General features: G+C 41.5%; 28 protein-coding genes across 58 annotated transcripts in view; 6 read left to right on the top strand and 22 right to left on the bottom strand.

Annotated features, from left to right (window-relative positions):
- Positions 1-47034, bottom strand: part of cacna2d2a (calcium channel, voltage-dependent, alpha 2/delta subunit 2a) — a 147741-nt gene extending 100707 nt beyond the window's left edge. For all 3 annotated transcript variants that reach the window (XM_035151978.2, XM_035151979.2, XM_035151980.2), the window contains exons 1-3: positions 46481-47034; positions 41611-41692; positions 7867-7983 (exon numbers count right to left, since the gene is read on the bottom strand). In XM_035151978.2, coding sequence (XP_035007869.1) covers positions 7867-7983; positions 41611-41692; positions 46481-46596 — 315 coding nt within the window. In that variant the 5' untranslated portion in view covers positions 46597-47034. The remainder of the gene's footprint in view (positions 1-7866; positions 7984-41610; positions 41693-46480) is intronic.
- A 46647-nt stretch (positions 47035-93681) lies between these two features.
- Positions 93682-97454, bottom strand: hyal1 (hyaluronidase 1). 3 transcript variants are annotated; one of them, XM_035153148.1, is made up of 4 exons: positions 97337-97454; positions 96140-97047; positions 95950-96039; positions 93682-94793 (listed from the first exon to the last, which is right to left on the bottom strand). In XM_035153148.1, exons 2-4 carry the CDS (start codon positions 97043-97045, stop codon positions 94467-94469), a joined length of 1323 nt encoding a protein of 440 aa, XP_035009039.1. In that variant the 5' UTR covers positions 97046-97047; positions 97337-97454; the 3' UTR covers positions 93682-94466. The 3 variants fall into 3 exon arrangements, with proteins under 3 accessions (XP_035009039.1, XP_035009040.1, XP_035009037.1); XM_035153149.1 differs by having other exon boundaries at positions 96140-96955; XM_035153146.1 differs by having other exon boundaries at positions 96140-97050; positions 97337-97451.
- Positions 97455-98638: 1184 nt separating this feature from the next.
- Positions 98639-104054, bottom strand: hyal2a (hyaluronidase 2a). 2 transcript variants are annotated; one of them, XM_035150814.1, is made up of 4 exons: positions 103708-104054; positions 101299-102271; positions 100657-100746; positions 98639-99757 (listed from the first exon to the last, which is right to left on the bottom strand). In XM_035150814.1, the coding sequence occupies exons 2-4, from the start codon at positions 102226-102228 to the stop codon at positions 99365-99367; spliced, it is 1413 nt and encodes a 470-aa protein (XP_035006705.1). In that variant the 5' UTR covers positions 102229-102271; positions 103708-104054; the 3' UTR covers positions 98639-99364. The 2 variants fall into 2 exon arrangements, with proteins under 2 accessions (XP_035006705.1, XP_035006698.1); XM_035150807.2 differs by having other exon boundaries at positions 103804-104054.
- Positions 104055-108751: 4697 nt separating this feature from the next.
- tusc2a (tumor suppressor 2, mitochondrial calcium regulator a) lies at positions 108752-112545 on the bottom strand. The gene is made up of 4 exons (XM_035150845.1): positions 112391-112545; positions 111469-111710; positions 110524-110644; positions 108752-109456 (listed from the first exon to the last, which is right to left on the bottom strand). The coding sequence occupies exons 2-4, from the start codon at positions 111615-111617 to the stop codon at positions 109391-109393; spliced, it is 336 nt and encodes a 111-aa protein (XP_035006736.1). The 5' UTR covers positions 111618-111710; positions 112391-112545; the 3' UTR covers positions 108752-109390.
- Positions 112546-112713: 168 nt separating this feature from the next.
- Positions 112714-125848, bottom strand: LOC118103666 (ras association domain-containing protein 1). Of its 2 annotated transcripts, XM_035150827.1 has the most exons (7): positions 125547-125848; positions 123989-124346; positions 122717-122841; positions 114900-115004; positions 114501-114786; positions 114276-114391; positions 112714-114174 (listed from the first exon to the last, which is right to left on the bottom strand). In XM_035150827.1, the coding sequence occupies exons 2-7, from the start codon at positions 124305-124307 to the stop codon at positions 114028-114030; spliced, it is 1098 nt and encodes a 365-aa protein (XP_035006718.1). In that variant the 5' UTR covers positions 124308-124346; positions 125547-125848; the 3' UTR covers positions 112714-114027. The 2 variants fall into 2 exon arrangements, with proteins under 2 accessions (XP_035006718.1, XP_035006726.1); XM_035150835.1 differs by lacking the exons at positions 122717-122841; positions 123989-124346; positions 125547-125848 and adding an exon at positions 117463-118033.
- A 660-nt stretch (positions 125849-126508) lies between these two features.
- Positions 126509-132295, bottom strand: zmynd10 (zinc finger, MYND-type containing 10). Its single transcript, XM_035152378.1, has 12 exons — positions 132035-132295; positions 131577-131685; positions 130519-130635; positions 130375-130428; positions 130102-130248; positions 129917-130005; positions 129091-129185; positions 128824-128996; positions 128371-128496; positions 128170-128291; positions 127960-128085; positions 126509-127047 (listed from the first exon to the last, which is right to left on the bottom strand). Exons 1-12 carry the CDS (start codon positions 132118-132120, stop codon positions 126948-126950), a joined length of 1344 nt encoding a protein of 447 aa, XP_035008269.1. The 5' UTR covers positions 132121-132295; the 3' UTR covers positions 126509-126947.
- A 1038-nt stretch (positions 132296-133333) lies between these two features.
- On the bottom strand, positions 133334-138345 carry nprl2 (NPR2 like, GATOR1 complex subunit). The gene is made up of 11 exons (XM_035153068.1): positions 137643-138345; positions 137029-137120; positions 136728-136896; positions 136522-136630; positions 135424-135560; positions 135156-135253; positions 134772-134808; positions 134173-134266; positions 133975-134092; positions 133733-133875; positions 133334-133639 (listed from the first exon to the last, which is right to left on the bottom strand). The coding sequence occupies exons 1-11, from the start codon at positions 137712-137714 to the stop codon at positions 133572-133574; spliced, it is 1137 nt and encodes a 378-aa protein (XP_035008959.1). The 5' UTR covers positions 137715-138345; the 3' UTR covers positions 133334-133571.
- Positions 138346-139663: 1318 nt separating this feature from the next.
- Positions 139664-145280, top strand: hemk1 (HemK methyltransferase family member 1). 2 transcript variants are annotated; one of them, XM_035152714.2, is made up of 11 exons: positions 139664-139984; positions 140313-140486; positions 140567-140658; positions 141442-141535; positions 141681-141818; positions 142223-142287; positions 142394-142443; positions 142528-142633; positions 143720-143815; positions 144119-144229; positions 144463-145280. In XM_035152714.2, exons 1-11 carry the CDS (start codon positions 139922-139924, stop codon positions 144533-144535), a joined length of 1062 nt encoding a protein of 353 aa, XP_035008605.1. In that variant the 5' UTR covers positions 139664-139921; the 3' UTR covers positions 144536-145280. The 2 variants fall into 2 exon arrangements, with proteins under 2 accessions (XP_035008605.1, XP_035008606.1); XM_035152715.2 differs by lacking the exon at positions 144119-144229.
- Positions 145176-147513, bottom strand: LOC118105211 (cytokine-inducible SH2-containing protein). The gene is made up of 3 exons (XM_035152716.2): positions 147027-147513; positions 146297-146460; positions 145176-146143 (listed from the first exon to the last, which is right to left on the bottom strand). Exons 1-3 carry the CDS (start codon positions 147044-147046, stop codon positions 145647-145649), a joined length of 681 nt encoding a protein of 226 aa, XP_035008607.1. The 5' UTR covers positions 147047-147513; the 3' UTR covers positions 145176-145646.
- A 5306-nt stretch (positions 147514-152819) lies between these two features.
- On the bottom strand, positions 152820-163402 carry LOC118105433 (twinfilin-2). Its single transcript, XM_035153192.2, has 9 exons — positions 163068-163402; positions 159223-159401; positions 157800-157895; positions 155993-156097; positions 155866-155880; positions 155526-155651; positions 155241-155391; positions 154771-154892; positions 152820-153899 (listed from the first exon to the last, which is right to left on the bottom strand). Exons 1-9 carry the CDS (start codon positions 163162-163164, stop codon positions 153732-153734), a joined length of 1059 nt encoding a protein of 352 aa, XP_035009083.1. The 5' UTR covers positions 163165-163402; the 3' UTR covers positions 152820-153731.
- Positions 163403-163468: 66 nt separating this feature from the next.
- Positions 163469-175684, top strand: glyctk (glycerate kinase). 4 transcript variants are annotated; one of them, XM_035153189.2, is made up of 5 exons: positions 163469-163600; positions 173108-173494; positions 173583-173734; positions 173811-173986; positions 174079-175684. In XM_035153189.2, exons 2-5 carry the CDS (start codon positions 173139-173141, stop codon positions 174967-174969), a joined length of 1575 nt encoding a protein of 524 aa, XP_035009080.2. In that variant the 5' UTR covers positions 163469-163600; positions 173108-173138; the 3' UTR covers positions 174970-175684. The 4 variants fall into 4 exon arrangements, with proteins under 4 accessions (XP_035009080.2, XP_035009079.2, XP_035009082.2 ...); XM_035153188.2 differs by lacking the exon at positions 163469-163600 and adding an exon at positions 165329-165463; XM_035153191.2 differs by lacking the exon at positions 163469-163600 and adding an exon at positions 169806-171225.
- Positions 164774-169645, bottom strand: wdr82 (WD repeat domain 82). Its single transcript, XM_035153193.2, has 9 exons — positions 169281-169645; positions 167621-167718; positions 166910-166976; positions 166707-166806; positions 166488-166604; positions 166238-166393; positions 165863-165932; positions 165239-165381; positions 164774-165003 (listed from the first exon to the last, which is right to left on the bottom strand). The coding sequence occupies exons 1-9, from the start codon at positions 169439-169441 to the stop codon at positions 164974-164976; spliced, it is 942 nt and encodes a 313-aa protein (XP_035009084.1). The 5' UTR covers positions 169442-169645; the 3' UTR covers positions 164774-164973.
- Positions 175685-176679: 995 nt separating the features above from the next.
- tcta (T cell leukemia translocation altered) lies at positions 176680-178351 on the bottom strand. Of its 3 annotated transcripts, none has more exons than XR_004695116.1 (3): positions 177957-178351; positions 177741-177875; positions 176680-176995 (listed from the first exon to the last, which is right to left on the bottom strand). XR_004695116.1 is itself a non-coding variant. In XM_035153038.1 (3 exons), exons 1-3 carry the CDS (start codon positions 178165-178167, stop codon positions 176953-176955), a joined length of 306 nt encoding a protein of 101 aa, XP_035008929.1. In that variant the 5' UTR covers positions 178168-178345; the 3' UTR covers positions 176680-176952. The 3 variants fall into 3 exon arrangements, 1 of the variants encoding a protein (XP_035008929.1); XR_004695115.1 differs by having other exon boundaries at positions 177764-177875; positions 177957-178350; XM_035153038.1 differs by having other exon boundaries at positions 177824-177875; positions 177957-178345.
- Positions 178352-179435: 1084 nt separating this feature from the next.
- Positions 179436-186013, top strand: mon1bb (MON1 secretory trafficking family member Bb). 2 transcript variants are annotated; one of them, XM_035151369.2, is made up of 6 exons: positions 179436-179587; positions 180297-180391; positions 180482-181081; positions 181365-182157; positions 183146-183293; positions 184761-186013. In XM_035151369.2, exons 2-6 carry the CDS (start codon positions 180313-180315, stop codon positions 184986-184988), a joined length of 1848 nt encoding a protein of 615 aa, XP_035007260.2. In that variant the 5' UTR covers positions 179436-179587; positions 180297-180312; the 3' UTR covers positions 184989-186013. The 2 variants fall into 2 exon arrangements, with proteins under 2 accessions (XP_035007260.2, XP_035007261.2); XM_035151370.2 differs by lacking the exon at positions 179436-179587 and adding an exon at positions 179840-179992.
- An 874-nt stretch (positions 186014-186887) lies between these two features.
- Positions 186888-198500, bottom strand: brpf3a (bromodomain and PHD finger containing, 3a). 4 transcript variants are annotated; one of them, XM_035151365.2, is made up of 13 exons: positions 198178-198500; positions 195372-196895; positions 195093-195249; positions 193415-193546; positions 192340-192468; positions 191915-192227; positions 191501-191833; positions 190553-191107; positions 190413-190470; positions 189820-189908; positions 189502-189599; positions 189209-189363; positions 186888-189110 (listed from the first exon to the last, which is right to left on the bottom strand). In XM_035151365.2, the coding sequence occupies exons 2-13, from the start codon at positions 196874-196876 to the stop codon at positions 188927-188929; spliced, it is 3708 nt and encodes a 1235-aa protein (XP_035007256.1). In that variant the 5' UTR covers positions 196877-196895; positions 198178-198500; the 3' UTR covers positions 186888-188926. The 4 variants fall into 4 exon arrangements, 3 of the variants coding, with proteins under 3 accessions (XP_035007256.1, XP_035007258.1, XP_035007257.1); XM_035151367.2 differs by having other exon boundaries at positions 189502-189575; XM_035151366.2 differs by having other exon boundaries at positions 191930-192227.
- A 2058-nt stretch (positions 198501-200558) lies between these two features.
- si:dkey-183j2.10 (glutamate receptor U1) lies at positions 200559-205773 on the top strand. The gene is made up of 10 exons (XM_035153391.1): positions 200559-200688; positions 200843-200928; positions 202385-202416; positions 202521-202700; positions 202949-203172; positions 203488-203585; positions 203680-203897; positions 204005-204224; positions 204311-204555; positions 205146-205773. Exons 2-10 carry the CDS (start codon positions 200865-200867, stop codon positions 205248-205250), a joined length of 1386 nt encoding a protein of 461 aa, XP_035009282.1. The 5' UTR covers positions 200559-200688; positions 200843-200864; the 3' UTR covers positions 205251-205773.
- Positions 205589-215238, bottom strand: plch2b (phospholipase C, eta 2b). The gene is made up of 21 exons (XM_035153389.1): positions 214571-215238; positions 213500-213646; positions 212394-212637; positions 212051-212180; positions 210965-211135; positions 210795-210888; positions 210506-210709; positions 210284-210404; positions 210040-210211; positions 209828-209935; positions 209341-209424; positions 209116-209213; positions 208929-209017; positions 208622-208807; positions 208407-208514; positions 208201-208325; positions 208025-208109; positions 207793-207939; positions 207506-207585; positions 206332-207412; positions 205589-206216 (listed from the first exon to the last, which is right to left on the bottom strand). The coding sequence occupies exons 1-21, from the start codon at positions 214920-214922 to the stop codon at positions 206200-206202; spliced, it is 3843 nt and encodes a 1280-aa protein (XP_035009280.1). The 5' UTR covers positions 214923-215238; the 3' UTR covers positions 205589-206199.
- Positions 215239-216570: 1332 nt separating this feature from the next.
- skib (v-ski avian sarcoma viral oncogene homolog b) lies at positions 216571-248159 on the bottom strand. The gene is made up of 7 exons (XM_035150034.2): positions 246761-248159; positions 220506-220619; positions 220259-220362; positions 219924-220159; positions 219105-219379; positions 218770-219000; positions 216571-218671 (listed from the first exon to the last, which is right to left on the bottom strand). The coding sequence occupies exons 1-7, from the start codon at positions 247652-247654 to the stop codon at positions 218450-218452; spliced, it is 2076 nt and encodes a 691-aa protein (XP_035005925.2). The 5' UTR covers positions 247655-248159; the 3' UTR covers positions 216571-218449.
- A 1554-nt stretch (positions 248160-249713) lies between these two features.
- On the bottom strand, positions 249714-258921 carry tmem51b (transmembrane protein 51b). Of its 2 annotated transcripts, XM_035150040.2 has the most exons (5): positions 258593-258921; positions 258432-258514; positions 257913-258014; positions 251803-252214; positions 249714-251248 (listed from the first exon to the last, which is right to left on the bottom strand). In XM_035150040.2, the coding sequence occupies exons 4-5, from the start codon at positions 252210-252212 to the stop codon at positions 250792-250794; spliced, it is 867 nt and encodes a 288-aa protein (XP_035005931.1). In that variant the 5' UTR covers positions 252213-252214; positions 257913-258014; positions 258432-258514; positions 258593-258921; the 3' UTR covers positions 249714-250791. The 2 variants fall into 2 exon arrangements, with proteins under 2 accessions (XP_035005931.1, XP_035005943.1); XM_035150052.2 differs by lacking the exon at positions 258432-258514.
- Positions 258922-261173: 2252 nt separating this feature from the next.
- kaznb (kazrin, periplakin interacting protein b) lies at positions 261174-370125 on the bottom strand. Of its 7 annotated transcripts, XM_035149983.2 has the most exons (18): positions 369553-370125; positions 369323-369418; positions 349719-349876; positions 324998-325205; positions 292474-292581; positions 275881-276072; positions 273860-273996; positions 272496-272666; positions 270413-270593; positions 270120-270253; positions 268838-268961; positions 266155-266345; positions 265945-266063; positions 265309-265540; positions 264944-265045; positions 264313-264479; positions 263660-263756; positions 261174-262823 (listed from the first exon to the last, which is right to left on the bottom strand). In XM_035149983.2, exons 2-18 carry the CDS (start codon positions 369396-369398, stop codon positions 262662-262664), a joined length of 2559 nt encoding a protein of 852 aa, XP_035005874.1. In that variant the 5' UTR covers positions 369399-369418; positions 369553-370125; the 3' UTR covers positions 261174-262661. The 7 variants fall into 7 exon arrangements, 6 of the variants coding, with proteins under 6 accessions (XP_035005874.1, XP_035005882.1, XP_035005890.1 ...); XM_035149991.2 differs by lacking the exons at positions 349719-349876; positions 369323-369418; positions 369553-370125 and having other exon boundaries at positions 324998-325714; XM_035149999.1 differs by lacking the exons at positions 324998-325205; positions 349719-349876; positions 369323-369418; positions 369553-370125 and adding an exon at positions 308567-308703.
- A 4413-nt stretch (positions 370126-374538) lies between these two features.
- prdm2b (PR domain containing 2, with ZNF domain b) lies at positions 374539-390891 on the bottom strand. Its single transcript, XM_035152183.2, has 8 exons — positions 390704-390891; positions 388671-388788; positions 387223-387326; positions 385945-386097; positions 384106-384232; positions 381546-381650; positions 376920-381445; positions 374539-376189 (listed from the first exon to the last, which is right to left on the bottom strand). Exons 2-8 carry the CDS (start codon positions 388783-388785, stop codon positions 376172-376174), a joined length of 5148 nt encoding a protein of 1715 aa, XP_035008074.1. The 5' UTR covers positions 388786-388788; positions 390704-390891; the 3' UTR covers positions 374539-376171.
- Positions 390892-396835: 5944 nt separating this feature from the next.
- On the bottom strand, positions 396836-478468 carry foxj3 (forkhead box J3). Of its 3 annotated transcripts, XM_035150915.2 has the most exons (12): positions 478163-478467; positions 442573-443081; positions 418346-418420; positions 415215-415298; positions 413154-413255; positions 409410-409538; positions 406907-407075; positions 403185-403679; positions 402497-402598; positions 401732-401923; positions 401511-401609; positions 396836-401348 (listed from the first exon to the last, which is right to left on the bottom strand). In XM_035150915.2, the coding sequence occupies exons 2-12, from the start codon at positions 442891-442893 to the stop codon at positions 401236-401238; spliced, it is 1881 nt and encodes a 626-aa protein (XP_035006806.1). In that variant the 5' UTR covers positions 442894-443081; positions 478163-478467; the 3' UTR covers positions 396836-401235. The 3 variants fall into 3 exon arrangements, with proteins under 3 accessions (XP_035006806.1, XP_035006817.1, XP_035006824.1); XM_035150926.2 differs by lacking the exon at positions 402497-402598 and having other exon boundaries at positions 478163-478468; XM_035150933.2 differs by lacking the exon at positions 413154-413255 and having other exon boundaries at positions 478163-478468.
- Positions 478469-481152: 2684 nt separating this feature from the next.
- On the top strand, positions 481153-484317 carry ppcs (phosphopantothenoylcysteine synthetase). The gene is made up of 4 exons (XM_035152694.2): positions 481153-481256; positions 482343-482880; positions 482967-483070; positions 483765-484317. The coding sequence occupies exons 2-4, from the start codon at positions 482346-482348 to the stop codon at positions 484089-484091; spliced, it is 966 nt and encodes a 321-aa protein (XP_035008585.1). The 5' UTR covers positions 481153-481256; positions 482343-482345; the 3' UTR covers positions 484092-484317.
- Positions 484318-489778, bottom strand: utp3 (UTP3 small subunit processome component). The gene is made up of 16 exons (XM_035152693.1): positions 489579-489778; positions 489187-489274; positions 488064-488120; positions 487919-487975; positions 487713-487821; positions 487540-487608; positions 487313-487434; positions 487075-487230; positions 486922-486993; positions 486410-486450; positions 486228-486324; positions 485883-486005; positions 485650-485786; positions 485502-485568; positions 484755-484862; positions 484318-484590 (listed from the first exon to the last, which is right to left on the bottom strand). Exons 1-16 carry the CDS (start codon positions 489593-489595, stop codon positions 484501-484503), a joined length of 1410 nt encoding a protein of 469 aa, XP_035008584.1. The 5' UTR covers positions 489596-489778; the 3' UTR covers positions 484318-484500.
- Positions 489779-490963: 1185 nt separating this feature from the next.
- fam83e (family with sequence similarity 83 member E) lies at positions 490964-496972 on the bottom strand. Of its 2 annotated transcripts, XM_035148513.2 has the most exons (10): positions 496856-496972; positions 495985-496762; positions 495402-495548; positions 493562-493686; positions 493073-493492; positions 492842-492901; positions 492696-492743; positions 492380-492611; positions 492070-492288; positions 490964-491402 (listed from the first exon to the last, which is right to left on the bottom strand). In XM_035148513.2, exons 2-10 carry the CDS (start codon positions 496444-496446, stop codon positions 491214-491216), a joined length of 1902 nt encoding a protein of 633 aa, XP_035004404.1. In that variant the 5' UTR covers positions 496447-496762; positions 496856-496972; the 3' UTR covers positions 490964-491213. The 2 variants fall into 2 exon arrangements, with proteins under 2 accessions (XP_035004404.1, XP_047195376.1); XM_047339420.1 differs by having other exon boundaries at positions 495985-496891.
- A 482-nt stretch (positions 496973-497454) lies between these two features.
- On the bottom strand, positions 497455-506658 carry LOC118105205 (epithelial membrane protein 3). Of its 3 annotated transcripts, none has more exons than XM_035152706.2 (6): positions 506640-506658; positions 501545-501652; positions 499588-499696; positions 499062-499164; positions 498813-498953; positions 497455-498209 (listed from the first exon to the last, which is right to left on the bottom strand). In XM_035152706.2, exons 3-6 carry the CDS (start codon positions 499663-499665, stop codon positions 498034-498036), a joined length of 498 nt encoding a protein of 165 aa, XP_035008597.1. In that variant the 5' UTR covers positions 499666-499696; positions 501545-501652; positions 506640-506658; the 3' UTR covers positions 497455-498033. The 3 variants fall into 3 exon arrangements, with proteins under 3 accessions (XP_035008597.1, XP_035008596.1, XP_035008595.1); XM_035152705.2 differs by lacking the exon at positions 506640-506658 and adding an exon at positions 503111-503257; XM_035152704.2 differs by lacking the exon at positions 506640-506658 and having other exon boundaries at positions 501545-501747.
- On the top strand, positions 503371-512535 carry si:dkey-264d12.5 (interaptin). Of its 2 annotated transcripts, none has more exons than XM_035152700.1 (16): positions 503371-503508; positions 504514-504690; positions 504782-504902; positions 505628-505845; positions 506234-506332; positions 506700-506865; positions 508011-508061; positions 508498-508610; positions 509317-509427; positions 509668-509763; positions 509875-510015; positions 510215-510321; positions 510958-511099; positions 511576-511712; positions 511807-511924; positions 512246-512535. In XM_035152700.1, the coding sequence occupies exons 1-16, from the start codon at positions 503494-503496 to the stop codon at positions 512258-512260; spliced, it is 1827 nt and encodes a 608-aa protein (XP_035008591.1). In that variant the 5' UTR covers positions 503371-503493; the 3' UTR covers positions 512261-512535. The 2 variants fall into 2 exon arrangements, with proteins under 2 accessions (XP_035008591.1, XP_035008590.1); XM_035152699.1 differs by having other exon boundaries at positions 505628-505854.
- A 2367-nt stretch (positions 512536-514902) lies between these two features.
- On the bottom strand, positions 514903-521160 carry LOC118105204 (N-acetyllactosaminide alpha-1,3-galactosyltransferase). Of its 2 annotated transcripts, XM_035152702.2 has the most exons (6): positions 520930-521158; positions 519075-519149; positions 518867-518956; positions 517882-517977; positions 516323-516460; positions 514903-515836 (listed from the first exon to the last, which is right to left on the bottom strand). In XM_035152702.2, the coding sequence occupies exons 2-6, from the start codon at positions 519077-519079 to the stop codon at positions 515152-515154; spliced, it is 1014 nt and encodes a 337-aa protein (XP_035008593.1). In that variant the 5' UTR covers positions 519080-519149; positions 520930-521158; the 3' UTR covers positions 514903-515151. The 2 variants fall into 2 exon arrangements, with proteins under 2 accessions (XP_035008593.1, XP_035008594.1); XM_035152703.2 differs by lacking the exon at positions 518867-518956 and having other exon boundaries at positions 520930-521160.
- Positions 521161-530321: the final 9161 nt, after the last annotated feature.

The raw sequence follows: 530321 nt of genomic DNA, 5'->3' as shown, positions 1-530321 counted from the left end.
CGAGGACCGATCCAGATGTGAGTGACAGCTCTCGCCCCTCAGCTTCACTGTGGTGGGATCGGAGGAGCCTCGCTTTGAGGGCTGGTGGCCCTTTAAAAGACTGAAGGCTAAATTTAGCTGTTATAAATTGGTTATTTGTGCCGGATGCCTGTTCAATTAAAGCCAGGCACTGAGGCGGCTGAGAACTCACTGGCTTGGTGACTCAAGTCATCAACCTCAACCCACAAGGAGGTGGTTACAGTCGCAGAGTTGCAACACTAACAATAATTAAACTGTTGATTTCCCGTTGTTGCTTTTTATCCACCATGAACATATAAGTGTATAAAGCGAGTTATCATTAAAATGGATAAATACACAGTTACACGTTTCATTTCTCAAACCATTAAATGGTTTAAAGTTACACACTTAACAGTTTTGTTTAAAGATTCATCTTTATTTTAATAAAACTGGAGCAAAGAGAAAAAGAGCAGCCTCACCTCAAGTTTAGTTATGATAGATTTTTGCCCGCCAGCACCTCGTCAACCCTGCATAGACTTTATAAAGATGGACGACCTGACAGCTCCATGAGAGTGAAGCCAAATCATCTTGATTGCCCCCTTGTGGCTGGCTGCAGAATAGGTCATAAGCCCCACCTCCTCAACTCAAAGTCCACATTAAGGATATTTTCCCAAGGATGGTTTCTGTCATTTTAGGTAGTTCTTATCACACTGATGTTTGCTGAAGTGCTCATTTGTTTGGTCAATTTGGTTTTAATTAGTAATTTCATGCTTTAAAAATGGGATGAAATGTCACGATTCACAGCTGAGACTGACTCACGATTGGTCGAGCACATTTATCAGCAGGACCTCGATACCAAAGCTCCATTATCAGATCGCTACAGCAGAGTCTGGCTCCATGTGACGGCAAAAAATGCAAGATGGGGAGTATCCAGGATATTTTAGTTTCATTTTGGTACAACTGGAGGACGTAGTGACACAGAGGGTTTTTTGACCACTCTCAGAAATGCAAACATATCAGTTTAGTGAAGGTGAGCTCAGTGTGAACAGGTCTTAAAGTTCACCAGTGAGCTCCAAATGTTCACACTTGTGCTCACGTTTGGCTCAGACTCCTTTCAGAGTGCGTGTCGGCTGTGCGTGTAGCGCGCAAGCCGGTGTCTCAGTGAATTATTAACAAACGTAACATGATGACCGATGACTTGGAGCGGCCCTTCCCTCCCAGTCCCTGACCCGGCTGTGTCGTCTTAGTTTCCACGGTCAGGGGGAGATGGAGGCCCACGCTGTATGATTGATTAATTCTGTCAAGTACACTTTTGCTGTCCCTGCACAGTGTCCTGTCCGAGCTCCCCTGCGATCCCGATCAGCGTGACGGCAAAGTCACAGAAAATCTCCGTCATTTCTGGAAGAGTCGAGCCCGCCCACTGTCCGCCATCGTCTTCGGTTCACTGTAAAGTCCCTCCGATCACACAGGCCCACGAGTCATGTGCAATTTGTAGTTTTTGATCGCTATGATAAAAAAACTATATCTCCTAAGGTTCATTCACTGTATCTGCAGAAAAATTCACTTTGTGACTCAATAAAATAATTTGACCCTTACTGTTTGATGAATAATGCCAACTGTTCTCTTTACAATATTTTCAAAATCTAAAAATGTAACCGATCTTTACTCATTGTCTGCTACCGCAAGGCTTCCTCAGTACACCAAGTTTTTTGGTAAGTCTGTGGTACTCTCTCTCTCATCAAGAGTCAGATTATTAGATCAATACAAGTCTCATATCTGTGCACTCAATCTGAAGCTACAACTAGCAGCTACAAACTGGTTGGCTTATCTTAGCATAACATTGGAAACTAGGGCTGTCACCTTTTGTGGAAAAGTTCATACTTGAACTGTAACGACAGGTTTGAATTCAAAATAACAGTCTGGAAGCACATCAGAGCATCTTAAGTAGTTTGCCTTAAGATCCAGCAGAGGGTGCACACTATCAGCTTGACCTATTGCATACCCTCTTGACCTGTTTACTGAGCAGAGAAGCTTCAGGTGTTCAACCTTGTCTGACTGAGTGCAGTGTATTTTAATATGTTTGAACAAAATGCATGTTATGTCCGAGAAGTTCAAATTGGACTTTTGGAAAAGGTGACAGCTCTATTGTAAACTCTGGGGTTGTATTCATTAGTTTTATATAAATGCGTGTTCCAAGGTCAAAGATACATTTTCTTACATAATTCGATTTTTTGTTTTGGTGTCATTCACCATGTCCCCCAAAATGGTGACTGGTTTTAAATGTCGGGACATAAATCATCAATCTGCTTGCTGTTGATCATAAAGCAACAGACAACAGAGGGTCAGTCAGATGAGGGGAATAGAATAAAAGGGTAATTTGAAGCTATAGAGAAAAATATATAAAAGGCATATTGCAAGTGATGAACTGGAGACAGACAGTATCAAGAATGGATGGTTATGGACACTTTTTTATTTCAACATCAGACAAGCTGCCTCAGGTGTGAACAGCCCATTTGAGACTACGCCGCACTTCAGCTTCACTTGTGCTCTAAAGTATTTGCTGCACATCCGCTTATGTGTTGCACATAAACCTTTAGAGTGAATCAGATCTATGGGTCAATCTAGTGAAGTGAGCCACAGATCTAAGCCACTGAAAGGCCTCAGCGCTGACGGGGCTTTGCCTTATATTGTGCCTGTTTGTCTGCTGCTGCAACCTCCAGACAAACTCCTGTGGCTTGTTAGGACACTTCCTTCCTCCCTGACCCTGCAACCATCTCAGTAACATCCCAGTGGAGTGCTGGGTGTGTATCCATCAAGCAGGGAGCAGCCCAGAGGCATCCATCCCTCAGCTTGTAAGTGGTATTGGAATAGTATTGAGATCTGTGTAATTGGATTAGACCCACCTTAGTCCCCCCTCTATTCCACCAGCCTCCTCTGTGAAATCGGAACTTAAGAGCATTGACAATGGTCGTTTTTGTTGTGCGGCGGCTGATGGGAATGTAACATGATCTCCGTCTGTAGCTCCTGGCCTCATCTTCCCTCCCCGAGGCTGGAAAAATCCCAGCAGCAGCCTGACTGACAGCTCCACTCTGCCTGCCTTTGACTGACAGCAGCACAGGATGCTTGTGGGGTCTCCGTTGGTTCGGAGGGGGGAGCCAAACTGATCTCAGGCCACTGTGGTGATCATATGGAGCCTTGTGAAGAGACGCACGGGAAAGGGATGAGGGCTCAGATCAGTCCGGGAGGTCCAACACACCTGTCTGGCTTTCTACACATGACAGGTTAGGTGGAGGGCTGTGTTCTCTGGCTGATCTCAGTTAAAAGGCCTGTCAGACACACACACACACACACACACACACACACACACACACACACACACACACACACACACACACACACACACACACACACACACACACACACACACACACACACACACACACACACACACACACACACACACACACACACACACACTCTCTCGTAGCTGCACTCAGGTGAGTTGCTCACCCGCCACTACAAAGAAACTCATACCGACAGCGCTGGTTCATGCAATGTGCAGTGCACAAACACAGACTGTGCTCAGCTGCACATTAATGCACTGAGAGTAGTGACACTAAAGTGAAAGAGATATTATCTTTGTTTGACAATTTAGAGAAAAAAAAAGTCAAGATGCTCAATTTAATTTGAATGTGCCGTCACAGGCTTCTGTGATCCACACTCATTCAACAGCAGCAGTGCAGATATTAGAGCTCGACTGATATTGTATTAATATTCTTAGGTTGTTTGTCATTGGTTTGTACTGGAGATTATAGGTTTTGCTCTGTGTGTTTTGTTTCTGTTCACCTGTCCCAGGCCAGGAGAGGACAAATCGAAATTAGCTGAGATAAGATTTTGCTTTATCATCAAAATGCTATTCCAAAATTTGTCTTGTGTCCCAACACCAGTACCGTTTCACATGAATAACGACAAAAAAAAATACATATAATCAAACAGCAAAGCAAATATGTATACAAACTTATTTCATCACACATTATCAGTGCCTGCCGTGAAATTGATATTACCACTCTTGTTAACATTTAGTGCTCAGTCCACACAGGGACACTGAGACCTACAGTTGGACAGATGAACAAATGATTAATCTGTTACTTTCCCCATTTCTAAATGAACCAAATCTTTCTCTACCTTATGTTCTAAAAAAAACAAGTTTTCATACCAGACATGCCAATAGAGCATCTGTGATGGGCCAGCTGATAAAATCATCGAATCATTATTATCAGTCAGGAAGTCTTATGTGACCGGCAGCTGCGTCAGCTAATCTGATGTCCACGTAATAAAGAAACACAACGACTCCATGCGTTTGCTTCAGTTCACAGAGCCACCGAAATGAGCAAAAGATTCAACCATGAAAGGACTTCTTTTTTTTTTCTCCGTGTCACATTTTTCGACCTGCTTCAGAAAACAAAGGGATTTATAGAAACTGTCCAGCGGCAACATGGAAGCCTGTCAGCCGACCGGGGGTTTGTGTTACATTTTAATTTTTGGCGACTGCGACTGTGGAATCAGATCATTGTTTGAGAAGATCGCTGCAGCCAGAGGGAAGCGAGGGAGAGCAGACAGGGACGTGGAGTGGAAGAGATTGAGACGAGTGAAGGGAAAGAATAAACAAAAAAATAAAGTCTGCTCATGTTGCTTCTATTTTTAGAGTGATAGGAACATCGAGTACATTGCACTTTAAATAATGTTTTTGTAGATATTAGATAACAATTTCATTACGCTGGATTATTTTGTGCAAAATGTGGAGATTTCATCTGAAAGGCAGGATATAAAAAGACCATTTTGTGCTCATTAAACTACCGTTTCCAACTGTTGCATTTCACAAACTGTATCTTGTCCGTGGCAGAAATAATTCCAGCTTCATTGCCACAGCAGGTTTAACAACTAAATGCTCACCTCCTGGATTTGGGCTTTTCTTTCCGTCCCGTTCCCTGACTGCACAAACACAGTATTTAAATGACTAAAATGTGTTAGTAATTAAGGAATTAAGGTTTAAGCAACTAAATCCAAAGCAATGAAAATGAATTACAACGAATCACCCGCAGCAGTATTTAAATAGGTTGCAGAAGAATAATTTCTTCCTGCACGCGCACACACTCCTGTGCATGTACACACACACACACACACAAACGTTCACCTCCTGTTTTTTAAACGTGTGGCAGGCAATATATGGGACTAAATAACCATTACAGGGGGTAGAAACAGCCTGGAATATAAAACGCTGTCAATACAGCGCCGAGCAGAGACCTTCTTATCTACAGACTGCATTAAGACATGGCTTTCACTTTTCTCCTCGTATGAATAATAAGTCCACATGAATATATTCGCATACTGTCTTGAATTTTTTGTTCCAGGGAAAACTGAAAATCCTAACCTGCTAAAAAGAAACGCATGAACTTGTAGCATACGTCTTGTTGAGGTTTGTACTCTATGATGACTAATGACTCCCTATTTGCTTGCGCTCTTCGTTTCCTTTTTGCAATTTCTTTTTTATTTGGCTCTCTTCCCCCTGCTTCCTATTTTTTTTTTCTCCTCAAACTCTTTCTCTACCTCCATCTACCCCCCCCACCGCCATCCTCTGCTCCCTCTCTACTTCCCTCCCGCTCTGTGCTCATTTTTAAATCTATGAATTTCTGAACATCATTTTCTTGATTTTTCCACGCCCCAGGGAGACATTCTCATTCCAGCCTCTCTCTTTTTTCACCTCATTTCCTCCCTCCTGAGTGAATCTCCCAGACAGGATGTGAGGTGACAGTGTGGCCTGTGGAGGTTAGGGTGGGGTGGTTTGGGTTTGTGTGTCTGTGTCTGTGTGTGTGTGTGTTGAAAGAGGTGGAAGTGGTACTGAAAAGAAAAACTGGGTTGGAGGATCAATGCTCTGCTCTTCCAAATCCAATCCTACACATGACCACGGGAGACGTACAGTAACACCTTCTCTTCCCTTTCAGGATCCAAGCCGGGGAATTAACCGTGCCTTTGAGAGACTTCTGCTTCCCCCTGGCATGAATGTGCCTCGTCCCACAAGGCCTCATGCTCTCGAAAGATATACACTCCTGCCCCTTTGTGAGGATTCAGCTGTGTTAAAACACCCTCCATGCTCTTGCCTTGAGTGACCAAATCTTAGCAGAGACAGAGAAAAGTGAAAGTGGACAGCGCCTCAAACAGGGCCGTTCTTAAACGAGGTGCCACATGGAGGAAATTCAAATTATACCCTACACGCACTCACAGACACAGACGAGAAACTCACACACATATGATCTGAAACCTCAGGTGTTCGTTAGAGCAAGAAAGAGGGTTGTGAATATATGTAGATTCTATCATCTCAGTGTATTGAGTGTGTAGCTCCTGCAGCATGATGAAGCTGATCAGACTGATTTAAAGGAATCAGTGTGTGTGTGTGTGTGTGTGTGTGTGTGTGTGTGTGTGTGTGTGTGTGTGTGTGTGTGTGTGTGTGTGTGTGTGTGTGTGTGTGTGTGTGCAGCGTGTGTATGTGTGGGTGGAGATGATGAGGATCACAGACTGATTAAAAGGACTTTCTCACAGCCATTGAGGAGGGGGAAAAAAAGGGAAGGACAAATTAAGGTTTAAATAGCAAAAGAATACAAATTATAATTAGGTAATTTGGGAATTGCAAACCCTCAACGTCCTGTAATTTTAAGTGTGAAGGTGACTTGAAAAGATATTTACGCTATAAGACGACTGCACAGCAGACAGCAACACTTGTATTGTATTCTAGTTTTTTTTCAGAATTAGCACAAACTAGTGCAGTGCACGTTCTATTCTAGCCTGTTTGTTGGTTTGTGGTGATGCTGGTTGCAGCTTTTCACTCTGACACTGTAAAAGACCGACTGCAGGACTCAGTCCACAGAACCACGAAGCTGCGTCACCGCTGCTGCACAAAGAGCTGTTCACCTGTTCACCTGCAGAACCGTGGAGAACCGTGGAGAACCAGTTATCGTGAATGTGCTTTGATGATTCCCAGCCACAGTGCTCTGTCTACACGTTCCCTTATTTCCCTCCCTGTCACTACTCTCATCTCTGAGTCCCCTCCCCTCTTCCTCTTCCTCTCTCGGAGGTTCCTCACTGTGAGAGCAAAACTATTTTTTGGAATAATCACAGAACTGTCTGAACATAACAGCGGGAATAATTATATTGAAGAATGCAGGACGCTGCAGTGATAACCTCTGAAATAACTGACTACATTGCAGACTACACAATGTATGCAGGCAACACTGAACAGGAAAACAAGAAACTCAAAAGTGCTCAGCAGAAAAAAAGTACTGCAACAATACAGAGGAAATACACTGTTTTCAAGAAATTGAAGGAATAAAGTCAATATCCTTCAATCACTCAACTGTTAGTCAACATGACGGAAGTTCAATCATCCTTTGCCACTGCACTTTACTCAGGTGTTTCTCTACCAATATTATTCTGTCCGTAGTGAAAGGTGTATATAATGTACTTATTCTCTGTATTTTAATTTAAGTATTGGGATCTATCACTTTCTATTGCCTTTTTTATTCTAATACTTTCACATTTTCTCTTGTCTTTCAGATATATGCTAACAAACACAGAAGAGGATGATTACAAAGTGAAAAATTATATTTGATTTCTAATTCAGCGTGTACACACAATGAGGCATGTTCGATTTATATATATATAAATAAAGGTCACTGAATGTATTTGTATCAACAGAAACTTGGCTTTCCAAGAAATTCAAAGGATGCAGTATGTTTGTTACCTGTGCACGACTAGAGTACAGAGTGTGTGTGTACACATGCAGGTGTTACAACGTGTGGAGAATCAGCCTCTTACCTCCAGGGCTTTCCTCTTACTGTTGAGCAGCTTGGAGATGTCCCGGGCCACTCGCTCCACCAAGTCCTTGGGGTTATTTCTCTTGATTTCGAACTGGCTCTTCTTCTCATTGTAAATCTGCAGATGGAGAACAAAAGGGAATCAAAGGTCAGGCGGCCGGAGCCATTGTTTCAATTGACAGGCTCACACAGGAGTGGGTTTGCTTATTCCAGAGGTAGCACAAGCAATGAGATGGTAAACATTTACTGCAAAGCGGGCGGTACACAGCCTGGTGTTATACCCATAAGCGTCAGCCCTGTAGCAGAATTAAACACAGAACAGAGGCTTAATGGCAAAGCACTTAGCGAGCTAGATGCAGTCTGGCAGTCAGGATCAAATTAAATGAACACAAACGCACTCCAGCAGATCCTCACTGCTGGGTGAACACCTTCCATCTCCACAATGTTAACTCTTTTAAAGCTACGGCAAGCAGCCTTATTTACAGCCTGGTGACAACATGTTGGTGAATTGATCCACTGGTTTAATGGAGAATATCCTAAACACGACAAGCCCAAGAATTTTTAGCAGCCTATAGAGAAATTGCCCCATATTGAAGTGAAAGTAGGAATTATTTACAATCAGAAACTGCAACTAACCAAGAACTATTACAGCTTCACACAGATTAGAACCAGTTAAGACCAGACTGTTTATAAAGATGAACAACATGACGCATCTTGATCGCCCCCTGGTGGCTGTAGTATTGGTCATAAACCCTGCCTCCCCCATTTAGTGGACGGGTCTTTACTTTTCCAAGTGATCCAGCAGAGGGCGCTCACTGTCGCAAACAAAAAGGTCAAAAAACACGTTGAATACATTTTTCTCAAAGATGATTTCTGTCATTTTAGGTAGTTCTTATCACAATTATGTTTGTGCAAGTGTTCATTTTGGTTTTAATTAGTTTTTGGATGCTATAAAAATGGGGATAAACATCACGATTGGAGCGAATGTATAGACGCGACCTCGGTGCTGTGGCTGCATCCCCCCCGATCCGACACTGGCTCCAAATCTTATTTTCAGCACAAGATGGCAGTGTGGATACAACCAGGATATTTTGGCTTCATTTATGGACAGTGGGAGGAAGTGGAGACAAGTCATCCATCTTTATATCCTGTCACCGGTTAAGACCCATAAAGCGCACACTCAAAATTTGCAAACCTTTTAAAAGAAGTCATAGAAATGGGTTTTGGGTGCCAGGAGGAACTGAGATGTCTGGGGAGGAGGGGCCTCCAGAGGTAGAATGACAGATGCTTGGACCACTGACAGAGGAAGGTACTTGGGAGATTAGTCTGCTACCCCTGGAAGAGTTGTGGCTGACTCAGCGGCCGCGGCTCTCTGTAGGATCTGTAGTCTACAACGGAGCAACGCCTGAGGGATTAACACTTATCCTGCTGCCCTAAGACACAGAAAGACCCACTTTCACACCGTAAAACCCATTTTGTATAGTTCTCTCTGAGGAAAACCAGGAAAAGCCTGTTGTCGTTGAATATTTCAAAGCAATTAGTGTCGTATTCAGTCTGAAATGCTGCATTCACTTATGTTGTGTGGTTGGTTTAATCGGCCTTATACATTGATTAACTAAAATTTGACCTCTTCAATCAAACAACCATCATTTACTCAAGTGATTAGACATTTGATACTGAACGCTTGATATGAGGATAAACTGCAGTGGTTTTTACAGATAGAAACTGCATTTAAAAATAAGTAGAAATCAAGAATATCAGACTTTAGTTCAAATCTACAGCTCGAAGGTTCATCTCCACAGCAGCCTGAAGAGAAGGTGTCATACATGTTTCAGATGTATGTATTCATTAAATATGATTGATCTTCAGACTGGTGGGAGGACGTTTTGGAGACATGTCGTAATATATATATATATATATATATATATATATACTTTTTTTAAAAGTCATTTTGAAAATTAATTAGAAAACCTTGATGTCTCTTCTAAAACACTTTGGCAGAACACAGACTTTAATTCAGTTTTGAAGTGTTTCTGAGGTCAAAGTAAGACTTTTAAAGAAGTTGATTTCAGCCTTAACAGCAGTCTGTTCCAACGCAGAGGAAATAATTGACCAGACAAGAGACAACTGACATCACAATTCAAGACCATGGCTACAATTCATGTTTTTTCTTTTTCTGCCAAGTATTATACAACCTGAAGCTTTTCATTAGTTTACAATAGTAGACTGGAGCTTCAGGAATATACTGCTCTTAAAACAAATGACAAAATCTGTAAAACAATACTCTCTTAACATATGTGTCATTAAACGGCTATTAAACCTGTGGACACGCTACACTTTTTACTCCTTTGATGTTATCCATCTCTTTCATTCACTGAGCGAGACTGTGCACTTTGACAACAACGTATCTGCAAATCAAACATGGAAGCTTTCAGTAAAACTGGAAAAATAAACAATATGAGGGACAAAAAAATAACTGAAGTATAAATAAATAAATGTGGAATTAGAAAATGAAAAACTACTGGATCCGATGATCACAATGCTACAAATAATCTGGCTTTACTGAGTTAATCTTTCATACATTAAGAAATGAACACAGAAATACAGAAATAAATAAATAAATGTAGGGATACAAAAATAGCCCTTTTCAGCTAGATTGTTTTCATTTATTTGTTTGGTTGTTTATTCGTTTTTTTCATATTCATGTCAATTTTGTCCTTCATCGGTTGAGGCCTATAAATATGGCACAAAGAACTGGAAGGTGAGTCTTTACAACACTGCAGTTTGCCAGTCTCTTGCAGAACCCTGCATTCTCAGTTGGTTCTGTTCAGAGTGAGAGAAACACTGTCTGCATGTATCATGTGATCTGGTTATGCATTAATTAAACAAAGCAATTGTGGCCTTAGGTTTCAGAGTCTGTCTATGGTATTTGATATTCAATTGTTGATCCACCCCCACACACACACACACACACACGCGCGCGCACACACACACAAACACGCGACAGCTCACGTATCAGTTCGATCAAACATGACTGAAATCAGCACAGTCCGAGGTCTCCTGACTGAATAATTCCTTTAAAATTGTCAAAGTAATGATCTCCTTCTCTGTTATGAAATATCACGTCTGTGGGATTGATGTGTTGATGTGCAGCAATTAGGAAAGGAAAACACTGGGGTCCATACGATCCATCTCTGTCAAGCCGAAAGCTGGGCAGGCAGCCAGAGGCAGTTTCCTTCCACTGGCCCAGCGAGCAGGCAAACCTGGCCCCAGACGCTCCCCCCGCGCCAGCCGAGCACTCTGGTGAGATTGCCTGGTGTCTTATTTTGGCCGCCCTCTGAGGGAATCAAGGATCCTGCTTAGTTTCAAACAACACTTCTACTTCTCAAAGTGAAACCTGAAGGTGAAATCTGCAGACTCCATAATAATGCGTCAGAAAAAAAAATTGTATCTGTAAATGTTTTTAGACGAGTGAAACAGGTGGTTCAAATCTTTTAGTTTCATTTTTTTTTGCTTGGGCTCCTCATCCCTAAAAAGTCATTAGTCTGCGATTTAACAGTCTCTGCACACACACACACACACACAAACATACACACACACACACACACACAGACAGACAGACAGACAGACAGACAGACAGACAGACAGACAGACAGACAGACAGACAGACAGACACACACACAGTATATCCGTCATTATCCTTCAGTTCTAAGTGAGGCGGTCCTCAGAAAAATAATCACGTGAACGTTTGCACAAATGAGCGTTGCTGCACATGTTCACATACACATCACCGCAGTGACACACACACACACACACGCACACCATTCCAGAGGGCTTTTTGTCAAGGTGGAAGAAGCCATTAATGGAATCTTATTAAACCATAAAACAAGAGCAAAGTTTTCTCCGCTCCATTGACAGACTATAAACCCCTGACTCTTATAAGCGATGCATTTTCAAGTCGATTTAAAAACCATGTCAAATTTGTTTTTAAATCAATATTCATTTCCTTAATGTGTGGTAGTGCTCTCTGCCTCTGCCTCCCTCTCTGGAAGATTCATGACCGTCTCAGGGACATTACAGACAGAGCCTCGTCTGCTCCGAGCTTAGAAACAAAAGATAGAAGTGAGAGAGCAATATGTAGGGATTCCTAAAAATGTTTTGTTTTAATACACAGTATACAGTACACAGTCCTTTTTGTGAATCCCATTTTTTAAAAATATCTTCTGGATGAAGAAACTTGACTTGTCCTTAGTATTTAGGGATTGAAACGTCAGCAGTGTACTGGGTATTTGTGCAGCATCTAATACCACAATCATCAAACAGCCTCAATGGAAAATGTACTGCCTAATTACCTCCTCAAAACATAACGCCAGCAAACCATTAACAAACTAAGTCAACCAGTGTCTCTGTGGTCCACAACTTGCAGCACACACACAATTAATAAATGGCCAACAGCCCCCATTTCAAAAACACAGACCGAAGGATTATCAAACTGGGTTTGAACAACATCAATAGTGGGTCCAGGTAAAAAATACAGGTTACAGTTGGGGCTGTTACTTTATCCAAAAGTCAAGTTCCAACGAATTTGAAACAACACTGCCTGTGTTTTGAATATATTAGAATATGCTTTGCTATAGCTGGAGTCGTCCAACATATAATTACTGACTTAATTTACTGATATTCTGAAATCACATTTAAATTCACTAGATTGAGATTTATATTTGGATCTGCACTCAATTACACACACTCGTAGATATCGGTTCCCTAAACCAAAAACAAAATAGACAGGGGTGAAAACGTCAGGAGGTAATCAAACAGATCTCTATGGTTTGAATAGGAATTTTCACCCCAACGTCATCTGTCTCACTGGGGCCCATAGAATAATCCAGTGGCAGCACAGTGGGGCAGTGGTTAGGTTCTAGGTTCGAACCAGCACCTTTCTGTGTGCAGTTTGCTATTTGCCCAGTGTTTGTGCCCACCTCTAACCCAATGTCATCTGGGATTGACTCCAGCCCCCATGTGACCCTCAAAGCATACGTGATATAGATAATGGATGGATGAGTAAAGAAATCCAGATATCCACATACACAGTTTGTTCCCTTCTCCAGTGATCTGTGCCTGTCTATTATGTATCATGGGCTGTGACATAATAAAAAGCACTAGCATCAGTTTTTGTGTGCGATCAACTATGGGTGTTTTCCTCAGGAAATCCATTTCCCGTTCTATCACTCCTTGTGGACTAATAAAAACACAAAAGGGAGACAAATAAAGATAGATAGGGGTGTATGGCGCTCATCTTTCTGACAGGTCAGCCATTACATCCTCCTGTAACGGGGCAGATGAGGTCCCTGTCCTATCTGAGAGAAGATTGAGGGGCGCTGTCAACCGGACGGAGCTCGGGCCCAGAAAGAAGCAGCCGGCCAACGAGCATTAGGCTGCAGGAGCAATTGACGCAGACGGACGGCACATGGTAATGTTTGCCACGACAGGCTGGAGGGGCTTTAAAATCCCTTTTAGCTACAGGCTGGAGAGGAGTGACCATCATCACTGAAGGCCCTCATGCACATTAGCCCACCCAGAAATTATATTTGAGGGTTTTTGAGCTTGACTCACTCACAGGTAATGGCAAAGCAGAAGGAGAAGCAGCAGACTGATAACCATATGCAATGTTTGAGCTGAGGCGAGCTTCTTGAAGGTACAAATACCAGAAACATAGAGAAACATGCTAATAGTTTTCATCAACAGCAATATAACGAAAGTTCAATATATCGATAAATGTTTTATGCATTGTACAACCACAGTGAGGAGGTAGAACACTTAATTGGTTTTGATGTTCCACTCCAGGTCGAGAAAGTGAAGCCAATGCAAAAGTAGTTGAAACATGCATTCTCTCAAATGACCAGCAGAGGACGACTGTTGCAAAAAGAAGTCACTTTCTAAGTCTATAAAATAAGTCTTTAAATTTAGAAGAAATATTAATGTGACATGATAATATTAAAACTAAAATTTAAATCCTTTTATTTGTATAAGAGCACATTCAGTACTATTGCATTTGTACTGTATCTACTCAGTTGTGTTTTTACAGTACAGCAGACCTGTTATCCGACCGTCTTTAAATATCAGTGGAGATAAAAATGTAGTTTTGATTTAACTTTGTTTTATCGATTCGCTTAAATTGATTTGCTTCAATGTACACAAAAATCCCATAAGAGTAATACATAGTCGATGGTGCAAGAGGTACTCAGACCGTTTGCCCCAGTAAGCTAAATGATCTATAAAGTCTCAGTGCATTGATTGGCGTTCTTTTCCCACTAAGAGACTATGGGTGTGTTTTAGTGCCATTAACTGTACAGAAATGTCAGCTCTGAGCAGCATTTTAGAAAAAAAACTGTGCATTCAAAATAGAAAGAACAAATAAAATGGATGTGTCTGTTCCGTGACGCCCATCATTTCTGTAAAGAGGAATGATAATTCATGGGAAATGCTGTGGAGCAAATAACAGTGTTAATCAGTCATGCTGTTGGCTGGAAGTCGTGACGCCTGGCCAGCGCTGTGTGTCGGGCTGTCATTCTCACAGGAAAAGAGGAGAGGTGGCTCCGCAGAGCGCCACCGACAGCCAATCCAACCTTCTGCTGCTCGCGCTCACACAGGATCCGGCAGAAGTAACTTTGCCAATTGCCACCAATATGCTTTCTCTGGCAGGCGGCACACTCAAGTACACACTGAGAATCACACACACACACACACACACACACACACACACACACAGACACAGACACACAGAGTGAGACATGCAAATGTACATGTGCGCTAAACTCACATTCACACCCTCTGTGCAGCTCACACACACGTCACATTCCCATCATTAGCCATGATGACTGCTTGCAATGTGCCAAGCTCTGAGTGTCTCTGTAAACACGCAGATGGAAAGACAGAGGGTGGCAAGACTCCAGAAAATGACTGTTAAAAAGTGGTATGCTGATTCAGCCGACGCTCATCAGAGAGGTCTCTGTTCCGCATGTCGACCCCGATGCTCCTCAGCTTCACTTCCATTGTAAAGAAAACGCAGCAGAACATTTCAATACCGACTGGTGTTTTGCGCCACCTTGGACTTTTCACGATGTTCCTCCTGTCATCAACACAGCCAAAACCATAAATGATAACAAAGGAAAAAGATTTCTTTCTGCCCCCAACACTTATTTGTCGACCTTTTTTTCACTGTGTTCGCTGGTAAGCGCTGATGTTCTTCGGTGGTGTTGATGTTATTGTCCCTCCGTCTGTGTCTAAAAGAGAGGACTGCTTATCTCTCTGTGAAGTCAGCCGCAATAGGCCGCGTCTGGCTGCAGCGGCGGCGAGTTTGACAGAGACAGATGCCACATCATTAAGGAATATTAGTGGGCTCCGCCGAGCAGACCCAGCTTCCACGGGCCCCGGGAAGAGTTCAATAAGAGAGAACACATAGGGAGCTGCAGCCCCTCGGAGGAGCTCGATAAGACACAACACACCAGAAGCCTCTCATAGTTCAATAGGACTGGAAGCCTCCAGAGGAGTCCAGAAAAAAAAGCAGAAACACTGATTGCTGTGAAGTTGGTGTCTCGGGGAGGTTTATTCTCAATGAGACGAAAGAGGAAAAGAGACAGATCAGTGCGTAAGCAATGGACAACATGTTTACAGCTCATCTACCACCTGCTTTGACGGCTGCCAGGACTCGGTCCCGCATCACACCAGCTGAACAAAAGTGAGTAACTTCACAAACAGCCCTATATGAGACGAAAACAGCCCGTCTCCAATCAACCATATTTCCAGTAGTTAGTAATCTAAAGTAAATTACTCTCACGACCAAGGACCCCGTCATTACCAAATCTGACTATGTTACTTTAAAAGCCAAAAATCTTGACCTCTGTGTAAAACAACACTGTTCCTGTATGATATCAGAGTTTAAGGTGATAGCAGCAGCTCTGTCCTTTCTTCATAATGCATTTGACACTCCAGCAGAGACCGCCCAGGACAGTGCTGTGTTTGCCACACAACACAATGGTTGGCCCTCAACCTAAAACCTTTTCTCATCTATTGTTAAAAGTTCAAATATAATGTCGGAAAATTCCCTCATACACCAGGCGAGCTGGTGGGGGCCCCACATACGGAGACTTGATTCTTTCTGCAGCGGCCACAGGTTCGGGTCATATCCGGCCCTTTGCTTTGTGTCTTCCCCACACCTGCATCAATAAAAACAAAATGCCCCCAAGATATATATATATTTAAAACAGGATGTAAGCTAAAAAAGTCTGTGTGTGGTCTGCTCTTACATTTATCCGTTACAATACAAAGACTAATTACATCTACACTGAAATGCAAGAACAATGACATTTATTTTTCCATCCATTATCGACACTGCTTATTGTTTTTTAAAGGGTCGCTGGGGGCCTGGAACCAATCCCAGCTGACATTGAGCGAGACCACCATGGACAGCTCACCGGCCAATCACAGGGCCAACACAGAGAGGCAAACCACCATTCACACCTTCAGTCAATTTAGAGTCTCCAATCACTGCATGTCTTTGGACTGTGGAAGGAAACCGGAGTACCCAAAGAAAACAATGTTACATGTGGAGAACATGCAAATTGCACACAGAAAGCCCCCTGGCCAGACCGGGATTTGAACCAAAAGCCTTATTGCTGTGACAGGTGTAACCACTGCACCACCGTGTCTTTCTTTTTATTGTCTTCTTAATGGATCAACAAGTGAGGATGTTGATTTTCTGCACTGCAGAAGAAGCTTTTGCCTCATTATTTCAGCACAATGTCAGATACGTGCATATTTGAGACCCAGTTTGACAAGATTATTGTTTCAAAAACAAGTCAGCTGCAAATATTAGTCTGTCAGATTTGGCAACCACACCACTAATTGGGCCAAAATTCACCAGCATCTGTTGTCATTTCATCCTTTAAAATCAATGTTTGCCAGAAATGAAAAGCCTGCTTTGGTTTACTACTGTCTGGAGTCAAGGACTCGTTGTCTAATTGTTTCCAACATTATGACACTTTCTTACAGATAAATCTGCCTCCACTGTCAGGGTTAATTGAGCAGATTATGAGAAGGAACAGAATAGAGAGTTTGATAAGAGACAATGGCTGTTTCCCAAAAGTGAAGTCAAAGCATCTCCATTGCCACAAATTAGGAACATCCTGTTAAATGTGAAATTAAAGCCCAGATGTCCAAGGTCCATCAGGTTATTGGTGATAAAAGATGTGGACATTCTTATTTCTAAAATCACAAACCTCTGTACTGTTACAGCGCAAACAGACACGATTCCAGCACAGTGTCAGAGCAACGCAGAGTAATTCAGAGCAGGCTGCATCCATGCACTTAGCCAAAGAAACAAAGGCTGGGCTCCATATTTACATGCACCCCTCAGGGAGAGTTTGAGATTAGAGAGAGAAATAAGCAGAAAGATGTCATGGAGGAGAGGAGGGGTGGATTAACTCCTGTAACATTATCAGAGGGACTGTCAACTGGTGATACGAACAGGTCTAAACAAAGGAAACCATTATTTACACAACCACAGCCACACACATGAACAAACAACGCACACTTTGCATATTACATCCAGCTTTGTTTAATCTCCACGCGGGAAATTGCATATTCACCTGCAGCTACTGTGTAAATGTGTGAATGTCTTCGATCAGTGTTTTTAAACTTGTCTTCACTGCATCATTGCATCTCATCAACATCCTGAGTGATCCAATCATCGTCTTCATTTACAGAACTTCCCTTTTTGTGTTTCAAGTAATTGAGGCCGCTCTAGAGCAGGGGTGGATCCACAGGGAGGGCAAAGAGGGCACTGGCCCCCGCTGAAATCTGATTGGCCTCTGAATGGCCCCCAGGTCCTGTCATTAATCTAAAATAAACAAGTAGTCCATTTCTAACAATACTTTTGTTAAGAATTTTTATTTTCTTTGCTTTTTTGAAGTTTACAATGTGCATAGACAAGGAACAATTTTCTAAATATATTTAATGAGTGGTTTTGCAACAACTTAGCGTTAACAGTAAACAGGGAATGACTTGAATAAGCACATGGATGTTGGACATATATTAGGCCCCTCTGTGTAAATTGTGGCAGCTTTATGGCTCCTGGAATCAGCTTTATGGCTCTATGGATCTGGAAAAATCCTGGATCCGCCACTGCTCTGAAGTGGTTTTAAATATTTAAGATTCATTGATTCAGTAGCACAACTGCTTCCTCATTGTAGTCCACCTTAACTAATCCACAGACTATTAACACCATTATTAAAACTGACCTTTAACACAGTGTTTTACATTGATCAAGCAAATAAAAAAATAAAAAGCACCTATTCTCCAAACAGATACAGCGTGTCAGTATGACACTGTGCGAGAGGGATATTCATGTTGCCAAGCCACAGACGGCGCATACCGAGAGGCAAAAAAAGCCCAGCTGGACAGATGGAGTCCACAGCGATATTTTTAATTGCCCGGTTTTGTATCTATTCATTAATTAGCCCTGTCAGCAGAACCAAAGGGTCAGGCAGAAGTGGTGCGTGATGGCCGCGTTCAGCTGGACTTGCTCGGTTCAAACCAGCCGAAACTACCAGATGAAAGGATTCATACTAAGTGACTTGTTGGAGTGGAGGAGTGGAGAAGGACGGAGGAGAAATGTGGGGCAGCCCCCCCCCGCCTCTCCTCCTTTCCATCCGCAGTCAGGGTATTTGTCTTTTAGACAGAGATAAACTGCAGCCCTTTTATTAACTTGCTGATGGTAGGGAATTGTTTTTTTCCCTCCATCCGCAAAGGTTTTCTCAAATAGACAACCGCAGAAAACATCCTCCCTATATTTCTTCCCTTCTCTATTTCTCTTATTTTGTTGACTTCGTCCAGCCCCTCCTCATCCCCAGCTCCTATTCAATGCTTCGTATAGCTCTGAAACTACCTGCATATTGTTAGAGTTACGTCTAAGAGCTTCATTTTTTCCCAGATCCTTCCAGAGCAGGATCCAGAACCTCCCTGGGACATATTTTGTTGGACCCCTCCATTGTCTACATTAAAATCTGTAAACAAATTTTGAATAATATTTAAAATGGCCACTTACAGATTCATTATTTTAATTGGGGGGGGGGGGGGTCTATGATATTGAATACACACATTATTTGTCTCACACTGTACATAGAGCACCTCTTCTCACCCTCTCTCTTGGCTCGCCTCCCAAAAAGCTCCTCTAATCAACCACTCTTCTTTGATCGGTCAACCACTTAGTGTCGGAAATGTCACGCCCCTTACCCGGAGGCTCTCTGATCAGCTGTAAAGACCATTGTAGTCACAGTAAAAATGGCAACGTACCAATTCAATTCAAACTGGAAGGAGCCTGGTAAGTGACATGGTACTCCGTGATGTGGACACTTAAATGAAAAAAAAAAAAATCAGGAATGCAAACAAGATGTTTGAGGTACTGCAGGAACAATGTTTCCTCTGGGATAGAAGGACTCGCTTTTACCCCAAACTTTTAAAACGCACAAAAAAACTAAACGGCAGACTAGAAGATTTTTACCAAAGGAAAATACCTGACAAGGAAAATCTGTTCTGTCACACTTTTATTTTCCACTGAAGTTACTTGTAAATTGTTTGATTTACGGGTAATCACTCAGGTCCAAATAGCAAAAACAACTAAATTATTGGCCGAGATATATGTGACTATTTCTTAGCTGTTGTTTCAGAACAGACAGAAAGAACAATACATTTAGTTCAGTTCCTAAGTCGCTTTTTATGGTTTTATGTAAAATGTATATTTTGGCCCTTATTCCATTTCCAACATAGCAGTAATCCACATGCAAAACGCCATAAACAGCAGTTTCTACGACGTCCCCCTGCTAGTTTTCAGTGATTATAAATAAATACTGTTATTTGTGATGGCAGGTTTCCTTTGTATTGTGTCCTCCAGCCACTGTGGTAGTTTTGTATTTTTCTGTCCATACAGCAGTTTCTGTATCAAACATACAATCATCTAAAATTTCATCTCCCATCACATGAACTCAGAACACAGAGAAGACTGTGCTTTACTCCAGTGTAAAGTGACTCCAGTGTGTGATGTCATCATGCTGTGTTGTGTCAGTGCCGCCATGCCAGCTCTGGCCTTTACACAGACATTGATCCAGTTCGGTGACTATACCTCCGCAGGATGGGGGAAACAATATTGAACCGCAGTTCCATGCTAGTACCTGTTATACGGAATTAAGGTGCAGGCTGTGTGAAAAAGGGCTGCGTGTGTATGTGTGTGGGCACATACATCGTTTTATAGGGGGCCCATTTATTTCTGTATCTAAAAGACTTCTAAAGTGCACTCTGTATAAATCTATCATCCATTCGGCAGGTTAATTAGATGATTGATAGGCTCCCGTCCAACTTAATTCTCATTGGTCTCACACTCTCTGGTGTTAAATTGAAAAGGACAAAAGCGCAACATTAACACCCTTCCAGGATTGATCCTTCAACAGGGGGCTGACTTACAGGATGTTGCATCAAATATGTGACAAAGACTTCAAATGTGAACATACAAAAATTGGTATTTCAATATGTTTGGTCTGATGTTATTTAATATGCTGCCAATACAAGGTTGTTGTGTTTATCTACAATTCATTTAAGCTAATGAGGGCAGGTAGAGTGAACTCAGAGTTTAGTGTATCCAGAGATAACGTGCAGATTTCCCCCCCAGGACCACATGCAGCGACTCAGTAGTTGTGATTTCAGGCGACCAAGATTTTCTTTGACTACATTGCTACACATTATGTTTTGATGCGTGTGGGAATTTGTGTTTGCATGGTTGTGTTGTTCAGTGTGTGTGTTTGAGTGGGCCGTAGAGGTCCTCCTGCTGAGGAGACAGCGCCCCGGGGGGTTTCTCTCTCTGTGGCGTCTTCTCCACTTCCTCCTCATTTGACTAATTACTGCGCCACTTCCACGCCACTGATGACGCCTGGCACCTGTCCATCAGTCTAACTGTGAGCTTGGCTTGTTTCTACCGATTGATACAAATGACTTGCTAAACACCGTCTCATCCAGAGCTCTCGACACATTCAAATTCAATACAATTTTAAAGACTGCGGCGCCTCATTCGCTCCACTGAGAAGGTGATCAGCTGCAACCTGCCCTCTCTCCAGGACCTGTGCGTCTCCAGGACTCTGAGGTGTGCAAGTAAGATTGTGGCCGACACCTTCCACCCTGGACATGGACTAGTTTAAGCCACATCAATAAGGCCTGGCACCCTTTAACTGAACTGTACTGATGACACTTGACACTTTACAAATAACAATAACTTTACATTTTGAACAATCCCGCCCGCTTATAGTATTTTTTTATTTTGCCTATAGTATTTTTTATAATTCTTAATTTTTATTTTTTACATTACATTTTTGTTTCCTATTTTATATTTTCTATATTTATAATTGCACAAACACACCACTGCAAATTCATTGTGTGTGTAAACCTGCTTGGCAATAAAAACCTGATTCTGATATTATATCAAACCTACACTGTCTGTTTTTGTACTGTACAAATCATCTAATATTAAGGCTAATGTTTTCCATTCATTATATTTTGAGAATAATCAATGTCTAATTGCATTATTTTTGGTTTGCAGTTCCCTGCTCATGCTCATGTTGGTCCTGGGTCATCCAAGCTAGAAATTATGAGCACTGCTGCTCTTTCACGCCATCTGTCTGTCCTCTGCAGTTCTCTCAGCATTTTTTACACAGATGCTAAATCTGCCCCACGCTGAATAAACTGCAGCTCCACACATTTCTGACCACCCCTGCCAAACTTCAGCAGCTAGATTTCCCCAATAAAACCGTTACCGCCCTTCCATTTCCACTGTGTTAAATCTTCCTGGCAGCCTTTCTGTGTTCCTGTAAGTTCTTTAAATAAGACAAGTCATCTTAAATCTGCCCTGCTGAGCTCTCCCTTGTAAAGCATTGGTAAATATGAACTGCATGATGAGCTGGGGGAAGGCAACTTGCAGAGTCAGCATCAGTTGTGTGTGGATCAGCTATAATTTGGAGAAAAGGCTTTATAGCGGCATTGGAGCAGCAGAGGTCAATGAGGGGATGTTATGTAATTTAAATGGGTGAAAATAGCGTGTTCATGCACAGCAGCAGAACACAGAGCTCATTATCCAGACGTACAGACTTTGTTTAACACAGCTAAAAGAAAATTATTTTGGTCATTACAGAGTCCTGCAAATGTTATTTGCTTAAACACGGAAAATATTCTAATGTGAGCTGAACATTTCCACAACCATCGGCAATGAAAATCGACAAAGTTACTACGAGAGCTTCAGCAGCAGAACGCACAGCAAACGGCAATGAATTGTCTTGATCCATTATGAGTGACCAATACAAACAGAAGAAGAAAAAAGCAGCTGACTAGCTAACTGGCTACCAGTGACTTTTTCCTTCCTCATACGAAAAGCTACAGGTAAAGCGGATATGATGCAATTAAAAAGGCAACCAAAATAAAATGTCCCTTCACCTTGAATATAAATCATTTATTTCTCTGGGTTTTAAGAATATTGTTTTAAAAGGGTCATGCTTGTTTTCAGAAAAGAAAACTTTGCCTAGGAAACTTGAAAATGTCTCATTGGAAGCAATTACATATTGAAGAAAAAGTGAAGGATGGCTAAGTCAGAGATCAATTCGAGAGAGTGAGACAGTCTCAAGATCTCAGCTTTGAAATATAATCCATTTCAGAGATAATGTTTTTCCACATGCAACACACAAATGCTCGGCTATTTGAGTTTTTATGTCCGACTCTGCAGGCCCAGCACATGCATACCTGAGTGACAGTCGCCATGACAGCCATTTTGCTGTGGCCCAGTTATCTCCGTCTTACCACAGGCGGAACAGGGCAGAGAGGGAGGCATCCAAAGACAATTTAAACTCACAGTGCAGATTACATTTCAAACCTCCCAGACTGAATATTTAACCCTCTTGCCTTTCAATAAGTGATACGGGGGATTTTCACTGACTCAGGAACTCAATTTAACCTCTACCCTCCTATAGCCTTGCCCTCGGTGATGGCCGGGCCCCTTCCTCCCTCCTCCCCCCTGACTAACACTAACAGTGGCTGTCTGCTGGGCCTGATAGAGAGCGGCTCCATGCTAAGTCATTACACACAGAGCACAGCCTAATTACACACAGACAGCCCCCCCATGTAACCTGCCAAAAGGGTCAGTGCTCTTAGAAGTGACAGCTTTACGAGAGCAGCTACACAAACCCCGGTTGAGAGATAAGGCCTGGCGGGGACGTCTTCAGCGTGGCATGTTTGTGCCTTTATGTGGGTGGGGGTGGGGGTGCAACCTCAACGACCTTCCATATCTGCCCCCGCTGAGAGACATCGGAGTCGGCTCCATCTTTGTTTGGTTTTTTCCCCCCCCGACCAATCTCCGGGCTCTGCAGCACAACACACAGCCCTAGCAGGTCTGCGGCGACACACTCAACTGGATATTTCTCCATATTGAGCATCACAGGGCCGCTTTTACAGCATGCCAATTCCTGCCAAACTGGCTGTTTCCATAGAAACGCAACACTTAATGACCGACAACAGAAAACGACCTGGGTAAAAAACAGGAGAGGGAGAAAGACACTGACAAAGAGAGATGGGGAGAGACAGAGGGAGATCTTGTGGAACAAAAGAAGCAATTTAGTATCGGAGGACAGCGTGAAACCTGATTATGTCGTCAGTGTAAATGATCACTAATTTCCCTCTGTCCAGCTGGCCCAGATTAATGCCTACCCATTCTGCAGTGTAGACAGAGAGCCAGGGCTTAACCATTCCACTTGGCACCCCTCCACACCCATGGCCTTAATCAAATAGAAAAACAGCATGCAGCAGCAAGATATATATATTTTTCCTTCAAATTATTAAGTCAAATAATATCAATGGGAATTAATATGGTAAGATAACGCAAGCATCGAGTTTTGTCAGAAGCTCAGTCCTCTACCCCTCCAGGCTTCATCGACAACCTGTGGTCAGATATTTTCCAGACACAACTGATCACTGAGATATACAACCTGCAAAATACACAAAGGATGACATCTACTCCCATATATATATATATATATATATATAGTTATAGTCAACATTGGACCCATAGAAGAACATTAATAATCAACAAGATTATAATTCCTATGATTATTAGGAAATAATTTAATTCTATTATAGTTGTCTCTTAAGTGGGAGCTGTAATTTCTTATTACTATAATATATAATCGTTATGTGATGATAAAATGAATGTCAACAATGTGTACAGATGTCAAACATTTTAACAGGTGCCTTACATTTCTGTGTTTTACTAAATGGTTTGACATTAAAGCAGATTCAGGCCTGTTAAATTCAGAGCACTCATATTTTTGGCTTGATAAATTATTTGAGGTTGGCTTGTCCGCGGCTCTGGTCCTGAAAGTCCCAGATAATGATCCCTCTGAGTGTGACTTTAATATTTAAATATTTGATATAATCGGAGAGTTGAGTGCGACATCTCGCTCCGCAGACTCCAGGTCAGAGGTAAAACATCCTGTGTGATCACAAATCAGATGAGTGCAAGCGTTCAACAGCGGTGTGCTTTGATGTTTCTCTGCAGAGCTCGCCCACTGGTTTCCACACAACTGGGTCTGATCCCTCTCATCAGAACCACCACGCTGTTTGGCTGCTGAAAGCCCCGCAATTTTACTCCTCTATGCATGCTGTTCTGATTATTCATAAAGCAAGCAATTACACATCCATTAAACCTGCAAATACAAAACTGGGGATCAGCAAGGGTTGTCACATGGATCAGGTTCATTACGGAAAACATCCACAACCTCTGTGAGTCAAAACAGATTCTGAAATCATGGTTGACTGACGAGCGATTAAAAGCCAACGACAGTGTGAGTCCACGATACCCGAGGACAAAACAGGGTCCACAAATGAAAGGTAACATCCAGGGGTCTGCAGAAGTTGCAGCATTGAATTAAGTACAATTACTTTTCTAAATGCAGCACATTGCATTAGAATTTTTGATTTCCTATTCAATTTTGGATACACTGTAGCAAACTGTTTAATAATGCGCAAGCACAATTTCCAAGATTGTGTTCTCTATAGTTTAGCCAGATACTTGAAATCCAACATATTGTCTCTGATCAGTGTAAGGCCCATTTACATAGTCAATGTATTAATATATGATGAAATGGAGCTTTATTATACTTTTTGCTTTATGCACATTTTCATTTTGTGCCCAATTTTCTAAAACTAGCAGAATCATTTCCACCAAAGAAACACTGATTGCTATATTTGGGATACAAACCACCGCAGTGAGCAAATGTTAATATAGCAGTTTTGCTTACATACACAAATAGTCTTTCAGCATCAGAAATGACACGGAATGAAAGCTTGATGTTTCCACTACGTTTCACAGCATTTTGCTCTTTTAGTATCTATCATCTCCGGCATGTTTTTCTTCTCTGACATTTCTTAGTCATCTAAGATGTGCACATTACCAACAGAGTCAGTCTGAAGCAGCAGGAAAAATGAAACCATAGTATGTCATAGTAGTTTCCGATAAGATGTGTTCAACTGATTGTGACTGATTACAGTTTGTGTGTTCTGGAGTTGGGTGTGTACCTGTTTTATGAAGTGTGTAATTGAGCTCTCTGTGTCCTAATGATGGTCTCCTCCTTCCAGCCTCTACAACACAGTCTCCCACTGACAATGTGCTTTTCTATTTTGTATATTTAAGTTTACTTAAGTTGACCTTGTCACATACTGTAAAGGTCCACTGCGTTTCACACTCACATGTATAAGAATGTACGTATAAGAAAAACAGGTGTAGTGTTGGTGAAAAATGAAAAAGTATTAAATACAAACTCGAAATATTTATTGCAGGTTCTCTAAAAAATAAAAAAAAAACACTATTAAGAAAATAGTACTGATCATTTATACATTTAAAACGTTCTCACCTAATGTATTAAATTTGGGGTTTGAGTTGATCCAAGTAACATTTTTATTTATGATGATATAGTCTGCATTAGAAAAACTAATTATTTTCACATTATCACAACTCAGAATCTTTACTTCTTATTCCAAGCTGGACAAACATAAATATGTTGTGTCCACTTAACTTTCAGTTTCTCAAAGATCATGGATTTTGGTTTGTTTATTTGTATCTATTATTGAGTCTCATCCCTCACGAAGCGTTTGCTATTTTGTTTAATGGCTTAAATTAATTAGAAAACAATCCATTGAACATTCACTCAATTGAGCTCATGACTATAATTGTGAAAGAGATAATCAGGCAATTTGTATGTCGAACTGATCATATCTAATGACACTTGATTAATGATAAAACAAAAGCCTATTTATATCATTAACAATGTGACTTTACAGAGCAAAGGATGAAGTAAACACAGTCTGAAAAAAACACAAGTTAGCAAAACTTAACTGTTTTGCATTTACTGACAATTAAAGATTCTAAGTTACCTGGACTGAGTGACTTCTTTATTTGTTGGCACCATTTTAAGTCTGATTATCTATTTTTTTTATGTCCTCATAACTTAATTGTTGCGTATGCCACACTATATAATTCAAACCAATTCTGCTTATTACCCAGTCAACCTAAGGAAACATGATGAAACTCAAGTGTTTACCAATCAGGGACCAGCAGGACAGATTGAAGTCTTTTTAGGAGCATAGGAGGTAACATCTCAAGCTTTTGTGAGCCTGACAATTCTGACGCTCAACAAAAAACATCTCATTTTAACGGCCAACATTCCTCACCGTTCTCCTTTCAACACAAACGCAATTTTGATGAGAAACAATTTAGAACAACAAATTCAGAGGCAGAGAAAGACGACTTCAATCCCCCGAAAGTTGCGCGGCATAAACGGAGACAACATTCCAGGAAGAGCTGTCAATCAGCATTTGTACAACGTGTGCGTCGTTACTGTGCAACAATCAATGCCTCAGACACACGGGCTGCTCTTTGAAAAGCTCTACAAACACACGACTAAAATAGAGATGAATGTAAGGCCTCGCTTACTATGTTATCATACAACACACACACACACACACACACACACACACACACACACACACACACACACACACACACACACACACACACACACACACACACACACACACACACACACACACACACACACACACACACACACACACACACACACACACACACACACACACATCATTCTAAACTTTAACTAAACTGACGCAGACTTGGCAGCTCTGCAGTTCTGCAGCGAAAGTTGAACTGAAGTGTGTTGAATACACAGAGAGAGACCTGCAAAGTTGACCTCAGCCTCGGCTCTCAACTCATCCAGAGACTGAGGAGTTGAGTCACACTGAGAGCTGCGACTCAAAAGCTGCTAGTTTCAGGGCAGCAGTCCACTGGATACAGACACACAGGCCTGTACAAGAGTTGTCCGATTCTTAATCACACACGGGCCATAAAAAAATAACTAATGCCTAACAGCCAATTTAAAACAAAGACATGTGGATGTGTTTAAAGGGAGCTGCTGAAGTGAGTCTGGCCCAGAGAGTCCTGCAGTCGGCAGGTCTGTGTGTCATTAGCTCATGTAGACTGGTGTAGAGCTGAGGTGCTGAGAGGAGTCCCAGCAGAAGGCTCCACACATGTAGCAGTGAATTTAACATTACATAGTACCCTGGAGGCCATGCAGGGTTTACATCTCTGTTCCCAAGCCCCAACACAACCACACACACATGAACACACAGACACGCACACACACAAACTCGCACACACAAACCCCTGAGCCACCTTCAATGCCAAAATCTCTTCACAAATACACCACAGTGCTGAGCTAAAAAGGGATTTCACTGTCAGTGCCTTCTTCCTTATGATATGACTGAGTCTTTCTCTCATGTGCACAAACGTCAGCCAAGCTCTACTCTCTCTACTCTCTTCCTCACACACACACTCGTGTACACACATAACTCGCTACGCTCCTGTATCTTTGCATCCGTATTACATTATGAGGCATGATCAGTCCTGGATGGACTATTTATCCTCTTCATTTGCCGCTAAATCCCATCCAATACAAACAGCTTTATCCCTTTTCCCGCTCCGCAGACCAGCGTCGTCTTTATTTGGAGCAGTAACACACACATACATACACACAATGTACAAATGCATGTGGATCAGTTCGGCTGAGTACAACTGAATAATTCACTAGAGGTTTATTTACAATGAGCTTTCATTATGGGTACAGACACGTGTTCAGTTCACTATCATGCGAGAGCCACAGGACAGGCCTTAGTTAAAATTACCATTTTATTGATATGCAGAAATAAATAGCACAAGAACTCAGCCTGAAATTAAACACACAATATGTAACTTTAGCTGCTCGGCCTCTCTCAATCAAAACAATAACAAAAGACCTGGTTCGATGACGTCCTGAAGCAGCGTGGGATCATGGGAGTCGATGTCTTCACCACAATTGCCGATGGAAATCTACCTGACGTGACTCAGACGCACATCATGTTCACGAATGAGGTCATGAATTAAAGTTTCATGCAAGTTACGCAGCAAATGGCAATAAATGGCCGTGATTCATTACAAGTGACCTATATAAACAGTGGAGGAAAAAACAGCTGACTGGCCAACTGGCTCGCAGTATCTTTCCTTCGTCATACGTCGTTTGCCTCAGTAGTTATGGCAGAATCTGGCAGAGCCACGGGTAAAGTAGATGTGAAACAGTTAATCTGCGACCAAAATGAACACCCGGTGCCTTTTTCTGGGTTCGAACATAGTTGGAAACATTTTGGATAATGTGAGTACACAAGTCAACTTGATGCTAGAAGCACAGTGACATATTTTTGCATAAGGTTTCTTGCTCTTTTTTTTTTTTTTTACTAAGAAGATGAACCATTCTCCTTAGTCGGTTGAATTTGCTCACTTGTCATCAAACTGTTCTTGTTTTCACCAAAGACATTTTGACATGTTGCAGTCAGAAAAAAAAAAAAACAGGTTTAAATAATGAAATGAACGAGGGGCTGGATTCCATTTAGCTGCTTCAGTTTCAGAGTCTTTTTATAGTCGTGCTGACTCACTGGCGTCACAGGGTCACAGCTAACTGGGGCACCTGAACAGAATAGAACCATTGTTAATGTTATTATAGAGGTAGTAATAGCTTTTCCTAATGTGGCGAGTGAAAAAGTCTTGAGGACTTTCTGGACTTCTCCTCTGCACTGGCTCAAAAGTTAAGCCTAAAAAAATAATGGAGCTGATGAAGGTTGAATCCTCGGAAACAGACAATTGAGTCGACCAATTGTTTTGTCCGCTGTTGGTGGCTGTGACAGAGACAAACATTTGCTCCGTCCATGTAATTATGTAATGATGTTTCACGTATTGTGTCTTATCGGCGGTGTGGGTGAGCATGTGAAAAAAACTATACCCACACATAATCCTAACAGAAACGCAAAATGTCTCTGAATACTTACGTTATTAAAAATTTGATTTTGTTTAAGCATCAAATGGTTTATTTTCTTCTTGTTTTAAGTAATTTAATCACTGGTATCGTGGTACGAGTATGTGAGAGAGCTTACATACTGTAAATGTAGGTACCGCACATACAGTAAGGGGGTGTATTTGTATTAGCAAAGGCCCTATACACTGTTAAATTTAGCCCTCATAGACACAGTAAGTATGTTCCGAATAACCATGAGAAAAGACTTCCCACTATAGCACTTACAGCCGAGTGCATATGTGTGCGTGGGTGCAGGTAACACAGCGGGATGAGGTAAGGTCTCAGTGGATTAGTGAACAACCTCTAGAGGAGACAATAAGAGGCCATGGGGGGCGGGGGGGGAGGAGGGAGGAGAGGCCCGATTAATGAAATATGAATGTGCTTACTGAATAGCTGTCGTGGCAGCCTGTTGATGGCTGCGGCATATTAAAACCACACCGTGCAGCTTGATGACTTTACCTCCACTCCGCTGACCCCAGCCGTCTTCAGGCGTCGCTCTAATCAGCATACACCTCACCGCAATCACAATCACCCGCACAAATTATCCTCATCACCACCATCACGCTCTCCGCCGCCATTTCCACCCACGCCGGCGCCTCCCGCTCCGTCTGCATCGTCGCTTTCGCCGTGCAGCCGAATCACGCTGCCCCCAGGAAATTGAAGTTGGCCAGATCAATAAATACAATATCAAATTAAATTAGCTGCCAAAATGAGGTGAAAATGTGAAAATGAGTGTGTGAAGGCGACGGCAGGAGAAACGCGATCCAGTCATAACAATCAGAAAGCTCGTTTTTTGACACGCAGGCAAAACAATGTGGTGAGGTCACCGCTTCCTGGTATTGATTCAGAAATGAGTTAAAAGAGGTGAGACACTTACGCTTTGGGGTGTGTGTGTGTGTGTGTGTGTGTGTGTGTGTGTGTGTGTGTGTGTGTGTGTGTGTGTGTGTGTGTGTGTGTGTGTGTGTGTGTGTGTGTGTGTGTGTGTGTGTGTGTGACCATGACATCATTCCTGCAGTGTCTAATCAAGGGGAAAGGGATCTGGCTTTTGCAGGAGGGCTGTAATGGAAACACAATTGACCTGCTTTACTAAGAAAAACATGATACCTGCACTTTGCCCACACTTTCACAGGGACACCGAACGCCTCCAGTTCACGTGCGGCGACACGCGGCCTCACCACCTGCCAGCAGATCCGCGTGTGTATCTCCGCTCTTTTGAAGTTTTATCTTTTCTCAGCGAAGGACAGCGATTCGACGCGTGGCAAAACTCCATCTGTTCATTTCAATATGAATGGGCATGTAAGTTCGGTGCTGCTGGAGCGGCGGAGATGTGAAATTGCGGATGGCGTGCCGAGTGGCCCCGACACGCAGGGTTAATTCAAACCTCCTTTGATGTCTGTCTGTGTGTGAAATGAGTTGGTGGTCCAGAGTTAACACAAACACACACCAGCACATGCATGCACGGTCGCTCGCATATACACGTGTCGTAATCATCACACCCCAAAAAAAAAAAAACTCAAGTGACCACTCGTGTAGCCGCACGGATCCAAGATCACAGGCGGCACCTGAGCTCGTGTCACATCCTGCATCAGAACTAAATCCATCGCACTCTTCAGGACTTAACTCTTGAGCATCCCCAAACATTCGCTCACACGCCATCCACATCTGCACCACAATGGGGGCTAAGCTGCCTGTAAGCAAAAAAAACACACTGCCGGCTTACACACACACAATACCTATGTAAAGCAGATGCTGCAGTTATACAGCGATGAGAGTCGGATTGAATTTCTAACTCTCGTGTACAAAACATACTCTATCTGATTAAGTTCTGTTTAGTCAGTGGCCTTAAAATATCTGTTCTCAGTTAAGTGATTGGTTTCTGTATCCCTGCAACATTTCACTCCACCTTTACTCATTCGAATTTGAGTATATAAGTTAAATCACATGAAGAAAAGCATTTAGCTTGAATTTAATTAGACCAACTATGTTATTTCTAAAGACAAGCTGAGTGATTGTGATTACACTGTTAAAATGGCAACAGAAGAAAGTGAACAAAATATCGTCAAGGCAGATTCAGTGATAAACTCTGCACTTGGTTTTCAGTTTACTGTCCAAGCTGTTATTTCAGACATCTGGACAAATATACTTCTCCATGAATATAAATAATGTTCCTATGTAAATAGATTTGGGTTTATTTTAACGGACACTTATTCCAAAGGGAAAGTATTACATGGTACAAATCACAGCAGCATTAACGGCACGCTGGGACAAAGTTACTCAACAATTTCACGAGTGTAAAAGTGATGATAAATGTTTTGAACGTTAACTGTAATATTGGTTTGGGAATGAAAATATTTCTCATTATCTTTCAATTTTACTGTGAAATAACACAAACAAAGAGGTAATGATGTTCTATTAGTCTCTAATTCGTCTAAAGTGTGAAGCCAAGTCTCAGGCTTTTTATCACATCCTGCTTCGAGCTGCATCGATACTTTATAGAGTTTAAGGGAGTCTCTGAGTCCCACAGGTGTTGATGGTCGGACAGAAGGTTGATGTGACTGGTTTGTAATAAAAAAGGGAAATTCAGTTTATATACTTTGAACTTGTTTCTCCAGGACTGTGACACCTCAGAGTCGGGTTCACATCCTGAGATTTGCATGTGGTTCGGGTTAGACAACAGAGGCCCTGTGGTAAGATTTGGTTTTGGTTAAAGCCAGACTATTATGGATTTTTGTCAATATCGATATTAGGGAGTAAAACATTTCTGACACCAATTAATCTGCCCAATGTATTTGAAAATTTGAAAATTATTCCCAAGATGTTCTTATCAAATGTAATTGAGACTTGATATTTACGTTTAACCATAAACTTTATTATAAATAAAAAGAACACAAATAAAATCAAATATATAGAACTAGAATTATAATTTTCAAGTTAAATATCAACATAAACAGACATATTTTGCATGATCTAAATATCTTTCTAGAAATTCTATTGATCATCGTAAACACCTATGAAATAAAATAAAAATAGCAATGACAAAACTCAAATTTATTTTAAATGTTTTGCCCTGTTTGTAAAATAGAAGTTTTCAAATCAGCAACAATAAATGTCCAAACCAATTAAATACGTTGCCACTTAACGTTTACAAATACGGTATATTCTGCATATTGAAAATCTACCACTGATTAAAAGCACTCCCTCAAAAAGCAGCCAACAAATGTTATTTCTAAGATACAGGGTCTGTATATAGGGAATTTGTTTGTGTTTGCAAAGGTAGTGTATTTATGTATACATGCATTAGTGTATTTGTAATGCTGCAATTGTGGTGGTGGAGCATAAATCCCATCAAACAACTGAGCCCTGGGAAAAGGGCCAGAGGCAGAGATGAGAGTAAGTCCAGCTCAAAGCAAGAGAAGAGGGTAGATGGATTGTGGAGTGAGGGGGAGCGTCTTCTCCACATTTAAAGAAGAGAGAGAGAGAGAGAGAACAAGGCAGGAGACACAGCGCGAGCTACGATCTGCAGAATTAAAAAGATGTAGGTAGCACTTCTGAAGACTCCGTTTAGAAGACAGTGGAGAGTCCTCGCTGCCTACATGATCAAACATTTAAAACACTTTCCCAGGACTTCCGCGGCGGTTCAGCCGTCGAGAACCACCCACCGCCGCGGCAAGCCAATTAAAGTCATTCAGAAGTGTGACCGATCAATCACAGACGAGTGCAGGTGGAGGAGAAAGAGAAGAAGAGGAGGACAAAACCTCGGAGACTCCAGCGCACCCAAACTCTCTCGCATGCAAACACGCATTTCAAAAAAAAGACCAATGCATTTTGTGCACGACAGATGCAAATGCCACACCTACCACTTCACACGTAGAGAAGCACTCCCTCTGTAGTGGAATGAATAAAGCACTTCACACCTGGAATTTTCTAGGGCATCACGCCACTCTACATTACCACTGCAACCCACTCAGGGAGCTCTGCCCAGCTTTTTGTCCCTGTCGAGCATAGATAGCACCAAAGACACATCACGCGCTCTATGAAACATCAAACAGAAGACCACTGAAAATTACACAAGCACGCTCGCCTGCATGCACACGCTGCAAATAAGACGGAGACAAGGAGAAAAGATGTGCAGCGTAGGCAAAATAAAGCATCTCCCTCTGACAGGGCTGGAGCTTTAGCAGACCTCTAATCCTTTTCTGACACATAATGCTATATTGTCTTCCTTTTCAGCGAGTGCGAGGCCTTCGCTCCTCCACCAACAAGCCACTGGTGGCCCGGATGTGTTGGCTTTTTTTTTGTTTCGCCTGAAAACACCCAGCAACAATTAGTTACACAAATACACAAAAGTCCCCAAATGTACCACAGTGAAAGTCAGTAGCATTCAGACCCTCAGATCATCTGTTTTGTTCGGTGCTCCCCCCCACAGTTGGTCTTTACAGCTCCATCCACTAATGGAATCCGCGCACACACACACACACACACACACACACACACACACACACACACACACACACACACACACACACACACACACACACACACACACACACACACACACACACACACACACACACACACACACAGCAATAAATCCTCACACACAGCACGCCCTGTGTAGCACTGTGTCTTTAAAGCCTGCATAATTGATTTCAGTCACCTGGATTTACTCCAAGACTGAACACTGAAAACCTGAGGAGGGTTTAAAATAGTGGCTAATAAATAAAAACACATTTATACAAGCCAAAAAAGAAAATGTTTTTTTTTGATTGCAATAAATATATTATTTAAGATTAGCAGGTTTCAGTTTAAATTCTAAATAAATCAGTTTTACGAAGGTTCAACAGAACAAAAACGTATTTGTGAATATGCAGAGTCTGTGGGCAAGGGACAAGACTTCGGGGCCTGAAGCCTTCTGGCTCCTGTTTCTCGTTTGATCAGTCGAGTATAAGCAGGCTTTGGTTGCCTGCAGGTAAACAGTCCATGTGGAGAGCAACAGAGGTGGAACACACCGGCTTTTTGATTCATCTGCATTCACCTGGAGATAGCTGTAAATAGAGATCAGCCAGATGTCATCTGGACCTAAAACACCTACAGAAAGTATCAGTGTTTGTGTTTTGTGAGGAGAAACGTTCAACTCGGACTGTAACCAGTGCACGGTGAACAGAAGACAGAGTCTTGGCCAGAATATCCGCTGTCTACATTGGAACCCCATAATATTGGAAGTTCCTCCCAGAGGCAATTCATCATCAGATGTTGGTCGTTGGGCTCCGAGACAGAATTGACCTTTGCCTTCGACCTCCAAATTCGAATCAGTTCATCCTAGAATCCATGTGAACATTTGAATATACAAGCTACGTCTGTCGTGGAGGATTAAAAACAAACATAATATGAAAATGGAGATTGGGCACAATCTGGTTCGACTTTTTCTAAACTGTCCCATTTCTATTGCAAAGCTATTTCAAGTAATTCCCTCTAAACACTAACACATGGATATCTGCGTGCAGGGCTGCGCTCTGCAGATATATGTATTTTCATTTATATAAACACCGTCAACCAGTGCCAGGCCATCAAGCCGGGGAGCTGAGGAATCCTTGTAACCTTCCCCAGTGTCAGAAAACCAATAACAGGGCAGAAAAATAAATAGTGTGTGTGTGTTTGTGTGCCTGTCTGTTCTCCAGTCAGTGCAGGGGAGTCCGAGGCTGGGAGTAATGGTGCTGACCAGCTCTCACACAGCTTGCCACTGGTTTTATGTGCCTCTAATGTCCTGTGTTATTTTGTTTTGTGTTTTATTTTGTTTTTTGTTTTGGGTAAATACACGTAAATGCTAGAGTTGGCACATAACAAGGGGAAATTGCGCTGCACAAAGGTTTCAAATAGGGAGAAAAAAAAAGCAGTTCACTAATAGAGCGTGTCTAAGCTTTCATGACCCTGATGTGTGACCCTGATGGCCGCACGCTCTTGGGATGTGCTAATGGGATGTCTGAATGGGACTGAAGCCAGGTTTAAAAAGTGAACATTTATTCCACTTGGGCACACAAATGGATGGTTAACTGCTGTAGGTAAAAAGGTTGCATAATTTAGTTCCAATTATTATGTATCACCTCAGTTATTTTGGTTCCTCCCATGTGTCCAGACCAGCGTTAGGAGTGGTTCATATAAACAAGTGTTAGATTGATGCACAGGAAAACATTTCGAGACATTGAATATCTCCAGTAGATTGTTAACTTTCTTTGTTTCTCTTTTAAACTTTTTGACATCTGTACTGAAATTCAAGTATCATATCTAAACCTGAATAAAAAAATGTGAAACAACACTTAGCCCTGATCAATATTTTATATTATCAAGTGTAAACAAAACTAAAATCTGTTATAAATTAACTTAACTTTCACTTCGCCTCTAGTGCACATTATCAATTATGATTGGTATGGGTGGTGCCATCAGTCTGCCTGATGGAGTAAAGTAACAGCTTAGTTCAGCTTCTCCTTGGTCTGAACATGAAAATGTTTGAGCTCATAAAAAGCATCATGATCTTTTATGGTGAAACATTAACTTTTACATGGACTGACTAGACTGTACGATTTTTGTACTGTAATAACAGTAATGGATGACTCAATTTCAACATACATAAAGTACACACCGTGGTATCTACTGATGTGTTGCACAGAAACTATTTTCAGACATGAACTTTTCAGACCAGTTCATTTTCAGACATGAACTGGACAGTTGGTGTCTGGACATATAAACTCCGCTGCGAGGACTGACCAGTGTCGGCACTTATCACCAAAAGCTCTGGAATCTCGTTGTCTGCCCGAGCCGACATCTTCTCCTGTGTCTTCTACATATATGGCATCACTTCTTCAGTGTGAGATATTTATATTCTTTTATATGTTTTGTTTTTTACTTTTGTGTCCGTCGGATGTTAAATACATCACCAACACGCCCCCTCTCTCAGGTACATTTGTACATGTTCCTGTTACTATCACATGAGCTCACCCTGATATTTCTCGGACATTTTACTAGGCGGCTGACGGTAAAAGTTCTGGAAAATATCCGGAGCAACTGACTAAAAGTTACAGGAAAAGGCATGGACTTGAGTGCATGTCTGAAAGCAGCTAAAGACTCCAGAGGAGCACATCAGGAGAGAGACCCGGAGCCAGAGAGTCAACTATCTGCAGAAAACGCCTGTGATGTTTCAAACAAATCCAGATAACAGGCTGCTGTTGTATAAGGTCCAGAAGGTCGAGGGGGAGGGAGAGTTGAGGGGGAGGTCTGGGCTGTCTCCCTCTCTCTTTCTTATTCTCTCTCCTTTAAAGGTAACTGCTCATGGTGGGAGGCAGGACCCTCAGTTCTTCCTGTAAACCGTCCACAGACCCAAGAAGCTTTTAGATCAAGAAACAAATGGCAGTGCCCCTCACATCGTCCCCTGATGGATCAGCGGTGCAGACACAGAGAGAGCGGGAGGTGACGCTTTGGGGGAGCAGGGGTGATGTCTAGTGTAGCCCTGGGCATCTGAGACAGATTATTGGAAATTTCTGTAGTCAGCGAGAGTCAGTAAATCCACCGATGCACTTTATAGCGAGATCTGCGTTTGTCGAGACCGACTTCTCTGTGAGCAACCTTCTGTTTCCAGGAAGTGGAAGAAAGGTTTGGAGAAACACAGGAGACGTTCGCGGTTATGTTCAGCCTGCGTACGACACCTCCCTCGAGTCATGGAAACATACCTGTGCTGATCAAACTGAACCAGAGGCTCCAGCAACGCTAACAACATGAAGGAAGACTTACCATGCGCCCACACACACACACACACACACACACACACACACACACACACACACACACACACACACACACACACACACACACACACACACACACACACACACACACACACACACACACACACACACACACACACACACACACAAGTGCACGGGAAGCACTAGAGGCAAGAAGGTCTGTGCTGAACTGAGATAAACCTGCAGCCAGCATGTAGTCAGCCGGCTGACTGATACACTGTCGATCACACAGCACAGACACACAGTGAAGGGCAGAAGTGAGGGAAAAAGAGCAAAAATATATATTATTCAAATAAAAAAATGTAGGTAAAAAGTGGGTGTATCCCACAGCCATTAACCAGCACTCCGTACTTCCATCCTCCTCCTTCCACGTGTGGGTTTATTGATCTGGTCGTGCATTTCCAGGCTTCAGGTTTCCGGTAATCAAGAGCAGCAAATGGCGAGAAGATAGGGCGTGGCGGCAGACGGATCCTCCGAGAGCAGAGTTGGGAAGAGCCAGGATAAACTTAAGGGCTTCAGGAGAAGTCACGTGCACCAAATTATTGATGCTGATTAGACTCTTCTCACTGAAATGAATTTGAGAGAGTTCAGCATATGCTGCACAGCAGCAGCGTTTAAAAGGTTTGCTTAAACTGAAGCTGAGGAAATTTCTATGTGCATGTGGGAATAAGACATTGATGCAATGTAACCAAGTGCATATCGCCCTATTAAAGGAAGTGGAAGATACAATTTCTGGCTCAGCCCATTTATCCAGTTCTTCCTTGCCTCAAACCCGACCCCTCCACAAAATGTCATGGAAATCGGTTCAGTAGTTTTGAGTAACAAAAACGTTACCTCATTGGTGGAGATAACAAAGCTGTATAGTTGGAACTCCTTGTCATGTTTGAGATGTCCATGACTTATTAACAGTTCCACGAAGAGTTATTTTAAGAATTAATAAAAAGTCAAAAATCTGAAATAAAATTTGTCCAGCAAAACTACATTTGTCTCCTTTCCTACGACCCATTACATCTATATCAAACCAAACTGGAGGAGCGGCCATTAGCTGTGAGCCATTGACTAAAGTACATAACTGTATACGATTAGGTCATTAAAACTAGATCCACTTCAATCAGCTACAACAGTTATATTCTACTTAATGCCGCACAAAATGTAATACTGCTAACTAACAACCAAATGCAGAAAAAAAAACACCAACCTCCTTGGCAGTGGTGATAATATCTCAGTGACAGGGGCCATTCTCTGGCAGAATGAGTCCTTCTACTTTTATACATTATCCACGATGATACTTAACTTAGATGTGCTACTTTTACATACTGTGAGGATCCGAGTACTTCTGCCATCCGAGCACCTCCCTGCCTGTGCATATCCAGCTAACACATTCAGAGTGTGTGGCCACCTGGTAATATCTGTGACAAACCATCAAATCACTATAATGACAGCATGTGGGTGTACTGCTCACGTGGGCCTATTAAAAGTGCTCCGATCGAGCCCGAGGATAAGGGAACAATACCAGTGTCCACTGCCGCCTCTCATCGCCACGTACTGTAACACATCAAACGCAGCAGCACGCGGGATAATGAGGAGGATAAGGACTATAAACAGCATCCGTCTGCTCAAATTTAAATTTACTAATTCTCGTCCTTCCCCTCTATCATTTCATCCATCTTAAGTAGTTTAACTCTAAATATACACACAGAACTGCCTGAACATCCATCTCAGTTGTCAAGCCATTCTTCATCCTTTCCCTCTCTAAAAAACCCTCCTCCTCCTCCTCCTCCGCTCTAAAAGCCGCCCACTCTTCTTGTCTATCCGAAACTTCAAACTCCTCCGACACGTCACTCACCCTCCGTCTTTCTTTCACTTACCCCGGGGCAGAATAACATCTTGACCGAAACCTGGGCGGGCAGATCATATAAAATGTGATTTTTAACCATTGAAATAAGTTTTGTTTAAGATGTGACAGACTTGGAGCTGGAGCACAGTGTGTACAAAACTCAAAACACAACTAAATATTGTATTTCTCTGCGTTGTTTAAGGCGACTGACTCAAAATGTATTCAGCTATTTTCTGTGCTGCCCTGTCTCAGCCTCTCTCTCTCTCTCTCTCTCTCTCTCTTTCACCCGCTACCTCGCTTGTCAGAAAAAATAAAACCTCAGCCACGGGGAACTGAGCAGACCACATTATATTCAACTTACTTCCTTGTCTCTTTCCATGTAAGACAAACTCAGAAATAATTTGCACACACTTTACATTTTTTTTTGTCTATGACAATAAAGTGCGCATGAAGAGGAAGGGGGCGCAGAGGGAGGCAATCTTGTTACCAGCCGGCATAGCCCTGGGAAGATTTCTATCAGACACACGTATAGTGAGAGGCATCCATTTAGAAAATGGCTTTTCTAGGCATGCTGGGCCATTTAGCGCACCCTGTGACGACTCCTGTTTGGGGCCATGATAAATGTTCTTTCACACCCGCTCGGCACACAGTCAGGCCAGCACACACACACACGCACATGCACATGCAGCCATATGGGCACCTTGCACAAGACATCACTGGGACGGACGTGATATTTTTAGAGAGAGACAGGCCTGTTTGGGTTTCGCTTACAGAAGAAAACCTCAGACACTTGTGGCGTAAATTAGATTAAATTCACAGAATGTAAAGCCCACTGAGCATTTAACATCACGTCAAAAGTCAGCTATTTCCACAGATCCCAGGTTTTAACAACCATAAGATATTCAAAACAAACACAGTTCATTCTCCAGCCTGACCGATGTGTATATTAAGAGTAATACATGTCTGATATGTCAGAAGATTAATTTATATATATATATAAAACAAAAATTGGCAATGATTCCTAAGATGTGATTATCAAACACACATATAATCAGGTATAGAACTTGAACGAAGAAAACAAACTGAATTTGTGACTTGGAATATAAACATAAATGAGCATCTTTTCTGTATTGTTCATTCTTTAAAATAAAGGTTGACTGTTGATTCATAACAAATTGATGTTTGTGGTATAATTATTCATTTTTAGAAGCTTACAATTATCAATACATTGTTTACAAAGATTTGAATTTTATGTAAAAGTGTTTATTTTCTTAATTAAACTTGGTTGTGTTTGTGTTTTCCTTTAGTTATGGATAATAAAGTCATGATAACAAAGAATAAAGTTGAATAAAAATATCAAGCCTCAATTACATTTCCTTGTCATAAGGGTTTGATAACAACATCTTTGGAATAAATTGTTTACGATTTATCGTATCAGGAAATATTTTTATCCCTGAAGATTGGTATTGCCATCATCCATTTAAAGTCCATTTCAAGTCCATATCAGTCGGGCTCTCCTGAAAAATGCATCAGGATTAAATAAATGCTATTTTATGAAAGCACAATATTCTGAATTTTTATCAGACAGAAACAATATACTTTCACCTTGAAACCATGTGTAACAGGTATAAAGCTGCTTAGAAATTCACATTGCTCAGTGGAAATGCAGAAAAAAATATGTTGATGCTAAACATTCCCAGTCATGTTTTGTTTACACTGGGCTGACTGCTCAAACTCAACCTATACCTCTATCATGCAATCTGAGCATCTGCCTGATATCCACTAATCGTTAACCTTTACATTAGCACTTCCCCACGTCATCTCACTTCCTCCTCTCTAGGATCCATCAATGTCGACACCACACTATGAGCCGTCCCACTAACCACTGGAGCTGCCTGTGTTAGAGCTGCCACAGGCACCGCACCGGCTGGATGAATCACACTCACCCAAACAGCAATAATGAAGCATTTATCTCAGGGTGCATTACAAACCCTGGAAGCACGGTGAACATGCGCACATGGTGGGAAAATGATGAAACGGTGTCAATCACACTCGGCTCAACCATCTGCTCGACCACAAGACAGACACGTGTTACCCACAGCCGCATTCAGGGACCCAGACACAAACAAGCCACTTCATTTGTGGCTAAGGATGTTTATTTAAACAAATTAATTTTTTGCATATAAAAAACATATAGTACACGAAATGAGATTTTGTTAAAAATAAGTCAATTCTAAATTGAATATTCATAAGGATTTCTGGGTCAAGAAAATTGACAGAAGCTGATTTGCAATGGAAAAAGTAAAAACTATCTCAAAAATAAAGTTACATCCTGGAACTAAATGTTTTTTGCAGTGCTCTTACAAACACTATGTGTGTGCGTGTGTGTGTGTATGTGTGTGTATGTGTGTGTGTGTGTGTGTGTGTGTGTGTGTGTTGGTGTGTGTGTTGGTGTGTGTGTGTGTGTACACAAGGACTTGGGAGTCTATGTTGTACAACCTCAGCCAGTACACTCTTACTGATTAATAATGGAGGAAAATAGCAGCGCGTCACATGCAAGCGTGACGTCAACTCACCGATCTCATCTGCTGAGTCCCGGTGACGTGCTGCAGAACCTTTTCCAGCTCCTTCTCGATGCGTCCGGCCCAGTGAATCATTCTGGAAAATGAAATTAGACATCGTCAATCTGCAGCCCTCGACATTATCTCATCAGCATGTCATCACACGGGCACTGGGTTCTCCGTCGAGTCATGAGAGGGAGTCTGTTTGTAAAGTGCGTCTCCTGCCATCTTTGTGTATCTCCCAAACTATGCTTCCTTCCAGATCCCTATTTGGAACTCGTACCGTCCATCTCTGCTAATGTCTGGGTTAGTCATCGCCAACCTCTCTTCATATCACACCTTGCATATATCCAGTCGTCTCTGGCAGGACTGGCGGCGAACGTGCCCGCCTTGGCTCGGTTGGGATCAGAGGCTCTGCAATAAAACTGCTCTGGTCTGACAGAAGTGCACCCTAAGCAGGAGCTGATCTCCGGTAGACGGAGCCAACTTTGGAATTAAGAGATCAAACGGCTGGAGCTCATCACTGTATATCTCCCAGCAAGCAACAAATGACTTAATGGATCAAGATTCTCACTAGATCATTTTAAAGCTGCGGCGAGAGGCCAACCTGTCAACCTGGACACACGCTGAACAATCCGTGTGCGTGACCGACGACAGAAACTCTCACTCAATCTCAGTCAGATGAATAAATTCTGTTGTGTGTTTGCGAGCCAACCACTGACTGCGTGCCAACCTTTTCCTTTCAGCAGCCCGCAGATAGCTAATCACTAGCATCAACAGCACAACAGAGTCGTTTGTCTTTTAATGTGACGCTGGAGAAAAATGTCATCTTTAAATGTCAGATTTGCTCAAAAGACAAGCAGGGAGACAGATTTATTAAATTGCACCAATCTGCCGAGCAGTGACAGCGCTCGACGTAATCACAAAGCCGGAGCGCGCCTCATCAGGAGAGTAACAGAAGAGCAAACACGCCAGCGAGCGCAGCGCCCTGGCTGTGTTTACAGGGACAAGATTATGAGGACGCGAGAGGGCCTCCGAAAAGGACTGTGCAGAGCGGGACCGCTGGGGAGAGGCCGCTGACTATGAAAAGGTCACCTCGATATGAAATAAAAACAAGCTTACAGTGAGAGCAGAGCCGAGCACGGCGCAGTGATACTAACAGTGAGGGACATTACCTCTGTCCCCGAGCCAGGCAGACTTCTTACGCAACTTCATTAGTCTACATGCTACACACACACACACACACACACACACACACACACACACACACACACACACACACACACACACACACACACACACACACACACACACACACACACACACACACACACACACACACAGCTTTGACAGAATGACATGCAAGAAGAGGGCCCTATGTTGTGTCTCATCTTGTAAGTATATGTGAAGATGCACATTGCAAACACTTTGGCCAGAATAGTCAAGACATCAACCAATCTTAGGAATATTATTGATAATGATCATTTGGGTATCACTATCAGTGTGTGATCTAAACTAGTTGTAGATAAGAGAGATAAGAGATATTATAATTACAGTTTTTATCTAATTGTAAAGCAGGTAAATGTATTCTCTATTCTGTGTTCAGCTCTAAGCTCTAAGGACCAAGGCGGGACAATAAATTTATATTATTGGATATTTTCTCTCTCTATAATCTCTCAAATATATAATGTGAGCAAACATTAGTGCAAATTTCCGACGAGAGATTATCAAATATTTGATTAAATATCAAGTCAAATTATCGAGATAATGAAACTTGATTTTGTTCCCAGTCAGTTATGATTGAGAAAATTAAATGATTTTGGATGAAATGAGTTTGCATGACCCGTGTGTCAGCTACAGTCGGCCTCCATATTTATTCTGCTGCAATGGAACAAAACTGTCATTTCAAGTACAACAGTGAAATATCCAAATTAGGCACTATCAAGTTAAATCAATAACAGATAACATACCTCAGTATATAGTCTCATATCGTGATAAAAAAAACAGATATTATCCTTTTCACTCCTCCTTCTGGGTGTTGTCATTTTTCAATCGGTTGCATAACATCAAACACGTCAATAATACACAAAACGACAGATGACCAACAGTCGACCATGCAACCATTAAACTGACGTGCATCAGGGAAGGTCAAGTGATGCTGATCGTGACTATTTACTTGCTCTTGTAAAATGACTTGAGATTTGTGATGGACTAATTGTAAATCAAAAACATACACAGACCCCTCCATTCAGCTACAGAGAGGGGGGGGCGATGCTGCTTTGGGGAATGTTCATGTTCAATAAATGCGTTGAGCCCTTATGTGTGGTGAAAGCTCTTATCTCCCTTAAAAACACAGACGGGACATTGTCATTGGACGGCGCATGTAGGTCGACTCTCTGTAGTTTGACGTTGGATTAAAACCCTGCCATTCATCTCTTGGTATTGTTTTTCTCATGTATAATGATTTCAGTCAGACAAACATGATGGAGAAGTAGATTAAACGTGTCTGGGTGGACGACCTTTGTATCAGCCACGCACGTCAATATGTGAACTCTGCTGCCATGGACCACGACCCAAGTGCAATACCGCGATATCTTTAATGGCAGAAGGTGGAATGATTTCACATGTGTGGAAATAAGAATTTACCCCCGACAATGTAGCTGCTCTGAGTTTTGATTGCAGCTTTCGAGAGGAGATTGGACATCCGTACATTTACATCTAAGCTACTGGAGCACGTTTTCACCATATAGTTAATATGGAAATAATTTCCTCCAAACACACACACACACACACACGAAAACAACACAAATACACTAACTACATTTAAATCTGACCAGGCTGCCAGGCGGCAAGGTCCAGAGAAAGAACGCTCTCTTGGCACTGCTGTCAAAATGGACTACAGGACATTCTGCCCTTCCTCGGCTACTGGCAATTAGACCATCAGCGCGCGCACACATTCTCAGACCTGTGTGTGTGTGTGTGTCAGGCCTACACACCCACATGGACACAGCCATAGCAACTCCCCATACACTTCAATTAGCCAACAGTCAAATTTTAGCAAATAGCACAAAGATGTGGGTGACACAAGACCCAGTTTTTCAAACCCAGGGGAGGACCGGATTTAAAACGACAACAAAACCAGACCTGGACGTCACTTATTTTTATCTGCTCTAACAAGAACACTGGCCAACACTGATTGTAATAACATATAATGAGATTAGCCTTGTTTTAATACAATGCTACCTCTAATCCAGCAGTTACAATAATTTCAGTAGTTTGTAATATTTGGAGGGAAAAGCAGAGCATGAGGATGTTGCTATAAGATTAAACGTGCAGCCTAGCATTTGACCATTGAATGAAAGTAGTTTAAAACTATATATGAATACAAATACAGCAAATATAAATGAAACATTCATGCTAGTTTGTTTAAAAAGGGAGAAATGATCAGCATTCTTTTTCATTACGGTGCTCAATCAAATCTATGACGGAGCTAAAAGTCAATGAGGAGTAATATGAGGGAAAACAGATTTTTCTTTGAATGTCACCTTGGCCAACAAAGCCCTGAAGATTTCATGGAGATTATCCAGTGGCTGCATCAGGGAGGAATTGAGATTTCTGTCGCTTGTGATGAGCTTGACTGACCAATCGTCACAACAGGACACACTCCATCAGATCATCACCACACGAGCATCATTAAGAGGACCTGAAGCCACATATCAGACTAGACAGTTGCACTATCGTGTCATGAGGGGTTTTGTATCTTCATTATAAATATGAACTGAATTTAAATGAAGCAAAATCCATTAAAAAAAGAAACTATTTCTGGTTTCTATTCATCATCGCCTTTTATTGGATCTTTCTATGACGCACAGGTGGAAAATTGTTGCAGCAGACCTTGTGTTTCTGGCTCTGTGTCATTCAAGGTTAAACTCTTAGTCTGTTTCACATAGGAGAAGAGAATCGTGCTGTACTCTAAATTATTACAGCAGAAAAAAATTCCCCAACAGGTGCAACAATGAAAAAGTCCAACAATAGTTTTGCTCGTCTGAAAAAACCGCTGGAAGCTCTGTCACCTTTCTGTGCCTGCAGGCGCACGGGTAAAGCAACAGTGAGATTTTACATGTCTACCAATTAAACTTCTAGTATTTGCTTAAATAAATAAACAAAATTTAAAAGGGCTCCTAACTGGAAGCCTTGCTGCTGCAAATCTTAAAAAGTAGTTTAGTAGTTCGGGTGAGAAATAAAATGAGATGGAAACGGGGAGCTTTAAAGACCTGGCGGCTCCTGCGCCATTACTTAATTGGTTTATTCTCTGAGTCAACATTATCCGGCTAAAAAACACCAGTGTATCCTGCTGTGGGATGGACCTGATTATTTCCACGGTGCGTGTGCACTATACGCTGGAGGACTCTTCAGACTAGCCTCGTTATGGCTCAGCCCATCCATCGTGCGTAAATTCTCCCCACAGTGACACCAAAACAACACATGGACCATGATTATTATTATTATTACTAATAATACAAGTGTAATTATTTGATTTTTCAATCCTGTGGATGTCAAATCGTTGCTTTTGGGGTCATTCGCCTGTGGCACCTGTGCAGGATCCCTGGCAGCCTGGTTCCTTGTCTGGCTCTGACAAATAGAATAAGGCTTTGGGTATTAAAGACCCGCTGCCCACAACAACAACAACAACAACAACATGGTCCCTGCGAGAGACACAATCATATGAGGTGGCATCAGAAGAGACAAGCCGCGTCTGTGGTGGAACATGAGGGGGACAGCGGCTCCAAGGTAAACGCCACGGCCGCATGTGCAGGCTGGTCCGGGGGCCACCTGTCCTAGTTCATCCCCCCCACAAAACCCCAACACGGTGCGGGGTACTTACGTGTAGTGCTGCGGGAAGAGGTGGGTCCCGGCTGTCGGCGTGGACACACATATGAGAAGTACAGTTTGGACCGCGAGCAGGCAGAAGAAGCCGCACGACTGCGCGCAGATCGCCATTTTCCATTAAATATGCAAGAAAACTGGGATAAATAAAGAGCAGCGCCGGAAGGACAGTCTCTCGCGGCGCCGGAGCTAAGAATAACCGAGCTCCGGAGAAAGTGTGCGTGCGTGCGCGGGGAGGGAGGTGATGGTTGGCGGAGGCTCTTGGACACTTCAGCCGGCAGTGGAATCTCAATCAGAGACACACACACGCACAGAGAGAGAGAGAGAGAGAGAGAGAGAGAGAGAGAGAGAGAGAGAGAGAGGGTTGGCAGCTGGAGATCAGGAGGAGCTGCTGCTGCTGCTGCTGCCTCTGCTGCTGCTGCTGCTGCTGTGGATGATGATGATGATGGTGGTGATGATGATGTGTCTCGCTGCCTATTTGCGTACTAGCTGTCCTCCCTCCCTCTCCGCCGCCGCCGCGCACATTTGCTCCTTTTTTCCTCTCGCACTCTCTCCAACGTAACGGCCGTGCACGCGTGAAGTTCCCGAAGACAATAAGAGGGTGTTCACACGTCTACTTTTCACAATAAAACCACTTTCTTCTCAAGGCCTGGACACTTTGAACAGAAGAGGTGTGCAGAAATAAAACATTTGTCTCAACATCATCAGTCAAATGCATTCACGAAAGGACGGTGTTACACCATGGCAGCAGCCCCGAGTGACCATAGCTAGCACACTTATTTGTACACACATCTAACACCATGGAAACCTGAAGAATAGCAGCTGTCAGGAAATATATTCGGTATCATGGCATGGCACTCAATCAAGCATAACATAAGTATTTTTGTACAATTCTTTACGTTTCTTCAGGTTTGCCGTTGTTGTCTGCATCCTTGACTGTATATTTATTTCAACGTAAGTACACTGAGAAAACAAGGTCAAATTATTGTTATTCCTTTCCTTTGATTTTAAATGTAATTCTGCTTCTTGCCTTGGATGTTTCGTATTGTATTTATTTGTCCTGTTTGTGAAGCACCCTGTGACAGCTGTTGTGAAAGATGCTGTGTAAATACATGTATTATAATTTCCTTTCTATGTATACACACACTTGTCCACTACAGCCAATTCTGTACTGTGGATAACATTATTTTGAAGGTCCACTTCCCTAACTTCCCGTGTGCAATCAGCGCATCTGTAGCGCTTGACTCAGCTGTTGACACGAGTGGTCCTAGCCCATTCCTGTGCGACAGGCGGGGGCGCGCATCAGGCCACCTCCTCTTCCTCCTCATGTCCACTCTCCTCCACGCGCCGCATCCTCCCCAAACTCGGAGTTAACGCGCAGAAATCCAGGCTTTATTTTGGTAATTAGAGGCATGACTCTGGAGGGGCGGATAGTATTAACTGGAGTGTAAACATTCAGCAATCACCTTGGGGGCTACTCTCCAACTACATTTGTTCTACTTATTTGCGCATCTGGTCCAGTGGATGAACATTTATTTAAATGAATGCAGGGAGAATTAATAAGTTCATTTTTGGAGATACCTTGTTATTGTTTCATTCTGTCACCTGCTATTTAGACGAGGGGACTTATTTGAGATGTAACTTTACAAAAGGGGCACAGCCGTGTCGGATCAAGGGTTTTTCTAACAAGGGGCCATACAGGGGCCACAGATTACACAGAGGGGCCAATTATATGTCCAACATCCATACACGATTCTTGTTTACTGTTAGCTCGTCACTTCGAGTAAAGACACATATCATTGACTATATTTAGAAAATTGTTGCAGCACATTGTGTACTTCAAAAATGCTGAGAAGATTCTTTAAATTCTTAACAAATTGTCACATTTATTGTTAGTCCGGACTAGTTTTGTTTGTTTGTTATATTTTTTTAAAGACTACTGAAAGAACAGGTGCTCTTCAGGGGGCCAATTCGATTTAAGCTGGGGCTACTGCCCCCCCTGGCCCCACCCCAGGATCCACCCCTGGGTCATGGTAAGTCTCCTTGTCTTCCGTAACTGAAATCCTCTCAATAGTGATTAGTTTTATAATAAGGTATAGGCTGTATTGTATTTTAGAGGATGAAGTTTTCCTCTGGACATTGTCAGATACTGTTCATTTTTAACGGTAAATGAGGAGGAAAGATGCACTGAATCCTCAGAGTAAATCTAATTTAGCATGAAGTTACCCCCCGGAGAGCATATCTCTCTCTCTCCGTCAGCTCTGTGTGTGTGTGTGTGTGTGTGTGTGTGTGTGTGTGTGTGTGTGTGTGTGTGTGTGTGTGTGTGTGTGTGTGTGTATGTTTGTGTTTGTGTTTCTGTGTGTGTGTGTGTGTGTGGCTTTTTGCACACGTGTGTGTCATTGTGTGTGCACCTGTTTCTGTCTTGTTACCTTTTCTTGCACTGCTTGTTTTCTTGTTTGTTCTCTGATCTTCCTTATTGGAGGACACAGTGGGTGGTGCACACGTTCACCTAAACAAAACACATTTTCAGCTTTGTTCAATAGAGTATAACGATTAATACATTTTTACATAATTGGTTCCCAGTGTGTCTCAGTCCTCAATATTACAGACAGGTACGACAGTTCTTTGCAAACGGAGACTAGGATAAAACGTGTCTGAAGCTTTATGACGACAAGTCCCTGGATCAGGCCACTTTTGGCGTCTCCTGGATGACTCCTACATCCCTCAGACCGTTTGCTACAAGCATAGACAGCCGGTCTTGTGGCCGTGCTGTCCTTGGCTTAGTCAAGTCAGCAGGGGCCACGCAGGTGCTCTGCTACAGAAAGCCACACAGCAGTCGCCAGGGTTGCTGCACAGCATTTCTGTCTCATTGCTGACAGTGAAGACGAGGCTGTTTTGGTATAAAGGACACACTGCAGGGCACAGACCTCAGCAGGGGAGGAAAAACCCTCCCGATGGCAGGGATGCAGCGCGATGCAGCGGCGGTACCTCTCCTCATGTTAATGGACGTCACGGATCATTCATTCAAAACAAATACCTGGGGCTTGTTCCTCAGGAAATGGCAAACAAAAAAAATCTGATTATTCTGCAGAGATACAATTTTTTTGAGACATATTGAGCAAACGATCTGAGGTAGAGAATCATGACACAGCATTGTTTTGATTTATTATTATTATTATTGCCTACACGGTGAGAAAGCCTTAATTGATGGCTACTCTCGCACATTTATTTTGAGAACCACACTTCCCATCATGAAGTTAATGATAACAAACAGATACTGGTGGACAGATGTGGGCAGGCTGACTCACACGAAACATTTCTGCTGACTCACAGCCGCCCCTTCCTTTTCTCTCCATTCAAACATACATTAGGCAAACAAGTCTCTATCTACCTGGTGCACGGGGGCCTAGAAAAAGAAAAATGAATGCAAATGTAATTTTAAATGAATGCACTAATAAGTAGTTTTCTCCAACAGAAAGAGTTGTGTTTCGTTATCTGTGTAAATAAAACATCAGTGGGTCAGGATGTCTCTCTGGATGGATACGATGCCTCTGGGTGTTTTGCAGCGGCAGGGACCAAGAGATGAGTGGCAACCAATTTCAGCAATCATTTCTGATGTATGGCCTTGTCATATTACTACCTTAAATGCAAATTAAATTTCATCTGCCTGTATGTTTGTGTGGTGGTGGTTGTCGGGCGGAGGAGTGGCAGATAAAAGAGGTGATTGCCACCCCAGGGCCTCGGATCTCATCGAACATGCTGCGCTGCTCGTACAGAATCCACTCTTTATTAGAGCGGATCGATCGGGCCCTGCTAAGGGATCTGCTCAGTGAAAACACACAGATCAATGACCTCAAGCTCTGCTGAGCGTCCAAACTGTGACAACAGCGGACAAGAGGCGGGCCTCTGCTGCTCAGGGATCTCTCCCATTGGCCGCGCAGTCTTCTCCTGAAGAGATTGACCTGCCAATCTGTTATTGATCGAGGGAGGAGAGCGGAAGGAGACGGTTCCCGCCGCTCTGTGTCGCGCTCCAGCCTCCTTTTACCAGGGAGTGCCCCCCCAGACAGAGGCCGAGGAGGTTGGAGTAAAATTAATCACTCCTCGTTTCTCCTGTCTGCAGGCCCCAGGAAAGTCACCAGTGAAGGTGCACCCCACACATCCAGACACACACAAACACACGCACACACACCGGTTGCTTATCTTCCTTTTCCTCCACCTTATCCATCTCTCCCTCCGTCCCTATAACCTCCTCCTCTGTCTCTCTGTGGCCTGTATGCTGATGTTCTGCTGTAAAACCTCGTCCAGTCAGCACGCTGAATGCTAAGATTTTATGTTTCTGATTAGAGAGGGACCGTGCGTTGCGATGATAGAGCCAGCTGCCCTTGAGAGAGACTCCCGACGCTCTCAGCAACTTCAGTGATCCTTCTCAAGTACTCCCTCTAAAAACAGGAGCATGATATACTGTCACTCATTTACCACGCTTTTCTTTGAGGGCATTTCTTTCTTTTTTTTTCTTCACAGCGGCAGAGAAAAGTCGGCGTGCCCTTGTCCTCGACAAGGATATACTGAAGAGATCGGCAGAGTGATTCCAGCAATCGAGGTTATCTCCCCTCTGTGTCCCTTTCAGCTCACTCCCCGCTCACCTCACAGTTTATCATCCCTTTTGAGCTTCATCCACTCAACACAACAGAGAGATCCCATCTAAATAACACAGACCTCCTTGTTTACATACATATTTGTTTACCTCACGTCCTACATTATTTGCTTGGCTCTGTAATGTGGTTATTACCTATATGACCTTAACGCTTTGTGACTGTCAACAGTAAAAAAAAAAATCTCATCCCGACCACAGTGCTCCATTCACCTCCTCTACTGTAAAATACAAACATACCCAGTGATGTCGGGCCGCAAGGCTCTCTGGGACGTTCACGCTCAAATGTCAGAGCGTTTCATCCTGATGCTGATGACTCACTCCCCTCACCCTTAGTCTGCATGAAAGAACAAGAGCGCCAATTAATGGCTCAACCTCCTCACGTGCAACAGTAGGAAAACAACCGCTATTTCAAATGTTACAGTAGGGCGCACGAACACAGAGCCGCTCCCTTTACAAAAAACACAGAGGTAGAATTTATGAGAGGAAATATATACATTTAAGGCCACACTTGTATCACCTCCAGGGAATCCCCCCCCTCAACATCACCCCCACGTAGACAAGTGGCTGCATGTGAAAACAGAGCAAGACTCAGCACTCATTGACATGCTCTACTAGAGGCCTAATGGGCCCTGGGTAATGGCCTCTTTGGTCTTCAGGAAATCCTCCTTCATGCATACATCAGAGCTGGGATTGAGAAGGATAGAGAGTGGGAAATGGAGGGGAGGAAAGAGACATCAGTGCCACACAGGGAGAGGAAGTAACGCACTAAAGGAGGAGGCTCTTCTTTAAGACCATTTCTTGTTTACGATTGTCATGACACGGTCAATCCAACATGTTTAAGACGAAAGGTTCACGTCAGCATTGTAAACCAATGATATACTGATGTACTTCAAATGGAGCTGGGTATGAAACTAGTTACTTATACTTTGGTCAGATATTTGCTAAATTACATTTTTTATGTTGTAGATGACTACATTAAGGACACGTGCTTTTACGGATGTATCAAAACCCAGAAGTCTTATTGACATGATTCATCCAGTTTATCCCTGTATGGTTTGACGATTAGTCATCAACCGATTGATTGAATTTTGAGAATCATTAGAGTAATTTTAGAGATGTTCCAATACCATTTTCCCTTATTGATTCAGATACTGGATTTTGTGAATCGGCCCACTCAGATAATTTTGAATAAATCTAAGAATACATAACGATAACTTCCTTTAAATAGCTAAAAAATGAAGTCTTCCATATGCTACATGTCACTTTTTTACTCATGGGGAACATTATGATGTACTTGTCGATGCCCGACCTGCCATTTTCTCCAGTATCAGAGGCATTTCAGAAAAATCAGTATGGGAACATCTGTAGTAATTCTGATACTGAGTCACATGATACTAAACTGAATATCCTTGTGTTTTCAACTGTTAGTGCTCCACATCCTCACTCCTCTCCACTGTTTCTCTATCTCTTTCCTTTTATCGCTCGGTGTTGCTGACGCGCAGCAGATCAGCCAGCTGCTATAACACAAGACCTGTAGTCCACCGGCCCACGACGCGCTCCCGCCTCTCCTCACTGTCCATGAGCCATCTGCTAAGTCTGCATATTGCAGACCTGTCAATGTCATCTCATTATGATTCAAACAAAAGTGTCCATTGTGACCCCAACCTGACTGTGTTTGCAAAACTTTTGTCTTGCTCCATATGGTAGGAGCAGCAAAGGCACCTGTCTGTGTGTAGCTAGTATAGCCTGTATGTAAAGATGGACGACATTACAGCTTCTATAAAGTGAAGCCAAAGCTCCTTGATCGCCCCCTAGTGGATGGCTGCAGTACGGTCTCCTCTATGTTAGCAGATCCGAGATGGGCCAAACTAAAAGTCAAAGGGCACTTAAATAAATGTTTCTCAAAGATTGTTTCTGTCATTTAAATTAGTTCTTATCACACTGATATATGTTCGAGTGTTAGTTTGGTTTTAATAAGTTATTTGATGTTATAAAAATAGGGAGAAATGTACTGATTGACAGCTGAGACTGAAATAGTTGAATGTGTGTATCTGTGGAATCTCAGCACCATGGTTCCATCCCCTGTTCCCTACTGTGCAGACTCTGGCTCGAAATGCACAAGAGGGCAGTGTTCTTATCCAGAATATTCTCACTTGTACTTCTGGATAGCATCCATCTATCCATCCATCTATCCATCTATCTATCTATCTATCCACTCATCCATGCATCTATCAAAGTGTCTGAGTGTATGGGCACCCTGACTTGGTGTTTGAACTGACGAGGAAGCCTCACCCTGATTCCAAGTGTTTGACTCTGCATTAAACGATGATACAGCTTCACTATAAATATTGCAATTAATCAGATCTGGGTAGTTTGTTGCAATAATCCACAAGTCATACTTTCAGTCAATCACTCATTTGGGACACGACACTATCTACCTTTCATCTCTCTCCAGTGTGTAAATATAGCAGAACATTGCTCCCCCACCTTCAGAAAAAGCAGTGACCTCTAATTGTCCTCCGCTGTGTGGAGCATGTGAGTCCTGCTCAGCCCCTCACAGTGATTCTCAACTCACCCCCCAGTTCCAGCTGGACTCACCAAGCCTCTTTCTGAAATGATTTTGTAGCTGTTGTTTCCAAACTCCGATGAAATAAAGGGATTTGAAGTGGATTGAATCTGAGCGAAAAATGCTCCTTCAAGCTCTGCTGTGTGTTCTGTCACCAAATCGTCCTCAGATACATTTGCCGCGAGTGAATAACTCAGCATCGGCGTATCGGGTACATTAAACTGTGTCTGTGTTAAAGAGGCAAAACTAACAGGCCCGTGGCGCCTTCAGTGGTTCGATAAGGCGAGCGGGTGGTCCTGTCTGAACGTGGTCTACCCCTCTCCTCTCGTCACTGTGGAGGGAGAAGTGCATAGTCGCTTGCCCGCCCTGCTGTCACATTAAAGCGCATCTTAATTTGCATTAAAACCTCCGATAAGGGCTTAATGAAGGAATTAATAGATAACGCACATTCTGCAGCTTATTCTCCGCAGTCACACTCTGACAGACACATAAACACGCAGCTGTACTCAAACTGGCAGCTTTTACAACCACAGAGAGTGAGTGAGGGTTCATGGGGAAATAGATGGCCTGCAGTGAGAGGCAGGACCAAGACTGAGAGCCTCTAATACATCACTTCACCTTGCATGACAACGTTCTAACCTTCTCTGTGCAGCTGGAGCTTTAGGCTTAAACAGGATGGTTCACTCTGAGCTGTTCAAAGGCTTTTCTATTTGATTACCTTTTAGATATAGACTATATACTACATCAGTCACACCTCTGTTGGTTAATTGATTTGATAATCTATGTAAGGCCACTTACATGAAACGAATAAACTCTACATCACCATATTTACTGACTAAGCTGCATACATGTTCTTTTTATATATCTTAAACACATACAAAACCAATGAAAAAAAATACTTATACAACTTGAATAGCACTCAGTAGAGTACATACCTCTCCCAAAGTCCAATGGTATATCTATGAAACTACATTTAAATTCACAAGATCCAGGGTCTGCACCATATTGCATTTTTCATCAAGATCCACAAATTATTCGGAGAAATTAAGGATTTAAAAAAAAGCCAAATCTCAGAATGTTAAACAAACGATCCACGGCGTAATTGAATGGGTTCTTCCCTGATCCATAACACATCCTTCTAACAAGTTTTGTTGAAACCTCTTCACTTGTTTCAGTGTAATCTTGTTTACAAACAAATAAACCAACCAACAAACAAACAAACGCAGACGTAAACATAGGGCTAGGCCGTATTACTACTATCAAACTTTAACCTCAATTAGCTGAATGGTTGGTTTTGGTCACTTTAACCCTGATGACCTGGCTGCGCGTGTCACGTTGCGTCTCGTGTTGTGTGTTGCTGGTGAACTGCACTTAGAGCTAATGATACAATAAATCAAAGACTTAAAGGGGACATAGCATGCAAATTCCACTTTGTTAGTGCTTCTACAGGTTAATGTGGGTATCTGGCATGTCTACCAACCCAAAAACTCTGGGGAAAAAACACTCGCGCGTTTTGTTATAGTTCCTCTAAGTCAGAAACGTCATGCTTGAGCGACTCGATTGCGCTTCCTGGGTATTGTGTCGTAACAATACACTGGAAGTCTCCTACATGGTCTTGGCCTCCAGGACAACAAGGGAATACAAAGTATGGGATGCATATTTGATAATTTATATCGTTTAAAATCATGGGGGGAGAGGGGGGAGGGGGGAGCTGGCTCATTAGCATTTAAAGGAACAGGCAGTCAAAACAGGTCGCTCTGTGGAGGGCTGTTTTATACAGGGTAAAAAGGGTGCTGTTTTAAATGATCCTTGTGGTATTTTGACCAAAGTATGTTACAGACATTTCATTAAGACCCCAAGGAACCATATCAACTTGTGGTAAAATGGGCATGCTATGTCCCCTTTAAATAATGATTATTCGATTATTTGACCCGCAATAAATTAATCAGCAATTATTTGACAAGCAACCATAATCATGTAAGATCATTCTCAAGATTACTCTGGTTCTCAGACTGTGTGGATTTGCTGCTTCTCTGACGATAAAGTGATTATATTTGATTTGGTTTGGTTTTCTGACAACTTAAGCATTAATCAACTGATTAACCACAAATCACTATTTGCAACCCTGCAATAAAAACAACAAAAACGTTTTAACTTTACTTTCTCTGTTCATACTTGTCGGTGCAGTTTGTTTATCATGAGTGTTTTTTAAAATACGTTTCATTTGGTATTTTATCCTTGAGCTAGATCTAGATTTAGATTGTTGACAATGTGAGGAGCAGATCATCTGCAGAACAAGCTAATAGACATATAAGCATGTTGAGCACGTGCAGGACTCTCATTACCTTTTGTCTCCATTAACTCTGCTGTATTATCTGTTATTTCACTACACATGACTCTTATCAGTTCATGCAGTTATCCTGATCAATACTGATCCTAACATATTGATTAATTCTCTTTTTACCTGGTGTTTCTGAGCTGCATTAGCTTCCTCATTACTTAGAAAACTGCTGCTTCACGGATGACCAATCACATTCCTGGTATTGATTACCTAATGATTCAGGGATAACCAATCAGGCTCCTGGTGGGCGGGACGTTGAACACCACTTCCGTCACACTGGTGTTAAGCTAAATTCTGTTTCCTGTCAGATCCTGTGTAAAATTCAAAGACCAGTCTGAGCTAACTACAAACACACTGCATTGTAGTTGCTCTTCACCAAATCAGGTGTTTACATTATGAAAAGATAATGTTTATGCATTTTAAAGCAGAATATTGTTTTCTGTCACTACTTTTACATATTAAATAACTATGTTTTAACACAGCACTTTGTATTTTGGGTATTCAGACTGGTTGGATATGTTAGGTGCAGACAGTGTCATTATTATTACCTGTACCCGGCTGAACCCTGCCTCTTACCCCTGGGAGTCAAGGGAATATGTTAAACTCTACAGAGTCTCGCTCTTGTTTGTTGTTCATCTTTCTTGCCGATTTTCTTTAATTTAATACAAATAAATTTGATAAAAGTATCTTAGCTTTTTGCAGGATGGTGTTAATGGTCAATTAAAGCTGCGTCTGTATTTCAATTACTACGATAATGGAACCACAAAACCTATAAAGGAAACAAAAAGTGAATAATGCAGCAAAGTTGCACTGTATTTGGACACATAACAGTATTTGTAATAGTGTATTATCACGCCATGTACTATGGGAAGAACCTATAACTTTCAAAATACCGTGAACATTTATGTACGGTTTTGATTTTATCTGTAACTTATATGTTGATTATTTTCTGTTCTGATTAATCTGTTGACATTTTGTAAATTCCCCTGTTAATCATGTAGTCAATAAAATTCCTACTAATATACGAATACACTAATATTGATTATCTATTCTATTACATACCTGAAAATCGTTTAAAAAAAAGAAAATATCTATCACAATTTCACCAATTCGACTAAAGGGACATCTTCACATTGCTTGATTTGATCCATAGCCAGTCCAAGACCTTAAGATATTCAATTTATAAATAAATAAAACACAAAAAGGAACAATCACTCACATTCACAAGCTGTAACCATGTGAATGTTTGTGAGCTTGGCTTGATTAATAATGACAATTAATCAATTCACTTTCTGTCAATCAATGAACTGACCAATATCGACACATCACAGTTCTGTTGGAGCACGATCAGTATTGTAATAACTCTTCTATTAATCACCTGGAAGTGAAGAGTATCAGCCCGGGGTTGGCTCATGCTCATGTGATTCTTACCATACTGCCTGCTACATGTGTGCACACTGTATTTCTCTTATGCAGGGCTCTCCGTGGTCCAGAGGGCACACGCTCCCCACAGCAAACTGAAAAAAATGAAAGACTACACACAGAAAAACTAACCAACCAGGTGAAATAAGCAGCTGGGCTCCCAGTGAGGATTTTCCTTCTGAGCACCTAATGAAGCCGGCCATGTAAGTCTTCTCCTATTACACATAATGGTTTGTTTATGTGTTGCTTTTACAGCAGGATTACTAAAGTGATGCATACATTATTATTATTACTATTATTATTATTATTATTATTATTATTATTACTGAATGAAATCTTCTCCAGCATGTAAAGATAGGCAGAACTATGTATTTTTTTATTTAATAATAAAAATTAGGCAATAAACAGGGGGGTAGGTTTTTAAACCTAGCAGCAACATAAACCTGGATACACATTCACCAATGGGAATACGTGTCACTGCCATGGGTACAGACTGATTTAAAGGGTTAAGCTGTAGGTGTCGGATTAGGGTTAGGCTTTCAGTTGTGATGGTTAAGAACAGAGTCAGGGACATGGCAGAGCCTTATGTCCATGAGCGTCCTCCATGGGATAGTGAAAAAAACCTATGTGTGTTGGTGCATATGTGTGTTTGTGTGTTTATGTGTGTCATCTCCCTCCTCCTGAGCCACAGGTCTGGGCTGTTTTCCCAGAAATGTGTTACACAGACAGGGGGAGGCAGATGCTTTCCTGTCGTCCCAGAGGAGACAGCAACACATGTGGAGTGTGGCTCGGGCTGGTCATATTAAGCACACCATGTGCACCCTGCATGTGACTGTGTGTGCACCAGTGTGTGAGACTGTGTGTGCACTAGTGTGTGCATGCGTGTGTGTGTTTGTGTGTGGTCTAAAAACAAGCACGGAGTGAGACATCTAGTGGCAAAGGCACGGTACTTCAATAATAATGACAGAAATGTTTCTTGCAACCTGTGACTCTGAACAATGAATAAAAGACACAATAGAAGAGCTTTATTTATTTTGTGATCAGACAATAATATTTTTATTGAAAAAAGTTTGTGTGTTTGCGTGTGTGTGTGTGTGCGTGTGTGTGTGCGCTTATCTCTTTGTTTGTCAGATTGTGGATATTACTGCAGTATGATACCATCTTTCCTGCTGTCATAACAATAGATCTTGCAGTTGATGGTGATGCATCATCTGTCAAACTACCAGTGCCAGGACATGGACCGCTGGTCTCATGAGGCTGCAGACACCATTCCCCACAGTCTTTATGGCGGGGGGTCTTCTTTCCCCTCCGGTGTTGCCTCTGGACTGCCGGCCTGTCGGGCCATTTCACAGAATGTTTTATTAACCTTGCATAGCTAAGTGCTGATTATATGTGCAGGAGATAGTCAGGATGTGTGAGCATCATGGCGAAGCTTATCTCAATTAATCTAATGGCTCGGTAATCAAGACATCTGCACATGAGTAAACAGGCCTCAGCCATGCCGGTATGGTTATTGGCGGCACATCATCGGGCTTTTACATTTTGGATCCACATCAAATTCTGGCTCACTGCAAAGCCGGCAGTGACTGAACTCCAGCCACGTGTTCTGAATAACATAGCTTTAAAAAATCGGTAGATAACTGGTTGTTTAGAGTCTGAGGTTGACACAAACACTACTCATGAAAAGAAACAGTGAGTTTAAGACAATATTCACTGTCTATGTCTTAATGAATAAAGCTGCAAATAAAAAAGATAATTTCACAAATTTCCACCAAAAACCTACGTGTTTTTAATACCTGCCTCTGTTCACAGTTGCTTGGGCACCAAGGTAACAGAGATAAACAGGTTTTAAGATGCATGCTGCCTGTGTGAGCCTCTTCACAAATCTCCAACCTCTTTGTTATGACTAAACTGGGAGGCAGGACCTGCCAGTGCAGTAGCAGACAGGAGATTATGACCTGAATCAAAAAGCAGATTACTGGATTCTGTGTGTGTGTGTGTGTGTGTGTGTGTGTGTGTGTGTGTGTGTGTGTGTGTGTGTGTGTGTGTGTGTGTTACACCCCACTACGTATCTTATAATTTAGCAAATATGTTATAGCATATGCACTTTGTAAATTTTGTCAGCAGCCTCTATCAGTAATTAAATTCACACAAAAGCAACCACTTCAAATACCACACACTCTCCCTGAAGTGTCTCTTTAAAGCTTTGTAAGCAGATGCAGAATAATCCCCAGGTCCCGACAGGATGTGATCCAGCAGATACGTGTCACCCATAAGCCTGCACTGCACCTTGTGGGTGCCTCAGCCCTCCCCTTCCCCTCGCACTGTGAATTTGTGTGCTGCTGCCGTTGTATCGCAGACTCGTCTCTACAATCATCCCCAAGTGATCAGCAGAGATAATATCGAGGAAAGCTTCGCGGGGAGCCGCTTACAACAAGTTCTTCCACAATAACCGTGTGAGAGTGCAAGAACGCAGACGCACCTCAAATTCAAATACCTCCTCAGATAATGTGAGAATTCAAATCCACTGACCAAGAATAATGATTGTGGTATGAGAGCTTACTAAAAACTGCTGGACCACATGAAGCATAACCTGGACCACGATGAATGCGAACCTCAGGAATCCCCTGACCTGAAAATGACTGTGCATGTATATGTATATGGAGGAACACCACCTGTCCTTAAAACTTGTCTGAAGAACAGTTTTTATTGCTCCTCTGCTGTTATTCTGACACTTCTGATCATTATTTCTGTCAATTATAACATCACACATCACAAATATTCCCTTTTCACAGCAGACATTTTCACTTGTCACAGCAGGAAACACTCAGAGGTGTCAATAACACTAATGACAAGTGTGTCCCATTTAGATTATCAAAGGGTCCTGCTATTGTAAATCCCAGTTTGCTGGACTGATTTACTGGGACGTTTACTGGAACTGAGCATGATGAATGAAATTGGAATGACTGTTTCAACTCTAGTGATATTGAGGTTTCATAAAGTTAGAGGATTTACAAGAGACAGGCTTAAAAGGAATGGATGAGCTCTAAAACCACTGGATCTTCAATTTCCCGTAATGCAACTCAAGAGCATCAGTTATAAAACATAATCAGAGCCACAGAGGACATTTATTCATCTGTATTTGTAGGAGTTAACAGATACATGTAAAATGGGGGGTGTGCCCCTTCAAACAGAATAGAATGCATAACACCATACAATTCACTAACACAGAACAAAAAGTAGGAGGTCAAATGTTGAAATTGGGAATAAAATAAAAGCTTGAACATGTTCATGACTTTTCAACTGTGGCAAATTACCATAAAGAGGCTTAAGCTGTTTAGCAGGTGCAACCAGGAAGTAATTCATCTTTTAATTGAAATAAACTATGGACCAGGACTCATTAAGAGACCAGTGTAACCACTGCTGTCAGACCTGGTGCTGCTCTCAAGTGTTCGGCTTTCCATCCGCGCCCCTGAGCTCGTGCTATAGGAACGGCTGATTTTATTCATTGACTGTATCACTGTGGATCACTATGAATAACGGAAGTATCTGTGCTGCTGTCAGAGCTGGCAGACAGATGAACAGGATGTGGAGACTGACTGCTGCTGACTCAGCCGAAGATAAACAGAAGAAAACAGCAGGATTTATAACACTATGTGGGTTTAGAAATTAACCAGCCTGTTTGTAAATGGCGTGTCATTTTCAGAGGAGCGTTTATGTCAAGTTGTAAAAAAGAAAAGGAAATGGGATGGGAATTGATCAACATAAAAATCTCGGCCTCACGTGGGAAGCAGATCGATAGTTTAAACCTGCAAATATTATCTTAACTATAAATTGAAAAAGAAATTTCTACATCTGCAAAAAGCGCATGTGTTTACAAACATATTCCTGCCAAGTAAAATGAGGTGAAATGAAGAGACGCTCATATGTTTTCCATCTGCTTTGTCCTTGGCTTGTCCTGGGAGGAGAGAAGAGATTTTCCCCCATTTGTTACTTGCGAGACAGCGACTGGCTGTGACTACAGCAGAATTTAAAACAGTAAATAAGGAGGTAATGGGCTTGAGCCTACTGTCATCTCCAGTCTAGCTCTGGCTATCACCCAGGATATTAGCAGATAAATCTGAATGGCTTCCATCTGAAGCAGTGCACACTTGTTATTGATCAGACGTCCCTGTGCGGAGCGGGGGGAGAGGAGCAGAGTTTATTAATTAGGGATTGACAGCCAATTCCCTCGTCTTATTCACAGACGGACAGCTTGGGAATCCTGATGAGCTGTGCCCTCTGTGTATTTGTCAAGCCGAGCTCCGCGCTGCCTGCAAACACAATACCACTGCCGCTACAAGAATACACAGGGGGATTTGAACCGATGACCCTGTTCAGTGTTCATGTGGTGTAAACCTGAACACAATGAGAGATCAGTTGGTTATTCATGTGTAAAATGTACAACCAACCCCCAGCTCGGAATCTTCATTTTCTTAGCCTTCAGTCAGAATAACCCCCTGAATGAGTTTCCACTTGCAGTGTCTGATTTACTTTCCAGATATTGAGATTCTAAATTTACTTGTAGGTTTGTTGATACATTTTTCTAAAACATGCCTGCCTCAAACAAAGACCTGTTACTTTACTTATGCTGATGAAAATATGCTGATTAAGAAATTGGACTTCAGCTCAACCAAGCAACATCCTGGATCTGGTCTATGTTTTTACAGCAGGGAGAATCCATTGTTCACGATACTCCCACCAACAAATGCCAGATAGACACCATGAGCAACTATCTGGTGAATTTAGTGAAGCTTTTAGCAATTAAAGAGCCTGATATTTTACTTGGCAGGTGGTGGAGACAAAAACACTGCTCAGTGTGGTGTGAATGTCGGACAGACAGATACACAACTCCACACTAGTGGCTGCTCAGTAATGATTTGCTGTGTAAATATGCGACAGTGAGCAAACAAGATCAAATTAATGGTGGAGTACACAATTCTAATTCTATTTAAATTAAGTAGCTATTTTCAAGTCTTCTTCAATACAGCATTTTGAAGATTACAGTATATGATAAAGCATGACATGTATCGGGGCGTGGATAAAAAAACAAGATGGCGCTGGACGAAATGCCAAACTTGGGGCTTCATAACGGCAGTTTACAAACCAATGGGTGACGTCCCTGTGGGTTGCAACTTGTACTGCTCCCAACCAGCTAGCAAACATGTACGCTGCTGTGCCATATAGTGACCAGTAACGTTAATTACTTGCCCATGGACTTATAGTTTGCCAGTATTTGTTGTTGGTGTGATGATAGTTATAGTAGTAGGCATGATTAAGTCACCCAGAAATGAAAAAAACATGTATTTTAGTACATGCACCTTCTCCTTTGACTTTGAAAAATAATCCAGTGCACACACACTCACACACACACACACCAAATCCTTCAGTTACATCATCAGTGGATGGTGATGTCGCTCTGAGTCCACAGGGCGTCTTATCAATCACTGAGTGTGGTTGGACGGGAGGAGATGTGATAATTGTCCCTTCCTGTATCTAGTACACTATCATAACCTAATTCTGAGAGATACCGCCCCCCCGGGAGGATTCGTTCTGTCGTCACACTGCTCCACATTCCCTTTCATCTGAACTGGAAGCTATATTTATCCCATTTTCCCCCATTTAACATTTGGAGGATTTGTAATCATTATTCAACCTGAGATTTCCTGAGCAGCTTCCAATTAACCCGACTCCCCTCTGTCTTTGACCTCATCAGTACGCTATTGAACTCATGTGGTCACCAGGGCCCGCTGCCGTATCATAAACTGTACAGACAGAACAAGATTAAGGTAATGAAGGTAAATTTGTGTCGAAACGTGTTGATGTATGATCAACATGTTGCATTTGTTCCTCAGTGTTCACAGTGTCTCTCTCTGTGTGTGTGTGTGTGTGTGTGTGTGTGTGTGTGTGTGTGTGTGTGTGTGTGTGTGTGTGTGTGTGTGTGTGTGTGAGTGTGAGCATGCATGTGAGCCTGCGTGTGAGCGTGCGTGTAATCAAGCTGAGCGAGGTCTCGAGGTAATTCAGCCTTGTCTTGACTTTATTCGTCAGTGTATCTAAATTCAGCCCAGCCTCTGTCCACTTCTCTCTAGCGACCCCCGTCTCTGATGTGTTGAATCTCATTACTCTGTGTGTGTGTGTGTGTGTGTGTGTGTGTGTGTGTGTGTGTGTGCGTGCTGCATGCTCCTCCCACAGGAGTGCCAGTCTAAACTAAGCAGCGTGATGATGATGCTCTCTGTGAGCTGACACAACCCATTTGGTGAGGAGGAGCTGATCTAAACCAGTGCTGCTCATTTACAGTATGTGAGGGGGGGGGGGGGTGAGCAGCAGTGGCAGAAAGAGAAAGAGGACACGACTTGAGCATCATCTGTTGAACGTTAAGTGCAGCTTAAATGCAACATTGGTTATAATTGTTCTTGAATGTGGAGTCTGTAGAAATTCAACTGAAGACTATTAGATCTTTTAATAGTAACACATATGTGTGTGTGTGTGTGTGTGGGGGGGATATCAGGCCCCTCACATCCTTAAAAAGCCTAGATAATTTAACGTCCACCCTCCACAGAGCAGAACATGTGTTTTTTTCAAATAATTCATATATTTATATTAAATGTACAATTCCATGAAGCAAAAACTAAATTAGGACTTCCAAAAAAGGGAAATATAACTTCTCTAAACTGAAAAAAGTTACGATGGAAATTTTAATATATATCTACAAATACCTGTACCTTATGAAAAACATTCCCTGTGTTTGTATGAAAAAAGAAAATAAGTTGTGTTCATACTATACACTATTTTAATATGTGATCTTTTTTTGCTTGATTTATCGTACAGCATTTTAATGTGAGGTATTTAGTTTGTTTGATGGGTGAAAGTGTTGAAATGTGACCATGTTGTTGGTTTATTTTTATTTTTATTAATGTCTTGACAGAGATGTTTTGTATATGGATCCATTTTTGTTGTGATATCTATGTCAATAAAATAGAAAACTATCCACCCAATTGGTTTTAATACAAATGACTCACAAGTCTTGGTGAAACAGACGTATGAGAGACTTATGATTCCACATTTTTATAAGTTTCCAATCAAAACACAAAGTGGAATTATTGCAGATAATGATTGACGTCTACAGCAGCCAGTAAAGATATCTGTTTGCCCCTGTGCCACATTTGGCAGAAGTTAGCAGCCCAACATGTAAAGCTATGAGGATGGTGTCTGTTCACCAACTTCACCTTCACCAAAGAATCTGTCAGGGATGAAACAGAGGAAGACGATGACCTTGATCAGATCATTCTTGGAATGAGGCCATATATGTTCAAGCCAAAATCTCCAGCCGACAGTCTTTGCCATCTATGCTTGGCAGCTCGTTGCTCCGATCTATTACTGGTAAAATTTATAGTCACAGGGATGGAGATAAAAATCCTAAAAATCATTAGCGTTGGATGCAAATTGACTAAATGCCAGGATGACTCATCAAGCATTTGTTCAGGAAAAGAAAAACATTTTCATGTAAAAATATGATATTGTTGTTGTTTTTTTTACTTGTCTATATTTGGCAAATAACAAGAGGTAAATGAACAATTAACACTGAATTAAAACAGAAACAGTTACACTTAATTTCATGGGATCTCTCCGATTTCTTCCACATTGTTCCGATGTATCACCGAAGCTATTGTTCTTCTGATAAGTGGCAATAATTGTTATCACTGGCACTGTAAACTGACTGTGTTTATTTTTTGTAATGAGTCATATTAAACACCCAGCTGAGCAAACAACAATTCTAATGAGGCAATATCACTTCAAGGATCAAGATCAGTGGCATAAGAGTGTTACATCTACTTTAATTGTTGCAATTTACTAATCTATACTTGCTGCAAATCTGGTTTAACCTACATCATTTAAGTTAGGCCAACTGAACTGACTTAAATGGGCAGTTTGTCCGCACATAATTTGACGTATGTGAGGAATCAGTTTTCAATAACAAATTAATGATAATTACATTTGTACATGCATTTTAACTGAGTCATGGTTTAAAAAATCTTCTTAAGTCTTAGAACTGTCCCTCAAATACAGTATATATTCTTAATCCAAATAAGTGATGTTTTACAACAATAAGCTACCTAAATGTTAAATGACACCTGTATATATATGTGTGTGTGTGTGTGTGTGTGTGTGTGTTCATATTTGTTAATTTCTTTGTCTCTTTTTGTGATCTGTGTGAATGCTGTGATTGCTTCTTAATTTGCACTAATTATAGGAATTCACTTCAATTCTATTCCAATTTAAATTGTATTTCAATCAATCCTAGAGGTGCCCTGTGGAACACATTTTCCAACATGTTCAAAACTGTTTAAGCATTTATTTATTTGTAATTTCTTTATTTTATTTTTTTTGAAAGCCTGCATTGTTTACATCCTGGCGATTCCCCCTAAATTTTCCTGATGTGTTATTGACACCTGTAGATCTGTTAGAGTGTGAAACCAGTTGCAGGATGTATCAGGTCTCCTGTGTGCACGTGTGTGTCTTTGTACACATCAATGACAAGATGCAGGTGCACTCACATAGTAGTAACAATGGTTAAAAACTCCACGGGGTCCCATTAAGTAATTATAATACAGCTAATATTGATAATGATCTCCTGGCGATCTCTTACAGAAGCTCTAAGTGAGACTTCAGTCTTTCAAATCCCTCAGAAATTAAACGTAGCACAATTAAAGAGCACAGAGTTGAATTAAAATAAGATAACTTGTCTTGTTTATGTATTATTTACTATTCTTAACAACACAATAAATAATTTTTCCATCTTGTAGCTCTGCATATATTTAACTGTTATACCTTCACATCCCAGATTAAAAGAGCCCTCTTAATTCCTACTGTCGCCACGTTCACTGTGCCAATGAATGGCTCCGGCATCTTTAAAGGCGCAGCTGAACAGCCCCCACTTGAGTACAAATGACCAAATCACCACACAACTGCTGCTTCATTGTGTTCATAATTGTAATCCCCTGGACCAATGAAAGGGGCGAACTACGCCGGTTAATTAAAACCGCAATCAAATTTACCCCTTAAACTGGCTGCAAAAAGGGACCTCGTTCAATTAAATCATGCATCGCTCTCCTTTCAATAACACACAAACACGTGAGGGGGATGGAGTCGTGCAAATCCACGCCGCTTGTTGATTGCCTTCTACAGCTGGGATTTTTTTTTTTTAATTCGGTAAACAGTGGGTGAGGTGGCACTCGAGGTGCCGTGGAGTCAGGGGAACAGAGTGGATTAAAGATCCTTCCACTGGCCTTTCACTGGCACTTGTCATGCACTTAATTTGATGCTGTAATTAACTGCTGGAATCTCAAGGCGTCTACTGCATGTGTGTACACAGGATTCTTTGCAGATAAATGCAGAGCCGAGGCTGATAGCATGAAGGAGCTGAGTGCTGCAGAAAGCCTTTTCCTGTTTATCTCTCCGCCGCTACAAGAAAGAGCATGATCCCAAAGCCCTCTGAAGGCCTAATGCTGTACAACCAAGCTAGGTAGGTGTGTGTGTGTGTGTGTGTGTGTGTGTGTGTGTGTGTGTGTGTGTGTGTGTGTGTGTGTGTGTGTGTGTGTGTGTGTGTGTGTGTGTGTGAGCCCTCATTTGCATCTGTGTGAAAGTAATTATATTGATTATAGGAATAACTTGTGTATGTTTCCAGCCGTACTTTGCACAGCGGATGTTGTTAACCCACATTTGAATGTCTGTCTCCTTTACTGAGTGAATATAACTCAAGGACCAAATTATAGGTTAATGTATTTTTGTACTCATATACAGTACACACACCATAGACTGTATATAGTAGATGGACAACGTGACAGCTCCATAAATGTGAAGCCATATCACCTTGATAACACCCTGGCGGCTGGCTGCAGTGGAGGCCATAAACTGTGCCTCCTCCATGTTAGTGATGGGAGACAGACCGAACTAAAAGGTCCAAGTACCCTTCAAAAAACTTCTTGAATATGGTCTCGTTATTTGAGGTATTTCATATCACACTGATACTGTATGTTTTAGTTTTCAAAGATGTTTGATGCTATAACTATATAAATATTGTAAAAAAACATTATCACCTACTGTACAGACTCCAAAAGACATCAAAAGCACAAGGTGGCGGAACCTGTCCATCCATCCATCCATTATCTATACCGTTAAACTTTTGAGGATCAAGGGGGGAGCTGGTGGGAGCAATCCCAGCTGACATTGGGCGAGAGGCCAGGTACGACCTGAACATGTCACCAGCGGATCACAGGGCCAACACACACAGATAAACAACCATTCACATCGACGGTCAATTTAGCATCTCCAATTTATCTTGCCCAAATCTGCATTGTCTTTGGACTGTGGGAGAACGCCACAACTACCACAGTAGGTTTATTACACAGTAATAATAATGTTTGTGTGTGTGTGTGTGTGTGTGTGTGTGTGTGTGTGTGTGTGTGTGTGTGTGTGTGTGTGTGTGTGTGTGTGTGTGTGTGTATGTATGTGTGTGTGTTTAAAATGACTGTTATGTCTCCTGCTGCTGCTCCTTGGCCCAGTCATTAACGTGGGATTAGCCTCACAGAGATGGGAGTCAAGGGTCAGGGAGTAAGCGAGTCACCCGCTGCACAGTCTGATTTCCAAGCCCTGAATTTAAACTTGATGCTTTTGTCTTACACATGTGAATAAATAAAAAAGTTTCTCCTCACCTCCCCTCAAGGGTATTTGTGAATGTGTGTCTGTGAGGATGTGCGCTGTCTGAACTGCTCTCTTGAATCTGTTGAATGTGTTTTTAATCTTTCTTACAGTTGTTTTTGTGATTCCTGTAGGAGCGCGAGTTTAAAATATGCCGGAGAGTTCCAGCACGAGCTCAAACTTTAAAAAGAGAGCTTGGCTGCTGTGGAGATATGGGAGTTGGGGGGGTTAGGCGTTTGGCTGAAGCTTCTGAAGGGGGCAGAATTTGTTTTATGAGGGTAATTGATGCTTTGCTGCAGGAGAAGAGGGCAAAGCAGGCATGAAATTGTGCAGGGGATCAGATCCGTATCAGAGCATACGGGTGAGCTGAGGGAGAACAACGGAGCCTGGCAGCCTGGGGTGGGCTGGATTAGGGTGCCGCTCAGCACTGAGGTACAGTTAAGAGCCAATTTTATTCTCTAGCAACCCAATCAGTGGAAAAGCCCTGTATCCTATTAGAGTCAAGCAGGGGTGGAGCAGTCATTTCAAAAGTGTGGGGGGGGGGGTTCTAAGGGTGGGACATGAGCACCTAACCCCCACACACCTTTGGCCCCCCGTGACTCCACAACCTGCCAGATCAAATGAATCTGCAAATTCTTCAACATCAAATGATGTTGAGTTTAAAATAGTGCAGCACCACACCCTTCTCTCCAGGATACTGTATTCATCAGCCTCCACAACAATAGTATCAGACTTCTTTCTTCGTCTGTTAAAAACATGCCTTTAATACATTTTGCAAAATATATAGTAAATTTTGACGCAGCTAATAAGTTGAGAGATGCTAAAAAGATCTGCAGAGTCCACAGGGGGAAATGATCTATGGGTCCATCACTATGACTGAACCCTTTCACATTAGACCGACTTGTAGTTCGAACCTGTGTTTTACGTTAAAGAACTAAACCCTTGCAGCTTTAGGATTTTAAACATTTCCCCACTGGCCATTTTGTTTTCACTTTAGCAACCTTTTAACTGAATTTGTGTGTTTGACCACAGTTGAGTTCACATCCATTAAGACAAAAAAATTCAATTTTCCACAAAGTCATTTGCAGTAAAGGGTCAAACGGCGTAATCTGGTTTTACTTTGCTTGTGCACTTTATTTCATGGGCTGTAGTTTATCCATTTTCGAACCCTGTTATAAAGATCATTTCCAAAATTATGTTTTTTCTTAAAACGCAAATCAACCCTTAATCCAACTTAATTTTGATAAGATATTTATTTCTGCTCACTGAGATTTTGACGTCAGCTGCAGGCCTCTGGGATTCTCTCCATTAGAGATGGATGTTCTCAGGTACTGTTCGATAAAGTCAGAGATCAAAGGAGCACATATACATTTCAATGAATAATATGAAAATATGATTTCTTCTCCTTAGATCAGCTGATACCTCCGAGTGCTGATGTTGCTGCATTTTCACAGATTCAGCCATATGATTTTTTATTCTCTGGCTTGGAGTCTCCTGCATCTGAGAAGCATCAGAAAACATTGTCTGCACTGCTGGTGGAGACCTTATCTGTGAGAGGTGTTTGTGTAATGGCGTTTTTTTTCCAGTGTGGTCCTGCAGCTCAACAGCGTCTGCAGCAAATAGAGGAAAAACAACTGTGAGCGAGACGGGGAGAGAGAGAGGACAGGGGGACAAAGAAAACAGAATTATGAATAGTAGGTTCTTGGCCTTATCGTGCCTTACACACGCCGGCTCCTCTGCACAATGCCTTTCAGCAGGATTGTGTTACTGAGGCGTAGTCTGAAGGCAGGAATACAGAAAAATATATATATTTTTAAATTCAGCCACATCACACTCTTTGATTCGTGTTGTTGTTTCCTTGTCATGTTAGAAACTGCGCATCAATTCAGATTCAATTTTTCTTTTCTTTCTCACTGCACCTCTCAACCAGCACATGTGCGCACACACGCACGCACGCACACAACACACATAAAGTGTCACATTTTTCGAAATACTTCCCACATCTCTCCACCCACATTTTCTTCCGCACAAAGATAACAGCACATGTATAATTGCAGTGTGCAACAGTGCGCACCTTAGAGGAAATAATTACCACCATAAAAAGAGCAATTACTAACCTGGCAGAGAGTTGCAGTGGATTTTAATGCTTCTGTCAGTAATGTCTGCTCACATACCGCTCTTTGTTTTGCTTGACTAATGGTTTCTTTTGAAGGATAAACAAGCCACATTTACCAATGCTAAAATGTTGTGTGTTTTGCACACAAATTTAGTCGTAAAACAGCGCTCGCAGGTTCGGTGACAATCAGAGAGAGCAGTGAATGCTGGGAGGAGAAACAGGGCTGAAGGTTAAAATGGGTTTCAATCATGTAATCAAACATTAAAGAGCGTTATAAGAATTGACTACCGGGAGCGGCCTGCATCAGTTCAATACTTAATATCCAGTTTTGTTTTGCCTCTGTCATTTTGATCCATTTTGTCTGTTGTGAATAAACGCTCACAAAACTGAATGTCGGCGTCCGACAGTTATTCGTTTTCTTCTTCAATGTCAGTGAGTGAGTGAGTGAAGCCCCTTTGCCACTGGTCAAAAAACCCACTTCCATTTGTCTTTTGTCTGCAATGGGAATTTTTTGACGTCTGCACCTCCGATCAGCATTGATGGAAACTATACACTCATTTCTTATTATTCTTATTATTTAGGCAGTCTAGATGCTGACACTGCACCTTTACTGGCACGACGTAATGACACACATTGACCGGGCATTACCGCGTAATAAGGAATTAACGTTTATGTACTTTTTGTTTTTACATCTAGAGGTGGGGTACACCCTGGACAGAGACAAACCACCATTCATATACTTACATTCACACCTATGGACAATTTAGAGTCAGCAACTAACCTAATGCCATCTGCATGTCTGTGGACTGGGGGAGGAAGCTGGAGAAAACCCACACGGACGAAGGCATAACGTGCAAACTCCACACAAAGGCCTCAGCTTCGTAGAAAATAAAAAGATCCATTAAGGTGCACGGCCACGCACACACACCATTAATGAAATGGGGGAAATAACCGCGGAAACTTCATTTTTAAATACTTCCGGCAAATCACTCTGATAGACAATTAATCACAAAGTGTTCCCTTCCTGCTCCAGACAATACGATCATCTATCAAAGCCTTCGCTCATCCTGACTAGACCACAGTATTCACCAGTAATCTCACAACTATTGTCTGTGGGCTTCAGCTGTCTGATTGATTCTCAAAGACTGCTATTGAGGATCAGCATTTAGCGTCACATCCTGCGTATAATTACACAGTTCTGATGAATGTAAGAGTTGAACATCACTGTGCGCAGGCCTATGCTTTAAAGGTTCAGTGTGTAAGATTTAGGTCAAAGGGATCTATTGGCAGAAATGGAATATAAAATAATCCTTGTAATGTTTTCACTAGTGTGTTTCATCTAAATTGTACGAATTGTTGTTTTCTTTACCCTGGAATGGTCCCTTTATATTTAAATACTTTATATTTACATCGGGAGCGGGTCCTCTCTACGGAGGCCGCCATGTTTTTTACAGTCGCCCAAACCGGACAGACTAAACACCTTTTGAGTTTTTATTACAACTGAAGGCTTCCACAGGTTCTCTTTCATGTTTGGAAGGGGAGAGTGAGGGTTATTCAGCTGCAACATACAACCTCACCACTAGATGTCACTAAATTCTACTCACTGAACCTTTAAAGCACATCTACGTTTTTTGAAGGAGGCCGGGCTTTAAATACTACAAGTGCACGCCCATGATCACGCTCCCACGATTCAGCGCGCTAACAGACTGCAGGCTGGGTTAGGGAGTGATCAGCCTCACTCCTGCTAACGGTTTAAGTAACACAATCTGGTGTCTAATTTCAAACAGCTGTCCGCTCTGCCACAGGACAGGAGCGGGGGCGGAGGGGGCCAGAAACATCTCGGTGATTCATGGCCTGCGAAATGAAGATGAATATTTTATATGAACCAGCATTAAGAGGTTTCAACACAGTCATCCAGATCAAACACAACAGCCTGGCAACCTAGTTCTCCGCTGTCTGTCTGCAAGGCTGCCGGCTGTGACACGGTCAATTATGCGGTGGGCTGGCACAGAGCGGAGGTTTAATATGCATGAGGACTATTTGTTCTTACTGGAAATTAATGGCACAAACTAACTGATACCTGTATTCTAATTAGTAATGACTGGATTCGTTTGCATCGGCTCTTTTTTTATTATAAAACCCATTCAACGTAATGAAATATCGCATGTCATCGCCTGGAATAGTGTATCATGTCATTTCAATGCATAAATGAGAACTCGAAATACATTTTTGCCTTGATTTAATGTCCCACATCCTATTAACTAATATGCAGAGCGTGTGCTGATGAATGCACGCATGTCAGTGTACATACACGCCACCCCACAGCATGTGTATGCATCCATGTCTGTTGCTTCACTAACTAGGTTTGCAGGGGTAAATTGAGTGTGTGACTGCGTATAATTCACTCTCAGAACAGCCTCATTTCCCTCTACCCGCCTGCTTGGTCACACTGATTCAATGCACCAGTAGCAGCACAAAATCCATACCAATAAATTTCACCTCCAAGGGGTTGCATGTCCCATCAGCCGGGGATGCCCCCTGCTAGAAACCAAACCATAGCTGGTTAGCCACAAGACGCAGGCTGCAATCCCCCCTTGGCGCTGATCTCAGGGTGCTTTCACCCTTTCTTTCCATTATGGTTTTATTGTTGTGACTTCTTAAGCCAGGATAGCACCTCCAGAACACATCCACCTTTACTGCCACAGATGCGTTTGTTATATGTTGTTAAATCAAGGCAAACCCGCAAGGCTGACTGCATTGGTCATCTCATTTGGTCTGTAATGGCCGAGCGCTGTCTCCATGATTGATTCTGCTTATTTGACGCGCATCTCGATGAGGGTCACAGGCCGGGTTTGGATCAGCCGCAGCAGTCAGACTTCAACACCCTGATGTGATGCATGAACCATTTATACAAGTAACAATCTGGATTTTATACATAACAGTCCCTTCACACACCATTAACCTGCCCAGGGTCTTCATGTCATTATCGATTCTCAAAGGCTACATGGGCTGTAAACGTTCCTGATGCCCTTCAGAGATATCACTCCTAATCATCCTGGGACACTCAAACGTGCAAGAAGAAAAGGCTCCACCATGCAGAGAGGAACGCGCTCTAATCTAACGCATGCCATCTTATTGTGCTCATTCATGTGTGTGTTTGTGTGTGTGTGTGTGTGTGTGTGTGTGTGTGTGTGTGTGTGTGTGTGTGTGTGTGTGTGTGTGTTTCATGCAAAATGGCAGCTTGTTGACAAAAATAGTGCTTTTACTGACATAGCCATGTAGCGCTTTCAGGCTGAAGACTCACTGAGGAAAACAAAAGACAGCTAAAGTGAAAGCTGAGTGGTTTAACAATCTGTCTCGACCGCTCTGCCACTTTTCAGACAGGAACCACGAGCACTCCCCCGTCACTCCGCTGACATCCCTCAGAGCCCTTATTAGTAATCACTGATGACATTGTAGTTTAGCAAAAAATATCATCACTGCTGATTAACCAGGGTTTGCAGCAGGGGCCAAGATTCTCCCTGGAATTTCAATTCATGTTTTCATTTCGCAAGCATGTTGAACTCTGGACACAACGTCCCACCAAGCCACTAATTCATGGTAATGAGTCCAATTTCGCAGAGTGTGATAACAGCAGTGCCCCTGTTTATCCTCCACTCTACGCCAGTTCGGACTTGTGTGTCATTTCCTATCATAGGTGGAGCTATGGAGGAACTAGATGTGGTTTAAGCTCCACCAAGAAATAATCAGACATTTGACGAGCAAAATCTCCACTCTCTGGTTGATCAAGTCCATAGAGTGTAAATAAAGATGGACGATGTGTATCCACTTCCTACCATTGTACGAAAATGAAGATAAAATATATACTGGATACACATGACGCTACCCTGTGCAGTAGTGATTGTGGTATGGAGCCATGTTTTCAAGGTCCCACCCATTGTAATTGTAACATGAAAGAAAGATCTCCCCCCGCGCCACCAACGACATTTGTGTTAAAAAAAATGTCTGAAGATTTGTGTTTGCCCTGTGAACTTGCCTGCATCATGACCTTAAACCGCGAATGGCTGTTGTTTTAGGCACGTCGTTACCTGCTGAGAAATCAGGAAATATGGCAGAGTGCCGTCCAGCCCAGGGAGAGATATACTTGATAGATTTTTATGTACAGACTATGATAGATATCCAGACATTTCATGCTGCCGCTTGGTCACTAATGGACCAATAAACAGGATGATGGGCGGAGATGGAAGATGGTCGAGTGAAAGTCTCTTTTCTCTCCGTCCGGTGAACATGCTCGGCTGTTATCGCTTTAAATCCACGTTCCTGTTATGGATGATATGCGTTATATCTCCTATTAAGAGCTGCTGAGCAATGACCCACCTAATAGTTAATGCGTATCTTAAGCTGCAGTTAATATCTCCACATAACATGAGCGGCACCCTTATTGGATAAAACCATTAATTTTTGAAGTGGATGAGAACGGATGATAGCCTTAGCAGTAATGCTGAAGTCCACTTGTCATGCATTGATTCATGTTGAAAAAAAGGCAGAGGGGAAACTGTCGGTTCTAATCAATGAGGTTTGACCACGCTGAGGTGTGTGCCTTTATGCTTGTGTATTGTTGTGCGAGTGTGTGAGTAACGCAGCAAATTGTCCATTTGTGGTATATCCGATGGGCTCAGGGATGTCATTAGTCACAGCGTGTTCGTTCTCATTAAATGGCCCAGTCGCCATGGCAGCCCCACAAAGGCCGGCCCCTCCCCCCAGCGCACAGAGAGTGACAGGCCAATTAGAGCAGGGCGCTGTGACATGCAGTCTGCTGTGATTACACCTCCGAGGAGAGAGGAGCCAGCCACTGGACACCATAAACCCGGGAAGGTCCCAACAAGATCCATCTCCGAACAAACACGATGAGCCGGGGGCCCCTGGAGGTCATGTCGGCTCAGAGAGAGTGTGACGTCTTCATCGCTCCGATACATGTGGCACCTGCCATCAAGGGCAGTTAGCTGTGATACTGGTGGGGAGAGCGACGCAAACTACACCACCCAGAGGGCTTTGGGCACACATCAGACAGCGACAGGTTGATTGTCCTGCAATATTCTGTGTTGGAGATCTTCATCGCCTGTCTCTCACACACACACACACACACACACACACACACACACACACACACACACACACACACACACACACACACACACACACACACACACACACACACACACACACACACACACACACACACACACAGCTTAGCTAGAATCCTCTCAAGTCTGCATCTTCTGGGAAACAATCGCAGAGTGAAGTGTGGCATTGGATCTCTCAGCTCTTCTCTTTAATGCATTCAAGCTACAACTGACATCTGAGGTAGAGACACTCAAGATAGGATATACAGAAACAGAGAGACCTAAGTTATACATGGAAGGAAGAAGTATTCAGATCCTTTACTTAAGTAAAAGTACTAATTCCGCACAAAGTAAAACTCCTTCATTCAAATCCTCACTTAAGTTAAAGTATGTACGTATTATCAGAAAAAATTACTTAAAGTAAAAGTTCTTCTAGTGCAGTAAAAGGGTTTGGTATTCCATCTGGTGTTTTTGAATTAATATTTGCATTAATGTGTGTGTTGGATTTTACGGATGTATACGTTTTTGTAGATGTTTATATAGTGTCGGGTAGTTTAATTTACAGCAATGCATTATATTCTATAAGATCAGCAATTTTTTTGTGAGAGCCATGTCTCTCTTAAATGTCAAGTCGGAGATAAAAGACGGTTTTTAGCTTTGTGATGATGCTTTTCCCAGCAAAACAAGAGGCTTTTTAAAACGTTCATTTAGACATTTCTCAACACATAATCTTCACTTCATCACAAACATTCAACATCACATGGAGATACATGGTTTATACCATCATCTGAAAAGTAACTAAAGCTTTCAGACAGATGTAGTTAGTTGTAGTTAGAAAGTTGTATAAATGCCAATAATGGAGCGACGCCTGCGAGCTAGTTCAGGCAGCCAACTCGAGCTGCGCTGCTCCAATCATGTGACATACATCATGTGACATACCTCACTCTCCACAACCATCTATAATACACACCCACCTTATCGGGTGGTCTATTTAAGCAGAGAGAAATTTCCCATCATCCCCTTTGCTCGCACTGCTGCTGCAGTATTGCTACCAGTTGCTTCAGCCCCTCCACCACCCCAGCATCCACCTGTCCGACGGGGGGGTTACAAGTATTTGCTCATCACTCCCATCAGTCCTGTGTAATCATATGGGGGAGTGATTAAGTTGGAGCCTAGACGTCAAACACTAAACCTGTTCTACTGTTGCAATAAACGTTTGAACGTGAGTTGTCTGACTGAACTAATGTAAAGTAAACGTACCTATAGGATAATTGAGTAAATGCACTTAGTTACTGTTCACCACTGAAGTGAAGTTACCTCTCTCTATTCAAGGAGTCAGTGGAGGGCGTGAGAAAGATTTGGAGGAGTTCATTTACTAACAAACAAATCTTTAAAACCGAATCCACAAAATGAACTGACTACACTGAATCATCTGTGTTTGGGAACCCCCACCCCCACTGTCTATATGCCTATCCATCACCCCCGACCTTCACACCTGTGCTTGCTGCATTAAGTAATTTGTCCTCAGCAGCAGCATCAGTCATTTAAATATATACAGTGTGGTATGTTTACATCCAAGAGGCACCCCCCTCAAGGGGAATTTATGTGTTGTCAGTCAGGAGCAAAGGAGGAAATAATATGAAGCTACAGAGCTAAACAGTCCGCGCAGAGATGACGGACATTTGACTTCGCCACAGGAGATCACTTTTCACTCCTCGTTTCTTATGGTAAATGGATGATTGTGTTTAACTCGACATGTCACATTCACACGTACACACACACACACACACAAACACACACTCTTATTATACCACAATATATAGCACTCCATAACTCTAACATCACACACTGACCATCAGTGCCATCAGGGGCAGTGTGGAGTTCAGTGTCTTGCCCAAGGACACGGACCCAGGTGTCTGAGCCAGAGACTGCAAGAGCAAGGGATTGAACCACAGTCCTTTTAATTAGTGGACAACCCGCTCTACCCCCTGAGCCCCCACATGCCAAGAGTCGACATTTGTTTCTGTCAGTAAATACCTTTTTTTACCGATCAATAATAAAGTCACTACTACATAAACTCTGGCTCCAAATGATGTCTCCAGTGCAGGATGATATTTTGGCTTCTTTTCTGTATAATGGGAGGAAGTAGAAATGTGTCATCCATCTTTATTTAGATCAAGAAACATATACAGGCACATGTTTTCTAATGTCAAGAGTAAATCTTATAGAACAGAATCGCTCTCTCAGAACACTCTCCGTCAAACAGAAAAAAAATATCTGGGATCCAGGTATGCTCACATCCACATGGGTAGAAAATGAGTTTAGCTGCTGCGGGCCATGTCTGCTGCAAGTAGAAGAGTTAAATGCCACTTAAAGCTTTTTCTGTGAGCCACAGCGGAGAAAATAGAAAAAAAGAGGAGAAGAAAAGAACACTCCATCTGTGCAGATCGAGCCATTGGCCTCTCTCGCTGCACAGCCTTTGTGTGTCTGAGAGAATGGTTTTCTGCCTTTGACAATAAAAACCATGAGGAAAAAAAAGAAACATAATTTTCTTCAGGCAATACTTTCTTCCATTGCTTGCTGATACATGCTCAGTCTTTGAAAAAGCTGGAAACTCACATTTTGGTCGCAGTTTTATGTGAATTGCATTTCTCCTTTTACACAAACACGCCGATGGTCTTTCTTCCGAAGGTGGGCGGAGAGACGCGGGAGAACAGAAAAGGTTGCGACGGAGTAATGACTTAATTGCCGGCACGGAGGAAAAGAAAGCAAAGGCGGTGATTTTGTTATGTGGTATTTACCCACACAAGGCTGTAACTACCACTTCTCACAAATACGTAGAATTCATAGATGAGGGGAATTATTATTTTACGCTTGTATTTACTTTTGTTTTGGATTTGCACATTACAATTAATTCTTTGTATATTCACCATGTCAGGGAGAGAAAAAAACAACATTAAAAGGCAACATGAACATGAAACCTGCCCTTCGCCTTTATTTTCCCACTTGATCTCAGCACATTGTACATCCTGGATAAACGTTTTGGTGCTACACAATAAAATAAAAAAATGCAGCTGTACCGACCAAACCTTACTGCTAATGTCTTCTAACATGACCGTGGAACCTGTCAGCTGTGGTTTACTCTCGTTCAGCATCAGTCTGAGGACAGAGCTCTGTGCAGGTCTTCATCACCAAAAGTTAGAAGTACACTGATTTCTAAAATATGGTTGTAAGGCTGCATCTGTTCTTTTTTGGGATTGAAATAAACTAAAAGTCTAAACCATTAAAAACAGACTGAGAAAAAAGAAGCATGTGAACAGTGGAGATATTGTTACATCAGGGCCAATGTGATGAAGCCATCCTCAATCTTTGGACAAGGTAAAACAAAACACACCCCTGTGAAAGGGATGTCACTCTTTGTAGTTGTTTTTCATCTCGTTGTTGTTTTGTGTTTGATGATCGTTATCGTCGTTGTGATTGTTTTCCATTTCATTTTGCGTTTCTTTTTTAATTTGTTTTTTGATTGCTTGGTGTCTATTTAGGGTTTTTCTACTTCTCTTTCTTGTCAGTTTGCATCTCTTGTCATTCTCTGTCTCCTTTTGGTCACTTTGCACTTTTGCGTTTTCTGTGTTTGTGGTTGTCTTCTATCTCTTTTTGCTCAATTCATGTATTTCTTTACTCATCTTGCATCTCCATTTGATCTTTTGTTTTTATCTCTCTTTGGCCTTCTCATCGTTTCTGTCTGTTTGTTTTACGTTCTGCTCATTTTGCCTCCCTCTGTCTGTGATAAGCTGGCAACCTGTACAGAGAGAATCCCGCCTCTTACTCGATGTCAGCTGTGATTGGTCCACAGCCCCTCATTGACACTTTGGATGAGCAGGATGGATAATTGATTAATTGACAGTTAAGCTCTATGAAATTCATATAACAAATATTAATAGTAACTTAATAGAGATCCTACAGGCCCATTTGGTTATTCATCCATGGGCGTATGGTTAAAGTTAGGGCAGGAGAGATGCCAGTTTCCAAAATCTTAACTTTTAAGCACAGGTGAATGAAGTTACACCCAAACACTGATATTATGCAGGACATGAACCGTAATGTTTGGCATCTTATCCACCATCTCTACAGAGGACATCTCTCGCTTTTATCTCTGTTTGTTTATGTCTTTTGTTCTTTCCCTCCGAGGACAGAAAAGTGACTGAAATGTAAGATGACAGGACAAGGTGAGTGAGAGGAGAAGAGGCTCAAAGTGACTTAAGAGTAAGAACTCAGAAAAAAAAAAAAATATGAAAAAAAACTGAAAACTACAGCTACACAAGCCGGGAGTGAAAGTTGTGAGAAACGTCTTTGAGAGGCAATAGAGTGAGGGAGTGTTCGGCTTTGAAAATGAAAAGGAAAAGTGCAAAGAGACGGAGAGAGCAGACAGTGGTTGAAGGGTTAAGGGCATAGTTGGAGTCTATGTGACAGTATCAAAGCCACAGGAGCAGCAGAGAAAAGCTGTTAACGGGGAGCTCACCGTGCCTTAATCGATTGTGAACAGTGCCGCAGAGCACAGCCAATCATGAGGGCTCCTGGAGACTTCTCTGGGTTAGAGCACTTACACGCTGTCTGCCGCCTGATCATGGAGACGACGCAGGGAGAAGAGAGTGAAAAAGACAGAGGGAGAGAGAGAGAGAGAGAGAGAGAGAGAGAGAGAGAGAGAGAGAGAGAGGGGCGAAGAAAAACAAGGAGATGAGGGGAGGAAGGGTGGTGTTAGAGCGGGACCAGCCGATTTTTGCTTCTTCATCTTCGTGACCTTGAGAGCTCTTGTTAGGGGGACGCATGTTGGAGAGAATATGCATCAAGTCTGTTTGTCCATCTGTGTGTCTGTCTCTCTGCCTGATTAGCTCTCAGCTGTCTCTCCTCGGCTTCACATGACAATATGTTATCCGCATGACCTCTGCAGGCATGTCACATGGCATCAAAGGGAGATTTGAACACTGTAACGTCACATGGCGTTTTGTGAGGAGCTCCTTGAACGGACAAATCCCTCTGACATCAAACTTCTTGCTCCTGTATCCATGTCACTGTCTGCACTCGTCAAAAAGGAAAATACCTCCCTTAAAAAATGAAAGCAATGAAAATGAGATGAAGCTCAAATGATCTTTCTGCATATATTCATTGATTTGTCTGATCTTGCTATTCTGGTTGTTGACGCTGTAACTACCTCTTCAGTTGGAACGACTCAACAATTCACCGACTGATGTGACTGGAGACAGAATTAACTGACTAAACATTTAACGTCTCTTTGTGATGACTCTGGGAATAATTTTCATGCAGCTCAGAGTCTTCAGTCTGATTAACTTCTGCCGGCTGTAATTGGAAATGTATAAATGAGTGTCACAGCATCTAAAAATGACGCAGTAAATTGGCACTTTCTGTTTATTTTCAGTGGGCTACAGTGAGATCTGATGCTCTGACTGGGAACTGAAACAGCGAACGTAGGAAAACGCTGTTCACGTCGATGAATTCGTTCGCTCAAATACTTATGTCTAAAATCTTTTCAAATACAATTTATTGAGAATAAACATACTCTTAAATGTGTTTCCCGGTAAAGCACGACAGAACAATCTACAGGGTCAACGGATTGAATTTGAATATGACTGAATCGTCTGATCAAAAGTTTGAAATACTGCAGATTTTTGAAGCCCTAGAAAAAACTTTACCTAAAGACATTTCACAGGAATTTAAAAGTTCAAAAAAATGCATTGAATCAAATCTACTGTATCTATCCAATCTATCTAATAATAACACTTTTACATCCAACTGAGGAATAAATGAAAGGTAAAAGAAAAAGCTCCTTCTCTTTGTTCCCATTAAAAGCCCACTTGCTGCATTTGATTTGCCTGATGAAAAAGAATAAAATAATACAATAATTCCAAGTTAACTTGTTAAATTGGATCCAGGCTGAACCAGTGGATTTGCATTTCACAGTCCAACCGCTCGGACAATATCTGGCTGCTTATCACTCTCATGCACCGGTTATTTGGTTGTGTTGTATGTACATCGCTGACAGTTTTACCTATTGTACGCGGAGTTGAGCGTGCGTCACATTCTGCTGCTCGTACCTGGGAGGAGTGACATCCTGGATTCTTCCCGTCTGATCCAGTTTGTGATAACCTGCTCCGACTGTCGAGTCAATGACAGAAAGTGTCTGTTGCTCCGTAGCCATGTGCCAAATGTGATGAGAGATATTTGTAATGAGTATGAGAGATATGCTCAAACTCTAATTGACAAGGGGATGTATCTAGTGAGCATACGTAGCTTTTCACTCAGTGCATGCTGGCTTCATACAATACTATCAGTACCACATTATTCTCTGTATATAGGCTTCTATGTCAATGTCGTTTTTTCTTGCTGCTACTGTTTATATGCTGCTACTAGAATTTTACTGTTTTTCTCAATTTTATATATCTGCATTTTACTGGACAGAGAAGCCTCTTCTTCTAATTTCATTGAACCAGAGTATAATGACAATAAAGATCTTTTCAAGTTTCCAGGTTTCAATTTTTTTATTTCCATTGATACCCAGCTATTTACAAATGTTATGTTTTTAATCTCACATTAATCTGGGTGGTTTGATTTGGTGCACAGACGTTTGTTTATTCAGTGATTTATTTATTATTTCAGATTAAGTACTGCTGTAATGTAATACCGTTCTGAGAAGAAACTTCATCTCCTCATCTTCATTTCTGTGTCCTGACTAATACATGATACCGTTTACTACCAAAACCTAGATGAACTAAGCTTTATATAAACATCCCAGGAACACCAGCTAAGAAAATTGGACAACATGATCATCATAGAGTTTTTTCTTGCTCTGGAATCAACTTGACAGCAAGCTACAGTTGTGTATCATCAGCATAGAGGAGCATGTTTTTTGAGAAAAAGATGTAAAATTCACATCTGTACAAAGTAAATTACTTTATGGGACAGTTTCAGGTGTAAATGGAGGTTATTGGGTTTAAAGACAACATTTAGTCAGACCTGATTATCTTGTTCTTTTTAGTAACATATATTTTTCTGACTGCTGTGATCGTCATTCTCCGTTGTGATAGAATTCAAATAAAAATCCAGATCTAGTGAATTTAAATGTGGTTTCATAAATGGGCTGAGTACCATTCTAGTTAGAAATGAGACAGGGAACAAAATGGCCTGATCCTGTAAACATTAAGTGTCGTAGTAGTTCAATCACTAAGAGAAATCTGACACTGATCAAACATAAACCCAGCTCAAAAATCCTGACATATTTTCCGATGCTTGGTTAAATTTTGACCTTTCATTAGAACAATAAGTGGATCAAGATCATCAGTTTTTTACAGCATGAGAGCATCTTCTACCCGTTATCTAACGCTATCATTTCCACGCCACTCATACACTAAAATATCAGGTTTCATACGCAAAACCTGTGCTGCTATTCTGGGGTGAGAAATCCCATTATTTTTTTTGCTCGACTGGTTTCACCTGGTAGTGAATAATTCCAGTATAATCATCAGTAGGAAAGATAATGTGGGTTGTCAGATTGAGACATCAGACTCTGTATTGATAACAAAAAAAAGAGCATACAGGGATAACACCACCAAAGAAAGAAAATATCACATGAAAGCTGCACAACATTATTCTTAGGTGGTTTAGTTTGATGGTGAGGTGGTTACACAGCAGGGTGCCAGTGTCTGCATAAACCTGTTATTCAGTTACTCAACTGAGTGTCTTGCGGCTACACCTACACACGCTCTGTGCTGCCAACGGGTATGAGTTGGCTCATTTCAGCCACACTCCCCTTTTTGGCATAGCGAGTGACTCATATCAAACCACCATGGAAATCTCTCCTTGAATTAAAAATGCATGAAACAAAAATCCTGGGTCTCGGTTTTTTTATGTTGAAACCAACATGAGAAGTTCTACTAAAGTTTGAGCGACAGCATCAGCAGCCATGAAGGGACAGTGAGTTTGAAAGCTTGAGCGTAACGGTTACAGTTTGAAACAACAGTTTTTCAAGCTGGTCAAGAGTAAACAGTCAATATCCAGAGCCGCCCTCTTTACATGGCAGTTGTCTTGGAAACAGGTGCAGACATTGAGGGTTTGGATCGTGGCTGAGAAAACCAGGAGTCGCTGTTCAGCACATCAGCAGCAACACGTCGAGTGAATTTTAAAGTGGAGGCACGATGCTGCGCTGAGGCAACGAAAGCTGCAATTCAGGAAAGCATGGGGGTGGAAGACCATTAAAAAAACAGACTAACTAGTATAATTAATATAAAATATCTGTGGAAAGCATAACACAGAAGACAGAGAGGTTAACTGTTCGAATAGAACACGTTTGAAAACTGATAATTCACACGTTTCTGCGGTTAATGATTTTTATAAACACGTCTCTTGGAATTGAAGAGGAAATGAACAGACTGGAATCATATAGAACAGAACTGATAAATTTGATGTTGAATAAATTAATTCCATTGGTTCTTGAATGTAAAATTCTGTCACTCAACAGCCAAACATCTATATTTTATCTATTCATTTATGTATTTACTTAATACACTGTTGTTTCTTTTATAGTATATAAGAAATAACAGTTTTATCCCCATAGAAGAGGCAAAGCATTCAATAGAGTAAAAGCAGACTTATGACCTCGCCCTGAAGAACAGAAAGAAATCAGGCACCTCTCAGGAGAAACACTGTTCACTACTGCCCCCTGCTGTGAACATGAACACTAACCCTCATGTGAGCTCTTTAACCTGAGGTGGAGGAAGAACTAGAAAATCCTCCAATATCCTCAATAGTAAAGATGATGTTATTTAGTGTAAAGTGAGATAATCAACCAGTAACTTTAAACATTATAGAAACATAATGTGGCGATACGGCTTGTTCAAATTGAAGGGGACTGCTGGGCCTTGGTGGAGCTATACGCTGGACTGAGTGCATCCTAGTTCTGATTCCAAATGTTTTCATTGTCACTGCTCTTTAAGTTGTATGTACATTTTATGCTCAGGTCTGTGTGTGTTCTGTGTTTCACCTGCTGCAAGAGAAGTTTCTCCTCGGGGACATTCAAGTGAAAGTTGGAAGTAGGTCAGCGATAACATATCAGAACATTCATATATAGTAAATTCATTATTTTTTGCAATGCTGAGGAAACCACGTCCTCACCGTTTCTTATCAATGTGCCCAAGAAAATGGTTGTGATGGAAGAAAACCTCCCTGCAGCAGACGTTGTTTTGAAATGCAGCACGGTTTATGTAACGCAGTTCTCCATTTATCTATCCAAGCTGACATCAAGGACACAGTCTGATCCCTGAGGTTTAAGCGAGGAGCTGCCGTTGTCAGTTCTATAACTCATGACCCGTAGTGACAGTTACACATGTCAGCACTTGTGCAAACAGATCTGCCTCTAATACACCACCGACCAAATCTGTCTTTCCTCCACAGCCTCCCTCTTACATTACAATCCTACCACCCACACACAAAAAAAGAGCAGATGAGACTTGTCAAATGGATTTTTTTTTTTTTTTGTATTACGATCCCATTAAGTGTCATGTTTCTTCACATCTCACATCCACTCCTCTCAAACACACAATGACCCGGCTCCTACTCTTCAGCCAGGGCTGATTAATTGAGGGCAGGGAGATGCAGATCCGACGGGACAGATCAGGCCCTTGATACTTTGCGGCGTGCCGTAGTGCTGGTGTTGCTGAACTATGGAGGCAAGATAGCCGGTGGGCATGACTTGGATGGGGACCTTTCAAATCCAATCGCATCGCGTTGGGTCCCCGTCCCGGCCCGGCCACGCTATCAGAGCAGATAACGTGCTCCAGTAAAGGTTACGACTCACCATGACATTTCTGCTGAGACTCAGTAATCTCTGATTCCTGTGGACTAATCTTGTATTCATACAAGTGCGTGTTTGTGTGCGTCTCCCTGCTGGGCGAGGGTGTGCATGGGTGCTGTGCTTTGTTTATAATAAAAGGTAATGGAATAAAGAGAAACAGTAAATCAAAATATGAGGAACAGGCAGTAAGATAGTGAAACAGGAGTCATGAATTCCATTAAATCACATTCTCTCTCTGTGGATATTAGGTTCAAGAGACCAGAGAACTTTCCAGAGGCAGGAAATCACTTTGTTGACTTTGTTCAGATGCACGTAAACAAGTGAAATCATCCGTGAAAGAAACATCTCTTCATCTTTTTGTTAAAACATTTCTGTGAGACAGTTTCCCCTGGAAATGTAGGAACTTGTTGAGCTCTCAAAACACAAATAGAAAAAAAAGGTGATAAGACGGCAATCATTTCAGCACATTATTATAAATCTGAAAATTATTTGATTATGATGTTTTAAATGGTAAACTTATTATTGTTCATTTTTATCTGAACTCTATTTTAGTTTCACTCATAAGAAACAATCAAAACATTTGTTTCCTCCTGAACCTGATTGAATTTCGTGACAATGGGACATATTTCACTTTATTAGAGACTCAAATAAAACTCCAGAAGGTTTTATTTGCCAACTGCCTGTCCCCACAAAAGGGAAGAGAATTGAAGTCTGAGTTCCAGTTCATGTCAAAGGTGTTAGAGGTCAGAGCTCTGTGCAGGAAGTCAACTTCTACTGCACCGGTCTAAAACAAGACATTTGTTTATTGACCTGGCTTTGTGTCATGGAGGAGAACAGTGAACCTGCCACACAGTTTGAAAGATCACTATTATTTACAGTCAGTACAGTTTTCAGGATACTTCCACCTCAGGACAGACAGGGTGTCATTGTGCAGTTACCAGGGGGTGTGTGGACAGATTGTGAAGCAGCTCAGAAAATGTGAAAAAAAGAAGGAAGACAATATGATATGGCAAAACTATATAAATTGTGTTTCAGAGGAAAAACACACAAATAGGAATCAGATCTTGAGTATTTCACATTTTGTTTTGACAAAATCACTAATAAACTCCATTCGGTGCAGCATTCAAGAATCAACAAAACAACAGTTAGCAAGTGAAGTCAGAACAGAAAGTTCAAAGTGATGAATAAATGGTTTAAACATCTACCTTCTGTCACTTGAATTAGTTGCATAAATTCTAAACATTTGTTTTAAAAATATCCACCTCTATTATATATAATCGATATGATCTAACCTTGTTGTGCCTAATTCTGCGCAGATATAATGGAAGCTGTCTGGAGAGATAGAGCCATCAACTGTTTATCTTGATGTGCCCAAACCCTAGTAGTTGTAAACATGCATTAATATGCATCGTCTTGTCCTGATTGTTTGGAAATTCGGTTAAATTGTCCGTTACTTAGCAACTGCTTAATTAAACCGCATGTTAGAGAGCAACAGGGAAGATTTAAAAAGAGGTTTTCAGTGACGTTGAATTAAACTAAGGCGGCAAACAATGAAAGAAAAAAGCTCCAGACAAAAGGCAGGTCAAAATATGTGTTGTATTCTGACTTAGTCTAGAAGAGCACCACCTCTTTTGCGTCAGACAAGAAAGTTCAGGCAGATCTTATTCTTATTGATGGTTCAGTTCCCTTATAGAGAGAATCTATGGGACTGTAGTAAAGCAAAAATAAATGTGGGCGTCGTCTGCATAATCCTAACAGTTGATGTTGCTTCAGATGCATGTGACAGTCATCATGTAAGTGACAGAGGAAAATGAACCTCATCACTTCACTAAATAGATCAAGTCAACCTCAAGACAAACCGTGTTGTATCTGTGTCTGTTAGTGGTGACAAGGCTTCTACTCAACACGCTAAAACCAACGTGGGGGCTGGGAGCTCCCCTGCTTTGTAGGAGACGCCTCTAAAGAATTCAGGCAGAAATGAATAAGTAACAATAAAAGTCGTTATTGGTATTCTGCTTTAGATTAAATCTGGTATCCAATCAGCAATTCCCCTGCTGAGGTGACCACTTTGACACCCCTTTGTTCCACAGCTCTCACAACAAAAGCATTTTTCCTCAGAGATCCACTTCATTACCCAGTCTAATATGGAGGAAAATGTTTATTCAAATGAGCCCAAGATCAAATCCTATCAAATGAATGAGAAAAATGCTGAAACGGATTATATGCTTACTGGAAAAAATCATATTTGAATTAATTACTAACTGAGAGGCCGTCGAGGTTGAAAAATGCTTATTCTCTTTCCATTTCCTTAGTTAGTTTCTCATTAGCTTGCATTTATTTGTTCTCATCATCCGTCACTGCCCAACGTCGTCAATGTGTGTCCATGAAAACAGAGAATAATTACATTTTATCAGCATCAACATGAAAACGACAAACACTGCGAGCAGCCGATTGGCCGTTGGTTGGCGGAGAAGGCACATCGTGAGCTTTTGATTGGCTGCTAGCGGAGGAAAGACTTTCTATTAGTGATTGATTAGGCAGTGCAATTTTCCACCTGGATGGCTCCTGGGTGCACACACTCAATGTGGGACTTTGGCAGGAGCAACCTTTGTATAGGAAGTGTATGAATGTGTGTTTCCTTTTGCTCTTAAATGGTATTTTGGTGGTGGTAGTGGGTGGTGGTAGGGCGGCTGTTGGGGTTGAGCCCAGTGCTGCGCTGTGCAGGAAGTCACATGTGACAGTGTGTCAGGTCACCTCTCATCAGGGGACATACAGCTCAGGAATACACACATGCACGCACATGCACGCAGGCACAAATGACATGATCTTTTTTCTTTTGCTGTACACGCCTACGAGCTTTTCCTCTGCACTGATTTATGTCTGAATACACTGATCCCCTTCAGTTTGCCTGCATCCAGACACGCAATGAGTTTTTATGTGATGGAGACAGTGCTCATTAATTAACAGAAAACACTGTAATCTTATATAATCACAAATATCTATGGATAATTCAGGTAAAACGCCAACCGCTAAACAGGCAAATAAACCATGATTAATATACATCATAAAATCCAACAATATGAAGCACTCAAGATACGATACAAAGCCACAAATACACATGTGAACTTAAATATAATATATAAGAGAATGATATGATCTGGTTGTGACTCATTCATTCAACAACTACCCTCAAAGTGGTGAGATGTCAGTTCTATCTCCATTTTATTTCATGTGTCCCATTAAAGGCCCATGTACTTTCTATTGGTTTTGTTTGAACTAGTTGAATTTGTTTTAATCTCTTTTACAAAAAAGTTCCTGTTCACCTTTAACAATCTGCACATAATTCATTATATAGAACTGATTGTGCAGATGAGGAGGTGAATGTTGAATTAACATTTTCTCCTTCAGGGCATCGTTGCACATTTTAGGAAAAAAGAGCGTAAATTAGGGAACGGTTAACATGGCTTCCACTAATCCACCAACTAGCCTTTTTAAAGCTTACTAATTAATTAAGTTTCTTTAATCTGGACAAAAACTGTAGTTGACATCTGAAAGCCATTGCTCCTGGCCAAGAACTAGGATACAACATACAGTATGTGCACCTAAGGGGAAAATATGTAAAGTTTATTTATATAATGTATATTAGGATTTGGTGCTATACAAATAAAATTGAAGAATAAATTGAAGAAACAATTTTTCATATGGACAATGGCTGCTCAGTTCCTGTTTCCTGACATCTAACTCTGATCATTCTATAACTTTTAACAAAATGTTTATTTTCACAGGTTGGCAGGCGAGATAAAACCAAAATCCAACATGGAAGAAATACCTAAATGCTGGCACAAGGAAACAGAGCAGGAACTGAAGAGATGAACTGGTAACTGAGACTGGGGAGGACAGAGACTCAAATTCAAAATGGAGGTAAAGGGACGGGCACAGGTGAGACAATCACTAAAGCAGGAAACCAAACAGGTGACACACACACACACACACAGGAGGTAAATATAATGCCAAGTAAAACAGGAAGTAATCTTGACTTCTGCAATCAGGTGAGGACCCAAATGCAGATGAGGCCAACAGTGTTTACTTTGACTTACGTAGAGTGAACAGTCAGGAAGCAGCGGTATCCAAAACACAAAGGTCAAAAAACATAACTGGGTCAATAACTCAGGGAGAAACACTGACAGAGAAACTGACATGATGAACTGTCCGAGAACGAGGTGAAACAAAGTTAGACACACAAACAGGAAGTGAAGTGCTCTAAACCAAGAAACACAGGTGAGTACAAAATAAAACAGGAAGTAATAAATTCAAAGTGCCAACAAAGGGCCAACGACACAAATCCAAAAAACAGACACAAGGAAAACAAGGTTAAATTCCATAAACGCAGCAAAAAGATCAACAAAGAATAAATCAAAACACAGGCTCCAGACATGGGCGTGATCATGACAATGATTGAAATACAAAATACAACAACAAGTCCAAACAGACGGACTAAAACCTCTGGAAAGTCCTTAATATTACCCTATTATGTATTTTGACATTTAATTCAGAGGACTTGTGCTAATTAGTGTGATTAGTGCTTGTAGGCAGATTCATTATTTTTGGACACAAACTGATTTCTTCTATTTCCAGTCTTTAAAGCAGGTCAAATCAAATATAATCAAGCAGCAGCTGCAGAACAGTTCATTGTTTATCAAACAACAAAAAACAGTACATAAGGACATATCATGGAAAACCCAGAATAATAATGCGGTTGAATATTGCACCTGCCCTAAAATCACTTAAAGAGATAAAACACTAAAATGGTATAACGCATAAAAGTAAAAAAACTAAAACTGGCATCAAAACCTAAAAACCAGAGTGTAAAATGTGCCAGATAACGAGGTACATGGCTGAATCAACATCCTTATTGAGCAGTGTGACGGACGTTGGGTTAATTGAGAGCTTGAGGCAGTTGGTTTTACACTTATAGTCTCTGTAACGTCTGAGAGAACAGAATGTGTGACGGGTCATCAAGGATCCTGTGTGCTAGTGTGACCACAGAACCTCCGTCGATGGTCTGAAGGGAAGGATGGTCCTTTGTGCCCATCACCCCCATAGCTGTTTTTACCATGTTCTCGATTTTTTATTTTAACTGGAGTGTGAGAGTGCTGTTCCATGCTGCCTTTCCATATCTGATTTTGCTTTGTAGCGTGTAAAATATCGACATGACGTCGGTGTTACAACAGTCTATGTAGGAACCCTAACCCACACAGAAAGTCTACATGTGCACTCCATTTCAGATTGTAGTCCAGCTGTATGCCCAGATATTTAAAAGTGTCTTAAAGGTGGTAAATTTGTCTCAAAGTGTGTAGAATTTGTTGACATCTAGTGGTGAAGTTGCATGTTGCAGCTGAACACCCCTCATCTCACCCTTCCCTTCCAAACATGAAAGAGAACCTGTTGTAGTATAAAAACTCAAAAGGTGTTTAGTTTGTCCCGTTTGGGCTACTGTAAAAAAAACATAGAGGACCCGCTCCCAATGTAAATATAAAATATTAAAATATAAAGGGCCCATTCTAGGGTAAAGAAAACAATAATTCGTACAATTTAGATGAAACGCGTGAAAACATCACTAGGATTATTTTATATAAAATTTCTGCCAATAGATCCCTTTCACCTAAATCTTACACACTGAACCTTTAAATAGTGTAACCAGCATCTTGGTATCAATCATGTTATTCAGCCCTATAAAGAGAGCAAGTGTATTTCTCTAAATGTGTAACTATTCCTATAAGTCACCTTTGTAAGGGGAGTATCCTGCATTTAAAGTTCCCGATCAATGCAAACCACCTGTTGGTGCCGAATCCGCACATGGATCCTGTAACGTGCATCAGATCTTTAAGAAACCTGATCAGAGAGTCAACTCCTCTGAAGGACACAGGCCCGGAGCGTGACGAAGCAAGTTATTAAACTGAGAGCGAGCGAGACGATCTGCAGGCCGAGCAGCAGGGAGAGGCGAGACGTGACCATGGAGGGGTGACAGAGTGAGACGCCAAAATGAAGAAATGCAGAGATGAGAGGATAGAGAAACAGAGGGCCTGCCAGACCTGACGGAGGGCGGAGGAGAGGATGAGAGGAGACCACTTGGAGTGAGTTAACAGATCAGAATGACTTTCTGCTCATGAAAGACAATTTTCCAATTTGGGGGATCGTTTTAAAAAGCCTCCTCTTAATGTGTGAAATTCTCCAAATAAAAAACGCATCAGAGGTTTCAAACTGTTGTAAAATGTAGTTTTCAAGGTTCATGGACTTAATTTACAAACACAGAAATACCAACTAGAACACTGCATTCTGAATATATTGACTTTTACCTTCTGCCAAGGAGTTTTCACCCCTATCCATTTGTTTATTGGTTTGTTTGTGAACAAGATTATGCAAACATTTATGGACAGGTTACAAAGAAACTTGGAGGCAAGAGGCAGTATGAGTCAGGGAAGAACCCAATCAATTTTGGTGGGGATTTGGTTTAGGGGACTATTGGCTTTGGCGCGGGTGTCATTTTAGTTTGTTAGTTGGTTTGTATTGTTGTTTACTTGTGTGATTGTAGATTACGCAATGAACTACTCGATGGATTACAACTAAACTTGGAAGGATGCAGTATTGGTCTGGAAAGAACCCATCAAGTTTTGGTGTGGATCTGGATCCAGGATTTTCTTTAGTAGACATTCTCTCTGATTTCCCAGGGAATAATTAAGGGAACCTAATGAAAAATACTCAGGCTGATAGGGACTGATATCTATGAGTGTGTGAAATTTGGTGCAGCCTGATTGAATTTAAGTGGACTGCTGGGCCTTGGCGGAGGTTTGCTCTCTGCTGAGTGTTATTCTAGTTTTAAAAATTGTCCACACATTAACTTTAATAATCCCCAGTTTATTTAAAACAACGCTCCATTAATATTATCCCTCTTTTCCATTCGGACAGTGGGAGTGGATTTTTACGCAGCCGCGGTGAAAAACAACTATTATAATGACAAACAGTGTTGAATGTCAGTCACTATAAGACGCCTGTCATGTTTATTTTTCCTGCCATTATCAGTAACTGCAGGTATATTTTGTGTTTTAGGGAATGGCATATGTTGTGCTTGGTCTCTGAATACCAATTAGTCAATTAGGTTGGTCTTGTTTAGAAAAGCTGCACAATCAACCTAAAAAACTAAATTATTCTTTTTTAAAAGCGCAGGCTGCAGATATCTCTCCACAGCTTTGACAAAAAGCATCTGTCTCCTCTTCGTTTCCTCACAATCCAGCCAACGATGATAAAGCCGGATATAGGAAACAGCGAGGTCTTGTGGAAGTCCGTTTTTCCATCCCGCCAAAGTCTCACGGGGACAAAGGGTGGAAATTACAATCGACAACAGCAGGCTATCAGATAAGACAGTATTGTACACGCCACTTGAAAAATGTATCAAACATCCCCCTGTGCTCTGTCAGGTTCTGAGTCATTGAGGGTTATTTCACCCTGGGAAATGTAGCTGCAGCAGAGGTGAAGTGTAAAGTTATCTCAGTCAAATAAGGTTTTATCATCTGCACAAGTTTGAACACAAACACTCAAACTCGGATGTTACTTTCTTCAGGTTAGCTGTCTCACAGCACCACCTGCTGGACATAAACTTCATAGCCAACATTTTAAAGTAAAGCCTCAGCAAGAAGAATTCAGATGCTTTACTTTAGTAAAAGCAGCAAAAAAGAACATAACATTTTTCGATTACAAGTAAAAATTTTACTTATGTACAAAAGTATTATCAGCTAAATATACTTAGAATGGCCTCTTAGAACAGAGTTTGTTTTATAAGATTAGTTTATTGTCTTATAATCCCCTGATCTATATATTTGTAAGCAGGTTTTTACATGTATTTTGTCAATACATTTCTTTCCAGCTGGTTAAATATCTAGAAAAATGTTATTGGCTGATAATGTTTTGATTCCAAAGTAATTATAAAGGTCAATTTGTTTTTGATTCCAGACAAAATCTCACAAACTTCTTAACAGCAGTACCTCAGGACTTACTTTTTACCACCGAATAATGGAAATATTTTAACCAAATTAATTGGTGTTTAAAAATGAGAAGAAAATCTATGACTTTAGAATGAAATGTATAAATAATCAAATGAGAGGCTACAAAAACAATACGAGGAAATTTCTAAATAAACAGTTGATGTAAATGACAAAGATTCAATATGAAAGAGCCATTATTACACCTACCAAAACTGAGGGAGTTCATTAGATCAATTAAGCCCCGGAAACATTAAATTATGTAAATTAATTAACAGGCGAGAATATTTCCCCTCTAAAAGATTCACATATGATCTCCAAGCCAAATAAAGAGAATCAGGGTTACTGACATGTAGTTTTATTCGGTCTGGTCATACATGGAATATTGATCATTACCAACTCTAACAGCATATATATGTTTCTGTTCAGTCAGATCAACATGAAAACATCGACACTCCAGGTAACAGACAACACTCCAGGTAACAGACAACAAAAGAAGTGTTGCAGGCAATCCATGATGATTTACCTTCTTGTAACAAACATCAGTTTATTGATGTTCATTTTAAAACTAAAACCCAACCACAATATTATTAAAAATTAAAGATGTCATCCAGCCACATTTGAAGACATTTAAAAATACTTTAAATAATCATTCGTGTCTGAAATATTTTTCCACTCACACAGACGAGGTAATTAGCGTCAAAATCTTTGAATTACATCCACTAGATTCAAGCTTGGAAAACTTTCCCTTTTCAGCAGGTAAATTAGAAAAAAATGTTTCCCTGTGTAAAACTCTGCACATACGATTCTGTAGTGTGAAGATCAAACATACAAATAAATTAACAATAAGCAAAATATTAGAGTGGAGGAGACTTAAAGTGGCTATAGTAAAAAAAAAAAAATACATGAAATAAAATTATCCTCCACTTAAACTAAGGAAAATCATTAAGTAAGAAAACACATAGGTCAAAGATTGGGGACATTTGCATTGACAAGAGATGATATGCACTCGAGCAGAAAACGACCTGTGGGTCAAACCAGCCCCAGTGGATCATTTTCACACTTTACTACATTTATTAGACCAATGTTGTCTTTGTATTACCTAGATTCCCTCACAGGAAAGTCTCTCATCCCTGAGTGGGCTTGGAGCAGCTCTCACCTCCCCACCCCGGGAAACAGCTGCACTGAAACTCAGACGTCTTGAATGTGACCATGTCGGCCCTCATCCGTCCTAAAACTTTGTATTTTCTCCTCCCGTCCGGCCCCTCCTTAGACACCACCTTCCACAGAGCGGGGTCCAGGTGCAGGTAGGCCCTGGAGGCCGGGTTCCTCCTCTGACACCGGCCCTGGGACGAACACATCGTCTGGCTGCACAGAGTGGCGGCTGACGTCACATTCACCAGGTAAGGACCCAGCGTCTGATCGATGTAGAATTTGACAGATTCACAAGTGGCCTGACAACACAGAGGAAACAGAAAATATTTTACACCTTTGTTATCATTTTACAGTGTGTTTTAATTAGGGGCTTAACGTTGTGCAGCCAAGTTTAGCTCATTCGTCTGTGCCAGATCTCCACTGTTCACAAACACATCAGTGAGACAAACTGTTTCCTCGGCTGACGTGTGCCTTCTACTATCAACATGTACTACAGTTTACTCATTTCCACATAGTAAGGCCTTTAAAATGCAAACAGGTTGCACAATTATTTTCCAGTCAGTCAGTAGTGTGTGACACACACACACACACGCACACACGCGCACGCACGCACGCACGCACGCACGCACACACACGCACGCACGCACCCGTAAAAGAAGAAGTGGTTTTAACTTTGCTGTAGATCAGGGGATTTTTGACTCAAGCGAAGTCATGGAACATATGAATGTAAATTATTCACCACTCAGCCAAAACATTAAAATCAGTTACCATTTTTACTGTTCACCACAGACGATAAGGAAATCATCGCCATTTTCATTTTTTAAATGTTTTTTCTTTAAGAGATAAATGACCCTGAACACATAAAGCTCAACATAACTTTTAATAGTTAAAAATCTCCCTTTTTACAATAAAACACCAAAATCTCTTGTCTTTATCTTAACCCTTGTCTAAGTTCATATTCATGATCTCACAGAGAAGCTAATCAAACCTTTAACTAAAGTTCCTGTTCTCACATATCACACTCTGGTGACAGTCACATGAAAGCTAAAGTTTTCAGTGAATTACACAATAACTCCTCCACTTCCATCGTCATTGCTGCTGCCCTCATCTCCATCAGACATTTTCTTATGTGTAAACACTTTAAACGTTAACACACCTTTCCATTATTCTAAAAACTGTTTCTTCTAATTAATGCAGTAAATATTGTGAATTTGTTGATGTGTTCAGCTGCACGCGGCATCAATTTGACTGCTTGAATAAAGCCTGATGAAGTGGAGATAGGTTGACACATGCTTTAACAAACATTTAAAAAAAATCTAGCTTTGTCATGATCGTTTCTGACGCCGTCACACTAATATGAATTGCATATGGTTTGAGATGAGAGATGAGAGAACACAGACAGTAAACCAGTGACTGCGGCATTTATAAAAAGTGAAACATAGCTCTTTATTGTACCTTAGACATGGAGAAGTAATTGTTGCCCCACAGGACCATCCCTGCAGACCCTAAAGCAGCGCTCTCCCCGACGGTGTAGACCAGGTGCTCCTGCAGGAGGAATAACAAAAATGAAGTAAGAGAGGATAGAAAACAATGGGGAAAAAAAAGAATCCCTAAAGAGCATTGAGTTCAAACAACAGCTACTTGCCTGCGAGAGGAAATCTAATGTGTATGTGTAGACGATGCGGGTGTAGGGGTACACAGGCGGTGCTGAGGGGGTCACCTGAGCCCCCACTCTCATGGCCTCCAGGACGCGGTGGCGTGTGTAGAGGAGCACTTCTTCACCAAGGCCTCGCAGGTTGAGGCTGAGGTAGATGTCAGGGTACAGAGCATTGGAGCTGTTCCACAGCCACAGCAGCTGGTCGTTCCTCTTCATCGCTACAGCCGGACACTCCCCTGAGTAGTTTACTTTGTTGTGCAAATAGTTGTAGCAGTCTGGGAAACCGTAGAAACCCCACAACCCGTTTGGTCTTTCCTTTTGTCCCAGTTTCAGCGTTTCCTCCATGAACGCTCTCCCTGCTTGCTCAAACTTCACCCGGGCTGCAGCCTTCACCTGCGGGGGGGTCCAGTCCGGGTGCCTGGCCCTCACCAGCGCTCTCGACGCATCCAGGTACACCTGCTTACTGTCCCAGTTTCTCTCCCACACAGGCTTCCAGCTCTCCCAGTCCACCACAGCCATACCCTGAAATGCCCTGTCTGGGATGTAGGTGTTGATGTCTTCAGAGGCCAACCTGAGGTGTTTATCAAGACTGGCGTTCTGTGGGACCCCGCCGTTCACAGCCTCCCCTTGGCTGGAGTACCTGGGATACAGACCCAGCTTTTCCGTATAGAAGATGGTGATGTTGTCACCCAGGAAGGTTTGGTTCAGGTTCTGGGCGATGTCAAAGGTCCCCAGGTTGAGGTCCACGCCATACTTTGAGAGGCAGTTCTGAGTGGGGGCGTTCCACATGCTCAGGAAAGGCACCTGGGAAAAAGAGGATGTTTTCAGCCGCAGGCCTGAAATGAGGCCGAGCAGACTGCAGAGCAGCAGCAGTGGAGGAAGACAGGAACTCATCCCTGCTAAGTAAAGAAGAAGAGAAGTGTTCAAACAATGACGTGAGAGGTTATTGCCACATTAATCAAAGCTGCCTTTGAGAGGATGCGAGGCAACTTTGGTCTCGACAGTCCTAAGCAAATAATTCAGAAAGTGTACACAGGAACCAAGAATTTCAGCTTGAGACTAAACGTGGTCTGTTCTTTGTTTATCAATCCATGATTTTCCATAAGATCCCACGTTCAGAGTTGGAATAAAGTGATCAAACAAATGCTAAATGTAATAAAGACAAAATGACAAACACTCACTTACCTGTTCAAACACCGGGCAAAGATTTCAGCTTGTGTGTGTGTGCGTGTCCTCAATCTGCAGTCACATGATCAGAATCACGTGCAGGAAAAAGGGACGGGATAAAACCAGAAGCGGTCACAGGTCCCCCCACCCCCGACAACCAATCAGAGGAGACATGCAAATCCTTTCCATGGAGCGTCCGTATTTAAAGCCACAGGGACGTTAAAGCCTGAATTATCCCTCACGCAGTTATCCCGTGGGTTCAATAAAACATGAGAATATAAGTGAAAATAAACAGTTCACCAGGGTCACATGGGAGATTTAACTCTGAATGGCTGTCAGGGGGGAAAAAGCCATAATGAACTCTTCCACCTCCAGATTTAAATGAATGCCTGCTCAACTCTTAGAAGCAGTAGAAAATAACTTTTGGCTTAACAGCACCCTACAATTACAGAGGGGTGAGGCGGAAGCCGACAAGATGTGTCCCTCCCTGAGGACGAGCGGGCTCTGGCTCCCCTCAGAACCCAAATGACATATTTTCACCATCAAGCTTAATTCTAACCTCCGACAAGGAAGTTATATTTGTGTTTCTGTCTTTGCTTGTGTGTTTGATTTTCAGCAGGATTTTACGCAAAAAACTTTACAGGAAAACTTTACAGATTTCCACAAAACTCGGATGTGGCATGTGGACCCATACAAAGTGTCAGATCTTGGACATGTTGTACCACTTCTTTCTGAGAGAAATAGGAATATTTTTTGATATATTTTTAGAGGATTCAAATGTGGTTTCATAACAGGACTGTTGGACCAGAGTGCCGTTCTTTATTGCAACTAACAAGGTCATACTTGTATTATCTGAAAACCACTTGCAAATCTTTGTTTCTTTTAATAATGAAAATATGATCCACAAACTATCCCAAAATCTGCTCTGGTTTCATCCTCCAGGTTATTGCCATGTTTTTTCCTGCCTTTGCCAAAAAGTTCTAAACCCATTAGCAAGAAGCTTGGTGGAAGGATGCAGAATGGGTCAGGGAAGAACCAATTCAATGTTGGTGCTGATCCAGATCAGAGGACGGATCCAGGACTTGTTTTCACTTTCTTTAACATGGCAAGATCAGTAGTTTGACATTTTCAGCAATTTCCCAGGGAATAAGTCATGGATCTTGTCTTTGGCGCAGATCCAAAATAAAAATCCAGATCTTCCAGGTGACTGTTCTAGTTATTACAGCAAGCAATACAACCATTGCTGTATTATCTGAGAACCATCTGTTAAACCTCTAATATATGCAATCGTAAAGGTTGTTTTCAAGAGAAATTACTCAATAAGTTTAACAAAGAAGTTTATTTACTTTGAAAAAAAGTCAAATTTGAGAAAACAGCATGAAGACAGAGGTGATAATGTCAGTAAAACTGTGGAACATAACAAAGTGTCAGAAAAATGTCTCTTAATGTTTGTGCTTCTGAAATCAAATAGCTGCTTTTGAGCATCAATGGAGTCATGTAGTATTTTAAGAGAAAACTACTAGTAGTCATGTTTTGGACATAAAAATCAGAAAATATCATATAAAACACCTAAAAAATACATTCAAATAAATAGTAACACTTTAATTGCCGCCATTAGAAAAAGGTCATGAGAGAGGTCGTGTTGAAAAAGATCAGGCACTTCAAATCATATTGTGCGATCACCAGATTTAAGTGCATCAATTCCACTTTCACCACACAGCGGCCGACATACGCCGACTCATTCACCACATTTCCTCCGCAGACGTGCTCCCTATGAGAAACATGGAATTTGACACCTTGGAAAACAGTGACCGAGAGGAAACCGAGAGCAAAATGTAAACAAGGTCATTTCCAGCGAGCCCTCTATTGTTTTTAAAAGATTAAAAGTTATAAACAAATGTAACTTTGAAATTTCCACAGTGTTTCTTATGAAGTTTCACTTTGTGTCATCCATATTTTTTACAGCAATTCCAAGAAAAGAAAATGACACCCCTCCGCTCTGATATTTTGACACACACGATGCGGCTGTCTACTGTTTATGGTGCTTTAACAGAGGAGCAGAGAAATAATCAGTAAGATCACACATTGCAGCGCTGAAGCCATGGTTGGAGCCGCCCCCCCTCTCTGGTGCAGGGGGTCCGTCTGATCGCAGCCCTCCCCCTGGTAGCCGCTGAAGCACTGGCACTGAAACTCAGTTTGGAACCTCGTCACCTCGGCTTCGCCAAGCTCACCCGTCACTGTCGGTTTGTCGTTCGGCCTGCTGATGCTGTGGGTGAGGGGGTTCAGGTGCAAGTAAACATCGCTGTTTGGGTTTTTGCGCAAACAGCGGCCGTGTGAACCACACAAGGTCTGGCTGCATAGCTCTGCTGCTGTGGAGACGTTGAGGAGGTATTGACTCAGCGGCCCTCGGAGATACGCCTCAAGGTTGGAACAGCTGGTCTGGAGAGGAAGAGAAAAGGAGAAGTCACTCCGTCATTCAGCTAGGTCAACATTCACACTTTAACTTATTCTCTTTCATACGCATACAGTTGAGATGACTTCAGGAAGTTTAAAAGAAACCTCAAAACCTTTTTGTGTAGTATTAAAGAAATGTGATCATGATTAACTTCAATATTAAGTTTAACTTTTTCATTCACCCTTAATATTTCTAATGAAGTCACACATGCAACATGAGCCTGTTGATTCAAAACAAACTGTAGGAAAAAATAAAGGCTTTACTACATTTAAAGATTTAATTATAGAATAGAATAGAGTAGAATAGAATACAAAGTCTTTATTGTCATTGTATTGTGAAATGACTGCTAATGAGTGCAACTCCTGGTTGGTGCATTAAAGTTAAAATAAAAGATTAAAAGAACGCATTGCACAAAATATATGCATTTATATTATGCAAAATATGAATAATGCTCAATCTGAAATAATGTCTATACTATATTTATTACTCCTACACTGTAAAACAAATGGATAAAATATTTACATTTTCACTGGAAATGACTAGTGTTGTTTGAAATGAAACATAAGGGTTTTATCTCCAATTAATATCTGTCCATCTTGTGCATTTTTGTTCACTAAAAGATTATATTTGTATTCATAGTTGGCTGATTTGAAGATTTCAAATAAAAAAAATCAGCCCATATACGACATTCATGTGACTACTGCAGTCTCTTTGAAGCTGAGCCCTGAGGAGTGAATTAGTTATCAAATGACTGAACACATGACCAACAAGAGCATCGGGTCAAAACCTTTCCAGATGATGATGTTTGTGTTCACATTTGTGAATTGAGTCTGAGTGAGGTTAATTAGTTTGTTTGTTTTATGACTGGTGTGGTGGTGCTTACTTTGCTGCTTGCATAACCTGCATCTCCCCACAGGATGATTCCAGCTGCTCCCAGAGCCACGCTCTCCCCGATGGTGGAGACCAGGTCAGTCTGTAAAAGATCACACGGCATTTTAACCCCATCACATTTTAACCCCATCACAAGCAAAGGTCAAACCCAGATAAATGAGTATCATCGTAACAGGGTCAGATTGTTAGAGAGTCGTATGCTACTGTGTGTGAAGTGCAGCATGTCCATTAACTCCTAAGGAAACAGTGTATAGGGTGTAAGCAAGATTTTTCGACCAACACCCATCCTGCCCACGTCCTGCACACACGAACGAGAGGTGCTGGGGTGTCTCTCCGCTCCTGAACAGGAAATGACTGTAGCTGTCGATAAAGAAAAGCTGAGCCATAGTTCCATGCAGCATGCACTGATCAGAGAGGGGCGTGAGCCAGGGTGCTGAAGGTTAGAGCCACACTGTGATTGAGAGTTAACCTTTGAACAATAAAAGTCCATATCAGAATTGTTTAGTATCATACATGACCATCACACTAGTCATTTTTAAAGTTCACGAGAATGATGGACAAGAAAGAAAAAACAGCTGATAAGGAAGAAAAAACAAATTCAGGACCGGCAGAATTTCTAAAGTTAGAGCGTCACCTCTGTCAGCTGCTCCAGAGAGTTGGTGTAGGTGGGCTGCGTGTACACAAAGACAGGACGCGCCAACCCATCGCCTGATGATGCCAAACGCATCCCCTCCCTCACTCTGTTCCGGACGAACTGACGTCCGGAGGAAGAGGAGCGCAGCACAGTGCCCATGTAGATGGATGGGAAGAGGGCGGTGCTCTCGGTCCACAGCCATTTCAGCTGCTCGTTGCGGGCCACCTCCACATCAGGGCAGCGGCCGGTGTAGTTCTCCACAGTGTGTCTGTAGTCGTGGTTGTAGCAGTCGGGGAACAGGTAGAACCCCCACAGCTGGTTGGGTCTCAGGTTCTTAGCTTGCTTCAGCGTCTCCAGCATGAACTTCCTGGCAGAGATTTCAAACTCCTGCTGGGCTACTTTTGACACCTGCTCCGGAGGCCATGTTGGGTTCTTCTGGCGCACCATCTCACGAGAATGTCTGCGGTAAATGTCTTTGGTTTCCCAGTTGCGTATCCAGAGTGGGCGCCACTCCTCCCAGTCAATAACGGCCAGACCTTTGGCCTCTGGCTCACGTATATACTTCTGCACACTATCTGGCATCTTCTCCAGGTGCTGCGTGAGACTGGCCATCTGTGGCAGCCCCCCGTTCACCGCCGTTTTATCCGGCTCGTAGTAGGGGTACAAGCCCAAGCGGTTCTTATAGAAGATGGTGAGGTTCTGTTTGACAAAAGCCTCATTGGGTGAGGCCACGATCTGGAACTGGCCCAACTGGAAATGAATGTCATGCCGTGGGGCACAGTCCTCAGTCGGGGCATTCCAGGCGAGGAGCAAAGGCTTTTGGGAATACAGCGGCCATTGCGTGGGTTTCAGTCCCAGAGCACAGAGGCAGTCCCACAGCAGGACAATAAGCAGCCATACTTTCCAGTCACACAAAGTCCAGTACAACATGTCTTCAGATGTGGATCGACAGAAAGGACCGTCACTCTCTGCTCTATAAGTCACAGAGGAGAATGAAATGTTTTAGATTATTGTAATAATAAGTGGAATTCCCCAGCACATTCATTCATAAAGTCAGCATTTCAAAAGGAAACTTTTGTGTATTCAGTAGAGTTTAGTTGTATGCACTAAATGGAAAAACCCTCCAATCAACAGCCTGTATGGCTGCAGAGAGCAATTATATAATAATAATAATAATAATAATAATAATAATAAATAGAATTTCATTTTTTATTTATTGAAAGCCTCTTTCTATTTATGAATGTATGTTATAGGTCTTAAGATGTTTATTGACAAAAGACTGTGAGTCTGCCCAACAATTCACAGAGGACCCTTAAATTTAGTTATTTTGTTTATCTTTATAAATAGTGACAATATCTACCTTCAGCAGTGGTGGAAGAATTGACTTCATAAGTACAATAACATTAACAGAGAGTAAAAATACTCTATTACGAATAAAAATCCTCCATTCAAAACTTGAGTACAAATATATTAGCATCAATATAGTATATGAAAGGGCAATATTTCCATTTGAAATTTAAGTCATTGTATAAAGTAACATAAAGTGGAAATACACAGGTACAAGTACCTCAAAATTGTACTTGAGTACAATACTTGAGTAAATGTACTTAACCTAAGTAATTGTAATAGCCTTACCTTGACCAAATGCAATACTTCTACAATGAATGCATCAACACTTGCAGTGTATTCAATCAATGTGATGATTTTGTTATTTTTGTGCTGAAGGAAAGTTTTGAATGCAGTACTTGTGATGGAGTATTTCTACTCTGTGGTAACTCAGCATCTTTTAAATGTTCAAATTCCTAATCAAAATCATGCAATTCAAAGGCTAATTACACGGTTTACATCGTCTTTACACTTTATATATTAATTCTACTCTATTTACACTTTTTAGAGTTCCTTGTGTTTGTATTGCATGTTTACTTTTTTTATTACTTTATTTTTTACTGTCGTCTTTGCTGCTGCAACCCAACACATTCCTCCATTTTGGAACTTATAAAGGATCATCTTATCTTAACTTATCTTATCTTCTTGTCACTTTTACTCATGTAGACTAATCTTACACCACTGTCACTTATTAGAAATTAATAACCATATTAAAATCCCCACTGGGAATTGTACTCAAACACAATTCTGAGGTACTTGTGTAAATGTACTTCTGTTTTTTTTCCACCAAATATCTTCTAATCAATAAAAGAAAAGGTAGAAACTAACTTCAAACATACGCTGTACAATCTAATCAATGCTAAAAAACACGTCCTGTGTAAATAATGACCGAAAACAATCGGAATCTTGATTTACACCCTCAGAAGTATTTCCCCCAGAGCGAGCGCAGACCTCTCGTGCTCTCTGCGAAACTTCAACACGTGACATTTTCTGCTACAGACAAACTGTTAGAGTTTAACTAACCGGCCTCAGAGGAACTGTCGTCGAAAGCGATGAATGAGTACAAAGACGAGTGAAGTCCAGTAAAAGAGAAATGACAGCAGCCTCCCCCTCTCTTACCTTCACCCCCAGGCTGAGGAACCATTCCCAAAGAACGAACACACACAGGAGTCTGCTTCTCCGAGACGCGTCTTCGGAGCTGCCTCACAACCACCAGGAGGAAACCAGTGGGAGCATTGTTTTGAGGAGAAAGGGACGGAGACAAACGAGGAAGCTGTTTCACAAACACATGTGTGGCGGCTTCGCGTCTCCTAGTCCCCGCACCGTCCTGCTGCCAGTGAGGAAAGTGAACTTACCCCCTGCGAGGTTGTCAGAGCCGGAGCCAAACCACTTTCAGGATGTTCCATTCTCGCAGGGGGGAAACAGGGGGGGGGAGCGGCGAAGCGGAGCGGACGTGCCAAAACTCCCTCCAGCCTGTGTGATGTCCTGCTGCGACGTGTTGCTTCACCTCAAACCCTCCTCATGACCCCAGGCAGAGGTGGGCTCCATTTTATGTGTGTTTTTAATGTGGAAAAAAACTAGATTCAAAAGATGTCCCCCCCCTGGTCCTGGTTACAGCCGCGGACTGGACGAGTCCGAGAAGTCAGAGGCATCCAGTGTCCAGATCCGAGTCAGATTCATGAGAGGTCACAGCAGCCACATGGCTTCAGAATAACATCAGACCACTAATGATCAGCCTTCTACATTACACTCAGATGTGGGCTTATAAATAACTATTTACACATCTACAAATGTGCACTGCAGGAAAAGTAGTGCTGCACATTGTATATCCAAAAGAATGGACAATTGCAAAATTACACAACCTCGATCCCCATCTTTGTATTGCACATTTTGAAAACAACATATAGAGTATTATTTCTACTTTTTATTGTTTAGTGTATATTTATTTTTATTCATATTTCTACTTCTTTTTTTACTCATTTTCCACATGCACTGCTGCCTCATTGTGCTGCTGTGTCAATTGCATGTATTATTCATGCATTTCAATGGGAAATCCAACTGTTAAAGGTTCAGTGTGTAAGATTTAGGTGAAAGGGAAATGGAATAGCCCCTGATATTTAAATAGTTTATATTTAAGTCAGGAGTGGGTCCTCTCTACGGAGGCAGCCATGGTTTTCACAGTTGTCCAGACTGTAAAAACTAAACACCTTTTTAGTTTTTATGACAACTGAAGGCTACCACAGGCTTTCTTTCACACCATAGGGTTGAAGTACTCTATTAAACTTTAAATGTGTATAATATTCTAACATCAAAATACTGGGTGGATATTCATTACCTCAGTAGTATTGATGCATTTAGTAGAGATCCATTTAGTTCCAGTGACCTTTCTACATTACAGTCAGATGTTATAAATATATCTATCTTTACAAATATCTACAAATCCTGCGTAGACTAATTTACTGTGAAAACATGCAATGATTCATCATGGTCCTTTAAGCACCTGCCAACCTTTTTCAAATGTGTTTTTGTCAAATATTTAACATTGCACGACAGACTATTTTACTGAAAGGTAAAATAAGAAATAATCTGTCATGGGATCCAGATTGTTATATAATAATCAGATTATAATTATGATAATCATATCATGATTATAATACAAAATTCTGAATCCTAAAACAGACTTTTATACTATGATTAGTTGGTGTAAACAGAGGACGTGGTTCTTTCAAGTTTATTGCTTCAAAGTAGCAGGAAGATCGAAGTCAAAACCACAAATACTGCATCTCTCATCTGAGAAGGAAGTATTGTTCTAAATTTGTCAGATGTTGTGTTGAGGTCACTTCCCATAATAAGAAGATGCTAAAAAAAATAAAAAAATAACTTTAGCCTGTTGCCAAAAACTCCTGGTGGACAATTCAAATCCAAAAACAATGTTTAGTTTAATGAAAGGGAAGCAGGGAAAGTTCTCCTGAACTTTGGATAACATTGTACTTTTACCTCACTGTGTTTACAGCATCTTCCATCTCTACTTCGTAGTCAATGTTTCCTTCATTTTGCATGGAAAACACAAAACTCATAAATTATGGGGCAGTGTTTTGATCATTCACAAATTGTTTAATGAGAACCAACATGGTTAACTATAAGTAGTCGTGGAAGTATATCAGATCTTTAACTTAAGGTGGTAATAGTACCAATACCACACAAATACTCGATCACAAGTGTAAGTCACAATTCTACTAAAGAAAAATTGAAGTATTGTCCAAAAAAAACACTCTGAAATAGTATCATAAACTAAAAAAGATCAAAAGATCACTCAAATGTACATAAATACACATCTATAGTTATAACCCTATAGTTAAATAACTTTCCAGGTCAAATGATGAATGCAGGTCTATTGGTTTTAATGACTTGTAGTGCTGCCACTTAAGTAACTGATTTTAATGTGTTTTTCCACTAATGCTCTGAGCACACTTCAGACGGTGGGTACGAGGCATCTGGTACACAGATGTCACTGCTGCCCGAGGTGTGTGATGACAGCCACTGGCAACGGCTCGGTGAAGTAACTAAGTACCACATGCTGTCACGTATCCAAGTACTGCAAATAGGACAGTGCACAGCCAGGGCGAGGGATGAGGAATATCAGCGATGAGAGGGGAGGGGAGAGGCCACACACTCACTCACACATCATCAACCAATTTAAAAAACCTGTGATCAGACTGAGCAGTTTGGTAGAAAACCAGCAGTCCTTTGTTGGGTTTTTCCAAGAACGGCCTTTCTCTGAAATTTAGACTTTCCCTTTTGCAGATACTGGTGAGCTGGGGGATGTCCGAGCACATGATCGTTGGGGTGACGAGGTGGAAGTGAGGCGTCTTCCTGTGTCAGAGTTCATTCTGCCGTTTGTTCTCTGAGCTTTTGCTGACTCACATCACCATGTCATCGGTCTCTCTCTCGCTTTCTCTCCCTGTTTGTTTGAGGAAATTGTGGAGCGTGAAACGACCCGCATGTGAATGAAGCCTCCGCTCGGCTTTCCTTTAACCTCTGGCTCCTGAGCATTACATCAGCACCAGTCAGGGACCTTCAGGAAGCAAAAACAATGGCAGGGGAACTGCAAACACAGCCTTCCACTTTTAATATGCCGAGCAAACACTTAAGAGGATGGCGACACATTTGGTAATTGTGTAAACTGGAAAACTGGAATGATAATGTTTGAAGTTAATGTTTGAAATGTGAGAAGGGCTTCAATGTAACTTGATGCCCCTTAAACTGGTTTATACAATTCACTGCTTCTTTTTTAACCGAATCAGACGTTCATGTGCATTTATGTATTAATGAACATGGGACATTACCATCAAATTTCCTAGAAAACACATTTTTTCATTCAGTTCTCTGTGGGGTGAAAGTGACATAATTCGACTAAACTCGGATAAAATTGGCTAAAATAAGCACTTACTGTAAAACCGCTACAGTTCGTTAAATGACTCTCTTTGACTGTTTGTAATTCAAAGCATGTCTTAGTTCTTTTTCGAGGCTGCTGATCATTTATAATGACTATCTCTCCCAACCACAGCCACATGGACAGCTCAACTATGTATACACACATTGTACCGATTAGGGATGAAAACAGTTAAGCAGTGGCATATTCATGAAGTTCATAAGTTTGTACAAGAGAGAGAACATCCTTCTTATGCAGGCCGGACTCAGCAGCGAAACATCAGAGAGCAGTGGGGAGGAAATACATCAAAGTGACTGACCTCTGGCCCAAAACACACCCAGCCACATTCCACACAATTACAGACACCAGAGAATGCCTGCAGAGGAAGCCCTACCCATTTATTGTGCGGATCAGTAAACACTGAAATATGTTTACGCTGTAATTAAAGTTTGATACAGTGCCAGCTGGAAACACCAATATATCTGGTTACCATTGAATCTGTAGAGTTTTACATCAAACATCATGTTGAATCATCAGGTTTAATTGTGTCTTTTGTACAGTAACTGTTCAGGATTATCTTTAAAAGGTAAATCAGAAAGCTGTTAAACACCATAATCAACTCACAAAATCACTCAACTCATTAGTTAGTTCAGGTATGGATTTCTGCTGCCCTCTAGAGGTTAAATACATTATACGTGGTTTCTTTAAAAGTTAAAATAAGTTGTATTCCAAAACTGCGTAACTCCGCAACAGCCCAATAGTCCCTTTATGAAACCACATTTAAAAATCACTGGATCCTGATTGTTCATTGGTTGTTGATTCTTTTCATCAGGATCGATCAGTTATTCCCTGATAAATCTATGAAATTTTGAAAAACGCTGTTTTACAAAGTAAAAAATAATTCCTGGATCCACCCTCTGATCCAGATCTGCACCAAAGTTTGATGACTTCTTCTCACCCCTCCACAAAATTTCATGGAAATGAGTTAAGTGCTTTTTGCGTAACCCTGCTTACAGACAAACAAACACATAAAAACATAACCTCCTTGGCGGAGGTAATAAAAGTTTGCAGATTAGCCTAATGTTTCCCTGATCGTGAATCCTGAGACAAATCTGGTTTCACTTTAACACAGCAGACCTAACGGCGAGCGTTGAAGAGCGAAACTCAAGAAGGCAATTCAGAAAAGCTAAAAATAAAACACGTCAGCTGTCATGCAAGTACAGTAAAGGCTGGCTGCATGTTTAAAAGTCAACACTCCATTGATTGAGCTATAGTTATTGCACCATGTGTACAAGGACTTTTAATTTTAAAACTAAGATTAGCTGATAAATAAATAGTTTGACATTTTGTGAACAACTATTATTTTTAGATAAGAGAAGATCTTGTTTGTTTAATCTGTCTAAAAACCAGACAGGAGGGAGAATGCTATCTTTTATCTAAATCTTGACAAGAAAACAAACGTCTAGATTTCCAATGATGTACTATTCCTTTGATGTGAAGCGTCTCATCAAATAAAGACGTATGGGACCAGAAAGTCAGATGACGTGTAGTGAGTAGATACTGCTTCAGCCATAACCCACTGCTGATAAGACACCATGAGCTCCTTTGAGAAAAAAGATATCTTGACTCCAGTTATTCAGCTCAGTAAACCATTTATTCAAGTATTTCCAACTAAGAAATCTGATATTATTTACAGTACAATATGTTCACTAGTGCAGGTCTGAGCTCCAGTCACTGAAACAGACTCAGACATGACAATGTAGAACATGTCCATATGTACAAGAAATTTCACAATCCTTCATTTTCCTACCCTGTAATCTCTCTCATCAGCCTCTGACACACATTCACACAAACAAACCTAAGTGCACACATGTACACATACGAAGACACAAACAGAGTCTAACACTCTACGTATCACAGAAGGCATAAACTGTTAAAGCCTTTTCACATCGAGGATATTTTTCCCTGCAAAAAAACTCAAGAGAAAAACAAGAGAATCACAACTCTGTTTGATGTATTCTCTAAGACTGCTTACATATCAGCTGGGTAGTGGAAACACAACCTGTACCGTCACTACTGTTGGGAATATCAAAAATTGGATTTTTAGTGAACAGGGCACTCTGACCATCGCTGAATTCAAATGTATAACATTTCATTCATGATATCAATTTAACGTGACACTGGTTCCAGTCTCGACCGTCACTGGAACAACACTTTGCTCCGAGATGAGTACCTGCGGCTGCGCCTCATGGCAGATCGGTCCTGTGCAATGCTTCACACCTCACAGAGGATGATGGGGAAATCTACATGAATACACGGGTGGTCGAGCTTCACAATTCCCTGAAAAGAGAAGAAAAACAATATCGAGATTTAGCATAAACGATGATTATAACTAAACACCATGTCATCCTTAATGGAATTAGGGCCAGGTATAAAATAATGAGGAGGAAGATTCCTCATTGAGGAAGAAATGTCATGAATAAAGTCAAACTAAATCAGAGGAATATTTTTTTTGTAATTCATAAATTAGGTAAAAATGCCAAGAATAAATTTGAAATGTGGAGATAAAGTCAAAATAAATCATAGGACGCTATGCGAGCTGCCAGTTGTGTTATCTGTCCAAGACAGTTTCTCCAGCTTTTTGCACAATATCTTCAAAGACTGTCTGTTTATGTGCTGAAAGAGAAACATCCTTGATACTATTTCAGCAACTCAACAACAGAAGGCATTCAGTAGAGGCAGTCATATGAGCTATTAGTGCATTCACATGCTCCTCCGAAGGTCCAGTTTCCTGAGCTGTGAAGTCATTGTTCAAATGTGTTCATGTGCTTTGAAGTCAGTGTGTAAACATGGATGCTGTAAAGACCATGTGTCGTATTTATGTGTTTACAGCGTTTAAACAACACGTTGACACCTCTTTCCAATATCTATATGATAATGAGGAGAAATAAAAAGGGATCAGGTTTGACAGGCATATAAATAACTATAAATGTATGCACGTTAATCATAAAAACGTCTGTTTTGGCTAAAAAAAATTGTGTTAGGTACTTATAATAGAAAGGCATGAAGTTTGCAAGTAAGAGTACTATTTAAAGCTGATTGTAAAAACAAAATAATTGGTTAGTAAGAGATGACGCCAGCAATTTGGCAACACCGACTTTCCAAGTTGTCATTCTGACTCGAGGTGGGGTTCATGGGAATTTTCCCAGTTGGAAACTAATTTCTCTGATTATTCCGACGCCACATGAACACACAATAATATTAGTAGTTTGATACAGTCTTAAAAGTTTGACTTAAATCTTGAAATTTCAAATTATTCTCAATATACAAAATAGAAAAAATCCTCCTCATTCTTTTCCTCATGCTTGGCCCTGATACTGTTCTGTATCGTTTTGACCCTAACAAACCTGTGGAATCAGATTTTTCTGGATCCTCTTCAACTTGGACTTCTTTCTGCCGTTTTTTGTCACCACTGTCTCTTCGTAGAATTCGTGGGCGAGGTCACCGTCCTCGTCGTAGTATAAAGAACTGCAAGAAGAAAAAGGGCTAATTCAATCTTTCAAAGCTTCAAACAAAACAAACTTTGCTTCGAGTGATCTCGAGGCAGAGAGTTAGTTTTAAGTGCAGAGGTTCTGAGATGTCCACCACAAAGTCATGCACCTCACGTCAGCGATGCTCAAATTCAACATTTTGGTTTTGATAGTGTGTGTGTCTGTCTTATTAAGGTTTTGGCATGTGTGATCATCAACGTTTTAATTTGTCCCACATGGATAAATAAAGATAATGACTTGAGCTGTCCAAAACAAATGATGACTTGCACTCTTCACTGTGTTTACCTCACTTTGTCTGACTGGTTATGTTGACTTTCCAAAGACAACTGCTGATAGCAAAGAAGTGTCTGGATTTTCCTGAGGAACTGGGACATTATCTCTAGAAACAGACAAGAGCTGCTGAGCAACATATATGATATTGTCTTTGGGAAACCACGGTGGCCTCTAGAGTGCTGACAACGTGGGTCCATGCTTTGTGTCAGCTTGCGGACCTTCGTTGCGTCTAATTATCTCACTCCCCTCATTTAATTTGACAGCACATCAACATGGCCCCTCCAGAAGAAGGTATACAAACGGTGAACCAACGGCCTTCTGGACTAAGCCTGGACTTTCATACAATGCCCCTATTATAAAGACGTTCACCTCCGTTGTATCTGTGAGTGCGGAATCTCTGAGAGGAACAACTGAAAACCACAACAGATAGAACTAAGGCTACGTGCATTGGCCACACACCAGAACAAATACACACGTAACAATTACTGTGATTCAGGGTGACTCATTCCCCAGTGGTGTGTGATTTACCTCCTTCTGGTAAAAACAAAGGGTGTTGCACTTCTGGAACCTTTGAGCCTGGCCAGAGTCTGCTCGTTCCCCTCGACGGCTGCCTCGCCTCCAGCTCCACTGCCTGAGAAAGGCCAGACACCTTTGGCTTTGGATCCACTGCCTCCCATTTTCAGAGATAAGGCATTGCTAGTCTCCACTTAGAAGTTTGTTTCAATCTGGATGATGGCCAGACGCCCTCAGTCCCTCACTGAAGCCAGGATCTGGAAAAGTACAGAGAGAGAAAGAAAGAGCACGTCCTCAAAAAACCAGACCTGATGTAAACAGGATGATGGTGTTTGGTTGCATCCGTGACTACTGTCCACCGTAAAGCACCATCTTATTGACTGTCTACTGCTTGGATCGAGTGCATTTTTTTGATGAATAGCAACAAAAGCGCTGTGTTTAATGCACAGGTAACTCCACTGTCGATGGGAGTGATGATAAATATCATTTTAACCCCGCGAAACAAAGTCTAGCCTGCTGACAACATGGCTCTTCGCTCGTTCCTCGGGCTCGCTCCGTTATGCTAACTGCACAGGAGGCTAGCTCGCTAACCGTAGCACCATTCCACCGACTTCAAACGCAAGGCACCAGATTCATAACGTTAATTACATTTATACATATCAACCTACGGATATATATTTTGTTTTAAGCCTCCCTCACACTGTCTTTGTATTAAATAAAACGAGCGTCTCATGTTAGCTTACTGTGGCTAATAATAACTCCATCATGGTACCTGCACCTTTAGGTGAGTTAGCCCGTTAGCTGCTGCCAGCGACGCACTAGCCCGAGCTGCCTCCGAAACAAACACGGGATGATGATTATTATTATTATATTTAATGTCCGACACGACCACACAACACAGTGTGTTTGAATAACAGACTCGTGGTTAATGTCCTACCGTCTCACACCGTCATCTCCTGTCATGACTGTACCGCCACCAGCTACGAGAAGCTAGCGTTAGCTTGTTTTGGTCGCTGCGACGAGGCGATCAGCTGATCTGACACCGGCTGAAGCCGCACAGTTAAAACCCTGTGTTCATCTGCGTGTGTGAGAGAGTCAATGAAGACCTTATAAATATGAGCTCAACTCTACATCGAAACATTTAAATGCAATAGAGATATATTGGATATTAGGTTAAATAAGTAAATACTTAATTTTGGCCCATTAAGATATTTGGATTATCATTGTATGTGTGATGGCTGAGAAAGAAAATGCACAAACTTGTCAGAACTAGGGAAATTCTTTACTCAACGCAGTGCACATTCGTCACATATGTTCAGGCTGTCAGGCTACAACATGTAGATTTGTGCAAAGATGAATATAAAGAACGTGAAGCTGAATAAAGACAAACATTTGATAGAAGGACAGAATAAAACATTGATATAAGGAATGAAGAAAACAGCTTTTCAGTGAAACATGTTCATTCACGATTCCAGTCAAACTGAGTGACATCGGTCTCCCAGACGTTCATAACGGCATACATTTGTTCATACATATGTCATACACACGCAACTAGTACTTCGACTAGAAAAATAAAAAAGGTGTTGCACCCACTAAGGGTGTGGAGAGGACATGGCATTCTTCTGAGACTGGGACTAATAAAAATCCAAATACCTTTCAGCAGCAAATATGTCAAACTTTTTTTAAAGAATAGCTGATGGGAAATTGTCAGTATGAGGTTAAGAAGTGTTTTTCATGGTGGGTTGTTCAAAACCAGATTGTATGTGTTTAAAAAGGGCAGAAATAGCTTGTTACCTTCGCCAATGAGGTTATGTTTGTTGGTTGGTTAATTTGATTGTCAGCAGGACCCTTTATATTTTTGGTGTGGATCTGGACAAAGGGGCAAATCTGGGAATTTGTCTTTACTGTGGCATTTTCACCAATTCCCCAAGAAGTAATTCACAGATCTTGATTACAACAATCTGACACATTTAGGGAACTGACATCTATGAGTGTGCGCAATTGGGTGCAGCTTCATTGAATTTAAGGTTGGGCCTTGGTGAAGGTTTGCGCCCTGCTGAGTGTCATTCTAGTTTGACATCTTATAATTTTGTCTTCCGGAAAAATAACAGGAATGTAATTTCAGGATGTATTGCTCAACTATAAAACACAGTTGCTGCACTTACTTCTAATATAAAGGTGACAAAGAGATTGTCTTTAATATCCTATGATAATAAAACCATCGCTAACATTTCTTTAAAGCTAAAGTGACACAGCTAAGGTACAGGATAATTAGTTGGTGCCCAAACACGGTCACAACCGCTGTCTCATCTGCCAGTCTTCATTTCTCTCCACTCATTCTCTCAGGCACATCAGACTCTCCAGGTGTAAGGCACTTCTCATCTCTCGCATCATCTCACACGCACATTCGCGCCAGCTCTCTCTCATTGTCTTGCGCCCTGTCTCACTCTCTCGTTCACCTAAGAGGCGTTTTGAGTTGTATTCTCTGGGATCTTTGGATGCAGCGATGACTGGTCATCATCAGACGATTGTCCAGCCAAGAAGTGCACGTTTAATCCCCGGCACAGGGACGCCTCAACCGGGGGTGGAGCCGGCCAGAGTCTCCTGCATCTTAGTGCGGGCCAGGGCGTATCGCTGCACTATCTGCTTGACGTGCTCCTCTTCTTCACGCTGCAGAATGCGCAGGAAGTTCTTCAATTCAGGGAAGGAGAAGGCATGCCACTGCAAATGAGGAGGGGAGAGAAACTGCATTAGAGCCTGTAAAGTACATAAAATACATACATGGTTTGGATTCTTTATCATCATGATCTTGTTGCACTCACATTGACTTCCCCAGTTTCATTTTCTTTGAGCACAAAACTCAGGACTTTCTCATTAGGTCCAGTAGACAGTCGCAGGCGGAGGGGGCGCTCGTTATCAGACAGCTTGCGAACATAAACTTAGCAAAAGGGGAAGAAAAAAAAGATAATCTAATTTACAGCAAACAAATTCAAATTCAAATGATATAACATGAGGGATTGAATTTAAAAATTAAAAATATGTAATACCTTGTTCATGACGCTCGCTGCGCTCAAACAGAGCAAACTTGGCAGGATTGTCCACCACAGTGAACTTTTTCAGTAAGGCCTCGATGACCTCACGAGCAGAAGTGCGAGAGCTTATGTGCAGGTGCTTGGACGCGTCCTTTGGCAGGTAGAAAGAGGTGCGACGCTTCACTCCGCTGGCCTTCCTGCCTCCAGCATCGTGACCTCCCTTCTTAGGAGGCGGAACTGACACAGGTCGGGCCAGCTTGAACTGTACTTTAATAAAGCCAGTGTAGGAACCGTCCTTGTTCTATTGAGAAAAAAGAAATATATATATATATATATATATATATATATTACACTGAATAGAAATTCGCAATTACAACAAACTACATGGATGCAGTGTTATTCATCAGTACTCACCACGTTCATGAACAGGTTGCTGTTGATCTGAGAGTTGTACTCCTTCACCTTCTGCTGAATAACTGCAGTTGTCAACTCCTGCTTTCCACATTCAGTTTGTTCATCCTGCAGCGGACAGAGAGGAAGTTACAGTGTTAAACCACTAGGTGTCAGCGCTCACCTCCAAACCGCAACAAGAACTATTTTAGGGGATTGCAGAATATCCCACACAATATGGACACTTCATACAGGATCATAGGTTCTAACATTGGCTTCCTAAAAAAAATTCACGTTCTGTAAAAATGACAGACGTTTAAGACACCTAGCATGAAAACATGACGAAGATGTTTGTGACTCCTCAGTGGGAGTGTAGTTCAAAGGGCAAGGCTTTCACATGGGGAAACAAACCTTATATCAACATGCTGCTGTTGTTGTTTGGAAAACCTTTTATGTATCGATATGGTCATCAGGAAGTGAGTGTGTGTAGTTTTATAGTGTGGACCTGGGGTCACATGGGAAAAGAAAAACAAAATGTCCAGTTTTCAACTTCAAATTTCGAGCAAGATCACAATGTAATCTCACTGCATAAAAAAAAAAAAAAAGATTACAAACGCCTGCGCTTAAGCAAATATGTTGTTTATGGACTTCCTGTCGATTGAAGTTAAATCATTTCCAACACTCAGCACCAGTTGCATCAGACTCAACTTCCTGACAACGAAGCAGAGGCGAAAAACGATGATGTCAGCTCTGGCCAATCCTGTTCTTCTGCTCTGATCCCCGGTGTAGGAGGGGTGAGGCAAGGGAGAATGGGTGGGTGTGTGTGTGTGTGTGTGAGTGTGAGTGTGTGTGTGTGGTGGGAGAGATACTGGACTTGCAGCTGTTTGAAATGACTGGGACCAACAGTTCTGCATTACATTCCTCTACTTGGTATTCATATATAAATAGCCTCGCCGCTCTGGCTCTCACAAGTGGGAGAGACAAAGCCCTCCCTTGTTTTACAGGCACATCCTGTCCAGTCATCTGCCTCATCAACCGCACACTCCCAGTCATGTTTCAGTCATGTTTCAGTCATGCACATTTGGCCTCGAGCATCTGAATGACCATTAACTCAATTAGGGCTTTTCCTGTGTCTACCCAACATTAACTATTAATGCAGAGACTGCACAAATATATTTTCCACACTGCACTCCAGGAGCAGGAGGTTTCTGGGAGAGTAAAACCCAAACATCAAGGTCTTAACAGTCTGAAAGCTGCTTTCATTGGCACTGACACTCACTGACACTCCTTTCTCATGTTTTTTGAATGAATATATGGGAAAAACATGCCACACCTCAATTTCCCCTGGCTTATTTGACAATGAGAGTGCTGTACCACAGAATGTCAAATAAATAAGTTGTATGCATTCAAAAGGCTGAGTAAATTACAAATTGATGTCAAGTGGACCAAGATCAATAGCAGCAACCGCAGCAAATTGAACGACTGTAGAGTTAATGCGCTACTGTTAACAAGTCAATAAATCAATATGAGGGCCAGGTCAGGATTTCCATTATGGTAACAGCAGGAGAGCATGCACAACAACTGTGTCTCTACATGCCAAGTGAAGGAGTGTCTCGTTATATAAAGTGTCAACAATTGTGTAAGAGAAGTTACCAAGAAAAAAAAGAAAATGGCTCCTGCACATGAACTGATTGCTATGAATGTTTGAGTGTTTTAAAGTTAACAGCGCTCGTTTCTCGGTATAGAAAGATGATAGCCGAGTGGGTGCGGGTGACGAAGAAGAATACAAAAAAATGACAAATACAAAACATTCCATGACTCATCTGTGATTGAGAAATTTTGTGAGAAAAACCTGAGGGACGAGGGAGTGAAATAATGTTGGGTGTCAAGCTGGAAACTTGAGAAGAGAGTGTGCGTCACAAAAACATGACATTTGGGTTGTTCTGATAATGAGGTCAGATGTGGGTCTGTGCTTATTACAATAAGAAAAGAAACGATAGACTGATGCAACAAACAACAACAGTGCTTGCTTTGTTTTCTAGGGACTTGTATGCGTTTTATAAAAGGTCACTCTAGGGTTAACATGGTGAGGAGGAATTGTACATAATTGGCTTTGATGTTCTACCTCAAATTTGCTGTTTAGCAAGTGTGTGTCGTCCTCTGCATCAGGTGCAGGGAAATTAACCTGACAACTATCGATATCGACTGATAAACTTTTGTATTTTGCTGACACTTTGGGACCAAATCGCACAGTTCTGGATGACACACGTCAAAACCAGAGGAACCAGAACTCCACCCCTCACTTGGCTGGCATCTGTGCTGATGTGCCCTTGAGCAAAACACACCCTATACAACATGAGCAGCAGCAGGTTTACAAGTAGGGGTGCTGCTGCAGGACCCTCCACTTTGACCCACGACCCCAGAACAGTCTGGATAAGTTGATATAAAGTGACAGACAGAAAGCAGAACTACCCAGGGTGTTGCTCCATGAGCCGCCCATCACCCACCTCTCACTTCCCCTTTACACGAAGCTGGCACTTTTATCGAAGCCAATTTCTTTTGAACATTATCATTACTTTCTCCTCACCTTCTTAACAATTAGGTCGGGCTTCTTGGTTTTGGGGAAGAAAGATGTCCGGGCGGTGAAGTACTGCTCGAACTCGGGGTCGGTCTCCTCCTCGCTGCAGTAGCCGCTGCTGGCGGAGCTGCCCCAGGTCATGTCGAAGGAGGGGGTCTTGTCCGAGCTGCTGGCCGCGTTTGACATGCTGACTACCGGCTTCACACGAGAGTGGGCGACGGGAGCTGCGGGGAACGCGACTGAAAGCGAGCAAATCAAACTACTTTTAACGAAGTGTGGGTTGGAAAACACCGAGTGGACGGAAGCCTGGAGGGACGGCGATGGCAAAGTTAGCTAACTTCAAAGAGCTGATCTCAAAAAGCGATGAAATAAAAGTGATCACAAGAATCTAAGTTGTTCAGGTTTTTTTTTTCTTCTTCCTCTCAGTCAAACTACCGGCCACGTTTCCACTGTGTGAACTAGTCTGTGAGAACCAGGATGTACTCGGGCCCCCGCCCTTCACAGCCGCGGGTCCGCTTCCTTCCCTCCCTCCCCCCGCCGAGGAGGAGCAGGAGGAGCCTCCCGAGGCCGTTGGTTAAGTCGAGTTTGGAAAATACACAAACCCGCCGACAGCAGCCGCGATTGGACGCCGACAGGAAATGCCACAGTCTCCCCGGATGATGCTGCCCCTTCCCCCCGCGGAGCAGACCATGTGATGGCGGGGCCACCGTGGTCATGTGAACCGTAGACAGTTGGAACGGAAGAGCCCACAATCATCCATTCATGATCCAGTTTGAAAAGCTTGATAGTGGAAAAACTACTAGAGAATACAGGCCTCATAATAAAGGCCTTCATCAAGGGTGGAGATGCTACCACGCCTTTTTGGGATACTTGATACTAATACATGAGAAAACACTCTGTTACAAGTAGTTAAAGTACTGCAAAATGTTAGTGAAGCAAAAGTATGAAAGTACAATCAGGATAGGGTTTTAACATTTTAAAGGCAAAAGCCCCAAATGGAGGAAACGCCCAATCTCACGGTTGAACTATTATATATCATCAGATTATTCCTGATACATTATTGCAGCATTTTACTGTTACAGATTATGAGGTGGAGCTGATTTTTAAATATTTCATATAAGGCTGCAAGTACTGATTATGTATTACTGATCTGTAGATCTTTTTGAAAATAGTTAGAAATGCAATTAATGTTTATTAAGTATGTCCAAGTTCTTCAACCACTAGCTTTTAAATTGTAATCATTAAAACAATGCAGCATATTCTCACATTTGAGGAGCTGAATCAACTTTTTTGCTTGTAAAATTTATATATAGCTAATAATAAATCAACTATTTAAGCTCTACATATTGTTACAGCCCTTCAAATCAAAACAAATTACTTTGTTTTTCAAGCTCTTCATATCTTTCGTGTGGAAACTCTTAATTTGTAAAGTCATTATTAGAACATACAATATTTCCCTCTGAAATGAAATGAAGTAAAAGAATAAAGTAGCATGAAAAGTACCTCAAACTGGTACAGCACTTGAGTAAAGGTTGCCATATATCTCACTGGAGCATTAAGTCAATGAATCAATTAGTCATGCAACAGAAAATTAGAAGAACTGCTGACTTCAGTAGAACTACGACTCACAACATAAAATACAAAACATGTATTTTGTGTTTCACAGAGAGATGTAGTGAAACTGGAAAATCCAGAATCTGTCTCGGCAGAAAATCTCATTGAAATTCCCACATGTAACTATAGCTGTTGAACACAGATTTTCTCAACAGTACAGACCAATGTTGTGTGGCTCACTACACATGTCTAGACAAGGAAGAAATAAAAAGGATCTAACACCACCTTCTATTCAAAATTTCTGTTTTGTAGCTGCATTTTACAAACATCATTTCCCATGAGCCCACAGCCGTGGGTTAACTGTCACAGTTCAACAAAAGAGGAGAGTTCATGAACCAGCAGTGGGAGTCGCAGTTTGCTTCCACGTGTCTGAGGACAGCAAGACACAAAAGGACTGACACGAACACGCTGTTAGACAAAAATCCCCAAATGTAGGAGGCTTCAGATGTGAGCACCAGGGACTTTACGAGATATGAATGAAACCTCTTTATGACAACAGCAGTGCCCATGTTGCTTATAGCAGTAGGGATTTTTGTATGCCAAAAATATATCTTGGTAAAAAAAAAAAAAACTTTGATTTGTCAAATTAAAACTTCATAAACTTCCTTATTTGAGTGAAAGAAATGTAGGAAGAGTTCTTGCATCAGTGAAACTTTCAGAACACATTTACAGAAAGTGAACTTTCCAGTGAAGTTGGAGAGATCTTGTGTCCAACAGTTAAACTTTTGAAATGAACAATGTTTGCTCATTTGCTATTTTCGGTTTGATTCTGTTTTTTTTTCATTGAATGAGATGGAGTGGATGTGCCTTCCAGAATTGGTCTGCAGAAGAACTTTTACATTTTTAAGTCCACTTAAGCTGAGATAACTGAAATGACATTATCAGGGTTATTCCTCCATGGGAAAGCCCCTTCACAGCCACATAAGACATAGTGTGACAAGTAAACAGAATCTTTTGTATAAAACTGGTGGAGTGCCTTTAAATTGGTCAATGTTTTTATAATCGGTTAATCTTTTGAGTCAATTTGTTTGCAAAATTGTCAAACATTTCATGTTATCTACTTATATATTTACATTTTCTTATTTGCTCTTTTTTTATTTTTTATAAATATGAATAAAATATTTTTGCATTTTTGACAAAACAAGCTTCGTGTCAGTCTGGGTTGGAGGTAATTGTGAAAAGTATTTTTCTGCTTGTAAATTAACAACATTTAAAGCTGAAATGCACGTGTAGTATCAGAAATTCACGATACAAATAAGTTATTTTACTACAAATTAAGGGCACAAGACCAACTGCTCAAGTCATCTGGCAATTATCCTCACATGCTGAGCAGTCCAGGTCACATCTTTGGCCATTACTGCTTTGGCCACATAACAAATCAGTGCAGTGAGGTGAAGTATTAGCAGAAAGGCCAATGTGTGTACTGGCAGGAAATACTTTGGAGCCTCCTAGTGTAAACTCATGTGTTCACACCGCTGTTCATACATGAGTGTGTTTCTGACACTTTAAAAGTATACAAGGCTGGTAAAATTCAAATGTACAAATCTGCTTTTACATGGATACAAAACTCGGATGGCACTCAGTTGAAATAGTGATAAAATTATGAAAAATATCCTAATATTAAAGAACGTTTAAAAGAAATCTGATTCAGATCCACATCCAAATGTAGTTACTTCCTGACCCAAACTACATCCATCCACCAGGGTTTGTGGAAATCTGTTGAGTTGTTTTTGTGTAATTAATTGCAAGTCTGAGCAGGAGAATACAGATGTTATTAATAACACTAATTGTGGCTGCACTGTGTTCATGGCAGCGAGCTCGAGGGCTGTGAATCACCACTATAAGTCTCATTAGTTCCACCTGTACTTTTCCTGCTGTATCAAGTCAAAATATAAAAAGTTCTTCTCACACAAAAGCTCCAACACCCACAACATCCTCACACTCTGCTCTAGAGTTCACTGATGTTTTTAAATTCCAGACGTCCTTTGATAAGCAACAGGTGTTTGACAGAGAGTCAATAAAACCCGTTACCCAAGAAACCAAAGCACATCTGCCTCCCACAGCTACTGACTCAGAGCCTTGAAATGAAATGATACTGTTGTGGGGCAGAGAAGCATAGTGAGGACCTCTCTACGAGTTTAGAGGGAGAGAGTTCAGGGACTTCTCTGAAAAACAATTCATTATAAATATAAAGGATCCCAGAAGGGACGCTCTTCAGTCGAGTTTTTATCAGTTAAGGAACATCCCAAAGATCAGGCCCTTTCTTTCCAGGACTGAACTGGAGAAGGTCATCCGTGCTTTTATTTCCCCGCAGCCTGATTACTGCAATGCACTGAGGGTTGAGCCATAAATGTGTCTCACAGCTTCATCTAGTTCAAAACAGCTGCTTGGCTTATAACCAGTAAAATGAGACAAGATCACACAACCCCTGTCTTGGACTCTCTTTACTGGTTCCCTGTCAGTTTTGGAATTGATTTTAAGATATTACTGATCATCTATGAGGCACAACACCATTTAGCCCTCAGCTACATTGCTGAATTACTGCTCCACTATGAGCCAGAGCGGAGCCTCAGATTCTCTGTCCCTAAGTCCCTGCTCAAGACGAAAGGTGGACGGGCTTCTGCAGTCAAGGCTCCTCAGCTCTGGAGCTCCCTGTCTGCAGAATCAGTGACATCTTTTAAATCAAAAAAAGCCTTTTATTAAGTCTAGTACACCATTTCATTTCTAATATGCTTTGACTGTTTCATAATTTTATTGTTATTGTTTTAATGCTGCATTTTAATGTTTGATTTCTGTATTATCTTACTTTTGAACAGTGTTGATAAAGGTTAGTAGTATTCATCTCAAATGAATGGTGTATCCTGTTTATCTGTATTGGACATATTGACATGTTTTTACCACTTGTAATGTCCTGTAAATAAACATGATGTAACCCTTGTCTTAATGTTATTCTTTTAACCCACTCAGACGAACACAATTTATGATTCATCACACAAAAAAATTGTGAAGTGATTATTGATTCTGTTTTTGATGTTGATATTGTTTTCTTATTTATTTCTTACTTGAACACATATGGGTGTAACAACAGGCTGAAGGAGTCTGTAGACATAATCCGCTGTAGTTGATTACCTGAACAAGATATTGCACAGAGTGTGAGCTAACTGTAACGTTTTGTGTGTCTCAATGACAAACTTCCCCTTTTCAAAAATTCCTTCACTTCCTAAAACGTGATTATTGATTGTAACCCACCAACCCCAACCTGCATGGTGCCACCCTGCACGACTGCTAGCAGCAGTTATACAGGTAATTATCACATGGTCTTAATTGAACCAGTGCAGTTAGTGGTATTGGGTGAACAGTGTTAATTTATTGCCGTGCAAAATGGTTCCTGTTTTTGCCATAAAAACAAGGGATTGGTTCCGTAATGCATTTCCGGCTAAAATACTTTATAATCTTATCAGGTGACACACAATGTGCCTGACTGAAGCCACCAGTGTCCTCACCCTTTACCTTACCTTTAATGGCAGAATATGATGATCATTTCTTGATATTGAAAACGCTAAAAAATGCACGTAGATGGTAACTATTGTGGTAAAGCCACATAAGGACTGTTGATGAATACTCTGCTGTCAGATACAAAAGTCCTCACCACGTTTGTGTCTGTCTCTATGGCGTGTTCCACGACACATGTTTGGTCGGACAGCGAGCCTCCGTCCCAGCTACAGTCCAACTGGATCAGGGCTCGACAGCGGTAGTGGCACGTGAATCTGCAATCTGTGAGTGAAGAAAGTAGCTACGTTTAGACAGAGACCACAAAACACTTAAATGCATATGACAAAATTGATATTGGGGTGCAGCTGTAAATGGGTGATGACCTCGCACTGGTCGTTTTCCTTGTGATTATGCTGTAAACACTCATCTCTACATATACAAATATTCATCATCTCTGTGTGCAGTATAAATATATGATTCATTTAATGGTTTATGGTCATGATCATGTTTGTTGTTATCAGTGTAAGACCTGTGTTTATGCACATAAATCATTATGATTCCCTAACAGTTTCATAAGCAGATTACTGTAAAGACGGATAGTTTCTTCTGCACTTGACACAAACCGCAGCAACATTTCAGTTGGTTTCAGTCGATCAAAAGGAAGTCAAAGACTTCTGCAATTCTGTGCATGCGTCGTGAGCAGGAAAAGAAAGCAGGTCGCTCCACTGACTGAGACAATACATTGACCAGCCGACCAAAACCACATACACGGCTGAATGCATGTTAGACACTGTCTTCTTAAAAACACCTGATAACATGCTTCATGGATATTTCAGTCCTAAAATAAAACCACTCTGCCCATTTGTTTCTGCTGAAAGACAACATGGAGAGAATAGCTGGTGAATCAAGCCGTACCATTACGAGTGAGTGATGAAATACAGGATTGTTTGGATCTAATTAGTGGCTTCTCCTTTCTCTGTTTAACCACATTTCCCAAAGTGTTGCTCTCATGTCAGATGATTCATGCATATTCACAGAAGCATTCACACATACACACACAGATAGGACTCTGGGATGTGGCAAAAAATGATATCAAAATAAAAATGATGTTGATAAATATCAGGATAAATGTCATATTATTATTTATTTTTAAGTCTTAAGACAGATTTTTGCTCCTGAGGGAAGGTTGTGCTTTTAAAATCTTCTTTATGAGCAGATAATGAAAAACACTTGATAAACAGCAAAACATTTTACAAATCTGAGGTAGATCATTTATGTGTTATACCTCCTCACTGTGCACAATGCATAAGAAATATATCTCTATATATTGAACTTTTGTTATATTGACATTCTTTGAGAATTATCTTGTGACAATTATTGATATTGTTTGAACCCCACAGACACACACAGGCCAGATAAGCCAACTCACTGACACAGCGCAGGCTCTGCTTGTACAGGCCCCAGATGAAGTCTCCACACAGGTCGCACCACGTGGGCTGAGCGTGGCTGCAGGGCTGGAAGGTGTGTCCCTCTCCCTTCTCCTCTGGGAGCTGGGGGTCCTGGGTGCTGCTCAGGACCCTGATGATGCCCACCCGGCTCAGCAGGTCCGGGACCTTCCCCGGGCTGATCCTCAGGGCGTTGGTTCTTTCCAGGCGAGGAGGTGAGCAGGGAACATGTGTGGCGGTCAGCTCGATCTGCTCTCTGTTGGTGCGCAGCTCTCGCAGCTCGATGAACTCACCCCAGGACATTGTGTCACTCTCTGAAGAGCCTGACGTCTTCTGTGATCACTGACAAACATGACAACAGAAGATTAAATGGTGCAACAGGTAAAGAGTTTTTAACAGAAACCATACGGTTTTATTTTGGTTCACTTGGTCACAGAAATGTCACTATTGACTATTGTTCACCCTGTATTCACATTATTTCATAAAAGATTATTTAAAAACCCAAAAGACCCCTAGATTTATGACTGACTTCCCATGAATCTATCTATCTATCTATCTATCTATCTATCTATCTATCTATCTATCTATCTATCTATCTATCTATCTATCTATCTATCTATCTATCTATCTATCTATCTATCTATCTATCTATCTATCTATCTATCTATCTATCTATCTATCTTTCTTTCTTTCTTTCTTTCTTTCTTTCTTTCTTTCTTTCTATCTATCTATCTATCATTCTTTCTATCTATCTATCTATTCTATTCATCTATCTATCTATCTATCTATCTATCTATCTATCTATCTATCTATCTATCTATCTATCCATCCATCCATCCATCCATCCATCCATCTATCTATCTATCTATCAGGTGTACAGACATTACATATAAAAAGTAATTGAGTAAAAGACCAGTACTCCAAATTTTACTTAATAAAAGTAAAAAAGTATTTTCAGCTAAATGTTTCTGCAGAGTAACTGTACAATAACTGCTACAAAATATAACATTTACATTTGTGTATATTTTCTATGCACATAAAGCAGCATTTAAAGGAAACACATACTGCAACTGTACTTAGTTGTATTCTACCAGTGATTCTATTTCAGCTTTTGCCTTATACTATTGTCATGCACAGTAAACATCACACGTTTGATTTCCACATTGTAGGTTACTGTGTTTTCTGTGTTGTGTAACGTACAGTGATTATATAATATTACATAGACTGCTGACCTGACATAAGAGAAGCAGGGTCTGATAACCTCATGTTAGACATACTACTGTAACATGTGAATGTATATAAAGCACTGTACAGCCTCATGTTAGACATATAACTGTAACATGTTAATGTTTATAAAGCACTGTAGGCGGTTTTCAGAGTAGTTATAAATCCTCTATAAGTAGAACAGTAGAAGATGCGTTCAGGGGGACTCGGGGGATGAGTTATCAAATGTTTAGTCTGAAACAACATTTAAAGTAAATGTAACTGCTCAGGTTTTAAAGTTTTAAAGGAAAACACTGACGTATTTTCAGGTAAACTCACCAAGACGGAGGAGAAAGCAGCTCCGCTTTGTCTCAGCACCTCCTCCTCCTCCATCCGAGGAGAAAAACTTTCCGCGGACATTTCTGACAGTTTCCAAGTAACGGAGGAGGTGAGCAGAGGACGCATCTGTGGAAATAAGCGATCAGCCCCGCGGGCTGCGACCTGAAGCTAACCTGAGACTAACACGTCTACACCCATCTATTCTTTGTCATTTGCTCTGGATCTCAGGAGGAAGCGGCCCATCAAGACAGAGAGAGAGAGAGATGTGAGAGAGCTGATGTACATCCGGAATGGTTTCACATAGGGGGTGCTTCTGAGTCCGGAGTCAGTCCCCACACCCACTGCAACCAAACACACGTGTCTGCAAGTGTGACAATGTCTTTTTCTATCATACTTTTAAATTATGATGTATTGTTTTATCTGCTTTCTTTTAAAAATGCATTTTTATAAAAAAGTCTTAAAACTTTTCTTTGATTTAAAGGGATAGTTCACCAGAAAAATGAAAATGCACTCATCATCTAGTCACCACTATGCGGATGGAGGGGTGGGTGAAGTGTTTGAGTACCACAAGACACTTTTTGAGTTTCAAGGGTAAACAGCGTTGCAGCCACATTCAATACAATTGAATTTAACGGTGACCACATCTTTAAAAGTATAAAAACAGAAAAAAACGAAACAGAAAAAGCCTCCTGCTCCTGTGGTGTCATCCAAGTGTCCGTAAGCTCCGACATTCAAATTCGAAACTTTCTCATTTACTGAATGCCCGCTGCTATCCTCCTCTGGAAACACGTTCGCCCTCAGATCGGGTGGTAATATTCCTATTTTATTTTCTTTCTTTAACATTGTGAGAAATAATGCAGAGATATTTATGTGATATTCAAGCACGTGTAGAGTATCTATGAACAGGTGAAATGTGGTGTGGATCTGAATGATGATCTGGATTTTGTGAATCAAAACAAATATTTTCGGGGGGGGGTGGTCTTTATTCAGTTCCTGCACATTAACAAATATTCTTTCAACTTTATCACATAATTTTGCCTGTGTTTAATGTTAGCAGTTTGCAGAAAACTTCTGTGTACATGGTATATGTATCTGATCTCAATACATCATTATGCAGATTAACCAGTCAGGCTCGGCAGAGGGATTCGCTCTCTGAGTTCCCTTCTAGTTTATGATATAGGAACAAACATTACAGTGTTCAAAACAAAAAGGAAAAGCTAAAGTCTGTAACAGGGGATGAACTTTCCAAACAGTAAAAGAAAGAAGTTTCCTTATTTATAATGTATTAGAATCCAAAACTCAATGTCCACATGCAGATCTGTTTTCCACACATCTTTGGTTTAAAGAGTAACATCTTGCACTTTCCATCTGTCTATACATTAGCAAGCAACAGTTTCTCTTTCAGCCGTCGATGTTCAGATCCATCTGGATCTTCTCTGTGGCCTCGACCATGAGCTGACACGCTTTCTTGTGTTTCGGCCAGTGCTTCACCTGACATTCTCTGCAAAGCACAAACAAAACAAAGAGATAAACAAGATTTCACATTTTAGTTAAACCTGAAGGAAAATATCATACATTTAGAATATGATTTTTTTTTTTAAAGCTAAAATATTTATTTAAGAAATGGAGAAGTACAGATAATATGTCTGATAAGCATGGATCAGATAATGTTTTTATCAGCATTTGTATGTCTGTTATTCAGCAGCATTACAGAAAAACTACTCAATGGATTATCACAGAACTTGGAGAAAGGATGAGGTACAAGTCAGAGAATAAACCATAACATTTTGCTGTGGATCCAGATCAGGGGGCGGATCCAGGATTCATTTTTTCACTTTCTTTAATGTTGCAAGATTTTGACATTTTCACCAATTTACCAGGGAATACTACATTGATCTAGATACAAATAAAATCAGGCATATTTAGGGAACTGATATCTATAATTTTGTTCAATTTCACGAGTCCTGATGGAATTTAAGAGTTGGGCCTTGGCTCAGGTACAAGCTCCTCTGAGAGTTACAGTGTGATGTCTGATGCAAACACAAATCACCTACATACATTAATGGGCAGTAAACCAAGCATTGTCCTCCATCGCTCCTGAGACATTTTCAAACATGATGGGACATGAAATGTTAATGTCCCAACCCTAGGAATGCAGGGGGGCATCTAGAAGAGTCTATAAGATTTCCCAAACCGACTCAATGGACTGCTTCCAACTATTATTGTGAAATCCATGTCACAGAATAGAACCTGACTGTCTGTGTCTCAAAGTGTTAGCATCGGAGACTAATTTCAGCAGCTTGTACTGTACATATGACTCCTTAAGTCATGAGCACCAAACTGTGTGTTTAACGCTTAACTACAATGGTCTGGTCCAGTCTAACTGCTGGACTCCCATCGATACAGGACGTACCTGTTACAGTACCATTCCCCCTGACAGCGAGAGCATCTCTTTGCTGCCTCTTTCCCACAGCATCCACACTTTGGCTTCTCAGGGAGTAAACTCTCCATCACATCCAAGTTGTACGTCTGGGCCAACCTGGTTTAAAAAAAAACTATTATCTCTATCCCAATGCAATATGAACGGAGTCTGGTGAGTTAGATCTCGTGTTTTCAGTATTACCTCTCTGCATGTAGTCTCAGGTCATTTTCAGATGGGTTGAATGTTTCTTTCACTTGATACTTTGCTATTGCCTTCCACTTCCCAGAGTTCTCACTCACAATGTGGTTCCAAATTTCTGGGATCTACGCAAAAAGGAACATTGAAAGTAAATTGACAGGGACCCAGTTTGACATAAGGATATGTGTGTGTCTGAGAGTGTACCTGCTCCAAAACAAGCTCTTTTTTTGGAGGGCCTGGATCTGTGACTGCGAGATGAGCCAGGAAACGCTGCAGCTCCACCAAGTTCGGCAGCTGATCAACCAGCACCTCTGTCAAGAAACCTCGGAGCTGTGGCACAAGAATGATAAACAAAACAATACAGTGACAAGCGCAACAATAAAAACCTCATGAGAATGATCTACTATGAGTGAGGACGACTCCATCGTAAGAAGAAATGTGATCACAGGAGGAGGCACGAGGCCCTCTGGTTGTATAAGTAATGTGACAGGAAGAGGATGAGAAACATATAATAGGAGGAAACATCTTGGTCAAAACAACCTTTGGAAACTGAATCTGTGAGGAGATCAGATATGATGTTGCAGGAAAGTGATCTGGCACAAACACACTTCCTCAGGTTCTGTGTACAGCTAATATCCAGTAGGAAAGAAACGTTACCTTCAGCATCTGATTCTTGTTGAATCTGTTGAAGTCGTATTTTCTTTGGCAATCTTCCTTTAGCAGCAGATTGTGAAGGGAAATCCAGACCTGGCCGTCAAGTTTTGTCATCTTTAAATGGTCGTCCACAGGAATCTTCTGCCACTTGCTGTTTATGTACCTCTCCACCTCATCTAGAGCGGCAGGCAGAGGCAAAAACACCCACACATTTTTAGTAGATGTAAAAAAACATAAAGACATATTTGACATGTAAGAGGTGCGGCGTACCTTCTCTGCAGCGACTCCAAGGGCAGCAGTCGATCAGCTGAACCAGAACACAAGGCAGGTTATGGGTGCACAGCATGCGATTGATGACACTGATACTGTACAAGAAAAGAAAAAGGATTGGTCAGTTAATAAAGTAGCACACTGACAGATTCGTGGTAACTGATTACTCATTTTCGTTTCAAGCAAAAGTGCTGAATATTCTCTGGTGCCAGATTCTCAGATATGAAAATATGCTTTATTTTTCATTAATTGTTATTTAAATACCTTTGGGTTTTACACTGTTTGTCAAACAAAATAAGAAATGTAAGATGTAAACTTGTGTGTTTGAAAATTGGGACAGGGTCCACATTTTTATGGAGACATTTTCCTCCCATTTTTAATAGTGGATGTCGGATAAATCAATAATTAAAACTAGAAAAGCTCCGCCAAGGCCCAACAGTCCCTATAAATTCAACCAAGTTGCACACTCATAGATATTAGTCCTCAAAATATGAGAGATTTTTTTTCTCATTAAGATCCATGAATGAATCTCTTGAAAATTCGTGAAAATGTGAAATCTTGCAATTCTTAAGAAAGTGGGATCTGCAAATTTCAAGGGTTCTTTCTTGGCCCGTGTCTGATCCTTCTACTGTTCAGAAGTCTTTGAGTAAACCTGCTGACAAACAAACAAACCAACTGACAGGGGAGGAAACATAACCTCCTTGGTGGAGGTAATGACTGGTAGATCTCAGAATCTATAAAATAAGTCGAGTTAAGGGATCACTACACATCTGATCCATAAACTTGTTATCCCTTAACCTTATTGACGACTCAGACATGATCATACCTGTTGGTGTGATCTGTGACGTAGCGCAGCACAGAAACAGCCTTCAGCGAGATCTCAAACTCCAGTGCAACGCTTTGAATCTGCAACTCCTTCAACGGGGAAAAAAAGAAAGCTCATTCTCATCAATGTAAGCGAAAGAAAGACTCGTCTAATGTGTGTTGAACATAAAGAGAACCATCCTTTACCTCTAGAGAGGATACATCTGTTTTATCTGTCAGGTTGTATTGAGCTGTAGTTTTCTCCCTGATTGCCTTGCTGGCCAGCAGGGTGAGTTTGCGGTGGCAATAATCCACCAAATCAAGAACAGCGTCATCCGCTGCCTCACATGAATCCTACACAGAACACACAAGCCTTTTAAGTCACAAGTAACATGAGTCGTCACTCCCTTGCTGGGATGATTTTGAGAATTTGCAACAGATTCATATCACTCACGAGTTTGCGTAGGTCTACATACTGACCTTGTGGAACATGATCGTTTCCAGAAGGTTAATGATTGTAGCTTCATGGTGGATCTAACACGGTGACATGAAAGAACAGATTAAATCAGTTGTGAGAGCTGCGAGCTGATCGTAATTTTACAGCTTGAATAATTTTACACTCACCACCATGTAAAGATGAAATGTGCTCTTAGGATTGAAGTCCTGCAGCTGACATAAGATAGGGAACACCTTCTGCTTCCACACTTCCACGAGGATCATCTCATGGACCAGGAGAGGTATCTACAAAGGGGGGAGGAAAAGAAAACGAAAAATGTGTTAATGCGTACACTTACAGCTCTGTAAGACTTAGAACCTCTATCACTGTAAGAAATGTTTTATTACAGTGTGTTAGAGCTTTTCTTAAAGGGATAGTTCACCGCCATTAGAGGGGTGTGTGAAGTGATTGAGTCAACAAAACACTTTCGGAGTTTCAGGGGTAAACAGCATTGCAGCCAAATCCAATCCAATTGTAAAGTAAATGGGACCCCTTCTTCAGACTTAAAAAAACAACAGAGTGTCTGCACGCCCCGGCGTTCATATTCGACTTGAAACGGCATCATTTACGCCATGTTTTAAGCCTAAATGTCCTCTGATGTCCTCCTTGGAACCGCGTTCACGTACACACGCACACAAGCTCTCGCTCAAAGGCACTTGCAGGGGACGTGTTAGCATCGCTACTTCCGGTAGTGGACACCACAGGAGCAGTGTGGAGGCACGTTATGTTTTTTTCTGTTATTTAGAAGAAGGGGTCACCTTGGCTGCAACACTGTTTACCCCTGACACTCCAAAAGTGTTTTGTGGACTCAAACACCCACCACTCCATTGGCACAGTTTTGAGTAGATAATGAGTGAATTTTCATTTTTTGGTGAACTATCTCTTTAATGCCAACAACATTAAAAAATCATGTGAATACAGTAGTTAGCATTGTCACCACACAGCGTCTTGTTTTGAATCCCAGTATGACGGGGGGCTTTCTGTGTGGAGTTTGCATGTTCCCCTTGTGTCTGTGTGGGTTTTCTCCAGGTACCCTAGCTTCCTCCCACAGTCTCAAGACCACAGCCTCCCTCAAGACATGTCGATTGGGGTTAGGTTAACTGGAGACTCTACACGTTAGTTAAGATTGGATCGAGTGCCCCTGCAACCCTAAAAACAATAAGCAGTACACAGAGGTGGCAGATACCTTCCCATACGACACCAGCAGCTCCTTGATGAACTCATCCTGCATGGCGGAGGCGTTCAGGATCGCTTGTATGTTAAGTTTCTCGATGTACTCGTGCTGTCTGAACCACCTGTCAACACACAGAGTAAAACACAATTCAATAATTTGAGATCCTTAAAATAAGTTAAAATGCTCAACAAAATACTCAGCAGCTTCTGTAGTAAGAGGGTTTAATGTCTTTTCTATGTTTTAAATCACTGTAAACTGAAGAACTGGGTATTGAACTGCTGGTTGGACCAAACATGACATGCAAAGAAATGTAATGGACCCTTTCACTGTTTCCTGACACGCTTTTCATTTAGCTAAATATCTGTTAGCTCTCCTTACCTTACTACACACAGCTAGTTAACAGTGGGTAACTGACCTAGTAAAGTAACGTTAACTAGCTTGCTAGCAGCAGGGTTAGCATGTTGTGTTACCTTGCAGAGCCCACGTCCTTGATGGAGAAAGTTTCCAGACTCTGAACGAACCCCTCCGCTTCGGCAGGAACAATCACAGACTCCATGTCGTTAAGAGAAACTACTGGAAACTGAAATTAAAAGTTAACAAACAAGTTGTTGATATGTTAAGGCGGCTGCCTTTGATATCACACTGTTGAAAGGAAGCTGCCTTTGTTGCTACACTGTTAAACTGGTGTTAGCGTCTCCTGTGGTTGTCATGGTGACGGTGAACCGAGCACACACTGAGCGGACGTTCCCTTTTCCGCCAGAGGGGGGCGGTGCAGCTTCAAGTAAAACAGCTCAGCCTGAGAATCAAGTGTCGAGGAATTACTCATATCTACCTCATGTCGACTAACAAGTGAGTTTGTAAGATCAGCGTGGGATCAGCCAAGTTAGTTTTTCTTATTCTATAATTGTTATATAAAAATGAATACTACACTATGCGGTATTTAGCATAACACTTAAATACAATGCATTTACTATATTTATTAGACTTCCTCAGTCAGTTTATTCTACTGACATTGTCTGATCTTTGCACCCTTGTTACCTTGACTTTTGTTTGCTTATATTTTATTGAAGAACTTTATTTTGCACTTCTTTTGATTATATTTTATCATATAGTTGCTTATCTTATATATGTATGTATAACAGGTACAATTTGATTTGAGGATTAACCCTTCAATAATTTCTTTGTGAATGTACAATGACAAAAAAGTTCTAGAATTTTGAATAATATACAAGGTATATGTTATTTATTAATTAGATCATCTAATGTATTGTAGTTCAAAGAAGCATAGTATAAATAATTCTAGTGCCTCAAAATTGTACTTAAATGCAGTACTTTAGTAAATTGACTTACCCCCACCACTGCTTTGACTTGAGTAAAAGTGGTAATAGAATAATGTTAAATATAATCTACTGTATTGCGAGTAAACGTTCTGTTTTTCACAGTATCTTGTTCCATGTATGTTGTCCTTAGATGGATTTTGCCTCAGTGTCTTCTTCCTACTAGTGATCACAGACTACCTCCACAGTGTTGAGATCACGGCTCTGATCAGATCATCTGTTACAGGACTCTATGTTCCTCTTGAAGATGGCTCCTTTTTTTGAACTTTGGCCGAACGTCCGGGATCACGTCGTGCTGTAAATTTTGGACCAATCAGAGACACCACCCTGATGCTACAGTGTGATAGATGAGAATCTAAACATGTAAAACATTTGGACAGGGCCATAAATAACCAGATAAACTGGGCTAATAACTCAGTGATATAAAACAACCCCAATGTAAAATTTTCTTTTATTAGTCACATATTATTTTTTCTACAATATTAATAAATACCACCTTTATCTTTGACCTAGATGTTGAAGTTACAAAATAACACTTCACTTTTCTCAGTTATTCCAGGAAAACTCTTCATCTCACTGAAGGCATCTTTGGTGGAGGCACCTCTGTATCTTTAAGTCAGACGGCTGAATGCAGCACCGAGCTGTTTTTTTGTTTTCAGTTCATTTCACTTCACTTCCAGCACACCACGATGTTGGGGTCATTTTCCAAACGCTCGTCCAGCTCCTGGTAACTGATCCCTGTAAAACCATGACACCAGTCGAGTTATTAGACTGTGAGCAAACTTTAGAAAAGGGTTTTTCTTATCAATCAGAGGGTGATTTAAAACCTGCCTGTTTTGCAACAGATCTCATCATAACTATGAACACCGGTGAAGAGTCGAGGCGGCCGGCTCCTCTCGTCCCGGATCACCTTCACCGGATATTTCTGCAGCCGACGAATCAGAGACTTCATCAGTCCGAACTGAATCAGCCTCCTGAAAGTCAACATGACATGACACACCAATGTCACTCTGACCTAATCTTTCATGAGCCATAAAGTATTTTCCGGAACTGTTAAGCTGAGCGACACTGACCTCTCATCCACCCTTTGAAGCTGCTGCGAGTAGCGAGAACAAAGGTCTCGAACTGTGGTGCCTGGACTCAGACCACAATACAGCTGGAACACGTCTCTCAGACTGGCTCGCTTTTGACCTGAATGATGTAAAAAAATGCGATGAACATTACCGAATAAAAGAAAAACACACTTAAGTTCAGCAATCAGACTTATTTACCCTGCTTGGTCACGTAGTTGAGGCACTCCTCCTGAATGAACTTGTCGTCTATGAGGCTCTGGACTTTGGGGGTGGTGCAGTACACATTGGAGTACTGGTGGGAATAAAGAGGCACAAGTTACAGTCACCAAACAAAACAGATGTCAGTTACAGGAAAGAGCCACATTAAAAAATATGACATTTTGAGAACACAAATGAAATGTGTTACTTTTCCTGATCCCAAGCCAAATGTAGGCATCCGGTGGTGAATATAACAGTTACATAGAAAAGCAGCAGACAGGAACACATGAAGGGAACTTGAGGTTAGAACGGTAATAGTTAAAAAAAAAAAAAAAAAGGAGAAGTAGCCTAAAGAGAAGCAAGAAAACACTAAAAACAGGAATAAAGAAAATAAGGTAGAAAATGTGGAGGGATAAGTCCTAATATCTGGAGAAAGAATTCTTAGTAGTTCAAGATATTAACATGCATTCTTTTTAAATATGTGAGAACAGACTGTTAGCTGTTACTAGTCCACAGATTTAACAATTAAGACTTTTGTTTTGTTGGTTGCAGTGGAATAAATCCAGTGTGTGTGTCACTGTGTGAGTTTGGTTTTGTACCTGGTATATCGACACCAGAGTCACGACACCGTAATACCTGTGAAGGAAAAGGAGACTTTGAGTATCTTTCTTTGCAAAAGTAAGTATCATCACACTGAGGTACAACACACACCAGCTGTACCGTGTCCTAATGAATCATCTGAAGCCAGACAATGTGATTTGAGTGATCATCTCGGAAATGATGACCCACATCAGCACTGGAGAACAACACAGTGGCTCATTCTGATGTGTTGACGGGGATCAACCCACAATGACGTTCACAGTGACCCCACTGATTTCCTGGATTAAGGTACTTTATATTGAACATAATGAACGAGGGTGTTCTGACACACATCAGACACCTCTGGTGTGTGTGTTGCCCTTTGTGCACAGAAATATACTCACATGAGATTCTGCACCGCAATACGAACAAGATTCAGCTCCACATCCGCTTCAGCTGAAATCTTCTGGATGTGTCTGAATCCATCAATATAAGGCAGAATCTGCAGGTGGCATCACACAGTCCAGCGTTACTGGTTTCTACCGAACCTCATGACCGGACCTATATTCATTACTATAAACCTCTTCATTATTACAGCAATAAATACAATATTGTACCTATTATTGTACCCATTGTATCTATTCAAAAATGGCTAGATATCAGGCACACTACCTGTTGAGTTGTGAGATCCCACTGAGATTTGATAAAATGCTCTTTACAGTTGGTAAAAACTGGGACATCGTACTCCTGGACAATCGGGGGGTCCTTCCGCAGCTGGATTAGTTTAAGGTGGATGGTATTTGACTTGTCTGAAACAAAGAGACTAGATTTTTGGAAATTGTCACAACTTTTGTTGCCACCATTTTCCAATCATAAACCATAAAGATTAGCTCTCGCGTTGAATTCAAAGTAAACAATAAATAAAAAGCACTGGTGACATGACACTGGTATTAACATCCATCAAAGGTGATCTGATCACAAGTGGACGGCTCTACAAGTTTATCAGTTCACACCTGGCATTAGAAAGTGTCTCCACATCGGATCGCACTTCCCCGTTTTATATGCAAATGCACACGTAAGAAGCTTTTTGTCAATGTGTGAGCATGAAAGAGAGAGAGAGTGGGGCGAGGAGAAGCTGAATGAATCAATGCCATAGTCTTCAATGTTCAACTTCTGGTGGTGGCCACAAAAAAAATAAATGTACGAGGAAAAATTGTAAAAGAAAATTCTGTTAATTATGAAACTGTAGCAGGTCAGATGACGTCAGAGTATATGGTCCTTCAATGTTCTTATAGTACAGTATACTCTGGGAAGATAAATAAATAACATAGTGTGAATACTGTGTTTATACATCTTATAAAACAAATGGTAGGATTAAATTGAAATGATAAACTATAAACTGCGTGTTTTTGTCCACCGTGTGTTTTGCCTTCACACAGCTGTTTACATTATGGTGCTGCTGTATCTTGGTGCTTTCTTAATTTGTCTCTTTAGCAAATATTGTCACTAAATGTCCCATCAGCTTTCCATGGAAACGTTCAGTGCTGCTGCCACAATGTCTTGAAAATGTGTTGCAAGAAAATTAACAACTGAATGAAATGTTTTCTACAAACACTGACTGAAGTGGCTTTTACACTTAAATCACAATATCAGGGCTGTTTTATGTCCAAAGCAAATGTAACATGCATTTAATCACTCTAAGCATTCACGTGGGTTCAGACGGTTGTTGCCACCAATAAAACGTGTGCACTGTAAAGACTGTGATAATACCGATGGGTAAGGTACAGGCTCCTGTGGCATTGAGTTCCTCCATCAAGGTCGACATGATGGGTAAAAGTTTCTGCTTGCTCTCCTCGTTGGAAATGAAGCTGCTCTCCAGCTGCAGCACGAGAAGGCAGAAAGATGAACATTAACTTCTGAGAATAACACAGATATTAAAGCAGACAAATGTGAAAGGTGTGAAACTGCATCGCTACCTCCAGAGTCGTGAGGTATCCAGACAGCTTCTTCACTATCGGCTCCAGGGCACACGTGTTGGTTTGGGCATCACAGACGAGGCCGAGGTTAAACAGGAGGGCGTTTCTGCTGTACTTCTTGTGTTCGATGCACACAGGACATCCGATTAACTTCTTTCCCATGGCGGTGCTAAAATACATGTAAAGAGAGCGGAGGATAGATTGATACTGAAAAAACAAGCAACATACCTTTCACGTATATATGAAAACACAACCAATGAATTGTGACAAGGAGACAGAGGAGGAGCGTTACATCACTTACACTGTTATTAATTTGTTTTGCAGTTCTGGCTTGGTGATGATGTAAACCTGAACTGTGTCAAAGAGCTCCCGTGAAATGTATTCCTCTGGAACCTGTCAGGTGAGAACACAGGAGACGCTACATCACAATATGCATCCAGTAGGACAGACTGGGAAGATCATCTACTGTACCGAGGTCGATACAACAACACGTACACGGATTAAATACATGTTTACCATAGCATTAACGATTCCATTCTGATTTAATATAAAGGCTGCAACAAATAATTATTTTACAATTGATTAATCTGTTTGCAATTAATTGATTTGTTGTTTGGTCAATAAAATGTGACACAAGTGTTCCCACAGCCCAAGGGGACTTAAATCTACTTGACAAATAACTCAAATCGATGAATCAGTTATCAAACTACTGGCTGACTACTGTTCCACTAACTAATCAAGTTATCGTTACAGCTCTACTTCCTGAAACATCAAAGGACTAAGATGCCGCTCGGAAATCAGTCTTCACACTAAAAGGAATCAATAAAGTCACATTTGTCGTGATGAATATTGTCAACAATTTTCTCGACTGTATCGTCCAGACCTGTCTTGACTTTAAAATATTGACACACTTACCTGATATGTGATCTTCGGTCCCAGGGTGGGATGAAACTCACTGAAGAATATACACTCTATTCTCGAGCTCATGCCTGTCACAGACCTGTCAGCCCCTCACGAGAAGATGATGCTGTCCACTGTGTGTCTCCTCTGTTTATCTCCTCTGCTGTCTGTCCCCTGTATGTCTCCTCTGCTGTCTGTCCCCTGTATGTCTCCTCTGCTGTTTGTCCCCTGTATGTCTCCTCTGCTGTCTGTCCCCTGTAAGTGTCTCCCCTGTTTATCTCCTCTGCTGTCTGTCCCCTGTCTGTCTCCCCTGTTTATCTCCTCTGTCTGTTTCCTCTGTCTGTCTCCTCTGTCTGTCTCCCCTGTTTATCTCCTCTGCTGTTTGTCTCCTCAGTTGTTTGTCTCCCCTGTATGTCTCCTCTGTCTTTCTTCCCTGTTTTCTCCTCTGTTCCCCTTCTGTTGTTATTTAGCAGTCATAGCTAGCTGCTAGCTGTTAGCTTCCGGAGCTGCTGATCTCCAGTGAAACACGTGCTTCTAGAGTCTGAACACTGCGCGGACACGTGTGTTGTCAGTCGGTCACTTACTAGAAGACCTGAAGACCTGAAGACCTGATCTCAGACCGTTTGAGAGACTTTTTAAATTCAGTCTTTGAACGCGACAAAAACAGCAGCACTTGATGCGTTCAGGGAGCCCCGGAAATCACCCTGCGCAAAAAACGGAAGCCGTGAAAGACAGAAGTCAACGAGCGCAGCAGATCTTTTTCAAATCACTTTCCATTGAATTGGCTCAAACCATTTTTACGTTCTACCTCAGCACTGTAGAAAATAATTGTTAGAAACAACCCCTTTCTATTTTCAGTCTATGGTTTTACAATTGGCCGTTCGCAGGATTTGCGTGAACTAAACGGTCTTAACATGAGAAATCAAACATTTCAATACTGATGGAAATTACAAAAACACTCTGTCACTTAAAGTAGCCTTAAAAATAAAATGTTCCCTAAATGTTCCCTTTGTGACTATTATGTTATCATTAGATTATATAACCCTGTATAAGATTACTACTCATGCACATCACACACCCAGAGCCCAAAGTGACACCTGCACTCGGCCAACGAACACTGCAAACCTCAAACTGATTAAATCCTCATCTGGACCCATGAAAAAATTATAATTGTTTACATTAAAGATGATCTGAACGATTAACGTTGCCTTTTGTCAATGGATTTATTTCTCTGCTTATACTGTTGGGGTAATCTAAGAAGTCTGTATATAATCTAAACGACACACATATTCAATAAGCTCTTCATGTGGTTTTTAAATCAATAGCCTTTATTTGTAAAGCGCAGACACCAGTCAAGCAACAGTTAAGCTGCAATTATTAATTTACTAAACAAATATTTTGATAATACACATTTTACTAATGTGTTAAGTAAATAAAAAACTTCCCAGATCATAATAGTACACTAATACTTTTGGGCTTTTATTCCTGTTGATCAGAAAAAACAAGACATTCAAAGGCTAGATAGATAGATAGATAGATAGATAGATAGATAGATAGATAGATAGACAGATAGATAGATAGATAGATAGATAGATAGATAGATAGATAGATAGATAGATAGATAGATAGATAGATAGATAGACAGACAGATAGATAGATAGATAGATAGATAGATAGATAGATAGATAGATAGATAGATAGATAGATAGATAGATAGAGAGAGAGAGAGAGAGAGAGAGAGAGAGAGAGAGAGAGAGAGAGAGAGAGAGAGAGAGAGAGAGAGATACTTTATTGATCCTGAGGGAAAGTTTGGACTTTTGTGGTTTTCAATATTTCTAACATTATAAGTGAAAAGCTACTTTTAGAATATCAGAGGAAATAATTGTTGTTGAAGAACAAAAACAAAACCTCACATTTGTACTTGTTGTATCTCACATGTGTACATATTGTACTTATGTGGCCTCCTTATCATCTCACCACTTATTGCTACTGTCCTTAAAGGCAACACCAGAGTCAGTGCTGCGCATGTGGAGGAGTCGTTTCTGGTCACGTGACGTTTGCTGCAGCGCGTGTACGAAACACCAACAACAGTGTCACTCAGTGTGTTGCTCGACTACACGAGGTGTTGTGTAGTAGATGACCCACAGGGCGACATTAGTGACACAGGCAGTGCAGACCAAGGACAAACTGCTCAAACACAGTGTATGAGGACAACAGAGGTCACACAAACTGCCCTTTACTGTTCAAACTATGGCAGCACCGGTGTGGGGAGTGGGGGTCTGCTGAGATGAGCCATGTGGAGGAGGTCACTGGGTGCAGGCTGCAGGCTGTTTGGCTGCAGGAGCGTTGGAGCAAAGGTAACACACTGGTCGAATTCACCTACTTTTCGTTGTATCCCAGGGAGGGCTGTTGGCAGATGGGTTGATGCGTTCTGCACAGTGGAGTAGCACAGTGGAGGCTGTAGTTGGGCCCTGACACACTTAATCAGAGAATCGTATGAAATTAAGAACAAATAAACTCCAGTATCTCGGTTGCCACGGTGTAACAAGCGAATAATAACTGTCAGCACTCAGCTCTGTGCCAGTGCATCCTCCGCTGCAGCCAGACAGATGATCCACTGTGCGGCTGCACACAGGGGCTTTGATTTGTGGTTATTTGGACACTCTTGTATCTAATGCTCTTCAGGGAATCTGGGGCTACCATGCTGTGCGAGCATGCAGCGCTCCTGCCCTACCTGCTCACAGGATCACAGCCCTCCAGGCCATGGATTCGTGGAGGAAGCACTTTGAGGAGAGAGGAGTGACGGAGCCAGAAGAGTCCAGCCACTACATCATCGCACATTTGTTCGGGGCCAAAACTGTGAGTTGAACATTTGCTGGGGAACATTGCCTCATGCATTGACTGAATATATTCTGATGTTCTCACATTTCTTTGTGCAGATACAAAGTGTGGAGCAGAGGAAGCTAACAGAGTTCCTCAGCCGAGAGGAAACAGAGCAGATATGGAAGCTCTGCACCAGACGTCTCTCCAGGTATAAAGTTTACACAAATACACTATAAATAGAATAAAAGTTAGAGCTCGACCGATAAACCAATTGGCTGAAAATGAACAAAATGTTCTTTCGTTTTTTTGCCGATATGAAAACTTTTATTTTACAGACTAAACAATGCAGGAAAGATGCGCATTTGTTAACAGTTCCCAAAAATGGGTTTATTTTCTTAATCAACTTCTTTATATTTGGTTGTTTTTGTGTTTCTTATTATTTTTAGTTATTGATAATAAAAGTTATGGTTAAACTATAAAATATCAAACCTTGATTACATTTTGTTTTCAGATGACGACATCTTTGGAATCATTGCAAAAACATCATGTTGTAAAAATAAATGTTAGATATATTTTTACTCCATTATATTGATTAGCATCAGCCCCCCAAAAATCCATAAAATTCCGGCTCAATTTCAAATATCCACATATTCAAACCACCATTCAACTGGCAGTTGTTTCCCTGTTTTATCAGGTATATGGGAGGAAAAGATAGTAACACTGAAAACCTGTAGATCATCAAATGTATATAATGGAGAAGTTGACATATTCCCTCAAAATGCACCAAGACAAATGTGCCAGTGGTCGAGGTGAATTGACTTTATCCGCCCCCTTAGATTTTACATGAGAGAAATGTGCTTAACTTGAATTCTGCTATTCCTCCCAGTTGTGTTGTTTTTTTTCTGGTTCAGAGTCAAGGTTGGTACCAGTAATTGACGCCCAGGATATATGCAACTGGTTTTATTGTGATCTGAAATGTGTGTGTTTGTAGAATGCCTGTGCAGTATGTGATTGAGGAGTGGGACTTCAGAGATTTGACCCTGAAGATGAGGCCTCCTGTGTTCATACCCAGACCAGAAACAGAGGTAGGAGAGGGATAAAAGACACACACACACACACACCCACACACACACTCATACAAACACACACATACAGTATGTAAAATGAAATCCTGATGCATCCTGGGATCCTACGTAACCAGAGCATGATTTTCTCTGTGTGTCGGTGCAGGAGTTGGTGGAACTTGTGCTCATTGATCTGGAGACGACGTGTGGGACTGAAGACGCTGCTGACGCTCTGCATACATGTGTGGAAGTGGGATGTGGCTCCGGAGCCATTTCTCTCAGCCTCCTGAGGAGTCTGCCTCAGGTGAGCGTTGTGTTTATCACATGAAGCAGAGTTTTCTGTCCGTTTCTTTATCCTTATAAACTCAATACATTGACATTTAAATTATGCTTTTAAATCAGATTTATGACGAAATGTTTAGATGTTAGTTGAGTAATTTGGTAATTGGTCATTTTAAAGAAGTTTTAGATTTAATTTTGTTTTTTAAATATTATCTTATATAACATATTATCAGCTCAAACATGCTTTCTACTCTCCTGTCATAATATTAACTACATCTGCTTATTTTTCTCTCTCTACTGTCAACAGATCATATATTATAAAAACTTGAATTTAGAAATATAAATACAAGTAATCGATTTGTATTTTCTCCTTTAAGAAGTTAAAACCCATCGGCAGCTTTTAATTGCTCTGTCTTTTTTCACTAGCTTAAAGCCATCGCGGTGGATCAGAGCCAGCAGGCAGTGGATTTAACAAGGGAGAACGCTTTAAGGTTGTTCTACTGCAGCACATCTACTTGTAAATATCCTCACTGATTCACTTTTATTGTGGATAAAGGCTTTTAAAATACAGTAATGCATCAAGTCTTCACTTCGCAGGCTGGGGCTTCAGGACAGATTACAGATCCATCATATAGATGTGATGAAAGGTGAGTGAAAGCAGCGCATTCAAATTAATAGATAACATATATGAATACAGTGCTAATAAACATTTCTAATTTGTGTCTTGTCAGATCCAGAAGCTGCGTTGAGTCTCTGCAGTCGTGCTTCAGCTCTGGTCAGTAATCCTCCGTACCTGTTCTCTGAGGATATGTCCATGTTGGAACCGGAAATTCTCAGGTGATTGAAACCCATGCAGCCTCACTCGATTTACACAAACCTCCCCACAGTTAGTAATCGGCAAATAAATGGTTCTAACACTTGTAATAAACTATAATACAGTTTAAAAGTTTGTTAACTTCCTGTTAGCGCTGTAAATAACAGTTATCACTGCCAGAAAGGAGATTATGTTTCCACTCTGTTTTTTGGTTTGTTTGTTTATTACCTCCACCAACCAGATAATGTTTTTTTAGTTGGCAGCATTGAACAAAAACAACTGGATGGATTAACCCTAAATTACTAGAATGATGGGTGCGGAATTTATTCATTTATCATTTAGTCTATAAAATGTTTGCAGTAAAAAAAATGCCCAGTATATTTTCACACAATCCAGGGTGGTGTCCTCAGGCGCATTATTTGTGCGACCTACAGTCCAAACCCCAAAGATAATCAGTTTACTATCATATGTCTCATGGGCAGAAAAAAGCAGTAAATCCTCACATTTTGATAAGCTGTAAATTCTTAACATTTGTTCTCGCCTAAAATGATTTGATTATCTGAATAGCTGGAGCTCTACATCCAAGTACGTATCGACTTAGAGTCCCATTATGAAACCACATTTAAATTCACTAGATTAAGATTTTTATGTCGATCTGCAGCAAATTGCACACATTCATAAATATCAGTTCCCTAAACGTGCCACATTTTTGTCATCAGGTTCTATGATTTATTCTGTGAGAAATAAATGAAAACGTTGTAAAACACCCTATCGCACAATGTAAAAGAAAGTGACAAAAAGAATTGCCATTTTATTTACTTATTATACATACTGCTTTTAGACGATGGAGTATTAGGGCCATATTGAAGGGAGAAAAAAGGTGATTTTAATAATCAATTTGTGATATTATGAGAATAAAGTCGTAATTGAGAATAAAAGGAAAAAACGTTTATTTTTGGAAATTAACATAAAATAAATGTTAATTTAAAATAAATAAATTATGACTATCTGTTATAAATGTATATTATTATGTATGTATATATATATATATATATATATATATATTCTTCGAAATGTCGTGATGTGTGGAAACTTTCTGCTGTTCCCAGGTTTGAGGACCCGTCTGCTTTGGATGGAGGTGAGGATGGCCTAAATGTGATCAGACAGATTTTGACTATGGCTCCAAAGATTCTGTCAGATCATGGGTAAGGAACCTCTCCGCCTAAAGCAAGTACACACACACACACACAAACGCACATACGCACACCACCCCACCTGGATTTAATTCCTAACGGCAGCAGGGGCTTGTCACAAGAACAGCGTGTTCTGAAAAACATGTATCGTGTTGCCTCTTTAATGAGTTAAGCTTTTCAAAAGACTTCCCGTGAACAGAGTTCCAGATATGTGCCACCGCTCTCATCTCAAGGTCATTGCTGATGATTCTGTCCTGTTGATGACTACATTTTAATCCATTTTGTGGTGGGGCTTTTTTCCCTGGTGAATAACAGACGTGCTTACTTAGAGGTGGACCCCAGACATCCCCCGCTCATTCAGCAGTGGGTGGAGGCGAATGTGAAAGAGCTGCGTTATGTTGAGACACGGCACGACATCACCGGCAGGTCTGTGTAGAAAAGCTCTCGGCCTGTATGTGTCACCAGGGCTTCATCTTATTTTGTCAGCATTTAACCTCCTGTGATTTCATGTTTACATGATGATCCATTACTGTCTATGAAAGTAAAAGGCTGCAGTGATAAAACCTTACAGATGTAAGCTTAGCACCACCTTTCTTTGTCATTCGTTCTCATTGAAAGTCCGAATTCAGCATCCATGACTCTTTTTTTGTTTTTTTTAGGCCTCGGTTCTGTATCCTCCAGAAAAGAGAACTCATACAAGGACCACGAGCTGGGTCTGGATTGAGAAACTGAGATCCTATTACACTGGCTTTATCCCAGGTCGCCACAGCCTCAGCTCCTCTACCCCCACTGAGCCGCCAAGCACGCACTTGCGCTGCTTTAATGACTCAAAAATGCACAATTTGCAACGGCCGAATTCACTTTCATGTCACTGTTTGCTTTTTTAAAAATCTGGTAACATTTGCGATCACATCCTGTGCCACAATAGAAATGTGTGCGAGCTGGCACAAAAGCAGGCTCAAAGCTGAAGGTAATTACCGAGGCTTTTCTTAGAACCCTCCCTCCCAGAATCTCACCCTCCTCCCAGGAAGCATTCAGCAGTTCTGTGAATCTGCTGATGAGTGGTCCTCCCCTTCGCTTGTCCATTCGCTGACTCAGATGCAGGCTGTACGCATTGTTGAGCAAAAACACACAATGTGGCCTTTACGTCCTCACACTGGTCTGCCTGTCTCACACACTGTAGAGCTCAAAGGCCATAAAGTCTTTGTATTTCAAAGGTGATTGAAAATGAAAATATTTCATAACAAGTGTCACAAGAGCGGTCGTCGTGTGGTGGTTAATAACGGTGATGTTGACAGTGCCTCCCTTTGCCATGTGAGCAACACTGTCATTTAAAGCAGCACAAGATGGAAAGGATGTCAAGGACTGCAAGTTAGAATCAAATTAGTTATTTTAATAGAAAAATGTACACATGTAAAAAGTAGAAAAAATGTTTTACTGAGAAAATAAAATGGATTAAAATGGTGTTTCAATGGAATCAGTGTACTTCTTGGAAACAATATGTACATTCAAAACTGATGAGGGTAAAATAGACGTGGACAATTTCCACATCCATCATAAAATAAGTGTAGATTACAGTACTGAGTTCTCTCACAAGCTGTCTCTTACTGGGATTCTTCACCACGCGGCCCCTCGACAAATTAAGTCCGAATCCAGACGCGTCAGTTATAACTGATATTGTACATACTTTGTCAGTAAAAACACGACCCTGTGTCCAGTTTCTTCGGGACTGGCCTTCAACTGCTGGAGCAGCGTTGTCACTTACAGGTACGAAGGACCTGTTTGACGGTTGTTTGTCTTTTAAGTCAGAAAAACGGCCATTGTGATGACCTTGAGGAACGCCTCATACCTTGAAGGGATAGTTCTGGATGTAACGCAGCAGAGGCCTCGGGAGTGGTAGCTGGTCGGGGCAGTCAGAGTGTCTGTTAATGACGAGGCGTGTTAGGTGCTGTAAAGAGGGGAGGCCCTTAGGCTTGTACACGGCCCGCTTCAGTTTCAGTACCACAGAAGCCTCCTGAATTGTCTGCTGAGAGGGTTTCGAAGGGGCCTCCGCCTCCACCTTCCCCTTGTCTGCTTTCCTCTCTGGTCCCATGTAGTGCTGCACCAGGCTGGGTACGCTGGAGAAGGACGACAGGCTGGGTCGGGCCGGAGAGCTGGAGTCCAGCAAAAACTTGGCGCCGCTGTACTGGATCCGTATACTGGTGGGGCCACGCGCAGTCCTGACCGAGAGGGTCAGCATGTACATGGGGTGGCTGCTGTCCCGTACCAGAAAGGCTCCTTCAGACGCCTCTTGTAGTGCAGCGTGGGCCTGAGCGGCAGTTATTGCTCCCCAGTACCAACCTACACACACACACACACGAACACATTCCTTAATATTAGTCACTGGACATTCCACATGTTACTTCATGTTTATTCTACAGTAAACAATCCTCAATAAATTCATTTATCTGAACGAGCGTCTTTCAAGAATCTGGCTGTAAAATGTCAAACTACCTGAATTTTCTAGATAGCAGAAGTTGCTGGCGATCGCCCGCAGGTCCTTTGCAGGGTCCCATAGCGATGGGGTGCTTTGAAGGCAGGGGTTGGGAGCTACGGTTCCAGCCCGCATGCCCTGTGGGGCGTCAGTGGACAGAGCACTGGGCAGAAGAGCTCTAGGACTGGAAATGAGATGGAAGATAAAGGTTTAAATGACATGAAAAAAAAAAAAAAACCTTAAAAATAGTCATGGTCGGCTTTACTCCTCCGTCCTGCATTAATATAAGATCATTATCGTCAAGATAGTCCGGCATGAACACAGATCATGTATTCCTTGACTTGAAGTGTTTATAGGAAGAAGATGTTCAACCTGATGAATCCACAGTGTGACTTGGAAAACCACAAAATGTGATTACTTAGTGTTATTTATGATTTGATTAATTACATTGTCTGTCATTTGTGACAAATTTAGTTAAAAAAAGATAAATGTATCTCAATCAGGCATTTCTATTTAATAAAAAAAGGAAAGAAACTACTTAGTATTTAAATTTGTGTAACAGGACTTTTACATTTTTACACCAGTCGCACTTGAGCTCTGGACATTTCAAATACACCTTGAATCCATACTCTATTATTATAGCTTGACAATAGAATTGAGAGAACACACGTTTTACTAATAGATGTGTTTTCTGATGTGGTTTTAACACAAATAGCAGAGGAGGAAGCAAACAAAGAAAAGTCCACTCACCCTGGTACACAAAGAATCATACTATTAGTGGAATCCTCTGGTCTCTTCAACTTCCCCAGAAAACAAGTCCAAAACAAATAGACCGTCACGTTTATCTACAGAAAAGCCAGGTCTGGAAAAATAAGATTTAACATGTGTTTAGGAAAAAAAAAAAAAAAGAAAAAAGAAAGGGACATGAAGAGCTCGGCGTGTCCCAGTGTCCTCCGCTCGTCTGCGCTTTTTTTTTCAAAATATATATATAAACGCGACAGGAAAACACCGACCCGGAATCGAGCGAGGGTTTAAAAGGAGATAAAAACAAGCGGCGGGTCCGTGCGGCGGCGGCGGCTCGGAGCGTGTTGTCACCGGAGCGGGATCCAAATGTGTGAAGGACAGAGTGTAAAGGCTTGGCTTTTCAAATTTACCGTTTCCTGGAAGACTATTCTGAGAACTGTTCGCAGCACCGCCGGCGCTGACGTCACGCCGGCCGCAGCGGTTCCCTCCCCCCCTCTCTCTCCCCCGCCGGGTTGTTGTGCTGGGTGACAGTTAGCGGCTAAGCTAACACCTCCGCTCCTCGCATCCCCGGCGGCGAGACACAAACACGCGTCTTGCTCACGGACACATCACCGGAGGATTCCCCCCCCCCTGGTTCCCCGGTCCGTGTACCACCGGGTGTCGCTCCGGTTCTTTCCCCCCCCACCCCCCTCCTCCCTCTCCCGGTCCCACCCGGCGGCTCCTGCCTTCGCTGAATCGGACTCTCATTCCCAGGAATTGCGAGGCGGCTTCTCCCTATCCGCTTTCCAGGAATCACGGCAGCGCGCTGACTCCGCCCCGCCGGGCCGCCCCGACACAGGCTCCATTCCGCGAACCCGCCGCCTCCACATTAAAGATAATAGGAATGCGCACAGGCTATTTCCAGTAATATAGATTCTCCCTCTATCTGTCTGTCTATCCTGGGGATGGTGGGGGGGGGGAGAAGAAAAGGAAAACACGGCGGAGCTTTTCCTGGAGGTTTGTCTGAGTAATTACACTCGAGAAAACAAGTTGTTATCGAGACAATGAACTCAAACAGAAAACGCGTTAAGTCTGTGTCGCTGCTTAGAGCAAAGAAATGTCGCTCGCTGTTCGTTCCACTTTGTAAACCCGACTGTTCAATTAGGTTAGAGCTGGTTTGTTTGACTGTGTTTCTGTACGACTGATACAACAATAGGCCACATTGTTCTATACATATAAGGCACTTACATGTAGCACTTTGTAGTTCGGCTTTCTTTTAATAAAATTGTACTTTCTTGATTCTTGTTGTTCTGAGTTTGTGCCCTCATGGTTGAATGCACTTATTGTAAGTCGCTTTGGATAAAAGTGTCAGCTCAACGGAATGTAATGTAATGTAATGTAATGTAATATATCAGGTTTCAACTCATGTAACAGTTTCATTTACTAACAATAATCCTTTCTACCCGGGCAACTATCTATTCTATTCTATTCTATAATATCTAATAGGTACAGACAGTACAAATAAAAAAGTAATTGAGTATAAAACCAGTACTTCAAATTTTACTTAATAAAAGCACAGAAGTATTTTCAGCTTAATGTGCTTAAAGCATCAATACTGAGCACACTCACTAGAATGGCACCTGTACACGTTATATTATATTATATTGTTGTAGTATTGTCATAGATTATCTATCCATATCCGTGTGTGTGTGTTGCAACACTGATTTACATTGATATTTTGTTTACATTCTGCATAATAATGTATAGTTCCTTGCATATAATATTTTTAACCTATACTTTGACTGAGTGTGCATTTCACCATCTTATCTTATCTTGTCTAACTTGCTTTTAAATTGTTTCTTGTGGTTTGCTTTTCATTTTTTACTTGTAAAGCACCTTGTAACTGTGTTTTGAAAGGTGCTGTACAAATAAAGTTTCTTATCTTATCTTCATTTGGGCTGGAAACTCAGGCCCACCTGATATTCCCACTCATGACATCAATGTCCTGTTCAGCTGTCACATCACATCTCGCACCCCTGCATAGGTATTCACATCATATTCATAAAGCTTTGTCCCCTTTTTATGTGGACCTAATACAATATTATATTTTTGAGTTATTACTGCTGAGAAGATAATTGCTTTCATGAAACAAAAGTGCAAGAAAGCCAAAGACATCAATCATGGTTTAATCTCTGGAGATTTTAATGGGCCGAGGCTGCAACTGGGCTGCAATCATTTTCATTACTGCATACTTCTCTTTATTGATCAATTATTTGCTCTACAGGAAGTCTGAGAACAGGAAAAACGTATTTCAGCTAATTGACCAATTGACAATAACCTTTCTGGGGGGGGGGATTGCAAGCCCCCCTGACACTGCATTTCCACTCAGTTTTCTCATCACCCCGTCCTCCTGCATGTTGGTATTCATATGTTATAATGAGTCGGGAGAGATAAGCTGTCGCTGAGTGTAACAGGCCACTGATGCATATTTGTTATTGTAAAACTGAGGAACATCCTGATCAAGTTTTAAGCTTACAAAATATTTCCTCCATCAGTCTCTTGAGCCATCTCACACACACTCTCTCACACATGTGTAGTCTACTGAAGACAAGGCAACACATGGAACTATGCTGTATCTTAATCATAACCATATCCACCCTAGCCTTCTGATCCCAAATGCTTCAATGCTGAAGTCCTGAAATGACCCATTTTTTCTGAGAACTGGATTTTATCTTCCCCCCTGACTGCTGTCGAGCAAAATGTTCTTCAAGAACTAGGACAACCACAGTTATTTTTGTGACTATTTATTGTTCTATTTCATGACTTATGCTCCATCCTCATCCAGGAATTCTGAGAAACACAACAATCATATGTTAACCCAGGACCTGCAGTGATGTGGATAAAATCACATCTCTCATATTTGAATTCCTGATACAACACTGTTTTCGTATAATTGTGTTCGTGTGCGTAAAATTGGAGTGCAGTTTTTGTGAAGATCAGCAGAGACTCTGGGGATATTAAAGATTATCCATCTGGATGAAGCAGTTTGGTAACTGGAGAGCGCTTTACGAGGAAGGCAGAGGGTTTACCAAGAATTTGAGGATGAAAAAGTACACAGTGTATGAACCTACGCAGCTCCACGTTCACTCGAGCTCTTTTCAGTTTTTTCCCTCCGTCCTTTATCTGGGCTTTATTTAATATTTTTGAGTGATTACTTCCCAGAAGATCAAGGCTCTCTTGTAACAATGCTAAAGTACAAGAAATTGACTGAGGCTGCAACTAATGATTATTTTCACAACATAACAAACAATAATATTAAATGATGAAAATAATAGATCATTTGATTTATTGATCAATTATTTGCTCTATAGGAAGCCGGAAAAAAGCAAAACTGCAAGATTTTTAGAAACTTATTTGAACATTTACTCAATCACCAAAAAAGTTCCTTTTGGACTTGAGGAACTACAACTGTTAAATGAATTGATCTATTGAATGGAGAAGCTATTTAAAAGCTTTGAAATTCTCTTTTGAGAAACATTTGCCCCGATGAAAGCTTTAATGATGTTAAACTTTGTTTTTCATATTAAAGGTGGGGTAAGCGATATTAAATTAATTCACGTTTTGTCCATTTCCGCTAATATCTCCTCACGGCCCGCTAGCTATATGAAGCTCTGTGTGCACTGAAACAATAATGCTTTAATGCGCAGCCCTGGCTTTGTATTTGGGAAACAAAATGCGTTTTCACACATGTCATGTGGAGGAACTCTGCAGAACTAGGTCCGGACTTTCTATACAGTTTGCCTTTCACACGTGCACCAGGCAGTGGGAGGTTCTCTGCACAGACACGTTCACAACAGCAACAAATCCTCCACAGGATTCAGGTGAGGGCAGCAGGACAGAGGTGGGATGCAACATATTTATTCAGCTCCAGAGAGTTTTGTTTACAACACATCCACACCCGTATCGTCTCTTATCACCACAAAACTCCACAGTTCTATACACAGGAGATATTTGTTTTCTTTATGTTTTCTCAGTTTTGCAGTTAGAAGCAACATCATGACTCGCTCGCTGTGAATCCAGCGAAGGATCTCCTGCTGCGTTCTTACATCCTCTGGACTTTCTGCCGACTTAAGGACTACTTACGTGAACATGAGCCGTTTCTACAGTGCAGAGTCCACTGGCCGTTGCTTCCTGACCGTGCTGGAGGCTGAAGCGACCATGTATGTAACGTCTTTCAAGTGGGAAGCAACCAGTAACTAACACCGGTGGTACAGCGGTACTGGTACATCAGGGTCTGACTGTCTGCTTCCTCATGAGCAGACACGCACTCACTGTCGCAGCTGATTCTGGTCGTTGAACATGTGGTTTGTGTAAATATAGAAGAGTGAACTATTGCTCATGACTAGAAGACACTCACCTAAAACAACACTTTAAACTGGATTTTTTTCCTATCCATCCCAGTGTTTGTTTTTAGATGTTTTGACCTCACCTATAAATTCTTGTTATTTCGTTTTTTGTTCATCATCTCAGGAAAAAGTGAGTGGACCAGTGTTTGTTTGAACAAAGCCTCACATCAGCTGCAGCTGAGTCATCACACATGATGAACTTTTTAAAATTGTCACAAATAAAAACAAGAATCAGGACAAAAACAAACTTCTGAAACAAGCTATTATTGTAACTTCATTGTAGAACATTCTGTACATTGACCGTTTTTTAATGTATGAAGATATTTGAGCCATTGTTTGTCGCATTTTCCAAGATAGTCCCCAACGTTTTTTCACTCTCTTTGTGCAAATATGTAATAACTATTGTGTGTGACTAACTCCTTCATTTGCATCCTGCACTGGGGGGCAGCAGCGCAACGTCGGTCGGCTGCAGAAATCAACACCACATATCTGCACGCTGACAGCCTGACTATAATTAACTCGGCCTGTGTGAACACACTGCATACCCAGAACTTACCAAGAATCAGTAAGTGAAATGAAGTTTGGGATCCAGTGAGTAACTGCTGTTTTCTTCGAAGGTTGGGGAGAAGAAAAAAAACGGAATTTCCTGAAGCTTCTGAGAAAAACTTGCACTGCCTGGAATCAGAAGCATAAGTTGATCCATTGTATGTTGGAGAGAGACATTTATTCAAAGGCAGAGCTTTGTTATCAGGCCTGGTAATATCTGCTGAGTAAGGCTGTCCCTAAATGCAGAATTTGATTTAACTGGCAAAATCTGAAAAATAGTCTCAAATGTGTTGTTTTCCCTTTAAAGGTCTGTGCATTCATGCAATTCTGGGTTGGTGATATTTAAACCTAAAGTATGATCATGGACATAATGTTGCAGATGTAATAATGATTTTAGAAATGCTAGCAGCATGACTTTGTAGCATAACAATTTTGGCCTCCACCACTTTGCACCAATCTGAAAGATCTTGACAATAATCCATTCGAATCGCTTCTAAATTCGTTACAGACGTTCATGGAATCCTCAAAGTGTTTATGGAAATCAAGCTTGTAAACCGAGAAATCTCATTTTGTTTACACTTGATGACGCAGCCGTGGTCGCAGATTTGTCCTGTGGAGCACACAGAGTATAGGCTCATAGGGTTAAATCCACACACTGCAGCCTTTCAGACGCTGCAGCCCTCCCTGTGTGTCATCGCCGTGAGGGCAAATGCAATATTGGGGATCTGAACGTTTTTATCTCAACACAACAGGCCTGCCACAGCACCAGCCTAACCATGAGGAGTATTTACCGTCATATCACAGGAAGCATCCCCATGTTTCACACACCACATGCCAGATAAAAAAAGATGAATCGGTACTGAGAAAGTCTAATACTACAGTAGAAACAAGGTTTTATTTCGAGTTTCCTTTCATATTGTATTTTTCTTACAAACATTGTTGATACAAAACAGGGACTGCAACATCTGAAGAATGTACACGTCAGCAGTAACAGTGTAAACGACATATGTATGTTTAATAACAATATGGAAGACAGAGGAGTATCTCCATCACTGCATAATCGGACTCTTTTACAAATAGGAGGTCATCAACACATGCTTTCTTTGATGTTTTATTCATATTGTTACCTCCAACAAGGACTTTTTGTTTTCTCCCCTCTCTGTTTGTTTGTTGGTTTGTAAGCAGGATTACGCAAAAACTGGGGAACAGATTTCCACGAAACTTGGAGGACAAATGGATCCAAGAAAGAAACCACTCAAATTTGGTACAGATCCGGACAAAAAGGCCGATTCCAGAGATAAGACGTTTTGTGACATTTGCCCCCGATTTTCCCGAGAATAATGCATGGATCTTGATCTTTATTAAATCGATCTTGAGGAAGAAAGTCAGGGTTATTTAGAGCACTGATATACGCTTGTGTAAAGTTTGTTGCAAATCCACAAAACTGGTTGACAGGACTTCTTTCAGCCTCTGTAACAACTTTTGGCCTGGAGAGGGGCCTTGGTGGAGGTATCTGCTCTACTGAGTGTGAGGCAAGTATATCATCATTTTGTTGTTTTATTTTACGGAGGAATATCATCATAAACAGAAAAGAGAAACAGAAACACAGAGAGAGACATTTCCATTAAAAACATATTTGTTGTGTATATTGCAATTCAGGACACAAAGAGGAAATCTATCAGCGTGCTCACCCCATGGGCGTAATGGGAGTGTTAGTGGGTTTGGGGACATAGTGATCGGAGCTACAGGCACAACATGGGAGGAGAGGCTTCGTCCACATCTAGCTGCTCTGCATGGACTGCACTGTCCCCTTAATGAGACGTTTGTGTCCCCTTTTCCCTGCCGGACCGCGGGGCTTAGCAAAGGCCTGTTTGTGGGCATGTTGCTTAGGATGGACCTCGTCGTACAGGAAGTCCTCCGTCAGTTCATCTCCATTATCAATCTCTAACTGCAAGAAGAAAAAAAGAAGCAGGAGTTGAAAAATGTAGTAAGATCAGTGTTTGTTAAAGAACGTAAACAACTGTCACATTTAGTCATCGTGATGAGATTGTGTATGTTTGGGTCTGTATACAACCAGGTAACCAACATTTTTTTAAGAGAGGCCATGAATTCAAGTCCACCCTAAATGCACCCTTGTTTTTTCTCCCCAATTTTGAAATGTTTCACACTTTTATTAAGTTCATAGTTCAATTTTATTTCCTTTAAACTCTATCTTGAAACACTAGAATTGCACTCAGTCAATTTTGGTCGAGCTGCACCAAATTACAAAATAACTCGTAAATATCCGTTCCCTAAACATACCAGATTGGTTTCATCAAGACATCATATTTTATTCCCTTGTAAAATGTTGAAAGATTCCTTATCTGGCTACGTTAAAGAAAATGAAAAAATAAATCCTGGATCCACCCCCTGATCCAGATCCACAACAGAATGTAATGGGTTCTTTCCTGACCTATAACACATTCTTCCACTGAATTTCGTGGTAATCTATCAAGTTGTTTTTGTGTAATGCTGCTTACTTATTCAAACAGATGAAAACATCCTTGGCGGTGATACTAAACAACTGAATCCTGTGTCAGAGGATCTACACACTGCTGACAACACAATGCTGGTGTAGAAACACTAATTATCCTTTATGTGTTTATTCTGGGAAGTATTTCAAATATGCATTATTTTATGTGAAATACTGGAAACTGCCACAAAAATAGTTTCTAAGAAATAAAATCCGGAGAACACAAAACCTCAGTGTCCTCAGTGGCAGCTGTGATCCCGTAAGAGCCTGTGTTATCCAATTTTCTCTCCATCTATCCATCAGGTACCTTTTTAGCAATTTCCAACTGGTAATCTTTCTCCACATCCTCCAGTAGTCGACTCTTGCAGCTGGAATACAGCATTCGCTCCTTGATGCTGCAGCTGTACCCTGGCATGGAGTATATGAACACTGCAGACCAAGAAAGAGAATAGATTTCCAAGATCAGATTTCCAAGAATTAGGAGTAAATATTTACAGTTGATTTAGATCAGCTGTTAGAAACCTGGAGGCAACATCCTCATCGAGGCACCAGGATGAATTATGGAGTAAAAAAAGCGATTCTTTTCTCCGACTTGTGTCTGGATTTAGATTTTTTCTTGTGAAAGTCCGGATACCTGGAAACTGGGCCGTCTTTAAGCATTTTAAGCTTATTCATGATTTTTTTACATGTCAAATCTTAAAGGGGTCTCTGGTCAAAACAGTTAAGAATCAACAGTGTCTCTCAGGGTCGACAGTTGAGGCGTTCGGACGCACATACCGACAGATTCCAGGTAGTCTCCTTCGTGGGAGTGTTTGTAGAGGAAGAAGTGATATCTGGGAGTGTCTTTGGGAACTCTGCTGGGCAGATCTCGAGTTTCTGTCGGGTTGGAATGGACCAGCTCGATGATCTCCTTCTCTACGTCCAACCTCTGCAACACAATGAATAAACAGTAGACAAGTAGTAAATCAACACCAAACTGATCTCAGCAGAACAGGGCCTCTGTTTTTCTATATATCTATATATATCTATATATATAGATATATCTCATGTCCTCAGGCTGACCAGTTGTATGTAGTTGATGTTTTTTTGGGCCAGTTGCTGCAGGGCTCTTCTGGCTGTCTCCTGCAGAGGGAAAGCGAGGCCCTGAAGTGTCTGGTGCTTTGTCTCCACGCTGATATCTGTCTTCACCTGCAGGGGGCAGCATGCAAACACACTATGAGCCTCTAAAGCAGGACCCAGAGAGCTCATAATGGGATAACACAGGTGGACCTCACTGTACTGTGGTGCAAATGTATTTTCATTTTTATTACAACTAACAGATTCGGGTTCTCTCTCTTAATGTCCTCATTAACATAAAATCTGAGTTAAATATACACATACTGTATGTATCGTGTCAACATACCTGTTTAACTCGGCCCTGAGAAAAAAAAGGCAAACACAACTAAATGTTACAATTAGAGGAAACAAATTTAAGACAGCAGAAAAAAAAGAGCTCACATAGAAAGCTATGTGCCATGTTGACCTCTCACCTCTGTGATTTTGATCCTCTGGAGCTCCTGCTCGGCTAACGTGAGCGGGGCAGGACCTGAGCAGGATGACACATGACGCTGGTAGCCCAGCAAACAGATGTCCTCCTAGTGTCAAACAAGAGTGTCTTTTTAAAACATGTGGTTAAAAGCAGCACAGACGGTCTGTTGCAGTAAATTACAGAGAAAGAATAGAACATGATCCCTCTGGTATAATCTGGAATTCGGTTTTAAATGCTCGTAAAATAAGATCTGATCTTCAAATAAGTCACAAGTGAAGGCAGCCACAATGTGCTGTAGCTAATAAAACAGTTATGACCTTGTGTGTCTTTATTAAACACATCCATTGGACATTCACAGTGCCGATAGATGTAGTGACTTCCTTTGGCAGCGATAACCTTAAACCATCACTTCCAGTATGTGTGGATCAGACGTGCACAATGTTCAGGAGGAATCATGGAGCTGTCTCCCCACAGAATTGCTTCATGTGTCTGGTGTAAACGAGTCTCTGAGGTCAATCAACAACATCTTTATTGGGTTAAGCTGTGGGCTCTGACTGAGCTTTTCCAACTGGTGATTTTATTTGTTCCAAGTCTTTCTGTGTGAGAACTAAATCAGTACTTACAATCATTTTCCTGCTGATGTATCACCCGACTTCTCATCCTTAGCCTCAGCCGACCTGATATTTTCCTCTAAAACACCTTGATAAATGTGGGAGCTCATTTTCTCGCAGAAGTTGTCCACAGCAGAAGAGAAGAGGAATCTCCCTCTGCCGTGGTTAACCTGATGTTTTCATGTTGCATTGCAGTGCACTGCTATTTTTACACCACACACGTAGCTGCATGTTCCTTCATAAACAATTCAACCTTAGTTTCACCAGTCCACTTTTCACTTTCACTGTTGTGCTGTAGTGTCCTGGAGCTGATTATCAGACTTGAGAGCAGCAGCTTCCTCTGTAATATCTTCCCATCATGCTCCATGATTTACATACGGCCGACTCGTGAACAGAGATATTTACCAGCTGTATTATCCCCGATTATTTTAAGCCTGTAGCTTTGCTCTGACGGCTAATGAGAGTCACAGAAATAAACTGGAGTGTCACTCAGTAAAGTTCACACCTCCACCGAAGCCCAAGTGAATGCGATTCATTTATTTTGCACATAGAAAAATAACAAATGAACATCGAGTAATTTTGCTTCTGTAGAATTTACATCATGAGTTTTCCTCAAAAGATCAAAATAGTTTGGTTCTAATTATGTCATAATTAGAGACGCTTAACAGATTTCCAACTAATTGCTGCTGTAACCTAGATACCCCCGCCCGCCCCGCCCCGCCCCCTCCCCCCTCAAGTAGTGCTTGATTACAGGAAATGTAATAGGAAATTAAAAAGTAAAACTATAACTGTACCCAGAGGATATACCTCCGCCAAGGCCCAACAGTCTCCTTATGAAACCACATTTAAATCCCCTTGATTCAGAATTTTATTCGGGTCCGCACCAAATTGCAAACACTCATAAAGTTTCCTAAACAAGACAGATTTTTGTTCATCAAGATCCATCAATTATTCTCTGAGAAATCAACGGAAATGTAGAAAAATGTCCCGTTTCTCAATGTTAAAGAAAGTGAAAGAAAAACCAGGACCTGTGAATGTTTAATGATGTATTCAATATATAGACAAATGCCAGAAAATTATCTTTTTGTTGTGAAAATCTGAAGACAAGAGACGTTTAGACAGATTGATGCAGATCGTTTCACAGGGTTCACGTACTGCTTCTCTCCTCACTTTATACTGAAATGTAATAGCTCTGACCTCTGCTGTGCCAAACATCTCGTACTTGACGTGGCCGCCGCCAAGCTCCTTCTTCACTGTGGCGCGGGTGGCAGCGTACAACATCTTTTGTTTCACCTGCAAACATCAGAGGGACAAACGTGTGTGTTTGTGTGTGTGTGTTTGCTGTGGGAGGAAAAGAAATGCTATGAAACTCAGGTTTATTATAAACTGTGCAGATGTTTTTAATGAGCACCATCCAAACAGATGTAGTTTTAAGGGACACTCATACTACGTCATCTGTCACCTGTGTTACCAAGCAGCTGAGTTGAGTTTGAAGGATCTTTCAGCACCAGGCAGAGAGGGTGTAATGACTGACCGCCATCAAGTTGCATTATGGGAAATGTGAGCGTGACCCAAGCTGAGACAGAATAAACCTATGTGATTATGGGCGTCGCCCTTTTACCATTTAACCTCTGATCTCTAAACAATATGACTGATTGCTTTTTGACTGCAGTGATTACTGTGCCCTACTGATGGACCTGGTTTATTAAAAAACATTTACCAAGTATGTTAATTTTACTATGATCATCAACCTAAAAACAGTTTTAGATTAATGTTAAATCATTACTTTATTATACTATTTTTAGTATACTATACTTTAGTTTACTATTATACTATTTTGATTGCTTTAGTAGGGCTAATACATTGCTGTAGGATACATATTCATCATTTATTATAATTGTTTATGTGTCTATTTGTAATTTTCTGCTGTATTTTGCATGGTTTTGCATATATTTGATTCACCCATGTATTTGGATTTATTCTTTTGAATCTACATAGTGTACATTTTGAGTATCAACAAATATATTATTATATTTATACTCACAACTGAGAGAGCTCACTGACCCCAATTGAATGGATCCTGAGAGGTGCTGCTGGCTATGTTTACATATACACGCGGTATCTATTGCACTTCTGTCCGTCCTGGGAGTGGGATCCCTCACAGGTGGCTCTCTCTGAGGCTTCTACCTCCCCCCTGTTAATTAGTTCTCTTGGGTAGTTTTTTTTTACTCTTGTTGAGGTTTAAGAACAGAGGATGTCTCACCTTGTTAATCCCTATGAGACCAATTGTAATTTGTGATTATGGATTATACAAATAAAATTTAATTTTACGTGACGAACATCTGGAGAGTTAAGTTAGTAAAGTTAAATAAGGGACTAATAATGGATGGGATTTTATAGTTATCCCACAAAAATCATGTGACTATAGGGACTGAAAATCAGGATATTGTGTCGTCCGCTGTTTTAATCTTGACTGACTCCTAAATTTAAATTATTAAATTAAATAGAAATGTGGTTCTTTAAAATCTGCATGCTAAATTGGAAATCCCCCCCACCCCCCATCACCAGTAACATGTTGTTATGTGCAGCCACAGTGCAGAATATACTTGTTGTGTCTTACTGGAGACTGGTCAGGAGACCACGAAATGAAGATCCACTCGTAGCCCTGTGCATTCTGGGAGTCGAGGCGGTACAGGATGTAGCAGGGCTCCTGGTCGTCCAGGAGAGGAAGCAGGAAGTGGTCGTAGTCCAGGTCCCAGCTTTGGTCCGGCTCCCTGCAGGCACCCAGCACCAGCTGCTCTGAAATCAGACCACTACTCATCACATACCTCAGCCCATGTATTACTTGTAGCTTGGCCTTTGCACAACCTTTTGACCCATAAAAGAAGCATCAGTGGATTTTAGAGCCTTCAGTCACAGATCCTAATGATGTACATGAAGCAGGACTGTAATTACTGCAATGTGACCATATGAAAAGGTGAAGAACTTGATATATAAAATTGAGTGTGAGTTACTCGTTTTACTGCTCAAACAGAATGCAAACAATTTGAGATAACATATACAAATCATACACACAAATACTTCTGCATTATTTTTAGATATTTCTATTATATATGTTTTTATACAGGTTATGTTTTCATCTGCATTTGTCTGTTATTTAGCAGGATTACGCAAAAACTACTGCACGGATTAGCACAAAAGGATGTGGTATGGGCCACTAAAGAACCCATATAGGTGAGAATTGGGATCAGGGGTCGTATCCAGGATTTAAAACAATTAGTATAATATTTTCATTGATTTTTCAGAGAATAATTCATGGGTCTTGATGAAAGAAATCAGGCATGTTAAGCGGACTGATATCTATAAGTGTGTATAATTTAGTGCAGATCTAAATAAAACTCTGGGTCTAGTGAATTTAAATAAAGGGACTGTTTGGCCTTAGCGGAGGTAGGCGCTCTATGAGTCCCATTTTAATAATAATAATACATTTTTGACACTTTACAATATATCAGACATAAACATGAATAAGACCAAGCGTTCAAATTGCCAACACATATGTAACACATGGTCAGAAAGCCAAGGTTAATTCAGGTTAGGAGGCAAAGACACCTGACAGAATGCATGTGAACACAAGACTGACGAAAAGTAAAAAGGCTAAAATCGGACAATATGTTATGTAATGTAGACCGATCGAAACAGATGTTTTGAGCTGTGAATTGTAATTATATGTAATTGTATCATAAAATAGAGAAATTTGTCATTTTTCAGAGGGTCAGCAGATTAATTTTCTGTCCATTTTCGAATGTATTATTACATCAGGTTTATATTCAACCACCATGAGTCCCACTGCTCATTTCTCCCTGTGTCCCCGAGCTGTGTCTGGCTGTTTGCTTCATGTGCTGCGCTGAGAGAAGGCACAGATCCAATCCCCCCCTCCTCAGTTAAAAATATTACAGGATTCATTTCTGACTGACTGGACGGGACTCGGTCATCTCTCTCAAAGGAGCTGACGAGGAAAATCCAAACCTTAATAGCTTTGGTTAATTAAGTTCTCAAAACATACATACAAACCCTAAGTCGGATGGCCTTGTGGGGTGCAGGGGGGGGTTCCTGACAGTCTCTTGGGGCATGCTGCTATTCTGAGCTGCAACACATTCCATCCCTGCACGCACGCATACTTTCCACCAGCCATTCTCTCTCAGGCCTCGTCTTTATGTTGATATTAAACGTGTGTAAATGGCTCAGTTTAGGTGTTCGAGCCAAAGACAGTTGTAAAATCGTTGGACGTCAGGTATCAGGGGACAGTTCAGATGGGGTAGAACAGGATAGGTGACCGGAAGTGACCCACTGAGCCGGTGGTGATGAAACAGACTCGTGGGATTTTATTTCTCCTCTGACATTGGAACGAACATGAGTGTCACCGGGCTGCTGGACGCAAACTGTGTCCAGTCACATGTCGCTCTAAATAACCGAGTGACGCCACGGAGAGAGTTCAAGGTCAAACACAGCTGACTGCTGTGAGACTGTCTGTCTCTCTTATCAGCACGCTGGCCTCTGTGGACATCAACACCCCAAAATATGACAGCAAATATTTTATATAAACAGACACAAGGCGCAGAGAGAGTCCGGGCTGCATCTGTCATGAATCATATTACAGCCCTGCATTGGTCAATTACCAAAATAAGATGTAAACACCTCATGAACATACCAGTCCACATCCATAATCAGCCACCCAGAAACCTATTGCCTCACTGAACACTTCTTACATGAACCACACTGCTGAACAACAACTGCCGCAATGGTTTACTGACCTGTTTTTACATACTCAGTTATGTCTGGGCTACATGCAACCCACCACAACAGGCTGTGCATCTCTGAGCGGTGTGAGGTTCAGCTGAAGACAGGGACAGTTTGAGCCTCTCGTGTATTATACACATTGTGGTCACTGAGCTGAAGCATGTGTGATTTTCTGAAAAAATAAATAAATACCCAGCAATCTTTGAAAAACCCCAGGAAATAGTTTAACATTTCCAAGAGTTTTCCCAAAAGATTTTAAAGACCCTTCCCACGATCTGGATTTCAAATGAATCCGCAGCTCGATTACAAAAATATTTACTCTCCACCAAGGAGCTTGTGTGTTCACCCCTGCCTGTTTGTTTATTGGTTTGTTTGGTTGCGATTACACAAACACTGCAGGACAGGTTTCCACGAAATGTAGTGGAAGGATACAGAATGGGTCGGGGAAGAACCCATTCAATTGCGGTGCAGATCCAGGACATTATTATGACTTTATTTTAACATTGCGAAATTTAAAAAAATGTTCCCCCCAAAGGAATAATTCATAGATCTTGAAAAAAAATTTAAAAATCTGGCACGTTGAGGGAACTGATATCTAGAACTGTATGAAAGTTGGTGCAGCTTGATGAATTTAAGGGAACTGTTGGGTCTGCGTGGAGGTTTGTGCTCTACGGAGTGTCATTAGTGTTTGACCTGTTTTTCTTGAGTCACACAAAGGTGGCTGCCCCTGCTCAACCTTTATGGCCTGTGACAAAAATAACAATCCTTTGAGTTTGTCTAGACTTGTTGCATTTTAATATATATATACAAAATAATCATTTTTTTCCCCTTTTCTGTGTGGCATAGAAAACAAGCGCAGAGATTTGTATTTTTTTGCAAACTGGATTAGAAAATACCGTTTTAAACTGATTATAAAGATATTTGATTTCTTTTTAATCCAATAGTGAGAAGAGTCTAACAATGTTGATGTGTGTTGTTAAACTGGGGTTGTCAAATATCATTTATTATATTATGATTATGATCTGCCATGATAGAATGTGACTTGATTGTAAATGCTTTGAGCTACATGACAACATTAACGGCCATTTTAGGTCTAATTATTTGTTACGGTTTCCATCCTGCAGGGATGAGTCAGTGAACTAAGATGATCACAAACTCTGATGTCCAGCACGTTGTATTTGACCTGTTTTACTGACATTATATTGTTTCACTGTCAGGGATTGGAAACTAAAATGCTGGAAACCATTGATTAAGACTTGTTGAGAAAGATTTATTGAGTTTATTATCTCCACCAAGGAGGTTTTCATTTGTTTTTTGTATTTCTCACTTTCTTTAACATTTTGAAAAAGGGTGTTTGTTTTTCATGATTTCATAGGGAATAATATATGGATCCTGATGAAAGAAATATGTCATATTTAGGGACTGATATCTGAGTGGGTGAACTTTGGCGGTAGCTTTAGTGAGCACCATAGTTTGTAATGTAATGACTCAGGAGCTCAAATTCAAAGCAATCCACATACTATACTTAAATATTAACTCAACTTAAACTTTGAGCACTTTAAAGCTGACTGTCTGACAGCAAACAGAATGAATGATTTAGGTTTTACATCCAGTCCCACCCAGGGCCTGCTCCATCATATACACTGGCCGTTGCCCCGGGTCACTCACCGTCTCGGATGCGCACCTTGATGAGGCGCACTGCTCCTCCTCTCGCTCTGGCCAGGAACTCCCTGAGCTCTGGCGTCACCACTAGTGCGAGGAACATGGCGGGTCAGCAGTGTCTTCCTCCCGCCAGGCACAGCAGCAGGGGTGTTGAGAGACAGAAGAAGTAGAAGCAACAGACAGGAAAGGAGCTCCACAGCACAAGGCCCCAAAAAATCTGTCCAGTCAAGAGACAGTGAAGTCCAACCAAAAGAGCCTGTTGCAAAAGCTCGGCCTTTACTCTGGCTGTTGAAGAGGATTGTCGAGTGCGACTCGACTCGATGAGAGAGTGTGACAGTGTGAGAAGGGACATTGCTCAAGTAACTAGGACAGTATCATGTCCATACAGTGAGAGGTAACCTGATCACCTCGCTCCCAAATTTAGCTCCCAATGACTGACTGTCTGTCCCGTCCTGTGAGCTGGTCTGTGAAACCCCCACCGCACTACAGCACCTGCAGCGGAGAGTCAGGCCCAGCAATGAACAACTTCAACTTCTGAGGCAAGTACAAATAAAATCAGATATATTGTCCCAAAACAAGTCACATTGATCGGTCAGTACTTAGATCTGAACTCACTGAACGATTGTTTCACCATTTAACAGTTAAATGGACTGTACCCTTCCTCTCATTGCGATTTTACAATGTGTTATTGAGGTAAAACACGAATAGTCTGGTGATAATCAGTTACAAATCAATGATTTAGGCTGATGAGGGAAAAACAAAGGCAGCAAAAAGCTTTTGTTGAATTCAAAAGCCAAATTCGATAAAAATAAAATACAAAGGCACTCAGAGTGCAGAGCTCCAACAGTCCCCTTATTAAACAACCTTTAAATCAACTAGATCTGGATTTTTATTTGGATCCAAATTGGACAAACTCATGTTTGATGTTTTTCATTAAAACCATTAAAGAAAGTGAAAAACATTTCTTGGATCCACACTGAAGTATAACGGTTTCTTCTCTGACCGACACATCTTTCCACTGAGTTGTGTGTTAATCTGTCCAGTGGTTTGTGTAATCACGCTACGACACAAACAAATGCAGATGAAAACAACCTCTTGTTGCTATGGAGACATTGCAAATCCCAGTACTAGTCAACTTGACAACAGTGATGATCGACACCTGATCTTGTTGACATCATTTTCTAAATATAAGACACACATTTCGAAACCGGCAGCGGTTGTTTATAATGTCTTCTATATGTAGTGAGAATTTAATCTGATAAATATTACCATGGCAACGTAAATCATCTTCAAAATCCTAACATGGGTGACCCAGCTCCGATTTGGTCAAATCCTCCTTAGTAGTAACTTATAATAACTTGTTCTAAATAAAATATTTCCCTTTGAATAGTAATATAGATATATGCCTATAACTAACTACATATAAACACAAGTATAGATTCAAATGAAATTCATTAATATCATTGTTGTGTATAGACTAATCTGAAAGGACTCAACTGATTTCAACACGAGTTTGTATCTAAATATATCAAACTTCAATCGGTCTGAATAATATATTAATTTAAAAATCAATGTATTTTCTCTGAATCTTCAAAATATTCTATGTAATAGTTTGTCTCTTTAACCACTTTTATTTTGTCACAATTATTTTGTAAAAATCCAAATCATGGACTAAGCATTGACACATGACACAATAATCAAGTTGACAAAACTTACAAAAGAAACAATTTAATGTTAAATAGAAATATAAAAAAGGACAATAGAGAAGAAATCTATTTCTGAAAACAACTTATTTACAATTTGAGTTTGATTTGCCACAAATCCCTGCGATATTCACATAGAGCTGGTTTTGCTGACCCCTGCTGGTCACGTCCATCTTCAGCCTTCAGCAGAAGCCGAGCCTTCACTTCACTCAGTCGTCTATTGTCGGCAGCCAGAACGCCTGAAAGGTCATTTGAAGATCCATTAAAAAAAACACGTCGCTCACACACAAGACTCCTAATGTCATGTTGTAACCTTTAAAGTCACTCAGACAGTTGTGACATATTTAATATAACTGTGTCAAAATGCCACTGAAGAGAAGAAACTAAAGTCCCATGCATGGCTAACATGTCTTTCTGCCTGACACACTTTGGAAAGCAATCATTGGAAACCTAACTCCCTTAGTGCACACTCACCATGTTGGAACAGGCACTTGCAACTGTCATGAACTTGGGGTTGAACTGTAAGCACGTAACTGGTCCTGTGTGCTTCCCATCTAATAGAGCCACCTTCATACCGCTCTCTGCGTTCCACACGTGGATCTTTCCGTCCTCCGACCCTGGAAAACATGGACGATTCAAATATTTGAGGAAAGTAGGACCAGCGATGACGATGATGTAACAAATCAGGTTTCCTAAGAGGTAAATGTAAGACTTTCTAAGTCCTCCATAACACAATAATGTAGGCATTTTAAACCCATTTAATTTCAAGTTAAAAATTTACTTATATTCAACAGGAACATGACTATACAGAACCATGTATACAAGTTTTGTCTTTTTCAACAGGGTAAAGGTAACAAGTGTGCTGTTCTAAAGCCAGATCTTATTAAATCCAATTTTAGGTATTACTTCTAGAATTTGTCATTTTTATGATGAAAGGAGACACACCGTTAAACCACTTCATACGTTTTTAAAACCTGTCAAAAGACATTTTAAGACCCAAGATTCAGATTATCGGATATGAGACCATTCAAGACTTGGTATAAAACTAATTCCAACACAGAGACAGCAAACGGGAGAGAAATGACAAACTTAACTTACCGATCATAACGAACTGAGAGTCAGGAGTGAACGATGCCTCTAGCGTTACACATTTACTGTTGTTGTAGCCCTGTGGGTAAACACACAGCAGCATCCATGAGCAATTATTCAGAGATCAGTGAAACAGCAACAAAGAACACCCCGGTACACAGAGCTTGTATGTTAACCTTACTGATCCTCACTCTTTAAAAAAATGAATCTAATTCTAAAATAAAATAAAAAGATGTAATTGAACTCGTTATTTGACTGTGTGAGGGATTTCCATTCATCAGTACTTTTCAGTCGGTGTCCTGGTTGTGATTTAGATGTGCATCTGCCTGTGTTTTAGTTTCAGTCATTTATATTTCCACACATTAAGCATGAGTTGTCTCTTACCCCAAACGAGTGCACCACAGCGCCCTTAAAAGCATCTAAGACCCGAAGAGCGGCGCCGTTAGTCGAAAGAAGAATTAGTTTTCCATCGTTGCTAAATTTGAGTCCTGTCCACTCGCACGTCCGATCGTACTGAAGCTTGAAGGTTGCAAAGGGACCCTGTTGACAAGCGTGATAATGACTGGTTAGCTCCTAATTTTAGAGAAACGTCATCATGAATGATCTCACACACACACATACAACCACATCTTGCCTTGTCAAATGAGCGCAGGTCATAAAGTTTAACCATCTCCGAGTTTATTCCTGCAGCAAAAATTAGACCCTCCGGGTCAAAGGAGCAAACTGGTTTCCCCTGCAGGTGCATCAGACCCTACAGTGGACAGAAAACAGGAGAATGTCAGTAACAGCTCAACTCTCCATAAAAGATGAAGCAGAAATACCAGTAGACGTTCAACAAATTAAACATTCTCACCTGGCAGTTGGGCGACCGCAGATCCCAAAGTCGAATAGTTTTATCTAATGAACCAGAAATAAACGTATCGTCCACGGGAGACATGGAGAGAGACGTCACTCTGAGCACAACAGAAAAAATAATGAAATATTAGAACACAGAAACTTAATACAATCAAACCAAGGTAGAGAACAAAGTAAGACAGGTAAACATCCCATCCTCACCTTTTGTTATGCCCCGGAAAGTAGCGGATGTATTTGTTGTCATGAAGGGACAGGTATCGGATAGTATCTTAAGGAAAAGAAACAACACAATTAAAATGAGGAAGAAAAGAAAAAGGCAAGAACGAGGCTGTCATTAAAAACATGAAGTCAATGGTGGGCAGGTGCGATGAATAGACTCGACCGTGGGCAAGGCAGTCACTTGTACAGTTAGCTCCTGTATGGGGCAGAATCACAGACCCTCAAACTGTACAAACAACTACCTCAGACCAAAGTGAGTAGTGTGGCCTCCGAGATCCAGATGCTTTCCACCGGGGTCCTTTACACATCTGTCTCCACAGTACAACCAGGGAAACACATCATGACACTGACAGGATGGAATCAGGAGAACGTATGAAATTTTGAATAATCCAATTCTGCGATGCAACTTTAATGTCTTGTAGATTAGAAAGAAGCATTTCAACAAGTCTGCAATGACACAAATTGAACACCTCTACTTATTTGGCTATATTTTGCAAAACATGTTTTTCTTATTATTCATGAAAACATCCCACTATCATTACAGGTAGAAAATTCAAAACCATTGTGATTGTAGATTTTTGATGAATTCTTAAATTTATGGAATAAAAACCATGTCACACAAACTGAACTTCATTCATATTATCCACGTTATCCAAACAATAAAAACCAGCAAGTATTTGAGTGTCAACATACCATCGATTTTGTTGGAACTGTAGACCACAGTGTTGGCAGCGTGCGTGTACCTGATCAGATCCACTCCATACTTCTTACTGTAGAGAGTCCTCTTGGGTCTGCCATAAAGTAGAGAAAGAGCAAACAGGCATTTAAAAATCACCTGAAATGTTTTTGACAAATAATCCCATTGTCTTTTTGTAATGTTTACTTTCCATTCTGCAAAACTACACGACTGTTGATGAGGTAACTTAAGTCACAGTTATTATGGTTTGATTTTAACTATAGTTGAGACTATAAATGATTTAAGCGCTGGCACGTCAACATCAGCTGGTGTTGTCCCTAGTTTTCCCCTCAATAATGGTCACATTTGAGGTAAAGCTATTCTGTTTTTTGTGCTTGTGTGGAGTTTGTGTTGGAGACTTGCGTTGTGTACTTGGGGACCAGTAATGTGTAGATGTAAATGGGCTCAATTTTAAAGTAGCCGCGAGCTGGTGTTGCACACGGTTTGCGGTGCGCAGAGGAGAAGACGACAGATGTTGAGACAAGGCACCGAGGGGCAGATGAAACTTACATCATTTGAATTTGAAGGAAAATCTATCCTAGGACGTAAATAGCTTCACAGTCTTACATATAGAACCTTTAATGCCATTAAGACTGAGGTATGATTTATCAGAAACGTTTAAATGCTTCTTTGGGCAGTTACAATTTTGGAAGAGCATTTGTAATTCGAGCTAGTAAATCATAAAGATGCCAATAGATTACTGCAGGGTTACAACGAGCATTTGTTGTACTACTGTACTTTAAAACGTGCGTCACAGTCCTGAAGTGTCCTCTTCAAACTGCTTGTTGTGTTCCTCCTACACTTTTAAAAGCCAAACGCGATATATTTTAAAGTTTAATGAGAGAACGGCAGCAAATGTTGGCATCAGAGAAGATGGATTCAGCCAATAACTAAGATGATTTATCTAAATACTAAAATTGTAGCTGATTCATTTTCCGTGGATCAACTTCTTCCAGAAGTAAAATTGCAAATAATGATTTTATTGCTCATTAATCTTATTATTTACTTCATTTTGCACTTTGTTTATGAAATTGTTGGAAAAATACCACAATTTGGATATTTGCCAAAGCACAGGATGAATCAGTGTAAAATTATAATTCCCATATATCAAAGAAAGGCAGCAAATGATCACATTTAAAAAGCTGCAACTAACAAGCGACTAAATGAATTAATCATCAAAGATGGAGGGATTTTAATTCATTTACAGCAGCAGCTTTTTATCTGCGACACTTGATTCTATTTGTCGCAATAATAAAATCAGTGAGATTGATCAGCTGCCTATTCGCCCCCGAGCAGCGCTGTTCCACTGATGCACCTTGTTTTTAAATCAACTCACTTACTATCACGAGCTAATTTCACTGTAAAAAAGACGTTTTAAGGATTCTTAACGGATTATGATCCACGTTTAATACACATCTATATACGCGCATGTGCACGAAACCCCCGGAACAGACAGGATTCATGTCGCGGGAGCTCAAACTACATGTAACTAACGTGTAATTCACATTTCATACAATCGCTGCAGACTGTGATCGCAGCGCAGCAGGCCTCGCTAGTTAGCATAGCGGCTAGCTGGCGTCAGACCCGGCGGTAAAATGGAGGCAGAGCCGCGCTTACTTTCCCTCCTGACAGTCGTACAGGACCAGGGAGTCGTCGTCGCTGCTGGAAATGATCGTTTCTCCGTTCGAGCTGAAGTCGAAGCAGTTGATTTTCTCGGAGTTTTCCCGGAACACCTTAGCGACCCTGAAGCTCCGCAGCACATTGTCCGTCAGCTTCATGGTGGCCTGTGGGAGAGAGGGGCGGCAGACCCTCCGCTGGCGGTGTGGAACCTGCCTACAGGGAGCACTGGTGCAGCCGGAGGAGAAACGACCTGCGGAGGAGCGCGCAGCGGGCTTTTGGATGAAGTGTGGCCCGGACACAGAGACTGAAACCCGCCTGAAACGCTCCGGATCCTCGGGAGGGAAAAGCACCGCCTTCCCTCCACACGGCGGTGACGCGCATATTCACCACCTGACGCGCGCATCAGCAAGAAACCACGCGATGTTGCCGGTTATCGCGATAGCTGTGTGTTTGTTTGAATGACCGCGGCCTGCACGTTGTTGTGAAAACATAATCCAACATAAAACAATAGGTAAACTTTTCATCAAAGAAAATGCAGTACTATGTTGTACACATGTAGAACAGTAGTACACAGTGTATTTTCAGTTTTTACAGTATTACTGTATAACCCAGAACAGAGTTCCCTTTCCTGCCACCGAGCCCACAATGTGGATGACAAGGGTAAAAATAGGAGTTATAATAATTGTAATAATAATAATAATAACCCTTATTAATATTGCACAGAGTTTAAACAGAGTTTACAAAGTGCTTTGACAGCAAAGCAAGAAAAGTAAATATAAGAGAAATAACAATCAGCAGGATGCAATGTGACAAGGAGACCAGACAACCAGGTTTAGGTGGTTTGAAAGACGGTCGTGTTCAAACTAAATGAAAAAATATAGAGATATGTCACATGAAAACTTGAACACATCAAAGCGGTGATGTGACAATAAAGACAATGGCAATAATTATTATGAAAAAGGGGAAAAAAGACAAGTTGACTAAAGATATCTAAAACCTGCAATAAGTTGCTCAACTTGAATCAAGATAAAATTATATCTGTTCTATACCAGTTCCCTTTTAAGTTGAAATGTTGAAAATGTTAAACAACACCATATCCATCAAAACATGATGAATTATACAGTTTTATCTACCGCTGGGTGGAGATACATGTTTTGGCCTGAAGGTGGAGATCTGCCCCCTGATCTGCACCAAAATTAAATGGGTTCTTCCTTGGGTCATTTCCCTCCTCTCCATAAAAATCTTTTGAAATTGGTCAAGTACTTTTTGTGTAATCCTGCTAACAATCAAACAAACAAACACTGATGAAAACATAACCTCCTTTGTGCAGGTAACAAACAAACTAATAGTTCCTGACTTGGAATAATCAAAAACATAAAGTGAACCTCCAAACTCTTTATCAATTGTCGTTGATGAATGAATTACATCAAATACACTTGATTCCCTGCTATCACACGTGAGAGTCAGACTCTCAGCCCTCATAAACTTAAGAAACGCCTCACTGAGCACCATGTGTAGTTCTGAGAAAAACACCTGCATCCACTGTGCACGAGTTCAGCGTGAACCAGCTGTATGTTGTGACCTCTTTGAACTGTGCCTCAGAATGAATGGATCCAAAGTCTGTCAGACTCAGTGCACGTGAATTTTACCACTGTGTTCACACACCAGCACTGAACTCGCTTCTGGTATCACTGTCCTTTTTTTGTCCTCACTTAGTAATTGGCCCAAAAAAAGTAAAACTAAAAAGGCTGAACACAGCAGAGTGACCACAGTGCTTCATGTATTCTGTGGTCCATTCAAGTCAATTATTACACACAGGGTACACAACCCCAGTCAGAGTCTGCTCACATTTTTCGCTTTGCTGCCTGACTGCAGAATTGGAGCAAACATATCAGACGTCCAGTGAAATCCACAGGCTTTAATCCCATTTACAACCTAACAGGTAGGCTGCACGAGTCTTCAGGAAGCACAGTTTGATGGGAAATGTGTTAAGTCATTTGTGACAAGCTAACTGAGGGTTTGGTTGATATAACCAGAATCACCAGGCAAAGGTCTCTGCATTTCCTTTCAGCCTATCACCATTGATTGAATTATGCTAGTACTATTTAAGTATAGTTTTCTTGTGGCCAATACAGATCTCTTGGGGCTGCAATCCTCTGATACATGTTTTACTCAAGTTGATGATTAATGTGCTTTATAATCGTATCTCACCTCATCAGTGGAGATGTTCCAGTGCAAGCTTTTAGAAATGTCCCTGATAACGATACTGTTGAAACTGTTTGTTTGTATGCAAATCTTTATATGTACCAATCTCATTTTACATCTTTATCATCTAAATGTTGCTTTTGAGAGTACTTCAAATATTATAACTTATATCTACGATCCTTATCGTTATTAATATCATGTCTTATAGATGTATATACTTTTTTTATTAAATTAAATTAATCTTATTTACAACAAAACCATGTCTTCTACTGGCATCAATCTGTTGAAGCTTTGAAAAAGTCGCAGAGACATTTTAGATAAGTATATTTTAAAAATAAATATTCCATCTCTGTTTTTACCTAATATGTAATTTAAATCTGTATGATAATTCATAGCAGATGTAAAAAGTAAGTACTGCCTTGAAGTAATCTTCTTTGATTTTATTTTAATGAGGAATTTATCCGATTCAGAGATTAATATCATGTGTCTGGAAAAGGTCTTATATTAATATAATATATAATATATATTATAAAGTATTTAAGTTTCCGTCAGATAAAACAGCAAATCCCTTCTTCTTCTTCACCGCTTGAAAAAACGCAAAAGCACTTGTCCGAGCGGCGAAGAAGAAGAAGAAGAAGAAGGGATTTCCGCTAGTTTAGCATTAGCTAGTGTTGCTACAAACAACTCGGTAAACTCGTCAAAGACAGCGACAAAGAAAGAGAGAAACAAAAAGAGAAAACCAACCAACATGTCGGGGTTCATTGTTCTGGACGATCAGCCTCTGTCGGTGGTTTAAAATGAGGGATTTCTGTGGAGCACATAGAGCCACGGTACTGGAGCTGGACCTGTTGTTGTTTTGCAATGTTACTGAGACAGATACAAAGCTGTTGTGGCTGCATGTGAACACTAGGAAATGTATTCCTAGATTTATTTAGTTTTGAAGTTTTATACTGTTTTAAACTTATAAAGTTCTTATTTGTCTAAACTGTGGCTGCACTTCAACAGCTATTGTAAAGAAGTAATTGTGGTGTATTTTTTGTATTTATTTATTTACTTGTCTTCTTTTTCAGTCATGACTGACTAGTATGACTGACTGTATATGTTAAACCTGAGTCAGGTCATACAACAATCACTTCCATACAGGAGCATACCGCTGAAATATAGAATACTTTATATAAGTTATTGTTTTATTGCACAGGGATTCGATCTGAACTCGGTATCAGCTGATACACAAAGTCCAGGTATCAGAAATGTGGTGTTGGAACAACTCTATTTTTCAGTGCACCTTGCAAGCAGCTGATGTACATTCACTTTCAGTACTGACCACACATGCTGGGCAGCGCAGTGACCACTAACATAAAGTAAAATATAATTGCCATTGCATAATAAACTGAGTCCATGCTATTAGTTTCTGCTGTGTAAAGTTTAGATTTATGGAGGATGTGTAAAATAAAGAATTTGATGTATTGTTAAAAGTTTCTTCTACTTCTACTCAAGAGTTTAAAGTGACCTTCAACCAACCAAAAATGATCAGTCACTGTAGAATATGATGTATACTAATATGATATATAAGTGTGGTTAATTGTTTTTAATCTGTTTGCCGTTTCTTCACCCCTCAGGCAGTTCGGGCTCGAGGCCAGTGAACTGTTCATGGCACGTCTTCTCTCCCTGTTGCGGCCTCAGCCGCTGCTGGCCCTCGTGGGTAGGAGGAAACCGACGCTGTGCAAAATGTCAATGGACTCAAGGGCACGCCAAGTGTTTGCAGCTGCAGTGGAGGCGGTCCAGCCAGACGCTGTGGTCCGGCAGAGTATAGAGCGCAAAGAGGACTCCGTCATCATCAATGGTAAAAAATTCACACTCAAACACAACCTGCACTTGGTGGGATTTGGAAAAGCCGTGCTGGGTATGGCTGCGGAGGCAGAGAGGATTGTGGGGGATCATTTGGTGAAAGGAGTCATAAGTGTCCCTCATGGGATTCAGCAGACGTTACAGCAGCATGGGAAAAAGTAAGCATAACCTTCAAAAGGTAAACAACATAAAATATCCAACAGAAAACCAGATAAAGCATAATACAACTTTTCATTTCCATCACAGCCATCTGTTGTTAAAAGAAAACAGTTGCATCAAAGTAATGGAGGGAGCCAAGCACAACCTGCCAGACACTGATGCCCAGAAAGCAGCAGAAAGAATCAAGCAATTAGCCAGTGAACTGACAGAGGAAGACCTGCTACTTGTACTGATTTCAGGTAAATACATCACTTACCTTGTTGCTTATTCTTTGCACAATACGTTGATTAACAAGAGGTGGTTCAATTCCTTCAGGCGGAGGCTCTGCGCTATTACCTGCACCCATCCCACCAATCGTGTTGCAAGAGAAACTGGATGTTACCCGCAGACTTGCAGCATCTGGTGCCACAATTCAAGAGCTGAACACTGTGCGTCGAGCCCTTTCCTTCTTAAAGGGTGGAGGACTCGCACATTATGCTCACCCTGCACAGGTAACGTGCTTTTAGTTTTGAAACTGCTGTTCATTGTTCAGAAGCGATTCCAGCATTGCACTTTGAATATCACATTTCTGATCACGTCACAGGTGATCGCGCTGATACTGTCAGATGTGATCGGAGATCCTGTGGACTTGATAGCCAGCGGTCCCACAGTCTGCAGTGAGGTGTGGCCTGAGGAGGTTTTGTCAGTCCTTGAACAGTACAAGCTGTTGAACTCTATACCAGCATCAGTAAAGGAGGTCCTTGGGAGACCGAATCCCAGGCGGAAGGATGATAAGGATAAAACGGACAAGGCAGAAAATGTTCTCAACGTTGTGATTGGCTCCAACGGCATCGCCCTCAAGAACGCAGGACTCCGTGCCCGAGAGCTAGGTTTCCGCCCTGTTGTCCTGTCGCTGGGAGTGTGCGGTGATGTGAAGTCAGTCTCCAGACTCTACGGCCTCCTGGCCCGCTTTGCGATTTCTGCAGAGGAACCTCCTCCCGAGATTGTCGCTGAGCTGCTGAAGCTGGGTCCCGAAGTAGGTGTGGAGAGCTGGGACCTGTGCCGTACCATGCAGGTCTTGGGTGAAGGGCGCACGGAGGGATGGGGTGCCACATGTCTCCTAGCTGGAGGTGAGCCCACTGTAGAGTTGACAGGAAAGGGTCGAGGTGGTCGAAACCAGGAGTTGGCTATGCGAGTTGGCCTGGAGATGAGAGGCCTGCAGCTGCCGCCTAATGGTCCCGTCTTCCTGAGTGGTGGAACCGATGGCCAAGATGGACCCACTGAGGCAGCAGGGGCCCTTACTGATGGGGGGTTGTATGAAGAAGCACAAGCACAGGGGCTGGACATCAACAACTTCCTTACCAACAACGATTCTTATACGTTTTTTTCACGTCTTTCTGTCGGGCAACGTTTACTTGTACCTGGCCTAACTTGCACCAATGTGATGGATGTGCACATGCTGTTTATTCCACCAATTCCCATTAACAAAGACTAACTCCGAGGGTGGATCTGAGTAAAACAATAATTTATGTCCCTGTTCATGTTTTAGTTTCATTACCTCCACCAAGGAGGTTATGTTTATTAACCCGTCTGTCTGTTTATTTGTTGGTTTGTCAGCAGGATTACACAAAAACTACTATTGTGGAATTTGCACAAACCTTGGTGTAAGGATAAAATATGAGCCAAGATCCAGCAACTTTTAGAAAACACGGGGAAGCAGAAATGTTCAAATCCTGCAAGACTGGACTGAGTTCTGGACATCATGGACTGTGCCATTTAAGAACATTGTTTTGCTAAGGCAATCATAGTTGTTTTAGCTTTGGCTATAGGTCTGACTGACATAAAAATCCATCCGTCCATCCATTATCTGTATCTAGATTTCCCTTTTGAAGGTCGCAGGGGGAGCAGAACGGAGTACGCCCCCTGGACAGGTCGCCAGTTCTGACTTAAAAATAAATCTCCGAAGTCAGTTTTCTTGCAGACTATAGCAGTTTATCCATCCTTTCTATGTTTACTTTCTAACCACACAACCCACAAGTCTGCTGTGGAGATGCATCCCTGCAACACACCACCATTTTGAGCCAGTGTGGAAATAAGAAAAAGTGTGAAGCATCTGGACAAAGCTGCTGTAGGTACTGTCTCCCTTCTCGATATCCACAGTGACAGAAACAGTGTGAACCACTGCAAAAATAAACCAGTGACCTTGGAAATCTTCTTGTATCTTTTCTCTAATTTGTATGTTAGAATTCTTACGAAGGTTCTTTTGTCCTTTTTCCAAGAAACTGATTAACAGGCTTTTTGTCCTTTCAAATACAGTCGTCATTCATCACATAAAGAATACACACAGACGATGGTTATTAAAATCTTAGATATCATAGACGAGATTAATGTATAATTATACTCCACTTGTTTTAATCATAGATTTTCTTTTACTCTGACAAAGGTGTTGGCTCAGTCAATGTTAATTAAATGGAAAAATCAACACTTGATATAAACTTTTTTCTTATTAAGTGCACTCGTCATGGTAAACAGCAGTTGTTAAAGGTTCAGTGTGTAAGATTTAGGTGAAAGGGATCTATTGGCAGAAATTGAATATAAAATAATCCTTGTGATGTTTTCATTAGTGTGTTAAATCTAAATTGTAAGAATTGTTTTCTATACCCTAGAATGGGCCCTTTATATTTAAATACTTTTACATCAGGAGCGGGTTTTCTCTATGGAGGCTACCTTTTTATTTTATTTTTTTTACAGTCGTCCAAACTGGACAAACTAAACACATTTTGAGTTATTATGACAACTGAAGGCTTTCACAGGTTCTCTCTCATGTTTGGAAGGGGAGGGTGAGGTGAAGGGTATTCAGCGGCAACATGCATCTTCACTACTAGATGTCACTAAATTCTACACACTGAACCTTTAAGTCACGAAAAATCATGTAAGATAAAAGATGAGCTGATTTTCATGGATCCGTCTTCATATAGACCAAATGCATTATTTATGAAATAACTGATTAAAATGACCACTGCAAAAAACCTTTCTAATCAGTAACTACACACATGCAAATCACTCACTGTCACCAGTCACTTGCCTCTGCAGTTATTCAGCCTTACTATAATTTAAAAAAAATCTGTCAACATGATCTTGTGTTTTGTGACTTAAAATAAAACTGTACGTTTTCATTTCCATACACAATTCAAATCTTGCCTTCTTGAAAGAAAAAAAAGCTTTTATGCAGAATAAAATCTGTTCATTGACCAGAGATAACAGACTGAAATAAATATTGTACAGTCAGTTTAGTGCATATCAGTGTCAGACTGTTGGTATGCATGGTCACATGTTTCTTCAGGCAGACGCCAGATGGTGCATCCATCTTGAGTGCACTGAAGATTATGTTTTTCAGAGGTGTGGGTGTAATGGATGTCTCTGAAGGACTTAAACTGTCCAGGTCTCACTTGCATAAAGTCCAAAGTCAATTGTCCTGTTAATCTCGATGCGTCTTCAGAGTATCCCTGGCTTTGCTTTCCCTGCAAGAATAAAAGAATGGTATTACTAACAAAATAATAACTAGCCTAAGAGTAATGCAATATAAGTAGGACACAACATCTACAACACAAGTAAACCACCCTCATCACAATTGTTACAATGGCAGACTTGCTGACTTTAAAGGCCCTTTCTGGACTTTCAACCAGTTACATTTCAGTTCTTTTGACACCACATGAGCCTGGATGTAACCGGAGGTTCTCAGTGAAGGCCCTGCTCACCTTTCCACAGTCCCAGCTGAGGACCAATGGTGACCGGGACTTTTCTGTCTTTGGAACAATCTCCCTGAGGAGATTCTCTTATCGTCCTCTTTTAAATCTCTCTTTAGGACACATTTTTTAGGAGTGTTTTCTCCTAGTTCTGGTCTTACAGACTATTTTCAGCTTTTAATTGTTTCCTATTGTTTGCTTTCCATTTAAAAAAAATGTTTAAACATGTAAAGCACCTTGTAGCCTTGTTTTAAAAAGGTGCTATATGAATAAAGTTAATCATTGTTGTTATATTAAATGATGCAGCTTCAGTTTAGTCTCGACTCAATGCTGTAACCCAGTATCCCTCTACCATTAAAGACCTTACTGGAGTAAGATAAGATGGACAGGTCTGGTTTACTTAAAGAACATGAGCATGTATATATAAATGGGCGAAATTCACAATAAGAGACTAATGTGGAATAATATGATATAATATAATGAATGGAGGTTAAAGAGCTCAGACTGCACTAATGCAAACCAAAGTGAAGCAGGTGAGACTACATGACAGTGGGAGTCTGGTGGAGTCTCCAGCCCGGAGCCACAGGGCGCTGGGTCACCTACCATCCCCTCAGGTGTGGGGCTGTGTCAGGGGGACCTCCGTTCTGCCCGGTCCCTTCAACACAAACACACACACAGGTGAAGCTAACGTGGCTAACACTCGTCCAGCGACACGGATACAGACAGAACCACTCACCTTGTCGGTAATACATGTCGTTCACCGTGTTCCCGTAGACTTTCCACGCGAAGTGAATGGCGATGAGACTGAAAATCAACCAGCTGAGCAAGATCTTGAATATGGAAACTCTCATGTCGTTGGCGAGCCAGTCGTCCACGAACTCGGTGAGGAACGACAGGCAGCTGTCAGCGATGCGGGACAAGAACTCAAAGTCCCATGGTTCCTCCATCGTGTCAGGTTGTCCGGCTAACGAGGGTTAAAACCAACCGACTGGGCTTTATGTCCGTAGTTAATTAAAACAACTAGAAACGTCGCTGTGGCTATCTTGCATACGATAACCTGGTAGCCATCTTTAGTTCTTCTTCTTCTTGTTGTTTTGGGTTTTATCGGCGGTGGTCAAGCAACCATTTGGTGCATTACCGCCACCAGCTGGTATGGAGTGGGGATCAGGCTGTATTATGTCATCTATTCTGTGGAGTTAAAATAAAATAAAATTTCGAAAAACAACAAAAACCGTATATTCTCTAAATGATATTTGTTTTTATAAATATTTTTTAATATATATATTTAAATATAACATATATATAATGTGTTTCCAAATCTGAGTCTTGATATTATTTTTTTTTCTCTCTTGTTTCTTCCTGCCCATCTCATTTCTCTCACTTTCCTTTGAATTTGGTAAAAAAACATTGTCCTTTCCTGTCTTCCTCCCATTGCTTCTGCCACCTCTCTTTAAACCTCTGTTTAATGATGCTGTTATTCTCTGCTTTACTAAAGCGGACTGCCACATCAGTGCAAGTTAATTCGCCATTTCACTTCCCTTAAAACCGATATGTGCCTGTATCAATAAAAAAAAACTTAGTAGCCATCTTCCCCGTTACGCAGGGAGTTTAGGAATGGCGAAGTTGAAGTAGCCTGGCGTAAACATTCTTCTTTCGTTTAGTCTTTTAGTTTCAATTGCAAACACCATTATTATATTTTGTAAATGAAAAGTTAATTTTGCAACCAACCTAGCTCGTAGCCTCAATTTTAAATACAGCACCTCTTATTCCAACAGCGTTTCCTGCGCAAACTGTAAGAATCCAATGTAATTATTTTATTGTTTGTAGCAGCAGGTTTTTTAAAAACTTTATTAACAAATGTGTAAAAACATTAAAGATGCATGTTCCCAACACAGGAAATATCCTTATACAGTGATGGAACAGTTAAATAAACAGTAATGTGGATAAATACTTATGCCCACTAGATAAAAAGCTATCATATTTTGGGACTTCAGGGATCCCTGTCCCGTGATGGACAGAAGTGAAGTAGACACCATGTGTAGCAGAAGACCTCAACAACAACAAAACATACCCATAGAACAAACCATTCCAAACTGTCATCAGTAAAAACCCCAGCGAGTATTTCTAATATTCAGATTACAGGGCTGGAACTGTACCCAGAAGGGGCGGGACGAGCGGCCGTCCCCGGGCACCCTGATTGGTCGGCCGCGCTTGTCATGAGAGATTCCGGATGTTCTGCGGCGCTAAGAGGAGCGTTTGTTTTCTGCTTCTCGTTGCTGACAGCTCGTCTGACACCGGGATGCCGACGGACGTGAACGCAGCGAAGTAGACCTTGAACGCGACGCTTTGACCGGGACAAGAAAACGCGTAAGTTTGACGACGTGACTTCGTCTGTCTCGCGTTAGTTTAACCTCTGTTCGCTCCAGCGTCGCTCAGTGTTAAGCCGAGGCCATGAAATCGATCTGTGTGTGTGTGTGTGTGTGTGTGTGTGTGTGTGTGTGTGTGTGTGTGTGTGTGTGTGTGTGTGTGTGTGTGTGTGTGTGTGTGTGTGTGTGTGTGTGTGTGTGTGTGTGTGTGTGTGTGTGTGTGTGTGTGTGTGTGTGTGTGTGTGTGTGTGTGTGTGTGTGTGTGTTGTCTCGCTAGCAGCCAGTGCTAACCATGTAAATACAGCTAGCATTCACTGAGTCACTGTCAAAACATCCGTGATGCTGCGAAAAGTGAGATTTCCACGTTGTTTGCTAACTCGCGCACCGCCGTCAGTTAGCGTCATAAGTAAGTTAAGCTATGAAGGTTAGCCCAGCAGCGCCGGGACACAGAGTTTCCTCCGACCCGGCGGTCGTGGATCTGCAGTGAGGCATGAACCAGGCTGCTGGTTAAATTCCTCAGTCTGCTCTGCATCTCGCATTTCCCCCTGTAACCGGTTGTTCTCTGTCATCATGTGACCGCTCCATCATGAGTGCTCCTATTCATACGAGACTTAAGATGCATGCTGTCCCAAGGTTCAGCGGCACTCACTGGAATGTACGAGTTTGTTTTCAACTGTCTGGTTAAAGTGTGTTTGTTTTACTGTCTCCAGCCTCTGGGATGGTATCATGGAGAGGGACAATCATCAAGAAGGAGAGACACAGGGAGTGAAGATCTGCGATCCGCCCTCCGAGAGCAATCCTCCTGGTGAATAACTGATATCATCTTTGATTAAAAGATACTCTCATTTTTAGCACTGTTCTATTCATCACTAAATTTTTTTGTTTTTCTTTCTAGCCGACACATTGGCGACTTCTCTCTCCCTCTTGGGGAATCACATGTTTCCTGAACCGGTGGAGAGCAATGACAGTGCCACCGTTGACAAAGAGGAGCCGGCGGATTTGCACCTGCCGGATGTTGCAGCACAGGAGCAGAGTGATGATGTGGAGCCCATTTCTAACCCGGACGAAAGACAAGAGACTGAGGAGACAGAAAACTCTGAACGATGTCTGGACAATGAATCCAACGAGACAGCCGAGCACGTTACTCAGGAAGCCGCCACAGACACTAGCCAGAGCGATTCTGGGGAGTTTGTCGTTACAGTGCTGGCCAAGGCCAAGCTGGAGGAGCAAGGTATCGGTGTAAAGGGAAGGTCGTCCCCCTTGTTGGAGGCAGGCACCCAGGAAGCTCCTGCATTTATGACTAACCGTGAGGAGGATGTGACCTCTGACAGCTGGCGGCAGCACAGGAAGCATGTGTTTGTGCTAAGTGAAGCAGGCAAACCCATCTATTCCCGATACGGTAGTGAAGAGGCTCTTTCATCCACAATGGGAGTCATGATGGCGCTGGTGTCCTTTGTCCAAAGTGGAGATAATATCATCCGCTCAGTCTATTCAGGTGAGAGCATTAATGTGATTTCCTCTCCATCGCTTTTGTAATATGAGAACTTATTACATGAGCGTATACGAGAGTATGTATGGACATATTGCAGAGGACTGTGGGGAGGGGAGTCAGTGAATGTGGTTGCTGTAGCTCTGGCTTGCAATAAAGGGCAAGTTAATTATAACCAATTAACAAAACAAAGTGTCTTAACCGCAATGAGGAAATTAGGGGCTGTTGTTTGTTGACATTCACTTGTTTTTTCAGAATGATTCTTATTTCACTTTCTTCGTCCCAGCAGAGCTGCACACGGTGGTGTTCTTACAGAAAGGACCCCTCGTGCTGGTGTGCGTCTCCAGCAGTCGTCAGTCTGAGGAGCAACTGCGTGCAGAGCTCCTCTACGTGTACTATCAGATCATCAGCATGCTCACCCAGGCCAGCATATCCCGCATCTTCGAACACAAGAAGAACTACGACCTGAGGAGGCTCCTGGCAGGCTCTGAGAAAATCCTGGACGGCCTCCTCAACCTGGTAGATTCAGACCCCAGCTTCCTGCTAACAGCAATACATTGCTTACCCCTGGCCTCCTCTCTCAGGGACTCTCTCAGCCTGATCCTGCAGAAAGCGATCACGCCCAATCTGGTTTTCTCCATCCTCGTTGCCAAGAACCAGCTGCTCACCATCGTCCAAGAGAAGACGGTCATCGAGGACGCCAGGCTGGAGCCCGCCGACGTCCACCTCCTGCTCAACCTCATCGGAGCCTCCTCTGCCTTTCAGGCTGGGGAGATCTGGACTCCCATCTGCCTCCCGCTCTTTAACCCGGACTGTTACTTTTATGCATACATTTCTTACCTGGACCCTCCAGAATGCACTGTTTGTTTGCTGCTGCTCTCGACCGACAAGGAGGCTTTTTACGCCGTAGCTGATTGCAAGAGGAAGATAGAGGAGGCCATGGTGGCTCAGAACTCGCTGAGCCTCATTGCCAAAGCCCATTCGTACAGCGTGAGCCAGGTGGGCGTCTCAGACCTCAGGCACTTCATGTACAAGCCCTTTGACGTGCCAGACACCTACCGCCAGCTCACTCAGTTCACCAGGTGTGTGTGTGTGTGTGTGCGTGTCTGTCATACGTTTACATGGACACCAATATACCGATATGAATAAGACACTACCATACAGACATCATTTTCGGCATCACCTTAACCTGAATATGGTCTTACTCAGAATAAGCAAGAATCAAATGAAGACATGTGGAGTATTCTGTATGACATGTCCTAATCACATTATAACATCCTTTAGGAATTTTCACAGCATGTTACAACATTGACATACAGCTGCTTGACGACACACGACCAGGGTGTAAAGAAGAGTGAAAATTTAAAAGCAATTAAGCTTTTGCAAAATTATAAAGAAAAAAAAAAAAAACTAGTCTACGCCAGCATCGTGCATTAAACTATTTCAGGCTGCGATCTTAAAACTGGCAGAATAATGTGGGAAGTAATGGCGTAGTTAACGTAATGATAAATGAAATATTTTATAAGCAAACACTTTAATCACAGTCTTATTCTGAATGACGTCAATAGTCTGGTGGTGTCCATATTATTATAGTAACTGTCTGAGTGACTACAGGCATTTTTGTTTTTAAAGATGTGTTTGTGGTTAAAGATTATTCAGTGTCCTGTATATCATATGTGTTTATTAAGTAGCTCAGAGGGTTTCTGACATCGGGCTTCCAGTTACAAGGGCACAGAGAAAAACTGTGAGAAATGTAAATTGTATTCCACTAATCCCACCATGCCATGTTGCTTATCTCCTAATGAGCTGAGCTGTTACACAGGCAGCAGCCAATTGAAACCTTGAAAACGAAGGTGAAATTATATAATTATACTTCAAATGGTAATGATAGTTTTATTTATTTAGTTCAGAATAATGTTGTAAAGAGAAAATGTCTCCTGTCAGATAATTTTGGAACCTGTGAAGTGGCATTTTTTAAAATAATTAGAAACATAACCTTTATGTCTCTGTGAACTTCATATGACTTTTCTGTCTCTAACCGTTTATCCTTCTATTTGTTGTCGTGTGCAGCCCAGAGATGGAGGCACCGTACAGCAGTGAAGAGGAGAAAATGAGGCTTCTGGACCTTTATCGTTATATGCACAGCCGCATCCACAGCAGCACACGGCCGCTCAAGCTCATCTACCATGTCGCTGAGAGAGAAACTCTGTTAGCCTGGGTACGTGCGAACACATACTCCCTGTTATTATAGACTGACTGTTATGACATGCTGCTCCTGGACCCTGTTTTTGTGTGCATTGGATTATCCTTTACATGGGTGTGTTTGAAAACAGTTCAAGGGTTATCAGTTGCTCAGAAAGTAGACCTTAGACCCGCACCACAGTTATTTGTACTCAAGAAACTGCTTAGATATGTGTACATACACTGCAAAATTGATGCAGCAGGTCCGTAGTTTGATTCCCTCATTTTGGAAGCATGTCATACTTTAACTGTGGTAGCAATATCTAATTGCTCAAATTTGTTTTTACTGTGTGAGTTAGAGGACCAACGAGACGTGAGTGCTAGAATCTAACTCATTCTAACAAAAAAATCTGCTGATTATTTTGTCTTATCATATATATTATCATATATGACAAGAAAAAGCATCAAATCCTGACATTTTAAAAGCTGGAACCACTTATTTGTTCTGCATTTCCCTTTTTAAAAAAACAACAAAAAAAAAAGCAATTGATTTGAAATAGTCACTGATTAAGTTTCCGACAGCTGACTAATCGATTGCTTGACTAATTATCAGCTCTACACAGTGATTCAGTGATGGAGTTACAATGGAAGCCACTTGTAGTGATCAGGGTGACAGCAATTAACCACTTATATGGGTCAAAAAGGTTTGGACATTCTGTTCCACTACCGTTTTAATAATTGGCTCATTAATTAAGCTTACACTGTTGTCATAACTGTCATATACTAAGGCTTCCCTGTAACGTATTTGTACAAGGTTCTTCAGAGCAATACCTGCACTCCCAATAGAACGTCACTGTGTGTGAGCATGCGTTTGCCTGCTGAGATCTTCTTCTACTCAAGCCTCTGTGGCTCAGTGAATTATTCTGCCCTCTCGTTTCCCTGCTCTCTGACAGCAGCAGGTATCTGATGCGAGTAGAGTTTGGTGCTTTCACTCTGAGCAATCAGACCTGGAACAGGAGAGTAATATGTAAACAGGAATGACCTCCTCTGATTGGTTGATTCTGTGGAACAAAGGCAAAGCTGTACCAGGTGGTTTCCAGTGTATTCAGACTTCTGGAGTCTACTTTGTGTTGGCTTCAGACAGGTTAATGCAAACTTTGGACTGGGTTATCTCGAACACAAGGATGTGTAATGACCTCTTTTCCTTGTCCCGTCTGAATTCTTCCTCTTCCACACATTTAGTTGTAAAAAGCCAATTAGCCAACGCTAATTAGCCAACACTATAAAGTTTGTACACGGCCAAAAAGTCAGCATTCTCCACCAAAATCTAGTTTAACAACTCTGGTTTCTTGATAACTCAAAGGGAGTTTCTTATTTGCATGACGGGTAAGAAAACAGCTTCCTGGTTGGCAGACTGTAACCCAGTTACTAACATTCATGTAAACACAGTGAGTCACGAACTGTTGCAGCTTATTTTACTAACTTGTTTTCCTCTTCACCGTAGGTCACAAGCAAATTCGAGCTGTACACGTGCTTCAGTCCTCTGGTGACGAAGGCCTGTGCTATCACAGCCATCACTAAGCTTCTGAGGTGGATTAAAAAGGAGGAGGACCGTCTCTTCATCAGATACCCCCCAAAGTATTCAACCACCCCGAACCCCAGCAAGAGCTCTCGAGGTGGCAAATCCGACCAGCAGGACTCCACAGAAAACGGCTTCTTAACTCTTCTATAGGAGTCGCTCTACAAATAGTTTCTACACTGGTTCCAAGATATTTTTGAACCCTGTTTTGACAGACTTGACAGACATTGACTACTGGAATCGAACACTACATTTTACACTATTTAAGAAAGTATGATCTCTTTTGAAACTAGTATTATTTCTGTACCTTAACAAGAAAGCATGTAACTGCATCAACTGCTTTCGATTTGAAACAGTCGGGGCAAAACCGCATTAGTTTGTTTTAAATTGAACTGTGGTCGAATACAACTGCAATGATATTTAAATGTTTTTATATTGTTTTATTACTGCGACATGAGAGAAATCCTCCTCACGGACAGTGAATGTATCACGCAGACGACGGATCGTTCATATGCTATTAACGAGTCATTGTCTGTTTCTGGTGTAAGTTAAGATGAGGAGAAAAATGTACCTAAGCTACCTTTCTCAGACTAATTATCGCATGAAGTATTTTTTCATGACACAAAAACATCCTGACGTTACAAAAAAAAAAAAAAAAGGATTTGCAGGAATTGAAGGTTTGCTGTGTTTGTGGGTTCGGAATAAACCGGAATAACGACTGGAACTGCCAGAACAGGGATGGGCCACCGTGTGTCATAATGGGGCATGAACACACAAACGCCCTCCATGAATCGGTCGCACGTCCCTGTGATGGCGCTTAGACACGTGTTGTTTTATATCCCACTCAAATGAAAACAATCAGGTGTCATTCATGTTACATTTTGTGTAGAAAAACAAGTAGGAAACCCCAGCCTGTTGCACCGTCATTTCACTGTCAGTGTTTCCAGTGATAGAAGTCGAAACCTCGTCAGTCTGGAGATCACCTGTTAAGCTCGCACATTGTTTTTCTGCAGATACTTCTAGTCGGTTGACACCTGGTACTTCTCTTTTTGGATAATAGTTTTGTAAAGATGGTCTATAAACAGTAGCCTCATCCTTTGTGTCCACTGAGGAGTTTTGTCAGTTCAAGTCTTAAAGAGTATGTCTAGTATAATAAAATAAATCCCAGGTTGCCCAAATGTACATGTGTCCTTATTGAGTAGAGATGTAATGAATAAGTTTCATTAATTGTCTTTGAAAAAATAACATGAAGTAATACTTACTGTATAGATCTCCCTTATAGATCTCCCCCAACAAGTAGTACTAATCCAGGCAACACCATAGGATATTAAACCATGAAACTAGAATAGGGTGTATACCTCTGCCAAACAGTCCTATTATCAAACCACATTTAACATCAGTAGATATGGATTTTTGTCAAATTCATCAAATTCTCCACACTCATATCAGACCCCTAAACATGTATGATTATTTTAAAATCAAGATTCATGAATTATTCCCTAGGAAATCAGTGAAAAATGCCGTCTCAGAAAAAATCCTTGATCTGCCCCCTAAACTGGATCTTCTCAGAAGGTTAAAGTTCTTCTCTGAACCACACCGCAACTTTCCACTAAGTTTCTTGGAAATCTGCTCAGTACTCTTTGCCAACTAACTAATGTTTCCTGTAATGTTGAATGATGAATGAATTCTTCATTGGTACAATTAATGTGAGTCGGTACAAGTTAACAGCAGCTGATGACCTTCAAAAACTACTTATTTCCTTCCTGACAAGTACGATTGAATCACCAACATAAACAACACGTTCACAACTCAGCAGCAGAGGATAACATGGGAAGCTGAAAATCTGAATTCTGGAATAAGAGGCTCTGACACATTTGGAGCTTTTTGAAATGGGTCAAACAGCCAAACAGTCCTGAACCAGTTCAGAAATGTGGATCATTTTTCCTTCTTCTTGTCTAATCTTCTTACACTTCAATTTATTTTCACATGATACCTCGACCTGAGGGACACCCGAGATGCTGCGGTGTAACAAACGACTCAAACTGATGCAAATTTGTTTCAAACAGCATTTATTCTTGTGTGAGAAAATATTGTCTCAGGCAGATTTATAGATCTTGCAGAACAACTCAAATGACAAGATCAAAAATCTCCTTTGCCACCGAAGGAAAACAAAAAGACACCCTTTGTCGGCTGAGTGCAGCGTGACTGCAGCCCACAGAGCTCGGCTGTCACTTTGAGAGAATGTTGGTGATGACCGTCACTATTACAAAGAGCTACGTAGCATCATACATAAATCTTTTTTTTCAATATTACTTTTTAAATAACACTCTCGACTGCCACAAATTTATAAATTAAAATCTAAATTTTTTTTCTGCATTCCTTAAATTACTTCATGTAAGCCGATATAAACAGACATTTACATATTTACAAAACTATACACATGCACCTTTACCACACTGAGACTGTATACATATATGTATATAGTGTACAAACACGCACACGGTTTATGCCACAACATATGGCTCCAGGAGTTCACCAATTTCTTTTTTAAACAGTCTGATTGTGCTTTTCAAGTCATTTCAGCCAGATTTGCAAAAATAAAAAACAATTGCAAGTTCTTCATTGGGTGATTGCAATAGACTTTGTTAGGATAACCACAGATAATCAGCTTCACCTCCGTAGTGGCGTCACATCCTAAAGAACCAAGTAGCTGCACCGGGTTTTCCAACATTCTAGTATCAATATACAGTTTCACAATATGGAAAAATAAGTAAAAACCTCTCAAGTCCCACCCACAACACGTCATAGCTGGACTGCAAGTTCAACAATGTTTGCACTGGGAGATATTTCCCCAAAATGTATCTTTACGTCTACGAACCTGAATACATCTAATGTATCTGCAGTTCTCAGAATTGTTGAGAAAAATGTGCACACAACAAAAACTTATTGTAAGAGTTGAACCAGCCAAGCTTCACTTCAGATTTTAATTCAGGGTCAATACCAATTCTTCAATCTTAGCATACTTTGAAAATATTCTGCTCAAATTGAAACATTTCCTTTTCTCTTGTGCACCTTTTCATTTCTTTATTCTATTGGTCCTTGTATGTGCTGAACTTTATGTTTTAGTTTGATACTCAGAGAGATTAAGAGTTCACTCTAAATCCTGTAAGAGTGTTTTCATTGTTTATACGAACCGTGACAAAACCAATAAAAGGAGAAAATTCTGAAATAAAAATAAATAAAAAAACAACCTTAAGTAAAACACTAACTACAGTAAGACTCAATACAGCGAAAATTCGAAGTATTGATTTCTTTTTTTTAAGTTAAGGGGATAAAAATAATCATTGAAGAGAGCAGAAACACTTCAAAGGGGGATGCATGTAGCGTCAACTTTAAATGATTTCACCTCTAATCCATTTTCTGAAAAGCTCAAACATTGCAGTGTAATTATCATTTTTAGGGCAACATGCCTTCCAAACAAGTTACTATTATACAGTATAATTGTTTTTTGAGTGTGTAAACTAAACAATAGTTTGTTAAGTTTCTGGCCTTTTGCATCAATTTGGAAAATACTAGTTATATTAAATAGTTTTTTTTAATAATTTCCAGTACCACTTAGACAACTCAATTTTAACATTTCATCCGTAGAGTCCAGATATGACGTGAACATAAAGTGGGACTTTCACTCTTCAATAAACAAAGTGACATTTCTATGGCAAGTACAATCTAAATACATATTGAATCTAGACAATCCCTTTGATGAGTAAATATTTACACTTCTCTTGACTCACTTTGGCCTAAAATAAAAACTTTATATGAACACATAGCAACAGTGGTTGTGTAAAACCTTTACAAAAAAAACAAACGGATGTGAATAAACGAACAATTTCATCTACAAAATGTGTTCAAGCACTTTTTCTCTCCATTTTAAAAACCAGAGCATCAGTTTTATACAGAAAACCTTCAAATACCAAAAAACGTGGTTGAAACTGTTGATAATTTACTTTCTCACCCTTTAAGAGCACTGATGAAGCTTCTAAATGTTTAACCAGGCAGCCTGTTTCAGATGATAAAAATGTTTCAGATAAAATTTATATAAAATTGGAGGGAGTGAAGTTAAGATTTCCTCTCACGTGGTTTAAATGTACTATGGCCCGGTCATACGCAGTGTGTACAGACTTGCGGACACTGGGTTTCTTGCCTTCCATTAAGCGCAACTTGTCGACAGTGTCGTCCATCCCCAGCGACAGTAGCTTGTCACGAGGGAGCCATTGCCTGAAAATTGAAAAGGGACAATTTTCAAAGTCAGCAGGACAGGACTTGGATTGTTGTGAAATTCAGCAGGAGCTTTATCGTGCCCGTCGGGAACTTACCACGTTCTTTTGGTGTCGAAGAAGAGCACCAAGAAAAGCTTCTCGCCTTCGTCCGTTTGTCTCCACTCGCCCAGTTTAAGCACCTCCACAGGAGGCACTGGAATGGGGATGCCGTTGTGAAGAAGCCCTTCCTGCGGCATGTCGGGGTCGACAATCTGTAAATCCAACAGTGAATTCTGTCAGTTACAGCACTTTGAAAAATATGCCCTTATGTAGCCAGCAACGAACTCTGAGACAAGTCAAAAAAAGCTTTGTATGGAAACCTTAAAGAAAAAGAGTGAATCCATTCTCACCATTGCTGGATATGACGGATATCCTCTGCATTTGGCCCAAACTAGGTCCAGTGGTGCGAGCTCTGTCTCACTATCTAAAGACAGAAGTGTAGACTTTCCTGTGAACAGGATATTCCAATAGATCCAATTAATTTGTATTCATGACAGCTCTTGAGCCCAAACTGAAAACTGAACTACACTGAACTGGTCACCAAAATTGTAAATTTGTATTTGTAACTTTTTTTGTTGTGTGTGTATGTTTTTAGCATTATGCCTCCAATAAACACACAGAAACAGAGGCTTTTCACTGTAATTTGATTATCCTGTCTTGATACACACCAGACCCAGAGATGTCTCCATTCTCACTGCTCGGGACTTTAGCCAGTGCAGGTTTACCCCGACTACGTTTGGGTGGGGAGACACTACAGCTGTAAACAGTACGAGAGAGACAGAGAGAGAGAAGGTCAGAGAGGTGGAGGACTTTAACCTGTGATAAAAAAAAATTCAGGAACTAAGCGACATCAGTGAAAAATCAGAAAGCAACAGTTATACTTTTCAGTTTTTGTTGCATCTCCAGCAGATACAGAGCAACAGAATATTAATTTGCTTGTGTCCACCTGATGATTTCAAGTCTACTTTTCAATCAGGTTTGGTCTTCTCCAACTTATTAGTGAAATGCGAGGCTCTCTTGCTCCTGAATGGTTCACTAGGTTCACCAGCTAGTTGCCATCTTTGTCCGTCTATCGTTTGGTGCTGAGCTGATATTGTACAGTGGGTTTTCTTTGAGTGTCACATAACAGTCGAGTAGCAGTCAGGTGTTAATTAGCGTTTCCAAGGAGGTTATGTTTTCACCCCTGTCCATTTATTTGTTAGGTGAAGCTATAATTCAACACCAACACCAACAACAATTATGCACAATTATGCATACTCACTTTAATTTTTGGTCGTCATCATCATGGTCTGCAGAGGTGTGTTTTCCATTTGTGAGACCTGGCACAAACACAAATTACATCATGACTGACATGGACTCAACAATCTCTTTCAGGATTTAAATGGTATATTTTGTCACTACCTGATTCTTTGGGTGGTGGAGGGAGTTTGTCTGCTTCAGTCTCTGGGCTGAAGCCTCTGGACCTCAGGTGGTGTGCAGAGGGAGAGGGAGGTGCAGGGGAGGGGTTTGGAGTGGGAGGTAAAGCTGTGATGTTTGTCACACTGGGTGATTTTGGACGAGCAGATGTGCTCTCCAGCCCATTAGTTTTACTGTCAGCTGTTTTCCCATTCTGCTGCAGCGGGGACTTGTTTTTAGCCATCCGTGACCCATTTTTAGCTTTCTTGAACAAAACAGATGTACGACGACCAACTCCGGCCAAAGGCAGAGTCGGGGGCGATCCCAGCGGCGTAACCTCGTGAACGGCCTCTTGTTGTGAAGATGGCGTTTCACCGACCTCAGCCTCGTCTTCACCTTGGCTTTTGCTCCCACTGCGGGATGACCTCTGACGCTTGAAGGAGCGCCCGGGTGACCTTCGCCCTCCAGTCACAATACCCAGAACAGGAGGCTCGAGAGGAGCATCTCCCGGCAGTGGTGATGACACCGGGCAAGTAAGTTCCAGCACAGGTGGAGAGTCATCTGGGTGGAAGAGAAATTCATTCAGGATCATAAATACACGTTAATATGTTAAATATGATTAGTGGACTTATCTTCCAAAATTTACTGACTGGCTGTGTTTCTCTCTTTTTATCACTGTAATGGAATTTCTTTGGGTTTTTGTATCAGATATAGACTTTTTAAGACATCACATTGGACTCAGGGAAACTAAAATGGGCATTCTTCACCATTTTACATGTAATTGACTCAATGATTGATCCATTAATCATGAATCTTAAGCAGATTAATCAATAATAAAAAATATTTTAAGCTGCAGCACAAATCATAAATTATTTACAGTGGAGTTAAATTAGTTAAATCAAAAATTGAATTAGAGTAAAGCAACTGAATAATACATAGTAAAAGTAATCTTACCAGTCACAGAGTTTGACACTGCAGTCAAATGTCCATTATCCACAACATCAGTCTTCTCTGATTTCTTTTCTTTCTCCTCCTCCTCCTCCTCTTCCTCCCCCTCATCATCTGGTCCTTCATCATCCTTGTCATTACCATTCACACACTGAGTACTTTGCTGCTGGTTCATTTTCTGTCTGATAGTGTTAATCTCTCGGCGCAGCAGCCGGATTCGTTTGGTTCGGCCACCGCTGGTACGCATGGATGAAACCATGTCGAGTTTGTCCAGCAAGGCCTTCAGCTGCTCGTCTGTCGTTAAGTGCAGTCGGTTCTCTGGGTCCAGGAGAGGGTCCACTGAGGGGAAAAAAACATAAAATACACTAGGCATGTTGGTTAAATTCATTAAGAAAATTCTAGTTGTCATTCTTAACTCACCATCATCCCACGTACAGTGACAGAAGCCATGTTTGTTCGGCGCCTCTGGGAGATGCATGCCAGTGTTGGGGTCGAGACCAATGCTCTGAGACTGCCTGTGGGCGTGGCGGAGGACGGCTCCGCCCACCTCCCGCAGCTGTAAAGCCATCTTGTGAAACATGGTGTCCTTGGAGTTGTACTTGAGGCAGTTGGAAATCATCAGTTCAAAGTCCCTCTCCAGGTCCGTGATGGAGCAGTAGCCGTGTCCCTCCAGTTTGGTGCGCATGGTGGAGAAGTCCATGGGTTGGGAAACAAACTCCAAGTAATCTGGGACCTCAGTGAATCATTGTAATCAGGATATTAGCGGAGTCATAATAAAGCTAAAGTACATATGCTGCTGAGTGAAAAGTGTATATTTATGAAGACTGTTTTCAAACTGCACCAACCTCTGAAAGATTGACGGGCTCACAGAAGATTTTGGCCGTGTCCTTCTCTTGCAGTTGGTCCAAGGTGGATCGGAGAAGCATCAGCGCTGGGGTCAACTTCAGCTCAAGGGCAGCCTGCTGAATTTTCATCTGGAGAAGGATGATGTGATTACACAGGGGAGAGCAGAGGAAAGACAAGGTCCCTCTTAACAGGTTTAAATGAATGACGAATACTGAAGAGAGCTGAGAATACAGTTGCCTCTCACATTTATTTTCATTATGAATTCATCTGCCTGGTATTTACTCAATTAAATGAGTCATCATCTTGTTCACCAAACAATCTCAAAGCCCAAGGGAAAATCTTGAGTACTTAACAATTATGTGTTGCACGATAGTCGATCACGAGGATTATCATAGATGACCAAATAGTCACATTTGACAAGTGACAATGAATTGACCAGACCCGTTTTCAGACATGAACTCCTGAAAATGTCTGGCCCCAATTTTCCAAATATTTGTCTGACACAGACTATCAGGCTGTCACAATAACAGGGAAATGTCAAGGACGTTCAGACGAAGGCTACCGGCTGGATCGTGCATGGCGTACAACTTCTGCTGCATTTTTGTTTCCAGCACATGGACACCGCAGTCGTCCCTTATCACCAAATGCTCTTGAACCCAATTGTTTTTCCAAATTGACAACTTAGTTGGCGTCTTCTACGTGAATGGCAACTCTTTTCAATCTTGAGATATTTGTACTCTTCCAGTTTTGTGTCGAATCACGTCTTTTGCAACGTCATCTACATGCTCACTCGCTCGCTGGATATATTCCAGACATTTTCCTGCTTCATGGGCTCACTTACTCTGAAATGTTTTACTAGGGGGACTGTTTTGTAAAAAAGTCCAGAGGAACGGACTTGGGCATTTGTGTTTTCAGATACAGCCCATTTCAGGAAAATGTCTGGAGTTCAGTGCATGTCTTGATTGTTGCAGCTTTCCCAGATGTTTGTGAGTGCCAATGCTGACAGGAGTGTTATAAAAGTGCCCTAAATAATTATAGCATGTCTCGAGCCCCACACTTCCTCTGTTCTCGCACCTGTTCTCTCTTTAGCCTCTCTCTCTTGCGGATCAGCTCCACCAGAAGTCTGGCTCTTTCCAGGTCCTGCCTCAACTTTTGCCAGTATCGAAGCTCCTCTCTTGCAGCACACAGCTTTTCGTCAGGCTCCCTCTGGACATAAAGGAATGAGGACAAAAATATCAGGCTTCAGATTCAGAATGGATTCACTGAAAGCTATTACAATGACCATTTTATCTAAAACACTGTGGATAAATCTTGGTTTTACCTGTATTTGTTGGTTTAAACAGCATCACTGGGCATAGTAAATGAGTGGAAAATAGATTAAAGGACAAGTGTGTAGGATTTAATGGCATCTAGCAGTGAGGTTAATGAAGGGTCCAGCAGTCACAACCCCACATGGGTGCTATGCACACATAGTACGCTGGCTGTCAGCGATATTATCAATAGGTAGTCAAAATATATCTAACTTAATTTTTAATGTTATGGTTAGATGGTTAAATCTACCCTTCTCCTCTTTCTTTTTGTCTTCTCACCTTGTCTCTCCCTCTGGTCTGCAGCTGCATAGACTTGGTCACCTTGACCGTGACTTAACTTCCTGTCTCTGTTATTTCAAATTAAGAGCACTCTGCAGAGGCACGTAATAGTGAATTCATGACAGTGCAATGGATAGACAGAAATACCTTTTTTTCTGTCAATAGAACCCCACAAATTCCACTTATTGGCCCTTTAACACCAACACCAACAGCTACACTGTCGCCCTCTGTGACAGTGAGAGGTCTACATCAAAGAGAGAACAGTGAAGGCTTGTGTGGAAGCTTGCCATCTATTTGAATCAGCTATGGCGAAGTGTGATGTCTGGGCTTATGCTTGAATTCAGTGTGTGAGATTACAAACATGGTGTGAGCGCCATGAGTAACATTGTGTTCTGAACAGATTTTATTCGTTCTCAGAAATCCTGACGTTCTATTGTGTATAAATGCACACCAAAATGTGCAAGACTCGGGTGACGGAGGGGTGAGCCCAGAGGGCCAGTATTATGCAAAGGTTTGCCTGCCTGCCGAAGATAATAAAAAAAATTATATATTTATTGCCACAGCTTTTGTAGGATTTTCCCAGTGCTAGTTTGTGTGTGAGGGCGGCCGCGTGGCATGGAGGAGCCACGCAAATCGATGAGTTGTGCAAAAATCGGAGAAATGTGACAAAGGCCCTATTCAGAACAGGTATTGATAACCATTTTGAGTGATCCAATCACAAGCGGACAGCTCATAATACGTAGGTTCACACCTGAACAATAGAATGCTTCTCCATGCGTCTCCCGTGACCCCTTGTGATAGCATCTCACTTCTCCGCTTCATATACAAATACACATGTACACCATTTCAGATTTTTTTCCCCAACAAGTTTAACTGAAATCAATGAATGTGAAATACTGAGAACTGTAAAAATATGATTGTTTCATGGTGAAACTGTAGCAGGTCTGAGGATGTCAGCTGAGTGGGCGGTCTGTCAATGTGGCCCATGACATTTTCACGTTCACACAGCTCAGAGAATGTGGCCATATGTGTCCCACACCACCTCCGAATGTAGTCTGAGTGATCGGATGTCGAGTGTGTGTGTGTTACATACAGAATATAACTGTGCTACAACTGCAGTCACTGCAGTGATTTTACTTTTAAGCAATAATCTCTCTCCTCACCTGTTCTGTTGGCTTCTGGGTCTGCAGATGGGAGTGAAGTCGGCGTATTAAAGGCATCCCATTCCGCGACTGTCGTTTTAGTAACCAGTAGTTATGAAGCCTCTGCATGAACTGAGTCTTTCTCTGGACTTCAACTCCTGTGCAGATCTTGTTCAGTCTGTGGAGATGTAACAGTTGCACATTAAAACCTATGTGGCAACACTGGTGGTCATGACGCTAACTTGAGATAACGTGAATCAAACTATTAATATGAATTCTCCCAATATGTAAATGTCTCACCTGTGAGAAGGGATCTGAGGCACGAGCAGCACAGGCACATTTGAGCGACGTGTCGACCCACCGGACCTTTTTGTATTCTTCTTCTTCTGGCCTTTGGTAGCCTTCTTGTTCGTCGGTGAAGGTGGGCTCTGAGTATATGACCTTTGACCCCGGTTCCCTCTGCCCCCCACCAGTCTTCCTTCAACCGACTCGTCTCCTGACCCATCCCGCCGAAACCCAACGGGCGAGTGATGCTCACAGAAAGCAGTCTTCTTCACAGAGAAGGTGGTACCGTTGATGCCCGTTTCGCGGACTGGGTCTATCTTCATAAAGAGGCCGGCCTTCTGGGCGCAGGTGACGTGAAAAGCCCTGTAACAGTTGGCTTTGTGGCACTGAATAGACGCTCCTCTGCCTTTCTGCTTGCACAGGTAGCAGGTGAGCTTCCAGCGAGCAGTAGGGATGTTTTTGACGCCCTCAACAGGCTCCAAAAACACTGTGTTGGCAAAGCACACCTCTGGGATCCATATGGCACAGACAACGTGGGCCCAACGCCCATCACTCGTCTGTTTGAAGGCACCTCCTCGGTTGGGACAGAGCACACAGTCTACAGGACGGGAAGGGGACTGCAGGCAGCAGCGGCACAGCCACTGGCCCTCAGGTACGTAGGGCACACCGTAACACTCCTGGTGGACAGCCAAGTTGCAGATGTCACAGAACAGGATGACGTTACTGTTGAGACACTCGTCATCCAGGCAGACGCAGCAGAATGCATCCTCATCGACCGCACTCTGGGACAGAGCTTGGCTGCGGGACTCCAGGATTGACTCCCTCTCCAGACGGTCGATCAGCAGCTCAAACGTGTCTGGAGGTACTGAGGCGTGACCGTCACACACCCTCTTTTGGTTCACCATCTCCAGCCAGGCCAGGTCTTCCTCGTCCATATCATACTCAGCCACACTGTCCTGTTCCTCTAAAGACTTCTCTATGAAACGGTAATACGCTGCGGGAAGAGGAGGTGCCTCTGAGGGGTGAACTGAACTCAGCACACGGAAGGTGGGCTCAGGTAGGGGGCTTTGGTTGGATGGGTGCTGGAGGGAATTAGTAGCTCCTGTGTGCTGGGAGCCAGACCGCTGGTTCTGGTGAGTTGTATTTTTACCGCTCTTCTTGCTCTTACTGTTTGTGGGTTTCTTCCATGACCTGGTTTTACTCTGCATTTGCTCACTGTTCTCCTTATTACTGTTGCACTCAGTTATGTCCTGGGCTGTCATCTCATCCTCGGTTATAACTGGCAGAGGATCTGTGATGTGAATCCGATGGAGCCTCCCTTCTAGGTCCACCTCCACTATTTTCTGAGCCTGAGCGTATGTCAAAGTCTCCCTGGACGGAGAGAGCTGCAGTCTGTAGGGCGATGGGGGCCGTAGCTGGCCAGACGACCCCCTGCCCCTTCCTCTTCCTCTACCTCGACCCCTACCCATGTTGAGTCCGCGAACAACTGTCTCACATTCCCACCTGCTCACCTTCCGCATGGGAGTTTACACCAGCTCCCTGACAAATAAGGAAAAAAATGTATGCAGTGACTTTGTGGAAAACAGTTACTGTAATGTAAAAATGACATTATAAAAACATGGATAGAAACCAGAGGGACTGTAATCTTTGTAGTGTTAAGACTTAATTTGGTATTACAGATATAGCTAATAAAGGTTTTTTTATTTTTTAAAGTATATGTTTGTATGTTCCCTAACATATACATTTTGCTGAATTTACTTTGGGGGGAGCAGGATATTATTGTTCTTTTTTCTCTATCATTATTTTTTCAATTACTTATGTAATTCCTTCTGCATTTTAACCATTTGTTTTCTGTTGTCTTGCATTATATATATTTTTGCCATTTGTTTTCTTGTTGTGCAGCACTTTGGTGCTTTTGTTTTGAAAAGTCTACAAAAATATTTAGTTATTATTATTGTTAATATAATAAATGCTACTGCGATTAAGGAGAGAAGCTGTCACAGTGATTAAAATGTTGCAATTAAAACATTCTTACGTTATCAAATCACTTCTCGTAAACTACAAATTATATTATATCATGTTTAAAGTTGTTGTATATTCTTCTATGGGCCTATAATGAAGTTATTGTTTTAACCTGATTTATCATATCCCTGCACTGCTGCTGAAAAGTGACGTGTGATTTAGCAATTTTGACGAGATGTATTAATTTGTGTTGTTCCTGGACACGAGGGGGTCAGCTGCGGTGCCTCTGTAATAAACACAGTCTGTTACCTCAAGTCCTCTTTCTGCACAAACACAGCTTCACTCATTTGCACTGCTTGCGTTCGTGCGGCTCAGCTCTCCCCCTATTGGTCCACCCGGGACTCCGTGACGCTGCCACATTTCTCCGGAGCCAATCAAACGGCGGCATCCTCTATTTGTCCCCTCCCCTGTTGCTGTGCGTAGTTCGGTTGCAGAGCGCTAAATACCAAGCCGAGTATCTAACATCTGTCAGCCATTTTAGACTCACAACAGCACAGACAACGTTTGTACTGCAAGTTGATTAGCAGCCCAATTACAAATGCTAAACGCAGCCAGAGAGCCGCTCCACACGGTGCACCACACGCAGATATTAACCGCACATACACGTCAGCTCCCCGCACTGACGATGTGCTGCGTGTCGGGCTGCGCTTTGTGCTCAGAGTCCTGCGAAAAGACGACGGTCTCCGGCCGATGTGATAACGTTACTCGGTCGGACAGGACGAACTGAAGTCGTGAAAAGCAAACGGCAGAATTTCCAGGCAAAGCTGAAATGACAATAAAACAGCAGAGTGGTTTTTACCTTGTGACGCGGTCCTCGGCGCTGCGAGTGGCAAAGTGAACTACTGCACTTAGCTTGCTGTCAGCTAGAGAGACGCGACAGCCGAGGCGGACATGCTAGCCCTTAGCTTAGCTAGCCGGTCATTTCGGGAGCGACAGCGTCATCTTCAGCGCCCCGCTCCTCCGCCGTGACTCCGGCCACACACCCGGAGTCGAGCCGGTGTCATGGCTGTGCTTTCCACCTTTCAAATGATGCCGGTGGTCAACTTGTGGGCAGCGAAATCCCGAAGATATCGAATTAATGGACCTTGGATGAGGCTAAATATTCAGTCAAGATGGCTTGAAAAATACGCCCCTTTGGAGAAAAAAACACCTCGGCCAATGAGAGGCCGCCGCCTCTCAGCGCAGGCAACGCGCACCGAGCTCTGATTGGTCAAAGTGATAAACCGAAGTCATCGCACTCGGTTTGGAGTTCATCAGAGAAAGAAGCGAGGAGAAAAGCAACGGTGCATATATTCCGCGCCCTGTGGCTCCACCATCATTTCCCCCAGACCCCAGATTGTACCTGTTACACACCTGCGAGGGAAACACGTGACACTATCTCAAACTTAGAGCTCATAAGATCCACGGGTCATAACTACATGATATTAATAAAATAATCATCAGATGCTCGTGCTTGATTTTTAAAAATATTTTTAACACACATAAAACAACTTTCTTCATGTAACATTTGATTTATCTCTTACATTCTTCCATATTTATTACTCTATATTGAGATGTAAAGCATGTTGCAGGGGGCTGCAGCTAAATTATTTACATTACTGTTTAATGTATTAATTATTTATTTTCTAAACTAATTGATTGTTTTTTTTTGCATTTTTCAGAAAATATTTTAAAAATACCCTTTTTTTTGGGAGACTTTTGGCTCTAACTTCCCAGAGCCCAAATGAAAATGAAAAAGAAAATAAAGTAATTATTAGAATATTTACAGATTAATTTTATATTGGTTAACTAACCAATTAGTAGACTAACTGTTTCACCTCTTGTCCACTTGCTAGTTTATCTGAGGCCTGTAATTGTATGTCTTCCCCTGTGTATGGAGTTTTCTCAGTTATAATAGAAGAGAATCTGTTGGATCTATATCAACCCAGTAGCTTCATGGATCTGACGACAACCACTTGCCTCTCTATACAGATCCATCTCCCTCCGCTGATGAATCTGTAAGCGATAAGTTTGTTTCTACGGACGCACAGAGAGCCTGTGTGAACCAAAGTTACATTTATGAACTTACCTGACATATCCAATTGATTTAGCATTACTCTTCTTTTACTATGTTACATCATGACAATGAGATCATGTCCCATCAGTAGGATTTCTGGATTTTAACGGCCTTACAGGATGAGTTCAATGTTGATGTCTCTTTAAAGGTGGATTTAATGAAAATATTAAAATAATAAAACAATCAATTAAATGTGAATGTGTAGGTGATTTAATGTATGTGTGCAGAATCCGTTGAAGAAGAGTTGAGGTCATAAACATCTACAAAAAAGCATAACTGATCAGTTAAACCAATAATAAAATATAATGAGGATTCAGAATTTCTCAAACCCTGTCTCTGGCCCTGCATTACATTCACCATGCACATTAATTACTTATACTTACGTTAAATGGGTTGATAAAAAAATCTTCCATTAACTGCCGTATATTTTGTGACCTCATGGTTCAGTATCTCTAGATATGACCGCAGGATGTTGTGGGTGTGAGGCCTATCAAAGCCAACAAGGATTTTTGCTAAATTAACTTCAGCCACTGGCAGGAGAAGATGCACTTATTCAAATTACAAGATGATCGTGTGCCATTTCTGAGATAAAATCATTTTGCCATGCCAGCAGCTTTATTTGAATTCATTGGTGGTCGTAAGGTTCGAGAAGTGAGCATGTGACTGGAAGTAACAGCAGGATTGAATCTGTGGTACAAGTGAAAACCAGTGGCTCCTGCATCAACACCTCTGTGGAGCCCTTGAACAAAACAGTTAACCCTGATTGTCTCAGTGGAGCAGCTCAGTGGTCAACAGGTCAAACTGTGGAACGTCCATCAATTTATTGCCTCACAGTAAAACTACCCTGAATAATAAAAGTGATGTCAGTATGCATTGTGTGATATATATTAAAATATTTCACTTTTCTTAACCTCATGTCAAACATAAATCTCATAAAACATGTGATATTCTAACAATATGATGTGAATCAGATGTTTTCTTATTCATTTATATTATCAAGATATTTAACATGGTCATTTCTAGTGTGAACAAACACATTCTAATCCACAGTGGAGGCTGAATCGTACTTCATGCTGCTTCTCCCCAACCCTTCAACATGTTGACACTTTCTCCTCCCACAAACACTTTGTTGGTCGTCTTAACACATTTGAATGTGAACAACTTCACATCACGCTGCATCGCAGTCGAGCTGCACCGGGGTCAGTCTGAAGCCTGACGTGCCAATCCAGCAGTCACATCTTGGACTCTTATCAGGTAATAAGTCCATCGATCATATGTGTGATTGTTCGTTTTAATCAATTTAATGTGATGACTTGATCCACATCTTGCTTCCTAGAAAACTCTTTTATTTTACTATTATTTGTGTTTATCCATGTGTACCATCACTGGTTGTCTTTATAACTCGTAGGCTGCAAATCAGCACAGACAAGATGCTGTTTGGGTTCTTTGTGTTGTCTTTTGGATGTTTCATGGACATGGGATTGTGTACTGCAGGTAAGAACATTTTATTCACCTCATGTTTTTACTGAGAAATAGCACTAACACATTAGAACAATGTAGATGTATATTGAGTTTTTCTTTTTATAACTCAAATGAAAGTGAGTGAATGTGCAGTGCAGATCAGACTGATTTTAATAAAAAAAATATTATTAAAAAATAAGCTTTTATTTACAGATACTGACATTTATTATTAAGTTTGATCGCACACTGTATTTGTATTTCATTGTGGTGGCAGATTTTTCCTCAACCAAATTTTCAAACGTTATTACTGCTGGATTTGATCAAAGTTTTTCAGGCTTGACAAGACTTAAATACATAAACTGTCAGATGGGATGAATATCAAAGTGTAGCGCCACATCCTGTCCAACTCTTGTAGAAAAACAACATGAGGAAGCAAGCCAGTTGAAACCCTCACAAAAAAATGGTAATAAATCCAGTGTATGGAGCGAACAAAGACCCTGTGTTCGGAGTGGCCAAACAGTGACAGGGGTTTGAAGAGCTTGTCTACGTGTCATCTTTTGAAAAGGAGGATCTGACGGTTGTCAGGATCACCCTGTGGCGACGGATCCCTGAGGGCTTGGCCTGAATTGAAGCTTTTGATACTCTTTGACTGCCCTCCCATCTCACAGTGCCATGGCATTGAGACTCTTTGAATTGACACACTGCTCCAAATAGATTGAAGTCTACAAACTTTTTTTTAAGAAGAGGAGAGTGGCCAGATCGCTAGGATACCGGAAACTTGTCGTGACAAGAAGATCAAAAACAGGCATCCACAAGCTCCACCTCAGACACATCATGATGTCAGATTAGAGAGTGAAAATGGTCCCTGCACCGACGTCTTTGATTCTGATCAATTTAGGATGAACATCAGGTCTGAGAAATGTTTGTGGGTGAATAATAAAACCTGGAGTTACACTTTCACTGTAATGTAACTAAATATTTAGCTGTTGCCTCCTGATACCATTCCAACTTTTCAGTTTCAGTCCAGAAATGATGGATGGTGCTTTCCATTATTTATTTTACATTTTTAACAATATTTTATCTCATTAAAAAAGAGAATAACATACAATTGACTCCTTCTAAGATCAGATAAGATAATAAGTGAAAGATCTAAACCTTTCACTACAGACAGATATTCTAAGTAGAGAAAGTATGTGACCTATTTGAAAATTGAGGCCAGGGGATCACCCAAGTCAGTAGGATTCAATCTCTGGGGGCCGTAAACAATTCCATGTTTATCCTCCTAACAAGGTGGTGGTGCGACCAGCCGACCAACTGCCCAGCATTGTCATCCTTAGAGCCAAATCACTATCGCCACTAAAACCCTGTTAGATACACAGTCGTGCTGCAGTTGACAGCTCATAAAACAACACCTTTAAAAAAAGGTTTAGAAGTTGGTGAACGACTGGTCTGAACTTGTTCCTTGTCTTCCTCCCTCACTCACCATCAGTGCCAACAGAGCTGAGAATCACAACAATAAAGGTAGTTCATCTATTCCTTTCTGCCTTGTGTAAACTTCACATCCCTGTGAATACAAGACTGAAGATTACATTTCACTGATTGACTTTTGACATGTTCCCTTATAGCAAGAGCCATATACGGTTTCCAAGGGCTCACAACTGGAAGGCTTTTGTATGGACCTGCTGTCGGAAGTAGCCAAGAAATTGGGCTTCAAGTACAGAGTGCAGCTGGTGAAGGATGGTTCGTATGGCCGGCAGGATGACAACGGCAACTGGAATGGGATGATTGGAGAGGTGGTGAGAGGGGTGAGTACATGAAAACTGGCATTTGAAGAGGTCATGGGCCAGGAAAGCACTCTGCACAAGCTTGAATTACCCAGCTGGCATCTGTGATTAGCAATTGATGCATTCGGAATAAGCAAAAATATGTGGCGTGAACAATGTTGTTGCGGAAATTAAAAACTCTTTAAGCCCACATGGACTTTCTATAAATAAACTGCAAAGCCTTTAATAGTGTTTAACTAATGTCAAATGTATTTATGACTTCCCTACAGGAAGCAGACCTTGCAATCGCTCCACTGACTCTCACTGCAGCGCGAGAGAAAGCTGTGGGCATGACCAAACCATTCATGCAGACAGGAATCAGCCTCCTGCTGAGGAAGGACATCTCAGAGGAATCAGGCCTCTTCGATTTCCTCTCCCCCTTTACAGCCGAGACCTGGGTTGGCATCCTCGTTGCCTATCTGGGGACGGCTGCAAGCATCTTTATAGTCACCAGGTTGGTGATACTAGTTGAATTTGTGATTTATGTAACTTCTGTAAACTCAATTTAATTGATCACGTTTATTCACCGCCATTTGCTGCATGCGTAACATGAATAAAACTAAAATACGTCAGCAAGATTCTCATCAGCAATGATGGTGATCACAACTATTATTTCAATCAAAAGACCCCTAGCAACTAAAGTAACATATTGTCATATGTAGTTATTTTCATATCTACTTATTTTATCTACTCATTTTTCTGCTAATATTTCCTCTCTTTGCCAGCAGTGCTGTTACATAAATAACGTATCTTTTTTTTATGAATGCAGACTCAGCCCATGTGAGTGGAGTCAGCCTCAGACTGAAGAGAACAGATTCAGCCTCCTCCACAGTCTGTGGTACACAGCTGGAGCTCTGACTCTTCAAGGTAAAACCAGACACTACAACAAACTGAGATCACAATCTCTGGACTTCACAAAGAGGCTCATTTGTCTCTGTGTTATTTTTGTGTGTGTTTTCAGGTGTTGGTCCTCACCCCAGAGCTCTGTCGGGGCGTGTTGTCTGCTGCAGCTGGTGGTTATTCACCGTCGTCCTCCTGTCCTGTTATTTCTCCAACCTCAGCTCCCCTAAGAGCCAGGAGTCCAATCAGCTGATGGTGAAAGGGTTTGAGGACTTGGCCAATCAGGACACAATAGAATATGGCTGCCTGGCTGGATCGTCCACCCTTGCCTTCTTTAAGGTGAGAATGAAGATGTTGATCTCTCAGATTTTAAGACTTGAATTACCTCTGGTGCACTGGATCAATAATCTCAGTTTTTTTTCGCTCTGACCATTTTCTTCACCCAGAATTCAAACAACCCGGTGTATCGGAGAATCTATGAGCACATGGAGAGAACTAAGAGTTTTGTGTCTTCGATGGACGAAGGGGTCCGGCGAGCAAAAGAGGGCAACTTTGCTTTTATTGGAGAGTCTGTCTCCCTGGACTTGGCAGTAGCACGGCATTGTGAACTGGTCAGAGCTCATGAAGTCATCGGCATGAGAGGATACAGCATTGCTACCTCTCTTGGTGAGGCTGCTCACTTTGTAATCTCAAGAAATATTGCAATTTTTTTAAATGGTGTAGCTAAAATTAAACATGTCATTGTCTCCAAGGTTCCCCCTTGATAAAGAACCTCAGTGTAGCCATCCTTCAACTGAGTGAGGCCGGAGAGCTGGCTTACCTGCAAGGCAAGTGGTGGGCCAGCAGTTGCATCGCAGACAAGGCCAAGTCTTCAGCCGCTCACCCGCACAGCCTCAAGGGGATGTTCCTGGTTCTTTCTCTGGGCTTGGGGTTGGGAGCACTGCTGGCCATCCAGGAGCTCACCTCCAAGAGTCGCAGAAGTGCAGGGGAGCAAAGGGTACGTTCATGTGCACTCGTAAACCACACTACTGCTTCAAATGCATCCAAACGCTCAAATGCAGAAGACACAACCTTACAGTTGTATTTCCACACACAGGCCAAACATTTGTCTGGATGCTTTGAGGCACATGTTTGTTGCAAATTCTTGTTCGATAAAACTTTTAGCAAAGCGAAAACAAATTGATCATTATCAATGAACATCTTGTAATGAATCTAGTAAAGGACCACTTTTAACTTTTGTGTCTACGTACAGACCGTTTTCTAAATCTCTTTCATATGTGTTTCATTAACACTGGCATATCTTGGCATCGGACCCCAATATTTACCAAAGCCTTTGAGTCCCCTCCAAGATTTTGCCACAAGATTCTGGCACAAGAGATAAGACAAATTGGAAATGCCAAAATCTCTATGGTGTCTATCTGGGTACTTTCTCACTGTTTGACTTGAATTAATAATTTTGTTAAGTGAGTTTTGTGTTGCAAGCTGCTTCTTGGTATTAGTGTTGTTTGAAACATTTACATAAAATTCATCCATGTATTAATAAACTGATTTGTTTCTTTTGTTTCTATTAATATGTCCTTCCCTCAGAAGTCCTGCTGCACTGTGCTGACTGAAGAACTGAGTCTGCGCTTGAGGACAATCAATGCAAACAAACCCCAGGAAAATGTAGACATGGATAAAGAAAAAGCATAGACATTATGTTGATGTCAGAAATTTGTTTAGTTTTAATGACAGCAACAAAACTCTGATTCTGTCTTCTAACTTGTGTGATTAATTTTTCACAATTAATTCCAATATTTAACAGAAACCTGAATTATTCACATTAATCATAGCATTAATTAAACATTGGGTTTTGAACTTCATAACTTTTACAACAAAAAATTTAAGAACTCACACTTTATTAAAATAATCAGTTTATTGATATTAGTACAAATGCTACAATTTCGATGAAAAAGCAAACATAGTTTAAATACTATGAATGATACTTGTTGAAATGTTTACACTTGAAAAAATGACTAACAGTGATCATGTATTTTCTAAGTAACCTTTTTATGACTCAGTTGGCAATGGCATCAAATGAAATCAACAAACTATTTTAAAAAATTATTTTATGCATACAAACTTTTGTCTGTAAACATCCCAGCATAATGAATACAACAGTGTGGATTGTAAACATCACAGCAGGCCTAAAATAATAAAAACTCTAACTGTGTAACTCTGCTTCATGTCTTCATGTATCTAGAAAGTAAATCACAACTGCTTTATGACTTTCCTCTTATTAGTTTTTAAATCCAAACTCCCTGGAATTTTTAGTACTAGGAAATAATTTTATTGTTCACATGTATTTCCATCATGGCCAAAAGATGGAGATTAGGCAAATCTATGACAATCTGTTCCACTCCAGTCCACCAAGTGGCAGTAATGCAGGAGATCATGACCAGGGCTTTTTTTGGAGGGAAAAAATGTTTTCTTAGAGAACTTTGTTGGAAATGCATGGAGTTCCTGCAAATTTTTACTGTTACTGGGGAAAGTTGCTGCAGCAGAAGTGAAGCTTTTTTTTTGTCCTCTTGCACTCCTTTGTGTTTTCGTCGTTGCTCATCTTCCTCATCTGAATGAAAATATTGTCTTTGAAGTCTCAAATCTAATCTGTCGTATGATCTAAAACACACACAGAAGTTAAAAACAAAAACCAGGATTTAATACAACCACTTGACTTTTGTATCTGTTTTTATTTTAATTTCCAAATATGAATCACAATTGATTCATGACTCACCATCGGGAAAAAGTGGCGATTTACAGTGGATTTCTCGAATCTTTTGGTCAAACAGGGTCCTCATCTCCCTCTGCAGAGTCCCTTCACGTTGCCCTGCGTCAGCTGGCACACAGGAGGGCACAAACTCCAGGCTGTCTGTGCTGCCGCCGCTGCTGCCTGATGTGCTGTCCGACAGGCAGAGACCGTTGGGTACCTGTTTCAGCCGGTTACTGTAGCTGCCATATATTGGTGCTCGATGCGTCTGCCATTGGAAAGCAGGTTTCTGGTTCACCATGTGAGGGGAGGTAGTTGGTTTTCGAGGGCAACTACGTGAGCGGGCCTTTGTCCGTATCAGGGTAAATGGCCGGGGGGTGGCTGGAGCCTCCAGGGTCCGTCTTACCCTGGCAGGGGAAGGTGGAGGGATAAGCGGACTAGATTTGGCTTCAGGCTGGGAAAGAGGCTGTGGCACAGGCTGATGCTGAGGGAGTGAATCAGTCAAACTCTGAGTTTCTCGTGGTTTTTCGGGGTCTGTACCAGTTTCTGGTTCTACTGGTAATTTGTCTGATGGTTTAGGCTCCTCTTGTTCTATTGTGTGAACGGTCTCCTGCTCTGCACAGCTTGACTCTGGTGGTTCATGAAGTTCATTCTCTGCTTCTTCTTGAATTGGATTTTGGCTGTCGGGAGCAGGACCGTCTGGACACGAAGCCTGGGAAGAGGTCTCAAGGTCAAAGCTCTCGGCTATCACACAGGGAGCAGCCCCCATGTGGTGGGAGTCAGTGGAGGACATCCGGCTGAAGATTCGTCTCCTTGTCTCGGCTGATTCATGAATTTTAACTCTGTGAGCTCGCCTCACTGGCTCGCTCATGGCCCCTTTGTGGATGGCACCCTTGGCTGCTGGCCCTTGTGCCAGAAAAGACAGTTCCCCGTTCCTGCTGTCCTGAGAGATGTTATCCAGATCCTTGCGGAAATAGAGAGCACGTCCATCTTCCGAGGACTGGACGGAGAAGTCCAGAGACGTCTGCCGTGGAGGACCCTTCATGTGCTTCTTAGCTGCTTTCTGGATGTGTTTTCTGGCAGCTTGCACTGCATTAGAGGGTTTGATCTGTTTTGCAGAGGACACAGAAAGGTTTTAAGATATACTTTTTAAAATTAAACTGAAATTTGATATGTATGTTTTAGATTTTGAAACGCTCACCTTTCCTGTTATATCATAGATAGCAACATGAACAAAAATGGATGACTCTGCCATCCCCTCCAGGTACACATGCCGATAACCTGAAAATTTAGCACAACACATTTATTCATAATAAAAGAATAGTTTAAGATTTTGGGAAATATGATGTTTTGTAAAACTGACAAGTCCTAGTTTTATGAAGGGTTTTGTGTGAGACTTTTTCTTTGCTAGGTGCAGCAACTTCTTGCGGAGTCTTGTATAATTAATTGAACTTTTACTGAAAGCAAAGATCTTTCTATGTCATGTACCTGGCATCATACTGGTGAAAGCCACAGTCCTCTGTCCAATGAAATTTTGCCCAATTGGATCATGATCCCACACCTGGAAACGCACCAGGGCAATCTGTGGCATCTGAATATTGAAGACGAGGGTCTCCTCCCACATCGGGTTGAAACCTGAGTGATGATAGAAGGGCAGTTACACAGGCTGAAAAGCATAAACTTGGTACGGCCTGACCTGAATTTTAGTGTGCACAGATACCGTTATCATCCACGACCCTGGTCTGCTGCTTGGAACAATCATTACTTAGACCGATGATCTCAACCTCTACAAAGGGATCAATAATCTGAAAGTTTAAAAAAATGGGGACGATTTTAGAGATAAAAGTTTTTCAGGGTTCATAATAATGTTTCCATGTCTGATATTTTTGACCTCACCTCTCCTCTGTCCCCAAACATGGAGTCTTTAGGTTTGGGAAGCTGCTGTCCACTGATGATCTTGAGCACTAACTGTGTCTTTCTGCGTCCCGGCAGAGGATCCTCCAACATGGGGTTGAAGGCAGCTGATCAAAACAAAAAGGTTTACACCTCTTGACATAATGACAGCTGCCATTCACTCCTCACAAACTGCATCATACACATACCTTTATACATGCACTTAGGCTTCAGAATATAACCACAGTTTCCATTGGTTGAGAACTTGGCTTGGTTCAGTTCGAGCATGCGTCCCTCTGTTTGATAGTTCATCGCAACTAAAATCAAACAAACACAAACAAATGAAAAGCTGCAACAATAAAAAACTGAAATCGTATTGTTTTTTTTTTTACTGAGGCACTGCTATAGTCTCTTATGTTCTGACCCATATGGCATCCTGTATTCCAGTATGGTTGAGGGTTGAAGTTGCTGGAGTCCACTCTGTAGTTGGATGGGTAGACTCTGAGGAGCTGGCGCTGGTTGAAACGCACCAGCTCACCTGGCTTCAGCTGTAAGATCTGGTTCATAACAGTCTCATTGAGGGACGAGACCTGCCAACTGTTCAAAAACGCTTCCAGAGACAAAATAGCATCAAGCATCCATTCTCAAAACTTACAATGAATAGTCTCATTTATTGATGATAAATATATGCAAACAAGTTGGATGTTCGCTTTAATTTCTTTTGAATTTACCTTGTGATTCTATGTCGTGGACACGAACAGATTTCGTGTATTTGACCAGGTCAGACAGAGCTCGAGACAGCCTCATTGTTTTCCTCTTCCTGATGGAACATTTACAGACACACAGTACAAGTGTGACAAACTATACAAGGAACATTAGATTACTAAAGCATCTAAATTCAATGATTAGTAGTCTTACTTTGGGTGGTAAACAATTTGGGTCCTTTCCCTGCTGCTGCTGTAGTCTGATTCTCCTTCAGACATTGACTTGTTTTTCACTCGAATTGTCTTTTTCCTCTGAAAAATACACATTTTATACTGTAGACTAAATAGTGAGCTGTCAAATTTATTATTTGCATTTTTATTTGTGTAAGAATTAAGTGGGAACAAGATCCTTCAAAAGCATTTGAAAATATTTGTCAACCTTTCGTTTGAAGCTCCTCATGATCGATCTGCCAAATCGTCTCTTCTTCTTAGGTTGATTTTTAGAAGTAACACTATTGTCATCCTGGAACAGTCAAAGATAATATATTAGCAAGCCAACTAACCAACTAATAAATCAACCAACCAACCAACCAACCAACCCACCCATCTACCCATCTACCCACCTACCTAGTTACCAACCATCCATCCAACCAACTAACCAATCAATCAATCAATCAATCAATCAATCAATCAATCAATCAATCAACCAACCAACCAACCCACCCATCTACCCATCTACCCACCTACCTAGTTACCAACCATCCATCCAACCAACTAACCAACCAATCAATCAATCAACCAACCAACCCACCCACCCACCCATCTACCTACCTTCCGACCAACCAGCCCAAACCCAACCAACCAACTATCAACCCTAACCCAACCAACCTACCAACCATCCATCAATCAATCAATGTTTCACTTGCCTGTGGGTCATCGTCATCTTCCTCCTCTTCCTCATCATCACCAGTGTCTTCATCAGAGACATCACCTTCCTCAGCATCGGGGTCGAGGTTTGCCGGCAGCTTTTTCCCCTGAAAAAAATAAACAATAACATTTTCAAGTAATAGGCACTTAGTTCTTTTGTCTCTTTTATCACTTAATGGAGAATATCATGTGTTGCTGACAACAACTTTACCTTGACTAGAACTTTTCCTTTCAGTATCTCAGGGGAGGGCAGCTTCTTGAAGTCATGCACGTTGACTGTGGACAGGTCCAGTTTGTCCTGCAGCACTTCTCTCAGGTACTCAGCCATCTTTTTCTGCTGAGGCACAGTGCAGTGGTTCTCTATGGACAAGATCACTGGGTACCTGGGATAGAGGGTTGAGGGTGTGTTACTTGAATTACTGATGCTATTCACTGTTACAGGTTGTGAAACTCACTGTGATTTCGTGAAGGCATATTTGTCGATCGTTTCAATAACGTCTTTGAAGAGGATTTTTGATGTCAAGGTGTAACCATGGTGGATAATGGGCTCTCCATCGGGTCCATCCCAGCAGTCCACTGAAAGAGCAGAGAGAAATTGCATTACCTGGACTGTGAGGCCTCTGTTGAGATGAAGTTACCGTAATGATAGCTGAGCCTCTGCTTTTTCAGGCTCTTACCCTCCACACAGCGACAGCCTGCCTGGAGAACATAGGCATACATTTCCACCCTGGACTGAGACAGTAGCTGGTCACCTGTCAGGTAGGTGTTGTGTGATGTGGAAATGAAGTAGTTACACAGAGGCTGTGTCATGTCCTGGTTCACCTGATTGTGCTCGGGGTTGAAGATGTCACCTGCGGGACTCCGCATGTAATTGGTGAAACCTGAAGTGAAAAAAGTTTCAGACCAGTGGTTTTATTTGAACCTTGATGTCATGTGATGTGATGCAAATATGTGCATTCGACATACCATCGATACCCAGTACCATACGCTGCAGGTTCTCAGGACATGGCTCAAACTTTGCCACTATGTCAACTAGATACTCTTTGGCCAGGCCTCGCATCTGTGGAATAAACACCATCAGAAATCATCTTTACTGATGCAAATAATTGTGATGTTTTTTGCTCAGTTTTTTATACCTTCTGTTCATTTTCCAGGAAACGTGTAAGGTCGTGGAGATCCATGACTTCTTTCTGGTTGCTATAGGAGATCATTATCAGATAGAGGTCTCTGCGTGTGGAAATCATCTTGTAGAACAAACAAAATTCTTCAAAGCCCAGAGAGCCTTGGTTGTCGTCTGTGTCTGCCTCCTACAGATAGAGACAAAAGTGTTGAATCAGCCAGAGTCAACTCTCTCCGTATGTGTGATCTGATGTAACCACCCTGCCAAAGAAAATACAGCACCCATCTGAAGGATATATGTCTGTCAACATCCAACATGATGATGCCATCATCATCAGGAAGCGAGGATAGTGAGCTACTGAACTAAGAACATATTGCAGTGCAGCTGAAGCCATCTGTTCAGCAGTGGTCATATGGTCTTCCTGTGATACTCAGTCCTGCCAAAATACTGTCTATACATATTTTTATGTTGGCTCCATCTCAATTCCTTTGTCTTAGCCATGCTAGCAGCATAGTGTGGCTCTGTTAATGGGATTGTTGGTCTGTTTGTCGGCCCACCTTTGGTGCAGACTGGAATGTATTAAAAACTATAAATAAGATTGCCATGACATTAAAATATAAATATGGTTATGGTCCTGGTATGCAGCCCTGGTTATCCAATATTTCTCTCTAACTTCACTATGGTTTTGACATTTGTGGCTTTGAGTTAAATGTCAGGCATTTTGTCATTTTGCTATAAACAGGACATGCACAACAAAATTATCCTCAAGCTGCACTTTGGTTGATTAGCAAAATTAGCATGCTAACATGATTAACAAAGATGGCGACCATGGTAAACACCAGTTAACTAGCATTTATAGGTGTTGCTCAGTGTAGCTTCGTAGCGTCACAGAGCTGTTTGCATCTGAGTCTGTTAGCTTAGTGCTAAGCTGCTGTACAAAACACAACCAAGTCAGCAGCTAAATCTTGTAGCTTAATTGTGTTTTGCAGGCACTCAGCCCCAGTGGTTAGGACATTATTGACACTAGATTACTAAAAAAGCAAACACTCAGAGGTAGCATCGATGGTGGGTCATGGATGTGGACGGTGGATGTAAGTCTTACTTGAAACATGTCTTTGACTTTCTGTTTGGGTAAATTCACATTGAGTTTGTGGAGCAGTTGGTGAACTTCTCCGATGCTCAAGGTGCCGTCTCCGTTTTTGTCGGCCTCAGAGAAAGTCTGCTGTAGCCACGTGAGGCTGCAGTTAAGGAACAAGGATCATGATCTGGTGAGTTCACATGTGTTGACTATTCTTAGCTTCCTGTATGATTTGTCCAGCTGTTAAGTTCAGATTGTTTTTGTCATCACTTTTAGGCTGATTGACCAGTTCAAAATGAAATGAGGGGTTTAAAACTATTGTCATTGAGAGATTGAACATGTGCCTGCTTGGTTGAAAAAAGGATATTGATCACGGGTTCGTTGCCGCCGGGCCAGACTGTCTTCGTCGCTGATACCGGCCATGAGGTATTTCAGCCCAGAGATCCAGGTGCGGGCCTCCTCTGCGTTATTGGAGACCAGGTCCAGGGACTTCACTCGCTCCCCATAGTAAATACTGAAGCAGCAGTTTGGGTCGAAACGGTTGTCCGCGTATCTCCGGAAGATCTCAGATTTTTTCCCCTCACAGACTTCATGGATTGAATCAATAGTTACTGAAACGGAGGAAGGGAGGCTGATCACTGATCTACAAACACCTTTGTCAGAATTTAACACAGCACACTTGGCAGTGGGGTTTGTGAGATGCCATGGTGTTTCAAGGGTTATTCTCTACTAGGCAAAGCAATTCTCGGACTCTGATATTTTGTCACGTTTGACATATGTCTTAAATTTGATTCATCATGGTCTTAAATAGGCTTAAATTGAACTCGTTGAAGGTAGAAACCTGCAGAAACCTGCAGAAACCCTGTCAATGTTTTTATTTATATCTTCAAATATGGATGTAATGCACAGTTTCTTTGATAAAAATCCAGGATTATTAAAACAGATTTATGATGGATTATATACATATAGAGTTTAGGCATGCTTTTGCAAAAGGATTTTCCTTATATATTCATATGAAATGAAATCTTTACAACAAATAAATCAAATCAGCAGCTGTTTAGCAAACTTTTTATAGCATCTTTTCCGATAAAGCATAAAAGTACAATTTTACTATTGTTACATTTATGAGCAAATACTGCTTTTAATATTTATCAAATATATTTTCGGGCAGAGGGATCAGAGTATTTGTTGATGCCTCTACGTTGGTGCCTCTCAAAACTATAGAATGAGGTTAACGTGCAAGCTTAACCTGAACAGAGGGAAGGACAACAGGATTCTGCAGCCCCACTGAGAGAAGACACGGTTCAGTCTATTTATTCTTCTCCTAATCTTTGATTGGTCTAATTGGTCGATTAGTGATGGTGATTTTACAGCATCTACTATCTTGTCATGTGTTCATCCACAAAGTGCATACGGCCGAGAAATGAATATTCCGATGTTCAGCTCTCTGAATTCCGAGTGATGATGGCTCACTTTTGGCCTTGTCGTGTTTCCTGGACGGCCGCCATCGGACGCAGGACTTGTGCTCGTCCAGGTAAAAGAAGCGGACCAGACCCTTCTTCTTCCCCTTCATTTTGGTCATCTGAGTGCCAGTCTGCATGTTGCACATACACCTCTCCACTGCACGAGAGCACAAGGAGACATTTTTTTATCAATGGTCAGTACAGTCAAACTCTAACCCAAACATCAGATTCAGTTTTGAAATGTAGCATGTTTGCGTTTAATATTGTCCATTTAGCGATTCAGCGATTAAACCAAAAGTGCCATTACTGTTCTGTTGAGATAGTATGTGAGAAATTGCAGCGGACCTACACGTGTTATTAGCAGAGAGACATTATGACTAATTCAAAAACTTCCATGAAGCAGCCGAGCCAAGTGGAGGTTTACCATGTAGCTCTTGTTTATTAGATTATAGGCTGCGTCACAAATGGATTTAAGGAGCTGTTAATGTGTTGATGATAAGAGGCACAAGGGGGGAAAAGACACACAGGCCTCAAATGATGATTGTCTGAAAACCCAAACCAATCAATTATCAGCCGCCTCGCAACGGTTTAAATTACATCTCGGCGCGGCTTTGTTGAAATCTGAAGGGTGCTTTCACGGTTATACAGCATGTCACATCCAACTATTTTATTCTAAGGCCCAGGCCACCCGTCTTCACTGTGAAGCGGTGCATTTGTTTTGTGTGCAGAGAGCAGGTAACCTTTGTTTGTAATCTGAAGCTCAGATACATGTGACGCAACCTGGCACATCATTCAGGCTAATCCTAAAGGATTGTCTACTCTCCATATGCCCATTATCTACTCACAGGCTTCCCAGCTCCCCTGCTTTTCTCTTCTGTTATAAATGGAAATGCCCAAATTTGGGCCATTTACAAGAGCATAACATGGTAAAAAATCCCAAATTGACAGGTTGGGGTTTTAAAATATCACAGTAATGTCGTACGTTTAAAAAACCCTCTTCAGTTTGCAGCAGATTTTAGCGATATTCTGCACTAATGTGAGCGTTTTCAGGAAAAATCATTTTATGAGTCAACAGTCTTACCTATTTGACCCAGCCTCCATTTAGGCTGTGCAACCATGCTGCCCCCAATCCAGAAAAACTCCTCTGCCAATCTTGATATGGACGCTTTCTGCCAGAGTTTTGGTGAGCTCATGATGGACGGGCTGGGGGAGTTCAAGTGGCTCGAGGCCTCTTTCCCCTGATGGCAGGAGCCCCTAGCCAGCGAGGGGGAGAACATCCCTGATGACAGAGACCCCAGGGACTGAAAGGTGGTCTTCTTGGGCGACATGGAGCACTGCGGCGGGCTGCCACTCAGTCCTGGAGACAGAGGGGCCATTCCTGGGTTGATGTTCATCCCTGAATCGTAGATTTGAGTCCAACTATCCAGTCCCATTCACTCCACATGAACCCACCTTCCTCCTCATTCTGCTGGGCTCTTCAGGAAAAGTTAGTTCTCAGGACAGCCTCTTTCATGCAGCTTCTAAAGTCTCAGCATATCTACCAGGTAAAATCCTCCCACATAGGATCAGGGAACAATATTCCCATTCTGAAGCTTCATTCCTCATCCTCCTGTGCTCAATGATCCAGCCATAGTCTTTTTGATTTATTTCTCTCTTGCACCGCAAGAAGGTTTGCAGAGAGGAAGTGTGCAACATGTGTCACTAAATCTTCCTCAAGCTGTAATCCTGGAGTGAGGCTTCAGCCCCGCTCTCATGGAGGGATTTCCACGCAACCAGTAAGCCTCTGAGAAACCAGAGAAGAAGAGGAAGGGTTCATGAGTTAATTTAACTACACTTGTGGCAGCCCCTATCATTATAGGGTGTATAGAAATCATATTATCTGAATAAGCTGTTGTAAAGACAGACTGTATAAGGATTTTCAGTATATCACACTGTTGCAATTGATTAACAAGCAGGAAAAAAAACTGTCTTCAACTATATGCAAAGATCTCCCCCTAGAGGAAACTGAGAGACACACAGTACATGTACACATTTATCTACATCATGTTACTACAGCAAATAAAAGGAGATCCACTGTTATTTAAAAAATATACGGGTAGAGTTACTATATTAGGTATTTGCAAGCTTTCTGTTTTAATTTAGTGCTCCTGCATGCACATATGAAAATCTCACTCTTCTGTTAGTCTTTGTGGTTCAAGGTGAGACAATATACACATTTATTTTATTATATATATTTATACCTTTATTATACAAATTAATAGTTTATGTGGTGATATGAAACAAAAGACATTTTCCCCCTGAGGATATTTTTACTTGTGTCGTTGACAATAGTTGCATAATAGATTATGTAAAATGTTAATTTAAAATTAAAATGCTCAAATGTTAACATATTCTCCCCATAGACTGAATTTAAATATAAACATGACAGCTCCCAAACCAAAGGCTGGCTGCCAAGTCATAAACCCTACCTCCTCCATGTTAGTGGATGGGACATGGAACTAAAAAGTCAATACACGTCAAATAAATTGTCTGAAAGATGTTTTCTGTCATTTTAGGTAGTTCCTATTACACTGATGTATATTAAGGTGTAAGCTTCCCCAGTAAGTTTGTTTTTGATTAGTTATTTGATGCTGTAAAAACTAGGTGAAATGTCATGATTGTATCAAGAGTTCGTTACCATGGCTCCATCCACCGATCGCTACTGCACAGACTCCGGCTCCATATGTGCAAAATGTTGGCGTTTGCATACGGGATATTTAGACTTAATTTCTGGATAGTGGGACGAATTTGAGACGCGGCGTCGATATTTGTTGGTCATAAATTTCACTTCAAACAGAAAGGTCAACCTGCTGGTGGCACTGGAGGAAAGGTCAGATGATCAGCATAGTCCGTCGCATACCTGGTCACATTTATTACCCTGGGGAACATGAGAATCGTTACTAAATATTATGAGAATCCATTCAATAATTGATGGAGCCTACATTGGAGCTATGCTTATGGCACGGCTTAAAACACAACCACAAATATACACAAACACTGGTTCCATTGTGGTACACAAGAAAAACACTCCTCAGAACTTTGTAGGATTGATTTAGATTTTAATGGGTATTATACAAGTTTTTCGAAGGAAAAACAAAAACATTGTAAGAGGCAAGTGAAACCTCACTTCCAAACCAAAACTACAACAGTATCAGCTAACAAAATGGATATTGCTATTACACTGTACCCAACAAATACTGAGCGAGGGTATCATAATGATAAGACATAAAAGTGTTTCTTGTCTATATATATATTTATATATATACGAGAGCACCTAAAGTTGAAACCACGAAAAGGTGTCGCTTCTAATCTATTTGAAGGGAGGTTGGAGGTGCAGAGAATTCAAATCCATTATTCAGTTTTTGGTCTGTGGTGTCATATATACTCTATAATTCATCAAATAATAAAGATTCTTCTCAAATAAACAAAATCAAGGGAGAAATTATAATCTGTTTCAAATCTACAAACTCTACTGATAGGTCAAGTTCGTGACTATATTTATGGTTTACCACCCATTCTGGTAAATGCCCTGTGATTGCAATGATATTCAGGGATACGACATTGAAATTGCAAATCCAAATATAGTCTCTTTTTGGTTTCAAGTAAGAGCAAGAAATAATATTCATAATCAGTTTAAGTCTGGAGCAAGCAAACATACCAACAAATATCTTATTTACAATATCATTGTATGTACATCAGAGGATACTGAGGGAAAGTATGCTTAAATTCCAAGTTCATGTTAACTTGTGATTTAAAAAAAAGTAACAGGGAGTACAATGCACAATGCAAGGTTCTTTTCTTTAAAAAGTGCAATTCCTTTTCTTAAAGTAAAAAAATATATATCCATATTTTGTATATATGTAGAAATGTTGTTCATATAAACAGCATTTGTTGATTTAAGAGCCTAAAACCAGTGACTAAAAATGAATGCTTTCTGTTAATAGGCAGCAAATTATTATAGAATATAAATTATTTTACAATACTCAATAGAAAATCAGAAGTACCGCATTTCAACAAATACAGGCAGCCGTCGAAGTTTTTTTTTTTCTTTTAGAAGGGCATCTGTAGACTTATCTGCACTAATGTGGGCAAGAATTTTAACTATTTATCACATGATTTGGTTGCAAAAAACATTACTGGAAAAAAACAATGTTCAAACAACAAATAAAGTTGCGTCATAATATTAAAAAGTAACACTTCCATAAAATATCTAAAGCATAAAACAGTGGTGGACCTGAAGGCAGCCCACGTAACCTCCAATACTTCAGGTTTATAAAATACAAAAGGTAGACAAGCTCGTATACACGCGTACATGTTTGTATATGGATGTTTTTTTCTTGCCTGTGGAATAACAGTGCTGCGCAAGCAATATTTCTTAAAAAGTACATCCTCTACACAGTTATAAAAAGCAAGCGGATATTAAAAGTAAATAGTGGTAAACTGGTGTCTCTTGTTTCCAGTGGTCTGCAATGACACCTTTGAGTGTACCAATATTCTGTGGCACTGAGAGTTTCGTCATCTGCTCATGTTTCACCAGGCGCAACTTGTTCCTTCCCTTCATATTCAAGTAGTGTTATGTGGCTATATTTGCACATCGTAGAATAGCTTATACCAAAATAGAGTCCGTGGACAGCGTCAGGGGTCTGACGTCACTGGAGAGATGTGTTCATCGCTGAAGAAGTCTTTCTAATGCTCGACAACATGCTGAGACATCATGCTACTTTCCAGTTCATTTCATTATATTCATATATTGTCATAATAATATCATGTAGTATCATATCATATTATATATGACAGATTTTTTTTCCTCTTACAAAACTGACACCGTCGAGTCTCTTTTCAATAACAGGAGGTGCAACAAAGTCCATTAATCATACTCCTTTTGTTTTGAGTCCTTTTCTCCAGTTCTGAATGTGCAACTTTAGGATCCGTTGGTGAGTTGTGCGCTCTGTCTGTGTTTATCTGTGTTTGCGTCGTTGGGGTCTCCGGGGGGGCTGCCGTCGGCCTGCAGCGCCAGCTGGATTTGCAGGTCTTTAACAACGCTCTCCAGGCTCTGCCGAGCTTCTCGCTCCTGCTGGAGCTCCTGCCTCAGCTGCTCGCGGTCAGATTCTGCTTGCTGGAGCTGCACATGAAGCTCTTCAATCTGCACAGCACAACAGACAGCAGTTACAGTAAACGAAACACATGTAAAGGACGTGATCAATAGTCTGTTCGTGGTCAGGCATCTTGCAGACGTCTCACCTGAGTAGAGTACTTGACCCGGAGACGCTCTGCCTCACAGCCTTTGTCACAAACTCGCAGCTGCCTCTCCCTCTCCAGCTCTCCCTTCAGCCGCTCACACGACTCCTCTGCATCCCTCATCTTCCTCTCCCAATCCACACGAAGGCGTTCGATCTCCTTTCGCAGGTTGCGCTTGGCTTCAATGGCCTCACGAAGGCGTCCTTTCTTAGCCACCCTCACAAACTCTAATTCCTGTGAAAAACATTAGAATAAGTTCATGTTTGAGACACTGATATTCATGAGCAGATTACTGTTGCGCCGCAGTGTAGTACTTCACAAGAACAGGGCTGCGTTACCTGCTGAAGGCTGCGTTTAGCTTGTACAGCAACTGCCAGTTTTTCCTCCTGCTTCACTCTCATCTTGACAATCTCCTGCAGCAGCTTCTCACGAGCTTCTTTGCTGTCCAGGCCTGCGTACAGCATCTGTCTCAGGGAGTCCATATCTGGGCAAACGGGCCCTGACAGCCAGACAGGTCCCTCCTGAGCTCGAGTGACACTCTGCGGGGTGAGAGTCTGAGACACGCTGGTGCAGGCTGACGGAGGAGAAGCCAGGGAGGAGGGTGGCTCTGGACCTAGGGGAGGGAGAGAAAGAGATTTTATATTAGAAAAGACAAATGTGTAAGAATGTTGTGATATTTCTCAAAGAAGTAGGCAAGATGTAAATGTGCGCTTTTCTTGTTCTTATTTTCAGCTAAATGTTTCAACCATTTATCCATTATATTTACCTCTCTACTGGATTTATAAATCATTTCAAGCTCTGCCCAATTTCACAATAGTTTCCACAACACTTGATTCATGTGTATGGATATATCTATATTTTATTTAATCACATTTGTATTTATTTCAAATGAGTTCTGCTACTCTGCCTTTACACCCCATTTTTTAAGCTACGTAACAGCAAAAATCTAAAATTCTATTTTCCCTTGCACTTCTTCCATTCGACACCTGGTGGAGTAGTTGCACAGGAGTCACCCTAGACCAGCTCTGCCATGGCTCATTTCCAGTGGGGATCATGTGTGATAAAAGTTGTAACTGTAAAATATGTGTGTTATATAGGCTGACTCCTGTGAGGGATAAATTCTTTCAGTTTTATTCCATGCGATGGGTGGTACTCACGATCATCGCAGTCGTCCACATCAATCTCTCCATCGGTGTCCATGCTGTCAGCTTGTTTGCTGGGACTGGAAGGGGCCGGTTTTGCTGCAGGCTGTACGTCTCCATTATGCAGCTCCTGTGGCGGCCTGGAAATGGCTGTCAGTCCCCTGCCAGGAGCGGGGCTCTCCCTGGGATGGACCAGGGGAGCGGGTGTCAGATTAGGATCCGTCAAAGCCTCCTGATTCTTAGAGTAGGACCTATGGAGGCAGTGGAGGTAAATTTAAAACATTTCACTCTACTGAGTTCAGATGTTATGTCTGTAAAAGTGAAACTGTCACAGCTCTCGGATGACTCACCTCTCCACCTCACTCTGAGAGGCTGGTTTCTCTTTCTCTGCAGCTTTAGGAGACCAGGGGCGGAAAGCAGAGGGCCTCTGTTTCAGTTGGACTTGTTTCAGATCCTGGAATAACAAATGAAACAACAAGCTCGGATCAACCCACAATAAACTACCTCTGGAACGTTATATTAGCTGTGATGAACACACTCTTCATTTAACAAGGCTGAAACATGAGGTCACATTTAGATGAGTCCACGATGATTCACCTTGTGTGCAGACTTGGCCAGTGACTGTAACCAGTCAGGTTTCCTGTCTTTTTCGGCTGACGGAGATTGCAATTTGTCGAATTTGGACCTCTTGGCTGCGACGGGGCTGGGAGACTGTGGGAAGAGGAGAGAGAGAATAGATGGTTAATCATCATCATCATCCTCTGCAGAGATAAAGTGCAGATATTACATCACGGAGCACTGTGGAGATTTCAAGAGCCCACAACTTCTAAAAATGATCCTGTGTGACTGTAAATGGTATCATTCATAAGCAACGCGTGGATTTGTCAGAACATGTGTTCAAAAATGATTTTCTTTTGTTTTTCAACTCAGTCTTATTTAATATTTGCAGGACAAGAGCAGAGAGTCACAGTGAGGTGGAAAACAGAAGAAAAAGAAAACAGTGGAGAAGTCACAGGGAGGGAAGGAGGAGAGAAGATGTGTCTGTGTAAGCGTTCAGTCTCTGAGCTTGGCAAGTCCCTGTGTATGTGTGAGTGTGTGTGTGTGTGCGTGCGCGCAGGGCTTTGAGCTGAGCAGACACTCAAGCTGGTCTGGCTGGCAGCCAGTAGGGCTACATTGCTCCCTGCCAGGCAGAAGAGGCGCCGTCAGGTGGAGCAGATCGACTCCCAGAACCACAGAAATATTGCGATATTGAAGCAGACGGAGGTAGACAGAGATGGAGACGAATTAAAGTAATTGCAATCCGATCTGACAGACAATCGCGTTGCAGTGTTCAGAGAGGGATGCATGTTAATGCAGGGCTGCAGATGCATGAGGCAGACTGTACTTTAGGGAGGGACACATCTGCCTCAAAATACTGAATCTCAGGAGCTTCTTTCTCGTATATTTTACATTGTCTGTGTGTGTGAGAGACAAGCTCCAGGGTCATGTGTTGAGATAGCAAACCTCCTCAGCCCTCAGGTCTGCACTTGTCAGACAGAGGATATGTTTACCTAGGCAGGCGCAGAGGCCAGCGCAGACCTGCCTGCCTCGCTCTTACTCACTACTATGACATTCTGCCTTCAGGAGAGGCAAACACTCCCATCCCCTCGTCTGCATGTGCGATTCAAGACAAATGATTACTCTGTGTACCTTCGAAATCCTCAATGGAAACACTCCTGCAGGGTTGCATGTAGTTGTGAAAGCTTAATCGTTGCGTACAGTAATCACCTCAAGATGGAAATGACAAACCTCATTTGGCATTAAGCGAGAAGCCTGGTCGGTAATGAATCATGTCTCACAGCTTTTTTTTTTTACACAAATCCAGATGCTGTGTGAATGTTTGTGTGTGTGTGCATGTAGCAATGAGTGGGTGTCGTGTGGGTAGGCGAGGGGGCTGTGGGTGTAGACATATGTGTATCTGGTACAGTGTGTTAGTCAGGTCTGGCACCACAGATCTGAAACTACAGAAACTGAGGTCGGCCGCAGTTCTGAAAAAAGTGTATTTCAATAGTCAACTGTTTAAAGAGCTTTACTAATGACAGCAGGAGCTTTAATGCTAATGATGACGAAGTGTTTAGGTAATTTATCAAGCAAAATAATAGTTATTCTCTGGTTTGACGTTTTGAAGATTTAAAATTAAGTTTTAACAGTTTTAATTATTATATGTTGAATATTCTGCAGGTTTTTGAAACGTTAATGAAACAGAACAAATCATCTGATGGGAAATAGTGAAGTTTAAAAAAAACTATTTTCTGGCATTTTATGGACTAAACCATAAATCGAGTGCCGGCCCCCCACAGATTACTGCAAAAAAATATTCCTTTAACTGCGGAATACTTTGCTCCCGCCCCCCCCTTTCTTTCAATGCCATCTTAACACCTATCCATGTCTTTAAGCTGCAGAGCTGGCTATAATAGTTACGATATATAACTTATTAGTTTTGTTGTTTTTTTATTAATAATTATTAATTTCCATGTCTTTATTTATGGTTTTCACAAAAAAACAGCTGCCAGCTGAAAATAAAAAAATAATGCTATGGGGCCGGGGGCTTGAACCAAAACAGGAAAACCAGAGGTAAACTCTGCTATAAAAGCTTCATAAAGAGAAGAAGAGCTGCAGATTCAGCCTCTTTCACTATGTCAGGATGTTTCCACATTATCACTTTATACATTATAATAATAAAAGGAAAAAAAATTGATTATATGCCAACATTTGACCGGCACTCCCTAGCAGAGGAGATATTGCATCTCGATGGGACCTTCCTGGTGAAATCAAGAACACGTAACTAAATAAATCAGATTGATCATGTTTGATTTGATAATCAGATCAATCAATTGCTATGAATAATAATAAATTGCACTGCTATATTGAAGAATTAAAAGTGCTGTTGAGCTGCAGGCTGAGTAGCTTCAGGTGTAACTGCTGTGTTTGTCTGGACGCTCCCCTCACATCTCCCTGACTCACAAATGTCTCTACCTGTCCAACCAGTCACCACATAACACACACCCATTCATGCACAGCACAACTACTGTTTGCTTTAGCTACTGTCTCCTAACCCCAGACCTCCCGCTGACGGCGTGTGCGGCTCAGCGTCGGTGACTCGACCCCTCACCTGCCTGACTCAAGGCCAGTGGTTTCCTAAGAAACTGCTGCTCTGGTGTAATCAGACTCTGTAATTACTGACGTGACTGTTGTTTTCCCGACAAAGGATGTCGGTCCGTCTGCTGCTATTTCTACGCTGAGGTTTGCAGCTCCAGGAAGGCTACGAGTGCTAGACATAATAGAGTCAGAAAACAGACACTCCCAGACACCACAAGGGACCTGCTGGCTAAATCTGACACTGACCTCACAGGAGAGCAGCCGCACAGGCTTTACTCACCACCACATCATAGACATAGCATGGCCACAGAGTCATAACACCCTCCTCACACATTCTACTGCCGAGCAGGTCCCATTGAGCCAGATGATAGGACAACCCCCCCCTCCCCCCCTCACTCTCTGCGAGTGTCTCTCCCTCTCCCCCTGGTAAGAGAGGGAGGCTTCGTCGGAGGAGTTTGCTTTGGCTGCGTCCCCTGTGGGAACTGAGTCTTGAGTGGGAGGGGGGTGGGCCAGGGGAGCGGGACCACAGAGGAAGCACTGAGCTGAAGGAATGTATACTTGAAGGCCAAGTACAGCCTCCCCTTTAAGACTCCATTCAAGCATTGCCCTTTTCATCTCGCTATTGTATGATATTTCTTTGAGGCCCTGTAATGAGGGAGCGTTTCAAAGCAAACCTGTAGGCTAAATACTGTCTAATAGCGGCCGGGCAAGAGTAGACCTGCTTTATTTTTTAATTAGTGCAACATAATGGCATGGTAATACCAGGATAAGCCCCAGCTATTTTCATGCTGGCATGGCAGATATTCACAGAGACACACACGGCACATGGGAAACATATCAATATCTATTCCAAGAGCGCGGCGTTTGACCTGCTTGAAGAATAATGTGTCGATATATTTCTAACTGGAGCGTGATGAGGACTGAACTGTTATTTCCCTGGAACATGGAGCAAATGAACGATATTTGATCATTGATCAGTGATTATACCAGGACTCACTCTGCAGAGATTAGTTAACAAATGGTTGGTGAGAAAAAAATGTCTTATCACTAACTTCCGGTTTAATGAGCCCAGGTTTTGATATAACTGTCTCTGACGTGTAAACTGTGAACGCTGTTGATAGGGACTCTTTTTTCAGTGACCGCGTTTGCCGCTGCCGCCAGACACAGATAAGCAGGAGCCTGGGTAGAAGACGTAGAAGGTTGAAGAGGAGGAAGTGTGGGAAAGTGGATAGATGTGCAGGGGAAGAGGAGGCTGATTGAAAAGCGATGAAGGATCAGAGGCTGACCAGGTATCAGACTTGACAGGTGGTAAGTTGTGTGGTTAGGGTGAGGCCCTTATTCCTCCCAAAGTAAAGTTTAGGAATTGTGCTGTTTTTCTTTTACAGATCTGCCAAGGAGGTTCTTTTTCCTGCTGTGCTTTTTGTGCAGTTTGCAGGATTACGTAAAAACTACCGAACGGATTACCACAAAACTTGGTGGAAGGATTCTGTGTGGATCAGGAAAGAGCCCATTACATTTTGGTGCTTTCTTAAACATTTCGAAAAAAAGCGTTCATATCAACATTTTCATTGAATTCATGGATCTTGATGAGAAAATTCCAGCATGTTGAAGAGTTTGATATTTATGCGCATGTACAAATCAGAATAAAAATCTGTATCATGTGAATTTAAATGTGGTCTCATAAGGAGACTGTTGGGCCTTGGTGGAGATGTAGTTTGTCTTTATTTTTAGTTTATCACCGGATGATCTAGAATCTCTCTAATCTCTCTGTCACTGCAGAGACTGTGCAGGTAAAATAGGTGAACAAGGTCGTTGGTTAATTACCATGCTACTTTTACCGTTCTACACATTTTCTTTCTAACCTGTCTGACCACTTTACGCGGCAGTTTCCCGCCCTGTTGGTCTTCTCTGAAATTTTAGTGCACAATACTAAAATCTCGCCAAAATAAAGAAGACAGATTTTCTTAACTAGTCAGGAAAGCTATATGTTTCTCTGTTTACACTCTTAATGCTAAACTAAGCGGCTGCTTGCTTTAGCTTCATATTCACTGTACAAATATGAGAGCAAGCAAATGAAAATGTATATTTCCCTAAATGTCGAACTATTCTATTAATATCTATTATATCTATTACTATCTGTTTATGTAATGTGGAAACGTTGGCGAGTCTTTAAATGTTTCATGTCTGTCACACAGGAAAGACAATGACGGTGAAACCTGCAGAATCTGCTGCAGTGCCAAAACAAATTAAATAAATAATAAAAATAATAATAATAATAATAAAACCAGAGAGAAACAAAACATGGGGCAGCTCTTATCTGCTGAGACAAAAATAGTTTCCCCAGCTGAACTTCCTCGGGCAACAGTCATACAATACCAACGCATGCTGCATGACAGCATGGCATTAAGAAAAGTGCACAGCAACAAGACACAACAGTTTCAGATTACGACCTCCTTTTCCCTCCTAAACCCCTAAATGTAATCCCCAGATCGACATGTGCTTAGTGGGGCGCTGTCTCACTCAAGGGCACACCAACTGGCACGGCTCGCTCGGCCGACGGCCTTAGTTGGAAGTGAGAGAATACTAGTTTGAGTAATCTGATCCCCGCAGTTCGGTGTGGACGGTCACAGGGATGCCTTGAGCTCTCTATTCAACTCTCACCGCGCAAATCGTACGACTGTCCCTTGATTTATATAAAGCCCCGTGGTCACCTCGTAACAGCTGGGGGAAAATTATTGGTGTCTGCCCAGAATACCCCTGAAACTCCATCCCTATTCCGCACAGATGCAGCACAAGCTCCCATTTCCCCTCCGTAAATCTTCGCTTAATTTATCCACGTCTCCTCCTAATATATTCTGTCTCCGCCGTGTCCAGTTTGAGGATATACTGTTTGTGTAGCTGAACTGAGCCATGACAGTGTGGACATTCAAAGAGAGCTGCGGGGCCTGGCATAAGGTTGGCATTACAGCAAAGCTTATTGGATTGTCCTAATTGTCTTTAGGATTGAGACTTAATGAGGTCTGAGGTGGACGCAGGATGAGCTGCTGTTCCTAAAGGTAGAAAATAACCCATCAGGTCCACACGGCTTGACACTTATAGCTGCGAGGCAGGAGAGCGGAGCATTAAAGCAGTGCTCTCCAGTTGTCAACCATTCACAGAGTGAGACGTGTGTGGAAATGTATTGATCTCCTGACCTCAGTGGAACCAGTTGGGGTCATTTCTACACAACTATATTAACATATGTTGGTCTGACTTCATGTTGTCATTCGGTTCCTCCATATCGTACAATTACAGTATGGAGAAACATGGATCTCCGCTCAGATTTATTTTTGGTGGAGTATTTCCTTATCAGGGGCCCGAGGATACAGAATGAATGTAGTTCCAATAATCACTCTCCTTTTAGCTCTGTTATGGTCTCTACCACTCAATATTCCTCTATAACTGTTCTACTATATTGTTGTTAACTTTGTCTTTCTGCTGTTTGGTGCTAAGCAAATACTGTCAGTGTACTTTTAGAGCTTTTTTTGAAAACCTTAAGGTTGTGGAACCATTTCATGGAACTGAAAACTGTTATAAAGCTCCATAGAGACTGGTAATGACTATCGTTGGTTTCGTCATAATAATCCACATCTTTCACATTGAATTAACAATTAGATGCACGGTTGATATTTAAAACAGCAAAAACATACTTCCAATAAGTAATTCTTGGAAAAATGAAAAAATAAATACAAATAAAATAGATAAAAAGTAATGTTTTACACTGACTTATAATACACACCCTGATTTGGTATTTTATTACAGTATTCATGTTAAATAATTGCTTTTAACAGATTGTGGCCTGGGGCTCATATAGAGACAAGACTAATTTGTTAAAATATAATCTGTTTTTGCTTTGAAGACATAATGCGCATGATTCACTTCATTCAGTACAATCATACATGTCATCCAAAGTGAATGAAACTATTAAGACACAATAAAGTAATCTGTTGCTGACACGTTTCATTTGTAGTTTCATGCAAAAACTTGCTCCTGACTCAAGTTGAACTGCCTGCATGTGCATGAAAAGATCACCTCGTTGGCGAGAGCAAACAAAACGGAAGATTATTGTACAACCGTGCGGCGGGAAACGAATTCCAATTCAGGTCCAAACATGGCAGCCATAACAACAGCAAGACATGCCCGGCCGCCCGCAGCCTGCCTGCCTGCCTCTCATACAGTGTGTTGATAGTGGAGTCCAAAGCACTCCTTTCCCCTCAGAGGATGACCTCACGGTAAAAAAGGGCTCATAAGTTATTTCAGCAGACATGGAAACCCTAAACTAAAAGACATGAGCGAGACAAGAAACAGATGTCACTGCAGATTACACATTATTAGCATGAGCATGTTTGGTATGGTTGTGAGACAAAGTAATCTTAGGAAATGAAACATGCTCTGTGACTGGTGTATTTATAGATGCACATAGCGCCAAATTCAGCAGATAGTTGTCTGAGCCCCCTGCTGCACTATTGGAGTAAGAGAATTAAACATTACATTGCAGGATCTGACGGAAGACAAAAGGCTGTGGAACACACACACAACACACACGCACACAATGTCTTTATGCTTCTATTCACATTTAGCACACTTATAATGTAGGAGCAGCTGCAGTGCTAACCAGGAGGCCGGAGGGGATGAAGGTTAACAAGAAAGACAGAAAAGAGAGAGAGAGAGAGAGAGAGAGAGAGAGAGAGAGAGAGAGAGAGGTTACATATTTATAGGATTTCATTTAGTGCTCATGAAGGGCTAACATTAATTTTAAATACTCGAAACACATTCACGCAACTTTCAAGAACATCATAAATAAATAAAAAGAAATCGTCTGAGATATTGTGAGGAAATTCATTTTATAAGCCAATTACCTCTCTGATTTTTGTTGCGAGTAAGAGTAACGTGACTTGTTTTTGGCTTGAAGCCAAACAAATGAAATATTTAGTTATGTAAATGCTGCTGATATTTCGGTTTTTCTCGTCTCTTTCTCATCTCCTATTCACCGGCATGTATTGATCGAAGAATGAGCCGTGACCAGGTGGTTTCGGCTGCAACGCCACTGGAATACACGGCCGTAATTCAGATTGTCTACGTGCCCTTGAGCTGAATTAATGGACGAGCTCTGAGAAGGTATTTTTCAGAGCCTCTAAAATGGTTCCCAGACCAGGCATGTTCGAGAATACTCCCCACACCTAAAATAGAGAAAGTGTTGTTCCAAAATTACAAACCAATCAGCGATTTAAAAAACTCTATCACGTATCGTACAGCGGTCACTGCAGAACGTTTGACGGCGTTTCTGTGGCTGTATCCTGACTTTCATACTTGTGTGCGTGCCTTCACAGAACTTGATCTCTGTTGTGCAGCAGTGCCAACGCCATCTTTGCCATGCAAGCTTAATCCCTAGGCATTACACTGACCCTCATCTGAGTCTCTGCTGGTAATGCATTTGTTTTTTTGTTTTTTTTTTAAAGGTCTATAACTCACCTTCATTTAGTATGATAACTTTCAATGTAATTATAATTCACATGGGCTTTTTAAGACGATACTCAAGGTTTTAAAAAGGCTTCTGTATGATTCCTAACGTGTAAATTAGAACTTACACCTCTCGATTGAATACAGTAGCTCTTGCACCCAACAGCAGTGACAGCTCATTTGTTGTCATAAATAATCAAGGATGTGATTTCTAAATATAAAATGAACAAAGCTCAGTTTGCCTTGATATTCACAAGGACACACAACAAAGATATTTGTAATTTTGGCATAATTTGAACAATAATTCTGGGTAAGTACAGAAGGGTTTTGAAATAAATGGGCGTATTTCACAACAATAAGAAATATCTAGGTTGAGGTCTTTTCCCTTTTTCCAAGAAGTGGAGCGAACTAAAGGTTCACGATAGAGGAATTGCAAAATGTTTAAGCCTCTTAATAGAGTTCTTTTAAATGGAATTCCAGTGATTTAGTATTGGACATTCATCAAGGATAGGAGGACTTCCTCAGGTCAAATTAAAAGATGAATGGTTGACATGGAAGCAGCAGCGGCTGAAATGTCCTGACTTTTACTCCCCAAACTTCGAAAACGCTAGATCCTATACATTTCCCATGATGCAACGCAGTAGCATGCTTTGTCTCGCCCATTATGTGTGTAAATGCCCAGATTTTTCTAATTTAATGGGCCATAATGAGATTATGTTTAATGTCTCATCATGAAGCCTTTCTAGAGACCATTAGGACGTTACACAGATTTCAGAAACTGAAAAGTATCTTCCATGAAAAGCAAAATGACCTTTATTTGGTAGAGTGGTTCGTAATAAAATAGTTCCAGTAATAAACGAATACAAGATTGAGGAGTGTTGAAAATCTGTGGGTTTGTATTTGCAGAGGAATAAAACAGACGACTGAAAATCGGTGGTTTCTTACTGATGAATACAAAAAGAAAAGCTCTGTCCCTTCCCAGACAGTCCGACGTGTTACCAAGCCTTTCTCTCATCAGTGGACTGATGTCGCCAGGCTGAAAACCTTGGTTTGTCACTGATAAGCACATCCCCGCCCGTACGCAGGGAAGTGTGTGCTGCCATTCTCGCCGAAAGCACGCTACCCCTCTGCTCTATAACAAGACAGTAAGTCCAATGTCTGACTGGCTGAGTTTTAATCCCGCAGATTAATACTAATGCCACGGGAAAGAAGGCGGAAAGACGATTAAAATGTCACTGGATAACCTCTCCACAACCCAAACAGTAACAGCTCCAAATACACAGACCATTATATCACCCGCAGTACCTGGTACTGGATGACTCCTCTGCGTCTCCCTCGCAGGGCAGAGAGACGGTGAAGGAGTCAGGGCAGGAGGAGGCCTGGACTCAGGGAGGGGAGGGAGAGCAACTCGCACGCAGACTGTTTGGTTGCAACAGGACAGGATCACTGGGTCTAGACCTCCAGTGTCCGAGAGATTGACGGGCCAGATGGACGGTCAGAGCTCCATGTTAACTACTAAGTACAGGCGGATAAAACTGTTCACCATTGTCCCTAATGACTCCTGAGCAACAATTTATATGTAATGTTTTTAAATCAGTAAAAAAAAAAAAAAAACTCTCTTGTGATATTTGACCTCTTTCCTGCTCTTAGTTAAAATGAATAACGTGAAATAAAATTCCTGCTTGTTGATGAGGAAATGTTTGATCCTCACAGGGGGTTTGTCTCGTCGCCATCTCGCAATTAATTACTATTCTCATCATCTATTTATCTGCCAATTATTTTCTCAATAAATCAATTGATGGATTGGTCAATTCAATTGAGCCTTCTCTCTATTTCCAGTGTATGATAATATATTGCTTATGAGTTTCATTAGACATCATAATTCAAATGTAATCACAGAAATGTTAATAATCGACACAGTAACACAGCTAATTTAAGCCATAAACAAATCAGCATGATACCAATGACGTTTGGAGTATTTTTTTTTGGTAAAGCAGCTCACGGGTCAGCTGAGCTGTGGTCTGTGCCACCGTGCCTTCATGGTAAGCTGAGCCCCATGACCACGTGCCCCCCCGAGCAGCCAGTGGAGACGAGGGCAGGTGGCAGGTTTATTTGGAAAGATGAAAATGGGATAAATACCAGAGGTTAAGAGGTGTGAGGGGATGGGACGGGAGCAGAGGGGGGAATTTAGGGGAGGAGGCCATAAAAGCTGTGAGAGGGTGAGGTGAAGTTAGGGTCACTGCTCACAGGGTCCCATGTGATGTCATTTCACCAATGTCGTCCCGAGAAACCGCTCGGGAGCTAATTGGTTGAACCGAGGTGATAAATCCTACTGAAATTTATAGATCCCGCTCCGATAGCATTCTGCTGAAATGCTGCCTTCATGGTCTCCAGGTTAGGAGACCCAATCTGCAGCGCTGTTGTTTGTCTGACCACTCAAACAATGACATACTATTAAGTGCTGCGGATTGACGGCGTCGGAAGAATTAGCTTTGAACTTCGAATTTAGCTCGTAACCTTGAGAGAGAGGATCACACCTTTTTTTGTACGTCGCCATTAAATATTAGGTATTTTTCTCACACATAAAAGCATCCACCAGAGAGCTGCACTATTTGAAAAGCGCAAATGGGCCAATTCAGATAGGCAGGAAACATTGAGAGTAAAAGGCTCAGAATAAAGAGCAGTGAGGAGCCTTGACGTGACTGAAAGGAGAAAAAAATGAAGAAAGCCAGTGGGTTTTTAAGTGTTCAACCAATTAACTGTCGACACATTTTCTAAACTACACTGGGAGTTGTCTCCTCTGAAATCGTTCGCCTCTCTCTGGCAGAGTGACGGTCGGATTCAAACGTACGGGGGCCTCACAGCTCAAGTATGTGTATACAGTAATATCTGACAGAGATCAAATAGCATTTCACTTGTTTCCACTTGTTCGAGGAATTGTCTGTAAGGGAAATAGGGGATAAAACACCCACAACATCCGTTCCTAAGATCACACATTCCATCCTTAAACACTGGTTTTGTTTCCCTCCTCCGTTAGGAAAACATATCTGCTTACAGAAGTAATTAGGTGAGAGGGCTCGAGACTCACAGCTTCCATAAAATGAATACGAGCGCTCTAAAATGGCGAGCTGAAACGGGCGGGGGGTGGACCGCAGCACCTCATGAATTCTGCAATTTGCCGTCTGTTTCTTGACTCTGAAATTTTCTTGGAAATGTCTTTTCCTGGATGATTTTATTGCACAAGAGCCTGTGTTTTTCTCCATGGCAACCACATAACAGTAGAGCCCAACTAAGCTCTGACTCAACAAACAGAACTCCACAAAATACCCATTGCAACGCCAGGGTTTTCCCCCCTCGCCCAGCTTTCCTGCAAACGCTGCCCGAGAATGGCCTTAAAACACAGGCCGAATTATCACATTGACCGTGAATGAAGACGCATGCAGGGATTAATCAGGGCACATGCTGCATGTGACATGCTACGGAAGATATGTGCGAGGGAAACAGCCATGCTCCCCCCCCCGCTGAGCCTCAGGTGCTGCATGCATTCAGGCTTTTCGTGAGCCAGAACCACGACACGTTGAGTACAGTAGGACAGGCGGCAGCTGGGTACTGTTAACCTGACGGAGCCTTGCTTAAAGCAACAGCAGGTTCAGAACAAATACACCGGACGGAGCGTTACGTAAAAGTCTGTCACTCTCTTGGTGGGCTGAGCTGGAAGGACGCAGGCGCTTTGTGGCTCTAATGTAGCCACTAAAGGGGAAGGCAGGCCAGGGATTAGTGTTGCAGGCAGGCACAGGCCTGAGAACAGGGCATCATGTGTACAACTATGAAACGTCCATGGCTTTTACCCACAAAGCAATTCTCTAGGCTGGACACTGACAACATAACCTACAAGAAAGTAATTACACAGAGTGTTGCCAAAAATGCAAACTAGCTTGTTCTAAAAATACGATTAAAACTCTTTATTTCTACTCTGATGTTTTCAGAAGGCACATTTTTTTTAATTCAAGGCTACCGCTCACTGTAAAGACAAAGTTACTGGAAGGAGACTGAAAGAGTCGTTGACGTCCTCCCACCACCTGTCCTTGAATCATACTCATCACCTAGCACGCCAGCAGAGGATTTAGTTCACCGCTTTCTCATTGGTGAACCGTCAACCTTCTTGTCTTGACTAGTTAAGGCCATTCCTAAGAAAACAGGACATGTCTGCGAAACTGTAACTTAAGACGGCAGCGAGCTCGGCTGCAGTTTCAGCTGCTGTCGAGCAGCTGTACGGCCGTTAGCATGTGTGGCTCATGCTCTCGGCCTTTCAAAGGCTTTCAGAGGCTTCAACCTTGCTAAAACACAGAATCAAACAAAATTATCCTTTATTTGTTGCATATAAGGTCACTGCAAAGGAGCATGGGAGGCTGCCAACTTCTCTCTTTGCCTCTCCCGCACTCCCCGTCTACCTCGTAGTGAGCACAGAGGAGTATGCCACAGGGAGGGGAGGCCCTACACAGGAACTCAATAATAACTTTCAGCAGTCTAGCCAGGAGGCTGGAAGCCCAGACTGCGGCTGTTCCCTCCTGTCTTTGTTCCTCCCTCCGCGCGGCCCCACGCTCCTCCCTTCGCCCCCCTCCTCCTGCTGGCCTGTGTCTGCTCCACAGGACTGATGCATTCTGCAGACAGGCCAGCGCTCTTAAAGAGACACAGGCCACATTTTTATCCCCTGAATCACTGCAGTGGACGGAACCACTAAAGCAAGAGAACAGTCCCTCATTTCCAGCCTCTCAATCAGGGGCCAACGCTTTACTTTCACCTTCTTTTCTTGACGCCTGTGATGCTGACAAGATGCAAAACGCGAGGGAATAAACACGCCGAAGTATGTCGAGAGGCTCTCAGTGGGTCTCTTTCACTGCGGCTACTTTTGAAGGTGCCTTTGATGCTTTCTTCAAAGTTTGTCAAGTGCAATCAATGCTCTTAGCATTATGAGTTCATTTAATCCCATTGACATGATAATTTTTGGAGACACTCCAATAAACCTAATAATATGTATATAGATTGTACTGTGGTGTTTGACTCTGGGAAGCCCAGAAAATTGAGGGGGAAAAAATCTGCCACAGTTTGAAAGTGCCCAAACTAATGTGATCAAAAGTCTTGTTCTGTCTGACCAACAGTTCAAAATGCTGCACGGGGGAGGGATAATCAAAGATTTCTGCTTGGAAAAAAAAGTAAATGATGAAAATACCCTTTGAGCGTCTAATTGTTGCAGCTCTAATAGAGACACGTAGCATCAGTTTTAATTTTGCATTCACTCCTGCTGAGTTTATTTTTCAACAATAATGAGTAAAAGGTGAGAGACACAAGATAAATCAGAACTCTCACCGTGTTACAGCAGATTTTTTTTAAATTAGAGAAGATCCCTACCTTCCCGTTTCTATGCCTCCTGTTTTATGAGTTGCACAGAGCATGAGAGACCTAACAGTGTGTGACTGAGCAGGGCCATGTTGAGCTCTATACCACAGCAAGGAAATGATTAAAAATTTAATAGAGTTGAGTGACACAGAAACCTACGAGGGCGTGCCTGCCAAACACGCTCTCATTCTTTTTGCTGTCAGCACTTTTCTTCTCTTCATACACAAAGTGTGTGAAGCGGCCGAGGGTCTGAAAATCCAGCCCCAAAACTGGCAAGAGATCAAAGTCAATATCAATAATTTACACAAAAAATATATTGACTTTCACTCTTCCTTTTCAATTTAAGGGTTCATATTGCATACATCAATACAAATAATGTTGCTTCGCACGGTTGAAGTTGGTATTATAAAGCTCCGCATCCTTTGATTAGCTAAATATCTTGAAGGGGCTAAAGGGTTAACACATCTCAGCTGCAGAATAACAAAAGATGAAATCTCTATGGGAGGTATCAGTGCCAAAGTCAGCAAAGCAGCACAGTCCTCTGCAATGATAACCCCATTCTGGAAAACCTATAAGGCTGAGCATCCAGCTTCAGATGGACCAGGCAGCTCCAGCTCAGGCTCTTAAAAAAAGGGAGAAATCTTCCAGCAGAACATAACTGAGATTCTCAGGAGTGTCTTCAGCCCTGAAATCTCCATGACAATCTCACCGGGCTCAAACTCCAGTATTTTCATGGCTTAACAATGTTGTTATTCCCACTTCAGTCATACGTGCACACGAAATAAAGTCGCCACCTGACTGGATGAGGCTGTTTCTGGACAAAAAGAGATCTGCAGTCGCACACAGAAAAACTTTGGTGCAGAGGGTGACACATACCCAAGCAACACCAAGCCTTTGAATCACCAGTGTTTATGCAGCCACATAATTCTGCACCATCTGTAGGACTCAGGTCTGATTTTCTGCATAGCATAATAAGCTTGTCGGCTTGACACACACACACACACACACACACACACACACACACACACACACACACACACACACACACACACACACACACACACACACACACACACACACACACACACACACACACACACACACACACGCTGAGTTGCACTCTTCTGAAACACACACACACACACACACACGCTGAGTTGCACTCTTCTGAAACACTTTTAAAAAATACAGCAAGCTCATAAAATCAAAAGGAGGATCTCTGGCCCGGAATACATCTTTATTCAGGGCAGTGATAACAGTTTCACAGTGACGTCCACTCCTTTGCCCTCGAACTCTGAACCAACCGTCACCTCCTTCACCTTACAAGGCAGAAGCAGGGTGAAAAAAAGGCAATGAACTTCTGACCTGTCATTCAGACTGTGGAGGAAGCTTTGCAGCTCGGGGGCAACCAGAGTCCACCATCCACTCTGTCTCTCTTCCCCTCAGTGTCTCACCCTGCCATCCCATAAACCCCCACTAAAAAACCTCCTGCTCCCCCTTTTATGGCTGCCAGATGGCGGGGAGGCCTCCTTGCCTCTGGACTTGCCTCTCCAGTCTAGTAAAACCAGTTGACCTCAGCAACATAAAAACTGCTATTTATGAAAAGGCTTGGAACAAAACACACAAACATCCTGCCACGGAAACAATCAAATGCCATCTCATCTCCCAAAGAGCCCTTTTACAAGATGAGAGCCGGACAGCGGAGACAGCCGTGGAAGTGCACCCCTGCGCTGAGGCGGCGTTGAAGTCCAGATGTAGCGCGACTACACCCAGGTACAATTTTTTTTTTTCTTTTTCTGTGTAAAGGGGTTTTATTTGCGTGCCTTGGGTGTGAGCGCAGGACTTTGGCAGCGTCTAAATTTCTCCCTGAGAAACGGAAAAGCAAAACAAACAGAGCCGTCTGCATTCAGGTCGAAGCTGAACCGCAGAACCACAGTCTGGCCTGCGGTTCACAACATTCTGTTCCAGCACTGACTTCACCTAAAACAAACACTCTCAAGACCCGTCCACCTCAGCCAGAGGGAGAGGAATCTGAGAAAAAGAAGTTTAGATCTGAACTCCATTAACAAATCCCCCTCTCTCACACTGCGACTTCTGGGAGCGATGTTTTCATCGAGTGCTGCGCGAAATCTTTTCACTCAGTTGTCACTTGTGTGGGAGTTGTGCCCTTTGACGGCATTGCTCGGGCTGAGTCCAAGTTTGAAGAGTGTGCAGAGTTGGGTGGGAAACAGGGTTAAAAGGCCACAGATTGCCTACTTATAACAGAGTAGTCCAAATCAATGGCTTCCTTTTTACTACAAATCAATTTAAGTGATTATCTGCTCTTCCTATAACAACTTTCTTACCCTCTGCTCACCTCAGATGCCCCTCCTCTTTTTTTCTTCTTCCTTTATTTGTTCTACCGGTTTATGTCCTGCAATTCAACCTGACCTCCAGGCAACCCCTGACATGGCTACCTAAGCCATTAGGGTAGCTGTGACTGTGGGTTATTAGTGTGATAAAAGTTTACTGTCCCTCCAGCCACTCTGCGCGGCTGCTGTTTAACGCCTCGGAGGAACAAGTCTATGAGACCCTTCACGCAGCAGATTGGCCATGAGGGCATTTGGTCAGTGGGGCAACGCACAGATACACCACAGGGTGAAATATTAAATCCAGGCAAGTGACAGAAGCAGCAGAGACAGAGTAAGAAACACTGGGCAAAGCGGCCGACATCCAAGTCAGGAATGATGAATTAAACCGGAGCATCCCCTGAGCGTTGGCTTTGTGGAAATATGTAGACAAGAGGGCTTTGGGGGGTGGTGGCTGTCTGTGCTATGTTTTCTCCTGTGCAGCAGAAGTTGTGGGCAGCCGAGCTAACTGCAGCCTCAGCACTTCTCTCCATATTCTCCAGTTTCAAGCCAAGAGAGAGAACAAAGGCGGGGAGCTGAGCTGCTGCAGAGGTAATGAGGACAGAGGCATGCAGCACAGGAGTGTGTGCCCTCAATAACGAGTGTACTGCTGCAGTCTATGATGGAGTCCTGTTGGACGGCGGGAATAAAAATCCATGCAGCTGCTCCGAGCAGCCGTGCACTCTGCCTGCAGTCTGCCCACAGACAGCAGTAACTGACTGACTGCAGGCCACCCCCTTTTTACACTGCAGCTCTGTCTACCACAAAATGGAAACCACAGTGTGACTGGAATTTGCTCGGAGACACACTGAGATCTACGGAGTGAGACAGAAAAACTCCATTAAAAACTGTTTATTCAATAGAGATACTCCCGAAACACATTATCGGACAGTGGCAAACATGTTTTTAGCTCTGTGCTTTCATGACATTACCGGAATAAAGAGATAGTAACAAGCAAAAAGAGACAAGGTTACTTTAAAGAGCAGTCAACGTGACAGAAGAAATAATTCACATGAAGCTGATACTATCATGCACCGTCAGGAAATCAAGCAGAATGTGTCAGATGGCAGAGCTGAGTTTTCACAAATGACACAAGCGCAGATTCCTGACAATGACAAACACTGCGAGCTGCGGTGTGAGGCGTTTGAAGAAGAATGGCGCAGCGGGGAACGGAACTGAGGAAATCCACATTATTGCTAAGGGAGAATCCCAATTAAACTCGAGGACACACCCTTTATATCCAAAGCATCTGCTGCTGCAGAGTCTGTACCCGACTTTCCAGCTCCCCAGCTGGAATAAAAAATTGGATTAAGACGGAAAAAGCATGTGACGGGAAGAATTTAAAGTCGTCAATAAAACTTGGACCAGAGAAAGAAAAACTCTAAAAGGAGAAGCATGTCTTGCAGAGTTGGTTTTCATTATAAGTCCAAACAATGCTTGGTCGTCTTTTTTGAATGCGTCATGAATGACATGTTCAGCTCTGCTCCGCTGCTCTTGCAGGCTGAGCTCCATCTTGTAACGGAAAACATCTAAAACCAGGCGCTACAGAACAAAACATTAACATGTATGAAAAAAAACACACTTGATTATAGTAGTTATAGGTCCAACGGGTAATGTAAGTATTCCAACATTATTTACCCCAAATGTCTTTAATTTGGAGGTTGGATACATTCCACAGAAAAGCTGTTTTGGCAGCTCTTGGCTGTAAAGCTGTGTCAGTGCTGGTCCATGCCAGCCCCACCCCATTAAGGCCGAACCCTGCACATCATGTGTTTCCACTTTACCGATAGGGTGGAAATGACCTCAACGCAGTAAAAGATGACAGGGGTGCTAGCGCTGTTCACCAGATGTGAGCAGAGAGAGAGAAAATGAGGAGGAGGAGGAGGAAGGGGAGAGAAAACCATTCGCCTGAAGAATTTACTGCAAACCCCTGAGGAGCCCTGTGATTGAGGGTTCAAGTCGAGCTCCAGAGGTTCCTGGTGTATCTCAGCGGCACTCGGGGAGCACATACCCTCCTGTCCCGGCCAAACATGCACACACGTGTACATGCAGCCATGCATTTGCACACACACACACACGCACACACACACACACACACACACACACACACATTCATACGTCCTCAAAAGAAAAAAACACTGTCATTCCACTGCACCTGCTAGCAACACAAAAGCCACTTCCTCCCACTGTGTCCGGCCAAGCCCCTTTATCCCATTTAGCACAGCCTGCACCACAACAAAGGCAGAGAAATTAGGGAGCGACGTTGATGATAGAGCGACTAATCTCTTTGGAGGGACTCATTATATCAGCAGACTGTACAGTTCAGCAGCTGAAAGGGCTGAATTAAATATGGACATGCAGAGATGGCCAACTTTGTGAAGATGAGTGCACCAACAATGGCCCGTTCTTACCTCTGGAATAATTCATACATTCCATATGGGACAGATGCCACCGACCAGACCATCATCTCTGAATTTGATTCAACACAATCAACTGATCCTAGGTCACAAGTGAACTGCTTATCCTGTGTTTGTGTTGTGGCCAGTTAAAACTGTCAGGTAATCTTAATTTTTTCTCTAAGCTGCTTAGGTTAAAAGGGCTTGATCAGCTCATCAAAGGTCACATGATCTGACACTAAAACACATACTCCTGTGCAGCAGATTAAGGCTGCCAAAAGGAGAGGTGATTACTTGTTTTTGATGATAATCTGAAAAGCAGCTTGACGTTTTTCAAGACGATGTGTGTGCGCTAGCTCGTCTCTTGACACCGGCCATATACTGCTTAAGACACAGGGCTTATAATAGTCCCCTCATTATAGGATAAAGGGTGGGCCTGCTCTATTTCAGGCCACGGCTGTCTGTGTCTGCGCTCGTCGACTGGCTGGAAATAAAGCCAGACGCCTGTCAATGCCACAAGCGCAGGGAGGCAGGTGGCCCCGCTGGGCAGCCGGCACAGCGAGCACAGTGCGGGGCAACCCTGTGACTATTAGACACCTGCAAGAAAAGAGGGCGTGTAGAGGAAGGGGGAGTGAGGAAAGAGGTGTCCTCAGCATGTGAGCCACTGTGGCCCATCTGCACGCCTGTCTCTGTGAATGTGGACCCCGCTGTATCGATACAGACAGGAAGATAGAGCAGGGTGGGGCAAGCGGCTAACTCCTCGCTGAGATGCATTTGCAGAGGTACGGCGTCGTCTGTTTTTTAAATGAGGTAGTGAACAAGAATAACAAGGTCAAAGATGGAGGGAAGGTTCCACCTGACCAGATGATGCTGTGGCGGAGAGGGACCATGACAGATCCTGGGGTGACTGTAATACTGAATAAATAACTGCCCCCCCCCTCGCTGCAAAAGAGTCTGCCAGGACAGCTGTGCTGAATTCATTTGATACGGGTGCCTGCTGACAATGCTGCATTGCTCCATCTCCGCAAGAAAGCATGTCGAGCTGGTCTGAAGAGCACACGGGGGCTCGCAGCTTTTCAACCGACACTGAACTGATTGTTCTGCCTTACAAACCCGAAGCTCTGACCCCTTCAAAAAACTCAGAGAGATAAACAGCGCTGTGGTGTTTGTGAGCTGATGCAGTTCGGGCCTATAGAATATGTGCAGAGGGCCAGAGACGGAAAAAAACAAACATGGTGCTCTTAGATCAGATTTTAAGATGCAATGTCCTGGCGGCACTCAGCCGACACATGAGATGATAGGCATCTATAGAGACGCACGGCAAAACAGGAGAGAGCTGAAAATGTGGATCCCACTCATTTGTTCACTTAGGGGCTCTTGAAACGAGGCGGGTGATGGAGCCTGGTTATGAGGTCATCCTGACAAAGTAGCACAATCCATCCATTTATCTATGTATCTATCTTTCTATCTATCTATTCGTCTGTCTATCTATCTATCTTATAATAAAAAAGATAGATGGTGATTTTTCATCTCTTCCAAACAAGACAAGCAGCCCTCACACCACTGGAACAACACAGTGATACATGTGCGGCGTATGTAGGCCAGTCTGAATACAGACTGATACAGCATGTGCTCACTACAGTGGAGGTGGAGATCTAAGTATAATGCAGTGTGGGGGGAGCGCAATACGAGATGGAGGAGGAAGAGGAGGAGAGCCTGTGTCTGCGTCTGTGTGCGTGAGTGTGTGTCTGTGTGTGTCCTACAGCGTTGAGGAGGTGTCAAATGGAGGAGGTGAGTGATGGTGGTGGTGCAGAGGAGGTGTCAGACAAGGAGGTCTCAGTGATGGAGAGGGGAGCTTTATACAGTGCTGACCTGTGGGAGAAGTGTGTGTGTGTGTGTGTGTGTGATGCAGAGTGGAGGAGGAGTTGGCGAGAGGAAAGCAGAAGCAGCAGGAGGTGGAGGAGGAGGAAGAGAGACTCGTCGAGTCAAAGCGTGGAGGTCACAATGAAAGAGGATGGGCAGTGAATGGAGGATGGTGAGGTCTCGGGTCTCTGTGCTGATACTTAGAGGTCTAAGAACTGTGCGTACACTGTGTGTGTGTGTGTGTGTGTGTGTGTGTGTGTGTGTGTGTGTGTGTGTGTGTGTGTGTGTGTGTGTGTGTGTGTGTGTGCATGCTTGTGAGCGTGTGTGTGTGTTCTGGCGCGCTTCTTTGAGCCCACCAGCCAGAGAGCATGAAGTTCTTATTTAGCACAGGAAGAGCAGGTCTGCTTAGCAACCACAGCCACCCTCCAATCACAAGCATACGGAGCAGACTCCAACGGAGAGTGAGTCCTTCCTGAACAAGCGTGGACTCTGACAGAGGCCTCCAAATGACACACATACTGTACACACTCCCACACACACACAAACGCACACACACACACCTGCCAACTCGGACAATTGTACACAGAACACGGCTGCGATGCCAAATGTTTCTCCAGGATCGACTTCCACGGTTCCCTGTCACCAGACAGACATTCACACCTCTGTGTGTCTCCCGTGTTTCACCGTCTTCTGAACTCAGCGGAGAATTCAAAGTTAATCTAAACCATCCTAATCCTAAAATAAATTATGCATATCCCGAAGAGCACGGGAGTCGTGTAAATCCCTAAAACATTCGTTCTCCTTTTTTTTTTTTTTTTACACACAGCCACAGACAGCACTTGTTAAGTGACTTGGCACCGCACCAGTTGAGCAAGTGAGCTGATAGCAGCTCTGATTGTGATCTGCTAGCCATCAAAACAGGAGGTACGGACGAGATTTGGACCAAATGCTGTCTGAACACTGAGCAGTCTGTTTGGTTTAGCTGCGTGAGCTAATCCTCCTGATAGCTTTGGAGGTGGTCGGTGGGCGGATTGTAGGCGAGAGCAGCATGCCGATTTGTCATATGGCACCAGCAGGGCCTACTTCTGCTCTGGCTGGTGCTCCATTAGCACATCTCCAATGTGGTCTAACATAGCTTAGAGCTGTAGGTCATAGAGAGGGAAGAATTCAACAGGATACATTTTGCGATTCTGTGCGTGTGTTCAGCCTCTAAAGTCTCATCAGAAAAGCACTTGATTTGGTTTGTGCAATTGCTCTGTTGGTTTCTCCATGTAACATGCAACATACTCTCCGCAGTATATCTAATTCATGCTCTAATTAGAAAATTCCAGAGGGACTGGTTATAAATTGTGAATAGGCTTCGAGTGGGCCAGAGGAGGAGGAAGAAGGGAGTCCGTGGCTGACGTTCAGTCTACGTGCGCTTCCTGAAGAAGCTGTACAAAGAAGATGACGCTTCTGATGTGCACTGTGGTCTCTGCATTCCAGGAGTTATGTAGGATTATCGGAGTTTAAACCCCCACCACCCCTCCGACTGCAGCAGATTAGTAGCTCAGCCAGCAGCAGATGCAGACTTCAGGATTTCCTGTCTCTGCACCAGATGGGCCTGACTCTTAATCACAGAGCTGGAAATCAGGAGGTGATCGAGGAGGAATTGATGATGATGGCGGAATAACACTAACCCAATACAGGCATCTGTTCTGCCACTAACGAACCGAGCGACTGGCTGACTGGCTGGGTTGTTGACTGGCTTGTTGAGTGCAGTCGCAGCCAGAGCTCATCTCCTCCCTCGTCTCATCATCACTGATCAACACTAATCATCCTCCTCCCTCAGTTATACAAGCTACACAAAGTCTTTCACACATTAGCGCTGTGCTGCGTCATGGAGGTTCAGAGACGAACAGAGCATAACACTGTGCAGTTAAAATGATCTGGCAAAGAAACAGGTACTACTTCATTTTGTAAGAATGTTGAGGTTGCAATATCAAGGTTTTTTGATACTTACTGTAAATGTGTAAAACTTTGAATGGCTGCATGAAGTAAGGTCCTGACATCGTTTCTGCACAACTCAGACTTGTAAAATCAGTATCTTATTTTTTTCAAAATAAATGTTTATAATAACATATATTTGTGTTTCATAGTTTATTTCACTGCACCCTCATTTTGTTCTCGCTATTTCATTCAAAGTGTTCCAGGATGATATGGTGTGATTACAATCAGCACAATGTTAGTAAGGATATTTTCTGATAGCAACATGAATCAAAATATACAAAATTAAACATAATTAAACTGATATTAAAAGCAGTTTACTTTATCCCATTATATATTGCCTTCGACCAAACTCTTCATATGTGTCAAACAAAATTTCAATTGCTACTTTAGTTCAATTTTTATAAAACCTACTTGGTCATTAATATGGTCCACAGAAACTTTGAAAGTTCATCTCATCATTATACGATTCTGCTCAATCAATAAAAAACAATATTAACCAATAACATTGGAGTATTATCCTCTCTCTCTCTCTCTCTCTCTCAGACATGCAGACACCACTGCAGGCTCCTGTCTGTCTTGAGCCCACAGCCAGGAAACCAGTGACATGGCAAACTCCAGAGCGTGGATTTCCCACCCTGGGAGAGGCTGGAGGTTACAGACCTATCCACACAGCAACTAAGAGAAACAAGGGCCCAACAAAGAGAAATGGCTGCACTTCACAGCCCCTGAAAGGGCAGCCCTCAAACAAAGGAGGCGGCAGGTCTTTAGCACACATCACCCATGACAGAACCCCAGCTGACACCCTTTTAACATGGGGTCACCTCTGCCAGAATGGAGGCCACAACCCCTGGGAGCTTCTGACACCCCTTTGCCCCTCTCCGGCCAAGAAGCTCCGTCCAGTCAGTGCGGAGACAAGGTGATGGTCTTTTATTTGGATGGAGTGGGGGGGGATGGACTCAGGCAACATGCTCTCAAAAGAATGATGTTTCCCAGAGAACGACAAGAAGAAGAAGAAGAAGAAGAAGATGAATAATAGCCAACTACCAAAAACATGAATTTCCAGCACCTGGAGTGATATAACATAAAATATGCTCAATGCTATGCTAAACTTGACCCAAAAGACTGACTCAGTGCTTATCTGAGCGATGTGGGTGTGTCGGGTCTTAGCTGGCTGGGTCAACGCTGGCTGGGTCAACCCCGCTTGGGTCAACGCTGGGCAGACAGGCCCATCAAGGACCAGAGACATGCACCATGTCAGCTTTCATGGCTTCCCAGAGGTCAGCAGACAGATGGGAATGGAAATGAGCCTGCAGAGAGCTCATTTTAATCTGGCTCGCACAGCTGATCCAGTCATTACACTCGCCTGTTTACATGCAAACCTACTCTTATACACTCGCTGTATATAAATACGCCCCCGCACAAGCACATATACACACAGCGTCCGCATAGGAAGAGGAAGAGGCACGGAGATATTTTTCATTAATTCATTCGATCACTGTTAATATCAGCTAATAACCAAAAACACACAACCTTTCGCCCTTTGACACACACTTGATTGGTTTGCTGCAGGTCGGAGGCAAATTTCATCAAGTGAGGAGAACAATGGGATGAGAAAGAGCATAAATTGGCCTCAGTTGAATGGCTTTAATATCCATTCCATTAAGGAGAGCCCACACAGTCCTCCAGAGCCCCGTTTTACTCTCCACTCAGTCAGATGACTGATCGCATTGCCCTCCCTTCTTAGGGATTTTTTTTCCCATATAGTTAATGCTCAGAAGTATTTGACTTTGGCTTAAAAAAACAAGTTTTTGCAATTCCAATCCTCTTTCTCGAAGATTTTCATGCTAATCAGAAAGTTAACATTTGAATTATAACACGCAAGGTTCAGCACAATGGAGCGAGTCATTTGAATTTCAAAATTCAGGGTTTCTATGAAATTTACATTTCTCCCTTTTTGGTTCATGGTGTCTATTGTTCAAATAATCCAGGATACGGGATAAACAGCAGGAATAAAAACGATTGGGTTTGTTATCTGTCCACTGTATATCCCTGCATCCTTTATCAGACTGCCATCTGGCCAGTGGACTGGACACAAGGGCATATGATTGGACGGTGTGAAAAGAATGGGGGAAGGCTGGGTCAGTGTCTTTGGGGAGAGGTCAGGGGTTACGGCCCTTTGACGACACATGTCAAGGCCTGGCTCAAACAGCCTGCGTCTTCTGAATGAAAGAGTCTGCCCTCATCTGCACATTAGGCAAAGGGCTAACTGACCAAATGCTGGGTTTGATGCAGAACAGAAACAAAAGGTTCACCGGTCCCTCTCCCTCCTCTGATCCGGCTCCTGCTTTTGTGAGGAGGAGCCTGTGGTCTTTCAAAATATTACTGGTTATGAAGGGGTTATCACTTTCTACATCCACAGTTAAGCAATTACAACTGGGATCAATCCAAATCACTCTTTAGAAAACTCCACTTTGAAAACTAGTTCCTAATAAAAACACAAGCTCCATTAACACTAATCATCTCAGCATCTCCTCGAGGGCCGCGCTCCGACCCCCAGGTACAGTAGAATGAGGTGGGAGTCTAGACGGATGACACAGGCAGGAGGAGGTAACCTTTGAGGCTCTGTCTTATTAATAAAACACTCTGACATCAGAGGGAGGCTGAGGCGGACTGATAACATTGAGTTTTTGTTTCATGGGTAAGCTGAGCCAGAGCGCGGTCTGCGAGCCCCCGTCCGGCCTTTCAGCAGCTTGGCCTGTCAGGCTGATGTATGGGGAGAGCACTGGTGTGCAGCTCCCTGAGGACCAGGCCTGTCTGCTAACTGGGACACGACTGACAGTGAACCACAGCAAACACGCACTGGCCCCCTCCACCACCGCATCCGGCGCCACTCCCCCCATGATGCTCAGGACAATGTGTGTATCACACACACACACGCACACACACACACACTCAAAGACTGTCAGCGCAGGGCTCACCATTCTTGAGAAAAAGATCTAACATGAAGGAGGGCCTGCGAGAAATTAACCACAGGTGCCTGTCGTCTTCAGTGCAGACAGTTATTTTTGGACTTTTTATCAGGAGTCTGCATCCAATTTATGAGGAAACATGATATAAATCAACTTCAGAGGCCTTCTGGAGCTCAGCATGAATGTCTCTTGACTGAAAACAAAAAACACAGAAGATGCAACCCACAGCTCTTCTCACGCTGACAACCTTCTTCTGGTGCTTGAAGATTCTTTCAAAAAAGAGAGTACTGAGGTCTTCCCTGTGACACATCTTCTGGCTGCGGCTCCTGATGGAGCAGCACCATGGTGATGCACACAGTGATGTCCAGTCATTAGCAGAGTCCCACACAACAGCTGCTCTGTGACGGAGGAACAGCCACCTCGTCTCCTGGCCCTTTGTACATGTACTCAACATCTCTGACCCATGCAGAGGAGCCCGGAAGGCGACAACATATCTTATCCTGTCCAGGCCCTGGGACACACACACACACACACACACACACACACACACACACACACACACACACACACACACACACACACACACACACACACACACACACACATATTTCCATATCCCAAACCTCATTAAACTCGTATCCCCCTTCCCCACCTCGTGTCACCATAATGGGCTCCCCCTGCCCCCTCTCACTCTAATAAAATATATCATCGGGACTCCATTTATCATAATGCAGATGCCCTTGGCTAACCCTGGGGGGTTGGAGGTGGTGGTAGTGGGGGGTTTGGAGGATGGGTATGGATGCTCAGGGGTGTCAGCTGATGCTTAGAGGCTTCGCTGTCACCTTTTCTCAGACATATATATGAGGTGAGTGTGGGTTTATAAGGTGTTTCACTGTGCAGGAGTAGAGGGGGACATACACAGAAAGATGTGATGTGACATGTGATTTGCATTATCAGTTGGGGGGAGGTCCCCCTAATAAGACTGGCAACACTTGCACAAGATACAAGCTGCAAACAATCAATCAGAGCAGACAGAGACCAGGCCTAATGAGGAGGAGGAAGCCCCCCCCCCCTAGAAATGAATGTTAATGAATGCAGTTGTTGTAGGAGGCTTGGGGTTGTTGGGAAATCCACATGTAGCAATACAAACAAAATCATTTTTACATTCCTGGAGGAGTGACGGTTAATAACGAGGTGAATTAGACCAGACTTACTCTGCAGGATTTACTGGACAGCTTGCGCGTCACATCATATTTTCCTTTTGACTCTTTAAGCAGCTGCTCCAGGTGACTCTTCTCCTCTTTGCCGGTGTAGTCCGGGTCCAAGAGCACATAGGCCCGCCAGTTGGCCGAGTCGAACCCCCAGTGGACTGTCCGGTTCTCGAGTCTCTTGTGACTGTGCACCACAAACTTGTGAGGGGGGAACATGAGTCTGCAGTCCATGCACTGGACGCAGGCTGCACTCGGGCTGGTGTACAGCTCCGGGACGAACAAGCCTTTGCAGCGGCCGAAACATTCGTGGTAGACCTTGAAGCTCCTCTCGGTGCGCTCCAGCTCCAGGGAGCCGAACTCCTTGTTGCAGTGAGGCGGGTACGAGCCGCCGTAGATGAGCGCGTTGCACAGGCGCTCGGCATCCGTCTGCGTGATCAGCCCGCAGGACGGGGCCGAGAAGGGCAGGATCCCCACCACTTTGAGGATCTCCAGCTGGTCCGCCGTGCACCGGGAGCAGTAGATGTGCAGGTCGTCGCACACCGAGTTGATCTGCTGGAGCGAGAAGTCTCTCAGGACGCTGTTGAGGATCTGCGGCAGGCACAGCCGCTTCTCGCCGCCCACCACGAAGCAGGAGATGGGCTCCCGCTCCAGCACCGTCTCGCACCTCTCCGTGGAGCGGTCGGACGGGATGAAAAGTGGACCGGACATCACCGGGGGCGTCTGCGGCGGCATGGTGAGCATCATCTCGGCGGATTTGACATCTTTGCCGAAGAGCGAGTCCTGGTGCCACCGGGCGGAGAACGCGGCCGGTCCGCCGAGCGAGCGCATGGAACTCAGATGAAACTGCTTGAGAGTTTGCTGAAGTCCGGGATGGGGCTGGAAGCTGGTGCCCTCCATGTTGTAGCCGCTCACAAACCAGAGTTCAAAAACTCAAAATGAAAGATGGATTCGACTTATCGGATCGGGCGTCCTCAGCATCCGGCCACACGCTCAATAACACGCATTTCCATGTCACCGGAGAAGCTTCCCAGCGCGTCCATTCAGAAAAACCGAGGGCTGCTGAATTCACATGAACCAGTTCCTGTCGGCGCGCGGAATTAAAGTCGACAACTCCCGAGATTCGAAAAAGTCGCTTTATCCAACGCGCAATCTCGGGTTAGTGTGTTTCCGTGCGCTCGTGCGGTTTTACGCACTCCAAAATGTGCGCCCGAAATACGGCTCGTCTGCTCAGTCTGGCGTACTCTCAGTCTGTCTCCCCCTCTCTCTCTCCTTCTCGCTCTCTCTCTCTCTCTCTCTCTCTCTCTCTCTCTCTCTCTCGCCCTCTCTGTTTGTTTGTGTCTGGTTCAGTCATTGAATCCCAGCCAGGAATGTGACTGACTCCCCGGGCTGGCTCTTCCCTCAGCCAGCTGGTCCTCCCTCTGCTACATGGCAGCTGCACATAGAAAAAAAAAAAAAAGGAAAAGAAAAAAGGAAAGAAAAAAAAATCTGAGGCGAGGGTGGAGATTAGGAAAATATAGTTGATGCTGGAAATATAAAAATAAACTTCGCGACTTCAAATGTTTCGCCTCGGCCTCGCAAGATCAGCACTTTTGTCTTCATTCAGCAAAAAAAGCTAACTTTTGCTTAAACTCGTGAATTTAAAACGAGATGATCAAATATTCTGCTGAAGGTCAAACTCAAAACAGTTGAAACAAGCGATGGAAAGAAATGTTTCATGCGCACAGACACGAGCCAGAGGTCAAAACTTACTGTACTTCGCTGAACTTTGAAAGAAATGTGCTTTTACTTTGTAACATTTATCTGACAGCTTCATAAGAATATACACACAAATAAATTATACGCTAATTATGTAATTTAACACCAAACAGTATATAAAAAAGTTAAAAACTAGCCTCATCTTGATTGAACTTCGACTTGCATTGATATCCTAATAATATATTGTGTAATACTAACACTTGATATTTATGTACATTTTTCTGGTAATACTTGTACTAGTACCTTTTCCATTAACATTCAGTGCAGGACTTTTATTTGTAAACTATTTTATTTGTACACAAGTAAAAGATCTGCATACTTCCTCAATCAATGGAAACGTGATGACAGTGTGTTTTTAGGGTTAATAAAGTTGTAAAGAATAAAAGGTACATGCACATCTACTTGAAATAATTCTGTAATATCGCCTCTGATCTGACCGATTCATGTTTTTAATTCTTATACCTTTTTCTTTCTTCTCTATATTGAGCCCACTTCCATATGTGGATTAAATTCGACCCATACGTATATGGAAATTTAAAATAACCTCCAGGTATACATGCATTTTTACTGTGCAGCACACTTCAGATGTGATTAGCATCAACACACAGCCACATTATTCTATGCGTCAAACCTGACCTGGTGTTTTTTTTTTTTACTTAGAAAAAATAGACTCTCACCAAACCGCAACATGAATAGTTAAAATAACAGCAAAGTAAAAACTTAAGAGTAAAATGCATTTACCACTGGAGGAGGTTTTACTATACATCTGAGGGTTGAATGGCATTTAGAATCTGAAACAAATTATATACCAATGTTGCAGTTATATAAACCCTATATAATAAATTAAACTATGAAGGGAAGACTGGAAGTCATCAAGACGCCTGTTCTTACTCTTCACATTCATCTTTACATCCATATCTTCTCCCCTCATCCATATCAGCAGTAATTGTACAACTATTATCTTGTTCTTACTTATTTATTCTTATAAAGAACCCACTCAGTTAAAATACAAAAGAACTGGAGCAAAGTTTCAACTCACTTTAGTCTTTTACCCTTTTTAACCACTAGGGGTCACTAACTTTCAGTCAACGACTATTAAGACCACATGGAAATAGATGCAAAAGGTGTAGAGACAAATTGGGACCAACTATTTGAATACATGGAGTTTGTCACGGTCACACAATACGAGGAACAAAGCAAGCATCTGCAGTTAGATTTTATTAACTGAAAGTATAAAGACAATATCTCTCTCTCGCTCTCAAAATAAGCCGCTCTCTTGAATCTACAGCAGGCAAATAAAAAATAAATCATCAGAAAATGCAGCAATAATTTATTTGTGTGTTTGAATGGCACTAATGGTGATTTAATCTGTATTTAATAGAGCTATTTGTTGTTACCGGTCATTGCACTGATTAACAATGGTCTACTGAATAATTACAATTTAAGTTATTTACATTGACATTTTGCAACAAAAACATAAAATCTTGACATGACCCTGGAGGAAAGAGAAAAACACTAATTCAAAAGGAATTTCAACATTTAAACTATTATTAAAATCATGAAGCAAAGCACATTTAATATCACATCCCGTACTAGAATAATCAGTAGTTTACTTCTGGTTTTACTGTTCCATATAATATTTTCTTCTCATAATATCTGTATCAAAAAAGGTAATTTGAACAAGTTCCTTTTAAACAAGACAGTTTAAACAAACAAACATTTATAAGAATAAGTTTCGTCACAAAGTTTTTGGCCTCAGTGCATTTTCTTCGGTTACAACTCACAGAAAAGTGGTGAATCTGTCACTGATGATACTTTAATACCTCTGCAAATTAATTAGTTTCCCTTTTACCCCTTTCTGAAATGCAAGCCATGGCTTCAAATTTTCCACAGTTCAAAACTAATCAAACTCAAAATACAACAATAATAAATCCAGGTGAGGTGAAAAACGACTGGATATTAAATAAAACTGAGAGGCTGCCCTATGTTTGACATGATGTTATAATAATGTGAAAGCGGGTCATTTCAAACCGATGCATTATAACAGAATAAATATGCCAATCACAAGCTTCACAGATAAAAACAAGAGATTAAGTTTGAAATATTCTCATCTCAGGAAAGTGTCTGCACGGCCTGCGTCACACAGCTCGCAGCCACAGTTAACCTATTTAATACCAACCTAGAAAATGGGCTTTCAAAATGTATCATTAGTCCTTTTAATGCTGAGATTTTTGGATTCATCAGGAACAGACAGTGTGGGAGAGATGAGGGAATAGCTCCTACTTTAATTCAGGCATCTCATTATCATACTGCGGTGGCGGAGTGATGGGTTCAATTGTTACCGGATTCTGTGTGGGGCTACGGATCTGGAGACGGAAGTGCTTCAGGTGCAATTTGTCCGACTTGATCCTCCTCACCCGCAGGGGCCGCAGTAAGCGGCTGGCCCGGCTGGTGCTACGGGTTGGCAGGCTGGGGTTAGTTGTCAGGCCAGGCGGGTCGGCCTGGGCGGACTCAGCAGCGGGCTGGACGGGAGCTGGTGTGGACTCACTAAGAGCGGTGTCCTCCCTGGGATTGTCTGTGGAGTCCGCACCCTCATTTTCCACGGCTGCTATGATGTCCTCGTAAGATGGCAGCTGGGAGGTGCTGTTGCGAAGGTTACTTTGACGGACGGGGTAGTCGTTACTGCCAATGACCTCCTCATAGCTCGGCACGGTGAATGTGATTGGATCCACAGCTCTGGAAAGGAGGCGACGTTCAGTGAGTCTAATATGTGGGATTTTATCCAGACAACTTCCTTGAATGAGACAAACCCTGGATTTACAACTATATGGTTTATTAGCTAATGTGTAAACTATTCTTTGTTTTTCTACCATATTTGTATTTTCTCCCTTTTAAAAAGTTATTATTTGTAAATATTCAAGCCAAAGTTTTTTGTTTGTGCAAAAATTAAACATTCATTATTAGAAGGACGCCCGTAGACATCCGTGGCGTTTGCATCAGTGTTTTTCGTTGAGGCGTTTCTTTGAGACGTCTTGGCCACAATACTGTAATTCCTGAGTCAGTCTCAGAGGGAATGCTACTATCATGCAAGTAAGGAATTTTCAGATCCTAAAAGTGGAATATTTAAATCCACAAATGGTTTCAAAATACCGGTTTAAAAATGTTCAAGAACTGGAAAACAAAACAATTTTACATTTCCCAATATTCTTAATCGCAGCAGCACTGGAAGTTCTAAGAACATCTAAGAAAAGTCAAAGTGTGAAACAAAAGCTAAATCATAAAGCACTCACTCTTCCCCAGCCACGTGGTTCATGAGGGCGCCTCCCGCAGCCACAGGTTGGGTAGGTCTGTTGCGTGCTCTCCTCTTGCTCCTCAGACCGAGGCAAAGGGACAACAGCAGCATGACTGCTCCTACCCCAACCAGCACCATAGCCACGGACGAAGACTTTGTGTGGTCAGTTTCCTCCTCGTCTCCGCCCTCGCCGTCAGATACTGCGGTGGAGTTGACTGAAGGATTGGAGGGCTCGTCCGGTTTCTCTCCATCCATGGGTATCACAGTCCACACAATCATGACGATACCCAGGGCAATCAGTCCGACTCCCAGGGCGCACAGGGCATAGTGGGCGCCTGAACTGGTGCCCTCTGAGCTGGACCGGTTGGGACGGTTGTTGCCGCCACATATGCTACGGTTGGAACACATCCCTAAAAGGACAAATGACAGAGACAACCACAAAGATAAAGATAAGATACCAGAGATAAGGAGCCTTAAACAAAATCTAACTGGGAACTCTTCTACTATAAACCTCTGAGATAAGTCAAGTAATGCCAACAAAGATGGGTCATAACCATGTATTGCTCTGCCATTAAGCAAACCTAAAAGATTCCTTTCTGGTTTATGCCTCTTTTATTCTGCAGACCTCCTTACAACTGTGAAACTATTTTCTAATATGCAGGAAGTATCATATGAGAAAATATTAGGTGCATCAAAGTAAAGGAAGGTCCCTGTGTGACTCTAGAAAATATGGCAATAAAAATATTCAGGAAAAACAATGAATTGGTCTTTCAAGATGAACAGATTTCAGAGGTAGTGCATCAATCTTTAGAGTTTGATTTACCCAATCCACCTAATGCTTCAATAGGGCTTCACATAAGTTCAGGCAGGCACAGAAGTATTAACCTTCAGTGTTGATACGACTGATCACAGACATTCATCTCTAACACCACACGGTCCATGTAAAAATCGCTCTGTATACTTCTGCCCAACACACAACCCGCCTCCTGCTGCACCAAAGCCTTCTCAGGAAATGTACTGTAAGTCCTTGTTACCTGAAAATGTTAAAACCATGTGGCAGTTTTGAAAGTTTTGAATTTGAGCTGTATCTGTTGTGGATACATTTGTTAGTTTGTGGTTTGTACACTCTCAAAACAAAAAGCACTGAGACTGCTACATTTGGAGCAGAATTGGTGTGACAAAACAGGTTATGAGGAAACAAGTGCAGCAGTAAGAAGGTCCACACATGTCTTGACATGACAAACATAAACCTGAGAGACTGAATCGTTGACAGCTATGACTCACACTCGAAGAATGGCTGCAAAAATGGTCGTGTAATGTAGAAGGTATTTAGCAGCATAACTGCAATTCAGTCAGACAACTCACCTTCAAATGTTTATTGCAACAGTAGAACATGTTTGTGCTTGGCGTCTAGGCTCCAACTTAATCACTCCCCCGGGTATGATTATATTGATATGATGCTTATTACCCCCCCGTCGGAGCCTACAGTAGGATGCTGGGATGGTGGAGGGGCTGAAGCGACTGGCAGCAATACTGACGCAGGTGCGGGGCAGGCAAAGGGAGTGGTGGGACATTTTCTCTGCTTAAACAGACTGCCTGATAAGGTGGGTGTGTATTATAGATGATTGTGGAGAGTTAGGTATGTCACATAATGTATGTCACATGATTGGAGCGGTGCAGCTCGAGTTGGCGGCCTGAACCAGATCGCAAGCGTCGCTCCATCTCATGCAAATATATCACTTACACACATTTATTATGAAAATAACAATATGACACAGTGGAAGAGTAGAGCTTTGAAAAATTAGACCCAGACATACAGGTGCAGTAATAGATAATTAAAATGGAAACCTGTACAATGAAATGGAATGCAATACAACAACCCTACAAAAAAGACTTGGATTGTGAAGCTTATAATGTAAATATTTCAACAGTTTGACCTACAGAAAGAGACTCAGCCCAACATGTACACCTACATATACTAGGACTAATGTCACCAACAAACGGAAAATACTCAAATAAACCAGGACAAGTTTTAACAGATGAACTCTTCCTTCAACAGCGAGCCAATTCATTGCTGAAAATATCTTTGGCTCATGTCCGCTCGTGGACCGAGATGAAGGACGGACGTCATTATATTTGGTTCTTTTTAGGTTCACCACTATATCCAGGTGGAGTCATAACTATTTCTATTGTGATGCTTACATGAGTGGCTGATAGAATATTCCAATCATATTCCCATTTACAGAGCATAGTCTGATAATGACTCCTGTCAACATTGCATCCGACTACTTGTTTACACTCCAACTCAGGGGCATGCGTCATCAAACATTTGATCACTGCCCTAAGTCGATGTCGCAGTATTCTGTCAAAACCCCAATAAGACGTTATATTGTGATTGAGACGTGTACATGTCCACATAATGTGGATCGGAATACTCCACATGTCTTGATTTGATTATGGATTCTTCAGAGTATGACCTTATTTAGGTTTAGGGAATCAGAAAAATGCTGTTTACATGTCAGTGTCTTATTCAGACAATTGCCTTTATCGGGTTAATATCAGAAAATTCATGTCCATGTGAACGTGTCTACTATTGTTTCGTTATCCTGGAATTTGGACATTCTTGACAAAAACTTTGTCTCCGAGTTGACATTCTAAATGACCATGAGGGAAATAGACCCTCTGGATCTGGACATACATGGTTCCACCTCACACCATACATAAGTAATAGTCCTGTGTATTTGTTCCATCACATTCAACAAATAACCTGGACGATTCCCTTAGTTCACTCTTGTTCTTGAAACATTACATTCAGTTTTGTACAAGCATAGCTTTTTGTTATATAACCAACTGCTTATGTTTTGGAGCTCTTTACAAAGTGAGATCTAAGTAGTAAAGCTAGCTAACAAAGCTTAATGGTCTCATCGCTGCCTACATATCATTAAGGTAATACACAATAAGAAAAATAAAGGACCAATTATGCTTCCTTGAGGGACACCACAGGGAAAATCTTTAGGGTTCTGATGCGTACCTGTCAGAATATGTAAGACTAAAATTTCCTGGGGGCCTCTTGAGTGGAAAATTAAAAGATTTATCAAGTGTGTGAAACAGGGAGCAATAACCTCTTCAGCATCTCCCTGGAACTCAGGTGGGACGGCATCCAGGGCAATAACGTTGGTAATATCGGAGCCCTTAAGTGTTTTAGTGATTTTTGTAGTTGTTATCGGCGAAAAACAAAACTGCTCTTCCCTGATCTCCTCATACTTTTTCACCAGAGATTTCACGTAGTCCCCTGTAGTGACTGAAGGTTTCTGCACTAAGTCACTTGCTATGGTTGTGAAAACCCTTTTAAGTTTTCAGCAAACTTGGCTTTATCAAAGCTTAGAGATCCATAGTAATTCGGAACTATGGTTCATTTAAAATAAGGATTTTGTCAGATAGCAAAAATTGCCTTTGTCTACTATTCTGTGCACTTTATTTCCATGGTTTTTGTGTTTAATTTACAAATCTGAAATTTATTATTTCTCAAATGTATAGTGTCCAGAATGTATCAATTTATTCAAGGCTGAACTCTTCTTTCATTTCCTTTAATAGAGTAATTTTCTCTGAAACCCCGAAGAAAAATTACAGTCGATGTCATTTCATGCTATGTCTATGTTACAACTATCCATAATATTAGACCAATCCATATTCTTAAAGCATGTCCTTGAACTTCGTCATATCCTCTAAGGGATCTGATTTTAATAGAATTGTTTTCAGTTAACCAGGTCCTTATTTTCCTTGTACAGTAAGTAACACAATGACACCATCTGTGTGAGATCATAATAAGATCAATAGCAGTTTGACCTTGCCTTTTATGTCCAGTATGATAAATTGTGAAGGATCAGAAAATAGAAAAACAAATCTATATTCACATCACCCAGTAAAATGTAATGAAAAAGGAATCCTGAATAAGATAATTTGTTTATATGGCCTCATATTCAAGCTAATAAATCGATAGATATAAAGTTAATATCTCAAGCATCCGCCCTCGTACCCATAACCTGCTGCTCTGTTCTCGGGACAGGACACAAAGTTAAAAAGTCTTCACGCGTTAAATGAAGAACTTTTCATTCAGGATTTAAAGGACTGAGTATTTCAAGCATGACACTCAGGGTGCATAAATTCCAGTTAATTAGTCCAACCCTTCATGCAGAGCACTCCCTGCAATTTAGCTCCTGTCACCGTGTTCCGACGTACAAATGATGGGAGGGGCAGGGAGGCACGGATGTTAATACAGGGGTCCTGAATGTAGGATATGCATGACTCAAAGAGGCCGGGAGAGGAGAATTAGAGGAACAATAAATTATCCCTGGTCTATTGAAGGTGTAATTGATACACAGGCATCAGTACAGCGGCGTATTACCTTGTGATGCTGAAGCAGGTGTTTCTATCTCCTCCTGCAGATATTTAAATCCTCTACTTTCTGCTAGTTCAGCTTTTTGTCACTAAACGACTCTTTTACATTAAAATATCTGCGCTCACTGTGACTGAGTTAAAAAAGATGAGGCTCAGCAATTTGAAGATCAGTGCTGCCAGGGAAACTCCTTCCAAGGATTTCAGTTCTATGAATAAATAAAAAGCATGAAAGGCAAAAACTTGGAAATGTTGTTAATAAACTTTCAGAAGAAACCTGTTGCAGTGATATTATCATGTTATTGTTTCAGATAATTACGTTATTTTATCGTAAACTAAAAAAGTTATTGACTTTGTTGAGTTTGACAGGTTATTGTTGACACCAGATGACAAAACAGTCTCAGGTTTATTGAGATGATCAGAACCATGACAAGCTTCAACATCAACAGTTCAGAACATCATCAAACACAAACTGCTGATTTGAACCATGTGATATGGATGAAAGCTCTGGACCAAGCAGGTTCTGTAAGAGAACCTTGAGTCTGCTATAATCTATAATAGTGAAGCACAGTTCTTTGTATTAAACATCAAAATACAGATAACTTTACACTAATTTGTTTCATAATCATATTTTGTTGACAGACAATATTCATATACATACAGTGGTATTGATTCCAGCCATATTGTACAGTCCTAGCACCCATGCTCTTATTATAAGGATCATAAATATGAAACTCTATGCACTATGGCATGAGGATATATTGATCCAATGGGCTGGATCAGTATTGGTGCCAATACTAAATGGATATCAGCTAAAATAGCAATTCAGAAGGACTCATCCAAACTTAATAGAGTTTATATGTCATTATCATTAAAACAAATTGTGTTTCTGTCATCGTTCATTCATTCATTCATTATTCATTCATTCATTCAATCATTCATGCCTGAGTGCACACTTGTGTTTCCCATGACCTCATGTTACTTTACATGAAAGAAAACGCTGGCATTACATTGGTATTTATATCAGTATTAGGAAAGAATAAGCTGGACTGGTGCATCCCTAATTCAAACCTAAACATACGTATATTATTACATAAGTATGTATGTATGTTCAGGTATACCGTGGTAAAATACCTGATGGTTAGTTGTACTGTATCAATCATTCAATACAGTACTTACTGTGGTGATTTGGTTGATGCTGTCCAGCAATAACCAAAGTCTCCAAGAAACAGGCGCAGCAAACAACATGCATTTGTTGTGTGTTGTAAAAATGTGTTACAGATTTGTTTCAGTTGTCTAAGCAGAGTGTAGGGATGTGACATAATTATTTATTTTTATCTGAAGTTGAGTAATTCGCTGAACTCTGGTCCTGAGTCTGTTGGTCTACTTTGCTGTCGGGGGGAACTGAACATTGGACTATCATGATATTCTGACTTTTTCAGCAAACTAAAACCTGCCTTCAATATAATTGTGTCAAAGTTTTTACATCGTTTTATCTCGAAATGTAGAAAAATAATAGTTATTTCATTGTAGAAATATTTGAAGATTTATAAAATCGAAAAATCCTCAAGCAAATTAGTTCAATGAATCTTAACCTAACCACAACTTTAAAAGTTATTAAAGTGAATGGAAACCAATACAAAGTAAAATAACTTTTACTCTGTATAAATGAAACTTAACTTTAGGCACCAATGAGTAAAAAATATTCCTCACCTTAATGTTGTCGTGGTCTTGAGTGGAACTTGATTTGCTCTTAACTTCCTCCAACTGCAGTACAGATGGGTGCATCCAGGGTTTGATCCTCAGGTGAACAAACTGTGAAACAGATCGGCGGCAGGTGAATGAACGGTGACAGATGTCTGGGTTTTGCTGCCATTTGAGGGCCTTTTCCCTGCAGTCACACATATATCATGACATCTAATGCAGCAGGACCACATGTCATGTATCAATTCTGTGAGCCTGACAGACAACATGCCACAGCACGACCTTCGGTGACATTTCCCTCCTGATGGGCTGTGTCTTTGCTGCAGGCCTGCTGGACACCGTGCATGGGTGTGTCCTCTTCAACATCAGCACATTTCCAGAATGTAAAAAGCTGTTTAACCAGTAAAGAACATGCCACTGCAGCTAATACAGTAGTGAACCATAACAGCTCAACCAGTGACCCAGTGCTGGAGCAGGAGAAGTCAAGTTAAAAATGGTGTAAGAGTGTGTGTGTGTGTGTGTGCTCACGTTGTTTGTGGGGAGGAGCTGAGAGAGAGAGAGGAGCTGCCCCTCCACAGGGAAATCTACCTGTCCACTAACTGATTTTACACCTGAGACACAAAATATCCCATCAAGCATCCACCCACCACTTAGAACAGGTAAATCATGGAGGTGACCGGCGGCCTCACCTTCTCCTTCCTCTCCTCACACTTCCCTCTTCATCGGTGAGTTACCTGAAGCACGCAGGTGTTTTCAGGAAGATCAGACTCACACTCAGCGAAAACTGGAACAAAACACAGACACACAAACAACAACAGCAACCGACGGTCCCGTCCGGCTCAGCTCAGGCTCCACTTTTAAAAACCACCCAGTCGGTTTGTTTCTATAATAATTTACCGCCCCGCTGAACTTTAGTTCACAGGAACTTTGTTCACGTTCCAGCCGCCGACAAACCTCCTCCCTCTCCTGTTTGTAAAGCGGGACTGGGACCTGTTCTCCCCCCGGTCCTAGTGCTCCTCCCGGCACTTCCGCTGGTGACTGACACAAAGGAGTTGAAATACATTGAAATTAATGTCGAATAAAATAACTTGGTTGAGTGAAGTTATGTAGAGTTAAGTTAAGTAAAGTTAAGTGAGGTTTTTAAGTAGTAAAGTCAAGTTAAGTTACGTAGTTAGGTAAAGTAGGTAAGTACATAAATTAAGTCAAGTTAGGTTAAGATTCAATTCAAGTTTCTCAATTTATGATTTTTTAATTTCTAAAATGAAACAAAAAACAGAGCACGCCTAATTTACTGTCACATAAGAGAAAAAAATGCAGCAACGGTAACTAAAGTATTATCTTATCTGTTTATGTCAATATCAATAAAACAAAGTTCTATTTGCAAGCTGTCTCTGGTTGTGCTGCGTTGAAGTAGAAACCAGCAGTTGTAACAATGTTGTGGTCTTAAGATTCTAGATTCATTGTGCCAGTAGATGTTTGCAGGTGTTAACGGCCACCAGCAGATTATAGGTACATCATTTAAGTTGTGTACATTAGCGTCATCAAGTGTTTTGGCCTTGCAGGCAATGATACAAGCCGAATTTGAGGGTATGCTGAAGCTAAAGGTAAATCTGACTGGCTACTGGCTTGTATGGCAGTACTATGAAAGCCATGTGGCTGCTCAGTAGATCAGACATCATTACTTCTATGTCTTTTTAAACTAAACGTTCCCATTTTAGAACATAGGACAAGATGGAGAACATATGTTCTACTGCCCAAATTTATGTCTACCTCCAGTTGATGTTAGCGGATATTAGTGACCACCAGTGGATGCTAGGGACATATCTTCAGTTGTGTACCTGCGTTCTGCAGTGTGTAATGTTTCTTTTATGGTCTAGTGCAGGGCTTGTCCATGGATCCCCAGATCTCTGAGCAACCTGATGGTGGATTATGAAGGAAACCCCTGCAGCCAACCTCCACAAGGCAAACTATTGCTTTTCTATTCCAGCCACGATGTTCTGCCTCAGATGCCATCCCTGCATAAAACCAAGCATTCAACAACATCCTCCCAGGGTACTGTCCATTCTACGAAGTAGACAACATGCAGGGCGTGGACCAGAGTATCAGGTCTGGTCTAAGGGTGGTGGTGACAATATGTGATGGGACTGTAAGCCGCTGGCCCACGTCCACCAACATTTCCCAGTCTCTGGCTTGCTCCATCTGACCACTCCTGGCCGGTGGAGGAGGCCCTCTCTGTCCCTGTTCCCCTTCTCGGACAAGTCTTGTCCTGTGAACTGCGCTTGATGTTTTGGATGGCAGTTCTCTTTGTTTCAATCGTTGCTGCAAGGCCCCTAGTTGTGTCGCCACTGCTGAGCCACATGTAAAACAACTAGGGCTATGATTGTTCAATATTTAATTAAGGCCTGCATATCCAGAGTGGTACAATATAACATTGTCATCTTGTATAATTATGTCACATAAATCATCTGCAATTTTCTATGATAATTCCAATTCTTACCATTTAATTGGGACGATTGGTGTGAATGTGTGAAAAACCCATTTTTACAGACGTGGCAGTTAGATAAAGTTTTATAAGACAATTAAAACTGTAGCAAACAGGAATGTTGATGCATTATTCAATTCAAACACTAGCTTGAAGCAAACATGTTAATATGACGTTTTTTTCAAAACTGAGTCTGTTTTCAAAATATCAAAGTCCTGGATTTGTCGCTGCGGCTGTTTATTGAACCAGATTGTGTGCGACGTTATTCCAAAGTTTTACTTGTTACTTTTAAACAATCGCTTTCCACTATTCCACTGGGGAATGAACAAAGACATTGGTCTGGTTTGAAAATGAGATGACAAAACGTTTGTAATCAATTGTAAATTCTTAAGTATTTTATTTACATTCCTACTGTAATGAGGTTTTTCATTGTTCTGTCTCATCCTTGGCTCACCAGTCATTTGTGAAGCACTTTGAACTGCACTAACCTGTATGAAAGGTGCTATATAAATAAAGTTTGATTGATTAATTGACTGTATGTAAACATAGAATAATAGATATTTCAGATGAGTGGTATTCAACCTGTGTAGAGTGAGTAGGAAATATCTGAATATGCTGACATGTGTTTTTAAATCTCTACAAAATAACCAATAAATAGTTTGTGTGTAGTTTCTATTTCCACTGAAACACGTGTTGCGTCCAAAATCGATAAAATTAAGAGGAGCTGCTGCAGCAAAACCCGGTGTTGTACAAATACACCCTTTACAAAATCATCATAAACAAATAACTTAAGTCTCAGCAGATAAAGTTTTTATTGTGTTAACACAGATTTTACTGTAGCTGTTTTGAAAATGATGAGCAGGTAAACACTGTACAATATGACAGTCGACAATAATTCCACCTGTATTGTTGGTGTATATGTAAAAAAAAGCTGTGGCAGGAGGAGAAACAGTGCGCGTCATACTAACCCCAGTTCACAGTGAACATCACGAGAGTTCCTTCTCTCTGTCTACAGGTTTGAACTGGTCTGATCTTCCCGCTTTAGCAGCCCTGCTGTTGGTGAACGTCGTAAACGCCCAAAAAGTTGTAGAAAAACCTGTTAGACACAACCTGGATTGGCCTCAGGGATTTAGCTGCACACAGTGTGACATTTCATATTTGTGTTCTCATGCACAGGAACAGCAAAGTTAACACAACTTTGTTTTATAAAACATGATCAAACTGTACAAAAGATTCAATTCTCCCATTTAAGATATAACAGCACTATCCTTTTCTTCAGTGCTTACACAGTATAAACACAGTCTCTCTCTGTAGTTTACACACTTTCAAAACCCAACATTCAACAGGATCGTTTTCTACATATCACCATGGATGAGTCTTGTTAGTAATTTATATTCCAGTAACAACCAAAACATCTTCCTCACAGTTCATTAATTAATTGAATGTAACAATGTGAGAAGAGAGATTTTAAAAGTACAGTTTGAACTTAAAAGATTGTCTCGTGTGCTAGAATCTGCTGTTTCATAAAAAGTTTACGTCTTGATAGTATTGATGACAAATCAATGTCTGCAATCAAAATATCTTATTGTGGTTTTAAAATATGTAGATCTATCTGTTATAGTACTAACAATAATGGTACTATTTAATAATCATTTTTATTTTATAATATTTCATAATAATTGTGATGACGAACTTGCATCTCCCTCGTATACGCAGAGAGCTGCTGACATGACACAGTCCTCGGAAGATAAACGGGGATATGTACAGTATCTCTGCTGTGAAATATTATGTCTGCTTCTCTACCTAAGGCATAATTCTTCATTTAATATGTGAACAAAAAAGGGCTGAGCTGTTGAAAATAGTTGATTGAGACCACAGAAGTTCCGTGAAGATAATATAAATATGAGACCTATTTCATGTAAGGCATCAAAGGAGAAAAACACTGAACAGTTATATAGTTATTTTCAACATTACTGTTTTTTTCTATAGTCATAATATGAAAGTCATTTGGATATTCAGTTGAAAGCAAAACTTTATGTTCCCAAAGTGATTCCTCTCATTTATATTTACAACAACATTAGGTCAAAAATGTGTGTTTCTGTTCGGGGGAATGTGTGATTCCTATGCAGGCCAAAATTAATTGAATAATTAAATGATGTGGTAATACGCTTCACGACAGCTGCCTCTGAAGTGCTGAGCGTAGGTTTCTCTCAGTAGTAAACGAGCATAACACGACAACAATGTAAACAATGATGAGCATTTTTCCGCCGCGGGAGTCAGACGTTTGTGATTTCCACGCCCTTGTAGGTGTGCATGGGGCTGCCTCTGGCCCGAGGAACAGCCTGCACCCTGGCCTCTCTGGGCAGAGACCCACAGCTGCCGTGGAAGCCCAGGCTCCGCTCCACAGAGTGGTTGTTTGCACGTAACCTCAGCGGACTCTGGGAAAATGAAAAGACATGACGCACAAAATGTACATGTGCGTATTCTTAAGAATGTGACATTGTCCTTGTTTAAAGCAGCTCCTCTTTACTGTTTTTTACTCGTATGATTAAGTAAAGCTGTCCAATAAAAATGACCAGATGTTGTACAGTTTAAGATGCAGATCATGTAATCTCCATGTCCTCGGTTAGTATCCGGCTGGCGACCTTTGCTGCATGTCAACCCCGTCTCTCTCCCCCTCATTTCCTGTCAGCTGTACTGTCCATTATCTGACCGAGGCAAGAATGTCCCCAAGACACAAGTCCAATAAACACTTATTCCATGAGGTACGTGTTATTATCTTCTACATTTTTATTGTTTCTTGACCCAAATCAAAATAAAAACACAATTTTGAAGAGCAGAATGCTGCTTTAACATTGCTGCTTTTTTCCCCCGCAGCAATGAAATACATTGTAATTGAATTTCCTAGATCAAATATTTCATTGTCAATACAAATTTTTAAAATAGTTACATTTGAGCTTCCTATGAAAACAGACATAATGGTATGCTGTGCATTTTGCTGTATTGCAGTGTGTGGTGTGGATGCTTTTACAATGTGTCTGTGAAACATTATGAATCATCAGTGACAATCACTACAATGCCAGGAAAGGTCATTGAAAGGCCGTTGTTCACATAAGCATGGAAAATATGTGACGTTTTACAACTACTCAACTACTGAGCCACATTTATGACTTTTGTTTGTTTGTTTGCTCGACAGCCGTGTTGGTGTTAAAACCAGATGTGATTGTATTTTATACTGTGAAGTGGATATAATATTATTCCAGCCGTGTGATACCTTTCCAGTTCTTCTCATGGAGACCCTCTCCTCAGTGAAGCGGTTAACAGCCACAGGTGAAGAAGAACCGATAACTTCATTGGCCTGATCTGAATTGCTGTGAAGGCAAAGACATTACAAGACATTTTATTTACTGGAAATGGGATTATTTCTTTGTTTGTTTCACCATTTGTCACATTTCACAACCCTGGGGTCTTATCTCATCCTTCCTGTTTAGGTAGAATGTTTTCAAGTTATAATTACCTTCGCCAAGGATGTTATGTCTTCACTCCTGTCTGTTTGTTTGTTGTTTTGATTGTTTGTGAGTAAGATAACACACAAAAACAATTGAGCGGATTAACACGGAGCTTGTTGGGAGGATGTGGTGTCGGTCAGGGAAGAACCCACTGAGTTTTGGTCTGTTTCTGGCTCCGTGGGCAGATCCAGGATTTCTCTTTTTTTCCCCCATTTCTTAAACATTACTTTTTTTAACATTTTCACCACTTTCCCAGGAAATAAATCATGGATCTCGATGAGACAAATCTTTTATATTTAGGGAGCGGATTTCTGTAACTGTGCAATTTGGTTTTGCCTGATTGAATTTAAGGAGACTGTTGTGCCTTGGCGGAGGTTTGTGCTCGGTAGTAATTTGTGTAGAGCAGATTTTGATTGACCTGTGATGAACAGCAAGGGATTTCATCTCTTCATACAGGTGCCGGTGCAGCATGTGCTTGTTGCCGGGGATACACAGGACTTTGGCCATGGCGTCAGTGTCGAAGGAGGGATCCAGAACCAACACAGCTCCGTTAATCCCTTTACCCTGAAGATTGTCTGCAAACTCCTGAGGAGCAAAACGCAGAGGCAGTTTGTATCTGACTGTGTGCAGCACAGCTGAGAAGAATCACTTCAGATGCTATCTATAGTCATGCAAGTAGTCAGGAGGGTGCAAAGGTCAGATTTAATAGCATGTAAAGAGAAACCACAGTCATGATGGGGCTTTAAAACAAATAGATGTTTGTCCCTGTGGGGCAGAAATTGTGTTTGGGATTTTAGAGCTCCATGTTTATGTCAAAGTAGAGGATACCTAAGCCAGAAAAACACATGTGTAGTAGTTTGCTGTGTTTATTTGTGCAAAACCTGTGTTTTTTTCTGTGTATTTCTTTCGGCTGCGGTGAAGCAACAAAGCAACAAAGCTATCATTATGTTCGCGGGAGACCAAGAAACACAAACTGTGCGGGATCTGGTTCCAATCTGCGCTGGAAAACTCCCGAGCAAAGGGAACGCCGTCACTGACCTCCCACCCACCTTGAGGTCTATGTCTCTGATCCACTTCATTACTCTGTGACATGTCCAAACAATGGGATCACGGTCCTGGTGCTCACATTTTGCCCGTCGTGCCTGCAGGGCCTGCGAAAACACAACACACAGATAGCCACAGAAGTGCTAATGTGGCAGGGGCCAAGCAAAACACGGAGAGAGGTCAGGGAAGGATGATGGCCTGCTGAGATAATGCAGCACCAACAGCTTCTGTGTGCCTCAAGCTATGGTGGATGCTAATGAAAATCACATGCAGGACGTCAGTGGGGCTGAGTTAAAGTCATTGAGGAATGATTACTTGAGAAAAAAGACAACTCAGTGTAAGTATTACAAATGCTGGTGTATAGTCTCACCTCTTTATCAAAGCTGAGAATCTGCAGCAGCTGGATCGCCAGCAGGAGACTTGTCTGGTGGAACTGGTCCCCGATGTTGAGGAACCTCTCCAGGTCCCTGCGGCTCAGAGAGTTCAGCACTCGTCCGTCCACTAAGTTACTCTGGAAGGTCTGAGAGTATTGAGGCAGGCCCACATCACTCAGCCATGAGGTGGACACCCAGTAATGATCCATCTCAGAGGCTTTTGACAGTCTACAAGATGATTAGATACCGATGACACACTTTATTAGCAGTGGTGGAAGATTTTCAGATTATTTACTTCAGTAATTGTACCAATATTACAAAAAATAAAAATATAAAAAAACACTCTCTTAATAGTACAAGATCCTAAATATTACTGAAAAGTATAATTAAGAAATTTCAGTTTCACTATCAATAGTAAAAACACTCGTAATACAAAAATACTATATAACCCATATGATAATATTATATATTAAGTTACTGGCTTTTCTTTTACTGGTAATTGAAGTAGATTCTTAATTCCTAATTCTAATCATTCTATACACTGTCAATCTACAGTAATAAATCACACCTCGTGTTTTTTTTGATTGCTTTGAATCTTATTCTGTCGAGTTTTTCTTTAGACTCCTGCTCACCCCTGATCCCCCTCCGCTCTTCTGTAATCCTCGATGGCCAGTCTCAGCTTCCTGCGATGAATGAGGTTACTGACTCCCAGACCCAGCTCTAAATCCTCATCTGTCAATCCCAGCAGCACCTAAAGAGCAGAAGTCCAACCTTCCATCAAACCTGAGTGCACCCACTTACTACAAACAGCAGAAGAGGAACCACTTGTACCAGATGTGTACCTTGCCACTCTTGATATTTTCAGAGCAGGATCGGATGTACATGGGCATCCCCATGACAACCTCCATCCAGGCCTGGACTGCACCTGCCCTCCACAGCGACATGCATGTGGTGCGTGTGAGCTCCGCCTGCTGGAGGCGGTCGAGCTGCTCCTCGCCGTCGGACAGGCTCTGCTGTGTGAGGCTGTCAGAGTCTGGATTGGTTCGGGAGAGGTTATGGTGTGGCATACAGGAGGGGTTCAGGGTCAGAGGGAAATCAAAACAAAAGACTCATCTGGAGACAGTTTGACATTAAAGTACCAAAGGGTGTTAGAGTGGAAAAATTCTCCTCCACCTCCATACACGACATCGGTTTGGATGCTACACTAAAATAACTCAATAAGTTCTGTTGTTGCTCGAGTCAGCTGCATGAAAAACTGTTTCAACCTTTTCCTTTATCCAATTTTGATATTCACTGTGTTGAAATTGCACACATGGCCACTAGATGGAGCCAGGACTATTCAGTTGAATTTCACTAGCTACAAATAGCTATATAATAAGTGATAATAAGTAATAAACATAACACAAATGAGTGCTTCGCAATTTAAAATTGTGTCAAATAGGTTAAATGTAACCCATAAGTTTCTTTCATGAGGATGTAGTTGTTTAGTCCAGGTCTAAAACTACAGTATCATCGTTTAGTAAAAGTTAAAATACTTGTTACTATCTTGATGATTATGAAGGGACTTAGGACCATTAGGGTAATGTATTAGAGACACAGGGATTATTCATAAAACATCATGCTCCCGCCCATTACCCACCCATCTCAACAATAGGGAAACACTGATTCATACTGAACCGACAAATCCAGGATGAACTCGGTGTGTTTACCTGATTCGTCCCCACATGCTGACAACAAATGCTGCATGCAAAGTCCACCATCTCTCATAAGACTTTCCACGAAAGAAAAAACGAGACAATTTTTTTTCTCCGATGGACCTGAGTGACATGAATAATCCCCAGAGAGCAGAAACAGACAGCTGGTAATCACAGATGAGGAGTTACTCACTGGCAGGAGGGGGTTTGCCATTAGAAATGGCAGGAGGAGAGGGAGAGACACGTTAGACTGCACACAAGAACAAGATTACTCATGGAACAGAAAAAGGTCACGTCGGATGTATTCAGTTACTAGTTTTATTTTTAAAATAAGATTTCATTTCAATTATGATTCATTTGTCGAAAAAACGCTAAAACCTCCTCGACATCTGGCCGCAGCAGCTGCAGCAGATAAATATCTGAAGTCGCCTCTTGTTTGTGTCTTTTTTTTTTTCTCTTTTAAATAAAATACTTCAATAGATTTAATCTTTTTATGCAACATCTCCTTAATTACAAAGCATTCGACAGAGAATCGTTGTAGAGCCACATTTGCGAGAAATGAGGAGGAATTCTACAAAAAAGAAACAGTAACAGAAAAAATAAAATAAACAGAAAACAAAGGGGCCGTGCATTCAAAATGCAAGGAGAGAGAAGTCGGTACAGGGAGGAGAAGGCAACACAGGAGCAACACAGGAGTGTGGAGATTATTAAATCTGATCGGTAATGAATGGACATTTTCTCGAAGCGACACACAGGGATCATGCAGGTGTTTAATGCACATTCCACTGTCTGGTATCGACACGTAAGTTAGTTCTCAGTGAGACGTGTGTCAGACATAAAACAATGTTATGAGGCTAGTGCTAACAGTGACACAGTGATATGCAGATTTTTTTTCAAAGATGAGCGTTTTAGCTTTGGCACTTGCACAGGAATTTGACAGCAGGCGAGAGGTTTGCCTGGATATGCATTGCTGTTCATTTTCTTATATTTCTTTGTGCATGTGCGTTTAAGTCATATTTTATGGAAGTCTGACTCTGAAGCCCTAATTAGCAGTCCGTAAATGAGGATGTATATATTTTTTTATCTTAAATGGTTGAGGTGTCATTATCAGCAAATACCATGAGCCAGTATTTATAACAGGAATACGATGACGATCCTGTCACAGCAACGCCCCTCAAACAAAGTGCTGTATTTTCACATCAACAAGTAAATTTGGCCAATGAAAGATCGATTTTTTCCAGGTCAATCAGCTAATATCTCTTCTCTCATAGTAAAAAAATGGGCTGAATAAAATTGGGAATAAGAAGAAACATAGAAATCAGTGTTGCAAAGCATGATAGAAGCAACTGTAAAGTAACAAAAGCCAAATGACATTTACAGTAAAAACACTAGTGTCACAATCACTCCTATGTACATATAAACAGCAGTCCTTCAAGTCTCCAGTTATAAAAAACATAAAACATTACGCCATTTGGAAGATAATACAGCATAAACATGTCTACACATCATAATAACCCCATGTACTGTATATATTTATAAGCATGTAAACATATATACATATGCATACATGTACATCTATAAATATATATCTAATTTACAAACACAATTTAAGGGTAATATACTGTACATTTATAGAATAGCAGTCTCTTTAAGGGATTCTCTTTTAAAATTTACCCCATTTCCCCCCCTCCACAAACTGAACACACAGTTAAAGCCAAGTGGATATCCACACATTAACACACACACACACGCACGCACACACACTCACGCTTACACACACAGTATCACCAGTCGGCATCCTCCTCTATGTAATAATCAGGGGTGGCTGTACCATCAAACAGGCCGGGGTCCAGTGACTTGCGCTGCTTGCCCCGAGCGAACACGCGCGACAGAGATCCCAGAGTCATCTTCTCCTTCTTCTTCTTACGCTTCTGGTCCTCCAGGTCCTCCATGGACTACACCAAGCAGAGGACACTCAGGTTAGTCCTCTCACACGGCCGAGGGAAAGCAGCAGTTTGACATTTTTGGGGGAATTGCGGTTATTTGTTGGACGTAAAGTCTGATGAGGTTGATGTGTTTTTCATGTCTGTACGGTAAAAACAAAGCTGGGTAGCGTAGCATAAAAGACAAAACCTGCTGACGTTCACCTCTAAAGTTCAGTAATTTAAAACATCATATCTTATTTGTTTCATCAATGTAAAAACTGAACTGTAAAAATGTTTGGGTTTTATGAAAGTTATGAGCTGAACGCAGCATCTCTGTGGTTTGACTGCCCATAACCCCTGAACTTGTAATTTTACATTTCAGTTTTTGTAAAACGTAAACTATTAAGATAATTTGTGAACTTTAAAGGTGGTGGTTGGTTAATTTGATCACCTTTTGACACCATAGAAGCGAGATGAAAACGACAAATATAAAATTACACCGTCCATTGTGCTTCATTGGGATGGACCGCATACAATGTATATCAAAATTTACGACACGTTTCCAATTCCTCCCGTCTTGTGCTTTTGAGATCATTTGGATTCTGCACAGTTGCCGTGGTATCGAGGTCCTGCAAATAAATGCACTCCTGCAATCGCAATTCAGTGGCAGCTGTCAATCATGACCTTTCACTCTGTTTTTATTGCATCAAATAACTAAATAAAACCAAACCTATCAGAAAAATGTACGAGGATTATTTATGGGGACACCATGGATTATTTAGGATTTATGACCTATACTGCAGCCAGCCACCAGGAGGCGACCAAGATAGTGTGGCTTCTCTTTTGGTGAGTTGCCACCATGTCGTCCATCTTTACATTCAGTCTATGTTTGATACACACAGGTCAGCTGTTTCCCTCTGTTTTTAATCTTTATTCTCAGCTAAGCTAACAGCTGCTAGGAGCAGCTTCCTATTTAACAGACATGAGAGACACATCAAGCTCTTGGCAAGAAATCCAAAACGCAACTTCAAACTACTGCTTTAAAGTGACTTTGAATGCAAAAAAACAACAACACCACCACCACCAAGCAGGCAGGCTGACACCCAGCAAGAGGACAGGACAGAGGGACGGACACAAACAGGAGAAGAAGGTGTGATTACTTGGTCAAGGGGGCCAGGCAGCTCTTACATTGCAGAGGGAGTGGGTCCGGTGACGAGGTGAGTTGATGTCGCTGGGCGTGGACGAGCGGTCCCCGTCGGCTGCCGAGGCGTCAGAGATGACCGAGGGCTGGCGAGAGTGACAGGGGCTGATTCTGACCACAGCTGGAGGCGCAAACCCCCCAGACACACACACACAAATTGAAAAATTCCTGCAGTTAGTATGAGAAACCTCGAGGGAACCCTCTGTTAGTGTGTCGGCTCTGTAAATGCAACACCGAAGCAGCTTAGACCCTGAGAGGCCAAGGGGAAAAGAGAGCCTACCCTGTCTGTCTGTGGTGTGGCCGTGGTAGAGCGTCTGTTGGCTCTGTCGGATGGCGGCGGTGAGAGGCAGGTCGGCCTGCATTACCCACTCCTGACTGCCGTTCACCACGGGCTCCGTCGGCATGGCCAACGAATGCCGCTTCGGTACGTCTTTTGTCAGGGTGGCCAGGGACTGCTTCGCCTGGGAAACACACAAGACACAATAAAGTATACAATAAAGGCAATATATAAAGATGGATCCACTGCCCCCCACTATGCAGAAATGAAGCCAAAACATCCTGAACGCTGCCATCTTGTGCATTTGGAGCCAGAGTCTGCATGAGTCTAGTGATTGGTGGTTGGAGTTGAGGTGGTATTTTGACTTTTCAGTTTGGTCGATGTCCCAACCATTAACATAGAGGAGGCGGGATTTATGACATATACTGCAGCCGGCCACCAGGTGGCAATCGAGATGCTTTGGCTTCACTCTTGGCTGGCAGTCACTCAGCCGTCATTCTTTATATACAGTCTTTGGTGGACCTCATCTAGGCTGCGAGAATTTGGACGAATAAAGTTGCTCCACAAACAAACGATCACTTTAATGTCAGATATTCTAAATGTGTAAACGGTGGAAATTCTGAGGTCTTGTACAGAAACATTTCCATGTTGATGTTAAATCACTTGAGGTTATTTAGAATCGATTGTGGTTTTTCTATTCCTCTGTTTTCTGTAATGAGTGTTGAGTCCGACTTTATAGGAATATTGATTTTGCACAAATTGTGTGCGGATTTCTTCTTTTTTATCTCTGCTGAATCTACTAAGAAAATCAAATAAGGTATTTATAAAATGCAATAAGTAAAATATGAAAACTCACACGGATACACGCATTGTTTCAATCTTTTAATTAAAGGTAAAATATGTTTCTCTGTCTTGGCTTAGATGTATTTTCTTCCATGCATTATGAAAAGCACTGTGTTGCCTTTGAGATGGACAGTTAAATAAATAGTAATAAACTTGTCTCGTCTTTTATCACAGAGACTCACATAAGTATTGTAAACATGAAAGTGTACACACACATGTGCACACTGCCATTCAGCTGGATATGGATTGAAGAAAGCAATTTTCTATATTTACAATAAACTCTTTGAGGCACATCAGTGTACTGGATGACACATTCATCAAGATGAACAAAAACACTGAGTTCATTTTCAGTCGGCAGCTCATAAACAATCCACTGCTGACTAACTAAACAATATGAAAATAGAATATAGTCATAATAAAATGACTAAACTATTAACTCCTTGTTGAGTATTATTTGTTAAAACCCACAGTGTCCCACTGTTTTACAAAATCAGTCTATTGTGAAAAAGTTAAGTATTTATTTCACCCATTTCTTTAAATGTACGTTTTCAGCTGGAACCAATCGGTTTGGGGCTGAGCGGCACAAACTGAGTCGTGGAGTCTGAAACTATTAAGACACAGACCAACAGAACCTTGGTTTCAAACTTTCATGGGATTTGTTGTCAACGAGAAAAACATCATTAAACAGGCAGAATGTCCCTTTTCTGATATAGTTGAAAGGAATATTTGTTACCATACAGTAACTCAATACCCCCACCTTTAATTCTCAAAAATCCAGATCATTAGCAGATCCTTTTCATAAAGACTTCTGCATTATTTCTTGAAACGTTGACAATGTTGGAGAAAGTGAAAAAATAGATCCGCCCCTGATCTGTAGCAAAACAACATTTAGCTCTTGCACTGATGAGACAAATGTGTGACTCAGCTCGATGTGAGGGTCAGTGCAGAGGGAGGAGACACAGTCTGCCTCAGAGAGTCCGACACAGCAGCACATAAAAAACAAGTTTCTTATTCCTCATCCCAGAGAGGAAGTTAATGCTTTGGGAGATGGAAGGGACGAGGATGTACTCGAGCGGCTTATACTGCATGTGTGCACACCGATATGACAGGATTACCAACCCACACCTTGTTTGCATTTATGTCACACACACACACACAGATAAATAATGCTGAGGTGATAGTAGTCTGCTTGAAAGCATTCAACAGAGTGTGTGACTGTGTGTCCACATGCAGGCGGACTCACCATGGTGAGCTCGGCCTCCAGCTCTTTGATCCTGTTCTCCTTCATGTCCATCTGAGAGCGCAGGATGTTGGCCTGCTCCGTGGCCTCCTTAGTCTGTCTCCTCAGGTCCCACTTCTCCCTCTCCAGCATGTCTTTCTCCTTCGCCAGGACCTTCACTGCATCCTCGCTCTCCTGGAAACACACATACACGCACACGCACACGCACACACGCACACGCACACGCACACGCACACACGCACGCACACACACAAACACACACACAGACTTGGTGGTCAGAAACCTGAACTCGTCTCCTCTGAACCATATGCAGGATTAAAAAAGCCTCATTTATACACTTGAATGCTCAAAGATGCTTAATATGAGCTGTGTTTCAATACTGAGTTTTATTTAAAGTTATTTCTCTTGTTGCAAAAACCCATCACATTTCAAAAGGAGTTTCTAACAAACCATTCCCAGTACGTCCCCATTGGACTTGCTTTTGACCGGTTCCCATCATTAAACAATTTGTTTCTAATCAGGCATTTTCACAGCGAATAAACTGACAAAAGTCCCAGAAAGCTTTACTGAGCAGGGTTATCTAAACTTTACAATACAAATATTTAGTATTTTGACTTAAAAAGTTTAGGGCAAATCTTATAAATCGGAGTAATTCAGCTGACACACAAAACACACACAGACACGATAACATACCTGCCAATATCCCTTTGGATAATTAATGGAGTTCCACGTTTAAGTCAGGAAGCACATCACAGCTTCATCATATTTATATATATAAACTTTTATGTCCCATTTTATGTTGGAAACATGGTGTCACTATAAGAAAACATATGTCGTGACTAAAGATGGCTAAGATATGTAATAATAAAAGGTTTATAACATAGTACAATGTGTTTGTATGCAAAGAATTCAAGTGTTTATTAATGTAAATATTTGCAGCCGGAAATAAATCACAGTAAGCTGACTGGCTAATTGTTTATCAGAGTGTTTTTCCTTCGTCACACATCGTTTCCCCCGGAAGTTACAGCAGAGACGGGCAAATCCACGGGTGAAGGAAACATGACGCACATAAAAGGCATCCAAAATGAAACAGGAAATTTTCTCTTGGTTTGAACTTTGTTGGAAATTTTGGATAATGTAAGTGAACAAAATATATAACATAGGTCTGGTTAATTATAAATGATGAAATGTTGCATAGTATATCTTTTATAAGAAATATATAGTATGTAGTTCTCATAATGACTTCATACATGTCTTTGTCATTTCTGTACAGACCCTCCTGATCATTTACCAACTTAACTTAAACACCAACAACGTTACATCTAGAGTGATATTGATAAACCGGCTGGCTGCTTGGTGTGTGTTACCTTTCGGTGCTGGTCGTAGTTGCGAATGAATTCTCGTAGCTGCTCCTCTCTGCTCTCCAGTGTTGTGTACAGCTGCTGCATCTGACTCACCAAGTCGGCCTTCTCCCCTTTTAGACGCTTCCGGTCAGCTTTCATAGCTGCAACACAAACACACACTTTCACCACATGCACGTGTGTACGAAGGAGAATCTTAACAGAGGACTTCACTGTCCAACAGGACAGAATCAGACCAACAAGTCAGGGAGAGTTGGATGTGGACCACTCAGACACAAAGCTTTATAGTTGCAGCAGCGAGCCACTAGGTGGCACTGTGCCTTCTGTTAATGAGCAGCAGTAGCTGGTGGTGGTGGTGTGTGTGATTTTTTTCTGTTTTCACACAGAAATGGCCTGAAGAAAATGATGTAATCATCTCAGAAGATAAGTGCCACTTATTCCTTCACACATGAAACCGTTTCGGTCGGCATGTGCACCCTCTGATGGCTCATCCGTGACGAGACAGATTTGATCTGATCTCTTTTAACTTCACTCTCCCACAGAGAAACCTCAACAGCATATGATGCAACCGTTGGGGCTCTGTGCAGGTGAAAAAAAACAAAAAACTAAACCACACCGGCGCTCTCCTTAGAGTTTGAGCTGAGGAGGAAGAGACGAGTCTGGCCCCTATACTTTTCATAGCTGCACACAAATGTCACTCAACAAGCGTTCCTGCTGTCAACATCCAGAGACTCCATGTTACACACTCCACATTCAAACCTGTTTTGCAGCAGTTGCACGGAGCAGTTTACAAGCTGGCAGTTGAACACCTGTAATTCTCCAAGCACAGGAGAGAAGCATGCGAGGAAACAGTGGAGTTTTCAGTTTCCCTAAATCACTGCAGGACTGACATTTTTTTTTTTTACTCCTGTCCCAACTGTTGGATTGCGTAAGAGCTTCATTTGTTTTCACACACGACATGAAACAAACCAATATTACACAATCAGCAGCACATTCCAGTCCACATCTATCCCACATTAATATTCCACACTAACGTTTTTTTGTATCTGTGAGGGGTGGATGTTAATTAAAATGAGGCGAATCTGGAATTTGCTTGGCTGCTTGTCCGGGGCGACGCCCATTTCTGAGACGGCACAATGTCGAAACACGTGCATGTAAACTCTGCCTGACGTCTCCCCTCACCAAACCGCTGTGTGCTACATTTTTTTCAGACCTTTGACAAAACTGAGTTACATTCGCTCGTCAGAGGTGAAGCTCAAAACATGAGTTCAGGGAACAGGGAGCTAATGAAATTTGGATTTAAACCAAAACTGTGAATATCTACGATGATGACGTATTGTTTTTTATTTGGTGCAGATAATTATGCTGTTTAACTTGTGTACAAGGCAAATATCTTTATTTACATAAAAATGTACTGGGGTCTACAGCAACTTCTAATCAGATTCACTTTAAAGACAATTTTTTTTACCTGAATCATGCACAAAAACTGTGACTTATGTAGATTTAGTTTAGCTGCAACATATTCCTGCCTGAGATATATTCACACGAGTTTGGAGCTTGGACAGCTGCTGGAAAGAAGGGAGTGTGCTGCTTATGTAAGTACATTTACTCAGTTACCTTACTTAAGCACATTTTTCATGCATCTGTATTTTACTGGAGTAGATTTACTTTTGGATACTTTTTTAAACTTTTACTCCACAACATATATCAGCATGTATCTGTACTTTCTACTCCACTACGACAGGTGACATTAGACTCCGCCTCCTGTAGCAGCAGCACTCACTGGTGAAGAAACACCTGTAATGGATTCAGAGGAGGCCGAGACTCTGTGACTGTTGCAATAGGGAATAGGCTATACTCTTGAAAAGTACTTTGAATATATTTTAAAGCAAGTAGTTACCTATATTTGAGTAGAAAACCTAATGCAGCACTTTTACATTTACTTGAGTACATATCTGCTTATGTATTTGTATTTTTTACTGAAGTGAATTGTTTGAGTACTTCCCCCACACGTTTTTTCCCCTGACCTTGTAAGGCCTCTTTGGCACGGTCCAGCTCCTGCTCCTTGTCGCCCAGCTGCACGCGGAGCTCGGTGGCTGAGAGCAGATTAGAGGAGCAGCCGCCCTGCGTGTCCTCCAGGTCCTTACTCAACATGTCCTTCATTTGCCTGAGCAGGTGGACCTCCTCTTGAAGCTGCGCTACCTCCTCGCGCAACAACACTGAGGGAGAAAGAGAGAGAGGAAAGTTAGGGAATTTGGAGTATGCGGCAGAAGAGGAATGTAGAAGGTCAATCGACAAGAGGATTCAAATCAGAGAATATGAAAAAGTGTGGAAAATGGAGGTGTGCGAGCAGCAGGAAAGGGAGGAAGTCATATCGAATCGCTGGATTTAAGGGGATGGGTGAGATAATGCTGTAAATTTTTAAAATATAAGCTTCAAGCTGCATGCGAAACCCCCACAAGACTCACAGCTCCCCCTCACATGTGGCTGCAGGTGTTGTGTAAATTCAGATATATGCTGAATGACATTCTCAGGCCTGGACCCGGGGAGAGGGTAGTGGGTAAGTGAGAGACAGCGGCCTGATAAGACCTAATAAAATATCAGCAACAACAACACTTGAGCCGCACTCCTCTGTGCTGTGTTTTCTATCTGCTCTGAAACGCCTCCCGAGCCTCAGGGGGAAAAAACAGGCGAGCAAACAGGAGCAGGAAACGAAGGAGAGGACGCGGTGAACTGAAGTGTGAACTAATGAACAGGGGCTGGTCGACACGTTTGCCCCGACAGAGGACGGGGAAAATGAAAAGGATGAGAGGAGTTTAGGTTTTTAGTCCAGTCAGGGAAATCCATAGCAACGACACCGGAACAATATGTCATAATGATTTATACGGCACACATAAAGGTAGAAGGTCTGTTACAGATGGATGCACTTTTTTCATTAGAGCAGCGACGAACACGAGCAGTCAAAACTTTAAAGTCTATAACTCCTGATGAAAAAAGTGTAAATAGTACTGTTGAGGTAATGAGACGTCTGCATCTTATGAATAAGTTCTTGTAAAAAAAAAAAAAAAATGTTGTTAACTTTTAATTAGTTCCCCACGTGTTTTGTTTATGTAATAACAGAAGAAGACTGTAAAATGTGTGTGTTTGTAGATTAGGGGTGTTGTGTAATCCCAAGAAGGGATGGGCCAAATACATTAGCATGACACAGAAATAAAAAATGTATGTATGTGTGTGCGTGTGTGTGTTTGTGTGTTTGTGTGTGTGTTTGTGTGTATGAGAAATCATTGTGTTTATGAGAGAATGAACAATTTGGAGCCAACGAGATGCTGGGATCTTATAACGAGTGTTTCCCGCTGCATTCTGGCATTTTATGGAGAAACAAATTAGTTAGATTCACTTTAAAAAAACATTTGACAGATGAACCGATAATGAAAATTAAGTTGCACTTCCAAACTTGAATGCTTTTAAAATCTGTGAGTGCGTGCGTGTGTGAATTTTATGATAATTAACAATGATAATAGTCTTCGGCCATGGTAGCAGCTGGAAGCTGTAATGTTAAGTGCAAAACAGAGAAAACGGTTGGACAGATAAAAACTGATGTCCAAAATTAGTTCTCATAGCAGCCACAGGGACGTAAATGTAATAACCGGCCAGAAGGTAGTCACACATAAATAACTGGCAAATTATACCAAATGTTTTGCTCTAGACAATATTCAGATCATGCTCGTATTGTTTAATACGTTTTCCAAAAATATACCCATTGTTACTTATTCATTCGTTATCATGTTCATTATTGTGTATCATTAAATTCAGTATTTCAGCAAAGCACGTTCACATGCTAACACTTACCACTAAGCACAAATTATCACCATAGACTTTATACAAAATAAAGACGATGAAGAAGTGCTTAAAACTGCACTACTACAGAGCACCAGCAGGGGTTGGCTCCAAAAATATCTCTGGTGCCATAGACTGCCTTTCATCAGTCAAGTTGCACTTTACACCCATGTTGGTCCAGACTGATGATATATATGTGCTGGTTATGAGATCTAGTTTCAACGTCGGAACCAAAGATTAGTGTCACCAATTCAGGATCAGACCAAATAGGAAATATCGTAAAATCTGTTCCTGTATTGTAGCATTGAATAATGGCCTTTATTTTATTGTGAAGTCACGGTGACAGTCCATTTTTGCCACATTTGAAGACGTTCCCTCGAGGTGTTCAAATATCAGGTCCACCAGAATGTCAAGGAGGGACAACATATAAATGTAAAGCCTCGGGCCACAGCTGTAGCGGCACGGAGGCAATTTGTATGCTGATTCCTATACCACTCAAGTAAACTATGTAAAATGTAGGTGTGAGTGTGAGGAAGTACATTGTGTGCAAGGTTTAGGGCAAGCACAGCGACATACTGTGTGCTTGCACGCGTGTCTCAGAGAGCAGGAGACAGAAGGTCTCTGCAGGCCTGCAGCCAGACGTTTGGGGCTGCTGCAGCTCCGATAAGAGACGAAGGGACAGTCCATCGGTCTCTGTCGACTCAGGACTGCAGAAACACGTGAAAGCTCCACGTTGCATGTGACAAAAAGAGTTTATTTCCCAGAGAGAGAAATCTTTCACCGCCTTCTTGCAACCTAAATCCGCTTATTCATCGGTTTACCTATAGGCTCTCCTATATTTGTCACAGGGAGCTCAGCTGCTGCTTTTGATGCTGCTGGACAGAAGTGTGCGTGTTTGAGGGTCTTTTTTGTGCTTGGCTTAGTCTCCAACTCCAAACAGGCCATTTAAATCAGCAGCTGCACTCCCTGGGAAGTGACAGTCGATCTCACTCCTGGTTTTACGGCAGCTGTGTTGAGCAATTCAGTAACTCATATTTTCCTGGAATTTTTATGGAGCTGCTGTATGTGAGAACGCAAATGTTGCTCCCGACATTTTCCAAAACTTTTTCTGCCAGGCCCCTAATAAAATTTCTGGAAAGTGTCCGAGTGAGCCCATTTGAGAATACAGCAGGAAAACGTCCAGAAGAATTCACAGAGAGCAATTGGGTGTGTTGACGACATTTTTAGCAAACAGAAAGAATACGAATATCTCACGATGATACAGACGTGTCCTTCACGCAAAAGAAGGCGACCAAGATGTCCACATGGAAAGATTTTGTGATTCCTGCCTCCTGCATGTTCTACTCAGGCACCAACCCTTGCCTGAATGTTATACAGACATTTTCCTGTTGTTGTGAACATGGTTGACTTTATATGTACTTCATATGTAAAAGACAAACTCCAGAAAATGTCCAAAACCAATTTTCTAGGTATTTTCCAGAGTTCATGCCTGAAAACGCCTTTAGCTACTCAAATAAACAGTCACACATCTTTCTCTGGTTTTCTGGAGGTGAAATCCCAGCGTAGAAAGAACCTCACGAGATCTCCCAATCTTCTCTGACTATGTTCTCATTTCACATCTAAGAAAACATGTGAAGGGACACAGATAGAAGAGCTGCTTCACTGCCCACTGGTTTGAGTTTGAGCAGCATCGAGAGAACTGACAGACACCGAGACGTCGTCCTGTACTGTGGATAATTTACCTCCACACACACACACACACACTGTTTCATGGAATCTACAAAAGGCAAATTGAATTGACAGGAGTCATATAAACCCTGCACGCTCCCTCAGCTCTAAACCTTGAGTGGCTGTGCAGTGAGCCTGGCCAAGCTATTAGAGTCCGCCCACACAAGGAGAGCACCGCACTCGTCCTCCTCCTCAGCAGTGGCCCATTCAATTAACTGCTCGTCCAAGGCTCCCATTAGAGTGTCCATCAAAGCCAGACAGGACCAGGTCAACACACACACACACACACACACACACACACACACACACACACACACACACACACACACACACACACACACACACACACACACACACACACACACACACACACACACACACACACACACACACACACACACACACACACACACACAGAGAGATGATTAGGCTTGAGAGAAAGCAGAGGCTCAGTTCTCTGCTCGCAGGTTAAGTAAGGCCTGGTAATGTTTGAGAGAGAGATTGGTGGTCAAAGAGCTGAACCCGTCTCCTCTCAACCATATGCAGGATTAAAAAGGCCCCATTTATACACTTGAATGATCAAATATGCTTAATATGAGCTGTGTTTGAATAGCGAACTTTATTTTAAGTTTTTTCTCTTGTCGCAAAAACCTGTCATAATTTAAAAGTAGTTTTTTGACTAACTATTCTCAGCACGTCCACATCAGTTTTGATCGTTTAACAATTAGATCAGTTTCACAGCAAGTGAACTGACAAGGTCCTGAAAAGCTTTTCAGAACAGGGTTGACCTAAACTCCACCAAAGTTCAGTTTAGCTTAGATATAGTGAAAGTGTCAGTCAATGAAATATTACAAACAAAAAACATGCAGATAGTTTTTGGCCAAGTGATTGTGATTTTTTTTCCACCACCCCAATAAAATAGAGCTGTACCTCCTGAAGCATTGAAAAGATTCAAGGATGCACTAATGACTACTTGTATTATGGATTCTCAAATTATCTATTTGCCATCTAGTCTAAGTTGACATATTAAAATGTCATGTTCTTTGCAACCAACAGTACCGGCCTCAAAAATATCCATCCATCCATCATCTATACCACTTATCCTCGAGGGTTGCGTGGGGGACAGAGCCAATCGCAGCTGACATTGGGGCACACAGGCGTGCGACATCCTACCATACAGAGACGAACAACCATTCACATTCACATTTACATGACATGGTCAATTAATAGTCTACAATTAACCCAACCACAATCTGCATGTTGGCCGGGGAAAACCCACCAAGAGAACATGCAAACTCCTGACATGAAGAGCCCGGGCCAGTACTGTGAAGGGACAGTGCAAACCGCTGCACCAAAATGTCCCCTGCCACCCAAATATTCCTTCTACAATCATATGAAACAGAAAAGCTGCTCCTCTGGTATTCAACCTCCCCAAGTTTTCCCAAACTTCACCCTTTCTCTGTTCACCACTGTTACTGCTCTCACCAAGTTCAAAACTCTGTAGCCGGCCTACAGGGCAGTGAAGGAAACAGCACCTTCCTCCATCATAACCCTGAACCAAAGTCTACACCCCAGCCGGACCACTGTGCTCCTCTGCCTTGGGGGACATTGAGCTTTCCCATCACTCAAAGGACATATGGCTCATGTCTGTCAAGGCTCTTCTCTGTTTGGCGCCACAGCTCTGAAATAAGCTGCACACTGACAGGAGCGGAGACACTGGCCAGTTTGACATTATGGGCTTGAAAACCCAATTTTCAGGCAACAATCTAAACAGCTCTTACAAGCATCGACTAATGGCTTTTCAATTAAATACATGAATTAATCTTTAGACGCTCATATTCACTAAACTTGTTTTTAGTCTTTAAAACAATACAGCTCTCCCTTCTATGTTGTCTAAGTGCACTGTAAGTAATGTGTGTACAAAAGCATCTGCCTCATGATAGTAATGTAAGTGACTATTTCATAAACAATGTCCACTGTGGATAGTTCCCAGACCTCAGTGACAACAGCTTTTATAGGGACAGCTTGTTTTAATGAGGATTAGAAACAGAAAGTCATTCCAATAAAAACTTGACAATGAGGTCTGCGGACCGCTCATAGTAACTGAGGCATTCGTTTTTAAATGATTCCTTTAATGCTGTGAGAGGCACAACTGTCAGAAATGCCAGAGACAGACATCGTAAAACTACATGGCTATAGACACCTGTGTTTGTTTTATACTTTTGGTGAAATGGCCTGTAACTTAACTACAGAACCATTTTTCTGTAGCACATAATGAAAACCCCAGTTTCAGTGGACCACAGTCAACCTGAAAGCAAAGCCATGAAAATTATATGTGCGGACTGAGCAGGGTGTCAGAGATGTCTGCAGTGACAGCAGCCAACTGTTCTGCCCCGAGGACTGACGATGTGCACGACTGTCACTTTCCCACCTCAGTCTCCCTGACAACTCAAATCTGTGTAATTTTGTTTTGTGCCGTGGTTCCACTCGGCTATTTCTGTCCAAGACAAAGCCGGAGGGCGACGACGCTGCCCGCTCCCCCTCCGCTCGTCTCTCAGGTGCAGTAACTGATAGTTGGATAACAAGGTCATACATTATTTTACATCTTTCCTACAGGATGTAGCCACGCAGCGCTGTCATAACCGTCCTCTTGTTCTAATAGATGACTCCTGGGAACAACATAATTACTGTATATTAAAGCTCTTACAAGGAACTTTTCTTTTTGGTTGATTTTGAAGCCTCGGTGCCAAGAAAACACTCTCACCCGCTCTCTTTAGATTGTTTTCACTGTAATAATATAAAAAGGGCCGCATCAGTTTACATCCTCTTCACAGAACATGTCTCTCTCTTCTCCAAATGCAGACCGAGGCAGAGATTCCTAGGCACAAAGTTCAAAATACTCAGCATATTCACATAGAGAATATCAAACCACACCATAACATACAGATGTTTGCATAGCGATTAGATAATGTATGGTAATTCTCATTCTAATCTCATCCATCTTGGACCGCTGGTCTGTACGGGTTAGCCTTTGGCCTAGCGCGTAGCCCAGCCCACTTCTGTTTCCTCTCCCCCCCACCTAAACATAGGCTTTTCCAGCCTGACTGTCGTAAATCAATGCTCTGGGTAATCCGTCCCAGCGACAGACATTGAGAATAGTTTATAGAAAAAGCCAATTTTCTCCCTGATTGTCTCATTTGCTGTTGTTGGTCATAAAGAGGCAGCACTATTAAAATAAGACAGTTTCATAACCAGTTAAAAACTCCTTGTAGGGGCTTTAACATTGTCTTGTTGGACACTGGAGGAGCCAAGAGCTGAAAAACAACAACATTGTGACCATACTGCTGTCAAAAGATGTAACACGTCTGATGCATGTACCTGGAGATTCACAAGGCTTTAACACAACAATGGAAACATGGTCTGTGGAAAGAGGAGCTTCAAGAATTTCCTCAAAGGTTTCTCCTTTCTTGTAACATCACTGACCTTGTAAACGTGAATGTTATCATTATCAGTGTGTAGTACATTACTTTGTACTTTCTACAATAATTCAGAAATAAAGCTTGGTTAAGTTGCTCCAGCTGATCTTTCATTGCTTTCTTCTTCTCTTCCTGCTGGTTAGGTGCACGGCTACAACACATTATCAATAAGCTGGGTGTGGAATTCAAGTTAAAGCACAGTCATGGCTTTCTATAGAAAGTGCTGGGGGCTGTTCTGATGTAGGATTACAGTGGTTTCAGCTCAAGCAAGACATTAAAGCAAAGCAACATCATCTAACAGCGCATTTCTCAAACAGGTTCCTCTGCAGCAGATAATTAAATCAGTAAACATGAGGACACCCGTATCAAACTTTTCTTTATATGCACCATCCTTTATATGCGTCATAAGCAGTATGACAAATGTTCAGTAGGGATGCTGAGAGGGTAAAAAAACAAAAGCTTTCCTGTAACTCACTGATAGGAGCAAAGCTGCTTCAAACAACCAGGAAAAGTCTTTAAAATGTTTCCTCTGAGTCTCACAGTGAGCTTTTCTTTCATATGCTGCTCTTTTTGATCAACTTCTCCCAGAATTAACCAGTGAAAACATCAAAAACTCGTTTCCCAGGAAAGTGTCCTGCTCATGTGAAATGGAAAACAATTATGTAAGAGTGGATCTGCAATGCAGGTGACTGTGTTGACTCAAACTGTGAGTCTCCCTGAGGGCGAGTGAGCGGGCGCCCTGTCTCTCTGCATGTGAGCTAAACGACACCGTTGCCAAAGATTATTCCTGCGTCTTCACCTCTATGATACAATATACGTTATCCTTTCATACAAAACTAATAATATAATATGATACATGTTGATACGTGAAAGTCATGATAATCTGAGCAATAAAGCGATATCAATAATCATCACAATGTAATTTTAATCAATAGCATTAGTAACATAACAAAAGCTATATTGACGGATATGAATTTTGTTTCTGATCATACTAAAATGATTTTAAATCATAAGTCATGACCAGAGAATCATAATCAAAACCCCATGGAAACACAATGTTAAACTCAACTATTTACATTCAGTCCTGCCTAATAAAATATTAAAGACAAAACATTTTTTGAAAATACAGCAACAACTAGAAATTCCATTATAAGCTTTAAAAATAATCTTCATATATTGCCCATTAGATCCAATGTAGGAAAGAAACAATTTTGCATGATTGGTCTATTAATTAATTAACTGATCAAAATAGTTATTGTTGTGTTTATGAAACTTATGACAAACCTGTTCATTTCACTCCAGGTGTTTGGAAAATGAACCCCAGACGTGGAGAAGAATCATAGGTTTTATCCAGTGAGCTTTGGAATCATATATGTTATGTAATCTAATCAGTTTTGAGCAAAAAGTTGAGATTATATTAGTTGAAGCAGAGCAGAGTCGTCCCTTGTTGCAGCTGGATGACTTGATTCGTGTGCGTACATGTGTATGTGTGTTTTTCTACACTGTATCATGAGAGGAGCATATGTCTGCAGCAGCTCTGGACTCTAATGATTAATTAATGACTAATTACAGTATAAAGATCAGTTGAGATTGTCCTGGGAGAAGACAGCAGTCTGCTTCAGCTCCTGATCAAACACATCGTGGAGGTAACACAGTGGCCTTGACAGGCGGTAAATATAGACAGTGGCTGGTCGGAAATAACCCATGGAAGTAATGTGTCGAGGAGCAATAAGCCTGATCTTATTAATAATCTCTGTTGCTGTAGGGTCTTTTCCTCAGGTGACACTCTGTCTGTCTTAAGAACATTAACTGCACAGGAGAGGATGTGTTAAACAGGTGTCAGCACAAACCGTCTGTTTCTAAGTACGCTCTTATGTCTCCTACCATATCCTCTGTTTGCAGCAACGCTAGCGGCACGGCTCTAAGGAACGTACACGTCTGGATGGATTGTCATAAAATTCTGTGCAGACGCTCATGGTTCACAGACGATGAATATTAATGAGATGGTGGTGATCATAGGCGCCGACCGGGGCTTCCGGGGGTTTGAGCACCAACAGAGTGGGCCTCGTGTGCTAGCTTACACTCAGAGCTAATTTTACATTCATTGTTTTGATTTAAAACTTCACGGTTGGTGCTAGATTGGATCAATTATCAAGCAATATGGCAACAACTCGTGTAAGCTATGTTTTTTTGCATAAGTTATATTTTGGGTGTGGGAGTCGGCCATTAAACTGTTTAAAGCACAAACAAAAATTGGTGCCTGAATCGATGGTGATCCTCTCAGATTTCTGACCACATAAATGTCAGCATTGTTGTTAAGAGCATTTTGCCAGTTGCTAGAGTGGCTCTAGAAAATAATCTATATAATAGATTCTCATAAAATGACATATTGGAAAAATGTCTGTTTGGAGTTTCTCCTAAAATAAACATCTGGTTGACAACTCAAGACAACAGGACAATCCAAACCCTCTGGAAGGATTTATGAAAGAATAGCATCAAATGAACTCCAAACCCAAATCTGACAGAAAGACACAAAGGAGGGAGAGAGAGAGAAAAGGCTCAGACTGAGAGGATTAACAAATAAACACATTCATCCTGTCAGAGGCTTCCACCGAGTCTCACATCACAGGGAGGTCAGGTGGGTGGGTGGCACAGGAAGGCTGCAGCGATTAGCAGCGTTTTTTAAATCGCAGGTAGGACTATATTTAACATCTTTATTGTTAATTTGTACTTAAGTCACAGGAGGACCCTTTGCGATACAGGAGCAGAGGTGGTATGGACTTGTGTGGGCTGCAAAGATTCAAATTTGTCATGCTTACTCTCCAAATAGCAGTGACAGGCCTCCAGTGTATCTCATACACCTCAAATCCTCATTCCTGACAGCACGTCACCATGAGACTCTTAACACTGCACTTCCTGCATCCTGAAAAGGCCCCTGCGAGTCGGGGTCAGGTCCGTTTCCCACTCAGGGTATCACACTTCCTCTCTATGATACACATTGACTTAAATAATGCATGTTGCTGGCTCTCACAGCTACCTGACCAGAGTATTCACCACTTAATGGTAATTCACCGGTGTCAGCAGCCAAGTAAAACTCTCTTTGTCAGCACATCTATAAAATTTGAATATGGATGTTGATCATTTATCGTTTTTTTCCTCTAAAAAATGTACTTGAACACGAATAACATGCTAATATGGTTGGAGTGTACGTGCCTGGGCCACTGGAGCAGATCAGAATAGCTGCAGCGAACACCAGGTCCTGCACGTTGCTTGTATATATGCTCAATTTTGTTTACGTAGGGATGCAAGGACAGTATATCTATGAGTATCTATGAGTAAACAGTATCTATTGGGAACAGCTTCCAGTAATTAATTGCCCATGGGTTTATATTACAAGTAAGGTCAGTGCAAGGATGCCAAGTGCAGAAAGCTGTAATTGATTCACACTTTCATTATGTGCAGGTTAGGCTTGCTGCCAAGGATGTGCCACTGGAACCTGGATGAGGCTATTTCTAACGGTACTGTCAAGGTCTGCATTTGGAAAAACAGACCCTCGCTGTGACTTGACAGCGGTTTCATTCACAGTGCGTGGCTTCAGTTTGCGTGATGTCAATTAGCCAGTGATTGAGCAAATTAACTTGGTTGACATGGAGGCTCTGACCAGGAAACGGAGCTTCCTCTGATTAATGTAGTGACAATGAGCTGATGGGAGCATATGATCAGTGGATATCCTTGTTTTTAATTCAGTCACTGATGGTGATCGCACATGATGATATAGAGGCTCTATCTCTCATTTCAGCCAATCGTGTGTTCAAGAAGATTTGACTCAAACACCTAATCCGTTTCAATGTCCCCTGCTCGGCTCTATGCAGTGAAAGTACGTATGAGAGGAGACATTCTGGGGACACCAGTGCCTGAGGCTGACATTTCCCACTTAATGTGTTTTTTTTTTAAAGAAATTGTTTGACATTTACAAGTTCACTTTCTCATCAAAAGTTTGGTGAGAAGGTTGATAACACTGTCACATTTTTACATAAATATATCACTGGAGCAAGCTTAGCTTAGCTTAGCTTGGCTTAGCATAAAGACTTAGGGGAAACATTTATTGGAAACATCAGGTATTAACAATGCGATTATGCAGTATAGATTTAAATGTCTTACTAGTGTGCTTTAAAAGGTGCTTGGAGGCAGATTTCCTTACTCTTTGAAAGAGTAAGGCTAACTTCACATATTCCGATGCTCTGATTGGTTGTAGGTCTATCGAATTGTATGCAGACACTTTTTTCCACCCTTGATAATGCCCCTTCAAAATCAACAAACAACTGAGAAGATCCAGATCCACACACATACATGTATGAGAATTGGTCTGGCTATATACAAAGCTATGATCCTATATGGCCAGACACTGGAACAGGGCCTCAATATATATAACGAGTGATCAGGGGTGTTGTCTTCTTTAGTGTGGAATGAACTGATCTGTTTGAAACAGCAGAGAACTGGGAATCTACATGAGTTGATACATGATCTCCCTCATGTCCTGCAGCAGAATAATCCAACAAGCTGCATGTAGCTGGAGCTGCTACTGAAGCTTATATGTAAACTATAAAAGTCTCACTGATGAGTTTAAATCATGTAGCGTACAGAAACAATCACCTGCTCATTATCACTGAGTGTGACAGTAGTGGAGATGATGTTCTTCAGCTCACACAGAGAATGAATATACATAACACAACAAAAACTAAACTTCTGTTAAAGTTGTGCCACGTGTCGTCTCTCTGACGGTGATGGTGTCATCTGCCAATTGGTCAAGCTCATCATCTTACCGTGACCCCAGGGTGCACACATGAATGTAAAATCCTGTTTATGTCGTCTGACCAAAGAATAAAGATAATTTCTCAAAGACAGAACCTTGTTCCCTGGTCTTAAAAACAACTCAAACAGTGTCTCTTAACATCGTCAATCAACCACAATGCACCTTCAGTCGCTGGAGAATATTTCTGACATGTAGATATTATTGTCCCTCTGTGCTATTTTCTCTCATGTGAGCATTAGCACGTCTGCTGAGCTACTGATGTATAATATTCTGTAATACTGTTCAATGTCTGACCGAAAACCGCTCCATTGAAATACAATGCTGACAGAAGATTAACAGATTACCATGTTATCCATATGGACATGTCATATCTAGGTCAGAATGTGGTTCTGATCTGAAGTAAAACAGTAAATAAGTCTCGGATAAAGAACAGATTTAAATAAATCTGAGTTGATGGACAAAAATAAATTGTATAAAATAACTCTCGGCGTATATTTTAGTAAATAGAATGTAAACAACCTGGTGATTTGGGCTGTTTGTCATAGAAAACAAGGCAGCGTTAGACATCAACGTTGGTTCTGGGGAAATTATAACAAGGAACAAAGAATGTTAACCTGTAATTTAACTATTATCTTAGTGTAGATAAACATAGGATTAAGTGATGATTAGATTTCATTATTATTATTATTATTATTATTATTATTATTATTATTATTATTATAAGTAGTAGTTGTTGTAATAGTAGTGATAGAAGTAATAATAATAATGTTGCAGCTGATCGTGGTTAGAGTAATTTGGACTAATTCAAATATAATGTAATCAATACACCAGTAAATCAAATTCTATACACCGCAATAAAAAGTTCTTAATCTGTAAAGTACCTGGTATCAGTAGTTGTCAAATAAATGTGGTGGAGTACCTTTAAATAGTTTCCTCTGCACTTTAATTCAATACAGGTGTTAAGCAGCATAGTATTTCAAATATAAACATTAAACTTGTAGAGTTCTTTGGGTAAATGTTTACTCTCCAGCACTGATTACTGTATTGTACGCATCACATATTATTTAAATGACGAACGTGAGGAGGTTCAGTCATGTGGTTTGGCTGTGACTCTCAAATTCCTCCCAGACAATTCCAACGTGGACACTTACAGTACACACATACATGTCAAATTCAGCTCACTCACACAACACTGACACCAGCCAGTTTCATGGCCCACCCTCCACCCTCTCAACACACAAACAACGTCTTCACTTACAGCCCCTCCTCCCCTTCCCTCCTGTCTCTCTCTCTGTCTCCTTATCTACCTGCCTCTCTCTCTGTCACTCACCGGCCTTCCCGTCCTCCTTCTCCGACCTCATGGCCTCCCCGGCGCAGGCTCCACTCGGCTCCACTGTCAACTGTGGTGTTGGTTCTCATAGCAGGTGAAAAAAGAAAAGAAAAAGAAGGCACGCACACACTCTCCCTCATGTACAGACCAGAGCCCACACCATTCAAACCAACACACACAAGGCACCACCACAGACAGCCGCTCCCAGCCCTTCTTGCTGAGGCTCCACCCAGACAGGTTACCAGGAAGTTGTTTCCCCCAAGAGCCACTCAGCTACATTTCCTCCTCTTTTTCTTTCTTGTTATCAGTTTCTTTCCGACTTTCTGTATACCTGTTTCGTGACACGCCCAGAAGCAGCTAGGTCAACTTTCAACCGACGCCCACCCCTGCTTTTCATCTTTCCTCCCCCATAGTAGAGCACAAGCGAGGAGGAGGGGGAAGGGAAAACAGGCTGCACCTCAGGCCTCAGGTAAAGCAGCAGGTGAGACAGTGGAGCTGTGACTCCACCTGATGGCCGAGAGCGAGCAGAAGCCAGCGTGTGTTATTACACTCTGACTAAACACAGAACAATACTCCCCTCTGTATGAGAGCGACGCGTTCCCTCCGAGCTCACGGTGCCTTTGTGGCCCACGACAGTTTACATTACTCACTTCCTGAATGTGGATGTGTGTTTTGGCCGGAGAAGCAGTAGGAAAATAAACTCTGAATGAAAATGCTTGATAAAGGAAACATGACAAACTTGATTATTAACACAAGGTTTGCCATGTTTCTCTTTTCCATGGACTGGTCCATGACAGAACAGCCTGTCATGTTCGACGGAAACTTGGGCACGTCTGAATATGGTCAGTAGAGAGCATACATCTGCCCACGCCCAACAGTAATTTCATTTGCACATAGTTCTAAAACGATCCAAGACATTTAAAGGGGACCTATTATGCTCATTTCCCTGTATATATCTTATACTGGCCCTCTATGGATCCTGCTCAGCTGTTTCCGTACAGTGGCGGAAAAAAGCCCACCCCCTATAAAACCCCATTTAAATCTGCTTGATCCAGATTTTGTATTTGAATCTGCACCAAAATGCACACACTCATAAGCCGTTTTCAGAAATTAACTCCATAAATTTGGGCCTGTGCATTTCCCAGAGTTTGCCTTTCATATATGAAGAATGCAGCAGAAGATTGTCCGGGTCACAAGAACAAGAAAATCTCTTTTGGTTCATTTCTCTTCCATCCACCCAGTTGGAAATCTGTTACGTAGTGTTTGCGTAAGGCTGCTGACAATCAAACAGTCATGCAGTAAATAAATAGACAGGGGCAAAAACCCAACCTGAAAGGTAAGAAAGTTAAGACTCGTCCAGTTGGCTGCTGAGGGTCCTTGGGCCTTGAACCCAGAGGGAGGTACAATCAGGTGGTTCGAGGAAAGAGATAAACTGAATTAATTCAGCCTGTAGAGCTCGACTGGATATTAACTTATTATGAACTTTTTAGTTTATGAGCACCTGAGTAACGCAACTAGCATCTTAAATCACGAGTGTACACATAATGTGTGTTTGTGTGGAAGAGAGATTTGACTTCAACCTTTTGCATTTAAGAGACGTGACAGCAGTTCAGAGCGGCCGCGCCATTTGTCCTGCTTGTCAGAGGCTGACGTCCAGCGTTTTGGCTGCGTTCAAAGATCAGATGTGCTCTAACCAGACACTTGTCACACGAGGCAATGGATCTGTCAGTCACACGCTGACACCTCAAGGACTACGGGCAGCCTCATTCTGCCTGAGATCAGAGCCGAGACAAGAGATCGCAACGATAACTCCTCTATAGTGGACAGAATTAACATCTAATCATGAAGGTGTAGTGCGAGTGAAGGATTTTCTCAGAAGGACCTCGGCATCTCATATCCGCTTTGATTAAATTGAACCTGTCTGAATACAGCTGCTTTCATATGAATATGAGTTTTTGAGACTACTTCATAATTCCAAGGTCATGCTGCAGCCTGATTCACAGTATTGCTTTCATCCCGACAATCCTTCAGTGTGAAATGATATGCTCCTCAGTGTCCGCACTCTTCAGATTAACTCCCCTGTATCACTGTGTCATTCATTTGCTTTGCTCACATTACAGCCAGGAGAAATCTTAAAAGCCTCACTCTGTCCTACCCTCTGCTCTCCTCCGCTGTATTTCTCTCCTCTCTCCTCTCTCCTCTCTCAGCTGCACACGGTTGACCCGTCAGTCTGCATTATCAGAGCTGGGGGAGCGTTGATAGAGAGCCGGGACGGAGCGGCATTATAATATTAGCTAGCCTTGAGAGGGACGAAGAGAGGAGGTGGAAAAAAAGCAGCAGGAGGAGGAGGAGGGACACTGAAAGCGGCGATGGACACTGAGGGAAAGAAGAAGAATGAGTGACTGAGGTCACCACTGTCGCTGCCCATTGTTGATGATAATAACATCAGGCTTGTCTAATAGCCTCCCAACGTGCTCGGCCAGATTGGCATTTCTATTACCCTACACACTCTTTACAATGGAGAATAACACCCATCTTTATGATGAGAAGAAGAAATGGACATGGGGCTTATAGATTAAGCAACAATACACATGCGATCTATAGACTTTACGATCAATACCTTTTGTGGTGCGTATTATTACCGGCTGGCAGGTTTGATTACCACACACGAGGGACTGAGCGAGACTATTATCCTGAACCACGCAGCCGCCTCTATAAAACATTTTATCTCTCAGACTCATGACAGTGAAGGGGCCTTGCTGCAGTGTAATAACTGCAACATTAGCGCAATAAACTTTAATAAAACTCCTTTCAGATTAAAGCTAATTGCAAAGTGAAACGTTTTTCTCCGGCAGGAAGTCGTTGGCCCTAAGCAGAATTAGTTTCGGGTACCTGCGTCACAGTGGACAGACCAGCTTTTGTAAACATTCTTTTAATATAGTCTATTAGTTTAAGTCACTGTCGTAGCTTGGCTCTGCGTTGCATACATACCAATGTCACTGCTGTAAGTTTAGGATACGTGATAACCTTCACTTGTGGCCCTGTTGTATTAGAGTCTCAGTTGCAAGCAATAAATTATCAACCCTAATTCGGCGAAAGACGTATGACTTTGGGGGCCCCCTGGTGGCTGCTCAGTTGGCTTGTAGGAAGGGCCGGCTCTGAACTCAAGCAGGCCTCACCGTCTTTTGCCACTGTGCTTTGCATGTGGTGACAAAAAACGTGTTATTTAGCCGCGATGAATCAAAGCTTGCAGTGAAATAACTAAGGCCCTCATGGTCAGGTACCCAGAACTGATGGCTCTCAGCCTGTGCAGGGCCCTTTTCCCCAGAGTTCAGTCAAGCCGACAGCTTTGTGTCTTTTAACTGCCGGGATAAATCAGTCCGCACACGTCCCGCTGTCACCAAGACAACACCTTATATTTTCCAGCAACACGTACCTTTGCCTAGCGAGCAGTCTGCAGTGCCAAAGTCCATCAGGCTGGATATCTCTGTCGGGTAGCACATGTCTGTCACCACCGTCTTCTGTCTGTGATGCACTGATGGATCTGCGGGGGGGACAGAAATTATCAATGAATGCAATGTCACAGTCATTTAAAAATTGTTACACAGACTGTCATCACAACGTATTATTCACATTCACACAGCCAAGTACCGAGGCAAAGATGTGATAACAATAAGGAGGAGTGCTGGAGAAGTGCTGGTGTGTACAGCTGTGGAGCTGCTCTGTAAAATCAGGTGATTCACTCTGACATGATGTCAATTCGACACACACCCCTGAGCTTTCAGACAAATATGAACCTCCCCGACAAATCACTGCAGCTGTGATCGGCATTTCAAACCAATAAGAACGCACACACTGAAACAGTAATGATGCATTACTACATTTTTTTCATTTCCTGGCTTTTTACTTATTTCTAAGAGAATCAATTCAGACCAGTGGTTTTGAATCTCACGCACATTTTCTTCATCTTGTCTTTCCACAAACAAAATCCATCCTTTTATGTTTTGCATTTCTTTAGTGCTGCTCTGACCCATTTTTCCGCTCCATACATTCAGCTAATGACGCTGATCCTGAGGTTTGTCTGCTCGTCCTTTTCTCTCCTTTCACTCTATTTTTTCTTGATACAGACTCTATTTTCAATGTAATTCATTCTAGGCACACAAAAAAATAACTCTATACAGATCAGTTCGCGTCATTCAACTGGTTTGTGGCCTGTAGGTAAAAACTACTACATTTTAGTGGGGATTCCATTGAATCGTTTCGAGACTATAGCTCTGCTTTAAGGCACAGGTAATGGGAATTCTAAGAAATAAACAAGTAAACATCAAACTGTATTACGTCTTCAACGAGATTGAGAATAAAATATTTCACCAACACATCTTTACATCGTAGCATTACAACGGAACTGATTTTATCTTGCAGAAGACTCCCGATCCTGCTATTGATCTGAAATCTTTACACGGAAAAGTAATTCTGCTGATGGTATTCATCCCTCTGAGGCTGTAAATGTCAGATTTCATGTCAGATTAGCCACGACAGCACCTCCAGCAAATACAAATTAATCTCAAATTAAACATGTCTTCTAGTTAAACCACGATCCTCATCTATGAAGACAGCAATAAGCAGCTCCCATCAGACGACTTCGGCTGCACCATCTGCACGGCTCCTCTTCCACAACAAGGGTCTCTCTCTCTTCCCTTCTAATCTGCATATTTTAACAGCTTCATTTTCATGGCCGTATGGTATTTACCTAAACCGACGACCTTCCCTTCCCTTCCCTAATCCCCTCCTCCGTCCTCCTGACCTGTCGATAACCGTTAAGGTGTGGTTCAGCTGACCTTTTCCTCCGTCTTTAATATGGAGATTGGACAGCAGGCGGGCTCCAGCTCAGCCGCTCTGCCTTACTTAACACCAATGGTAATGAGAGCGAGAGGATAAAGCTGCGGGAAGCGAGACTAATTCAAAGACCATTATGACATTTAGCTGAAGGTGTTGGCTCTTATTAAACTTAAAAATAAAGTTGTCAGAGTCATTAACGGAGCTGGTATTTAAAACGTAGACCAAATGGAAGCTGTGTGTCGATTAACACGTGGGATTCTTGATGAATTCCTTCCCCATGTGTGTTTCATACAATGTTTCATCTTGGTACATCAACATGTCCTGATTGTCTGAGCACTTCACTGGTTTATGTGACTTCCCATTCCCGAGGGCTGTTTTCATTAGCCACAGTCCATTGTATTTCAATGGGAAAACACCCCGTCATTGTGTCTATGTGAGTGCTGCAATGCATATGAATGTGCATGAAGCAGATTAGGAATATCCCTGAGGAGGGAGTTTATCTGCCGACTATATTCTGCCTGGTTGAAACCACAGACTGTTTATAAAGACAGATGACGGGGCTCCACTTCCTGATATCTCTGATACAAAACTGCTATATTGCTCGTGTGGAGCCGCGGCATCAAGGTGCTGCTGATACACATACTCGACCAATCATGAGTCAGTGTCAGCTGTCAATTATGATGTTTCACCCTGTTTCATCAAATTAACTTACTGAACTTATTAAGTAATCAAAAGAAAAAAAGTCTTGAACACACGGTCTGATAAAAACTACCAAAAATGAGATAATATTCTTTGATATTTGAGTTTTTGGTTTGGTTCATGTCCCGCCTCTAACATGGAGGAGGTGGATTAATGACCCATACTGCAGCCTGCCACCAGGTGGTGATCTAGAGACGCTTTGGCTTCACTTTTGCGGAGCTGTCATGTTGTTCATCTCTTTACACAGTCTATGGTTGAAACCTACAGGTTACAGAAATGATGAGGCAGAGCTGTGCTGGTCTATATCTGTCACCCAGCTGACCAACACAAACAGCACAACCACACACAATTACTCCGACTGAGGAATTACACAAGGTCACAAAACCTCACAAACTAACATGGAAAGAACTTTCACATTAAATATTTTGACCCATCATAGTGGGGAAAGCACAGGTGTAACCAACATGACTTAGCTCTGCTCAGGTGTCGCAGTGATTCACCACACGAAGAGACATCAACTATACTAGGACCCTGAAACTGGAGCAGCTCAATGGAATTCAGCCATTCATTTTATTATTTACCTGTGACTTTCCTATTGTGACATGTTGAAATGTAGATGAACTTTTAACAAACACATTCCTCGGGGCTGTAGCTTGTGAAAGGTGAAGGAAAGTATATTGTGTTAAAACAGAGACACCTTTCAATACAAAGTTTAAAATATAAATATATATATTGCCTAAGAAGCAAACATCAGGCTTGATCTTATTTACTGTGCAAAATACGCATTTTCATTTCTTATCAATTTGAGAGTGTGTGCTGCTGCAGAAACATGTTTTATTTTAATGCAAACCCGTGTAGGCATCACTTATGATGGCTGGAAACGCGCTATAATTACCAGGCCATTCCACTGTGTGTAAAAGAGAGAGGGTCAGCTGTAAGTGCTGATTGGCTGAGAGCAGTTCTCTTAGAACAAAAGGTCACTTTATTGTTTCCATGTATTATTCTCCACCACTTAAAGGGTTCTAGTCTTTGTTAGAGGAGGAGAGCTACAGCGTTGATCAGGGGGTTTGCGGTGCAGATTAAAAATTCAAAGCCTCGGCAATACATACTGAGAGGATTTCCTTTTTTGTTAATTGCTTATTTTATGTATAAGAATGAAAGATGATTAAGTATTAGAACAAAAACAATGGAAAAAACATTTAAATGATAAATATACACTGGGGCAAAAAGGGAGATGAGATGTTTTATGTGCAAAATGACTCAGTTATGATTCTAAAATATAAAGCCCTGCAGACTTCTACCATTTTGTGTGGTACACACAGCAATGATCCCCCCATTGGCATGACAATAACCATGGTGTTCAATTTTCTATTATTTCCTCTCATGCATTTAAATTGACACAACATAATGTGAGAAGAATTTGAAACACTCTCTAAATGGAATTTCACAGCAGGGCTGACAATGAATAAATTAAGAGAGCTAAATGATGTGAACCCTTTTGGGTTTCTAACCTTTGGCAGAACACAGACCCAGAAAAATCTGGCCTGGTTACAAAAGACACAGGGATTGAGTTTGGTTGAGATATTCAGTATCTGAGTTTTTCCACGAGGGACACTGATCATCCCGGACCCCGGCGCTCACAGGTCCCCTCTGTTACTGTCAGGCACAGACACATGGAGCTCGTCCAATTCCCAGGCACTGCCACATCACTAAAGTATCTCTACTGGAAGCTATTATTAAAAGCATTAAACATAGAAACCAGTTATTGATTTATAATAAATCTTTATCTATAACCTTTGTGATGGAGGGACAGAAATCAGGAAATGGCTGTGTTAACAGGGGTGGGGCCAGGGGGCACAAATCTGATTGGCCCCTGAAGTGCCCTGTCATCAGTCTTTACTGACAATAAATGTGACAATTTCTGAAGAAGATTTTTTTTTCTGAGCTTTTTTGAAGAACACAAATTTGCTTGAGCTAGGAACATTAAAAAAATATACCAATGTTGTGTGGATTTGCTCAAAGTTATAGAGCAAACAGTAAACAAGGAATGACTTAAGTGCTCACCTTACTGAATCAGGATGTGTGTATGGACGTTTGAAATATAATTGGCCCCTCTGTGTAAATTGTGGCCCCTTCATGGCCCCGGATTTAGAAAAATTTCCAATATCTGCCATGTGTGTAAAACCAGAAAATGACAAATTGCAGCCTCTATAAAAAACGAGCTGTAAACATGTCATATAATAATTATTTAACAACTGCAGTGAAATACTTTGGGGCACAGTTGACTTAGTATTCAACGCACTCTTTACACCATGAGAAAAGCAACAGATAGATTTCTCCTCGGGGACAGATTGAGAGTGGAACTAAAAGCTATATATCGAAGGTCGAGCTGTCACATCTCTATTAAACAACCCAGACATGCAGCCGAAACAACAATGTAATTCTTCTAATATTTTTACTTTGCCTGGAGCTAAAGGGAAATAACCTACTGTCTATTAATTTGTGTTTATAATCATATGAGACACAGTAAATTAATTCTCCCAGCGCTCGCAGAACATTAGGCCTGGAAAAGCGGCTCCAAGGCTGCTGCTGTGATCCATAGCCTCTGGATTCTACCGGTAAGATCACAACAGCCGTCTGCCCCGAGGAAACGTGCACAAAAACACCCCTCGGGGACACATCTATAACATCAATGAGGAGGGATCGCTTGAGTTACATGAGTAACCAGGGTTACTGCTGGTGTTGCTCAGCCAAGCAGTCTGCTGTTTTATTACACTTCTTTTGTTTTAATGATGTTTATGTGAAAAGACAAAAATGAAGGAAGGACGCACAAAATGAACAAAACTGCTCAGTACAGTTCACGACTGTAAAACCAGAACGTTCAATCACATGAGGATATATACCATGATGTACCATGAGATTTCCCATACTGCTGGACAACCAAAATGTATTCAGTTCATCTCTGAGTCCAAATGAATGTTTCAACCAAGTTTAAAGACATTCCCTCAAGCTCATAAAAGGAATTCCTCAAGGCGTTCCAGCGATATCACCTTCACAAGGCACAAATGTGCTTTGTGAGGCTGCCATGACCATGACCTTTGACTTTTGAGCACAAAAATCTATTCAGTTCATCCTTGAGTCCAAATGATTGTTTGTACCAAATTTAAAGAAATTCCCCCACACGGATGGACAACACAAAAACATGATGCCTCCAGCCACTGGCTGTCGCTGGTACAGAGGCACAGCAAGGTGATGCAAGGTGCAAGGTGATGCAAGGTGATGTCTGACCTTGGAATCACTACGGGAGGATGTTGATATGCATCATCCCTCAGTGACTGGTACGATCATGTGAGTTGAGCTGATGAATAATCACAGTGGGGCTGACCTGCCAAACTGGAAGGCTGCAGCTTAGAGCAATGTGATGGAAAAAATATAGATCACCTCATCCCTCATGCTGGCTACCTTATAGATATATAAACATAGGACAGATGTAGGGCAGCCCATCGAGCATTTGTAATCATTGGGGCTCATCCAGAGAAAAATGTGGAGTCCATTATGGCCCAGAAAATAAATGTTTCTGTAACCCCAGAGGATTACTGTCATCCGTACACATCCAACACAGCTTCCACAAAGAGCAGCACAGTGGGCTCAAGGTTCGGTCGGATTAGCCAGTGTGAGTTTTCTTATTAACTCTATCAAGGAGGTTATATTTGTGTTCGTTAGCAGCATTACCCAAAAACGACTTGAGGGTAACTTGGCAGAAGGGTGTGCTATGAGTCAGGGAAGAAATGTTGGTGCAGATTCAGATCAGGGGGGGATACAGTATGTTTAATTTTTTTATATTTTCTCCAATTTCTCAGAATTCATGGAACTTGACATTTTAGGGACTAATATCGATGAGTGTGGGGCATTTGGTGCAGCTTTATTCAATTTAAGGAGACTGTTGGGCCTTGGTGGAGGTATGAGCTCTACTGAGTGCCATTCTAGTTTATGCAGTTTGTCCTTGTCCCCAGAGACACAGTACTACAGGGACACTAGAATAAAAGACTGCCACAGCAAATCACAGATATTTTTGTCAAAACTTTGGCACAACTTTGCGAAACACAGAATTAAAGATCATGGCACTCTAGAGTTGCCATAGAAAAGTGAGATTAGGCTTAAAATATAAGAAAGGAAATAATCTTAAAGAGAAGATGATGTTATTATTATCTTTAAAAAGTCTTAAATGCAGCAGGATGACAAAACAAACTGGCAGTAAGCATATAATTATATGCAGACTACAATACACAGAAATACACACACACACACGCAATCCCTCTGCTCATACACACATGTGCTTGTACACAAACACAGACTTTATGGCTCATCTGGTCGACTCTGTGGGTCTCAGCTGGTCATGGCAGGGCATCATCTGCCCTGCCATGACCCAAAGGCTTTGCGGGACCAGGAAAGCTAGATGAGGGTGGATTTAAAGTGAAGATTAAGCAGGAAAATCTGCCTGGAAGAAATCCAGCGCTAACACAACTAAAATAAAAACTCCTCCAGCTCTCCTTGTGCCAAGGCCTTTCCTGTTACTGCCTTTGGTAAAAAGCTGAAATGATGGCAGCTGCAGGCTCAGCTCTTTAATGTCGTCCGAGTGAGGGGACATTTGGAAAATGTGACATGTCTTGCTGACCTCTATCCCCTTTGATTGGCAATATTTTCACACGTAGGCGTGGCACCTCTGCCTCACCCATCCCAACTACAGCTGCAGGATCCACGAGGGACCCTCTTCCCCCTGTAGCAGGACTGGGACAGAGGATGTCCTGTCCATCATATGAGTTGCTCATAAACAAATGCGGTTCTAGCTTGTATGGCACCATGGGCGAATGTCAAATGTCAAAAATGAAGTATGAGGAACTGAAACAATTCCAGTATATAAACATTAATAAAATAAAGAATCAAACTATCACAAATTATAACAAATTGCTAGTACAAAAAACTGAACTCTAAGTAAATTAGATGAAAACAAATAGAACAAAATACGTATATAGAAGAAAACCTAGTTATTACACAATTGTAACTTCAAACAAGAAACACACAAACTAACATGCACAATAGCTGCCATCTAAATCCTGACCTGTCGTGCTTTCCTCGATGCAAAGTCATCAATTACTTCATCATATGAAATTTGCCCAGCAATTGCACTGATCACAGACTGACTGATTTACTTTTAGAATCACAAGGCTACTGTACAAAAATTAGATGCGCTAGATCCCTGCGCTCCCCCTCAGGCTTCCATGGGAGAGACCAGACCAGAGGGCGCCCCCATTTAGTTCCTTTCAGACATGCACTGAATTCCAGATAATCTCACAGACATTCTTTGGACGGGCTGTATGTGAAAACGCAAACGTCAGATAGAGTTTCTTTAGCCTGCCCCCTGGTGAGAACTCCAGATTATGTCCGGGTGAGCTGCTGAACACGCAACAGATGCAACAATGAATGAGAACCCAATTGTGCAGACATCCTCTGGAGTTAATGTCTGCAAACAGCTTTCGAGATCTTCTCAGTAGGTGGAAGATTGTCGTGCCCACAAACTACAAATGAGGAGCCCACTCTAACAAGTGTAATTGACCCACACCTTTACAATATATCACTGACTGCGATGATGGGTGAAAACTGAGTAAATGTAACTTTTCTTTTCGCTGCATGCTCGCTGTGCCACCTCCGGCAAAATGCCACCCGGGGTGGCTGCCTATGTCGCCCCTATCTAAATCCACCACTGCACTAAATGCTATACTCGGGGGAGTCTTGGTTGCAAATGGACTTGAATGGCCCACAAGCAACATGGTGAGTTGATGGTGAAGATTGTTTGCGAGTTAAAGAATTTGCAAGAAAAGGGGAATAACAGCTCCAAAAAACAGCACCATAATGAAAAATTAAAGGGCCCCAGTGGGAGAGCAGAGTCCTTCCTCCAGGGGAAACCATCACCACTCATCAAGCTGAATAATACAACACAGTGAAGCAGCGCTCGGAGTCAGTGGTGAGTGTAACACACAGCAGCAGACATTCTTCTGTTGGTGTTGCTGCAGTGTAAGAGCTGACATAGTGTGTGAGCCACAGTTTGAAGTGCTGACCGTGAGTGATGCCGGGTGAAGGTGTGAATAATAGAACTGAGACTACACCTTGTTAAGCCGGCTCTAGACGAGCCAGCGGCTGATGGAGGGATGGGAATCACCCACGCAGGAACCTGCACTGTCAGCTGCACGAGCCAGCACACTGTCTCACTGAATATCACCTGAAATGTCCAACAACTCAATACAACAAGGCCTAACTCAAACCTGACAACTGAATATCTGCCGGGGCAAACAACAACAACAACAACATTCAAATCAGATGCTAACATGTTTTTTTGACATGTATTCATTTTGTTTTGAATATCTTGTTTTTAAGGAGTTGCCACTAATGTCAGTTCCAGTCATTAAATGCAGGAGAGAAGCAGCGAGAACACAAAGCCATGCTGTGTTCCTGGCATCAAACACAATATGATAAAAAGACAAGTGCTGCTCTGCTATCTTGGAACCGATGACAGTCTATAGAGCTATTAGTCAAAATGTGCCCCCCTGCTTTAATGATACTCAAACTGGCAGCAGACACAATGATTCTGCAATGTATGTGAAAAAAAAAGTCATTTACAAAAAAATACATTTACTGAAAGATCTGTGACATTTTCAGAGGTAATGAATCCACAAACGACTGCTTCATGCACTCTCTACTTGATCTTCCCTGACGTGCCATGCTCTGGGCTTTATTGCACACTAACAGATTTCTAGTTACTAAAAAAAACGTATGTTTAAATAAATAAATAAATATATATATATCTCAGTAGAGCCCATACCACCGCAAATGCCCAAAAGTCCACTGAAATGTATTCAAGCTGCAACACATTTCACACACTCATTGATATCAGTTCACTAATTACTGATCTTTTTTCATCAAGGTTCATGAATTATTCTGGGCAACGAAAATGTTGAAAAACACCTTATCTCACAAAGTTGAAGCAAGTAACTTTAGTTCTGTTGATCTGGTCCGAGGCACCTTTCACACCTGTAAACTGAGAAGCCTAAAAAAGGTTAAAATCACTGCTTCACCTAACAGAGGAAGAAGACGTCCAAGGTAATCAAAGGGAAAAATGGATAACTACTGTATATTAGTGTGTTGTGTTGGTTTTGGAACGGGGAACTTGTTCAAAAGACTCTTCTCTCGGTTAATTTAGCACTTCAATGAGATGGACCTGGTCCGAGGAGGAGGAGGTTTAAGAAACGCAGAGATTAATGCCGGAATCCTTCATATGCCGAGCAATCCCACCGCTCATTACTCATTTTACTGCACATGAATTACATAATAAGCTTTGATAGAGGGGGGATGTACGAGAGAGAATTAGAGATAGTAAAGCCATTCTGTTATTCTTGGAGGAGGAAATACAGTATATCACACAGAATTACATCCCTGTGCTGCGGTGATGAATTACCCATTATAGTGGCGAGTTTTTACAGTAATGGTGAAAAATTCCGTAAATGACAAATGACCCGGGGAGCCGTCCGTGCCACGACTTCCTCTCGCAGCCGGTGTTGCAGTAGATGCTGAAGTCTCCGAGGTCGCTGGCTTCCTCTCGCAATGCATACAGTTCTATAAGAGCCTGAATCAAGTTCTCGCTCAGCGGTATGCAGCGCTCAGAATGACTAATGCCTCGGCGTGCGGGCCACAGTCTCTAGGAGGGAGTTGACCACTTACTCCTCGCCTGCCGCATCAGAGTGCAGAAAAGTGATTAGCTCTTGTGAAGCAGAGCGTCCGCACTGAAAATCTAACAATCCCCTCTGTCAGTGCTGCTGCCTACGTGAAAGTGTACTCAGTGGGGCGGCGGAGGAGAAGCTAATTAGAATCTCTGCAAAGTTTTACAGACCGAGCCGCAGTTCACTTCAAGTACATGTCTCTCACACACACACACACACACACACACACACACACACACACACACACACACACACACACACACACACACACACACACACACACACACACACACACACACACACACACACACACACACACACACACACACACAGACACACGCACACACACAGGGTCTCTCTTCTTCCTGTAGTACAATTTACACATCTACCAATTAGTGGAGATTTCCTTACCTGGAAATCCCTGGTAATTATAATGATGATCTCTACTGCGGGTGGCACAATTTGCAGGATTCTTTGGATTTATTTTCAAGTCCAGAGTTTGTGATCCTGTGCACCTGCCACTCATTTTTTAAATCACAAAAGACGTCTAACTACAAATGGAGGAATCTCTGTGTGTCCGGCCGTCTTTATTTCGATTTTCTCAACGACCACCCATCAAATCGACTGCTGAGGACCCGAGAAACTGACACAGTTGTTCACAGACAGGGGTCCTTGGCACACTGCAAACGCTTCTCTTGTGTTGTTCTACACAACAGTAGAAGTGTAAATAACAGGCAAGAAAGTCAAAATATTTCAAGGGACATGAATAAGGTGCGTGCGGGGGGATCCTTGACCAATAAAAGTCCATCCATCTACTATCTCTACCCCTTTTCCTTTGAGGACCGCTGGGGAAGCTGGAGCCAATCCCAGCTGACATTGACAAGAGGCGGGGTACATCCTGGACAGAGTCAATACATAGAGACAATTCACTCATTTGCCGGTACAGTTAATCAAGAGTTTCCAATCAAACTAACCCTTATCTGAACTATTTAGGACTGTGTGAACATGCAAACTTCTCACAGAATAACGCCGGCTGAACAAGGAACCTTCTTGCTGGGAGGCGACAGTGGCTACCCACTGCACCGCTGCCCAAATGTCTTCTCTAAATATATGTGTTTACTTGTATCACATCAGACTGTGAGTTTAAATCTACAAGGGGAGCATCAGTTTCCCGTATGCTCACATATTATAATTTAGGCTTTGACAGAGTAGAAGCAGAGATCGTAGGGAGAGTTTTGACCGATTTTCACCACCAGCAGTGGAACGTGAGACTGAAAGCAATTTGTTGGACATAAAAATGTAAAGAGAATTGAAATAATCAGACGTGAAACTTTTACGTCCATGATAAAAATGCTCCTGTCTGTTTACGGAAGACAACACAACCTGGTCTGATGCAAGCCAGCGCTGAAGATCTCTATTTACAACCAGATAAATAAATTCTTGAGGTAAAAACCTTGTACAGAGTTTTTTATTATCAAGCCTTTATAAAATCTGGAGACTATGGTGTGTTCTCACTCTATTACTGTAGCTAGTTCACAGACTGGTCTTTTCATCCTGATGCTTTTTGTTTCCTTGCACTTCTCCTGCAGGCTGCGAAGATAATTACTGATAAGAAGTGGAGTCGCTCCTCCACCTGCACCTGAAGCCGACCTTTCCTGTGATACTGTACATGAGAGGATACAGACAACAGCCCACTGGCTCAGTGGTCTGCTGTGATTGATGTCATCTCATTAGCTATGGGAGTTGAAACAGCGGAGAGCGATGCAGGCACTCTTTCTCCATCAGGGTGCACCCTTTTTCTTCGCCCTGGCTTTTCGTGTGTCGCCACCATCGCTGCATTAGTGCGGCGAGTCCGACCGCCTCTCCTCTCCCTCACTGCCCTCACTTCCTGCATCAATCAAGCTCCTCTCCGAGTTTGAAAATCCCTAAATCCCTAAACTCATCTACTTCTTTCTCTCTAAGGATTTTTTTCCTCATGATTATTAAGATTCCTCTCCTCTCCTCTGTGCTGTAACTCCTGCGGTGATAGATATTCTTTCTCCCCCGTCTGTTACTGTTGCTCCCCTTTAAAGCTCCTCCGCCGCCGCCGCCTCCCCCCGGTTGGTTCTGCGTCACTGATCACCGCTCGTTCAATCTGCTGAGGCTTCTTCCCTGGAGAGTAACTGCAGTAATAAGAGCAGAGAGGCTTCTGGGATGCATACTGCTGGCGCCCTGCAGGGCAGCCTGTAACAGACAGCCATAAACTTAGGAACTCTTAAACATAGTAAAACTAGAGGAGCAGAAAGAAAACAAGGACAATGCTAGAAAAAGAAAAGATTTAATATGTTAGAACCATAAACGTTCACTCTTGTTTTTCCACAAATCATCATGACTTGCTCGATGAGATTTCTGCAGAGCCTCAGCGTCATCGTTCCAATAAGAAACATTGAAATAACCGGGCTTTCAGTCCCCGTGTCTCCCCGAGGCAGTGTTTTCTCCAAGGACGGTGCCGGATTGACTGGAGACACTCAGCGGCTCCTTGTTCCTCCGCAGCGTCGCCTGCTTAATTAATAAAACAGTCGCCTCAGATTCTTCAGGCACCATTTTTGTTTCCTATTTACACCGTATATTTCTGTAGGCAGAGACCACCCGAGACACTCCTGAGCATCTGGCCAACCGCGCACAATAACGGTGTTTTCACTTTGAAGTGCCGAAGAAAGCTGCTATTTCAACACCGAAGATCAATTTACCATAAAAGTTACTGTTTGAGGTTTGTTTGGGGAAAAGTGGGCTCACTCTTGTGTGGAGCGGGAGATTGCTTTAAAATTCACAGACAGGAAAATGTGCCTGAAGGAAATAGTGTCACTTATATCTCACTGAAAAATATGAAATTTAATTTTATGGGTCAGTGCTGCTTTTCCCCCTCATCTGTAACAGCATAATTCAAGTTTTCTTACAATGTGGGTTATATTTCGGGTATTAATCATGTCGGTTATGGTGACATTACACCCACCGACTTTATGAGTATTCCCACGTTCAGGTTCAATTCAGCTTTTATTTACAGCAGAACAAAACAATGAAAAACAAGAGCCCTCTTTTACGAGTATGCCAAGTTTAAAACGCAGCAAAACGCCCCGTCATGCACAGAGAGCGAGAGAGAGAGAAAAATAAATGTTGACAAGTTAAGTGCTTCAAAGAGCCAAGTATTTGATAAAAAAATCAATCAAAAAGCTCATCACTAAAACATTTGCAACTATAAGATTAATAACATCCTGAGCTTCTCCAAAACCACCCGGAGACAAAGTATCAGGATTCAGAATCTGTTCCAAACTGGGTCACAGCCAAAGATTTTAGAAATACTGAGCTTATGAGTTCAAAAGATTCCAAGATTTTTTTTTCTGCCACCATCATTAATGTTAATACAACTTTCAAAATATTTCACTTATTCATTTACGTAACTGTTAAATTATGTTCTCTCAAATTAAAATTTCTCCACCAGCTGATACACGCTACGAAGTATCATTTCCATCTTTTGGTTAATGTATTAAATGCAAATAATCACATTTAAGAAGCTGGTATTTGATCAAACAACTTGAATTGATCAAATTATTGATTCAGTCCGAGTGTGAATAAAAACATACAATGGGTTATTAAAGGTGTTTAATTATTCAGATGTGATTATATTAGATGTTGATTTACTGTAACAGGTTAGGCTTTGATGTGCAGACTATTAGTATCCAGTGGTGCAAAGTAACTATTTACATTTACTCAAATACTGCACTGAAGTGAAAAAATAAATAAAAGGTGCATTGCACTTTATTCTACTTTATAATCAACTTGTATATATATATATAAAACTCTACTTTCTCTACCTTCAGACTAATAATACAAATTAAAATTAAACAAATAAATTATAATGTATTATTAGATTTAAGCTGCAGAAGTATATAAAGTATCCTAACCTTAATGCTTGGAAGGGAGGGCCGAGTGATATTACATAGGTTGCGATATGCAGCTTCACCGCTAGATGCCACTAAATCCTACACACTGAACCTTTGAAGTGACGTGAATGCATCAATAATGATAATCAAGTTTTATATCTTATTCTTATATTGTTCTTGATTCTGCAGAATTATTTCTCTTACTTAATGTTTTTTCCACTTTTACTAGAATTTTGACTTCAGAAATTTGCTGATATGTGATATTGCTACTTTTACTTCAGTGAATCATCTGAGTACTTCCTCCACCACTGACAGTGTCACAGAACCAAACACAACACTGAGGCTTCTCCCCTCCCTTAGTTTCACTGAAGACAACTGGCAACTAGAAAACATGCAACTAGAGAGAGCCTAAAACATCCATTGTTGCTCCTTGGCATTCCGTCCTCGCGGGGTTCCTAGGTAACAGTTGCTGTCGGCAACCTTGGGCTAAAACTTTAATCCTTTCTCAAAACAAAATGTTGAGGAACGTCAGAGATATTAGAGCCAGTGCATAATGCAGCATGACTGATGAGAGGAGGGCGGAAGGGAATCCACCAAACGACGGGTGTGAGGTATTAAAAGTCAAATGTTCAGAAAGGGACGTAAGTCGCTACTGTGCAGAACATATAACAGAACACACACACAGGTTTGCGCAGCTACTGTACATTATGGGCAGCTTAACCAAAACCTTGTTCCTAACCTTAACCATGACCAATGAATTGATGACCCTAACCTTCACCTGGCCACCACTCACATCTTAACCAATCTTTGGTCCCCATGAGGTCAACTGGTCCTGACAAGCTCTGCATTTATTTTGAAAAAGGTCCGAAAGAGATGGCAGCAAAAATTAGTACACACACACATGCACGCACGCGCGCACGCACACACTCTCACACACATGCACGCACCCGCACCCGCACCCGCACACGCACACACATAGACTTAGTGTGTTATAGTGACGTTATAGGCCATCTAGCACCAAATAAACACCTCCACAAATATTTTTGAAAATATCTATATGTTCTTGAGAAATAAAAAGGTGCCTTCAGGGGAAAAAGGAAAACACCATTTCACACATGCCAAACAATGTGTGTAAACTGATCATGAGACAAGATGTGTCAGGATAAACGTGGCTCTCTATGTCAGCTTAGCATTTCCCCTCTGGGATATCTTGAGCAATGTACCTTGAAAAAGAAATTAACAGTCTTGACACAGCTGTTGATACAGATGTGAACCATAATATAAACTGGAGGTAGGAGTAAAAAAAGAAATACTAGATTCCCTGTGTCAATGTAATGTCATATTCAGTGAAAGTGATGAGGCCTCTTGGGTGATGCATGTGCTGTGCTTTGGATAACCCATCTGCTTTGGTTTTACAACAGAATAACAGAACAAAAGGGAAATAGACATGATATATACACATCTATATCCACATATACTGGTACAGTTCATTTTTAGAAGATGAAGCTGGCTCTGCTAAAGCTCCTGAAGCCAGTCTCTCCAAAAGGCAGGTGCTGTGAAATAACAAAGTCAGTGGGTGGTTGGCCTTTCTTAAATTAACCATCATTCATCTCCATACCTGATCCTGGCCTAGAAATGTCAGAGCAGCTGGCTGCTGTTGGGTCTGCAGGACTCAAGCTAAGCAGGCTAATTTGGTGCTTAAGACTGTCAGGAAATGGCAAAGCCACTTAATGCATAAGAAAATTAGTCCTTAAACTGTTTTAACAAACTCATTATAACATTATGAGAGGTCAATAGAGCTGAGAGAATCACATTTGATGGTGTAGATTTAGCTAATAGCTAAACTGCATCATAAATCCAGAAAAACAAGAGGTACAGAAAACTGGACAGGCTCATAGGCTCTTCTCATTTATTGTGTCAGTCCACTGAGCAGTAACACATAATGATTCACACTCTTCCTGTTCCATCATGCATCTGTGCCCCCCTGTGACACAATCCTAATTAATTTGCAATGTATCATCCTAATATGTGCATGCGCCTGCACAAATACACACAGGCATTGTCCCTCGGCCTGAGAAAGAGGCCTTTGGTGTCAGATGTCCTCATATTGCTGATCACGCGGTTAAATTATAGCACGGTATGTGCATATCTCATTCCAAGGCTGCAGAAACACAGCCTCATAAATCAAAAGTTACTGCACTGCAGCTGCACGACACTCGTAGAGGTCAGAGGTGGACAGCAGCTGGTGCATGTGGAGCATCGTGACCCTGGCATGAAAATGAATGCATCGCTACTATACCTCTGCTCATCTCTGGTCCATGCAGCTCCCATGGAATACAGCTGGGCCGCAGCATCTTCTCAGCCCTCAACATGAAGGAGAAATCCATATCTGTCCTTCCTTTCTCCTTTTCCCTTTCACTCTGAACCCTCTCGCCGTTAGCGCGGCATCAGCTTACAGCTCCCAGGATCCCAGATGAGGGACGGGACGCAGATTACCAGGAGGATCAGTCCACGCCCTACCATCCTTTCTATCCCCCCCAACAGACAATCCTTATTATAAACTATGGTAAAGCTTACCCTGTACAACCATGCGATGGTCTTGCCCACCTCCTGCTGGTCCCCTGCCCCACCCCACACCCCAGATGGGACATTCCCGTAAATGCCAAAGACAGAGATATATACCGCTGGATTACACTCGTTCCTAAATCAGGACCTTCACCCTCCAGCTGTGTAATCAGAAAGCTAAAGTAGAGCGTGCCACAGAGCTTATACCTGACAGAGACACTGAGACATATGTAAGGCCCTGAGACAATCTTGGTGTAATCCTGAGATATCTGCAGTATTAAAGGGCTGCATCCGCCCCACCTTATACAGATGCAGCGCCGTGCGGGCAACAATGTCCCCACTTACAATGTAATAGCAGGAGCATATGTGAACGTTAAAACGAGACACTCCTCTACTCGCAGTCTGCATCTTAACAGCCACTTCAGTACCTCACACCCCTGTTGGTGAGATCAAATGACGTCAATATGTTGTCTCCCCTGAGAGTGCTTAGCACTGGAGCCAGTGCAGAAATCAGATAAATCAACATAATGTGCTGGAATAAACACAGTGAAATATACTGTTAGACTGCGTATTTACAGAACAGCCACACTGCGCATTTTCTTTTTTATTAAATAATTAAAAATTTGTCATCGTATTTATTTTTTATCATTATTCTTCTGGACAATTTTCCACTGGACTTTCTTGTACTTTATAAAAGCAACAATTTAACCGATTTCCCCATTCACACGTCAACATTTACCATTTTAATCTCTTCCTTTTTATCCACAGGTAATGTCTGAAAACAGCAATAGAGGTTAGTTCTGATTCTAAACACCATAAAAGCAGAAATATAGATCTGAACAATGATGCTTTAGGTTTGTGTCAGCAACACGAGTAAAGACAGGTGTTGTTTCTGGAGCAGAGACCTGATTAGTTCTCTTCCCGTGGCGTGTCACCTGACAGTCTTCTCATCCTCATCCTGATGGAAGAGCCTCTCCAGCCGGCTCATTCAAACCAATTAAGGTCTGGAGGTGCATTACCACACACTTAGTACCTGTCCGTCACTGTGCTCTGCTGCACTTCACATTACAGCTCACTGGTCTGTTGAAAGTCTCTGAATTTTACCCTCTCATATCATCCTCTGTCTGTTTCTGTCTTCCTGGTTTTCTTAGCTGTGCTCCTTCCTGTAGCAATCTGTCGTCTCACACTCTCTCTCTCAGTTACAGGAGGAAGTGAAGGCAGCAGCCAAACATATTCCCCTCTCAGCCGAGCCACGGAGAGAAGCATCTTGTGCATGTGAATGATTATGAATCAGTGTGAACATATGTCACAGCTGAAGTTACAGACAGCACAAAGACGAGAGAAAATCAAAGAGGAGTGCGCTCGTGAACTCGTGAGATTTGGAGAAATGGAAATGCCCCGCGGCGTCAGATCAAAACAATGCAGAGACATCCAAACATCCCCAAACGCAGAGACACTGACAGAAAGGCTCGTATCTCAACATTTCCCCTCCCGGTCGGACAGTAAAACAAAACACTCTGATGTGTGGGGGCACAAAGGGCTGAGCTTGTGTGCATGTTCTTGCTTAAGATGTCCAAACAGTTTGTCCAAGTGAGACGGATGAAATGTTTGGAACAATCCAAATTCCCACCCCACCCCCCTTACAAAGCACGCTACCAACCATGTAACCATAAACCTCTGAGAAATTAGCCGTAATTTAACAGAACTACATTTTGACTCAGCACTGAGATGGTTGGAATTCCCCCCATGACTGTAGTGATGCTGGGAAAAGCATAGACAGAGATTATTCCAGTACAACAGCTTGAGGGTTAAAAAAAGAGTGTGCAACAAAAAAAAGGGACGATTTCCATTTCAGAGGAAGAGTCATAATCAGCATTACATACTGCTGTAGGACTATTAAAGTGAAACCAGTCTTAATAATTACTGCACATCTTTCCTGCACCAGGTACTCACATGTCTTTTACTCATTTATTCATAAAGGCAGCGCAGTGTGAGCAGGACCCATTAAAATCCCTACCCGGGCTTGTGTTAACTGTTGAAAAGGTCAACGCACAACTAATAAGGAAAAGTTGCATCAATAAACAGGAATTAAAAGTAAGTTGAGTTCAATAGCAGGAGCTGTAATTGAGTCCAGATGGAGCAGCACTGAGTCCATGCAGCAGAACAGGGAGGCTGCAGAGGGACCTTCTCATCCTGATGGTGAGGTTGTTTAGATTTCCTACTTTATTTGAATCTGTTTTAATAATCCCACTCAATGAATAACATCATTCTGTAGTCATGAGCTGTGAGGCAGTGACGACAGTGGCCCAGAAGTGCAAATGTTTAAATGTCAAAATCACAAAATACAACAGAAAATCCAAAGATACAAATGCATTAAGTTCTAACGGAAACAACAGGCACCTGTTATTGTAAAAGCTCATCGCTGATTGGACAGGAAATGATGACATAATGCGATTTCCTGTTGTGTTTTGGGATTAGCACTTCAGGGCTCTGGAAGTGACAGACACCCCCTCTCTGTTTGCTTCTCGTGGATGGGTTTGAACTGTGAAGGTGTGATTTTCACAACTGTCTTCCACAGTTCACACCTAATGAGTGGAAATTCTATTTACTTTAAGTACTGTGCTCTAGCATTTGAACTTTACTTGACATGTATAATTTTTGCAACTTAATAATTCTATTATATCTTAGATCACTCATATCATTTCAAAGCTAGAATAACTAGTTACTTTTCAGTTTTCAGATTTTATAAACAAAAGGTGAATAGTACATTCTGGCTGGTTGGACATTTTCTGTAGAGCCTGGCCATTATGGATTTGAGGTGGCTGATGCTAATATTATGAAGTAATAAATATGATGCTGATATATATAGTAAAATAAATAAAGGCAATAACTCCTAAGATGTCAATTTAATGAAACTTTACTGTAAATATCTATGAATTAAAAAAACAAATTCAACCAAACAGAACTTGAATTGTGATGTAAACATTGTTGCAATATTTATGTAAAATGTAAACATAAATGCAGATCCTCTTTGCATTGTTTATTCTGTAAAATTGGACAAGGCTCTAATCTTCTGTCCCTCTATTGACAGTTAATTAAATAATCAGGTCATTAAAATCAACTCAGCCGAACAGAGAATTGACTTAAATGTTATGCTTGAAAAAGATCTAACAGTATAAGGGTAATGTAACAGTATTTGTACTTTTATCACTGGTTCACAATACTTCTGTTCTTTATTGTAATTGAGTATTTTCAGTATTGTTACTTTGACTTAAGTGAATTATCTGAATACTGTTCCTACCACTGCTGCTGGAAGATGCATTCTTCAGTACGTTGATTTGAGTTTTGTTCGCTTCTCTGATTGCGACTCATGTGACGGCCATAAAGTGAGAGTGCAGAAAATGTTAATTGAGACTCACACTGTTCAAGTGCCTGTGCTAATTGGCTAACAGCGTGGTGACAGAGGTGGTCTGACCACCACCTCAGCTGTTTTCTCTCTCTCCAGAAGAGTAGTCAGGTTTAACGCACCTGTGAATTACTCCCACAGCCCGGCCAGCCTCCCCCTTCTCTGTCAGCCCTCCCCACAGCACTAATAACACCATAATGATGCCACTGTTAGTACAGTGCTGGGGCAGTGTGCTTTATGGACTGACCTCAAAATCAATTCAGCATCACACAAGACCTATTAATGGAGTTATAGGTCTGAAAATCCTGCTCTCCTCTCCTCTCCTCTCCTCTCCTCTCCTCTCCTCTCCTCCCCTCTCCTCTCCTCTCCTCTCCCTCTCCTCCTCCTGCATGGGGCCACATTACCAGATCAAGGCAAAGTAATCGATCCTGTCACACACAACAGTCATGGACAGAATGTGTCATTGTACTACTGCTTCTCTTCGTCTACACCCACAGGTTAAAAACACGATCTGTCAACCACACAAGTATGGAAAGTAGCTACTATCCCTCCTCAGGACATAAATCTGATGCTGCAACTGTGTAATACTGTAAAATAAAATGCTTAGTTGTTTTCTCATTAGTGTGTCTGGTGCGCATAATTTGGAAATATGGAGGTTTTGTGTTGGTGGATGGAACAGAGAAATACTTGGCGGTCTGGGAGCAACATTCCTGGACGGAGAGACTAGTAGCTGAGTCGCTCGCGGTGGTTAATTAGGGGGGAGTCTGTGGGAAACCCCTGAATCTGAAACCCTCCTCCAAAAAAACTCACACCACTTCAAGTAATGGTAGCCATGTTGAAAGGGACTCATTGTTCGGCGGCCAGAGCAGAAGATTCCATCGCTTATGTCCAGTCGTCGGAACTGTGGTGCACACTTTGAGGGGACCAATAGAGAGCGGTCGCAGTTATACTACCAGAACACAGAGGAGCGAAGAATCAAAGGGGTGATAGAAGTTTAAGGGAAAATCCACTCGTTTTAAAGGTCAAAGTGAGTTTACTAGTCACAAGAATTACGACTCAACTGCTGTAAAAACTGTTGCACAATGTGCTCCTTGCCTCTGAGAGAACTACATTAGTTGTTACATAAGTTTGGGTTTGGAGATTAGAAATCTTTAACCAACAGCCTGCACTACAGACGAGGAATGGTGTGGGTCCGTTTTGAATGGTGTTTCTAATGTTCTGTCCTGCTCATCTGTCTAATAATTCCAGCAATCGGTCTATATGTAAATATCTTGAGAACGTTTGTGCAGCTTCATGTTTCTGTGGACTGAGTCCAAGCAGCCGGTCACAGCTCAGCTACTGCAGGTCACTTTTACAGTTTCAGAAAGGAAAGCTGCAACCAGCATCACCACAGATCAAACAAACAGCCCATTCCAAACTGGTTTAGAACCGGCACTGCACTAGTTTATATGTAAAAGCACAGAGTGGGGTCCACCTCTCAATATAATTTGATGCAAAAACAGCAACCGTCAAACGACCATACAGTTTCAGCAGATATTAATTTGATATCTTTCATAAATGTTAGATTTATAGAAGGACAGTGGTTCTAGACCGACTTTATTTTGTCTTGAGCTTTTCATCATTCTATCTAAAAGTGGAATAAGGAGAGGATTGCCTTTATGTTTGTGTGGAATGTGGTCAAAATGTGGTTTGGCAAATAAGATCACAATCCGTTCTCACACACCTGTACTTTCATATGGTCGACCAAAAACGCCTTTTAATGCCAGGAGTAAATATGATAAGTAGCCTATTCATATTAGGTTACACATAGCCTGGGCATACTTGGATAATTTGGAATCATATTTAACTTTCACAAGATGAGCAGGATGGTGAAGATGTTTTTTTGTATTGAAAATACAGGTGTATCAAACATTAGTGTATTTAATCAGTGCATTCTGGAGAAAAATACAGTTTTAAATAAAAACATTTTAGAAACAGATAGCAGTCTCCCTTACATTGATCTGACAGCTGTGAATAACTTTGAGAGGCGCTGATACTTCTTTTTAAAATAGGAATGTACACACATGCATCTCCCAATGCACACGGCCTTGTCTCCTGGGATACTGGTGGAGGACATCTGGTCTAAGGTAAAGTTTTAGCCAGACAGTTATTTTGAACAATAAACACATTTACAGGAATGTATATACACAGCCTTCTCAACAGAGGCGGCGTGTGTTTGTGTGTGTGTACATACGCCTGAGCACACTGTGTACAGTAATTGGTGACCTGCTAAATATTTGTGTAGAAGCCCCTCAGCAGGAGAAAACAGAGAGGCATGATTTCAGCTCTAATGCCTTCAGGCTGCAGACCAAAAATAATTCAGGGATGGAGCCCACTTTAATGCTCAATGTCGACAATTCAGCGGGAGCTGGGGAGCTGATGATGATGCATCGACTTACTGAGATTTATTTTCGCCTAAAATGAATCACGTTTAGTTCCGCTAAAAACAAATGAAATTAAAACAATGTTAAGTTCCTGTTTTGGTTAAATATTGGCTCAAAAGCTTCACTCCAGAGAGAGCCAGATAAGTGAGACACTTTCTGACTTTAATGTCGAGCTTGTTTTTAGGACGTTACCTTATTTGTGAAACCCACGTTTTGCCTGATTATGAATTCAAATACTGATTTAATTAATTTTGGCGTGATTGGAAACAACCTGAGTAGCAGAGTTCGGTGGAATACCACTAAAAAGAAAACTGCTGCAGTCTGAGCCATCTGTTACAGTCTGGAGTGTGGAGATACAACATGGAAAATTAACCATGAATACTATGTGCAAGCATAACGGTTTTACACTGACATATGGTAGCAACAGACTTTTTAATTTAATTATTGGTTAGTCTTGTTTTTGTTTCTGCAGCAATTTCCCAAAACCTTAATTTGCTTTTGTCCAACCAATAGTCCAAAACCACAAGATCTTTTTTAATTAAATCTTATAATTTAACAAACCAGAAAATATGTTCGTCCTTGAAAGCTAGAAACGGTTAGGTTGTATTTAAACATCTAACCAGTCATACTTATTTTTTCAGGTGATTAATTGACTAAATCACAGCTTCCTGAAAGTAACAAGAAAGCATTTCAATCGCCCCCTGGTGGCTGCTCGCAGTATTGATCATAAATCCCGCCTTCTCCATGTTAGTAGATGGGACACATTCAATATATTTTTCTCAAAGATGGATTCTGTACTCATCCCAATTACGTTTGTTCAAGTGTTCTTATAACTGGTGAATTAGTTATTTGATGCTATACAAGCAGGCTGGGACGCCTTGATTGGCAGGTGAGATTGATGCCCGATTGGTCAAGCGTGTGTATGGACGGGACCTCAATACACCAACGTCATCTTCCGATCACTACTCTGCAGACTTGGGCTCTCAATCACGTTTTCAGAGAAAGATGGCAGTATTCATGGAGGGGATATTTTGGCAAAATTTCTGGATTGTGGGAGGAGGCGGAGAAGAATCGTCCATCTCTTTCACAGTCTATGGATGACCTAAATGCTGCAGTGTACGTGGGGAGCATAGAAGAGGACACAGCAGGGACTTGAGACACTATACGTGAATGTACTGTGGCTCAGCAACACAGGACTTAAGCCAAGGTTTGACCTTCCTCTGACCGTCCTCTAGTCTAACCGTTAGGATGTTTCTACTTTGCCATTAATGAATTGTGTGGATGTATAAAAGTGCACAGTATCACCCCGATGTTCTGCCTTCAGCCCATCAATCTTGTGCGAGGCCTGCGTGAAACCAGATGAAGTGTTCTGCTTATCCTCTGCTCTGCTGGAATGTCACGCTTTACGTCCCCTGGATACAGAGAGAGAGGTGGGGGGTAGGGGTGGGGGGGTGGGGTGGGGGGGCTGTACTTCCTCAGAACTCATTTTCCCTCATGTCTGGTCCATTCTCATCTGCCAAGGCAACAATATGTACCAGCAGCAAGGAAAAAAAATCTCCACTGCTAAAGCAATGAGGCATTTAAATAGGATGAGCTGAGACTGTAGTGAAGGCAACCAGGCTTCGTCTTCCTCGCCGTCTGTCTCCTCGTCTCTCTCGCTCTCTCTGAGTGTTGCACTTGTTTGAAGTTTAGACTCAACGGGGATTTGGATGATTTAAGGTGAAAACAGAGGATTAGATGTATGGAGCGGCGGCATGGGGGGAGACCAGGGAGTTTAGGTGCTTAGAGTCAAATTGTTTTCTGCACCTCCTGTTGCGAGGCGGGCACCACAACACGCAGGCTTGAAACATCACACATGAGAGAATCAGAGCTCATTTCTTGTATCGGGGCACATGTACAGTGAATCTTTTTCTCTCATTTCTCCACTGAGTGTCATCAATGGAGACAATGAGAATACAGCGGGAGAATAGAAGATGCTTCTGCAGGTGTCAGGCTTCACCCAATAAACTGTATAAAGATGGACGACGTGACAGATCCCCTTAAGTGAAGCCAAATCAGCTTGACGACCCCCTGGTGACTGGCTGCAGTATAGGTCATAAATCCTCTTCTCAAAGATGGTCTCTGTCATTTTAGGTGGTTCTTATCAGACTGACGTATGTTCAAGTGTTCATACAGCTATTTGATGCTATAAAAACAGGGTGAAATGTCATGATTGACTTGCGATTGGAGTATTGATGGGACCTCAATCCCGCAGCTCCATCCATGATCGCTTTTGCAAATGTAATTGGCAGAATATGGCGGAATTCGTGTCCAGGGTATTTTGGCTTTTAACGGGGTGAAATATAATGAATGACAGCTAAGACTGTCTGGTGATTGGTCGGCCATGTGACTCCACAGCCATTCACTACTGCACGGACTCCAAATGACATTAAAAGTGCAAGATGGCAGCACCTGTGTCCAGGATATTTAACCTTTAGTTTAGTACAACAAAAAGGAAGTGAAGACATGTCGTCCATCTTTATATACAGTCTTCACCCAGAACTCAGCATAGCTCCATCCCAGCTCACTGTGTTTTGTACCAGTGAGGAACGACAGGTTTCCCCATCTGGACCAACAGATTCCAGGATCCTCTCTAGAAGCACACGATGCAAATTAAATACGCAGCAGGTCCATAAAACACAACTCGGAAGAAATACTTCACTCAGTCCACAACATGAATCTTCCACATATGGTGGTGATAAATACAGGATACCCTCCGTAGAGTTCTTTTTCTGTCACTGGCTACAGTCCATTTGCTCCTCTGATGAAAAAACTATAGAATACTTGCTGCATGCAAAGTTATGATGATGGGCCGTGAGAGGGAAATGGGGGAGAAAAGTATCATAGGAGACGCGATAACGGGGAGAAATATCCTCGTTAATTTTCTCCTCTCCCTCCACTCCCCAGCCAATAACAGCCGTCCTCATAATGTGCTCTTAACCCGAGTCGTGACCTACACACAGGAAATCCATATTAAATGTCGTCTTCATCAAAAACCAACTGGGAAACAAAGACTGTCGTGAGCCGGTGGGAAGGAAATAGTTAAGTGAGCACTTTGGCTTTCATGAATCTCATTAGCATACGGAGACATATCAGTCACACTGATAGGAATAATATCATCTCAGAGACAGTGTGTCATACCGGAGAGTAATTCACTGCTTAGTGTCACGGTTAAAGCGCTCCCCGGTTCTCCTTGAATTGGCGTTCACTGACTCACTCTGTGAAGTTTCTTTCAGATGAAGTTGGCCTCGCAGATTTAATTGCAGAGGAATGTCTGTTGGAGATGTAACCTGTCTTAGAGCTGGCATCCTTCTCGCAACTCCCTTTTCTGGTTCTGCTTCACTGCATGCTTTTGTTTTCCGTAGGCCCCGGGTCTCTCTAAGGTGGCGGTTCACATCAGGTGCCGCATGGCGAGGGCACTGCGGCCATCTGCAAACCAAACCCAGACAAAGGAATGCTCTCACCAGCTGGTGTGCAGGGCAGCACTTCTGTCACCTCGCCCAACAGAGCTAAAGGAAGAGGTTAGTTGTCATCTGTCCCCTCTGCCCCTGGATGCTGCAACATGAAATCACAATGCCCTCCCGGTGAACCACAAACTCTGAAGAATTTCGGAGCTTTTGAAACAATACGGCGCGGCTTCCTGTGCCCCTGTATGGTCATGAAAGCGAATATGTGCCGTCCGGCTGTTTCTCCCTGCAGCAAAGCTCAGGAGTGGAAACTCAGAGTCCACAGGGCCTCTGGTCTCTCTGACAGCCTGTGCAGCTCTGACAGTTCATTACTGGGGCTTGCATTCCATTAAAAAGCAAAACAAATAACCACAGAGTCATTATTTATTTAAGGTCATTACCAACCACTGTAGAGCAAAAGCTGCCAATGTGCCAGTAAGTACTTCTAAGCCCTCGGCTATTAAGTGCAGATACACACAAAAATAATAATACTAAACACTTAATGAAAAAGAAGCTTAACCATGAGGTAAGTAAATTGCAAATACTCAAATAAAGATGCATTGAATTATATTATATTATTTCCTATACTGTATAGATCTGTCAAATCCATTTTGGTTGGTTTTGCTTTTGTTGTGAGAGTTTTTATTTCCTTGATACAATGCTCTTTTTTTCCAACTATCCTCTATATATATTAATGTAATTATATGCTTCATATAGTGATTACATTAACTCTGTTCATCTAAATTGTATGTCTGCGGTGTTCCAAGATATTAATGAGATACGAATGTCATAAATGAATGGGAATACTGTACGCCATTAGTTTATTGTCATTTAAGAGGAATGAGCTCTTTAGATCTAACTATCCGGTCTAAGAGAAGTAAAACCTCCCGCCCACCACCACCGGTGTCTTCACATGGTATGGGAGGCCCCGGGAGTGCTGGCTGTGCCATGATTAGTTTTTCTACTGGAGGAAGTGGGTGAGGAAGAGGAAGAGAGAGGGAGAAATGTTGGAGGGGTAAGGGGCTCCCTCTCTCTTAGCTATTGTTTGGACACAGTTCCTCTCATGCTGCATTGACCACAGACAGGGCGTGGCTGAGGGAGGCCAGGCAGGGAATATTGGGAGGGGAGGGGGTGAGGTATTTGGACAGTGGTGGATACAGGGGGAAGGTTAGAGCGCGCCGCATACTTTCTCTGCATGTGAAGAGCGAACGGGAACGCGGGTGGTCTCTGGAGAGTGTTACAGAGAGAGAGAGAGAGAGAGAGAGAGAGAGAGAGAGAGAGAGAGAGAAAAAGAGCTGAAGTGGGTGGGATTTTGCCCCTGTACTTTGGCGCTCTGTTCCCAGCGCCGCTCATGTGCACGATGAAGTAATGAGAGACTCGAGGCCTCCGACAAACTCAGGCCAGATGGGGAGATGATTCTTCCCTACAATTACTCTAAAGTACAGAGCATTAGAGGCAGTGCAGCTATTGGGAGATAAGATAATCACTGAGAATACTTAATCAACACTGTTTTACAGCAAGCCGAACAGTTTGGAGAATGTCCTTAAAGGTTTCAGCGGCTTTATCTTCCTCTATCCTTGACTGCGTGTATTCTAGCGTATACTGCCGAGAGCAGATATAATAGAATAGTTTAGTTGGAGGAGCTGCTGGTTCTGGAAGGTTTTTTTTCTTTATCAAATTCACATTTGAATGTTGGCTTTTATGATATTGTCAGCATTCCTCATCAGTCTGTACAAACATTTAAAAGGACCCAAAAAAAGAGCAGCTATGCATAAGAAAAAGGCAAATGTGTCTTCTTAAAAGGCCAAACAAACAATGGTCCTCCTCTGATTCATAGTCCATGAGTATAACAAACATGACAGAAAACTCCAAGGCACTTTGAGTTCTGAGTATGTTGAAAAGCTTTTAATTTTTCATGGGCTAAACCCACTTTGATACCGCAGAATGACTCCGAGATCGTTTCTCAGCAGTAGAGCCAAAGTATGGGCGTTTGAAATTATTCCTAAGAAATCATATCTTTTCTGTGCATTGGTGGATAGTTGTTAATACTTGACCAACAAGAAGAAACAGAAAATAATCACTATGCAGAACAGCCAGGGTTCACTCTAAACCGGCCTCTCCTTTTATGAATTTCATATTATGCATTATTGCTGTGATCTATTGGTATTTATTATAAATTGTCATCTTAACAAGCCTTGTCTTTTTTAATTTAACAGCCGAGGGAGAGGCCATGGAGGTCACAGATAATTTTTATAAAAACTAAAGCCCTCACTGCCCGGCCTGAGTCTGTGACTTTTAAACCTTCTCAATTTATTTATTCCGTCTATGGTTAGATTTGAACCAATAATGGTTTTAATGAGGGGTTTTTTAAGTGTTTTTTTTAGCATTCACAGTGTGCTTGTGCCCCTCTCGTTCAGAGTGATGCATTTTAAACCCAATCAAACCATTTGGTTGCCAAATTTATCCAAACTGCAGAATGTTTTGTCATGTTCATGCAAAGCATAACCTTTAGCTTTCACTCACTGATAGATAAAAAAGACTTTGACGTTCTGCTCAGCTCGGATTTTTCTCACTTGAGAGTTGTAGTTCACCTCTCACTAAGTTTTATCTTTGGTTTTCTGTTGATGAATCAGTTATTTTCAAATCATACTTTTGTGCTACTGACTCAATTCTAAGCATTGTCTGTACCAAAGCTGGACATCCACAACTCATCTTCCTTTACGTTGATATGGGTCTAACCTTAAACACGTTAATTTGGCTATGGATATCGACTGTGGCTGATCATGATGCTCATGGACAGTTGAGAAATAATAAATGTAATACATATACATCACTGCTTTCACACTTTGTGTCAACTACATCAGTCTCCTTGTTTAAAGCCGGCAGGAGTCCTCCATACTCCCTGTGCTGCATGAGTCACTAACAGCTGACTTATGGTTGTGTCTTAGAAAGGTTTATGGATTAGTATTGGCAGAATCCCTTGAGTCCGTGATGAGCACTTTCTCTCCAGCCGACAGCCGGGCACTGATCTACCAAGAGTATAAATAATGAAAACCCCTGCGAGGTTCGCTCCCATTGATTATGGAGGACAAAATATTTTTCCTGAAGCTACTGTTCCTTCAGACGAATTGAACGAAAGCTTGATATGTTTCCCTCCTCATAATTCAGATTGTCGTTAAGTATGTCGAGAGAAAGAGCCAATAATAGAGGGGTGTCATCACCCCGGCAATGAATGCATTACTGTCAATGGCCTGAATAGAAGGAGGCAGGGTTGTAACTGTGAGCCACAGAGCTTTCCATTGACTCAACTATAAAGTGAATATGAAACATAGAAAATAAATCTTTGAGTCATAAAGATATTTGCTTGGAAGAAAAAAAAAAAGTACAAAAGTTTAAAAAAGGCAAAATGTGAAGAGTCAAGTTAATCCTGGTGCAGCGTGCAGAGTCAAAAAGTTGCGTGATTTAATCTCTTGTTCCTTGTGATTAGTTTAGCAACAAGAACAGACTCTGAGGCCGACAGCAGCTTCTGTTGCCATGTTTACAGTCTTATTGGACATCTGTCAGAGATGTTATTGAAGCTCCACAGGGAGGTGAAACAGCAGAAACGTTTGTGACATTTTGGCACAATATAATATACAATATTTACTGGTAGGCAGGTCCTGCATGTTTGAAAAAAAAGAAAAAATGGAAAAAGCTTGTCTGTGCAGCAGCTTTGATTCTGCACAGGGCAGAGCCAACAAATTGACTAACAAACAGCGAGGCCTGGAGAGGGATACACACCTAAAGAACATTTAATCTCTCTAAGCCACTGGACGCTGACGCTGGCTCGTCACACACTAAACTGCCTCACACGAGAGATCTTCCCAAACGAATCATCCTAAACTTCGAAATCTGGAGAAAACATCCTTAAAGCTAAGCAGTTCTCTGGCTCATCCCTCTTTATGCAGGAGAGGTGAAGGCTCAGCCGCATTAAGTTTGTTTGGTTTGAAGCAAAGGAGGGAGGTGGGGGACGGTGTGTGTGAAGCTGTGTTTGGCTTTAACCGTCACCTGACTGCTGGCCTGGCCTCTGGGAACAGGAAGTATGACATCACTGCCCTGACATTCAGGAATGTGGGAATGTCAGGCTGCCTGTTAACGCTGCAGGAGCGAAACAGAGACAGAAAGCGAGCAGGGTGGACACAGCGGAGACGTCACTGCAGAGTTATTTTATTATTAAGTTATTCCAACTGTGAGGACTAAAAGCCATGTTCTGACTGACTCAAACCCTGTGCAGAAAAAAGGCTACTTGGCCGTTCTGTTGACATAACTTATCCAGCAAATAACTTAAACCAGGCTTAGCTCTCGAATGATCAGCATCGAAGCAGCAAAAGCTCGGATATCCTGACTTTTATTATCTTGTATGCTTCAGGCTCAAAAATTACTAAATTTCCCAGGATGCAACTTCACTTTTTATGAAACCCTGCCTGCCTAATAAACTCCCACGTCTTTCTGATTCCTCACCACCTCGGAGATTGTCAAGCAGGATCACTGATTCAAAATTTATAATCTGCAAGCTGAGTTAACCCTGATCGCACTGCTGTGACACCATGTGTTGCCCTTTAACCGCATGTTATGAAAGCTGATGCATAACTAACATTACGAAATAATGCAGGATGAACACAGCCTCCATGGTGCATACATACGGCATAGTTTAACGTAAAATATATAACTTCGGTCTCTAGCTTTGTGTCTCAATTCGGGGGCTGCATCCTTCGGAAGCTGCATTTGTAGACCAATTCCATCACAGCGGAGCGAACTAGACTGTACCAATTCAAAGGCTCCTCCAAATGCGGGCGACCAATGTGTCCTTCCACCCTCGAGCAACGGAGGCTCCACCCGGTGGCTCCTTCGCTGCCCAACATATCCCATGATTCATTGTGATTTAGTGAGGGACTGTTTTTCAAAGAGGTAATGGCAGCAAAAATCAAGGCAAAAACCTCCGAAGAATTTAATTATATATAAGTAGTCAACCGAACAGCTAACGGTCCACATCTTTTCAACGTTTTTGATCAACCGAAGAACTTTTTCTGCTGTAGCTCTTTTGTTAGCTGATGGCTGTAAGGGCGGGACAAGCTGGAGATGAAATAGGAAGACCAGACCACCTCATATCGGACTGACCGACCCGGTCTACTCGGCCGTAGGAGGATGCAGCTGAAGTCGGCTGCGTAGACCGGGTCCTCGGAAGGATGCGACCACTGAATTAAGACAAAGCTTAGGGGTCTCTCGATCAAAACAGGCCTTTGATGACGTCGTGAAGCAGCGTGGGATCATGGGAGTTGTGTCTTCACCACAACTAAGGCAGTGTTCACAGGTGAGTTCATGTCTTAAAGTTTCATTCACATTACGTAGCAAAGAGCAATGAACAATTGTTATGCATTACGAGTGACCAATGCAGACAATGGAAGGCTAACTAGCTAACTGGCTAAGTGGCTAGCGGTGTGTTTTTCCTTTGTTGTTTGCTCCAAGGAGTTATAAAGCACATATGACATTTCGTATAATTACAGGGTAACAAAACATACAACATCATCGTTTTTACACATTCTATTGAAGATCTGTTACTCATTATATCTTAGAAAACAAGTACATCATCACTCTTAAGCCTCATTTCACACAGATCCGTCCTCAGCTTCGAGCACCAGCAACGGACAAGAGGAATCACAAGCCGCTGAACTCCATATGCCCGACACAGGGAGTCATTGGGAGTCATTGAATATATACAGACAGTGAACTGCTTGGCAGGGCATGATCTCGATAACCCCCCAGCTTCTAAACTTATCCAAGTCAAATGCAGAACACAGGCACCTCGGGGCGAAAAAGACCTGCACCATCAGGGTTTGTTCTTTCTGTGGCATGTTCACGATTTCAGCGAGTCAAGGGTTCCGTAAAAGTTGAATCTGGCATATCATCCTGTATTTGTCGAAAGCTTTAAATTTGTCACGACTAATTAGTTGCTCAGGAATTTGATGTGAGCACAAGCAGGGATTTTTGATGTTCAGTTTACATGACAGGGCAACGGTCAAATACGCCCCCGTTTCCTGTCGCTCCAATCAAAATACACACAACTAATCATTACTAATTCCAAGACGTATAGAATACATAAATGTAGCTTAAAAAGATGTGACGTCTTACACAAACATGAACTAAAGATTAAAAAAGTGCCAAGAAACATCATTAGACATGCAGCAACTATTAAGGAGTACTTTTTCATGTTCTTACTGAAAGCAACAAGTGAGATATTAGAGAGCGCGGCGTGAAGCCAGAACAAATCATTCTGAGCCAACAAGGCCACAGTGAGCAGTACCCTGCAAACTCCCACTTAAATCATTCACAGGTTTAAAGCATCACATCTTTTTTCAACCACTACATAACGGTGCCATGGTGTCGCCAGCCCCGATCAGAGATGTTGGCACGCAGTTCTGGACCTGAAGCGCTGTTTAAGACTCCTTGCCAGATTCAGGGGAGCGAGCTGAGAAGGAGCCAGAGTGGAGGGATTGCAGCCCCAGAGGAGCCCAGCTGCTGCCTGGGAAACAAAACCCGGACAGGCTCTGGCCCACGCTCTCTAACCCCAACCCCTCCCGTCTAATAAGAGAACTCAGTTCTTTTTTCCCTCTCGATCCACTGCCTTTTCCACTGTCCCTCTGCTCGGGAGTTTAGGGGGAAATAAGTCAGCGGACTAAAGGAGGAATGATCTTAGCCACCCTGCTGCACATTCCCCCAATATTTCCCCCACTGTTGTTCCCAAGCCAGTCGCACATGTTCATGTTCTCACTCTCACACACATTCATGTCCACGTGCACATGTGTGACACTCACCACGGTAATGGAGGCTGTCATCGTGGTGGTTGTGCTGGTGGTGGTTCTCCAGAGCAGGGGGGCTGCTGGCACCCAGCTCTGCCAGTCTGCGGCTGGTGGCCGAGAGCTCGGAGCGGAGGTTGGTCACTTCCTGACTGGCAGACTGGATGGCCCCATCAATCCTCTGTGCCAGCTGTTTGTTGTCTTCCATCATTTTAAGGATTTTCCCCTGAGGACCAAATCCACACAGAGCAGCATGGTGTCAAGTGGAGCATTAGACGGGGTGAAGCCAAGACCCCTCTCTCCTCCAGTTATCCCCCTCTCCTGTCGTCCTCCTCTTCCTCCTCCACCTGGGCTTCCTCTCTCACAGTTTACTTTGCACATATACAGAGAAGAATAAGCCAAGACGCCAGTCCCTCTCCTGTCCTCCGCTGAGCAGCACAGAGATGATGTCTACCTGTTACTGTCTAAAGAACATCTGTGTGGCCGAGCACCACACACTCAGTGGAAGCATGTGCTAGTGTGTGTGTGCAGGGCAAAGGAGAGAAAGAGGAGAAAAAGAGGAAGAGCAAATGCAAAGAGAGCAGAGAGAGAGAGAGAGAGAGAGAGAGAGAGAGAGAGAGAGAGAGAGAGAGAAACAGGACAGAGGAGGAAAAGAGATGCAGCCCAGCAGGCGGAGGGGAAAGTGAGTGCTCCCGCCGAGGAGAATGTGCTGTGAGCAGCTGCTCTCAGAGAGGACCCAGCACACACTGAGATGACATGCAGCCTTTTAAATGGACTGTACCATGTGCTGGAGGACCAGGGGAGAGGTGGAGGGGGGGACGCAGTTGGACTGAGCTGCTCTCCAGCAACTCTCTAACTACAGCTGTGTATCCCACACACTATAGAGTCTGTAATGAGTTAGAAACCGGAGTCTGTAATAGGAGGAAAAGTACAGATTGTTTCTTTCTACTTCTTCTTTCCCCGATGTCCCTGCGCTCAGAGCTCGGTGACAGTGTTAAACCCTCTGACAAGCACTTGTCAAACCCTCTGTATCTTTTCACTCCCGCTCCCACTCTCCCTTCCTCCCTCTCACTCACACACCCGCTGTCTTTTTGTCTCTCCCACCCCCCCCCCACCTTCTCTTTTTTTTTCATTCCATTATATATATTCATCTCTTTGTCCTGGGAAAGCTCACCCCCACATCACTGGAAGGGGAAGGGGGGCTGGCTCAAGGCGCCCAAGGGGAAAACATTTCAACTCCGAGAGCAAACTTAGCAGAGGACAGAGGCGCAGAGCTCTAATAGGTTAAACACAAAGAGGAGAGGCCCGGAGAATTACAATTGAGCGGTGGCAAGAACACAGAGCTTCACAACAGTTGGACGAGAGGCCACGCAAACAATAAACATTGCCGTTAATTCTTATCTGCGCAGCTGTAAAATGCCATTTCACACTCAAAAGGTTAGAGACTTGGGGGCCTGGCCTTCTTCCCTTCATCCAATCTTAAAATGATAGTGCTGAGCCATCACAACATTGAATCTGCATTTGACATTTCATTTCCCAAGTAAGAAAACACATCCTGTCTCTGGCAAGAAACTGAGGTATGTGAGTGATACATCACTCAGATTCTGTCATCCGCAGCCCGGGTGATAACAGCTACACGCTCATTGGTATTCACACAATGGCAGATAGAGACAAACAAAGATGGCCCAGCAAGCTCACAAGACTGACGAGCGAATGAAACACACAATTTGGTGGTTGTACCAGTAGTTAGCTCACTGCATCCTGTCTTTGTGGCAGCTACAGATCATCTGTGAAGATCAGAGAGATCCAGGAGTGTGGCCTCAAATGGGCAACTTCAGCTCCTCCACTCTGTACGGTCAGGGGTGAAGATTATGACAATATATATAATATTTAGGGGCTACTTTAATATCAGTTTTTTTTTTTTTTATGATTTTTTGCTTTAATTTGTATCTTGAAGTGTCGGGACCTAAAAACACACTTTGAGCTGGTGATTATAAATGCTTTCTCATATTTCATCAGAATCTGAATATTAACTTCATTACAATATTTATTGCCAGAGCTACAAAATAAACATATACTGTCCACAACAAAGATAAATAGTTTTGTTAAAGGTTCAGTGTGTAAGATTCAGGTGAAAGAGATCTATTGGCAGAAAAATTATCCCAGTGATGTTTTTACTATTGTGTTTCATCTAAATTGTAGCAATTGTTGTTTTCTTTACTCTAGAATGGGCCTTTTATAGTAAAATAATTTATATTAACATCACGAGCGGGTCCTCTCTACGGAGTACGCCCTGTTTTTTTCAGTAGACCAAACTGGACCAACTTAACACCTTTTGAGTTTTTATGACCACTGGAAGGGGAGGGTGAGGTGAGGGGTGTTCAGCTGCAACACGGCAGTTAACCACTACATGTCACTAAATTCTACACATTCAACCTTTAAAGGAGACATCTTTTGCTTTTTCTGTTATTCTTTCCTCTAGAGTGGTACATAGTTTTTTTTTGTGAATGTAAAAGTTCTACAAAGTTAAAAAGCCCATAGTTTTTGGTAACAGGAGCCCCGGGAGCATGGACTGTTTGAGAGAGATGACAGGTTTTTATGGGGAAAGCAAAACAAAATCTAACCATGAAATGAAGAAATAATGCTCTCAAAATGAAAGACCGCAGTTTTGAATGAAGACAGGAAAGAAACTCCACACAGAACAAAACGAGCAATTAATTTGAAGATGTCATCTTGTCTCCTGGGAAACAAGTGATGGCAATTTTTCACAGCACTGACATGTGCGGTCGTTAATTTGCTCACAGTGGTGATGCCAACTTGCTGTTGTTTAGCAGGTATAATGTTTACCATGTTCTGCAAACTTATTTCAGCATCTAACATTTGCGAATGAGCACTAAACATAGAAGTGCAGGTGAAATTGATGGGAATGTGGCTGGTTTGTCATTTGCCCAAAAATCGAAATATTGGACAAATTAAATGAATTTATATCTAAAAGTAAAGGTTAATGGAATCTTGATTTGATGATGACTCTACTTGTAATATTATGCTGGACTCGCACATATGCATTGTATCAACGCTTGACTATGACAACAATGACAGTTTCATGCTTAGGACACACACCACGACCACTTTCATGCTAATGTGCCATATCTATCAATGCAATGTTGATGGGACATAAAATCCACAACCAGATGAGTGCACACCAGGTTAGCAGGTGCCTCTGCCTCCTTTTTTGCATTTACGTGATTTGATTGGATAGTGCCTCTGTTCCCGCATTAAAAGTTGAACTCATCTTCTGCCGTACACAACACGAGTAATGTGACGCAACACAACCACAAAGCAGTTCGGCAACACTCCACCTCACCCCATTCAAAGTGAATAGGCAGCGCTTCAGTTCAAGCCTCCAATGTGTACACGTTGGGGGATGACCACATTCAGTCTGCTTCGTTCTCTGAAGACCATGAAAGTCTGTAACAACATCAATCCATCCAACAATTTTTGAGACCAAATGGGTCGACTGACTGATAATATGACATTGGCTTAGTTAAAAATAATTAGCTACTTCCTATTGTGCTTCACCAGCACATATGCAGTCCTTCGCTCAATGCTTATCTCTGATTCCTGTCCTCTGTCTCTTTCTACAACCGGACTTATCTCATACAATCATAATGTCAACACCTCTGCTGTCCACCTCACTACCCACGATCCACAAACAGGACAATTATTAGGCTACAGTTACCCGAGAATATGAAAACAAGCATTGGCAGGTTTGATCACATGACATGTTAGCAGATCATTATCATCGTCTAGACAGTCACATCACTGTTCCCGATTAGTGCACTGGCCCTGATTTGTAGCTGATGAGCAAAGCACAAATGTAGCACATAGCCTGTGACACAGGGAGGAGATAAAGGTTGTCTCCACTTCTTACTCTGCACAAAGAAGGCTCCTGAATTCCTCTGCAAATGTTTTTTCAGTTCTTTTTTTTTAAACCATGCAAAGTCTTTCTTCATATGAAACCACAACCACAGTCTGTTTTGTGCTATAGGAGTCAGGCTTCCATACGTTCACCTATGGAATGTGAGGAAATTAATGATTTTAGGGTCAGGGGTCAGGACGTGTCCCAGATACACATCAATAGGCGGACAAATACTCTGAGGATGTGTAATTATGGAGTTACCCAAACACACAAAGTCCTCCTCTGTCTCCACAACTGGAATAAAAGCATGTACGGCCAAGGCAGAGACCTCAAGACTAACACAGGGATTTCAGTACTTAACTTTAGGAAAGGTTGATTCCGTTAAATAACCAGTTGTCCCTCCAGCTATGGATTTGACTCCCTTCTCCAAACTTAGCATGTTTGTGTTGTTAGTTTGCTCACTTGTTTGATGCTATTAATGAGAAGTTTAATCAAGTGTGCCGAGGGTGTGCAGTTAAAAAGAGGTATTGATAAACAGTCACCATGACTGTCTGCCTGGGTTAATTGAATATCGACTAATCCTGCGCACACTGGAACGGTTTCCATTTTTCCCCAATAGTACAGTGATATAATGCCCTGCTCAACTATTTATACAGGTCTTATCAGGGTCGTTGGGAAAATATCCACACTCGACTAACTAATGTCCATCAATTACTATGAGACAAAGATATAGTGCCTGTCATGGAGGGAAATGGGGAAAGTGTAAAATTAAGGAGTATAACTCAACAGATGAAAAAAAACAAGGGCATGCTCTGAGGAATGTTATTTAAGCTGAATTATGTGATTATTACTCCCTGCCTGGTATACACATAAATGAGCTGTGAAGAATTCCGTAACCATATTTCATAGTCATTTTCATTTAGGTTATGATGTGAGAGCAGGAAGATCCATCAGGGGCGAGCGAACGCTTAACTCTCAGACCTCTGCACTGGTCAAGGACTCTTCCCACGTTGCGCCCTTGGGTCACACAGTGCATGATTGAATCTTTAAAATGCAATGGCGGTCATTTGGGGCATTGTTGAAATCAAGACATGCTGTGCAAGCAGGCTGCAGAAAATCCCAGGAATGAGCAAACACTGCAGGGGGGCTAATCATCTTAAGTTGGGCCTGACCCTTAGGAAATTAAGCAAAGGTGCATGAGGACATAAACTTTGTCCCATGCTACTGATATCACAATGTGAAACGTTACTCCAAAATAAGCACGTGATGACATGTATGTAAATTTAATTTAATTGAACTCGCTAAAATAAATTAAGTTAATTCAATTAATTTAATTTCCGAAAGTAACATCAACTACTTAACTTAATTTGATTTCAGTAAATTAAAAAAAATTAATTAGATTGCATTTAATTAATGAATGCAATCTAATTTTAAAAAAATTATTTACCTAACTAAATTAATTTAATTTACAATTGAAGCTATTTTTTTCACTGTGATTAAAATATCACAGAATTTCACTCTGTGATATAACTTGGTGATGTTGCAGTTCTTATTTGTTCAGCTTTTACTTCAGACATGTACAAATCTAACAAATCAGAATGTGTCACTTCCTCCCCATCCTCCGAATTTAAAATCAAGAACAATGAGAAACCTGAAATATTTGAAGTTCATTGCATGGCCAGGAAATAACAGACCTCATTGCTTAACTGACATTAGAGTGACAAGAATTCCTCACTTGGAGACACCCCTTCAAAAGACAAAGGGCTTTATTAAAGCATGCTGCTAACATGGTTTTTGTTTATATATTTCAGGCAAGCACTTTAGAAAGCATCCCTCCGCCTCCATACAGACCTGCTCTGAATAGAACCATTCACAGACTGTAGGTCTGGATATCTGTATGTCAAAATGTTTCCACTGGAAGAAAACAGCAGGTTTCAGGCCATTTTATTCTCAAAATAATGGCAATTTTCACACACAGTCCTCCGTCTGCCAACATCAGAACACAAGAGTTTCGATTTTTTACATGTACACAGGTTTGTTGGCGTCATAATTGGATTTTACTTTTGTCGATTGATGGTCAGTGTAAAAAGCTCTTGAGACAGTTGAAAAAAGCACTTGAAAAGGACCGAGAAGAAGAGTTTGAGTAAGAGTGCCCTTTCTGAAGTTACCACTAAAACACGTTTTTGTTGTGCACCTACACCTTCTTTTCTTTGACAGCATTTGTGACAAAATAGACAAAAGTGGTCTTTGTTAGTCAAGATCAAATAAAACACTGGGTTCCCACAGCAATAAGGCAGCACTGACACCTGAATAAGCTGAGATTCTTGAATCATTTATATAGCAAAAGAAAGAATATGTGCTGTGTTGCAGCATGTGCGTTGTTTAAAATGTATGTAAGATAAAAATCGTCAGGCATTCACTGCTCCACTGTAAGTGAATGGAAAAAAACCTGCTAAAAACTACACAAAGCGTAGTTTCTATGGCACAGTTCACAGCGCAGAATGCAGATTTACAAAATGCAAATGTCACAGTTGGATCAGAAAATTGGGTATTTCTAATACCGAGCGAGTGATGGCGAGAGAAAGCCTTTGGCCTCCGAATGCTGACACACAGGGGGAGAGGGGCACTGATGGGGTGAATGGCAGAGAGCGGAAACTCAACTCTTTGTAATTGTAATATTTTCTCTCTTTCTGTCTCTCTCTATCGCGCTCTTTCTTTTTACAGTTCTCTTGCTCTGGTTAGTTTGCACCTTAATGTGAAAACTGTCTTCGGTTTAACCACACGGCATAAACTAAAGCAGCTGTAATCGGTATCTTTATATGAGCTATGGATCACATGATTACGTGTAATGCCAAATGTGTTGCATGTAGTGACAAACCCATGGAGATTCATCAGCCGACTCCGTAGCTTCCTGCAGCTCTAAATGAGCGTCTTTAACTTATTATTATCGGTTCACTGCCCACGACGCGTAGTTTCACTCGCACTTCTTTCATCCGTGTTATTTTCAGCCACAGCAGGCAGATGAGAACACCCTGATAAGCATGTTGTACTACCTGCTCTGCGACAACTGGTGAAACATAAAGTGAGCAACTAGCTGGTGATTGTAGTGGATCATTTAGACACCAGAACTAAAAGGGGGAGGGATTTTGCTGTGACATTCAGGTACACTAGATGCTTATGTATCTGCTACTGTCTAAACATGCAACTGTTGCCACAAAGTTCTTCATAGTAACTTTATAAAGTTAGGTTTTGTCAGTGTTGTTAACTGCTTGATTCTATCAAATACAACTGCCAAGGATTTTCTGTACACCTTTTTGATAACCATAGACTGTGCATAAGGATGGATGACATGACTGCTCACACGTGTACATGAAGTACACGTCAAACATTTTTTTCTCAAAAATGGTTTCTGTGATTTTAGATAGTTCTTCTCACACTGATGTTTGTTCATGTGTTAATCTTTCCACTATAGGTTTGGTTTTAATTAGTTATTTGAGGCTATTAAACGAGGTGATTGACAGCTGAGGCTGACTCACGATTGGTCGAGCACGTGTATCGATGGGATCTCGCTCCATCCCCACGACGGCTACTGCACGGACTCTGGATGCACGATGGCAGTGTTCGTAGCCAAGATATTTTATCTTCAGTTTTTTCTTCTTTTCGTCTACCTGCTCAGGGTACAAAAGTTCTGAGGAATGACATACAATCACAAAAGCTATTTTTCACATTGTTATAATTGTCTCTAGTTTTATTTGGGCTTTACTAAAATTCTATCGACATTTTTTGTTAAATCTCAAACAGATATTTGATCACACACAAGCACACTGTCGGCTGTCACCTAATGCACAGATGTCTTTAGCCCCTGAACACTCATTCAAACCTTCAGCCGGCTGCTATCAACAGGTTATTGAGTAAAAAGCAGCATCTCCTCTGTGGCTTAAACTTTGGCACAGAGATAAAACTGTGATCCCTGAAGCTGGCCTACAGACGCAGAGATAAGACCTGGAGAGAGGCACTTATTATCTGCCGACAAACTCACCACATGTGTCACACCAAAGTCCTTCCCAAGTTCCACCCCGACACCTTGCAGCCATGTCCTTCTCCCACCTCTCATAGTCTGATAATAATAAACAGTTTGACAGCCACTCCACTTGGAGATAACGGTTCGACAGGGCTGCGGATGAAATGCGGTGCCAGGGGCTGTGATGAGTGTCAAGATAAAGGCTTGTCTGCGGGTCTCTGGGGGAATCAAAGGGAGAGAGCATGCAAGGACGAGGCAGTGGGGTGTTGGGCTGTGATGAACTTCAAGACCACTGGGGGGGGGGGACGTCTGAAGATGGAGAATCAAACCCCCCAAAAAATTACATTCCTTCACAGTTTCTCATTCCTACTCTCGAATAAGACCCTCTTTTTCCCTCTTGCCTCTTCTCCACATGATCTATCTTCTGCTCCCTGCTGGATGTTTTCAGTCATTGCGCCTTGTGCCAGTGATCCTCTCAATCCATTGCCGGGCTGAATGTGGCAGTTATCTCCGATGACATGCAGATCATGCTGAGATGATGACAAACATATGCGATAGAACGAATAGTACGTTTTACACTCCGCTGCTTTGCTGCTGTCTAATTGAGTTCCTCACCCCTGGCATTGTTCTTCACTCTCTTCTGCAGGAGCCACAATTAACCTGTGATGTTGAATGACTTGGAGACATACCTATAGCTTGCAGGGGAGATGAGACAGATATCTGACAGTGTTATAAACATTAATATGATTAAAGCGTGTGGGCAGCTATAGTGGCAGCTTTATCACAGTCTGGATCCTGAGCATAAGAGCTACAGGATGTCATTATTGATCAGATGTTTAATTGAGCAAGGAGTTGTATTTAGGTGAAGCTACGAGGGGGATATCTCCCAAGGTAAAACATTTTCTCCAACACACAGAGAACCTCATTCATTGCCAACTTTTCCTCCATCCATCTCTTGCTCTCAGACAGTTTTTCTTCTCAGAGCAGAGAATGGTTTTCGGAGGGAAACTGCCGCTGAAATCCCCCTGACAGAGCCTCTCCCTGTTGATTTATGATATATGTTTGGTTATTTATTGGCTAATCATGGCGGGCTGCTGAGAGCAGCTTAGAGAACACCTGCAGAAGACAACTGGGCAAGCCTTGGATAGAGAGATGAAGTGGCACGGCGGCTGTCTGGCTTTTTCATGTGAACAGCAGAGAGATGCTTGTTTTCAAGGCTACAGAATTAATGGAGGGTAGGAATAGATTGACTTTTTTTTTTCAGGAAACACACTTATTTTCTCTCATAAATATGAAGCTACAGCCAGCAGCCTGTTAGCATAGCTCGGCACAAAGACTAGAAATACTATGGGGAAATGGCCAGCTTGTCGAAAGTACTGCAATCCACTACCGCCACTTTAAAGTTGACAAATAAACGTACAATATTTCATCTATCTACATTAACTGAGAGTGATTTCGATCTTCTCATCAAACTTTCATCAAGTGTTTTTACCAAAATGTCCTTTTAGTGACCAGAGCATGTGACCAGCATAAAGTAAGTGAAGCTGCTGCAGTGTGCGGTGAAAACACAGCCAGGATAACTGTAGCACCGAGGGCGAATAACTGACACACAGGTTTAGCAAAGAAAATAAAAAGGGTTTGCGGCGCCGGAGGACAGATTAATCCATATCTGACAGAGAGCTGCTTCACTAGTGTATTGATAAGGAGCTTATCCCCCTTGTTGGTGTGTGTAAAGGCACATCTGCAGAGCCTATTGATTAAGAGACTCAACTCACTATCATGTGTTCCCACTCCAGAGGAATGCTCCAAAGAATAGCAACACTACAGACAATGATCACTCCATCACCGCTTTATCGCCGTCCTTATGCAGCTACTTTGTATGCACGTCAATACACTGTACACTGTTTCCAATTTCTTCACGTCTTCCTCATCTGCTTATCCAAAATGCATTACTGCAAGCCGTAAAAAATATTCTTGTCCAATTACTGCCAATAAGTGCTATTTTTTTGCATAAGATGACAAATACAACAAAAATATTTTTAATGAATTATAACATCATAGAGAAAAAAATCTTATTTCATCGGAAACAATAACATTAATGAGGCGTCAAGAGAATTCAAAGTGGATGAAGAACTGCAAGTCACAATGCACTCAGAAATGCTTTCTTTATTTACTGAAGCTAATACTACAAGATATGAAATGTGTTGGAACATGGTGAAAAAATGAGCAACAAGGCGAGCGCAGAGAAAGATAAATAAGGCAGAGAAATGGACGGGCACGGAGAGACGGCGCGAGGGAGACGAGGTTTTCGAGCCGAAACACGTGGAGTTGCGAAGTCATTTATTATATTTCAGCTTTTATCTCTGCGAGCGAGAGCCGAGTTATCGGAACGGCTAAATTGAAAGACATTCAAGCGTGCAGCGGAGTCGGTAAAGGGAACACTGATGTCCAGAGACTCTCTCGGTATTCTCGACTTAGCATACTGTTCTGCATGGAGAGCCACTTTCAAGCACACAAATGCGCCACACACACACACACACACTCCCACACCAGTACTCACATGCATATGCACACACTGAAGTATCTTAAACATTAAAATGCAAAAGCAATTAAATGCAAGCCACAACAGTGCTGAAGAAGTGCCAACCTGACAGCAGGAGTTTGATTATTTTAATTAGAGCAATATGGCTGACTCATCCATGAATACATCTGAAGGAAAAGGAGGCTTCACTTTCCTGACTGGAGTCCTGATTTAGACTATAGCTGCAGTTGTTAGGCTGCAACTATACGCTGAAGTGCAAAAGGGGCGAAGCACTTATGTAAATGTCTTTCAGGAGACAAACTGCCCTGATGAGCTATTTTTATAGTTTGCCTTCCATTTAGTGGCTCAAACTTATTCTAATTGTAAATATATGTGATTTAAATGCATTTACTACGCCGGCTCCTGCAGGGGCTCGGAATTGCATTAATCTGCATAGTAATTGAGTTTGTCTGATTCCAAAACTTGTCTGGCTCAGGGAGTTTAGCTCTTGAAAGGGATTATAACAGGGTATTAATACTGAGATGCACTGAAAGCAAAACAATGCAAAGTGCATTTCTGTTTCTTAAAATGTTGCATGTGGGCAAACTAATTACCACAGAATCATTATCATGCTGAATAAAGACTATGCTCCCGTAGATGCAGACATGTCCCTGTGTGATTGTCGTCCTTTGTGACTACAGCGTTTCCAGTTGTAATGTTTTGTGTTTGAGTGCTTTGTTTGTGCACATGTTTTGGGGTAAGCACTGCCGCTGTCTTGTTGTTTGAATGTGGGATTCTATCGGAGACACAGTCAGAGGGAGTGGAGCCAGGAAGGAGGAGGACAAAAATGAGTATTTGTCGATCACCACAGCTTAGAGCTACAATCTAAGGCAGTTTGTTTAAAAAGGATAACAATCACGTTGGGCCTAAAAAACATCCGTTGCCTAAACATAAACGACAGGTGAAGTAGAGAGGCTGCACGGTTGGTACATTCTGTTTGCGGTTGCATACAAAACACTCTCCACTCCTTACCCCTGCAGAAACACGTCTTCTCACTCTAATGTCATTTATAATTGAAATAATGGATTGGATGGAACATGTGGTAAAGTGTGTTATACTGCAAAACGTCACCTATTACATGTTTGCAAAACCTGTGTAATATTCATGGTATTGCAGAGTGGTTGAGGTTCAGTCATCTTAATGTTGTTTCCTGTTATTTCCATAAAGATCAACCCATTTCCTTACATTATCCCTTTCTCCTTTATCTAAGTGTAAAACGTTTTGCCTTATATGTTTAAAAAACATGCTGTCTGGATTTGTATGGCCAAAGTATAGCAACAAATGTGAATATTTAATCTTTAGCTCTCTTTTAGATGAAGGATCTGGCTCTTATGCTCCCACATGATCCAATAAGTTCATCAGCTGCTCAGAACAGCAAAGGTTTGATCATCTTTAGTGACAGGACGGGAATAAGGAACCACCAGAAGGACCCTGCCTCAAGGATCTCAAGCAGCAATCAGGCTCATAAGGAGAGACAAAGAAATAGCTTGTTAGCTGTCTCAGTTGGGTAAATGAGATCTGCATGACTTCAGTCACTTTGAGCATCTAAGGACAATTTGAGTCAAAAATAATACTGTATCTAGGTTGCAGACCTCTTTTTGGACATTATCCGATAAGCTCTGGTGGCCCTGAGAGTTTGACAGCAAATGTATTTTGTTGAAGTGTTTTGAAGTGGAATCTAAAAAGTGATTAGTTGAGGTTGGCTGTCCCTCAGTGTTGTTGGAAACCGAGACATGTCATCAGATATATTTGCAGATAAATGCTGTTCACGTAATTTGACAAAATACATGAATTGAGAGAGAGCTCTCAGGGCCACCGTAGTACACAGACTATATGAGAGATTATTAAAGTTGGTAGTGCCGGGGCCACAGGAGGAAATTATTATTACCTCTGATTTGGCATCTTTCAGCTGCAGATATTTCTGGACATCCACTTTTTTTATTTTGGCAAAGAAGGACATAGTAAAATGATACATCTGTGGTACCAGGCTTGATTGGCACATAATTGGGTGTCATCTGTCTAGCAATGTGAACGACTATATAATGGCTACGCAGTTACTTACTTTAATATACCCAGGAGTAACATGTACTAAATACGAGAGGAGTCAAAGTAGACACTTGGGTATAGAGACACACAAGAGAGACATGTTTGACTGATGAGAAAAGAACAAAACCAGTGCCACATCACTGATTGCAGCACAGTTATTAAAATGGCTGATTAAAGTATTGCGGTTGGCCATGGGTCAGTATCAGCAAACACAGTTTGATTGTCCAAGAGTGAGCGATTGTCTGGAGGAAGCAGTGGGTTGGAGGGATTTTTTATTTGGATTATTTGGGCTGGAGGAGGTGGGAAAAAAACAGATCCAGGTGATGGGGGTGATATTATGAAAAAAAGTTCACAAAAATGTATAATCTCTGAGATTTCAAAGTCAAATCTGTAAGAAAAAAACTCAAAGTTGCTTCACTTTACATGGTTGCATCAACCTCCAATAGCCCAAATACACAGTCACAGTTTTTACCCATTTAAAATGACACCACACAAACTATATTCTATTTCAAAACTGTTAATGATCTAAATCCAAATCTTTCCATAGTAAACAAGCTGGAACCTGTTTACTACCTGTTTAACATGAGAGGAAATATTGTATGTGACGTCCAGATAAAAATAACATAAGACTGAATCAAACAACAGAATGTGATGTAAAATAGAGTAGTGATGATTTACATGGAACATTAAGTAGCACCATGGAGCTCAAAACAAATTTGCATACAGTTTTTATGACTGTCATCGTTTGCTGCCACACAGACAATGAAACATTGCTCACACTGAACATCCTAATGTTGTTTGTGACGTTTCTATTTGTCTTTACGTGATAAAATCAAGTGAATTCAAACCTCCAATGCGACTCCCTGAGTAATTTACACGTCATGTTGATCCTCTTCTCGCCACCGAAGACTAACAATTATAACTATTTTCAAAAGCACCTGTCTGGCACTTTATTTCAGGGTTACAAGAGGACGAGCATCACATTAAATTATCTTCTGTGGAGTTCATTAAAATGCCATCTGCACACCAAAAATAAAACACCAAGATTCATGACAGAGCAGAATGGCTCTCCGGGGAATTGTAAAAAAAAAAAAAAAAAAATTAAAAAAAAGTACGATTCAGTAATCTGGCGACGGCGGTATTAGCGGATGCATGATTATGCATGCGGATAGGTTTTCAGCCAAGATCCCTGGAAACACGTTCTCACTGAAGCAGTCAAAATGCAATAAGTGGAGCATTGAGGCAGAGCGGAGCAGCGCAACCAGCACCACGCTAACAAATCTATACACGAAGAACGGCAGGAGAGCGTGAGAGGATTCAGAGTTTAGGGCAGCAGTCGTAATCATAATTATGAAAATTAACAAGACTGGGAAAGAACAAAATAGAGCATTAGGAACATCATTCATTACACAAGAAGATGTACGCAGCAAAGACTGCCTCTATTTTAATAACAGGCTTGTAGAAACATACTGAAATTAGATTTTCATAATGAGGATTTCATTCTCTGAATTTATCCTTTGATTTGCTTTCTCTATTAGACTCTCTGTTTGAATGTTTGTGGTCTTTTAATGAATCTATCTGCTGCCTTTCCTGTGTCCCCCGGGAGAGATGAGTGTTAATATATGAGCAATATGGTAAAATGAGTGAGAAGTATGTGGATTAAACTGAGCTAAGCCTGATATATACAGCGACGTCCATCCAGAGCAAAAAGTAAACACATTAAAATGAGCTAAATATGAGACCCGAGGAGAATATGCAGAGATTGAAGCTTTACATTCTGCACTCGTACTTCAGGGTTTCACCGTAGGGTTTCTAAACGAAAGGAAATCACAGGAGATTATGTGTAGGCTTTACCTGCTAACTGCTGGAGTACTGCATTTACTGTGTGACAGAAGAAACCTAAATATGTACAACACTCACTCACATGTTCACTTCATGGCACACAGTAATCATTTTCTGCCACAAGAAAATAAAGTTTTTAAGGCAAACTGATCTGTACATACATTATTTTGAAGGAGATTATATATTGCTCACCTTCTCTCAACCTGTTTAATATGAAAGACTAACACAACATGTTAAAATTGCCATCAAGGGGATTATTTCTTATTCATTTCTTATTGCTAACGTGTTTTTATTGATCTATCTTATTTCATGTCTTTGATTTTAAGGCAAAGCACTTTGAGCATGAAAGGTTCTGTATAAATAAAAATGTATTATTATTGTGATTATTTTGTTTGCTTCTAAATAAAATCGACATTTTGTGAGAATATACTATAGAATCAAATGCAATTTTCATAATTCTGTTGCAGCGATCTGCCTCAGTCTGTCTTGTTTCACAGTTCTCCCATTACCATAACATTTCAAGACAAATGTCTTATTTAGAGGATGTTTTGTTATTCTTCACAGTGACAGAAAACACTGCCAGGACTGTAAACTCTACCAAACAAGCAATCCAGACACAGCATTCACTGTTCTCACTGTGAGTCATCTCACAACATGAATGGGAAGAATCAGGGGTCTTGCTACAGTTTAGAAGAGGTGGGTTGGTTTGTAGGTCTGTGCCCGTTGTCTCATGATCCATCCATTGGTGTGTGTGTGTGTGTGTGTGTGTGTGTGTGTGTGTGTGTGTGTGTGTATGTTCTCATGAGTCAGATTCATTGTGCCAGTTCACTAGCTAAAGAAACAGTAAAATAACAGTTAAACTGTTAGATCACAAATGACTTGTAATATATTTTTTGATTATCCAGATCATATCATATTTAAAAACGACAACAAATCATTTATCTTCATCAACTAAAATCCAATTTGAATCGGGCTTTGCTTTATGTCCCACTTCAACACAACAAATCAACAAGAACTATGTTGAAAAATCAATGAAAAATACAAAACTGCTTCCAGAATTTAAAGTGAATTAGTTAAAGACATAACATAGAAAACACAACAAAATCTAATCTGATTCGTTGGATTTAAGACTTAATCTTAACTCGGTGTGTTTGTGTCATCCCCACCTGGTGGTGTTTTCCTCACAAGGCAACATAACAGTAAATGACTGTGACAGGCCTCGGGTGTAGTAATGGGTTAAAGAGAGTGATCCTGAGCACCAGTGAGCTGAGGCCCGGTGGTCTCTGACCCCGAGCATCTCCTGAGCCTGACCTACGCTGTGGATCAAAGCCACAGAGCCTCTCTGTTTAATTGTATTATTCCAGATTACATGGACAGATTTTGAGTTGCATTAACACTACGATTTACATCACTGTTATCAGAGGGAAATAGATCTAAGACTCATGATGTGATTTCATGTGTCATTTCTGTGCATGATGGTGTTTTACACGTTGAATTGATGTAATTGTGTTCTATTGTGATCGTGGCCATAACATACAGCAAAATTCAATTTGAGAAAATGATTTAACCCTTTTATATAAACTCTTTGTTGAGGTTAAATTTGTAATCAACTCTAGTTACAGTAATTATAGTATATTAATATTAATATAATTATTAACTGTGTATCACTGCTGTATGCGACCTCTATTAGAGTCGATTCCCCCGCTCTCTTATTCATATCAACTATATTATATCTTAAAATAAATTTATGCTCAAACTATAAACACTACGAGCAAACTAGAACTGTAACTTCTTGATTTTATGTTTCTTTGAAACTGAAGTCAATAATTCTGAAGGACGTACTAAAGACGATAACTGACTATGAATGAAGATTTGGAAAATCTTCTACGCAGATAAAATCTGAATTTTATAAAGTCATTCAAATAGAATTAAGAGCTTAGACAGACTGAAACATTTAAAAACAAAAGTGTATAATATTTTTACAAGCAGAAAAAATTAATCATGTTATGTCTGTAATGTCTGAAAGAAAAATAACATGAGCACCTTACATAATAAAGTCTTAAAAACTGAAATAACTTGAGCAAAGTCCGCTTCCTTTACTGCAAATTGTCACAAAAATAGTCAGTGGTCAAAGTGAAGGTGCAGCGGTCAAATCAAATCAAAACACTTTGAAGTGTGTGTTGGTTTTAAAAAAGAGAGAGAGGGGGGGGTGTGAAGCAGCTCTGGGCCAGATGCACGCCTGGCCCCGACTCCTCAGAGCGATTGCTTCTGGCAGGGAATCAGATAGAGAGGAGAGTCATTTATATTTCCTGCACCACCGCACAAGCTGTGGAGCATTTAAATCTCGTCTGAGGTCAACAGGGAACTCAGTGGCTCTGATAACAACCATCCCATCTTTGATTCCACAGTTTCGTCGCTCCTGCAAGAAATTCTGCTTCTGATGAAGAGTTGTTGCCAGAAAACTTGAGGTAAACGAGGCAAGGGGACATCAGCAAATAGCTGTGATTAGGAGGCCGAGCTGACATTTGGAAGAAGATGAGATAAGGGAAACAAAAGGCATACAAATGTCGCTCTGTGGAACATCAATGTCCCCACTCATGTCAGCCGTGTACACACAGACTGGTGTTTTTTCATGAATTATTCAAGTTTCAGTCCTGTGGAGGCAAATCCAGTAGCAGCGCCACAAGGAAGTGAGCTCAACATTCTTAATATAGAAATAATGAATCGGTTGTGGGTGGCACAGTGCACTGGTTAGCACTGTTGCCTTCGATGCAAAACAACCCACTCTGGGTTAGAATTAACACATGTTCTTTCCATGTGGGTTTTCTCCTGGTACCAGCTCCTCTTAAGCCCCTTTCCACTGGTCCAAAAACTCCACTAACCCTCACTAACATCTGTTTTTTGTCTGCATTGGGAACGGATACATCTGCATTCACTCCTGGGTGAAATGAATCTGCAGAAGACACAAGTTTTTATCATCTCCAATCGGCACTGATGGAAATGTAACACTTGGGTGATTTTGCTAATTTGGCAAGACAGCAAAGTGAGAGAGTTGTCGGTGCGCTTGTGACGTTGAACGTGACGCACCAGGGAAAAGAACAAACTGGCAATGGGAAATGAGTCGATCACCTCTTTTTACCTGCGTTAAAAAGCTGCGTGTATTTGGGAGTAAAAGAGGTATCAGGTAGTTATCAGTCCATACATGTTGGTTATGTTAATTGGAGACTCCAAAATTGCCCATAGGTGTGAAGGTGAGTAGTTGATTGTCTATATGTCAACCCTGTGTTAACTAGCAGCCTCTCCATGGTGTACCCTCAAGAAATAAGCACCACATCTAAGTAAGGATATGTCTGAGTTCCCTTTTTATTTTTATTTTGAATGAGTCAAAACTTAAAGGTGGCCTCGCATATCTGCTGTGAAAATCTCTCCAGTAGCTTAGAGCTTTCTGTGGTTGGCAGAGAAAGTCACAGGAGGACGCAGAGCCGCCGCCGCCGCCACCGCCGCGGTACGGCTTCTCAGGCTCCTGCATAGGCAAAGCAATCCCAGACACTTAGCCGCATCAGCCAGACACAAACAACCCCACGAAAAAAGGGCTGCAAAGAGTACAAACACCATCTGTCACTCAAGAAGAGATCGACAAGGAGAGGGGGGGGGGGCATCGTACCAACCAGAACTCTCTCTGAAATTGAGGTGAACACCTTTGATCTGCGGAAAGATGCGCAGAGTGATCCAGATCAGCTTTCTGACAGGGCTTGGCGTTTCCATAGAAACACGCGCACACACCGCAAACACACCAGATTTAAACATCCTGAAGCGCATCAACAGATGGCTTCTGGAGAGGATGAAGGATGTTGCAGTCGCACAATCTGCCATGCATCATTTCATCTGACGGAGGCCATATTGTTGTCTTAAAATATCCACAGTGAAAGTTTGATCCACTGAGCGATAGCGCCTTCATGGACAAAAATAGTATCCATTTGATTGGATGAGCGATAACAGAGTGTGTGTGTGTGTGTGTGTGTGTGTGTGTGTGTGTGTGTGTGTGTGTGTGTGTGTGTGTGTGTGTGTGTGTGTGTGTGTGTGTGTGTATGTTCTCATGAGTCAGATTCATTGTGCCAGATCACTAGCTAAAGAAACAGTAAAATAACAGTTAAACTGTTAGATCACAAATGACTTGTAATATATTTTTTGATTATCCAGATCATATCATATTTAAAAACGACAACAAATGATTTATCTTCATCAACTAAAATCCAATTTGAATCGGGCTTTGCTTTGCTTTGTGTGTGTGTGTGTGTGTGTGTGTGTGTGTGTGTGTGTGTGTGTGTGTGTGTGTGTGTGTGTGTGTGTGTGTGTGTGACAGGGTTGGCAAACAATACGAAAAAATGGATGTGTTTGCTTCGGGGCATTTGAAAAACAATCTAATCCGTCATGCCATATCAGGAAGTATAAATCTACGCTGTCATTTTATCCCTGCACTCAGGTTTGCCTAATCATCAGCTGTGACAGATGTGCTTTAAAATTGTCTCTGCAGTCTCCTCCAATACAGTTTTATGTGCACTCATTAATCTCCCTCTTTCCCCCGGTGTTTCTGTGAGGGGGTAGAAATGTGGAAACTGGTGAAAGACAAATACCGGAAGAAACGGCGATTGTTAAAAAAAAAAAAGAGCAAGCTAGGCTCTTTGAAGTCCGGCCCACTTCAGCTCGCAGCGTAACACAAAGGACATGACGCTGAAATAGATGCGATGGATTAGGGAGAGGACTGATTTCCATACAATAGGGTCAGAGGAAACCATCTCACAATCTTGAAATGAGACGTGAGATGAAAGCTGCGGTTTTCTTCCGACAGAGAGTTTCTTTATGTTCAGACACCCAAAGATACTTACAGAACAAAGGCGGCCTCACATAAAGAGGATCTCATAAAAGATAAGCCACTTTTCCTGCAGGCAGTTAGACTCAAAATGGCTGGATAGAAATAACAGAAAATCCTGGATCAATGTCAGGGATGGAGCTACACTTTTGCAGCAAGCTCTGGATCCTTTGTCCTGTTTTTCCTCGACTATATCTCTTCATCCCTTTCTCTGTGTGTCAAATAGTTTATTAGTTCATTATGTACCAGATTTGAGCAGATCCATTTTCTCACTAACAATTGCAGGACATCCCTGCATCATTAATCTGGCCTCGCAATCTATTTTACTTTGGGCTCCGGCTCCTATCGCTCCTTTAATTCTTCTCTAGTCAATAATGAATTAAGGTGGATCTGCCAACGTTGTAATTGAAATGACTGAACTGGCAGCTTACTGGTCTGCCAAAATCTGATTTCTGGCTCATACGAAACTTTTCAGTTTCAATTCTCCTCGAAGGCTGCTAAGCTTTGGACATCAGGGACTCTATAGAGAAGATAACATGTTTATATAAATAAACAGGGTAGGTTTTCACTTGACTAAAAGTAGAAAGAAAGTACATACTGCCGTCAAGGCTGAGAGATCCTTCTCATTATGGTCTCGTTCTTATCGTAGAAATATTAAAGAAATAAGGAAATAGTCTGATAATGTCAATGATTTATTTGTCCTAACAAACTATAAGTGTTGTTACAAGTCGGTTTATTTGTACTATCCCATATTTATTAAGGGCTTTTTGTTTTTAACCATCCATACCACACTCTACCCATGAATCAAGTCAATAACACAACACTGCACAGTAGTAGCAGTCAGAGTAGTGCATACTTCCGCGCAGGCCCAACAGTCCCCCAAAAGTCATCAAAGCCAAAAAATCAGGCCACCTGAATATGCCTAATTTTTTCATCAATTTTTTTAACGTATTCTTCAGATCCAGGCCAAAATGTAATGGTTCTTTTATGGCTTTTGTTCCATCCTTCCACCGAGTATCGTGGAAATCCATTCAGTAGTTTTTGCGTAATCTTGCTGAAAAACGAACTCACTAACCAACAAACAAAGGGACAGGGGTGACAACATAACCCCCTTAGGGGAGGTGATAAATACTTCCTGTTGTCCGATCTAAATAATTTCATGCTCAAAACTGACTAATCAGTTATTGTCTAATGAGACGGGGTAAATCTCTGATGTGCCTCTGAGGTGCTGCTCTGTGTGGTTACTGAGTATTTCCCCTGAACTGATCCACTCTCTCGGGGTGAAAAGACTCACACTTTAAATTAAATTGACACTTTTTTTCTGTGCATTTCTTAAGATTCATGGCGAGCGGTGTGTCCTCTGTCACGACATCATCAGGCCGCTATTGTAGCCCTGCTGACTCCTCGACCAAAGTACCTAATGCAGTGCAACGTTCCACTACATTAATTCACAGCTTCCACACCCACTGAAAAGTATTTGATTAGTCACCCCAGCACAGCAACAGGAACATAAATAATTCATCTGTGCAAATGACAAATGAGGCAATCAAGTCCAGGACCGCATTCAAAGAGAAACTATTCAAATCCCCTCTAAATTAATTTTCTGCCTTTTTGTTGCAGTGGACTTCAAATTTTAATGCTGAAGTCATTGGGTGGTGGTGATGGTGCTTCTCCCCCGACTTCCACAGACAAACTAAACCATTCGCTTTCAGAAATTATTTTCAAAATATGTGAATATATGGATTTAACAGGCAGAAAAAATTCTTTATTTTTCTAGTTCAGCAGAAAAAGTCTCCTCGTCTGAAAAGCCAAAGAAAAGCACTATGAAACAAGAGACCAGAAAAGAAAAGAGTGATTGTGGGCTGGACTCATTTCATATTCCATTTGACAGCAGAAACTCTGCTTTCCATCAAACCCCTCTGGATGAGCCGAGCTCTTCTACGTGGGATGAGCTCGCACTTGACTTTGACCTCTGAGACTCAAAGGACAAAGAAATCTGAAGCACGATATGGCCACAATTATTTTATCTGTCTATTGTTGCCTGTGTGATGGTAGAGAGCCTGGAAGTTCAATCCAGCTGATCAGATGAGTTGAATTAAGCAGAAACCAGGGTTGGTGTATATCGAACGAGTCAAGTATAAAATGTGCTAATTGATCCCCAAAGCCTTTAAAACTTCTTTCTGTGGGTAATCAGGTTTAGCCTTCATGATCTGCAAGTAACTTTATATAAAAATAAATAAAGCTCAAAGAAACAAAGACAGAAACAAATCATACATATGAAACAATGCGTGTCATTTCATCTGATGCCCCCGAAAAGCAGGACAGCAACATTTTCCTGTGTCTGACATCACATCCTTTTTTGATAATGTCTGTGTTGCAGTTTTGTTGAATGGGAGGCATGTGTACGTTATGCCATCACTGGCTTGTCGCTGTATGAGCAAAAGTACTGAATCCTGCCCGCCTGCAGAATACGGTGAAATCTTTGTGGATGTTTTAATGGCCACTGACGCAGGTTTTCTCCCCGTGCTGCTGATGCTCAATCTAATTGTGACAGAGACAAAGAGCGCTGTCCTCCTGTTCTTCATGATGTCCCTCTGGCCGGTATTTACTGTGTGCCTCTGACGTTTCTACACTAACCTCCTCCGATGCAAATCTCACAGGAGCAGGCAGCTTCAACTTTTAAAAACTAGCTGTGGATGATTTACCAAGCAGAACAAACCATAGGACGCCCACCTGAACATACAAATTCTCTTCCGGCACATGCAGCCCTCTCTTTCATAGTCGATGGGGGGGATAGCTGAGAGGGGATGGCAGAATTGGCAGGTTATCAACAGGAATGGATTTTAAGACATTTTAGTTGAAGGGGGATGGCATCCCCTCGTCAGCAAACAAATCGCCTACTGCTCTTGTCTAATAAACACAGAGGGCAGAGAAACAAGCTTATATTGACGATTTGTTTGCGTCTTAGCTTAACAGATCTGGGTATTTTGCTAAACGAGGAACATATCCAAAATGAAACCATCAAAATCCAACCCCTGCCTGACTGCCATAGCTTGTCACTAATCCATGTCTACATCCAGTATAGGCCCGACTTTAGTCACCATTTTTAAAATCAACAGGAAATAATACAACACATGAACCAGATCGTCACATGTCAGACGGGAATCAAACAGTGACTTTGAAATGTCAATGACGATTAGACTTTCAAACTTTCTACAATATGTTTTTCAGTTGGGAGCAACTCATTCATTTCCTTTGTGTGTTGCACTGTGGATAACAGTGTCCTTTGACAGCACACTCAAACATTAGACAGATTAAGCATGTGTATTGTCTGGTTTGAGTACACTTAATATGGATTTGGGGCAATGCTGCCAGTTTGAATACAAAGAGTTTCTTTTGGAATCGGTTGCAGCCTCGATGAAAAACGAACGTATCGCTCTAGCAACTGTCAGTCACATGTCAGCATCCCCCGGTGATCGGTTTTGTCCTCTGACAGTTCATGGCAACAAGCCCCCAGCTGACACTCCTTCGAAGGAGAAAAAATAGAGAATGTGTAAAGGTTGTAGGTGCAGCGGATGACACCGACAAGGCCAACAGGCAGAGGAATCTGTCATGCTGACTGGTGTCTGAGTGCATCACTTAACAATGAACTGCCGGCAAACTTTTTTTTTTTTTTCCAAGTACAACTACTTGGGGAGATAATCGTCGCTCCATCCGACGCTGAGGTTCCAACTCATCCATCACCTCCCAATGTTATATTCTTGATGTAACAAAAAAAAGCAGACTGGAGGCTAACAATCTTTCACTCCACCTTGCATACCATGGAGCTGAGGTGAAAGAAATGGCCTTATGCTGAATTCCCTTCCCTTTAATCAATGACACCGCATGGGAAAAAATATCTCCAGGAGAATGGCGGGGGTGAGTCTCTATCCATCATACAGGTCTGCAATGGTGCTAATGGATGACCCAACATTCAACTAAATGTTGAGGGAATATAAATAAAAGGAAAAAAACACTATAAGAATGAATCAACATCTTTTCTGAAGCAAAGCAGAGAGCAGTGATTTTACTTTGATAAGGTTGTATACACATATTTTCCCTTTAGGGTCAAACGAGTTCATAAAGCTCGAGAAGTAAATCTAAAGAAATTGCAGCCAAAATAATACAAAAGAAGCAAAAGAGCCTCTTTGAAGAATCCTGAGAATTTAAAGAAAGATGCTTTCAAGTTCAATCATCAGTTGTATTAACAGTCTGGTTTGTAAATATGTTATCTGTTGTCTTACACGTCTTTCTCGTGCTCAGGTTGGCAGCTGCTCTGCTTGTTAATGTCTCCAAGACAATCTCACCAGGCCTTATGCTAATATCGTGTTGTCTTGCTGTTTGTTAGTTGTTGTCATATACTGTTCCTTCTGTGTATTTTAACAGCTGTTGCTCTTACTTTTATGAAAGGCAGGCCCTGTTTATGTCTTTTCACTGCTTTTATCGTTGCATTTTCAATGCTTTTATTCTTAACGTGTGCGCTTCTATTGCCTGCCCGGGGACTACGGATGAAAATTAGCCTCTGAGAGTAACTGGCATATTTTCATAAATCAAATAAAGTAATAAAATAAATTAAATTCTGCTGTAGGCAGAAGGGCAAAGGTTTAATTTCAGTCCCAAACAAGTCACACTGACAAGGAAAAAAGAAGCAACTGTTTGTTGTTGCTCTAGTTTGATGCAAAAGTATGAATAGAGTGACTAGACTAGTTGATAATTACAAAATACAGTGTTCATGTCACAAGGACAAACATGGTTCAGTCTAATATGTTGTTGATATATTCAGGGCCCCAGCCAGGATTCTAGAATCACTGAGGTCTTGATGGGCCCCCTCACCCTCTACAATATAAAATTGGTATTTGAACTGTCATTATGTCTATTTCTACACACTACCAGTATGAAATTATGGGGAGAAACAAAAAAAAAATATTTATTTGTTGTAAAGAAATGTTGGTTAAACATTTTATATATATCACACACACACACACACACACACACACACACACACACACACACACACACACACACACACACACACACACACACACACACACACACACACACACACACACACACACACACACACACACACACACACACACAAAATAGATCGTTATGGTGTTTTAAAAATTAGGTTTAATTCATTTTATGTATTGTAGTATAAAAAGGCAAAGTAATGTTGTTACATTACATAACAAGGGATGAATGTAAATCATAATCATTTGCTATGTAGTTAAACAATAATGAAAAAAATACAAAAAACACACCATGGTGGCAGTAGTATGCCTCCATATCCCAACAGCTAGAAGACAGACCGACCAGGGAACTATGGGGACTAGATAATGAACAGTGTTTGTCATTTCTTTCTAGAGATAAGCATTTAGCATCCATTTAACAACCTTGCTGAGAGGGTGGAGATTGTACCTGAGCATCCATGAGCAGGTGTCTCATCAGAGTCATGGACTTCCTCAGGGTGTCCCTCTCTCCCTGGATGAAGGCCACATCCTCGTCCGCCAGGCTGCAGGGTCTGGTCATCATGAACTGAGCAATCTGGTCGTTCAGGCTGTTCAGAGACTGCACCGCTGCAGAAAGGAAATCAAGAGAGAGGTGGGTCAGCGAAAAGTCAAAGCACACGAAAACGCACAAACAAGCGTTGGTGACTGTGGGCATTTCATTTCTATTCCCCTCATGAAGGCTGAGGAGCTCCCAGGTTTGTTGTTGGTGTTTTGTTTCCTCTCACACCATGTGGGATTTTCTGGATCAGACTTGTGCAATGGGAGACATTTCCTCTATCCACAGCTGGACTGCGTTCACTGCTCTGCCCTCAGAATAATCCCTCTTTTGGACAAGAGGGGCATCATTAGTCTAAATCCATTACCAAGACACATTCATGACATTACAGTATATAATCCATTTTTTCACGCAGAGAGTTCTAGTAATATTTGTGTTTTTGTTTTTCAGTTAGAGTCTATATCAACACAATAACACAATATGGTGTTCAGAAATGTCTCAGAGTTTGCTAAGAGGTTTCCATTAAGCTCTTTGGTCAGAGCCTGTGGGTGGTAATGTAGAAAGGTCTGATCAATGCTGACCCAAAATATACTCAGAGCAACAAAGAATCATAGAAATGTGTTTTGTCAGAGCAGCCAATCCAACAGGAAAATATACATAATAATAATAAACAAGCAGCAACCATCAAGAGGGCTGTTAATTATCCAAATGAAGTAATGAAGCCAAACATCATCCAAACGCCTTTATCTTGGGAGTGATTGATTCATTAAATACTTGAAAACAGAGAGAACGCTCACTTTTACAGAAGTGTCCTGATAACAGGGAAATATGAATATGTGAGAGAAGTAGTACTTGCATAAAGATATTTTAAAAAAGAGCTAAAATTAAGACAAAACAAAAAAATTGCTAGAATATTCGACTAAATAGAATGATGACAAAAGTATCAATGTAAATATTTACTTTCATCTTTTCTATTAAACTACAAATTTCTACAATAGATCCAAAGATAAAATACGTCTGAATACTGGGGAAATACATATAAAATGATACAAGGTTGTCTTTGTTGTCTTGAAGAAAATGGATTTGCAGCCAGGGTCAAAGCCAACAAGACAACATCAGCTATGACAAACAACACACCATAAAAAAAAAGGAAATAAAAGGAAAAGAGTAAAAACATTGAGCCGGTACAGGGAATGGAAGTTCATGCCAAGTACTAAAAGTGTAGCTGCACTAAGTATAAATGTGCAAAGTACTAGGAATGGAAATGGAAAGTGCAAGTGTGCCAAAGTGCAGACGTGCAAATGTACAAGGTTTCGCAAGGAAAGCATCCGAGGTGCCATTAAACATTTCAAAAGCCCTCGGGATAAAAGAGACGACGACCTGAGGGCTAGATGGACAATCTAGGTTCTAAATTATGGAGGTGCTGCCTCAAAAAGTTGTCTTGTGTTTGAATACGTCTCTCATCATCAATTAAGAAGCAGATCAAAGACTATTATTAGGTGTTAGACTGAGCAACACACTTATTTTTCCAACTTAAAAGCTGTTTAGGAGAAAATAAAAGGGGAAAATTCAGTTTTAGGTGTTTAGGTCATATCCAAGTTTCTCAGAGCTGGAGGTGACATAATGAAGTTTCTCGTTTTGTCTGACAAACACAATCAAACTCAAACAGATTGAAAACCCGTTTTGTTTTAAAGCAGATTCTCACATTCGGGATGGAGGAAGCAACAAATATGAACTGCTGTTTAATGTTGAAATTGAATAATTCCCCAGAGACAGAGAGTATTTTAAAGGATGTAAGGACACTGGCTCTAAGTCAATCAGCACTTTCTCTCTCATGTTCACCAGCGGCCGGCTAAGAGGTCAATTTGGGCAAAAGTGACAGAGCGAGCGAAGCGACGTGTGACCAGCCAAGGTCGGCTTTTCAGCACAATGATCAAAGATTTACGGGCACGCATTCCTGCCTTCTCTTGAACTGCCGCAGCGAGGCAAAAAGAGGCATGTTTACGAGCAGACAGCAGCCCAGCAGCCAGCGTGGCGTATATCAAATCAGTAGATAGGGGTGGGGGGGGGCGGGGGGTAAAATGTTTACAACAGAGGTTGACGATTGGATTCTAATTTCACATCCAGAGTTTACAAGGTGTACCTCTGTGCCCCTGGGGGTGGGCCAAGACGTCGGGCAATGACACGCTGCTACTGCTGCTGCTACTGCAAATGACATGCTGTCAAACGCAGAGCACAGACACACCCTCTCCTCCACTTTCGATTTTTATTCAATGCATCCTGTCACACTCTGTGATGCTGGATGGTGAAGACAGGTGGCTCTTCTGAGCAACGTTACTTTGACTGCTCTGAATGCATCGCATCATAATCAGACTGCCACAGCTCCTGGCCGAAGGCGACAAGCGTCAAACACTTGTAACGGAAACCAGACACGACGTTGAATTTGAAGGCGTTGAACCTTTTGTAGTAACCGATTGATTCTCAGTCGTGAAATTACAACAGGTTCTGAAGTTGTTAAAATTCCTGCTGACATCCCTGATCAACATCTGACAGCAGATTAGGTCTTGAAGTGTGAATCTGAAGTCTTCGCCGCCACCTGACACATTAATGTCCTTCTGCTGGGAGCAAACCAGACGAGGGAACAACAGCATGAACACGATCGTACAGAGAAGACACCGGGACAGGAATCTCAATGAGGACAAGATAGCTTCCTGTGTTAAACGCCTAGAGTCCAGGCTCATTTTGGTTCTTTTGTGTGACATCCAATGAAATAAATGTTGTTTTTATTTAGCACCTTTTTATGGAAGTGCAAATCATGGCAGCATTAACTTCTAATGGAAAAGGTGTCAACAAGGCTAGTTGCTGATTGGACAGATGCACTGTTAAACATGTTTAGTGATCTGTCTTTGTGTTTTGCACTTCAGGGCCACCGTACCTTTTAAACTGTCTTTACATCAATGGTGTCCGTATTTACAAACACACACAAACAAAATTTAAGAAATAAAACAATAATACAGTATTTTAATGTAAAGTGATTATGTCCTGTCATGTTATCGTGCCTGTAAATAGACATACATGTTAAGTTTCCTTTTACTTTTGAATTAACGTTTTATGGGCTACAGACACAGATAAGATACTGTGTGAAAGTCCTATATCCATACTTTCATCCATAAACAAATGTTTGTTGTTGATGATGTGTGTTTGGTCTATTCACAGAAACAATGCATTCAATGCATTCATTTAGACTCTTTCATCTCTTCCTCACAGCCTTCTAGGGTTAGATCCTTTATTCTGGGGCATTTTTCTAAACTGCAGCTATGCAGGATCTCCCATCGCACTTACTGATACAATATGAACGATCATTTAAATCAGAGGAACATTGTAGTCCTTTGTGAAACACACTCCCACTCACAGGTGGCCCAGTGCTTCTGGTGGCTGAGATGTGGACAGCTCATTACAATCTTTGTAACCACCCACAGGAGCAAAACAACATCAACAATGAACTCTAATGAGGCGTGTTGGTGTCTTGTCAGCCTGCACGGTCCTCCGAAAAAAGAAAAAAAAAGATGCTCCTCCATAAAAAGCATTCACACCTCTTCGGAAAAAATATCTATTCCCATTTCTATATATGATTGTTGTTAATTTGTGAAATCGTACAAAATATGATCAAGGGAGTTCTTTGTTTGTGGGTTTTTTCTAACACGTGTGGAATACAGCAAAAAATATTCAAATGACTTCATTAAACTGTCCAACCGGGAAGTATGATGAGAGAAATATCAAAATGACTCACTTTGGGGAGTGACAGTTAACATCTGATAATCACTGCAGCCAATCACCTTCTTCCGAGGCAATTTGAGGAAGTTCCAAGAACTTCACATTCCGATCCCGAAAGGCTCGGGATCGAATGAGAAAGCAACTGTGAGAATCCGAGGCAGGCCCTGAGAAAAGGCTCGGCCACAGTTCAATTACACCAATGCCAGATAAATACACAACACAGTCTCGCTGAGGGACAAAAGCCTGCAACTTGAGGGGGAATAACACAATCTCCTGATCTCAGAACGAGAGTTAGCGACTGCTCATTTGAGGATTTGGAAACACACGCCGCTGTAAAGCTAACTACAAGTTTGTTCAAACGCGGGGATTTGGACAGATCAATTGTAGCTTAGCAAAGTTTGCTTCACATAGGAATGACTGAGTCCCTGCGTATCTGACAGCGTCAACACAAGCCTGTAATTTTGTTGTTTGCCTCATTGTTCTGCATCAGCATCTGCAGGAGGGTCACTTGCACTGTTTTACCTAAAGGAATATAAAAGATATATATAAGGATACAGTGTCTCTGAAACGTAGAGAGAATTAGAACATTTATTCTAAAATAATTAGCTAAAAGCATCCGGTGAACTGCAAACATCACACACGCATATAATTGACAGCTTCATATTGATATTACACTCCACTGTCACGCTCCCTCAACATCTCCTCCTCTCTCTCTGGCTGGTGTCCAGTCATTGCTGATGCAGAGCAGATGGAGGCTCTTGTGTGTGCAGAGCTTTGTCTGCCTTTATGGTCAAAGCCGGTAATATAATGTGAACATGAAGTGCATAATTGTGACAATGGGTTTAGGAGATTGGCCTCACTGGAAAACACACCGTGTGAGTCGTACATTTCTTTGTGCTGCCGTGTTCCCTCGTGACTTAAGCAACGAGAAATCGCAGAAGCTGCCCAGAATCGTGCAGGCGGGCTGATGCTGAGGCGTCTGTCAGGAGGATCCCCTCCACTCTGTATTTCATTCTTATGTCTTACAATGCAACTGGCAGGTTGTGGCTTGTTTAGATAATAAACGGTATCTGATCTGATCAGATCACAAAACTCTGCATACTTTGAATCCTGCTTTATTGCCTGTAAATAAACTGGAGGCCAGTGATCAGTTTCTGTATGAGTGAAAGAAATATTGATCAACTTAGTGTAAGCTTGTTATTGGATCAATAAGTCTGTCAAGAGTGTCCTTGAATTGGCTGAGTGACTTGGTCACTTGTCTCCAATTGAAGAGTCAAATTAGTCATTTAAAAGTTAAACTGGAACATAATGAAATAACTTTGCCAACAACTTTGTGAGGCTGCACATTGAACACAAACATCTGTACGGTCAGTGCCAATGCTGCTGTGCTGCTGTGCAGCAGTTTCCGTGTTTACGGACGTGAGAATCTTATTTTAATGTGCTGACTTTTTTTATTTACCACTGAACACAAAACACGCTGAAGGTATTTTTTGTCACATATTAAAATACTAGTCAAATCAAACTTTTGACCTGATGATGGTGCAAGATGGAATGTTTATGAATCACTAAGACAACACTCCTGAAGGGAACATTGATGTTTGCACCAAAATTCTTGGCAATCCATCCATTAATAGTGGATCAATTCAGAAATAAAGTGATGGACAAACCGACTGACACCGTCATTCTATCTCTTCAGTCTCACCAATTTTTCACTCAGTGAAATATTAAGATATGAAGTGTAAAACCTTTCCTCTGCAAACATTTTTATAATAATTTTCTCATTCATCCTAAAACTGTTCTGTCAAGGATTCAATCAAACTTGCCATTTCAAAATCAAACATCTGAAGTAAAACACCTCTGGGAAACATCACTGACTATTTAAGGAGAGATATTTTTAAACCACTACATGGAACTAAGTGATATGCACCTTAATTACAATGCAGTCACTTATAAATAACAACAAAAACAGATAATCAGTAAATCTAATATTGATGTGTTTAAAATGAACCTGCTGCTACAATGAACTTCAGTAGGCTGTGGAACCTGGCTGCAGGAATTTGCTCCCACTCTGGAACAAGAGCCTCCATGAGTTTGGCCCCCGACGTTCAGCAATAAGACCTGAATGATCTCAGTGGATCCCACAGGTGCTGGATGGGATTGAGGTCAGTCGAGTTCATCCAGAGCAAAACTCATAAAATCATTTCTGTTCAAAATGTATACAACTGTCTAAAATATCAGCTTCAATTATTTAGTTTCTCACTTCCATAAGAGACAGACCTAAGAGACTATTGTAATAACTAGAGTATTAAGAGGCTGAGATAACCTGCTGATATTTCCCATAATGCAACACAACAGCATATTTCATTTGACCCTCACTGCTCTGCAAACACCCAAATCTGTCCTAACACCACACCATCGAGTTATTGTTGATTACGTCTCTTCCAAATCTTCTCCACAGAATAAAGACAACTTTGATAAAGTAATGTGTGAAAGACTGCCCCCTGCACTGCCCCTCTGCAGCTGCAGGCAGCGTTAGTACTGGCAGCTGCAGAGTCATTTGCATCAGGCTCTTCTGGACTTTTGATGGAAAAATAGATCGTTTAAACTCATCTATATCAGAAGCAAAGGTTCTTAACTAAATGACAAACAAAGCTTTGACATAATGTATATAATCGTGCAGACGCTAATACTTTTTGCGTTGTAATCACAAACTACCTCTCATATCAATCCTGAATTGTGAGATAGTGTTGAAATGTATGATCCCCATAGCTGAAAAAACAATAAATCCTGAATGTCTCGCTCCAAAAAAAATCTTTAATCTTTTAATTTCCCCAAAACAACATCTCAGCAGATCTTAATATATTCACGTGAAGTCCATAGTTTCCCTTTGACCTTTTCAATAAAGTTAATAAACAATCAGCTGAGGTAAAAACCCTTGCAGACCCTTCACTGCATCTCCTCCTGAAAACTGCCTCTGCATTACAGCATCCAGCTCCAGTGTGAGGCCCGAGACTGCAGGAGGAATTTCATTTTGCCCACAGCAACATTGCCACCACCTGGCAGCTTCGATACATGCTGCGTCCACATGAAACGAACACGCACCTTCTCTCACTGTGTCGCTGATAGCGGCCTGAGCAGCTGCATTTTTCTCAGAGGGGAAGTGGCGACCGACCCTTGACATCATCCGTCCCTGCCTCCACACTATAAGGCCACGGAGTCAGCTCGAGACAACCAATTCAAAAACATCAAACACTTAAAAAGGCAAACTGTGTTAAATAAATGATTCTGTAAGGTTCCTAATAACCTTTCATCAACTCTTCAAAAACTTCAAACAAGAAAAATACAATTATCTCCAAATAAAACGTAAACCGTCTGATCTAGTCTTGCTACTGATGTATAATTAAAATAAGATATTTAACAGTCCAGAAAAAAGCCAGGTTAAAGTGCCCGACAGTGATTTTCAATTACTTTGATCAGTGGGCCACTAGTGAGAAGAACAACAGACCAATGCAGAGTGATTTTTTTCTCTTCTGCCTTTGAATCAAAAACTTTAGAAAAATAAATCCTGGGGAGCGTGGCGAAGATAAAAGCCTCAGCAGGACCTTTGATAATCTGCCTCCTCTCCGGCACCTGATGAAACCAGTCGGACGTCGGTGATTCTCACTGAAAATCCTCCACTGGGCCACGAAAGCTTCACACACAGCTAATTCATTCTCAGATAAGGAGCAGCTCTGGTTGATATCAGATGCAACAGTGTGTGTAATGGTGAAAAAAAAAGGCCACGTAACTGCCGGCTCGTACAAACGGTCAGGGGTCAGGAGACGGACTGTTTGAATAATTTAAATTGATTTTCAGGGTTAAAGGTTAATTGACGTTAGTTTAGATGATAACTGTTTCATAACAGCTTCATCAGTCACAGAGCAGGAGCAGGTAAAAGCAGCACATAAAGCGCTTATATCCTCCAACCAGCCATGTACGAGTTAAAGTAGAAAAATCCACCCTCTTATCCTGTTACTCAATAACCCTGTGTTGATGCTGAGTGCACTCAAGAAGTGTGTGTTTTAATTAGCGTACAAATTACTCTGCAACCTGCCTCATCCGTCCGTATCAGTTAGAGACGTCAATTGTTTGCCAAAGACGAATCACTTTGATAAGAACATGTCACGTTGAGCGGAGGAGGAGGAGGAGGAGGAGGAAAAACAGCATCGGTGACAGCAGCTGCAGAGGAAGACAAAGCTCAACGCGTCAACGCCATCATGTTCTTTTAGACTATTGTTGGAGAAACTGATACTTTTTTCTGCTTATATAACACATTTCCCCACCTCAACTTCACCTCTAATGTTTTAGATGCTGCAAATATCTCAACACATTGTCACCGTTTGTTGAGATATCCACAGGAATGAAAAATTCACTGCACAAAATGGACCTGGGAGTGAAAGGTGCATCGCCACTGGTTGTTTTCAGCTACAAAGCATCGAAATCAGCGGAGGGAGAAACTTTGCGAACACGCTACGATTGGCAGACAGAGAGGAGGAAACTTCTCTGCTCAGATAAGGAAGGGGGACGAGGATCCTTTTGTTGTTTTCCCAGAGTCAGGCTAAACATCCCTTGTTAGAGCAGACCTGTGTGAGCTCGTACATGACATTTCAGAATCCAGAGGCTGCACGCCGGAGTGGCTTCTTCGAGAGCCGGGCCTACAGGCGACACCGGTGACAAGGCCGCAGCCAATTAGGACTGTTTGCGAGCAAGTGTCTGTACCTGTCTTTCATGGCAGGAGAAAGTGGGTCAGAGCCGGAGTGCATCTTTGTGTCGCAGCACAATGGCAGCCAGCACACAACTCACAAAACTTGAAATGAGAGAGAAGGGGATTAAACGGCTGAAGTTCATATTTGCTCTAATATAAGTTGACGGTTCTGAATCCGTTATCATCCTCAGCCACTTTGATTCTCAGAATTCAGTTTAAAAGCAGGTTTCCGGTTGCAGACGAGCCACTCTGAGTTCAGACTGCGGGTATTAGCCTCCGCTATCACTCATTAACACGTTGCTGTGCAGGTAAACAACTCTGGGAGTTCAAAGACACATCAACTCAACACGATACGAAGTTCGACGTTTCTTTCCGGAGACAACTCTGGGCAATTCGTTTTTTTTATTTCGCTTTCCCTTCACATCAAACACTCAAACTGTGCTCGCTCTACATATTCACATGGCCGATACTCGTGAGCCCCGAAGAGGAGGGAGCTGAGCGCTGTTTAACGATGCCGAGCATATCTGCACCGTGTCTGTGCGGGGACAGCTCCGACCAGGCTGACATCAGAGGTGTGATGCAGAAACCGTTTGACAAAACTGCTGAGCTGCTGCGGTTGTGAAACCAGAACGGAGCCTCTGATCTAAAGTCTGTGTTCAAGGTCTCAGATCTCAGCTTCGTCCACATGCCTGGTTACAAGTCACACAGGGGGTGAGGTGAGGCGTGACAAAAAACTCAACCAAAAAAACGACTTTAACTTCCCCACACTACAGAAGGTCAGTTGTGGGAGTGTGCAATCATTCAGACGCTGTTGTTCATATCATCGTCATCATATCAAGTTTGACCTTTTCACCATTCTTTGATTAGACTTTTCCACTTGGCAAACGAAATCATTTACATCAGGAGACAGTAACTGAAAGATGCAATTGATCAACTAACCAGTTGTAACTAACCAAGATATTTTTCATGTTCAAATTTGACAGATGTTATGATTTGCTGTTTTTCCTTGTTTTGTATCAATGTAAATGTTTTGTACAATGGATCAGATAAACCTCGACACGTTAAGATGTCACCTTGAACCAAATTAATTTATTAATTTAGAAAATAACCGTCAGTTGCAGGTATAATGAATTTATTTGATACGGTGTGAACATAAAAGAAAAAAGTTGAAAAGATATGAGGAGTCTGGGAATTTTACACCAATGCAGTGCAAGTTAAAAAGAGAAAAGAGTTCAAAATATGACAGCAGCCTGATGATTGGTTCTCAGATGTCACGGCAAAATCTGATTGGTTGCATTGAAAAGTGGGAAAAATCCAAATCCCTATGGACTGTATGCATTTTTCAGATTGAACGTGGGCAAAGTGTATTTTTTGGACTAACGATCCAAACATTTGGGAAGCGATGAAGCTTAGTTATTTATCTCACATTGACTTTAAACTCATCAGTACACTAAGTGGCAGACTAAATCCTAATTACACAAACATCAGTTCTTTTCCATGAAATTATTACTTTATTTCTTCTTCTCAATATATTCTGCATGACTCCACGGGTAAAAAGTCCAATTAGCTCGCCTCAAGGCTTCACTGTAGCTCACATTCTCGCTAATGAGGAGGTTGTTTGTTTATGGGATGTCGCTCCAAAGCTTATTTAATTCATACACCGGTAAATTAATGACGCTTTATCCCGGGATTATGATTCTGCTTGTTGCAAAGGTGGAAGGCTGTGGAGCTCGACAGGTGCTGTGACGCATTGACGCACATGGACCGATAAGCGCAGACATTTGTGTCACACCAGTGGCTCCTGAATGTTTTACCTCGGCTTGTCCTCGTCAGCGTGAGATGGGAGCGAGGATAAGGAGCTATTCAACAAGCAGGCGGCAGCAGAACCACCAGAGGCGTCTGTTAGAGCGGCAGAGTGTTTGATGTGAGACGTCACTGAGGCGTCGGCTCTGGTGAGTTGGTATCAGTGACAAATCTTTACACACAAGCTGCAGCTAATGTAACGTAATATGGGAAATTAGTAGCTCAATACTCACATTAAGGCCTATTACCATGGATATATAGCAGCCATGGAGCTCATCACTGTGGTGGCTGGCTGGCTGTTTGGTCACACGTGGCCATAAACACACTGATCTGCAAACACACACTCTTCACAATCTCCTCTTAAACTCAGTGGGTTTCACAATGAGCCTCTTCTTATTAACACTTCCTTATCATGAGCTCCGGCTGATTCAGTGCTCGTGTGATCTCCTGACGTGAATCAAAGCCGACTCCTCTCTTGTAGCTGCACTTAAGAAACTCTGGACTAAATATACCCGTCATCCTTTGTTGGGTAAACTGGTGGCAAAGCACATTAACAGTCGAGCGTCTTCAGCTTCTGAGCATATCTGATTCAAAGTGCGGAGGTTCAAACTTAGCTCTGCTCATTAGCTTTTCACGCTGTCAAAACATCACTGAGCTTCACGCACTTCAGCAAAAAGTGTGAGGCCGTTTCTATAATTCAGAGGAACAACCGCGATAAGATCCACAAATATGTAGCATCTAACGCTGAGGTTTTAAGAGGCAAAACAATCGCCCCCTGATCCAGATCTGCACCGAAACGAAATGGGTTCTTTCCCTGACCCATGACGTATCCTTCGACCTAGTTCTGTGGAAAACCGTCTTGTAATCACTGTGTAACCTTAAACCAACAACCAAACAGACAGGGGTGAGAATATAACCAAAAGATTCCTCCTCCGGTTGTTAACATTTTCTGGTCACATATGCAGGGAGTCAATCCATTTGAAACTCTCACCCTCTCATTGTAACACTGATACACACGGTCTGCACTGTTACTTCTATCAAGGCCTGGCAAGCCCTGCATGTTAAAGAGAAGCACCCCCGGAGAAAAGGTTATATTTCATCACCACAGGAGCGGCTGCAATAACTAGTGATGCAAATTTATACAGACCGAGAGCATGCCAGATTCTCCTCAGGATTGCTCTCTGCATCGCAGTGCTGCCGTGCACCGAGTGATAAGAAGTGAGATGTCTGATGGAGCAGGATGATATTTACACTCATGCTGAGCTGTATAATAAGGCTTAAACATTTTTCAGCTCTGTTTGCTGCAGTGAGGCGACAGTTTTGACGTTTAGACTGTGACATCTTTTTGCGGTGATTTTAAGTTCTCTCTAAGTTTTCAGTTTTGTGCGCTGTGCTGTAGGTGTTGACTGTTTTCTTGTCCTTCCTTCTCCTCCTCTCTCCATTTACTCCATCTGCTCTGTGCTGTATTGTGAGATGAGCAATAGGGTTCTGGAAAGAAGCTCAGCATGTGTCTGCAGAGCAGCGCTGAGCAGTAAGGGGTTTATGGCTGGCAGGAAGGGAAAAGGAGGCCAGCAGCACTGGGCAGGGTGAGGAAGATGTGCAGAGTCAGCAGATAGGCAGGCACAGGGTTTAATGATGCAGAAAACTCTGTGCGGAGTTGAACGGCACACTGGAAGCTGCTCTCTAAGTTTTTCAATCTATTAAGAACATTTGTCATCAGAGGGTGGTGCAGTGGTTAGTTGCAGCTGCCTCACAGCTAGAAGATTCTTGGTCTGAATCCTATCTCCCTGTGTGGAGTTTGAAAGTGTTTGAGTTTTCATTGTAAAACAAAATGTTAATGTTGATGTGGTGTTGGTGCTATATTTTAATTTGTACTGATGAATATATGATTTAAACATAAAACTTGATGAAATTACTTCAGTTTGTGTATCAGTAACACGTTCCACACATGTATCAATACCAACATAATGCATAATGATAACTGTGATAATTTTGGTCAATAATGTTGTGATACAAACATTTCCCACAATTTCATATTTAATACCACGCTTTCACCTAACTACACAAAACACACACACACACACACACACACACACACACACACACACACACACACACACACACACACACACACACACACACACCAAGATGAGCAGGATTAGCCCTCCTGTGGAACCTGCTGTTGTTCACACACTCTCCTGTCGGCTCAGTGTGTACACAGCAGATCGAGCAGTGACAAATTTAGCTGCTTTTAAAGTGGTGGAGATGAGTGACTGTTAAATCCAGGAGATGTGTTCGCTGAGCGCACAGTGTTCAGCTTATATGCATCCACTTACATTTTTTTGTATTTTGCAAAAACCTCACTTTTCTATGACTCTGGGTGCATGTGTGTGTATGTGTGAGATAGAGATGGAGAGGGAAGAAGATTAAGAGAAAGTGAGTGCGCACCACAGTTCAAAGTGCAAGAAATTCCTGCAATCCTTTCAAACAATGCAGCAATGTATGAAAGGTCGAACAGACAACAAAGCTCTTCAACTATAATAAATCCAGCACATACAATAAAACACACTGAGTTTGCGGCTGTGCTGCTGAAGCAACAAAGTCTTTTTTCTGTACGGGACAGAGGACGATGCAGCAGCTGATGTTTTGTCCCTGGATCAGAAAAACAGGTCATTAAAAGTGTCTGCTGATCGGTGTGAAACTTGTGTCCCCACTGAAATAACTAAAAAAACTATTACCATGAAACTGATGTTCATGGTTCCCAGAGAATCAATCCTGATGATTTGGATGATCACTTGACACTTACCTCCAAGATCTCGTGTGTAACCGAAACCTATTGAATGGTTGGTATTGAAATGTTGGTACACACATCTGTGTCCCTCTTTAGATGAATCAAAATAACTTTGGTCATTCTCCAACTCTTGATTTTATGCCATCAGTTGTTGCTGTGGACTAACATAGTCAGCCGTTCTCAGGTTCCCCCTCTCAGCTCGAGGCCCTTGGTAGTTGCCTGCTTTGCTTACGGTGTCGCTACGCCCCTGACTTTGCCCAGAAGTTTGGTTTATAACCAGATAACTTACAACACTTTAGTCTCAGTTGTACTTTGTGTCAAATGCTTGTTAGCAAATGTTAGCATCTCAACACGTTAAACTAACATGGTGAACATGGTAAACATTGTATCTGCTAAACAACAGAGTTTTTAGCACCATCTGCATGAGCATGTTAGCATTCTGACATTTGGCTCAAGGCACCACTGAGCCTAAGTAGATCTTCAGAGCTGCTAATGTAACTTTAGCCTCTTTCTTAATATTGGATCACTGTCAGCTGAAGGTATTGATCTCTTACTTTCTATTATATGCTTTGTGTGAATTTCTTTTTTATTGATGGTATAATCACTAAGCAGCTTCATGACCTCTTCTGTCAAAACGGTTTCACATCTGTTTTTATTCTGTTTGTTTGAGCAAAAAACCTCAAATGTTCTTGTATTTTTCACACAAAAGAAACCAACAAAAAAATTTTAAGTAGTAAAATAATATAAAATGTCAATCACAAAGGACGGAGTTGCTTGGGAGTTTTAACCTTCTTCAATTTTTCATGCTATAAAACTCAGTTCTGTTCGGAGCTCCATCAAGCAGCCTGTGTTGCATCATATTATTCTAGCATCTGTCTCGTTGTGCTGTGAGTGACTGGTCAGGAGTTCATGAAGCTGTTCATCCTCTAAACACAGGATTTCCAGTCAGTCAGGAGACTCCTGTCAGTCAAGGAGAGATGTTGATCTCCTGTCAAAGAGCAGACGCGTTGGTGCTGTGAGCAAACGCTGAACTAATACAGTCAGCGAACTCCTATCGGTTTATTGATCAACCCGAGGGAAAGTGTGCTAATGAGGATACATGGGATCCCATCGGCCATGAAGACCGAAGCAGCATATGCAACTAAATACACAACAAAGATGAAGCACAGTTTGTGGATATTAATTATTTAGCTTAAACTGGAACCAAACAATTACAGCAACTTATAGAGAAATGACACTCAGGAGAGTTCATACCTCCACCAGAACCCACATGCTCATGGAAATCAGTTCCCTCAATGTGCCTGACTCTTATGCCTCAGTGTCGGAAACAGGCAGTGGCCGGAGGCATTACATTTTCAGGTTGTCTCTCCATACGTCCATCCCATTCTTATTAACACAATATCTCAAGATCACCATGAGAACATTTCTTTGAATTTGTAGCAGACGTTCGGATTAACTGTTTAGATTTGTATGGTCAACTCAAGGGTCAAAGTGGCCTCTGCCTTGACAGACCAGTTGTCACTCGGACTCAAAGATTAAGTGATTAGATTTCAGTGATCAAAGGTCAAAAGTCACTGTGACCTCATGAGTCTGAAAAGAAAACTATGTAGAATGAAACTTCACTGGTTGGCCGATACGTTCAACCGCAGTGGGAGTTATATAGTTAGAATCATGCATCATTCCCCAGAGAATTGGTAAAACTGTAAAAAAAAAAGCAATATTGAGGACAGCCCCTTTGTCCAGATTCACACCAAAATGTTCCATTATTCCACCAGGTTTTGTGGAAATCCATTTTTTTTTGCATAATCCTGCTGACAAACAAACAAACCAACCAACCAATCAACAAACAGACGCAAAAACACAACCTCCTGGGTGGAGGTCATCATGTAACTGCTCTGGTTGGCCAGAAGCTGTCGCTGTGATTGGGGAGCACCGACTTACAGACACGCTTCGTCCACCACTCTCGGTTCTTAAATCCAATATAGGGATTAGAGGAGGGAGCATGATCTAAACGAGGCCTGTATTGACTGTGACAGTGATTTTCAGTGCTGCTGAAGAAGCCCAGGGACCAGGATCAATAAAGTTAGTAAGATAATATAAACTGGGGTGAGGGACATATTAGATCAATCCAACGGTGGCTGTAGATATTATTTCCATGTTTAATGTTTCTGATTGAATTTTTGCCAAGAGACGATCTAAAATTTCAGTTTGCTCTTATGAGATTAGTCTCCATACACCTACTGCATTGAAAATGACTCAATTAAAAAAGCACGTAAAAGAGACGCTCTCTTCTGGAATTACATCACTATGCAGGCTGATGTCCAACAGCCCGGGAGTCTAATAGGGATGAGAACACTGGCAACAGGCCAGAGGCTTGACTTCCCTGAGCACAGACACGAGAATGACACTACGACACCAGATGGAGAATGAAGGTTTTCAGACATTACAGGCCTCTGTAGACCTTCCTCTGGACTCCACTGCTGCTGACAACCTTACACACTGCGTCTGTCCTCACATCACTGGTCCACTGGTGCAGAAAGGTGACTGAAACGGCTGCAGTGTCAGGGCACCCCCCCCCCCACCCCTTTTGAAGGAGTAGTAAAGCCTGAGTTTGCAAGAATTTGTGAAAAATGCAGTAACTGTGAAAACAAGGCTTTTTTTCTTCTTCTTGAAGCTGTGTCCTCCTGAACTTTCCGTTGCTGCAAGCAGTTTGAGGTGGGAAAGTAGGACAAATTGTTGGTATAATTAAAAGGTAAGATAAAGGAGAGAATTCAACTAGCGATGAGGAGACAACACAAAGAAAGTCAAGATGTAGTGAATAATGCATGGGGTTCGGAGAAACAGAGGGTTCACTTGGCGTTTGCTTTGGGGCAAAATTATAATCGTGGCTAAACTGCACAAATGAAAAATGCTGTTAGGACAAGAGGACAGTCTTTTTAAAGTTTTGCTTATGTTGTGTAAGTATGAGCAATTCACACTGCACACAGGAAGGAGGAGGTTTTATCTCATTTTTATCAACCCATTTACTAACAGTTCCTGTTCTTCTCCTCCTAGTTTCCTTTTCTCAAAAGCCTGTTTATTCCTGTCAAAAAATGATTCACAGTAACTTCGCATAAAACCCAATTTCAGCTCAATACATCAAAACACAGCAGCAGTCTAACTGGAACTGCGATTAGCATATCTGTTACATTTGCGCCTTTTGCTCGTGCAAACACACTGACAACTAATCTGTTCATCAAACAGAATTTGCATGAGAGAGATGGTGTATGCACACTGCACACAAAAGACTTTCGCTGAAAACAGATACGGCTTTATTCATTTATTTATTTTTTAATATTAAATATAGCTGTTTAAAAATGTGCCTCTACATTCGTAAACACTGCACAGCAGTGGGACCGAATCTGGAGGTCACAAGATAAATCTAAGGGGATCGTGAGATGATTAACAAGAGACGAAAAAAGAAGATTAAAAACATGTTTCTGCAAATAAAATTATGTTTCATTCTTATTTCCTCTAATCTTCACTTCTTCTGCTGTGAAGTAATGGGTAGATGTTCCTCTTTAGGCCTGTACAAAGCCTGGCACGGGAACATGACTTTGCTTGTCCTGCTCTCAATTCAGTTAACACACTGTGCAACATGTGATTATGGGTCACAAGAAAACAATGTGTTGCATTGAGGGTCATTCGCCAAAAACGGTTGAGAACCAAACAATATATTACATACGTCTGTATTATTTTACAGCTGTTCCTCATTCGTCTAAATTCTTACTATCATGCTTTAATTTTTTTTATACATTTTGAGTTTCGTAAAACTGTCACGCTTTTATTTTGAAGGCTCAACTGACTCAGCTGTCAGCCATGATGCAACGTGATAGGACTCTTCAGCACTGCCGCACCCTCATCTTGTTTTACCTTTTCTTTATGCTGTGATACCCTCCAGATGAACTGACCCAGTCACACACACAGTGAAACATGTCAACGCAATCGAAACAGGTCCAGTCAATGTGAAAAGTTCTACGAACATCTCAGCACTCAGATTGTGTTTTTCAGTGCTTGCGTTTTTGTGGACCCATTGTTTGCACATAAAACCAGAGAGAGTCGCTCGCCCTCTCTGCTCGCCAAAGAAAAGACATAAAAACCAGAAAAAATACAAAGCAGATCAGCAAAAAGCTCAGACTCTTGAAGTGTTCTGCCTGCATGTCTGAAACGGAATATAAATCAGAGCCCTGCAACCCCTCAACAGTAACATAATCGTATCATCAGAGTATTAAGCCCACGGATACATCCACACAAAGTGCATTATTTATAACGGGGTGCTCTTGTGCATAGAGGGAGCGCATACGGCAAGACAAGGGAAAAGACGCTGCAGCGGCCCAAAACATTTCCATTAGGAGAAACAAGCTGCAGATACAGAGAGGATGCCAAGTAGGAAAAAAAACACCTATTAAAGTGGAAAACAAATGCAACAACGAAGCAAAGGAAAAAACTGTGCTGCAGGAAACAAAACCAATAAACACGTTGCAAATGCAAAACCAAAAAGCAATATCCCCCTAGAGGCCTGGAGAATTCAATTACAGCAGGTTTGTCCTTGTTGGCCACCGTAGGCGATGTGCATCAGAGACGACAACAAAGACCCACTGCACCAAGTGACTGAAGCAGGTGAAATACATCCCAACAAATGAAATCCTATACGAATGTGTCAAGGGCCGTGGACTGTAAATTAAGATGGACGACGCGTCTCTACTTTCGCCCACTATCCAGAAATGTAGCCAAAATAACCAGGATACGAAAGCTGCCATCTTGTGCCAATGATGTCATTTGGAGCCATAAACTGTGGCAAAGAGATTGGGGAGTTTGTAGCCGCGGTATCAAGTTCCTGCCAATACATGAGCTCGACCAATCGTGAGTCAGTCATTGTCAACCATGACATTTCACCCTGTTTTTAAAAACAAATAACTTATTAAAACCCATTTAGTGGAACAAGTTTTAGTTTGATAAGAGCAACCTAAAATGTTCATCGCCCAAAAGGCAGCCAGCCACCAGGGGGCAATCACGAGGCTTTGGCTTCACTTTTGGAGAGCTGTCATGTCATCCATCTTTATATACAGTCTATTATCGGGGAACATGAATTTTCCAGCTCAGGCAAATAACTGATGCGTTTCATCATTAGCTACAAAATGAGCTGTCTTAGCACAATTTGTTGCTAATGACTCTTGTGTTGAAACTCCACTCAGACACTTCTCTCTCCAGGTGGTAATGAAGCCAACAGCTGATGTGCCAAAGTCAAAGTGTAAGCTGTGAAGAGATGTTTTATTTGGATGTCTGCCCTGGACTCTCCTCATTATTTATCATAGCACCGTATGAAGAATCACTTTGCATTCATGGCAGAGTGCAGGGATCAAAAGACGTCGACTAAGTTCTCGCAGCGCGACTTCAAGAGCAGAGATAAGCAGGCCAGATGAGGGAGGATGCAGCTGACACTGTCATTCTGGAGGGGAGTCAATCTGCGCTCTCATATTCCTGGGAGAAGTGAGTACCCTGACCTGCTGCATTACATATTAAGATATCACTGAAGTAGGCAGCACTCCTTTGTGTTCGATGGTTCTGAGCCTCGAAAAATCGAGATTAATTCAGTTTTCAATAATTTAGCCATCAGTCCGAGCTCTGAGAGCATCACTGATAGTGTCTCACCCTGTTAGACTCAACTCATTAATACTGTACTCCTGCATTATGAATATATTTCAGAGAGAATATGTTAATACACCTGACAGTAAAAATTCAAAACAAATTAATAAAACATGCAGAAATGTTCTTTACTGATATTCATCTATAACTGCACTGTTATCATAACAACAAATCCACACAGCAGCCTGTTTCTGATTTGTTTTTATGTATCAAACTTCCCATTTTTCCAAAATGCGAGCCCCAAAACAGCTGAGCCACAGCCCCAACCTCCACCCCCGCTCTGTGCCTGCATGTTTTCCTAAAAATACAAAACTACACAAGTTGATGCATCTGACCTGCTCCCCAGAAACTTGCTGCAGCGACAGAAACATCAACTGCAATCACAATCACAGAAAAATCTATGGAGGATGAAAAACAAAAACCTTGAAATGGTCATTTCTTCTTGCACATCATCGAGATTCTTCACTCACGGAACAAAAATAACAGTTTCCCTCCAAAAACGATGATTTTTTTTTAAAGCAGCAGCCGATGATTATGACTCTGACCTTGTTGCACCTTATGAAAAGGTTTGTTGAACTACTCAGCATTAAAATGACAAAGAGATTGAGGATGGGATGTTGGAGAAATGCTGAGGGTAGAGATGAGTTACGCTGACATGTGGGACTGTGGCTGTGTAATGGTTTGTCAGGGGGCAGGAGGGCTGTGACTGAGGCTACTCACTGGATTGCATGAGCTGCCCCTGGCGTCCAAACACCTGGGAGAAGGTGGCGTGGCTGCAGGTGATGGTGTCCTCCATGGCTGTCCCACTGGCACACACTGAGGAGAAAGAAAGAAGGGAGGGGGAGAAGATGAGGGAAGGTCAGCACCAAACACTGCGTCACATCAAGATGGGGAAAAAGAAGAAGAGAAGGGAAAAGGGTAAGGAAAAGAGGGAGTAGAGGGAGGCTTACCCTCCGCTGTGGAGGCTGGTGTGTGATCTCTGGTGATGACTGCTCTGCTCTGGACTTGTCCTGCTGCTGCTGCTGCTGCTGTTAGTGATGCTGCTGCTGCTGCTGCTGCTGCTGAGGAGCAGAACACAGCCCCGTGCTGCTTACACCAATACGAGCAGATCTGCCCGCCGCACAGATAATGGGAGGGGGGGTGTGCCTTCCTGCCCGCCTGCTTGCTCGCTTGTCAGCGTGCACACGAGATAGAAAGTTCCCTCAGTGTGCGGCTGCGAGAGCATTTCTTGTGTGCACGTATGAGGGAGAGTAATAGAAGGGCGGCAGAGCAAGTTGCAGAGCTGGAGGCACAATTTGCTGTGCCAGCTTTCTGATCCCGGTGCTTCGTCTGTGCTGGCTGACAGTCCTCTCATGCGGCTCCGCACAGGCTGGGTTGAATGGGAGAGCAGAGAATAGGGGGGGTCGAGGGGCGAGGGGTGAGTGTGGCGTCTCTGGCAGGTAAAAGTCAATCCTCCCTCCCTCCCTCCTTCACTCCTCACTCTCAGTGCGAGTAGACAGCAGCATCTGTCCTGTGGGCACAGAGCAGGACTGTTGTTTTCTGATCTGTGTGAAAATGCCCCCTTTTTCTCTCCTCCCTCTCCCTCCTCCCCTCTCCTCAGTGCTCATTTGCTGTGCCTTAGCAGTAACATCTCTATCTCTCTCTCTCTCTCTCTCCCCAACCCATGCAAATCCCCCTCGATCCATCTTAAAGCCCAGGCCACTGCTGGGGAAACAGATTCGAGCTAACTCAAGTGCTTCATCTTCGGCCCAGCGCGAGAGCGGAGGGGTTGTATAAAAAGTGAAAAGCAGGGCTGGTGTAGAGCTGCTGCTGCTTTCCAGAGGCGTCATCTTGAAAAGGAACTGAAGAAAACAGCTGTAAACTTCCACTGCCTCTGCCTCTGTGTGTTCAGTGCAAAAGCATCGATGGAGGAGTGAAGAAATGTGATTTACACCTTCCTCACACTGCAGCAAAAATGTACATGACGGTGTTGTGTTGAAAAAAATGAACAGTGACATGATGAAAGATCTTAAAACAGCCTCTCAGGGCTCCAACTGTGTCTTGAGATGCATTGTGCCCATAGTGCAGCAGTTGGCATAGAGACCTCCACCACATATAAGACACACTCTAACCCCTGTGCAGCCCCTGCTTTAACCAGCCGATTTCCTCCACAGCGAAGAGGGAAACAGTATTTGCCAGGAAGCCCATTGTCACAGAGCCATCTCTCACACGGCTGCTATGCGAGCCGAGCACGCCAGAGACCCGACCACAGTGCTCACATCCTCCCATCACATCCTCCTGTTTTGAAAGGAAGCAGCAGGATGCTCGATGGGCCACAGTGGGAGCGGGGAGGGAAGGCGCGGCCACAAACGCTGCGACTTCAGCAGGTGGTTTGGACGGGTTAAACAGAGAACGGCGAGACGTGAAAACCGTGCCTGACACTTTAAAGCATCAAAGTTAGAAACTGTACACAAGCGTATGTTCACAAAGGAGCAGTCGGAGGCAGCGACGAGCAGCGTGTGGTCGCATCCGAGCGCCTCGAAAAAGTGCTTCGGTCAGGGTGAAAACAAGAATTTCACAAACTATGAGAGGACTTGAGATGCCACTTCACTTTCATGTCTGACAGACTAATGCCCAGCAGAGTAACTCTCCTCTCCATCTTCATCCACTTTAATGTCATTCTCTTTGAACAGGAAGTTGGGGCAGAGTGAGCCTTTTTCAGGAGGCTGCTTATTGTCATGTATGAGCAGCTGTCATCACCCCCGCTGTGTCTCCTGTCACTGGCGGCCATCTTTCTCGAGAGGAGAGGGTACATAACGACATAGTTTAACACCAGCACGCAACCAGATCCAGATGCCTTATTTTTTAACTACATCTTTTGTTGTAAGAAAAGGAAAACACTTGTTTCACTCAGATTTATAAAGCTTTAAGGTTTTATTGTTGTGTTTTATCATGTCCTGTCTGTAAGATGTCTGTCAAACGGATGCTTCTTTCTCAGACTGCCGACCAAATCTACCTACTGATGCGGATAAAGTGACCTGAACCTGAACTTCTGTTCACATTTTAAAGCTGGAACGATACAGTTTGCCCTGAAAACAATTAGGATGATTAATAAATAAATCAATGAGGCCGAAAAGAAAACCAGTCTCTCGTTTCTTTGAATTTTGGACCATCGCTCTGATATGTGATTTTGTTAGCGCATTAAAGTTGAGTCTGTGTTTTTTTTTCCAGATGGATTATTTGTATTAAACCCTGTGTTTTTTGGTTATTGAGCATGTATTCCCTGAAGCAGCCTCGGTGCTCTCTCACGTCTTAAATCTGTCTTTCTGGTGTGTCGTAGTTTATTCTGTCAAGTCAGGCACAGAGCTGCATGGAATTGCATTTTTATGAATAGGGCTGAAGTAGCGTACACAGCAATCAAGGGAGAGTGCAGTGATATTTCACCCGGACAGCATGAGTATAGTGCACGCACATAGTCCCCTCCATGCACACACACACACAAAAAGCCGAACGACACCCATAAAATACACGCAGCCATAAACTGTACCATCGTGGCACTGGGACAAATAAACACTACCCCCCCCCATCCCACTGTCGAAAACCGCAGCCTGTGGATCAAACATAACACACAGATTGAATTAAATTCATGACCTCATCCATCAACACGATGACCACGTGTCATGGGAGGATCCAGTCAATGAGACATCAGTTATTTCAGTTTACCTCTGACGCTTGAAGCATGTTCTACACCGGTGGGGTTGATCGATTATTAATGCACGGACGTGTGACGGCTCAGGTCCTGGCACACGAGCCAGATGAGATATTCATGGTGACACATGACGATCAATGATAGTGAGATATTCACTCGTCTGTCCAGGTTAATATTATCCCACGTTTTTCTCTGTTTTGTGATGTTCCCGAAATAAAAAATTATATTATAAACCTAATTATTTTTGGCAGGGACAAGGGTTTATATTTAAAAATGCTTCTTTGAATATTTCTCCATCTCAAACATGACTTTTTCATTTGATCTATACCGCAAACATGAATTATAATAGAACATGATGGAAATAGAGGGAGGTTTACCGCAGCTGAGAGTTCGTGGAAAGGGTGAAATTAATTATTAAAACATTTGCTTCTAATGCTTCCACTTTGGAGATTAGGATTCTGTATAGATTTTTTGTGAATATACTGATGTTGACGCTTTTATATAAATGCTATAGAGTATAACTGAAGTGTAGCAAGGTGAATTATGTTTGCACAATACTGAACAAGTTAGTTTTCTCATTGCCTTTGTGATATCAATCCCAGTGATTTATGACTGTAATATATAAGTGAGACTTTATGCACAGTAGTGGCCATAAAAAGACAAAGTATAAAGCAGTAAGACATATTGGCTGTAAATAAACCCAATGAATATAAAGATGGGAGATAGCCAGGTTTATGTGACTGCAGCTACAGAGACCTTTACATTTTACGTGATTAAGTTGTTTCAAATCTAATTAATTCAGCAAAGAACTCATTACAAACTGTCCTTTCTAACATATGAGCATTATCAAGCAATTTAAACATCAAGAATCTTTGAAAAATAAACATCTCTTGCACTGTTTGCTGACCTTCGTGTGGAGCTACACAGCAGAGGAAAGAAGTTAAGGTGCTGCATGACTCACAAATCAACCTCTGTCAAGTGCTCTGCTCCCAAAATAGATACAGATCTTGCAGCAACTTGTGAGCTGACGATGGCCATGGCTGCCCGGCAGCAGCTTCGTGACCTGCGGAGTAAAAGCATCAACTCATAACTTGATTTATGTCAAGTACTGTAGCTTCTATTAAAATCAATGGAACAGGGAAACTGCATTCTCCTTTTCATCATCAGCCAGGTCCCTGACACGGTGTTAAGTACAGAAAGCAATCAGCGAATGTAATGTGGAAAACTTTATTACGATTGTAATGGCAGGGTGATCCATTACGTTACAACCAAAAAGGTCTCAGGGAGTAGAAACTAAACGGTCTGTGAGAAGTCAGACCCACTTGTGAGTGCAGTCACTCACATTCTCTTTCACTGCTTCTTAAAAGTACCTCTTGGTTTTTTTTACATAACAAATAAATTATAATGATGCAGAAATACTCACCACTTTAAATAATGAACGAGAAAAATCCATAAGGAGAAAAAACAGGAGTGAATTTGAAAAACATGTGCTTGAAGAAGGAATTTTCAAAATGTACTATAATGTGAGGCTTTGCTCAAAGCTTTAGAGCCAACAGCCAAAAGGAGGGAGTTAAAAGTGCACATTACTGAATCAGGAACTGAGCTCAGATGTTGGACGTATAATTGGCTCCTCTGTGTGAATTGTGGCCTTGATTTAAAAGAAAATCCTAGATCCGCCAATGGATAAATCTAATCGGAGAAGATGTCTGCAGACGTTAAGAAAGATCAATATTAAAAGGTCCATTTCAAAAAATGTTGGACCCAAAGCTATTAGATACATTGGCAAAATATACAAAAATTAATTTAAAAAATGTTTAGTTATATAATTTCCCCTAGAACCATCTTATTTTATATTATTGAGAGAAGTTCCTCTGTTTGCCAAGAAGATGATCACAATCTCCTGGCTGAGGCCTCAGTTACACAGTGGAGGGCGAAAATAAGGATGTTTATTACACGGACAACATAACTGCAAGGTTTCTCTTTAAATATAAATAATATGTACATTTTTATGAATTGATTGTTTTTTTCTGGGCCCGTAGACAAAACTCATTATTCATCCCTAGCTATTGGAACTATGTATGTACATTTAGCAGAAGCTGAAAGACACAGACAGGAAATAAAAATAAGTTATAAGAATGTTTACACTCCACATTAAATGTACATTCTATCTGTTTACACTCCCAGTCCAGCTGGGTATAGTTGGGAATCCTATAAGCGACAGAAAATAATAATAAAAGCATAACACCAATTGAAAAACTTTTTTTTTATTATGTCAATTACAGCAATGTCTTACTTGAGGTCATTTGGGATTTTTGTCTTTGTTCATCCTTAAATACATAATATTGATGCTGAAAGGCAAAAAACATGAAGATTTCTCATGGAAAAATAAATTAGCTTCAAATCATATTGTTCAATTTACTTTGCCATAACATGCTACAAGTGTTTTTAAGCACTGCCTGTGTGTCTGTCTCTGTGGTACAATGAATATGGTCAAGAGTGAACAAGTGGGGGAGAGCACTATCAAATGAAAATAAGAGGCTTTTCATTAACGGGGACATTTCCATCATGTACAGCTTTAACCGAATAAATCAAGACACTGAAATAAAGATGACTTTATCCTCAGAATAAAATAAACTGAATCATTCAGCTACATAACTGTTGCCTGGCTCTTGTAGAAACATCAACACATGAAGCAACTTCTACAAAATCTACAGAATACTGCAGCAACTCTTCGACACTGTTATCATCTCACATTTTGGCAGATAAAAGTTGGTTCATGTGTCAGTTTCATTTATCAAATTGCTTAACGGAGATTCGACAGAACGGCTGCAAAAGTACTATTTGAGACCAGATGAACCATTCATTCACACCAATTTGGCGTAAATAACCAGTGTCTGCAATGTGACCAGAATACATTCCATTATTCACCGATGAATAAAGCCAATCTTCACTTATCCAGCTGGAAATTTTGGCAGTTTTATTATAAAGTGCTGTAAGAACACTGGGCCGGGTGAGTGACGTCTAAAATCAAGACGGGCAATATTTGAGTTGACACATAATTCCCCATTATTTTACAAGTGGAATTACCTGCTAATTTCAGATAAACAGAAGAAAAAAAAAGTGTAAAAAACATGAGACGTACTTGAGATTTCGACCAAAGGAATAGCTGTCGCATCCAACCATAACCATTCACATACTTACCACACACATATACAGTGTTCCTGAGGACCAATTGTTGCAGTAAACAACTGCCATTTTCATTTTTGTTTCCCAAACAAAAATACACCAACAAGATATATTCTACAATATAATGACTACAGAAATTTAAATCAAACATACATACTTTGCAAATCATGTATAAACTGAAGTAGGGTGCCCATTGTGAGAGACATGTAAATTGGCTTAATCTAGTTTATACTCTATTCAGCACATGCATTAAGAGAACATCCATAAATCTAAACAACCGAAGGGGGAAAACAAGGAACGAAAGAATAAACAGGTTTCCCGAACTAACTGATACATGATTGCCGTTTGCAATATATCAGCCTTCCCAAATAACGGAGCCCTAATGTTACTGTTTTGGGTCAAGTAATGACACATGTATATATTAACTCATTGTCATTTACGGTTTCTTTTTCCTCTTTTTTTTGCAAGGCTGGCTAAAATCGAGGCTCAGTTGATTAGATGGAAGATAAAGAGAGTTCCCTCCTTAAATCCAGCAAAGGCAGTTGAGATAATCAAACTTCACTTGTTCGTGAGTGAGTGAGTGAGCCCACCACGAGAGGTCAACCTCAGTGCTGTCAGTATCTTGGTAAATCCAGAGCTCTGCCTGAGAGGTGAGAAACATCATCCCAGGACGAGCTCAACAATGTCCACATGGCTCACTTAGTCAGAACCTCCTGTAACACATGAAGATGGAAAGATGAGCAACACAACAGGAATAATTTGATCAATCAACTCTCTGACTGAGAGAAAAGGAATCAATCGTTTAAGTTGGACAATAATAAAAACAAAAAAGATTTATACTCAATGGTTCTAGGAGCTCAAATTTGATCAATTGCCTACCGAGTGTTGGATGAACAAGACATTTTAAGGCGTTAGTCAATTGTGGTTTACATTTTACATTGTTTTCTGGTTTTATTATCAAGAAAATATCAATAGAACATTTGAAAGTGAAAATTACTGTACATGAAACATCACAGAAAAGAAACAGACCCAAATAGCACGTAAACAAGTCTTTGCCCTGTGAAAACTAAGTACCTATAAAATGTGAATGTGTCAGGATCTAAGTAAAAGAGATATGAAGTTTAGAGGTATGAACTTTTTTTAAATATATAAATAGTTTATTTAAATTAAGTCATTAAAGAATTAGTCTTTTGAATTGGACAGAGATAAGAAACATTTTTCATTAGGTCCCTAAAATGGGGTTGGTACATTTGTGACCATGTTTTCTAAAAGAAACAGCCTGATGTGGGTAATGGATTCTGTGTGGGTGACATCATCAGTGAGACTATTGTTTTGTAACAATGCCACTCACTGACAGACATATTTGAAAAGGACAAATGCACAGTTACCAGAGCCAATAAAGAAGAGAAACAGACTTAAACACAGGTTTACATCTCATCTCACCTGAGTCTCTTTTGGCTCTTGAACCGGTGGTTCCTCGGTCTTAACCTCAGCAGGAGGAGCTGTGCTCTGTAAGCTCCTGGTGACTGGACCGCCAACTCTCTCCCGTGTTCGCAAAGAGAACCGCTCCTCTTTCTTCAGCTGTTGTTGTGATGGTGGTAGAGATTTGGCCTCTGCTAATTTCTTGGGTGCTGCCTCTTTACCCATACGCTGCATTCTCATGGCCGGCCGCTGTTGTGCAGTGTCACTGGGAGTGTCAGGGGCTGGGATGGGGGTGGGAGGTAGAGACTGGACTTGGCCCTTCTTAACTTTTTTACTCGCAGAAACAGGGGTTGGGAAAGATGCAGGCCTCTTTAGTCTGCCCGGAGCAGCTGCACTTTTTCCTTTGCTTGTCTGGGAGGGTTCAGGGTTCGCTGCACCAGAGCTACGAGCTCTGGTCTTTCCCAGCAGTTTACGCTGTGGCTCTGTCTGCATTTCACAGTCTAAGGCCTTTTTCCTAAGACTCATGCTTTTGTCTACCACAGACCCTGCCTCTCTTTTCACCTCTGCTAGACCTTTTTTGCCCTTTTTCACAACAGGCTTCATGGGACAGCTGACCGCCATATGTTTATGGAGACTTGCAGGATAAGTAAACTCCCGGCTGCAGTGGTGGCAAACGTTAGAGGGCTGCTCTTCTTCAGTTTTAACATTAGCCTTCTTTGCAATGGTGGCAGCTTTGTTTTTCTGAGAAATTGCCTTCTGGACAAGCTGGTTCCTCTTCTTACTGAGGGCACTCATCTTTGTTTTACCAGTATCTTGATTAAAGTTAAGTCTCTTTGGCTGACCCATTCTACGGAAAGCACTCTGGGCTGCAGCGGCTGCTGTAGGCGACACAACTCCATTCGGGCTCTTCACTATTTGCTTGAGGGGGATGGGGTTTTTCTTGGGAGTGTAACGCTTCTTATCACTAGCATTGGCACAAGCTAGTATGTGCTTGTGCAGTTCGGGCATGTTGTCGAAGCTGTTGCCACACTTGGTGCAGCGAATGGCAGTGCTGAAAGTCTGTGGGATGTTGTGGGTGGTGAAGTTGGTAGCCGAAGCCACAGAGCCAGCATGGGAACGGCTGTGATAAGGAAAAGGGGGTGGTTTATAACTGGGGTAGTGTTGATTAAGGCCAAGGCGAACGTCTGGGCCTTTTGGTTTCCCTCCCTCAGAAGCCATGATCTTTATTGTAGTGTATAGCTCCTCATTGGGGTCCTCCGCTCCATCGTCTGCATGATTACCATTAACATCAGGTTCATCTTTAACTAAATCTGACTCACTCTGTGGAACAGGTTCATTAATCATCTGCGGTGCTGGTGTTGAGGGACTGCTTTCCTCTTTGGCTCTGGATGGATCCGTGTAGTTCTGTGGCCTGAGTTTGCCGCTCTCCAAGGTCGTATTCGAACATGTCTCATTCGGATGCAGATCCTTCTGGTGCTGCTGGAGGTTACTGAGAAAGGCAAACTCTTTGGAACAGACAGAGCACACAAAGATCCTGCCCACTCCATGCAGTGCTGTCCGGTGAGCCAGCAGGGCGGGCCCGTCACCAAACAGCTGCACGCAGAATTCACACTTGAAGGGCCAGTCGGCAGCGTGAACTGTGATATGTCCACTGAGCTCTTTGATGGAGTTGAAAGGCTCCTCGCAGACATTACACACAAAGGTCTTGCAGTATGCTGAGTCGAATTCCATCGGCTCAGACGTTTTATCAGGAGGTTTATCAGGAGCAGCAGGCTTGGATGAAGTGTCAACATCATCCTGAGGAGACTGTTTCGTAACTGACAACTCGTCAGTGCAGTGTTGAGGTTCTTCTTTTATCTTTATCTGAAGGAGGGATTGTGGAACAAGCAATGGGGATTGATCATGTGATGTAGGAGAAGGAGATGGCGAAGGAGATGAGGATTCTGGTTGAGGTGAGACAGGAGCAAAGTCAGATTTGAAAGTTTTCTCTGTTACCGAGTCATGCTCTTGCTTCAAATTGCCATTTAGCAGAGTGTTGCTAGTCACAGAAACATCTTCTGTAGCGTGAAGATCTACTGACGTAGATTCAAGAGGACTTGGTTTTGAACGGTTAAGGGGATCTTTAAGTGGAGTTTTCAGGGAGTCCAGGGGCTCAGAGACATTGTCCTCTTCCTCATATTCGTCTTCTTCAGCTGACAAAATATTCTCTGAATCTGACAGGGACATGTGTTCGACTGATCTCGGAGACATTTTTGGCGAGAGGACAGGAAGAGGTCTCAGAGCAGATGAGTCTGTAGGCTGAGAGAGAGGAGAACTAGGCATAGGTGGTGGAGACGGTATGGTAGGTAGTACAGGGGGAGGCGGTGTTGGGGATGTCATGCTAGAAGAACTTGGGGAGGATGGGTTCAATGTGACAGGGGTCAAAGAGGGCGGAGATGGGTTGGCAGACTCTGATTCAACATTTGGAGACCGAGAATGGAAACAACTTAGGTTTGCTAAGGCCGAGGGGCCCTCCTCTCCTGGCAAACTCAGACCCACATACTCATTCATCAGCACCTTTTCAAGCATGCTGGTGTTAGGCTTTCTCTTTTTTGTTAAAGGCTGTGGCGCTGGGCTTCCCTTTGCTTCAGGCTCAGCTGAGCTCTTACGATTCAAGCTCAAATCAAGAGCTGAATCTCCCATCACCTTGTTCAAGCTCTCACTTTTCCGACTGACAGAGTTGGACAGATCCAAGGGCTGTTGATTACAGGAGTTTCCTCCGCTACCAGCAGACGTTTGGTTGTGCGTATTGTTTCCGGAGGGGCTCAGGGTGTCCCCATCATCTTTGTCCAGTAGGCTCCCAGGAAGTGACACACTGTGGCTTTCCAGCTTTGGCACCTTGAGGGTGTATGAGCTTGCCACCTCGGATTTACAGCTCTCTGTTTTACACACAGGACTGAGCTGTGGAGACGAAGGGGGAGACGCTGTTCTCCTTTTAAACCTGCCTGAAGCCCCTGGCAGGGGCGTGACTGACAGCGGGGAGGCCAATCGATGGCTTTCTGTTATAAGGGCAATGGTTGATTTCTGAACATCTTGCGTCTGAAGGAGCTGTTTGAGCTTTGGTGACAGATAAACTGTTTTCTCTCTCAGAAATGCTGATGAATCTGTGGCTTGTTGGAACAGTCCTCCCATTAGCAAGTTAGAAGAGGAAGATGTAGAGGATGATGAGGATGATGAACAGGCTGTGAAAGGTGTTGATTCTGTCTCCACTTTGAGGCTGGGAATAAATGGAGGTGTAGATGTTCTCCTCTTCGCTGCTGACTGGCCGACATTGGAGACTTGCTTTGCAGCCCCCATTCTCCCCTCCATCTTTAGCGCCTGTCCGATCTGATTGGGGCTGATTATAACTGTGTCCAGACCAAACAGAGCTGCAGACCTGGAGTCCACTTCTATAACCTCACAGGTGCTCACTGAACTGCTGGACACAATCTTGCCGTCAATGTAGAAGCTCAAATTCTCAGAGATGTTTTTGGATATATCAATTGCGTAATCATCCCTGTCTACCTCGTCTTCTGTGTCTGCACTGGGCACATAGACAGGTGGAGGGCTGGTGCTGGGGGACTCGTCTGGCTGCGGCTGTTGCTGCACTGATGCTTCCTGCAGCAGCATTCCTTTCCTGCGAACACCCTTTGGTAACAAGTGCCGTTCGTGTATTCTGCGTTGGTGTCGCCGCATGTTGGTGTGTGTGCCAAATGCTTTACTGCAATACTTGCAGGGATGGAGCTCCTTTGACTCTCCGCTGTCATCCAGCATAAAGGGACGGTCACCATGGGGCCCAAACTCTTTTCTCTGCAAGTCAGAGGTGTGCAGAGGCCCTCCAGTTAACTGAGACCCTATGGCTATGTACTGACTAGTTCGGCTGGTGCAGTCTGGACTTGAGCCATCAGTCTGCACCACAGGACTGAGGAGAGTGGCAGTTCCAGCCAGAGAGCCAGGCCTTTTCTTGGGTCCACTCTCGTGCCTTCTCTCATGCCGGCGCCGACCCACCTGTGAGCCAAAGGATTTACTGCAATATCTGCACTTAAACAGTTGTGTCTGCTGGTTCGTGATAGCATGAATGTGTATGTGACGCTCCAGACCCTGTCTGGTGGAGAAGTGACGTTCACAGTGCTGACAGGGATATGACTCTCCATGTAGATCTATTTCAAGATCACCATCGGGGTCGGGGTCAAGGTCAAGATCAGGGTCGACCTCTGGTTCTTGCCCTCTAATTGAGGAAGACTCTAACTTTAGCTCTGAAATATTGTGGCTTTCTTTGCCAGAAGTCCGTGACATGACAGACTGCTTATTTTGCATTGAATCAGCTGCAGCTAAATGTTGATCCGTTTGCTGTTGTACCATCAAATCATCAGCATCCTCTTCCTCCTCATCTTCTTCCTCCTCCCCATTTCCCCTGTCCATTAATCCTGCTGACATATCCTGCACATCTTTACAGTCAGTGCTCGCCATGGGATGGGTTTCCTGCGAGGTTCCCAAGGCCAATGGCCTCTCATCCTCCTCCTTCTGACCTGTAAACAAATAATAATGAATAGAAAATTACGTGCTAGAAAGAGTCCTTAAAAAAAAAATCAATTTACACTGATTATCGATGAGGAAAAGTCAACTTACTTTCCTCCCCATCCCACATCTCCTTGACAGTAGGTTTGGTTCTACTTGTTTTCTTGAATCCACCCAAACCAGCCTGTCTGGCTCCCTCCAACAGCTTCCTTCTTGCTGTAAGTACAAACACACACATCAGTTTGTATCAGGCTTAATGAAAACTAAAAATATCAATACAGGAAACTGACATTAGAATGTCATGACATCATTTGCCAGTGATAGAATTTTTCTCAGAAATACTTAGTTTCCACAACCAAGCAAGCACCAACAAAACGTATATGACATTAAAGAGTATGATTAATATTGATTTACACTTTAACTACAAAACTCCAGAAATCAAAAGGAGTGTGGATATATGTAGATTTCTGGCCAAATAACAGAGTTTTGTGAATCATCGAAAGCTCATAATTGTGCCTTCAGTCAGGTCACAGGGCTACATTTCTGGAGAAATCAAGAAAAACTAATTATGCAACATAAAAAAGGATCAACAGATTAGTAGGCCCATTGTCAATAACACCTTTAAATCAATTTTACTTTTCCACTCATGTGCTCAGTTTAACCACAGCATTGTTTTGGATCTTCAGAAACATGAATATATTGACAATCAGAATATTCCAAGGCAGCCACACATTGTGGATGCAATCATGGGCTTCTATGGATCAGTGATTTAAATAAGACTATTGATAAGCTCCCAGGTGATGCTAACATGACACCAGCTTCCCTGCGTGAGTCCTCATAATAGGAGTGTGTCAACAAGGTCACCTGACCTAGACCACAAAGCCTAATTCATACCAGAGAAACAAATGCTCCAGGTCAGTCATCTGACAGGAATGGTAAGAGGCATTCATCTAGAGCAGCAACACAACTACCCATACATTTTCATAATCAAATACTAACAGCATTTCATAGTCCTAGCATGTCCTGTCATTAGCGTCTTACTTGTTAATATATCCTGCTCTCACAGAGCCAACACCTTCACAAACTCTCACCCCAGATTGGTTAGGTAACACATGCAGGATGTTTGATATTGAAATTAAGCAACAGGACAGGCAGGCTAACTTCATCAAGGTTGACTTTGCGATGCAGTAATTACACGCCTGCCAGGAGCAACAACTACTACTGCAGCGGAGACCGAGAGGGATGGTGTCCTAGAAGCTTTGTGTCTGTAGGGTTAGACGGAAGATTACACCGAAATAATACAAAACACATTTATCAACGCACCTCTGAAATATAAAGTACATAAACCCCCGGGATCTGCTGCTCGCAGAACTCAAATGCTGTTTTCCACCTCATCTCAGGCGTTTCAAGGACAGACGTTGCCTCTATATGTCGCCTTTAGTTATACATTGATTTAATTACATGTTGATACGAAGTCTCTAAATGCCATTTGCAAGCATCTGATAACATATCAAGTGCACAGGGTTACTCTACCCTCGGTAGCATTATGCTATATATACACATTTCAGCAGGATTTCTTTACCGGCCGCTACACAAAGTCAGTTATCCCCTGTGTCAAAAACAATCCAATATCTATAGCGTATATGAACACATGAGAATAAACTACACAATCTAATACTTCTTCAGGAAACATTATGTCCAAATGTCCTGCTAACACATGTCAATGACGTCCAGCAGCTAGGTGGATGGTTTCTTGCTGAAATAAGTTATTCGCATCACTTTAACAGCAGCATGTTGGATATTATTGGATTGATCCTCTTGTTTTGGTTTGAATGACGTTTCTGTGTCGATTAGTTTGATGTTATAACTAAATGCAAATGCTATATAACAATGCTACAACACCTGGGTGACCCGTTTAAATTCGCAGCACCGTGCTAACCGTGGTTATACACTCACTCGTATTATTAATAGTAATAATAAGTAAGATCTCACTTGCCAACTGCTCCTGTGCACTGAGATGTCCGTGTCTTCAGACCTAGCCGTTTAGCATCATGCTAACATGCAGTCTGACAAGTCGATGAACTGGTTATTCTGCAGCCATGTCGGCGTCACCGGCCATTTAAAAACACTCCATAAGCGATATTACACCTTAACTACGTGTTGTTAACCAGTACCCGCGGACTAACCAGCTAGCCCTGCTGCTGGGTGAGGCAGCCAGCTAGTTAGCTCCCCTGCTAGGCCCAGCATCAAGTAGACAGGCTCGCCGATGGATGGCTCTCATGCTTTGGGAACTCAAGGGAAGGTCACATCCTCGACACCGCCAGGAGCCCGAGGAGACGCAGAAGCAGGTAAAAAGTTTCTCACGGCCTCGGCCAGGGCTTTAACGGGGCCGCTAGCGAGCGAAGAACCGGCTCTGTGCTCGTTATTCGGGGCTAAACCCCCAGTTTCGGGTCGGGGTAAGAGTGGAGAGAAGCCCCGCACACACACACACATTCACCGCAGCCGTTAACGTTAGCTTCCCCCCCGGTAGCCTTCATTCGTAGCTAGCTACACAACTTCGACTGGGAGGAAGAAAGCCTCCCGTCGCCTCTCCGTGTCGGCCTGAGCCGCTCGACACACAAAGAACACGGGCCAGGACAGACATGACGGTGGGGAAAGGGTGAGGCCTCACCTCGCTTCGCCCGGGCTGAGTTTTTCCTGCTCAGGCTGCTGGCTCTTTCTTCCTCCAGTGCAGCTGTTATCTCGGGGTTGTCTTCCACAGTGAACCACACCAGCAGCTCCTCTCCAGGCCGGATAGGCTGCAACAATGAGAGATGAGCTCGGCCTCCAATCACAGCCCGGCTTGCTGGGAGGCAGCCGGGGGGATATCTGGGCCACGGTGCATCTACACGGAGTCTTGAGGGGGTTGCACGGGATTTGACAGTGTGTGTTTTCTCACGTCCCGGTCCGCCGCAGCGTCTGAGGCCGGCAACACTCACACAGCTTCATGCAACACCCACAGTTTGTGATGTCGACCTGGTGCGTGTTGTTGTAAACAACCTTCAACGATTCCTCCCGTCATGAAGTGTGCAATGTTGTTTTACAGAGGTCACTCTTGTCCTTTATTTGTGTTCTGTACACTTTGTTTTGTTCTTATATTTTTATGGTTCAAAGTTTATCTACCTATCGATCGATCTCTCAAGGTGTTATACTAATTATTTCTTTATTTATAAAGAACACAACTAAGTTTAAAAAGTCCTTCAAAAAAACTAAACAAATAAATAGCACCTGTTACACAATAAAAACTAGAATTAGGTGAAATTTGTACGATAAAGGTACATTTTAAGGTTTGATTTAAAAAGAAAGCTACTGATTCAGCCTCAGTGTTATATAACACTATTTAACTCATTAATATTAAATGTGGTGGGAAATAAAGCATGTATTTACCTCTAAAATAACAAATACTTTATAGATACAAAAGTACATTATAAGCTACTATTATTTTTTTAAGGTGCAGTTATAAATGTACTTTAAAAGTGGCTTCTTTGTGAATATATTTTAAGTACAACTGAATAATTTAATAAAAATCATGAACTTCTTCATTCACTGCTAATGACTTCCTCGCTTGGATGTGAAAAAATGTTTTTTTCAGTTGTAAATTCAAATTTTTGCATGTTTGCTTTTAAATTAACAAGCACACAACAGCAGTACAGACAGAGCATTCAGAGTAGTGATACTCATGACACTTACTATTAGTAGTATAGTATCCACCCACCTCTTACAAAATCTTATTTAAGTACCAGGTATTGTCAGAAAAGTATATTTAAACTGTATAAGTACCATTTGTGCAGAGAAATGGCCTCTGTGATTAATTTATTATTTTTCTAATTTATTTTTTGTGATGATACATTACATTTTTAACTGAGTGATACTACACACTGTATAGAAGTATTTTCTGCTGTAGCTGGTCAAAGTAGAGCTAGTTTTAGCTACTTTGTACAGCATTAGGTAATTTCATCTAATAAATTTTAGTTTTTCATAAGATCCTAATATTGATAACATCAAAACCATAAAATGCAAAGTAGTAACTGTAAACTGCTTTGAGAAAAAAAACTTAAAGTTTAGTGTGATATCTAATGAGTAACTTCTAGTAGGAGTATACAAGGTCTGTGTATCATCTATAACACATAATAAGTTAAAGTGACAAAGAAATGTACTCCAGTAACTTACCTGACAATTACAGTGTGTTGTGATATTATGTACTGTCCTCTTGTGTTAGAGAATTAGTTTCAGATTGATGTAACAAATATATGAATACAAATGTGTGTTTTTTACATTCCAGTATGACCACACTCCACAAATACTTTCAACTACTAGAAATACTGATATATGATCTAAATAATTGTGAATCTCAGACTGATCCTGCATCCAAACCATAAGATCTTTCATTTCATTCACTAATTCATATCATATATCCCTCTACCACTGGGTGCAGGACCCATTAAGCTTCATAAATGTGTCTTTAACTTACCCTTAAAACCTTGTAGTAAATTGCTCTGTTGATTTCAAGAGGAAAGAGATTCTGCTCGTCACTGGAGCACGCCCAGTTCACGTATCGCAGCCAGTTCCCCTTCATGGGGTTTGTGGCGTCAACACACATCCAGCCCCGCGCTGGGAAATAAACCTACAGGTAAAAGATGCAAAGATGATGTGATTTTTATTAAAAATATATATAAAATAATATCTATTGTTGAAATAACTTATAGGGTATTGAGAAATATTTTCTTCCTTTTTTATTTGTCTAGAAATCGTTTGGCTCAGTATTTTTTTGTAAAATAAGTCTATAAGTGAATAATTTAAAGATTCTCCAAGAAAGAGGGTTAAATGTTTAAGTGGAAGTTGAAACATTTGTCATAGTGATACAATAACGACACCTGTTGCGTCAGGATGATTGTGTTAACTTGTTGTGAGACAGTTGGAGATGACAGTCGACTTCATAGCTACAGTATATACTCCTCTGAGCTGTAGCTTGATGGACAATGTAGTTGGGCTTGTTTAATGCTATGTGGTTACTAACTATAGGTGGAGGGGAGTGTTTTAGCGAGAGAAGCCAACAGAGCAGCAGCCTGGGACACAAGCTGTTTTCAGACATGACAAGTTGCCTTTCATACATGAACAACGCAGCGGGAGATTCTCCGCTCAGACGTGTTTGCAACAACAAAGACATCTCTAGAGAATTCAGCTGAGTGGGGGCAGCGGTAGGCAGAGGCAGGATGTAATAGATTAATTCAGCTGGAGGATTGCATGTTTTTTTGTTTACATTACATCGACACTGCATCACCAAAAGCTTCTTCATCATTGTTTTCTACGTGTGTCGCTCCACTTTTTCATCCAGAGATATCTGAATTTTTTGTTTGTTTTGTTTTTATTTTTGCGTCTGTTCCGTGTTAGAAATGTCATCAATCCCCCACTCGCCTGTGGTGAGTCCTGCGGAGGATCTCCCGCTGTGTCCTCACATCGGCTCTCTGGACTTTCTGAGGACTTTATACCAGGGGGCCAGCTGGAGAAAGTCCACAGAAACTCTGGAGGCTCTCATTCTGTAATTTGCACACACACACACACACACACACACACACACACACACACACACACACACACACACACACACACACACACACACACACACACACACACACACACACACACACACACACACACACACACACACACACACACACACACACACACACACGAGAAACTACGGAGGATCTCTGGAGTTCGGTGCATGTCCGAAAGCAGCTGTACATACCTCCCACATGTAAACATTACTGGTCACCTGGGACCTTTTCTTCTTCTCACCGACAAATGGACCAAACCTCTTGCCTTTAGGAATGACACGAGTGGCCCAGACACCTGAAAAAAATCAGAATCAGGACATCTCATACCATGTGATCAAATTTGTAGAGCAATAAAAAAGAAATTAATTAGGAGGCATCAGTCCATAGTAACCTTAATCTGCCAGTATACCCTCACCAGACCTGCTGGCTAGATAGCTATAGAAACCCCCCCACCCAAGACAGACAGTCCAAAACTCACAACCTCTTCATGATGTAAATTGAGCAGCTGTGTGAACCAGTTGTCTGTCTGCTCTGGCTGATTGAACCATTTCTGCCACTTTTCATGTGAATAACTGGGTTCAACACTCCACTGTCGTCCAGGGAGACGGTCATATTTAAACATAATCATCATGACCCCCTCCTTTCTCTATGATGACCCACTTTGCGACCCTCCTTCAGTGTGGCTGACCCGACGTGGTCGGACAACACGATTAAATTGATTATGTTTGAGAACGAACAAACTGCAAAGACGTGAATCTGACTGATTTTGTTACTTCTGCCAAGAAGGTTATGTTGTCCTCTGCATTTGTTTGTTTGTTGGTCTGTTGTTTCGCAGGATCAGGCGATCAGCACGGATTACCATGAAACTTGGTGAAAGGATACTGCACGGGTCAGAGAAGGACCCAATACATTCTGGTGCAGATCCAGATCAGGGGAGGATATGATGTTTTCCAACATTTTCCTTTATTTCGCAGGAAATTATTCATTTTGGTGCTGTTCAAAAACAAATGTTGCACATATATTCTCCCGGGTCTAGAAACAAACATGCTGTATAGCATCCTTAGACAAAACACCCTGGTAACTGGGTAAAGGTGCTTTGAATATAAGAACGCGTGTGCAAAACAGACGGTGGATTATGTTTGACAGCAGCATCATTATAGTAGTTAATTTATTACCTCCACCAAAAGGTTATGTTTTCATTGCTGTCTGTTTGTTTGTCAGCAGGATTACTCAAAAACTACTGAACCAATTTCCATGAAATGCCATGGAGGGTTGGGGGGGCGGGGGGAGTTTGGAGCAGATCCAGATAAACAGGCAGATCCAAGATTTTCTTTCCACTTCCATTGACATGGTTAGATGGGGCGTAAACCTTGGCGGAGGCCTCTACTCTCAGGGCGCCCTTGGAGTATCATCAATTAAACGATAACTAGTCTAAGCCCTGTTCAATTTTACATCACTTTCTACTTTTGAGCAGCTACTAAATATTGAGTGTTTATTTGTATACTGCACTTTCTTAAAATGTTATTCTTTACTGTGCCCATTATTTTATATTCTACATTATATTCACTCAGTTTTCAGACACGTACATTAATTGGAATTGTGCAGCTGTTGAAAGTTGCAGACACAGTTATTTACTCACCGATGCGGCTTTGATTTATAGCAGAAGGTCTGAGACTCAAACAGTCGGGCAAACCTTTCCACACGTGAGCTGGAATTTCATCCAGCGTTTCCACCGTCCCTCCAATTATAGCCATGACCTGCAACCACAGATTTAATATGTCACCAAAAAGTCTCAAAACACTGAAAATGTTGAATCTATTATCATCATCATCATCATCATCATCATCATCATCATCATCATCATCATCATCAATAATGGCATGTTATAAAAACTAAACATCTTTTAATTTATTGTCAGTTTCAAAGATGGAGATTTCCCATGTTCAGGTGGGTTTCCACAAGGTGAATAGACTAGAAAGCAGCAGCACACGTAGATGAATGTTCTCAAAATTAAATAATCATAAAGAGATGAACTGCATCTCAGAGTGTTCTTTAAATTATGGAGGTTTTTTGCATAAAACTAAAAAAGGCCTACCACCTAAAATGTACTGTAGATTATTTCTGTAGTGGCCATGACCTGCCTCAGTTCCTGAAAGAAGACTGTAGTTCCTGTTTCTCATCACGGATGTAACACTGAGTCATGCAAATTCAACCACATGTAAACAACACGTTGAATATATTTACTAGAACTGGACCAGTTTATTGGTTGATATGAGCCTTTCACAGACATATCAATGTTGGTAGTTATGTTTGCCAATATGAAAACATACAGACTAAACAAATTGGAAAAGATGTGCATTGAAGTTATATTATAACATTACATTTCTAAATTCTAATATATTTGGTTGTATTAGTATTTTCTTTAGTTGTTTAAAATACAGTTTATGGTTGAACTGTAAAATATCAAGCTTCAATTACAGTTCTTTGTCGTCATAGGAATCATGGCCAATTCAAAAAGAAGTCCCCCCCCCATATCAACCCCCAAAAATCCACATCAGTTGGGCTGCAATATTTACTACTCTCTTTTCAGAGCTATGATAAGAACCAGTTTAAAACCAATTTAATGAAGTATAGACTCTAAACTTATAGATTTTTTGGCTCATGGAATTAAAAATGCTCATTACAACTCCCCAAAGCTCAAAGGTGAGGACTTCAGATCGTTTGTTCGACCTACAAACCCAAAGATGATCATTGAGCAGAGAGAAAAAAAAACTGTCAATCCTCACATGTGAGAAGCTGGATGTGGATAATCAGAGAAGCTGCTAATTAGTTTGATCCGATCACTGCTTTCTTCCATTTACAGAAATCTTGAGGATTAAACATGTTTCCATCGCAGACATTTGTGTTTGGGTAACTTTGCTGCAGCTGCCAGAGAAGCCAGATGTAAGTGGCACAATGAGCTGTTGACCTATGAGGTAATAAGCACACACACACACACACACACACACACACACACACACACACACACACACACACACACACACACACACACACACACACACACACACACACACACACACACACACACACACACACACACACACACACACACACACACACACACACACACACACACACTTCATTCAAATGAAACCTTCATGATAATGTGACCTGACAGACTTAATGATGCTCATATGATCTCTAAGGCAGATCAGACACATGTGTAGTTTTGTGCAGATGAAGCTTATCCCCTCACCTCCTGAGAAGAAAAGGTAAAAAGCATTTACTTTTCATTGTCTGGATCAGATTTTTCCTGAGCTGGAAGTGTGATCAGACATTTTTTAAACCCCCCCCCTCCCCCTCAAGCTGAAGTTCAAGCACCAAACGCAGCAGGATGTTGCATGAAGCGGATTTAAAGCCACTGTGACTCTGTCCTTGAAAGAAAAGTTGACCATGAGAGACAGAGCCGGCGGATCTGTGTGAAGCAGAACCGGTGCAGCAGCTACAGGATGCACTTTATTGTTCCCCTTGTTCTACAAACCCTCCTCTCTCTCTCTCTCTCTCTCGCTCTCTCTCTCTTCTCCCTCTCCAAACTGGAGTAAAGGTGCACGGAGGCTTTTCTCTCTCTCCTCCCTCATCTCTGTCTGCCTGTTTGGTTGCACGCGCACTTACCTGCTTTATGTGACCGGGGACTTGAGCTTTTTTTTGTGCTCTAGCAGCTTTTCAATCTGCTGAAAATGGCGGATGGAGGCTCGGGAGTAACCCGGGTGGTGCTGCTGGTGCTGCTGGTGTGGCTGAGAGAGGCAGCCTGTCAGAGCCGAGCGCGCACATGCAGCGATGGGCCGTTCATCATGTTGGAGTCAGGAGGGTTTTAAAGAGGAGTGTGTGCGTCTGTGTGTGCGTGTCTGTGTGCGTGTGCGTGCAGCCCCACATGAAACCAGGTCAATTAACCAGCAGCCTTATTTATCTGTGAGGGCGATGAGACCTGCAGGCTGCTGCTGTCTCTGCATCCAGGAAATAACTTTATTTATGTAACAGCATTTTATTTCAAAAGATTTGTCCATGCAGGTGAATATTGTCATTTGCTTGTGGTGTATCTTCTGTTCCTGGTTCAGTCCTCAGCGCACGTATTCTAAGAACCATCGCAGCTGATACAGTGGAAACTAATAATCTAAAGTGAGTAATTTATGGTTAAACTGAAACAATGTTGCCTGAAGATATGGTGTGATTGTAATTTAATGACTTTTTAAAAATTACAGATCTGTTTTCGCCAATAAACCCAATTTTAACTCGATGTAAGTAAATTTCCTTTTTTTCCATTTTAAATTGTGTGTGTGTGGTAAGGCCGACACATAATTATCATGTCCTCATGAGGACAGTCAATCACTATATAAAGTCTCAGAGTTAGTTCTTTTCAAATACTGTAGCCTAACTATCCCGTTCAAAATAAAAGTCAAAGATACATGAATAGATGACAACTTATCATTCATTATTTATTCGTTATTTTTGTTTGTTTGTTATTATTATTATTATTATTATTAGTAGTAGTAGTAGTAGTAGTAGTAGTAGTATGTGCTTTTACTCTCCAAAATCTAATCTGGCATCAGATCTGAGTAAAAGTGGATTATTTTCTTTATAGGTATCATATAAACAAGCCTCTCAAGAAGTGGGTGATATTGATAAAATCCTTTACCACATCAAAATAAACATTATAATGCACAATCTATATGCAACATGATATTATACATTTTATGGAAAATGTGGTAAACGGTCGGGGGTGTAAAATCATCAAGCACTGGTGCATTTTTGGGGTTGCAGTTAAAACCCTTTATCATTAAGGGTTTAATAATGAACTAATAGGTTAACATTCATGATGAAGCTGCCATCAATGCAATGATTATTAAAATGAAACTATGACTTAAAAACAGTTCTGTAAATTATGAACAATGGGCTCAGATGCTGAAGGGATCTAACAACAGTCAGTTCTCAGTGTGATCCTGCCACACTGTTCATCTGTCTGCAGCCACTAGAGGCCGCTGTGCTACAACAAACACGTTGTGTTGTGGTCAAGTGACCAGTGAACTGTGGTGGATCAGGACTCATACACACAAAGTTATCATCCAGGTTATTTAAATTAATGCCATGTGTGTATTACCATTAGAATAACACAACGTCAGATAAGTAAGTGTTGACTGTGCACATGGGAGGAACCCCTACAAAGTGTGTATCTATTTCAGTTCTACATGAAACCACAGAGGAATAAAAGAAGAGAGTTTACAAGAGGTGAAGGTAATAATTATGAGATAATCTATGTCACTGCACCTTCAGGCGTGTCTTCATGCAGCAACATGATGCAACGTCATTAATACGTGGCATTTAATTCATTCAAATTAATTCACCTCTTCAGGTTTCTATGTTACCTGCAGTTCCTGTTCGGAGTTTTCTGTTTGTATTCAGTCAGGAACCTAAATCTCTGAGATGTTGCAACAGGAGGAATCCCACCGTGGATCATTCATGCACTCGCCGCTCCTGCCACGATCAGGTGTGTTGATCCCTGTCAGCCCTTTTCACAAGCTCCCACCTCCAATGTCGAACTCCTCCACCCCCTGACCTCTCCACATCCATCAGGCCGACAGCTGCCACAGGCCCTTCTGCTTTTTTTGAAATGACAGTTGTAACTCCTCTTCTTCCATGAGAGGATGTCCATCAACCTTTAGTGTTTTCATGCCCAAGAAATAATAACAACAGGAATATTCAGATCGGACAGAAGAGGAGTGGAAACACCTTCATCCTGTCAACACTGTGAGAAGATAACGTTCATTACGAAGAGTTAATGTGAATATGATGGAGAAAATCCTGTTTTCATCACATACTGTCAATAACAAACATTTAAACAAACAATGTTTGTTTTACAAACATCAACAATCTGAATGGCCACTTGTCTTTTATAAGATTATGGCCCATAAAAAAACCAATAAAAACCATTGACTTGACCCCTGGTGGATGGCTGCAGTATAGGTCATGAACCCTGCCTCCTCCAGGTTAGTGGCTGGGACATGGATCATCTAAAAAAATGGTTTCTGTCTTTTGAGCTAGTTCTCATCACACAGATTTTTGTTTAACTGTTCTTTTGTTTCTGGTAAGTTTGGTTTTAATTAGTTATTTAATGTAAACAAAAACGAAGTGAAACATTATGGTTGACAGCTGAGACTGACTTGACTTTGGTCGAGTGATGTATCAGTGGAACCTCGATACAGTCGCTCCCTCCCCAGATCGGTACAGAGCAGACTCTAACTCCAGATGCACAAAATGCCGTCATTCATATTCAGAATATTTTGGCTTCATTTCTGGATAGTTAGAGAAAGTGGAGACATGTTTTGATTTAAACATATTTACTTAGTATTCAAAACTAAATGTACTTCTGTTAGAGAGCAGCTGATACAGGATGTCTAAAAGCCAATACTGATATAGATATCTTATAGTTTACAAAGTCACATAACGATTGGTAGATAGAATTTTTTTTTCATTCATTAGAGATGTTTCTTTAAAGGATTGCGAGTATGATGCAAACTAGGCAGGAAATGAAACCTTCAAAATCATCTTGTGGTCTGTCTGTCTCATGCTGCGTGACAGCACAGAAAAAGTGACGGGCCAACCTTTCAACGGCTCGTAGGAGGTGTGAGCCTTTGAATGCTTGTGTTGGACTCAGTGTATGGAGGCTAGTGGAAATGTACATGCTCTATGTAAAGGACACGTTGTGATTAAATACAAGTCGATGTTTGATGCTTGAACAACCCTGAGAAAGAAGGAACATTTTCACTCTACCTGCATTTATTGTTTTAAGATGAGAAATCAAATATCACATGAACATTAAAGTCATCACCAAACAATCATCGTCAATCAAATATGAATCAAAACATTTAGAAATGCTCACACTTCAGATGTTATAGGGAATAAAGACCGGCATTAATGCACTGGTATGTTATCAGCCCTGGAGGTAGCCAATAATCGACCTACTGTATAACAACTATCCCACAGATTTAAGACACACTGTTGAAATCAGGTGGAACAACTCACATATTTCCATGATGCTACGACACCTTATCATCCTACTCCACCACATGTCAGAGGGAATTATTGCACTTTTCACACACGCCACATTTGTCTGACACCTGTTACTGTGCAGTTTAAACCTGTGATCAGGATTTTACACTGACATTTAGATTAAAGGTTCCCTGTTGAGATATTGACTACAAGTGGAGCCACAGAGCTTTTTACGTGTAGGTCCCTGATATTGTTTGTACTGTGCACGTGCACGAGGACACATTCCTGCCTCTGGCCGATCACCTGTTGATGCTGGTGAAGCACAAAGAAAAGTAGAAATGTGCAGTGAAGAAGAAGAAGAAGTGTTGATGAAGATGAATGTAAATGTAAAACCACACAAATCTATTTTTTAGAACGACACCTCAAGGATGTTTTGTTGCGGAATACTGACTGTAAACATAACTTTGGTTTAAAGAAAACTCCACAATCTAACTCTAAACGATATGTACACATGTAGTTAAAAGTACAGCTGTCAAAACTAAGAAAACTAATTATAAATACATCTGGGATCATTATGACGTCGAAAACATATTTGTACTTTTGATAGTTTAAGTAAACTTTTCAGACAAATTTTATTTCTATTTCAACAACAAAACACAAATACAGGACACAACATTTCAGAGGTGAAACGTTGAAAAGAAACACTTTTTAAATGCCGAGAGACAAAAAATAAATCATCATCTCGATACCAACCTCCCTGATAACAATCATGGAGTTAAACCAATTAGATTGGATGACACTTCTTCACCGCAGCTCATCCTTTAGTGATAAAAGACATGAGAGTGCAGAATGCTGCTCCGAGCAACTGCCCCAGTGAGAAACTCTAACCGTCATTAGTCAAGTCAACACTCGTAATCGTCAGCTCTTCTCACTGGGAGCTCTGACACAGCCGCCGACATGTTATAACACTGCATGTGCCCCAGGAATTAATGAAGCCTTTTTTCCCACATAACTTTCTGTTGTGTGGAATGTCTTTTTGATTAATGATAATTATGACCTCGAATGTTTGAATATAACTACAAAGAAAACGTCAGCTTTTCAGGTCAGTAGACCCGTGATAGAAGACTGTGTATAAGATGTACAGCAGAGGAACGAATCACCATTGTGGCCAAATGTAAAATAGGACACTGGATGTGATTAAAAAACCTCAGTGTTCGATTCTTAGCTAGAGGTTCATCATCATTGTGGCCGCACATGGTCTCTGTGCATGATCCCTGACACGTTCAACTCAGGCTTCAGTTTAAAGTCTCTGCTGCAGGAACTGTAACGTCCACAAATTGATTCAGAATCACCTCAGTGGTGTTGAACTTGTTCTTGGATTGAGTCTCAGTGGGAACAACCAGGCGTCCCTGGTGTCCTGATTCCTGAGACCTGGACCTGCTCTGTTTCTTTTACAGTAACTGAAGAAAGAAATGCTGAATCTTGGAGTCCAGCCAAAACTCAAAGTAACCAGCACCATCTCAAAAGAGCTATGAGGGAAAATGGCTGAACATTTTTATCAAGAAACAAGTTTTCATCATTGATCATGAGAATCAACACATTTAATGATTCCTTCTATGTTTAAAGACTGATTTTAGCTCCTGAGGGAAGGTTGTGGTTTTAAACTCTTTATGAACAGCGAATGACAAACACTTGATTAACCACAGATTTTACATTTTACAAATCTGAAGTAGAACAATGATGTGTTATATCTCCTGTTTGCACAATGTATGAGAATGATATTGGTATATACATCGACCTTTAGTCATATTGCTACTAATTCAAATTATATTACAATAAATAATGATATTGCTTTATCGCCTGTCCCTATATTTATCATTATTTTTCTTATGCATCATGTAAATTTTTTTTAGTTTCCATATATTTATTGCCTTTATTTTATTTCATGATTTTATTTAGGGAACCTCTTGAAAATGAGATGGTTCATTACAACATGTTATATTTATTGTTTTTTACACATTAAATTCTCTTTTCTTGTCATGTGAAGCACAACTTTTATTCATTTCATTTTTTATTGAATTTTCATGCAGAGAGTGGCCATGGCTGAAGTCTTTCTATTGCATGGATCTGTACTGAGTGGGCCAGTGGTTCAACACCGCTGCTGCACAACAAGTAGATTCTGGGATTCAAACCTGCGGGCCGATTGCGGCTGTTTGTAGTTTGGATGTTCTCCCATTTTTGGCTCCTGTTACTTGGGGAGTCTGTGGGTGTGAATGTGAGCAGGACTGGCAGCAGTTGCCTTCATCACAGTGCAGACACATTAAGACACCTCTCGTCCAATATCTGCTGGAAAAGCTGATACTGGCTCCCGCCTCCCACAACCTTCCAAAGATAAGCAGTGTAGCTGATGAATGACATTTTAATTCAAAATACTTTCCTCAAATTCTCAAAAAGTAGTTAAACGTCTTCTCTTGACGAAAACGGTCCAATGTCAAGTCTGAACGAAAAGATAGTTTTACTTTGGCTGTGGAGTTTGAAAGATGTTGGTGCTAAAAAAAGCAGGAGGACCAAATCAAAAACGCTGTTATGAGCTGTTGTGGGAAAAGGTGGATCTGCACTTTGACATTTGATACGTCAAGTTTTCTCTTTCGAGTCTTGATAAGTCCTTTTTGTGCTTTTGGAAAATCGCTGCGTCTGCTGGTTCTGTTGTCGAGACAAGTTCTCAGGTGAAAGAAGCTCAAGCAGCACATTATTCCACAGTGAAGTTACCATATTTTATTTCTTTTAAGTGCCATTCATGCATATTGGGGAAGGGGGGTGGGGTGGGCGGTGGTATAGACAATTCTAATAACACTTGAGTTATTTTACAGCACTAAACGAATACAAAGAGTAGCTGTGTCACCTCATCGGACAACAAAAGTAATAAACCGTGCAATAAACAAAAAAGGACAAATAGGAGGAAAAAAAATACAAGAAATGACAAAGACAAAATCAAAACAAAAAATAAAACACAAACCAAATATATATTATCAACACTGAAACACTGAATGTAGAACCATAGTACAGGTAAAAGGTAGTGTCACACAAAAAGCCAACGCATTTTCATCACATATATACAATATAGATATATACATACTGTCACCCTCTGATTGGACGATAACAAAATACTCTATTCTTTTCCCTCCTCTCTTTTGTGAAGAAGACCCACCCCCTGTCTCCAGACCCCACCCCCAAGAGGAAAAAAGGGATGATTGAAAAGACATATATATACAAGCACGACACACCAGCACTGAATAAAATAGGCCCCGATCAGCAGTACTTGTTGGCAGTTCTTTCCCATATTGTAACAAGGCTTTTTTTATTTTTTTCATCTTTTCATCTTTTTTTTCCGCAATAATAATAATCTCTCTGGCAGGTACATGTCCAGCGGTATTTAAAACCTAAATCATCTTTTAGAAAAAAAGAAATTCAACTCACACAAGCAAACACACACAAACACACACACACACACACATACAGACAAAATGTAAAATTGTGATTATGATCCAGTCATTGTCTTCACCTTTTTCCCCCTTTTTTTTTTGAATAGCCGCAACCGTTTTTTGTCTTCCCTCGGGCTGATGTGCTCAAATGGCAGCTCCACGTTCACGTGTCTTCACCTGGAAGAGCCGAACCTCTCGTCACCTTCCGCCAACCCAGGACTCACAGGATGTTCACGGTTTATTTCAGCTCGTAGAGTCCAAACAAATACACACCGCTGCTCTTTTTTCCCCACTGCCGTCTTCGGTTGCAGTCCTTTGATCCACACTCACCTTAAAAAAAGTCATGATTGGGGTCAACTGATTAAAGGATCATGTCCGAACACTAGGTATGAAATTCTGGCAGTAGAACAAAACTTAAAAAAAACTCGTAGTTGAGATCCACAGGCGAGGATTGGCCACGTGAGGTGGAGGAAGCGGGGGTGAATGATTGGTAAGAAAAACGACAACAACAAAAAAGAACATTAGCTGAAAATATAAAAATGAACGGCAGTATCAATTGAAAGAAGAGAATATGACTTCATGGTTCAAAAGAGAGATCAACAGTGTCAAACCGGGCTGGTTCTGTGTTGAAACGTATGGTTCTGTAATATCCAATAAAACAGAGACTTGAAAAGTGCCTGTTCTCACAATAACAAAAGACATTATGCAATATCATTAAAAAAAATCCATGATTGTCATCCAGATATTAAAACAACAGTCACTACGAGAGTCCTGGCAGATGAATTGTCTTAAGGTCAAAGTTTTGGGGAAATAACCTCATTTACCTTCTTTCTTACTGAAAACACACTCATGTCTGTACTGCAAATATGAAGCTACAGACTGATGGTGGAAAGCTTAGCTTAGCCTAGCATTCATTTCCCAGACTTTGGGCTAAGCTTTGTGAATTTGTTGCCTTTACACCTTGACTGTGAAACTTGAACTTTCCTGTATATGTACATACGTCAAATTGTACATATCCATCGTTCATATTACACAGATTTTATACTGTTCCCTTGGGTTATATTTATGCTTATGCACATACAAACTACAGCAAATTCAATGTATGTGCAAACCTACTTGGCAATAAACCCTGATTCAGACCTTTTATTACCTTTAATATTGTGTAGGACTTTTACTATGCCTGACCAAAATCCTGCTTCACAGATGGCTGACCTGAGAGGTGTGAAGGCCTCTGCAGGAATACTTTAGATTCAATGATTTATATTTTGTGTTGGACATAATATAACTCGTACACAATATCAAAAGGTATAAAAAGGTGTAACCATAACAAATTCACTGACACTAGCCGTCTCCTTTCTGTAGCTTCATATTTACATGTGAGTGGTGAAAGCATTTAGTTACTTCTTTAAACAGGGACACACAGTGTTATAGATGCAAAGCACCGCACACACAGCTCAGCAGTTTCTCATCATCGAATGTAGACAATGCCCCATATTTGCCACTAGGGGTCAGATAGTCTCACTGTGGGAGTGAATTGCTACTAGAACCAGGAGGTGCTTTGCATCTTTAAAAACGGTTAAGGTCAACAAAAAGTAAGAGTGTGCAAAGGGCTTTTTGTTTTCTAACATTGTGTCTCAGACGTTCAGCTCCGGGCTGATTGACGAGTCACTTGTTACAGGACACAGAGGAAAAGTTTCCACAACCACTGATCTCCCTGTTCTGTGCTTGAGAAACCCCTTCTCATTAAAACACAAAATCTCTAATCTAGTCTTTAAATCACTGTGTGCATCTGCTTTTGTGCTCATAGATAGTACAGAGATGATTGCATCATAGCCCTAACTTTACAATAAAACCAAAACGCTCACACGCTCACACACACACACACGACACACACACACACACACACACACACACACTGCATGTACTGTATGAATCACATTTCTCATTCTGTTATGATTGTATAATAGCAAACTCAAATGAGTTTTTTAAAAAAAGACTCAAATCCATAATTCAAATGTCAGAAGTGACAAATAACACTGAAGGTAGCATCAAACTCTTTTTGATGTACACAATGTGACTTTGGATGAAAATCAAAGTCGAGTTCTACATCTGATCATTAGTTTTCCACAAGAGCTTCAGTGAGCTTTCTATTGGTTTCTTTGTCTCTTAACTGTTTCAAGTCAGTGAGGCTTAAAACAATTACTCTAAAAATTGTAAACCTGATCTTATTCTGTTATTATAATTTAGTATAATTGGATTTCGATACAAATGGATGTTTTAAACTTTTTTGGGGGGGAAATATGATTAATGGCTTTTTATTGGAAAATTAAGATGAGAAGATTCAGTGTATACAGAGCTACAGGCAGAGGATGGGCAGCTTAACATGGTTTAACAAAATCCACCAATCAATCTAGTCCGTCTTTCATTCAAGAATTATGATTATATTTGCTGAGTCGATTATGACATTTTTGGTATTTTTGTGCTAGTTTTTTTTTATTCTCACTTATTGGCCGACATATATGCCAATACTGATCGATCTGCGATAAACTGAGACCGGATGAAAGTTGTCGGTCCAAATGTCGGTTGGACTCATTTTAATAGTTATTGACTGATGCTGGCTTGTTTGATGATCAATTGGCTTCTCGTGTAAAACTGATTATTTTAACCATTAAAACTTTAATGTTATGACAGCTTCTGATTGGTGGAGCAAATATAAACGACACAGAGAAACTTAACATCCGGTTCCTTTGAGTTAAATGAAGTTTTAAAAAAGACAAAATGTCTGACTTCCCTGGTATCACAATCGACTCACACTCACCATGTTCACTCATCTTGATGTGCTTGACACAGAAAACTTAGAAAATGTAATCCCATTACCTGTCTGCTGCAGTGAGCCTGATCACATTGGTTGGTTGTGAAAACAGATCACAACACTCTCTGTGATCTCTCTCACTATCTCTCTCCCTTGGTTTGTTTAATATCAAGCCTTAAACATTTAACACCCTGTACAAAACCTCAGTTATTGTAAACCTGACTTTCACCACCGATTCAGCCACAGTGGGGCTTTCTCTTTCTCCCAAAAAAGTGACCAACAAGCACCTTTACATTACTCAGAGACGGCCTGTGTTTCCTCAAAACAAATTTTAAAAAAAGACAAGGCAAAACAAAAAAGAATCTAAAAAAGAGAGATAAACTCATCCAAGAGACAGCTGAGGCCAATGTCAACACGAGAAGAATTACAAGCTGAACACGTCGCTCAAATCACATAACAGTTACGGAGCAGGGGGTCAGTCGGGGGGGAGGGGTTCAGACTTTGGAAGGCTGCTGGCTGGGGACGGGGAGAGGGCTGGCTGAGGAGCTGAGGAGCATGTGGTTTAGACATGAATGTGTTCTACTTGCCTCTAGACAAGTATGTAAGCAATCACATTGACATGTCCGACTATATATGATTGTCTTCAAAGTTTAACATTTTCTATGTATGTTTTGCTTTTGTAAAAATGTCAGGACTCTGAAGTCTGTCTTTCTCCAAAGCGTATCAAATGTTCTGCATCCCACCCACAACGGCCTCTTTCTCCTCCTCCTCCTGCTGCGGCCTTTCAGCTCAGCCTGGCTTCTTCCTCCAGCCTCCTCCTCCTCTCCTTGCTCCCCATTCTTTGCAAAAAAAAGGAGGTCTAGGGGCTAGACAATGGAGTCCCAATCAAAGTCGTCCTGGATGTCGTCGGCTGGCATACGATGCATCTGGAAGTTTCTGGTAGGTATCATGTGCTGCTGGTTCATCTGTGCGTGGTGTCCTGGAGAAAAACAAAGTGGGAAGGAAGAGTTAGGTCCACCCAGCTGCTTTCTTGGTCAGGGGAACTCAATGTAATGGTTTTGTATATAAACTGATCACATTGGGAAACTGAATGGCTGTAAGTGATCATGTTTTTCCACAGATAGCTGGAACTTTATGTCACCTGTCATCGTGGGTCCTGCGCTATTCATGGGGGGCATGTGGGGGTATCCTGGAGGACCCATCATGGACATGCTCTGTCTGGAGTCCATGTAGAGATTTCCTGAGGAGGGAATCAGAACACAACTTAATTTAAAACCACACTAATAAGAGAACCTGCAGATAAAATCCATAGGATGCATTAGAAAAAGATAATTTTGTACATTTGTGTACTGGCTGACAAACCTGTGTTGAGGTGCTGGCTGGGTTTGTTGGGGTGCATGGAGCCGAGGCAAACTGAAGGCTGCACTGCCCCCTGTGGCTGGATTACACCAGTGCGGGCAAAAAACTGATTGATGGACGAGCAGAGGTCTGCGATCTGGGTGGGTTCCAGGGACCAGTTGTTCAACTCAGCTTGTCTCATACTGTCTCTTAAACCTGAGGAGCACAAAACATAACAACTTACATTTAAAAATACAACTAGCTGCATCAGTCTGCACTTAAATACCTTTGTGACAGTTAAATGTATGTAGCTGCACCCGCTGACTGTCCAGAGAATATAAATTTAGCAAATGAGAAATTAATTTTCTAACAAGAAGCAAAGACTTAGCTGCAATATATATTCATTATGTCAGTAACCTTCAGTGGGTGATACTTAAAAAACATCCTACCTTGCAATCCTAGACTGTAATTGGATAAACTGACCTGCTGAGCTCTGTGTTTTGGTAATTAAACTTGAAGGCAGTGTTATTTAATTGAAGAGCTCAGTTTAATTAAACTCATAATCAACTCCACAGTGTCAACACTTGAGGACTCAATCAAAAGCTTGGCCAGCGCTGTTCTATCAGCTCCTGGCTCCAAATGTTTGTTTCTTCTGATCATGCGAGAACACAGGAGAAACATCTGACACAGAAAATCAAATATCACCATCTCAAACTTGTGTTTATTTCATTAGTATTTGTTTAGTATTTGTAAAAGCAGTGAGATCTGTTCATAGCATCCAAATTGCACCTTGGAAAGGTGAAAGGTCGACATCAGCCCAGTTGTAGCTGCTAGCAATACGGCAGCTTTCTTTCAGTGCATCCAGATTTGGATACCAGTCAGACAGTAAACCTGTAAAACACACACACACTCAAACTGTTACTCTGTTTAACATTACAAGATGGAAGATGTGAAGCACAAGTGATTTTTGTTCCAACATCAACTTCACTCGTGGGACAAATACAGATTTAGTCCTAATTACATTATTATTGGACAACTACACAATGATTGATTCTGTAATTGTTATTACCTATGGATTAGGTGATGCATGCAGATGATGGATTTTCACTGTAGTCACATTTTCAAAGCCATGCAGGCAATCTTTTAGTGCCAAATGAGTAAGACGGTAATGCCAAATATAACCGTTATTCAGGCTTTTAAACAGAGCAGTACTGCGCTAAGGCCACTAGGAGGAGTCAGTCGACTCTGTATCGGCACTAAAGTCTCTGGATGCAACATTGCTTTGTTCTCACAAAAGCAAAGATAATCAATCAGAAGATGATTTACTGTTATGTACCTAAAACAATTTCTCAACGCTTTATGGTTAAAGATAAGGCCCGACACTCGTGAACATGTCGTCTTTGATTGAAAAAAGGAGGAGACAACTAAACAATGACGGTGGTTCAAAGGCAAGACGATGACAGACAGAGGGTCTTACCTGGGTTGCAGGCCAGCTGTTGCTGGGTAGGATGGGGCTGGTGGGAGAGGCTCTGATGCTGCTGCCCGTGTTGAGGAGGGTGCTGGCTGTGCTGCGTGTGTTGGGAGGGGTGTGGCGTGTGCTGCTGCGGGTGCTGGCCGTGGGGCGGATGTTGCGATGGGTGCTGCCCGTGCTGGGAATGAGCAGCGTGCTGGGGGTGCTGGGAGTGCTGTTGGTGCTGACTGTGTTGGCTGTGCTGAGCGTGTTGGCTGTGTTGGTTGTGGGGGCCGCCGTGCTGCGGGAGGTGCGGCGCGTGGGGCGAGCCGTGGCCAGGGTGGGCTTGGGCAGGATGGGACAGGGGCACCTGGCCACTGTTGGCGGAGTGGCTGTTGGGGTGGTTGTTGGGTTGGTTGTTTGACAGGTTGTTCTGTGTACTTATGGTGCCACTGGGGGAGTGTTGATAGGAGCAGGAGGTGTGGGTCTGCTGGGATGAATCTGACGGTAATCCCATGAGACCTGGGAAACAAAAGCACACAAACACAAAGCTGAAACAAATTGTCGATCAAAAAATGATTAATCCACTGCTGCAACTCATGATTATTATCATATGGATTGAAAAGCCTAAGGTGACATCTTTAAACATCTTGTTCTGTGTAACCAAAAAACCCCAAAATAATTAGAAATGTAACTTTTAAAGTTTACAGAGCTGTTTAACAGAGAAAGCCAGAAATAGAAGCCAGAACAAACAGCTTGAAAAATCGTTTAAACAACTTATCAATCATCAACATTTTTGCCTAATTTTCTTTTGACTCAATGTTTATCAAGCACAAATGTCAACACGTTCTCAGGTGGAAGGATTTTCTTCTTTTCTCTGATTCCTTTTGTTGTAAATTGAATGTATGTGTGAAACGGATTTTACAGAAAAAGCAATTTGCAGACGTCACCTTGGGCTCTGAGAATCACTGAATAAAACAATTGACAAATTAATTGAAGATGAAAACGTTTAGTTGAAGCCCTGGTTTCTGAAAAGACTTTAAGTCCAATACAAATACCAGTCTCATGGTTTCAGATTTAGGTGAATTAGTATAATGCACTTTCAACACAAAGAGAGCCGGGGTCTTCAAATGTTAAAACACTTACTTAAGGTCATGTATCTTAACATCTTACAATGATGGAATGTGGTCCTCCTGTGTTTAAGTACTTCTACACTTGAGACGGACCAGCTGCCATTTTGTTGTATCAGGGAATGACTCAGCACCAGTTGTGACTCTGAGGTCCACGTGCCCGAGCTGCCGTCTCACACAGCTCTGGATCGTCTTTGACAAATCCATAGCGCTGCTGCGTTGCTCTTTAACAGACATGACTGGAGCATGAACATCTGCACACCCCACTGCAATCATCTGAGTGGTGGGGAGTGGTCTTAAGAGGCTCTGTCCTTCACAGCTTTGGCACAGTAAACCTATTTCACTGGAGTGCTTTTAGAGCTGACTCCAGTCCCGCACCTCCACAATCGGCACGTAACACTCACCGCAGGGGTGACAAAGGTGCATCTCTTATCGGCACAGAAAGCCCATTGTCCAACCAGGGAAATACAGAAAGCAATTAACGCAACACCAGAATAATAATGCGAGCTCATTACCTATTATCAAAGCCAGTGAATTAGCTCACTGTCTACAGCGGCAGAGTGTGAAATCCTCTAGCTCGATTATTTACGCTTTTTAATTGCTAGAGCTTGTCTGACTAAAAGATTTCACTTTTATGCACATAAAAAAAGGTAACAACTTTCAACTAATGAAACATAGATGATAGATAAGAGGAGAGGAACTCTTTGAAAACATTAGCATGAAATGCATTTGGTTTGTGAAAGTAGGTTATACACAGAAAGCTCAGTCTACTTTGCTCATAACCCGCTTGTCAAGTGCTCTTTGTTTATCAGTCAATCAGATTACAAGGAAAAAAAATGCATTTGGTTCTACAGGGATTCACAGGCTTTTGGAAAGCTGGGCTCTATCCACCACTACGTAGTATCTCATACAGGATCCCTATCATTATGACAAATTGAGCTCAAAGCCAACCGATTTACTCAGGACTCAGGGCTGCTTGTAACCTCTTTCACCTCTCGAGTGAAACAACAGCCTGCATGAGAAAACGTTTCACACATAACAACATACAGAAAACGTTAAAGTAATTTGAGGATATAAAGCAACACAGGTGGCATATTAATTGTTAATTAATGATACAACTGTTAAAACTCGAGCCTTGTTCATAACTGGCATTAACATGTGTCTTGGGTGATCCGATCAAAAGTGGAAGTGTGAATGCACCCAAGGTGCTTTGAGGACGCATTCAGATCCAATTGCTCAGATCACATTTGGAGGTTGTCTGGACGGCAGGTGGCCACATTATTTTAGCATTGTGTAAGTGAATGTTTCTCAGTCCACATTAAAGAACCACCTACTCAACTGACATCCTCACCTGTTCTCTTTGTCCATGACGTCTGTAAGTTTCGAAAAGCCCATAAAGATACGGTATATTTCAAGTGCATCAAACGTTATCCTCTTGGGCAACGTTTTCAACACATTTGGTCTTTGCAAAGAAATTGTGTGTTTTTATTTGCTTATAGAGCCGGGACGTGAGATCCAATCATAAGTGGTCCATCTACACCAGTGGTGGGTAACATCCAGCCTTGAGGCATGCAAGGCCGGCGAGAAGATTAATAGATTAAAAATCTCATGACGGTTATCAAGTTTTCCAAATCTTGTTTGGGTGCCCAACAAGGATCTTTTATAGAGACAATGTTATCAGGCAAGTTTGGCTGTGAGCTAATAGTCAAGAAGCTGAAACCTCACTCTGACGGAAAATTTGTGAAGGAGCCTTGTTGCAGCTGCAGAGCAGTAAGAACCGGACAAATTAAAATTCTTCCAAACTGTCAGTTTGTCTTAAAGAAACATCTCAGCGTGGATTACTGATTGGGCACAAGCTATGGAAAAAACAGTGAAGGACACCGCAATTTGATCCTTTTCACTCTGGCTTGTGATGAAACAACAGCCATAACAAAGACCGGCCAATTAGTCGTTTTTAAACATGGGCTCACTGCAGAGTTTGATACGTGTAAGGAATTACTATTTCTGCAAGCCATGCATGGAACTACGAAAGGTGAGGATGTGTTTGAGAAAGTTTTTTTGGCTAAAACCAGCTGAGAGAGCCAAAGAGAAGCAGGCACAGCCATCCCAACAGATGGCATTTAATGCAAAGTAAATAAAATGCATTTCTCTAGCACCTTTCACAGATACAAAAAGTTACTTTCATCAATAAAAAGTACACCAACGAAGCACAGTAAGAAAACATGCACAAAATATGAGTTCCACAAAGGGTGTTGTAAAAAGTTGAAATGGCTCTTGATTGGAGAAGGTTCCCCAGCCCTGATTTAGACACATGTGGAGACGCACTCTGACACCAAATGACGTACTTAGACGTAGAGGGCCTCCACATCCTTTTCCATGCTGCTCTGGCAAAAGACCATGAATATATTCAGTGTAGAGTTGCTCTATAGGCTCGTCAGCCTGTTGAAAATCTGTTCACTTCTCACTAAAGGTAATTAGTGGCTAAAGACTCTCAATAGCCCCAGCTGTTAAGAACAAACCCACATTGGGAAAATTGTTCTGAGAATCATCCTGTTCTTGATAAGTGAAGCTTGGCCTCTCCATTAGGTTTCCACTTGATGCTCCTGTGAGGCCACTAACCTTGTTGGCTGAAGGACTGCTCAAAAACAGACTTGTAAAGGCTGCGGAAGGAGGCACTGAGATCTTCAAATTCAGAGAACAGGAGCTGCTTGTCCCTGTCTGGCATGTTGTACTGTGGGGGCTGCTGGAGGCTCAGAGACTGGGACACGGGCTCTGGGTGAGTGGTCACCTGGGGAGATGATAAAGAGATAAAGAAAGCTGCAATTTAAAAAAAAAAGGGAACAATACTGCGTGCAAGAAAAAGAAGTTTACTGTTAAATTTGTAAAGGATTGTGTGAAAAAAAAATGAAAAAACACAGGCTACATCTGCGCCAAAGACTATAGGGTCTGTTGTGCTACTAGGAACACTGAGAAGTTCAGACATAGACATTAATAATACACATACTTTTCAAAGATACTCGCTGTGCTTATCTGGTCATGGAACAGCAGGAACAGAAAACCTCAAGAATATTTAATGAAAGTGGTGGTTTATGTGAACATATGTACATTCTGCGCGCACGCACACGCACGCACACGCACACACACGCACACACACGAGGATGGTCCAGTTCTTCTGAGGAGCTCCTACAACAATGTTTGTTTCTGCCTGAAGAGGTGTCAGTCACTCAATATGTAAAGAACAATTACACAAACTGCAACAATCTCGGTCAGTGCTTACCACCTCGGCTCACACAACATTAAGAGAGCAACTGGAATGGACACAAAGTCAATACTCAAGTGGCTGAGCAAAATGTATATAAATCAAAATCAATAGCAATACCTTGTACAAATAAGCAGCCATTTTATCCATGTATTTGTGTGGGCAGTCAATGTTATGCACTGCCACTGGGTGTGAGACAGCAAGCGGCGTTCTCGCCAGAAATAAGTTTGTCTACAAGATTCATCACAGCAAGGGCAGTGATGCAAAACAAAGCAGGCCCTGACCCGTGTCCACTGTGGGCTTGAGTTACGAGAGAGGTCAGGGCCAATTTTTGGTCATAACGTCTTCTCTTTCAAGATTTGGGCAAGCCGCTGAAGTGCATGGCTCGCAGTCTGGTTTGGGCAAGAGTGAAGAGGTGATAATAAAGCCGGAGTGTTTACTGTGAGCTGCTGCTTTGGCTGTGCGAGAGAGGGAGGGAGAGAGAGAGAGAGAGAGAGAGAGAGAGAGAGAGCGCACATCTATCAGGCTGAGTCGATCGATGCCCAGTGCCTGGAGCAGGGAGCACTCTAGGATGCAGGAGGACCACACCAAAGAGGGGGCATCTCTGGTGGGAGGACATCAGAGGAAGCGCTTCTCTTTGTCTCGCTTCCAGGAACGTGCACATTTTCCTCTGTTTCCCTTAACTCCCTTCCTGATGTTGTACTCAAGTGCATGTCCACCCTGAACCTCGGTCTATTGCTGTCTACCACTGGCTCCTCTGAAGAGAGCCTCCTGAGGCTTTCTGATCGGATGAAATATGTGATACAGTACACTTTATAAGTCTGGCAGTGTTTCATTCTCATTCAATTAGTGACCATGGCTCCCCCACAGCTTGAAAAATGTGGATAAAAAGAGAATTTATCATTCGGCCTTCACACTTTGTGCTAAAAAAACAACAGTTATACAACAATTATATAAATATCCTGTTATAGATATATCCCTCCAAGACACAGTTATGAGCTGCAACATCTACATAAATCTGAATGTCACAATCCTACTCGATTCTCCCTTTGAGGAACAGCAGGGGCACCATGTATTTGGCATCCAAGATACTGCACAGGAACCTTTGTAGCAGTGCATAACTGGGATTGGTTTTCTTAATACCTGTTTGACAGGAGTTTCTCTGTGACACTGAGTCTCTGTTTTGTGGTGTTCCCGAAGGTTCTGTCTTGCTCTGGCAGATAAAAGGTATCACTTCTATTGTTATGCAGATTATATTAAATTCTATATGTCTTTCAAGCCGCAAAATGTTTCAACCCTGTCTGTTGTATTGAAATCTGTAAACGACAGTTAATTGCTAACAGTCAGTTAATGGCAAAACAGAAGTACTTATTTCTCTCTTGGCTCTCTAACCTCTTCTGTTAAAGCCATTCCCCGCCATCTACGCGTTTCTTTTGGGTCAGGCTTTGAATCTTGACCAGCATGTAAATTGTTCATTTCACTCCTGTTTCTACCGGCTGATAAACACTGCTAAACTCAGGTCCAGTGTCTGTAATTTAGATGGTTGTGATAAAACTGCGTTCATTTAGTCCAGTCTTTATTACTGTAATTCCGATTTCACCTGCCTGAGTGAGACATCCTTGAACTGCTTACAACTGGTCAACAATGATTCAGCCAAGCTTATGACAAAGTCCTCAAAAAGGTGGGCAGACACTTTATACATAACTAATAACTACAGTCTTATTATAGCATTAGAAAATTCAGGTCCTTGAGGTCCTTTTGCATTAGGTGACTTTTCTTTAATATCAATTTGTGCATGTCGAATTCAACCATTTTTTTGAACATCTGCAGATTGTCCATGTGTAGAAAAGTCCTTGGTCTTACCGGTGTATAGCTGTGCACACTGCCCACACTGTTGAGATTGACAGAGGCCAGACTCTGATCAGACAGGCTGTTGTTAAGGCTGCTTCTTGGACTGTCGCTCCCCTCCTGGTCTGTGTTGTACAATGCCACCTGAAACACATGCATGCACATTAGCTTTTCTCTCACAGAAACACAACCAAAATGCGCACATTAACGTTCCCAGTGTCATCTCCAGTCCTGCTGACTGTAGAGCATGTCAGCATTCCTCAGAAAGAACAGGTATGAAACTTATGTTGGTCCATAGCTGTAATTTATAATAAGATGTAATTTAGTATGGAAATGTAAAGCTTGAGCATGTGTGTATTTCTGTGTGTGTGTGTGTGTGTGTGTGTGTGTGTGTGTGTTGCTGACAAATCATGATAACGGAGCACTTTTTCCCCACTTTTTCATCAATGTGTGTGGGAGACAGAGGGTGCTCTTGAACACCCACCACAGTCACTAAGGGGTTCCAGCTGAACGTGTGAAGGGGTCTGGAGACAGCTGAGACATTCCCATCACTAAAGGTCACGCTACCGGCGATGTCAGCCACATCTGCTCACCAAGCGCAAATCCGTTTGGGACAGCTAACAAAGGATTTCAGTGCAGCCGAGACGCTGACCTTTCAATATAGCAGCGAAACTAGCCGAAGCACTTCAGGACGACAATCTTAATTATCGTCTCACAAGGTTTAGCCCTCCCGCTCTTGCCCCTCCCACCCTTCCCGAATAAAGTGTGCCATCACACAATTAAGACGATATTAAGAAGAACAATACTGATAATTAATATAATGAAACCCAGAGAGAATAGCCCATGTGTTGAGTTTTTTATTGTGAGAAAGGAATGGCTGTAATGCACTGATGGAGTTGCAGTGAAAGAGGGCCTGGCAATATGAGACCGGTGTGTCTGTGTGAGTGTTTGCATGTGTGACTGAGTGCAGCATGGTGGCTTCTGCTCATCACTGTGAGCAGAACAGAGTGGGCTCTGTGCTCAGCACAATGAGACAGCAGTGGCAGCAGCCTCCAGGCAGGCAGAGTGCCCCGACCCTGCCCAGCACGCTGCCTCTCAGCGGCAGCAGCAGCATCGGACTGAAGCCTCTTGTCCTTCTGTCGAGCAGCAGTGAGCTACTAGGGGCCACAAGGAGGCGAGGAAACCCAGGCAGCCCCTCTTTGACTGATTGGCCTGCTGACTAACATGCTGGTTTGAATCCAGGGCGAACACAAGCAGAAAGAGAGCGTCCGATCATATTAAGCTTTTAATATGGAGCTTGGCTCCTGCACTGGGAGAATAAGAAAGAAATACCACGATTTACGAAATGAAACAGAGTGCAAATGCTGACTCCAGCCAACGCTGTTCAAGGAAGAGAGGAGGATAGGGGGGTAGTAAGAGAAGCTCATTAGGCAACTCTAGCCTTCCTCCACTCTGTGTACGCTTGGCTCCAGTGTTCATTAGCGTGAAGGGGAACTCAATGAGCAGCTAAGACTGAAGGCTTAGGCACGTCTACAAAATCAGCCTTACAATGCTAATCAAAAACAGCGTGCCATAGAAATACAAATGTTATGTGTAATGAAGTCATAACTTAGCCATAAGTCGCTCACCACATTCTATTTTTACTCTACTCACCAATAAAGTGTGATGAACCTCAATGCTCTGTGGGTTAAGCAGACCCCACAGTCCCCTGAGTAAAGACGCCCACTCAAGCACGCACCGTCACAGACGAACAACCGGTCACATCTAACCCACATATGTAAAAGCATGCACGAACATATGACACACAAATGCAGTTCTAAACACACGGACAAAGGCAAGCATACTCATACAGGCAGGAGCGACTCCACAGTTAATACTATATGTACAGTGTTAACTAGCAGGCGAGCGAGTCAGAGATCTATTCTTAGTAAAAAAGCCAGAGGTGTCTTTTACATGGGGGCCTAATCTGGAGCATGAGACATGGATTATGAAATCAAAGCAAGATTGGCCCAGGTGTCTCCAACAATGCCAGCCAGCGTTGCGCACAATTCCCTCATGCAGGACCGAACCGAGGGATATGAGAGAGCGAGGAAGAGGAGAAAAAGTCCTGACTATTCATCAGCAAACGCACTTCCAACAATCCCCTCTTTCCCTTCAGCATCACACTTCAGTGCCAGAGTTTCATCACATCCACACCAATGTTAAGGGGCCGCCTCAGAACACAACCTTTAGGGGGGGGGAGTGAAAAGTCTGAGTCTATGTGAGAAAGGCGCGTAGGGCAATCTTGCGAGGAATGTCCAACAAGAAGAGAGACAGAGAGGAGATTCTTGCTGGTTCAGTAGTCGTCCCCACCAGCGTCTCCCATTGGTCTATATGAGAAGGCGGGAATGAGGGAGAGAGACTGGAATAGAAAGGGAGAGAGAGAAAAACAGAGAGAGGGAATTCCTGTGGCTTGGCACACTGCACCGAAAGAGGCGTGGCCAGCCGTGTGTTTACAGTGTAAGACAGTGAGAAACAAGCTCTCTCCGAGGAGATCTGTTGCTATTCTACTTTGTCTTCTGTTCACTTTAAGACAGTTTCATCACAATCAAGCCACCAAAAAAATGTCCTGTCATCTGCTCCTGTAATCAAACAGTAGTCGTCTTTTAAGCTGTTTTAATGTTTGCCTGATGTTGCTGATATGAGTTCTTTGACTGGATTAGCTCTTTACGTTATGCCTGGAGACTGGTGCTGTGCTGGCAAGTGCCTTTTCGGAGCAATCAGAGAGGAAAAGGGTCATTTTCCTCTGCACTCGGGCCCATGAATCTGTTTGCTACAGAAACATGACAAACTGTACGTTCCCCGTAGAAACAGCCCCTAGCTGTCAGTGACACTCTCATCAAAACAAGCTGGGAGCCTCTTTAGCATTCTCCACATACATGTACACACAAGTTTTAACACACAACTACATACGCTGAGACTTTTGAGGCCCTGTCTCTCTCGCACGTACACACGCCAGCTCCTCTTTCCTATGAACACCCCTGTTCACATTAAACCATTTTTTGTAACGCTTGCAGCAAATGAATACGCGACTCTTGTAGGCTTTTCAAAAGTACTCCTGAGAGATGCCCCCACCGGGCCCAGAGGATGAGAGCTTAAGGTTAAAAAGCCTATTTAAATTTCAGAGTGAGAGGCACACTCAAAGCTAACAGCTAGCAGTCCCTGTAGCTTTGCTCTGTGTTGTGCAAGCTTTTACACATATTAGAAAAAAAGAAAAAACCCACTGAGAGCAGACAGAGGCAGCAGCAGGGGTGGTCACCTGTAGCGCGGCAGCGTAATGTGGTCACAGAGAGAGAAACACGACTCTGGGCGTCAACCTCCACTATAGGTGCCAATACAGACATCCCATGCAGAATGCGGAGTATCCCATTACATGTGTACACAGGGCTGTATAAGGTCTACCGGGTTGCAAAGCGCCAAGTATCAGTGTGAGCATCATATTTCCGTGCTGAAGATAACAAGAGCCTGCTGCCTGTTGTTGTGGAGGGAAAAAAGGTGCTGCAGTGCAGATAGTTGTGTATTTTGGTGTGGGTTGCATTGCAGAGAAGCTTTAGGAATAGGAGCGTGTGCTTGTGCGTGCATGAATCTCCCCTCCACTAGAGTGCTCCTCTCTCTGTGGGGAATAGTGCTGTAGGTGGTAAGAGAAGTGGGTGGGGTCAGGGTGCAGCCGTGTAGCCAGGTGTGTGTTGAAGCTGGAGGCTGGATGGCTGGCTCTAGTACCTTGTTAGTCACAGTGTTGATTGCCAGCGTTGGAGAGGCACTTCCAGAGATCATACACTCCATCCCCAAAGACTCAGACTCCAGGCTGTACGGCGTGGAAGCCTGTGGGGGTTGGGGGTGTAGAGGTAGACAGAAGAAAGAAAAAAAGGATTTAACATTATCCAATTATCAAACACACAAGATCCCACAGCAGGTTGTGCGGTTAAGATGAGTATTATGTTTGTGACAAATTTTCTGCTTAGACGAGACACACAAAACTAAACCAGAACTGTTTTCATATGACAGAGCAACACCTTTATTTAGGTCACATTTGAACTGTGCTTTCTGAGGAGATGGAGGCAGACTCCATCCCCACCCTCACCTCGTACAACACACACACACACACACACACACACACACACACACACCCACACACACACACCCCTCGTCTGTATAGGCTCACTGTTGGGTGAGATAAGTCTGCCATGCCTGTCTCCCAATACTGCTTACTGTAAGAGGATTGGCTGCCAACAATACCATTTTTAATTCATGATAAACATAAATGAGATTTCACAAACTCTCAATTTCAGTGTGAGACTCTTAATGGAATGCCTTGTAGGCAGACAGTGTCTGGAGGGGGAAGGGTGAGCACGGCGCATGTGTCCTAAAGAAAACACACTCTTCACTCTGTGCGTTCTTTTCTGTCATGCTCAAATGAACACAACTGCATCAGGAGAGCTTTGCTTAAATCTGCTGGCAGAGTCGCACATTGCCCTGTATGTCCCCTTATATTCCTTGTATATACACAATCTCACACCAGAAAACGGAAGCTTTTCGGTGAATGAAAGTGATAGTATTCTGATGATGTAGGGTGACAACATGAACATTTTATGTTGTCACTTCTGTGCTTGTGTGTGTGCTTGTGTGCTTGTGCGGGGGATAAGCTGCTTTAGGACATGCACTGAAGTCAAGACATTTTCCTGAAATTCTTCCAGAGGGGCTGTATGTTACAATGTGAATGTGAGTCAGTTGCTCTGGAACTTTTACTATCAGCCCCCAAATAAAATATCCAGAAAATGTCAGAGTGAGCCCATGTGACAATAAACCTGGAAAAAGTCCAGAAGATTCAGTGAGCAAGTGGTTGTGCTAAAACTGGAAGAATACAAATCTCAGCATGGAAAAAGAGGTGCCAGACACAGAAGACACCAACAATAATTTCAAGTTGGTAAGACAATGAGATTCAAGAGCTTTTGGCGATGAAGGCCAACGACGGAGTTGATGTGCTGTAAACAAAAACATGTGATTTCCGCAGCGGAATTAATGTCATGCCCTGCCTCCTGCATGCTCTGCCCCTCAGCTAAAGGTTCCAGAAATGTTCCTGTTGGTGAGAAGGCATCTAAGGCGGACATTCTCCTGCTGCGACATTCATATGAGAAAGGCAAACAAATAAGTCATGAGGTTTATGTCTAAAAACTGCTTTGAGAAAAATGTTGTGTGTTAGGATGTGTGCACGAGTCTGCCTCTCATAGCCTCAGGTCAGCCACATTGTAAGCCACAATGTGAGGTAAGGCGAGACAAGAGTCCTTTAAGTCGGGAAGCCCCAGGGCCAGGTCAATTTGAGAAGCTCACTAAAAACATGTACAGCTACGCGTAATGCTGGGCGAAACTCATCCATAATTTAGACAAAAGCAACCGCTCAGAGTAGCCGGTGCACACAACTCTGCATTAATTGATGTTTGTTAAAAAAAAGTGAGTGCAGAATGTAATGTATGTAATGGCTGCCTGGGGCGTAGTTTATTAATAAGGAGCCCACTTCATGACAGGCTACGAAGCAGCATGGAGAGGCAGTTTAAAAAAGTCTGGATACGAACCCCTTCTAAATGAGTGTATGTGCGTATGCATGTGTGTGACTGCATGTGGTAGAGGAAGAGTGGAAGAAAGTATGAGAGAAAGGAGGGCAATAGGAAAAGAGAACCAAGGCAGAAGTAGAGGGCAAGAGTCACACAAAGAAACGGAACAAAGCAGCAGAAGAGCACTTAATATTTTCTTGGGAACAAGAAGAGTTTCTATCATCAGACTCACTCGCTCTCCAGAACGCGGCCTCTTCTTTGGCCGTGTAGGCAAGGCATCCTCCTTTGGGTTGGTGTCGATGGCCCAGTAAGAACCCTGTGGACAGAGGAAAGACCTGTGAGCTGATAAGATACAACAGATTGCTTTCTCATGTGACATCCATTGGATGTACTTAGACATTTCCTCCCTGGCATAACAGGGACTGCTATTCTTACTGTGCAATATTATTACAAACTATGAGGCCTCATCTGCTCTGATAAAGTCAGTCAGCCAAGACTTTTATTTGAGTTGATAGCTGAGTGTTTGTGTGGTGTGTGGGTTTGCTTTGTTAGTAAGTGAAGCTTGGCTTCTTCTCCTCTGTGGCTGCTTCTCAATGAGAGGCTGGTGAGGGCAGCTGGTGGTGGTGAAATGCTAAGCCTTTCCTGAAGCTGTACTTCCTCAGCCTCAGGTACTGAGTCAGAGCGCTGTTGCCAAGGATGAACACAGTCTCAGCCGAGGAATCAAGGCAGCGCTAGCCCTGCCTCGTAGCTCTCTACTGAGGTCTGAGCAAGGATAATCAACGAAAGAACCGTCAGGGCTGGCTCTGGGGCTGCAGCTAGCAATTCCAAAACCAGGTTGCATTATTTATCTTTGCATTCGGCCCCATTTAATTTATTTTTCAATGGTGTTCCTCCTCCAAGCCAACAGCAATGCAGCTTACAGTTGTTAAAAATGAGATTTGTACCCCAAGGCCCTGCAAGTTCTGAATTTATTTTTAATATTTCATATGACCCCCGATAGAATCTCAATTGTCAAGAGAAAGTGAGATCAGGACCTTTAAAATTACTTCCTTTGCAGAGAGAATAATTGATATTTCCATAAGAAATTCTCTGAACAACAACCTGGGCCATAGAACAGCTATATCTTGAGTATCTACACAATAACTGCTGCATACACAATGCCCTGGTCTTGTTAAAGCCGGCAAATCCGTTATTTTCCCCGCTCACATACACCACTACTGCAGCTGTTAAAATTAAAAGCCGGAGTTGGCCTATATTTGTCAGGGGGTTAAAATTATAAGTTTTAATATGTGCGTAGCTTTGGGGTCAATTAATATTTTCCTTAGAGGGAAGAATAATTCACAGCACAATCAACCATAGATGAAGAAACAGCTCATATTGATGTAGGCTACAGCAGAAAACTAATTACACTTCCCATGTTCTGTTCAAAGGGCTTCAACTTAACAACACTGTGCAAAGGTGAGACGCATCCATACATGTGATCCGTCTCTTTGTTAAGATTCAAGGGTTAAATGCAGGGCTGCAGGAGCAGATGTTTCAAAATTAGAAGTGGCAGAGACAAAGCCAGGCTGCATGGTGTTTTTTTATAATTAGTGGGGGAAGCAGACTTTAAGTTAAATCTCATGGGAGGGGAGTTTCTGCATTTCCCTTTCACCCACCCCCAGAGAGTACGCCGGGAAAAAAGAAAAACATATAAAGAGTCATTAAATTATTCACAAATACACTGCAATATACTGTAGCTATGCCAAAGCAAGTGTGTCCGTGGAGTCTGGGGCAACAACCAAAGCCACAATATGCTCTGCAGCCATAAAATACAGACCGCTGTAAAGATTGATTGAAAAAAAAAAAGAAAAAGATCCTGATAACAGATAACACTCTACCTGTTCTCTTCCCATAAATGACGCAGCTGCAGCTCATTTCCATACATCAACGTAAATTATGTCATCTAGTTCCTCTTTTGTGTGTAAATATAACAAGGACAACCACAAACAAGTATGCAGATCGTCCTGGCAACTTCAGGTCGAGACATACGACCAATTAAAGTTACGATTATTGACGGTAGCCTTCACAAGCTGCATATTTACCTCCGAGGTAGAGAGGATGTGTGTACGTACAATACCAACTGCCATCTCTTACACCATCTCAGAGTGAGAGACAGACAGGGAGCGACAAGACTCTCCTATCTCATCCAACCAGCAGTTCTCATATTCCTGCCACATTACAATATTGATGCAACATATCAAGAGCGGCTAGCGCTTCTTTGAAGTTGTCTTCGGGGGGGAAGGGAGTGAGGAAAATTCCAAATTAAACATTAAGGATGCGAGCATGTTGGCCATGCATTTGGAATGGGATCCATACAGCAATAGATTATTTTGTATTTAGTGGAGCAGCTCCCAGGAGTGTCAATATCAGAGGATTACAGCAAAACATGAAATTAGCATTCAGTCCCCATCCTCTACACAGCTAGGCGTAGCTCTTCATGCGTGTGTGTGTGTGTGTGTGTGTGTGTGTGTGTGTGTGTGTGTGTGTGTGTGTGTGTGTGTGTGTGTGTGTGTGTGTGTGTGTGTGTGTGTGTGTGTGTGTGTGTGTAATTATTTGTGCGGTTCCCTAAGCATATGTAGCGTATGCTCCGACAGTGCTCGGATGAAATCTGGGTTAGGCTACATATGGTTAGACCTAAGCACACATAATACTAAATATAGGTCCATAGGCTCCTCTTCATGAACTACCCAGTGGATCAGGGGACACTGCTTATCAGGTTGATGTCGCAAGAGATTGCAAAATAAATCGGGCTGAAAAAGCAACTGTAGGTGCTCCCACTGAGATTCAAATGTCAAATTAACATGTTGACTATATATTCTCTCTCCGAATAGAAAAATGGGAGATAGAGAGCCGAGCAGAGAGCAAATGAGGCCGGTTTCTTTTAACCAAGTTGGTTCAGCACCTTAAGTAAATACTTCACGGATGCCAGATACTGGAAATGGCCCTGACTTTTACCCTGTTACAGCCCAATCTTCTAGCAGTTTTTGAATTCTCTCTCCTCACCCACATCTGCTGTCTGTGCCGATCCAAAAAACTTGTCTTTCCTTACATTTGAAATGCAATTCTCTGGGGGTGGGAGGTTCATAATAGATTACAAGCATGCCATGCATTTCCAGACTGTCAGAGTCCTGGCAGCCATTCAAAGGTTAACATTTTTTCTACCGGAGATAGCATGATGCACACCAAAAAATAAAAAGATGTTGTAACAGTGAATTCTGCCAGCAGTGGTTACAAAATAAAAAACATATTCTTCTTGAATTTAGTTTATAATAAAATGCTTTCTTCTGTGTTCACAGTTAAATAAATTTTAGAAAGTCTCACCTTTCCAGGGTCATCTTTGGAGCGAGGCACTTTGAGAAAACACTTGTTCAAAGACAGATTGTGCCGTATTGAGTTCTGTGGGGAAAACACACAGAGGTGGCAAGGTGAGTGAACACATATCAAAAATCAGCTTACACAAACACGTCTGTAGAACATGAGTGTGGAGAATATCACTTCCAGGCGCAATAAGAGCACATAACTTGGTGGCATGTATCATTTAGGTTTAATCACAGCTCCTGTGACCTGATGCGGCATGTGTCAGCGGCGTCAGATCTGGCCTACAACTGTGACCAGTTCAGATTTCTCTCTACACAAATATACAGTAGCTCAATCTGTGCACAAAGATATCAGGAGGTAATATCTTTCATCAATGTCCAACAAACTGCATTCTGGTTGCACACATTGAATTCCATAGGCTCCAAAAATAGGAGCCAGAAGGAATCCCACACTGGGATGGTTGCGGATACCAGGGCCTGATATTAATTAATGCTTCTGTGGCCTCCTGTGGGGGCAGGAAATAAATTATGTAGATCACTCTGAAAGTTAACTCATTACAGTGTTACAAGGTACTCTACAGCAGTGAAGAGGGAGGTACCTCCAGCTGCCTGATTGGGGGTGCGAAGGTGGGCTGGAGAGCGATGCTCCAGGCCTGGGCTAACCAGCCACAGCAGAGCCCTCAGAACCAGCTGGAGACAGGCCAGCCGAGGGCTTACAAGAGCCAATGTATGCACACATTTCTCCACTCCACTTTATAGAGTGGTATTGACAGATGGCCACACTAAAAAACTGTAGGATTCTCTCATGAGTTTAACGGATGCAGGAGATAAGTAGAGACAGGCAGAGAGAGGGAGAGAGAGAGAGAGAGAGAGGGAGAGAGACTGCTTGTTCAACACTATATGCAATTATACCACAGGAGGGATGATAATGACAGCCTCATTGTAATGCTGTCAATCTCGCTGGTTAAATCACTCTGAAATGCCAGTGCAATCCTCTAACACTGCTCTCCAACAGACAATATAGAGGGTGAAACTGTGTCATAGTCAAAATAATCCTGTGCTTGTGCCAGAGAGGAATAATAAGTCAGATTTAAGTTTGTCAAACTAAAAGTTTAAGTCAAACTTAAACCAATATCTATCTTTTTTTCAGTATATAAGATAGACTGTGTCTTCACCTCCTCCTGTTATGCAAAAATGAAATTTAAATATCTCAGATACGGGTGCCGGCATCGGTATCAAGGTCCTACCCATACACATGCTTGTGCCAATCATGATTCAGTCTCAGCTGTCAATCATGACATTTCATCCTGTTATTTTTTAGCATAACTAATTAAAACCAAACTTATCAGAACGATGAAAACTTGAAAAAACATCAGTGTGATAAGAACTACCAAAAATGACAGAAAACATTCTTGAGAACAATATATTTAACATTTAGTTTAACTTATTTACTACAGTTTGGTCAATGTCTTATCTGCTAACATGGAGGAGGACTATAGTTGAGCCAGCCATCAGGGCGATCAAAATCATCCGGTTTTCCTTTTGGGGAGCTGTTATGTGTCCATCTTTATGTACAGTCTATAGTATTCGTGATTCCCTTTAGGTGTTAAAGAAGGTTATATAAGGTTTGAGGTTTGCTCCTTTACAAACAAATCATGTACCTACAAGTCTTCCATAATTTATTTACAATATAACCCAAAGCACTGAACTTTCCAGACTCCAGTTTGACATGTGATGGTAGCACTTAAATCTCATTCTCAAAAAGATTAAATATTTTCCAAAGAACTTCTACTGTAGCACTAAATATGCTTTTAGTAGTTTGTTTTAGATGGTTGAACTTTTGTGACATCTCAATCTTTTTCCTATCATGGCTGAATGTACTTATTGTAAGCTGCTTTGAAAGAAAAGCATCTGAAAAAAATGGATGTAAGCTAAAAAAGGAAAGGTTAACAGGTCAGAATTATTTTTAAATTAAATATCTTGACAGACATTATTCATGATCTACATAAACTCCTCTGCTGGACCGACATATGTTCAACACATTCCAGTCATTGTTTCATCAAAATAAAACTGAAGAGATTAACACAACATTTATTTTTCCGAAGCTGTAAAACTGGACTGAAATATGCATTAATAGTGTTATTTTAAAACTGAGCATGAGTTTGAATGAAACAGGAATGGACAGAGGAGAACTAGACCATAGTGCAGGATATTTTGACACTTTTGGTCTTGCCATGAATGTAATCCAATATAATTGACCCACATTCAAGCGAACCATAGCTGCTGTTCTTTGTGAAGGAGCAGATATATACGACATTCTAAACCACATGGCAGAGTGTTTTGTACCAATACCGTAACTGAAGAATGATTGTGAAAAAGGACGACGTGACCAAATATAAATGCAACTGATGGGATAACAGCAAAAATCATTTCACAAGATGTATGAAGTCACATTGTCCTACATTTAATTTAATAAATTAAAATTCACTCAAAAGCTACAAAAACAGAACGTTTAAAAGACTATTAATATCATTATTGATTCATCTCTATATTATGTTTTGATTAACTGACAAAACTTTAGTATTAAAGTTGTATTAACTTGACGTGTTCAAATATATAACACATAAAATCCTTAAACCTGAGAAGCAGGAATCAGACAAAAGTTGGCATATTTGCTTAAATAAATATCTGGAAAGATTAATTAACAATTGCCTGTTAATTTTCTATCAATCATTAGTCAATTTGTTTACCTATTGTTTTAATTGATCTTATAGTATGACAAGTATTAACACGAGTTACAAGTTTACAAAATGCTATCAACCGCTATGGTCGCTGTTACACACCAGGAAACATTTATGGAAAAAAATGTAATTACAATTTAAAATTCCTACTACTGTTGGAAGCAACCAAGCTTGTACTGCAATCAGTAAATCTATAGGATTTCATGTAATCCAGCTGCATGTTACTCACTTTTCCTCAGTCAGAATACTGCACTGTCATAATGGAGAAAAGGCATTTCTGTAAAATCAGACGAAGTCACATAGACTTGACACATACTGTATGTGTGTCAACACTGTGTGACAGGCTAAGTAACAGGTCTGACTGACTGAGCACAACATTGAGTACAGATAAACTTGACTTACACTCATCCCTGACTCCTTTGTACAGGCTGCAGAGACAGCACCATGTATACAGGCTTTGTCCCTGGCCTCGTCACAGTTTAACATTAGTTCAGATGAATAAAACAGTGTGAACGCAGAGTGTGATCATGCATAGTGGATGGTGACAAACAGATATAAGGCTCTCAATTTAGCTAGCCTATGGCACTTTAAAACTCCATGTCCAGCAGGGGAGTGTCTGAGTGGGAGAGTGTGTGATGCAATCTGTACAATGGGCATACACACTTAAGTACTTAAAACCAGTTTTCCTTCACAGCCTCTGTGTGTCTGAGTGCGTGTGCCAGTTGATACCAGGCGGACAGAAGCAACTGAACTTGCACAGAGAGGTGGCTCTATCCATTAAGGACCTTCTGCTGGGCCTAAATCATTGATACAGAAAGCAGCTGATGCCTGCCGCTACATTAGAGGATTACTTTTTAATGAACTCTTCTCCTTCTGACGGGCCCTGTTCTTGTGATGTCCCATATTATGTCAGACAAACTCTTTTCACTGCTTCAGACACATGCGTGTGTGACACTAACAGACTGGGTCAACTGTAGGCAAATACATGAATCACAACTAAAAGAGGAGGTTAACATATTACAGCAGCAGAGGAAGAAAAAGACGACAGTATATTAAAATATACTATAGTCATTTGCTGGGAAGCTGAGACACATACAAGCACACACATATACATACATGTACATATATACATGCACACACATACATGACCACACACACACGCACAATATATATATACATATATACATGCACACGCATATATCTGCAGCACAGAGGGAAGTGAAGTAGGTGGAGGAGGTCAGAGGGTGTGAGCAGTGGTACACAAAGTGAGTCAGACAGAGCTCACTGAAGGGGGTCCTACCCAAGTGCTGCCCAGCATCTACCTGCAACCCCCACAGAGCACTTCATATCCAAACTCAGCACAAGCCTGTGTGAGTGTGTGTGTCTGTGTGTGTGGGATGCCTCCTACACACCTAAAAACACACACACCTAAAACACACACACACACACACACGAGCGTGTCTCTGAACAAATGGCGGTGATTTAACACACCAGGACAGCAGTGGAGGCGTAAGCAGCTCCGCCCTCGCTGCCCCCCCTGCTGAGGAGCGCTGCAGCTCAGCAGAAGGGCCGCCAGGGGAAAGTAGGTCAGGCTGACCTCTGCGCTTGCCGTGTCAAACGTTCAGAGTGAGCTAAAGGGACAGGCCATGTCAGAGCCCGGCTCCTCACAGCTGGGAAGGAGGAGGCACCCTGTACACTTGGTCAGGGACCCAAGGGAGCGAACTCGGCATGCTGGGATAGACACACGTATGCACACATACCAGTTATGACATAGGGACGTCACACTGCGGTCCAATATGAATACATCAGTGTCCTCATAGGCTCTTGGACCTCCCACATTCACACCATCTTCTTGCAAGTTGAGGCATCTTGATAAAGCTTAAAAAAGGCAGAAAGATCTGTGCGGGGGAACTAATGAACCAGAACTCACACACTGATGTATTAGTATTAGTCCAGTTGTGGGTTTACTTAACTTGAAGAATTCATGAGACCAGGTGAGTGTCTGAGATTAAACTCCAAAACGACGGAAACTAAAATGAAGCTGGATATGCTGCCTTTGTGCTCAAAATGTTCTTCATCGCATTACAGTGTGTAGGGGGAATTGTTTCCGTCTAAAAACATGTCTTTTAACATCAGTGAAAAAAGTATGCATCGCACAGCCATGTAAAAATATTATACAGGTCTGTGTGACCACATCTAATATTTCTCGTATGGACTGTCTGAGACGTACTGTAGAGATGTGGGGAGAGTGACAAATAAGATCAAACAAGACAAAAACTCCTACAAGTGGCATCACTTGGATGACTAGACACCGACTTCTACTTGACCTGTCCCTGCCCATGCTTCAAATTGGTTTAAATATACAGAAATAACATGTGTTTTTAGAACGAATGAAGAGAGGTTAAGTGAGTGAATTGATGAGTGATCGAGTGAGACAAGAGAACTAAGGCAAATTCAAAAAAAGATGGCTCAACATGGAAGCCCTGTTAAAGAACGGATTTAGAGTTAAGAGAAGCCGCTGATACAATGCAATTTTAAATAATCACTTTGTGGGAGAACAATTCTGCTGAATAAATTGTGGCTTTTGCTGCAAACATATTACACAATTTTTTTATTAAATGACTTGCCAAGAAGACACGAGTTACTAAAACTTGCATATATTCAACATTAAGAGAACAAGATCTCAACAAATAAAATTAAAATAACAGGAAGAAGGACAAACTCAAATTTGCAATTTTCTGCAATATCAAAACATTGGAGTTGAATCCTTAATTACTTTATATAATTTTTATACTTAATAAAATATTAGTAATTTTTCAAAAAAGACATTCCCTGGTTCTAGATTCTTTCCCCCCAACATGTGATTCTTCTGTTTAGTTTGCTCAACTTTGAACTTTAGGTTAATTTAAGCATTTTTAATACCTTTACTTTCTGGGAACCATAATGGTTATTTTACATTACATTTCAAGCTGACGCTTTTATCCAAAGCGACTTAAAATAAGTGCATTCAACCATGAGGGTAAAAACCCAGAACAACAAGAATCAAGTAATTACAATTTGCTTAAAAAAAGCCAAACTACAAAGTGCTACATGTAAGTGCCTTATAAGTGCAACTAAATTATTATTTTTTTAAATCCAAGGTGTCGTCGGAAAAGATGTGTCTTTAGTCTGCGGCAGAAGATGAGTAGACTTTCTGCTGTCCTGATGTCACTGGGGAGCTCGTTCCACCATTTAGGAGCCAGGACAGCGAACAGTCGTGATTTTGTTGAGTTGCTAGCTTGCAGTGAGGGAGTGGACGGGCTGGGGTGTAAAGTATCTCTGACCTTTTTCTGATATTAACATGAACAAAAAATGCATTATGAATTAACTTCATAAATTTTGAATTGAGAGCTGTGAAACTAAATATCTCAACTTCTCTCTAATTAGCAGTTCCATTGACAGATGTAAAGATGGTCTAAAGCACACAATAAAGGAAATGAATCAGTAGAGATAGTCTCTCACACACACACACACACACACACACACACACACACACACACACACACACACACACACACACACACACACACACACACACACACACACACACACACACACACACACACACACACACACACACACACACACACACAACTGTATTTTTAGGCCTTTGTTATTTCATATGGACCCGGTGACATGCCCACCAACACAGAACAAACTCCTCAGCCTCGGGGATCTGCACCAAGGCCACGGAATGTAGCACCTTCTCTGTCTATTTGTAGTGGGTGTGGGAAGGCATGTGGGATGCCACAGTGTTCGTTCAGGAAGGCACAAAAAAAAAAACTTTGGACACACATACACACAGGTAGAGAAAGGTAAGTTCGCCCATGTGCAATCATCGGATGATTTAATCCTGTTCGCTGTGAGAGGAGCTGCAACCTGAAGGCCAATGGAATGAGGCTGAGGAATGAGTGAAAACCTGAGGTGTGATGACAAAGGCATGTCAGATGCCGTGTGGTTCTCTTTCAGCATTTTAAAACCACTGTCACCTCCTGTTATGCTACACACCATTTACTAAGTAAACACCAAAATCACGAATTAATCTCACTTTAATTGCTCAAAAGTGACAAAAATAATTACATCGAGCACATATTAAAAGGAATATTTTATTCTATTTAGCTCTACTTAAGCATTTTTAACAACAGTGACACTTCCCCCACCGACACCATGCTGTCTGACTCAAGAAAACTGCCATAAATACACAACCCAACACCGCAAAGCTCTCTTGCATCGAGCAAAACTACCGAGAGACTCAAAGCCCACACTCAAATACCAATGAAGTCAACTGTAACGATTTTCGACTTGATTTTTTTTTTTAGCATTCTTCAAAGGTATTTGATCTGCCTCCCTTGGCATCCAGTAGTAATGTGTTGGCATGCTTGGTTTTAAAACCCTTAGTCTCTGATCTTCACCCACTTGTATGTAGTTTTAATAAAACATGAACACATTGCTTGCCTGCCGCGGAAAAATACATGCCAAGGTGAAATCTGTCATTAATGAAATAACCTGTTACTGTGTGCTCAGAGGACCCTGTGTCTGTGTCCATAAAGCAAAGAAAAAAGAAAATGGGAAAAACAGAGGATCAAAATGATCGTTAACCTTTGGCATCTAGACCCAGGTCACCTCGAGTAGCACATTGAGGTATTATAGTAATTAAACCTCAAAAGCTACTTCTGCAGAAGGAGATGACACTATGGGGAAATTGTATCCCCCCACACCCACCATCACCACCGCACCCCACCCTAACAGTGGGCATTTGGCTAAATTAAACCCATTTTTCACAAGCAGGCTCATATAATGAGGGCGAAGCATGCAAGAAAGAAATTAGCTTGATAAGCGATTAAACGTGTGGACTCAAAAAGAGCACGTTATCAGGAGAAGTGTGAACAGTTAAAACCTTTCAGAGCATTTGCATCAGTGAGATTTATATTGGACTTTATTATTAAGGATTTTTAAAGAATTAGAGGCTGTAATAAATGAAAAATGAAAAAAAGAGACAAAAATCAAAGCTGTTCACCGGCAACTACAGGGGATTAAAAATAAATGACAGCTAAGGTCACCTGCCTCCACAGGTGTATTGTTTCCAGAAGCCTGCTCCGTACATTCAAACTGCAGGAAAGGGGAAGAGGACGGATAGAGACAGAGGTGCTAGTACAGATGTGTAAGGAGAAACATTAAGTCTAAGTACAAGCGAACTACAAAACTGTCTGCAGTAACATTTCTGATAAGCTAAGCGAGCCATATTGAACCAAGTTGTCCATATATGAAAGCTAGGGTTGATATTCTTGGATAGGCTAGCAACAGAACTCCCATCGACCCTCTCGTCAAAGCTACGTCCATATGAATGCGCACTGCACGACAAATGCTGGAAGCTGACTTTTCCATGAATTGCTCGCCAACTTCTGACTATCGACTCCTCCTCAGCAGTGTATGGCTCTCTGGCTTGTGAAGACTACAGTCAAACACAGTGAGAACATGGGCAGGGTGCACGCAGGGAGGCATGTCGTTAAGTGTCACCCAGCCAAATGATTATTTTGCAGATTACTTTCATTTATTGATGGCTATCGGGATGTGAAAAGGATTTTGACAAATAAGGGAAAAAAGAGTTTCAGAAAAAAATTACCAACCCTACCTTTAACAGCTGTCATCTAAACATAAACAAGAGATCTGCAAATATATAGCAAAAATAGAACTTACTTACGTATCCTCCCCAACACCAAGCAAGCAAAGCAATCCAACTGTATCTCTAAGTAATTTTACTGAGGGATAGAGCTTACTATAGAGCTCAGACAATAGGCTGAGCCGATACAAAACACCCATAGTTCCCTCGTGGCATATAAGAACTTTATGAATGCTGCACCAAGGATGTTCCCTTTTCAACAGAAGCAGAGGGGTGAGAGACCAAAAGCTCCAATGTAAGTGCTTCTGAACTCAATCTCACTCAGGCACATGCACCCACATTCCCTTCACTACCTGCTTTGTTGCTGTAAGGCCAACCTTGGAATGGACCTGCAGAAATTCAAGGGAAAAAAAACTTCTGCATTATTTTCTATGTGCACTTGAGGTCACAGCCCTGGCTTGAATGCTACATTTGAAATTCGAGCATTCCCCTCATAAATTGGAAGGCGGTCACTGCAGATCTGAAAAGCTGTGGGGGGGGGGATTCACTTAATGCAACACTGAATGGCAGGTCACACTGCAACAAAAGCCATGAGCCACTCATATGAGGCCTTTTTGATCACAGTCCTTCAGAGAGCTATCCGTCTTTGTCTTTCTGTCTCTTTTGCCGATATTTGTACCTCTCCCGCTCCGTCTCACTCTCTCACTCAGAGCCAAACCACACACAGTCAAAGCTCTTTGTACAACCTCTGGTGTTGCAGCATGATTGCATGGTGCGGAGTGCCTAAGTATGGTATGATTCCATTAAGTGGATTATTTCAGAACATATATGACCTTCAACATAGTTGTCAATTACAATGAACCAAGAGTAGAAACATTGACAGGCATATATACATATATTTCTTTATTTATCAGTCAAGGTTAAAACATGGCAAGAGTAAAGTCAAGTTAAGAAAATGAGAGTATGGAAAATCTGCTGGAGGAAATCCAGAGTCAGCCCAGTGTTTGCATTGCTATTGTCTGGGGAAGGGGTCAAAAAGGCCTGGCTGTACTTTTCTTAAGGGGTCACTGTTAATTATGGTAATGACTACTCAGTCATGTCTGATAATTAAAGCTTAAGATATTAGATATAATCTAAATTGATTCTGTTGAATGCTTAAGGCAAATTTATGCTCAACGTTAGATATGTATCCACAAATGGATAGAGCCTTCTGTCCATACTCATGTTAATTTCGTCTATATTTGTGCACGTCTTCTGAAAGTTTACGAATAAGTACGAAACAATGAAACAGAGCAGTACCAGCAGAATTCATGGGGGGGGGGCAATGTAGCCAGTAGTTCAAGCAAGACAACCACAGGAAACAAGGAAGGAATTTCAACACTGGTGGAATTTTTTGAGGCAAAATGCAAGAAGGTAAAAATATGTTACTTCATCTGGGCACAGGGACAAACGGTCGCTTTGCCTCTTTCTTAAGAGGTATATTATCACAACCTCATCCAGAAACTCTCAACTGTACGCTGCCCGCTAGGGGGTGTATCGGTTACCAACCATGCCAAAGTAAAGGAAGTTTGTGGGAACTGGTGGCAACATGGTTTGAAATGGAGGCATCTCTTTTTGCACAAAAAGGCAGCATAAAAGAGCCTTTACACTCCTCTTCAGCTGCTAACGTTAACTGATAAATCATCTTTAGCAAAGCATCCCGACACCAATTTGAAATGCAAATTTAATAGGTAGCAGACAACAGTTTATAGTTTCTATCGTAGCCTGCTATTGACATTGATCCTGCCCTGGATTTTACGGGGGATGAATCAACAAAGGGAAATTGGAACGAAAAGACATTTCATGTCACTGTCACAACAACATGCGCTGGCTCAAACCCTGTCAGTCTATCTACTCTCATGCACTCCGATCCTGAAGTCATCACAACTTATGTCAGCCCTGAGGAAACAAAAATAACTGACAGATTCTTGAATGGGAAAAAATACTTCACACATACTGTATGCCTGGTCACTTCAGACAATCTGAGAAACTGGTACAGAACAGTGACAACATCAGCAAAAAGAGCTGCCTTGCACAGTGCTGAAACTCGAGTCTGGTTCTCTGAGCCTCACAGGATCGCACTTTTCTCCTGTGCTACACAGGGTGCTTTTTCTCTCCCTTCCTCCTCCACTGCAGAGGCAGCACAAGGCCATGAAAGATTGGAGGCAAAGCGACGTCCTCTGGTTTATCCTCCCTGAAAGCCTTCGCATGCTCTCAGTTCCACATGAGGGATCTGATGAAAGCCGTTTGTCAGTACGCCACTTAATTATCAGCCGGAAGAAGAGCCTCTGATGCTATCCTCTGACAATGGCTCACAGCAGCCTGCTGACTACAGTGCCCACTAACAATGAAGAACTGACTGTAGCTACTAATAGTGACAGGGTACTGCCAACTGTCCACTTAAGAGTTAGACAAATTAAGTAACGGCACAGAAAGCCTTCACTGTCCTTCTTCAATGTATATTCTTTTCTTCGTATGCTTAAGCAGCAAGGGTCAAGTTTTAAATATCAAGACCGTAAAATGCAATGTTTGGAAGATAGATTGCAAAGTAGAACAAGTCCTACTGAAAACACATTATAATGAGTAGAGGAAAAACAGATGTTTTGACCTTTTAGTCTTCCTGCATGTCTACACAAACATTATAGAGCTAATGCTGCGGCTCAATATGCACGTTACCATCAGACTACAAATAAATAAAAGTCACATGCACTCCTTAACCTTCTTTCTTTGTACAGTCATATTCTTTTAACTGTCAACTGCAGAGAAACAAATAGTGACTATAGCTGCGGCTGTGGCTGCTGAGTAGAGCGGGTGGTCCTCTAATCAGGAGGTTGGTGGTTTGATCTCAGCTCCTCTAGTCTGAATGTTGGACTGTCTTTAGGCAACATACTAAACCCCAAATTGCCCTTGATGGTTACATGGCATATAGTGTAAAAGTGCTTTGAGTGGTCGAATAGAACGGAAAAGCACTATATAAGTACAGTATATATAAGTACAGTACATACAGAACTTTTAATCATGTAAAGATAGAAAACATGACTCCAATAATGTTAAACCATCCCTTAAAATTTATATTAGAATAAAACACAACATTTGAATTTTGTTGTGAGGAAGTTGCCTAGAGCTGATCAGAGCAGGACCCTGCGTGGTTTGCCTGGTACTGTTAAGAATCCACTTTCAAATTTGCTACGAGGCCTATGTGTATCTGTCAAAATGTGGGTGTCTAATAGCAAAAGGTGCTACATTAAAAGCGTAATATTTTTATGCAGTTGTGTTTTCATAATACAAATCACTCTTACATTTACTACAGTCATCCCAAGGCTCTTGAAAACACTTGGCCTGCAGGCTACTACACAAGCAGAAAAATATTAAACAGTTTACCACCATCCATATTAATCTGATCCTCAGCTTTTCATTAGCAGTACATTACTGCACTTGTCTATGAGATACACATGCATACACAGGGTGATGACTCAGTGTAATCTTGGACATGGATGACTAAGTGTAACCTTGGACTTCCCACAGTAACTTGTCAGCGGGGAGCAAATCCACAAAAGGAATGGCAAGAAGTAGTGTTTCGATTTAAATCAATGCTCTGCTCTTATTCAGATGCTCTATAAAAAAAAAGCCTAAGAATAGCATTTTTTTGTGATGTGTATGAGATTTGATTTCTTTCTGAAAGGGAATCACAGACCCACCCCACAGTCCATTAGCCAAGTTAATGCAGAGCTGCCAGACTTACTGACCCATTAATAATACATTGCAGTGGTCAAAAGAGGCCAGACACCTCAGTGCACCCCCTCATCCCTCTACACGGCCACATTAATGGACTAATTCAGATGCAATTAACTGGTGGGGAGAGGCTGTGGCCTTGCGGCTTGTGAAGCACAGGCAGAAGGGCTTAGAGCCAGGGCTTGGATATAATCACTCATTCTCACACACACACACACACACACACACACACACACACACACACACACACACACACACACACACACACACACACACACACACACACACACACACACACACACACACACACACACACACACACACACACACACACACACACACACACACACACACACACACACAATTGTTGAATATAATTTACACTTGTCATCATACTTATCCCTCAAAATTCAGTTTGTAAGCAGCCCTTGGCTGAGTAACTGTTTTAACCTATGTTTTAGTTCTTGGACCTTTAGTTAAAATTCAGCAAAAATGTATTAGGTTTTAATTAATTTTGCTTGATGAATGTCTCAAGACTGAAATGTTCATTAAGTGATTGACAGTGTGATGTTTGGCTTTTGTTGTGTAGGTAGGATTTTTTGGATCATACAGACCGATCACTGCAACCTTATTGTTTAAAACCACTCAAATACTGTCTGCTAGTCAAATTTATGATATATTTGGCATCTTTGAGGCAGTGGTAACAAACTGTAAAACAGATGCATTCATTTGGAGTTTTGTTTCTGTACACTTGGTGAATGTGTAGAGTAATGAAAAAATCCACTGTCCTTTTAGCTTCGTTATGTTCTCAACCTGTTAACGTCATAATACTCCACTATGACCAGCTAATCACAAAAAAAAACTATCTGTCTGCTGTTTAGTGCGGGACCGTTTTTTGCTGATGGCAGCTGCCTGCTGTGGCTGGAAACAATTCTGATATGAGTAATGACAGCAAACATCTTAAACGTACAATATTCGGTCGCTAGGGGTCTCTCTATCAAAACAATAACAAAAGACCTATTTAGATTATGTCTTGAAGCAGCATTGGATCATAGGAGTTGTTGACTTCACCTCCATTGGCCATGAAAATCTACCTGATTCAGGTCCCAATCATGTTTACGGACGATATAATGTATTTAAGTAGTTTTTTACATTACGTAGCAAACGATAATGAATAATCGGGATTAATTAAGAGTGACCATTACAAACAGTGGAAGTAAAAACAGCTAACTGGCTAGCATTGTTGTTGTTTTTTTTCATACTTTATGTGCACTGAGAGGTTATGGCAGATAAGACACAGTTAAAGGGCGACTAAAAGGAAATGTCCCATCACCTTGAATAAAATTGGGGATTTCTCTGGGTTTGAACATTGTTGGAAACTGTAAATACACAATCAGAAGAACATATCACATAGGTCCAGTAGTTTTAAGACATTTTAATGAAGAAATGTCACATTTTTTAAAGGGAATCCGGAAACGGCAATTAAGAAGTGCTTACAGAACACCTTTATCAAATTTAATTTAAGTCTTTTTTAGTTTTATTAATTACATCAAATATCATTCAATAATGGGGCTATGAGAACCTGCTCTCTATGAATGTGACTTTGACAAATGAGCAATTACAGGAGCGATATTCACGCGTCACATCTGTGGCCAGAGTGACCTACGATTAGCCCCGCTGATGCTAAATGCAAGATGAAGGAGCGGTGTCTGTCAATACAGGCGCCCGGCAAGACAGCGGGGCCCATTCTGGCATGTCATCCATCACTGGTTCCACTCGGCTGCCACAGCTGTGTCACTGTCCCCCTTTCACAGACCGCTGACCCCACTGAGGACGCACCAGCAGGATGATCAAATATCTCTCTGGGATAAGAGACAGGCATCTTGCTTCACTGACAAGGCAGAGGACAAAAAAAAAAAACTTTTCCTACATATCCACACGACGGTGACATCTTTATCAGTAAGCAGCATTTAATGCCAGGAATCAAAGTCGGCTACTCAACTTTGATTCCAAAAAAAGCAGGGATTGTGAAGGGCAGGGTGAAGCCATTAGCTGCGGGAGACTGACATAGAAGGTGACGGGGGTTAAATTGTTGCCAAAGAAGAGGGAGGGGGGATTTAAATATAGGGGAAAAAACAGAACACTCACCAGACATATTCCCACGATAATTACTTGCCATGAAGATTTTATCAACATGCCAATCATAAGGGTTCAGGCTACTACTTTTAATATTCCTATCAGATGTAAATGCCCTACAGTGTGGTGGATGTAGAGCAGCACGGCTGGGCTCCCAGTCACTCTAAGTGGATGTTCAGTGGAGGATTTAACGCAGTCAGGCTACAGACCTCTGACCATATCAGCAGTCTCAGGTTGCTGTAGACTGTTTTTAAGAGATCTTTCTTCAGCCTCTGCTAATTAATCCTGCTGCCTCTTTCCCTTTCATTTCCAAAAAGGAAACGCTGTGTGTACGCAACAGTACAGGCAGATAAATTAGCTGCAAGCTTCACAGGAGGCAACCGTTCTTCAGGGAGAGCAGGCTACCTTAATTATGAATATTATTAATTACATTTAAAAAAAGACCAACAGTACTGAAAAAAAAACACCAATCACCCTCCGGATAAAAGACATTTGTAAAAATTTAACTACACCTTGTTTACTTGAAACAGTTGTGAAATTAGATTTTATGATACAGATGGGGGCAGAGGCAGCACGAGCCACTCGAGCTCAGATTCGATGAATTCAACAGGGCAGATTCAGTGTTAAAGGCAGATTCCAAGGGCTGTGCTCTATTTATAGCATGCAAAATTCATCAGCTCCTTTCTCCTCCTCCTTGTCAGGGCAAAAACCAGTGCACATACAAGAGGCTACGTTAAAAGCCACCATCTGTGATCCTAATGTAAACAAAGGTAGCCTGATATTGATACTGAATGGCCAGCATGCTCCTCCTCCATTATTCAGTCTGACATTGCCTTGATTCTTATTAGCTAAACTAATGCATCCAGATGTTGTGACTGTGTTAGGCACTGTACAGTAACCATAGGTTAAGCAAAACACAGAAGTTGGCATTAAGAATACTAATTGATTATTTTGAGGCTATTAATTGAATTATTGAAATAAGTGGCCGCACATGATGAGGGAAGAAGAGAAAAATAATGCAAGAGGCAAATGTTAAGTCCAATAATTCCAAAATCGTAGCAAAGACTTTTCTCACCAGGGCAGAGGGCTTCATCATTCTGTTATAAAATTCATTAAATTACAGTTAAAAAAGAACTAGCTAGTCAAAGTTTTTTAGTAGCCTGTGTTTGGTGAACATGAAATTTCTATTAATTTTATTAATATTATTCCATGTAGTATGTCCTAAGCCTTAATTGCTGTTTTTACTGCTTGTTTTTTTATTGTGATATATCTTTTATCATCTTAACTTTTGTTATTGTCTTTTTTCTATTATTGATTGCCTTGGTAAGCATTAGTCTCTAAATCTGATTGTTTAACTTATTTAATTAATAATCAGTCAAACTCTATTTTATTAATCATGTCTAAAGGCCTATGAATTGCATTTGATTTATCTGAAGGGTGCGATATAAATAAAGTTTAGTGGATTGCATATGACCGGCTGAACAGGTCACCTTTACAAACTAGTCACAAGTAATATGCCTTATACCATAGTTCCTTAACATGTTCAATTACATTTGTATGATTACAACTACAAGTGTTTTATCATGGTGATGAAGGTTTTTATCAGTATGTATAATAAGTTCAATTTGATCTAAAGCTGAAATTCTTCTTTTCTCCAAAAAATATACCTGTTATTTTTGCTTCAGAAAACTGACTGCTTTTAATTCTTATCCAAAACATACTGCAAGAAGCGTCAGTTTCAAAACAGATGAAAAAGCAACTGATTCATCTTCAAAGAATCCATGACGGCGCGGCAACATTAAATGCTAAATATTGCTGAGAATATATATAAATGATTTACATATATTCTCAGCAATATTGAGCTATACTTGATGTAAATATTGCAAAGTAAAGTCACACAAAGGTGACAGCAAACCAAGTAGAAAAGGTATAGAGGGCAAATTGGCAATTCACTGAGAGATCTATGTTAAATACAGGGAAAGCAAAGTGCTATTTCTGTATAAAATCTTTCTATCCACGAAACAATGACTGAAGAGTTTCTGTGCAGCTCCCTGTGCCCCTTCACCTTCCCCTCTGAAGACTGTTTGAGCCAGCTAATGATTTTTCCAGTTATGAGCTGTTCTGAATTGTGCTTCAAATTCCTTGCAGTTTATAACTGTAACTGTGACATAGGAGTTTGACTTTCTTGCCTGACTGCGCTGCAGGCTGCAGATCTGTGACAAAGCACGGGCCGCAGCCAACTGGAGGTGATGATCTCAGTCGCCACATAAATTCACAGCTCTGGAAAAGACACAGTAATGCAGATCCTACCGTTTCCATCATTATTACAGAATATTTTCGGTCTCACTAATGCCACTTGACTAACTACTTCAGTTAACTCTCTAGCTGTCATATCCAAACTCCATTTAACTGGTTAAAAGCCCAAGACTTAACTAAAAAGTGGAAAACCAGCTGCCCAACAATCCTGACTGCAGGGACAGTGATACTATGTCCTTGACTTCTCTTATTTCTCCAAAATTTCCAACTCAAGAGCCTCAACAATACAGAGTGATTAAATGTGATTTCAATGCAGTGACTGGGTATTTGCAGCCAATCATTGTCCAGTATTATCAGCATTATAAATGATTCTTCGAAAGAAAAAAAAAAAAGTACAATGACACAACTGTTATAACCCAGTCTGTGAGTCAGATATTGACTTTAACAGATCTCATTATCACAGAGGAGGAAGCTCACTGAATCAATTGATCACCATGGTCAAAAGCTTTTACAGCTGGCTGATGCATCACATTGAACGGAAAAGAAGCAGTTGGGAGGGAGCTGTTAAGGGTTGATGACTGTTTAAAATGAACAGAAGACATATAGGGGATGAATTGAGGGGCCATTGCCATGCCTGGCAAATAGACAGCTACAGTTTCAAGTAAAACTGAAGCCAACATCTCTACACAGGCCTGCGGGCCACAAGGGGAAGCGATAGAAGCCTCCGGCCTTTTATGTTCTGCACTGCAGTCAGCACTTCACTCAGTGTGGGGACAGCAGCTTCTGCCAAAATGTATCCGTGCCAAGGCCTGCCAGCCTGCTCTCCCCACCCACTCTAAGGGCCAGAGCGTGAGCGGTGGGGCGCCGGTAGGCGGGTGCAAGGTGAGGCTGGTGGGCGGGTGGCCAGGCTGGAGCTTCCTGACATGGGAACCCGCCTCACAGCAGGATCAAACTGGCTGCCGAGTGAATCACTGCCCCTCCCACCACCTGACAAAGTCAGCGCCAGGCGAGCACACTCTCTTTCGCTGTCTCTACAATTAATACAAAATAAAGGATGAAAGAGAAGTGCAAAAAATGCCACTTTATCACTTGATCGCTCATCAAACCAAGGTTCATATGACACTGGACTGGAAAATATAAATTTATGAACTTAGGATCATTTTAGAATTAGGGTGGTTCATAGTTGACAAGAGGAACAGCCAAACTCATGTGCTGTTGCTCCTGAAAAATTTTATATCAGCAAACTGCCTGCATTTTTAAATGCTTTCTTTACGGTGTAATGGTGGCACAGGTTAAGAGAGTAGATGAAGGTATCACAGAGTCCAGCACCAAAGCAATTTTACACTTTCAGATTTCAAGCCCTGCAACCGTAAGCTTGAGGTAGGAGATAGGGGCAAGAAGCATAAGTGCAAATGCTCATACCTGACCAATCTTATTTAAATAAGCAACAGGAGCAGGGGTTTTTCTGTGCTGTGGCTAGTCACTAGTCAGAAGCAGGAACATTATCTCCAGAGTAAATAATGTCCTGGAGGACCAGTAGCTACCCAAAGTGCTTCTTAAAAAATAGGAAACTGCTTCAGGCTGCTATTATTAAGCCTCAGATCCAATGGGAAGTTGAACCTTTGATCTGTTTAGGGTTCTGTGTATTTGCATTTTATAATGAGATCAAAGGGAGGTCCAGGGCCCCTGCAGAAGGGAGCTCTGTGCCCCATCTCTGCACATTGGACGATTTACAGACCAAAGTTACATTTTCCTGTTAACAAGATCATGTAAGAGCTATGGACCTGAGTGAAAATGCAGTGGGAGATGTTTGTTTGGTAATCAACAGTAGCCTACATTTTCTCCCAGCTAATTTTCTTTTCCTGTACTCAGGTGTGCAAGAAAAAAAAAAAAAAAGAAAATCGTGCCAGAAGCAACAATCTCCTCAACAGTTCAAGTTCAAGAGCAAACATTTCAAGCATTTTTAAACTGGTTGAGAATTGCTCCAGATTTTCTTTGGCATTCTTCACCTGGAAGAAATGCAGTGGGGAATTTACACACTTTGCCTGGAGTGAGCCTAAGAGGAGCTGGGAGAAAGTTTGAGAGGAGCATGGAGGTCAACATTTGTGTATGCGGAGTCTCTCTATTCAATACTGTTCCTTCCCTCAAGTGAAAATATACCCCAAAAAAACAAAACACTGTCACTCTGTGTTTTGCCGAGCTGAAGTAAGCACTTACAAAGTCTTACATTTTCAGCGTGATCAGAGCTGAAGCTTGGGAGAATAACTGCCAGTCAAAGGATAAGACATCTGTGCAGATGAATTAACAAGGATGTTTGCTTGAATTAGTTCATTCAGTATGAAGGTATTATTGCAGCAACACATAAGAGATGAAATGCAAGTTGAGTTCATGCAAATACCAATAAACTCAATATACAATGTATTTAAGGTAATATAATATTTGTTTGTATATATTTAATGTTCCATATACTTTTTAGCATCACATTATATACACTGAAAAAGACAGGTTACCAAATTACTTCAATTTGTAACACACACATACATTTTTAGGAGTTTAAGTTATCAATTGTGTTCACATAACTAGTTAACTTTCATTGAAGAAACTAAACTGTAATATTTATTTTAAGTTGGTTCAACAATTTTCTTTTTTCAGAGTATAATGTATGGGTTTCAAACATTTTTGAAATGTTTTTTAATAATTATGTAAAAGTATCCTTTGAAAAAAACTTATTTAAATTTAGTTTATCCATCTGTATGTCTCTTTAAAATAAATGTCTCCATTCTATTTGATGAATCAACGCTTCCAGTAACTGTTCCACTCGTCCTCTACCTCACTGCCCATCATGATGAACGCAGATAGAGTGCGACAAGGGGAATACCCTCTCCCCTGCAGCTGTTGGCTTAAGTGCCTTGAAACCTTTACATCTGCCAGTCATCTGTGCAACAATTGTAGCACACAATGTTGAAGCAGAACTGAGAGATCGCTGATTTGCTATTCATGACACGCAACAGGGCATTCGTGAAGAGTCAGAGCAGATTCGAGAAATTGTGGCAATAGATCTGAAAACTATGTTTAGCGGCCATTTCCATTCATTTACTTTAATTACTTTCTTTGAATTCATTAACAAAGCATGCAAGACCAAATTCCAACATTTATGTAATGGATTCCTAAAAACTGAATTTGACTCAAAGTTAAAAGTCTGTACAGAATTACTAGTCTCCTCTTACAGGGAGAAAAGCATTTCCTCATGACCTTGAAGTAAAAGGAGACTGCTCCCATTTACCTTTTACTCTCAGGGGAGTAAGATCGGCCAGCTTACGTCAACTGTAATGGCTTTGAAACGGGAGAAACTGAGCAACAGGTATGAAATATGACAAAGAGGACACAGCAACATCTGAAGCAGATACTGCATGACAGAAACCCACTGTCAGCAAAAGCCTATACATTTCTCGGAAATATGTTTTGGAATCCAAGTATGTGAAATATCCTAAAGCAATCTTGCAGATCTTCAAAAAGCCATGCTTGCTATGCACGGAACAGAAGGACTGGGAAGCTGCAGTATTTGAGCTGAATCGTACACAAGACTGCTTAGACAAGCCCACAAAATATGAATCAAAAGTACCTCAAAGAGCTGGAGAGGGCGTGAAGAAAAGCACCACCTAATTGCTTGCTCATAGATGCCAAGCACATATTCTGCACTCTCGAAGGCGGCGTTCACATTTTTGACCTTGATGAATTATGTTTTCATTGACAGCACTTATTGATATTTCTTAAAAGCGCAGGCTAATGGAGTTCTATTGAGATGATTAAATGAGTTGCTGGCGCCCGGATTAGCTCAGTCTCATCTCGCCCGCACAGCTTGCATTATCATACAGAACAGACGCATGCGTGCGTTGAGTCCCAAATTCCTGTGACTGACATCTCCAGGGGAACAGAGAAGCGATGACTACATCCGACCTACATTCACCCCACCCAGGCATATTTGCTTCTAAGTAATTACACACACAAACATGCATACTCAGTCAAATTTAAAGGTGGATTCATATAAAAGTAATAGTCACAGTGCAGGGGGAACATTACTACAGCATGCATATTACAAAATTATAAAATTTGAATTAGACGTTATCCTACTTATAACAACATATAATTGAGGGTTTTAAAGGTAAATAAACCCTCACAACTGTACAAGCTCCTAGTGACCTCCTCATGATCAGGAGAGAAACTTTCCCCAGGCTTTCGCTCAGGCTCTAAGGAAAATATAATTTGTGTGTAATTTTATGAAAATTCTCCAATCACAAAAACATTAGGAACAAACTTAAGTCAACTGGAGCTCATTCAAATGCCTCTGGCATGAAAACTAAGCATTCTTGGATTTCATTCAAATGTCCCTTATGCAGTAAGAAGACTTTATATATGTACATACACATACACACATAAACACACACACACACACACACACACTCTGTACACAATATTTCAGCAGTTTAGATTCTCAGAAAATACAATGACAGGGAAAACCACCTATTAACAAGAACTGTGAAAAAAATTGTAACGCAGGCTCCAGCCTATGAGCACATCTTTAAACAGTTTTTTTCCGCGTTTCCTGTGCATCCTGGTTAGAGTGATGTGGTTTCGCTAGGTTTTGAATGTGAAGGGTATTTTCGAGAGTTGCAGCCATCAATTAGGCCAGAATCTGTTCACTGTATCAGTGCAAGCAACTAAATTAGAAAGTACTTGAAGTGCGTCAGTCTCCACCAACGCTGACTAATTCTTTAACTTGCCCTTTTACCTGGGACACCATTCCAGTTACGCAAAACTACATCAGCTACACTTGAGAATGAAAAGAAAGCCTCATCACTTCAAAATCATATTTCTGTTTAGTCTATCTCCGAGGTAAACTCAAATGATGTAGACATTTTATAAAATCTGTAATTGATTATTCTGACTAATGACTGTCCACCAAAGTTTATAGCGTCTGAAACATTTAAAAACATAAGAGCCTTGCCAAAAGTAATTGATGAATAAACACATTGAATATTGTGCATTTTTTACTTATAAAACTTACTGGAAAGCAGCGTTAACATTAATAGTTGAATATCCTCAGGACATAGAGTGAATAGAATTTAATGCAAAGAAGAAACTCTGAATTATTAGAACCACTTTATACCAGATCTTCAAACCCATGCTGCTGTAATATTACATATGATGCAACCTTTGAAAATACTGTGACTGAAATTGCAACCCTGCATTAAAATGTGGCTTTTGCCTCAACTTGGGGAATATTTTCAATAAACACAATCCCTCTTCCTTTATGGACGTAATGTTTTGAATTCAAAGAGAACATCTTCCCTGATATAACACAACTTTTAACTGCACACTGACTTCCAATATTGGAATTTGCTTTGGTCAGTTAAGCCCTAACACAACTGAAACCATTTGTTTGTTACACCCCTTCTAAACAAATGCACCTGAAACCGACGCACTGGAAACCTCTCTGTCTTGCTAGTGTTGCATCTTGCATGATACAAAGAAAAAAAGTGTGTCAAGTTCCATCACTGCAGATCTTAACTAACTTTAATTAAAACCCATGCAGACTCTGCTGCAGAATGAATCCTGAAATCACCACCTTATTTAAAAACATAGTCACACACAACAGAAGCTACATTTACATTAACAGCCACACATTAGCCAAGTTTTAGTGAGTTAATATATCACGTAGCTCTTTGTGCCGTAACCACAGTCGGACATATAAATGACCTCGTTTCGAGTCGAATATAAATGTCGGGGCCTTCTGATTATTGATCAGCTGTGGATCATAGAGGAAATTCTGTGATTTCACTGTTTGTTTCCACTGTTCTTCAACAAAGTCACTTACCGGCTGCTTAACGTGACGCGCCTCTGATCTCACTGTGCAGCCGAGTGAGTGGGGGCAGAGGCCCAGGGCCGGTGTGTGTGTATTTGTGTAAACTTCACGCACGCTGGAGTGAACGCCGTTCACGTTCATCATTTGTAAACTGATTCGTTCGGTTCAGCATTCACAAAGAATATGAACAATCTGTCAATAACCGTCTCTGAACACTCATCAACTCGCTGGGGCTCTTCCCTCCTCTCCTGATACAAATATACGCATGCACACAGGAGAGTTTTCTGGATGGGCGGGGGAGTGAGCAGTCTGCTGTGAGAGGGGCATGATAAGAGAATTTCATGCTGCTTTATACATTCACGTGAAAATTTATACTCGATGGTCGCGATATCGTAATTTCAAACATCTCACGTGGTACAAGCCGCGATACATCAAGTATATTCGATATATCGCCCACCGCTAGTCGAACAGTAACTCATTGGGTAGAGCAAAGCTTCAACCCTGCCAGCAGCAACAGCCTTATTCCCACTGAGGCTACCCACTCTACAATGTATGAAAAGTGTAGCCCTATGAATTCAAGTATCTGCTAAACGTTGTGTCTTATCTGCTGTGATTTCAAAAGGGCTAGTCAGCCACACCCTCATATTTCTGAGTAATTAAGTCAGCAGATATGCGTAAGAGTTCATCAAGTCCACTTTAAACCACCTAAATAATGATTTACTCATAGCTGCTCTCTGGATACTAGGAACAGTCTATTAACGGCTTAATACTGCTGCAAATTTGATGGTAGGCGGTGTACAAAATGTAGAGCTTAGTCAAAATGCAGGAGTACACACAGACTAACAGCACGTTTGCTACTGTGTTGCCGATGACGAAATAAGAAATGATGAAGGTAAAAGAGGAAACTAAGGTGGCAAAATAAAACAAATAGTTTCCCTACAAAAGGCCTTTACACAAAATCATTCCATTTATAATAACACATGTTGTCTCTTTTCTCCCTCACCTACACACAAACACACACCTCCATAGAGGCTGAACACATGCCAGATCTTGTCGCCCCAGGAAATGGACTTCATACATCTTGTCTGACTGCAATAAAGCAGTGCCTTAGATTCTATTTCCAATAAACGTCGACTGATTGGAAAACTCATTCTAATATCAATTTCCATCTGGGCCCTTTAAAAGGCAATCAGCATAGCTTCATCTCTGTATATCATGGGCTCCTTGAGATGATGACACAGCACTGGCTCTCTCCCTCGGCATAATGGCCTTCCCCTATCAAGGCATCTGCAATGAATAATACCACCCATGAATGGGCTATTTAGTCTGTGTTCGCACAGATAGGGGCCACTTCTCTGAATATTAATCCAGGGTTTTACACTTCATATGGTTCTCTCGGGGCTGCACCATTTTTCATTCGAAGGAGTAAGGCACTTTGTGTGATTTGGCGTACTCATAGTTTCTCTCTAAGCTTTCTCACAAGTGACAACGGTGATTACCAATGGCATCTCACTTTGTTTAAGATGCCCAGCAACCACAAAACAATCATTTAAGTCAAGGAATATCAATTTCAACTCTTCTGCAAATCCTGTCAACTGATTAGTACAAAATGAAAAAAGTCTCCACAAGTGAATAAAGTGGCAGAAGTCAAAAGGTCATTCTATTTTAACTTTAAACAGCACTGACTTTTAAAAGCCCTGGTACAATCTAATTATTATCATCGCGATGATGGCATCTTAATAAACCTTTATATTTCCCTATGCAATTAATAAAGGGCAGATGTATTTCATAAATGTCTCTCTTACCTTCCAGCCACTGCCCGCCTCCCTGTAGTAGGGAAAGTTATCACAGATCCACTGGTAGATCTCGCTCAGAGTCATCTTCTTCTTTGGCGAGCTGTTGATAGCAAACGTGATAAGACTGGCATAGCTATAGGGCGGCTTGCCGTCCTTGTGCTGCTGCACCTCCTCCTGGTCCAACGTTGTGTTAGGATCCAGTAGGGCACTCTTCTTGCCCATGCCTGGCCCGTGGGCATTTTGAGCGTCTGCCTTGCGGATGGCCGCCTGCATGGTCAGCTGAGGAAGCCAATCCATGGAGGTCAGGCTACTCTCCAGCTCCGACGTCATGGTGGTGGCAGGCTGGGCAGGAGGGGATGGGGAAAAGGTGGAGGTGGTGGTGGTGGTGGTTGGTGTTCGCTGACTGATGCGGAGTTGATCCCGTTTGGTGAAACAAACTGAGACAAGAGACAGCTTGAGGATGAAGTCAGGGCTCCCTCAGCTCAGGACATCAGCATATTATCTTCCTTAGGTCAACTCTGGAGAAAGAGGGCACAGAAATATATTTATTAGTCAAATACTCTTTGTTACAGGCAGCAACTTAATATTGAAAATAAAAGATAAATATAAGATATACATGTCAGCAATACTGCAGTGAACGAAAAGAAATGCAGCTCAGAACAGTTTTTCCAACATCAAAACCCTATGCCTCTGCAAAGTATGCTTATATTCTCTGTGCAGATCACAAGCCCACCACTTTCTCCATCACTTGCTGCTCGCAAAGCTGACTCATAGCTGGGACTCCATCTGCACAGAGAGAGTAAATGCCAGGCAATTGTTTTCACAACTGCCAGCCAAATGGGGGAATGGCTCAGGAGGAATTCCGACTCTCTTGAGGGTAGTAAACCCCCTCTCTTTTCTTCCCTGTCTGCCAGCTCTTTTGCCTCCTCCTCTTCCTCCCCCAAACGGAGCCTCTGCCGTAAACAAGCCAGGCAGTGTCGTCTTGCAAATAGTCCTCGGCCCTGTGCGTGTCGACTGTGCTGTGCAGAGTGCAGCCGGCAACAGCCCGTCTCTCTGTCCCTTGCGGCACACTACCCTCACTATCTTAAAATAGAGGGGCAGCGTAAAGCCTAAAGTTACAAATGTAGGTGAACCAGGGCATGTGTGGGGGGAAAAAAATCCTGAGCTGGATGACACTGCAGTCTGGCCGAGGGGAAAAAACAGAAGAGGCGGGAGACTGAGGAATCCTCACCAAGTTGTGGGATTTTTCTCTTGACTAAGCATGCTCACACATGTGTGCTTGTGTGCGCATGTGTGCGTCTGTGCGCGGTTGAGTGGGCTGGGAATACATACAGTCTTGACAGCAGTCAATAGGTCAAATACTGTGTCTTTCAAAACCAGTAATTGTGTTCATTGCACAATTTAAACTAATGATAGCATACTCAGTTTTTCCAAAACCTTAATTTCAACGGCTGAATATTGAAGTTTTAATTAAAGTAAGGTAATTCAAAATATCCAATCTATTAAAATATTAAATCTTAATTAAATAGACAGTTTACATGGAGTTGTTGAGATCTAAAATTTGTTTTAAATCTACAAAAATGAGGTAAGGAATAAAAACAATTAATGAGCCCCTGCTCTCCGTATGATGAGTTTCAGGAATAGTGAGAAATTCCTAAATTGGGCAGGCTGAATTGGTGGCAGATGGTCAAAAACTGTTTGTGGTTGTCCTTTTCAAAGATCTCTCACAGTGGGGGTTAGCTAGTGCCCAGCAGCCAATTCAATATCCGCTATCACTGTAGACGGACAGAGCCAGATGATGAAGGCATCTTTCAGACAGGCATCCAGACAGTATTCTGAGAAGGAGAAAACCAAATCCGACAGGGGGAGATCATTAATGGAGAGGAGACTTGGTCTAAAACATTCCTGTATAATCAGTGTTGGTTTTCATAGGATGCTGCAAAGTTGTAAATCCAAGTTTTTCTCAGGAAAACATATTTGCATTCAAATTTATTTAATTCCTTTGGGTATCGAAGGCTTTTTCCTTAGTTTTTACGAACACAAAGTTAACACTAATGTCTAATTGACTTGCAGCAGGATCCACTCTTGCGCTGTCCATCTGTATGATCAGCATATTTCAAACTATCATACTTTCCCCAAACTAAGGCCAAATATACTACTTTTGGGGAGATAGCATAAATGTATATAAAGATGAACGATGTGTCTCAAATTCCTTCCACTATCCAGAAATTAAGTCAAAATATCCCAGATATGAACTCTGCCATCTTGCTCATTTAAAGTCAGATTGTAAATCCGTCTAAGCCGTCAAACGTGACATTTCATCCCATTTTTATAACATCAAATAACTAATTAAAAGCAAACTTTGTTGAGCACTTGAAAAACCAGCAGGGCAAAAACTACCTAAAATTACAGAAAGAATCTTTGACAAAAATGTAATTTAATGTACACTGACTTTTTTGTTTGGTCGCATCCACTTATATGAAGAAAGCACGATTTATGACCTAAATTTGGGATTTATAACCACCACCAGGTGGCGATCAAGACGCATTGGCATAACTTAATATAAAGTCTTCGGGAGAGACCAAGAAATGAATTCAGTATATTTATACAAATGTAATCAAGTAATATTGTGAATGTTTTGGAAAATATTCACAATTATTAAATAAGCATGAAGCTGGACAATACTGAAGCAGATTATGCTGCAGGAGTTTTTAAGGATGTTTTGACAATACCACCATATACCCACTGTGAACTGTGTACTTACTGCCTAACTGACTAGAAACAACTACTCTAATTCAATGACAAGCATGAAAAAATGGTGTTCAGCCACCTTTCTTGCCTTTCTTCATGCCTCAAAGGATTTTTTGGTACAGTTTATTTAATCTGTCCACTTCAGGTAAGAGCTGGTTATTTACCTTCCTCTGTGCTTTTTCCATTCTTTCATTATTATTACTTGCACCATGTTTGTTCACATAGCTGGAGGCCTTGATGAAAACACCAAAGGCTTTAAAGAAAGTCTCCCAACCTCCGCAGCCATGAGCGAACTGAGAGATGAGCAGACTCGCTGACTGTGGACAGGTGAGTCAGTCAAGTTGGAGTAGTTCTCATCCCCGTAAAGACAAAGCAGTCAAACAGAAGGTAACTCTTCTCCACCCTGTGACTGAGGTAAAGGTGACTCACATGCAGCAAATGGCAGTAATTTTCCAATCTATATATTGTTTTATTGAAATAGATCAAATGATTTAAATATTTACCAACATAATTGCACTCAAATATCTACATAATAAATCAAAGGAACTAAATATTTTACCTCTTATCTTATTGTAGTTCTAGTTTGATATTTTCTGAGCACAGTACAGGGAACTTTCTGTCCAAGATATCTGAAGATATTGCTTGATGAGTTCACAACTGGTAATGCAGAAAGTCATTAGCTGCAGCCATGGCATAAAATAATCGCTCATTAATTGTAATCGAGGTAAAAGTTTGAATTAATTGCGATATTGATTTGAAGTCATATTGCCCAGCCCTATTTACAGCCAACAAAATGAGTATGGATTTAAAATCACCCTTTATCTGACGGTGTCTGTTGTACTGGATTGCATTAGATGTAGCTTGTGTACCTAATAAACAGACAGCTCAGTGTTGTGTAAGTTGGTGGATCTTGATCTAAATGTTTCCTCTGATGCCAAATGTTCAGTATTAATGGGGGTAACACAGAGGAAGAAGCAGGCGGAGCCTTCTTGTGGCCGCTGGGGGGTGAGCCGACAGAGGCAAGGGTTGATGAAAGGCGCTCCGCCCGTTACACAGAGACACATGCCTTTTGACCTTCCATGCTAATGATCCAGCTGCTACATAATCTGCAGGGCCCAGTCAGTGTCTTAATTAGAGAACCTTGAGCTGCAGCAGGCATGATGAAGCACAACACAGCAGGGAGGTAAGGCGGCACTCCTGCTGCCTTCATTACCCTGCCAGGACTGTGGGACAGTCAGAGCAGAGACAAGCCCCAGTCTGCTGCCGCGTCAAGAGGGACTGTCTGAGTATGTTCACCAACGGGTCTGGGGGTAGGCAGAGGAGTACTGAGAAGGCAGGGAAGATTAGAGGAAAAGCCAAGGGAGATGGAGCAGCAGGGGAGAGTGTGAAGGGCACAACCATGCTGGCATCGGTCCCGGCAGAGAGCTGAAGTACCAACAGATTCTGCATCGAAGAGGTCTAAGAGTTCAGGCTCCGTGATTGCAAGTCCAATAGAAACAGACTGCGATCACACACGGAGCAACTTTGATCTGGCTGTAGGAAAATGGGGTTCCGTCACTGTCACCGCCAAAAAAAGGGAGAAAAAAACCCAACGTCTTTCTCTCTCTCAACTTTAATTTAGTTTTTAGAATGGAGCGCTGAGAGTATTTAGGCAGGCTCAGAGGGAGAAATGGCTGGTCAAATTTATTCTCCATTCAACACTCAAATTTTCTTTATCCTCCAGGGATTAACGGCAGATTTAACTCTGAATGAGAAAGTGTTTTTGAAACATCTCAATTTACCAAATTCTTGACGGGACTTATCAACGTTCCCACTGCCAAAAGAGCACTGACAGCAAATCAGTGATTGTGTGCTGTGTCTCAGCTGCTAACTCTGAAGTGGCCCAATCAAGCTCCCAGCATGGTTATTATACATGTGCCAAGCCCTCTTTTATTCAAGAATGCCCGATGAGGCAACAAGCTGAGTAACAACCAGGGATTACTCAAACACAACACAGCAGATTACATCAACTTCATCATGTTAGCCAAGTATGCACCGATGTGCAAGTCACTAACTGCGTCATAAAATCAGTCATGTTCCCAGAAGCCACTATTACAAAATTGATGTCTGTAATAAGCAAGCGATTTAGGGACCCCAGGATAAAATATATATTTTAAGTTTGATATTGATACAATGGACAGCATTTAGCTGACTTCAACAGTTCAATATAATGCCAATAGATGTCAAAAACTTTAGAAGAATTTGTTCTATATACACAACAGTTGAGTTTAGAATATATCCCTTCTCCATGCATCATGGAAGTAGGTGAGGTTGTGCTAGAAAGCCTAATCTGCTTCGACGTTATAACCTTATAACAATCAGCTACTTAATTTCAACTGTTATTGAGAAAGTATAGATGTTTGACTGTGACAAGAAAAAGAAAATTAATCCTGAATAACCTTGTTTTCTTGATGAATTGTTCATAATATTTATCACAAGAGTAGACAACCACAACGCACTTGAGCTAAAAACAAGCAATTATAATTATTTGTGTTTTTATTGAATAAACCCATTACAAATTGTTAAACTCAGTGCTGATGGAAGTAGTAAGTGATTCGTTGGATTTAATAACTGGCTAAACCTTCTTTGGCATCAATAACTTCAAACAAATCTGGAGATCAGACCTGCACAACGTTCAGGAGGAATCGTGGACTATTTTTCACACAGAACTGCTTCAGCTCAGCGATTTTCTTTGAGAAAGTGAACGACTCTCTTAGCATATTAGTTTGTTTTTTGGCCCAATGTTATGCAGATATGTTACTGATAATCAGGGTTTAGATCTTATCTAAGCCCAGACAATGAAAAACTGTTTGAAATAGGACTGGACGATAATTCATTATCCTGTCATATAAATCATATAATTTCAATGGGCCTCATTCACCAATATCTTCTTGATAATTTTCTTAAATCTGTTCCTAAGAAAATTGCTAAGAAAACTCTAGGTCAGATTCATGATGCGTTCTTAAAATGTAGAATTGTTCGCATCTGTGTTCTTATACTGAGGAATGCCATGTCTTCGTAAATTGAAAGCGTGTTCCAGTTTTTCCTAATTAGCATAGGTAAACACCTGCCAGTGCCCATGCATGAGACTGCAGTGCCGTGTGCACACACAGAAATCACAAATACTGAGAAGAACATTTAAGAAAACCCTGGAATGATTAAATGAAAATCTAAAGACGGCGCTGCACCAGACTCAAACCTTTAAAAAAGTTGTTGTATTTGGAAGGTCAGCAGTGGACGTAAAATAACACAAAAAAGCGATACATGGAATGCAGTGACATGGTCAGTGAAAGCTGTATCGGGTGAAAGCTGCATAATTGAATTAATAAAATTGTTTAATCTCGGTTTTGAAGTCAAAATAAATATTGTCAAACACAGAAGAGAGCGGGGTAAGGGAAAAGAAAAGGAAGGTGTAAAATTATCTGAGCTGGAGCAGCCTATCGTTGGAAACATTTCACTGCAGGTGAATCCTCAGCTGAGCATCTGTGGATCCTCGCCCTGGATCAGACAAATGTTTTATAATAAAATTCGGGTTCAAGTCCCGTGCGATGCGAACACAGAGCACTGCACGCACAGACCTGGATGCGGTGTGCACAGTGTGATGTGGTTGTGTCTCTTGTGATTTGATAACATGCATTATCTAAAGGTACTTTACATAGTAAGGTATTATTCTGATTTGTAAATATACAATGGAATGTAGCATTCACAGGATGTTCTGTTCTGTGATTTGTTGGATAAGTCATTAAATTAGTTGGCAAAAACAACAAACACCTACCACTTTTCCCTGTCCCTTCGTTTTGCGCGTGGCCATTTAGGGGTCGTGTTTTCGCATTTCTCTATGTGATGTAGGGGTAGTGGCCATCTAGCCCTTTAAAAACCCCTTCAACAGTAGTGTATTCAGGACCCCCCCCCAAAAAAAACGAAGGGCTAGAATGAAATTACCCAATGCTTTACGAATGGATGAGCCATATCAAGATGGCGACTGCTGCCGGTAAAATGCTCATAAAAGTAAGTATGAAATTGGCCGCTGATGACACAGTGAGTGGTGTCCCAATTTCTAGGGGAAGATGTTTTAGCCATCTCCCTTGTGGCTCCGTTTGGAGGGGGACACTCCCAGCAAAGTGCACTTCCTATCAAGGGGTAGGGCAAATGGAGAGGAATTAGGACACAGCCTTATTTATTCCCGTATCCAATTGAAACACTATTGTTAAGTATAGCATATTCTTTACTTTACCCTACGGTTAAGGATAGGAAAATACTGGTTTTTCAACCTGCTACAGCAAAAATATCCCTGAAGGTTATAATGCTGTTCCCACATCTTATTTAATTCATTGCAAATATTATTTTACATTGAATAATCTATTGTCAAGCAGCAACCAATGAAACTGTGGGAAAGTGCAGCGACAGTGCTCTGCAGGCTTTTCAGTCTTGTGGACCGAAGTATCGTTTTTCAGAAAGTAACCAAAGCTGAAAATGCTGATGTTTTGTTGAGGGATGTGTTAAGTTACATTTGAATTCATTGGGTCCCTTACACTATCACAGTCTGATGTTTCACAGTAAGTGCAGCAAGTTAGTTTAAGTAATTTATGTTCCCATCAAAGAAGACAGTACTCAATATTTAGGAGTGTAGTGATTCTGAAACAGAGTACGACATAGATACAAATGTCTGCAATCTCCCATATCCCAGCCACCACAGTAACCGTAGCCTGATGAGCTTTCATTACTTTACTAACGTATCAAAACTTATTTTTAATAAAAAACTAAATTTACACTAAAACATATCACAAATTGTGATAAAGTTAGGCTAGTTTAATTAGCTCACGGTCAATAAAAAACATGAGATTGCAAATATATTGCATAACATATTCAAGTCAGTAAAATGAAAACATTTTGGTTATCCCTCTGACGCCTATTGAGGAATTACAACTTGGTAAAGCACACGCTCTGCTGATGTCTGGTGATCTGTGATGACACAATGCAGGACATTAAATCAATCAATCAACCTCAAACATTAGACCACTAGAAATTACAGAAACTGTGATATCTTACAGTATCTGCCTTTAATATTGAATATTTTGTGTTGATAATTCTTCCAGCTACGATGCCTAGGCTTTCAAATAACAAATGATGAACGACTCTGTGATTACCAAAGGACAAGCAACAGATGCAAGATAAACTTCTCAAAAAAATGTACACTATCCTATAAAAAGTTAATTTCACTCTTGTGAAATGCAACTCTAATGAATGAAACTATCAGACAAGATAAACTGCAAAACACAATGAACCACTGACTAAAGCAGAAGTACAGAAGGCACACGAAAGGGAAGTAGGCATACAAAAAGGTGAATAAAATTGGTTTAGCTATTTGAATTACAGTCCAAGTCATCTCAACCAATATAAAAACATGCAAAGAGAAATCAGGTTGTAGTACATCCCCAGAAGGAAGCTGCTTTTAAAAGATATGACAAGACAACCCACAGGAAATATTAGAAAAGAATAAGTAGAACTGAAACAGACAGCAGACACACTTAACGCTTTCAACTACCATCCTGTTTAATAATGTAAGGACAATAAACTGAAGTTAATTTATTCTTTGTTTGATGCAAACAAACATCAGTTTACCTATGCGCTGAGTGTGGTGCATACTGCAGTGTGAATGGGTAATTTGGGGGAACAAATCCATGTTCGTCATTGGTGTGTATGAGTCCACATGGCATTGGTCCATGACCCTGCTCATGACCATCATTTTACACAGGTCTGAAACTGCAGTTGCTAACCTTTTGTATGAATAGCAAAAACGAAAGTAGCTAGTTATATCAAACACCAAAGATCAAATATGGGTTTAACTTATAAGAATTATTCCAAGTTACATTTGGGTTTCATGAGAGATGATTATGATTGACCCAAATACAACCTCTAAGGCAGGTTTTTAAAAAATTTAATTACAGTTTTAATGTAAGCATGTTAAATGTTAACAGCTAACACAGACAGTGTGACCATTCCCTAATTAACATGTCCCTTTCTGGTCACAACGCCTGAATGCACTCTATGAAGGTTCACAATAACATTGACTAAGCATGAGTTGGTGAAAGTTAGTGAACATTATTTCTTACTATCCGTTCTTTCTAAACTGGTACAGATATTTCTAGAAAGACATCATGAATTAGCACAACTAAGAGTTGCTTTAATAGAAAGAACGCTTAATTTTTGGTTTATTTCATATCAATTATCTATGTAATGACAAAAATATATATACTACAAATACATTAAAATGTATTTATATAATAATGCTCGCACCACAACTAGCCCGTTTTATTTTCTATCTTAAACACCTAGCTGCCGACTTAGAACAAATTCCTTTGAAATACCTGTGCATTTCTCTTATAATTTCCTCTGTGAGTAAAGAACAGGGTATTCAGCTCACATTCTCACTCCCACTTGCAGACACAAGACTGTTGATAGGTACCAGACCAGTGCTCTCCTGCACTTATCTACAATTTCCGCAATTAATCCCCTTTTACTGCAGTCATGCATTCGTCATGGGTAACGCTCTGACAGCATGTGTCTGCTCAGCTACACAGATGCAACCACTAAGACCTGTTATGTCCATACAGTCTTGTATGCTACTTCAGAGCTGTGGAAGTGATGAATGCCGCATTAAAACAATGTCACGAGGATTCAAACAGACCACAATAAATATTTACACGGCTGATAGTTTTAAATGCTGCACAGACTTTGGTGTGTGGGGAGACGGAGAGAACAAGAGAGAAAAAGCATGAGAGAGAGACATGGAGAAACAGAGAGAGACAGAGAGAGAGACAGAGATAGGGACAGTGAGAGAGAGCTTATTATGACAAGAATCTTCCTGTAGTATGATGGTAACTTGGCAAAAGGGAGGGGAAGAATCGCTAAGCGTGCTCCCTCTGTTATGCACAGATTTGGCACATGCACTCACAACAACAACAGTGATGTAACCTGGTAACAAGCATTTGGCATCTTTACTCTCGACCGAAACCCAGGTCATACCTTCCATATCAACGGATTTATATTCAGCGTGGGAGAAGCCCTTGTTTTCCTAGAGGGATAAACAGGGAGAGGTGGGAACTCTGCTCACCTGCCCTTCAGTCAAAGACTGACGACTCCTCACTTTTTCCAGCCCTCCAGGCAAAGGACTTAAGGGGTTATTTTTAAAATCTCTCCAACTAAAATAGCACTGCATCTGAGTATTGTGATTGCACACGAGCTCTGTAATCTTGCAGCAAACTTCCCAAAGCCTCATCTTCATTAAACAACAAGTAGGTAAGGGCAATGCCAAGCAACAGCTTTAATGTCAGTCTTCCTTCTCAATTAAGGGCTTAATGGTTCCGCTGAAACCATCCCCTGGAAGAAAGCATTAATAACCCCGTCCTTACTTGCATTTTTAGAATGTGTCAATTATCACTTCACCATTCACGTGACTGAGCACATTGTTCGGCTTATTGCAGCCTACAGCAGAGAACACCGCCAACTGGGGCCTCCTTGCTGGTAACAGAAAGTGCAATGGAGACTTATGTTGGGTTCACACCGAACTCGGTGCAATTTTTGGCACGTTAAGACTACATACAAAGTCAAAGCAAAGACGAGTCTAGACGCAAATTTCACATCAAATGGGACGGGAGATGCAAATTCGTGTCTAGAAGTGTCTTTGCATTTATTTTGTATGTAATGTCGTCACGTGAAAAGTTTGTGCCCGTGTTCGGTGTGAACACATCATTAGAGTGCAATCTACCTGTCAGTGTTATTAGTGGGCTATTTTGTGCTAAAGTTGGCTTTAAAGATGCAGGAAAAGAGACCTCTCTGCTGTGCTTTTCAAAAAGAAAAATGGTATACATGCTCTCGCTCTGCTCCCCCAACTCCCTTAATCCCACTTCGCCTGTGGTTGAACAAATCAAGGCCATAATTATTCTGCCAATCAATTGGGAGCGCAACTGTGGCTGTGGGGCAGTTAAACATTGAATGGAGAGAGTTGTCAACAAAGCAAAGCAAACCCCTGAGTTCCTTTAAACCCACTGAACCTTAAAAAGGCACAAGGGGTACACCTTTGTCCTATTAGTCAGTGGAAAACAAAGGGAGGACTTCTAAGTAGAGAAAAAGCATCCAGCTGTTGCAGACCTAAAGAAAGACTGAGGACCAGGCAGAGGGACAGAGGATCAGAGTAGTGGAAGATCTGAGAGTTGGCTGTGGATCAACTGAGTCCCATGAGGCTGTCTGGAGAGGCCACAATGCAAGCAGTAGTGTTTGTGACCCCTGGATGCAAACCACTAAAACTAAACAGGGCTCGACATTTAGGCTTGACCGGGACAAGTGGAAAAGAAATTTCCTAACACCACCAGAAAAGCTAGAAGTCATTAAAAAAATAAAGTATATCATCATGTGCTACTCATTGATGGCTGCATTGTCCAACAATCTATTATCTGCACCCATTATCCGTATGGGCACCACCCAATTGCCCCAACTCTTGTTAAGTAATATTTGTATATTTATAGCATCATTGCTTACATTATTTCTTCTCTGTATGTTGGTAGGTGGGTAAAGTGCATGAGCTGGTCATTAATAAAAACAATCTTTGGTTATATTTCTCATTGTGTAAAGAAACCACACCATCACAACCATTTTATTGTTTGACTGCTTGTACTTCAATGTCTTTCATATCTTGACATCATCTTACGAATTTAACATTGAACAGTGGCTGTCCATCATGATGCTGCCTAGTAAGTTTCACTTAAGTCAATTACCTAGCAAGCTACAGGGTCAGCATGAGTCATTTAAAAGTCTTAGACACTTAGTTTTTGATATTAAAGGTCTAAAATGTCTTTAAGTTTCTGGACTTGTAGAATGGAAGTTAAATATTATCTGGGGCACAATGAATGAGCATGTATATTTTTGTTTAGTTGTTAGGTTCTACTTAGCGGTGTCTGACACCTATTGATTTGTACGTTTAATAGGTAGTGTACACTCTTGCCTTGTGTGGCTGTAATCCCTCTGTTTTGTACTGGAAGAAAAATATGCCAGTACACCATATGGCAGAGATAAAAAACTAAAACACGAGCAAAAGTACTACTAAAGTGCTATGCTAGCACAGCCACGCTGATTTATGAGAGAAGGAGCAGTGTGTGTTTGTGAAGCGTTATCTTAAATCTTGTGATGTGAGAAACATTGTATGGGCAGTTTAAGAGCCAAGGCAGTGGCAAGTAAAAGTCAGTGAACCCATTGGAAAAACTAGTTTTTTCTAATTAATTTGCTATAAATGTGATCTGCTCATCTAAGTTACACAAACAAACAATGTGCTAAATCTAATAACACACAAAGAGCTATAATCGTTTGTGTCTTTATTGAACACACCCATTAATCATTCACAGTGCTGATGGAAAAAGTAGGTAAAGCTTTGAATCTAATAACTGGTTGCTCTGGCAGCAATAACCTCAAACAAGCTCTTCCAGTATCTGTAGATCAGACCTGCACAATGTTCAGGAGGAATGTTAGACCTTTCTTCGCTAAGAACTGCTTCAGGTCAGTAATACTCTAAGGAGGTCTGGTGTGAAAGGCTCTGAGGTCCTTCCACAATATCTCTATTGGGTTAAGTTCTTAACTCCAACAGGTGGATTTTCTTCATTTTCTTGCTTCATCACCCAACTTCTACTGAACGTCAGCTGGCAGACAGCCTCCCTGACATTATCCTGTTAAAATTCCATGATAAACTTAGGAATTAATTTCACCCTTGATCCTGTCAAGCTTTCAAGACTCTAAGGAAGCAAAGTTCCCCCAAATCATTATGCCCCCTCCACTGTACCTCACAGTTAGGATGATGTTTTCATGTCGTTATGCAGAGCCCTTTTTACGCCACATGTACATCTGCATGTTCTTCAACAACAATTTAACCTCAGTTTTATTGACAGCCCACAAGATCAACAAAATGTTTGTTGATTTGATTTTTGGAGTATAAATACTCCTTGGAACATTTCAGATGGTGTCCTATCATAAATGTATTGCTTAAATTAAATATAAATACAACAGAAGTGGTTTCGAAGCTTTTGTTTTCCAATTTTTGCTCTCTGGATAGCATTGATAGCCGACTAAGGGCTGTCACAATATCAGATTTTCACTAAACAATTATCGGGGCCAAAAGAATTAATGATTATGATATTATCACTGAAAGCAAAGTTTGAAAAAAAATAATAATGTTATCAGTCAATTTCCACTTTAACTCTGTTTATTATATGTTTAATGTTATTCTTGACAAAAGAACTGCACTTAAAGTATTACAAAATACTTATGATACTAAGGTTGTGCAGTCATTGAAAATGGTCACAGTGCTCAAATAAACCCCCTATATTGTTATTATTTGGGGTAATAGTGTTGAATTAATATGAGATTTAATTTTTTTCACATCTGCATCACCAATGACAATCTCACACACACACAAACACGCACGCGCGCGCACGCGCACACACACGCACACACACGCACACACACCGTGCTGTTTGTGAGTAGGTCCCTTGCTGACACATAAACAAGTGGACAAAGTCATTGACAGACAGAGAGCAGCATCCTTAAGTCTTCTTGCTTTGGGTTTTAGTCCCAATTTCCCCCTGTTTCTACACGTATCTCCCCCACCCCAGAGAGTGTTTTGCTCAAAAAACACATAATAACTGAAACCTACTGTGTTTGCGAAAGAAACGAGATATTTACTGTATCACGATATTATTGAGGTGTTAGATTAACGTGATATATTGCGACACTCCTACCCTATATTTTACATAAAGGACCGAAAAGAGAGAGAGATCACGGCAGATGAAAAGAGCAAAGAAAATGCACACAAATACGAGGCCCTCAGCTCATTGTGCATCTGCAGGTCAATACAAAAAAACCACATACAAGATTCCAGTAATTGAATAAGCCTTTCCAGTGAATCAGAGCAGTGATCGCAAGGGGTTTGTCTCTCTATCCCTAACAGCTTGCCTGGGAGGTGGCCTTTGTTTTGGAGGTGGCAGGGGTGCCCTGACACCGACCATGCGAACCCAATTACCCTGGTCCCACGGCCTGGGGGCCCGCATTAACACACACCCCCTGGGAAGTTGACTCCATGCCAGCCTGGCAGCCAGCAAGATCCTACTGCTGAATCACAAATAGACCACTTAAAGCACTGGCAGCACATGCATTTTGGTGGCAATCTTGAGGGCCTCTGTTCATCTGCATCTGCTACAGCCAGTTCAACGTCGATGTTGAATATTGAGCCAGTCTCTGAAGCAAGCAGTGAGCAAAGGGGAGGTCGAGTACGTCTGCCAGCTATTTACTCCATTGCCCTTAGCAAACTCATAGACAAGAGGGCCTTATTCTATGTTGGCTGTTTTGCAGTTAAACAGACAAAAGAAAAGATAGTGTGGACTAGAGCTGAAACTGTTAATAATTCTTTTGACAAATCGATTCACTGTTCAAATATTGTTTTGAAAAAAACATTTATTGGTTTTCTTAAAGAATGTAAGATAAATATGTTTTTGTTTTAGACATCAAGCTAGCTGATCTTAATTTGGGGTTCAGGAAATTGTGAAAGGTAGTTTTCACTGATAACAATTTAATTGAGAAAATATTTAGCAGATTAATGAATTCTAAAAATGGTGCCCTCTCCTGAACCCTAAATGACAGGCATGTTCAAATTCAAAGTGATGAAAATAATAAAAGATCATTTGGTCTAATGAGCTCATATTTAATTCCACATAAATAAAGATTAAAGTTTTAGCTAAGATATGTTTTTTGGTTCTTTTTTTGTAGTCATGATGTGGTATGGTGAGATGTGAACATGTCATCCCTCTCAGAAACAACTGTGCATAAGCCTCATTTTCAAGTGGAACAGAGACGTGTTAAAAGGAAACCATGGTAGATTTACTCAAGCGCGATTTAAAGGAATTACCTGGGTGGGCAATGCATGTTCTGGGAGTGCTACACAGAGCAGGAATCAGGTCATGAATTTCAAATTTAGACAGTGGATCAGTATTTGCAGCTCTGAAGCAGGAGTTGAGAGAAGAAGCTGTAACACTGAGACTGAGCTTTCACTGAGTACAAAGTAAGACCAAAATTCAAACTAATGCAAAGCCTAAAATCATCTTCATTTAGGATGGCAGTGGAGCCGGAGCTATAATTAAAACCATTTTGCTTTTTAATCAATATTCAATCTCTCAGAAATAATTAACAGCATATTAAAGAGTTTACTGCCTGATGGAGCTGGATGCCTCTACATCATTAAGCTGTTGAAGCGCTGCTCTTTGACTCCTAATGTCCCATCTCACTGGTTTACAGCACCTCCGTATAGGCTCTTTAAAATGCTCCTGGAGTCTTACTGTACCTGCAGACGATAACACAGCCCACTGAGAACATGCACTGTTTATGCTCTCCCACTCTCCCTGAGACAATGTTTTAACATTTAACGCAAACATGTGGAGCTATATGAATAAACACGTACATGGCAAATGTATGACTTAAGCTAGATATCTGAATGAAGAGGCTTTGCAGGACATACAATCCATGTACGATCAAGGTTTTGAGGGTATATTGCTGCCATAAATCCCTGCCCTTTCCCCTGAGTGATAATGCAGCATGTGTTGGAAGTTACAAAACAAGACAGCATATGCTTTACTAAGACATTGTAGTCACTTGTAGCTGAAAAGACAGCACTCCTAGTGTCAGGTTTTTGACCTCGAGACTAAATATAAGTCACAACATGTCAACAGCTTACATGTTCAGGGCTCCAGAGTGAAACCACTTTGGTTGCACTTGTGACCAAAAATCTGTGAAATGCGACAAAATAATGTTCCTTGGCCGCACCGGTGCGCCTAAAATTTTGCTGGTGAGTCTCTGTGTGTTTGATCAAGAGGTATTGCCTCTTTCTCCTCTAATCTGCAGAGTTTACACTCACAGTCCCTGGGCCAGCCCGCTGCCATTCACTCACGCACAGACAAACGGACAGTGAAGTAGAGATGAGAGTTCAGTAACATGTACTTGCGAACAATGGCGACAAAACTGGTTTAATACAGGGTTTCGAAGACGGACCACTAACGCAAAATGATAAGCACTGCTGCTTCATATACAGAGATGAAGCAATGGTTGGTTTGTACCGTGTCAGTCTCCTGTCTGAGTTTGATCCCTCCACAGTCCTGCTGACCCGCGCTCACTTTACACTTTAACAATAAACCAACACTAATCAGAAGTTATTAGGACCTGAATAGTACTTGAAGTTTACTTTGTGTTTGTTTGATTCGCTCCAGAGTTTATATTATGAGTGTTATTTAAACACACAAATAAAGTCCAACATTTAGTGCGCACGCAACACACAACACATGAGACGCGCACAGCCATGAGTATAGGACATATGTTTAAGTGAATAAACGTGATCGTCAGTTTGTGTGTGAAGAGTGACACGCACGCATGCAAGAATAATTTGTATTAAAAGAGCCAGAGAGTCCATTTTATTTATTGATTTTGTATGTTTTCTATATTTAGGGTATTTTATCATTGTAAACCGAATTCATATGTCAGACTGAATAATATTTAGAATTAAAAGTTCATTGCTCTTAGAAAGGGTGCACTTGCATGATTATACTATAATATTATCATTATATCAGTCGTATAAAATGGTTTAAAATGACGACAATAACATAAATTATTACAATAATTTCTGGAACAAAATATTGTTCAACAAAATTTGCTGTCATGACAGGACTTCCTTAATATTTTTGAATAATAATTGGGAAATCAGTGGTGATACCCAGCCCCAGTTAGGAAATCACCAATGTATAGGCCTTTACAGAGCCAAGCTGAATTTAGCACAACTTCATCTGCTTGATCAAAATACGTCAGATACTACACAAGATGTATGGAGAACGTAAACTTCACAAACACGCTATGCAGTGTGGCAGAATACAGTATGAAAGCAATCAGCTGTTGAATTTAATGAGCACCGTCTTACATCACCAGGAATTTTATACAAGAAAATAAAATCCTTGGCTGTTCTCCAGTGTACTTCCACGCTAAGTACTGGGGGCAGCTTGGTTTCCATCTAATGCTGATTAAGGAGACAGAAGTATAATAAAACGTGACACAGAGACCGCCTACAGATCTTCCTGGTTTCTGATTCCTGGTCTCAGACAGACCAGAAATCTGTTTTCACGTGGAACAGACAGGTGTCTATACCTGTTCTCTTCGCCCTGCTCCGTTCCAGATAATTTCAATAAATGAGGTTTCCTGGAGACAATGTTTCTATTTATCTGGGTGTGGATGAGCAGGGAAGGTAGCAGCAGTCATTGCTGGTTTAAGCTCTGCAGTCAAAATACCTCGTGGCAAAAAAAAAAAAAAATGGAGCGATCACTGTGAGGATACTGTCTCACAAAGGCCACAATGGGTCATTGCAAAACCAGGGGATTTACCTCAACAAACAGCAGACACGTGAGTGAGGCCTAGAGACAAATGTTTTCAGCTTCCAATACTTCACTGACAAGATGATATTTGATGTAAGCTGAAAAGTAATGGCTCTGAAGAAAGGCTTTTAGGCAAATTATGGTTTTGTTATGAGCCTTATTTGGGTCTAACAACTGCAGTCAGATGCAGCAAATAAAGCAATAACATGACTAATTTGAGTTTGTTATGCCTCCGTCACAATTCATTATATTGAAATACACAGTTTCTTATATTTTGTTTCGATTTTGGAAGGAATTTCAAAAAATATTTTTAATGAAAGTGTGGAAAAAAACATTTTTATTCATAGGACACAATATTGTCACAGAAAATGAACTAACTAAAAAGAACACTACACAAGAAAAGTAAGTTAAATTTAAAAAATATTTGAAGGCTGCAAATAACTTTTTTCAATCAATTAATTTGTTGTTATGCTCAATAGAACAAAGAACAGTGAAGAAATTCCCCAAATAATATCCTGGAGCCCAAAGTCCTCTTCCTTCTTTTTTGTCCAACCAATGTTCCAAATACAATTTGATTTACTATAGTGTAAAACACAGAAAAGCATAAAATCCCGAAATATGAAAGTTTGACATAAATAATGACAAATATTTAAGAATTATGAAAATGGCTTCCAATTCATTTTACTGCAGGTAAACTATGTATTAATTGTTAAAAATCTAAAAGTTACAAATGATGAATAGTGGAGAAAGAGTGACGCTAATTTAATTTATTTCAAAACAATAACACTTAACATCAGATTATTACTTAACACTATTCCACAGTAAGGATGCACAACAGTCAACCTTTGTCTGTCCCAGTCAGTGGCAAGTTAAGGCCACAGTTGCCTAGGGCACCCTGAGGAACTCCGATGACGTCCCCACCCTGCTCTCCCTCTGATAGCCGACACCATCAGAAACACAGGAATTCCCATCAGCATGAAGAAATAGTCAGGCAGCAATCTGAGTGTTGTCACACTTGAGGCAGGAGTAGAAGGAAACACTGCACCACTATTGTGAAACGGGCTGTGGTGTTTCCAATGGGGAACTCTAATTTCAGAGGAGAGGCTATGTGGCCAGCTGACATTTAATTCTTTTATACCACAATATTGGTCTTGACGGGGTCAACTGCACACTTACAGATTGCAAGATTGTTTTTATCATTGACGTCAGATAGAATAAAATACGTCAAAAAGTACAGCAGTGACAGTTTGTTTCCCAGTCTATCTAAGACTTACTAACTACTTTATGTGTTACATTACGCAGGACTCACACATGCGTTGGGATCACTTGATGGTGGCCCGATGCTTGGTGCTGGCCCTATCGTCATACTTAAAACAACCACAATTTCATGCTCAAGACACACAACATACCCACTTTCACATGATTGGATTGGCTAGCTTCTGCTTAAAAGTTCTCAACTTCTACCACACATAGCTTGAGCAAAGCGACGCAACTGAACCACCATGCAGTTAGCCATCACTCCATTCAAAGTGAATGAGCAGCATTTCCGTTGAAGCCTCCAATGCGTATGACTGAGTCCTCCATTAGGACTAGAGCTTATTATTATTTTCATTGCATCTCTGTCACAAGCACTCAGATACCTGAAAGGCATTTTATAAACCCCTGCAGTCATCTTAGTACCTTGGTATTGGTACCTTGGTTACAAACTACAGTTTCTAAATACCCAAAGGTTTGTCACTTAATCAATATTAGGGCTAATAAAAGAGATTGATCTAATATTATTGATCATCAGTTACTAAAAGCTGACTGGTTTGAAATATTAAATAAACAAATAATGAGGAAAAATCTGTGAAATGACAATGAATGGTCAACTTTAATTGTAAATCAATCCAATGAGAGTTTGTAAGAAAAACTGTCTTTATGATCTAGCAGTGTCTTTTTCCAAAGTTTTCCACACTGGTGACAAAATTCCACCATCTTTATTGTCATGCAACAGCATATTACAAGGAAAAGCATAACCACCATGATTGTCTCACACAGCCTTTTAATGCATTATCGGTCTAATTTGCCCAATCTTCATGATTCTTGAAATGTGGGGGGGGGAAATGCACTAAAGGATGGTTTATATGACTTTTATATCCTGGAGCACATTGGCAAAAAGCCCCAGTACTATGGCCCCTGAATAGTTAGAGAGTTAAAGACCCCATGACATATTATAGGTCTGAGCTTGTGTGAAGTGGCTGTTAACCTCTGATCGATCTGCAGAGCTCATCAAAAGTCTTGAGTGCTTTACATTATTGGATGAGGCCGGAGCATCCCAACATTGACTAGGTATTTAATTCTTTATGAGTGAATAAAATCACATTCGTGCAGCTATTGGACAGCCGAGCACAGACTAATGGGGTTTATGGCACACTTCACAGACTGAAGCTTGGATGGCAGGTGAAATATTCCTGCACATCTGTTGCACCCACAGCAAAGTATTTACCATCTTCATAAATTGTTATATGCAGTATTCAGTTTATGGATGGTTAAAGAATCTACAGAGAGAACAAATAAATCATCCCTTTTTGAGAAATTTCTTCAATTATGTGATTTTATCTTGAAACTAGGGGTGTGGTTCTTCTTATCACGAGTTAACTGTCACTCAGAGTGTTTTGTTGCAACATGTCACATCTTTGTCGTACACTGTAAAACTCAAGACACTCACAAACCTCAGGATTATATCAACAACGGCCTCTTTAGGATGCTAAACTTTCAGCGGAATCCATACAAAAGCCTCATTACATTTGATAACAGTGGTGATGACTGTTTTTTTTCCACACCACATCTTGCTGGTGTAAAGGATGAGGCTAATTAACGTGGCGGCATTTGCATCTTTACCTCTGCGTCTCTACAGTGATAGGAATAGAGCAGCTACAGCAGGCTAATGAATGTTTGATTCGAGAAGCAAGACTTCCTGTCACTTGCGACGCTCCTGACATAATGCTCTCCTAAACCCCTTCAATCCTCCTGCACTGTTATCTGGCACGGCTGTTGGTGTCTCACCTTATTCCCTCCACCTTCCCTTTCTCCACTTTAAATTCCTGAGTTCATCCCCCATCCTTGCCCCCTCTACCACCACCACCACACAGGCTGCGCTCATTACAGCGGATTTGCATGTCTGCTCCAGAGCAGTATGAGAGGAGATGAAACAGAACTCCCAGTGGCTGCCTCTGCAGAGCCTCACTCATCTGACAGAAAGAGCTCAACTTTGGGCCCCAGACACAGCCAGCAAACAAATGCAGGCTTCTTAAAGGGGCCATACACACACGTACACACATACACACCAACTAACACAAAGATACTCCCCCAAACATAATTTACGCTGCACTGTATTCAGTTTAAATATATCTATATGCAGGAAATAAATTGAAAAACAGGAGTCTACCTTCCAGCACACTGCTTCCCTCCCTGCGCATTAGAAAACAAATTTCTCAGCTGAGGAAGGATGAGACCAAGACTTACGTTACTGTACCATCCGTCTCCATTCCTGTCAAGACATTACACACCTAAAGACCGATGACCATCTTTTTTATGTGTATGTCATACTCTCTCAACTTGTCACTACAATTTTATTACAGCCAATTTGCGAGACAACTATGGCTAGGTGATCATTCAAATCCATCGCCTACCATCTTTCATTGTAATTGTGTTATAAAGAATATTCTCACAGTGCAATAACTTTAGTTTTGACAAAATCTTTTTTCAGCATGAGATCTACTTTAAAACAAAGTTGTGCCAGGATGTTTTTTTATTATTATTCTGCTTAATGATTTAAAGGGACAGTTCACACTGCTTCTGCTTCTCTGATGACACTCTGAAACATTTGAGAGCACATCCACTCTCTCTCTCTAAAATGAAAATTTCAGAGTTAAACAGCATGGCAGCCAAATCCAATACAATTGAAGTAAATGGCGACTACTTCTTCAAACGTAAATGTAAACTGAAAATGGCGTCATTTACACCAGGTGTTTAGCCTAAATGTCCGCTGTTATTTTAAGTTATGAAACAAACTTAATTTTTAGTTATTTGGTCAATTAGGGTGAGACAGAGGGTTCAAAATATCACATTTGTTTTTAAGATAAGTTGACAGAGAATTATTCTTCTATGCAGTTGCGCCACTATTTACAATAAGCACAAATAGCACGAATACTTCTTGGTCAGCAATGAGTAAATGTCACATACTTTGCTAAAAAAAAGGCAAAACCACAAAAAAAAAAATCCATGTTTCATTTTTGTTCAGGATGACTCACTTGGTGAAAGTGGTGCAGCATGTGCCATGCGACATGAGTCACAGTGAAAGAGAAGGGCAGCAAGACCTATACCGAAAAAGCTCCTGGCCTGTATGGTTCCCCACTGACCGCAGACCTCACTTTAATAAAACAGCACTAACCCTCAATGACCTGCAAACTATGTAGTATAAAAAAAAGTCAAGAAATGAAATATTTTAAAAGTCCATATCCTCTTCAAATAATAACCATCAAACACATTCTGCTGCTATGAGCAGTCTTGAAAATCATTTACTGCATCATATCGAGGAGGAAAATTCTACTCATTCCCCGACTATGACTCATATGCATGCGAGGTCTTACTCAGCAGATAAGCAAAGAGAAAAAAGAAAAAAAATTTAGTACTTGGACGTTATTTTTATTTCAAGACTTAAAGACGCATATTCTCAGAAAGAGTTACCATTGGAACGAGAAGATTTATATTCATTACTACTAGCACAGTCCCAAATTAGCACAAGCCACTTAACAAATGCAAGTACAATTATTTGTTGGCGAATAAAGTAAATTAGGTTCATCACTATTGACGAGTTGCTGTAAGGCCGTCTTCATTCAACTTCCATCACTATGACATAGCAGTTAAGTTGATCAACAATGTCCACTGTTGCTATGGCTCAGCCCAAGAGACGTGATGATGTCATCTTTGGCGTCACGGAATTGTGTCGAGCTAAACCTAACTCCACCCACTGAGAGAGTCTGCAAGTATGTAGCAGCACATTACCGGAATCTTATCACTGATTCCACTGGTAATTTTTTCTGTGACAGCTTGCCTGGGCAAAAAAAAAAACTTTCAAATCCATCAAAACACTCATATAATCCATACCCAGGCAGTTACGAAAGTTATTTACTAGGAATAATATAAAGACATTATTAAAGGCTCTTCTACCCACCCTTAAAAAAGTCCAGCAGAAGTACCTACAAAGCTTAGGGACTCTTATCGAACCACAATGTATCACAGATCAATCAATATTCAAGTTGTCAAACCTACTAACTGCAGGGCGAGATGACTGTGAAACCACAATCTGTTGCCACGACATCAATGGCCTCAAATGACTTAAGTGTTTCACTATGGAAGCTTTTTTGCAACAGTTGCACTGTCTCTAAAGCAAAGGTGGTGACGGCGGTGTCTGTGGTGGTGATGACGTCATACAAACCCTGACTGCCACCACAACAACACAAAGCCTAAATCTAAACATACAACTAAAACAAATTCATACTGATTTTTATTGTAATAGCTTATGTTGATTTGAGAAGTACAATATTTTTCATTAAACTATACATATTAACCTAACCTAGATTGTCACAAGATAAAACTCTGAGAAAAAGATTATATTCTAAATATTGTTAGCTTTGTATGTTTAATCATGTATCTATTTTATCGTGAATTGCTCCGAAAAATTCACTCGTCTCACTGGTATAAGCAAAATCTGTCTATATTACATTAGATTTCATTTAGCTGACGCTTTTATCCAAAGCGACTTACAATAAGTGCATTCAACCATGAGGGTACAAACCCAGAACAACAAGAATAGAGAAAGTACAATTTCTTCAAAAAAGCAAAACTACAAAGGGCTATAAGTAAGTGCCATTTAAGTGCTACTAAATTGTTAGTTTAAAAATGTTATTTAAGGTATAGTCGGAAGAGGTGTGTTTTTAGTTTGCGGCGGAAGATGTGTAAACTTTCTGATGTCCGGATGTCAATGGGGAGCTCATTCCACCATTTAGGAGCCAGGACAGCAAACAGTCGTGATTTTGATGAGTGTTTAGCTCGCAGTGAGGGAGCAACAAGCCGATTGGCCGAAGCAGAGCGGAGTGAACGGGCTGGGGTGTAACGTTTGACCATGTCCTGGATGTAGACTGGACCCGATCCGTTCGCAGCATGGTACGCAAGTACTAGTGTTTTGAAACGGATGCGGGCAGCCACCGGTAACCAGTGAAGGGAGCGGAGGAGCGGAGTCGTGTGAGTGAATTTAGGTTAAAGACCAGTCGAGCTGCTGCATTCTGAATGAGCTGCAGAGGTCGGATGACGCTATCAGGTAGACCTGCCAGGAGGGAGTTACAATAGTCTAGGCGTGAGATGACCAGGGCCTGGACCAGAACCTGCACCGCCTTCTGAGTGAGAAGGTGGCGTATTCTCCTGATGTTGTACAGCATGAATCGACAGGAACGTGTTGTTACAGTAATGTTGGCAGTGAGGGAGAGTTGGCTGTCTAATTGTGATACTCTGCTCTCCTTCACCTACAGTCAGTAGTACAGTGATGCCCATCCTCTTTTCAAACGTATGTTGCACACTGTACACACTGTAAATCAAGTCGTACTCATTCATATCAGATTATTAGCAGTTTTGTTTGTTAAACACAATGGCAAACTGTGCAGCTATGTTCATTGTGCAGCAATGAGCAACCTCTACTTGAAAAGCATTTAAAAATTGTGACTTTAAGCTTAATTTATGTAGTTCGATACAGTTTGCACCGGCTTAAAGATGTATCTGCCTTTCTTGTGACTGACTTATGTGTCGCTACAAGGCAAATAATGTGTGGTGCCGTATAAAATGTTTGGTTGTGACAAGATTTTGAGCTGGAGGTAAGACCACAAATAATTAATTGGCACCAGTACAACCAGTGTTTATTTGTAAACTTGCTCCTCCGTTCAGCACCAATGTTCCAGTAAACGACCTAACCAGGAAATACAAGGACATACTTTTTGTAGCAGACTGAGCATATAGCATGTAAGCAACAATGTAGGTGTGCTTTTGGACAGAGCAATTTCATGTTGGGCTTTATAAACGGCACCAGACAGATGAAAGCAAAATGCGTGATAACACAAAAAAGGGAAATCAAAATGCCAGAGTGATGGTCAAAGTGGTTCACCGCTGAGACCTCTTAAAAATAAGCAAAAACATGACAAAACTCAACAGAGAAAACAGACAAGATAAAAAAAAATATAGAGGTTTTAAAAAGGCAGTCATTTTGGAACGACTAAATAGGGATTATCAGGCACAAACCCAAGCAGCAATCAACATTTACCAAAGACTTGATAATTTGCTCCTCTCCAATTATAGGCACTTGCAGAGCATCATTTTGACTTTCGTTCACTGGACTGGACACAAAAAAGGCTGAAATCAGGGCACTGTGAGCTGACTGAAAAACTTAACTGAAGTGTGGCTGGGCTGTACAGCGCACATTAAGTCATTTAAGTCCCCATGCTCACAGTCCCTCCCTAACCTCCCACTGTACACACCAGTAACCGCCCCAGCACTAAGCCTTTCAGACCAAACTCTGCTCAGCCTTCGGCATCTTAATAAGAGGAGGGAAACTAGAAGGGAAGTGAAGGCATGGCAGTCTTTTAGAGGAAGCCGAATAAATGACTGAACACACACCCTGGGGCGGGCATGCCGGGGGGTTTCCAGGAGGTCGGAGCAAGCGGGGCCAATCATGTCAAGACGAAGGCGGCAGACTAAAACAAAACTGACATATCAAAGCAGCCAAGCCTTGTAGAAGGGAAAAGAGCAGCCGAGACACAGCATTCAACGGCACAGTTTGTTGCTGCATCAATGAGAGACAGCACAACTAAAACAGCTAATAGCGATTAAAGTGGAAATTCCGTCTGCTGAAAAGCTGCATCTCTCTCAAATAAAAAAGACTGCTAAAACCATCACACCATCAGAGTGATCCTATGGTCTTTGATCCCATCGTTGTTTTCGCTTCTGGAGGTAGGCAAACTGTAAACCAGGCTTTTGGGAGACTGTCTCTGTACCCAAACCTTTAATCTCCCACCCTACTACAAATAATATTTAAGAGCAACTGTTCAAACCAAAACTCTATCATTACTAAAAACAAACTAACAAGGCCTCAGGGCTGCTTTCACTGATTCACGTAGATAAATGCTTTGTCTACATGTACAACCAAAATCTCTGACAACCTGGATAAACCAGGAATGTGCAATATAAAAGCACACAGAAATTGCAGGATTATGAGCGCGCTTAAATGAGTTATGTTTTTAAATTGGCTTGATGAGAGCCAGTGTGGCCTTAAACTCAGTTTGCTTCTAATGAGATATCAAAGCTTGACTGTTTACTACGTATCTTCTTTCCTTGTGATAATGAAGGGAATCCTCTGAGGTTGCTGCCATGCTGACACAGCCCTTAGGTGCTTAAATCCAAAAATGGGTGCATTAAGTGCATTTTAATTGACTTATATTTACCCAGTGTATTGTCTTGCAAATAAAAAAGACCTTCTGGCACTCCTGGAAGACTGAAAAAGTAGGTCACTCAGTCTCCTGTGAGTCATAGATTTTGGCAGGAGACCAAGAAGAGCAGGTATGGGAGAGACAGCGCTGGAGCTAAGAGGGCCTAATGGTTTACTACGACTATTTCATCGGTATCATAAACATAATCAAGTTCACATACAACTGCATTTTGTTGTACAATGTGATATTACGCAAAACTGGATGCAGAAGTTTAGGGAATTAGAACCAAAAAGCTTTACACACTTATGTGCTTCAGAAAAATACACTAACAAAATCATATTGTAGTTTGGCCTCCTGAGGAGCATTTCAGCCTGCAAACTCCTCTACAGTCCTTTGATCCATCTATATAAATTTCTTTAAGTAGGAAGATTTCTCAGATTGCAGGTGCAGTTTCGTTCCTCTTCAGTACCAAGGCCCAAACAGTTACTTTTTGAACACGGTGACTCAGCCTGGTCAAAATCATCAGTCACACAGCCACCCAGGGATGACCACATTTTGGAGGCAGAGCTTATGTGCACGTCTCGGGCCAAACACACCGATACTTAATTACATTGAGCAACTGGCACAGATCACGTCGCCTCAGCCATTGAGCCCCTCCCCCAGCTAACCTCTCCGCCCTCTCATTCATCCACCCTGAGGGAGAGGCATGCAGGCCAGAGGAAGTATGACTCATCTGAGTAACAAGATGCATTCTTCAGAATTCTCTACAGACGTGTTGTTTGCTAAGTGAAGACTAGGGAGAGAACAGCGCAGAGAGAGATAAAGAAATATAAGAGCCGATACAAAATTTAATAATAATCAAGATGCAGACTACGTGTGAGAGCAAGACATATGAGAAATAGGGTGGGAAAGATGGGGCAAGAGCGAGTCATCACTTGTGTGGGTTTCCTGATCCTCGCAGATCAACATTTCCTCCAACTCCACCGAGAGAATCCTTGGCCTCTGTTCGGGGTTTTCTGAATCACAGATGGAGATTCCAAGTACTACATCTAAGGCTAATCCATCAGGTTTCACACAGAAAAAAAACAACAAATGACGACAACAGAGAGGGTTTTAACATGCGATTCTGCTGAGCATGCAGAGGATAATGAGGCATAGACAACTGCTAGGAAGAAAAAGTGTTTAATCATTGGGTCTAACAGATCCACCGCAGCTCCTTCTCAACCAACCCCACATCTGCAAAACTTGGCACTCGCCCCTACAGATCATGAGCCTCACACACTGCATCACACACACTCTCCAACTTCTACATGAAGCTATTTCGGGACTAGTCTATATTAACATTGTCTGAAATCACAAAACAAACAGAGAAGCTACACACCGCCTTCAAGTCTGATCAACCAACACAAGGCTGCTGAAACATGCCTGTCTTGTGATTTCATGATAAGTGATCAGTCCAGTGATTCCTATTAATCAACTAGACTGTGGCGGCCCACCACAGCTTCATAATGAAACCAAAATTTGTATTATTTCCCATTACAACATTAAATATCTAAATGCTCATCTCTCTCACTCACAAACACATTGACTCAGACCCGTCTGTCATAGTCCGACAGACCATCAGGAGCATTGGGAGAAATCCTGTCACATCGATGGCTCAGTGGACCGTCAAAACGTTCATTAAGATGTTCGTCCTCAGCAAGCAGGCGAAACTCTACATAAGCCTGGTCTCCTCAGTGTAGCTGTCACTCGGGTTGCATATGAGAGCAGGCTGTGTGTGTGTGTGTGCTATGACTGATTGCACTGGCCAATCACAACAATCAACCCCCTGGCAGCTACAGATAGAAACCAAAAAATAAAGAATCTATTAAGAATCTCAAACACTGCAGTCTCTGACCATGTTTTACTGTCAGCAGAGGATGAACTTGAGTGATGTGGCAGTAAACCACATCCTCAAAACTCCACTATTTAACCTCGCTAAGCAGGCTTAAAACTGTGAACTTAATTAAACCTGAGCCACTCTGACTTTCCTCTCTGAGTTTGCACACTGTCATTCAAACATTAAATGCTTTGCCGTTGCTACATTGCACACAGGAATAAGCCAATAAACCTATGAGAGCTGACATAATTGCAACTTGGATTGCACACCTCCTTTAGAGATACTAATACCACTGCAGCAAACGAGCATATTAGAGACTAGAATGGCACTCAGTAGAGTGCATACCTCCGCCAGGGGCCAGTAGTCCCCTTAAATTCAATCAAGCCACACTAAATTACACACACTCATAGATGTCAGTCCCCATAGATATCCGATATATTTATGCCCGATTTTTTGTCATCGAGATCCATGAATTATTCAGTGGGATACCTGTAAAAAATGTAAAAAAAAAAGAAGACCCATCTTGTAATGTTAAAGAAAGTGTGAATAAAAATTCCTGGATCTGCCCTTTTGTCTGAATCCAGGCCAAATTTCATCCCATCCTTTCATTGAAAACCTTTTTTAGTAGTTAGTATTTAGTAGTTTTTGCATTATCGTGCTTGACAAAATTACCTAAGTACCCATCCAACCAACAAACAAACAGAGGGGTGAAAACATAACCTCCTTGGCAGAGGTAATTATCCCACCAAACATCACTGACCAAATCTGCAATGTGTAATAACATAGTTCAATACAGTGTGTGGTTAGATATGTGAGGTGTGCATATACAGTACACTTCCTATGTCTTCCTCAGCCATGGTGCTACCTAAGCTCACAGTCACCACCAAATTGACGCCAATTAATCTGAGAGTAGCTGACGGCTGGCTGTGGCTTCATGTAATTGGTCAAATAGTGTGAATACATGAACCATGCATCCAATGGTTATCTATTTTTATTCATACTACACACCTTATCTTCTTATTTATTAATGTGTTGTGGTTCTTATAATAATTGGTTCTTATTTTGTTGTAATAAAATAAAGAGCAGGATTAGAGTAAATTAAGTTATTTTCTTAAGCAGCAACAATTATGTTTACAGCACTACTAAGTCGCTACATTAGTACTAAATAATATCTCTCTAGAAACAGAAGTTAAATGTGAATAAATTAAAAATTTTAACATGGAAATACTGGGTAAATTGAATGAAATACACAGACATCAGTCACGATCGGTCATCTCCTCGGTCCACCTTCCTCTGGTAACATTGCAAGAGCTACTGTCTCAGCTTGTAGCTATAAGTTTACAAAAATTTGACCAATTTGAAGACGTGAGAAAAAAAATTTTTTTTTTTTACTTACAGAAAACTTTAATTTTAGTTTGTTCATAATAATTCACTCTAAGCCTAACCACACACTGTGGTTGCGTGAAACACACCACGGTGGATGGGAGCAGAGCATTTTAAAGCTTGTTGAACATGAACATTTTGATTACATTTACAGAGCTAAGATGTGTTCAACTTAAGTTAAACGGTTACGTCTCACTTATCTCCACTACCTGTGTGCTGTCTGCTGCAAGTGTCCATCTCATTAGAGAGAGGAGAGGCTGCAGCCCAACTGTAATGGACAGAAAAACACAGTATTGAACATTCAACATAGTTCAAGTCTTATGATGCTATTGAAAGCCCTGTGATGACATAGTGCATGTAAATAAAATAATTCTTTCTCTAATTCATAGAATTTCAGGCAGTCTTTTGCAACATGTGTATTTCACACGCTCATATGTCAATGATTGATGATGAAAATAGGATTTATGGCTCAGACCTTCTGACCATCTTCAACAGAAGACAAAGTATTTCTAGAAGAAGCTGGCTCACGTTTGGTAAAGTAATTTGTGAACGACAAGACAATCCTTCTATCTCTTTGAATTAAGACTCAGTAAATCTTAAATGCTGGTGAACTGCACACAACAGGCAGTGTTTACTTATGCTTGTACGCATGCACCAACCACTGCCTCACAGAGCAGGGAGATTATCATATTTAATCATGTCTGGTTTGCGGTAGACAAGACGCTGCACTTGTCATTACCATGGTATCGTCTCTAAATTGTCATGTGATGCATGCAGTCCACAGCATGCAGTCCACAGAAGGGAGCTGTAAATATCATCTTATTAAACTATAATTTTTGTGAGACTTGAGTACAGAAACAGTTAAATATAGTCGTAAATCACAGCTTTGTGGTTGTTCATATGCAGACAAAGCAGCACTGTTAGGCAGTTGTTGGTCAAACCATTTTTAGATTCAAAATTTCCCAGTTCAAAACAAACAGACATCCCTGTCTAATCTAGGTTTTCTTCCACTTTACCTGAAAGTGAATATTGTATCTGCTACAGGGGCCACTGTAATGATTAAATCAGATACCAAATACTAAAATGAAAGCCCCATTCTTATTACTTAAGCTGTGTCAGCTTAGCGAGCTCTTCTTGCTGCATACAGCTCTAATGTCTCCTAAGAGTGTGAATCATACAGTATAAGCATATCAATTGCTTCTTCCAAGTAAAGAACAAAAAAGCTTAAGAAATATATACTGATGCTGAGGGCCTATCAGAACTCAATGACAAAGTATACAATATGATGAATTATTAAATCCTTAAAGGATTGAAAAGTCAAGTCTGTCTTATTCATTTAGGACTTGGCTATTCATTAGCAACCGCATTAGTAAATTCTCAAATGACACAGCCTCTATGAATACCGCATTTACTCTGAAATCTCTTATTTTACATGTTATTAAGCACCACAATAACTCCCCCTTTAAGAGAGTTGATTTGTGGTCCCCGATTTTGTTTTCTCATTAAGTGCACTACAACCATACAGCACATAATCTATTTTTAGATTTACTCTTCATGTACCTCACACAGTTACTGGACTTCAACTTAAAGCTAAGATAAGATCAAGCCAAACATTTATAATGGACTTACAACAAAATGTATTCATCTTTTGCTACCACAAGCCTGGAATGAGTCACAGAAACCACCATCGAGAACAGATGCAGCCAACCCCCACCCCACCTTTGTCTCCTACACTTTCTTATTCCTCTTTTACACCTAAATTAGCAGGTATATGTGGGATTTTTCCCATTGCCAGTGTTGCACATTATTAACAAAAAAGGGCTATGCGCCAATGCCCGGAAGTTCAATGTCTATCATAACGTTGCGCAGGAAAAATGTGGCAAAATAAAGAAGAAACTAGTGAATTAACCCAGGGGGGTTCCATCACTGTCAATTGGAGCTGGAGCCCATAAAAACATCTACTGCTTAGTCATTTGACACGGGAGTGAATGCTGATTGTATCCATTCCTATTGCAGACAAAAGCCAGATGTTTGTGGTGGTTAGTTGGTTTTTTGACCAGTGGAAAAGGGGATTAAACTTACCCAGCAGACTTGACTGTGGGTTGTTACAGTAGTAATAATTAACCAGAATGAGGAAATTAAAAGGTTAAACATTTTCAAACCAGGCATGTATCTAAGTAAATGTGCCAATAATAACAACAGGAGTGAACCGGTTGAATTAAACATCATATGCTCCCCTCACTGATTCATGTCCACACATCCAACTCCCAGCCACGACATGAATTGGAGCATATAGGACTAGTTCACTGACAGACTCAACTCAATAGACTGGGAGGAGGTGGGATGAGGAGAAATAGCTAGGCAGTGTATTGCTGGATGAATAAAAAATGAAAGTATAGTGCTTCAGTAAATTCGCTCTCTACATCCCGTGAGGAGGGTTGGTGGTGGTGGTGGTGGTGGTGGTGGTGAAGGGGTGGTGGGGGGAGTAGAGGCTCGTTTGAAAACTGAACCAGTGCTGCATTCCCACATCCACCCGTATCCAGCGAGGGGCTCTTTAAAAATTCATTAATTTACAGCAAAAATAGATTAAAGCACCCAGCTGAGCAAAACTCAAAATTTGGCTCCTGAATAACATTAATGATAAAATATTTCCCTCAAGCCCAGGGGGGGTTTTGCCTGAAGAGACAGTGCTGACTTTTTTCACCTTACAGCACCTTGTGAATCATACATTTTCAAATCATCACTAAAATAATGCATTTCTAATTGTCATTTTTAATTATGCTTTTCTTTGGATGGAAACAAGAGCTGCGCAAAAACCTGCGAAAACTAATTAAAATCCATCCAAGGATCTGTCGTTCCCATGATGCGGTGCCAATGTCATTCTATTTACCATTTGATATCTCTGCTACAGAGACTCAATGACAGCTGCTCCAGGCCCCCAAAAATGCCTAGAACTGCAGTTACAGTAATTGCTCTGGCCAGCACTAAATGAGGTTCACTTAAATGCAATTATCCCCCTCTGATCTCTCACATAAAGAGACTTCTTTAACATGGAGAAGTGGGCTCACACAATGTGACTGCAAACAAGATTCAAATTGGAATCAGGGAGGCATTTCCAGCAGATGAATGGCTTCATAGCTCATCTGCATTCTAGTGATGCACAGAGTTACTAATGAAGACTGAGCCATTCCCTTCTTACCAACACAGCCGCCATAAGAGCAAAACTTCACGCTAGATATGAGCAGAGTACCAGGAGAAAATTTCGAACAAAACCGTCCAGTCATTTGGCCTGAGCTGCGTTAGACGACAGCCCAGACTCCACGCAGAGTAAACAGCTGTTAAAAGGAAAGGAAGATCCTGTTTTTTTTGTCTATTCAAGGTGAAAAACGCACTGAAGGACAAGATGACGGGCAATGAAGCGAAGAGAAAGAAACTCCAACCTAAAATAACTTCACATTCCTGAGCAGAGAGGGATTGAGAAAGAAAAACACTTTGGATTCAGACCAAAAATAAGTCATTGTAAAAAATAAAATAAAAAAGACCTAAACAGAGGCCTTTAACCAACAGCATCACCACTACGCCATGCCAAAAAAATATCAGCCATGCTCATGAATAAATTGCCATCTGCCAATCGCAGATCACAATAGGTTTTCAGCCTGAGGGGGGTAGCGGCCTAATAGGGGTTGCTACAGAGGGTACCTGTTGGGTGCTGTCCAAATACACAGGGTGGTGAGGGGGGGCTGTGATGGGCATTTCATGTTGCCAGAGGCTCATATACCTCCAGGATCCTGATAACTGCATCTCAAGGATGGCTATTTGAATAATCACTTCAACAAGGGGAGAAATTAAAAAGCCTCTCAGTGAAAGGAGGCTAGGCACAGGGCCACACTCTGAATTCCAAATGAGGGGCTGGTATTCAAAAAAGTAGACGCCCGCTCCAAATTCACTGTACTACACTAGATGGCTGACCCCTGACATCTATCCAAATCATATTCCTCCTGTAATTATTACATTTAATTTATTACATTATACACTATCACCCCCAAGACGAACATTATCTGTAACCCACTGATGGAATGTCAACATTTATTTACACAGTTATTCTGCATTCTTTGTGTTCTGCAGGTGAAAACTAAATATTTTTTTTCTACAGCGATGATAGATCAATGTGCTGCTGACACACACACACACACACACACACACACACACACACACACACACACACACACACACACACACACACACACACACACACACACACACACACACACACACACACACACACACACACACACACACACACACACACACACACACACACACACACACACACACACACACGTTTTTAAACCATTTGGCAAAAGACTTTTTTTTTTTTTTAAATGACTCCAGGCTAAACCCACCATTAATGAGAGGTTGTTTCACATCCTCCCATTCACACTTTTAAACGGTTACTGTGAGAACACACAGATGTGTAATATTTTCTCTTCTGTCTTCACAGCTTTTCAGTCCATTAATCAAAACCTTGAGGTCTTTTTTTTTTAAGTCACTAACTCTGCCCTATTAAGAATGTTGACACCAATAAATCCCCAAAAAACAAAACATAACAAAGCCTTTTAATTCAAGCCTGCATAACATTGTTCATCATGAACACATTGCTTATAAACTCAAATTTGATGAATGCAACAGTAGTGTTCCGAGGAGCAAATTTTACAATGTGTGGCTGTGATTCAGATTTCTGCATGCAATCTGTAAAATGCATGCACTGGCTGCGCTCTGTCTATTCTTTAACAGTCCGCCAGCAAACAACAGCAAAATGTCTCTTTCAATTTCTTGTCAATTTCATGAATGCCATCAAGGTCCAAAATATCTGTATTGCAGGGGTTGAGAATGGCCTCAGACGGAGCTGCAGACACTACAATCAAATGCCACTCAACATAAACGGCACACAGAGTCTCTTTAACATCTTTTCTTAAAACTCCGGGCAAAGGCAGGTAGAGAAAAGGGATAATTCATAGAATAAGACAGAGTAATGATCCTATTAATTTCAAGACAATAGGCTAAATTAATCTATTCCAGCTCTACTTACCTGGGAAAACTACAGCTTCATATACAATAGCTTTAATCCAGAAAGCTGTAGGCTTGCTATTTAAAGGATGGGTGATTAAGAAGCAAACCAGGTCTGACCTTTGATTGTGGCTGCTGACTAACGCTATGGGCATTTTGTTAGTTGAAGCATAAGGTCTGGCAAGGTCTTGGGATGTTTTGTTGTGTTTTTTTGGGGAGGGGGGGGATAGTGTTTTGTTGTAGTCATAAATCCAACCTTTTAAAGCTGATTTTATGGCAAAGTGAACTTGAGCATGACAATATATGATGATTAACCAATAATGTGCACCCCATTGCACTCCGATCATTAAAACAACACTGTGACTTCATTGATAAAACTTGCACAAGTTGACAGCGAGGAAAATTAGGAGCTCAGTCATCCATCGTCTAATAAAGGCCGTCAGGATAAAGCAAGGACACTGCTTTGTATACAGCTGCACGCAAATGCCACAGCTGTTTAGTTTAAAGTTGGTAGCATTAACTAATCAGCGATCACACACACACACACACACAGCAAATGGTTTAACATCAAAGCGAAGAGGAGCATGCCCTCAGAGATGTCTTGCACACAGGACCAAAATATTTGACTGCAACACGGTCTGAGCCATCTCAGGGCAATACCCCACAAGGGTATAACCACCAGAGGCAGGAGACAGCCCGGCGATCAAAGTCTGGAGCATAAAATTGACCTGAAACACGCTTCTGCACTTGTTGATTTCGCAGCCGCATGACAAACCTGCGCCCTGTCATACAGCGAGACTGCTCCTACATGCGGGGATCGTCGCTTTCCTTTTTCTTTCTGGAGGAATTTATTAGCCGCCTGAGAAACAGACGACTGACAGACGAGAAAACACGCTGCAACAGCTGTGAGTCAAATACCACCCGGGCACGCAGGAAAGCCAAATGACACTGGGCTCTCTCTCTCTCTCTCTCACACACACACACACACGCACACACGCACGCACGCACTTCATGCTGGACACACAGCGTCTCACCATAGCAAACAGCTAGCTAACCATAGCAGCCGGGGTAGGACATTGTATCCCTCCAACGCGAGGAAAACACACACCTAGTCCCGGCCCAGGAGAGAGCGCCCACACCGCTCAGCTAAAGTTAGCAGGCTACTACAACTGGCTAGCTAGCTGTCAAAGTTGCCCTGTCAGTTGTCACCGGTTGCACGGCGGCGCTAGCAGGCTAACGCGAGAGCTGTCAACTTGCGGGGAGTTACAGCAACGCGCCCGGGGTTGTACTCAACCCTGACCGGGGGGACAACACGGACGGGCTCCCCCGGGTGGGAGGAAAAAGGGGGGAAGAGGGAAGAAAAAAAAATGTGTCCCCGCACGCCCCGCCACACGGTGTGTCAGGGCCTGTTCGCCCGGCGCAGTCCCCCACACAACTTCAGCGCGGCTCACTTCCCCGTTAAAGTCGTCCATTTCGTGGGCCTCAGTTCAACTTCCATGCCCGTGTAGCTCACTTACTCTGGGTGAAAGCTGCCGTGACGCTGGCTCCCTGTAATCCTCACGGTAGTTTCAGAGTAGCTGCCCCCCTCTTTCCCCCTTTTTCTTCCGCCTCCTCGTCTTCGGCTAAGCGGGAGCTCCCCACGGGTGTCCTGCGCTTCTTGACGCTACGGTCCTGTGCAGAGGAGTCGCTGCAGCTCGGCCGGTGTGCCCGCGGTGCCGTGGTGTCCCTGCTCGGCTTCTCTCCGCCTTCTCTCGTTCGCCTTTCTCTCGGCGGCGGTGCCAACATCCGGGACCCTGCCCCCTCTCTCTCTCTCTCTCTCTCTCTCTCTCTCTCTCTCTCTCTCGCTCTCTCTCGCCTCTGTCTACCTCTCCCCCCCACTCCTCCTCCTCCCCGGTTTCATTAAAAGTGACCGGAACTACTTTCCCATACGACGACGCACAGGAAGGTTTGGGGTTTTGTTTCCCTCCGTCAGCCTCGTCACCGCTGCCGCCACAGAAACTAGCGCGCGGTCAAACGCGACAAAATCCCGCAGTGGAGACAACAGCGGCTCCATTCACGCGTGAACTCATCTGTGTTTCCATCGATACATTATATTGACTTTCGAAGCTCTGCGGGGGAAAGTCACTCGATGTGTCTTCTAACGTAGCACATGGCCTTAATAAATAAAGAACTGAGGAGACCTTCAAATAAGTCACAGAACACAAGGAGGATTGTTGTCCACGTGGGTATCACTGGTGATAACTCACCCTTTACTACGTGTTTGCAGTGGTTGAAGTATTTAGATAGATTGTAAAAGTACTAATACCACACTAAAGAAGTGCTAATAGTCCTCTATTTAAGATTATGATGGAAATTTGTCAATTAAATTGCTTAAGAATATGCAGGAAAATGTACTTTTTTTTAAGGTACTCAAAGCAAATAAAATACACCCAGGAGACAGTTATAGATACAGTAGTATTATAGATGTTATGTATACTATAATATTATATTGAATTCTTATTTGTTAGTCTATTCGTTTTTGGAAGTAATTTTTCCCATTCCGTTTTTTTATAGAATTTTTTTTTTATGAATGTGAATATGTACAAAAAATTGTTGTGAGCAATAAATTATATGTAAAATCAGGGGTGAGGTATACTTATAATTATTTTCTATTAAATTGCTGAAAGACTGACTGATGCTGATCATAGTTGCCCAGAGCCCTAACACACCTTCAGAATTTTTGTTCAAATGTAAAAGTTATGAAATATAATTAAAAAAAATTGAAATTTTGAAAAGGATGGGGTACCTGTCTAGGTTGTACCCCTCTGGCTGTCTAAATAATAATAATATTAATATTAATTGCAACAATAATAATAATAAGTGCAGAAGTATGTCTGGTTTAAGTATGGTTTCAATATTTGCTGTTTAAAGAATCCTTGACTTCATTCCTTCAGTCTTGTTTCTTGGCCTGAAAGACTCGTTTAACTATGGTGAGTTTAAAAAAAAAGGATCGTCCTTTAAAATTCCACCATGTCTCACTCTCCTTTCTACAATGCAAACTGCACTTCAGCTAATAAACCATTGAATTCCCAGAAAAAGGAGGTTATGGCCTCAGAGTCCTACAACCTTGGCTTTCAGTAGTTAGTGAAATATGTTAACATTTTTAGTGTGATATATGATATAGGAATAAAAATACTACAATGACTATAATGGATGGTTTATCTGATTGTTTTATGAGTTCTTATGCCAAACTGTTGAAACTTGTTATTATTGAGGTCTTAAAATTACTTTATGGTTTAGGTCCTTTTTCCCAGAGTGGGTCTCAGTGGGCCTTGAGTAAAAATGTTCCATATAAAAAGCCCACACATCTCTTATATAATTTATAGTGATTTATTTGGCAACATGGACCGCTCACTTTTGCATTTCATGAATCTTTTCCATCATTTGCAAACACCCTGGCTGATTATTGAACTGACACACATGACCCCACTTGTACCGGCCCATTAAAACCTGGACCAAGCCTCAGTATATATATTTAAGTGGGGCTGTCTCGGTTGAAAAGAGTTGAGATTCCGTTTTTGTTAAAAAGTGCAAATCAACAAAATATGTGGAAACTGATACTGCAACACAACCATGTATCACAGTTTGTGTTGTGATGATCTATTCAGCAGTGCAACAGCGCCTCTTGTGGGTTGATCATGGGTACTGTTGTTGATACACAGTGACAGTATGGTAATAAAAAGATTAATCATTTTAAATCAGAGCATTTAAAGTGATAATGACTGACCCCGGCCCTTTGTTCAGACTGAAACACACACACACACACACACACACACACACACACACACACACACACACACACACACACACACACACACACACACACACACACACACACACACACACACACTCTGATGTCAATACGGATTGACGAGTAAAGGGTTAAATGTCAGAAAGACCTTTAAACCAAATCCTTTACCTCACACCTCCATATTACAAGGTATAATTATTTTAATCACTGCAGAAATGTCATATCAAGTCAATAAGTCAAATTAAAAAGAAAATTTAGAAAAGGCTAATAAAAGCAATTCAAATCAAGTCAATTTACAATTTGCATTAATTGAAAATCATCAAAAATTGGATGTTCAATCCTGAACCTAGAAGAAACTCAGCTTCTTTTTTTTTTAAAAAGAATTTGGAGTTTTCATTTAATGCTATTCTCAGTTATAAAACAAGTCAAAAAAGCTGTAGAGTCAGTGAGAGACACTGGTTCTCATGTACTGATAGAGTGTAACAAATATAATGAACGAAGAAGGGAATTAATATCACGATTAAAAGACGAAAAGAAAAATATTACATAAAAAAATTTGTTAAGAAAGACATCAAGGAATATACATCTTCTAATGAACTAAATAAGAGAAACAGCACTAAAGAAAATAGATTAATTTTAGTTTAGTCAATCTACTGCTCCACACTCCAGTCCAAAAGGTGGCAGTAATGCACCTATAAGCTGTTTGCCAACTGCTAATAAACACCAGAAGAAGAAGAAGCTGCAGAAGAAGAAGAAGACGCTGGTTTCAGGAAGTGCAGAAGTTGTTGTGAAGCTGCAGGAGAAGAAACTGAAGAAACAAAGTAGGATATATTTTTATTCATTTCTCTTTAAGCGTCATAATAAAACAAGTGTCACATTTTATTTTGTTCACTTTATTGTCACAGTGGCTCATTTTTGTTTCCAGCAGCGTTTGACGTTACATGATGCGGTTGCACAACAGTGTCTTTGGGTTTATCTGTAACTTTCTGTGACGTGACAGTTCCCAGCACAGTAAACTTTCACCTGTGTTGTTCATACACTCACTTTATGCTTCATAAACATTTGAAAGAAAGGAACATCAATGTACCTTTTCACATATATACACAACAATCACATTTTCGGGAAGGATCCATTCCAAACATTTGTTTTTACAAATGTTTAACAAAAACAAAATCTATAATGGCATCACTGTTTTTGAAATACCTCATATGCTACCAGTTGTTACATCAGCTGACATTATATTACATTACTGCATCTGTGTCATATTTCTTTTGTATATCCCTTTGTGGTGTATTTAGCTAACATGGATCATTTTGACATGTGTGTAAAACATAATGACAGGTTTAAAGCTAGAGCCCCTCGTTTCTGGACTCTCAGATTTCCTAAGTATTATTCCATATGTTACTCGTTAGTTCTCTCCTTCTGAGAATGCTCTTTGACCTGTTAGATGGAGGGGTTTCCATCTTTATGTACGAAGCATGTCTTGAATTAAAGGCCCCTATGTATGATGTCATTTTATCTCTAATACACAATACACAATTTCCCTATATGAATGCTTGTCCGACACCGGGGAGGCAGACTTCTGCATTGGCCGAGAACGTCTCCGGGTATACCTAGGTACCTGTCCTGACCTGTAACTTCTGTGTAATAAACCTTATTATACAAGCAAGAATGGTGTCCGCGGAGATTCCGTCATCATCATCTTCAACATCACTGCTGCTTAAATATACAACACCTTATTTATATATTTCCATCAGAGGTTATAAGCGCTGACTGCCTCCACAGTGGACATTATACAACTGACAGGCAGGCAGGCTAACCTGATGTTGATATGCAGATTATGTGAAGTGTAACTATGCTGCATCTATCTTCTCTTCTGATGATAGCACCTCTCTCTCTCTCATCAGGTCATGGCTGAACCCAGGATATCTTCCATTGATGGGAAGTTAGCTGAAGAATTTGCCGTTCCCGCCCATGTTGAGGAGGTCAAAGCAAAGATGTCTGCCTTTGCGACCCAACATGCGGCAGCAGGTCGCCGGGTGGTTCTCATCACGTCCGGGGGCACCAAAGTTCCCCTCGAGTCGCGCACTGTCCGCTTCCTCGACAACTTCAGCAGTGGCAGACGAGGATCCTGCTCAGCAGAGTACTTCATAGACTCCGGCTACGCTGTCGTCTTCCTGCACAGGCACCGCTCCCTCTACCCTTATACTCGAATGTTCTCGACCATAAATGTGCTGGATGCCCTGCAGTTCACAAGTGGGGATGAAGCATCTGGCTCCTCCGGTGAAGTGCTGGTTAACCCGCAGGTGCTTCCTAACATAGCTAAAGTTCTGAAGAAATACCAGGAAGTGAAAGATGGCGGACTTCTCCTGCCCATTGAGTTCAGCACGCTGTCAGAGTATCTGCATCTTCTCAAAGCAGCAGCACAGGCACTCAGCACTATAGGTACAGATTAATAACAATTCACAGGTTGAAGTCCTTACTGAACAAATTATTCATAATTTGTTCTCCAATGTTTTTTCTGCGCTTAGGACCGAAGGCCATGTTTTATTTGGCGGCAGCTGTGTCTGATTTCTATATCCCAGCATCTGAGATGCCTGAACACAAAATCCAGTCTTCCAATGGTCCTCTTCAAGTGAGTAGGAATGCTGCCGTACATGCAAGATTTATTTTTCTAATTTAGACCGAGGTGGCCGTATGGTTCTAGGCATGGCAGTGTTGATTTTGTACATGAGATCCCATACGTTTGATCCTGTGCCATCATCAGGTCCAGTTTTTGTTTGTGACTAAATACCTCCAAAACAAGCTAGAATGGTACTCATTAGAGCTCATGACTGCCAAGGCAAAAACAGTCCCCTTAAATTCAATCAAGCTGTTCCAAATTTTGTCCACATGGATAGAAGTTCCCTAAATATTCTTGATGTTTTTTCTACAGAGATCAATTACTCACTCTGGGAAAATAGTTAAAATGTTGAAAAACACCCTATCTTGCAATGCTAAAGAAAGTGAAAAATGTACTCCTGATCCGGATCCACATCAAAATCTAAAGGGTTCTTCCCTGAGCCATCCCTCCTGTTGTTTTTGTGTTATGTTACTTAATAACAAAGAAAAGGATATGGGGTGAAAACATAGTCTCCTCAGTGAAGGTAATGACAATACAGTCAGCCTCAGCTGTAGTAAATGTTTGCATACTAACATGATAAACATACCAGCTAAGCATGTTAGCATTTAGCTCCAAGCACTGCTGTTGCTAAGTACAGCCTCACAGAACAGCAAGTATGGCTGTAGACTCAGTCCTGTTATTAATGAGGTCTTTCTCTCTCCTTCAGCTTAGCTTGAACATGGTCCCTAAGATACTGTCGCCACTGGTGAAGGACTGGGCACCTCAGGCATTCGTCATATCTTTTAAACTGGAGACCGACGCAGCCATCCTGTTGGATAAGGCTCGTGGAGCTCTGAACAACTATAGGCACCAGGCGGTGGTGGCTAACGTGCTGGACTCTAGACGGGGTTACGTGGTGGTGGTGACCCCTAAAACTCAGGATGAGCTGATCATCACAGAGGAGGACGTGAAGAATGAGGTGGAGATAGAAGAGAGGATAGTGAGCAACCTGACATCAGCACATAACAGGTTCATAAATCAACAAGTGAGTTGACAGTCATCACCTGCACGTCTGAGTCAGTGACGCAGCTCTAAGTTGTGTCTGTTCTCTTCCCGGATCCTGAGCTTAAATTCAATCTTCCCTGTTCTTGCTGTACATGTTTGTCATGTGGTTGTGTAACCTCAGTGATAAGTATATCTGCAAAAACATGACTGCCCTTTTGCAAGATGAGCCTCTATGGTTGTAACACTGTCTCTGTACTAAATCAATATACAACTTATTGACAGTTTATAAAATGTTTATTGAAACTGCACATTTTGATATACTTTCTACAACAGTGACTGACAGAATGATTCAGAGATATTCTGTACTACAAGAGTCACCTGTAATTCACATTTACAATAACAATGACTTTTTCAATCCCATGGCTACGCTTTGCAGCATATGCTCGATTCCCTCTTGGTTACTTAAGTTTGGTGCCCTTCTTGACACCAGCACGAATACCAGACATCTCTCCGCTGTACCTCGTCTCCTCCCGACGAACCTCACGGACCTGGCAAATATAAACAACAGTCTCAGTGTTGTTCTTGGGAGTGCGTTATGACAGATCACAAATATTCTTGATTTATACTGATGAGCCTGGAGACCGGAGGCTTTATGATGTACTAGATTAACAATGTAATAAAAAACGGTTTCATCAATGTGCAGAATACAAACCTGTCCCTTTCTGCGGATTTTAGCCCGTCTGAACTTCTCTCTGTGCTTGACTCGGGGATTACGGTCAATCTTCTTCCTCTTTGGTGTGAGCCCCTTGTTCTTGGCCATCTGTGGAGTTGGTAGAGACACACAATTAGAATAAATGTTCATGAAGGGAAACAGTGTGAAGGGCACCAGACATTGATATCTACTGAAAAAGTTAATGTTTTGAGGGTTTATCTAAAATGTCCCTTTAATCTTCTAAGCCAAAAGGAAAGAAGATCCCAGCGAGTGATGAACATTCAAAGACGCATAAGCAGCGGTGAAGGAAATGCATTTTATTATCTTCCTCTGATATACTTATAGCTTTCAAGTGTATGCCAGACATGAGCGGCTGTTTGAAGTTGCAGAGTGCAAACGTAACTGTATATCCACAGTTATCTATAATCTAGTACCACAGCTGGATATGAGGTCACATACTACAGAGACACTCCAGCAGGGGGCAGCCTAAAGTCACCAAAAAACAAAGTGAATGTTTAACCTTCTTAGAGATATGCCTCCCAAATAAAGAGAAAAAGATCATCTACATAAAGAGAAAACCAACGCTGCTGTAAGACCATATAAGATCAATTCAGTGTTTTTAGTCCAGCATTAACATATATTCATCAGTAGTGTATGATGAATATTATAATTCCTTTAGGTAACTGGCTGAGGAATGTCATAGTGCAATACTGATCTTTGAGTGTGTGAGTGGTTTGAGCTCAGTACCTGGTAAGTGATTCCTCTCTTAGCATCTGGATCCAGCGCTTCCATCTCCTGCTTATCTTCCGCCAACCTGCAGCAAATTGACCATTTATCAAACCATTCCCATTTGATTTGGTCCCAACAGCCATTTGCAACTCAAAGTCCTACTTACTCTTCATCTTCTGGGTTTTTGCTCTTTCTCTTCAATTTCAACCGCTCCTCCACCTCTCTGTAGAACCGCAAAGCTGCTTCATCGTCCAGGTCGGAGTCAGAGTCCTCTTCGACCTCAGCCATAGTTTCTCTGGAACCCTGCAGCCAATGAGTACTCGTGAGAATACTATTTTATATTAAACATCAACAACAGAGTCAAACTGAGTATGGGAAATTGGCTGAAATGAACCTCACCTTCTCCTTCTTACTGGAGACTCTGGTCTTCTTGCCCTCTGCTGGCCCTTTGTCCTCACCAGCTAGAAGCTTATGAAACTCGGGTGCGAGCCGAGCATCCACTTCTCCCAGCTCATTGATGAGCTGCAGGGGAGATGTTGAAGAGTCAGACAGACAAAGGATTCCATCCATGTGAATATGTTATAGATATTTAATGGTGTGTCCCATGATGCTGGTAGTGTTTTATCCCAGTCATCGTCATTATTTCCACTGTCAAAACTAAAGAGCATACGAGCAGTGTTCCTGACCGCTACATATTCATGGTGGACACACATTTGGTAAAACTGCGTCAATGAGGGGACTTACATTTCTGTAGGTGAGCAGTCTCTCAATCACAGGGTGGTTATGAGCAGGGATTCGTTTTGCTTTCAGCACCATGTAGAAACTGATGTTTGTGCAGTAACTGGTAGGAAACAAAGAACAGTCATTCAGTGGAAGAACAATTACATGACATTACAGTTTTAAAGTAAAATTTAAGTACAACTTACTTGAGATAAAGTTGCTGTTTTGTCTTGATGTAGTTAGCCCCCTGTAAAAAACAGGACCAAACGTATTTAGATTCATAATTTTTACCTCCACCAAGGAGGTTATGTTTTCACCTGTGTTTGTTAGTTTGCATGACATTTTGTGAAGGGGTGGGGCACAACCAAAAGAAGAACCTGTGGTTTTTTTGGATCCAGATCAGGGGCTGATCCAAGAGTGGAATTTTTGACAATTTAATTGCAAAAACTATGCAGCTAAAATATAAAAGGTTTCTTGGTATTACCCAAAATACCCACACGCCTTCAACACAGTGCCAAACACCAGAGAAAAAAAATTATGTTTCGTGCTTTTACTTCAATGAGCCTAATAAAATAATAGTAATCATAATCAAATAATAGTAAAGGAGTAAATGGATTTTCTTGCTTCAATAATCTTTTTAATAAGGATTAAAGCACTTTTAGAAATCTTCAAAACTCAAAGTCTGGTGAAAAATTCACAAAAAGCTAAATGCTCTCACTTTTCCTGGTGGGATCTTTCCCTCCTTGACCATCTGCATGAGGGGCTGCAGCTCATCTGTGAGTTCAGTAAGCTGGACATATAAAGCACAGACAGAAATGTTGGTCAATGGATCAAGGAGGTTGTTTCACATGTAAGTTGTAGGTGCTTATACCTTTGCCTTGAAGTCCTCAATAAGTTCAAGCAGCTCTGGCGAGTCTGTCTTCAGAAGTTTCAATTTTTCCTTCTGAGACATCTGCTTCAGGTCCTTCACTATCTTCTCCTCTTTTTCAACAGTTTTCTTTTCATCCTTATCCTCTTCAGCAAATTCCTAAACACATAAAACAACAAAGGTCAACAAAACAGCAGCACAACAATGCAGATGTAAAGGATAGATTTACAATAAAAAATACCTGAAAAAGGTTTAAATCATAATCCTCCTCGCTCAGATTTGCAGCCAATCGGTTTTGGATATTTTTAGCCTCTTCTTCTTCCTCTTGTTCATCAGCTTCCAAAACTTCATTTGATTTCCCTTCTGTAATAAGTCATGTAAATGTTGCATAAGCAAACATGATCCATTCAGGTGATACAATTATCACAAAATGCCTCAATAATACAGCCGGAGATTAAAGATACTCACTGGTGATCGTATAATCTGAGTTGTAGAAGATCTTCTTCTTTTTGCCCCATGCCATTTCATTTGGAAGGTCTGAGAGAAAAAAACAACAAAAAAAAACATAATTATAGTTAAACAGGCTTGTACCAGCAAATAAACCAAACTCTGGACATATAAACAGAGAACTTTGTGTTTACCATCATCTTTTCTCGCCTCTAAATCACTGTCCATGTCTGTCCCCTCTTCCTCTTCTTCTTCTTCTTCCTCCTCCTCTGACTCAGAATCATCCAGGGCCATCACCTCCTCCTGTAAAATTCAGATGAGCTTGAATTTGCTCCCTGGGCTAAGACAACTCACTGAGGGTGAATCCAAACAAAGGGCAAAAACTGAAAAAGTGCATCACCTCATCGTCTATTTCCTCTGAATCACTCCCCATCTGAGTCCCAAGGGCGAGAAGTTTCTACGGCAAAGAGAGAAAAATATATGTGAAGTAAAAACAGCACCATACACAGTAGTTGAGCAGATAATATCTTATGAGTTAAACTTACTGCGATCTTCTCGTCGTGAAACTCATCGATTTTGTCCTTTGTGTACTGAGACGATTTCTGAGAGCAAGAGAGAAGACAAGGTCAACGTTTGACTGTTGAAAATAACTACAGCACCAAAGCAGAATTAATGTGGTGACAGTATGTTGACAGTTAATAAGTCTATAATGTATAATATAACAATTTGGCATCAGATACTGTGGAACAGAAACATGGGTTAAGGTTTACAAATCTTTGAATGTTGTATTATTTCACAGAGCTTCATGTCCATGTTACTACTGTTGTTATTATACCACTTTAACAGAGAAGAAATGTGGATGAAAAAAAACACAGGGAGCATGACCACAAATGAAGCAATTACACTTATTGAACAAGACGACTAACACTACTCAAAAGGGAAGGAAAATTATTACGTGTGCAGTCGAAACACATGCTCGTGTTTTTAATGATGTAGCCACAACAATAAAGGGTTTTAATCATTTGTCTAGTTAGAATAAACAATGGGCCTTGAATTCTGGTAAATCTTCTTTTCTTATGGATATTTATTTAAAAATATTGGTTATAATTTTGCCACTGTACATTTATTTGTTGGCTCGTTCAACCCATTCAATCCGTTTGCCACCCAGATCAGGAGGCAGATGCAGAATTGATTTTATTCCACTTACTTTATCATTGCGGGAAAAGCCGTTTTATAAAAAAAAATATTCTAAGGGAATGGATTTTGATGAAAAAAAGAATGGTCTGATCATGTGTTTTGGACATTTGGTGCAGCTTGATTGAATTTCAGGAGACTGTTGTGGCTTGGCGGAGGTATTCACTCTATTGTGGGCCATTCTAGTTTAATACCATACTGATGAAATGGCCTTAATCATAGTCCTCATTATCATTATCCCAATGCAGGAGTTTATTCAAACTTAATTCACATTTTTTGACACAACTTCACTGCAGTAAACACAGCTTTAAATAACTACTGAAAGTGAGTGGATGAATTGGTTTTCCATTGTCCATCACTAAATTCTGGTCAGGAACTGTGGCACTGGCCCACTGGATTGATTTTCAACATTTTATTAAAAAACACAACGTTTAAAGACCTTTAACCTGTAGATACTCTGCTGAGTCTTCTCACCTTGTCAGGGACAGGCATGTTCTTGTAGGCTTCAGGATCATCTTCACCGAATCGCTCAGTCTTTTTGATTTTCGGCGGCTTTATAATCCTGAGCAGTGAAGAGACACAGGAGTTTAACAACTGAGAGTATGCATCATCACACTGGAGTCTTGTATCTTCCACTTCTCCTCTGGTGGATGCAGGACTGTTTAGCACAGATCCAGGACCCTTCACACTGAAAACCAAAGCCCTGCACTGTCTGTTCAGTTCCTGGATCAAGACTGTGAAGATGTTTAGACCTCAAATAGCAACAGTTTCCCCCAAAAACTCCTACAACTCTTAGATTTACCATCGCCACTAACATCCAGATTAAACTATACTAACGTGAGGAAGCTAACTTTAGCCAAACTCACCTTTTAGCTCGAACCATTGTAGAAATCACACGTGTTATCCGCACGCGGATAAACTAAAACAGGACGTGAAAACAGAAAAGTTTAAATCCGGAGGTTAGAGTAAAATAAAAAGTGTAAAAATCCAGCTGCGTTCAGATAAATATGTTCCCCCACTGGTCACCATGTGCTTCCGTGATTTATTCTTCTACAGTATCAATCTGAGTCTACAAAGGAGGGCGAAAGATGCACAGCGCCGCCTCAGGCAGGGGAGTGTATGTACATGTTAGAGGTTAGTTTAATGTTTGGTTTACAGCAAAAACAAAACAATTCAAAATTCTCAGTTACAATAAGTTCAGAGTCAAATCCACTGTGATGCAATGTGCTCACAGTGACATTCAAACTGACAGGATCCAAACCATAGACTGTTTGTAAAGACGGCTGACATTTTGACTTCTTTTCTGAATGGTGGGAGGAAGTGGAGACGTGTCATCCATTTTTCATTCAGTCTATGAACCAAACACAAAGTACTGAGGATGTTGAGGGTTCCATTGGTTCATCCATTTTGCTTTGTCATCATTGACAAAAGTCAGGGATCATCAAAACCATTACAATGCATTGTGTGTGTGTGTGTGTGTGTGTGTGTGTGTGTGTGTGTGTGTGTGTGTGTGTGTGTGTGTGTGTGTGTGTGTGTGTGTGTGTGTTGCACATTGCAATTCTAGTTCATACAAGAGTTGTTGACAAGTGTTGGGTCGACCTCTTGGAGGCACATGGAGAAAAGTCAAAAGTCAGATACTGTAGATACTGTAGATCCTGTAGATGTTTCTCAAAACTTCAACCTCCTGGTGGCGCCATAGGAAAGGTCAGAGGATCACCAAATGCATTATGCAGTGAACAGTGTCACCCATCAAGGCCCTAAATAAATCTCTTCTTGAGACTGTCATCACTTCCCCTTCCTTCTGACACCAATATTTTAATTTCCACAACCCCAGCCTGACGTTTGTCTCTCAGGATTTGAAAAATAAAATGTTTAAATTGTAGCACCCGCAGGTAATTCTTAAAACTTAAAAAAATCACTGAGGACATGATATGTGGGTCAGGAGTTTTAGCTTCAGTCCTGCTGTTTTATTTTCCAGTGAAGATTTAATTGGCATGAACCTGACATTTAGTGTCTTTTCATCATGTTGTAAAATGTTGCAGTAGGTCCAGTATGTCCCAACCTTAATACTGAAAAATAAAATAACTACCAACTTTAGCAGATCTTTGCATTCAGTGATAATCCCCACATTCCTATCTTCATCCCATCATAATGTATCACTGACTTAAAATTGATCTACCAGTCAGCAGCCTTGTCTCCTTCTCCTACAGAAACCTACATCAATTCCTGAAGTTAAAGCAGTTATTCGTTGTGAGCTGCTCAAACAAAACCGTTTTATTTATTTAGACATGAAGGAAACTACAGTACAGCACTGCATACAGTGAAGCTTCTCATAATCAGATTCAGTGGGATGTCACATCAACATTTAAAACTGTAACACATCCTGCATAGTAACAGTATGGCTGATTTGGGGTAATTAACACTGCAAATAGTCAAAACCATCCACTGGCTGCCGCCTGTCGTCAGGTACAGAAGTTGTTGTTGCTCTTGTATTTTTGTTCTCATTCTTGGTCCCCTAATTCCCTCTCTGCCAGCGACCTCCTCCAGTCCATATTCAGACCATAACCAAAGCTGCGAGGCCTCTCTCTGGGCAGAAAGTTTGTTGGAGTTCTGTTCAATGCAGATTTCAAGTCATCGTTCCTCTTCTTCATCAGAGTGAAAGCAGGCGTCATGAAATCGGACTCAAGGCACTGCCAAAGAAACAGAGACCAATAAAACGTTAAATGTAATGATGCATCACTTTGAGTTTTAGGCACTTTTTAGACGACCTAAAACAATGAATTACTTTGTGCACGTTGTTACAAGAAGATACAAACTTCAAATGAAATTAACCATTAGAACAGTAGCTACAACAGTTAAATGAGAAAAACCTGTTTAAGTTTTTATCTTTTTGTTTTGAAATATTTGACATGTGGCTTCTAAAAGGGCAGAGTATTCAAATTTAACAAAGAATAATTCCCTCTTTTGTCGCACTGCACAGAACTAAGGTAATAAAGGCCTTAACCTGCATCTTCCTGAAATTGATCTATGTGTCTCCAATTTGCTAAAAGCAGATTACATTTCCTGTTAACATAATAAGGAAATGTTAAAATATCAAATTGCAAATTTCCACCAAAACACTGAAGTCCTCTAATCATTCCTAGAGAGCAGCACAGCTTTTAAAACGTTTTCATGGTTATGTGTCAGGGAGTCTCAGCATTTGGTTAACAATGAATTCAGCAGCGCTGCAACAGGGTGGGCAAAGCAAGCAATTACCTGAAGCCCTGGTCAACAACGACAATTTTGTGAGAACCCCATTCAATTCTATGATTGGTTATGTATTATTTCACCACAGCTCACATAAGTCTGCACACTTACACTGGTTTTGAACCTTGGCACTGGGTCTCCTCTCCCGTCTGGACCTGTGTCCTTTCTGTGTACGCTCAGGTCCTTCATGGATTGGCTCAATTCCGACACAGCGGTGTTGGATCCTTTCTTGAGCAGCCATGAAGTGCTTTGCTGAGGCTGAATCCTCTTCATGATGTCGCTTAGAGAGCTGGAGCTCTCAGACTGTGGCACCCTCAGGATTAAGGGTTTCTGTGAGGAGAGAAATGCTGCTCAGTTTCCACTGGGGCTTCGCACATCGGAGTTAAAACAAATGTTTTGACTGCAAAGGCTGGTGACTTACTCTACAAGATGGTGTGTTCTCCACTTTGGAGCCGGTTTCATCCATGCTGCTCTCGTCCTCCACACAGAGAGCCTCCCTCGATGTCTCTCTTCTCTTATAAGATGAAAGTAGCATCCTGTGCGTCGGTTCTGTTGTTTTATCACCAGCTCTTGTTGTCATTCTGTCATCTAAAGTGGTTCTCTTCTCTGTGGAGAGTTGCCTGGAAATTGTTTTTTCTACAATGCGTTCCACCCTTTAGATGAAATCAACATATTTTCTGTTAAATGTGACATTTCCACAATAATTCAATGTGTTTTCTTTATCTTTTGCTTGTTACCTCTTCATTCTCTCTGGGGTTAGATCGGTTGATGACGGCTTTATATTGCTATGAAAATCATCAAGATCAAAAGGAAAGATATGAAACCTCATCAGAAAAAGAACGTCAATACTTTATCTGTATATTTAGGCTGAAACAAGGCTCACTTCAGTATTGTTGATTTATCTGACACATGGCTTATCACTGGAGAGGTGTTAACGTGAACCCTGTCAAATACAATAAGAGCTCAGTAAGGTCCTGCAAACAATGTATAGATCATAATTATAAAAAACAGGAATTATATTGAATTCAATTTTCAATTAAAGGTAAATCGTACTCTTAAAAAAAGGACTCACTCATTATGTCTTAAATAGGTTCATTTAAAAGGGTTTTCTTACCTTTTTTTATCCCAAAAATTGTTTCCACTGTTGGTAAAATCATCCATAAAGGGTGCATTTTTATTTAACAGCATGTTATTCCTCTGTGATATTTCCTCATGTTGATCAATAGGACTCTCAGGAAAACAGCTCTCTCTCTGGACAACGCCCATGGCTTCCCAGTCCAAGAGAGAATCAGCAGGTGGAGATGGAGGGTTGATAATGTCAGGGTCAAATGAGAGCGGTTTTTGGAAGCGGAGATCTGAAAAGTCTTTTAGCTTTTGAGTCACAGGTATGTGGGATCCTGTGACTCTCGATGTGTCTGCGACTGGAAGCGAAGCAGCAAAAAGGATCCTGAACTCCTGGTCAAACGAGTCCACGGCTGGGCCGTGCAGGACGGTGATCAGCTGCCGGTGCAGGTGAGCGTCGGTCCACGTGAGGCTGCAGAGAACAAAGACGTGTTTATAGCTTATATTAAAGGAAGTCAAAAATGAAATCATGCCTGTTTACCTGTAGCTGCCATGAATCACTGTCTCCAAATCCACCAGAAGGAATTTGTCTTTCATCTCACCGACCACCGTCCTTCCCGTCCTGGAACAGAAGGCTTTCCCTCCAAGAACACGGACTCGGATGTTCTGAAAAATCACAAGGTGAAGATGAAACTGAAGACTGAATTACATTGAAACTTGTTTTTTTTTCTATGATGGAATTCAAATAATCAACTCCATCATGTTTCATACACAATATTTATAGTTAAACAGGCTTGGTCAATTTGGTTTGAGCCCAATGCTAACGGAAGCATGCTAACACGGCCCTAGTGACAATGCCAACATTCTGCCATGTTCATCGTCTTATCTCGGTGAGTTAACAGCCTATTTAGCAATGATTAGTTGTTTCCCAGCATAAAGTAAAGCTGACAGGAAGGTCTATTTTCTCTCAGGTATATGGTCATGAACCAATGTATTTAACAATTTGAAATTTGGAGCTGTTGATGATGCTAGACGATGAAAAAGAGGATGATGATAATTAATTAATCACACAAGCTGAGATCAGAAAAACACATTTACGTCCCTTCAACAAACATCAGATCTCACAGACTTAAATGCCATATTTCATTCGTGGATTGATTAATGCACCAAAGAGTGCTCACGTCTAACTTTAATATACTGTGGAACCCTACAGCTCCGGTTTGATGGCAACAGTTTGTAGCCACTGTTTAAGATGTGGTTGGGGCCAACGTTAGTATTTTACAATACGATACAACGCTACGTTATGATTCTTTACGTTACTATACATTACGTTATGATACGATACAATACATTATGATACGATACGTCACAATACGATACAATACGATAAGATATGGTACGAGATATTTTATTTACCCCTCAAGGGGGAATGTCACCTTAAACGTAAGTATGTGACATCAACATATTCATAAATACAGTACATATATATATATATATATGTACATATAGTTCAACCTTCCTCCTAATCAACAACAACAGCATCAGATTTTATCTCGATAGGCTGTTTCGCTAGTTTCTCAAGAGGGTGGGCTACACATTGGAGCAGTTTTGACTTAAACACAAGTCAACCATTTATACCATACATTATCATAATAGTGTAGAACTACTGCTATGTCCTTTATGTCCAAGAAATTGGACATAAAAGACATAGCAGTTTAGCTAAAGTTTAGCTTTTACAATTAAGTGTGTACTTATTGAAGGTTAAACTGAAAACTCACATGTTTAATTGTGCTCTACGAATAAAATTTGTGAGAATGTGTTGGTGAACCAAATACAATATTCATCTTGAAAATCCTCATGAGTTTGAGAGGCGTTCGAGTTTATTCTCAGGGCACCATGGATATCTTTGCCAAATAGTAGAGATTTTCTACTACCAGTATAATTAAGAAAGTTAGGAAGTCTGCAAGATCAACTTCTGTTCAGTCATGTTCATTCATTTAACGTATAGTATTTACGAAGATGGGATAATTTGTTCTTAACATCAGGCACAGTTTTCACACCTCACTGAAACCACTGAATGCTGTGCAACCAGTTCAACCACTTCCTGTTAAAAGCTCACGCCACATTCCTTACATAAGCATGCCAAAGTAGAGAGACGCACTTTAGTTTATTAGACACGTATGCAGTGTGTCAGGTTTTTAATGATACTGATCTATGCTCACTTTCAGACATGTTAGACAGTGGCCCCATTTTTGCTCTGTAAGACTGGTGGTCCTTAATTTCAGCTAAATATAATCTCTGGTTCATTCATTGCCATGTAAACATACACACACAATGATGGCTGTTAGGTGTGTGTGTTTTGGGGGGGGTGGTTAACTCACCGGATGCTGCAGCCTGTTGAGCGTGAAATCCTTCTGAATGGATCTCTGGTTCAGGATGATATAGACAGGGACGGCCCGGGAGGCAGCGTTGTGTAAATCACCAATTATTGCACCATCTGTTAATCTGTCTGTCACAATGGCAATTACCTGCACAGCACACCAAATGTCACTCAGCTTGTAATTTGCTTGTTAACTCAAAATGGTACTTACAAAAACTGAAAAACAGATTTTTCTTATTGTTTACAGGTGAAAATCACAGATACTACATAAGTAAAGTAAATCTAACAGTAAAATTGTGATGAGAAAAATACTCTAAGGAATTATTAAAGGTGCTTCAGGTATAACATTTAAACCGAAGCTGTGCATTAGTTTATCCTAAAATCTTAACATGACAAGGAAGAACAAAAGCATCAAATCTTATAGTGAAGCCCAAATGAAATATTTCTTTTCAAACTATAACATTTCAGAATATAAAAATGTTCTGGTATTTAAGTATCTATACGTCAGATTCACTTATGACTTCACCTCCATCCTTAAAACATTTGGGACATTAATTTACACAAATAAATCTGTATTTGCATACTTGGGTGGCCCTTTGCAAGTGCTGTCGTATTATCTCTCTGACGGGGGGTTCTCCCTCAGCGGGTGGGCTGGTGTGGACTGTGATGCTCCCCATCGTCAGCCAGGGCCCCTTCTCAGGCCAGCCCAGGTCAAGGCCGGGGGCCGGTGTGTCTGAGTTGCAAGGGAAGTAGGTGGAGCAGAAGTCCTCCATCTGTGAGCTGCCTTCCCATCCATCCTCTTCCAACTGCACCTGGTTGAAGTGATAGTCCTGAGCCCAGCTGCCTATCTGTCTGACCTCCTCGGTCGACAGGAAACAGCCGGAGCGCTCTGTGCCGATGGAGCTGTAGAAGGTCTCCGGTCCTGCGCTCAGGAGCCTCTCCACCGCCTGACGCTCCCTCTCGCTGTAGAGGAACTCTGGAGAAGACTCGGTGACCTCCAGGAATATTACGTTCTCATCGAGGCTCTGCTCCTTGGAGTTTGACATAACTGCAGTCTGGTGTGTCTCCGGGGGAAAAGTTGCTCCTCTCAAAGTTCCCACTAGTGACTGCAGTTGTGTGATGATGAGACCATCCAAGGCCAACTCACATCATCCTCAAATCTAAAAATGATTTCCTCATTCATCCTTCTGGCAAAAAAAAAAAGACACTTTTTCCTGATTGGTAAGAGTTACCCAGGACCCAGAAGTCTGGATGTTTCTGTCTTGTTGGAATCACGTTGCTCCTTACTGATAAAATCCTGTTCAGGGTTCACAAGTTCAGTCCTGAGCACATTTCGTGTTCTGCAGGAGCCTTTTCCCCCGGCTCATGTTGACAGAAGAGAAACATCCACAAGTTGAAATAATCAGCTTGATCAAAATAAAAAATAAAATGAATGCAACAGGTTGTGAAACTCACCTCTCAGATCAACTCTCAGGCTCAACTATTTCTTATGAGCTGTGAGACACTGGCTCTTCATGTGTCTCCTCCCATGAATGTCATCTCACTCCTCTCAACGCTTCCACTCCTTGTTACGGACATTGTTCTCAGATTCCAGAGAATCTGTGAAGCTGACAGGTTGGTGCGCTGCTCACCCACATGATCACTATCCTACTGCACCTCCCCTGGCCTCCACAGCTACAGCACTTTCAAGAAATTCAGTCTCTGATTCTCTGTCTATTCTATATTGGAATGAACCCTTGTGTGCAATAACAAAACACCATTTACCTCACACTTTTCGTTTTTGTGGGAATACCTTTGTGAACCTTGCCCCCAGTTGGTCACGCTCCTCTTCCTCTCTGTTAAAGTAGTCTGGGGCATATTTTAAAAAAGTAAACAGGGAATTCCACCAAACAATGACAGATAGTGATAAAGACGGCGCACCCTTTTACCACCACAGCGTCGTGACGAAGGATTGCACCTGCACTGTGTCACAAATACAGCACTCAATCCCAAACAAAGCAGGTCTTACACAGATTTAGCCCTTTAAGTGTTGACACAAATAATAAAGTGACAAGAACCAATGTTTTTTTTTAATAAGTAAACACAGATATGTACAAAAGTAATTCAGGCACAATATTTTCACAAAAATTATTCATTTATTATCTCCGACTAGTAAGTTATGTTTTCATCTGTTTGTTGGAGAGTCAGCAGGATTGTGCAAAAACACTACTAAACCGATTTTCATGAAATATCAAAAATATCTGACATGTTTGGGAGACTGATGCTTCTGTGACTGTGTAAAATAACGTAAAAATCAGGATCTAGTGAATTTAAATGTGGTTTCGTAAAGAGAGAGTCATTCTAGGTTCATAATAGATCTCTGTCAGAATCCTTCAAGAGCATTGTCTCTTACAACACAACTGAGTTCTAGTAAATTTCCTTGAGCTGTTCTTGAAGGACAACGAGATGCCCTCATGATGACATAATGTCCTGCATACCGTGCAGCACGTTTGGGTGGATCTTGAGTCAGAAGGAAAACAGCACTGTGTCATTTAAAGAGGTATTTCCTTCTCAGTCGTCTTATTTCCTTGCTTTACTCTTAACTGGGTGGTGACTGAAGTGAGGGGACTCCTATTAAGAGCTTTCTTCCCTTCTCACTGCTTCTTGCGCAGGTGGACGTACAGGACCCCGCTGACCAGGAGCAGAGGGACGCACAGCCACGCCAGGATGAAGCAGAAGCCAAAGTGTCCTTTGCTCAGGTCTCTGGTGTCATTTAGGATCTCCTTTCTGTGGAAGGTGAAGATGAGGCAGGCGGCAAAGTCTGTGAAACCTGCAAGAGTATGAACAAGTTTTAGTTCAAATGATCTCATATCACCATGTTCATACATTTTTAATGCAACATACACTCTCTTCAATAGATAGACCTGTACGATCTACTGTAATTCAGTACAACAGACCAACCATGAAATTCACCTTTAGTTACCGGCACCAAGGAGGTTGTGTTTTTGCCTCAGTCTCTTTGTTTGTTTAACGGCAGGACTATGTAAAAACTACTGAACTGATTTCCACAAATCTTAGTGGAAGGATTGGACATTGGAAAGAATCCATGTTGCCTAGTAAAACTGTGTGGCTCACTGATGTCCTTTGAAAAATGTTTGGACAACAAGGAGCTCTAAAGAGGAATAAGCCATGTCTGGGTTTGACTACACAGACAACCATTGTTTTTAGAATCAGCTCGTTGTTGGTTTTGATATTTCTCATAGGATAATTTGACAACAAGATGAATCACAACGGTGAAATACCCAAATACCCGTCACTTCCTCAGTGCACAAAACATAAGCATACATGTAAAAAGAATTCTCAAATGAATTGCAAATGTAAAATGCTGTCACAATTTAATTTACAGGGTTAGATGAAGGAATAAGGAAAACACCTGCGAAGGCCTGACAGAAGCCAGTGAAGTAGAAGAGTCCTCCTTTAGACATGGTCAAGAGCTGGCCCAGAAAAAACAGGAAGGAGATAGAGGAGAAGACCACAGAGAGAACCATGAGGGCCTGGACCGACTGCAGCCAGTCTGAGGGAACAAGTTCACACAGACTCATTCATTCATACAGACACAATTTACATCATCATCGTATAAGGAAACATCCTCGAACAAATGTAGGTCAGCGGGATCATTTACCGTTTTCGTTTGTAGCAGCACACATCCAGGTGTCACTGGAGTTGTCATGGAAGCAGTTATACCAGAGGTCTGAGATTTCTGAGTCATCCCATATCCACCAGGACTACAGGGAGGAAGAGAGGAAGAAAGAAAGAAAGACATTTCTGTGATGGATCAGATTTCAAAAAGAGAGTATTCCTGTGACTTCATGCACAAAACTAGTATGTTGTTATGCAGCATTTTTTGTTAATTTCCCTCTTTGTCTCTGGTTGTGTCTCAGGAGGTAGAGAGGATCATCCACTAACCCAAAGGTTGTATGGTTCGATCCCCGGCTCCACAGAGTCCTTGGACAAGAGACTGAACCCCAAATTGCTCCTGACGGCTGCACTGACACTGTCAATTTGTGCTGTATGAAGCTCTTTAAGTAGAAAAGCGCTACGTTATTCTGTCTATTTACTATTGAGCAATAAGACCATAACTGGGTTAATAGTGACATCTACTGGCAAAGTGGGGACAATACAAGTTACCAGCCCAGTTTATATCTCACCTTCTCCAGGGTGGCGATGAGGAGCATGGCCAAGGTGACCAGATGTAGCACAATCAGGGATACTAGGAGGAAGACCATGGCTGCCGGTAGATGTGGGAAGACTTTTATCCTGTGTACAGACGATGTGATTAAAGATTATAAAACAAGACAATTCCACCTGTAGAGTCCATTCTGGCTAAATCGGGTGGATTCATATAGAATCAAACAGAAATGTCATCAACCATTTGCCTTAACTTCCTTGCATGTCATTTAAAACAGCCAGCAGTTTCCTCTCGGGGAAACTCTGACCTCTTTCATCACGCTCCTCCACATCTACACTGACAATCTCTGCTCATTTATCGAGTCACAAGCCCGACTGGGTGGGGGATCTCCAGAGCCCGTCCAGTCTCTGAGGAATACATCCCATCATCAGTTCACTACCACCTCCGTAAACAGGCATGTAGTCTGAAATTGTATCTGCATATGGTTTTACATGGGTCTTTTTCTACAATTTACTTTCTATCTATAATACATGAATCATTACACTTAAAGTTCAATAAGTAAGACATACCTATACACTTATTTAGTTTTCTTAAACTTATGAAAAGGCAATTTTTTGTAACAGTCTTTAAAGTATTAGTATTAGTATTATCATCCTAATGTCATCAGTATGTTATCACCACGATTCTTTGCAGATCCAGTATCGCAACTTCCTTTGCAATTTATTTATTTAATCTCTCATTCTGTCGTGTTTTAAGTGTGTATTTTGATCTCTACTGCACTTTTAGTATTTCCTTTTGTATTTTGTGTATTTCTTTACCTTGTATTTTATTGTATTTTATTATACCTGGCTGCTATGACAATTTAATTTCCCTCTGGGGATCAGTTGTCTATCTGTCTATCTATCTAGCTATCAAAGAGCATGAGATTATAGATTACATTATTTTATTTAGCAATGATTAGAATAAATACATAGAAAAATTACAAATAATAATATACATTGTAGGAGAGGCAGAAAACTCATTGGGCCTATTCCAAGCCTCCACTTAAATATTAAAATCTGAAAATACAAAACAAACAAAGAAAATAAGGGACCTCCTACGAGAGTCAACCAATTCACAATAACATGTGATGAAAACAAAGACAACGACACTAATGATGATATAAAAGAAGATGTGTCCTTGTGGCGTGGAGAAGTGTTCAGATAAATTAACTATCCAGTAATACTCATGATATCCTGTCCTCATGATTTTTGAGGACGTCAGCACAAAAAACAAGAAGGCACATTATTAATAATACATTTTTCCTGTTTCACTTCTTCTTAATCCCTGTTGAGATTAGTAAAGACAGATGTTGCCAAATCAGAATAAAGTACATCAGGAATTACTCTAAAACATGCATATAGTTTTGTTTAAAATTGACTTTATCAAAATTAGAAAAGGGTTTAATGCACAAATTAGTGTATTAATTGTATATATTGCATTTTCGTTTCTGTGGCCTGAAAGAAAGACTGATGCTTTGGTTTCACAAATAATTTAATCCGATCGAAATACTACAAGGGCTAGATTTAAACTTTTAACTTTCTTGGGAGCTGGAACTCTTCGCCTTGCACGTTTGTCTTTCCCATCCAGCTCTGCCCATAGAGGGAAGTCACTGTTGCTGTTAGATTGTGGACAGTTGAGGGAGGCATGCGTTTGATTACATACTTCTACATCTGGTCTACGTGATCGCTGGAGGTGCCTGGCACAGACAGAGCAGGAGCAACGACCACGTAAACTGAGAGAGTTTCATGGTGGAGGAGCATCTCAGACGCTCAAACAAGAGTCCTATTAGCATTTGATCACATTTGGGTGTGACCTGCACCTCATTGGGCAAGAGTTTCATCACACATACACTAAGTTGTGTCAGTGACAGCAAACCCAGGCTCATCTATTCAGTTTAATCCAATACAACCAAGATGTTTTGATGAAGTTCTTACCCTTCAGCTTCTCTTCACGTCAGTGGTTGCCTTTGATTATTTTGTCTTTTTCTGCTGCTGTCCTCCCTTCGTGCCGTTTCTTCCCTCTCAGATGCCTCAGCTCGAAAACTATGGAGACGAGGTGACAGTGGAGGAATGTGGAGTCCGATATAGGAGGAGTTCTCAACACCCATTTCCTCTAAACTTTCCCTGCCCTCCCCCTCAAATCTGTGGTCTGGACCGACCCAGCACCAAAAATAACATTCCTCTGGACCTGCTTCAACACAGAGCATTTTCTCCAAAGTTACACAGCAGACATGTGATCTGCATTAAAGTACTGAACACAATATGATGATGTAAATCCATTATTCAGAGTGTATTCGAAGGGGCAAATAGAGTCAGACAGTAGAAACATCACAACTCAACAGCGGTTGATGTGTGGGTTGGCATTGGTTGGATTTTATATGGTCAAATCCACACTTTTGTACCATGCACTCATGCTGTGCATTCAGCTCACAGCTCAGCATAGAGACTACCACACTCATTTCTAAGTGAGGTGACTGAAAGGAAGGAAATCAGGGCCAATTACTGCCCACTTCTGACCGTAAACGTGCAGGAAATCTCAGACCACCCAAGACACAACACAAAATGTAATCTTCAGAAGGAAAATCAAATTATGTCTAAACTCTATTTCAAAAACCGTTACAGTAATAATAATATAATAAATGATGTCCCACGAGGAAAGCTATTATATGTCTCCTTCACCAGTACAATGATAAAAACAGTGAATAACATAACATAATATAAATATTAACACACTTACACTAATGTAATTCAAATCTCCCATTGTGTTGATATTTTCATACTTTCATCATCAAATCAGATTCCTACACCACAGTGTTACACTATCATTAATTACATTATGGGTTATTATGAATGTTGCATAAACGTGTAAGCAGTATTTTATTTTTTTGTGCTAATATGAACTATTTGATATATTTTGAGTGGTCTACATTTCAAAAAACAATGCTTCAGATTTTATTGTAAGTTTTTAATATATGGGCCAGTTCTGGTAAAACCGTCCTCTGGAGTTGAGCCAGCAGGTACAGGCCAGTTCTGTTGAGCTGATTTCAGCCTGATGCTGGCAGTTTGGTTTTGGCAACCAGAGTCTGACCAGTATAGGTAAAGTCTGTAATTTTTTTGTTGCCCGGTACGATCATTGACGGTTCACTTTCAGCAGCCGGACCCAGGCCACTGTGCTGGGCTGATTCTGGGGTGTCATTGCAACCAGGTTTGGCCCAAGTCTGGCAACCTTACTTGAGCCAAGGTATTTCTTCTGGCCTGCCGGATTTGGGCCATTATTGAGCCAAACTAATTTAGCTTCATCTGTAAAATCTTAATTTTTTGCAGTAACTTTAACAGTCAAAACATGCAGAGGATTGAAAATGTAAAACATCTCTCTCTCTGTTGTATCGTAGTAGAGCTATAAAGTAAAAAAAAATAATGAAGTAATGGAGACAAATGAGATAATCCATCACACAACACCTCGGTTTTACTGATGTTTACCGGTGACTCCAAACTACTCACGTTGTTAAAGGTCCCAGAAGACGCCTTCAGGGACCCACGGACAACTCGCAGTGTGTCTTCCCAGGAGGAACCAACAGAACCAACCACAGAAAGAGACATTCTCCCGAACAAAGCTGCAGCATCAATCCCACGCAGTTTACACTCATTACCGCGGTTTATTTTACGTTGAGGTTGTTTAGTTCAGTCCTGTTGAAGAATCCCAGAAGTTCGCAGAGTCGCAGTTGCGTGAGTGCTTTTTTTTTTTTTAACGAACCGATATAATCGTCAAACAACGGTCCGCTCGCGTGTTTACGTCGCTGCTGCTGCTCTGGAACGTTCATCTCCATGACAGCGACGGTACAAACTAAAGTGTGAGGGGGGTTTTCTGTCGACACCGCAAACAAATGGATTCAGCAGAGGTAAGAACACCATTGAACTCCGCTGCAGATGTGACATTTCATTTTCTGTCGTTCTCTCTTTCTCTCCTTGTATTTCACTTTCTTTCCTTCCTCTTAATTCTCTTTCTTTCTCTTTCTTTCTTTCTTCCTCTCTCCATCCTGATACAACTCTCACCATTACAAACGGTTGGCTCTTCATACACCACATAAACACAACGGAATGAGTACTTCAACAGGAGCAGCTCCAGCTGTCGCCACAGACACAGCTGCTCCTCGCAAAGTGCAGACAGTTTGACCAAACGAGTGTCGGTCCTGTCTGTAGTTTGTCAGGATTCTTTTTGGAGCCATTTTGGGGATGAAAACACAGTCACACAGGAAAGTCTTTGAGAGGAGACACCGATATTTCACCTCACTCTTGTTCATTGTGACCCCCACTGTCTGTATGTCAAGTTTCAGAAGATTTTACTGTAGACATCTTGAGAAACTTTAAGGGAAAGTTGGCTATGTTTTCATTATGGCACTCGTAACTTGCTCCTATTAAATATTATTTTATATAAACAAAATGTTTCCTCCTTAAAAGTGCAAGTAGTCCTTTCCATATTTGGACTGTGTATATATATAGTACCATTTTCTAGTCTGTTTAACCACTCAAAGCTTCACTAGGGTAGCCCTGAAGTGCAAAACACAACAAATTACAAAGACAGTAACAGACGTTCAATCAGCAACAAGCCTTTTCGATATAGTAGGTACTTCTCTGTTAGAAATGAATACCCTTGTATTTTGGACTTCAGGGCCACCGTACTTTACAGTATAAGTCACATTCACCCATTTGTACAGCACTTCAATAATCATTTATACACTGTCTGCACAGTCGTCAGGCAGTTTGGGGCTCAGTAGCCCAAGGACACTTCAGGATTGAACCAACAACCCTCTGGTTAATGGACGACCCTCTCTACCTCCTGAGCCACAGCCACCCATCATGTCATGTATAGAATCAAGTCCACAAGTGACCCATGTTGTCCACAGGAGGAGCTGGAGCAGATCACCACATGGTTGACAGAGGAGGGATGTGCTCCCGACTCCCCTAAAGAGGCTCAGCTGTGTGTTCTATGGCGTGGCCTCCAGAGCACCAGAGCCTGTCTGAGCAGTGCGACCCGGGAGCAGGACATGCAGCGCTCACAACACTTGGCAGAGATGGCAGAGGTAAGTTACTGCAACTCCAACTTTGTCAGCCGGAGACAGAATATGTCAAAGTCTGGACACGTCTGATGTTGTTGTGCTTTTTGTCTGCGAGGTGCGGAAATCCTTGGAGCAGATCCGCATCTTTACAGAGCAGAAAGACGTGTTGGCTCAGCTGATACAAGACGAGAACGACCAGCTTAAGGACCAGCTGCGGCAGCTAATATCCCTTCAAGGTTGTAAACATGAATCCCATCAACATAGCATGAGCATTGGTGTTAAAACTCATACCTCTGAGTCTTTGTCCTCAATATTTCTATATATATTTCCAAGTGATATGTAATATTTCTCTTTGGATTAGAGCCCAACAGATCAATCAAAAGTAGTGGATTTACGACGTTCAAAGTCATATAGATATCTGCGTTTATGTTTAAGTTGATAAATATTTTACTGAAAAAACTGCAGAGAAATGTTCACATTTTCAAGTTCTAAATATTTGGTTATATTAGCATTTTCTTGTTATTTAGTTATTTATAATAAAGTTTATGAATCATCTTAGAATATCAAGCTTCAATTACATTTATATGTCATAAAGGTTTGTTAAAAAGGAATCATTGCCACAAATTTTAAAATGCAGCCTTTATATTATCAATATGTCAATAAATCTGTATCGGAAATATTTTACTCCTCAATATTGGTATCGGCCAACAACATTCCATATCAGTCAGACTCTACTCAAGATTAAATGTACATTTGGTTTGTTACTTTTCAGCAGTAATCTAAAGCCATATTAGCAGAGATGTGTAAATCAAAATACTGTATAAACAAAGCCATTACTGGGGTAGATTAACATTATGTGACTGCTCCCTTGGAACAAGGTCAGCAAATAAAATCAGCTTCCACATTTACAGCGGCAGTGAAATAAAGCCAGTCTCCTTCCTCTCCCTCTTTACTGAGACAGACGCCCAGACAAGCGAGGTGGCTAAAATGCTGCACCAACAGGGCCTCACGGAGCTGATTCCCAGCAGCCCCAGTGAGCAGGTGGCGTACCTGCTAGTGGAGAGGGCCTCTCTGCAAGAGACAAGTGAGCATCCTACCAACAGCAACAGCAACAGCTTGATGAGTGCTGGAGACAGCAGCAGCCCGCCGAGGACAGAGACACAGGTGTCCAACAGCAACGTACGACAGGTTAGAAGGCAAACATAAACAAAAAAAGCTAAAATGGCTCATATGTCACATTGTAGTTCATTGACTTTTAGCTTTGATAACTTGAGCCTGAACACGCAGAGCCCTCAGCACAGTCAGGAATGTACAAGCATTTTCTCTCCATCATAGGAGAAAATAATGGATTTTGTGAAAGTTTCTTTGTTATTTGTCTTTTGAAGCACGTGATTCCTCTTTGTGATATGTCTTGTACGTTTAAGTCATAATTCAGTCAGATTCATGTTGACAAGTGATATCTTGTTGAGATTTCTCCGGTTGTTAGAGAAACACATCTTACATTACATTATTTCTCTGTGATCAGATGATTTACTCTGTGATTCTGTGATGTAATCTTATCCCTCAGTCTCCCCACAAGGGGGCACCACATCACGGCCATAGTCCCTGGAGGAGACTCTTATTCGGACTCCACAAAGCTTCGCAAAGCAAACACAGTTTTATTCCTGTACGTACTTCGATTTACAGTAATGTGACTGCATCCTGTTAAAATATTAACTAACACTAAAAACTGCCAACTTGCATGTGTGACTGTGAGGATTTCTTTTTTGCATGTTGTCTGTTGAAAACTCAGCAGCATCCACTTGACCTGCTCCCCTTTTTGTTCCAGTGCTCCTAAGATCTGCTACCAGCACAAACTAGGGAGCTTTGCATGGCAGAAGAAATTCAAGACACAACGCCACACGTGTATCTTCATCCAATGCACTTCTCAAGGTCTCTTGCATGTAATTCTGAAGATTCCTCTTTGTACTTACTGGTTGGCTTCAGAGCCGCTGTGATCTTGGTTGTTGGGTGAGCCGTGTCTCTCTCTGTAGGCGGAGGCCAGACATTCGAGCGGCCAGTCGAGCAGTGTGGAGAAGAAGTGCTCTCTTCTGGAGCGGGACCTGGAGGAGGGCTCCCGCCGGCTGGCCATGGCCCACAATGAGATCCGACATTTGACTGATGAGCTGGAGTCAGCACACTTGACCCAAAAGACTTATGGTGAGAGTGCGGCTTAACATTTTCTGTGAAACAGAGGAACAGAGTCAATTCATGTCTCTCTGGGAGTTTAATTCAGCATCTGCAGATGGATTCGCAGCAGAGTCAAGTTCACGAGATGCATGAATAAGTACAGAGCTCAGGAAAATGTTCGTGTTTGCTTTTATACATGTTGATGAGTCGCTTTGAATCTGAATGATGGCTTTTGGTACAACAACAGCATCTTCGAGGACAACAGATTTGTTTGTACCTTGGACACTGAGTGAGACACTAACATGTACGATACAATGTAACTTTATTGATCATATGTAGGGACATTTTATTAGACAAAGCAGCACAAATAGGGAAAAAGTAGTAAGAAATAAAATGAGAATAGAAAAAGCATCCAAAACTCAAAAGGCACTCAGTGGTGCACCGCCAAGGCCAAAAAAATGCTATTTTGATCCAAACCAAACTTTACACAACTCATAAATATCAGCCCACTAAATGTGCCTTATTGTCTTGAGTCAAGATCTGTGCACTAGTCTCATGATCTGCAGCTACACCAACATTTAATGAGCTATTCCCAGACCCCATCAGGTTTGGTGAAAATCATTTTGGTAGTTTTTACCATAATAAACAAACAGACAGACACAGTTAAAAACATAACCTCCTAAAATAGATTACGAAAAAGGAATACTACATACGATACCAATATACAATACAATATAGAGATTCTACAAATGTACAATATGTTCATGAAATACAGATTATTAATTTACATGTGCAAGGTGAGCATTCAGTCATTTCTACTGTGATTTGCAGAGAAGAATACATAAGATCTGGAACTTTTCATTATCAAGATAAGATGAGAGTGTCACAGAGAGTTCTCATGGCGATAATACAGTACGCTGCTGTCACTGTGATTGTCCTTATGCTTTTATTTATCATTTAATAAAGGCTCCCACTGGTTCTGGGAAAAAGAAAAACATCGCAAACTTTCAGCTTCAATAGATATTTGTATGTTCCAAACTTTCCCAAGTTATTTTAACATCATACAGAATCCAGAGAGACTGAACAAAAGCCGAAGTTCCCAAACTCTGCAGCAACTTGTGTGCAAGAGTTCTTTGCACAAATCTGCGTTTTATTCCATTGTTTGTGTTTTTCAGAGCCGGAGCTGCAGGCAGCGCAGCAGGAGGTGGAAAAACTCAAGATGTGCGGTGAGATTTTATTTTTCATGTGCGTTCTTTAATTTTGTTTGTCAGAGAATGTCTGTGTTTTTGTTTGTAAGGGAGAGAAAAGCTCAGGGTTACGATCTCACTCTCTAAGATTATTCTGTTTGGGAGCTGGAGATTATTCCATCGTGTACAGGATGAGAGGCAGAGCCACAGCGCAAGTGTATAAAGGGCAAGCACACACAAACACACAATATAGGTTTGCCTTACACGAGGACCATGAATTTTGTCTCTCGTCACTTAGGATGCATTTTAGGAAGGGACTTTTAAAAGGCAATATATAACTTAAAGGACAAGCATTCAGTTTTTCATATATATATATATTTGTACGTATATAAATTCAGCATGATAACAGTGACATTCTTTATTATATGTATTATTTATAGTCTGACAATCACATGATCTGATTTTATTTAAAAAGAAACGGAACTGCGAAAGGCCAAAGAGCTGAACGATCGTCTGGATTTTGAGATCCGAGTTTTGAGGAACAGGGTTCGCTCACTGGATGCTGAAAAAAGTTCTCTGCAGCAGATGGTAAGAGATGATGATGATGATGATGATGACGATGATGATATAGTGAGATAAAACATATATTCAATAATCTGTTTGACTTTTGAGTTTTAAGACAGGATAAAACATCCCATGGTCCGTTTTCTGTCAAATGTTATGGAGTTTGCTTGTAGAATGAAAATACGAAATCTATACTTTTTACGACTTCTTTTACTGTTTTATGTCCACGTGGCTTTGACAGTGCAGCGTGAAAACTGAGAAAAGTACTGCAACTAAAACAGACAATTAATTGTGTAAACCAGAAAATGATCAGTATATAATCAGTAAATAATCAATAAAGAAATCTAGAAGTACTGCACAGTGGTCGAATGCGTCCACCAACCAGTGCAGTTTCAGTCTACATACATCTTTTTTCCAGACTCATGAGGTCACTGTGACCTTTGACCACTGAAATCTAATCAATAATTCCTTGAGTCCAATTGATCATTCGTGCCAGATTTAAAAGGCGTTCTTAAGATGTCGCGTTCACAAGGTAAAAAAAATTGCTTATGAAGTCACCTTGACTTTTAACCTGTAACTTCCAGAAGGTTCAAGCCTGATTTATCATGTTCATCACATTTAGCAGTCGGAAGATGCTGTATAAATGTGGACCCTGGTCAGAGACACAGATGCAGTACTTGACCCATCAGATCATACAACACTGTGGTTTTATGTTGTTTCTTGGTCCCAGGTTGTATCTTTGCAGGAGGAGGTGGAGCAGCTAGAGTCCGACCTGCAGGAACGACAGCAGCAGATCCACACTGTGCAGCTTCAGGCTGAGCAGGCCAATGAGCTGGCTAAAGTAAAGTTCTTTATCATTACAAGAGAATATTACACCTGTCATCAACAAAACAAATCATTTTATATTAACATCAAACAGTGTGTCAACCCTCTTTGTGCATGGAATTATTATTTTATACTGATGCAATCTTTTAAAAGAAGAAGATGTAGAGTCAAATATAAACATCAGTTTCAGCAAATGTAGCTCAAGATATGAGGTTATTGTGAGTTAAACCCTGTTTGTTGTTATTTGTGTTTTTAGTCGAGGGAAACTGAACTGAATCAGAGCATCCAGGTTTGTAGAGATTTACAAAATAGCCTCAGTGCTCAGAAGAGATGTATTTTGGAGGAGTCACAGGTGAGTGAATCTTAGTTAAAAGATTCTTAAGAAGTTTCAGATTATTAAATCCAGTAACAAATAATTAGAATTATTTATACATTATGTCCAAACTTTTTTTTACCCTTTCAGATATATTATCTAAAGCAGCATCTGGGTTTTTGGAATCAAAAAGAGGCCGATTGGAAACATCGTGAAAACTGGAAACAGGAAAATTCCTTTACCAAAGAGGGTAAAGAGCAACAGCTGAACAAGGAAAACACACAGAATAAGGTTATATCTTACATATGCTGCTAATATACCAGAACTAACCTACTTCCCTGTGCTGCGTTCTTTTTATCAGAGCAAAAGGACAGAGAAAGCTAACATCCATCCAAAATAAAGCTGTAAATTCATTTGATTTGGTCAAATTGACTTTCCTAACCTACAAACTGTGAATACTGAAATCATAGATTTGTGTTGTGGATCGCAGGAGTTTGGTGATGATTCAGTCAGGACTCTATTGTCCAGCCAAGATGAGTGTGAGACACTGAAGAAGGAGATCTGTGAAACCCTCAAATGTCTGGACAAAGAGCGCAGGTAACAGGCCCACGACACCTGCAAACACTTCAAACTCCTCCACGACTTTGTTCCTGGGAACGGGACGTTTCACTTTGGTCGCCTACTAACTGCATCATGTCTGCTTCACCTGTGGCTTTGTCCGTCTCTGCTTTAACTTCCGGGGCAAACAAAGGAAAGACAAATGAAAAACACACTGCTAGTCAGTCAGCCGCTTTTACCCTCCACTGTTTTTATTAGTCACTAGAAATGGATTATGATTAGTTACTTGCTGTTTGCTGTGTAACGTGAATAAATCTTCTTTACATTACCTCATCTGTGAACATGAGTTGCATCAAGTAGAATTTCATCGGCAATAGTGGTGAAGACAACAACTCCCATGATCCAACGCTGCTTCATGACATCATCAAACTGGGTCTTCTGTTATTGTATTTATTTAGGGACCCCTAGTGGCCAAAGTGTTGAATTGTATTACATTTTTTTAAATCAGCTTGCGACCCGTTCTTCTGTGTCTCACGACCCACCCGGGGGACCCTGGCCCCTAGTTTGGGAAACGCTGCTGTAGAGTTCATTGACAATGTTACAGCTTGAAAATCTGCATTTCACACCCTGAAATGACTCATGACTCATGTTGTACGTTTGTCCATCTGTTGACAGTAAATACCACCAAATGAAGGAAAAACACAAAGTCAAATTGTGTCGGGCAAAACAAAAGTTTGATGATGAAACCACGTGGCGTGACGAGAAGATAAAAGGTCTCGAGCGAGAGCTGTCGCTGTGTTCCCATTCGTTAACAAAGGTAAACCTGCAACTTTGGCTTTCTTTCTTTCTTTTTTTCTTTCTAGAGTTTAAATAAAAGACATGAAGAAATACAATGAGGAAGAGGGTATAGTAGATGGCGGTAATGCACCTTGACGTTTGTTGCCACTCGCCAATAAACTGAACAAAGAAGAAGAATGAATATAAAGATTGTTGTAGAAAATGAATGGAAAACAAGATGGGGGAAAAAAACCTGCGCACATAAAAACAAGTCAAGTTCAACGTTATCAAAGAAGAAGAAAAAGGGGCGGAACCGCTTCACAGTTTGACCTGGTGTCACTTGGACTTAAAGATGAATTGAGTAGATTCCAGTGGTCCAAGGTCAAAGGTCACAGTGACCACCAATTGGATGCAATATGTCAGGGAGACATAGAGGGACTGAAACCGTACTGGTAGGCGGAGGCATTCAACAGCAGGATGGTAATTGCATTTTTTGTAAATGTTTTTCTTTTCCAGGAGAAAGAGCTTGTTGTGAGTATAACTGCAGAGAACGAGAAACTACTCGCTGAGAGGACGAGGTTGTTCCAGCAGCTCAACGAGGAGGAGCACAACAAGCAGGACACAAATCTAACTGCTGCTTTGTCCAAGTGCAGGTGCTGAATGAGTCCACACACAGGAGATAGCAAAAGTCCTTTTTGTGATGTGTGTGTTCACTGACGAAGACGAGGTGTTTGTTCTGATTGTAAGGGTGACTTTTCTGGAGGTGGAAAACAAGACACTGGGAGAGAAACTAATCCACATGTCGAATCAGCTGACTGTCCTGGAACGAACCGTACAGAGCCAGCAGTCACGTCACTTTGCTGAGGTACTGGAAACAGTAACACCTGCTTTATCTGTATATGTAGGCTGTGGTCTGGAGCAGGTGTTCTTCATGTTGTTGTAGTTTTAAAGCTACTTCAGCTTCCTTCTGATTAAAAGCAAACCTCTGAGACTGTAATGCCTCAGACGTCCTCAGGGGGTCTTCAGTTATTCAGTTTCATTCTCTTCGAAACATGAATGTCTTTAACTTTAATATATTATTTATTTTTCAAGATATTACTCTAGACTTTAAGGAAGGTCTGATGACATTTCAGAACTAGATCTTTGTTTGATGAAATAAAACATCATACAATGTTTGTGTCTCCAGTGCGATGACGCCTAAGCCTTCTGAAATCCAGACGTCACTGGAGGAGACTCAGAGTCGTCGCACCAAGCAGACAGACGGGACTTCTCCCCGTCGCTGCGGCCCTGTCTCGATCAGCGGAGGTGGGTTACCTGAAGCTGACCACTGCTCAGAGCCACTTCCAACTATCAGCCTCCCCGGGCGCGCCCTCAGCAGCTCAGAGCGTTTGTGTCCCTGAAATTCTCTATCAGAAATATGAATATATCGTTTAGAAACCTTAAACGTAAATTTGATGAATAAATACCAGGAATCTACTTCTGGCTCGGCAATGTTCTTTTTCAGTTTAATTTAATTTACTCTCAGCACAACAATCTCTCGAACTGAACCTTCACGGACAGGTCTTCTTTAGAGAGTTAATGTTAGTTATATTTATAATAAAATTATTAAAAAATGGAATTATTTATTTAAAAAAATAATTTGAGCTTGAATTGAGGTAGGTATAAATCAATTCTTCTTTATACTCTTTCTTGTGCTTTCTTCTTTGCATTAAATAAAACACATTTTTTTTATGTCACTATGGAAATACAGTTTGAAGTGGTGTGTGTATGTAGTGAACAGTCATTTGAAGTAATGGTTGTTAAGTATAAGAAAGTTATAAAAACATAATCCATTCACCACTTACGGCCTCTTGCTCAGTTTAACACACCGATTCCTGGAATGCATCAGCTGCAACATCTTATCAATCCAATTACAGTTCATAAATCGAAGAAAAATCCAGTCTGAGCTGCTGCCTGCAGGTGAATCAGCTGCATGTTACAGCTTCTTTTCAGTGACAGCGGCACGTTTAACCCCTTCGTCCAAACCATCATAAACACTCAATATTAAAATGCAACATATACAAGAATTGACGAGGACCTTAGAAATGCACAAACGTGTTTACAGCACAACTTGGCTTAATGATGCGATTTGACAACCAACGATTCACAAAGATATAAGAATAACAGAACCAAAGCATTTTGAGATTCTCTAATTTACATATAAATATACACACACACACACACACACACACACACACACACACACACACACACACACACACACACACACACACACACACACACACACACACACACACACACACACACACACACACACACACACACACACACACACACACACACACACACAACACAATCAGCAAATTGACAATAATCCCAAACAGTTCATTAGTGCAAAATACAAACTGAACAAAAACCCTAACCATAAACTTTTCAATGTTGATCAAGCTGTGAAGATTTGTCAACGCCGTGAACTGCAACATGAGCCTGAGATTTATATTTTATGTATCATTGTTCTGCTATTGGCTTTTGACTAAAGTCCACAATGAATGAATGTGGGAAATGAAACAGCCTGCGTTCTGTGTCAATAACCAACACAAAAAAGTAGTTTCATCGTTCCAGTAATGGCCTTCGTAAGCAAACTCATGAGGAAACTCTGCCAACCGGTCCCGTCTTGTATGAGACATTAAAGAACCCAGTGTCCTGACTGTGGTTAAAAGATTAATGTTATTATTTCTGAATAAAGTCCAGGTAAGGCCTGACAAATCCTTTAAGTTGGGCGACTTGAAAGAAAATATCTTAACAACTCACTGACTTCCTGCATGCTACACATCTTGATTTGGACGTCAATAGTGTGGTTACAGATACAAAGAGCAACAAATAGTTTTCCTAAGTAAGAAGGTGGGACGTGGTTCGGACAAATCACTAATTGGGAGCTTGACAGGGGCGTTTGGGGGCCCCAGAAAAAACAAATCAATCAATCAAATCAACCCTCACCAACTTCCCAGGCACATGATGTACACACACATTTTAAAGTTCTAGTCTTTAACCAAACTACTTAGGAAGCTTTTTACAGAAAGTAAGTGCCAGGTGCTGACCCTGGTGTCGTAGTTTCATATACAAAATCGATCATAGAATTTAACAGGGCTCTCACACAGCTGTTCATAGGGGAGCCCTCTCTCACAATGGGGGTCCAGGCAATTCCCTGCTTTGCATACCTTGTAGCAATGCCCCTGTCACTAATAGAAAACTCTCTGGTTGGAATCAGACTGTAAATAAAGATGGACACTGCTTCCTCCCACTATCCAGGAATTAAGCAAAAATATTCTGGATATGGACACCGCCATCTTGAGCAGTAGCGAGCGGGGAATTGAGCTGCAGTAGCAAGGTCTCGCTGATACACTTGCTTGACCCAATCGCGAGTCAGTCTCAGCAATCAACTAATAAAACTAATCTTACCGGAAATGTACATTTAGATGTACGTCCATGTGATGATAACTATTGTAAATGACAGAAGTCCTTTATTTGACGTGTACTTTTTAGTTTGGTCCAAGTCCAATCTGCTAACATGGAGGAGTGGGGGGGACCAAGATGGACTGAGGGAAGCAGTCCATCTTTATATACATAAAGTCGTTTCCCTAAAAATAAGGGAAGTGTGAGAGAAAGTAAGCTCATAAACGTCATCAACTAATATCAAACATCTCAAAAATAAATATAAAATCTCAAAGCAAAAAGATATACGATACGATAAGATATTCTGACAACTGAACTTTACCATGCATCCGTCTCCCATCTTTAACTCCCCAAATATGACGTCTCCCATTGTCAACACGCTTTAATATATTTAGTCATCAAAAATAATTTATTCCAACACTTACATGGTACAAGGCATCATGTGCAGACATTGACCTGAGTCCTAAAGAAAAAAAACGTGATTCTCTGAAAAGGCAGGCGGTCGATGGGAGATTGTTACTCAACAGGAAATCCAGTTGTTGGCAGATTCCTCACGTCAGAACAGAGGAGCCACACAGTGTTTTTATCAGATATCAGAGAGAAGGGTCGTGGATTTTGTATTTGAGTGTTGGAAACGCATTAAGCACTGCGGAGCTTCTTGTACTGTTTTGGCGCCCACTCCAGTCGCGTGACTTTTATGTCGCTGTTTTGGCTGATTAGCGGGTCCCAGCAGTACTCAGGGGACAGCACCCTGCTCGGTTTGTGAAGCCACAGGTACTTGTTCAGGTGACTCTCGTCGTGCCACAGGGCCTCCACATTATTCTCTTTGTCCGCCATGATGCTCCGGTAGCAGGCGTCAGCTATTGCTTTCACGCTCTCACACAGGCCTCCAAAGATGGCAGCGTGGTAGTAGAAATCCCCCGTCTTCATGCAAGCTTTGGACTTTGGGTTGCGGTCGTAGGTGTACAAACTCTTCGGGAGGCGGTAGTAGTAGGCGTGGAGTAGAGCCACAGAATCTCCCAGAGCCTCCGAGCCAAATCTCCCGGTGAACACCTGATCCACGTCGAAGCAGAAGACGTGCGTGCAGCGATGGCGAATATCTGTCCCTATGACGTCCGATATAGTCTTCATTCGCATCATAGAGATGTCCTGCCACCTCGAGTGCTTCTCCACTTTGATCACCCTCAGGCTCCGCAGAGGAGGGAGCTTCATGTTGGGCACCTTTTCCGGCGTGTCTGTGAATACGTAATACGTCACCGGCAAACCCAGCATGAAGTGACGTTCTGATGAGTTCAGGAAGGTGGGGAGGTAAGCATCCAGGTACCTTTGATGGAAGTCGATACAAGAGCAAGCTTTATTTTCTATCCTCTCAGTTACTACAGTCACAGTAAACACGCAACGGAAATTGGCAGTCGGTAGAACCACATTGAAGTTAGTTTTGGGTTGGATATTGACAGACGTTTATGAGGGTTTTAACTTCCGGACCATCAATAAAATCCTGTTTTCAATAGGAGATAATAAGGTTTTTTAATGGCTTCCAATACCCACTGACTCCAAACAAATACCAAATTGGATTTTTACCCCAATGCCACACACACACACACACACACACACACACACACACACACACACACACACACACACACACACACACACACACACACACACACACACACACACACACACACACACACACACACACACACACACACACACACACACACACACCAGTCACACAAGCAAAAACAAGGCATTTATCATCGTCGGACCTAAAACTAACTTCAGCGCTGGGTCGTCGAGTGAAACTAACCTGCCGACAGCAAACACTGTCAGAGCCACAGAGGAGCCTGCCTCTTTGTGCATCGAGTCGTAAAGGAAAGGGTCAAACATGCCCTCCCAGATGATGGGAGCTCTCCAATCTGTGCATGTTTGCACGTCACGTCTGGTCCTGAAACAGAAAAAAAAGAATGTTTAAACTGTGTCAGGCTCAGGAAAATCACTTCCAGGAATTATTTGCAGAGTTTTTGTTGCCCTTCCCAAGATGTGTGACTTGAAACAAAACCTCCCTCAGTTTAATCGACCTCGGGGGGTTGTTATTGCTCTTATGTAAATTGTATGGGACAATGTTTGTAAAGTGACGCATTCTGTAAATAACGGCGACATTTCAGTGATTTCACCTTATTTAGCGCCAAAACATTCAAATAAAGTGGTGTGTATTTACAGCAATATTTGTGAACTTTTTCATATAAATTTCTTTCCGTTAAAATATATTAAATATGTTAATTCTAAATATTAAAATCTAAATGTAAAATCTAAATGTTGAATCTAAATCCAAATGTTAAATCTAAAAGTTAATTTGAAACTCAAATCTAAATGTTAAATGCAAATCTTATTAAATCTAAATGCTCATCTAAAACTAAATGTTTACAATTGACACCCCATAGTATTGTAAGATGTGGGACCTAATTTAGAACAAATAAAGAACAAATATAGAACAAATGTTTAATTCCTTTACAAATCATGTACAGTCAACTGAATTTACCACACATGAACTGTCTGAATACAGAACAGGATGTTTTTCAGTTTCATTGTGTTATCATGGAGTATTAACAGCATATTGATGAAGAAAAATAATGGGTTTTTTTATTTTAGCATGAAGCTGCATCGTAACAGGATGAATATAAAGTGAAGGGGTCTGAAAGCTTCCTAATGCACGGTACAGTCTTGTGCTTGTCGGCCCTTCCTATGGGTTTTTCCTCACAGGTTCATGCGGTAAAGAAATTTATGCAAACTGAGAGAATCAAAGTCATTCTGTGTCAAAGGGAAGAGGAGCGATCATGGGTAGACTCCACATTGGCCGCTGTTGTGCTGAAAATATTAATAATCAACCTCATTTAAAAAGAGGAAAGATTTTGTGTTCTCTCCGTAACGTCAAGCTATTATAAGTAAACTTTCGAGAATTTACTGCAGCAAAGTAACACGACTAATCATGGTCACAGAGCCTCCAGCCCAGCACTGAATTTGGTTTATCAGCCAAACTGAGATTAGATTACCATTATACCTCAACAGATAAAAGGTGCATTATTTTCCACCAGGTACGTGGAAGCATAACAGGCAGTAGCCAGGGGGCAAATAATCCAACGAATCTGTCCAACTCTTGTAACAGAAAAATAAAAGAGGAAAATCAACTAGTTTGGTATTCTAAAACAAACTGTGGTGCGCCTGTTGACAGATTTTCATCTTGACCTCTTAAGTTAACCTGCTACAGAGCTGGTTAACCTAACCTAACCCAAAATAAAATAAGATCATGGTTCTCAGAGTTTGAGTAGTGAGCAGACAGTGGCAGAACTTAACGTCTTAATTTCTTACACGAGGTCGAGCCCAGCATCCGCGCTGTTGTCCTGAAGCAGATCCCGAGCACTCTCCAGTTTACATTTGTCCATAGGCATGATGTTCACTAAAACTCTGGTGAAGAAAAAAATACAACAAAATTTAAATAATGTAGTGTTTGTTATTTGGCAAATTAATGAATCTACACTCAGTGGGCAGTTTATTAGGTACACCGACGCAGTCTGTTGATACCCTACAATAAACCCCATCTTCACGAAGGTGCTGGTCAACTGTGTTGCACCCAGAAAGATGGACGACGTGTTTCCACTTCCTCCCACTATCCAGAAATGAAGCCAGAATATCCTGGATACAAACGCCACCGTCTTGAGCATTTGGAGCCAGATTCTGGCGAATAGCGATTGGGGCATGGAGCTGTGACCAGTATCGAGGTCACATCTATACACATGCTCGACCAATCACGAGTCAGTCTTAGCTGCCAATCATGACCCTGTTTTTATAGCATCAAAAAACGGAACACTAGGACGTACGTCAGTCTGATGAGAACTACATATATGTACAGACACCATCCTTGAGATCTATTTAAATTAAATCTATTTGACATGTACTGTTTAGTTTGGCCCATCCACTCACATGGGGGAGGCAAGGCGTATCACCTATACTGCAGCCAGACACCAGGGGGTGATTGAGATGCTTTGGCTTCAGTTTTGGGGAGCTGACATGTCGTCCATCTTTAAATACAGTCTGTGGTTGCAGCAGCACAGGGAGGTGTTTTGTTATTTAGCCCCCCCTCACTCATATACTAACTGGAGTGAAAAAAAACATCTATCACTTTAAAATCAGTGCAGTTAATCAGTACCAGAATCTGCAGGCTCCAACATGAGGTTGAATTAGAAAGTCTCAAAACAGCCTGCATTGGTTTCCATTAAGTGTTCCCTATAAACTGATGACTGGGGGTATGTGGCGTCTCCTACATCTAATTGTTCTGATTTGTTTTGGTACTCGCCTCAAAGACGGAGAACTGAAGTACAAAACACACAGCAGAACCGGAAAGCAAAACACGCATTTCCAAAGACCCCTTAACCTCTGGGAAAATCTGCAGGAATAAAGACGAGACAGACAAAATTAGAAAAGTAAATTATGAATCTTAATCTAGAGAGTTATGTGGAAGCAAAAGCTCCTGAGCACACAAAGCTGTCAAATCTGATACCCACCCCATTCTTGAAAAACACAGGCATCCAACTTCGGTCGACCAATCTCCCTCTTGCCAAATAATTAAGTGGAGGCAGCTGTAGACGGAACGACAAAAGAGAGAAGAGAAGGGAGAGTGTTACAGTTTCAGCTCAAATATATGTACAAACTCTTTACTTCAGATTCACACTCACGATCAGGGCCTTAATTACAGTCTGGTAGTCTGAGGCAAAATTGTGTCACTGTCCAAATACGTATGGAGCAGACTGTATCTTCACCAAGGAGGTTATGTTTTCACCCCTGTCCGTGTGTTCGTTGTAAGGAAGATTACACAAAAACTACTGGGTGGATTTCCACAAAACGTGATGGAAGAAAACAGTATGCATCAGGGAATAACCCATTTAATTTTTATGTGGATCAAACAGGCAGGGGTGGAAATATATCGGCAGAAGTAATAAGGAATCGATCAGTCATGTTTAGGGGACTGATATTTATGACTCAAATAGAAATTCCGATCTTCGAAAAGGAGACTGTTGGGCCTTGGTCTACTGAGTGCCCTTGTTTTAAGTATTGATACATCGACATTTTTAGAATTGATTACAATATTACACTTACCTTGAATATATTTTTCTACAAATCAGTTTACGCAAATGTTTTATTTTTAAGTAAAACGAAATCTATCAAACAATGCTGTCATCTATATAATTGTGAGAATAAAACATGCAATTCATGCAGAAATCTGGATTTGGAATAAAAACAGATACAATTAAATTAACGAATACTCTAATTTACTTTAAAATGAAATGATGCAGTATGGATTAGTCAAACATTCTTACAAAAGTAAAACGTTTCTGATTTTATGTTACTGCCTCAGTTTCTTGTTTCTGCTCTGCAATGACCACAAAGTTTGTTTTAATTCAAGAAGCCAAACCTCATTTCAATCATCAAGGTTTCATCATTAAATTCATCAATGTACAACAAGTTACAACAGACTCTCAGTACATTTCATCAAAGATTTGATTTCTTTTTCCATTTCCCTGCTCCACTGACTCTTTACTTTATGTTCCAACGCTGCTCATGAGAGTAATAATGATGATCCAGTGAATTGTGCTAATGTCTGGTTTCTGCATTCTGAAGACTGAGCCTGTGGTTGAGGACTCGTGGTTTCATATGCAAGTTCTGCATTTTTTAATTAAAGATAATAATATTTCCTTTTGTGTTGTAATACTTGTGAAAACTACAGCAAAGCAAGCAGGAAGAGTGTAGATTGGATCAGGGAGGGGATCGTTGCAGTATTTGCCAGTTGAGTCACTACCATGACTCAGGTCAGGTGTACAATAAGCTCTTTCAATAAAAACCTGTACGTTACCTGTGCATTGGGCCCGTTCATGCTTCAACAGTTGCTTAGAAGTTTGTACCATTTTATTGCTGATCATTTCAAGTCGCAAATGTCTAAATTATACTTAAGTGCTCAGCCACAGTGTATTTTTAGAGCTGGGGAAAGAAACCCTGCAGAATTAAACCCAAATTTCTGTCACGTGGTCTTTTATTGCCCTTGATTTTCCAGTTATCTCCTGACTTAGTGTGTGAGCGCTAATATCGCATCTCGGCTGCACTCTGCAGAGATGTCAGGTTTGAAGCGAACATCGTGTAACCTGTGCTGCCGTTTGCGGAAGCGGCTGTCACATTGTTAACCAGCTGTTTGCGAGTAAAAGAAGAATCAAAGAATCAGACCCAATCTTCTCTGACGTTCACGACAAAAATCATCTTAATCATCTCGTAATCTCCTCGAAGTGTCTGTTTCAAGAATCTAGAGCAATTGAGACATTTCTAATAGCTCGCTGCAGATGGAGGATAAAAATGTGAGAATAAACCCACCTGAGAGAGGCTGAACGAACTCCTCCTATCCGCAGGTCAATGAATAAAAGGTGCAATGACCCTGAGGGGAAGAAAAAGAAGTGTCACCTTCTGTCTCCAGTCTTCAGTTGGAATTAACCCCAAAGAAAAGGGAGTGGCTCTTTTACAAAGTTCCTCTGCGGGCGTATCCAGGTAAGAATGCATGTGTCCCTCCCCCCGCCGCAGATGGTGTCAGTACCCGCCGAGAGAGACTGGAGGCACATAAAACGTTTTCGAGTCTATGGGTAGATTGTTGTCACGCCTTACAATTCTCTCGCTCTGTGTCTCACGCCCATCTGCACAAGCAGCCTGATAACTGACACCCTGAATCTATAATTGTTTTGCATATGCCAGTATCTCCCCCTGCAAGAGTGGATGAAAACAACAGCGAGTATGATGCCTGTTGCTGTGGCATTGACTTAGCCTCGATCTCATATTAAACTTGTGTTTTCTGGTTAGGATCACATATAAACTCCATAGTTGCCGCTTCAGAAAAATGCATTTTAAACTTCTCCTGTTTGAACCAGCTGCTGTGTCCTGTTCAATAAACTCACTGATTGAAAACTGATCATCAGAGTCAATGGTCGTCTGACAAACACAGCAGCCACTTGTAAGTAAAGCACGGCAGGTGTCTGCAGGGAGAATGTAAGTTCAGTTTGCCACTAATGCAGAAGTCACGGAAACAAATTATCTATGTGGAACTGAATAAAGCACATAAATCCAACAAGGACCAACAGTCCCATCACATACAAAGAAGCCTTATCACAAGAACCGTTGCCATACAGTGACTGAAACCACATTTAAATCAGCTAGATCAGGATCCTTATTTTCCCGCCTAAATTGCACTCTCTCTCTTATCATGCCCGATTGCGCTCATCGTGATAATGTATTAATATGATATCACAATATATAGCTGCTTTCAGACATGCACTGAACTCCGGAGATCCTCCATAGTTTCTCCAGAGGACGTGTTTGTGTAAACGCAAATGTCCGAGTGAGAGCCTCCAGAGTTTCTGCGGACTTTCTCCGCCTTGCCCCCTAAAGTCTGCATGCTCAACGCAATGGATAACCTCCTGCTGCAATGAGCATCCGTGAAAGGAAAACTGTGGAGAAAGTCCGGCCCCATTTCTCTGGAATTCCTCCGGAAGGTCATGTCTGAAAACGGCTTATGACAGAAAGTTCAAAAAAGACATTCCTGGATGCACACTCTGATCTGGATTGAAATTTAATGGATTCTTTCCTGGCCCATGATCCTTCCACCAAGTTTTGTGGAAAATTGTTCCATAGTTTTTGTGCGATCCTGCTGAAAAGTAAACCAAAAAAAAGCGGTTAAAAAAAGCAGCTCCTGAAGGGTTAGGAGTTAAGTTAGTAAATCTGAATTGACAGGAAACCAGCAGCAGAGCTTTCTAAATAAAGGGCCGTGCAGGGGCCACTATTTACACAGAGGGGCCAATTATCTGTCCAACATTGATGTACAAATCCTGATTCAGGAAGGTGCTCATTTAAGTCATTCCCTGTTTACTCCACACAACATTGGATACATGTTGAAAATTGTTTCTCTTATAAATTAGAAAATATAAATTATTGGCACATTATTCGTTAGTAAGAGACTACTTCATTTAAAGTAGTCCCTACAGGAAACACACAGGGCTTTGATAATAATGATGTTGATGAAGCCAATGATTGATTGAAATATTGAATCCAATCCTGCACATTATGTTTATAATAATACCAGTTTATGTGTAGGAAGTGTTAACGTTATTTTACATTGTTCCGCTGTGGTTTGTGTGAGTGTAACACAGTGAAACACTGCACCATAGGTTTTGCTTCGTTAAGCAACATTGGAGGAAAACTTGACTATTGTGCTGAAATGTTGGTGTCAAACTTCTCATTTCTCTTGTTTTGCTTTTCTTCCGCCTTCGACACCATGACTCATGGTATATGTCCCAAGTGTGAAAACACAATAACTCACATGCAGCAGATACAGCATGCTTACATCACAGGTACCCCGTATGAAGTAGCGTATTCATTTTTTGACGTTAATGTGCCTTGCTGACTAAAGTTTCTCATTAATGAGGTAAAGCAGATTCTCTTGAGACTTTGTGAGCACACGTGATTCTCTGTTGTGCAGAGTCTGTTGGTATCCCATTCTAGCCATCAAACAGAAAGATGGGAGTGTCCTCGTCAGGTAAAAGGGAGTGAGCTAAACAAGTGGACAAAAGCTGCTGAGACTTGTTTCAACTGGCAGGTTTCACAGCAGCTGAATAAAAGGTTGACCGAAACTCTCCTGTCTGATGTCTCTGAAACTTGTTGATAACAAACGTGCCAGTTGAACACGAAGAGGAAGTAAAGAGGCTTATGAAATGGAAAGAAACAACTGAATATGAAATGTGAAACCCTCAAGTGAAAGTGTTTAGGGCCAAGTATTAGAACCTCTGTCTTATCTGAGTTTAATAAGAGAAAATTGCGGGTCATCCAGGTTTTTATGTCCTTAAGACATGCTTGGAGTTTAGTTATTTGATTACTTTGTTCAGGTTTTATTGACAAGTATCACTGGGTGTCATCCGCATAGCAGTGGAAATTTACCGAGTGTGTCCTGATAATGTTTCCGAGTGGAAGCATATATAATGGTTACACCATGGTTAACTTTGGTGCACACAGATGATTCATCATTAATTTGCACGAATTGGGAGCGATCAGAAAAATAGGATTTAAACCAGTTTAGGGCGGTTCCTTTAATGCTAATTAACTGTTCTAGTCTCTGTAATAAAATGTTATGGTCAATTGTGTCAAATGCTGCACTAAGATCTAACAGAACGAGGACAGACACAAACCCCTGATCTGAAGCTATTAGAAGGTCATTAGTGACTTTTGCCAAGGCTGTCTCTGTACTGTGATTAGCTCTAAACCCTGACTGAAAGTCTTCATATATATTATTTTCCTGGAGAAACTCACACAGCTGATTGGCTACAACTTTTTCTAGGATTTTACACATGAAGGGGAGGTTAGATATCGGTCGGTAATTGGCTAAAACCTCTGGGTCTAGGGTGGGTTTTTTGAGAAGGGGTTTGATTACAGCTATTTTAAAAGACTATGGTACATATCCTGATGATAATGACAGATGTATTGTGTTCAGTAATGAACTGTCAATTAGGGGGAGAATTTCTTTAAGTAATTTTGTAGGAATGGGGTCTGAGATACAAGTTGTTGGTTTAGAACATGAGATTAATTTGGTCAGCTGATCAAGGGTGATCAGAGAGAAGCTGTCTAAATAATTGGTAGGATTCTTAGCCGTTTCTGAGTTTTCTGTTCTTGATGGGGTATTAGTGCCAATTGAGGGCAGGAGATGTTTGATTTGATTTCTAATAGTTAGAATTTTATCATTAAAGAAATTCATAAAGATATTGCTATTTAGCGATCGAGGAATACTGGGTTCGGTGGAGGTGTGACTCTCTGTCAGCCTGGCTACAGTGCTGAAGAGAAACCTGGGGTTGTTTTTATTCTCTTCTATTAGTTTCGAATAGTAGGCTCTTGCTTTGTGGAAGGCCTTCTTATATGCTTTAACACTATTCTTCCAGTCTAGGAGATTTTCAACACGGTTGCTGGAGCGCCACTTCCTTTCTAGTTTTCTTGATACTTGTTTTAACTCATGTGTCTTGGAATTATACCACGGAGCTAATTTACTATGTTTTATATGTTTCTTTTTTAGAGGCGCTATTGAGTCTAATGTTAATCGTAATGAGTCTACAGAGCTATCGACGAGATGGTCAATCTCAGTGGAGCTAGGGTTTTTAAAGAATTTGTTGTTTATATCGACGGATAGTACGGGTTTAAATGTAATCGGAATTATTTCCTTAAATTTAGCTACAGCACTATCAGGTAAACATCTAGAAAATGAGTTTATTATTAGTGGCATATATTCTGATAGTGAAAAATCGAAGGTTATTAAATTATGGTCTGATAGAATTGGATTGCGTGGAAGTACCGTTAGATGTTCAATTTTGACACCGTATGATAATATAAGGTCAAGTGTGTGGTTACAACAATGAGTAGGTTGGTGTACACACTGACTGAAACCAATTGAGTCTAATATCGAAATAAATGCTACGCAAAGGCTATCTTTATTATTGTCAACATGAATATTAAAGTCACCAACAATAATAATTTTATCGGTCTTTAGGACTAGGTTTGATAAAAACTCAGGGAATTAAAACTTTAATGTAGCAGCAAACTTCCATTTTCTATATCAAGATAAAGTACAAATGTCCCGAGTGGAGAAGGAAGTCACTCTCTGTATGTGGTGATCTCCAGGCTTGTATTTGCTTTCATTAGGTAGCCGGTCCGACCAAGTTCACACCTCTCATGAACTAGTTCAAAGTTCAGTTCATACAAGTAAACATGAATAGTTCACGTTCATAGTTCACCATTTAAATTCTGAACTAGTTTATAGTTCAGTTCATTTCATAGTTTTAAGGTGGAAAGTGAGAATGAAAGACTTAACTTGTTTTTTAAAGAAAACTTTATCCATCACTACCCCTTGCCTTAAACTGTACTTCATATGTATCAATTCCTAAAAGAAATGTTTTTTTTAATTATTGCTAATTTTGCCTGTTTATTTATTCATACCCTGCAAACAAAAGGCACAACAAATCATAGTGCTATGCCTTGCTATGAAACCAATTATTAGGCTAGACCTTAAATTCTATCATTTAAATTTATAAAATAAATGTGTGGACAGAGGACAACAAGTTTTTGGGGGGGTTTGTCTGCCTGGTTGCAAACCATTCACTAGTCTGATGAAGGAGGGCTTTTCCACTTTACTCAGAGGCTGTAAATCTCCAACAATGTAGTCAATTACGAGTTTGTCTACCTGTTGCTGGGAAATCATACCCTTGAAGGCTGCAGACAATGTGGTTTGGGTCATTTGGGGCTGTTGGCAGGGGGTCTTGGTCTTTTTTTGACTTTCAATTACTTGGAGATAACTTTTTAGGCTAGCTGGATGCTTCAGCTCCACATGCCGTTTTAAATTAGATGCGGATGAGGCTGACATCCGGACTTGCTTTTTCAGCGCAAGAGGACACAATTTGCACAGAAAGGTGAGATTTTTACTGTCGGAATCTTTATCAGACAGTGTGTAAAAATCCCGCAAATAATAATAAGGTGCATCGGATGTAGTCGCTGAGTCTGCGTCTCTGCTTTCACTTGCCATTTTTATATGAGACCGAGAGCTGTTGTCTTGGAATACGTTGCTTGTTTGGACTACATGTGTGTGCGATGAATCATGGGTAACGTAGTGCGAAGTCGAGTTAGTTGGTTTAGGTTAGGCTACATCGCGGAAATTTTACGGGCACTGAGCAACGACATGGTGCAAGCATTCGATTTAGACAGCGTCTCTCCTCAGGAGAAGGAAAACACTCCGTAACGTTTTAGCTAGACCTCAGATAATATGAACGTGTTCACCGTTCAAATTCATTATTTGTCATTAAGTTGCGTTCAGTTCATCGTTCTCATAAAAATGAACGTGTTCAATGAACGTGTTCAATGAACACGTTCTTTTGAACTTGTTCATGCACAACACTGCCAACCACATATTCATGTAATTGCACTTGAGCTCCTCCTTGTGAAAACCTGTTGTGTCTTTCCCTGTGTTTATAAAGTGAGATGGGCACATTCCAAAAAAGGGTTCAGAGGAAAGCTGTCAGGTCGACCTTAAAGAGTTTAAGAAACCACAACCACCACAACAGAACAGATGATAGCTTCACTCAGAACTGGCTTTTCTTCTTCTCGAAGGAATTCAATGCTACACATGATGTTAAATGTCCGTATTCATTAGATAACGTCAGATCATTTCTTTAGCAGATGTTGCCAATGTTGTAAATTGTTTTTGAGTATCAAGAAAAGTGCTCTATAAATAAAATGTATTATTATAACAATAATAATAATAATTATTATTATTATTACTAAGTTAGCACAGACTTTATTGAGTTGTGCATCTCATTGTGTGTCTAGGGGCCACTTTCACTTCCCAAAACCTGGCGACGGTCATGAAGGGACAGAGGAGTTGTGGAGTTTGTTTCAGGTCAAGGATACTGATGCTCTAGTGCAGGGGCCAAGGACCCCCAAACTGATGAAGAGATGGAGCAGGGACCCCGTACTATATATATTGTATAAAATTGTGTTTTATATTAAACTGGGCCTAGTGCCATGTATAAACATAGCTACCCTGTTATTGTGCAGTCTCGTGCTGTGAGTGAACCGGTGCCCAGCTTGAGAGAGCTCCTGTGTGTCGCTGAATGTGTGCATTGCTGACTGAAAGATAACGTCTTCTGCCTCCATTTATCTGTTCGCTACAATATGTCGGATTCATGTTGTGTGTATTTAAAGACACTTCAATTTGTGGGGAAAAAATTGGTTGGAAATATGTAAAATTAAAAAATATATAAAAAATTGTCTAATCAACCAAAAGTTTCGCGACCCCCCCTGCAGTACCTCCGCGGACCCCCTGCAGTACCTCCATGGACCCCCTGCAGTACCTCCATGGACCCCCTGCAGTACCTCCATGGACCCCCCTAAGGGTCGCGGACCCCCTGTTGAAGACCTCTGCTCTAGTGCGACATCTTTTTATGCTGTATATTGCATAAGTGTATGTTGCCAATTATACGTCCATATTTTTTGACTTTTACAGTTTACATTGTTGCATAGGTACTTTTACTTACTCTTGGGAAAATATCTGAACATTTCTTACAACACTAATTGCTCATATTAGTCAGAGTCAAAGAGTTTGTGTGTGAGTTAAACTCACAATGAAAAATGAAACGTCCTTGATTAGAATTGGGAAACATTTTGGAAAAAGTAAGTACACAAAATATATAACGTTCGCTTTTTGCCTTTAGACATTTTTAATGAAGAATTTTTACATATTATATCTAATGTCTTGAACCATTTTGCAACTTTTAGCTCCTCAAATCCAATTTGCTTTTACATGTATCACTGCTGACAATGTTCAGAGTATTCTGTAGATTTTCTGTAGAAATTTTTCAGATTGTATACAGTTTCAATAAGTAGACAGTGAACATCAGCTTCTTAATTTCAACAACTATTGATCTATTTCTTTGGTAATGCATTGTAAGTGCAGATTTTGATAAAAAAAAGTCGACACTATGTTGCCTCAGAACATAATGGTTATGAATTATATATCTGAAGCAAGTTTCAGGAGTCTGCTGAGTGGAAGCTAATGGAAACCATCGGCTGCTTGGGTATCAAACAACCACATCACAACACTGGTTAGTAAAAACACCAGCAGGGATGTGAATTATCATTTGTAGTGGTTGAGCTAAAACACGTCAATTGATCGGTTCTAATTAGATAATAGTTTTTTTATGTCTTTGTTGGTTTTCATCCCATTAGTTGTTTTCAATTCCTGTAAATCTCCAGTGTTTGCTGATTTGTGCTCATTTGGATGTGTGGTTACAAGCGGGATTTTATATATACGAGGTATTTCCTGCATGCTCACATCACATCACATCAGACAGACAAATACAATAAAAAATCAAATAAACAAATGCAACTGCAGAGTGAGGAGATGGAGGATAGAAGTCGGGAGAGGAAAGTGATAAAGGGAGCAAGTGGACATGGATGGATGAGAGAAAGTACGATTATTTCACAAAGCTGATCACGTCATCTGTTGCTCCACAGTGATTATCTGTGATCTTAAGTTGGATGTTGAAATGTGGGGAGTACAAAAGTTATAAAAACTGCAGGTTGTAGAGAAAGAAGCAGAGTTTTCATCAGTTACCTGGAGTGACTCCATCACTTCAGCTAAAGAACTTCATCTACAAAACCTACAAGTAGTTGACACTAGTTTGAATTCACCAAATAAACATTCTCGTCGTTCAAACTTTATATCATTGGAGGTGAAAACTGCATGCACTCCTGTGAACCTGGGCAGGGCTCAGAAGAGACCAGTAGTTCTTCTTCTTCTTCTTCTTCTTCTTCTTCTTCTTCTTCTTCTTCTTCTTCTTCTTCTTCTTCTTCTTCTTCTTCTAAATCCACGGACACTTGGATGACACCGCAGCTTTCTACGTTTGAAGAATCGGTCACCATTTATTTCAATTGAATTGGATTTGGCTCAAACACTTCACCCACCCCTCCATTGGGAAAGTGGTGGATTTTCATTTTTGGGTGAACTATCCCTTTAAGTTTGGTACAAACATTGACTTGGACTCAAAGATGAACTGATTAGATTTGGGTGCTTGGAGGTCAAAGGTCGAGGTCACAGTAACCTCACAGCCCTGTGAATGTGACATATTAGGAATGCCTGTAGGGAATTTCACTACATCTGCTGCAATTCACTTGGACTCACTGATTAACTGATTCGATTTCATTGGTCAAATAGGTCAAGTCACAGTGGCCTTAAAAAAACCTATTTTGGGCCTCTTGAATGTGATATTTCAATGAGTGCTTGAGAGAATTTCTTCACCTTTTGATCAGTTGTCACTTGGACTAAGATTTTCAGATAAAGTGATTACGTTTCAGTGGTCAAAGGTCACAGTGACCTTTTATGAATCTGGGGGGGGAAAGTGTGTAGAAATATGTACATGGAAACTGCACTGAGTGGCAGAGGCATACAACTGCAGTGCAGTAATTTTAGTTTATATATTATGCAAACAATTTTAATTATTTATATGCCTGTTACACCTGTTTCCTTTTAATTGCTGTTCAGTATAATAGATATTACAAAGAAGTGTCAAAAGGTGTTGTTTAAACGCTTATTTACATCATTCATTTTTTTCATCCACATTCCAACTTCAAAGCACATGAAAACATCGAAAATGACTTCTTTTCTTCAAGATTGTTTTTGGTTTGTGTGCAGCCAGGAAAACTGAAGAAAGACTTGCACCAATACCTGTTCTTTTTTAATCATTTATTATAAAACGGGCTGACAGTTAATATAGTTTATTTACAGTGTATATCATGCTATGATATAAAAGGCAAATGTAAAATGATAAAACAACTGAGTGGATCCTAGAGTTGTAACAAAGTTAAGGCTTAAATGCATAAAATGTCAACGTGTTTGTTCATAAAACAACAACAATATTATTCAAATAGGGTTGATGCCTCCATTAAACATTATAGCTGAAAACCCCACAGAGGAACCTCATTATTGATGTTTATTCATGTGGCAGCAGCAGAGTGGTGGTGACTTAAAACCACATTTATTTATTTTTCATATCCAAATAAATACAAAGTAAACAGAAGTAGTGTAAGTGCATCATTCATTGTTGGGAAATTAAATTGTTAAAAATTCTGGAGTTTTGACAGATTTTTAAGTGAGAATTGAACTTATTAAAATTGAACTAATTTAGTTTTTGGTG

This window comes from Hippoglossus stenolepis, chromosome 3, assembly GCF_022539355.2.
Source record: "Hippoglossus stenolepis isolate QCI-W04-F060 chromosome 3, HSTE1.2, whole genome shotgun sequence".
Classification (NCBI taxonomy): domain Eukaryota; kingdom Metazoa; phylum Chordata; class Actinopteri; order Pleuronectiformes; family Pleuronectidae; genus Hippoglossus; species Hippoglossus stenolepis.
Note: the sequence above shows the minus strand (reverse complement) of the source record. Positions and strands in the feature narration are given on the sequence as shown.

Coding starts and splice junctions, on each gene's coding strand:
- nprl2 (XM_035153068.1), bottom strand. CDS start 137,714: ATGAGCTCGAGAATAGAGTGTATATTCTTCAGTGAGTTTCATCCCACC. Junction 135,561..136,521: donor AGCCTGTACCTTACCCATCG/GTATTATCACAG, acceptor TCTTTGTTTCAG/ACAAGTCAAATACCATCCAC. Junction 135,254..135,423: donor GGGATCTCACAACTCAACAG/GTAGTGTGCCTG, acceptor TGCCACCTGCAG/ATTCTGCCTTATATTGATGG.
- hemk1 (XM_035152714.2), top strand. CDS start 139,922: ATGTGGAGGAGGTCACTGGGTGCAGGCTGCAGGCTGTTTGGCTGCAGG. Junction 141,819..142,222: donor TCCTGAGGAGTCTGCCTCAG/GTGAGCGTTGTG, acceptor TTTTTTCACTAG/CTTAAAGCCATCGCGGTGGA. Junction 142,444..142,527: donor TCATATAGATGTGATGAAAG/GTGAGTGAAAGC, acceptor GTGTCTTGTCAG/ATCCAGAAGCTGCGTTGAGT.
- LOC118105204 (XM_035152702.2), bottom strand. Junction 517,978..518,866: donor TTCAGTTCTCCGTCTTTGAG/GCGAGTACCAAA, acceptor TTTCTTCACCAG/AGTTTTAGTGAACATCATGC. Junction 515,837..516,322: donor ACAGTGTTTGCTGTCGGCAG/GTTAGTTTCACT, acceptor CTTCCATCAAAG/GTACCTGGATGCTTACCTCC.
- prdm2b (XM_035152183.2), bottom strand. CDS start 388,785: ATGGCTATAATTGGAGGGACGGTGGAAACGCTGGATGAAATTCCAGCT. Junction 386,098..387,222: donor GTAATGTTTACATGTGGGAG/GTATGTACAGCT, acceptor TTTTACCTGTAG/GTTTATTTCCCAGCGCGGGG. Junction 381,446..381,545: donor GATGTGGGATGGGGAGGAAA/GTAAGTTGACTT, acceptor ATTTGTTTACAG/GTCAGAAGGAGGAGGATGAG.
- hyal2a (XM_035150814.1), bottom strand. CDS start 102,228: ATGTTGTACTGGACTTTGTGTGACTGGAAAGTATGGCTGCTTATTGTC. Junction 100,747..101,298: donor CTCTGGAGCAGCTGACAGAG/GTGACGCTCTAA, acceptor GATCTTTTACAG/ACTGACCTGGTCTCCACCAT. Junction 99,758..100,656: donor CAGGTTATGCAAGCAGCAAA/GTAAGCACCACC, acceptor CTTCCTCTCCAG/ACCAGCTGTTCCAACCTTGA.
- mon1bb (XM_035151369.2), top strand. CDS start 180,313: ATGGAGAGGGACAATCATCAAGAAGGAGAGACACAGGGAGTGAAGATC. Junction 181,082..181,364: donor CATCCGCTCAGTCTATTCAG/GTGAGAGCATTA, acceptor TCGTCCCAGCAG/AGCTGCACACGGTGGTGTTC. Junction 182,158..183,145: donor CAGCTCACTCAGTTCACCAG/GTGTGTGTGTGT, acceptor TGTCGTGTGCAG/CCCAGAGATGGAGGCACCGT.
- tusc2a (XM_035150845.1), bottom strand. CDS start 111,617: ATGGGAGGCAGTGGATCCAAAGCCAAAGGTGTCTGGCCTTTCTCAGGC. Junction 110,645..111,468: donor TTTGTTTTTACCAGAAGGAG/GTAAATCACACA, acceptor TTCTTCTTGCAG/TTCTTTATACTACGACGAGG. Junction 109,457..110,523: donor AGAAAAATCTGATTCCACAG/GTTTGTTAGGGT, acceptor TTCTCTTTTCAG/GGAATTGTGAAGCTCGACCA.
- glyctk (XM_035153189.2), top strand. CDS start 173,139: ATGGCACGTCTTCTCTCCCTGTTGCGGCCTCAGCCGCTGCTGGCCCTC. Junction 173,495..173,582: donor TTACAGCAGCATGGGAAAAA/GTAAGCATAACC, acceptor TTTCCATCACAG/CCATCTGTTGTTAAAAGAAA. Junction 173,735..173,810: donor GCTACTTGTACTGATTTCAG/GTAAATACATCA, acceptor CAATTCCTTCAG/GCGGAGGCTCTGCGCTATTA.
- si:dkey-264d12.5 (XM_035152699.1), top strand. Junction 509,428..509,667: donor AGGCCAATGAGCTGGCTAAA/GTAAAGTTCTTT, acceptor TTGTGTTTTTAG/TCGAGGGAAACTGAACTGAA. Junction 511,100..511,575: donor GTTCCCATTCGTTAACAAAG/GTAAACCTGCAA, acceptor TTTCTTTTCCAG/GAGAAAGAGCTTGTTGTGAG.
- kaznb (XM_035149983.2), bottom strand. CDS start 369,398: ATGGAGGACACCATCACCTGCAGCCACGCCACCTTCTCCCAGGTGTTT. Junction 273,997..275,880: donor TGCCAAAGAGGCCTTACAAG/GTCAGGGGAAAA, acceptor TTTGTGTTGCAG/CTATGAAAGCTGACCGGAAG. Junction 265,046..265,308: donor TTCTCAGCTTTGATAAAGAG/GTGAGACTATAC, acceptor GTGTTTTCGCAG/GCCCTGCAGGCACGACGGGC.
- LOC118103666 (XM_035150827.1), bottom strand. CDS start 124,307: ATGTCCTGGGGTGAGTTCATCGAGCTGCGAGAGCTGCGCACCAACAGA. Junction 114,787..114,899: donor GCAACCTGTTCATGAACGTG/GTGAGTACTGAT, acceptor TTTTCTCAATAG/AACAAGGACGGTTCCTACAC. Junction 114,175..114,275: donor ATGAAACTGGGGAAGTCAAT/GTGAGTGCAACA, acceptor CCTCATTTGCAG/TGGCATGCCTTCTCCTTCCC.
- tcta (XM_035153038.1), bottom strand. CDS start 178,167: ATGGAGGAACCATGGGACTTTGAGTTCTTGTCCCGCATCGCTGACAGC. Junction 177,876..177,956: donor CGACATGTATTACCGACAAG/GTGAGTGGTTCT, acceptor TTTGTGTTGAAG/GGACCGGGCAGAACGGAGGT. Junction 176,996..177,823: donor GCCCCACACCTGAGGGGATG/GTAGGTGACCCA, acceptor TTATTCTTGCAG/GGAAAGCAAAGCCAGGGATA.
- tmem51b (XM_035150040.2), bottom strand. CDS start 252,212: ATGTGTTCCAACCGTAGCATATGTGGCGGCAACAACCGTCCCAACCGG. Junction 251,249..251,802: donor AACCACGTGGCTGGGGAAGA/GTGAGTGCTTTA, acceptor CCTCCTTTCCAG/AGCTGTGGATCCAATCACAT.
- utp3 (XM_035152693.1), bottom strand. Junction 487,231..487,312: donor ATGATTTAAACCTTTTTCAG/GTATTTTTTATT, acceptor TTATGTGTTTAG/GAATTTGCTGAAGAGGATAA. Junction 485,569..485,649: donor AAAAACCCAGAAGATGAAGA/GTAAGTAGGACT, acceptor AATTTGCTGCAG/GTTGGCGGAAGATAAGCAGG.
- si:dkey-183j2.10 (XM_035153391.1), top strand. CDS start 200,865: ATGCTGTTTGGGTTCTTTGTGTTGTCTTTTGGATGTTTCATGGACATG. Junction 203,898..204,004: donor CCACCCTTGCCTTCTTTAAG/GTGAGAATGAAG, acceptor TTCTTCACCCAG/AATTCAAACAACCCGGTGTA. Junction 204,225..204,310: donor CAGCATTGCTACCTCTCTTG/GTGAGGCTGCTC, acceptor ATTGTCTCCAAG/GTTCCCCCTTGATAAAGAAC.
- LOC118105433 (XM_035153192.2), bottom strand. CDS start 163,164: ATGTTCCTCGCACTAGTGGTGACGCCAGAGCTCAGGGAGTTCCTGGCC. Junction 157,896..159,222: donor GGTCTCCTGACCAGTCTCCA/GTAAGACACAAC, acceptor TGATGTTTGCAG/GTGAAACAAAAGATGTTGTA. Junction 154,893..155,240: donor AGACTACCTGGAATCTGTCG/GTATGTGCGTCC, acceptor CTTGGTCTGCAG/TGTTCATATACTCCATGCCA.
- skib (XM_035150034.2), bottom strand. CDS start 247,654: ATGGAGGGCACCAGCTTCCAGCCCCATCCCGGACTTCAGCAAACTCTC. Junction 220,620..246,760: donor TGTCCAGTAAATCCTGCAGA/GTAAGTCTGGTC, acceptor CTCTTCCCACAG/TCTCCCAGCCCCGTCGCAGC. Junction 218,672..218,769: donor GGGTCAAGTACTCTACTCAG/GTGAGACGTCTG, acceptor TGTGCTGTGCAG/ATTGAAGAGCTTCATGTGCA.
- foxj3 (XM_035150915.2), bottom strand. CDS start 442,893: ATGACGTCGGAGCTGGAGAGTAGCCTGACCTCCATGGATTGGCTTCCT. Junction 418,421..442,572: donor AGGCGGGCAGTGGCTGGAAG/GTAAGAGAGACA, acceptor TTTTCCCCACAG/AACTCAATACGGCACAATCT. Junction 407,076..409,409: donor GTGTGCACAGCTATACACCG/GTAAGACCAAGG, acceptor TCATCTCCCCAG/GTGACCACTCACCCAGAGCC.
- zmynd10 (XM_035152378.1), bottom strand. CDS start 132,120: ATGGAGTCTGTGATTGTTCCTGCCGAAGCGGAGGGGTTCGTTCAGAGT. Junction 128,292..128,370: donor AAGAGCTTGTTTTGGAGCAG/GTACACTCTCAG, acceptor CTTTTTGCGTAG/ATCCCAGAAATTTGGAACCA. Junction 128,086..128,169: donor CTGAGACTACATGCAGAGAG/GTAATACTGAAA, acceptor TTTTTAAACCAG/GTTGGCCCAGACGTACAACT.
- wdr82 (XM_035153193.2), bottom strand. CDS start 169,441: ATGAAGCTGACGGACAATGTGCTGCGGAGCTTCAGGGTCGCTAAGGTG. Junction 167,719..169,280: donor TACGACTGTCAGGAGGGAAA/GTAAGCGCGGCT, acceptor ACTTTATGGCAG/ACCCAAGAGGACTCTCTACA. Junction 166,605..166,706: donor TGCGGTCGCCCAACTGCCAG/GTGAGAATGTTT, acceptor TGTCCACTGTAG/GGTCTGATGCACCTGCAGGG.
- LOC118105211 (XM_035152716.2), bottom strand. CDS start 147,046: ATGATTCTTTGTGTACCAGG. Junction 146,461..147,026: donor ATGATTCTTTGTGTACCAGG/GTGAGTGGACTT, acceptor TCTCATTTCCAG/TCCTAGAGCTCTTCTGCCCA. Junction 146,144..146,296: donor CTGCTATCTAGAAAATTCAG/GTAGTTTGACAT, acceptor GTGTGTGTGTAG/GTTGGTACTGGGGAGCAATA.
- fam83e (XM_035148513.2), bottom strand. CDS start 496,446: ATGTCAAACTCCAAGGAGCAGAGCCTCGATGAGAACGTAATATTCCTG. Junction 493,687..495,401: donor TCAACAGGCTGCAGCATCCG/GTGAGTTAACCA, acceptor GTGATTTTTCAG/AACATCCGAGTCCGTGTTCT. Junction 491,403..492,069: donor TGCCAAGGTTCAAAACCAGT/GTAAGTGTGCAG, acceptor TTTCTTTGGCAG/TGCCTTGAGTCCGATTTCAT.
- hyal1 (XM_035153148.1), bottom strand. CDS start 97,045: ATGAGTTCCTGTCTTCCTCCACTGCTGCTGCTCTGCAGTCTGCTCGGC. Junction 96,040..96,139: donor CATTAGATTTCCTCTCGCAG/GCAAGTAGCTGT, acceptor TTCCTCCTGCAG/GAGCACCTGGTCTACACCGT. Junction 94,794..95,949: donor ATTACTTCTCCATGTCTAAG/GTACAATAAAGA, acceptor CTGTGTTGTCAG/GCCACTTGTGAATCTGTCAA.
- plch2b (XM_035153389.1), bottom strand. CDS start 214,922: ATGGGACTGGATAGTTGGACTCAAATCTACGATTCAGGGATGAACATC. Junction 210,405..210,505: donor AGGCTGTCGCTGTGTGGAGG/GTAAGAGCCTGA, acceptor CTGCTCTTTCAG/TGGACTGCTGGGATGGACCC. Junction 207,940..208,024: donor CAGGGTCGTGGATGATAACG/GTATCTGTGCAC, acceptor ATCATCACTCAG/GTTTCAACCCGATGTGGGAG.
- brpf3a (XM_035151365.2), bottom strand. CDS start 196,876: ATGCGGAAGGTGAGCAGGTGGGAATGTGAGACAGTTGTTCGCGGACTC. Junction 192,469..193,414: donor AGAGGCTAAAGAGAGAACAG/GTGCGAGAACAG, acceptor ATCCTTCTCCAG/ATGAAAATTCAGCAGGCTGC. Junction 190,471..190,552: donor TCCACCACCCAAAGAATCAG/GTAGTGACAAAA, acceptor TGTTTGTGCCAG/GTCTCACAAATGGAAAACAC.
- ppcs (XM_035152694.2), top strand. CDS start 482,346: ATGGCTGAACCCAGGATATCTTCCATTGATGGGAAGTTAGCTGAAGAA. Junction 482,881..482,966: donor ACAGGCACTCAGCACTATAG/GTACAGATTAAT, acceptor TTCTGCGCTTAG/GACCGAAGGCCATGTTTTAT. Junction 483,071..483,764: donor CTTCCAATGGTCCTCTTCAA/GTGAGTAGGAAT, acceptor TCTCTCCTTCAG/CTTAGCTTGAACATGGTCCC.
- LOC118105205 (XM_035152706.2), bottom strand. CDS start 499,665: ATGGTCTTCCTCCTAGTATCCCTGATTGTGCTACATCTGGTCACCTTG. Junction 498,954..499,061: donor TGCTGCTACAAACGAAAACG/GTAAATGATCCC, acceptor TTGTTCCCTCAG/ACTGGCTGCAGTCGGTCCAG. Junction 498,210..498,812: donor CTTCTGTCAGGCCTTCGCAG/GTGTTTTCCTTA, acceptor ATACTCTTGCAG/GTTTCACAGACTTTGCCGCC.